We start from the raw sequence: 576,716 nt of genomic DNA on the forward strand, positions 1-576,716 counted from the left end.
CGAGTCCCCACTCTGGTTTTACACCACATCTCCCTTAGGCAATAAGCACAGAGGCCCCTGGGGTGCAGCAGCTGCTGTAGATACCTGGTGAAGATGTTGGACCTGAGGAGAAAGAGCATGGTCTGGGGTTTTGTGAGGAGGGATCAGGTTCTCTCTGACTCATTGTGTGGTCTTGAGTCAATCACTTCACCACCCTTTCAGCCCTTTTCCCTGTCTGTAAAATGAACATTAAAATATACTTACCTACCTCAGAGGGTTGTTTTGAGATTTAATCAGTTTATATCTGGAAACCCACAGGGGAAAATTGGTTTTAAAGCACTCCACATATTGGGCTAGCAGCTTAACTATCACACTAAGTGTCCCTCTTCCAGCCATCTCATCTGAGACACTGGGAAATCTAGACCAGTTTGAGCAGCTGTGGGCAGCAGATACACCTTGACTGGTCAGGTTAGATGGTGTGCTGAGCCCTGCCCCCATAAAGCTGGAGCTGGGGACACAGCCAGGATGGTCTATGGGATCAGGAGGGGTGATTCTGGCCAGCAGCATTTCTTGCCCCCAGAGGACAGAAGCACTGATGGCACCCTTGAGGCAGTGCTGGTGGCCAAACACAAAGCTCAGCCACCTTGGTGGTCCATGGGCCATCACCATGTGCTTTTGGGTCACCCTCCTGCCTTGGCTTGAACTTCCTTCCTTGAACAAGGCCCTGTGGGCACAGGGGCTCAGCCAATGCCCATCTCAGGAACCACCTTCTTCATGGTCCTTCCTTCAGGGTCCTGGTGCTATGGGGAAGATGGTGATGTGAGAAATTCCATGGTGTTGAATGGTTTAAGCTATTCAAGGAGAAGTATCATTGTTTTGAGATGCAACTGATGCACAGGCGGTTCTAACTCTTTCAGGACAAAGCCAGGTCTTTGAGCTGAAAGCTCCCTGGCTGGTTGAGGGCAACACATCAGAAAGTGGGGTGGAATTTGCAGAGGAGGAGACTGGTGGGCTAACAGAAATCTGCTGGCAGGTTGCACGTGCTTCCTGTACTTTCTCTTATAGCAGTTACTTAAAGCAAATAGGGTTTTTATTTGTATAAACATTATTGCAGGACATTTCCAGAAGACCTTGGGTGAACACATGCAGTGTTTGAGTCCATTTTAGCTGTGGCCTGATCTGTAAACACTTTCTGTTGCAGGTAAGGCTAGAGAGACTTTCTTTCAGGTTTTGGCAGGATTTTACCTAATACCATTTAATTTCACTCCCACCCAAGACATTGATTTTTTTTTGTTTTCCTGATTGTGTTATCAAATCCATTTTTATCTACTGCAATTAATGAAAATTGATTTTTAAACTCTCAAAATGCTTACGCATGCTTCACATTTTATTTCTGCCGATAATAATAAAATCCAATTTTATTATCAGCAGACTCTGATAGAAGTAGTTGTTAGTATTTTGTATGCTGATTTTTTATCATGAGCAAACACTATTTAGAAATAGATTATTACTGCCTATTTCTATGCGGGAAATCCCCTCACTAAGTAGAGTCATGGAGGGTGAAAGTCACCAGTTTTGTCTTGGTTAGGTGTTTTGGGGGATGCAAAATGTATCTGCCTTTGAGCTGTGATGAAACAAGTAAATTCTCGAATGCTATTTATGCAGCCTTAGAATGATGAATATCAGACTATAAAAATGTTCTCTGATTATGTCTGCTCTCTGATTCCAGATAAAACCATGTGCAGGGACATCTACGTGATTTCATAAAAACAGTGCACGATTTGTTGCTTAAAATAAATATTGCAAATGAAAATCAGTGCACTTGAAAGCCATTATGATTTGTAGTGATTTCAAGTATTTAGGTTTTGAAATAATCACCCATAAAACCTGCATTAAACGTGCTCCAGAAGCAATGAACTGATGAAGACAGTGCCCCATTAGCCTCTCCTGTCAGTGTTTGAGCACCTTCTGAATTTCTCCTGCTGCCAGCAGAAATCATCATCCGCAAAAGTCACAGCTGGTGATAAAGGATTGTTAATCAGATTCCAAACTTGTCTGCCAAGCAGGCACAGGACAGTGACCTGCTAAAACCGCCTGTGCTGTCATTAATAACCCTACCAGAGGCTGCATTGCTGGCTCCTGCTCTCAGCTGCCTGCCCAGTCACTCTTTTCTTGCTTTCAACCCCTTTTTGCAGGTCGCTCCAAGGGCTTGGCAATGATGTCCGTCCTGAGCAGCGCTGTGTGTGGTGGGACTCCACGTGATGCCACCCGTTATTTCTATGAGGTTCCTGGGGAGAAGGAGGCAAATGCTGAAGAAGTACTGTGGATTTATTACCCTTTCTTTTATGTTTGCTTTTGGTTACCCTTTACGGTGTCCTCTAAAACAGTAATGAGGCCAAAATAACCCTCTACAAACCTGGAAAGGTACCAGCGCTCTGGGGAGTCTTCAGTTTGCTGTAAATTGCCCTTTATTAAGGACGGCTCTTGCTGAGATTCACAGACCCCGTGTGGTTCACAGCAGTTTCTGAGGTTTTGTAGAATTGGCGTTATGAATTGACAGCTTTGGTCTCCAGGCTTCTCAACAAGATTGGGCTTTGGGCTAAACTATTCTCTGCAGGGGCCTTGAGTCTCTTGCCTTTTTTTTTTTTGTTTCCATAAAAGGTGTCAGATCCTCATACAATTCTTCAGGGCATGCAAGTGCTGCTCTTGGTGTATAACGAGGACTGTTGACTCTGGCAGATGCCTCAGCAGACCTTGAACTCACCGTAGCGTTTCTCAATCCTCTGCTGTCTGTCCTTTTGGACCCTGGTAGCTCTGCCCACCACCTCCCAGGTGCTCTCACACCCCCCAAGGAGGGAGAGCCCATGGGTGGCAGCACGGTGTGCTCTGGCCAGGGGAACTCTCATGGTTTGCCACAGTAGACTGTGCCCTAAATCCTGCAGGTTAGGGGTATTTGCTTCTTCAAGAGCTGGGTGAGTTGTGACATGGAGAGCCTGATGCCATTTGTGCAGTGAAGCTCCTTTGGGTCTGCTGCAGAGCTCTCTTTTCTGGCTCTCTCTACATCCCTGTGATGCTCAATCTCACCAAGCAACTGCTTTGTATGGTTACTTTGGTGTTTCAGCATCATTTGCCTTGATTATCATGACTTCTGCTCCATGGCCCATCTGATTTTATCCTGGGAACTGGTGAAGGGGCCACTCCCTTTTCTCTCTTTAGAGCTTGTCTTTGGCATCTGTTTGCACATCTGTTTTTTGCTATGGGGGCCTCCCTACTCTAGGGAGCTCTTATCCAGGCTGTTTCCCTGGGACTTCTCTCCTCCATTTGCTGTAGGATCCCTCCTGCTGCCCAGCTCTTCCACCTGAACTACAACATAACTTTAAATGTTTTTCCTGGCACGAATGTATGAACAACTCCACTCAAATTGTTCACTGGAAATAGTAAGATGTAAATTCAACTACTTGAAAATTACGAATCTGGATGAGAATTCGTGATTCACCTCGATGCAGAAGGTCCCAAAAGAAGCAGTTTAGTATTAGGCATAGTAACAACTGCAAGCTTGGATTGTGGGAGGGAAGCACAGACAAGTTATTCTTCTGAAAAACAGGTGAATTGGCTTTACTGCCTTCTGGCCTCAAAGGCTTCCTTTCTTGGCCCATGTCAGTGAAGTTCTGCAGAAATGATGACAGATGATTCACAGCTGTGACTGGAAGCAACCTGGAGAGGCAACAGAAGAACAGAGCAGAGTGTCCGAGTCCGGGGCTGCTCAGCCGGATGGGCTTTGCAAAGCCTCCCTTTCCCGGTATGGCTGGCGAAGGGAAAATAAACACGTAGACGTCAATGCAGCGTGACGGTAAGTGGGGGTTACACAAACACAAGGGTGTACACACGCAGGAACCACCAAAGGTCTCCCTGCTCAGCCGGGGTGGGAAGCGTTGCAGCTTCTGCTCTGATCCTGAAAGGCTTTGTCCTGGTGGACAAATGGCTGGTGGAAAACGCTTTGCTGGTTCGATCTCTGCAAAGCAGGTGGCTCGCTTGCAGGGTCGCAGCATGGATCTTCCTTGTGCACAGGGCAGGAGCCCAAAGCTGAGCACTACGTGCCTTGGCTGACGCAGGGGACGGCAGATGTGCTATAGCTGTGGTGATGTCTTCTAGATCCCAGTTCCTTCTCTAGATCCTTGACAGGTGTTTGCTGTTCTGTCCCTTTAATCTGCTTCCTATTGCAAACTATTCTCTAAATTTAATAATTTAGCTGGAAAGGAAGTGCTGTGATCTTGACAGAACATGCTGAGTCAATCTATTTTAAACCGCAGATTTGATTTGCAAATAGTATCTCCTTTCCAATAAGGTTCAGGTGTCATCTCTGTGGACATTGGCAGGAATTTGCTTGACCATGACAGCTTTTACAGAGTCTGGCAATTAAGTTGTCAAGATACATTTTTCCTCTGCCAGGAAGCATTAATTGATGATGGTCTTGGCTGGAATAAGCTCTGAGAGATGGATATTGTAATCAGCATGAACAGAGGTCTTTGTCATCGAAGCCTGAGTTTGTCCAAAGGTCTGGAGTCCTTGACACTTCATGGAACTGAGATAAGGGACAGGACAGGAGACACCAAGGCTGAATATCAGGGGGAAGGAACGAAAACAAGATATATGAATAGAGATCTCTCTAATGTCAGTAGAGATTAATGTAGCTGGAAATGGTGGCATTTGGGGAGACTTTGGCTTTGCAGACGTATGCTGCAAACTACTAACATTAGCAGAGCTCCTGGATATGAAAGCAAATAGGATTTTCCATTAGGTAATCCTAAAAATTGCATTATTGTGGATTTGTTTTTCAAGTGAGAAAGATGTTAGAGATGTCCTTATCTCAGAAAATCAAACTAGGATGATTCAACACAAGCTCACTCTGTTTAAATTATGTCATAAATAGATCTGCAAGTACGGGTTTTGATTACCAAGTACAGAATTTGAAAGATTAAAATCTAGTGAGAAACTTGGAGAATTTAGGACCCTAATTAAGACTGGGATTGAAACCAATCCAAAGAGTTGCCAAAAATGTCCTTGAATAAAGGACAAGAAAGCATTCAGGACCAATCCAAGTTGTTTTACCTTAATAGTGGGCAAACCTTCAGGAGAAATTTGAAGAAAGCTAAAGATGTAAAGTGTAAAGAGATAACATACACAATGAATTCTCATGAAGGAAACCGTGTGTGGGCTAATACCAATCTTTACAAAGCTGGCTGACTTCCTAGAAAAAGGAAATACAGTACATCTAGTCTATGCAAACATCAAAAGCATTTGGCCTGCCGCCCTGTGGGATGGTGTCACTTGGGCTTTGTGAGGTGGGTCAGGAACTGGCCATGGAGGAGGTGGTAGCGAATGAGTAGAGGGAGTTATCAATGAGCAGCCAAAAAGATGGAGTTTTAGGACAAACTTAATATTTTTGCCCCTTGCTGTCGTACAGAAAAAATTGGCACATGGAGCAAAGCACCGCTGAGTTTTTTTAAAGCGGGAGAAGAGCAGAATTCCTCCCGCAGAGCGCGGGGTGACCTTCTGGGCTGAAATTGCCTGGGCTCAAACTGGGATGAAATACAGTGGTGAAGAGTACAAAATCATGCTTTGAGGTTAAATAACGAGGGTTTCTGTTATCGACTGGCAGCTCAGTTGAAAACTATAGAGGAGGAGAATGATCTAATTGCGTTTAGGCAGTTGTGGGTGAGATGTGAGCCTGCCGTGCCACGGCCGGGCGGGGGGCAGCCCAGGGCTGGGGCAGCTCCATCCAGGAGCAGAGGGCTCACCGTCCCCACCTGCCACACAAAAGTCCCCTTCTTGGCATCCGTGCCTGTGTCAATCATTAGCTAGAAATACAGAGCTGTGTAAACACGCTTTTGGCTTTGAATGGTGATGACAGACTGGAATCATTATTTAACGAGGTGGGACCACTTGATCCTGTGGTGTGCTATATATTCCTGCTCCTCCCTGCACTCTTCCTCTCACGCACAGAGAGTTCGCAGGCTGCGCGGCGGCTGTTCCTCTGTCTGCCATGAAGATCACAGGGGTTTTGGTGAAGGCAGCTCTGGCCCTTTGCTGCTGCTTAGGTGAGTGTTTCCCAGGATATTGCGGAGATTGATCTGGCTGTGAATCAGAGTTGAGTTTTCATTTCAGTAAAAGCATTTGGGTCTTGTAACGTGGAGGAGGGCCATGTTCCCTGAAGAAATATTCTTCCTGAGAGGGTGTAGCAAAAAAATCAGTCTTCAAGACCAAGATTTCAGCAAACCTCATACAGGTCACTGCTTTCATCGTCTTGGTTTCTAGAAGCGAATTGCTGCAGGAGCAGTGCTAGTGCAGGGAGAGAGCTGGCACGTGGAAGTGCTGTCTGTAAAGGCAAAGCAAAACTGTCAGAAATGGCGTCTGTATCCACGTGAGCAACATAAATGCAAAAATTTAACTTCTAGGATTGCTCTCTAAGTTTACTGTGCTGTTCCCGGTAACTAGGAAGGATGTGTTTGGAGACGGACAGTGCCAGTGGTCGACAGCCATCTTAAACACATGTCCAAACTTTTGAAAGTCAAATACAAATTCGCTTAGAAAAGGTTAAAACCCAAGAATACCAGATTGAAAGCACTTGGGATGGATTAAGATATGTGCTCTCCCCTGTTTTATTTCCCCTCAAAAGTGCAATGAAACTTTATTTTGTAACTTTTAACGCACCCTATGACCGTTTACTGGCATAATGTAAAACTCCATATTTTCCTAAACCCAGTAAACTAGTCAACAACAGTAACTGAATTTAACAATTTCATGAAAAGATTTACATATATGATTGATGCTTATCAAGAATTTATTTTTTTTTCTTTTCTGTCTCCATTTTGTTCTTTCAGGTGTTGCGTTTGGCATTGAGGTGAGCTACAGATCTATTTATTCTGTTCTCTTCCAGATTTCTGGTAAAGTAGAAACAGTATGTAATTACCTGGTGAGCAAGTGGATTAAATGTAATGAAAGCCTGGCTGTTCAAATAATATTTGCCGATGTATGATTGAATGATATTGAGAATTTCATGAGAAAGTAAAAGATGAGCCATTTTTAATGATATTTTTAGTTCATCGAATAAAATGAAGAAAACAAAAAGTAATTATACAATCATATTGTATTAATTCTTAGCCATAATTGACTTGCTCCAAGCCAAAAGCAGTAGGTTACCTCACCATGACAAATATTATCGTAGGTTGAAATGCTAGAAAGAATCAAAGACACTGATTCTGATAATTTTTTTCTATGCAGTAAAACCCAAAGAACTGTTTGTTCTTTGCATAGGTTTTCCATATCTATATCACACAGAGGAAAACAGCAGGGTCTGTGTGATGGATTTATCTGCAGGTTCTTCCCACGCTGTTACGAGACTCCTGTAGCTCACCAGAGACAGCAGCACAGTTGGAAATGATCAGATGTTGAGCTGAGGGGCTCTGGTGTGCAGCCAGGCTCCCAATTACCAGCTGCATTCATTAGGCACCATGTCCCCACTGCAACCCCTCCTCTGTGCCCTGCCTCCCCCAGACCCCAGCACAAAAGCATAATGAGAAACTTTTGCAGAGAAGATTCGCCCCTGACTGCCTGAGCAGATTCAAAACAATACCTCTAATTTAACCTCCAATTTACCTCCTGGCAGGAGCGGCAGGCGCTGTGGCCGCGGTGGTGGGAGGCTGCATGGGGGTTTCTTTCCATGCGGGAGCCAACGTTGGGCCTGATTCTGTGCTGCTTTCTCAGGTTGATTGCAGCAAGTATCTTGGCGGCATCAGCAAGGGTGGGTCAGACTTGGTAGGTTGCCCGAGGAACCTGGAGCCCGTCTGTGGCACCGACGGCACCACGTACAGCAATGAGTGTGGGATCTGCCTCTACAACAGGTGAGTTGCTGGAAACAGAAGCTGCAGGGCATGGGACTTGAGGTAAGGGTGGCAGCTCCGTCCCCCAAGGATGGGCTGGGCAGAGGAGCACGTGAGTTAGCAGCTGGGTACCGACACCGCCAGCCTTAAGGTGATGCTGCTCTCTGCCAGCCCTGATACAGGCCTCCTTTCTTCTAGGCAACATAGGGCCAGTGTGGAGAAGGCACATGATGGAGAATGCGAGCCGAAAACTATTCCGGTAAGAAGGTGCCTTCAGAAGCCTTCAGCTGGCTGCGAAAGGGGACAGTCCCACCACCACACAACAGGAAAACAGAATGTGCACAGCCCAAAGGGAATTGAAATCTGACAATAACCAAAGCTGAGAGGGTTTTTACGGGCTGTCTGGTACCATGCCTCTGTGCTTTTCTAATTCAGAATTCTAGCATCCGTGAGCAGGAACAAAATGAAAATGTTGTGTTGGCTGAAGGTTGGATCTCACCACCTTAATAGCTCCAACAAGATCTTGTGATGAACCTCACAAAATCCAAATCACAGCCTTTCTTGCTGTGCCATTTTTTTTCAGCAGGAGAGAATTCCCACAGAACTGATTCTGGCTTCCACTTTGGATAGTAGGCTTAGTTTGATGCTGGGTTTGTCCCTAAAGGCTGAGCAAGAGTAAGCAGACTTTGCAGGAGTGTTATATCTTTACATCAAAAATATTGTTGTTGTGTTTTTTTTCCCTCTATTCCTGCTGTTTTTACAGGTTGATTGCAGTGGGTACAGAAGAACTGTAAAAGATGATCAAATCATGATAGCGTGCCCAAGGATACTGAAACCAGTCTGCGGCTCAGACAGCTACACTTATGACAATGAATGTGGGATCTGTGCCTATAATGAGTAAGTCCTGTGTAAAGGGCATCCTTCTCAATAATTAGTGGTATATAAGGCTCTCAGCAGCACTTCTGCAAAACACTGGTCTTTGTTAAGGTAGGTATCTCTGTAAGCTCTTTGAGCTGGCTGCTTATAATTCCTGAGTTTTCTTCCCCATTTTCTGTCTGTGCTCATGAGGGGAATCATAAAAGAACCAGAGGACACCCCAGAGCAGAGCCATGAGCAGATCAAAGTGTTACTTGTAACACCTAATTACTCCTAATGCCTGGTTACCATATGATATGGAAATACTATGCATTTGCTGCTAACCCTCTGTGTGGCATGTTCAGACAAGTCAAGCAGTTGTAGTGTCCCATGAGATGGGTGAGAGCTTGCTTTCTCGTCCTAGTTCCTGGAGTCTAATGGGAAAAGTAATTCTGAAGGATTCTAACCAAATGTACATTCTCTTTCTTCCAGGGAATATCACACCAACATCAGCAAAATACATGATGGACCATGCAAACAGATTCTCATTGTAAGTGCAAGAGAAGTAAAAAATTGATCTTTTAGGGCTGTTAATAGGCAGAATATTGTGAACCACACAGATCTCTCTAGGAAACTGCAAGAGGACCATATGACAAGGCTTAGGAGGGTTGTAGTCCATGCTTTGCCTTTCTGCACAGTGAGGGTGGATTTTGCATCTTCCCTGCTCCAAAGAGCAGGTCCCCCCATGCACACCATACCACACCAACAAAGGAGAAAGGAGATGGCTATGAAATGAGAGGCTGCACTGAGCCGGTGCTGCAGAATTCACTTCCCTACATACAAAGCTGGCTTGTGTGCCCAGGCCCAAGGTTTTGTTTGACAACATGCTGTGCAGGTTGGCAGTTTTCTTTAGTTTTCTTTCTGGAGATCACAAGTGTTTCCACCCTTTGCAACAGGGATTCAAAGCTCCCATGCTGGTTGCTTTCACATAGTGAGAGCACTAAGCATATATATTTTTAGAATATAGTTTGTTGTATATATTTTATGGGGCCAACAGTTTGGTGCCTCAGGAAGAGAAGCTTCTATATTTCAGCACCAAAAATCTGGGGTGTAGAAAGTACATTCTTCAAGTGATAGATGACCATTTTTTCCCTCTATCCTTTCAAACCCTCTGCTTAACTACAGGGAATCTGAAGTAATAAGTAGTCACAGAGCTGCAGCAGTGGGGAGAAAACCAACACAAACCAAAACAGTATTAGTCATATTTCCAGCTGGTGAAAAATGTTTCCCACTAAATTCAAGACTGCTTTTTTGATGATAGTTTTTTTGGGTTTTTTTTTTGACTCCTAGAAAACTAGGATAATATTCAGAAAGCTCATTTCTGATTGAAGTTTTAGCTTCAGTGGATGTGGGCTTTGTCCTGTTGCAGAAACAGTGTTGGCTGGGATACAGCATGAAAGTATTTTGCATCAACTTTTCTCGCATAGTAAGGGATCCACCAGAGCTAATTCTTCTTATTTTGACAGCCTGACTGCCGTAAGTACCCAAAAGCTGTTAAAGATGGCAAAGTGCTAGTGTCCTGTCCGAGGATCCTGAATCCAGTTTGTGGCACAGATGGCGTTACATATGACAACGAATGTGGGATCTGTGCCCACAATGGGTAAGTGCCATACGTAGAGGACTCCTTAGTAGCCAGCAATGCTTTGCAGTCCTGAGAAGCATCCTTATACATCTCTGCTTATGCCTGTTTCTTCAAATCAATTAGAAACTGGATTGGTTTTGGATTTACCTTGAGTTTCATTCTCATAGAGTCTTCGTGCTCATGAGGGGAAACCTTGAAGAGTCAGATGGCAGCTCTTGGATTAGTCTGTGGGCTGGGCAGTGACTGAGCAGAGGAATGAATAGTTCAGAATATTGCTTTAAATTGCATGTTATGAGAAGATGTGATAAGCTAGTTAATGAGTAAAGTAATGTAGCTATTCTGATACACCCTTGTAGAGTGTGAAGCAGTGTTTTGCTTCATTTTGCGTGTGACTGAGACCAAGAGATTAAACATTTAGTTCCTCAACTTTATTGTTTCCCTCTTCCAGACAACACGGGACCCACGTTAGCAAAAAGCATAATGGAAAATGCAGACAGGAGACTTCCGAGGTAAGTTTTCAATATCAGGCATATTTCTCCTCTTCACTGTATCAACTGGAAGGTTCCCCAAGGCTACGTCTACTCCAAGTGAGCTGGCCTGAAGCCTGGCTTTCTCCACGTCTATTAAGTCTTGTCAGCCCCTTGTGTTGAGGATGCCTACAAATCCCACCTGTCCTCCTCACCTGCACAGCCCTGGCAGATGGGTTGCATGGGAGTCAGGCACAGAGTTTACATTACAAATTCATACCTACACCAGCCTTTGGAGTCATGGTATAATCTGGTGTATGGAACACATCTGAAGTTTTGACCCAAGCATATCAGCCAAGAAGCCTTAGAGCTGGTGTCTAGGACATGCCAACACATAAGTGTGGAAATCGGTCAGCTTGGGCTCATGTCTTCTTTTGAGGATGCTCTTCAAAAGCATTGTCAGCAAAGTCCAAATTCCTTCACTATTTTAGTGGTTTGTTTATATCTATATGGCAGAATGAAAAGGGGACTCAGCTTTTCTCTTTTTTGCTTTTCTGGCCTCTCTTGCATTTAGGATTGACTGAGGTGCTTACCCTAGTGATTTGCAGCGCCCTGCAGTTCCCTCTGTGCATGAGAGGATTCATGCAGAACTGACTCAGCCTGGGTTTGAGAGAATTGAAATGTAGCACTAGTGTTGTCTCAGCATCCTAGCATAAAAGACATGGCAGGAGGTTACATTGGGGGTTCTTCTTGGAGAACAAGTACTTCTCCAGTCTTGACACTCCTACTTTTTGTAGATCAATTGCAGTGAGTATCCATCAAGAGTTTTTGTGGATGGCAAAGCCCGTGTAAGATGTCCAAGGATCCTGCTCCCAGTCTGCGGCACAGACGGGTTTACTTATGACAACGAATGTCAGATCTGCGCCCATAATGTGTAAGTACTGTACACGGGACTTTCTTTTGGAATTACTAGCCATGGTTTAGTGCTCCAGATGGCTTTGTTTTTTTGATACCGACATGTCTATATGTCTCTGTTTCTCTTTCAACATCCTGAAGCTCTTGTCACCTTGATTGTTTTCCCTGGTGCTCTGTTTGTGCTCCCCGGGGGAGCTGTGGGAGAGCCAGCTCTGGATCTGAGCACACTATGGTGGCTGTGGTGTTCGGGCAGGGTTGAGAGTGGATGGGGCTGCTGCAGAGCATGAGTGAGGAGACCTGATGGGTGTGTTACTGCTTGGGATTATGCTTGCTAATGACCAGGAAAAGCTGGTTCATTAGACAATGAGATGCCTCCTTTATCATACATATTGGGTATGAGTTTGGTTTGCTTTCCGCAGCGCCTGGATGTCACAGGGCTTAGCCAGTGAGCATGCTAACACCAATCTCTCTGTTTCAGAGAACATGGGACTCAGGTTAAGAAAAGCCACGAGGGAAGATGCAAGGATGAAAGCAGCCCTGTAAGTGGACTAGCTGTAAAATAAGCACCAGCTCCTACTTGCTCTCCAGCCTCCAGGAGGAGCCTGGCTGGGCTCAGGGCAGCCATGCTCCTGGTGCGTGGAGGGGGGTGATGCATGGAGCTCATGCTGGTGCTGTGGTTCTCTGGCTGCTCACAGCAGCTGCTGCCAATGTGCTGTATGTGAGGGCAAGAGAGAACAGGAACAGGCCAGGACTTCAGACACAAAATGTCCCAGTACTGCAGATCTCTGAACAGAAATCATCAGAGGCACCCCAAGAACACTGCAGCCTGTTTTAGCACAATAGGAGAGGAAGACAGAAAGCTGTGTTAGACGTCCATGTATTCATTTACCGGATAGGCAGGTTAAAAAAATCCTCATGCTCTGGTCAGCTAGGAAAAATCTGGTCCCAGATATGCATACAGAAATAGCTTTATTATCCTGCACAGTAACAGTATGTGCTGATAATATCTCAAGGCATTTATTCTGCTTATGCAGAGCAGCTCTAAAGCACCGAAAATAACTTCATGCATCCTGAGGGACTGCAATATATTTTCTATAGTAAAGTCATGCTGTTAAAATGCTGTCTTTGCTTTAATTTGCTCTCATGGGAAATATGGGTAATAAGAGAACACTGTATTGGGGGAACTGCAAAATGACAGTGAAGCGTCAGTGATGCTTAGCTAGTGTAGACTGACTTCCAATAGATGTTTGTCTATTTATCCTTAAATATTTAAACTGTTAGATTTTATATATAGTAAATATTTTGCAACAGGAGCTGGTGAAAAACTTCTTGCTACTGTTTTGAAAAAGCTGAAACAAAATCCTAGATTTAGTTAACTGTGTCAAACTGGACTTACTGTCAAACACTTTAACACATTCCTCTGGGTTAAATGCTTCTTTTAAAACCTGCATACATACTAGTCTAGGAAAATCATCCTTTTGGTCAGCTGTTCCTTTCTTCCCTCTGTTAGCAGACAATACCAAATGCAACCATAATTATCTAATTCATTTCTAATGGAAGAATAAGCTTTAAAAAACTCTGATTTTCCTATGGCAGAAACCTTTAAAGTCTGGAGGATCAGAGTGGGCAGACCGCAGATGAGGCACTTGCCCATCTCCCAGCAGCAGACCCACCACAGTTATTTTATCTCCCCAGGTTGACTGCACCACATACCTGAGCAACACCAAAACTGGCGAAGCCATCGCAGCCTGTCCCTTCATCCTGCGTGAGATCTGTGGGACAGACGGTGTCACCTACAGCAATGACTGTGTACTGTGTGCCCACAACATGTGAGTTCTGGAAGTCACCCACTGAGAGCTCAAGAGAGGTACTTGACAAGCATTTTAAACTCTGCTTTCTCTTCCAGTGAATTTGGAACCAGTGTTGCCAAGAAGCATGATGGAAGATGCATAGAGGAAGCTCCTCAGGTAAGTGAAACCTGCTAAAAAATAAGAGCTTAAGCTGGTGCTGATGGCACAACTAGAATAAACGCTGGTTGGTTTTGGTGGTGTAGCCTCTGCTGGGGGTCACGGCTCATGTTGTCCTTTCTTCTGGGGATGAATATCACCCTCCCAGCAGCAGGAACATTGTGCAGTTCCTCCACACAGTCAGGAAAAGAAAGAGGAAAGGACAGGTGAGGAATGAGCTGTGAGACAAGTAGCATAAATGATTTAACGCTTTACAAGGAGAAATTCCTTTCCCACAGCAGTCTGTCAGAGCTGCTGCAGGAGCTCAGCACTCTGTTCTGGCAACAGGGGAAGGGGACGCAGAGGACCCAGGGTGTCTGGTGCTTTCTGGATGCTTGAGTTTTACAAAAGGATGTTCTGCAATGATTAGGAACCTGCCTGTGATTTGAATGCTCCTACCCAATATACTAGGAGATTCAAACCCCTCTCTGTGTGGTTGTGTTTTTTTTTTTTATAAATGTAATGTAATCAAATGTATACCACAATGAGGCTTGTAAAAGATCAGATTAACTCTATTTGTCCAGCTCTAAACTATTCACACTCATTGAGGAATAGAAGAACAAAGCCATCTCATTACCTCGCGTTTGAAAGAGTCAACATCCCAAGTCAGATATTTCATTTCTATACAAACAAACTATGAAATGTCATTCCTTTGTTTCCTGAGTATGCTTTGTGCTCAGACCGGGTGAGATACATAAATCAGGGAGGAACAGCTCACACTGGAGAAACTGGGAGTGCTAAATCACAAGGCCAGTTCTTCAACCAGTGTAAATCAGCCTCAACTGCTGGCAGTCCTGCTGGCAGATTTCAACACTCAGAGCCGACCCATTGCAACAAGACCTGTCAGCACATCTCCCCGCCATTCTTGTAGGCTGTGAAAAATTCCTTTGTCACAGTCAGCTCTCTCACAGGAAGTGCATAAATCATGCCATTTTAGTTTGCACATTATTTTTGAGCTGCATTTTGTAATATCCTGGGAAGTTCAGCAAGGTATAGAGACATCATGATAAATACGAAGCTGAATGAGTAGTATCTACCTTCATGCCTTGATGCAGTTTTCTCCAGCATAAGGCCAAGAAAGGAAATTGCTAGTTTTTCATGAAGAATGAGATAATATATAACCATAATTTGTCCTACGGCAGACCCTAAAAGGCAGAGGCATAAGCAGGGGGGTTGTGTCCGGGTGCCTTTGCACAGAGCAGAGCGGGTGCCACAGCTTTTGCTGTCTGTTCCCCAGCTCAACTGCAGCCGGTACCGAAGCTCCACGCTGAAGGACGGCGGAGAGCTGATGGCCTGCACGATGATCTACAGCCCCGTCTGTGGTACCGATGGCGTCACTTACGCCAGCGAGTGCACACTGTGTGCCCACAACCTGTAAGCACTTGTCCTTCTCCCTGGGGGATTCCCAGTGGTGGTGGTTGGATCTGTTTTTGAGTGCCAACTCACATGCAAGGGCTCTCTCTGAAACCCTGTGCTGGATGGGTCCTGTCTGACTACCCCCTTTTCAATGCTTGGTGTTTGTCATTGACCCCAGAGCCCTACAAAGGGGATGCATCAACTGGGGAGAGCATTGTTCTGAAAGACAAGTGCCTGATCTATAAGGGCACGCTCTTGCTAGTGCTGTGCCGGTGATGCTGAGCTAATTGATCTGAAAATGCCTGGGCACTACATGAGACTGAGGATATGTTCTTGCACTGTGGTTGTAATGGGGAGGGTGGTGGCTAACAACAGTGTTCTTCTTCTTCCAGGGAGCATCAGACCAGTATTGGCAAAAGGAAGAATGGACGCTGTGAAGAGGATATCACAAAAGTGAGTGGGAAAGGATGGGAGCAAAGAGAGAGGTCCAGTGTCTGTTACAGTCATGGGGGACCATCCTCTGCTCTGGGCTACGAACTGGGGGAGTGACAGTACGCAGACCCGAGGAGATCCCTTGGGAATTTCACACGAGTCATAAGCCAGCCAACATCCATCCCATTGCTCTGTAACTGTGCAGGAAAAGATGTGGCAGTGAGCAGAAATTGTATGAGATCACATCTGCCACTAGGAGGAGCTGGTCTGGTTATTATGGTGTTACGGACAGGTTCATTTCTCAGTGGGGTGTCATTCCTTATGCTGGGGGGACAACAGTTGCTCTCAGAGAGACTCATGTCTATCTTCCATCTGCAGGAGCACTGCAAAGGCATCGAACAAGTCTCTCCTATGTGCACCATGGAGTATTTTCCCCACTGCGGCTCTGATGGCAGAACATACAGCAACAGATGTGCTTTCTGCAATGCCTACCTGTATGTACAAGAGCAAAATCCTTCCTTTCATGATTAATTCCTGTACCTACTACAAATGCAGGGCTTTTTGCATAAGGCATTTTTGACTAACTGCTTATGGGCATATACTGGACACTTCTATCCTTGCACAAGTCATGGTACACCAGGGTTTTTTTTGCATTTTAAGGGAAAATGCAAAGGGCCCATTTCTGTGATGTGTGCATGGCCTCCTTTTTTGTTAACATCAGAGATATTTTACTCATCTTCACCAGCACATAATCTGTCCCATAGGCTGACCAGGCCATGTGGAAAGTACTTCACCAAACTAGTTGGACTGTATCAAATGTGTGAAACCTTTCATTTTTCCTTTAATGATAATAATGAAAGGGAGTGTTTGGGCTTTTGAGACCATTCTTTATCTCCAGTCAGCACGAATGCAACACTTGGGCCAGTGAAGTGAGGAACTTCAGCACTGAATATGCTCTGTTTCTAATTCTTCTCTTTTCTCACCAGGGAAAGCAATAGGACTCTCAACCTCATGAGTATGGCTGAGTGCTAAGTCTGTGCAGGAGTCCAGCCCAGGAAGACAAGCTCCCTTGCACATGACTTCCCACGGGCTCATCTTCCCCAGCAACTGTCCTTCGATTTGTCTCATTTCCTTAGATCCTTGAAACACTTGTTCAATAAACTTCACAACATTTCTGTCTTGATGATATGTCTCATCCCTTTTTCCCCTTCTCCTCCCTGACACGGCACATCTAGTGGTGCATATGTATTTTTATATTGAGGTCCTGCTCCACCAAACAATGTGGGTAAAGTTTTGCTGCCTTATTGTCAGTGCCATCCCTGTTCTCATGAAGGTCTGGTGTCCCCTTGGAGTTTCCAGGCACTTACTTGCTTCTCAGAGTCTCTTTGTCAGGATTAATCTAATCTAATCATTAATATCTCTGTATGACATGATCACAGACTCCATCTTTATAATCAGCACAAGGAGGTATTCACATAAAAGGCATGGTCCACCTCCTCCATAGGGCAATGTCTAGGATGTGGGTGGTTTTTTCCCAAGAAGAGGACATTCTTGCTGGGGGCTAGAAAAGGAAACTTGCTACCTAACCAAGGGGTGTCCCTGTCCTGGTTCCCATGGAAGAGGCAGCAGCTGCCACCAGGCAAGGTGATCCCAGCCCATCTGCACTGAATTGTCCTTGAGGCTGTGTGCTGTTATAGGATATATCCTACGGAGGGGAATGTTGAGCACCCTTCAGCGTCTCAGACAGCAGAAGCATCCACTCATGAAATATCTCAATTTATTAATGCAATAAAATAACTCCAAGCCTCATGGGGGAGGTGGGGGGGGACAGCCATGACACATCACTGCAGCTGCCTGCCTTCTAAAGCCCCCCAGAAAAGGATGCACAAGTTCACTCGTGACCAGTATTGACTGAATTTACAGCAAGCCATAGGAAAGTGGTTCTACCTGTGGCAGTTGCACAACCCCCCCCACTCTGCCATGAGATCCAAAGCTTTCAATAGGGCAGTTGACGGCCCCACTGTGCCTGTCCTCACATATGCACCTTGGTCAGTGCCTCCTCGCATTCATGCCCCATCCTGGGCTGGGTGGACAGGAGGGACGCTCAGTCAATACACAGGGTCCTCAGCTGAGGAGGTGCCAGCGAAGCTGAGAAGCTTCTGGACCGTGCTCACAATGGCCACAGCCAGATCTGACCAGGCTGTAACATGGGGCCCCTGCTGAAGCCCCTTGGAGTGGTTCTGAGAGCAGCGGGGCTGCGACCAGAGCCCTCCCCTGAGATCAGGGACACCATCTAAGGAGACTTCACAATTGAGTGTCCTCACCTCCTCCTTGGGGAGTGATATTCTTCTGGATATATCCTTGAGTTGAGTCCAAGCAAACCCTGGGTAAGTGATTATTTCTGCTGGGTACCCTTGAGTGAAAGAGGCCTCTGCTTTTTGTGAGCGTATGCGCGCTGGGGATCCTCGTTATTCTTGCATGGTTGTATGGTAATAATATCCTCAACTGGTATCCGAATCTGTGTTTTGTAATGTTGTTGGAGCTCTGAATAATTTTGGATAAACCCAGTTGCTAGTTGTTTACTTTGCTAAACAAATCTGTCTAGAGTAAAGTCTGTTTGGAGTTTGCCTGTCTAAATTTTGACGTGCCTCTGTGACATTGCCTGATAGTCATGTTTCGCCTACTTTTTTTGAGGCCAAAGAGCCAAGGACGTGGTGATAGAATTGCTGTCACTTTGGTGTCCGTATGGATGGCAGGGGAGGTAGGGGGACCTGGGGACTGCCCTGCGTCTGTTGGCCACATTTGTTGGCCACTTCCACCAGCTCCACACCAGGTCACCAAGGCTACTGCAGGTCAAATATTTCAGGGTTAAAGGGTTTCTTCTGGACTACAGCTATCTCCTCCCTGATTCAACATCCTGTTGTACTTTATGAGAGAATAACACAATTATTTGGATCAGTTTGGAGTCATTCTTTGAATTGTCGGGCTAGATGAATAGGCTGAAGGCAAATGTTCCTGATTTGGTGATACCCTGGGTATTGTACCAGGGAAGGAGGCCATAATACCTCTATGCTATTAAAGTCTGTGGTGGCATGTACTTTTCAAGATGATTTGTAACTAACAATGGCTTATTGTACTTTTCTTGGGTCTGTGTCCTAATGTAAACGTTCCTTTGGTTTATATAACCTTCTTGCCATTTTCTGTTAAGGTGTTTTTGCAGAACATGCTGCTTTAATCTGGTTTAAGTGTTACTTGGTTATCCTCAAAGATATGACCCGAATAACTTTTGTTTTGTGGACTTTGGCACACTTCCACTTGGCCTTAGCTCTGACCACTGGCTTTTGCAAGCCTTTCCAGTGAAATTGTCAAGATCTAACTGAAAGGTATTAGCTGGGCACAGCTGTGCCAAAGCCTCCTCTGAGGAGCTCATTGATGACACCAAAGGCAAACATGAACTCAAGGAGCCACAAAGTTGAGATAAGTCAGAGCAATCCAGGGAAGTAGCCAAAATGGTCGTTAGACAGAGGTTTCCATGCAGCATTCGCCAGAACGTTTTATGTAAAAGCACATAATGGAATAAATCACTAAAACTGGGCCAGAAAATGGGAGAAGCCTGACATTGGAGTATAAATATCCCCCAGGCTCAGGGGGTGTTTTATGAAGCAATATAAGTCTATAAAAGTAGGGCAGCCTTCTTCTCAGGGACAGAGCTGTTTTCCATGCCTCAAATTGGTTTTTCAGCTGTTCCAGGGTTATTTACTGAGCATGTGTTAATTAGACCATTTCTTTGTGCTTCTTGTCGATGAGGAAGCGATGGTCAGACAAAGAGGAGTACATTCAAGAGGAAGCATTGAACTTTTGTGGCGTAGGAGAGAGGTAGAACAATACTAGGTATAAAGTGTCACTAAGAGACTTGAAAGGTGCTTTTAAGGTATGGTTGACAGAGCTGGGTGCCTGCCTGACAACAGATAAAGGCTGGATAGATAGAGATTACATGCTGGGGAGCACCAAAAGATCACCTCACGTGCTCTGTGCTTGTCAGACTGCCAATATGTTCAGTAGCTGTCTCCAGCGTGAGGGTGACAAATGCTTTGGTGCTGCTCAGCCTACTGCTCCATTGCTTCTCAGGTGCATAATGCTGCAGAGCCCCAGGGCTGGCTTTCTTACCTTGAGCAAAGCCTGAGCAGCTTCGAAGTGGTTAGGTTATTCTCAAAAACCACTCTACTGTCATGCTAGCAATGCCTGCTTTTTAACTTGGAAAGAGGCACTAAAAGAATGAGATGCAAATATGGGTTTAGTCCTGCTTCAGCAAACTCTTATTTTTTGCACTCTTGCCATGAACAAAAAACAGTTGCAGGTGCAGCCTTATACCCGCAGTCAAGGATGCAGTGAAGGAAAAACTGGCTTACAAGTGATTGTAACATCAGGCATTTAAAATGTGTTGCTGAAGCACAGCTGGTCCAGCTCCACACGCTGCCTTGCAGCCACTGCTGCAGCCTCTGGTTCCGGAGAGCTGGGACTGAGCTCCTGAGCCATGCCAAGGGCTGACAAACTTCTACGTGCTTCACACTCATAACAGTCCAGCCGCAGGATTCATGGCTTGTAAATGCACTGGTACATATTGCAGAGGCAATGTTTTAAAAATATAAATGTCCTCCCTCGTTCCTTGTTTGTCTAACTCATTTTTAGAGCCTCATCGATGTTTTCTGAGTCTACAGGCATTTTTCTTGCAACACAAAGAGAAGGAAGAATGAGGTGAATCATTGAAGTCTTGATTGATATATGGGATTTAGAAAACAACACTTAGTTTTTTAATATTGAGCCGAAATATTTTTTCACTGTTTATCAGCACTCACTCATTTGTGACTTGAAAAAAACCCCACAACTTTTCCTTGGTAGTGTCTGTACCTAAACTTCACTCAGATGCTTTACAAAAAGCTCTATACCTTTCAAAGTTCTGTTTGCTTATAATTTGCCTTATTTTAGCTTTTTTTCATAGGTTTCATTTGCTATAGAGGCATTCAGATGGGCCTAGATCCTCTGTCACTCCCTTGAGGGGTGACAAGGCTCATCCCACTGGTTTTTAAAACTGTGCTCTTTTCAGAAGAATATTTAGATTTGTTTTACCACTTTTATAACTATGTTCCTTAAAAAAAAGAGAAATCCAGAAATGCAGAAATTATTATACAAACTCATATCAGTTGTACATCTCTATTTAATTTGCTGTTAGCAAAGGAAATAGTTTGGGAAGTCAACTCTATATTTTTAAAGGAATATAATCCTGGTATCCGCCCATGTCATCCATTAGTATGTTCACACTCAGAAATGTTCATTCCCTTGTGGTAATGTAATGTTTGGTACGATTTTGTGTCTTTTCCATGCTCTGTGCTGCATGCTCTCTGCTGATCAACAAACAGGTATGAGAAAGCAGACAGCAGCAGGGGAAGGGAGCCTGTCTCCAGCTGGCACACGTCCACTCAGCCTCGGAGAGCTTTCCAGATTTTCACCAGCTGAGGTGCGGCCCCTGAGTTTAAACACACTGCGAATTTGCAAACAAAGAGCGTTCGCATGGTGTGTCGCTTCCTGCTTATTTTTCATTCACAGAAGTAAAACCTTGATTTCATTCAGGCCCCCTGAAGAATGAGGAATGGTGGGAAATTTATTGCTTTAAGCTCTTTTCCCTTTAAAGCTCAGCTGTAGCACATATCCCAGGGCCAGCACTAAGCATGGCCAGTCCCGGCCCCCCAGCCAAGCCAGATCTGTGGCACAAATGGTTTCATTTACATTGATGAACACGGGATCTGTGCCTATAATGTGTCACTCTGATGGAAAGGACAGGCTTTCCGAGTGACAGCCCCCTGGCCTCTCCCTGTGCTTTTCCTATTCTTCCTCCTTTTCTCCCTCTTCATTTGCTGTTTGTGCTTGGGGGGAAATCATTAAGATTTAGCACAGAAAAGAAAATAGCTGAAGAAAATAGTTGGAATGCAAGTCCAAATATTGCAGCATATTCAGATGGCGTAGGTTTGTTGACTGATACGTTTATAATTGTCAGAAACAGTAAAACTGCTTCATTATTGGTGGTTAACTCGGATGAACTCCCCTTCACTTGCAACATTTAGGGAATTTTATTTACATTCCCAGCACCCGTCCTCCTTTGGGAACATGGTCATACTGAGTGTCTAATGGCAGAGTTTCCCTCCTTCAGAGAACGTGGGGCACCCAGGGACTTGGGAACAGCAGGAGTAAGAAGGAAAGAAACCAAGAAGCAGCCTGAACTTCCATTGCTGCCTGTGGCAGCATCCCAAATAGTGTCAGCCGGATGCTGAGCAGGCAGCGTACCATTGGATGTAAGTGATGCATGTACCTTCTGTTGACATTTTGCTTGGCAGCGATTTAACGCTAGCTTTCTAATGTTGCTATTCTCCACAGGCTGTATTCGAATGTATGAAGAGAAAAAGATGCAAAATATGAGACAACTCACAGAAATATTTCTTTGCTGTGCAAGCATGCACAGACAACCTTCACTGACAGCAGCAGGGAAGTGCAGATGAATGTGTTTCAAGACCAGAAAAGAAGATAAGCAAAACCTTTGCAGATATCGGTGATTCATCTCTCTTGAGACAAGAATTTTTGTCAGGTTGCAAGTGTGTCGTGGTGTCCAAGCCAGGGGCTGTAGGGGTCATAGGATCATGTACTAACATATTGAGTAAATAACTGCATTACTTTGCTAGTGCAGTAGTTTAGAGATGGTAGAAGTCCCGCTATCTATCTCAATGTCTGTGAAATAGTTAAAACCTGTAAGACAGCAGTATGCTCCTTTTTATCAACATCTACGGTGCTTTACCCATGTTCAGCTGCTAAAAATCAGCCAGTGGTCTTATTAAAGCTCAACTTTGCAGAACAAATGAAATTATTGCACTTTCTTTTGATGTTAATAATGATGAAAGAGGTGTTCAGTGGTTATGATGCTAATAGTCCTTCAGCTGTAGAAACTCTTTCCAGTTCTTCCTATTCCAGCCAATTGTTCAAGTTATAGCACTGTGATATATCCTGTCTCTCACCCTATTCTCCCTTTATTTCCCACCAGAGAGCAGTGGATTTTCATTCTTAGCCTATTGCACCCTGTCCCTCAGAAAGAAAATCCCTTATTGCTGCTTTATTTACAAGACCTTTATTAAAAAGAAAACCATCATTCATCCCAGATCCCAGAGGTTCCTGGTGTTCCTCCCATAAAATGAAAGCAGCCACCTTCATTTGTCTTTTCCAGATATTGTTTCTCACCAATTTTTACCAGTTTCGTGGCTGATAAGGCGAGATCTGGGAGAGATGCTCTACTTGCTCCTGTTCTGCATTGCCTTGTCCTGTAGTTTCACATGGAAAGAATTTTTCCTGGGGCTGTGTTTGATGTTTCTCGGGGCAGTCCATAGGCAGAGCAATGTCTCCAGGTCACCATGGCAGCGATGGGCTGGCACCTCCAGGAGCAGCAGCTTCGCACTCTCGGTTGCTTCCTCCCATATGGACTTTGTGCAGGGGGACACATATTCTTGGAATGTTTATCTAACTTAAAAAGCACTTTAGAATAATTTATCTCTCATACATGTTGCTATCTGTGTATAAACTTCTGCACCCCTAGCTCCCTCAACCTGGGCAGAGCCTCAGCTCACCCTGTCCTCAGTTTGCATGAAGCAGGTTCTAGATCCTGGCCCAAAGGGCTGTGGAGCTACAGGCTGATGGAGATCTCATTTGCAAACCTGGGGCTCATCCAGAAGCTTCAAGTCCAAGGCTTTGGCCATTTACTCAAGGGAATTCTTCCTCAGTTACCTACTACTCCAGATAGTGCTCAGAAAAAATGTTATTCCAGTTCTCCTTACCTCTGATCAAGAGAATAAAAGAAAACTATGACTGATTTACAACGAGTCCTCCCCAAAACACCCAAACTTGGTGTGTTACTTACCAAGAGGAGAGAGATGTAAACATGAAAGGTTAATTACCCTCTTGTCAAGAACACTTTGAGGTCTATAGACGTGTCTGTCAATCCTGTGAAATAGAACTGAGGGGAGCAAGCACTGCAGGCGTGTTCCTATGATAAATTAATGAGACTTGGCAGCTCACTGTGAAGAGATGATCCCTCTGCTTCGTGGGAGATCGTAACCCATCTCCCCAGTCAGCTTTGCCATAGCCTTTGTACTGTAGTTGCATCTGGGGTGCTTATCCCTCTGTAAACAAGCTTTTGAATTTGGCTGTCCAGGGATCAAGCGATCTTCCTTGAGGCCTTTGTATTCCTCTTTACTGCTCAGTAGCATGCAGCAACTGCTCATCCCAACCAGACTGAATTGCTTCTCCCAGCCCTGCTAGTTAGTCAATTAAAATATCTTACTTCTGCCTATAAGCCTCTCCTGGCAATGACACTCTTTGGTGGCTTGTGTAGCTATCTGAAAGCCAAGGGACAGAGCCACGATTTCCCTGACATGCGCTATTCTGGTGATGTGCGTACTGCTAGATGACTGGGAGATTGCAAATGCCTTATGCTGTCCTTTGGAGATGTGTTCAACTATTCCTCTGGTTTATATAACCTCAAAGCAATTTGCTTTCATGGCAGAGCACACTTATTCATTCTCTTTTAACTGTGCATTGAGCTATAAATGATTTCTCCTTCCAGATAAATCTATTGATTTTTTTTTTTTCCTACCTTGGGAAGATTTTTTCCCCAACCCCAGCTCCCGAAGGAGACTTTCCCAGCCTTAGCAGTGAAGCTGCCAGATTGACTTTCTCCTGCCAGGCAGCCATGAATGATGTCTGTCCTGGGTCACCTGCTACTTCCCCACAGCCACCTCCTCATTGTTCCCGCTTGGGCTGTGACAAAGATGAAACAAGCACTCAGTGATGCGCAGCTGAGATCACTGAAATGTCAGGAAAACTGATTAAACCAGTGATTTCCTCTGACCAGCTGCAGGATAGCATTTCCTGCATTACCTCTGAACCACCTTCCCTGCAGTATGTTCACCTCAAAGAGCCTGGACTGCTGTTCAGCCAAATATTCTGCTGTTTAGTGCCTCTTTTTTTCTGCTGCTCATTCTAGTGTTTTCATGCTTCTCCATGAGTAACTCTTGCCCTGTGCCATGGAGCCCTGACCTGATGTCCTCATCACCCAGGGCTGGAGCACAGCACAAGCCGCTGAAGGTGGGACGTGCAGGTATGTCCTCGGAGTTGATGCTGCTGAGACCTGCATCTGGTCCAGGCTGCAGCTCAGCACTGAAGGGGCTGCTATTTCGGCAGCTGATTTTCTGTGGAGTAGGTAACTTTGCTGTGGGTTTCAATGCTGATGCTCTTCTGGGGAAATGTGATAGCAGGGCGCCTGGGCTGCTGCAGAAGTGGAGACAGTTTGATATCATTGAGAGTTAATAATGTTCTCAAATTTGAATAGTTCAGTGTGGGTTTTTAAATGATAATTACAATCTACTTTTTGTACATGTTACTGGTCATCCCCCATAAAAATATGCTAGGAGCTCTTTGTCCTTTAGCAAAGGTTGTAGGAAAACTCTGAGGCTACTCTCCTGGGCCATGGAAAAGTATGACATTCCTTCATTAATAAAAGCTAGCCATAACAGAGAGCATTATGTAAGTACTATATACATGAAATTATTCAGGTTGGAAGAGATCTCTAGAAGTCTCTAGCCCAGCCCTTGCTCAAAACAAGGCCAAAGTCAGCTCAGGGAGCTCAATGCCTTCCTTGTTCAGCTGGGTTTTCAGTATCACCAAGGCAGGACACACATGGCCTCTCTGGTTCCTGTGCTGCTGCTTGATCACCCTCATGGCAAAGAACAATCTCTGATATCCGGTCAGAATTTAATCCTTTTGCTGTGCAGCTCTGAGAAGACTCTGGCTCTGTCGTGTCTATAACCCCATCATGGAGCTGCAGATAGCCCACGATCCCCTCTACCCGTCTCTTCTCCAGGCTCAACAAGCCCAGCTCTTTCGGCTTACCCCGAATGCCCCGTGCTCCAGACCCCGACCAGGCTGGTGGCCTCTGCTGGACTCGTTCCCATCTGCCAATATCTGTCCTTGCAGTGGGGCCAAGTACATTTAATGCATTGCATAAATAACATGAAACCCTGTTAGCCTTCACCTGCAGGGTACAAAGTTCTGCACATGGTCCTATTGGTTCAGGAAAACATTCACCGGCATTACCTGAATCAAGCTTTATTTAATAAGTTTGCAAAACGCATGGATACGTTTTCATATGGATATGTTTTCATATCTATATGTTTTAATCATATCAGTGACTTTGTTTGCTTTACTGCTTAGTTCAAACAGTGCCTTTGGGCACTGGGTGAGAGGCAGACCTTCCATTTGCTCTGTATTGGTTTCTCCAGGTGTGTGGCTCAGTACAAGTAGTTATTGGCCACTCTGTGGCCAAGAGAAAGACAAAGGTGGAAACTGCAGTCTGAATTGTATTTAACAGGCATTTTTGAGTGATTAGAGGCAATTTCATGAAACAGCTACAACTAATTATTGTCATTTCTCACTTTTAGAGTAGCGATTTTTTAATTAAATAATGTAACAAAACCCAGGAAGGCTAGGTGTATTAAATAATTTGTCGTTCATTTATCAGTGTATTATTTAAACTCAGAAGTTGCATACCTGCTAAGAAAAATTCCCAACATTAGTTTTGATACTTCCAGAGAATATGAAATTGATACTGGCAAAAACTGCAATAGGAAATGTTAAAACAAGAAATTCCTCGGGTGAGAGAGGATGTTGTGTAATTGTCAAAACCTTTCCTGATGTCAGACTAAGACCCTCTGGTGCTCAGGACCGTAACATGGGCTACCCCAAGATGTGGCACTGTCTTTGCTTACTTGCAGATCTCTGTCCTCATGCTGGCTCCTGCACACACAAGGATTCTCCTGTAGCCAAATGGTCATAAGCCATATGCTGCATCTGACTTTGAGGATTAGAAGACTGTGATGAAATAGATTACAGTACAAGATCAGTGGCAGGATTGCAGGCCAAATCCTCTTTCTAACTGTTCCTACAGGAGTCGCTAAGGACTGAGCAACCTGTCCTACAGCACGAGCTGAGCCAGCTGTGGGATTTCTCCACACTGTTATCAGAGGCAGGGTAATCTGGAGCTGTAACCCTGGGTGGGGAGGCTGTGCACTAGTCTGAAACCTGGTGGTGCCTGAGTGTCATTTTTGTGGCTTGCCTGGAGGGGGTACCCGAGCAGCTCAGAGGACGCTGGTGTTCCCCGGTCAGCTCTGAATTGTCACAGACCAAAGTCTTCCTAGAGAGCCAGTGGGTGAGAGAGCAAAGGAATGGCTCTGCACAACATCAGATGGGTGTTGGGGTGGTTGTTAGCAAATCTTTGGGCTGCTTAGGGCCAGACCCGGTGTTGAACCCGGCAGGTGCAGTGGAAAATTTTCTTCTAGTGTATACAGGCGATACATGCCAGCTTCTTTCCATCGGGAGAGAAGGTTGGTCCTGCCTAGAGGACAGCACCGTCCAGGGCAGGGACAAGCCTGGAGCAGCAGCATGTGGGCACCAGGCAGGAGGCAACCTGTTGAAAACCATCATGTTGGGGCCAGGACGGCAGGAGAAGGCAGCAGCACAGGTCGTGTTTGACCCAGAAAGATGTACCTCCCTTCAACCATGCAGAGACATGAACTGATGAAGACAACAAGCGTGGCATGTGACAGCAACCTTGGCGTGGTCCTGTACGTGCTGAGGAGAAAAGTCCATGATTTCCAGAGACACCATCCACAAGACACACAAGGGCAATACACCTTGAAGATGTGCCAGATCTAAAATGTTTAGGTACACTCCCTGTAATTTATTGAAACAAATCCAGCAGCGTAATTATTTTAATCCTTTTCCCTGTGAAGAAATTAATCTCCTTTAGGTAATAGTGTAACCTATAAATCCATGCAGACATGCTGTGACCTTCATGACATGCTAGTGTCCAGGACAGGTGATTCCATGCACTACAGTGCAATTTATGGATCAAAGTGTATATACTCTTTAGACCACTGTGATGTATCAGACATCAACACAGTTGCTTGGACTAGTTTTCAATTATTTCAGCTGAATTTCATATGATTAATGTGTGGTGCCTTGTTTGTTCAAAGGAGCACCTGTAAAGCATCTTCTATCCTGCAGTGCTGAAGTCTGTGCTAAGCACAATACTTAGCTTCTGCTATAAAACAGCAGAAGTCCAGACCTTCTCCTAGGAAGGAGCAACTTGGAGATGTTACGAAGGCTGGAGATGCGAGACAGACAGGAAAATGGGGATGGGGTCTGTGTTTTAAGTATAATTTTCTAAAATATCTGTAGGGGGAAAGACCTTCTGTACTTTCAAATGTAGCTGGTGCTATGTAAATAGGTTCCCAAACATTCAGTGTCTTTTGTTCCTAAGATGGCTTGGAGGAACACTTTGGATCGGTCAGTGTGTTTAACTGTGACTAGGTCTGTAAATAATGCTCCCTGCTGATAAGTTTCAAGTGACATTTTTAGTGGCATTTGACAGATTTTGCTTTCAAGGCAGTGAAACTATCAAGAAGCCCTTTCTTTCAGCAAACCAGTGCTAAATACCATTAGCTTTGCAGGTTAGACACAGTCTGGCCAGACTCAACTGACAATGGTTAAATGATTCTGCTGATGGCAAAGCCACACCTGACCCATGTTCATATCTAGTGGTGAACATCTGGGAGTGTGGAAAAACAAAACAACGTGACCCAAAAGCAGAAAGGAAAGCAGAGCTTGTCAGCCCGATGTGTCCGAACTGCTCCCTGGTGGGAGATGCTGCTCTGCAGGGAGGGATGAAAGACCTGCCCTCTACTCCCCTCCTTTTGTTCTCCTTACATTTTTGCTAGAATCATAAAGAGGCTTAATTTGTGTAGAAGGCTGTTTGTTTGGTTTTGACCCCTGAGAACATGTGATACTTGGCTCAAGCTATTAACCAGATGTCCAGCCAAAATCAATTGCCTAGAAGACGCAGACCATTACCTGGGAGTCAAGACCTCAATAAATATTACCGGCCGCATTGTGTCAATGACAGATTCTGCTGATTGTGTATGTTACAATTAAGCAATTTAGACATTGCATTTGTATATATTTGCAGTCAGCCTTGGAGAGACCATCTCACGAGCAGAACAGGAGTGGGCAGCCTGCACACTGGAGAAATACTTCCACCATGGCCATGGCAGCTGGTTTTGTGCTCCTCTCCTTTGTGCTTTGCTGCTTCCCAGGTGAGTAATTCTCAAGGTGCTGCAGAGGCTTTGTGTCTGAGTCCTGTCTGTCTTCAAAAGCATAAGATTGTGGCTTTGAAGAGAAAGACTCTCCTACTACAAAGAGCTAGGCTGCCTGGGTACATTAGCATTGCATAAGATGCAGGAGCAGGTTTTGGGATAGTCTTAAATGGATCACTGTTGTAGCTGGTTGCCTGTCAGAAATAAAAATAACTGCCAGTGGAGCTCTGTGATGGTAACTGGTGTTGTTACACTTTTTACAGTTGTTCTAATGCTGTTACACTGCTTAGTCTTGTTGTACAATTACAGCAAATGGATAAATACTTGAAACAAGGCCACAATAAGGTGGTCATACCTCCAGTAACCAGCCACGACAATGTTGTAATGGCACAAGCAAGTTTTGTGCAGGAGCCTGGCAACTTTCCTGCGATACTTTTGCTGCTAATGGCGAAACAAGAGATGAAAACAACCTGGAGTCTGATATGCTCACTGCATATTTACATCTGATGAAATTACAAAGTCAAAGACATTTTTTTTTTTTTTTCCCCACACTCAGCTTCTTTAAAATGCATGTTCCTGACAACAGATGCTGTGTGTATTTGTTTATCCTCTAGGTGACTATTTGCATTTGAATTTATCTGTGTTGATTCAAGTTTCTTTTCAGATAAATAACAGACGTTCTTTGGGGTCAAAACGGATGTGTAAGAAGATAAGGAAGGAAAAGCTATTCTAGTTACAACTAATAAGTCTACCTATCTCAAAATAAAAAAAGAACAAAGCTATTCAAAACCACGTTTCATCGCAGCCAGCAATAAGCAATGCTACTATACTTATCAACATAGCAACAAATATCATACGTAGTTTGTTTAGTTCAGGAAACCAATCGCTGGAAATCGTTCAGCTTGGTCCTGTGTGCAGGAATTTTACACCCAGATTTCCAGCTTTAACTGAGGTCTTATCATACTGGCTTCTTTTCACATTTTCTGCTTCTCTTTTCTTTTCCAGATGCTGCCTTTGGGGTTGAGGTGAGTGAGTATTTCTTCATGTCACTTTTCTCAGGCATGTGGCCTGGTAAAGACAATTGGTAAATACGCAATAACCAAAGGAGTGTGAAAGACCTCAGGCCTGTAGATGCTTAGCTGTTTTTCAGCTAGCATGAAATTAGTGTCACTGTAATCAGATTTTACAGTATAAAACATTAAATTATATTGCTCAACATCTATGCTGTATGTTAATAATGTAGTAGTGGTAATAAAAAAAAAAAGAATTGGATGAGTACATTTTTCACCAACTTTAAACTGATCTAAATCTTAAGCTGGTCACATATGACTGGATCTAAACTGATACCAATAGACTGTGGTATCAGAACTTATCTGAAGGCAACTTACTGCAAGAATAAAATACCGTGAGACACCCCAGCTTCAACACACCAGGTCTTTAGTCTTCCTCCTCCAGAAGGAAAAGAAAAAGTAACAAAAATCCATGTATTGAGAATAAAAGGGTAAAAAGATAATAACAGAAGTGCACTGAAGGGGCTGCATGACTGTAGCCCTCTCCTCCTCTCCTGCCATATGGGGAGGTCTCTGCAGGAAGGATTCAACCCTTCCTAGGCTGCTCCACCAGCACAAGTTAGTGCTGTGGTGGTGAAAAACCCACTGAAGGTTGTATCTGGTCACTGTCTCATGCAAAGTGAGAGCTGTGAATGTAGAATGTCTTCTCCACCCTGTTGCTGTATGCTCCTTTGGCAGGTGGACTGCAGTAGGTATCACAACACTACAAACGTGGAAGGCAGAGAGGGGTTGCCCTGCCCCAAGGACTACAACCCCATCTGCGGTAGCGATGGAGTCACCTATGACAACGAGTGCCGGCTCTGTTCCTACAACAGGTACATACTGCACAAGAGATCTCGGGCAGTGATGCTTAGGACTCCTGGAACCCCCGGTTTTTCAAGAAAGAGCGATCTGTCACATGTCACTCATGTCAGCTCCTTCAAAATGAGCTTGGGTATCACAGCGTGGCACTCTGTTGCCTAGACATCACATTAGTCATTGTGTCTTCTCTTTTTCTGGTGTAATTTATTCAGGTTTTTCTTCTCAAGCCGCTAGGGCACATCTCGTCTCAGCAAAGCAGGTGGAAAGGATGGAGAAATGCTATGCTCTGAACCCTCCAAATAGGTCCTAAAGCTCTCAGGGTCTTTATATCTCTGCCAGCCACTCAGTGTTGGCTGATCAGGGAGGATGGCACTACATTCTCAAAAAGTATATCTATAAAAGCCTGGCTAATAAAGAATCAGCTTTCCCTTGTATTAACTACATATTTCCAGCACCTACAGTGTAGCAAGACATCTTTGATGAGCTTCCTAACATTTGTCTTTCCCTCTACAGAGAATATGGGACAAACGTCAGCAAAGACCATGATGGACGATGCAGAGAAGTTATCCCTGTAAGTAAAACCAAGGGCAAAACAAGGGGTGTGTCCCACTTCTGAGGGGCCAAAGCTGCTTATTGACTCCCCCAAGTAATAATTCAAACACTAAATAAGACGACGTATGAAATGTCAGAATCCTGTGTTGGTTGTCTTCTTCAAGTGTACTGTCATCACAGTGACATGTGAAAAAGCATTCTTCCTAATGTGGTAGTTGTCTTAGATGGCCAAACAACACACTCACCAGATCTACTTGCTTCCTATAAGCAAGCCTTCACCAGTGTTTTGTTGCGTGTTCCCTCAACAGGTGGACTGCAGCAAACATCCCAACATGACAAATGAGGAAGGCAGAGTGGTGCTGGCCTGCACCGAAAACCTCAGCCTGGTCTGCGGTACCGATGGGGTCACCTATGACAACGAGTGCTGGCTGTGTGCCCGTAGCCTGTGAGTACTGTGTGTGCCCAGCTCTCCTGTGAGGGATGGGTGCTTGGCGCTCCTGGCAGCTGCTCTTCTGAGTATCAGGACTTCTACCAAGGCCTTTTCTGTAAGGTGCTTGGACTTTGACCCTCCTCTTCCCTGGTAACTAGACTCTTGTTTTCCTTTGCGGTTAGAAGGAAAACTGTGCCTTTGATCTAGAGAGAGAAGTAGAGGGCTGGATGTGGATATAACACAGGAGAGAATGCTTCTCTTATCTAAGTTAAAGGGGTGTATGTGGCAGATGTTGCCTTGCAGAGGACAGCAGCTAACCTAAGGTGCATCTACATTGTCTCACAACCCAGCTCCTAGTTCACCCCAACACCCTGGACTGTCCCTTGTCCTTCACTTCACACTATAAACCACCACTCCAGCAGGCTGTGGCACCACCTGAGCTGGTGTCTAGAGCCATGCAGACACAGCCTAAGGGGGACATCTCCTGTATCCCATATGTTGTACCAGAGGCTGGTCAGCATTGCTGGGACATGGGCTTCAGCAGAGCAGGTTGCTCACAGAGCTCCCTAACACAGGTGTCTTCCCTTCCCAGAGAGCGTGGAACCAGCGCTGGCAAGAAGTATGATGGTGAATGTAGGAGGGAAATCACTACAGTAAGTGACCTGCATGATGAGGGATGGGGGTACAGTCCCACTGATGTCAGGGGAAGCACTGTTGGTGTCTGCAGCAGCCCCTGGACCAGCAGCATCCTACAGGAATGTGACTGCCGCTGTGCTTTGGCACAGGGAAGATTCAGCTTTCTCCACACGTAATACACATTATGCATGCTGAAGTCAAAAGGAAGAGGGTGACTGCATGGGAAGGGATCAGTAAAAGAGTAGTAGCAGAAATAGTCCATCAGGGCAGAACAGAGAATGAGAAGAGAGAATGGCTTTTGGGGTCAGACCGATGGTCCATCAAGCCCATGATGGCTTGATGCAGAGCCTGCTCTTAGCAGGGGTCGTGAGGGCCGTGTAGGAGAGAGTAAGAGTAGAGTGTAAGGGTCTTCCCAAACACTCTTCCAGCCTCCAGCTATTTTCAGGTGGTGGACCTCAGGTGGGTGAGATTTCTGTATAGTCAGTAAGCCTCATTGGGTTTCTCCTTCATAATATTCCTCAGCCTATTCCTGGACCCATATACATTTTTTGCACTGATACCTCTCAGCAAGTGTAGCACCCATTGCACAAACAAAATTCCATTTGTGCAGTATGCAGCTAAGTGTTGATCCCCTCTTTTGTGGGAGAGGTACTGAACCACTATACAGGCATTAGTACCTATGCTTCTCCAGACACCAGTGTTTGCCCATTTAATTTCCTGGCCGGGTTGTGGACATGGTGAACATGATCCCGAGCACGGCACGTTCACCAAGTGAGCTGCTGCTGCTGCTTAGAAATGCTGCGGTCAGGTTATGATGTACATCCCTTCAAACAGGAAATTATGATCTATTTTTATATTATTAAATTCTTCTAGAATAGAAGAAACTGACACCTCATCTTAGATTTGCAAGGAAGTTAATTACTTTTGGTTAGATTGTTATCATTAGTAATGCAGCTGTAGCTAGGGGTTCAAGTCCGTCTGCTACTGATTTCTTCATATCCCTCACATAAAACCTTTCCTTGTATTTATTTTTTTTTTCAGGTTGACTGTAGTGACTACCCTCAAGATGCCTGCACACTTAATTACTTGCCTGTCTGTGGCTCTGACAGCAGAACGTACAGCAATAGGTGTAACTTCTGCAATGCAGTCGTGTATGTACAAACACAGATCACGTTTGCGTTATCAGTTGCCTCCTATAGGCACAAGTTCGCACAGTTGCTACTTTCTTGTTTGCTGACCAGTGCTGATTAGAGATCTGGGGCGGGATGGAATATCAGCCATCATGGTAACCATTCGCTTTTTTTTTCATTAGAGCATACAAAGACCTATATCCGTTTTGTTAGTGTAAATGATTTGAAGACCTTTAACCTTAATGGAGTTTTTCGTGTATGTTGCAAAGAAAATTGAATTTGAAATTTCATTATAGTTTCCCTCAAAATATTTTCAGTCTTAAGAATGGGTTAAATAATTTCACTAATCTCTTAATAATCAAACAGCTAATGGGACTCTGAGTCTGCAATTTCTTTGGCTCTGGGGCAGGATCTTATCTGATGCCTTCTCTCTGTCTAATCCATTTTTCCCTCTCCTTGCTTTCAGGCTCAGCAATGGGACTCTGACTTTAAACTATTTTGGAGAATGCTGAGAATCGGTGCTGAGAGAACTCACCACAGGATCCCCACTGGCAAATCCCAGCTAAAGATCTCACCTCGGTTCATCTCGCCCTCTGGGGAACTCAGTTCTATCCTGATTTTCTCTCTCAATAAACTAAGTCAGCAACATTTCTTTGTCTTGTTTCATGCATTGTCTCGTGAAACATTTTCTTCTGATTTGTTGAATGATGATACCAGGCTGAATAGGTTGTGTGCACATAGCTCCGGGATATAACAAGAACAACGTCTTGCTCCCCTCCCTCTCATAAAAGGCAGAAAATTAAATAAAGATGGATAAACCTCAGAGCTGTGTGGCTTTGCACACAAATGATAGTCAGCCTGCATTAGCATTCAGACCTTTTTAGACACTTGACATTGTAAAGGGCTGGAATACTGCTCTGAAGTGATGACACTGATCTCTCCTAAGGTATTTCTGGTGCACTTTCGCTGTGTAGGCAGCATCAGCAAAACCCGTTCAGTCTGTGGTGGTGTCTGCACCGAGGGCTGAGCCCCAGCCCCCTGAGCACAGCCCTTACCTGAAGTGTAGTGTTCTACCAGGTCAGTCTGTTAGCAAAGCCTGTATTTTTCTTGAAATGACCCTTTAACAACCTCCAAGTGTTTTAAGATAAATACTCTCCTAGGGATGGTTCCTACTTCAGCCTACTTGTCTTCTCTCTTAGTCTTTAATAATACTCTTTGCCAGCCCAAGTATTTCAGCAGCGTTTCACAATCCAAGGTCAAAGTATCCTTCTGTTTTTGAGAGTGTGACCTGTCATTGGTGTATTGTCTATGAAATTTATTGTACTTTTGTCCTGTGTTGGTGTATTGAATTGGTGGGGTTTTGATCCACACAAGAGAAAGATAAATAAGTTGGGCATATCCATTCTAAAAACTAATGTCTCCCATATGCATTTCATTTGGGAGCCAAAGAGAAGTCAGTGCTTGTTTTCCTTGATGGAATGAGGTCATCCAAAAAAGTGACATTTTGATGGTAAAACAAAGGATTTATGTTGAGATAGGCAGATGGATGAAACAGCAATTTCTAGATTGGGTTCAACTTTTTTCTGGGATCCAGGCTAGGGTCTCATATCATTCTGTCATCATCAGATTATCAGTCCATTACTGCAAATCTAACCCACAATGCTAATGGATTTTAGGGAAAATAGCAGTTGTAAATTCTCCACGAATGCCCATAAAAGTTGCTTCATCTCTCATCCAGTCCAAGAAATCCCTTCAGTGTCTGGGACACCCTCCTGCTTGCCTGTCCAGTTTGCTGTTTTCCTGGCTTCACTATAACTTAATGATGCTTTACTGTGATGAAGCTTGAAAATAAAAGTAGAGACTTTCCATTCTGGAAGCTGTTCACTCAATGTTTCGCTCGTGAAAAAGCGGTGTGTGTGAATTGGCACTGATAGGTACACGCAGAGAAAATCTGACAGCAGTTGCTGCTTGGGTTTGTTCAGTTGCTCTTTTGCCCGCAGGACTTTCCTGTGATCCTTCAGAAGGAACCTGCCACGTATTTCACTTGAAACAGTGACACAGAGGGTGTATCTAACACACCTAAACTCCTTGTGACTGCTGTTGATGGAGAGGCGTTCTTTCTGGTTCACAGCACGACTGACCTCTGTTGAGATTGCCACACCGACCATTGACCGGGCATGTTACTTCACAAACCAAATACGAATCTATACAAACACGCGCGCGCACACACAAACAGGCGCATGTACATATAAGCATGGTTACCACCTGAGGGCAGAATTAAGGCTCCATTTCCTGAGCAAAACACAGGCTCTGCTGCACACAGACGCTTCAGCCACCATGAAGACGGCAGATGTGTTGCTGCTGTTGGCTCTTGCCCTTTGCTGCGTCCCAGGTGAGTCGCTTTGCTGCCTCCTGCTCTGCCTTTGAGTAAGTGCTGGCTGTCTTTAAAACCACAAAAACATCCTCAGACTGGAAAGAGCTTCATTCTACAAGGACTTATTTACTCCTAGAAAGATAGTGTTGAAAAGACTTGACATCAAAGACTATCACTTATGGGGTAATATTTTAGCAACAGAACTGAGTGGGTAAGAACAACTGTGGGAACAGCTCTACTCTTGGTGTTAGTTTATGCATAATGAAAGAAGTGACATGTACGTGGTACAACCCGGAGACTCAGACATCCAGTATTTAACCTCTGAAATGTTGCAGAAACAGAAATTATTTTACTGAATGAAAGTGAACATTTCTTGTAGTCATCCTGAAGTGAGAGGCAATTGGAGAGCCTGAACAGCTGTAGAAGCTTTATAAAAGTTACACCGCGCTAAATAATCCTCTATTTAAGAACTATTGTGGCAATGCATATAAGATGCTGTGCCCATGCCAGCTTTATGACCCTGTTTGCCTTGCTTAGCTCTGAGTATGTGTCCTGCTCTATCCTTTGAACCATGGAAAATGCCTCTCTCTTCTTTCATTTTTTACACCCTTTTCCATCCTGGCTGTAACCCTCATTAAAAATATATATACCACAGAATCAATATTGTAAATGTAAAATATGGCACAAAATTTTGCCTGAAATTCCTTTTGTCTAAGAAGTAATTTGCTAACAATCAGTGAATTGAAAGTTGTGTATTCAGGGCATGCATTCACAGATTTTTAACTCTAACAGAACCAATTAATTGGATTTGTATCATATTTCCTCATTTTTTTTTTCTCTTTTTTTTTTTTTCAGATATTGATGCGCAGCAGGTAAGGGGCAGATCTTTCTACTTTCCATCATTTCTTTCCTTAAAGCAGTTTCTGTATAAATCCTTACTAATCACATTGTGATCAAGCATTCGAAAATCCTGAGTCACCCAGCTGTCTGAGCAATATTTGCCACAGATATTATTGGATGACATTGCCATTTTCATCTGATGATAGCTTCAACAAGTAGTGCAGTCTGCAGTTTGCATCCAAGTTATTGCCAAAGTTACTGCAGCAGCATTTATGATGGTTACGCAGGCTCTACATTGCTGGAGGCAACAAACCTCTGTACTCCAGCCTTGGCCTTGGGATTTTTCTCAGCATCTGCTTCTGGCTGGTCCTGGGGGAACTTGGGGTGTGTGGGGGGTCTCCTAATGTCACCTTTCCTACATATCTGTTGTTGAGAGCTTTTTTGTGAGCATACATTACATCTTTCTACAGGATTACTGCAGGAACTACGTGGCACCCACTGATGTCTGTACTATGGAGTACGAGCCACACTGCGGGTCCGACGGCGTAACATATGGCAATCAATGCTTATTCTGCAATGAAGTCCTGTATGTATGAAAATAAATCTCTCCACCAACTAAATCATGAACCAACTTAGCTTAAACTAACTGATCAGTCTACTTGGAGAAGTAAAGTGCTTTTATTCTGTGTTGGCCTGTTCTCTTACTAGCAAGTCATTTTTTATCGCGACATTTTGCCAGGAATTCCTTTCTTTCAGGTATAGTAGAGTTCTCCATTTCCCTCTTAAGTATTTTGCTGAAAAGCTTTCTTCCAATAAAAAAAAGTCTATTTCCTACAGACTATTTGTTCTACCTTTAAATTAAGTCTTTATCTTGTTTCTGAATGTTAGTAATAAAGGAAATAGCTAGAATAGTGTTCAGAAGTTTTCTGGTTTAAGTTCCTCTGAGATACTTCCTTCACTGGAGGGAGAGACAAACAGTAAAAGCCTACATGTTCTGTCTCTGAGGTTCTGATTTCTTTCTCCACAGGACCAGCCGTGGGACTCTTCACTTGAGACATCTTGGAAGCTGTTAACTTCTCAAGAGGTTTCAGCTCAGAAAGAGGAATCCTCCCTGGCGATGTTCCCCATGGCAGATGTTCCCCTAAAGCCTTGTCCTGAACCTTGAAAGCTCCTGATGAATCTTGAAACCTCTGCTTAATTAAAAAAAAAAAAAAATAAAAAAATCAGCATCTATATCTTGCTTTAATAATATATCTCATTCTGTTTTTACTTAAGATGTTGCATGATTACATCTGCAACGATCCTGGGGTGTGGGTATTAGCAGGCAAAGAGGGAACACATTGCTCTGAGCTACAAAGAAATCAACACCAACCACAAAGGTAATGGGTGGATCTTGAAGGCATCTGCCTTCATCCAGCTTTCCAAAAGAAAACCAGGGCTGGAGCTGCATCCTGGTGCAATGCTCCAATCAGTTTATTGCGTTAATGGCATCTTGGACAGGCACTGTGTCCTTGGGTGAGAGGAACCCTTCTAACTGCTGCCGTCAAATACCTGCTGCCTCATGCCTGAGTTACCGTATGGCAGACTTTGGCAGCGTGAAGGCACCCAAACAGACCTGAACACACATATTTAGAGACAGTCCCAAGACAGGTGCAGTTGGGGGTGTTTTGTGGCTCTTCTGCAAAAGCCCAGGAGGCACAGAGGGTCTTGCTGGCACTGGGAGCTGCTCATCCCTGTTTCAGTTTCTAGGGTTAGCCTCAATTTCTTATGCTCAGAAGAGAAGTGGTGAAGAAGGGCAGTTCCCAGCTGCATCTCTTCCCCTTGCAAGCAGGGCTGGATAGACATCTTTAACTGAGAGAAGGCCTTTTGCAATCCGCTCTGCCTCCCAAAGCAACAGGACAGTGTGTTTTCTCCGGGCAGGCAGATATCTGGCTGCCCACATTCGTGTTTGCAATGTTCTTCCATGCAGGGCGTTGCAGAAAACCAGTGGGCAGTCGGTCCTAACAGACCTGACATTTGGAGGACTGCTGGCAATCACAACTGCAGCCCGTTTCCGCACCTCACCCACCACTTAGCTGCTGCTTGTAGGTAATTACACCGACTGTTGCTTATAGAGGATCCTTAGAGATTCTTCGGCCGCTGGAAATCTCGGCTGATGAAAGGAAGGGCTCAGAGTCACAGCGTTAATTTATTATTCATTAACAGCAAAGCGCTGGCAGTGTGGCATGCTGTACAGGCAGCAGTCTCACAGTCAAATAGTTAATGATCTTAAGCGACAATGTGTCGCTCTGCAGAGACCAGAGAGAGCAGCTCTCTGAAGGGAGACAATTTACTTCCAAAAGACATGACTCTCTGCAACCATTTAGTGCCAAGTCCCTTCCCGGGGCTGGAACATCCCTCCTGTGAGAGGGAGGTCTGTGTGCAGGAAGGCATTTCGGTGTCAGATGCAATTTATTAGGACCAAGACAAATCGAGGCTCTGGGAGGTTGTGCTGGGGGTGTGTGGCTCAGGGGCTTCACACTCCTTCTTGTCCCCATCCACTGAGCAAGGGAGTTGGGGGTAAGAGATCACCAGCTCCAGCACTTATTTGCTTTCCTGGGAGCAGCGGAGAGGATGAGGATGGTCCCCAGGAGCCATGATGCTTTGGAGACAACTGGAGCTCCCGATCGCACCCAAGATGCCAGTGGTCCTCAGGGGGCATTTTCCAGGGGCCATGTCCGCTAAACAGGAAAATCCACCAGGCAATTGAGGGGAAACTGTGAGTAGAAATGAACGGGGACCAATCCTTCACCCTGATGCAGAGCTTGGTTACTCAGGAGTAACTGAGGGCAGAGCAGGACCCCGGCAGCTCCCCCTGCCCCTGGTGGGGAGATCCTTAGGATGGAGATGAACCAAGTCCTCTTTCATGGGCAACTCATTGGAAATCATTTTTTTGCTGCTGCTCAATAAAATCCTGCCACAACAACACAAAATCCTCTCACCGTTACTAATCTAACACCCCCTCCAGGAAATTCAAGGCAGGAAATGTTGTCTGCCTGCCGAGGTATTTTACGGTACAATTCTTTAAGCAGTACCTCAGCACTTTATGTCATTATCTGATGTTTGTGAATTTAGGAAATGCCGTTCAATTACCCCACAACCTGATTAACACATTGCATGTAGTTATTTTGTTCTGCTCTATTTTATATCAAAGCTTCTGTTTTAGTGGATTGTTCGACTTGTTGCTGGCCAAAATATACCTCAGGCCAGTTTAGACCTTTCTGTTAATGCCGTTTCTCTCTGAGGCTCCATTCAGGATAAATGGTTTGTTACTACGTTCTTTCTCGATGCGGAGAAAAATGAAATGATGTTTTAAAAGAAAATTACTTGGAGACGTCGTTTTTGGGGGCTGGCTGTGTCAGAGCTGTTGCAGGGAGGCAGAGCTGAGATTTGTTGAGGGTTGGGAGGTGTGGGGCCAGATCCTCAGGCTTTCGCTGTTTGTATGCGGCTCCCAGACAGTCAAATTATTCCAGACACCCTTGCCTGTGATATCATCTGTGCTTAAACGATTGGAGATATGCAGGCAGCAATCAGATAGCTGAACTGCAAGGAGAAATATTACATGAGAGCGGCTTAGAGCAGGGGCTTTGCTTGCTGTAAATTGAATTCACGTTCTCATAGAAGATCCAGTTCTGCCCCCATGTGCAGAGGTCTGGGAACAGCAACCTGTTTTGGGGAGCTCTTGCCGTGTGCCACATCACTCATCAACGGGAAAGAAATGCATTTCACATTTGTCTCTACAGTAGCACAGACTGGAGCACTGCACCACTTTATTCTTGATTACGGTGTGGTGTGTGACAGCAGGATACAGGAGCAAGGACAATGATATCGCTGCTGGAATAACAACCTGTGGTCTTGCAGGCACACATCCACCTTTTTGATTTTTCAAAAGAATTTTAAAGTATCATTTTTCTTTGTAGCCAGATGAAGCCCGTGACAAGGTTTAAACTAAGGCAGGGAAAATAAATGAAGAACATTTTAGGTGGTGGTAGATTATGGACTTGTTTGACACAGGGAATCTCAAGACCAGAGGAAAAGATTTCCAGGAAAATATCACTGTTATGGGAAGAAATTTCCAGAGTTTTTAGAAATATACCTTAATACAAGAGGATCCATCATAGGACCGCCAATGTTTATCCCACTCATATGGCTATAACCTTCTTAAAAGTTTGCCCTCCAAGAACTTGAAATAGCAGGGGGAGTTTTAGTTGAACTTTTCTGTGGTTCTCCTATCTCTAGAAGGGGTAAAAGAATCCTATGGCCCAAGCTACTTTACTGAGCCCACTATCATGAGACTCTTGAATATCACCGAGGGGTTTTGGCAGGCGTGTTCATTCTACCTTTTGCATCTGCAACATGTGTATGGCATTTCCCAAAGCTCACTCTTCCCAATGCACGGAGACAGTTATTTTTGACTTCTCCTAATGCCTGTTTTCAACCCATCTGCTGCACCACAATTGCTCCTGTCCCATCCCTCTGCTTCTGGTTAATGGAGCTCCTTGTGCAACCCCATGTCACACCCAGCCCAGCAGCTCTTGCTGCTGCCGATTGTCTCCCCCCCTTTCTCACAGACCCTGTAGCCGGACTCTTTCCTTGCTCCTCTTCCTCTCCCTGCTGCCCTGCGAAGTGGCGGGGATTTCTGGAGGAAAAGAGCTGCTTTTGGAGCAGTCCCCGTTGGCTACCCAGACCCTCAGAAGCAGATGCAGATCAGAGGGAGATCTCCCGGCAGATCTAACTCGTCAAAGGGCGGGTGTTGGCCAAACGAATGACGCCGTTCCCCAGCAGATACTCTGCCACTCACAACAACTCCTGAGCCACCAGTGTGACCTCAGTCTGGCTGGAGATGTAACCGGAGAAGCAGCAAAGCTTCTGGTAACTGGGGAGCACAGATCTGGAGGTGGGTTTGGAGAAGCTTGGGTCACAGGGCTGACAAGGGTTCATGCTGCGTTCCACTGCGAACCCAGCAAGTGCCATCTCCACCAGCTGCAGGTTGTGAGGAAGCCTTGTTTTCAGGCTTTGGCATTCTTGCCCCTGGAGAATAATCAATATTAATGCTTCTGTGATTACAGCTTCCCTTCCAAATATGTTCACAATCAGTTCAAGGAATCTGAAAGTCAAGGCACTCAGGATGCTAAGAATACAACAGAACCAGATTTCAAAGGAACCCTTCAACTTCTGATATTTGTGAATAAGATCCAAACAGCATTACTCATTTATTTTTCAGGAAAATGATTTCATTGATATGAACAGGCTAAATCCCACAAGCCCTATTCTGTGCCTATAGTTCCCTTGCACTTTCAGCTACTTTTTTATGATTTAGCTGCCCATGCCAAGCCTTGAACTTCTCCCAGGATAATAAGAAAAACAATCCTGATATTCTGTTTAAAAAATCATGCTGCCTTTAAACCACATATATGAATCAAGCTTCTTCTAAAGCACAAACATGCTCCGTCTCTCACTTCCTTCCGTCACTACCTTAAATCAAAAATGTATTATTTTATGCAATATTCCTTATTTATTTTTCCATACACTCACGATAGAGTTGAACCACTTAACAGAGCCTAGCACATTATTCTTCACTTATCTTCCTTAAAACATTACTTCAGCTGATACTCTAAATTTAACGCCACATAATAGTGGGGGAAGGGGGAGCCTAAGGACTTGCTTTCTGTTGGCAGATGCTGTGAATTTTTCTTGAATGTCTTTGGTATTAAGAAGCCCCTTTCACCACTTGCTTGCCATTAAGAGGAAACATTATCCCCGTATGGATTTAAGTCTACTTATTCTCATAATTTCTTAATCAGACTCGTTCCCATTGTCAACAGATGAATAATTATTGCTCCTACACAGAAATGTCTTATAAACTTCTGAAGTTTTAGCAAATGCTTTCCAGTTGTGATGACTGTTTCCTCTCTGCTGGTGAGAAATCCAGTGTACCAGGAAGCTACAGGAGAGAGTGTGGAGGGGTTCATTGAGCCCTCAGCATCTTTACAGTACACTGACACCTGCCAAACCCCAGATTTTACGCCTGTAAAAGTTTAGAGCATGCCAAGCTGCTCTCCCCCCACCCTGGTGTACCCTGCAACTCTCCTGGAGCCCCAATACTGTCCAGTGTATGCAATATGGTGTGCACAAGTTCAAACCACTTCCAACAAATGGCCTTTCTTCGCTTTACCAACTTCCATATGTAATTTCACAACGTCTATTATTGAGACAGTGCTCTCGTTTGGCAAGTACAAATCACTCATTGTAGAGCAGGGTGCCTTTGTTAACAACTGGGTGTAGCTCCCATTTTTGTTTAATTCTTCTGGGTATCTCTAACAAGTATTCGATAGAGCTTACCTCAGTAATCAATACAATTTTCCTAGTTTACATAGCAAATAATTACTCTACGGGATTACTTTACAAGGTCAGGGGAGATGTGTATATATATTGCAGGGAGAGCAGGCTGAGAACCATCTACCGAACACCACAGGGGAAGGTTTGCAAGTAACGGGGTCCACAACCATCTCCGCTATGCAGACAACAAGAAGTGCTGCCCTTCTTGGGCTTGTGCTTCTCAGCTGCCTTTCTGGTAAGTTGGTTTTGTTCCAGTCTATGCTGGTGTCTCTAGTCCTCCTGAACCTTTATCTTCATATAAACATCTTAAAGGAGAGTTCGATCCTTTGGAGAAGTGGTGATTTAGCAATACGTGAGCTCTCTTCTAATGAACTTTATCCTTGTGCAGATAAATACTGTAGATCGTTAGGATGCATTTGTCTGATTAAAATGTATGAGGCTTAGTGGGGATAATAGTACTGCAAAAGGAGAAAATTTTGTACTATTTCTTCTTTAGTGAGTCAAAATTTCTGGTTTCTCAAATAAGGACTTTTAAAGCTTAGCATATAACTTCTTGTTTACTTGGAGCAGACAAATCATTTGGGAAAATAATAACTTCTCAGTAATAAGAAAGTGTATTTGGTTACTATATTGAGAAACTGATGATTCCTGAGGAATTTTGGTCAAGGACATTGTACAATCTTTGTATTTTATAATCTCTGTTTTTATTGTAGATATTGTTGTTGCTGAACGACTGGTGAGTAGCAGATATTCTTTGTCATTTAGATTTCTGAGTCTAGATGAATTATTCATACACTGTGTCCCAGGGAAGGCTTGAGGGAGAAAAAAATAAGCGAGTGACTGAGAAAGGAAGAATTAAAAGCGCCTCTAAGTATTATAACACCTCTTGTCCCCAAAATAAGAAAATACTTTTGTCAGAGGAAGATAACTTACCATGTTGATGACAAAAAACCCAACTAATAATGTAGAGTGAGAATCAGCACAGCACAGAATGCCAGCAGAAAATCTATATGACTATTGAATAACTGCCTAAATATCTTCCCTGTCTTGATTCCCCAAGGAATGATCATCTTTGCCTGCAGTTCTTGCCGAAAGCACTGAAGGTCTTAATAATGAAAAGGTGCTTTTGCATGCCATAAGAAATGCAGTATATTTTGTTCTCTTGGAGGAACGACAGAGAAAAAAAATGACCAGCAGTAGTTTCCCAGTGCAGAGAAAACACGATTAACACAAGGAAACAGTTAAAATATGCTGGGGTGAAAGGATATTGAACCAAATCCACGGCTCTGATATGCAGTTCCCCCTCGGACCTGGGTGCCGAGACCTTCCTTTACTGGGAAAGGGGCTGAGCATGAGACGTTTTCTGCAGGAAAGCAGGAGGGTCATATACTACCAGAACTATTAGCAGCGGTGACTCCTTGGGTGGGAGTACTTTGTATGCTGTGGCTTGTGACCATTCACTTTCTGTATGCTTGCTTCTGCTAGCTGGGGGAAGCAGGCCAGCTCAACCAGCCGGGGCTCCAGACGGGATTCCAGCCGGGGTTCCGTCCAGGATTTCGGCCAGGGTTCCGTCCAGGTCTTGAGCCGGGTCTCCAGCCGGGTCTTGAGCCAGGTCTCCAGCCAGGATACCAGACAGGTTTCCAGCCGGGTCTTGAGCCAGGTCTTGAGCCAGGTCTCCAGCCGGGATTCCAGCCAGGCCTTGAGCCAGGTCTCCAGCCAGGATTCCAGCCGGGGTTCCAGCCGGGATTCCAGCCAGGTCTTGAACCAGGACTCCAGAATGGAATTAACAACTTGGTAACTTCACTATTTATAATAGTATCTATTGATTCCACCACCCACCACTCCCCTGCCTTCTACCCATTTCAGGATGCCCCAGGCAAGCACTTTCGCTGCCTTTGAGTTTGCAGAGTCACTAGAACAACAAAGCCCTGTACCTGAAAAGTGCTTTTATGTTTTGCCATATCATAAACATTAAATAAACTTAAAGCACTTACATTGGAAAACATGGGGAACAAAACCTTTAAAACCTGCTGTTGCTCCATGAATAACAGATCGACTGCAGCGACCAGAAGAGCAACAACCTCGTCTGCGCCATCGGCTTCGACCCCCTTTGTGGCTCCAATGGCAGAACTTACAAAAACAAGTGCGAGTTCTGCAAAGCATATTTGTAAGTATGGAGCTCACCATGTAGCCATGGAACCAAAGGAGTTGGAGCACACACAGCAGCGGCCGCTGGTGTGGCAGCCCCTGAGCTCCTGTTAGCCCCCCCGGTATATCCATCCCTGCTCCGCATTCCTCTCCCAACACTCCTTTGTCATCCCCCAGGCACTTCAGATCTTAAGCCTGAGCGAGTCGTCTTCTTCCCTTGAAATTAAATACAGATCCCCATTTGCAGGCTCATAGCATTGCTGAGTGACAGAGTGATTTAGGCTGTAACTGTAGGAGGTGTCAAAAATTATGGGGTTTGTCCCAAATCTCTTTCACATGAGAAAGAGTGTAACCTGGGGAATCAGGAAAAAGGTGAAACATTTAGCAGAGTACTTTATAACTTGGAGAGCATGAGAGCATTGGCTTATTTGGGTAAAGTTAGACTATAAAACTAAGATCCATGTTTGTAATTTTGGTCTCCCTCTTTGTCTACAGGCGGAACGAGGGAGCTCTGTTCCTCAGACACCGTGGCAGATGTTGAGCATTGGAACTGTACCCTTCGACCTGATTTTTCCTTTACAAATCCTGCAAGAAAACATGCTAACACACTCTTCTCTGCTTTCTCGACTGTTGCACCTTGGTCCCTGCTTTGATCAATAAATGAAATGCAGCCACTCTGTTTGCCATGGACTGTTTTTTTGGTGGTTTGTTTTTTTCGTGGTTTGTTTTTTTGGTGGTTTGTTTTTTTGGTGGTTTTTAAGGGCAGGGGTAATGGTCTTTGGGCTTTTAGGTACTTATCTGTCAGGCAGAAGAGTTGTGAAATAAACCACAACAAAGAGCAAAGTGTAACACCCATCACACACCAGCCCAAGCCCTCACGAGAGCACGTCACGCCATACCAAACCATCAGAACAGAAACCAAGCTGTTATAAAATACTGTCACTTTCCTAATTTTGGTGTCTTATAGACTACTAATGGATTTGTCTTTGCACCAGCATTGAGTCTTGGAGGAACTGGTCCTTTGAGGGGCCCTGGCATGGGGGCATGGCTCTGGGCAAGTGTGAAAGAGAAACGTTAGCCCTACCTGGTCACACCTGGGCAAGGGGTAGGTCTGGACATGTGTTATAAAAAGGAGGCTTATGGCAAAGGGAGGAGGCTATCTCATTGGGAAGAAAATTAGGAACTGCTGCCTCCTTAAAGGGTGTGTCCATTGAGACTGTTGATCAGCAGAAAGAGCAGCAAGCTAGGCAAGGCTGTAATGAGCCTAATGAGAACCTGAGGAGAAAATGGACTGTGCTTAGGCCTTCAGCTTTCTGGAGAAGATATCTGAAAAGGTTTTGAGGCAGAGGTAAGACAAGGGACTCTTCAGGAAAAGGTCTTGGATTTTCTAACCCTCAGAAAGTAGGACCAGAAGACGTGCTGGTGGCTCCAAGCTGCTTTCTGTCTTGGGAAAAAAAAGGTATGGAGATAACATCTTTGTGGGAACCTAAAGAGAGCACTGGAGGAGCAATGATGTATATGAATGTTCATAATGACGTGCCATCTTTTTGGTGAGTCAAAGAGTTGATATGCAAATAGCATAGGCAAAAAGTCCCTAGTGCCATGGCTCACACAGTCCTTTCCTCTTCCTTTCTCCACCTCTCATTCTCTTGTTATGTAGTAAGAGTATGTGCTGCTAAGGCTGATATTTAGAACAAAATCTATGATTTCCAAGCCTTTCTTTGGGTCTTTTTTCCTCCTGACCAGGATTTTTGTAGGTGCTTCCCACCAGAAGAGTCTTGACCTTCCCATAGTAATAGCACAGAGCAATGCTCTTTGCTAGGAAGAGGGATGGACTTCAGATTTTCAGGGTTTTTGTTTGTTTGTTTGTCTTTTTCCTGTTAATACAGGCAACATAAATCACATCATGCCTTTGTGCCTGCTCTTAAGAAAAAACAAACTGGAGAGTCATGGGAGTCCCCACTGCTTCCCTGCTTGTGTGTGTGAAAAATAATTAAGGAACAGTCTAAGCAGCTAGTGGATGCAAAGGCAGATCTGTCAGCACAGGACAGAGATCCACTGCAATTTCTTGTTGGCCAAGGAGTTTATAGAGTGGCCACAGACTAGTGGAATTTTGGCCATATCAGGAAATCGTCTTCAACAGCAAAATCTTACAGTGAACCTCCTCTGCAGTGGCAGTTTCTGCCTGAGGAAGCCCAATATTTGCTTAGGATCTCAGGCGGCTTTGGGAAAGCCCAAAGAAGAGCTGCTCACCTACAGGGAAAGGGCAAGCGGCAAGTACAGGTGTATGGCTGTATCCTGGATGCCTTGTGAGCATTCAGAGGCAAGAACTCTTTAGAAGATGGAAAGGTTTGTATCCTGTAAGACTAAAGACTGGCCCAGCATGGACAAGTACTTGACACCAGCAAGACTCTGCCCAGCTACACATCTCAAACTGCAAAGCAAGGTCCAGATGCCCCTCTTCTATCCCTGATTTTCAGAGAAGTCAGAGGAACAGAAGAAGAATTCCCCGACCTGTGCCAGCAAATGGCCTGTTGCAGGTGTTGTAGTGAAGTGGAAAGGGCAATAACAATAATGACCTGCTTGGTAATTTAGTCTCTTCCTCTCCTCAGCCCAGAAGGGGTTGGTCCCTGTGGTACGTTTGCGAAGGCTTTATCCAGTCAGTTGTGCTGCAGCAACCGAAACGTTTGGGTAGATAAAGGACTGAGGCAAGAAGGCTGTGGTTGTGAGCAGTGACATACGAAACGAGAAAAGGCAAACAAGTACTGTTGCGAGTGGCAGAACCGAGCGTGATTTTGAACAGCACTGCAGCTGACTGACTTGATAACTAAATTATATGAGAGGCTGCATCGTGAGCTCACCCTTAATAGACATCTGAGAATTCACCTGTCAGTCACGGTTCCTCTGCTATGTGGATTTTAAGATGTCTAGCAAGCTGCAAACTCTACTGCTTCCCCTGTTGTAGAGCATTCATAACATTGCTCTCCTGCAGAAACTCTCTCCCTTGCTCACCGAGGATGTTAGTAGCATCTTTCGTCTGTTGCTAGAAAAATGTATACATATATCTATATATATATCTCACTCCTATGATTGGAACTAGCTGCAGGTGTAAAATTTACTGGGGGAACTAATAAACATATATATTTACACACAGTGCTCTCCTAAGCCCTGTCTCCTTAGGAAAGCATACTAAAGTTTTAAGCTTATTCTTATCTGAACAGATATTTTGCAAATGGTGCAGCTGAATGCAAATCTTTGCACATACTCAGCTGGAAATAGAGCTCAAGTCTCCCAATTCCCCATCAAATTCCCTTCATTGTCACTTGCTGTGGGAGCAGAACCCTAACATATGTTTGTCAATGTGAAAAACTGGAAAATATTGACAGCTAGAGTTTAAATAGTTCAGGGAGGAGAGTCAGCAGTCCTATCTGGGACTGTGCACACAGCTATGGGAGCATGTCACATCGGAGCACTTCTCCACCCCAACCTCACAAATTTAGAACCATCCTCAAAAATAGCCAGGGAACAACGTATAATTGGTTTCACAGACAACACATTCCCATGCTGTGATTTATTTCGTAACGTCTAGTAAGTGTCATCGCGCCGCAGTCAAAGCCTCGGAGCTGGCATTCAGCGAGGGCCCAGAGAATGAAAATTACCAGCTTCCTCGATGAATCACCGCTTTGAAAATTCACCCTTGTGAGAATCCTGTGACTATTTAGAAGGGAAAAAAAAAAAAGATATTACAAGCCTGAGTCTATCACTCATATAATTATCCCTTTCTAGGTTTGATGTGGACAGGGCAGCATTCCTAAGGCACCATAAACACGGCCAGGACCAATAGTGGCTTTAGAAATGAAGTGGAGAAGTTCTCACAATTAAGGTGGGGAACGAGGACAGCTACGGATAGGCACATAAATACAGAGAACGGCAGGTCCGTGTGCGCGCTGTGCGCTCTGGTGCGGGGACGACACCTCCCGCACAGGTTGCTTGGCTTGGACTAAAGAGCTACCTGCAGCATGAAGGCAACAGGTTCCTTGGTGCTTCTCAGTCTGCTGCTGCTCTCTTTCTTCTCGGGTAAGTGATCTTTTCCCTAGCCTAGGAAGAAAAAATTCCTGACAACAGCAAACTTCAGAGTCTTGATCACCAGATGACAGGCTTGAAGACAAAGCTGAGGAAGTGGAAAATATCTGCAGGACTTGCTCACTCGTATGACATGTTTCCACTCCTCGGGTGCCTCCGCAGTGAATAACGCAGCGGAGGTGTCACCGGGAGACAGAGCGAGGAAATTCTAAGCGGGTCTTTCAGTGAATGTACCAAAGCAAAGAGTAATTATGAATTTTTGGTACAAACGTTCGCTGGAGAGTTTTGCTGAACCAGTTAGAGAAGCAGCTCGCTCACCTCAGGGTCATCAGCTCTTGTTTTGATCCTAAGCATCTTGGCATTTGGTGTTTTCCTTGGAGATGTGGAAACGTAATTAGATGAAAGTTTCAGCTTTCGTTTATGTTGCAGAGAAAAGCTTGAAAATTAAATTCAAATGTCCTCAAGGAGTCAGAACAAAGAGGGCAAATTAAAAGGATCCAGTACTTATTTATCTGGAGATTTACACATTTCTCTGATGATCTGGGGAAGCTGAGTGATGATTTTTTGAACATATAGGTCATGTCAGTGTTATCAATTGCTTACGTCCAGCTGACCCAGCTCTGGAAGGTTTATGGTAACAGTTATTGAGAACGTTCAGAACAAGAATTATTTATACTTGTTTTTCTGTGAATAATTTGACTAAAGAATTCACTTGAGAAAATTGCAAGCTGTGCATGGAGAAAAAGAGATGAATTACTTTGTACGCATTATTCATTATGAAATATTCATCTGTCTCTAATTGAGTCTTAATTGGGACTGGGTTCCGTCAGAGTGCTGAGGCTTCCTTCCAAGGCCAGGCAGAATAGCAGCAAACTCTGTGATCTCCCATAAAATAAACAAATGTCAAGAGACATCATCACAAAGTCTTCTGTAGCCGCATGTAATATTTATAAAAAATATTTAATGAGCTGTTTTGCAAATAATATGCAGTAGCCATAACACTGACACCTAAGGCAGCCTAGCCTAACCTAACATGACAAATACACCAGCACTGGAGGTAAAACACCAAAGGGCAATACAACTGGCAGAAGGAGTAGGGTGGGTTGATGGATGATGGTCTAACTGACTGAGGCTTGGGTGGGATTACCAACTGTAGGACAAGGTCCCCCCATCTGCTGCCCCAACGAGCCAGCAGGTACAGCCTCGCATATGAATCCTGCTGCCTCGCTGCCATGCGAGGTGCTGAGTATTTGTCTCGCAGTGTTGTGACCCAGATTCTGCAAATCTGTGTTCAATCCACCCTTGAGTGTCGGGTTCCCCCTTAGAGACATCGCAGGGTCACCCTGTCCCAGAGCCATGAGTCAACCCTGCAGTCTTTGCAGGCAAGAAATAGAAAGAGGACAGACTGATCAGCTGCAAGCCCAGAGCCTGTGGTTGCAGCGGGTATTTTTGTGCTCTTGCTGACTGGCACTGCCTGTTCTGCTCCATATCACCCCATGATGTCCCTTTGTACCTCACCTGGGGTTGTTCCAGGAGGGTCTCTGGGCTGTGCTGTGCTGATGGGGGCTGTAAAGCTGACCACGGGGTCTCCTTCTCCATGGTGCACTGTTGTTAGCAGTACCAGCCATTTGCACTGTTCAGAGGTGCAGCAGCTTTTGCCTTAGAAGTGAATATAGCTTTAAAGTCTCAGTTGAGCGCAGCTCCAGATCCGATATGGCAGCTCGCTTCGCCGGGAGTGGCTGCCTTCCAGGAGACTGGGTTGTGTGTCTGAGGTGCAGTTAGCAGCTGAATGACTGATTACATGGTATTTTAGTAACATTTTTCAAAAAAAGCAAAATACTGAAAAGCAATTCAGATAATGTATTTCCTGCCCACTCCTCCGCTGCACAGGATGACAGAGTAGAAAAAAAACCCACAAACCTGGTGTATGTTTCACTGTGGTTTGTGACTTCAGTTCAGCCTCTATCAGAAAATAATGCCGGTATGTAAAGCCTCTGTTGTTGGTCTGTGTTTTTTTTATTTCAGATGTAGCAGGTCAAGATATTGAAGAGGTTAGTGCTGCTGTTTCTGCTTACTGAATCTGAATTTTCTAGAGGAATGGTTTTATAACCAAGATCTTGGTGCATGGTAAACAGTTTTTAATGTCTGCTGGGTGCAGGTGGGTCCTTTCAAGATGTCTCAACACTTTGGGGAGTTTACCATTGTACAGGGGCTATTACGTGACACTAACAAGTAGACTGTGGAAACAGACGGTTGGTTTAGCAAATGCTTCCCATGACGAGGTGCTTGCACAGGGTAGGGTACCTGCACGGGGTTGTGTTTGTCCACTTTGCTCCACTGGCCAATCTCATGAAGCAAATGGACTATTGAGAGTGTTTTATTCCCCCAAATGGAGTTTATCAGTGGGACTTGTCCAGAGACAAAATACATTTCCTGGACACCATTTTTTTATTCCCCACAAGCTGCAGTTTTCTCCTCCTGTTGCCGGGAAGGCAGGAAGCTCAGCAAGCGCCAAACCGGGTGTACAGCTTTGCAAGGTTCACGAAGCCAGGCAGCAGTGAGCTGCCCCGCTGCCAAGCGCTTGCAGGAGCATCAGTGCTGACTCTTCTCCTGCATGCCTGGGCTGATCCTCCCATGTCTTTGGGAGATCAAGACTTCTCCCAGGTGACTACAGCTTCCCTCCTCAAACATGGGGCAGAAATTCCCCTGAAACACTGCTTCTGCTCATTTCTGACAGGGCTTTTTTTCTTTCAGTAAATGGGCAGTGTCTGTCATCACCACTGCTTTAGTCCTTTTACCAGAAAAAGCATTGTGTTAGTGACCTTGTATCCCATTTGGAAAGTGAAAGAAAGAAAGAATATAGGAGTCCTAAAAAGGTTTTTTTTTTTTCATTCCTTTTGCAGATTTGTAGAGAGTTTGTGGAGAGAAGCGTGTACTGCACGAGGGAGTCCAATCCTCACTGTGGCACGGATGGCGTCACGTACGGAAACAAATGTGCCTTCTGCAAGGCAGTGCTGTAAGTGAGAGTAGAGGGGATGGAAATAACAGAGAGAGTTGGCTCCATTTCCACATATCTAATGATGTTCTTCATGGCAGGGGGCCCTGCATCCAGGCCGCTCTTCTTGTATAGACCAGCCCCTGAATCATGCCGAGTGGAATAATTGCTCTTTGGAACAGAGCTGTGTGATTGCAAGTTAATTTTAATTCATTTCTAGGCGTTGCATGCTGCTGGTTACCATGCCGAGAGGCAGCACAGGGCCTGGGAGGCAATTGTACCCTGCCGGTACCTTCTGCACGCACTGAATTGATGCACATTTCCCACTACATGCCACAGGCTGCAACTCTCACTGCCCACACTTCTGGATACCGAGAGGTGTCTGGAGGAACATGGGAGCTGAGCTGTGCCAAACGATTCCTGAAAAGTCTGAAAGGACTTTGTGGAACAAAACAAAAAATCTCAGAGGAAGAACCTGACTTTCTCCTTTTCCTGAGCTCTGTCGCCTTTTAAAGGAGATGCAATCGGAGGCAGCACCCCAGGACTGAATGAGCTTGCAAAACATGATATATTTCCTTAGCAGTCCTTTACATTTGGTGTGCACTAGAGGCTGCTTTTCCCTAGGGTTAAGCAGAGAAGAGCAAGGAAAGGAGAAAATGTCTTGATGTTCCCTGGGAGGCACCAGCGTACACTAGCATGAGTCAGGCAAATAGTCCTGTTCGGACAGACGAGCTCCGTGTCCCGCACTGCTGTGTCTGTCATACGCTGCTTTGTCTAAGTTTGCGTTGCTCCTTTTGCAGGAAAAGTGGAGGGAAAATAAGATTGAAGCACCTGGGGAAATGCTGAATCCTCGCTGTCACCGAGGAGCAGCAGCTGAGCCCCCGTGAGCAGCGGCTGCAGACGCCTGTGCGCGGACACGGGAGCAGCTCGCCCTCATCTCTGCCCTCTCTGCTCAATAAAATGAAACTCAGCACCATTCTTTGGCTGGATTCCTTTTTCTGTAACACCCAGCAAAGCACTTTGAATGTCTAATGCGTGGCTTTGCTATCCCGTGCTGTTCCATCACCCCGCTCCCAAGGCGCTCCCCATGCCAGAGCAGCGATTCCCATGGCTCCCATGGGCTCTGTGCCCCCATCCCCAGTAGCCGTAGCTCTTCGGTCCCCATCCTGCCTGACAAATTGTCACACACCTGCCGGGCAGCCAAGCAGAGCAACCGCTTATGGGCTCCTGCCCAATTCTCCCCATCCCAGGGGGTGGGTGACAGCGGGCGCCTTTATTCTTTACCCAGCCCCCCATAGACATGTTCCTTCCTCTCTTGGAGGTTATTGTGGGAGGGTGACAGGAGAGCTGGTGAACAGCGTGACTGCGTATGCCTCATCTCCTTTGGAAACCAGAGACAAACAAGCTGAGGCTAGGGAACATTGCTCCATTTAAGCCTGCAACAAGAAGATGGCAGGTGGAGGCTGGTTTTAGGTAGAAGCCGCGAGGCTCTTCTTTCCAAATCGGTCTCTTTCTTCTTCGTTCTAAGAGAGTGCTTTGTCTTGAAAACTGTGAACTCACCAGCATTAGTTTCCTGCTGTCAAGTGGTTTCTCATGCTAATAAAATTATATTTAGAAGAGCAACAGATTGTCTAGTATGTCAATAATTTTAAAAAAATGTATTCCTTGGAGAAGAGCTGTGGGCTTCTTCTCCCCTCCTCTAGGATAAGTTCTCCCTGAATCATACATAGACCTCGATTTCATAGGCACAAAGATTTGTATTTATTTACAATTTTTAATACTCATAGACATCATTCCTTTCTTTTCACACTGCTGCCCTCTATCTTCTTGATGCTGGCTAGAAAATCCCTCTTTGTGCGAACATGAGAAAATGAATTCTATAGTCTCTCACTGTTGACTCTGCAAAATTCACACAGGGAAATAAATACTTGTGACATCCCCTTGTTAAAACATTGGCAAGAGATCAATGGGACACCAGCTCCTTCATGCTAGACACTTGACTTTCAAAGGGAGCTTTAGATTTTATCGTGAGCCTGAGGGGTCAACATATTTTGCAAGCACCTAAATGCTGAGCATCTAAACCTCTAGACCTTGTTTGAACAGAGCTTGAATGTTTGCTTATGTCATGGTTTAGCCCTGGCTGGCAACCAAGCACCACACAGCCACTCACTGACTCCCCTGCGTCCCCGGTGGGATGTGGGAGAGAATCAGAACAGTAAAAGTGAGAAAACTTGTGGGTCAATATAAAGACAGTTTAATAGGTAAAGCAAAAGCCCTGCATGCAACCAAAGGAAAACAAGGAATTCATTCACCTCTTCCCATCAGCAGGTGTTCAGCCACCCCCAGGACAGCCAGGCTCCATCGTACATAACGGTTACTTGGGAAGACAAATGCCAGCACTCCGAATGTCCCCAGCTTCCTTTTTCTTCCCCCAGCTTTATATGCTGAACATGAGCTCATATGGTGTGGAACATCCCTTTGGTCAGTTTGGTTCAGCTGTTCTGGCTGTGTCGCCTCCCAATCTCTTGTGCAACCCGCAGCCTTCTGGCTGAGAAGTCCTTGACTTGGTATATACATTGTTTGGCAGCAACCAAAACATCAGTGTATTATCAACATTCTTGTACTAAATTGAAAACACAGCACTATATCAGCTACTAAGAAAATGATCCAAGCTGATGGGTGGATGCCAGGGACAGGGTAGGAGTGCGGCCATGGCCACAGCCTGTCCAGACTGAGCTCCTGTTTGTATCTGGCTGCCCTCCTGCACATGTACCAAACCAGAAACCAAACCTTCAGCTACTGCTTTTCCTTTGGTTTCCTTTCTCCACCTTTCGAGATGTGTAGGGTTTTGGGGAATTTTTTTTGACAGCTTTGAAAGGTGAGTGAGTCATGATACATTTCAGATCTCTCTTCTGTTAGATAACATGAGCATCTTCACAGCTTTTTCTCTCCCTGGGGAGGAAGGGTCCTTAGCTACAGGGCAGAGGCTGGACTGGAGCTGCCCCAGCATCTTGGCTGCTGCCAAGACCAGCCTCTTGCAGCAGAATGAGGGTCCTGTGCGCCCTGTGTCTCACTCATTTCTCCTTGGCAGTTAAAATAATGGAAGAATTTAATTTGTGCATGGTTGCTCTTACTGAAAGGAAGCCATTGCTCACAGCTGAGCACTCTCCCGTGACTGGACTATGCATATGGCAGAGGGGAAGGATGTATTTCCATCTAACTGCTTCACTTTGCTGGTGAGGCAGCTGATACATTATTGTGTCCAGGCTCTTGGCCCATTTAACTTGTGTGCTCCACTGCTTCCTCCTCCTCCAGCACAGGCACGTGTCACTGTCGCAACTCAGTTGAATCCTTTGTCCTACTTTTTTTCCCTTGACATTCACAGCTTTTGACAAGGTTTTTCTAGCTGCCATGGGATAATCTTGGGGTGGTGGTGCTGACTGCAGGGTTCCACAGCCCAGCCAGGGAGGAGCTCTGGACTTGGTTATCATTTTAGTTCATCCTCTTTTTCCTAGGAGAAGACAGGCTGGATCAGGTTGGAAGGGACTTCAGTCCAACCTTTTGATCACATCAGGGTCAGTTCTGGGGTCAAATCGGGTTACTCAGGGCTTTATCCAGTCTAGCATGGAAAACCCCCAAGGGTGGAGAATGTATGATCATAGAATCGTTTATGTTGGAAAAGACCTTTAAGACCACGAACTCCAACCATTAACCTAGGACTGCCAAGTCCACCACTAAACCATGTCCCTAAGCACTGTATCTACATGTCTTTTAAATACCTCCAGGGATAGTGACTCAACAACTTCCTTGGGCAGCCTGTTCCAATGCTGGATTTGATTCCATTCACGACAACTCTTTGGGCCAGGCCACGCAACCAGTTTTTTATCAAGGGAAGAGTATGCCTGTCCAAGCCATGAGCAGCCAGTTTCTCCAGGAGAATGCTGTGGGAAATGGTGTCAAAGGCTTTACTAAAGTCCAGGTAAACAACATCCACAGCCTTTCCCTCATCCACTAAGCCGGTCACCTTGTTGTAGAAGGAGATCAGGTCAGTCAAGAAGGACCTGCCTTTCATAAACCCATGCTGACTGGTCCTGATCACCTGGTTGCCCTGTTCATGCTGTGCGATGGCACTTAAGATGATCTATAACCTTTCCTGGCACCAAAGGCAGACTGTCAGGCCTGTAGCTCCCTAGATCCTCCTACTGGCCCTTCTTGTAGATGGACATCATGTTGCTGACCTCCAGTCAACCAGGACCTCCTCGGTTACCCAGGACTGCAGATAAATGATCTCCTGCGGCCACCTATCCCAGGGCTTGACTGTTATCATGGTAAAGAAATTTTTCCTTGTATCTGGTTTCCACCTCTTTTGTTTCAACTGCCTCATCTCCAAGCCCTGCACCACCGTGAGGAGCCTGGCTCCGTCTGCTCAGTAACCTGCTTGTTAACTGGTAGGCTGCCTTTATGTTCCCCTGAAGCCTTCTTGTCACCAGGCTGAACAAGCCCACCTCCCTCCACCCTTTCTCACAGGGGAAACGCTCCAGCCCCCAACTCTCTTGGTGGCTCTTGGCTGAACTTCGTCCAGTTTTACAGTGTCTTTCTTATATTGGAGGGGGGCCAAAAAGTGACCATGGGAAGGAAGGCTGAGCTATGGGGACAAGGAAAATGATTGTTCGGGGAGCAGGTGCGAGAATCGTGTTGCAGGGGACTGAAAAGATGTAGATGGTGACAGTTGTAGGGAGTGGCAGGAGGGTGTCAATGTGTATTGGGTCCTTTAAAGATTAGAGAGCAGCTGATCCTGCTCTGGGGTGAAATGGCTTCCAGGTGTTGGGAATCAGCCAACAGTTCTGCCTGTCCCCATCACAGCTGAAGGATTTAAGTAGGACCCGAGGGGAGGTATTAGGTTGTTTTCACTGGTTCCAGAGCAAAGAGAAGGTAAGGAGTTTCCTTTGTAGCGTTTGTTTGATGTTTTGGTTTATTTTTCCCCTCTGAAATAAGTGGTGTCCTTTAGGGGTTTCTCATGGGAGTAGCTGCAGTAATTGTGGCTGGTGTTGGTGTCATATAAGGCAACTTTAAAAATGCTGGCAAAGGCTTATAAAGTGCATGTGGCAGACAAGGGTTATCACAATATGTAAGGGGAGAATGGGAGAGACATAAGTTATATCCATACAGAAAGGCAGGTACCACATAAAGAATTGCTTGTTTTAAAGTTCCAATGATGAGATGGTGCTCCAAGGCATCTCTTTGGATTTGACACCCATGGGTCAGTGAGGGGCAAGAGCTTCAGTAAGGTCAGGTCCTCAGGTCTCCAGAGGAAGCAGAGCTTTGGCAGAGCCTCAATCAGGACTTGAAAGATAAGGTCAGGCTGAGCTTCTGCTGGGCCTGGAGGGATGTTCTGACCAACCCGAGATTGGCCCCAAACAACAGCTTCAGTGCTTGTAGCAGAGCTAGACCCAGTACCCAGCTTGGGAAGCAAAGGTTTCCCAGGAACGTGAGAAAAGCGGTGGTGCTGTGTAATGCAGTGCTTCCCTTTCTGAGCTAAACCAGCTCAATTAATTGGCAGCAAACTGAAATGTCAGTATCGTGACAAGGGCTGGCTGTGACCTTTCTAGCCTTCTTCCCAGAGAATGTCGTGCCTTTCTTGGGAGGGTGGTTTTGTGGAGTGACCTATAATAAAACCATCAGCTGCTCGGGTTCTGCCCTGTAAAAGCCTCCTCCTGTCATCTTCCGCTTCTAGATGTACCCTTAATCCTTATTCACAGTTACAACCGGCAAGTGGATGCTTCAATTTTGCGTGATGATGATGATGATGTCCCACTAAAAGGAGCTGAGAGGAGCTGCAGAAGGTCCCTGCGCTGCTGGCCCGTCCCATTGGGGACAGCGCTGCCCAGCGCAGCTCTGCCGGGATGCGGCTGCGGGGCCGCTGCTCCTACCCGGGCATCGGGCTCCCCCTTGTGACCGCCGGGCACAAGCCGGGACAGGGATGCTGCTCTGGCCCTGCTGGGCAGAGCTCGTCCGGGACAGAGGCCCCCGTGTCCCTCCTCCTTGTGCCAAACTCTGGGAGCAAGTCAACTCTGCTCCCATGAGCAAAATGCCATCTTGTGGTCCTAGTGCTCTGCCCAGCCACGGAGCTCATTTTACCTGTTGAAGTCTTGTTTAAAATTAGAGGTGTCAACAGCAGAGCCGTGCAGAAAGAGTGGTGAAGTTACCCTCAGAGACTCGCGGGTTCCTGAGACTGCAGCACCCATCCAGGGTGGGTGTTTGTATTAGCTTATTTTTGCCGAGCCCCACAGCAGTTCTTGCAATTAATTAGGCAAATGAAGATCTGCACAGGGCAGGGAGGCACTGGCACAGTGAGCTGTCCTAGTAAATTGCTTGTTTGTTACTGCTGCCTTGTCTCTCCCTCCTGACAGCTGTTCTCCCCCTCTCCTGAGAACGCTGCCAGGCCAGGGTGCTCTGAACAAGCTTCCTGGGCTACTGCAGGCCCATCACCTCTCAAAGAGCTCAGGCACAGTCTCAGCATGTCCCCTTGATATAACAGATAAGAGGTAGCTCTAATCCTTGGCCTGAGGCTCCCCAGGCTGCTGTCTACCCCAGCGCATTGCTCACCTCTCCTACAGCCACTGGAGGAAGAAGTTTGGGGGCAGAGAACTGCTGCTGAGATGAGCTGGGCTTTGCACTTCTAGGATTTGGAGACAACTTTCCAGTTATGCTGTTGCTGGCTGCAAATACTGAGATTTAGTATCAGTGGTGGAACTCCAGGTGCAATGTGCTTGTTCTGCTTGTCACTGAACCCTCCTGAGGCTTGGGCTCTGCCTCTGTGAAGCAATTTCTCTCTGTTAATGCTGCAACAAAGGAGAAAGCTGCTGTGTACCCTTGTATCCAAGCAGCTATGGCTTGGCACAGCCAGAGCTGGCACAAGCACCCTCTAACCTAACAGGTCCTCGGAGGACCTTTCACTGCTGAGGCTGCTCTGCTGTTTGCTCTTATATCTTGGTGGCCTGTTTAGCACCTGCAGAGGGTTCTCTGAGATGGTCCAGGCCTTGGCGTTGTCTCTCAGAGGCCTGGCAGGATGGTGATGCGACAGAGCGACAGAGGGGGGGAGAGTGCAGTACCGAGGATGGACACTGGATGCTGCCACAGACCGGCTGGTTGATCAGCGTTACTGTGTCTATTGGGCGCTGTCGTTCTTGCTATGGGATTTTTCTTTTGTAAAGCCCCAGCTCCTGTAGTGCAGTTATTAGGTGAGACCTAAACTTCTACCTTCCTAAATATGCTCCTACATATATTTATATAGTTTAAGCCACTTTAATGTGAGGTGAAATCATGACTCAAGCGGAAGGCGGAGAAAACTCTAAGACAGAATAATAAACTTGTTTGAAAAATCAGCGCAATGTTGTATTGCAGGGGGCAAACACTTCAGTGGACTCAATCCCAGTACCTGTTTAGTTTGCAAGTCTGATTAGCCCTGGGTCATGTCGTGCAAACATTCACCTGGTAGCTCCAGGAGCCTGAGATATGTCACAGCTGCTGAGACAAAAATGTGACCTTCCTGCCAAGCTGTGATAACAGCCCTTATTCCTGCCTGCCCAGGGCTCTGCTCCTCCAGTCACTCCAGTTGCACTCGTGGTGCAGCCCTTCTCTTGGCATCAGCCCTGAACCCTGGCTGCCTTTGACATGACAGGTGCTGCATCTCCCCTGCAGCTTTTTGGATGCAGAAACAAGACAAAACCCCTCAAAAACTAAAACAGGGGCTTTTGCAGGTGCACATGCTTGTTTCTTCCCATTTGGCTGAGCTCTGCAATCCCCGGGGGCAGGCAGCAACTACTTACAGCCTGGCTTTAACAAGAAACTTCAGGTATACGTATATCTGCTCACAGCTCCAGAACTTCTGTCTATTGTGACAACTTCTTGCCAGCTGCAGTGCTGTGCTCCAGGGAATGGTCTCTGCTCCAGCGCATGAGGCATCACAAGTACAGAGAAGGGCAGTGAGATGGGTGGTGGTAGAAGAAACCGTTCATGTTCCATCCCAGTCACACTGTTTGTAAGAGGACTGTGAGTGTCTGTCTCATCCTGGAGCTGTAGGGAAGTCTGTCATGTTTGTTTGGAAACCTGACAGCAGGCAATAAAGCGGCTGTCTTGAACTGGTCCAGGTCCCTGTTGTAGGGTGGGAGACACTGTTTGACACTTCAGTTGTGTGAACACCCTGCCCGGTGCTGTCTCTGCTAGGTGAGATAAGGTCACTCCGTGCTGTCTCCTGCCTCTGTAAAGCTGGTGCAATCCAGCCCATGCATGTTAATTGTTCCTGGCAGAAGCTTTAGCTCAAAAGCTCCTGTCTGGTTTCCTTCCTGGCCTTGAGCACTTTGCAGTCGTGCTTGTCCCATGCCTGGCCCAAGGCTTCTGCTCAAGCCCCAGGAAAAGCAAGGTGTGGGGGGGTGTAAAGCTCAACTGATCCTTGTGAAAGATCGACCAGTGCTGGAAACTCTGCCCATGACTCTGTATTTATCCTTCTTACTGCCCCAACAGTCTGATAGCTTAGTGCTGTTGCTGGTCTCTGGCTTGATTCAAGGTTCTTTGGAGGGAACACTGACTTTTTCCCATTCATAGTTTCTGGAATTGTGCCCTGTTCTTGACTAAGTCATGCTTTGTGGGTCTATAGTTATCCCTTAATGGATATTTAGGCAACAGATTTTATATGTTAACCTCACAAGATCTACTGCTGTTCTTGATGTTCTCATCTCACCAGCTGCCCACAACCTCTGCATGCAATGCGCTGGGTTAACTACAGGGCAAGTAGAAATGTGGACAGTTGTGTGTGGTGTTGGTAACTCACCCTTATCTCTGCCCCCCAGCTGTGCACTTGGGTTCCCAACACCCAGCTGAGGCTTCTGGACCAGCACGGAGCTGCGGGGCTCCCGCTGTACGTGGCTCGACAGGGCTTTCCGTGCATCGGGGAGTATGAATGGCTCCGAATCAGCAATGTAAGTTGAACTGGACAACTATCTTACCGCACCTCTGAGGTTAAAACCAGGCACTGTCATATACCTTGGTCAGGGATTGCTGGAATGAGTGACAAGCTATGAATTTGGTTTTATCAGTAGCAACAGTATTGTTTTAATGCCACATGGATGTATTTCCAGTCCATAAAACCGTGTATTATATAGTTTGGTAGTTGCAGAACTAAGTCTACCTAAATTTACTCAGTTTTGGTCTATCTAAAGCAAACATCTGAAAAGGGATGGTTTGATATTTTTCAGCCAACCAACCAAACCAGCCATATTAGACTGAGGAAAAAAAAAAATCACTTGAGGTTACTTAAATTCTTAAAATGAAAGTAGAAATGTGCATAGAAAATAGAATATTTTGATTCTGTTTAAAGAAGTCAGGATTTTCAAGAATTTGCCTGTTTTCTTCCAGCTACAGCTACTCAATTCAAAACAAAGCAGTTTAATAGCTTCTGAATGTGTTTATCTCAACTATTTTACTATTTGTGGGGGTGGGAATATTGCTCAGATGTAACTGCTAACCCAGGTGTATCTGCATAACACCATCAGAAAAGGGCTGATGTATGAATGGCGAGGTTGAAGCCCCATGTGCTTATCAGGGATCTGAAAGACAATGGGGATTGCAGTGTAGATGATCTGGAGTGGGATAATACAGCTGGGCTGGGAAAGAAAGGCCTAAAATAGATGGTGTCATCCAGCAGATAAACCAGGCAGGAGAGTCAGACTTAGCACTGTAAAGCATCATGGACATTTTCCACCATTCTCTAGGAAAACCTAACCAGACTGGAATTGTTCATCTCTTGCCATGCGGCAGTTCTTCCAGACCCTTGATCTTTTGAGCTGCTTACACCTAAAATATGTCCTGATTAGTGAAGAGCCCTTTCAAAGCACACGTCTGGTAACTTATGGTTGTCACAAGATATTGCTAATAACGTTTACACAAGAAACTCATCTTATTTGAAAGATGTACCTTGTCTTCTCCAGGAAGGATCAGTATTTTTCTCTTATTTTCCTGTTATTGTCTCCTTCCATGTTTCCTCTTCACAGAAATCTCTCCATCAATCCCCCAGCCAAAGAACCTCATCAGCACCCTGCACTGGGTGCTGTGGTCGCCTACACTAATACCAGCTGGCACCTGCCACAAATGCTGCAATATCAATAGCGAAATGTCGGAGGATTCTGCCCTCTAACACCTCTTCATTCAGCATTTCTGGTTTTAAACAGCTTTAATGAATCAGAACTGTTCACTTTACCCTCCCAAACTCAGTTTTTTACCTTGGCTTCGCCTTCTTGGTAGAAAGAAAGTGTTCAGCACTTCTCACATCAGCCTTAAATACATCCTGAACAGGTAGAGTGGAAAATTGTCTTAAACCCTTTGGCATCCACTTGCTGTCAGTTGCATGTCAAATCAGGAATAAAAATTGGCAACTAGCTGTAGATTTCACAGTCGTGCAGCAGGATTTGTGGAGCTGAATTTGCAGTTGAGTTCTTGGCTTCAGCTGTCACTCCATGTACCTCCGGTGATGGGCATTCGTGCCACAGTTGAGGCATTAGAGTTGTCAGATATCCAGAGCTTACAGAAATAACTTCATTTTCAAATGGACTGTCTCTTTTGGTATGAATAATCAGACAGAACAACATATAAAATACTTGACGTGCACTAGGAGTCCAGTACAGTCTCTGACACATGAAAATATTTGGAATATTTCAGACTCCATTTAGCTCTTCTCCAGAGTTTTGCAGAACAGTAAATTATGCGCTCTATAATTAAGCCACACACTCTGTCTTTGATTATGCTTGAATCCTATTTCTTTTAACAGCGACTGTGAAAGCCATTGATCAAATACTTCTCAGGGACCTCACTATAATTGAAGAGAACTGGATGTTAACAGAGAACAAGGCATTAGACTTTGCTGTTGATAGTTATTCCCAAGGCTCAACTACACTTTGGAAATACAAGTAGGTCAAAACTGCCTTTGCTTTGACAAAAAGTCAATTGGGGTGTTCTTCTCTGAACTTACATGCAATAAAGACATTATTTTGGAGCTAAGCAGAAAAGTAGCCATTTATCCTTACAGTTGTACTAAACTCTGGTAGTTTGGCACAGAATCATGTTGTATGTTTAGCCCATGAGAGTCACGTAGCACACACGTGAGAGATTTGACCCAATTCCACCCAGCAGTGGTTAAAGACTTGGCCGCCACGTGTGACTCTCTCATCTTCCGAGCACCCGCAATTCTCACATTAAGGATATTAGAGCTTCCGAGCATTGGGCCGTGGGCTTGTTCATTAAGTTCTCCAACTCCTTCCTGAACCTGCTAATGCCACCAGCCGCAACAAATTCCAGGAGATCACTACTTGCTGCTCTTGACAGTTTTAAGCCATTCTCCTATTTGTGTGAGTGGCCTCTCATTCTAGTATTGTGGGATTTGGTGAACAGCAGTTTTGCTTCAGGATTGTATAAACCTCAGTTGTGTGTCAGCCCAGAAAATCACTGCAGCATTTTTAGAAGGTAGCCAGTAAAATACACAGGCTTGAGAGGGGGAAGAAAAATCAAATTGTAAGGCTAGTCTTCAAATATAAAATATAAGGGAAACATTAGTCATAAAAGACACAATGGCTTATCAGCAACAGCAATGTGTTACCATCACATTGAGATCACACTCTCACATATTCCAGCTTGGCTTACAAAATATTTCAAAGGAGAGTGCACATTTGCTTCTGATCAGCAAATACTTTGAAATTCTAGGATGAAATCCCAGTGTCACTGAAAAAAAAACAACCACACACACCAACAAACCACCAGTACATTAATATTTTTTTAAGTGTTCCTTGTATAAAGCAAAAAGGAGTCTCGCTCGTACACTACAAAGCTTCTGTTTCTATGCCAACTTTGAGCAGCAGATATGGGCACGTGTTTAAATAGGTTCTCTTGGTTCTGTTTTCTGCCTGGCTAATGTGACACACTCCACAGGTGAATCAGGTGCAATGCATTGACTTCTTTCAGTGCTTTAAATTGGAAGGTATTCTAGTACAACATATACCAGTCTTGGATTCCAATATCTACGCTACTGCAGGCTCTCTAGGCAAAGGATCGCTGTTCCAACCTCAGGGACTGTATCCACATTGTATGCGAGTGAGTGAGTCAGCCTTCTAGTTCAGGAATCGGCTACAGGAGACAAAACTGCAGAAATTCACCCTCTGTACTTACCTAAACCAAAGATTTTAATGCATCAGGTTTCTGGTTTGCCAGTTTAAAACACAGCTTGGGTTGGCACTAAACCACAAAGAGCGGTGGATAAGAAACTGTATATTTTCTGACAGGCCACTGAGCCGGAGCCTAATGTGCTCATCTTAACAGCTCATTTGTGTCTGCTGTCCTGACATTCTGCCATTTGCTGTCACGGTTCCTTTCCTGGGCTGCTGTGCACGTCGCTGTTCAACACCAGCGCCCTAATCTGCAGCGGCACGTACCGGTCTCTTACCTAACTACCGGTGCAAAATCGGTATCTCTGTAATCCGGAGAAACACCCCCAAAAACCAAAATGAAGATTATCAATGGCTTTTCTATTATGCAAACTAGATACTTAAGACAGCACAGGACACGGATTATGAAAAAAGGAATTTATTATTTACACAACTGCTATAGTTCCTTAAGAACAATATATACCATTTTTATTTGAAAGGGTCAGTCTTCTTTCAAATACATGAACTGCATAATGCACAAGTGTTGGTAATGCCAAACAGCAGTCACATCACACTTCTATAGTGCAGGCATAAGCAGCGCAAGTAAATGATATTTCAAGAACAGTATGGCTGAATGTTGTATTTAAACACAGTGTTTGCACTTCAACAAGATTTAGCTAGAAGAGATAAGGGTTTTGTTCATGCTTTGTTAGGAATGGGACTTTCCCATCTGAGGTTTAAACCCTTCAACTGACACGTGAGAATTTTTCAGGCAGACTGCTTTTCACTTACCGAATAAGAGTGGGTTGCTCTCCCTCAAACTTCAATCTTTTGTTTTCCAGTAAACACTGCTTCGTAGTACAAGTTCACACACTGGGGTAAATTGGCCACAGAGGTGGTATCTTCCCATCTTACTGTCTTGCACAGAGAAACACTGACGTACTAATACATACCAAACTTAGACAACTTGTAATTTATAGACTTAAATAGTGGAATGGGAGAGGGAGACTGTTCCTAAAGATGGAGGGAATAGAGGGCTTATACAATTCATACACTGCCAAGATTGGCTCCTTACTCAACTTTTTTGGTCTAAATGCTTTCTTTTTCTAGTTTCAGAATGGTTTTGGTCTTTAATGGTTATGGTTGTACTTCGGCAGCAAAGGAGAGGAAAGTATTTTAAGTAATAACACCAGAACGGAACGCAAGAAAAAGTAACTGACTTCCTTCTCCCACTTTGAGCTTATTGCTGTGATCTTTTAAAAAAACCCACAACCAACCACCTGGAAGACCAAGTATAGCAGTCATTCTGGCATTGGATCCAGTGGCCAGCACTATTATACTCTAGCGTAAAAGCAAGGAAAAGTCCAATGATCTTAGGTATGTTCCCTTCAGTTCAGCGCCACACGATTTTATTGGTGTTATTGTCCTTGCTTCTTTGAAAGATACCTGAAAGAAACAAAAGTACATTTTTTTTTCCACAAAATCAGAGGTAGGCGCAAATATATCTGGTACCTTTTATACACCTGAAGTATGAATCTGCTTCCTTTTCTCACTAGAAATCCTTCTATCGATAACTAAAAGTTGGAAATGTGATCAATACTACTTCCGATTTTATTTGCTTTCAGTGTTCTTTCAATTCCATTATAGGTTATCTTACAGTAATTCAAAGTCATGTTTTCAGCTACTCTGTGAGGGTTTTCAAACAAAAGATAGGAAGGAAATGGAAACATGTTTTATTGTAAGAGGTTGAAAATGACATCAATTGGAAAAGCAGCTATTATATCCTTGAAGATAAAAAGGCCCATTAGATGTGGCGCTCCTTCAGATAAATTCAGGACTTTAATTGAACATGATCCAGCATAATCTGAAAAGAACAGCTCTCTGCTCACTGCTTTAGAGCATCTGAGTTTCCTGATCTCACAGTCCTCCCAGCACTCCAGCTGGAGCAATCTGACCGGCTGGGGACATAGGGGAAAATCCAATCAATTTAACTGACAATGTGAAACATCCAGTGAACTTCACCGCCTTTAAAGTTTCACATTTGACTTTTGATTCTTAATCAGAAACTAGAAAATTATATCAACTTTGCAAAGCTGTTCTTTTAAGCACCGAATGAGTGTTTTTTCGAATAGCGCATTGCACATACTTTTTTCATATGTATTGAAACTTCAGGCTGTTGCATAAAACTATTAAGAATTTTGCCTGAACACTTCAGTTAATCATTCTCTAGCACGAATCGGGATGCTAAGTGGTGCCCTAAGCATTGCAAATGAATACTATAATGCCACACAATTTGGATAGCACCTGAGAACCACACTGTAAACCCCAAACCCTGAACTAACTGCCAGAAAAGTTGCCTCATACCAAAGGACCTGAGATCTGAACTGACAACCCAGCTTCACAGGAGTGGAACAAGAGGATCTCCGGGGATCAGGTTTGAAGTGTAATTGCTTCATTGCAAACAATCAGCGGGCCTGAATATTGGAGAAGTATGAAGAAAAGGTCTATTCTGTCAAAATCTTACCATTTTAGGAAATAAGCCCAAACACTACAGCCTTATTAAACTTCTACTCAAACTAAAGGACCTTCATAACTGTAAGTGATGTCAAAGTTCATCAGCTCAGTTGTTTCTGGTCTTTCTATGACAACCTCAAGCAAAACAGAGTGGGGTCAGGGACAGAAGAAGAAAGAATTTTGACTTTGTTCTTACCTTTCCCAGTGTTTGTGATTCAGCTCCAAAAAGTCATCTAATTTTGCTATTTCTTTGAGGTATTGAGTGAGCTTTAGAAGTTCCTTGTCTTTATCACGATTTAAATGTGCTTTCATAAAAGGCCTTATCTATACAAAAGAAACAAACTGGGTATAACCATTTGCTCAAAGTAAGAAAAACACTTCCGATTCTGTATCATTTACCACCTAATTAAACTATATTTTCAGTACTATGCCAAGTTAGGATTTTTCTTGGGTAAGTGGAAGAAAAACCTTTCCATTAGTGGCCACATCCAATTTGCCTTATAATTCACATGAACCTGACCGCAGGGTCTTTGCCTTGTGTACCCACCTCAAGTATTCCCTTCCCAGTCAGACAGAATGAGAAAATGATCTGGAGTGGGCTGTCACATTTTCTAATATGATTTCATAGACACTTTTGCAGGAGACGTGAGAGGTTCTCAGCTCTGCTTTATGAGTTGTGTGGCACCACTGGAACCAAATGCTTTTTTTTTTTCCCCCCAACAAAAAGCATTTGACTACAATCATAGCTACTGTGAAGATAGATGTCAGAAATAAAGCTTATCTGACAACTGCTTTAAGCTTGGAATACATTACACGTGTGTCCTGTTTCAGTGATTCAACATTCTTGTCTGCAGCTCTGTTAACAACATTTTGACAAACATCTTTCAAATCTGAGCTAGAGGGAGCTCTTGGGATAATCATCTCCCAGCAAGATCTTTGCTATTCCTCATTCTCCTAACACTGTACAGTTCCAATGAACATCATCTTGCTAGATCTCTTCACATCATGGATACTTTCAAAGAAACATCACCTTGGATTTCTGCAGCTGAAAACAGGTTTTATTTTTTTTTTTAAAGAAATTCATGAAGGTTCTTTTAGCACCACACTGCTTTACCATCATATAGAAGTAGAAATTGAAGCTGCATTCTTCTTATTCAGAACCAGCACTGATAATGGAGCACAAACCGGCTGACAATTTGATAACATGAAATATTTGCTGTTCTGCAGTCAAAATGGCTTGAGGTATTATTTCCCAGAATAGAATGCTTGCTATTATATTGGCATACTACCATGGAGTAGAGCTGCTTGTTATTTGATTTATTTTCTGAATGTGACCACTCTTGAGACTGAATGTCACATATTTCAATGGTGCCTGTCAGCAATGCCCAGCTTGATTATGGTTTGCAGGTATCATTTAAGCAGAAATCATAATTTTGTTGATTTTGGTAGTCTCTTAAAAGCTCAGTTAATAGTGAAGCCAAGCTTATTAAATACTATTATTAGGGAAATGTTAGCCCAGAAAAATGGCATTCTAAATTAAACAAAAACAAAAAAAGCCCCACATAATAAAATATGCATCTTTGCCAATTAAGAATAGCCTTTCTTTATGATCCAGCAAAGAAGTAAGACAAAGTGCTACTTGAAGTATAACAAAAAGTAGTAATAAACAAAAATTCCTGTTAAAATTACCTTGAGTCCATTCTGCGGATTCATTAGGAAGTTTCGGCCGATATCATCAAACATTATAGTATTTTTTTTGCTGTAATATTCTGAAAATTTTCCCCAGATAACACCAAGAGGCTTCACCTGCAAAAATATCACATACAAGGTACCTGAGGTAAATCAGATCACAGGCAGGAGATGAAAACATCAGTCCACAGGAACTTGAGTCCAAACTCAAATGGACACTTGTACTTCTGCTGAAAAATCTGCAGGCAGTTGGGCTTTAATAAGGGAGGGGATGTGAAATAGTATAACATACTAAATATCCCACACGCAAAAGAAAAGCTTTCTGTTATCTATTATTTGATTTGAAAGCAGTCTCATCCAAACATACTACTCCAAATGAAACATTAATAGAGAATTTTGGTAGAAAAAAAATCATCTATGCTTCCAAGATTCTTAAAGTTTTCTTGCATGAAAACTCTCGTACAACTTCATTGTTGAATATTTCAAAGGGGTAATAATACATGTCAGTTGAACGTAGAAAAAGGTCAGGAAAAAAAATAGCCACTTACATCTATGAGCCCTCTCCTAGGAGTGTGCACTGTTATCATGGCAGCGCTGTCCAACATGAAAGTTATCTTGTAGTTTGCATTGGTACTCACGCCCAGCTCCTGCAGCACAAAGGTTTATTATTAAAGCTTCTAATTATGACAGTTTTACTGTTGTACAGCTGGAACCATCATTATAGCACATTGTCTGTCAAAGGGTGAGCTGAGGATTACCAGAGACACACTAAAAATAGATGTCTGAGGGGGGTTAAATTCTTCTATCCAATGAGGACCATAAAATTTACACCATTCTACCAAGAAAAAAAAAACACAACAGGATTTATTTTTGCAGTGATTACTATCAGCAACTTAATAACTGACGTCAGCATAAAATCAAAGCAACTTTGCAGGAAAAGCAAAATACAAGAGGTCTCACCCATACCTTTGTGCATAATCTCCACAAGTTCCACGTGCCTCAGCTTTATCTATAGAAAGGACAGCAACTGTGTACTGTCTATTTCTTCCCTTCACTAAGCAGCAACAATCACAGCCCAATCCAAGATGAAATGTATGGTAACAGTTCATTGTTACCCTTCCCTCCTACGCATGTCCAAGACAGTCAATGCTAGTCAGCAATCTGTCAGTTTGCACTTTAAAGATTTGGTAACTCGTGAAATAAAGACTCTAAGGAAAACTTATGTGTTTTAGAAAAAACAAAACAACAAAAACACAACCAATTTTGACTAGATGAGAGAGCATCATTTCAAACCCTTTACAAAGCTGAAAAGTAATAGTAACATGTGCTGATGTGTTATAACATAGATATTGCTGACTTCCTTCCTGGTGTGTGCAACAGTAGTGATGTGCAAAGGCACACAACAAGGAGAAAATATCCACTGCAGCAGCTCTCTTGCAAATATCCAGCCACGCTGAACTGATTTACCTTTACATCAAAAAGTGAATCTTGCAAATGAAAAGCACAACCTACCTGGGTCAGTGTCCTGTTACACTGAAAAAACTAGCTGTTCTAGACCTGCTGAATTCCAGGCACAAAGAGATGGTAAATGGGAGCTTAAACTTGGTTATCTGATACTCCCTTCTTTTTAATGCTGTTCCTGCTCTGCAGTTTAAAACAAGAACTTTAATGCCATTATTGCTGGGGTCATTGTTCCCTGACATAAAGTGAAACTGTTCCAAGGGTTTCAAACTCATAACTCAAACTCATGAAAGCCTCACGGTTGCTTTCCAAGGGCTGAATGTAATTTTAGGACTGTATAAATGTAGGAGTAGTTATGCCCCTGTGTTAGAGGTGAGCACCCAGGTGCTATCAGTTTAATGAGAAACAGCAGTTGGCACCTATGGGTAGGAGGCTCAGCAGATCAAGATCCAGGAGTAGGCACAGAAAGGTTGTGATTCAGTAACATATGAAAGGGCTGGAAAGGTGGTGCAGAAATGTAGAAAGGTGACCAGTGCAGGGGAAACAGCCCAGTTTTGAACAATGGTTTTCCACTACACTGACAGACACAACACAGAGATGCAACACTGCCACAATACTTGCACTAATTATAGGTTTGATTAAAGGTTCTCATGTCTGAGATCACTCTGAGGCATTTTTGTTTGTTTAGAAAACTTGTAGCAATTTATTACTTTGAGATAGACAACACTGGAAACTGTGCTTTGCTCTGTTAAAGCCTGAAAAAAAAGGTTAGTCTATAACAAAGAGTGGAGATAGAAAAGTTTAAATTTAGAAAAGTTTTGCCTGAAATGGAAACAAGCTTTGATTTTTTTTAAGCCTAAAAAACCCCAAGCCACCAACCAAACATACAGCAATTCTTAGTAAGCTGATTAGATTTACAGCTAAGCCTGTCTATAAATATGTTTACCACTAGGTCAGCTGTGCAAAACTGGCTAGTTGCCCGATTTAGGTACAGAAGAAACTACGATTGAAAGAAGAGCTCTGACGGATGTTTAGTAAGGCAGAGGAAGCAAAAGAACCACACAGCTGCAAGAGCTACAACATAAATATGGCAAGAGTTTCCTCTTGATAACCTACTCCAGCATGTCACATCTGTCTGCTCCTTCAATAAAATGATATTACAGACTAGAACTCTATAATTAGAAGTAAGATGAAAGCAACTGTGAAGGCTGCGTGACTAATCCAAGTTTCAGCAGGTACTGACTTGTGTTCAGTTCTGCTAAATTTAGCACCTACTTCTGATAGTTTGGGTGGAATTCTAAAATTAGATTTAATCTAGTTTCGTGACAAAGATAATTTAAAGTGACTATGAAGATTCAAAAAGCTTGGGGTTTAATTTGTAGGACCCCCCCCAGTTGCTAATCTGCTTTATAACACTGAGCATGAGTCCAACTACATGAACAGCTAGTGAGACTAGAAACAAATCACGTTTTCAGGACAACTTACTTTCATTTTAGCTTCAATCCACTTCATATTAGTAGCAGCTGCAAAAGAAGGGAGAAAAAGAGAGAAAGCTTTACCAAAATAAGTCATTGACAGACAAAACAGAAACAAGCCAATTGTTAACTTAATGTACCAAACTTTTACAAAAAGATAGATTTCAGAAAAATCCATCCTTGTTACAGCTTCTAGGGTTCACTGCCTTGAAGACAGTCTTCCTTCATGAAGTTTATTTTTACTTGGAAAAGCTTACTTTTTGAATGAACAACTAGATGAAGCACTGCATGTGTTTAAATCATTTTCTAGATCAGCTGTTACTGAACTACAGTCTGCAGGACCATAAGAAGTGGGCTACACCTGTTCTGACCCACAGAGCCTGTGCAGGATTTTCTCCTGAAGCAACAGTAAGTGAACACATAAGGTCTTGAAAGGGAAATATCTCAACACTGCCCATTACTCTAAGAGTATGTGGAAACATCGTTCCACACTATGAAAACTAAATTTTGTAATACAGTTTTAGTATGGTTTAAACTCTGCACTGGCTAAAGTCTGTTCTCCAGCTGTCGGAAAGGAAGTGAAATAGCAGGCAAAGGATTGACCATCCCTGTACCAGCAGAGTTTGGTTCATTTGGCACTTCTTATTGTCTGGACTGAGATCAAACAGTGGTTGAATATTGATGATATAATTCTGTTACTTCAAGCACTTGTTTGTTTGTGCAAAGTAACGCTCGGTAAAGTGATGCTGAGCTTTATCCTGTGATTAGATCCATTCATGTGAGCAAAATTTTCACATAAGAATTACTACTTTTCTAAAAATAGCTCTACGAGCTGTGTGAACATTCCTGCTGAATGTATTACAGCATGTATTAATTCATGTATTGTTTTAGATCTTGTGATTCACACTAAAAAGCAATATAAAAACCTCCCACCTGGAGTATTTGCTCTGAATGACAATTTACAACAAAGTCTTAGGTATTGAGTATAAAACTTACACCAAATTACAATATCGTAATCCTCATATGCAGATGTCAGGAATTCATGCAGGTATGGCCTCATCAGCTCTACCCCAGTTTCAGCACATGACCTGTGGTCTAAAAAGAATATGAGAGATAAGCAATTCATTATTAAAGTTTAGGTTATTACAGTTCAGTCTGACTTCCCTATGTATACAAAGACCTGAAGAGTTTCATGAGGGAAGCACTGGGGCATTTTAAAATAATGAATGAATTCATAGCAATCTACCCCTCCCATTTTAAAGGTGGAGAAAAGAAGCAGGGGGGATATTCCCCATAGGTATCTGAGGGCTTAGCTAATAATTAAAGCAGAGATCTGTGGTTCTAAATGTCTTTGAACAGTCAAGCCAAATAGTTCACCTGTGCAACTTAGAAAATTTGTAGCAGCCCAGATATGAAACAGATTCCTTCAAGCCTGGTCAAGTTAATTTTGTGAACATTTATCAGGCTGTCTGTTCCAATTAGGGAACTGCTGCCTCAAATTGTCCTAGCACAAGACCTAAATAAACATTTTAGACTCAGCAATGGGTTGAATTTTGATCTCAGATGTAAACAAATCTCATCAAAAAGGAAAACTAAGGAAAAGGCATAAAGCAAGCTATTATTTACTGCTTATAGTAGAGCTGCCACAACACACCTGCGTGCCAGAAAATTAAGTCAGAAGAAAAATTCTGGCTTCCAAAAAAAACAGTCTGACAGAATTTCCAAGTAAAATGTGCTTTTGTGCATGTTTAGTAATCATCTAGAAATCAAATTTGAAGCTACTCTCCCATAACCCTGAAACTGGAGTCAATCAGGTACAGACCAAGATCACTATTTTACAATATCTTGCCCTGCCACCGTGACGCCCAAGATACAAGCTGGTCAAGAGAAAAAATATTTGGCTAAAATACTGAATTTCTACTTGTTTGTGTCATCTTTCAGAAAGCAAATAGTTGCTGCTCTAAAATCAGCAATATGCAATGTTTACAGAGCCCAATGTTTTTTAAAATATGAGCAGAAGACCCCACAACATTACAAAGCAGAAGTTATACAGTACAACATATACCAAAGTCACTGAAGAAGACTTGTGAGGCAAAAATCAAGAAACATGAACTGGCAAATACACTGACCTCTCAAACAAGCAAATACCATAAGTTGCATAAAATCTCACCAAATAGTGTATAATCAACATCCAGCACCAGCAGCTTTTTGCCTTCTCTAGGAGGATTCAGAATTTCCACTTTGTATTCTTTAACTCTGCGGGAAATTTTTAGTAGGTTTTCTTCCCTAATGTAAGAGTGCAAAAAGTCGCGGTTAATGAAAATGCACACTGTACATTCAATAACAGGACTGTTTTTTAATAGCTAAAACTCCCAACCTATTTTCAACTTCCACAACTTCCTCTTCAATATCAAAGTCATTGACAACATCGTCATTATCAGGAGGCGGCCCAAGGACGTCTTCCTAGAGGAATAATAATAACAAAAGATAAATAGGATCACTGAGAGAAAATAACAATGGATAGCAAGTTTCTGTTCCTGCACATTACAGGAAAAAATACTATTTAACGAAAATTATTTCACTTTACTAGTGGGAACAATTACTGAAGCATGCTGCTGATGGTTCACATTTGAGAAGTCGGTGAATATCACAATAAGAAGTTAGTAGTTCATGTCTAGAACGTTACAAGAACTTAATGAACACACTGCTCTCAGAGTGCTGCAGAAAAGCTTACATCACATAGAAAAATAGACACCCACAGAAATCTACTGTACCACCATCTTTCAAATGATTACTGGAATATTCAAAATTTAAAATCACAACTAGGAGACAGATAAGCATTTTTTCCTATTTAAGCTAAGGGGTAAAATACTTACCAAACTCTCTTCACGAGTGCCCATCATCATTATTTTAGTGTTTGGTTTCAACTTCAGAGCTCCAAGCTTAACGTCATCATCCGCAGGTTTGCCTATAATGGAAGCAGATATTTTTTTTTAATTGGGTAGAGAGATGTTAGAAAAATGTTAAGACATTTTAAGCTTAATTGAAATAAACCACCCATCAGGCACCAGAAGAGCCCAAGCTGCATTATTCTCTTCCTCCACACGCAGATAAATTGCTTGTCTGGCTGGCAGTAATTCAGCGTTTTCTAACATACATTTGCTGTAATTTCATGTCAGCCATTAAAAAATGACCCAGTAGATGTATCAATAATAAACAATATCCAGTGATGTATAAAATTTCTATGCTTGTGTTCACTCAAAAGCTGGATCTGGGAGGTAGATGTCCTGTTACTATTCAGATCCTGGGTGGGTTTAGAGAATGGTCAGCCTTTAAGGCACGTTCACCACAAACAGCTAATATAAATAATTACCCTTCATTTTAAGTCCAAGTAGTTTTTGACGCTCTGGTAACACTCCAGTAAGGCCTTTAAGAGACTGCTTCAGATCCAACACTGTGTCTTCTTCTGACAGCGAGGTTATCGTATACTCCTGTCCACCCCATTTTATTATGAGAGAGAGAGACATCCTTGAAGCATATGTTCAGTATTATTTTCTGAAAAATCTGCTGCAGGAGGAAAATACAATGATTATGTAAGGAAGAAGTAGGAGAATTGCTCTTTTCAGAAAACAAACCATACAGTCTGTTTAAAGAATTTTTGTGGGATTTTTGTTATGATGTTTGTTTTGTGTGAGCAGGTGATAAGTGTGTTGATTAAATGTTGAAACTGAGGGAGAAAGAACCAGCACTAAAACTGGGGCTCTGAATTCCACTTCAATGTGTTTAGCAATGTCATGCTCCCCGTTTGCTCCAGTACATGCTCGTTTGCTGTGTTCTGTGCAGGTACAGCCTGTTCCCTGCACAACCAGCACCCAAGCACAGTGCTGCAGTATCATAAAAGTCATTTCAAATCTTTGAAATGTCCTCTGCAATAATTATGCAACCGAATCAGCCACCGATATCTTTACATATGTAACAACAAAACAGCAAATATGAAACACTTAAAATATATAAAACCATAAGAATAGTTCTGAACCCACCAGCCCATTTTTAGCGTTGGATTTCTCCGATCACTTTCACTAAGGTCTGTGAAATACCTGCAGTAATACACACCCCAGGTCACGTCTCGCTGTAGCAATATCAAAGTAGGAGTTTGAAAACAAAGCCAAAATACACACCCACGCCATGCAATTACACTGTAAGAACTGCACTTTCATTGCAGTGCTAACAAAACAACCATAATTATACAATCTTTAATTTACACAGCATCACTTATACAAATTGTACTTGACAGTTTAGTCCCACATTAAACACAGCAGAACAAGACTTTTAGCTTTGTGCAGAAGGAAGAACATGTTTTTTCTGTTAAAGCTTGGAAACAGAGAATCAAGTAGATAGAAAGGTATGAAGAGGCTGTTACAGACTGTCAGGAGATGCAGAGAAGGTCCTGCACCACTAATGGTGAGAGTGTCCTCAAAAGACTGATATTTCAAAAGAGACAGACCTATGAAAAAACCTGAGGCGATCCACCTTTAGGAAATGCCTTACACCAAGAAATACAGGTCTGGCGGTTCTGAAACTCTCAGAATCCAAAAATCTGATTCCTCTTCCTCTCTAGCATTGGATTCTCACAGGTTACCTACCTGCTCTCACACAAAATACTTCTCTTTCATACAGTGTCGCCTATTAGAAAGGAACAAGTAATTACTCAGGTGGATGCATTAAGCTCATACCAGATGAGAAACAGAGGGATAGACCCAACCTGCTTGCTGAGGACACTACAAGCCACATCTCCACACTATTCCCTCCAAGAGCCCTGAAAGCAAATTGAAGAGGAAAACTGGTATCACGTTAAGTCTTTTTTTTTTTTTTTCTTTCAAATATCCACAAATCAGACAGGGACCTGGTGTTATCCTGTGAAAAAGACTCATGAAAAAGGCGTCACAGAAACACCAAAAAATTCAACAGAGGTTATGGCTGCATAGCATCAAGTATGGGGTCACTACCATAAAGTATCCCTGTCCATAATCCTCAGACTAAGTTTATAAAAAGAAGAGTTTGTCTTCTCACCTGTACCATACACCTCAAATCACTCTGCCAGAAAATGCCTCAGGCAAGAACTGTGAGAAAACTGCACAGGTCTCTGTCCAGCTCTACATTGAAAAGATCATCTGTCTGAAGTCGAGCACTTTACCAACCCTCTGCCTTTACTGAGTTACAGTCCTGTTGAGTGTTACCAGAAACAACAAGAAACACCTTTATTCAATGCCAAAACACTAAGGGGACTGAGTGTGGACACCAGAATCAACAATTGCAGGAAAACAGATTTGGAGCAGAGAAAGCCACAGAGATTTTTGAAGTTTCTACCACCAGGGCTGGATGCCAAGTGAAACTGAAGCCTATGGAAATTGATCCTGCTTTGGTGAAATTACATTTTCAGAGCTTTAACAAGCCCCTTGGGCCACCAAGAGCCTATGGGTTGGAAGGTCCCCGGGGCAGAGAAAGTGTTAAAGTTGTGCTGTTGTAGTTAGATTGTCACATCGCACAATTTTTCTTGGGAAATTTGGAAGAGAGACATCTACATCTTCAAGTTTCAGTACGTGACATAAACCATACAAACCCCAAAAGCAGGGGCCGTGCGGACGGGACCGCAGCACTTTCTCCTACATCGCAACAGGTGGAGGGAGGGGGTTTGACCCAGAGCTGCTCCGTGTCACCCACCCCCACGATCGCGCCTCCGGCCGGCGGCGGCGGGACCGGCCCAGAGTTCGCTCCCCTCGGCCCCGGGCAGGGCTACCCCAGCGGCGGGACGAGCTGGGGGAGCCCACACGCTGCTGCTGGCCCCGGGGAGCCGCTCCCGCCCCGCAGACGTTACGGAGGCACCGACCCCGCCGAGACAAGCGCTCACCCTCGTCCCCCCGCCGCCATCGGCCCTGCCTCACCCCGGCCCCCGCCGCACACAGACGGGCTCAGGCCCGTGCCCAGACCTACCGGGCTGCCCCGGTGCTAGAGGGCACGGCAGCGCTCCCCGCAGCCCACCAGGTGACAGCGCCGCCGCCGGCCCGCCCCCCACCCCCGGCAGCGCGATGCGGCCCCTCACCGTGGCAACGGAACCGGCACCGTCCCGGGTTCCGCCGCACCGGAAGCGGAAGTGGCGCCCGCCGGAAGCGGGCGGGGGGGGGGGGAGAGGCAGTGCGGGGCGCCCGCAGCCTCCCGGATAGGCGCGGGTTTCCCGTCCGGCGGCAGCGGCGCCGTCAGGCAGGGCGGGGCGGCCGGGCTGGGCCGGCGGGTTCACTCCGGGCTTGTGGCCGGGCTCTGGGTCCCTGCTGGAACCGTCATCCCCGAGCCAGGCGCTGGCGGCCTCGCTGGCCCCGGTCGCCGGTGCCCGAGCGGTGGTGGGGAGGTCGGGGCGGTCCTGCCTGTTCTCGTACCGGTCAGACTGTGAGGCGAGGGAGAGATTTAACCACCTTTAACGAGAATAACAGCTTAGGCCCGCCGGAGGAGGGTTCCTCAGGGCTGCTCCTGTCGGGTCCCGCGGAAAGTGGCGGGTTTGTGAGGTAAAACCCCGGCAGCCCCAGGGCGCCCCCCCCATGGCCGGCAGAGGGAACTGCCGTGTGCAGCTATCGCCACCGGCGGCTCTTCGTTATTAACTCTGAAAGGGGATTGCTTTGTACCCAGGGATCCTGACTCCAGATTTTCTTAGCTTCGAAGATGACTCTTTACAGGCATTTTATCTTTCTGTGTTTGTTGATTCAATGGGCACTTCGCAGCAGCTGTTGGGAACTGGCTGCAGCTGCGGTGCGTTTGTGCGTGGGCCACAAATGTAGAAGAAAAAAAATGTATTTTGCACAAAGATGGCCTTTTGCACTGAGTATTCTCCTTTGCAAAAATACATGAAAGGAAAGGTACAGTCCAGTTTCTTACATATGTGAAATGGAGATGATACAGACTGCAGTTCCTCTTGGCATCAGCAGAGACGCTGTTAAATTGAAGGAACTAAAAGTTTCAGTCCTCCCTCATCTTCGGTCTTGCTCTTAAGAGAGGTTAGATAGTTTTTCTCTGCCTTTTTCGTGTAGTTACAAATAGGTAAGGGAATAAAAGAGTAGAGGTGAGCAGCCGTGCACCAAGTACAAGTTTCTTGAGAATGGCTGCTGTAACTGTGTAAGTAAATCACAGTGAAGAAGTGCAGTATAAACAAAAACTGCGTAGAAGCCAAATTTCTTTGCTGAGTGGATATGAATTTAATGTATTTCCTGCCTGGATATGTAGTTTGAGTTCTGTTCTATATTTAGGTTTTGGCATAAAAGCAGTTTGGGTTTTAGAAGAGTCGTACAAATGGCAGAGTACTGTAGCGAATACATGTTGGGTTTAGCGTCTGACTGCACATAAATCCACGTAAACCCAGTCATTATGTATGTATTGCAGTCACAAAGGGTTTGCTTTTTCCTTTAATGACACACAGTTGTCTTCTGCACAGAGGCAGCACTTCACAGCAGTGCTGAAAAGCTTCCAAAGCTGCAACTAGTAACTAAAGTCACACCCTGTCATAAAACTGCACCCTCCAGACCTGTTTAAAAATTCAGAATACAAAAATGATACGTAGTCTGATCGCCTCTCTATTTGTAATATTTTAAAATATATTTTCTAATTATTTTTGGTTGGCTTTTAAGAAGCTGTCTTGAAAAGAAGGCAGTAGCATTTTTGTTTGGTGGTGGTTATTTGTTTGTTTGTTCCCTGTTTGAGGACGAATATGAAAAAAAACATACATACTTATGCATATTTCATTTCTGGTATGATACTGGTGTTCTACTATCCTGAGGTATGACTCGGACATCCTCGCGTTAGGTGGTGTTGAAAAATGCTCCAATCCTGACAATATTTATGTGGCACAGATAAATATGTCCTTTTGCTTAGCTGTTAAAACACATGGTGGTGCTCAATCCTAACATTAAAAAGTGCTAAGTGGTAAAGTAATTTAAGACCATAGAATTCAAGCCCAAACAGCATAATCTTTTATTTGTACTGAGGAGTTTGGTTTGTGGTGGTATCCTCTGGGTTTACAGTGTGGTAAACTATAGTAGACCACGGAGGAAGGAAAAGCAGTGGGGAAATTTTAAAGCAAATGCATATCCCTTTCACCTTGATATGCTCTACGTCCTGCGATGCTCCAGGGTGAAATAAAAACAGTGGCTGCATGTCAGATTGATGCCTCTGGCTCTGTTCCAGTACCTCATGTTCACAGCAAGCGTTGCTGCGTGTTTTGAGGAATACGCACACAACTACTGAAGCCTGGGAGCTCATCTCCTAAATTGCTGCTCTTGCTGCAAGTGAGAGAGCAAAATTCCCAGTAGCAACTCTGGGGAATGCTGGATAAGAATCCTTTAAAATTGTCATTTAAAGCTGAAAAACATGTGGAAAGCTCAAAAGGTTGCTTTGAGAATTAAGAGAAAGTTTAAATCACATGTGGGAGTTAGAAAGCGAAGGTGATGATACTGCAGGGCTGAGAGATGCTTAATATTTGTTCTATTTAGTGACCTCAATGGCGGAGAGTCAGTGCAGATGTTAATGTGATGGAGACTATGAATGGGCCAACATCCTGATTTCAAAGTTTCGCAACTTTTTATTTTCAAATTGCTTTTTGGTTCCAAAAACTCATTTGAATATGTGCCTGTATCTACCCCACTTCTAAATTGAACCCATGTTAGGAAAAAGCCTAGAACAGAGCCCGTATTCTCTACTGGGAATAGAAGAATGGTTAAAATACAGCTTTGTATGCTTTTAATGCTTTTTGATTTTCCCTCTCAACTCTTTATGCTATTTCCTACAATACCTTCTCATTTATTACTTTTCCCAGTTCCTTCGTTTTATAATTTGTTCTAAGTGAGTGGTAAAAGCAATGTCTGAGAATGTGAAATGCTACCATCCAAGTGGTTCCAGCCCTGTGCAGATGTGTGTGCGAGCTGCCTGCGCTGTTCATGAGCACTTCAACGGAATACAGCAGACATCGTGATTTACTGGACGCTGCCATCACTGTGCCCTGGAAATGCAGCGTTTGACCATGGGCTGTGATGATCTGACTCACTGTGTGACTCTGGGCAAAAAACCGAGAGCTGAATTTCCAGCGTTCAATAATGGGATGTACGTTAGTCGCTGGCAGCTTAGCTGGAGACATGGAAGTGTCTCAAGTTTGAAATGAAACACATTTTCAAGTTATCACTAATATAGTAAGCCTCTGTCTCAGCTTCCTTATCAGCAACGTGGTGGTTAGAATAATATTTGTGTCTTTTCCTTACTGGAGTTTTGTCAGGATTATTTGATTAATGTTGGCACTGTGGATGCTGTGAGTACTAGAGGCTTGTACCAGTATACCATATGATTCTCCAGTTTCTGAATGCAACTGTTATTCTTCTGCCACTATTCAGCCCAATTATTTTTATTTTATTTACTTCAGTTCTTTGTATTCTAGATTATGCCCCACTGGCAAGAGATCTTAGGAGAGAACTGTGATACTTTTGTTTGCTGAACAAACCCTGATTCATCACTTTCCTTACATCACCACCCAGCTCTCCAGCTTCTCAACCCAGAGACTGGTATTTCTTTCCTTTAGGTAAGTTGTAAATCACAGCAGCTGTTTGTTTGTTTTGAGTCAGCGCTCTCCAGTGTTACAAAAGTGATAAGAATATATGTAATCATATGAGATACCTAATTATCAGAGATACTGCTGAAGAGGTTTCCTAAAGAGAGTCAAAATAAATATGAAATTGAGAAACTGCAACTAGCTGAATTGCTAGAAAGAACTGTGGAAAGCAGTGAGAATTAGAAGAAAAATAAGGGTTGATGAGAAGCCAAGTGATGGGGAGGAAATTTGGGAAATAGGGTCACAGAGAGGGGAAAACGGGTATTTCTGAGATGGGGCTACGGAGTGAGAGTGGGTAAATCAGAGACAGGGATGCCCTGGCCCTGTTGCTATTGTGGGACCCAGTCATGGTCCTAGTTCCTGTGTCTGGGGATGTGTTTCTGCAGGAATTGAAGTTTGTTTATTCCTTTGTTTAGTGAATGGGATAAAATTGCAAGAAGCGAACACAAAGGCTTTGGGGGCTGGCTGCCATCAGCGTGACAAGGCATACGCTTGAGGCACCAAATTGGGTTTCACAGGCAATCTTAATTTTTGCATTATTTTACTTTTGTCTGACTTTATGCAATACAACCTACTTGTTAAAACATTCCTTTGCTTTTACATATGTATGTATGAATATTTTTTGAAATAATGACTTGTAAAAAGCTTCAAATAAAACTGCCCATGTTATTGTCCACCTTAGGCATGCAGTGTCCTTCTGTGTCATTATATTTTGCTGCTTTTGAGAATTCTTATGAGGGATTTTCTTTGTAAGCAGTTTGGGGTGCTGGCATTTGTCCATCCTCATGGACAAATCAAGCTTCCACTTCATCTGAACTCCGAGAAGGCCTTTTGAAAGTTTTAATGAGATGTCACCATAGCGGCCTCCTTCAGTCCTCAGTTGCTGATCACTGAAAGTTTGGAATTCAAATGCCTCTGTTAATAATGAGAGATAAACAATAATTGAATTCAGAATTCTCAGCCACCCAGTGTCAAATGCAGGAAAGGCTTTTAAAATTCCAGAGAAATGAAGCAGAAAGTTGAGGTGCTTTTAAAAAGACACGCCTGACAAGATGGTGGTAACACCACATACCTGACCTGCCCATTAGGAAACTTGCGCTTTTGTAAATAACACATTTTTAGAATTAAATGCTGAGAGATGACAGAATGAAATGAAGGTGGGGTTCAGTTCCTATTGTTTGTTTGCAAACTGAACTTTGATGATTTGCTACAATACTTCCATGATACAATTACTTCTAAAATAACAACAGATTTCCACTCAATCTCCTATAAATACCTGTCACTGTCTACAGTTGTGATATGTATTTGGCTCTCTCTGCTGCTTGCTGTCTTTTTGCTCAAAAGCAGCTCTGAAGACAGGTGGTAGGACTTAGATCCTGCACCATCACCCCGACTTCAGTCAGAATTGAACCAACCCCACAAAGAAAAGAAGTGACTCATGATTTTTTTTTTTCCATATGTGGCATGAGAGGACAAGCAGACCCTAGAAATGAAGCTGAAATTCTCACTCTATAAACCTTACAAGCCTGACCACAACACAGAGCGCTTATGAGCAATAATCACATGTACATGCACGTCCTTACTTTGGCTGGACATGCTGCTTCTTTCTAAAGAGAAGGATTACTGAGTTCAGGAGGCTTTGCATGAACTGATAGCTTGAAGCTGAATATTTCCAATAAAAAACTTATTTTCTGAACAGCATTAAAATCTGAAGTTTGTGGAAGATTATATCAATAAGCTGAGTTTGTCTATGGTGCCTGAGGAAAGGCTTCTGCCTGGGAGATCCCCGTCACTTGTGCTATTTGGTCTCCTCTGCTGTGTTCTGGACCGAGCGGAGTTTGGGAGAAGACAGATCCAGTTTTAACACCAAATAAACTGCCTGAGTATACAGCAGGGCAGAGCCCCGCTGCACCTTTGGTAAAAGTTAACACAGACATGTCCAAACTACCTTTTTGTTCTGTTTTGAAAACCTCTGGGTACTCGGACAAGGGGTAATTTTGCAAAGCAGAACGTGGACAGACACTCAAAGCCCTTATTTTAATATCTTTGCTTCATAAAGACAGCGTGTTGAGGCTACGCATTGCTGATGTCTATGTCTGCGAATGCTCCAGACCTCATTAGAGATGGAAGGAAAAAAGCAATTATTAAGTTGGCCAGCCCAACCCTTGTGAACGACAGGATTTTCTGGTTCAGTGTATTCCCTCATTCCTCACTTTAGCTGAAGTTTTTTCACATCCCAGACAATGCGGCTTTGTAATTTTTCAAATATAAAGGTAACATTACTTCTCTTGGGTCACATTTTTTTCCTTAGCACTTAGGAGTGCACGCTAGGGCCTGGCCATGCAACCTTTACAGAGGAAGTAAATTACTAGTGAGATGTTTCATGCAAAGGTTGTGAGCACAGACTGGGAAACATAAGCTCCTGCACAAGAGCCTGTGCTATGAGGGAACTGCCCCATCACGGGTCCCCAGCTGGAAAATGACAATGCAGAACAAGAAGTCTGGGATTTTTCTCCTTGATCTCAGAACAACGGTGACTATGGATTCCGCAGTACTCTCCTGGAAAAAAAACGAGTCAAGTTTAATATTTTAAATTAAGACAGCATTTTGTGTTCGACAGGGCCAGTACAGAATATTATTAAAATATCTGAGCTGCCCAGACACTACCTCAAATTTTGCTGACCGACCCTTGTGAGTCATGGTTCAGACTTGCAGCTGCCTGATGAGCCCTCCACCTCCCGGGAAGGCCCGAAACCAAAACTAAACCCCTGGTCTCCCACCGGAATTTAACCGCAAACCTTTGCCTTTTCCGGGGCCGGTGAGGGGGCGGCTGGCGCCGAACTGCCGGGCGTTGACAGACCCCGCTGGCGGGCAGAGAACCAGCCCCGCAACCCCCCCCGGCCCCCAGCCAAATTCCTACGCCCAAACTGGCGTTTTCCACCCAAACCCACGCTTTCCACCCAAAAACCGCGTTCCGCTCTCTTCGCTCCCCGGTCGCGCCGACCCCCCCGCGCTGCGCGGCGCCGCGGGCGGGCCCAGGCGGGCGCGCGGGGCGGTGCTGCGGAAGGAGCGGGCGCATGCGCGGAGCGGGCGCGGCGCGCGCGCGCAGGCAGCGGGTCCATGGCCGCCCGTCTGCGGATTCGGAGGGTGTCGGCGTCCTGAGGCGGCGCGGCGCGGCCATGGTGCCTCGAGGAGCCGCTCTGCCGCCGCCGGGCACCGAGCCGCCGCCGTCGCTGTGAGACGCGGAGCCCCCGCGGAGCAAGAAGAGGAGGAGGAGGAGAAGGCGGCGGCGACCCCGCCGGCCCAGGTGATTCCCCACCCGCCGCCTCAGACACGCGCGTGCCCCCTCTCTCTCCCCTCAGGGCGGCGCGGGGCCCGATGCCCCCCCCTCCCCTCCCTCGCACACCCTTCCCGCGCGCGTGCGGGGGGCGCGCGCCGCCCCCGCCGATGCGCGCGCGGATGTACACAAGCCGGGGCGCAGCTCCGCGCTCCCCGCCGCTTGTGCGCGTTTGTGTGGCGGGGGTTCCCCGGCCTTTCCTGTGCGCAGCGCCCCCCTCCTCCCCTCCCCCCCGTCCCCTCCTGTCTCCCCTCCCTCCGCCGGCGCTGGCTTGCAGCGAGCTTTGCAGGGGGTTACTAGAGTTCAAAGGCGGCGGAGCTGCGCGGGGAAGGATGCGAGGGGCTTTCTGCAGCGCCGGCGATGAACGCGCGAGTTCGGCCTGGCAGGCGGCGGGCAGGGAATAAGTCACTGGCTGGGGAGTGTGCGTGGAGTGGGGCCGAGGGGGTGGTAGAGTTTGCCCGCCCGGTGCGTGTGCTCAGCCCGGCCGCCGGAGCTCGACTCGGGCCCGGAGGATGAGGAGCCGCTCGGCGCCGCAGTCGTGAGCGAGGTGCCGGCTCCGCTCCGGGGGTTGCGGTTCTCTCCTTCCTCTCTGGGCTCTGGCTTCACCTTCTGTCAATGTCCCCTGACCCTTTTCCCGGTGGCCAGAGGCCACACGGCTCAGGGGTGGGACACGGGGCTGTGACCTGGGCCCAGGTGGGACGGGGGGGGTGGTTATTCCCTCCTGGAGACGGGCCCGACAGCATATGGTAGCGCTTATGTAAGGAGCGGTCCCTCAGTAGCATGAAGAATAGGGCATTTTTTATCTTTCCTACTTATATCATCTTAGTCGATTATTTTGAGGCCTTCTGTAGCCTTTAAAATAACCTTAATGATGAGATTTTTCATTATTTTCTTCTGTGATTGAGAGTATTTCTGTGTAGCAAGTGCACCTGTGACAGATGGTTGCTCTTAGAGGGATTTTTGTCTTTTGGTTGTGCTGCCTTTTTGGGGGTGTTTGAGAGGGGGCTGGTGCATAAATAATGTGATTGGGAGAATAAAATGAAAAAGTGTGGGGTTTTTTTGTTTAATGCATGTAAGTATCAGTAAATGAGAGGTAATAATAGATATTATAGGCAAAAATGCCTTTTGCGTACTAATGAAAAAGCAACTGTAACATGTTTGACGCATAAATATTAGCCATTTGTGATCTCATTCAAAATACTTTGTCTGAAGCTGCTGTTTTGTTCGTTTTCTTCTGCAATTTTTAATACAAGAGTTTCTATTATCATGTTTTGTGCACTTGAATACTTTTAGTTATGTTTGTGTTAGGGACATCAAACTTGAGAAGAAGGAAATAGTTCTTAGTTACTTTTCTTTGATTACTTTCTAGATTAATGAAGTTAGGTTTAAATATTGAAAACATATTTTTAAGGTGAGAGCTGTTAAGCTGTTGCACCCTGTAACTTACGTTTATCTACAACCTTGGCTTATTTTTGCCAGTTCTAGTAAGAAAGAAGATACCTGTGCATGAGAAACTGTATATTTTTGTTTCTATTTAGTTTTAATAATTATGGTAATGAGCTGCTGGGTTTTGAGGCTTAATGTCATGCAAGGATTTAATTTTATTAAGTCTTAAACTCATTAGCATAAGGAAATGCTGTCTTTGTGGCCACCATTGTGTGGAAGCACTGTAAAAAAAATCTTAGAGAGCAACCTAAAGCTGCTGCATGTCCAAAACGCAGGATTTACCTTTTTTCTATCAGCCTTAGGAGGAACTACTGATGTTATAGTGACCTGTTTCTGATGGAGATAGGAACTGAGTGACGTGCATCGGAAGAAATATAGGGGAATTCCTTCCTTTGGAGATGGTGGAAGGAGATCAGTATCTCGCTTGGTTCAGCAGCTGGAGTCCATGGTGCAGATGCAGAAAGGCACATTGTGCCAGTAAGATGTGAACGGATGGGTGTGTCTTGGAAAACTGTATAAGCCTGCTCAGTGTTTTGTGTTCCACTCTCAAAAACAGTCTCTAATCTGTTTGCTAAACTTGAGTTGGTTTCCTCCTCTTTACAGGGACAGGTGGATAGCTTCTATTTCAGTCCACTGGAAATATTTATATTTGTGTGGCGATTTACTCTCCGAGTCCATTTTTAGCTCCAAATACACCTGGCAATGTTTGATGTGGTTATAAAGTGAACAGTTCACTGTAGTTTTGCTTTTAAGTGCGTGTTCTTGTCTAGTGCCTTCAGTATGATTCAGATATCCATGGACCAGTTTCCCTGCCTTTACTTTTACAACATTTATTTTCATTTTAGAGAAGCCTTGCTGCTTTGTAATTAGTTGTGTACTTGAAAGGAACATTCAGAAGTGGGTGCTTCATCTTGTGGAGATTTTCTGCAAAATTTTTTTGGTTGCATGTCTTGAGCTTAAACGTGTTTATAAAAGGGACTTTTCTAAATGTTTTCACCATTTGATATTTCTGTCATGTGAGTCTGGTACTGCGGGAAGCTAAGCTGCCTGTGTGACGGGCCTGGAAACTGATGCTTGTTATTTACAGAAGTCAAATAGCTAAGGCAGCAGCAGCAGCAATGGAAGTTATCGATATTGACTTATTGATCTTAAAAGTCTTATTTCATATTTCATCTTCTAAACCAGTCAGGTAGCTAGTTATTGGCATTGCGGGCTCTAAACAGGCGGTGTCTGTATTTGAAATGGCTAAAAACTAAATGAGCAACTGTGGAGGATGGAATATATTTCGTCCTGGTAACACATTTGGGTTGCAGGGCTTGGTGAGGCTGATGGCTGCGCCAGATTCCCTTGTGATGGGCTCTCTGAGGTGGGTTGTCACAAACCGCGTCACCCTGGGCTGTCACCGATGCTCTGTGTGCGGGTCTGCTGGGTATTCTCTCCTCTGCAGAGTCGCTTTGGGATTGCTGCCCAGATTTTTCTCAGAATGTGCTGATGTAAATGTAGTCAGGCAGGCTTGTAGGTGTAGGCTTGCAAACATGGCTGTGACAGCAAAGCAAAATGCTGAATAGCTAGTTAATAAACCCAACCTTGGACTGGCAGGGAACTGTAGAGTTAAAAAGGACCTCAGAGCAGTTCAGTCTGTTGATTCGACCTGGATTTTTTTCTGAAAATTTTACTTAGAGATATAAATACTTATATTTTTATTTCAATGAAGTAGTTTCCCATCTTTAGGGGCCTAACTGAACTCAGCAAATCCGTGATCTAAAAGCCAAGCAGCGACAAGCAGCCCCTCTTAGTGTGGCTGGATTTGAAGTGATCGTGTGTGGGCTGAGCGCTGATCCTGCAGGAATCCGCAGGAAGACACTGCGGTGTACCTGGTGGATTTGTTCACCTTCGTTAACATGTGTTAGTCCCTGAGCTCAGTTTCCTGGTCTTACCTGCTAATTATGAAAAATAAAAGGCAGAGGATGTTTTACAGGCTGCCTATGAATAATACACTTGCTATATAATTGAAAGTGTACTGGAACTGTTCATAGTGTATCAGTGTACTCCAGAAATAAATCTTTAAAGGAAACTTTAGCTTCACAGCTCTCTGATATGTATTCTCATTTCCTGATTTGATTTTCTTCTCCCTCATATAAAACTTGCTAGAATTAATGAAAGCTGGAAATATATTTTTTTATTTTCTTCTATATGTTAACTCTCTAGTTTATTTTGTCCATTTTTAATATGCTTTTAATGTGAATGCCTGTTCATTTATGTCCCTATGAACAGATAAGAGGTTGACCTAATTTGTTTTACAGTAGAAGTTGTTTTTTGGAAAGTATGTTATATATTTGGTTAGAATAATTAGCTGTGCCTCAGTTCACAACTGAGTGAGTAGCAATTTAGGTATTAATTTGTTTTCTAGGTGGAAATAACAGTTCTTCTGTCACACCACCGCAGCAGCTCTATAGCAATCCATACTGTTAGACCAAATGTGGAAAAAAGGGAAAAAAAAATTTGTTTATTCTTGTTAACTTCTTACATAGCAAGACTGAGCAGTGTTTGCTGACCAACTCTCAACCTTTAAATTGAAGGCTAAATACTTTCTGGTTATTACTTGAAATTACGGGGCTGCTCCAGTGAACTACAAGAAGTGGGTATTATTGGGGATGCTGACAGGATCCTAATGACAGTGTTGCCGTTCCGGAATGCGGTGTTCCCCTGCGCTCGCTGTGTTCGTTGGGTCTGGCCTTCTCAGCAGAAATCTGTGAGCACTGTCCTCGTCAGCCAGCACTGAACTCGGCCTCATTTAAATTGTCTGGGAGCAAGAGATCTGCAAGCGCTGGTTTGGTGGAGCGCTGACTCACTCGCTGGAGTTCTAGGGGTTTTTTCTGTACAGACTCACACAGAGAAATTATTTTCTAAGTGTGTATCTGATAAACCTTTTTGTCCTGTTCCTTCCCTTTTCTTCTCTTGGTTTTCTCTCTCCCAAACTGATGATATAAAGACATAACACTCCAAAGGATGAGATTCTTCTGTACTTCAGATTCCTCTCTTTTTGCCCCCTGGAACAGGACAGGCATATAGCAGGAGTTCTGGGTTCTGCCTGAATGCAACACAGCTGTTGGACCTAATTTTAGTTTTTGAACTGTGACATTGTATTTTTCTAGAGTTACTGATAGGAGTTGTATTTTTTTTCCCCTCTTCAAGATTCAACTAGCAAAATTTACCTTACAGGAAAACAAAAGCTTTTCCTGGTGATATTTTTAGTTTCAGAATGTATCATTGAAAAATAATTTGAAGTGGAAACTAGACACAGATCAAAGCCTGCTTGTTAATGAATGTATCCAAAGTAATGAGAATTTCATAAATGTGAGGAACAGAAGTTGAAATTCTCTTTTGGTTTCTAGTCAATCTTTTCTAGTGGTTTAGGTCATATTTATGCAGGAAACTGAGCACCTTGTTCACAGATGTTGGGCTGAACATGGCAGGATCAGGTCTGGTTTTGAAGTTCTGATCCTGACTGGAGTTACTGTATCTTTCTATGGTGATTTTTGGTGGCAGTGATATTAGAGTAACTCTGAAATTTGCAAGTATTCCAGCGCATTTCTGTAATTCTTAAGTAACTTTAGAATTAATGCTTTTGTAAATGTGCAAGCTCTACTCCATTAATGTAATTTTGCACCCACTTGGGTAAATGGATGCAGGTTTTGTGTGGCCTCTTGAACTGCTTTACCAGTGAGTATTTTCTGCCTGTGATGTGATATATTTATATTTAAGTTGGTACATAAAGAACAGTGACACTGGTTTAAGTGGCATAATTCACAGCTTCAGTTGAAATGCTAAAATTTTATGCGATGGCAAAACCTCAGAAGGAAACTTCTGTTAAAGGGAAAATATGTCTTATCTTGGAGAGAGGGGTTTTTTTTGAGCTAATTGCTAATCTGTTCTGCTAATGGAAAGAGCTGGGACAGACTTGTGATAGTATTTCTAATTTTGTTCTTTTTTAAATTGTATTTTGCTAATTCTGCTGTTTTCTTTAAAGCTAGCCAGGCATATGCTTTTGATAAAAAATGAGTATGTCAGGTGTGGGATGGAATTTTGGGAAGTACTGTGTTGTTAGAGAACAAAAATGTTTCGGTTATGGAAAATTTTTGAAAGCTGTTTTTGGTCCAGTAGCACAGCTGTGGTTGCGCTCACTTAGCATGTGAAGTCTGAAGTTCTTCCTAAGACTGTTCTTTTGCTTGTCCTGATTTGGAAAAGGGAAATGTTTGAAATCGTGCGGAAAAAAAATTGTGGCACAAACTGGTCCTGTTCTTAAGTCCAGTTTTTGACTATGTACCACAGTGACCTATTTTTTCCTCATGTCTGAGCATCCAGCAACTCTTGTCATCGTCATTTATCTAAAGGTTTTAGAGGTTTAATGTTGTGGTGGGTTTTTGTTTTTGTTTGTTTTTTGCACCAATCAAAATAATGCATTGTGAGAGCTCTTGACGATTTAATGAGCTTACAGCAATGGACTTTGTTGCTTCCCTGCATTATATTCTGTTAGAACTTGGCAGCAATTACAAATGAAGCTTTATTTAACACATCCGCATTTCTGGTGGAGTTAATTTTAAAAGGTTTCTTATTAGTGTTGGATGCTTTGTCAGTCAGAGACAGAATATGCTGCGGAGTTGCAGTGGCTGCTTCTCATCGCCCATCCATGGCCACATAATGTGATTTTCAAAGTTTGTTTTAACAGGGTTTGAAATGTAGATTGTTTGCTTAGATAATATAAATTTTGTACTTTTCAGTTCTCTTGCATTCTCAAATGTGCGTGTATGAAATTGGAAGGCAACATTTTTCAGCTCAGTTTTAATGTGCCGAACCTTAGTTAACTTTCATAATGAGAAGTCCACAGAATTCTGCATTTGGAGTAATTAAGGAAACTGAAAGCTCAAGTCAAAATTTTCTTCTTGTCCTACGTGATTGGTTGTTGACTGGAAAAAGTTTCACAGTTGCGAGAATGTAGTTTGAAATCAGGTGTTTGTTGTGACTTTACGTGGGTATTTTTATGACAGAGTGAAAACCTGTAAGTCAGTTCTCGCCCACCCCCAAGCCGTGCTCTACTTGCAGAAGTAACCTGGCAAACAAACAGGAGGCAGCTTCATTTCAGAGTTCTAATTAATTTTGCAAACTCGGCAAAACCAAAGAGTTTTGAAAACTCCAGGACATTTTAAATGTTTTGATATAAATTATTTGAGCTGTGTGCCTGTAAACTGTTCTGAGCATAGCCTTGTATATCAGTATGCATCTTGGCAAAAACTCTGTGTAGCTCCCAACTTTTGTTTGTACAATACCACACATTTAAACTCCATCTTCTATTCACCCTAACTGTTGAACGCTGGTATTCTGTAGTAACTGCTTGGGCAATGGTTTTGGTTGTTCATTCTAAATAATTGTAGTCTTCTGGCTGACCTTTTAATTCATTTCAGGAAACATTGTGCAACGCTGGTGCTGCGTGGGATGCCCGAAGTGGCGGGGGTGGAAGGACGTGATGTCTTTGGGGTTTGCAGAGCTGCTGCAAGAGCCGCTCTGCCTGCCTTGATGGAACTTGCAAAGTTAGACTGTGGGCTCGGCAGCCACAAGCAGCAGCCCTGTAACCTGGGGTTTACTGAGCCAGATCTCTATTTTGATCTCTCCTGACTTCTTGAGCTGGATTAATTTTATGTCATCATGTCTCAGCAAGTGTTAGTGTGGCTTTAGGTGAGCACATGAACTGTTAATGGTGGGCTCTTGGCCATGGCAACACAAAACTTCACAGGAGGCTATTTTGTGTATGTGTGTCCATACAAGAAGGAAGATGTTTTTGGTTTTTGTATGTGAGCATAGTTTCATTTCATGCTGTACTTCCATGTTGGCTTAAAAGAATAAAACTTGAACAACCACAGATATTTCTAAATTTTGCACAAGGACAATATGAATAAAGTCCTCTACAACTTTATTTGAAGAGTGCATTTTGAAGTGCAGATTTTTCTGTTTCTTTGGTCAGGATTCAGTTCTTTCAAACTGTCCCCCTAATAATTGGGATTTGGAGCCTTTTCTTAACCCTGACCTCATTGGGAGATGGATTGTGCTACAGGTGATTTGTTTTACTTCTTTGAATGGCTGCCCCTGCATAAAAACTTGCTGGATCATCCCCACCTTGGCCTTGGATACTGCACTTGTCCAGTACAGTGTATATAATTGGTGGCTTACAAATAGCCTGGGGTGAATGCTGTTTAGGGTGGGCAAGTGGCCTGTGGTAAAACCACCACATTTCATTTGGGAACAACTGTGAGTCTGAGCTGAAGGCTGTGCTCTGACAGGATGTGGAAACTGATCCTTTTGCTATTTAAAATGGTCCAGTTCATGACTTGTTCTCTTTTGAGATGCTGTTGTAGACCAGAATTTTCTTCCTGTTTAAAAAAAGAAAAAGCACCCTTCATTGTCTTACATCACCTATCTTCTCTGACCACAAGCACCAATATTAAATTACCTTCTAGTACTCCAGAGTGAGGATATGGTCTTTCGTTTGTATGATTCCTCGTGGTAAATTGCATTAAAATGAGTAGAATAGTTGCATTACTGGTCCTAGTCTTCAAAAGACGCATCCCTCAATTTTCACAAATGTATAAATTCATAGAGGTTACCAAATGCCATACATTGTTTTTTAAAAGCTTAGGTATTGGAAAATCATTTATTTCAATTTACATTGGCAAAGTGGATCTGAAATGTTTTAAGAACTATTTTAGTTGGTCGTCATTTCATTTGAGAGGCATAGTTAAGTGAAGGTAGTGTCTGAATTTTGTTTGCTTTCCAAAGCTTATTATGTCATTGGGGAAAATTGGGGTCTTGGCTGCTAAATTAGTGCAAATAAGAATAAAGGTTTATCCGGTGCACACTCTTTGACCATTTTGATGTCATTAATCTGCTCCTCCCTTTCCCATGTTACTGTATCACCGTGGAAATATTGCTAGCAAATTGTCCTTTATAAAGCAAAAATAGAAGCTGTCCTGCATAGATCCGAATTTAACTCGGTTGATTCATTCAGTCATTTGTGGCCACCCAGGAAGCCCCATTCATATGGTCACAAAGCCTAATAGCTGTTTGTACAGTGAGATTGATCTGATTACTCTTCTCTGTCTTGTGCTATTTACAGTCTGCTGCCAGTTCACAGAAAGGGAAGAGAATGGCTGCAAAGGAGAAGTTGGAGGCAGTATTGAATGTGGCCCTAAGGGTCCCAAGCATCATGCTGTTGGATGTCTTGTACAGATGGGATGTCAGCTCATTCTTCCAGCAAATCCAGAGAAGTAGCCTGCACAACAACCCTCTCTTCCAGTACAAGTACTTGGCCCTCAATATGCATTATGTGGGTAAGTGTGCACGTATTCAAGAGAAAACACTACGGTAGTAAATACTGTTTAGTTTACTACAAGAATTTTAAGCATTTGGTAATAGCATGATGATATATTGATTACAACAAATGGCGCAATAATATATTCATTACAGTTCTGCTTAAGGGACTATTTATGTTAGCAGCAGAGAAATCCTGTGCAGAGTCTTCTACTGAATGTATGTAGCTGTGATATGTAGCATAAATCTGGTGTCTGGAAATGTGATTGACACCCTGAGAGAATAGCACAGTGACTTTGGCCTGTGTCTGACTGGTGAAAAAGCTGCTGTCAAATGCCATGCAGACAAGAAGTAATGCACTTTATATCACTGGCATTAAAGAAGAGAGTAGGGAAACGGTTGCTTAGTTTGGACTGTGACCACAGCACCAGTTGCCTTTAACTGCTGCATGGATATGGCTCTTCAGTGTACAACCTTATGAACCACAGATATGCCGTGAGTGGATTAGAGCAGGTAACAACTCCTCGTGTTACAGGCAAATGGACAAAATTCCTAACACAGCTCATGGAGCTGAGGTTTGAACCTTGGCCTGCAAGTCTAGCTCTGGAATGCTATATGTCTGCTTTTAGGAGATGAAAGGGTTGATCTTCTGGGACCTGTTCTCCAGGTGGGTATGTGATTCATCTATGACTGCACATGGGGTTCATTAGGGATTGGATACAGAAGTGCTGGCATGTGACCTGACTTTTTTAATTGATTAAATGTCTATTGTCTGCAAATTATTTACTGCCATTAAAAACACATGCGACTTTCTTTGTTACAGTTCCACTATACTCGTGCAATGTACTTTTAGTGCAAAAAACTGGTGTTGCAGTTCTGTGCCCTTTTCGTCTGTTTGTGGGAGAGAGTACTCATTTGTTGCTGGTGAATGTGACTGACACAGGGCTGTGGTGACATGTAACTGCAGCTGGATTGCTCATGCACTTGTATGCACACAAGTAGCTTTTAGGAACGAGTTATCAGAACAGTTTCTAATACAGAACTAACAGTTGTGCAATAGGCTATCCAGATGTCATGGGGAAATTTCCAGCTGTGACACAGCCCCTCTTTACAGCCATTTGATAACTTTGCCCTTGTTTAAGTGCATTGAGATAAAAAGTGCTACAGAGAGGGTAGGTATTGTTACCAAAGTATTTCTCACCTGGATGCAATTTTAGTACTAAACCAATGGATTCTGACTTGTGCTCCTCATACAAGTGATGCTTTTGTGCTGGTGCACAGTTACTCAGCAGTTGTTTTACTTCTTGCTTTAACAATATTGAGTGTCTGTACTATTACTGCTACAACTGGTAATTGCTGATCAAGAAGGGCTTCTAAATCATCAAAACGTTTAGTGTTTTAAAGGTTTTCAGACAGTTTTCAGTGACAAAACTTTGCTAGTACTTCTAAAAGTTGATTTGTTTCAATTCCTTGGTTGTTTTTTTTTAAGCTGTGCCAGAGTGAGGATGGGCTAAATTAATTTGCATGCCTGCACAAGATTTTATATGGATTTAATTACATCAGTTTACAGTATAACCTTAAATAAAATAGTGTATCAAAATATGTGAATTGGATTTGTAAGGAAAACAGAGTACTTTTTCCACTAGTTTGTGAAATTAAGCTTGTTTGAAGATATGTTGGGGGAAATTAACTGCTAGTGTGTGATTTAAATAACAGCTTACCAGGGATATGCTTCAACATGCTGATCTCTTTTATTTAGGAAAAAAAAATCCACTGTTCATATTTGCATTTAGGAAACACAGTATCAGCAAATGCTGTGGCAGCTTCGCAATATCAGACAATCACTGAGTTTCTTATATGGGCAGTGTAAGATACCGTATCATGGAAGTGCTTCCAGCAGCTTAGGATATTGGGTGCATCTGTCTTGGACAAGTGCTCAAGGAATGGTTTGATTAGAGAGCCATAAAAATCAATGAACTCTACCTATCTTGATATAGTGAACATTTTCCCAGAGCTAAGAATGCAAAGTTGGAAATTTCCTCAGAACTGGGGGTTACCAGGAGTATGTTTCTGTTTAAATACACTCTTTTTCTTCCATCAATATGACTTAAAGTTTGAAAAGCCAGTTGTTTTTGATCAAGTGATGTATGTTAGTATGATTTGTGTTCCAGTTAGCAGTACTGGGAATGTAATAAAAGCCTCTAGGATGCAATTTGTCCTTTGATAGAACTTTCCCCTTTCATATCTTTTCATGAAACAGCCCTTATCTGCTTGAGTGAAGGAAAATATTCCGTCCTGATAGCAACTCAACCACAAGTTCAACTGCATGAAATGTAACTAAATATGCACAAAGCTGTGCAAACAGCAGAGATAAATTTGTGGTTAGAATTATTTAATGTAAACAGATTAATTTCGTACAGGAAAAATTGCAAAAGAGTTGTGTTTATGAACTTCTGAATTTACTGCCATCGTGTTTGCCGACTGCTCTCTGCTTTGGTCTGCCCACTTTTCTTTAAGTTCTTGTGCGTTAATGAGAAGATCTTTTTTTGGTTTGCTTTTTTGTGGTGCCCTTTCTCTTAAGAGGAAAGATTTAGTACTCTGATACAAACACAATAAGAAGTGCCATGTGAAGTTTCAGTGTGAGAAGCAGCAGTCAGTTCATTCCAGAAACAAATTTCCCAAAATTGTGAGAAGAGGATGCATGACTAAATGTGTGAATGCAATTAATGCATACAAAGATGAGATGCTGCTCAGAGTCAGCATCTCTGGGTTTGCTGTCCCATGTCTTCTGTCTCCCTCCTGCCAGCAGCATTTAGATAAATGGGTAGTAGAACTATTTTCTGAGTGTTACTATTTTAAGCTGTAGCTATTTTTAACCAACTTCAATTTTATGACATGGACTTGGTCTTTATTTCTTAAGAGAAAAAAATTACTTGCTCTGTTTTCATATTCTTTTCTTGGATAAAATGCAGTGTATGCTGCAGTTGGTAGACACAGAAGAGGGCAGAGAGCATGCCATGCTCAAAACATAGCATACCCTTTTTTCTCTTTCCAACTCTAGAGGCTGCAGATTCCTATCTGCTTCCTTGGTGGTGTAAGTATCTACTAAGCAGCTTTTTCAGCATATGGGTATTTTCTGGTGACTTTTCTGTATAAAGCTGGTATCTCTCTTTGGCAACCTGAATCACTTTTTATTTAAAAAAACAAGCCAATAGCAGCTTGCTTGAAAGGAGACACTTAAATTTTTGAGGTTCAGTAACAGTCCAATGACAACATGGCAATTTGTGTTCATAATTTAGAATACATTGTGACTGTTTATATTTTTACAGTTCCACTTTATGTTCTTTTCTAGTCCTCTTCAAGTTCTCTGTGGTTGTAATTTGTGCCAGAATTCTCATCATTAGGTGTGCTGTGTTAGAGAAACTGCCTCTGAATCATATGATGGATCCAGAATCAGAAGTCCATTTTATTTGTTCTGACAACACTGCAAATCTTTGAAGGAACTTGGTTCTTGGATTATTTATACTTAGAGTGCCCAACCTGTTATGCATTTAAAAATTCAAGAAACAGCTGTTGAAACTGATGGCAGCCCCCCCCAGTAATGAGTAAATTGTTTTCTTGGCATTATTTTCACTGCGATGTGCAGATGTTTATAACAGGATTTCTGATCTCTGTTTATAGTTGCACTGTGCCATGACTGGGTAAATACTCATTTCCTTGAGTGCAAGTATGTTTGGATGTGTGCTTTCTCAGTTTAGAACTAATTTGTCAACATTTTCTGAAGGGCAAAATACTTGCCACGTTAGCTCCAAGCACAAAACTTCTTGGGGTGAATAACGTTTGTTTGGGCAGCTCTGGCTGAGCGAGAGCGTGAGGAAGAAATGTGCCTTGGCGTTGCCATGCAAAACCATCGTTCCCCGTAAATACCATATATCTTATTAATATATCTCAGCTTACGCTGCCTTGCACAGGTATTGAGTTAGCAGTGGTGAGACAGACGGCATTTGGTTGAGAGATACCCTTCAAAAGATGTATGTAGTGAGGATGTGCAAGAACTTTTTGTCTCCCCTTTTATGGAGCTTTAAAATAAGTGGCTGTTTGGGTTCCTTCTGTGCTTGAGCTGGCCTCCTGTGGAGAGCCCGCAGAGCCTTCCCGGTAGCTTCTGCATCTTGCCTTTAAGTACTCTGAGTGCTAGAATGTCTCTAAAAATCATCCACTCTTGAAATCGATGCTTTAGACATAGACAGTTTATTAAATCTCCATGTAAACTGTCGTGTAACCAGACTGATGACTGGTTATCCTGAGAATTGGACACACTGAAAAGAAAGGTGCCAATTGTTCTAATATTAATACTTCTACCATATCAAATACTGTCTTTCCAAAGTCTGTCTTGTGTTATTGGCACATGTTGTGGCCAGATAGCTGTCTGAATAAATGGAAACGAGGACAGTCAGGGGTTGGGCTGAAATGAAATGAGCAGCTCAGTAGGAGTTTTGAGGAGTTTTGATGGGATTCTGTGGCTCGTGACCTGCTGCTTCCCAGCAAGGTGCTTCTCAAGTCATTGTAAGATGGGCCCTTCACCCTCATAGGATGTGGGTGAGTGGGAAGTTAGTGCCCCCCGCCATAATTTCCTGGTAGAATCCAAGCAATTATGCTATTACTTTCTGGCACTCCAAAAGATGTTGTGGTTTTATTAAGAAATGTGAACTCTTTCCTGTGCAGAGTTCCCATTTTTAGACTAAACCTGCAGCAAACTTTGGGTATAATGTGAAGTGGGCAAAAGGGATCCGTAATCATGCAAATGAGCACTAAAATGTTTCATAAAGAGGATGGCTTGCAACTTTGATCATGCTCCAGAAGCCTCTGTTGTATGCAGCACGTCAATAAAACTTGGACACCCGAGCTGGCAAAGAGGTAACGGGTGAAAGGAGCCAGGGGATACCTTGGTGGTGGCACACAAATGGGGAGATTGCTGAAAGGCAAACTGTGAGCTCCTGCTGACAGTGACAATGAGCATTGCACAGTGAGAGGTTTCCATCTGGCTGAATCAACTGGTTGTAAATGAGGTCATGAGCTAGTTAATACATGTGTTCTTGTCTGGAAGTGTTTAACTCTTCTGCTTATTATTGTCTTTAACAGCTTTATTTTCTTCACTGAGGCCTGAGTCTAGTATAACTGGATTTGAGCTTATCTTCCATTTCTTCTGCAATGAAACAGTTTGGTGATGAATTATTTGCCTCTTTTTTGGCAGAGGCATTGTCAATAAAAATGAGGTTGGTACCACTTTGGGAATAGGGCTTCTACAGCAAAAATGCAAATATTGCAGTGTGAAGTGTGTTGAAATCTCCCTCTTACCAAGTCACAAGAGGGAATTGTAAATAAGAGTGAAAGGGAACTACTTTAAGTGTCTCTCACTCTCTTCAAAATCTAACAATTAGGCCAAATGGCTGCTTCAAAGTGAACACTTAGATTCCAGCCCAGACTTGCGAGCAGTGGAGTTCATTGCTCAAGCCTCTGCAGTCACCTTGCCTGTCCTGTGCTGATTCCCTGGGCAGTGTTACAAGTGTCTGTGCTGTTTGGAAAGCCTCTGTGTAAAAAGCACAGATGTGATCGTAATCTTCTCATCTTTTGATTTGTATTTGGACAATTTTTTCACTCCTTCAAGTTATCCTGCTACATTTTGATTCAAGTTGGGATCATGTAGAGAAGAACTGAACTTCAGTCTCTTCTAAAATACTCCTGTGTAACATGGCTGTGTTGAAGTGCAGTTACTGCCCTCTAAAATGTCTTCTTTTTGCAGAAATTAGCCTAGCACCGCTCACGTACATCATCATGTGGCCAAGGAGCAGACTTTCATGTGATAGAATAAGGTGAAGAAGATGGCAGAGCTTAAATGCAGACACAGTAAACAGGTGTTCTTAGCCTATTTATAGAGTAATAGAGGAATAAAAGACTGCATAATAAACTCCATTTAGTTCTCCACTGGAGGTGAGTCATGGGCTACAGTGTGAAGGAAAGGTTTAGAGAGATTCAGCTCAAGTGGTGGAATGATACATGGTTGTTTCATGGGAAGAATCGTCCATAACTAAGCAATTAAGGGAAGGTGGTGAGTGCGGCAGGCACGAGGTGTTAAGAACATCAGATGGTGTCAGAGCTGCTGGAGCTGGCTTGTGATGCTTATGATGGGGTGGGGCAAACTAGTTAAATGTCTTCATGGAGATGCTGCCGAGGAGTTCCTGCTCTTGTCGTTTGTGTATTTGGTAGAAGGAGAGCGATGGACAGAGAAGATGAATTCCATAAAATACGGGTGTCTGCTAAGAAAACTAATGGCGTAGAATGTCTGTGTTGTATTAACTAGAAGCATGTTATACTGTATAAAACAGTTGCTAGAAGGAAACTGTTGTAGTGCTGAGTTTCAGGCTCAAAATAAAAAAAAAAAAAAAAAAGGCATAAGCTCAAAATAAAAATCACAGAATAGTTTGGGTTAAAAGGGACCTTCCAAGCTCATCCAGTGCCAGCCCTGCCAGGTGCAGGGACAGCTTCACCAGCTCAAGTTGCTCAGAGCCCCATCCAGCCTGGCCTGGGATGTCTCCAGGGATGGTTCATCCACCACCTCTCTGGGCAACCTGGGACAGGGTTTCATCACCCTCAATTTAAAAAATTTCTTCCTTGTCTTTAGTCTGTTTTAATTGAAATATGCTGTTTTAATTGAAACCATTACCCCTTGTCCTGTCGCTACTGGCCATATTTAAAAACCTGTCCCCATATTTCTTATGTGACCCCTTTAAGCACTCAAAGGCCACAATAAGGTCTTCTCGGACCCTGCTCTTCTCCAGGCTGAGCAACCCCAGGCTCTCTCAGCCTGTCCTCATGGGAGACGTGTTCCAGCCCTCTGGTCATTTTTGTAAATGATCAAGTGGATACTGTGCAGATACTGGTGATGGTGACTGGTATGATAACTTCATTTCTATCAAAGAAGCTGTCAATTATTTCAGCCTTCAAAAAGGCACATCCTCAGACAAATGGGCAATTTGTCACATCTACTTTATGAAAGTACTTGAAAAAGTACCTTTAAATACATAAATTGTATATTTGTATTTTTAAAAAGGTAAGTAAACAGGCTTTGTCTGTCATCACTCCTATAATCTATTGTATCTGAATCGATCTTTGATTGACATACTGTGGGTCTGATGCATTTTTCAGGAGCATGTTGTGAGTTACCTTCTTGAAGACCTAATGATAGAGTTCAGAAAAAGCTTATTGAAGGTGGCAGGTATTAAGTAGCCTTGAAATACTTCTAGGTACTGACTGGCTCTGAAATTGTATCTTTTTCAAATATAGCAACATGCTGTGTTCACAAGCTGTTTTCTAGTAGCTGGTTGTCCCACTGCTTTTGAGTGCTTTAATCTAGAGTTACATTATTTTTTTAAGTATTCTTAAAAAGCTCAAAGTATGAATTAACTCAGTTAAAAAGGCTTTGCCCAGTGTTGCTGAATAGATGGATGAAACTTTAAATGTAATGTGACAAATATAGCTGTAAGTGTCAGGATAAGTTCTGCTATTGCATTTTGTTCTTAGCTGCAGGGAAGTTGTTCGCTGTTGCTGGGTTTTTTCTTTTTCCTAAATGGATTTCAGTGCCAGGCACCGAAACCTGACCTTCAGAAAAAGTGTGAGTGCGTCGCGTTGTGATGGAGTGCTGGGAAATGAAGATTAGTAATGGCACCATGTGCTGCGGTTTTGACCTGCAATCTGTCTGGGAAAGAGACGGAGATGGACATGTGCCACCCAGTTGTGAAGTGGACTTCAAAGTACTGCTTTATTTAAGTATCCTAATGAGAGCAGATATGAGAAAAAGGATCTGCTTGTTGGAGAGGCTGCTGAGCAGCCAGGCTGTGGTCTTGAAGAGTAAAGCTGTATCTGCATCGTGTCTTTTTCCACAGTCTTACTAAACGCTAACAAGAAGTGAAGGAACTGGGGGTGTAAATGCCTACAAATCCCAGGCCGTGCCAAGGCTTGTCCTTGATTTATGTGACACTGATAGCTTGAATGGGATTTAATATTACTAATATGGAGAACAGCCTGTGTGTCCCCATCTCAAATTATGGGCATGCAAAGTATGTTTAAATCATTAAGGCAGAGTGGAAGAATTAAAATGTATAGTGCTGATCAGTGTGGAAAGGTGGTGTGTGTGTCCTTTGCTTGAAGAAAAGGAGTGTTTGCATCACTGGATGGAGTTTGTTGGGTGGATCGGCGTTTTTCCTGCCACACTGAAACTGACTTTCACTTGGAAGAAGAGGGAGGTCTAGGCCTGTTTCCCTTTTGTTACATAGGTTACGTTAATTAAGTCTTGTTAAAATACTGTGGATCAAGTCAATTTCTTGACATTGAGATGGAATCTTGCAGAATCTGATAGAGCTGTTCCAGTTCGTGGAGAGAAAAAAAGTATCAGGTTTGTTGTGTGCTTTGCGTTGTGATGTAGGTGCATGAATTTTAGAACCAAATGAAAACAAAGGTGCTTAAAGAATCCTGGATAACTGCATTGTTAATTCATATTTTAATAAATCTGGTATTGGGTAGTATTTTTTGAAGTTCCAACCTCTGTTTTTTTGTTACAGGTTACATCTTAAGTGTTGTGCTCCTAACTTTACCAAGGCAACACCTGGTTCAGCTTTACCTGTACTTTTTGACTGCACTGCTGCTTTATGCTGGGCACCAAATTTCCAGGTAAGAAGAAATGGATTAACTTTGCTAGCTTGGTTTGGAAATTAGAAAAATTAAATGGTATTTTGTTAATATCTTGTATAAATGGGGGACATCTGGTTTTGTGGAAGCCTTTTTTTCTATGCCAGATACCTAAATATATCTTGCTGTTCTTTGTCTTGAAAAAGTTTATGGAATCAAATATGCAGTCAGGTAGTTCTGGTGTACTTTTATTGACTTAAAGGGAATTTTGAGCTACTTCTTCTGTGGAGTGTAATGTCCACTAATCTGAGGAGAGAAAAAACACTCACCACAAGACTAAAAGTGGCCTCTGATGTAGTAATTCAGGTTACTCAGTGGCTCAATGAATGTGTTTTCAACACTGCCGCATTTTGCAAAGCAGACAGGACGTTACTTTTAGTTTCCTGGCACCTAAGCTGAGAGAGCAAATAGTCATGTGGACAATGGTAAAATTGAAGTAATAGTGGAACTCATTCTTGAATTAATCTTTGTGTAATATAATTTACAGTGAAAATGAAGACAGGCATTTTGGATGTAAAACGCAGAGCAAGAGGCTGGAGAACTGAGTTGGACCAGACAAAGTCAACCATCTTCATTTGTTTGGCTGCAGCTAAATCTGCTGAAAGCCAGTGTAAACTCTCATACTGATAAGAGGTTTAATTGGAGCCAAAGAGAGTGCCATCACATTAATTACTTTATATGGGGAGTTTTGAAAATATGGACTCAAGCCTGATTTATTTTGGTGTCTGCTGGTGGGAAGCATTTAAAAATGTGCTTCTGATTGATTTAAGTGAAGTAATGGGTTGGTTAACTCCTGCATCGAAATTGTTGCTCCAAAGCGTTTGCTGGAATATCTCTTTACTCGCAGTTCAGGGGAGTGTTAATGAAGGTTTTGTGGTGACTTGACGTGTCACTGTTGTGGCTGTCAGAGTTGCAGTTAATGATTTCCTGAATGTATGAGGGTGCAAGAGAGGAATTGTGGCCTCTTATTTCCTGGGGAGGAAGGAAAGAGAGGTTTTTATCATCCTTAGGGGAGGCCAGGGTTTTTATAGCTACAGTTTGAGAGTGTTTCTCATGGGCTTTAAGGCTTACTTATTACAAAAAGCAACCTGAACATTATCGAAGAACTTGTGTTAAAAATAACGCTAGTAACAAATCCCCATCAGATACAGGGCTTTGGTCCAGAATGCTTGCAGCTGGAGATCTCTATGACATTCTGGATCTTTAAAGTTTTAAAAGAAAAGGAGATGGTCTGGATTTTGGTTGACACATAAAGGGATAGCACTGTGTTTGATTTTAATACCTTTTTTGCTTGTGTTTCTACATAATGTGAATAGTGATTTCTGTTTTGTGAGGTTTGGGACTTCACAGGCTTCATTGAAACACGTTAGATAAATATTGCTTGGACTGTTCAGTGTATTTCTACTAAGCTTTCTCTATTTGGTGCTTCTGGAGCGAGTTAATAAAGACTTTAATTAAATCTTGTGTCAACTGGCACCAAAAAATATGTTTAATTAAAAGATGCCTTGGATTCAAATAGTCCAGCAGTATTCCCTAGCTATTTTGCAAAGCAAATGTAGTTGCTGATGCTTCTAAGCGAGTTTACCCATCCCCTGGGTTGGAGGCTGCCTTGGTTTGAAGGCAGCGCCGTGCAGGGGGTTCCCAGCAGCCTTCCCCTCACCTGGGGAGTGACGCTTGCATTAGCTTTTCAAAATAATTTGTGTATCCCATTACTTCTCATATTGAAAATACTAAAGTGTAACACAAAAATATTAGCGAAGCTATTCCTGTTATTGCTAAAGCTATCTCAATTCCAGCTGATGTTTCTATTTAGCAGCCTGATCATAACAAAACACACAGCAGTCACATGTGCAGGCTACTCCTCGGTGTCGTTAATAATTCTGCTTACAGCTGAAAACTTGCAGTGGATTGCTTGCATGCACTACCAGTTGGGATGCTATTAAAAACAGATGAAGAGGTCTCATATTGAGGCCAGTTTGGTTAATGCAGATTATAGAACAAGACCAGAATCAGCTAGCACTTGTGACTCTGCAGTGTCCTGGAAATTCTGAGCTGCTGAAAGATTTCAGCTTTCAGTGTTTTTTTTTTTCCACCCCAGAAATAGCTTGTGGTTCAGCTGCAAGTTTGGGAATGAGAAGATCTGAATTTTATAGTTAGCTCTGACTTCAGACTTCCAGGTCTATGTGACCTTGACAAGTCACCCAACTTCTTAAGCCTTTGTTTCCTTATTTGCAAAACTGGGAATTAATTCAGTGTGTGAAGAACGATGAGCTTATGTTGAACACTTGGGGAGTCCAAGAAGATGCTACATCTGTATGTAGCATGTTAACCTGGCAATTTGGGTGGAGATAATGTGCCATCTGTTTGTGGAAAAAGGAGAAGTCAGCTTTAAAAACAAAATCCTGTGGCTTCTGATGAGGAAAATGGATGGTGGTTTTATTTTATATGTAGCTGCACAAATGTCTTGCTTTGAAGGATCACACTTCTTTTCCACATTTCCAGCAATAAAACTGGGGAAAACAAATGATGTATTTAGGCAGAAAAGAAATGATGCCATTAAACACACTGTTAATGCTAAAAATTGAATCTACATCATTATCTTATTTCACGTTTTGCAGTTTTGTTACAATTGAATTCCAAGTGTTGAGCCCTGGCAGAGCTTAGAATGAGAAGATAGGGGGAGGTGGGGAGTGAGAGACTGAATTGTTTCTTGTGGATAGTCTTAAAATACACTTTTAATTCCAAGGTTGTCTGTAGACATTTAAAACCTATGAGAGTGTGTGTTTGTTGATGGTGGAGATTAATCAGCCAGAGTAAATGTCAGCAGTATGAGTCAATTAGGTCAGGTTACCATTGTGCCGTATGTCAGTCAATTACAAAGCGTATTTTTAATAACAGAAGACTTTCCTGCACTTTCAGTAACAGAAGTGATTGTGTGTGAAGCCCTGCATCTCTTTTTCTTTTTAGAGCAATGTCAGTCATGGCTGGCAGAGAGTGGATGTTAGCAGTCCAGCAGTTTGATTAAATGAGGCTGGGAATGTGTCTGCAGAATGAACAGCAGGAAATCTGACCTCAGCTTTATTCTTACATCCTAACTTTCTGCAGTAATAACGCGGTTTCAGTCATTTTGTTAACTAGTAAATAATGATTTTAGCATTCTTGTTTTCTTACATCGTTGCAGTAAAGTGAACAATTCTCAAATGTAAAAGCTGCAGCTTAATACAGCTTTAATTGATCAAAATTGAGTGCAGGCACTTGCTCTTCTCAGCATCTTGCGTGGCACTGCAGCTGTTCGAGGCATCATCTGATCCGTGTCTGTGCCAAAAGATCCCGTGTTTGTACTGGTAATAAGAGAATCATTGCTTTGACTTCCTTTATTCAGACATCATCTACAAATACTGTTTAAAAAATTTAGGAGATTGTAAAACATTGCTTCTCCAAGCTGGTAGGCCTAAAACTCAGTTAATGAGAGTTACTTAAAGAATTAAGCCGAGTACAGACCTCTGTGCAGGTGACCGAATCAGATCGACAACAGCATGAAATGCAGCTTGAAGGAATTTGGGTCGTCTCCAGGCACCTTCCTGGTGTTGAAAAAGCGACTGTAAGTGCAGTTTTTTGGTATGGCTTAGCTAAGTTGTATAAGGTCATCTTGCTACAGTTGGTATCATGGGTGATTTTGTAACCTGGTTCCTAACGGCTATAGAAAAAAACTTGATGTCTTCACTGCTTTCCTTTTGGCAGTTTAGAAATAACCATTTTTACCCCAATTTCGAAAATGGAGTGTGGTATTGCTAATACAAAAAAACATCTTCAGCATATTGCAAATGGTGTTATTTTTTTCTCCCTTTGTAACTCCCACAGATTATCCTGTTATGTGTTGCTCATGTTTTCAGAAGGTGCTTTCTGCAGGTTCATATGAAATAAGTAAAAATACCCAACTTTCTCCCACAGATTACATCTGTATAGGTGTTGGAAGGTGGAAAAAACCCTTGTGCTTAGCAATACCCTTATAACAAGGGGGAAAGTTCTACCTAGAATCAGTTGTCCTAGGTGCCTTTTCAGTCCTCATGTGTTTTTAATTGCAGGTTACAGTATAAAGAACCCATTTCAACATACCTCCCGTATACTATGACACTTGAGAAGCTGCAGCAAGTAGGCAGGGCTGTCAGCTATGAAGAACAGGCTTTGAAGTGTTTGTTTTAGTACTTTGAGATTTATGTCTTGAATTCCAGAGATTTTTCACAAATGAAAATGCGAATACCTCAGCTTGGGGTCGCAAGTTAGTACTAGAAGAAGGGTGTATTTCCATATTTCTGGGGAAAAGTGAACACTTCCAGTAGCACTGAGTTGCATTTTTATTTTTTTTGCTGCACTGAAATAAAAAAACCCCACAATTCTTGTCTCGGTTGTGGCTTCCAGTACTGTTTATCTTGCTTTGACTGCATCTGTTCCCAGCCAGTCTGGCTTGTCTCACTGATATAAATAAATCCACAATAAATGAAGTGCCGTGCCCCTCGAATAGACTCCACTTGCTCCATGCGGGGTCAGATCAAGTGTGTCTGTCTGGCATTCCTGGGACATGAGTGACTGGACAGTGTCATGCAGATTCCAGCCCAGGATTAGTTGCGCTGTTTGGTGGTATTGAGGTGGTGTCGTATCGAGGGTGGAGCAGCAGCCGACCCGGAGCAGAGGAGGAAGGACCCAGCAAGGCAGAGAAGGGGGCTGGAGATGTGGATGCAGAGGGTCATGAGTATCGGCTGCTGTCCCATGGCAGGGGCTTGAGGAGCCGCTGGGACTTACTGCCATGCTGTTCCAGAGTCGCCTTCTGAAAGCGCAGGGTCCTTGCTCCAGTGTGAAGCTTGTATTTGAGTCATATTGCCGTGCCATGTGTGACCCTGCTTGATGGCAGAGCTGACGGATGATCACCAACAGCAGAAAAATGCCCCATCTTCTCAGGTTCTTACCTTTTCCCTTGGTTGCTTGAGCCTACCCTCCTAGCCAACCTGTTCTGAGAGAAGTTACAAATACCATGTCAGATCTGTCAGTTTGAGGCTATCGGTTTGGTGCCCCAAGTTTCCCAGGATAATGCTCAACTTTTAAATCATGTTGGATAAAACAATTATGAAGCTACTGTGTTGCTGAATCTAGTCCATGGCTGTCAGTTTTCCTTCATGCCTCTTTTTTAATTCAGAAGAAAGAGATTTTGAGGTGCAAAATACTTTAACTATTAGATTGAGAGACCTGTCTGTCAGGCTCTCACATTTTTTTTCACATGGAGCTGATGGGAAAATAAATTACTATTAGGAAGAAGAACACTTAATAAGGATACTTAAAAATGGAATGGTACTTAAGAGGCTTTGTCAATAAGCAGTTTCAGGCCACGCTCTGAAGAACAGCTTGGGTGTCCCAAAGGATTTTTACAGCTATGCCAGTGAGTCTAATTACAGATAATACTTCTCTGCTTAAGTCATGCCTCGGATCCTTACAGCGACGCCACTGAACAGTAGTGTTAATATTGCTTTTTGTAATTTAGTTAATTCACTGTGACATACACTGAAGTTACGTGTGTGGAATGAATAAACTGCTGCTTATCTGATCAGATGGATCTTTATAGTTTGTGGGTTTATTTTTTTAGGGATTACGTGAGGAGCGAATTGGAATCAGGATATGAAGGGCCAATGTACTTGGAACCTCTCTCTATGAATCGTTTCATGACTGCTTTAGTAGGTAAGTGCTTTAAATATTTGTGATGCATCAGAGAGCTCTGCTTAATTCTCTTCATTGAAACCTCTGCAGGTTTTACCTCTTTATTTCAAATTTCTCTTACTGCTTTTACTAGCTGCGATTCTTGTTAATATCCAAGATGTGCGGGACGCCGGGTGTATCCTGCGTGGCTTTTTCTGTGCCACTGATCGACCAGTGCTCCCATACTTGCAACTTCAAAGTATTTTCTAGGTCTGTTTTTCATGCTCTGCCCCTGTGTTCTCAGACTCGCAATCTCATTCAGAAGGACTGGCTTGTCTATAATCATCTTTAGGTGGAAAGTATGGTAGAAATTTCAATAGGAACATGTATTTGTAGTGCTTTTGTCAATGAAAGTGTTGTACGAGTATTCTTGATTTGCCTTATAGATGAACAGTCTCATTGTCTTACAAAAAAATGGTGAAATAGATTTGTGGGTGGGTGCATGGGACTATAGGCTACTTTTTTTTTTTTTAACACTCCCAAGGATATTTCTAAGTAGAGTTAAGGAGTAACAAGTCAATATTAAATTGTGTTTGATTAATGGCAGAGATGACTTCTCTACCTTTAAATCCCAAATAAATCCTGAAGAATTGGACTTTCTAGACTGTTCCCTTACCCTTTGAACTTTGACTGGAAGAGAGTAAATTCAGTGTTAAGATTGCTACGCCATACCATATGTTCTACTGAGAGGATATTGGAATACACACTCACCATGTGTATTTTGAAGTTAAGTCTGAGACAAGCTTGGAAGAAAAATCTTCCTTAATTCCTTTCACTAAGATCTATGGTTTTCATCAGATTATTGACAGATTTAGTCAGCCATGTACTGTTGGCAAAACTCAGCTGCTTTCTGTTTACTCGCAGCTGCTACTGGCAGATTTAAATGGGTTTACTTCTTTGCAGTATATTAGGTCTACCAGAACATGTACATCTTTAGACATGATTTCTTTTTTCTTCGGAATTTCTAGATTTTTGCTGTCTTGTCAAATGACACCAAAGTACAACTAAAGCTTTTAGCGTGTTTCTATGAGCAAATGTTTGTAATTCGTCCCTTGAATCTCTGGGGCACGATGCCGGGTCCTATGATGAAGCAGAATCAGCCTCCCAAAGCAGCAGGAGATCAGAAGGTGTTGTGTCATTCAGTAACATTTAGACAGAAACTGAACCGAGACTCAAACACATTGTGCTTCATCCAGGATTTAATATGGATTAAAAATAAGTGAGAAAAACATAATGTTTTTATGCGATACAGTTTTGGGTTGTACTAGGTGTCAAAATAAAACGTGCCCTTGTTGTAATTATTTTTCAGAAGTAGGTGCTTGACTATACTAGCAAATGTGTGTACATCAACATACTTAATATCCCCATTATTAATTTCCCATGTTCATTTAAAGCCAACTTGAAAGTGTAATTGTCGTGTTGATGGCAAGCAGAGCTCTTTGGGGCAGACCCGTGACAGCGGGCTGTGAGGCCTGACAGTGTCTGTATAAATATGAAATACATTTTCAGGTTTGCTACATAAAAGGTATTTATCCAGTGCAATCTGCCGTGTCTCAGGAGCGTACTGCACTGAACAATCTCATCTTCACAGCAAAATGAATATAAAAGTGCTTTGCTCCATCTTCTTCTTACATGTTCTGCTGGAGTGTTGTGCGGCGGCACTGTTGACAAAGGTGCTGAGGCAGGTGCGTGGGGGAATAATCGCGCTACTGATACTGCCCTGGTTCCTAAAAGTTCTGGCCAGGATTAAGGGGATGATGTACGGTATGCCAGCTGGTTCACAAATTTAATCTTTGTTAATGCTTTTATTCATTAGTGCTTTTTGAATGGACTCTCATAGTCATTTCTTCCCCTGTGTCTAGTTCAGCCTGATGACTCTTGACTGGGGTTACTAATACTTTCCGAAGTGCTGGATGGGAGAAGTAAATGTGTTTGAAGACTTTGCTTGGATGAATGTGCCACTTTGTGAGCGTGTCAGCTGTGAACGTTACAAAGCCGCCTGGTTGTGGAAACAATGCTGCCATGAAGACTTGCTTTTTCTTAGTCCACAATAATGGGATTATGTATTAACTTTAAGATGTCCTGGTTTTTGAATAGCAGTTAATGACGTAGCCAGGGAATTTGTTAACATCAGCTTTTTAAAACTTGGAATTAAATAAAGACAGTTCCCTACTAAAAGCAGCTTGAACAGTGGCTGTACCACATAGGTTTTCTTGTTGCACATTTTCCATCAGCTCACAAACTGGGAGGCTTTGGCTATCTGTCAGCAATGTTTAATGTATTTTGCGAAAGGAAAAGAGTGGGCAGGAGCTGAAGGCAATAGATTTATTCCTTATTGCCTCACTCCCTAGCAGAGGAGCCTGGTGTCCTGCAGGATTCCAGCTGTCAGGTTCATTAGCTGTGTCTGGCGGTTTTCAGTCCACGGCATGTAAGTGCAAACATCCGGCTGGCTTTGCTAATCTTAGCAGATAGCTAGGGTGTTAAAATATTTTTATGATTTGATATGAGGTACAAACTAATTTCTTCTGACTGATCCTGCTATGTTATGTGTGTTGACTGACGGCGTACAGCCCCACTTGGAGATAATCTGATTTACTGCAGAAACATTGTCCATCCTGAACTAAGGTGCTGCTACCCCAGTTTAAAATGGGAAGTACCAGTGACTAAAAGCTCTGTTGGAGACATTTTCAGGCCTTTCCTGAAGGGGTTGAAAATCAGCAAGCTGCAGACGTCAGGAAGGAGATTGGGGCCTCCAGAGAAAGTGCTCCATGTATTTTCCTCTGGTCTCCTTCCCGTGACAAGTAACTTTTGATTGGTGTTTAAATTAAAAAGGTGGGAGGGTCAGAGAGTTTAAGCAGGGATGACTGCTATACTTCACACATCAGTGTTGGAGGAAAGCAGGTTTTGCTCTTGCATGAGACCGGACTTAGAGGTCCTTATGTCATGATTGGAGAGCCCCAGAGTCATCCCAAAGACCGCTGGATTGTTTAACGCAACATTGTTACGATATTTTATCAGATGACGACACTCTTACTAAACCCTGAAGAACATATTGGATGCTGGTATTTGTATCCTTGTGTGTGTGAAGCTGGGTTGCCTTAGTTACCAGGAGTTGCAGAAATCCTCCCAAGCTGACTGTGCCAGGCTTCTCAATATTACAGCAGCACTGGTGGGATCCGAAATAGGGTTGTAGCAACACGTGTGCGGGCAGAGAACAACAAAGCAGAGGGATAGTGCTTCAGAACTGGAGTCTGTTGAACTTCTCAAAAGATGAGTAACTTTCTCTGAGACTTATGAGACCCAGTATGCTGATAGTGTCCTGCTGAGAGCAAGGGGGCTTCTTCTGAAAAGACATCTGCTAATTCAAAAATACATTTAGCAAATTGACAGTAGGACTTAAACATGGAAGAGGACAGTGTGAATGAGGAACAACTTTGTATGCTTAAGTAGTACAGGTCAGAAATTGCTTTAAGCACAGTTGCAGTTATTTTGAAAGCAGAAGTCCCTTCCTGGATAGGGAAGCAAGGCAGAATGAAAGCAAACCTCTGGTACTGCTGGTTTTCCTCTTGCAGCTTCCATCCCCAACCCATCCAGAAGGGCTTACAAGGTCAGTACGCTTATGTGAACACATGGGGTTAGTGCTGACCCAGAGATGTTAACAGCCTTCATTTTTTGCTAAGGTTAACTCCTGGTTTCGGGAGGAGCTGTGAAATGCAAATATTAGTGGAGGTGGCTCCGAAACAGGGCATAAGCACTTGGTGAACCAAGGTTCTGCTTTGAAATAACACGCAATAAACTTTTTCCATACCTCAAATATGAGGAGTGAGAATTACTCTTTTCCAGGCAATGTACATTTTGCCCCATTCTGTTTCCTCTGAGATAAAGGGCACAACTTCCAGTGTCTCTAATGGGAGCAGTTCTGTTGGAGTGGTCTGCTCTGGAAATACCACCCTCCACATGTGTGTGTGTGGGGAAGAGCTCTGCTCGTGTTTGTGTCCCTGCCAACTGCAAAAGAGAATTTAGTTGTTAATTATCTGTCACTTGCAAGCTTCAGTGATAGTTTTGAGCAACTGCCTCAGGGTATTATGAAATAATTGAAGTCTCAGCTGCTGACCTGGCTGTTTTCCTGTTGCTATTTTTGGCCAGTAATTTCTCTTGACAGTTTAAATATTGTTTCTTTAAAAGCCATTCGGGACTTCCAATTACTTTTTTTGCATAGAGGGATGGTGTCGTATGGGTGGGCTTTAGAAAAGCTGCTGCTGCATATAAATATGCTGATGGGATATAAGTTGAGCTGGGGAGGGTAAGGCAAAGGAGGGATGTCTTGTTCGGTTATCCTCTGCGTGATTTATTCCTGGGACATCATATTAATCTGAGTATAATTCTGCATGCGTTTTGGGTTTACATCTCACTAATCTGCAAAGTGAAATCCTGCACTTTGTGCAGTTGGAAAATGGCAACTTTTGTGACCCAGCAAAAGATGCAGAGGATCCTGGTTTCATAACGGGTATGTCCTAGTTAGAACCGTCACAATATGCTGGATGTTGATAACTGTATTATGGAAAGATAACGTATTAAAATACGGTTTTTCCTGAAGGGGATAATCAGCTTGATTATAAAACCCTGTCTCGTTTTCAGGTCAGCTGGTGGTATGTACGCTCTGCTCCTGCGTCATGAAAACAAAGCAGATCTGGCTGTTCTCTGCTCACATGCTCCCTCTGCTGGCACGACTGTGCCTGGTCCCTTTGGAAACCATTGTCGTCATCAACAAATTTGCCATGATTTTCACTGGTTTGGAAGTTCTCTACTTTCTGGCATCGAATCTTCTGGTGCCCTATAACTTGGCGAAATCTGCATACAGAGAGCTTGTCCAGGTAAGGCAGTGAACGTAACAATGTTGTTTTCCCTGGATTGAGCTTTTTTTGCAGGAAAGAAAAAAAAGTACTTTGTCTTCTGTGCAACTGTGTTTAACTCACGTTTTCTTAGCAGACCAAATCCATGGCATCATATTTCATTAATTTATGGTAGCTTAATTTGTATGGGTGACCAGTTAAGATATTAGCCTGAATTATGTTGCTCTCCACCTGATCATATCCACTTTGCTTGGACTTTGCTTAGTCCTTTCCGAATCCAGGCTAAAAGACAAGATTGTGGCAGAATGTGCTTTATTTACAGCCTTAAGTGAGCAAGGTAATCCCCATGCATTAATCGCAGTAGCTGTGCATTGCAAGAAATTTCTTCTGTATACGAATAATTTGTATTTATAGTAGAGTTAAATTGGGAGTAATGCTAAAGCTGATTTTTTATGGTAATAATCACTGACTTACAGTGAGTGATTTGGAAGGTCTGTAGTATTTTCTTTAGAACAGCAGCATTGCTGAGACCTCTAACAGAAATTAGCAGAAACAGACTGATCTCATCCATTTAGTTAATGCCTTGACATCTGATACGTATTTAGTTTAAAAGATACTTTGTTACTGGTACAGAAACATCACACCTAATGTTATTTATATAAAAATAAAATATATATGCATATGCATCCTTCTGTATATTTCCATATAAAAAGGTCGATGCTTGCTTGACTTTTGACTGACACACCAGTTTTCTGCCTTCTGCTCTTCAGTCAGAAGCAATCTGAAAACTAACTTGTTAAGCTCTTTCAAAGCCCTCTTTAAAGCTCTTCTTTACTGTCATATCTGTCCTACACAAATAAAAACTTGGCAGTAGCAGGTGTCTGGTGTGCCAAGGTCTCAGCCTGTCATGTTGATCATTGCTGGCTGGTTATTTGTTTTGTATGTAATTGGTCTTTGGAGCAGGATTATCCTGTGCTTGTACAGTACCTAGCATGGTCTGATCTTGCCTGTAACTAGCTTGTAGATTTGCTGATTATGAACTCCTTTGGGAGCTACCTGGCAAAGCTTCAATGTCTTTGTTTTCCAGTGAGAATAGGAAAATCATACTTAACAGTTTACTTAGCGTGGTAACGTTTGGGGTGAAACAGATGGACAGCTTGAAGACTTGCAACAGGTTGAAACCAACACTTTCCTTTTCCATGTGCATGAACACATGCAGAGTGTTCCTGAAGGCAAATTGGATGCAGATTTGAGAGTCATGTATCTATTTTTCATTAGACACATGTTTAAAACACTTCAACATCTTACATTTTAATTGCAAATACATTCCAAGGTGAGGGGGGCAAGAATTGTTTATTGCTGATTTTTTTTTTTTTTTTGTTGGAACTGTATTCTAAATAGAGCTGTTGGGCAAGTCTCCTCACCTCTAGGATTGCTTGTCTCTTCCCTCCCATCAGTATTTCACATTTTCCACACTAGACTGTATTACAGTGTTGTAATCAGGAGGAAGAAGCATTCCTTGTTTGTGGCCTTTGGACACTGATCATACTCCTTCTCCTGACTTTTTATCCAGAGGGCATACAGGCTTTTCCTTGAGAATACAGAGAAAACAGCAAAAACTTTATAATGTGGCACTGAATTTGTAATAGAGTGGTGTATGCTGCTTTTCTAAATGCATGTAGTAGAGGGCGGGTTGGAATATAAAGTTGTGTGTGAGTGGTTTTTCCGTTGACAATATGGGAAAACATGATTTATTATTTTTTTTTAAAGAGCTTGCTGCTCTTTGCTTGTGTTCCTGAAACAGAACAGAGAAAAACATTGGCTCATAGTATGTTCATATAATTGGCTGCAGCTCCACTACGCATCAAGCTTAATATGCTTATTCTAGAAGAAGTTATTGCCGTTTTGTCTTCAGTGTTTTCCTACTTGTGTTTCCACCGCTATAACTCTGTGTAGTTGTTAGTTCTCAGTGATGCCTCCATCCTGGTATTTGCAAGTTTAGTACTATTTTAGGGTGGATTTGGTTGCTGGTTTGAAATCAGTGGCAAAACTTCGTGAATATTGGGATGTTGAACACCAGGAGTGTTTCCTGAACCACAGGGGAGACAGGCCCACCAGGTGGCCCGGGGCAGTTTTTTGTGTCTGTATTTCAGGCTGTGCCTACTGATATAACTTAAAAGCAGGTCCAGAATCTTGGCTGCCTACTTGCCAGAAATACCTCAGGGTTATGAATCTGCATTATGAGCGTAGCATGACCCTTTTCCCACGTGGTGGGGCACTCTGCCAGCAGCTGCGTGGCATTGCTTGCATTGGTCCCAGGCCAAGGGAGTCTCCTCAGGGCACAAATGTTTCCTTCACCAATCTGTGTGCACAGTTAAAGCAGGAGCTCGGAACCATATCCCTGCCAGCAGCTCTTTGCGTGTTGATGAGCCACAGTACACACTGCAGCAGGTCCCACGAACGTAACATCCATCCTGCTTGTCATGAAAGACTACGTTGGCAGCTTTTTTAGCGTTCACTAAAATTTTCTAACCAATGTGAATTGTATGTCATTGTGGGAAGCAGGTGATGAGGAAACGGTAGTTATGAGTGATTTCCTTTTGACCTTTTGTATTAAGTCAAGTTATATGAAGTTCCAGCTTCTTGGAAATTACTGTATTGTAACAGTCTTTGCAATACAAAAGTAATTTGAGCTTCAGAGTTTCTGAAATAACTCTTAAGCATGAATTTCAAAACACTTTGTGGATTAGGAGCAGTCAGATGTCTGGTACACGTTCTTTTTAAAATACTTAAAATGTCTGAACTATTATGTTTTTCCTTAAAACTAAGTCAGCAAAACAAATCTATTGTGCTGAAGTGATGTGGCTCATATTTTAGTATCCAGTGTGTGCAGTGGGCAGTAGCTGTAGAGAAAACAACCTTGCTGTGCCTTAAGCTGGGCAGAAAGGTCTGAGTGGGCTGTGACAGATGGGCAGCACGTGTCCTCACCCGCAGGCTGCAGCTGCCAGCTCTGAGCCCCTTGTTCACTGGAAGGGACATTCAGCTGCTCTGATAGTTTGCTGCACACTCAGGTAGGTGTCCGTACTTCAAGACAGAGAGTGGATCAGTGGGTAATGTGTTAGTGATCTCCCTTTGTCATGTTGTAGTCTGGTGTACCACCTCTTCTCCTTTGGGATGGTTAATGCCGTGTGAATTATCTTCAGCTTTTTTGTGGCTTTATTGTTGTTATCAAATCACAGGCGCTGTGAACCAATAACAAACTGCATTTTTTTCTGTCTTGCCCAGGTGGTGGAGGTGTATGGTCTCCTGGCTCTGGGGATGTCTCTGTGGAACCAGCTGGTCGTCCCAGTTCTCTTCATGGTGTTCTGGCTTGTCTTATTTGCTCTTCAGATCTATTCCTATTTCAGCACACGGGACCAGCCTGCCTCAAGAGAGAGGCTCCTCTTCCTTTTCTTGACAAGGTAATTAACTAGTTAATTAATTAACACCGCACAAGGCAACACGCAGCAACACGACTGGAAAGCTCTTGCTTTTGTGTTTGCTGTTAAAAATTGTCCTGTACCTTCCATTGTCGTCGTCATTCCTCTCAAAATCTTTTCCGTGGGTATACAACTGCTGTGATTTTTGAGAAGCCTTGAAGAGTTCAGCTCTTTGGGACAATTCCTAAACTTGTGCTTGACACATGAACATAACACTGAAAGCTTCCCAGGCTTCTCTTTGAGCTCTTAAGCTTTTCTGGGGCCCTTGCATAGTAGATCATCTGGAAATAAGTTTAAGAAGGGTACTATTAATAAAATTATCTGACAAAAAAGGTTTGGGCGTCAGGTGGAAAACCCAGCATTCTTGATTTCTGATAATTTATTTTGAAACAAAACTTAGAGTTCCTCAAATATCCCACAGGTAATAGCTGCTTTAAATACTGTATTTCTCACTGTCTTGACTGCCAGGAGCAAATAAAAGCTTTTTCAGCCCATTTCGGTTTGGTAGACAGGCAGAATCTGAAGGTTTACCACAAGCACTGCAAATAGTATATGTAAACATGTCAACATTTTCTGCTGTGAATTGCTTTCAAAGGAGTTTTCTGGTTAAAGTAGTCATTAAAAGAGACAAAGTAAATGTCTCTTGGATGAGCTTTGTTTATTTTTGAAGCATATGCTTCCTCAAAACTCTTTTGTCAGAGTGCTGGACTAGTTCACTCTTCAGTTGGCTAATTAGCATGGTGTGTTCTTGACCATCATAATTTCTCTTACAAAACCACTATCCTGGTAAACAAGTGAAGTTTTGGATTTGAGTGTATGGGGTTTTTTTTGGTGTGTGTGGTTTTTTGTGTGGGTCAAGGTTTGGTTTTTTTTGGTTAGTGAGCAGGGGTGTTTGTGTATTACCTTGGATTATGTATGTGAGGATTTCCAGATGTGCAGTCCCTGTTTGACAGCTGGGTCTTCACCATGCTGGGGCACAGGGTGCACTGCACTGCACTCCCTTCTTCTGCCAGTGTCATGTTTCAGAAGCTCAAGTACTTTCTGAGGCTTAAAGTGCTCCAAATACTATAGTGCCAGGATGAGCGGAACGGCCCTGAGGTGAGGGAGCTGAAATAACTATTCTCAGCATCATCAGATATACTCTGGGGTCTCAGCCTTTGGGACTTCACTGCTGTAGCAAAAGAGAGGACGAAACCTGCTGAGGGAGAATATTCACCGTCTTATTTTGCTGCTTCTGGCTCAGCCGTTTGAAAGACAGGTGTTGCCTACCTTGACCTGGTGAGACTGCTGCCAGAAAGCCCCCAGTCTCCCGATATTATCTATCATTTTGATGTTTGTTTGCACTATTATTGTTCTGAGTGGGAAGTGCCTTAGTGAATCCAGTGAAATCTCAGCAACAGACTTTTGGTTGGGAAAGCCCGATGCAGGGAGGACAGTGCCGCCGTGTGGCACATCTGAGAGGGACCGGGGACGTGCCACAGCGCAGCCCTGGCCCCAGCTCTTTCTCACAAAGAAGTAACAGAACACCTCTCATCTTTTCCTTTTTATGGAAGGATTCTGTGGCTGTGTGCAGCTTTTAATATTGTCATTAAACCAATCTAATTTTGCTTTCCCCCTCTCTCCTCCCAGTATCGCAGAATGCTGTAGCACTCCGTACTCGCTGCTGGGCTTGGTCTTCACAGTCTCTTTTGTGGCTTTGGGAGTTCTGACTCTCTGCAAGTTTTACTTGCAGGGTTACCGAGCATTCATGAATGATCCTGCTATGAACAGGTAGGTGCCTCGTTGTGCCTAGGGTCTAAAAAGAAGCAGCCAAAAAGTGATTTATTTGGAAATATACAGATTACATTGCTATTTTTTAACTTCTGGACTCTTGGATATCTTTGACAGGCTTCTGGTCCGCTAGCCTATGTGTGCATTGGAAGGGTTTGAGCGAAAACACAGCTTGTCACAGACTTTTTGAGAGATGGTTCATTTCTGTAGCATTCAAAGATATTATTTGGGACTTGAAGGCACTGAAACTATCAAGCTGCAATGTTGTTTGCATGAGTCACTAGAAAATTTTCACGTTTGGATAATATAAACACTTCACATTTCCGTGTCCTCATTTACCCTGTAGTCATGTGTGAAACTTTATTAATGGATGAGGCTTAAAACACTGCATTGTATTGATTGCTTGTAAATTACTATGGAAATAGCCAAAATATAGAAACTGCCTTTTCTTAACACTTGTCCTAACTCGTCTGATATGAAATTGGGATCCTGGCTATGACACTACCTTGCTCAGTTATTCCAGCCCTTAACTATAGAAAGTTCAGACCATGTGCAAAAGAATGTTTTATATTTTGGATTCCAAGATGTGGAAGTAAAAATGGTATAAATTGGGGTTGCAGTGCTGGGTGCTCTGTACTTCACTGCATCAATACTGGTGCTAAGATGTGCTTCTTGGAGGTATTAAATCCAGTCTGAAGGGTTGTGTCAGAAACAACTTATTTCCTGGTGTTTCTAGATGTATTTTTCATACAGCATTGACACACAGATGTGATTGATTGATTGATTGTTCTTTTAACTGTGTTGATCTGCAGGGGAATGACTGAAGGAGTCACACTCCTGATCCTGGCTGTGCAGACAGGTTTGATTGAGCTCCAAGTTGTGCATCGGGCGTTCCTGCTCAGTATTATTCTTTTCATTGTGGTGGCGTCCATACTTCAGTCCATGCTGGAAATTGCTGATCCCATTGTCTTGGCACTGGGAGCCTCAAGGGACAAGTAAGAGACTGGTTTCTAAACTGAAAGTTACTCAATGTTCTTTTTAGGAGCTGATAAAGTAATAATTGATGGCCTGATTTGGATTTTTAGTAGCTTGTAGGTACCTTGTCTTTTCTGTATGCAGATTTCTTTTCTAGTCTAAATTCTCTGTTTTTTCCCTCTCTGTCTTCCTCCCTCGAGGGCACACTAACACTTTTCACCCTGCTTTGTGCTGGCAAACAGAGCTGACTTTGGTCGCCCACTCTGAGTATTGCACAGAGGTTTCCCTCCAGTGCAGTGGTCTCAGACACCTGTTAAGGATGGGAAGTTTCTGGGAGTGACCTTGTGTTAGATATTGTAAGACCTTTTTTTTGTGAGGCTGTGATTCCAAAACGATAGGTTTTACCGGGACAAAAGAAGAGGTGGAAGACTTCCATTAGTGTACCAGATGTCCTGACCATGTGGGATTGTTGTTAATTTGTGTTTTGAAGAGCTGTATTGGTAACTGGTGTTCTTGTATTAATCTGTTTGTATCTTTGTTAATTGCTTGTGTCTTTTCCTTTTCTGTAAGCTGTAACTGAGGAAACAGGAGGTTTATTTTTGTGTAGAGAGTTTGTTTAGCTCAGAGGCTACTTGTGGGCAGTGTGTTCTGCCTGCAGCGATGTTAACTTCAAATATAGTAACAGAGGGAAGGGGAGTTGAGCCAGGATATGAGCATCTGCCCAGCTTAAGCAAGCAGACAGCGAGTTTTAACTCTCTTCTGCCAAATCTCCCAGGCAGTTCTAAATCAACAAGGATCAGGATAAATTCCACTTCAGCTCTTCCTTTCTCCCTCACCCACAGACACAGAATTGCAGACCTCACAGTAGCATTTTGATGTTTCGTCAGACTGTATTAAATTAGCTGATTTCTGCTGCTGGCCTGTCCACCCAATACCTGCACTTTTTCTATACCACATTGCCAGAGCTAAATGAGTTTAAAATAACAACCTGAGGAGCATGTAGAGGTAGTATAGTAAATAACTGGAGATGTTCTGCAAGCCTTCACAAATGGGTAGGTGTAAAAAGATGGATGGTGTGTTTAGGTTGGGGAGGAGATTAGGAAGAAGTAAATAAGAGCAGAGTAAGGACTGGTGGAGAAGAATGTTCAAGTTCCACTAAATTTCTTCTTTTGTGATCCCTAAATTAGGGAATATACTTCTAAAGGCAGCAGGATTAAATCTGGTGATGAAAGGAAATACACTTGCTTCATGCAAAAAGACACAGAAGAGTTGTAATAAATATGTAATCTGGAAGAACTCTGTTTATATAGAAAAGTCTACAAAGTTACATGTCTATTTCATAATGTTTTTCATTTCAATAGGCTTCCATCTGAAACATTCAATATCTTAGGTATTTAATTTGTGTAACCACTGACTTGACCCATTATGACAGTTACCATAGGTGAATTTTTTGCCTATAATCTTTGTATTGAAAACAGCAAAGGTCAGATGAGAGGGAACTTTTCACACTGTATGTGTTGTAGGGGTGCATGCTGGGAATGAGACTGTGCCCAAGTCAAATAGAAACTCCTTTCAACAAGTGAAAGCCTTGAGCAAACATCTAACGCACCTGCATCCAGCAGGCAGCCTGTTCTTATTCTGACACTCACATCTGACTTAAGAAATAAAAACGTCTTGCGTTGTTTGCAGGAGTCTGTGGAAGCACTTCCGAGCCGTCAGCCTCTGTCTGTTCTTACTTGTGTTCCCTGCATACATGGCCTACATGATTTGTCAGTTTTTCCACATGGATTTCTGGCTGTTGATCATTATCTCCAGCAGTATTCTGACCTCTCTTCAGGTAAGAGTGTTAGCCCTGTAGTAGCTGTGCAGCCCTGCATTAACTGTGATCTTCTTACTCTAGAGGGGGACATACGTGGTGAGAAAAGAACAGATATGATAGAAGGACAGAAGTACAAGATACGATATAAAAATCTCTAATCCAGTATCTGAGGCTAAGGAGTTCTAGGGATGGGCTGAGAGCATAGGTGAAAGCAAGTCTGTTTCAAATTGTAAAGCCAGAAGGCTTTTGAGGGCACAACTATCACAGTAAAAAGTTGGGGTTTTTGTTTTTTGGTCTTTTTGTTTGTTTGTTTGTTTGTTTTTTCTAGAGCACTCATTTATGTATTGTTACCTAGATGTGGCTCTTTGAGAGCAATTTGATGTTCAAAACACAGTAGTGTGAATACAGGAAATGTTTTGTACTATGTTCAGTTACTAAATTTATAAAATCGCCCCTCATGGTGCTCAGCACTTTTGTTTAATCAACTCAGCCATGTTCTGGACTCAGGAAGGTACAGAAGGGGATGAACTTGGGAACAAGCTTAAGTGCTCTGCAGGAAGGAATGACTTCTGTTTGTCTTGAACTTGAGCAACAATTTGACTCCTTTGGGGCTTGTCTGCTCTCTGTGTGGTTTGGGAGCATGGACAAAGCTTGAAGGACTTAAACTCCAGTTCAGAATTGAATGCTGAGCTCATGGTCTTGCACTGTGTTACAGGTGCTTGGGACTCTCTTCATTTATGTCTTGTTTATGGTGGAGGAGTTCAGAAAAGAACCAGTAGAAAATATGGATGATGTGATTTATTATGTAAACGGCACTTACCGGCTGCTGGAATTCCTCGTCGCTCTCTGTGTGGTGGCGTACGGCGTCTCGGAAACCATCTTTGGTGAATGGACTGTGATGGGTTCTGTGATCATCTTCATTCACTCCTATTACAATGTGTGGTTGCGGGCCCAGCTGGGGTGGAAAAGTTTCCTTCTTCGCAGAGATGCTGTGAATAAGATCAAATCACTGCCCGTCGCCACAAAAGAGCAGTTGGAGCAACACAATGATATCTGTGCCATCTGCTACCAGGTAAGAATTCGAGTGTCAAAAAGATTGACTTGAACTTTAATACCTCTAGACTGTCAAGTTCAGCCTGCAACTAGTAAAATAAATTACTTGAATTATATTTAATGAGTTATATTGTGCTATGAAGTTATTTGAATTGCCCAGTGTTTTGCTTTGTGTAAATTGGAGTGCTGTCACTGAGATAGTTTGGATATGTTTAAACTTTCATTCCTTTTTTCCAGTTACACAAGAAACTCAGTCCTTGAGCTTCTTTGAAACCTCCTGTGTTTGGGTTGAGCTGGTCTCAGCAGTAACAGCAAGCATGCCTTTCCTTCATTAGTGGAAGATCTGGATACTGAAAGACAATGTGTAGTCAGTAGCTGATCTGTTATTATTCCATAGAAGCAGATCAGTCTCTACAGACTTTGCTACTTCATGCACAGTGTCAGTTTTATAACAGAAACGTAATTATCGAAAGGTTAAGGGACTGTCTAATGTAAGTCAGCAGATGTAAAGACCTTAGAAATTAATGCTGAAAGTAATATCTTTATCACATCTCCAGCTCCAACGTCTTTTTCTCTTGGATAGAAATTGTAGTTTTATGTGACAGTGAAAGAACCATCCCAAGATTAGTAGTGTGCAGTTGGAGTGTGATTGGATTGACTCCAACCCTGATCGAAATTCTTTCAGACTAAAACTACCAGTGCCAGATTGAGAGACAATGTTTAAAACACCAGACGGGTGATTTGTGGGTCTCAGCTGACAGAATTAAGGTGTCACTTAGTTTCTGGTTTGCTGCTGTTTTCTGTTGTATCTGGATTTTGCTGGTTTCGACCTGCACAATTGTTCCTTAAGCCAGCTAATCCTGTGACTCTGATCCTACAAAAGCTTGTATTTAAATGTAATAATACATATGCATTAGAAACAAAGCTTTTAGCTAATTTCTAATCCCAGTAGTGTAAAGAAGCAGATGCAGCCAGTGTGTGAATTGTGTGTGTATTTGAATGTGGAGGCCTGTTGATATGAAGAAACATTCACACTTGCCGGTGAGCTATTTCTGTCTCCGCTGTGGCTGGTGGACCCAGCAGCTGTGTGAGATGAGAGGAATGGGATTACAAATAATATGTGTTTTCTTTTTTTTGTGTGCTTTCCAGGATATGAAAACTGCTGTAATCACACCATGTAGCCATTTTTTTCATGCGGGTTGTCTTAAGAAATGGCTGTATGTGCAAGAAACCTGCCCGCTGTGCCACTGCCAACTCAAGAGCCCTTCGCAGCTACCAGGACTGGGACCAGAGCCAGCTCAACAGCCAAACCCCAGCGCAGAGCAAAATACCAGACCTGGAGATGCAGCCGAACCCCCTGCTGGTGAACATGACAACGGGCCAAGTGTGAAAGGCAGTTCTGGCGAGGGGGATGGACAGGTTGGGGAGGGACAGGACAACCCGAAGGCCTCTGCTGGGACGGAGGGGTCTCAGAGCACGGACAGTGACACAAGCCCATGTGGGGCCAGCCAGGGAGCAGCTTGTGCTGCAGAACTAATTGCAGCCCCAGAGGGGTGTCCAGCTCGAGACCCGAGCGTTTGTGTCCAGCTCTAAGGTGACAGAGGATGAGATGGGAACAAATACATTTCAGAGATCCAAGTTTGACTCAGAAGAAAACCTGTCCTTCCACAGCTGTGAAAGAAGTTTAGCTATTAATGCTGGTCAAAATGTAATATCCCATGCTGATTTTTGTGGGCTGCTTGGTAGTGGTAACTCCAGTGAGATGTAGTAGAAATGACTCCAGAAGCTCTCTGAACTGTGGGCATAGGAAGGATGTCTGGAAATAAATTGCAGTAAAAAGTGTTTTTGGAGACATAGGTGAGGGGTAAGAGGAGTGAGAAGTCTGTGAGAAGTTGTAGAAAGACAGACAGAACATGAGACTTTATTTTGGTCAGGAAGAGGGTGTCACATCCAGCCAGGGTATCCACGAGGCGTTAAATGCAGAGTTGCCGGTCTGGCTGAGGTGCAGCTTTGGTTGCTGACAACATTTTTTTATGGCACGTATGCAAAAATCAAAGCTAGAACAGCAGCGATTGTACTGGAAGATGGAAGCACTCCGTATACGTCATGTGTATGCTTTGGGTGTTCTTGGTGGGGCAATTGCATTTGAATTCATGTAATCTATAGCGACTCTTGACATTTATGATGGAGTCTTCAATATTTTGATGTATATGAAACTTTTGCTAATAATGGGAACAGTCTGGGCTGCATGAAGTAAACTAAAGCTCTAATGAACACTTTGACCTCTGCTACCGTGTGCAGGAGGAAAGTGGGATGAGTTTTAGGGCACAGAGCAAGGCCTTACAGTACTGTGCTGTGTAATGTTTAATTCTTGCAGCTGAATTCAAACAGTATTAAACTCTGGCGATATTTGCACTTTGGGAATGAGTACATTATTGTGTATGATCAGACTCCGCAAATGCCACTTTTAAAGCTGTTAATAGGTTTGCACCCTTTTTTCTTTGACATGGACATGTCCATACTTAAATTTTTACATGCATCATGGCTTCAAGTAGAACTAGGGACTGGGTGGGGAAATAGGTGGGAGTAGGGAGCAGGCAATTTTTTTATGTGAATTTTGATATGAAGAGAAATTAGTCACTTATTTATACGATAGGCTTGACTCAAGTGTTTTTCAAAGTCGGTATTCCTAATGTGAAATGTGATACTATTTTATTTTTAGTAGTAAATTTGGATGTAGACTGACAGACATAGCTGAATGTCTTAATAAATTACATTTGAAGATTTTTACACCTGGTTGTGTGATTCTTGTACTGAAATTCCATGAGTTAAGTATGTGTTGACTGGCTCTTCTGCAGTAGTAGCTTTCTGTTCCCCTTGGAGATCAGTGGAACTTCTGATACCTGCTTTCTCCCCCATTTCCATTGCAGTGCTGTGTGTTCTGGTGGTACCTCCTGCTCTCCCTTGGTCCTCACCACCAGATCTACACCAACACAGAACAGCACAACACGAGGCCCGTTTGCTCCTGGAGGCTGGGGTGGCTGCTGCTGAGCCTCCAACAGAACCCAAACCTTCTTCATTCTCACTTTGACAGGATGGGAGGATCAGTTCCACTATCCTTTCATTCTGTATCTCAGTTTTGTTTTCTTGCATGTTGATCAGAAATTCAGGTTTACCAGGTGCTTCAGTGAGCACTGCAGAGCTTTTACTAACTGGTGGGTGGGTTGGGGGCGGGGGAAATTGTGAGAACTTCTTTCTTGAAGTCTCACTCCTGTTGGTCAGTGGTCTGGAACCTGCTCTTCTGTGTCTGTGTTTCTGTGGAGCAGAGTTTTTCTCAATAAGGTGTTAGGCTTTTAACCTACGGAATTCACGCTGTTTCCATTCTAGCCACACTTAAAAATCTGCGGAGGTGGGAAATTGAGGATTTCTGGGCTGCGCTTTAGTGTTGTGAAACAAAGGCTTTCCCTCGATTCACAGAATACGTTCTTGAGGATCCTCTGTTAAACCCTGCTTTGCTGTCCCTGGGTGTGGAAAGATGAGCCCACAAGTTCCTCACACCAGGGGTGGGAGGTTTTTCCTTGGCTAAGATCAGCTCCAGGGAGCAGTGATTCCCCGGGGAACAGCTCCGCTGGGTCAGGCTGGTGGGATGGAGCCTGGAGGGGCTGTGGCTGCTGGACAGACCTCAGGGCGAGCGCTGAGCGCTGTGCTCATCTAGAGTATTCATCTGAGGACAGGAGGAAATCACGGGAGCCATCAGCTCCATTGCTATCCCACACGGTATGTCACGTCACTTTCAGAAATATAGGAAGTGGTGGTGTAACAAAAAAATAAGGTTTGCCTTCACTGTTTATGCTAAGAGCCGTTTCTCAGCCTGACTGATCTCTTGGCAATGAACCTTTTAATTTCTACCCTAAATTATTTGTAGCTAATGGGTAGTGCAAAAGCTAGAGGAAAGGACTATGGATTTACACCGACATCGCTAAGAGGAAAGTGCGCCTGGAGACTGCTCATTGAGAATCAACAGACCCACAGCAGACTGAACAAATACAAATGCCCCGTCTGCTGGGACGGCGCGTCAGGGCGTGGATGTGGCGCTGGAAAGGAGCCCGGCGGACCAGGTAGGTACGTGCTGTCTTGAGGAGAAATGACGCTGCAAGGTGCCCACAGGAGTGAACCAAAACTGTTCTGTGCTGGAGAAGGTGCTTGAGGATGTGGAGGCTCAGGCAATCTCAGCTGAGTTCTGCATCCTGGCGAGAGGGTGTGATGAGATGAAAACATCTCTGATTTTTGACTGTAAGAAGGATGTTCTGGAGAGGGAGGGGAGAGAAAGGAGAGGCTGCTGGCTTGGAGAGTTCATAGGAACGGGGCTTTGCTTGAAGGATGGAAGTTACCTTCCTTGGGTGCCAACACTGTTATAAAGAATTGTTCATAAGAGCAAGCTGAGGTAGAGTGTGTATGTTCGTGAGGCAGAGCTGACCGGTTACTAACATCTGCTGGACTAGAAAGTTCAAGGAGGAAGGTGTGTGTTTGTGTGTGTATGTGTCTGTGTGTTCACTTTTGCTTCATTTTTGGCTTTGTTTTCTCCAACTCAAAAATGCTGACAAAATACCATTTTCTGAAAAACTAGGGACATCTAGCTTTAGCAGAACCCAAAAATAAGCCTGCAAGGAATGGGAGTGGATGGGAAATAAACACTGAAAAGCCAAGCGGGCTGTATCTTACGGGTAAGGGTGTTCAGGGATGAAGTGAGAACCGTCAAAACTCAACACCAAGTTAGATCTTGCAGAAGAAATAAAACTGCATAACTTGAAGGGGAACAGGAGAAAAGGCCGCTATGGGGGAGCAGGGAGGTCAGGAATGAAATGATCCTCCTATCTCGATGCTCTATAGAGCATCTGGGTGAACAGTCCTGATCTCTGAGCTTTGTCTGGTGCAGAACTCCCCCCTGGACACTGCTTGCTTTGAGCTGATTTTCTCTGCAGCTGTGCATGAGTAAATGGGGAAAAAAATGCCTTTGAGTGTTTATGATCAGGGTAGAACTGCAGGCTGAGGCTTGAAATCATTTTCATGATGTCAGGACTCCTGATGGTGGTGTGATTGACGACCATTTGGACTCACAAAGATGCTTCCAGCCAGGTGATACAATGGGAACAGTTGGGAATTTCATGGCTGTTTGGTTTTTCGCTGGAAGTGGCAGCACTGATCACACGGGGTGATGGTGTGTGTGTCTGGTCAGTCCTACGGAGTATCGCGGTGCTGCTGATTGAGAGTCCATTGCTCTGGGCTCAGGGAAATGTTATTTACACAAGGTGAGATGACTCCATGGGAAGAGCAAACAAGTCTGTGGCTGGGAATTTGAGCTGAACGCTTTGGTTTGAACTTCGCTGCTCTTGGCTCCCTTGGCTTTTGGCTATTTTGCAGCAGAAAACCCTATTTCCTTCCCTGTTCCTAGCGAAGCACTTCATTTTATGCCAAGGCAGAGAGCTCTTGAAATGCACAAGGTTTTCCACCCCTTCTTTCAGAGTCCTCTTCTTCCTAATTCATTTTAAATTCAATTTCCAAGTCCTTTTCCTGAAATAGACCGGAGTTTGGACTTACCTGAACGTTTGAGAACAAAGTTGTAATGTTTTTCCTAACTGGCAGGGACGTTCACAGAGTTTGATTTCAGTTTGTTCAAAGTTCAAATTATCTCTAGCAAATAAGATAGAAAATACAAGAAAGCTGATATCGATGTCTAAAGAAAACCACACTTGGGAAGGAGAACTGGCTGTTGGAAGCACGTGATGTTGGGAAGCCAGCTGTGTTCAGACTGAAAATAACTGAATTAGAGTGAAACTTGCTGGATTTTGTTCGGGTCAGGAGAGCGCAGGGCAGGAAACCCACGCACTGGGGTTGAAGGTGGCAGCGCAGCCCGTCCCGTCCCGGGTGGTGATCAACGGCTGGAAGTTCTCGAGAAGGAGCATCCCATGGACCACTGCTGGTTTCATAGAATGTCCTGAGCTGGAAGGGACCCACAAGGATCATCGAGTCCAACTCCTGTCCCTGCACAGGACACCCCACAGTTCACACCGTGTGTCTGAGGGTGTTGTCCAGTCTCTTCTTGAACACTGTCCGGTTGGGGCTGTGACACCTCCCTGGGGAGCCTGTTCAGTGTCCAGCACCTCTGGGTGAAGAACCTTTTCCTAATGTCCAACCTAAACCTTCTCTGGCACATCTTCTGCCATCCCCTTGGGTTCTGTTGGTCACTAAAGAGAAGAGCTCAGCCCTGTCCCTCTTCCTCCCCTTGTGAGGAAGCTGCAACCCCATGAGGTCTCCCCTCAGTCTCTTTTGGTTCACGCTGCTCTGTGGAGGGCTGTGGGTGTGGCTCGTGGATTGGTACCGGCTTTTTCCCCCCTGTGTGTTGAATTTGTATGAAGAGATCTTTAATTTTCCAGCACTATTTGTCAGTGTCTGGAGCTGCACAGTAGCTGAGTCTGCCCTGTACAGATCGCTTATTCCAAGTCTTGCCTGTGACGGGACTCCACAAAAACATTTGTGGGCAAGACTGACAAATACATTTCCCTACTAAGCTCTTTGGCTTTGCTTGCACTTATAAAGGCAATTTTAAACTCAGTTTTTCATAGTGTTACAATACTGAGTTTAGAAATTAACTGGTCCCCCTTTCTGTGAAGTGCATGTTCAATCACATTAAGGATCACAATTCACTCCCCTGCACCTTGAAGATAGCAGTTTTCTTTTTGACAATGCTTATTTCTTGTCACTCTGGCTATTTTATTTATGAGCACCCTGCTGGAGTCCCAGGCCAGGGCTGCGCTGGCTTGGGGACGTCGAGTGCTGATGTGGAGACTCTGGCCGGGGAAATTCCATCTGCTTTCATAGAGGACGTTATGATTCAGCTGATGAACCACTCAGCAGATATGTTCTGTGGCTCTAATGTATTGGTTATTGTCTTGAAAACAAATGCTGTCTCTTAGAGAAAAAGGGAGCCTGCAAAACTTGGTGAGCTCTCTACAATTTGGAGGGTGTTAATACTAAGAGAACATACCCGGCACACACGTAAACCTATAGATGACCGTCTTGGTTAAAAAGATGTAAGAGAAAACCAACTTATATGCACAAATAACCAATCCAAATTAAAAACAACAACAACAAATAGGTTTCTATGTGTCACAAGTAATTAGATGTGATTTTTCTCAGTAGTTGTCATTTCCTGGAGGCTTAAAATCCACATCCTAAAGTAAACCTGGTAGCTGAAACTCTGGGCTAATAAACCAGCCAAAGACCAGGCGATCTGCAGGATTTTGGAGCAACAAATGTGAAAAGCATAGGAGTGCGATGCGGATAAATGACTTAATTCTTAGGAATTTAAAATGTAAAACTGACTTAATTGGATCAAAATAATCAATTGAATACGTATCTGCTATTTACAAATGAAATTATATACAGTTCCTTAATTGAACGTAGTCTGAGTTTTCTTTAAACTGATTGTCCACTTCTAGCTTGGGGAAAAAATGCTGGAATGCGGGGGGATTAAGTTTTATTTATTTTCCTTGCTAAGAGCTGCGTTGTGCAATTTAAAGGGAAAGGTCCTTGAAAGATGGGTTCCTTTGTAAATGCTTTCAGACCTTGTTTGGTTTTGGATGGGACTTAATTTCTCTAAGGCCATGGTGGAAAGTGCGTGTTGGTACGTAAAGAAAAATGAAGAATTGTAACCTGCTAAGATACATCTTGTTTTCCAGATGAAAATCTTCGCATGCGTGTTGCTGTTTTGGGCATCGCTGCTGTGGCCACCTTGCTGGAAAAAAGGCTGGTGATCTTTGTTTGCCCCCAGGTGGTAGGAAACACGCAGTGAGAGAACCTCATATCCAGCTCTTGGATATTACTAGAATTCTTCATTATACCTTGATGTACTTTAATATTAACCTTAAGTGCTGCAGAAGATGTGGGCTCCTTGTTGAGCTCTGTGGGTGCCATGGGAGTTCTGGTCTGTGTGTGTCCATGTGTCCAGCTGTAACACAGCAGTGAGGATTGACTGAGGCGGTTAGAGATATTTTAACAAAAACTGGACCCATCCAGCCATTTCTCACCAGAATTACAATTGCATTTAAGGTGGATCTGGTGACTTCCAGGTCCCAATTTCTTTTTCTAAAGGTGTGGAGCTGGAAAGAATAATTAAAGGAAGGTGCAGGGTCACCTTTTCCCTTGGTACGAATGAGGAATAATATAAGCTGAGTTTTGAGAACTCCCTGACCGGGGCAGTAGGCACTGGGTCTGGGGTGATGTGATGGGGTGGGCTGCTGTCATCTTCTCCCCAGGCTACTTCCAACAGAAAATACAGATCTTACCCTCGTGGGCTTTTTCTTTTTAGCTGTGTCTGTCTGTCACTGATGGGTCCTGGAATTATCCCCTTTGCTTTTGGAGACAAGCGGTCTCTGGATCTACTTGTGCTGTGCTTTTACGGGGGGTGTGTGGAACGCTGCCTGTGGTAGGTTCAAGCTCCTCTGGTGTTTCTGTGGATCAAACTCTGAGCAGAAAACTGGCGCTAAACCTCTTCTTCACTCCTCCTGAGCATCCAACCCTTCAACACCTGTGTAACAACCCCTGTGTAAACACCTGGATGAAACTAAACCCCGTGCAACGGGACCCCAAACTGCCCCAGAGCCCGGGGTTGTTTCCGGGGGGTTCGCTTTTCTCCTTTCCAGCTGCAGAGGGAGAGGATGGAGTCGGGAGCCGGGGCTGGGGGCGGGGGAGCCCGGGCAGCCCCCGCGGTGGCCACGGCGGGGCGGTGCCGCTCCGCAAACCGGAGCGGCTGCGGGGGGAGCAGGAACCGGGGCTGCCCTTCCTGGGGGTTCCGCACATTTAAATAGTGCATGGCGAGTTTTACAAGGAAAAGAACAATAATAATAGAATCTCACGTTTGAATCCACCAGCTGTAATAAATGCCGAGTGAAGCTGCGGTCCAGCACATCCTCTGCGATGCCGAGGCTCTGTGAACGGTTTGTTTGCAAAGTTTGCTGGGAAGAATCGGATTTATATTTACAGGGGATGTATGATGTGCTCTAACACCCGTATTTTTCTTCCAGCTTGTAAGATGTTTCCCCCCCACCCCCATTAAAAACCAAACAGCGCAGTCAGCTCCGTTCTCAGTGACAAGACAATTAGATGCCACAAAGCAATGCCTTTTATTGGAGCTTCCCACAGATAAAGAATTATATGATAGAAATAATTTGATTTGGATCAAGATTTCTGCTCAATATAACCCAAGGGTATTCTGAGAATTGCTTGGATTCTGGCAAAATCCCACTGGGTGTCAATCAACACCGTCCAGCTTCAATTATGGGTTCAGATATTTTTTCCTCTTCCTTTCACACAGGGTTTTAAAGCTGAGATATGCAAACACAGGCCATTGTCAAATACTCCAATGGGAGACAGCTCTTCACCTCCTTGAATACAGTATCTTTTGCCTTCTTGCATAAATATTTTAATTGCTAATTTGCTGGTCTCATTTAACACAGATTCGGCATTTATCATTTGAATTTAAACTTGTTAAAATTTACGATTTTCTTGGCTACCTATGTCAATAATTTAAAGGGAAAGCTCATTATTAAATTATTATGGGCAATTATTTCATGACTAGTGTGGAAATTGTCATTTCTGCAGCCTTAAAAGATCCTAGAGGAAGCACATGTGGATCAATAAGGATCAAATCCCAGAAAGTGTAAAGATGCACAAGAACTGAGTCTTCTGTATAAAACATTATGTACCTGGTAAAATTCATATTAAAATTCCTGGGTGGCACTGATACTTCTTCCTTTGCAGGAACATGTCAGGTGGTGGTTAATGCTCCAGATTCCTCTGAGGTGGTTAAGTTTGTTTTCTCTGAGAAATGATACTTAAGTATGATGAATGCAACTTTAATTTCCATCGATCACAACCAAAGGCAAGCAAGAGGGGTAGATAATTTCTGTGTACCTTGAAAAAGGGGACTGTTGGCTCTGTTTTCATTTGGCAGAGAACACACTTGCTGGGGTGGCATTTGCAGGCTGCAGTTTGGGATCTGTGACTCCAGCGCTCCCATCCAGCACACACCGAACCTGCTGGAAGGGTGGGCAGCGCAGGCTGAGTCCCGGCCCCTCAGGGTTTCCAGCAGTCAGGTAAATGCTGCTGGTTCCAGTGAGGCAGTGCTGAGCTTTACTGGGCAGAATGAATCACAGAATCACAGAACGGCTGGGGTTGAAGGGACCTCTGGAGATCATTCAGTCTAAACCACCTGCTAAAGCAGGTTCACCAGAGCAGATCACACAGGAATGTGTCCAGGTGGGTTTGAATGTCTCTGGAGAAGGAGACTCCACAACCTCTCTGGGCAGCCTGTTCCAGGCTCTGGCACCCTCCAAGTAAAGAAGTTTCTCCTCATATTCAGATGGAACCTCCTGTGCTTCAGTCTGTGCCCATTGCCCCTCATCCTGTCGTTGGGCACCACTGAACAGAGTCTGGTCCATCCTCTGACACCCACCCATGAGATATAAACATTGATGAGATCCCCTCTCAGCTTCTCTTCTACAGGCTGAACAGCCCCAGCTCTATCAATCTCTCCTCATAAGAAAGGTGCTCTAGGCCCCTTGTCATCTTCGTATCCCGCTGCTGGACTCCCTCCAGTAATTCCTTATCCTTCTTAAACTGGGGAGCCCAGAAATATATCCTTTTCCAGCCCCGTGAATGCTGTGGAAGAGCCTTTCCCTGCCTGCAGCACCAGACTTTCCATCCCTAGTAGGCGTTGTGCTGCGGGCAGTGCTCCCATGTTTTTGCAGGTATGGTGCTTGCCCACGCACCAGCCCCCGGCCCCAGCAGCTGCTCCATCGCTGACACAGGACCACTCGGCAGAGGTATGTTGTGTTTTGGCAGCGACATAGTCATTGTAGACGTAATTCCCTTGAAAAGGGTGTTTTGAGGTGCAAGGCGTGTTACCGAGGTGATGCCAGCACAGCCCCTCCAGCGTTCCCCAATTTCTCAGCATCCGGCCAGCAGTCTCCACAGCTGGATTTAGCTCACGGCAAAAGCGTGGAGAACAATGAGGTAAAGTCAAACCCCCTCCCCACTCCCACCAGATGGCCCTCACGCTTTTTAAATTTTACTCTAAACGGCTGGTAAATGCTCTGCAAGCACTTGGTGAGTTTACAAGGGGGGCAAGTCTTTCCTGTCACTTTATTTTGGCAGCGCAAAGCGTGGACTCCTGGATGAAGCCAGTGCCGGTGGCGGACACCTCCCTGCCTTTCCTGGGGGTCTCCTCGTGTTCTGGGTCCGTAGGACAAGTCCTGAAGGAGAAGCACTGAGTGACTTCAGGAGGGCGCAGAGCAGGTCCTGGAAATGTTGTTAAACTGAACCTTGCGCCTGTGTGTTACAGACCATGTCTAGCACCTGCACCTGGCCCTGGCACTAATTTGGGGGCAAGGCCAGGCTCCAAAGGGCAGGCGGCTGTTTCTTGCTCAGATGTCAGCCCTCGGTCTCTGCCTGGCCAAGTTCTGCCAGCAACGCTTTATGCTTTTTGAGAGAAAGGAACAGTTTGGGAGGTACTAAAATAGGCAAATACTTGATTGTAGTTCATCTCAAAGATTAAGAAAGGACATTTACTAACCCTTTACCTACTAGCTTGACTTTTGAGTTTCAACTTTATGGCAGTGTTATAATATTGAGGAATTCAAGCAAAACCTTTCAGCTTGTGAAACGGTGAAGTTCTGAGTTTTGGCACCAGTATAAACCCATACTTGATCCTGGGTTTCCTAATATATGCATCTTCCCCCCTCCACCAGGATCATTTTCCCTTTGAGAACAATACCGGATTTGGCTCTCTCGTACTGTACTGTTGCTGGAGTAGTTTAGTGCATTAACTGGTAGATTTGTTTATGCACAGAAAGGTTCTGCCCAGACATCGGTGCCGTAAGCTTTTCCATCTGCACGGCCCCGTTCTGACCTTGATCTGTTGTGGGGCTGCGGAGGGCTCGTTCGCGCTCCAGCCTCACAGGCTTTTCTATCGGGATTAGCTTTAAGGGGCTCAAGTTGTTGAAGGGTTTTTCTACTGATAAATGGATTGAGACCCATATTTTAATCTCACGTCATCAAACATTCATCAGATACTCTTGGTCATTACTGACAGAGCCAGGTTTGAACTAGTGACCTAGCAGTAAAAGGTCCCATTAGCAATTTCCTTAAACTGTCAAGTCATTGCGTAACACGGATGAAATGTGATGGGATTTTTCTTTTTCTGCAGGTAAGGGCAGTGAGTTTCTGTTTAATTTTTATTTACTAATGACTGTGTTGCCAAAACATTCTCCATTAAAGCATTCACGCTCCTATGTAAGCCAGAAACATGAAGAAACACAAAGATGGGGTGTATCACCCACGTGCAGCCCCTTTGCACAGGGCAGTCGCAGGGTCAGGCAGTGTCACCCGAATTTCACTCATTTGTTTCCATGAATGGGGAGAGTGCTGGAGAGTCCCGGTAGCAAATCCCATCCTCACCATATCAGGTACAGCACCCACACCCCATGCCAAGACGGATCCTGGCTCTGTGTGTGTTGCTCTCTCTCCATAAGCAATAAAAACAAAGACTAATAGGCGTTTAGTAAAGCTGCTTTGGCTCACGTCGCACTGCACTGTTCTTTTACCAGCAATTTTTGTATCCAAGTCATTTCTCTCTTTACAGAATCGTTTGAAGAAATAATGTGTGAGGGGGGAAAAAAAGAATTACCTCCGGCAGTCGTGTTATAATGGCTCTTGTGCTGACAGCCCTTGGGGAGCAGTGGCAGCAGCGGGGTAAGTATGTATGACATCTTTGTAGTGATAAAGAAACAAATAAATGTTCCCATTAACACTCCATCGGGTCAACAGCTATTCCAGACCAACATGATGTTGGCGGAACCCATTTGATTCATATCATCTAAGACACACTTCTCTCGCAACATATCTTCTGGAAGGCACATAAACCAGAGGTCCTGCTCGAACCAGGTGGAGTCATTAAAGAATCAGTGAACTTTTTACAAGTTGCTCGAAATACCCTGGCTAGGATCCAGCTCCAGCGTTGTTGCTGTGTCTGTTTAACAGTTCCTTCATCACACCATGACAATGACTCTATTTCAGCGCTGGAGGAAGTGATTTCTCCATACATCGTTTGTAATGCATTTTGGGAGGCTTTCTGAAGGCTTCCTAAGCCCTGCAGTGAGATCAGTGGGATGTGAGCCTCACCATAACGATCTTGGGAAGCATGAGCAGCATTTGTATATCATCCATAATGAATGTGTGTGCATATGGAACAAGCACACATGCTCACAGATGCCTGCTCAGCCAGGCTACTCTTTTCCTACAGAAGTCAGTGCAAGTTGTGCTTGAGTAGGAATGATGAATTGTTCCCCACCCAAATGTTGGGTAGTGAAGTACATCTTAAAAAAAAAATCTATTTAGGGGAGTGTTTAAGCACAGTTTAGCTCTGCTAAATGGAGACTTTAAAACAGGCACAGACTTTCTAACTGACATGGGATAACCCAGAATGTGGTTCTTCCTTCCCGTTTAACAGGCGCTGTCTGGTTGTCTCTTCACCAGAACTTTTGTTTTACTATTTCACACAGGTTGAATATTTTTGAGAAAAGGTCTGAAGAAGGGACCTGAGAAGTCCAGGTGGATGGGATCATGCAAAGCCAGGATCTTGAACTTCAAATTGTCCAAAGCACTGTGGAAGGTACGTACAACAGCGAGTCTCTCTTTGTACCTTAAACTTCATCGCAACCAAAGCATTTCCATGCTGTGTTCTGGCAAAATCTCGCTTGTCAAAGGTTTGCCTGCGGTTCCAGGGAAAATGTCTGAGCCCAGGTGGTGAACTTTTAGTTCTACTTCTGCTGAAATCATAAAGTCTTCTGATGTTAACACAAATTCCAGAGAAAACAGGTTTCAAAATGGTCGGCACAAAAAGAGCAGCCAAATCCTGAGCAGCCAAGTCCTAAACATTGAGAAGTTAACACTTGCCGACCCAGCAAGTTGTGTCTCTCATCACTCCCCTGTTTGAAGGAAGAGCTTGAAATTCTGGACTACACCCTTCAAAAGTTCTTGTGCATGTTTAAAGTCAAAATCCCAAGAGGCAAAGTCCTCAGAGTTTATAGAACTGTTCTAAAGGAGATACAGTTTTCAGAGTCAAGTACTTCTGATAATAGTCTTGATTCAGCAAAGCACGTGACCATTTTAGTAGATGTTTAAATCCATCCCATGTAATATGTTTAAACTCCTTCCCTCAGTGCATGCCTCGGGGCTTCTCCCTTCCCTCTTAAATGGGAGACATGTACTCGCATCTCCCTGAAGCCGATTGCAGTTGATCATATGTTCACAGGCATTGCTGAACTGACAATGTAAAAATCATATCAAGATTTTGTGTGATAAAATAACCATAGTCTGCCCAGTGGATGCCAGAATAAACAAATAAATACCAGCCAGCCTTTAAATGTATTGCAAACTTCTGCAAGTACTGTAGGGAACGTAAATCTGCAGCTGGCTGTAGTGTAGTGCAATTTCCACCGATACACTAAAGAAACAGATTTCATCTGTTTTTATTAGTGAAAACAGAAGGTGTTACCCCTCTATAGAGATGGTTTGCCCTGTTGGCATGAGCAGGGCTGTGAGGACTGGGAGGTGGTTAGGACAGAGCCATCAGGCCCCAGTCACTGACACCCTGTGGTCCAACGACCCCTGCAGCCGTATTTACCACAGGATAGGAACAACTCTCCAAGGGTCGAATTCATGGCCGGACACGACCGCGTGTCCTTGTCCGCCAACGACAGCACCACCGCCTGCCTGAGCACCCTGAGTATTTGGGGTGGCCCACAGCACCCACCCCCCCGAACCCAGGCGGGTGACTGTCCCTGCTCAGATTTGCTGTCGGATGTGGGGACGCGGGTCCCGCGGGAACCCCACGGGACAGACGTGGGGCTGGGATGCCGGGGGGAGCTGTGGGAGCTGCTCTCTACCCCGGTCCCTCCCCCCGGCCCCCGCGATCCACGCGTCCCCGCGGTGCCGGCGGGAGCAGCTCCCCCGCACGGCCGCCAGGTGGCGCCGTGGCCACGCGGCGTGGAGGCCCCGGCACCGCCCCCCCCACCCCCGCCAGCGCTCGGGCTCGGCTCCGCTGCTGGGGGAACAGGGGGGACTCGCCTTCCCCCCACCCCCCGGCCCGTGAGAGCGGAGGTTGGGGTGCCCTCCCTCCTCCTTCCCCGCCGTGCAGCCCCGTGCGGGTCTCACCTCGACGTATTTCCGTAGCTCCTACCCCGGGCGGGAATGGGTGAGCTAAACTTGGGAAGGAGGGGAGGGCGTATCCCCCCGTCCCGTCGTTTTCCTTCCGACGAGCCCCTGGGGGCCAGCCCGCTCTGTCGGACTCTTGCAGCCGCCTGACAGGCCCCCTGTCCCGGGGTCCCGCGCCCCGAGGCACCGCTCCCTCCCTTCCCCCCGGCCCCTTGCAGGCCAGGCAGGCAACTGCTTCCATCAGTGTCCCACTGCTTCCCACCTGCAGGAGTTAACCCAGCCCCAGGGCTGCCAGCCTCTCCCTGCCCAGCGGGGAGAGCCCCAGTGCCCCATGCCAGCCGGGGGTAACCCGGGGGCCCCCAGTCCCCAAGGGCCGGGGCAGGCAGGAGCAGGAAAGCTCCTGGATGAGATGTTTCCATCTAGATCACCTGCTACTGCTTCTTTATGGAAAACAGAGTAAAAGCGGGCTTCTGTATCATCATACTGTAGACAGACCCTTTGTCCCAGAGGCATCCATGCTCCTTCCTCCTCAACAGGGCAGGCAGAGTGTTCAGTCCTCAGTCCTCTGAGCCTTTTTCTCCTCCTTCTCCCCAGAAGCAAGACAGGTAGGAAGAATAAAATACCCCAAGTAGCTGAAAAGTGTCATCACCTGCCAAGATGAACATTGGATTTATTTGCGGATAGAAAGTCTTTGCTTCAAAACAGGAGCCTATTGGCAATAAGGAAAATACTCACGAAAAGCATCTTTGCTGGGGAGGATACAAGTGAACTGTACCCAAACCTTCAAGCCCCTTCCACCTCTGCGTCAGCAGAAAGTGCAGGTACGTGCTCAGACTCCCAGTGCTTTGCTTTCAGTCCCACCTTGAGAGGAGAGTCTGCTTTTCCCTTTCCCCCATTCAGCATGGGTCTGTTGCTCATCTGCCTTCTTCCAAAAAGGGCAGGAAGGAGCACAGTCCCTTTGGGGGTGCCTCATCCAGCTGCAGAGGTCAGGGAGGAGGGAGCAGAAGGCTTTTCTCTCAGAAATTCCCATTTCCGATCACTTCTCCCTCACTTGGGGTCTGGGCAGAGGGAAGCGGGTCCTGACTGTCACCCCTGTGCCAGGAGCCCTGAGGCAGAGGGAGCGGAGAATGGAGGCAGGAGGAGGGAGTTGTCCGGGATGAGCTCCAGGTCAGAGGAGAGAGGGGCCTTGGGCCCGCTTGGAAACCTTGGCAGGGGAGAGGCCTTTCCCCATGCAGGAGACTCCTCTGTCTCCAGCCCCATAAGAGTTGTGTTTGTCCTCTGGAGTGAAACCTCTTTCCATGCCCCTTTGTCCTCCCCAGGAGCCCTGTTTTCTCCCATATAGGAGATGCGGCACGTGGATCCCCGTGTTGCCCCATCCCTGCTATCTGTCACAACCGGGGACTCTGCAACCAGATCCTGGTCCTGTTCATAAACTGCTCTTGCCTGAGCTGCAAAGTTGCAGCTTATGGGTTGGTGTAGCTGTGGTAAAATCCACAGCTTGCCTATGCAGCTCTCGCCTGCTTTGGGAGCAAAGCACAGCCTGCAAGTCTCTGTGTGAGTTCTATTCTGCATTGCGCGCTGAGAGCATTTAGCTCGGGCTTGCAGGGAAGCCTCACTGCAATGTGCCTGAGTTTTCTTCTGCAGCAAAACAGTTAAGCACCGAGTCCCAGCCAGCCCACCGAGTACTCCCCCGTGGCAGGCTGCAGAGTGTCCTCCAGCTCAGTTTGCCATGCTGAGGAAAGGACGAACCCAGCTTCCCACATGAATACGCTCCGGCCTCATAACGGGCATGACAGCGGTATGCATGCAGGAGTGGCTCTGCTGCAGTCGGCACAGTGCAGTGGTGTTGGTCCGGAGACCAGTCTCAGGTGGTGAGGAGAAAGTGAGTGCTAAAGGCAACTGGGAATGCTTTATATCAAAAGCCCCAATACGCTGGGGCTGGCCTCTGCAGGGTGGATGGAGCACAGAAGTCTCCTTGCCTGCTGCCAGCATGTTTTTTTTTTCTCCCAAAGTCTTGACTTTCTCACCCCCTCCTTGTTTCAGCTCTGCTTTTCTTTCACACTGCCCCAGTGGGGGTCGACCCAGTGTTTAACTCTTTCATCCTTGTAGCAATTAGTTTGTGGCTTTGAAACTGCCCGTAATGCCTCAAGTGTGGCATCTCCTCTGTCCCTCAGCAGGACCCTCCAGGAGCTTTCTTGTGTGTTGGACACAGAGATGTGTGTGTGTGTGTGTGTGTGTACAAGGTGGAAAGTAGTGGAGAACTTGTCACTTTTATTGTTGTGGCTGGATGTCCCTGCCCAGTGGAGGTGCCCTCACACTGCTGCTGGGATGCTATTCCCTTCAGCATCCAGGAAAAGGCATGGAAACGGTCCCCTGATCCCTTGAACAGATTTGAAGGGTAAAATCTGCCAACTGCTCAGTATATTGATTCAAATGCATTATTCCTCCCTGGGCAGATCCCTGCCCTGGGAAAAGAGCAATCAGTGCAGGTGCAAATGGCTATTAATTGCAAAATGTATCTCACCATGGAGGCATTTAGGCTGGATATGATACAAGTGACAGAGCAGCAGAATGAAGAAGACCAATAAGCCAGAGCACTACAGGGGCCAAACTACTCCTATGTGATACCTATGGTGTAAATATTCATGTATGGCTGTGTGTCGGTGTTCTTCTGCATATCCCTGAGATATGACACAGTAGGGTTATGTGAAGATTCAAATTTTATCTGCAGGGAATGTGAAAAACTTGCTCTCCGTAACGGTTCCCATGTGAGAGCTCAGTGTACTTCGGATGTGGATGTTTTGTGTGTGGACCCGCCTAGAGCCAAGGATCAAGTGCAGTTTCTCGTTGCCGGCGAGGTGCTGGCAGCGGGCTGTGTGCCTGTGTTTTTGAGACAGAGCTCTTGCCGAGATGTAGCTGTGTGCTCAGACAGCCGTTGCTCACGAAGTGCCGTGCAGGTGGCTGGAAGAGGGTCCTGTAGAGTTGCCGGACTGCCCTAGGGTGCCTATGGAGCTGAATGCTGTGCCTATAGCGTGTTGTACCTGTGCTGCCTGTTCTCTGGACCCTCAGCTGTGCTTCGGGCAGGGCTCAGCACGGCCCGCTGGGCTCCGCTGCCCTCCGCGGCGATCTGCGCAGCCCCGGGAACAGCCACTCGCCCTGCTATCGACAGCATCTTCCGCACCTCGGGGGGAAATAGAGGGGTACGGGAGCAATTCAGAGACAACCCAAACACTTCAGAGTTTTCCCTCCCCTAAGCGGGGTAAGGGGTTCCCCTCGAGCTGGGCGACATCGCCCTGGGGAGGGCGAATAACCCGGCTTGCCGGGACGCACCGGCTTTTGTTGTATTATATGTGCAAACCTGTATTTGAGGAGGCATAACCCACGCAGCCAGCACAGCGAACTCCGTTCTGCGTGAAAAGCCCGTGAGGGAGGCGATGGCCAGAGCCCGGGGCGCAGGAGAGCCGCTCGGCAGCGAAGCGAGTTGCGCGGGGGGAAAGACAGGGGTTGATGCGGGAAGACCGGCGGGCGGCAGGTCCAGGAGCCCGCGGAGAGGTGCGGACGCTGCGCCCGCTCCACCACCGCGCAGCCAGCTCAGCGCTTCCCCAGCGAGGGCATAAATTAGTTTTATTATTATTATATTATTATTATTTTCCCTAGAAAAAGAATCGGACTTCCTAGAGGAAAAAAAAAAAATAGGACTTTCTCTGTGTTCGGAAATTGTGTGCTTTTGCTGCAAAGCAGCGCACTGCTGCCCGGGAACGGGGCAGGAACCGGGGCGAGCGGTGGAGGCTCAGCGGGGATTTGGGGATTTGCAGCGGGGAAGTTGACGGGACCCAGAACACGTCCAGCCACACGCGTGTTTCCAGCGGTGTTTGCGTTGAGGATAATCCCGCTGCGTGAGGCGGCCTCTCCTCCCGGGCTCGGGCAGGGGGCACTGCCGGCGGGGCGCCCCCGGAGCAGGGGTTGGCGGCCGCGGGGCGTCCCCGGCTTTGGGCAGTCGGGGTCGGCAGCCTGGCGCTGCGGAAGGACCCGCCGGCACGGCCCCGGGGGAGCGGGGAGGGCTCGGCCACCTTTGCAAGTAGCGCCGCCGCTTGTCCCCGCTGGCTCCGGGCTGTGCGGGAGCGAGGAGCAGCGCTGGGCGCTGCGGGGGGAGAGCGGGGTGCCCCACCGAGGGGGTCTCCCTGTGTCAACCCCCCCCTTCCCCGGTTATCCCCGCGCGGGGCGGCCCCAGCGAGCAGCGCCGCCGCTTCGTTGGTGAACAAAGGCGCGATCGTGTTTGTGTTAATACCCCCAGCCCCCGGGGGGGGCTTCGGGGCAACTTTCCCCCGGGTCGGCCGGGGTTTCTGGGCGGAGCTATGCTAACGAGGGGGGGCGTGGCCTCGCCCCCGCGGCAGCGTCTCCGCGAGCGACCATTGGCGGAGGCGCCGCGGGGAGGGAGAGGTGACGCGATGCAAATGAGGGGGCGTGTCCGAGGCGGCCCCGCCCCCCGCCCGCCGGGGCTGCGGGGCTCGTGTTCGGCGGCGGGGACAGTCAAAGTGGCTCCCATAGGGAGAGACGGCGAGTCCGCCCCGGCGCTGCGGGAGAGGGAGGGGGCGCGGGCATTGGGAGCCCCAGGGTCTCCCTCCGTCCGTCCGTCCATCCATCCGCGCCGCCGCCGCGGGTGCGCCCCTCTCGCTCCCTTCCCGGCGTGCGCCCGGCTCCGACAACTCGCTTCCTGCGCGGCTGGAGGAGGGAGGAGAGAGCGCTTCGGCGGGGAGCGGAGAGAAGAAAGAGGGAGAAAAGAAAGAAAGAAAGAAAAGAGAGAGGGGAAAAAGGGGGGGGGAAACTTGCCTCTCTTGTCACTGGAAAATGACACTTGATGTAGCAGAGCCTGCCGCAGCTCCCGTTCGTCCTATTGTTTCTTAAACTGCCATCTGAGATTTTTTTTTTTCCTGCTGCCATCCGAGGGGTGTCTTCATACAAAAGGGACTTCAAGTACTCCTCCGGCTTGCCAGCGCTGCAACCAGCCCCCAGCACCCCGCCAGCCCCTCCAAGCACCCAAACTGCATACGCAGCAAACAGCAGCAGCAAAACCGGGCTCTGATTGCTTCTGGATTTTTTTTTTTTTTTAATGTGCGTGCCTGTGTTTGCTTTCTCTGACTTGCTTTGATTCCAGAGATCAGCTGCAGAGAGAGGAGAAAAGAGAGAAAGAAAGAAAAAAAAGACCTATATAACAGTCCGCCTGGCGATTTTATCACTTTTTTTTTTTTTTAATATTTTTTGACTAAAGAAAGAAGATTTGCGCTGTTGTTTCTGATTCATGTTTGGGATTCAGGAAAGCATCCAGCGGAGTGGGAGCAGCATGAAGGAAGAGCCCCTCGGCGCGGGGATGAACGCGGTGCGGACCTGGATGCAGGGAGCCGGCGTCCTGGACGCCAGCACGGCCGCTCAGAGGTAGGGGGGCTCCGCGCCCGCGCCCCGCTCCGCGCCCCGGCGCGCACGCCGCCTGCAGCGCTGCTCCCCGCGGGCAGCGCCTTTCCCCCCGCACCACCAAAAAAAAACGGCTCTGGAGCTCTGCTGAGAGCTGCGAGTTTCGCGTAGATGTCGCCAGTTAAAAATTTATCCCTCTCGTCCCGTAGGAATGATTTTTTAAAATTAAATAATAGTAATAATAAAGGAAGCAGCGAGTTTCGCTAGGTAGGAGTAGGTGGGTTTTAATCTCTCTAGCCCCTTGTGCTCGCACGGAGGAAGGAGTTTTGAAAACTATGTTTACTGCTCATTTAGTCTTAAGATCTCCAAATGACACTTTCCTCCTCCGATAAGCCGCGAGTTGTGCACGGATGTATCCAAAATATATTTCTCTACCTCGCTTTTTTATCCTCGTCAGGATCAGCAGCCTCCCTTCTTCTCCTCCGATAAGCAGTGAGTTTTGCAAAGCTTTCTCGAGGAGAAATTTAATTCGAAGCCCCTTTGTAAAACCACTGCCACTTATCTCAGATTTTTTTAAAAAAGAAATCGCTTCATATAGGATGTGCATCTGGGGAAGCTGTACCCAGCCTCGCTTTCTCTCTTATTTCTCATTTTCCTCATTCTCTTCCCCGAGAAAAAAAAAAATAATAAAAAAAGGAAATAAAAATAATTAAAACCTCCAACCAAAAACCAACCCAGCCCTGATGCTGGACTCCCAGCCTGAGCCCCGGAGCCGGCACCAACTAACAAGTTGATGTTGACATCTCCCGGTGTCTCCCACCTCGCCCCGCACCCCTCCCTTTGGAGCCCTCTAAGGAAGGGAAAGTTCTGCAGGGACAACCCTGAAATATTTCAAGTTGTCTCTTGGGCTGCCATCGCGGTGTTTACGCACCGCTCCGGCGAGGGGAGGAAAGGCTCGCAGGACTGAAACTGAAAGATAAGGCACATGGGCTCTCGGGTGACAGCTTCGAGCCGAGTTTGAGAAGTGGCAGGACCGGTGCCGCTCCGCGGGCAACGCGCCGGCGGGGCTGAGCGCAGCTCCCCCGCCATGCAGGGCCGGCTGCGAGCGGGAACGGTCCCCGGGGAGGGTTGGTGGGTGCCAGTGTCGGGTTCCTGGGGGGACTGCTTGGAGCTTCGGGCTCGCTGCAGGGTGGGATAGAGTCGGGTCTGTGCCGCACTCTCGGCTCCCCGGGGTTTCGACGTGGCCGCGGTTGAACACGCCTTACCCTGGCCCGGAGGGAAGAGCCCCGGGGGAGGGGGGATGTTCAGCCCCGGGGGAGCCCAGTCGGGGCCCGGCGGGGAAGACATGGGCCCAGGAGCCGGCTTGCGGGTGGGGGTGTGAGGCCGCGTCGTCGGGGCTGCCGCTAACCCGCGTCTTTCTGGTCCCAGCGGAGTGGGTCTGGCCCGGGCTCACTTCGAGAAGCAGCCTCCTTCCAACCTGAGGAAGTCCAACTTTTTCCACTTCGTCCTGGCTCTGTACGACCGGCAGGGGCAGCCCGTGGAGATCGAGCGCACCGCCTTCGTGGGTTTCGTGGAGAAGGAGAAGGTGAGTAGCCCGGCAGCCCGCGGGGTCCCTCCCGCTCTGCTCCCTCGGGGCCGCGGCACCGGCTCGTCCCGGGAGCCACCGCCGCCTCCTGGGTGCCTCTCTCTACCTTGGCCCCGTTATACTCGGGGCAGGGCAGGGGGCTGAGAGCTGACCCGTCCAGCCCCGGGGTCACCCTGCGTGCGAGTGATGGAGAAACTTCATATCATATTTTTCTTCTTTTTCCTACGGCCTCCCGTGTACTCTTTGACTTCAGGAAGCCAACAGCGAAAAGACCAACAACGGGATCCACTACCGCCTGCAACTGCTCTACAGCAACGGTAAGGGCTGGGAGCCCCCGGTATCAGCCCCACCATCCCCCGCCGCCGCTGGCTGTCCTCCCGCCGCCTCCCCGGTTGGAAAGCCCACCAGAGGCCGGGAAACCGCTACCCTGGCTCCCTTCTGCTCCGCTCATCCTTGCGCTCGGTGCCTGAGCGCAGCCCGGTCGCGGCCAGAGCTGCTGGGACGGGCGGCCTCGGGTGGGAGCCCCAGCGGGCCCGAGCCCTCGGGCGAGCCCCGGCGCGTTGCCACCGGCCCAGCTCCTCACACCTCTGCCTTGTTTCAGGGATCAGGACGGAGCAGGATTTCTATGTCCGACTCATCGACTCCATGACCAAACAGGTAGGTGCTGCGGAACGCCCGCGGAGGACGGGGGGATGGCAGCCGTCGGGGCGGCCCCCGGGAGCGCGACGAGGCGGCCCGCGGAGGCGAAACCCACCCCCGCTGCGAAAGGAGGCGGCTCTGTCCCGCCGGGGAAGGGGCTGCCGCCTCCCGCAGGGCACGGCCGCGCTCCCCGCTCCGCACCCGCGCAACCGCGACCGGTGTCCGCGCAGCGGCGGGGGCTGCAGGGCCGAGCCGCGGGGACAGACCCCGGCGTCGGGGCGGCGCGGAGGATCCGCTCGGGACCCTGCCCGCCTCAGGGCTTGGGAGCTCGGAAAAATACAGGCGACCTTCCAGCCGTCCTAGTTCGGGACGCTTAATTAATAAGAATTAACCTCCCGCCGCCCCCAGCCCACCACACGCCGCCAGCACAAGCCGCCTCTCAGCGCCGTGGCCGTGTTGGTCCTTTCTCTATTCGCGCTGCCGCTGAGTCCCCGGGTGAAAGGAGCAGCGATCACACCGGGGCACGTTTGTGTGTCTCAGGAGCCCCCGGAACGCGGCGCGGGGAGCGGCGAGCTCGGTGCTGGACTGCGGAGAGGGCTGTGGGGCAGTAGAGCTTGTCAATGGATTAACCCTGGTTTTAAGCTTGCTCTTTAGCTTCTCAGAGTACTAACGTGCGTGTCTACCTGTAAAAAATACTTGTATTTCTGAAAACAGTATTTCTGTAAAGGAACTATCTGAAAAAATCGATTCTCTCTTTTTAAAAATTATTTGTTACTCTGGCTTTTTCTTCTGATACTGTTAGAACATATTTGTTTTATAATACGTTTCTTTTAAAGAGTTTGGTTCGCTTTTAAGCCTTTTATCCTTAAGGGATGTTTTTTCCCTCCTAACCTTGTTAAAAAAATTCTTACATTTTATTTAAGAAAAACATTAGTCTCTTTTCTATTGATAGGAAAAGTCAGTCCATGTATGTTTTCTGTAGTGGAAAAAACTCTTGGCTTGTATTTGGGTTCCTTTTCTACAACAAAACATGAAGCTCTAAGGGCTGAGTTTGTTTTAGAAAACTCTCTTTGATGGTCCCAAAACATCTTTTCCTGCCATTGAAGACTGTCTTGCAACAGAAAAAAAAAAGGAAGTTGGATGAATTTTACTAGAGAACCTACTATGCATCTGAACTTTGTTAAACCATACACTTCCAAACAGAGCTCATTCCCTGTAGGAATTAAAACAGCAGCAACATGCCCTCCTTCGTAACAAATCTTGGAAAGCATTTGCTGTCATTCTTTGTTTTTCAGTCACCAACGGGTTAGTTTGTGTTAAAAGTAGCAATATCATCCTGAGACAGAACCTCTCTTTAGTCCTTTAGGAGCTTATGTGTTTCACTGTAGACCATACGAGGGAGGCTATCGATAAATATTATCTTTAAATAGCCTTCTTATCATTACGGAAATGCAAAAGCCTCTGTTCATAACCCTGTTGAAAACAGAGCCCTGAACTCACGTAGAGCAGCGGATTCAAAATAATTTTCTTAACAAAGGCATCTTGCATATGAAGAGTTCATCCTAAGGCACTGTTTGACCTCTTGGTCTCTCATTATTATCAAGTCATCAGAGGGTCTTTGGAGAGAAAGGGGAAAAAAACCTCCCCGAGATACAGTTTATTTGTAAAACCTGCCATGTAGTTTTAAAGTACGTTCACAATGATGAAAAATCTGATTTCAGGAAGTCTTACAAAAACAAAGTTAGTGCAAATTACAGATTTTGGGGAAAGCACGATAGAGTTGAGAGGCAAGGATTTAGAACAAAAGCTCTCTGAACTTAGATTAGAAAACAGGGAGTGAAAGGCTATTTTGGTCGCAAACACATTTGCTTACGTATTAATTTCATGAATATAATTTCTTTAGGCATGACTATAATTGCTTATGAAGAATAGGGCATTGCCATGTCAAAACTGTGGCATGTGCCACTCTGATTTTTGTGAGGGGGTGGGGGCTAAATTCTTACTCTTCTTTTTTAATTATTTCCTTTTTAAAAGTGAAATGATTTCAGAGTTGCGATTGCTTCGATCACTGAATGCTTATTAGGAAGCGGAGTCCAACACATGACAGAAGCTCACCCAAATGTTGAATATATCATTTATATTTTACGGCAGTGAATTATATAGAAGATTTTTAAGTAACTTTCAAATCATCAAACTGTAATTAAATATTGCAAAGACTGTCTGAAAATTCTTTAATTTTTAATGAAAGTTAAATATATATTGTCAGTCTACTTGAAGGTGTAGTATTTTAATGCATGACGCTCAGAACAAATTGGATAATGAAATGATTACTTTTAAATGAAACTGTTGCAGGAGCGTACATGTTTCAGCTGGCGAGGATCTTCTCAGCACTCACACACGCGCATTCACACACTCAATAATTGTGAATTCCCAGACTAAAATTACAGCTACTCTGAGGTTTCTGGTGGCAAATCAAAAATCCCACAGAAACAAAGCTCGAATGAGTTAGGTTCCCCGGATCATACAGGAAAGTAGCTGTAGCTCTTTCCTTATATTAAATATATATATATATATTTTGAATTAGAGAAATCAGATTTAAATGTATTCTTTTTGTCTCACAGTTACAAATCACAAGGTTTTGTGCAGCTGCAGGTTATTAAGTCAGGCAAGATGAAATAAAATCTGTTCTGCAAATCAGACCTAGGTTTCTGTATATAGGATTGCTACTCATAGATTTAACATAAATGCCCCATTATATTAGCAGGTAGACAGGCAGGGCTTCACTATGCTGGGTGCTGCGTATGTAATAAATGGTAAATATTCCTACTCCTTTAGAGTTTTTGCTCTGGATAAGTCAGGGATTTGTGTGTGTGGCTGTGCCCAAGTAAGGAACTCATGGCAGGAATCTCGTCATAGGTGAAACAGGGGATCTCTGCGTCCGGGTGTGCGCGTGTGTGTTCTCTGTCAGCTGGGATGTGATTTGGGAAGCGGGGCTGGACAGTCCCGTTACTGAAGTAACCAAGAATTTTTGTCGCTGGTTACATCCCAGGGCAGATCTGGTGTGCAGCACCACGCGTGTGCTGCCCCAAAACATGAGCTTTCATCCCACTCGCGCTCCCTGGGCAGCCTATGGGACTTCTGAATGGGAAACCCGGGCGGGATTGGTCTCAAAGTGCATCATTTCGAGTTATATTTAGGATAACATACTTGGCCTTTGGCGGTAGCCCCAGAGAAATGCGGGGTAAAATGGGAATTACGTGCCTTTGAGGGCTTTCGCTACATTTCCAAATGCGTCCACGTCATCTAAAAATTGTAAATACTACGCGCAAATCGTTAATGTTGCGGGGAAGTTCTTTTCAGTTAGGGTAACATTCGTTGTTGATACTGGCTTAATTACATTTTCTTTTATGTTATCTTGGCACCTCATTTTATGTCGGGATCACATTCCTAATGCGTTCAAAACCCTGTAGGATCCCAAACTTTATAGCTGTTGCTTTCCGTAAAGCAGCAGCTCCTGCCGCAGTAGGTCTGGCTCTAACAATGATGCATTTTGAAATCGCCTGCAAAATGTGAAATGTGTCTGCTCTAATAAAACGGGAGTTTTCAGGCGAGTCCAAGGATTTTAATATATTTGCAGAGAAGAGGTGCCTTCTATTTCTTCAGCTGTATTTTCATAAAGTTGAGATATTTCACTATTAGGAAAGATGGAGGAAATAAATCTGAAATAGTTGTTCCCCACCCATTTTTCCTTCAACTGTTCTCATCCATAAGGTATAATGGATGCTAATACGGCTCAGGCATCTTAAAAATCATAAGTTTTGCACGATAGCTATTGTCTATTGCTGAGAGTCCTCATGAGTCAAACCCCCTTCCTTCAGACTTAGACTCTCTTTATGTTTTGCCTTTTTTTTCCCCAGCACTTTAACTCTGGATGCAAATGGTTTTTCTGTTGACTTCTCTATCATTCTGTGATGTCTGCAGATATTTGATCAGCTCTCTATTCTATGCATAGCATGGCCCTTCTCTGGCAGCTACATGCATGGGAAAAAAACCCATGTTATCAGTAAGTTCAGAGGAGCCTCAGCAGACTCGGAGAAATTTCACACAAACATAAAACAAAACCTAACCCCTGCGACGGGGAAAGTTTACATTGCGCCAGATTTTAGCAGCTTTCTTGTGCCTTTGGTGAGATGTCAGAAGCGCAGGTGATTTTAATTTTCTTGTACAGAGAGGAATGGAGAAGTTTGGAATTTGCATGCATGATCAGGACCTGTGTTTGGGAAAATGTAAACTCATCACAGTGGAAAATGTGTTGTTTGGAGTCTGAGGGTGAAAACAAAGCTGAGGATTTTGGAGAGACTGCCTGAGCCAGATGGCCTGGTGCATTCCCAGTCTGGCAGCCCAACTGCTCCCTCCTGTATAATATACAGCCATTTGTTCTGGGATATTTACGCTAGAGCTGTTTCCATGTGAATGTTTGAAAACCATTAAAAATGAACATATTAGGAGAGATAAATTTATTTAATTCGTGTGAATATGCCAATAAGCAGGCCGGGTATCAAAGGCAGAGGGAGACTGCATAAAATAATGAGATGCTTCTGAATTGTGCATTGAGAGGCACAGCAAGAACTGACGGTGCTTGCGCTGGGACTCAGCGCTGAGCTGCTCGTCCGGGATAAACCTCACTGGGATGAGTTGAAATTTGCTAGGGGAAGGGGTAAAAACCTGGGTAATTAAGGGTTAAGTGTTCGAAGCCAAATAAATGTAATTCACAGTATTTTCTGTGTAGATATATAGCGGATACAAGCCTAATCCTCTCTGGGTGAAATCCTGGCCCATCTGAAGTCAATTGCGAACCTCCTATTGAATTCAGTGGGGCCAGGATTTTATTTTCTCTCTGTGTGTACGGCTGTATACGTCATTCCAGATAATTTTAGTTCTGTTTTTGAAAAGATTCTCATTTTAATGAGTTTTTCTTTCTCCTTTATTTCAATAAAGGAGATAGTTTGTTTTGTGAAACAGATGAGGAATTGGAAAGCGAGTGGATTTAGATGCATGTTGGTGATTTTCTCTCCTTCTCTTACTCTTTTAAAATCAAGGCCATGACATAACTGAATAATATAATGACCATGATCTCATTCCTTCAAGATTGTTTCTCATTCAGTTCAGAAAGCAGAATCACTTGACTGGCAAACTGACACCACGAGACGATTCTGCCCACAGTTACACCAGTATAAATCTGGATCTATTCAGGAATAGTTAAGGACAAAATCTGGCTTTATATTTTTTCCAACTTATTTGTCAACTCTTTTACTGATTGATCCTGTTGTCTTTACTCGGGGAAAAGTGAATTAAATGAGAACTGTAGTCTTGACTTTTATATTACCCCCCTCCCTTTTATTCTTTCTTTCTATCTATCTATCTATCTATCTATCTATCTATCCATTAATCTATTATCTATCTATCTATCTATCACCTATCTATCTATCTATCTATCTATCTATCTATCTATCTATCTATCTATCTATCATCTATCTATCTATCATCTATCTATTTATCTATTATCTATCTATCTATCTATCTATCTATCTATCTATCTATCTATCTATCTATTATGAACTCTGTCACTGTAAAGTTTAGGTAAATTGTGGGACACATTTGTTGTCTCAAAATGACTGCAATGTGCTCAATTTAGTAATTTTTATTTGCTGGAAAGCAGTGAATTGCATTCTATTTAACTTTGAATGCAGCTTTACTTAAATGGAAGTGAGGAAGCCTTATATTTTGACACTGATTTCTTGGGGCCTGATTTTGAAATCTGTTTGTGCATGAATGATCGTTACTCACTGAGACTTCTTGTGGAGAGGTTACTTGGGTGAGTAATGGCTTACAAAATGGAAGATGAATTTTGTGGGGAAATATTTAAGTTGTGCACGAGGAGAAAAACTGTTTCGAAACCCGTATGAAATAACACCAGGTTAAAACTACATGAAGTAAACAAAAAGTAAAAAAAAAAAAGTCTATAATTTTGCGTTTCCTTTGCTGGTGTTTTGTTGTCCAGCCCTGATGTGTATTTGCAGGCTTATTTTTAGCTTTGCTGTGGTCTAAGTGTATACACTGTAACTTTCACTTTATCTCTCATTAATGTGATCCTTATTTGACAAAATCATGATGAATGTCAGCAAGACAAGGAATCCTGCAGCAAGCACCTTGTTTTAAAGTCTGAACTTTAAAAAATAATAATTAAAAAAGAAAAAAAACACTTTTTTTTAAGAGAGTGGCTTTTCAAATCTTACAGTTAAATATTTTCACAACGGTAACATTGTGGACCCTTCCTGTAAAAATACTTCTGGCAGCTGTAACGATCTGAAACTTAAGCAGTTCCTGTTTCCCTTTTAAAACTAATTGTAGAATTAATGCTTTAGAGCGGCGCAGTTCACAAGGCGGTGGAGTAGCCGTGGTGCTCTCGGGCAGCCATTCATGGAAGCAAACACTTGGCGCTTCACAAGTAAATCGGGACACGGGAATGGGAGTCGGGGATGGGTTGCTCAGAAGTGAATTCAGCAGTTCCTCCTGCTTCCTAGAACTGCCTAAAAATTCCTGCAGGAATAGGGCATGCGGGACTATCCATGCTTAATGTGGAGACAACAAAATGTGCAGGGGTACAACGTTGGTAATTAAATGCAAATAAAGTGAAAAGCAAATCCTGAACGTAGAGGAAAGCAGAAGAATGTTATGCACGCAAAGAAGGGATCACTGATGCTAAACACAACAGACAAGGTGATTATGTAGCACAGTGTTGACTCTGTCCGTTCATTATTGCTATTTAGTTGAGTTATTTCAGCGGGTACCTGGAGGTTAAGTAAGCACAGCAGCACGAAGAGAGAGGGGAGTGGAAAACAAGAAAGTAAATTTGGGGTTCTGGTTTGTCATTTCTAGGGCTTCCTTGGCTTCAACTGGCAACAAGATTACCCATTTTAAGATTTAAAAGCCTAAGGAGAATGAGCCAAGTCCAGCAGTTGTCTCTCGGGCACTGTTCCCCCGGTGTCACACTCTGATGTACGGAGGTGATTGGGCACCCGAGGTGTTTGTCTCCACTAAAGGCCATGCGGGTAGATCTGCTCTTTACCTCCATGCTCTATACTCTCAGAAGCAGATTATTTTTTAATTAGTGATTAAATCCATCAAGTGTCCTGAGCTTCCCTTACCTGGCCTGTCTTACTGCCAGGTGAAACCCGATTTGGGGTTTTCTGGAGTCTTCGCAATGTCCCCGCTGACCAACCCCATCAGACACCAGCTGGTTACTTTGACTCATTGTTTTTGGCTGGAAGAAGCTTCTCTCCATCTTCCCCTTTAATGCATGGAAGTGCGGGACTCCTGAACATACCGACTGTAGTGCATCTTCCACATCTTCTGGCAAAGCACCAGCAGCTCTTCCGGGCACTGATGTGGAGGTGACTCAGGGTGTGCACCAGCAACTGAGCGGGAACGTGGGTCCCATTTGGGTTCAGGGGGGTTTGCTGGTGTCTGTGCTGTGGGGACTCTGTGACAATTTTTGTGTCCCTTTGGTATGAGTGCTGGGTTCACAGGTTTTGTGCCATACTGGTGGGAATGAGGGGGCAGAAGTCGGGTGGAACTCTGCACCCATTAGTTGCAACAGCACCAGTGGCCTCTGTTTTATCAGAAAGAAAAAGCCCCACTGGCTGCCAGGTTTCAGGGGAACGCACAGAGCAAAACCAAACCGAAAAGATTAAAACTAGCAAAGATGACACAGCCCCATTCCTGATATTATTTATGGTATCGCTAAATCACTTGATAATGCATGATATTAATATTGCATATTGCAATTAAAATGATGTTAAAATTCAGCTCATGCTTCTTCAGATGTGTGTCCTAAGATCCGTGCCCTGTTTGTAGGTACAACATCTCTTAACCTTGTTGGATTTTATTTGTAAGGCCTGGGAAGGCAGTTCACATGATCTTACTTCATCATATATTAACATACCTTATTTTTTCTCAGTATTTTCCACACTTCCATATCAAAGTTACCTCATTCCATAAAATGTATTTCATCCAGATAATATACTATTTTTTTTAAATTTTCAGTACCTATTTCATTGCTAGCTTTAGGGATACCCTTATCAGATGCATTTTTATCTGCAAAGTTTTTTTCCTCAATTTCCTCTGTCTATATTTTAGAGGCTGAAAAGGTCACGGTGCAGGGCCAGGGCAGAGCTGATGCTCAGATGCAGGGGCGGTCATCCCACCGGGAATAGGGCTTTAAGCGTCGATCCCAGCTCAGGACTGGCACCCTAAAAGATTCAGGACCCTCAGTGCTGTCACAAGATGCTGTTGCAAAGGCACCAGGGGTGCTTAGAAAACATAACTCTATCATGATGAGACGGAAACCCTTGCGCTGTGAGCACTAAACCAGTTAACGTGTAGTGCCGATCCCTCCCCGTCACCGCCCGCTCTGCCGGTGGGAGGATTGCAAACGTAGACTCTTCTTGCAGTGCGAATACACCGTCTTTCCACAGTTTTAACTTAAAGGATTCTCCCTGTGCTATCGCAGAGTCAAATTTCTCGGGCTGGTTTATCCTCTGTTTGTTTTGGTATTCTCTGCTCTGGTAGGGTCTGGCTCTCACTTATTTATCCCTGTAGCTCCGGAGTCGCTCTCCGGAAAGTGGTGGATCAGGAGGTTCAAGGGGAGAATCAGGCCCAGGCGCTTTCTCAGGAGCTACCAGGAAAATGCCTGGGATGTGCAGCCTCTGTAATTAAAAATACATGAGCTCTCTCTTTTTCAGGCCTTTTTTTAAAAAAATGAATAGCACCCAAAGTATGCCAAGTCTTGGTGTTTTATTTCTTCTTTTATGTATTTTTTAAAAAAATGCTATTAGGTTTATATTTTATTCCAAATTGAAAAGAAAATTGTGGTTGTCTTGACTACTAAAAAAACCCATCCTACACACCACTTGAGAGATGTGCAACAGATAGGAGGGAATTTAGCTGTACTCGGCTTCTGTTGTTTTCCAGCTCCGAGTCTTGGAGCAGGTTCGGTGAAGACGCGGTCTCTTTAGCCTGCAACTTGGCTTCAATTCCAGATGTGCCTTTAGTTACTGCGATGTGTTTTTATTTTCTCCAAACTCACAGCTAAAAATATGTTTTGTTTCTAGGCAATAGTATATGAAGGCCAAGACAAGAACCCAGAAATGTGCCGAGTTCTGCTCACGCATGAAATAATGTGCAGGTAAGAAATAACCCCCCTTCCAGTTAATTAGTGATGAGAAGATGAATCTGTCTCTCAAAATCTAGGTTGAACCTGCAGCTATTTTCAGACTTAAATTTATCTTTCTTGCATTAAACAATCCCAAAATAACACAGTTCAGTGTGTGTAATTAGCAGCAAGGTCTCAGTCATCACACTAGTTTTCAATTATTTATAAAGAGTTATTCTTAACAGAATGCTGCTGGTTTTCATTTAGACACCGTAGCCCACGAAAGGTCCCCTCACCAAAATTAATAGTCAAGTATAGTCTTCTAGCAATACAAATGTCTGTCCCCAATTCCCACCAAAACCTCATCAGTAAGACTGAATATAAAAGTATTTGGTTTTGGTTGTGTTTATTATTATTATTATTATTATTATTATTATTATTATTATTATTATTATTATTATTATTTTATTAATTTTTTCTTCTGGGTGTGCATTAAGACGTGAGGTCAGGAGCCCTGTTTTGTCCCAGTTGCTACTCATGCAAGGTCCCTGCTCAGCGATGCTCCTCCATGCAAAAGATCTCTTCTTGTTAATTTTCTTTTAACATCCCGTGCAGATCCGGCTCTGCCCTGTGCTCTCTTCCCCTGAACACGCCTGCCTGGGGCTGATCACTTAAATTCAGGGCAGTCAAATATCTTCTCTCTCATACACGCTACTTCTGCAGCTGTTTCCTTCTCTTTTCTGGCTGATCGAAATAGGTGAAGCCTCTTCTGCTTCCTTTTTTACCACAGAGAAGGCAGCATCTTCCCACAGACCCCTCCAACACCTAGCAGAGCTTGACCTTGCAGTCTCATTAAAGTTAGTGGGTGTTTTTTGCATGTCTGAAAAAATCATTTGTTACATGTTATTTGATGGCAGAAAATAATTCCCTGGTGGAAGATGAGGCATTCTTGCATAAGCTCATTGTTACAATCAGTTGTTTTAAGCCTGTAAAAATGCCATTGCATGCGTTGTAACTTTTACAAAACACACTTACTAAAAGGAGTACCTTGAGGGTAAAAACTAGAACCCACTTCTAAGAGAATAAACTTGGATGAGGGTTTCCTGGTGGGGGAGAGTCTTAGACAAAATATTCAGATGGAAACTTCTCTGTTGGTTGATTTGTTGTTTTTTTTTGTTTGTTTTTTTTTTTTTAATTCTTGGGGATCTGCTTGTTTTGTCCTCCATGGCAGCTCCTCCCTGATAAAACCCCGCTCGAGGGCAGCGCTCTGCCACGCTGGCAGAGAAGGAGCTTCTCGCTTTGCCAGCCTGGGCAAAACCCCATGTAACCCCCCCAAATCCTTCGAGATGTTTGTTTTCAGGTCATATTTTTCTAGGTGTTTGGTAGGTTTGACTTCTTCTAGGAAACCAAAGATAACCTGTTACAGCCCAGGAATGATCGGGGTGTCTCCAAGAGGTGCCTGAGCTTCTCCCGGGAGCTGCAGTGTTGCGACTCCTGCCCAGTTCTCCCTTTCCAAATGGAAACCCAGTCGTGCTGACAACTCCTACTTGCCCGAAAATTCATTGGCCCAATTAGCACCACTTGCACACTAGACACCTAGCTAAGAACAATTCGTGGAAATATTAAAGGAGGCCCCCAACCTGATAAGGCTGAAGTGTGTGCTTTGCTTTGCTCCTGTAATAGGCCACTAAAACAGTGGGACTGTTCGTATGAGTAAAATTAAGCACATGCTCAAGTGCTTCCAACATCAGGGGCTGAATCTGCTGTTAGTCCTGGGTGATGTGCCCTTCTGGTTCTTAAACGGCCAAGTTTTGGGGCAGGAATTACATCTGCCAGCTACCCACTGACCTGTTTGTGGGAGAGTAATAATATCCTACTTTAATGTATTAATTTTCTTGCAAATACTTTAAAATAGAGCGAGTAATAAGTAAATTGAAACTTTATATAGAGGGCTGAGTTTTAACCAGAAGACTAAACACCTGCATCAAAGACTTATGGCCATTCAATATACTTTGACTGAGATAAAATTATTTCTGCTCCAGTAATGTGAAAAGATATGAAGTCTTTCCCTTTATTTAAGCACTTTAGGCTTGCTTTGTTCTTAAAATTCACTAGATCGGGAGCCTTATTCCTCTTGTATTTGTTTACTGCCAGTCCCTGCTTTGTGTTTCATAACCATAAGGTGGAAAGGTAGCAAAAAACCCATAATCTGACCATGGTAGGCAAATGTTGTGTGCCCGATGGGGTGGGGGAGACATATTCAAATCTCTTGCAGCTCATATTAGATATTACCCACTTCCTTTTCTGCCTATACATGTGTAAGAGGGTGCTGTTTGTTTACCAGGCCGCTTGACCCTATTGCACAAATCTGTCATCCATTGTGCTGCTAACACTCTTTTAAATTGCAAATCTGATGCTCTTTAGGGGTCTAGAAGGGAAAAAAAAATCTCTCTCTCCACACCATTCTGTTTCTCTTGATTTCTTGCCTGTTGTAAGTGGAAGTTGGGATGTGCTGAATTTGCACCAGGGGTGCAAATGCAGCCTCAATTATAAGCATAAAATTAGAGTCTGTTCCCCATTAATCAGCCCAGCTAATTGCTATGCACTACCATTAGCCATATGGTGTGAAAGACAGCTTGCTCTCCCTAAGATGAAATTTCTTCATTTCAGACATGAAATAGTGAGGGCTCTGTATTTTAAAATAGCTTGTTTTAGATATTTAATTTCTAAACAACTTTCAGCAGTGCTTTCTATCAAGGCTAACTGCACAATAAAACTTTGCATTTATGTGACAAAGCTGGGTATTTATAGTATACTACAACCACGGCATGGATAAGACAAAGAATTCAAATGTATAGGAGAGACCTGGTTGCGGTAGGAAAGCCGGGCTGAGGTTTGCTTCAGGTGGCTGTTTATTTCAAAGGATTTCACTGCATTTAGTCAAATATAAAAATCTACACTGTTGGCAAAAATGTTAATAGCTGGGGAGAACTCACAGCCTCAGTGGAATTTATTAGTATTGTAGGCAGCATGGGGAGGGACATCTATAGTTAATATTGCCTCAACAATTTCCATTATGAAACCTTCAGTGGCTTACAGCTTTGCCAAACTTAAACTGTTCTGGCTGAAATATCCTTTGCAGGGTGTCAGCCTCGGGCTGACTTTCTTTGGAAAGTTTCAGCTAAAATGGTTCAGTGATTTCTGAGAATGAAGTTGGAGTAAAAGATGGTTTTTGTCTGTGTAAAATAAAATGCTACAGCTGTTTTGGCAAGAAACTCTTGCAACTCCACACCTCAAGGCAAGGAGCCTGTTTGGGGCAGGGGTTGTCCCAACTGCACGGTCTGCAGGATGAAGCCCTCCTGGCTGGGAGCTTCTGCAACATCTCCCACACAGACTCGCTAACGACTTGTTAGAGCCTGGCAACGAAGTGATCGGAAAGTCGCATTTGCACTGGCCACGTGCCATCACCCCGTAATTCCTCATTGTTCATCGTCCTCGCGGAAAGCCGGAGCGCGCAGATACACAAAGCAGGGCTCCTCTCGCGGGCGATGCTCCTCACCGCCAGGGTGGGGGAATTTGGGGGCACCAGACATTGGGGTGAGGAGGCCATCTCCTGTGCACCCATGGCAGGGCCGGGATGGAGATGCTCCAGCGCAGGGAAGGGAAGAAGAGGAGGAAGATGTGGAGCAAGATGGCAGGAGGGCAGCAGGTCCCTAGAGGGTTGCGGTGAGGACAAAGGCAGCAACAAAAGCTGGGAGTGGTGGTGGCCAGGGGATGGGGAAGCCTGGAAAGGGGCAGGATCGTGATACGTGGGGCTTGGACATGAGCCCTGAGATGGTGAGGACGGCAACAGGAGGGGGGAAACCTGGGGTTAGCTAGAGATGGGGTGCACGAGCTGGAGGGGGTTGTAGAGGCATGAGACTTCATGACTATCAAGGACTGCTTGTTTTAAAAGCAAACAAGCCCCCAGACAAAAGAATTTTTACAGGCTTTTTCCTGTGGGCCAGCATGATGTTGTGCCCGAGCTGTGGCTCGTTGCCCCACTGAAGAATGGGTGTCACGGAGGCACAGCGAGGACAAGTCCTTGCCCTCCGGCACTTGAGCCTCTCCCTGCACTGTCACAGAGCCCTGCTGGGAGCGGGAAGCTTTCTGGGTGACTGGGAGAAGCTCCTGGGAATTTTTAATTCCTCAGAGAAAGGAGAAAGGGCGTTGAATATTTAGGAACCTTTTTTTTGCAAGCGTTAAGTAGGCACTAAAGGCCAAAGCTTTCGAGGCAAGTTGAATTAAAACCACTTCTTGTTCCGTGCAACCAGGTCTCAAACTCAGGGTTTACATGATGTTTTGATTCTCTGCATAGAAAAACTGGGGTAGAAGCAGCCTTGGATTCTGCTGTTGGGGGAAAAAAATGCAAAAGGCAATTTAAGGTTTAAAAAACAATTATCTAGAACATGAAAGAACATTTGAGGTCTCCTTTCATGCCACAGAGCCACCAGGCAATGGGACATGCCAGCCACATACCCATTCCATCCTCAAATTCACTCTCAAATTGTGGTGCAAGGAGTGAGGTGTCCTACTGTTACTTGTGATTATTGGGGTGCACTCTACCCCAGCCAAACGAAGGGACCACCCAGTGAGCAACGTGGCATTTCCCCCACTCTCAAAGCCGGGTTGTCCCCATCAGGCAGCGCCTGACTCTGTCCCACTGGCAGCAGGAGGTGACACTGAGGTGTCCCCATCTCCGGGCGCCCGTGGCCGCCTCTCCCGCTGGGTTAGTGCCCCAGGAAGGTGCTGGGCTCTGGGCCTGGTGGTGCACGGATGGTGGTATCTGCTCATCTCGGGCTGGGAGCCTGGGAACCTTCGCTCGCCTGAGTAAGTGAGGCAATTTCTGTCCCTCCCGTCTGCTGGGAGAATGTCAGGACTAGCCCTGATTCGCTTCAGTCACAAGAACTGCATTGTCTTAACTTGTGCCAACTCTGTTTCTAATTACATTTTAATCATTTAAAAATGATTAGCAGTTTTTATTGCCTTGTTTGTGGGTAAATTTTCTCACCCCACACATTCTAGCTGCACTCCAATGAGAAGTCCTTTTATAGGCAAAAAGCCCCCCCGAACATCCACATGACTATTTACCTACAGCATATTTTATTCCTTCCTAAATTTTAATACTTTCTGGGTGCCAAGGCTCTTGCATTTTCTGGTGGATCAATTGTGGTATTGTGCTGTAAAATTAAGCAGTTTTTTTTGGCAATCTCAAACAATGTAACTTCCACCAAAATGAAGATACCGCACATGTGTTAACTGTGCAAAGTTTCAGCCCTGAATAGTTGCCTTGAAGCTTTTTGCGGTGAAAAGAATTATGTATTTTCCTCTCTTTGAAAACAATTTTTTTTTAAACCATGTTTAAACAGGCTGTTTTTGCAAAAGGCCATTCCCCGCCCCCCCCTTTTTTTTTGTTATCTTTAGTGTGGTTAGTTGCTTTATTGCTAATCTTGGTGGGTAACTGTATATTATTCACTCTATTGTTCAGCAGCACAAGAGAACCTTTGTCATACTCCCAACAGGGCTATTTATATAGTGTGGCACTTCTGAGGGCTTCTTCCTGCCCTCATGTTCTTCCACCTTCTGGGTAAAAAAATAATAGTTCATCTGGGTTGGGAATGCAAGCAGTGGTTGCTTCTGCCAGCTGCTGAAATAAGGGTGATAGGCAGGTCCCCGGGATGCCATTGGAACAAGCTTGGTGGTTTCCAAAGATTTGGTCGCGTGGTGTTGAGGTTTACCATGAAGTTTATTGAATGGGGACATGTGCTTAGGTCTGGCCAGGGAGAGTAAACTGGGTGGTCTTCACTGCGTGTCACCTGGTGCCACCATAGGATGGGCTCCCTGCTCCCTGTCCCCAAGCCCCCTGTAGACATCACCCCACAGGAGCTGCCCAGGCTTCATCCATGAGGTCCCTGGGGACCAGGGAGACCTTGGGAAGACCAGGAGCTTCCTGATATTTTTCTTTCATTGCTTGCAGCCTTGATTTTCTGTTAAGGGATGTCACCAAACAGCAGTTTTCCTTGCTGGGTGGGTGTTTTCTCTTTGGGATGAGCAGGTGGGTGAAAGCCTGAGGCTTTGCTCACCTACACAGCTGTGCCTTGTTCTGGTGGGTTTACATGAGCTGCTGGGGAGAACAGAGCAGCCCCCATGCTGCTCAGCCACAGCTCTAGATGCACCAGGAGGGATTCTCACCCTGAGCAGAAACACCTACATTGCTTGTGAGTTTACCTGCAATATATTTATGCCTCCTAATGGACAATAACCCCTGACAAGGAATCATCACAAACAACAATTTAACCTCTCTTAGGAAACAATGAGCCACCCTTAGCTTAAAAGAATCCCAGCCTAGAGGTCAGCGATGGAGCAGGGCTTTAAGAGACGGAGCTTATATTTCACATGCCTGCTTTGTATCGGAGCTGACGCAGGGCACCAGCCACCGGAGCTGTGCTCTACGTGGCATTAGCGATTGTTAACATGCTTGGAAAACTTGGGGAAACAGGCACGCTTGAGCATTAAAATCCACTGCTGATGGTACTTGCATTTTGGCTTCCCTATTAACAACAGCGTTTCTTAGAGGGAGAATAATTGTGCTTTCAGATTTCGGAGGGAGGTTTCCCGGTAGCTGAGAATTCATCTGTGTGCAGAAGCAGGAACAGCATGTGTAACATAAACGTCAAGCGAATCTAAAAACCAGGCTCAGCAGGGAAAAAGCTGCTTTATTTTGTGTGCGAGTGTACACAGGACAACTGTTAAACCCTGTGGAAAAGAGACTGCGAATAGGCAGTTCTCCCTGTTTCGGGTTATCCTTGAATTATTATTTGTGAAAGGGGCAAAACCCCTCTCTTTTTATATTTTCTGTTGCTAACCAGCTGTGCAAGAAGTTAAACATAGTAATTAACCCATATGTGACCCACTACATTTGACTGATTTCCAGGCAGGGACCGAGCGGTAACTCTAGCCGGCAATTTGAACCTACCGTGTTCGTAATGATGATTTTACAGTGTAATGGTCGCACTAAATCCTTTCACTTTTGCTCTATAGCCGCTGTTGTGACAAGAAAAGCTGTGGCAACAGAAATGAGACTCCATCAGATCCAGTGATAATTGACAGGTAAGGACTGCTATTGTTTCCTTTCATTTTTTTTCCCCTCTCCTCATTATAATGAAACACCTGCCCTGTGTTGCTAATGGGGAAGAATTAGGAGTATGTGCGGATGAAATTTTGTTTTTGATACCGAATTAGTTGTGCTTTGCAATTGCGATTGCCATGGAAGGGCCATATGGAGGATAACGGAGCGACTTGCTCTTTGGAGGGCTCTGGTTCTTGTAACTGATTCATGTGCATAAAGAGGAGATTTTTCTTTCTGATTTGCTGCGGCTCAATTCACATGCTGTGCCAGGGAAGCTTCAGGAATAAAATAATAATAGTTTGTGATTTATGAAATGTGGTTGGGCGCTTATAAATATTTAACTTTTATTTGAAAAATGTTTGAATCATTATCACTTTTAGCTACAGTAGTTCCGTTGGATGCAATCCATCTACATTTTAAGGTTTTTATTTATGCATAAAAACAGTTAAAAAAATAGATCTGCAAAGTACTTTTTTTTTCCCCTCCTGTTATTTTCTGTTGGTTGGAATATGATTTTGACTGTATTGTCAGTTGATTAATTCATTTTTGCCTGTCTTAATTATTGTGTTTTTAAACAGATCCATATTGCTAATCTGACACCACCAAGTAAATCACTGTTGTACAGTACATCTATTTGAGTTTTTCGGAGCCACGCATAGTTTCTGTGCTTGCAAATCATGCAAAATGGTAGCCAAACAGTCATTTTTACATTTTAATTGCCCAAACTCATTGTCCAAAGCCATGTGGGGTAACCAGGTTATTATGCAGCATTACTCTAGAAGAGTTAAATGACCATGAAGTACTGAAAGTGTCTGTGATCAGCTGGGGGAAGCGATACCCCTCCACCAACGTGTGGGTAGAGGGACCCTGAAGGGAAACTACCTATACATATAGGGGTGAGAGTAAGGAGTAGTGTGCTTCTCCTTGCATTATTGTCTGAGTTCATGCTTGTTGCTTTAAGTTTAAACTATCTTCTGTGCCAGTGCATCTGTTTTTATGAAACATGAAAGGAAGTGCAGAGGGTTTGACGTGTCGAGTGCCACACGCGGTCCAGGGCTCTGGCAGAGCCTCGTCTGGCTTTGTGCTCATCCAGACTCTCGGATTTTCGGTGCTTGTTAGAATTTGGTGAGCAAGTGCGTCTATTGGAAGCTTGCAGCAGATGTTTTGATTAGCTATAATATGTAATCCTAAGAATGTTTAAATCTCAGAAGATATTTCTATCTGCTTTACCTAGGCATATTTTCATCTTCTGTGAGCATTAGGTGGTACTAGGGAAAGTGGGGGGGGGTGAAAACCCCACAGTGAAATCTGTGTAGAGATGTGTTTTATAAGCGTGCTGCAGAGTTGAACACTATAAACATGGTGTTAAGAGTGGCATTTTGAGTGACATGAAAGCTACAAAATTCACATGAATTTTTCATTGTACTGGAAAGTGAGATGTTAAGATGCTAATGGCAGGTTTACGGAAATATTTTGTTTAACTATCTAGTATGCAAAACTGCTAGTTGCAAAGCACTTTAAATGGTGAAAGCCAGGGATGCTGTCTGTTATTTGCTTCCTGCAAAATGAGGAGAACAGTTACATGAAAAAAACAGATTGAGTTTCCTAGCAGTGATCAATTTATCGGTATTTAAATAAATTGGTGCAAAAGGTTCTGAAGATGGTTTTTAAAATGTGAGCTCAACGTAATCTGAAGATGATGATACAAACCTTACCTCCCATACCGAATCATGCTTGGCTTGTGAATGGGTTAAGCTTTTAAGTTCTTCTCTTGGTTTTAAATTGTGACTTTGATACAGAAGGTTGATATGACTGTGGTTTGAATAACATTTGATTTTGACCTGTTCCTGTGGGTTGCAGTGGTATAAGAAATTTGACTCAGCAGTACTGTAATTAGCCCTCCCCATGTTTTTGAAACAGTATTGTGTTACCTGGATTGCATTAGTGTGGCTTCTATTGTTGCCGCTTCGCATCTGTCCCAGTAGGGTACTTAAAACCTTTTCTTGGCCGGGGCTAGTTCAAACAATTTAGGCCAAATAAGTATGTGCTTTATACAGTTAGTGGCTTTACTGATGTTTCTTGTGACATTTATCCTATTCATTTTTTTTTTCCTGCCTTTTAGTTTGGAAAGGACGTAGTGATCTATGCGGAGCTTTTTTTAACCTTAAAATGAGCCCTTTAAAATTGTTCTAATGTTAAAATGCCTGTGCAAATCAGAACATGTGTTTAGTTGTACTCTATTGTCACTTCTCCATGCACACAATTTTTAACTATTATGTCAATTGATATGCAAACCCATATTTAGCTATTTTTATTTGCATGTGAGCTTACAGAATTCATTTACCATTTGGGCTAAAGCGCTCCCACATGCCTTGCGTTCTGATAAAGTCTTGCCTATGGATTTAATCTAACTCTTGCATCAAATCCTACGAATCCACAGACTCTGACCTAACTTAGACTTTAACGTAGGATCTATCCATGGGATTTTTGACTTATGTACTTACATGGAAATGCTATCCTCTTCTTACATGCCGGAATACTATTTCAGATTGATTAATTCTCTTTGATGAGGCTAGAGAAACTTGGGATAGAGAGAGCTCTGTCTTTGCGGTGGTTTAGTGAACTTGGCGAAGAGGCTGTTTGGCAGCTTGGAAGTTACATGTGTTGTGTTCTTTTTCAAACACTAGATATATATGAAAATAAATCGTATATCTTTATTTAATCAAAATGTGGGATTTTAAAAAGAGCGTGTAGTTGTGTTTGAAACAAGATATGATTTTATCCTTTATAAAATTGCTTTATACTTTGCTGTATTACGGTATCAGCAGATATAGCAGTGAAAGGGATCTAAAGAAATTTATACTCATAGCAATCTAAATTTTCTCTGGAGAACTAAATAAATCTATTATGCTCATAGAGCAGTCATTTCAAGGGAGTTTCTTGGAAACATGTGTGTGTCTGAATCATCATCTTAGCATTGCCTGTATATTTTATCACTAATTCAGTTACATGTGTTGAGATGAAGCTCTGATGAACAGGAACTCATTTTAAAAGGGGTATTATTGTCACAACACAAATGCACAATTCCTCCTACAAGTGCAGTGGCAGGGCTGCATTGTAATCACACTTAAACAAAACAGAGAGCACTTCCTGTTATTAAATTAAATTCTAGATCGATTTAACTTTCAAATTGTAACTCATATTTGAATTTAAAAGGTTTGCAATAAAATTCCTGTGAAGAAATTGAATAAATTGTAGTTTTATTACCACTCTGGATATCCTGGTGGCCTAACCCTTTTCCTTACAGTTATCTTAGTTCAATAAATAAAACCTCATTAGACTATTCCCATTTCAACGAGTTTATTAAATTTTACAGGAGTAATTAGCATAAGCTGTGCTAATTTTTCTGGAAGACTAATGAGAAAGATTCCTAATTAGGTTTGCTTTGTAAGAATCAGAAAAGATGATAATGACAAAAGTCACATAGGGGAGAAAGTGGGGCTTTCTGTTATTCCTTGGTTCAGGAAAGCGGCTTCTCTCTTGGCATTGTGTTCCAAACTTTTAAACCCAATTTACAGTTGTTGGGACCGATATTTAATGGTGTTGCCTGTGTCTGCTGGGGTTTCTTTACCTTTTATGGCTGCATCCAGTAAACAGGAGTCCTACTGACTGATAAAATAGGAATAACCACTGCAATCCCAAATATAGTGGCAGAAACATCTCAGCATTTAGAATCTATACCATATACCACCAGCCTGTGACACTGCATGGCAAAAGGGCTGAAAACAGCCTGGTTGGCCATTGCTGCTCCACCCCAAATTTTGCATTTCCCAGAGCACACAAGCAGGCTGATGACAGTGACTTGAAATTGGCTGTGCTGAGATTTACCGATACAGATGTGCCCTGCCTAAGAAATCTCATGACTGTCTTTCTTTGGGATAGGTACATTTTAGTTGTGGTGTAAGTGAAGGGGCTTGGTGCTGGAGCTCTCCTGGGTGAGCCTGGGTGCCCTGAGGTGGCAGGTCAGCCTGAGGATGACCAGGGTTTCTTCTAGCCCTTGTCTGGCCATATATTGAAGTGATCAGAGCTCTTGTCCTTGAAGCAGCAGTTGGCAACTCGTACATTGGAGGCTATAATATATTTTTATTATCTACTTTATTATCTGATGACACCAAGGTACATTTTAATGCATGACCTGCTACAAGTGTTTGGAAGGCCTGTGTGCTTTTGACACCTGCGGTATGGGATGCTTGGCCAGGCTCTATGTAATCTGTCCCCAGCTGCCACAGCTATGGAGCGAGCCAGCCTACCTACATATGTTTTTGAGATCTTTCAGTCTTTAAGCTGAAAAATTTTATGTTTGGGGGTAGGATTTCACTCTGCAATGACATGAAAAGAGGCGTGAATGACTTTCAGTGTCTCCATTTTACCACTTTACAAGTCATTGCGTAGTGGATTGTATTTTACGGACCTGATCATCTTTTCATCCTAAATACCAGGCGGGTGGAAAAATGACACACGGGACTGTATTGCACTCACTGCATCCTCCTCACAAATACACTTGTTAGGCAGATGTGGCAATTAATATATTTCGCAGCAGGTTTCCATGCCCGGAGGGAGGGTGATGGAGATGTGGGTGGGATGGCAGAGCGGGCCACCTTCGGGAGAGGACAAGCTGGGTGTTTTCCTTGGGAGGGAGCTGCCGAGGATTGCTTTGTTGCAGGGAATGGGATCAGAGCCGCAGACGATCCCCAGCCAGGGACGCAGGCTTGTCATAGCACCGGTGTCACAGAAAAGTGGCAGAAGATGCCAGGTGATTTGGGAGTGGTCCCTTTGCAGGAGTCCCAGGTCTTGGTCCCCCTGGCCATGTGGGTACCTGAACCTGGCAGCGTGGGGTCAGAGGAAGGTGTCCTCCTCCCCCTGCTTGCTCACACTGGTGATGGGGCTGCAAAAGGCTGTGGGTCCCATCCGTCCTGCATCCTTGGGTGAGTTTTACATGCAAGAGGGGCAGGCATGGATCTCTTTGAGAGATGTCAAGACATGGGTGAGAAATGCTCCTGGGCCTGAATATTTGGCAGTTCTCCTGCATCTTGAGCTAGAAAGAGCCCACCTCATTGCTGTGCCCCTTCCAGCGCCAGATGGGAGTTATTGATCCAGCAGGGAGGGAGCGCGGGGAGCAGAAACAGGGCGACAGAGGACACCCCCAGCACTGCACAGAGATGTCTCCCAGGCTGTCTTTATAGGCTGTGCCGACTAAACCCTTAGGGCCTCTAAGCAGGGTGTTCAGACGGGCAGAAGTTGGCCTCAAGCGTTTCGTGCAAGCTCCCGGAGCCTGTGAACCCATGCGTTTCTCAGAGGGGAGGGACTGAAACACACATCCTTGAGGATTTGGTTGTGATTGATGCATCTGAGAAGCATTACCCAAAACATTTCCCACATGACTTAGGCAACCAAAGGCATTTTGTGTCTTCGTGAGATAAATGGGAGACTGATCAGTAGATGCTTCTCACACAGAGAGTCAGACACGCTCGGCCCTCTACCAGCAGTCCTAATGCATCTGGTGTCAGTCCTCTTTCTGATGAAGAAATCGCTAGAGCTGGGGGTAACTTTGCAAGAGTTCTTGCAAAAATCTCTTGGTTTCAGCCTGTTGGGGTTGGCACATATCGCTGCTGCTTCAGAATCCATTAATTTTGCTCTTGGGGTCGAGAAAACTTGTGCAGGATCAAACCAGCTTCTGCTTACTGTTTGTTTGGTTTCTCTCCCCTCTGCCCCCAAGTATAAGGATTTTTGTATAATCTCAAAACTATTATGCAAAACCTTATTTTGGTCTCGGCTTCACTCAGGAGGTTTGCGATTTTCTCAGCAAACCTGTTCTGAGTTTTCAGTTTGTTATAAAACCCCAAACCAGGCAAGTTTTATGTGGTTTTGGGTTTCACTGCAAACATTTCACACTGCTCTAATAGTAACTTGCTTCTCTCAGTGATGCCTTTTGAATCTGCAGCCAGTGTTTTGGGCTTTATTTCACTACGATCTTATGCCTGATTATTCCTATTTAATATCACGGTGATATAACAGAGGCTCCTGTCTCAAAGAAGGCTCATTGTGCTAAATGCTGTGTAGTCTCTAGGTAGGCTGATGACTGCATTCCTGAAGAGAAGCGCTTCTCCTGGTGCAGTTTAAAAATTGAGACTGAAGTTTTTCTATGGAGAATAAAAAACTTAGGCTTGCACTGAATGTCCCAGGTATGAGGGAAACTGAAGACCAGTCTACTCTATTGCTTTTGGCATTTGATTACCATCTTTAGTGCTCACCTACAGCGCTTTGGAGCTTGACCGGTTGTGCTGTCGGTCCAAAGAAGTGAGTTGAGTGCATGCAGGGGATATGCTGGACCTGCTGCCCCAATGTCCACGTAGCTCTGCTCTGCTTTGGGTGAGCCCGGGCTGAACAGCTCTGCACCAACTGCTTTCAGAGCTGTGGCTGCCGGCAGGTCGCCAAGTCCCTTGGGCTCTTGCTGAAAATCTCAGTCTTGGTCAGCAAGGATTAACAATTTTAGGAGACTGCACCGGCTTGTCTAACTCCTTCAAGGCCATCCTGAAGAGCCGAGGGGTTTGCTTGTGTAGAGGAGCACCCCAAGGTCTAATTGAGACCTCATGGATTACTCTGCTGCTCATTCGGATGGCAGGATTTGGGTATCCAAGGTTAGAGGTGCTTAAAAAATGTGACCTCCTGCAGCCTTAGGAAAGCTCCAAGTGCACCGGGATGATCCCAGGAGGATCCCTGGGCCTGGCAGGGTGATTTGCCCCTTTGTTTCTGGTCACAAAGCTTTGAATGTGCTATTCCTACCTATCCATTTCTTAAGATGAACTCCTACTTCAAAGCGTGTCGTGCCGCAGGGAGGATGCGCTCAGCACTGTGGGGTCCCCGGCTCCACGCAGCTCAGTGCCAGCTTTTCTCAATCTCAAGAGTGGGCATTTTTTGGGGGAAAAAAGTATTGGCTTTTTCTCATGTGCATATACATGTAGACACCGTTTCTGGTGTGGATAAATTTTCCATCCCATCTTAACACCTGACTTATTTTTGTATTTTTTGTCACAGTGGGAATGCTCGCAAGAATCAGAGTGACAGGAAAATGTATTTGCAAAGATCATCCTCAGTTTTAATGCAGATTAGCTAAAATTGTTCTGAACATGAAAAACGTATCCCAGCGTTTATTGGGTAAAAACATAACCCAAGCCTTATTCTGCAGAAGCTGAGGAGTATGAGTAGTTTTCTTCCTGTGAGTTGTCATAAACGTTTGCATGTTCTAGCCACCAAAATGTATTCTATAAGTTACTGGCCACATCAAAATAACTCTGCTAAATTCAAGTTCATTTCTGCCCGCTGGAGATATATAATTTTAGTACAACATCTAACTAATAAAGTTAAAAGAAAGTAAGAAACAATTGTGGGTTTCTGTGAAAATCACGACTGAGATAACTTTCTAGAAATGGATTTAATGTTGTCCTCAGAGAGCAGCAAGTCTCTGTAGTAGTAGTGGTGGTAAATACTAGTGTGAATTTTTCGCTGTAGCATAATTTTTCTCTAACAGTTCTGGAAAAGTACAGAAAAGCCATACAAAGTTCCCAGTGTGCCACATTAGCAACTTTGCATAGGTGGTTTGTGATCAGAATATATTACTGTATCAAATGAGTGTTTACTTGTTTTTTTTGCTAAGGACAGTATTTTAGAGGTCTTTTTTTGTTGTTGTTTTTTTTTTTAAAGCAGAATGAATAATTTTCTACCCACTTTTTAAAAACAGTGTTTGGAAATAGGAAATGTGAAAACAAATTTTCTGGTGCTGTTAATATGCGAACTATATGAAATAAGTTATTAAAAGGCTTCATTTCAAGTCACTGAAATTATATACTGGGCAGTAGTAAGGTGACCCAGATATAGAGCCTTTCACAGCAATCATTGAAACGCCACGAACAGTGCTGTTTTGTCTTTGGTTTCTTGCTGCCTCTAAAGGTGTAGGCAGATGAAGATAACTCTAAAAAGAGCTATTTCTCCAATTACAAGCTTTTGTCCAAGAGCAAAGAGAGATTTTTAGACTAACAGCATTCACTACAACAAAATTAAATTCCCTTCATCTGACAAGAAGCCGAGTTTGGCAGCAGTTTGGGATTTTTTGTTGGTGATATGGCAGAAATCACCCTCTGCACCCCTGTTTTTCCCCACAGTGGGGAATGAGCCAGTGCTGAAAGGCAGGGACCCAAATTTTGGGGGGAGTAGGGTGGGTGGGCACTGGATGGTGCCACCCACAGCGAGGGCAGAGTGGTCATCAGTGCACTTGGGGACATCGCGTTCCCCTTTGCCAGCGAAGTGGGGGTTGCCCTTCCCAGCAGTGCGGGGGGGACCAGGGAGCAGCATCACCGCCATCGTCCCCACTGCCGGCACGCCCGGCCAAATCTCTCCTATATTGTAACAACAGGGTGATGTCCAAAATGGCATTCCACAACTGTGCCATCCCGCTAACCGGCTGAGGCACAATAGTTCAGTAATGTAATATAAAAAGTAATGGTGTTAGCTAACACATCCTTAATAAGATATTGTCCGCTGCTCTGCCATATGCTACCGAGCAGCCTTTCCCTCTGTGGGGCTTTTGAGTTCTCTCAATAAGATTATTTCAAATACTCTAATCCTGAATCATTGACATGAATACAAAAGCCTAGTGACATCTAATAGATGCCTCTTAGCTTTGCTTTTCCTCTTGTTCCTTTCCTTTTTCTTCTCTTTTTACCTGACAAAAAGCTTACAGACACTTGGGCTCTGTCTCTCAGTACCAGCATGTGGGTCCCCTCATGAAATATAAAGGAGGAAAAAGGGCTGACATAGGGCTGATAAGCCACAGAGCAAAGGACCATAGATTAAAAGTAAATGCCAGTAAATCCTACCCTGTACACTCAGTTGTTCTTTTATTGTTTTCTTTAACTCTTCCAGTGCCACATCGGGGTAGAAAGGGATGAAGAATTGAGTTAAATGAAAAAGGACAATGCTACAGTGACATAGTGCCGGGGTCCTAAAGGCTTCCTGTACACTTGGGTTTTCTCAGCTCTCTTCTCACCTTGACTTTCTAATCAGAATTGTAAACCATTTCAGCCAATCACATCGCTCAATTAGCAGAATGTTTAGGCCATTTTTTTGAATATCAATTAAAAAAAAATAGACACCTCCAAGTGACATGAGTGTGACCCTGGAAAGGATAAATTTTGTGTAAAGTAGATGTTAGGAAGAATGGATATCCCACTGTGAGTGTCTAGCAATAAAGAAAGGATCTTCCTCTTGTTAGTGTTGTCCCGATGACTGTTGGAGACAGAAAATCATTTTCTTCTTCTTTTGGACTTTGCCAACTATTCATCTGTGGACTCCAAACTTTGGAAAAGTTATTGGTACAGGATACAGCCGGTGTCTATAATGGGTTAAAAGGAAGCTATTTAAAAGATGATCATTTTCCTTCATTTTCTCCATGATTTTGCAGGGAGACTCTCAGGCTTTCCTGACCAGGGTAACCACCCGCTTCCACCCAGTTGAGTCAGGTCTTCTCTGTAATCTCCCTGAACACAATCTTTCAGTTGGATTTTTTGGCATCTGCACCACTACATAACCATTGGCTGACTTCCCAGCCGTTAAGTCACTTTGATAAGTGGATGTTAAAAACCGCTTTACCTAATTCAGATTTTGTAGAACGATGACACAAGAAAAAGAGAAATGCATTGTATATTCATTATAAAGTTCTTTGCTGTAAAAAAAGAAGAAAATTAGAGCTATTAAGATCTGATGGTAGCGTCTCCTCCAGTCTGCTCCATCTGTCTCTGCATCGCTTGCACAGTCCCGCACAAGCCGGGATTTGGCTGCAGACGGGAGCACATCCCACGGCACGTCTCGCTGTGGGTTATGCAGGCAGGAGAAGAAAAGGACCTGTCCGTGTTTTGTGAGAGCTGCCCCACAGCTAGGATCAGGATTTGGCCCTTTTTAAGGAAAAATGAGGGAGTCCTGCTGCATTACAAAGGAGGGCCCTGTGTGATCCTGGACTCTTCTAGGGTCTTGGACAGGATTTGTTTCTCAAGCTGGGGCTTCTTACATAGGTGCATGTTGGCATCATGCTCAGATGTCACTGGGCTGCAGTGATCTCTGGGCTCTGTTGGACTGGTCAAGCTTTGGGTGCTGCTGGGTGAGGGGCACAGTGAGACGGAGCCTCTTCCCTAAGGAGCTAAACAATCCCTAGGTTACATCTACAATATATATATATATATATATATATTTTTTTTTAAGCATAGTGAGCTCCCTAATAGCTCTGGCATTCCGAAAAATGGAATAAACTGTATTGTGGTGTAGGAGGAAAACTTGCTAAACCCCATTATGTGTACATGAATTGTCGTCTGTTGTATACTGTGTGGCAGGAGAGAGCAACATCTCTTTTTTTTTTCTGAAGGATTGCCCTGCTGTGACAATGGTAACTTAATTTGTCAGAAATTACAAGAACATTAATACATCATGCCCTAATGCGTCATTAGTGCATTAATACTTCCGAAGTCATTGGAGTTTTTCTAATAAATGCCTTCAAAGTCGGCTGGGCATTCACAAATTTGAGTTTTCAGTATTATAATTGTAATTGAGACACCTATTTTCCCTGATTAATTCTTGGAGTTTGTATGTAACAGTCAGCCTTGTTGACATTCACAGCCATCTGCGCTTGAAAGAATAACACGCCGTTACTTAATATTTGTGTTATTGCAAAGTGGTACGGTTTGAAAAAAAAGAAATAAAAAAGAGACTGTTCTCGGGGAAACAAAAGAGAATTTTGGGAATGCTTTTTGCCATGGTAACCCAGTTATCGCACATTAATCTGTCACATATGAAACAAGTTCCAGACTACAACACACTTAACCACGGCAGCGTTCCCGGGAGCTTCGCCCCCTCGGCTGCTCCATCTCTTACCTGCCGGCAGCGCCGTGGCCGGGCTGTGCCAGCGTCCCAAGGGTTAACCATGGCAGCAAATCCCATCATGTGCCTGGGTGGCTCTGAAAGAGGGGGACCCCCTCCCGGCTTGGGCCACCTGGGCTGCCTGCCCCTGCCACCCCAAAAGCAGCTCCTGGGGGAGCTGGTCCCCATGGGCGCCGCTGCTCTGGCTTTGGGGGCCGCCTGGATCTCCAGAAGGGAGGAAGTTTTTTTTTCCCCTTCATTTCCAAGATAAGGTGTCATTCATGAGAGCAGCCTGCTGAACTAATCAGGTTAATTGAGAGGCCCTGAATAGCTCTCATTGAGTGGATCCCTCCTTCCTGCTCAAGGCAGATAGTGCAGACAGAGAGATTACAAGTGCTTTAAACTCTTTCTCTCCATCTCTGAATTTCACACCGATTTCAGGACCACGAGGGGCAGAGCAGATGTGTGACATGGGGGTTGTACAATTTAGCTTTGCTGGGAGCAAGGCTTTTTTTTTTTAATCATCATCATTATGATTATTTTTCATTTGTGGCCAGAACCTCACGCTCTCCTGATGCCAGGGACACCCTGCTGATCTGCACCAGCTGGAGTGGTGTAAATTACTCCACTGTTTTGGAAAGACGTAGTGGACTAATCCAGCCGCATGATTTGCTCTAGATTAACCTGCTCTTGAGCATTGTTAATATTAATATTATTTCAGTTCTAACTCATGGCAGGGCTGCAGGAAACATTAATTTTAAAAAGATGTTTTCAGTGTTTGAAGCAGATAGCAGTTGGTTTTATTGCTTTTATAGTATCATTTCCCTTTAAACCTTTCTAATTGAAGTGGCTGTACATAATTTTATTCAAGTTTACCAGAATGCAAAAGCATTTCCCTCTGGATGTTCTTGCCAAATTAGGAACATCCAGGCTCCAAACCTGACTCTAATCTTCCTACTTGCCACAGTCTATTGTGTTTTCTTTGCAAACACTGTAACTATTAGAATGCAGGAGAGAGAAGTTTCAGGAAAACAAATTCCCAAAAAGTAGCGTCCCCCCCATCTCTTTTCCAAGCCAAACCGGTTGCTTAGTTCAATTTAAACACGAGCATCATTGTCCCCGTTGGCCCCTCTCCTCCCCCCCAACTTCTTTTCCTTGGAAGTTTCAGGAATGACTTTAATTATCTCTCCAATCAAATTCTCACTGCTGTCCCTGTGAAAGCCTGTAGTCATGGATTGCTGGGATTATTTTCTTTAGCACTTGGGGATAGAGAAACTGGTTGTTTGGAAATGAGAACCAGCTGGGTTCTCAGCGCTGGCGTTTGGAGGGAGCCACTTTGCACACAAACCCGGCGCTGAGCTGAGCCGCAAACTCAACCCCCAAATTACCGGCGCTGGGTTTGCCACATGGGATTATGCAATGCCGGGGTTGATTTTTATTTATCTCATTAATACGCATCTTCAGGGTGGCTGCTGCCAGAGCTGCCTTTAACTCCTCAGAAAACCTCATGGAGGCAGAGCCATTCCTGGGCTTCACCTGCCCAAAGCGTAGCAAATAAAATTAACCCCCTTGATATGGGACACGTGTTCTGCAGATGACAAGTAAGAAGGTAAAAAGAGATCAATGCAACAAAAGGAAGAGCAGAGAGAACTCCTGTTATCTTACATCTTTTGTTGCCCTAGCAGACGAGCTGCAGGGGTGATGTTGTTCCGTTCCTTCCGGCTTGGAGAAATTAGTTATTTGTCATACCTTGTTCATCTGTTTTAGTGCCAAATTCAGTTTGAAATTAGGATCCTACATCTAGTTAGAAATTATGACCTATGTTTTCACCTGGGTATTTTGTCATAGAGAAAGGCACAGAAATCTTCATTTAGTTGTGAGGATGTAAATTTGGAGATGTTCCACTGGATTTACGGCAGCTGCTCCAGACTTCTGTCTTTTAAAGAAATAAATACAGTCATTTGTGTTTATGGATTATTTAAGTTTAAATTATCTATATAAAATATAGATGTATCTACACAATTTGTGCTTTGAGAGTGCGCTCTCACACTCACGCACACTTGCACAGCTTGTGCTTCACTGGACTCTGTTATTAGGGTGGTTTATGTGTGAAATTGTGACTTTTTAATGTTTGAAATGCAACAGTCACTAAATCGGCAGCTCAGGTTAAAAAGTCCAGAAAAGAAGTCTTCAGTTCCTCTATTAAAAAAGAAGTTTGAAGTAAAGAAAGCGATTTATCGTTTAGCTTTGAGCAGCTACTTTTATACGATTTGGTTTCTTTAATGCCTGAAATATAATGACTTTGACTCTATTAATATCCCCTTTAGCACAACCATATAATTTTTCAAAAGATGAAACCATTTAGCTCTGAACATGCTTAGATCATACCATGACCTAAATATCTTCATATATCACACACACACAGTTTTAGGCTGAAACAAATATTCTTGAGCCACTATGACTCCAACATGTTACAGGTTTCCCACTTCTTCATATTTCCTTGTGCTGACGCATTTACACAGTGTTTCAGTTTATTATTTTATATGTATGTATACACAATCTCACATGCATACCGTGGGTTTGTATTTTGGGGTTTTTACTCTGGATTTTCCCTTTTTATTTTATGTATTTTCCCAACAAATAGCTGCTGCATTTCCAGTCACTCACATTTGGACTGAATTTTACTTCCTGTTTCAAAGGTCAAGGAAAACTGACCTCAACAGCAGTGCGGAGGCTGCTGAATTATTCATATCATTGACTTTGTGTCAGCTTCCACATTTGTGCAGAGGGATGTTTTATTCATTTATCTCATTTAGGGACCTGCTCTGCACCTGTTTCTACCATTAAGTACCCTGTAATTTGCATTTGATGCTAATTTAGTTTCATATCAGCCTGGTCCCCCCTTGTTAATTTAATTTTCTAAGACCCTTTTCATTACAGTAGAAATGTTTCCCTCTTTAAAGCAAACATCTATACAAGTAATTGTATAAACTGCCTTTTAAATAATATCTTTTAGAAGATTCCATCGTTTAATTCCTTAATTCTTATAATTAGCCATGGTTTGATTAATGTTTCAAAGGGTTAAATTAAAATGCAGAATTACTCAAATGCATACTTGAATAATTTTCTCTCTGCTGATAACAGTTTCTGCATTGCTGCTTTTATTCTACTTGTGATTCTGAATATTACATGTACTAACAAGCACTAATTTTCCTTATGTAGTGATTTCCCTCTGCTAAGCAAGAGCTGTTTTTAACATATAATTGTTGGAAACTCCGTATTGCCAGTGGGATACTTAATTTTTTTATTCCAATCGATTGTAAACAGTGAAGGAGAAACACTGTGACTGAGGAGCTGCTCCGGGTTTCTTTCCAGATTGTAAGAAACTAAAAGGGATCCTTTATTTTGCCAACAAACATCGCTGTTATGTTCTCACAAACAGCGTGATTAGCGCTGATCGCTACACAGAATAATTTGGCAATATTTACAACCATCATGGATTTGTTTGTGTAGGTGAAAATTTACATACGCTCTGATCCTACAGGGCAAAATGTTCTGCGATTGTCACCTCCAAGTACATTTATGCGTTTTCAGTGCAAGAATATGGCACTGGGGTAAATAAATGACCAGAGAGGCTATAGTGGAAAATCCAAGTCCCCTCACTCCCTCGCGGGTTTATTTAGAACAGGGCTGGATAATTGCAGCTGGGGTGGGTGTTGTGCTCCCACCTCCCCGTGTGCGGGGCTGGGGGTCACACACCCCGTGCTCCCCCAGCCAGGGGAGACCATAATGGTGACTCTGGGCTTCCAGAGGTTCCTCAGTGGGTATCAGAGAGGGGGACAGGGGACACCAGTGGAAACGTGGGGCTGGGAGCAGTGGACAGCTGGGGTTCGCTGTCCCAGCAAACCAGCTCAGGTTAATTCCTTCCTCTGGTTAGAATGGGGGGCAGTGTTGGGGCATCTATCCCAGGGGACTGTTTCCCCAAATCCTTCCATGCCTTGCTAAGGGTGGGAGACAGGTAGAGATTTGGCCTTGGGCTCTGCTTTGACACCTCGGTGAGGGGTTGAGCCGGTGCCAACCTGGTGCTGCAGGAAGGATGCGGGTCCATCCTCCAGGGCCAGCTTTGTGTTAGCTTTCCTTTTGCCCCACCAGGAGGTGACACTTCTCTTCCTCTATATCCCCCTGAAGTCATGATGAGGTTGGGGAGAGATGTCTGCAGCTTTGGGCTGAAAGGAGGCTGTTCTGCTCTTCTGCTTTTGCGTGGAGCCTGGGGGGCTCCCACTGCAAACAGTGGCCAGGGCTGTACCAGGGCCTGACTTTGGCTGTGATGGTCCCAAAAGTGTGACTTATGCGCCCCATAGACAGATGAGCCTGAGACTCGTGATCTGAAGCTGCGAGAAGCATAAGGATTCAATATCCAAAATTTGGTTTGAAACAAAACCTCTGATTTTGCATTGCTGTCAGGATGTTTTGCTTTTACTCTCTTTGGTTGCAAAGATGTCTTGAGGGCTCTGGTTGTGCTGGCAGAGCCCCCAAATGCTGGTGTCAGGGGTCCAGAGTGGGTTTGTGTTGGGGGCGTGTTCCTGGTTGCAGCTGTTTCTGGGAGCTCTGGAGGTGGTTGATGGTCAGGCATGAACCTGAGTACCTGCAAACATCACCTCTCCAAGCAGCCTCCTAATTCAGATATTAATAACTGCTCCCCCTTTATTTTATCGTATACTCACAATAATGACCTCAGTGCCAGGCATTTCCTGGGTATTAATGACCAGCTGGGGTTAATGGCCCTTGCTTGTGCCTTGAGCCATCAGCTCCTCCCGACTGGTCATTAATTCCCAGGAAAAGCCCTCTGTGGAGGTCATTATTGCTTAATTATCTCCATACACTTTAATGCCAGTTTTGACAATGTACAGTCTCATACTTTGAGTTATAGGTACTTTATAATTCATTAAATAGCTTATCATTAAAACTGCAGATGATCTTGATTATTATTTATTAATGTTTTCCCTTTGATTTTTTTTTTTTTTTTTAATGTGATGCTCCCATGCTGTAGTAGGAGGGGACAAAGGTAGAGGGAGTATGGCTCTGATGCTGAAAACAATCGTGTGGTGGCTCTCCATGTCCGGAGGGGTCTCCCTGGCTGTGAGAGGTCCCAAAGGCATCTGCCAACAGCGCCCAAACCTCAGCTCTGTGTTCAGCTTGCTTAGCCCTCAAGGGCCAGCAGAAAGACTTGAGGAGGAGCGAGATGTTCCCCTCTGCTGGAGCTCCCTATGCCAGCCCTGCACTGTGGAAACGCTGGCAGGATCCAGCCCGCATTTTTGGCAGTTGCCGCCTCACTTTTCTTCCCACCCTGGACCAGACGCGGGTTTGGACTTTGCTCCAGGAGCCCTTTCTCACCTTGGTGAGTTGTTCACGTGGTGAGCAATCTTGAGGTTCATGGTTTGGCTCCTTATCCAGCAGTGTCCGGTTGATGATGTGTTTTAGTGCAGTTAGGTGGTGTGGAAAAGAAGTGGGACAGGCTTAAGCCAAGTAGAGGGACTTTAATTTGTACTCTTCCTCTTGGAAGAAGCTTGTCTTTCTGTCACTCCAGTGTCCCTCTGTGTGGCATGGCAGGGCTGTGGCTGCTTCTGGCTTTGCACCTGCAGAGCAGAGGCTCAAGGTGCTGCCCGGACCTGCTGGGAAAGGTCCCGTATGCAGCTTGGCCCGGGTGGCTCTGCACTGGGCTCCTCGCTGGAATCAAAACCCGTGGAAATGGCCAGAGGAGCACTGACATGTACCGGTGCCCTCGCTCGGATAACACTGACCCTGGGGGAATTTACTGTGTTATTTGTCCTAAATGGCCCAATCCTGCAACCTTGTCTAGTTCTCCACAGTTTTCCATTTTTTTTCCCCTCAGGCTTTACAAGTGAAATATTTGAATAACAAAACTCTAAACCTTGGTGTCCGTGGTTCCTCTGAGGTTTTGGTGTGCAGGAGCCCCAGGCAGCACCCAGGGGGGCTGTGTCCTTGCTTGGGGGAGTCCTCTTGTACTGGCTTGGGGGCCGTGATGCTGCCCCATGCTTGGGGAAAACTGCAGGGGCAGGAGGGCTCCTTAAGCCGGAAAACCTGTTAGGATGTTTGTTTCTTATACTCGGTTGTCACTTGTATTTCTTTTGCTCTCCCCTGACAACATCAAGCTGTTTAGGCAATAGTAATACAGATTTGGAGCTGTTTTCTCCATTACCTGCGTCTCTGTTGGTTTCGTGTTTGCTCGAGGAAAAGTTGCGTGTGGATGTGAAAATACTGGCCCCATTGAGCTGTGCCATCGCTTTCAGAGGAGGCCAAGATTTCACCCACCGTATTTGCTTTTCTACCTCGGAGCTGTGTTTGTTTACAAAACCTTCTTCTGAACTGCTATAAACTGCCCAACTGATCTGCCTCCCAGTCCCAGTCTGTTCTGGCTTTCTCCAGAAACCAGTCCATTTTGATTAAAATCATAATGCCATTTGAAAGCAGGAAAACAAACAAACCCAAAGCCTTGCACAAAGTTTGAAAGTAGCCTGCTGCTGAGACAAAAAAAAAACAAACCCAAACCAAACAAACCCAAAATAAAACCAAAGCAACACCACTACCCCCCCCACCAACCAACCAACCAACCAACAACAAGCAAAACAAAAAAAACCCCAGAATCTTAGTGCTGTCAGGAAAGTCTAATGGAATGAAACTGATGAAGAATTGCATGCTAAAAAAAAAAAAACACAAGGAGGGCGAAAGGCAGCAATGCTATTTATTTATTTATTTAAGAGCCTAAAAGATTTATGGTAAAGCTAATTTAGGAGCACGCTCTATTCTAAATTCCTGCTGTGTGCGAAAGCCAGCAGTGCGCAGGGCAGGGGGGCCGGCTCAGGGTTTTAGGAGAAGGGCAGGGGCGCGGGGCACACGCTGCTCCTTCTCTTCCCCCTCCCCGCCCCGCTCTCAGCAGTGCCGTTGTAGCCGCCGTTAATCGGCTCTCAGACCGGTGTCTCTCCGCTGCCCGGCCCGGCCGCGGGCGGTGCTGGTGGCGGCGGGGAGCGCAGCGGCCCCGGGAGCGCAGCGGCCCCGGGAGCGCAGCGGCCCCGGGAGCGCAGCGGCCCCGGGAGCGCAGCGGCCCCGGGAGCGCAGCGGCCCCGGGAGCGCAGCGGCGGTTCCGCGCTGGCGCCAGCGAAAGCTCCGCACGACCCGCGCGGGCCGGGGCTGCGCGCGCTGCCGGCGCGGGGCTCGGGCAGCGCGTGCCCGGGGTGGGGGGGGGGGGAGCGGGGGGGCGGCCGGAGTGGGGCCGGGGAGCGCTGCGGCTGCGCCCGCCTGTCACTGCCCGTTCTTCTCCGGTCTGGCTTGGTTTTCTTTCTATTTTCACTTTTCTTCTCTCTATTTTTACATCCCTCCCCTCTTCCTTTTTCTTTCCCTTTTGCCTCTCCTCTCTCCCCTTTTATTTTTCCTCTCCCTTCCCCTCTCCCTTCCCCTCTCCCTTCCCCTCTCCCTTCCCCTCTCCCTTCCCCTCTCCCTTCCCCTCTCCCTTCCCCTCTCCCTTCCCCTCTCCCTTCCTGTCTCTTCTCCACTTTTTCCCCTCTTTCACTTCCTCTCCTCTCTTCTTCTCTAATTGTTCCCTTGCTAAAAGCCGAAGACAGAATTACAAAATGCTTTCTCTTCCGCTTTCTCTTCCACTTTCACTTTTTTGTCTCTTTCACTTTTTCACCTCCTCCTCCTCTCTTCTTCTCGAATTGTTCCCTTGCTAAAAGCCAGAGACAGAATTACGACATGCTGCTTTGCCGTTGCGGCTCACGGCATTCTCAGGGGTGTTTTCTTCTGCACAGTGTGTTCTGTAGCTTCCTTTTGGATTGTCATCCTTGCGGAAGAGAAAATATTCCCTCTGTGTTTAGAGCGGAGAAGCACGGAAAAATTTGCAAAGTGTAAGGAACATACAATGTTGCTTCCTTTCTCAACACCCATATAACTACTGTTAAGCCAAACTGAAAAGCCTCAGGCTCAGAGCTCGCTAAAGTTACACTTTGCAAGATAAAAACTGAGCTCAGTACTTAAAAAGAAACGGTGACCAATTCTGTGTCATAGACTGTAAAAGCAGGCACAATATTTTGCTAGGGAAAAGCAGAGGCATTCAGGTTTGTTACCGTATGGGATATAAAATTAGCTTTATTTACATTTATTTCTTTCCTCCTGGTTTGTGGAGAGAAAACTTAGCTATTAAAACTGTTGATATGTTTGTTTTTCAATAAGAATAAATAGCACAAATAAAGAAAACATTGGGGGGGATAGATGTGATGTACAGTGTTGATGTTGCTTTTTTTTAAGTTTTAATTTCAGGGTGGGAGCACTGGAGCTGTGTTGGATGGGAAATGTATTCACGCAATGAAAGGCTGCATTTGAATGCAGCTTTTTTGTTTACATTTTCAGCAAAACCAAGATGACACAGCTGGGCATGTTCAAAGTGAAATAAAAATAGGAATGAATAAATAAATAGTAGGGAAGAATAGTAGTAAATAAAAATGAAATCAAGCGAGCGGCATGCTGAGCCTTGTGGAAGGCGCCCTTGGCAGCGTCAGGCTGGGAAGGTGGCACAAGCCAATGGCCACAAAGAGTGGGTGGGTGGCACAGAGAAGCCAAGGGAAGATACTGGACAACATCCTCAGACACCTTAACTGTGGGGCTGTCACATGCAGGGACAGGAGTTGGACTCAATGATCCTTGTGGGTCCCTTCAAACTCAGGACACTATGTGAACATTCTATGTACTATATGGTGAGGCCAGAGCAAAGCTCGGCTCCTCCGCTGCTCCCGCACTTCAGCCCCTTGGCTTTGACCTCCCCAGTGAGCCTTGTGCCGCTGACAGCTGAGTATTTTATTGCATGTTTTGGGGTGTAATGATTAGTTGAGAGGGGGAAATTTTGGTTGCCCGTGTCAAATTTCATGCGGAAACCTCCTGCTTGAAGACAGGAGGAAGAGAAGGAGGTGGGCAAAGCAGGGAGGGTGTGCGGGGGGTTGGGAGCTGTAAGAGAAGAAGAGGCTGGGAGACCTGGAAGTGGCAGGCAGACAGAGATAGATGGCAATTAGGATCTAGAAGCAGACTGGGAGATAAGGAGTCACTGAAGATTTACTGTATGTATATGGACAGAAAGAAGAAGCGAGTACATTGGGAGCAGAGAGGGAGGTGTGTACACACAGTAAATCTCTGGCGATGCCATATCTCTGGCTGCTTCTGCATCCTAATTGCTGTCTCCTTGGCTGCTGCTTTCTGGCCTCCAGCCACTTTTCTCTCCATTTCCCTTCCTACCTCCAACACCACCTTTACCAGCCAGGATTAGCCCCCATAGGCTTACGGCTGGGCTGGGTGCTGCTTTCCTGGCACAGGCTGGAGAGGTTTTCCTAAGCCTGCTGTGATTGATGCTCTGCTTTCCAGGGTCTCCAGCGAGCCCTGGGAAGCAGAGAGGAGCTGTAAATGCCGTGTGCTCGCTCCTTCAGGGCACAGCTGGGTGACCAGCCCAGCTCAGCTAACCTGGGGTGTTTTCCATGTAAGACCATTTCGCACCAGCCAGCCGGGAGTCAGGCAGTAGTTCTGTAATGGGGGAATTCAAGGGGTGTTTCTGATCATCACCCCGGGGATGAAAGGCGGCCCTGAACTGCAGCTCATGCGCTCATTGACAACAGTGATCTTTGCAGTCTCAAGAGAGTTTGGTCACAGCCACCACTCTGAAATTTACTTTTAGGATCCCGTTTCTCACCCAGAAGCAACCTGGAAATGTCTGAGTCTTCGGGAAGATCTTTCCTCTCCTTGTCAACATTCATATCCATGCAGTTTCCCATGTGATTTTTCTCGGGTCAAATTCTATTTGCTTTAGCAATGTGAGTAGCCCCAAGGACCCTCTCACAGGGAAGATTTACCTTGTTAGATCTAAAGGATGGTCTAAAGAATGGTGGTATCTGTAGTATTGCGCTGAACCTTGTATGGCTTCAACTTTCAAGGATTCCTTTTTTCCTGCCAGACAGGAATAAATGCCTCTTTAAAGTGAAGCATCTTATTCTTTTGTGCATCTTAGAGATCAGATCTTGATTTGTTCAAGCTTATATTAGTATACGAGTAATGCTTAATTAGAATAGTTTTATATCAAGTAAATATTTTCTTAAATGCATAATTGATTGTGTAGGGGAGGAAGAACTGCAGGAATGGAAATCATACATCATTTCATTATTAATGGCAATGTCTAAATAAAATGCAGACCTTGTCATATTTAATGGATGGCTGAGTCCATTCTGCTTTAAAACGCAAACTGTTGTTGGGTTTTTTTTGGTGTTTTTTTTTTTTTTTTTTTTTTTTTAAAGTTGCCTGCATAATTTCAGCCAGTTTAGGTGAATTTAATATTTCCATAACTGTGTTTGAGGGGTTTTAAGTTTGTAGGACCTAAAATGGATTGTCTCAGAGCAAACCAGTAAAGAAATGGTCTTGGCATAGGGTTTGAAGTTCATATTCTCTTCAAGACATTTTTTTGCCACAATAAATTAATTTAGGGATTTTCTTATTAACTACATAACACTTAATGAAGGTTTTATTTTTTTATCGTATTTAAAATTGAAGCTGGTGGAGCTCTGCAAATTTATACTCTCAGTGGCTGTAGCCCTTAGTGTTACCAAAGGGCAAATTCTGTTTCTTGTTCTTTATTAGCTGTGAGGGCATATGACCGATGCTGAGGTCTGAACACGATATGTGCAGCACAAGTCATTCTGCCCTAGCCACAAAGAGCCTGGGATCAGACAAAACATAGAAGGAAGGTGTGGTATATGAGCAATCCCTTAACATCAGTGTGTTTAAACAACAGGAGGATGCAAACAGGGGTTGGATTATAAAAAGAAGGCAGATGTGCTGACTGCCCAGTCCCTCAGCTCTTGGCTTCAATGGGAATGGAAGTGCTTGGGGCTGTGTTATGTTTGCCTCCACACGTAGGAATCTTGAAGGGGTTTCCTGTGCATGGCAGTCTGGATCGCAGAGCAAAGCTTGTTCACTGGAGAAATGGTCTCCAGTGGACTGAGGTGTGGGATAAATGCACAGGTCTGTCTCCTGGGCTCAGTCCCACTGAGCTCTCATGGAGAAAGGTTTCCTGAGGTGGCTGCATACTGGAGGCACAACACATTTTCTTGCCCCTCTTGTGCCTTCTCTTATGGACCGGATCCATCAGGGTGGCATTGGAAACTCCTTTAAGCAGAGCTTCCAGACTTTGTCCCAATGCCTTGCAAAGCTAGAGAATTTGTCGTATTATCCGCTATGTGAGTGCCAGTAACAACCACATGTTCCCATGACACGTACACTTGCCAGACCTGGCACGGGCTAATTTTCTTCTGGCAGGATCACTCGGTTTGTATCACAGCAGCGCCGGGACAGGAGTGGATCAGTGTCTGAGTAACGTGAGTGATGCAAACTGTCTTTGCATGGGGCTGTGGTTCAGGGGACTCCCAGCACAAGTGATTCCCGAGTGATGGTGGGAAAGCTGGAAGAGGAGAGCGGAGTGGCTGCAGGTGAGACACAATGGTGAGAAGGAGAATGACTGAATTCGAAGCATCTTGGCAGCCCTGAGCACAAGCTACAGCTGGTGCTTGCAAAAGGATGTCAGGGATTTTGTTCCCCAGCGTTTGGCAGGGCTGTTGTGTCTTTCTTGCCCAGCACAGACCGCAGAGGCCTTTAGATGTGAGCTGTGGAGAACTCCTGCTCTTCTCATCTCTAAATCTTTAAAATATTGCAAATAGTTCATTTGTTTTAAAGCTTTAAACTCCAGCCTTTGATGTTGCTTTTAGGAAGTTAAATAATAAAGCACAGTGTTCTCCAAACGAGGGCTTTTGTCAGAAAACCTTGCTTTACAATGAAAAGAAGGAAAACATAAATAAATGATACTCAAATATTTATAAAGGCGTTCAGCAGATCAAAATGTTTCATTCTGCCTTTATATTGTTATTTCGTGTCTTCCCATCTGAGGCTATTTTTTCTTTAAACCATGCAATGCAGAATGGATTTTGCTCTTATGTCATTAATTTGCAGTGTTTTACGAGTCCTTTCTCACAGGGACATCAATAGGGCATTCAAGAGATACATATGTAAATGTACAAACGTTATATCTCTGGATGTCAGTTTTGTGCCTCTCTGCTACGGGTGGTGGGGCTGAGCTCAAAGCAGGAGAGATGAGGCTGCTCCAATGGTAATATTAATTGTTCACAGGCTGATCGAGCCCTGTGCTTGTGTATTTCTTTTTGAGCATTGCATGAAATTCAAAATGCTTTTGCCCCTGATATGTACTATGTGCTGCTGCCTCCTCCTGCACAGGGAATATGGGATTCCCTGCTCACGTCAGTGGTGAATCCCCATCTCCAGCTCCTCTCAATCCGACGGCAGGAACTCATCCTGATCCCATTGCTGTGAGCAGGGAGATCAGTGGCCTGTTTGCTTTCTCCCCCCAAATCCCTCTGGACTGATGGGGCACTGTGGCTGGGAAAACTTAAGGAAGAGGGAGTCTCTGGAGATAGAAATTCCATAAGCTCTTTAGGAGTATTTTTTCCCCTCAAACAAACAGTTGGCATCACTTCTGCCACCCTTCGAGCTCCTTCGGCTCCTCGTCTCTCCACGTTGCCATGTACTGTGTTGCCATCAGTGAGATCCGGTCACGGTGTCATTGCCCGGAGGAAAATCCTTTCATTATGTCAAGAGGATCTTGGCCAGGTCCTTGAAACTCTTACGGTATTAATACGTGCTGCTAAACAGGAGGGGGAAATATTTTGGCACCCTGAGCCTGTACTGGGCTTTCTACGTGCAAGGTGCGCTTTGGAAAAGCACAACAAAGTAATAAACTCAATGCATTTCAACAGAAAAACAAGAGTCATTGTTCACATTTATAATTTGCCTGGCTGGGGGCAGGGACTCAGAAAAGCGTCCTGTGGTTATCTCTGGGGACTTGGGAGAGGTTTTCAGACGAGGTTCTGAATCCATAGCATTCATTGCTTCCTGTCACACATGTGGCCTCTCTCAATGTTTTTTTTTCTTCTTTATATATAAATAAGGTTTATTTATTTATTTAAGTATTAGCCAAGTTCTGTATTGTAGGTTAGTAAAAAACCTCACAATCAGTACTTGCTATTGAGTAATGTTAATTCCACTAAGACCTAAGCCTGAGTCAGTTGTAGCTTTTGTTCCTGGAAACTCAAGGATTCCTGGGATTCTCTCTGGACAATGAGATTATCTGTTTTTTTAATGACTTTGAATTTAACATATTAATTTTCTGCTGCTTGTTGTTTAATCGCCCACAGTTCAAATACAGAAATAGAAGAAATCCTGTTTATAAGAGGGAATTTGAAATGGATTACAGAACTCTTGACAAACTATGAATCTGTTAAAGCATAAAGTTGTGTAAAATTGATACTTTGGTATTTTGATTTTCTTTGTGGATGAAGTGAAAAATTAAATTGTCGCAACATGGTGGCAGTTGGAGAAAGCCGCTTTGAACCCTCTTATTGATCACTGGCAGAAAACATTGCCCTGAATTTCCAGAACAACTCATCATTGGGGTGCCTGAATTCCTGGGTCACCCAGCTTTGAGTTTTGTGTGGGGTCTTGATTTCCAGAGCAGAGATCTCATTCCCACGGTCAATATTTTACAGTTTGGCTTCCAAAGCCACTGAGCCCCCCAAGAAGTGCAAACTTGAGAGCTAGAGCAGCAATAGGCATCTCTAGGAAGCCCCAGCGGCACAGTGCAAATCTCCCCATGCTGGAGGAACCCTGCCTGGGATGCTCTGGGGTGATACCTGCTCCCCACCGTCATTGCAGTCAATTAATTGAGGTGTTTGTTTCTCTCCCCGGGCCGTGCTGTCGCTCACCAGGGAGCGGTGCCGCTGGTGCGTCGTGTCCCACGGTGCTGTGATCTGAGGGTCCTGCAGAGCCTCCTCAGCAGCGCCTGTGATTAAGGATGCAGTTGGAGGGACCTTGACAGGAAGGTGTTCCCAGCAGCAATCATGTTGTAATGATGCAAGTAAACCTGTTTCCTGACTTCTGCTTTCCGATGGGGCTGTAAGACGGCGGGGCCGCTCCGCAGCGTTTTCCACGTGCTTCCCGGCATGAGCTCCTGATGAGATTTCACTCTGTGCTGCTTTCCGCCCTGGAGTCTTCATGGAAAGGGTTATCTGAGAACTTTCCTTTTGCGAAAATATATTTAAAAATGATGTGTTGTGCCATTGTGTGGCTGTCATGGGTGCTGGTGTGGAACTTGCGGTGGGCCTGGGCAGAGGAGAGCTTGGCTGGGCACAGTTATCTGGTCCCTGTCAGCAGCCTCGGGGGTAGAGGCCACCCAGGGTATGATGGAGAGGATAGGAGGGAGAAAAGGGGACACATCACAGAGTCACAGCAAAGCAGCTCATCCTGCTCGCTCCGAAGGGGATGATGCTGTGCTGCCCCATGGGACATGCCCAATCTAGTGTTCCCAGGGGGACCGGGTGGCCTCTGATGCGTGGTGTTGCCTGTGAGATGAGGAGTTGAGGTTGCTAATTTCTATGGCAAGAAACACACTTGTTCTATGGTTGCTTTGTTCCTGGTCTCAAGCTGCTGCTTTTAGTTGCGGCTCATCAGGCAGCTGGTCCTGTGAGGGCATCTGCCTGCCTGGTACCCCAGGGACTGCAAGGGGAGGGACATCTCCATGTGTCCGTCTGTCCATCCGTGCAGTGCTGTGGGGCTGTGCAACGAGGTGGTTTAACTTGTTGGGCTTTGCAAAGATGAGCCTTGTAAAGCCCCAGAGCCCCTAGCTCGCAGCCATCTCTGTGTGAGCACAGCAGGGACAAGTGTGGGCGAGTGTCCATCTGTCCTGGGAGCCTCAGTCCATCCTGGGAGCATCAGTGCATCCTGGGACCGTTCCACCGCCTCCCAAGTGCCCTGGGGCAGCGTTGTGTCTGTTTGTCCTCTCACATTACAGGGCCCTCTCTTCGGCTTCCTTGGTCTATTATAATACAAATAAATAATCATAACAAAAGCCCATGTGCCTCCTTGGGAAAATAACAGTTTTCACATGCAGATACTCAGGAAGTTAAAATTGGCAGCTCTGACGAGTCCTGCTGATTTGTCCACACATTTATTCTGATATGATGCTTAAATGGAATCAGCTTTAGGCTCTGGCAATTGCAAAACACAGCTTTCCTACACCCAGTCTCAGCATAAGAGGAGCGGAGATGGGAAATAAGGTCTGTTTCTAAATGAGTGGGAGAAAAATCAGGTATGTGACTCCTCTAATTCAGACAAGGCTGTCTCTTATTGTTTGGCAGTTTGACTATAGCTTCAGTACATGGGAAAAATTTCTCTTCCAATTACACAGCAGTTTTGTGGTGGCTGAGTGCTATAAATGGGAATGCTTTGCAGCCAAAGATATCTCATTCATAAATCCCACTGTTCCACTCTATAATTTTTCTCTTTTGGATAGATCAGTATTCTGTGGTCATATCAACCACAATCATGCAGGCAAAAATGAGTAGTTAAATATTGTGACAGTCCTATAAGTCTTCTCAAGGCGCTGTGCGTAACACAGTTATTCAAAACTGTCACTTGGTGGATGGAAAGGAATTGACCCTTTACTAATATTTCTAGTAAAAGCTCTTGATTAAAGAAAAATACTGAAGATGTCTGGTCTGGCTGGACAATTTATAAATTTGACTCTAAGTGCCAATATTTTGACACGTGTGTGTAAACACACACGTAGATACACACAGGTCCTTTTATACCATAAAAATGCAGGTATGGTATATACACACTCATATGTTATCCTTATACACTCTCTTACTTTCTACAGGATATGTTTATGAATTTAACATGACTCTCCCTCTCTATTTGCTGTCCCTGGTAACACCTCTAGCCAGCAAGCTAAAAAATGAAATACACATCTAAAGAAATGTTCCCATAAAAGAAATAACTCCTGGATCCCAGTGCTGTGTGCTCTGTACCCATTAGCATTCCGTGCAGCACCTACTTTATACAGACCCCAGAGGAGAGACCCGGGGCTTGCAGCACTCCCATGGACCCCGTGTCACCCGCTCAGCTGGTGTAAATTGGGCAGTTCGGTGGAAATCACGGAGCTGAGCTGATTTACACTTGGCTCAGAGGCTGGGACCGGCACTGAGCCTTGGGGAGACTGAGCAAAGACTCTTCCTCGCAATGGCACACATGCTTGTGTGCATCTTCAAATGCATCCCCGCGTTCTGGAAGGACGATGTGCACGTATATAATTGCACACCTATATGTGTTTCTGTAGATGTCTATTTTTTTTCAGAGCTGCCTGCTGATCAAAAATGCCCAGAATGGTTCTTCTGTTTGCAGAACATCCCTAATGTATTTTTTCCCCTCATTGGTATCTTCTTCTCCCCCCAGCCCTTTCCACCCCTTTTTTTTTTTTTAAACTTAAGGAGAGCTGTCTATCTAGAAGTATATATTCATGCTGAGAGATCTAGTTATCCCGTAATAAGCACGTGTAACTCCCATTAGTGTCAATGAGAACTTCACATGCATATCAAAGGTGGGGAATAGATTCATACTCTGTGAAGCAGGATCTGAAATTCAGATTTATAGTTCATGTTGCGTTTAATGGATAAATTCTTTGGCAGAGAGCTAAAAACTCCGAGATGTTTATAACATTCCAGGTTCCCTTCCTTTTTAGTTAAAAGCAATAGCAGAACAAAAAATCTCACTATCGTTCTGTTATATTAAAAATGTACATATTTACAGCGAGTCGTTTTTTCCCCTTGCTCTTCTGATTTTTCTGTAATGGCTTTCCTGTTTTTAAAAACTCACAGATAGTGACCTCCAGGGTCTCTGAGGGCTGGACGCACTTGTGTGGCCAGAGACCAAACTAAAATGAAAGATTAAAGCAATTCTGAAAGATTTCCTGATAGTCCTCTGCCAGCACTATTTCAGAAAAAGAGTCCCCTGTCATCTGGCCCTCGGCCATTTCCCCGGCCACCTCTGTGGGTGTAGAGCAGGGACTCATTTCAGACCTGTACTCGGAGTTTTTGTGGAATTGTTTATTAAATATTTAAGCTTGTTTTTTCCCACCTCTAATTCAGCTACACTGCAACGAGCGCAGGATTTTCTAAGGGATGGTGTGTCCTTGGTATTCAGATGCTCTAGTGCTCAATAATGTGCTTTTTGGGAGGATTGAGCCTTTATGGCACAGCCACGATTTGTCGCTGGTTTCGGGCGGGCTCGCTGCTCTGCCTGCCCTGCTTTGCTGGGGGGTGACACAGGGACGAGAGGGGTGTTGCGAAGAGATTTTGGCTGCAGGGGGGACACAACCTTGGGGCAGGACCACAGGCTGTAAGATCTGTCATAACACAGCAATGTGGGATCCGCAGCTGCCTCAAAACCATCCCACGGGTCCTGCTGGTCGGTCAGTGCCGTGTCTCATCCCTCTGTTGGCCGATTTGGGGCTGGATTTCCCTTTTCTGGCATTTCTCCGTGCAGCCAGCTGCGTTTCTTCCTTTTTGCCCGCTCTGAAGAAATCGTGGCCCCGGCAATGTGGTATTTTCAGCTGGTTTGGGGTGTATGGGCAGTGGTACCCAGGCTTTGGGTGCTGTGGCTGAGACAGCTCGTCCAGCAGGGCGGTGGACAGTGATCCCGTGGGGAAACAAGGGCCCCCAAGCTTCTGCCATGTGTCCCCTCCGAAAGTTGATGCCAGGGCTGCTGAGCTGTTGTGCTTTGCTTTGGTAGCACCCCATGGAGCCGGAATATTTTAGGTTTTTTTGGCAAACAGCTGGATAAACAGTAATTTTCATGATGTTTAACTGAACTGGTTTCAAAGAGGTTGCCACTGAGAAGTGGCAGGATGGTCGCTGTTGTCTATCAGCTGGGCAGGCAACGGATAGATCTTTAAGTAAGTTCTGTTTCAGACCCTTTTCCACTCAGAAATAATGTTCTGGATTCCAGCATTGCCCAGGATTACATGGTAAGAAAACCAAACAGAACCAAACCTTTTGAAAAGAATTCCTAGGGTGAATTTTGGGGCAAGGATGAGAGGTCAGCAGAGACCCTGGGCTGCCCAGCCCCAGTCTGTCCCTTGGTTTTCACTTAGGGCCGGGCAGAGTTTCACCCACACACCCTGAAGGAGGGATAGTCCCAACATTCAGCCTGCAATATGGTAACAAAGCCCATTCACTGTCTCCGTGTAGGAAACATACGTTTTCTCCACTGTTTTAATTAGATTTTAAGTTGAATCAGTGGCATAAAGTTGTTTTAAAAAATTGCATAACAGAAACCACAGCTGATCTTTAAAAACTCTTTTTAGGAGGGAAATGGTGATTATAAATAAGAAGGCAGTTTTATAGCTCAATTACTTTAGTAACTTGATTTAACAGCTTGTTTTTTAAATCTACACCAAACCTAAGATAAAGGATTGATAATGCAATATGTAGAATACATTCAGCATAAAAACCTGAAAATCCTACGTCGTACCATTGGAAGAGAAACATAAACGCATGCCGAAGTCTACAATGGTTTTATTTTAACTAGTATAATATAACAACATGCCATACTGTGAAAAATAAATAACTTTTGAAAATGCATTTTCCAGGAATGAAAGTTATATTGAAAAATGACTGAAGTAATCACTTTTGTACAGATTCTGAGAGCGGAAGAGACGAAAAGAATAATTCAGAACTCAACGCAGTGTTATAGAAAAGGGTATAAGAGTTTTATAAAATACACTGCTCAAATCTGAGCTGTGTATCTGCTTATGGTCAGATGTGGTGAACTTTGAGTGGTTCCTTTTTCTGTGAATAGTCTTATGAAAAGTGCTATATCTTGCTATGCATGTGGTTTTTATTCAGCCTTGAAGTGGCAGAATAAGACCTGTAGACAGAGCACATGAGCTTCTCGACGGTTACTAAATGCCATTTTTGCTGTGATTATCATTGTTTGGAGTGGAACAGACCAGCTACTGTGGAAATCTAATCTACCTCCCGTTAGCCTCAATGGGAACAGCATCATGACTTTGCTTTTTGGGGGGGGAATTGATTTCTTCCTGAGAAATCTCTCTTTCTGTTATTTGCATACAATTTGCTATTATTTTTTTAGCTCACAGTTCATAATACAAATGAGATGCATATACATGCATAATACAAATGAAATACTTGCAAATTTTGGAGTATTCATCTGTCATTAAAATCTTTTTAGGATCAGACCAGTGACAGATCCTGATTTAGGAATTTTGGGGTCTGAATCTTCTCTCAACTACGCCAGCGTGAATTTGGAATAAATTTCCTAGAACCAGGGGAACTGGTTATGTGTGATACAGAGAGTATGTGAATAGCTGCAACTCCTGCTTATTCCTGTGGATATTGTTGGAAAAGTAAACAGACTTGTGCTTTGGGTAGGATACCTTGCACGGGGCCCTCTGTGGGGCTGCAGCAAGTCATGTCTCCAGCTAAAGGCACTGAAAGTCAAGTTTTTATTCCGGTGCTTGATGTTGGGTAAGGTGGCAGATGCTGCAGCACCTTTTCTGTGTGCTCCTGCCAGTTATTTTGGAAAAGGAGACGTTGCATCAATTTCAAAGCCTATTGATAATGTATCTAAAGGTGACATGAGGCAGTTGGGGCATTAAGCAAATGCTTGTTGGGTGAGGAAAGTGCTATTCTTTGTGGAGCTTACGTTTCCACTTGCAGGTCTGGGCAGGAGGGGATGGAGAGCTGACGCTTTGGTGGGTAAGGGTGAGGGCTCCTGGTCCGTGGCACCACCAAAAGTGTCTGTGCTGAACACTTTGCATGATGCAAAGAAAAGCATGCAGGTCTTAGACCTAAAACTGTCTTTTCTGCATTGCCCTGAATATTCACAAAGTCCCACTGGGATCAGACCGGGCTTTGCTGGGCGAAGGATACGAGAGTAGTGCCTATAGAGTTAAACATGCAGAAAAGGCACTTTACGTGGCTTTATGTTAGTTTTAATTTCCTGGTGGAAAATGCTGTTAATCTCTAGTGTTCTCCCTTACACTGCGTAAAACAGGATATTATACCTATAGCAATATTAACTCACTTTTATTGAGGAGCTTTTAGTTTTGGCACAAAACGGTGACTCGCGCATTGTATGAAGTTGGTAGCTGTGCGCAAAGGCAGGCATGAATAGGAGCGATTCAGTGTCTGCGGTACACTTGGGACATTCTTTGCATCCTGTTAATTATGTTAGTTTTGGGATGGACTTGAAAACCCTATGTCGTGGCAAAAATCGGTGTTTTGAAGCCAGAACAAAGGAGTCTGTTAGGTTTGCTTCACTCAGACCTACAGAGAAGCATTTAAATGAAAGAAGTCTGTCGTTTTCCTCCTCCCGCGTTACTGTATGTGTAAAACAGTGTCCAGGCAAGAGGGGGTTAATTCAATAAAATAAATATAAAATAGTCTCCAGGCTGTTGGACAGAGCTGGAAGGGGTCAGAGGTTGCTGAGCTGCTTCACTAGCACACTAATCGATTTGCTGTCAAGGTAGTGGTGCTGGGGTTTCAAGTAAGAGAAGAATTGAGTGCCGCTCGGGCCCAATTTCCATAATTGCTCACTGCCTTTAGTGTACAACCTTTTATGAAACACAAAAAATATATCACTGAATTGTATTGATTAGCCATTGGTCTGAATAATTCACTTAGTATTTATTACCTGACCCTCAGAGGTTAAATAAATCCACTATCTAACTTTGGCTTGTGAGAAATATTACTTATTCATTGAAATGTGGACTGATTATTACACAATAGGAGTGTATCGCTGTAGTCCTCTTTTATGTCCTCCTGGAAAACTTAGTCCCTACTGCATCTTAATGGCAACAAGTTAAAAGAAATATTTATGGATAGTGAAGAGCGTTTTCCAAAATAAACGCTAATGCATCCATACTAGCACAGCTCAGCTTGCTTTTGTGAAGCCTTTTTTTGCTTTCCTCACCCCGTAGTTCAGGTCACATTTAAGGTTCAAAATTCAAAATCCTCCAACGTGAACTTCCATGCACAATGGTGAAATATATTCATACACAAAGTTTTCACCGCGAGCATCAAGTCTGCATAACAGCTTTATTGCTTGCGATGGGATCTAAGTCCATTTTTATAGCACTATTTTTGGATAGCTCCTGAAGGCCGTAAATCTTCCTATCATATTAAACACCCTCTGATAATTAAATTCTCAAAGAAAACAGAAACCTTTCCTAACATGAAAAGATATAAAATTTAAAGCAGTCGACCATGGACAGCTCACTGTCATTACAATAAAAATGATTTCACATCACCTTAAAATGTTTTGGACATAATCTGCAGGGCATTTTATGGCTTTGTCAAAGCATTAAGGTGATAATCAATTATTTATCAGAGGATGGTATTTACATATCGCTTTTAGCATAGCTAAATAGTGCTTCTTTTGTTGATGAGCTGATATACCTCGAACACAATAGCGTAGCTCTTAAATTTAATTATATACTCATTTACCATAAGATCTAGTCATTTAGATAAAATAGTTCAGTAGCTTCAAGTATTCCCTCCAAAAAATATTTCCTAACTTTGTGTAAAGTCTTTCCTCAGTTTCCGGCCTGCATCCTTCAGCATCTCGAAGTATTGTTTTTGAAGTTTGATGGAATTTGTGTTAGGTCAAGAGGAGGAAACTATGTGAAGCTTTTTTTTTGAATTAAATGTAAAGGAAAAACTTAATGTGGTCTCAGTGCTACCTTGTGTTTGTTGATAACTGTGTCTGTATCCAGGATCTGGTCTTATAGTTAGCAGGAGCTCGAAACCCACGTTCTTGGTGTTATAATACTAAACCTCTTTTCCTGTATCGCATAATGGAAGGAAAAGTCTGTCAGAAAATAATGGGGATATAATATGTACAAGATCCTCTAACATTTACCCAGGTGGCCAACTTCCTGAGTGCTGAGCGTGGAGTGATAGCGATAGTATTTAACAGCATTTCAGACCCTTCCACTCGCAGACCTCGCAGCGTGTGCTGGGAAGGGGCGGTGGGGGGTACCGGCCATGAACCCCGGCCCGGAGCAAAGCACGGCCGCAGGGAGGGAGAGTCATTCTTCCATACGGACCTTCAGTTTATAACTTACCTGCTTAAATGCCTGCGTGCAATGAACCACCGGGAAGTCAATTTATCTGCCTGGGGGGCAGGAGCGGCTGTGAGCGGCACCTCGGTCCGGGGTGGCGGGGCGCGGGGGGCTTTGTACTCAAGGGGTGGGTGTCCATGAGGGCTCATCAGCAACAACCAAGTCCTATCGGGCTGTTTGGTTCAGCCGGGGTTATTCCCCGAGCTCAACCCAGCTGGCAATTCTTGGCAGGAGTGGAGCCCACGGGCAACGCTTGGAGACGATTTTAGCAGCTGGTGGGGCCAATGGGGCTTTCGCAGTGGCTGCTGGAGACGGGGGTGCCCTGGCAGGCATCCATCCCTCTCTTTAGGTGCCTAAATACCTGCAGAAATCTGGCCTTTGGCTAAACTTCAGGCACACAAATTCTGCCTGACGTGTTTATGCTGCTGCTTTACACCAATTTGTATTGAAGGGGTTTATATTCCCCTAAGGGATGTCCTAATGTGTTTTTCCACTGTTAACTGGTGTCATTTTGGTGTTGCCCTCCCACTTCAGTGAGAGAAGGATTAAGAAATGCATCTTTCTGTCTGATAGGAAAAGATAAATTCCCTTCTGTGCTACCATCACTTTGTTCAGGTAAAAACTTCCTAGGTGGGATGTACTAGGAGAACGATTCAAAAAGGTTTATGATGGCATCTCAGGATAATTCTGCTGTGGGTGTTGAAAGAAATACGTTAGCCAAACGATCTCATTTGGAAAGCTAATTATACAAATAACATTTTAAAGCAAGCTAATGTCATAATAAAGTCCATAATAACAGGCAAACAATCTATTAGGAAGACAATCTGAAACCAGCAGCTCTGTCCTCTGAAGAAAGGAGGTTTACATCTCAATTGGAGCCCCCAGGTTTGTTCACCCTTGGAACTCTCCCACCCTTGTGCTGGTGCTCATTTCTTGCCCCGAAGTGGTGATGTCCTCGTCCTGGCTCAGGGGTCCATGGTGTGCTAAGACATCAGCACTTGTCTAAAGCAGCTGTAAAACTCTGCCAAGAAGTATAATGTTTTTCCAGTTTATATTAAAACTGGGGCTTTATTGTTTGTTTGTTTGTTTTGTTTGTTATTTATTTGTTTTTGTTTTGTTTTCCTTGCCTTATTTGGAAAAAAAAATAGTCAAAAATAGAAAGGAAAAGCCTCCTGGCAGGTGAGGGTGAGAGAGGCTGGTCCCTGCTCCCAGTTACATTTTAGGAAGGGGTGCAGAGAATCTGAATGTCTTCCAGCGCTGCTCCACTCCTAGCAAAACCAACCAAGCCAAAAAACCACCCCAGACTGGCTCGCTACCTCCCTGTGACCCACTCCTGGGAAGGGAGCATCTCTGTGCAGCCGAGCGGAGGGGAGCAGGGGGTGGAAGGGCTGAGAGGAGCTCTCCTGCCTCCCCGCAGTGCTCCCTCCCTGCCAATGTGCCCTGAGACACCAGATCCGCTCCATTTCCCTGCTCCCAGGAGGTCCCCGATGGGCTGAGGAAGGGAAGGTACCAGGCAGGCAGGGTCCAGCGCTCCCAGAGCTGCTGTCCCTCCGCGCAGGTTGCCGGGCATCTGTCTGTCCTTTCACGGGTGATTTTTTCACCCGTGTTAACCATGATGCTGCATGCAGGTATGAGACGCCAAAGGTAGACATGGAAATTTGGAGCTTTTGTCCAAGAAAAAGGGAGGGAAACCCATCTGTTTTCCACTCTCTCCTCCCCCTCGTACACTTTAATGCATCCTGAAACATACATTTTCTTTTCCTTTTAGGTTGCATTGTACATAACATTTGAAAAGCTCTGTCAAAACAACTCATATGGGGGAAAAAGTAATTGTCTTGATATGTGATGATTATCTAGAGCTTAAGCAGCAGTAGAGAGAGAGTTATTTTGTTTGCAATTTAACTAGAAGTGCCCAAGATTTCCCAACTGTTCTATTTTTGCAAATGTAAAAGTTTCATAAAAGGGTCAGATTTAGGCCCTTGTGTGGGAAACAACTGATACTGCCAGCAACAGGGCAAGAGCACTGCTGTGTTGTGGTTTAAATGTCTTATTGCATTCCATGCATTGCTGAACTGTATATAGAATGGATGACTCTAAATCTCTAGGACTTTGTGTGAATTAGTAACCTTTTGATTTTGTTTTAACATTTATATCTTATTTTTAACTCCTGATGTTTGTGACTTCTACCCTTCCCCCAGTAAACAGTCGGCTTATAACACAGGAAATTATTGGAGCATTTACAAACAACTCTTAGAAATGAAGAACACTTTTCTTTCTCTTTTTGTGTTCTTATCTGAATGGTCTTGGCCCAGAACTAGAAGCAAATGGAGAACAGAGAATTGCCATCAGTACAGAAAATATATAGATTTCATGTGCAGTAATGATGCATCTCAGTAGATTTAGTAAAACTAGAGATGTCACATTCACAGCTGGTTAACATTTTACACTTAAAGTCCTCATAACATTTGTATATGTTTCAACACTTTTTTTCTGACTTGGGACCATCTGTATTTCTCATATGTGACACTGACTGGGAAGCACAAACTTCCGTAGAACCAGCAAATGACTGGTTAGCTCTACCAGATGTTTGTCTCTTCCCACTTTGTCACTCTAGATGCTATTAAACTGAAATTGGGTGGGGGAAACTGTGGACTTCTGAACTAAGAATGGTTTCCCAAAGAAGTTTCAAGTAAAGAATTTAGTTCCCAGGGTCATGGTTGCACTTAGAATAGCAATAATTAGGATGATAGGTTTGCACGGAAGGAAGGCTTTTAAAATTTTATTTTATTTTATTTTAAATTTCAAAATAGATCATAACTAATCTAAACAGGTATTACACCTGCAAGGAAAGCTGTTAAACTTGTTATCCTGAATTTCTGTTTGTCCTCCATGTACTTCTTTGCTCGGCTATATGGATCTCATTGTGCTTTTGTGTTCTTTCCATTTAGCAAAAGTTAATTTTTCATGCTTGCAAGGGATAAATGCATGAAAAAAGCACCTTCTTTCCTTCTGCTCAGGTCCTATTAGGAAAAATCTAGGGAAGTAACAGGTGTGTGTGTGAGCCTCTTCTGATCAATGCTATCCCAGCGATTCATTTTCCCTCTCTTGGCTGCTGCTGAGCCATACGGTACTTCAGTTGGTTTGCACGGGTGTATTGACGACATCCTTCTGCATTTGAAGAATCTTGTCATGGAGTTTAGTGCCAAGCCAGCCACCCAGGCTGGGAGAAAGCTCGAGCAGATCCACTCATGAGGGTAAACCACAGCTTGGGATCGTACAGTGCAGAGTGATGGGTACCCCCTGAAGTCAGAGGCCCAAACAATTATATTTAATCAAACCATGCTGAACAACTGAGCTAGACACCCCAACATTATAGTGTTATCGCATTAACGTCCTACTTACACTCAGAGCTGAGGTTCAGGAGATGGATGTGACCATTTTGGTACTTTGCTGGGAAAGCCAAAGATCCCTTCAAAAGGAACATCTGTGGGTATGCCATTAAAATGATATATAATTCTTGAAAAGAATACCACAAAGTTATTTCAAATCACATTACTGGGAGCTTTCACTAAAGGGAAACCTATTCTAAGGTGCACGTTGTCAGTAACTACAGTTAGCAGGAATCAGATTCCATTTTTTTTACATTCAGACAGGCCTGTAGAGACATATTAAGAAGAAAATCCAAAGAAAAGGAGAACGACCTATAGGAAATCTTGCAGGGTTCAGCCAAGGGCAGTTTCATGTGACCTCGCAGATTGGATATAAAAAGGCTGCTATTAGTTCCATGTCAGTTCTTATACCAAACATTGCAGAGTAATGGAGGGTGTTAAACTGTCAAGTAATAGCAAGGGTTAATAAGGTTAAAGAAGAAGTAAGAGCAGGGCAACAATAATAATAAAAAACCCCATGGATAAATATGCCGTAATAAATAAAGAATGGCATATCATGGGGGAAACAAAAGTCAGAACCTGGGAGCAAAACAGTTGAAGAAATTCGAAGCAGGATAACGTCATGTTGTTTCTTTTGTGCTGGTGATATGTCTAATGCCACACAGCATGTGGTGCTTCATGGCAAAGCTGAATCCCCTATTTCTTACACATATTTGGGGAAAAAAAAAGTGATGTAGTTGAATCCCCTAAATGTTCTAAATATAAATGCGGGGATGCAAATGAGTGAATAAATGCATACGTGGACTAAGCAATTAAATAAGAGAATCTCAGGAGCAAAGCATCTGAAGTTAGATCTGAGCCGTGTTTTGACATTGTCCTCTGAGATGATTTGGGCTTCAGTGCTGCTTTTTCATATCTGAATTCCAAAGTAATTCATATCTGTGAGGTTTCTTTAAAAAAGAAGAAGGTAGAACTTGAAGCTCTTATGACATGTTAATATTTCTAGGAGATTCTAGCATTTGTCTCAATTTTGGCCTGCTAGAACATTATTAAGGAAGGAGTTTTAAACCTTTTTTCTTCCTTGGGAATATTCTACCTGTTTTATAAGTCAGGCCTGAGTTCTGAAAGTCCTTGTATGCTGTCCTTCATCTTTAAGCATGGTTTCTGTGAGCTCAATTATTCCAAGGAGATCAGTATTGCCTTGTATAAAGTTAAGGCTGAAGCAGCATTTGCAGGTGAGAGCCACTGGACTGCAAAAAACGCTGAGCTGTGATCTCAGTGGGCATTTTGATTTTAGTAAAATTGCTGGCAGGTCTCACAAGCTGCTCTCGGGTGATGTAGCTTTCTATCGCAAACGCAGTCAGCAGATTGCCCCTTCTATTGGGAAGGTTCATGGATTTGTCATGTTGTTTATAACCAATGTAAAGAGCTTGAGAGTGTATTATTTTGCCTTTTTACGTACTAGTCCTCAACCTTTTTACTTGTAGCTCCACCTGTCTTACCCGGAAAAAATATTAGTCCAAAGGACTATCCTAGGAATTGTTGCCAAAATGTTTTTACTTATAGCCAGCTATGAACTGAGCTAAACTTTGAATGTTTGTCTTTGCTTTTGTTTTTCCCCATTCTGCATGCTCCTTGGCATGATGGTTTGCCATCAGGCAGGCAATGGTTGGATCTCATCTGCCGTTTGCTGGGACAACGAGGCTGCGGGCAGCCCACGGGGTGTCCCCAGTGGTGGTCACGTCCCTGCCAGGGGTAGGGACCTTGCAAAACAATGGGTATATCTGCAACTGTAGGAAAATACTATCCGCATCCCAAAAGAACTTGTACAAGCTCTCTCTTTGCTTTTGCCAGGGTTCCTGCCCTAGGAGGTTGGTTTGGTGGGAGGGAGTTTCAGTAAGGAAAGGCTGAGGAAAAGAGTGTATTTATTTCCTCCACGAAGGAGCCTGAGGATCTGTCTCATTCCAAGACATCTGATTAATAGCCCAACTGAAAGAGCATTGGAAAACGTTCACATCATTTATCAGTGTGGTGGAGGGAACTCAAAACAAAAAATAGGTTGGTTCTCATTGGCTTTGCTTCTCTCCCTTCTCCATCCGTCCTCTGGTCCTCCCCACGGCCGGCGGGGCAGGGAGAGGCAGGGCCGGGCAGCCCTCGGCGCGCTGCCTTCCCAAACCCAATTACAGAATTCATTGTTAGTTTTCAGCAGAAAATTGGAACATTTCAGCAAATGGAAAATTTTCTGTCGAGATGTTCTTTTCTATCCAAAATATTCCTTTCCAGAAAACTATTTCAATGAATAAAATGCTACTTATTTCTGTCCTGGAAAACGTAGCTGGAGGTTCAGATCGGAGCTCCAAGCTGGCCGGTTTCTCCTGGATCTCTTACAAAAGTTACACATCTCTCTGTGAGCTGCACTATAGGATGCTCGGAGGGGAGCAATATGTTTGTTTTTAATGATGCTGCTAGTTTTCGCTATAAATTTAAACAAAGTGGGCGGTATTGAAACCAGCTGCTGGAATCTTTTTGTTTGTTTGTTTTCATGAGAAAAATGGTAACGTACTGCAATAAATTAAACAATGTACATATTTTTACACAGCGCTGTCTCTGAGCGTCTAGCTGCTCGGAAATTACAGAAGCCGAGGGCAGCGTTGGGCCCTGTATTCATTTCATATGCAATGAACTAAAGCGACAAATGCTTCAGAGTAACTGGGTTTCCTTTTCAAGTGACACTTTATTTGCGCTTGAAAAATGTAATGAGCCTTCACCAAGAGATTTTTCTGGCCGTGTTCTTTCTTTAATGACCTGCCCTTACAAAATAAGCTAAGGGAAACAATAATAATAATAATAATAATTAAAAAAAAAAGCGCCAAACACCGTAGATGAAAAAAATCCCAGATCCATTTGGTCAGCTTCTCTTTTCATTAAATGGAGAGCAGCAACGCTTTTAGATGGGGATATAAAATGCAGAGCCTCGTAGGTTCCCATTAATTCCTCATCCCCTTCTTAATTAGTGTTTTACAGCTAATCCTCATCATATATCTTCAAAGAGTTTCACTTGAGTTGGTTCCCCACAAGTTTTATTGCATGCAAAATACTCGGAGTGGCGGGTGGGTGGTGGGAAGTGCTGTGGTCTCGGTGCAGAGGGGGAGCTGCTGCTCCTCCGTCATTGCTCACCAGAGCCCCCCCAGCTCCTTGTCCCCCAGGCCTCACTTTCCCCCATATGCCCGGTGTCAAATTTGGGAAAGCAGCTGGTCACCCCGAGCTCATCTTGTGGGGAGCAGTGGTGCCGGCAGCCGCTGAAGCGTGTTTTGCAGCCTTTAATTGAGCTGCATGACAACACCATTCAGCAGCTATCAAAATAAAGCCTTTGAGGAGATTTGTGTTAACAAGTTGTGTGTTTTTTTTGAAGAGACGGGGGCTTTGTTGCAAGTGTAATATGCAGATCAGATGCCTTTCAGCATCGCAATATTCTGCCTCGTGCTGTAACCAACTGAAACAGAGCTTGTAGGGAAAGGCCCTTTTTAAAATGCAGCGGTACTCTGGTGAGCCCCCCCCTGGATGGGCCAGTTTAGAAGTTAACTAAAGACACTGATTTTAATGCCCTCAGTCTGTAAAATACAAGTATTTTACAACTAGCAGCAGTAGCGGGAGCAGACTAGACCTCTCCCAGTATCCATAATTGAAAAACACTATAGGGTCCATTAGGGCCATTTAAAGTTGCAATGCAGTCTAATGGTATTAAACTATTACAGGGATCACACACGTGGCATCAGAAATTAATGCCCACAACTGTGAGCAGCCACTGTGCATGCTTTTTTGTCAACACTGCAGAACTTCCAGAATATCTCAATTGTTTGCGATAATTTAGACCTAATGTCGTGAACTTTTACATAAAATATTACTAATACTCAGCAGAGGGGCTGGGAATTAGCATTTGATTAAAGTCAGCTTGGAAATAAATGCTGTCAGTGGCCACTCTCTATGCCATTCAGCATAAGTTTATTTTGCATTCAAATAACCCGCCTAGAAGTGATGGGCTTCTCCCGGGTTTCAAATGATTTTCGGTAATTAAACCAAAGAAGAATGACTTGCTCCCGTCCACTCTCTCCCAGCTTTATGAGGACATTTGTCACCTTTCTCCCTCTCGCAGGTATGGGCTGAGTAAGGCTGTCTGTGGAACAGGAGATCTTACATCTTTTAAGCATTGTCATTCGCTTTCTCGCAGAAATCAATCTGCCGGGGAGCTGTGTACACTGAGGATGGAAATGAGAGGCTCCATTTCGATTTACAAAGCAAGAAAGTTGCACGGGACGGGGGAGGGGAAGGGAAAATCAGGATTCCTTAGCGTGGCCTTTGGGCTGGGTGATGCTGTACACTGGGCTGGGAATAGCACTGGCACCAACCCATGGGGAAAGCTGGCCGAAACTTTGCTGTCTGTCCCGCTACAACATCAGCAGGTCGGATTTAAAAGGGTGAATCTGAAGGAGGGAAAAAGAGGACAAGTTCAGGGGTTGTTTTTCTTAGTTTTCTGTTCTTTGGCAGTTTGGTTGGGTTAATTTTCCTGCGCCGTTGCATCCTGTTCTAATTAGTATAATAATTTTTTGTACTGCACACCAAATATTTCTTTAAGGCTGTGACAGAAATGTCAGCGTAAAGAAGTAGTGCCAGAGCTCTGCCAAAGGTATTAAATGGTACTCAGTGATCAGAACTTAACAGCAAAGCAGAATCCGTGTCGGAGGGAATACCCACAAAACAAGTGAGGAAGACAAACATTAATGAGCCTGGTATAAAACATTTTTAAAGCATTTTTATAGTTGCTATAGAAACACCTTGGCCTTCACTCTTGCTAATTAGTTGGATTTTGCACATTTTATATTTGAAAATGCAAATCGGATTTCATAAATTATTACTTATTTTACATTTATATTTACAGTACCATTATCCAGATACACGCAGGAAGTCTGAGATATTAATTAGTTGTATAACACAAATAAACATGACATTTATGGTCACAGGACATCGCTTGTTTTAAATATTCGCCTGGTAAACGCTTGGAGGAATTGTGCAAAGATTAATGCTTTTGTAGGAGAATTAGGTAAATATAAATGAATAGGGCCTAATAAGTTTTTAATAAAGTGCATTTTGGAGCACTGGAAGAACTGTCAGTATTTTGGTGTAAGGAACACAAGTCCATCTTTAAGTGGTTATGCAGGGCTAAGAATATTGCTCAGATTTTTCTCTCTTTCACCCCACTGGAAATCATCACCAGTTACACGGGTGCAAGTCCAGTGAGGTCCCAGGGACGACACCAACATGTGAAATGGTCTCGCTACGAGTAGCATGTTTAGTCCTCTCTCCTTCACTTTCTAAAGCCTTGTTTGAAGTCTTATGCCAATCAAACCTTTCCACTTTTGCACACAGTAGTCCAGGAAATACTCCAAATTCTTCCAAAATACACATAGTCCCCTTCTCTCAATTTTTCGCTCAATAAATACCCCATTTGAGTGAGTGAGGGCTGAGCTGAGGAAAAGGCTGCAAAGATCAGGCTGTGTCTGTAAGTGTGTAAAGATTTACCCATTCAGTAAGGAAATGTGTTCGGAGACTCTGAAAATTCAGTTCTTCTTGTCATTATTTGATTTGTGGATTTAGTAAAAGAGCAAAAGCCTTTTTGCCTTGGTGGTCTGGTAGATTTTTTTATTCTACTTCACTGATTTTACCGAATATTTTAGTGATAAGCAAGAATAGCCTGCTTTCCTGCATCTCTAGTTCCATGTGAATCCATATTTTTCCACATGCTAGATACTAAATGGTTTTAGGAAGGCACTTGGATAAATATCTAAAAAATGTGATTTGTTCATGTTATCTTGTTAATCAGTGACTTCCGCAGATGCACGTGTTCTGGACTGCACTCACTACAGCACTCACTGCAGTTTAAATGAGTTTATTAGCTGAGAATATCAACAGCTTGTTCAAATCCGATCAATTTTAACCGTATAAGTAAAATACTAAACAGATTCACTTTATACGTTGCAATGAAAAAGAACAAAAGTTTGGAAAAGTCTTCTTTTCCCTACTTTTGGAAATTGCAACTGATATTAGCAGTGAAGGTGTGCACATGTGGAAGCAGCCAGTGACAGGAACGGCACGGCCAGCAGCTATCGAAACGCTGCAGATGATGCCAATGGAGCAGCTCCCAGATCTAAAAACATTTTTGTTGGCTATTTGATACCTGAAATGCCAGCAGACAGCCAATCTGAAAAGGGAAAAAATCACATTTCTGATACGTTACATTGTGTTAAATTGGATTCTGTTGTGATGCCACGTACTGCTGTGTCATTTCATGTATTGACTTTTAACCGGCTGGAACCATGTCATTTTTAGAGATTGCAACGTGACAAAATCCAACCTGTGTTATTGAAAGAGCAGTTGCTGTTTCTCTTTCAGGGTTCTGGAAATGAGAGGAGGAATTGGCTCTTAAGTATTTACAGAGCGAGATGTATGAATATGGAGTACATTTTTGTGCTGATTACTATCTTTCCTGCCAAGTAAAAGAATAGTGCCTGTGGAAGTGAGGTGGGATGATAACTGCACACACTGAGGTCCAGATCTCGCAAAGTTAAACGACATGGGGAGGGATTTTCTGCTGTACGCTCCACAGGGCTGAACAAAACTAGATGTGAGCCGTGAAACTTTTTGCCCCGAGTTCTTCTTGCAGCAGCTTTTCCTGCCGCCCATTCGCATCCTTCATCCATCTGGTAGATCAGATAGTGCCCAGATAGATTTTGTGCACCCCAAAACATGGTGCTTCTCACTGTGAGGGTGGGTGTTCTGTGTGCTGGTGTGATGGGTGGCAGAGCATCTGCAGAAGCAGCTGCCTTGGCTTTCCAGGGCTTGAGCAAGGGCTAAAATGGGGAGAAGAATTTGATCCCTTTTAATGAGCTCCCAAATTAAGCGTTACTGCATAGAAAAAAACAATAAGGGCATCAGAAATGCTTAGGTAGGCAATGACACATTTTAACTCCACCAAAAAAACCCCGTATAAATAAAAGTTTAGTAACTTCTGTATAACAGAGGTAGGAGAAAATATTTGCAGAAGCAGGACGCAGCCTTCGGTGCGCAACGTGTGTGACATATGGTAATGTTGAATGTCAACACAAAAAGAGTTAAAACATGAAACTGGAGGCACAGTTCAGTGAAAAGTCAAGGAGGACAGTGTGCACCGGCCCTCAGTCCCACACACGGGCCGCTTTGCCAGGGTGTTGCTGCACTGGGAATTCTCTCTGGAGCAAACAAGCTGTTCCCTGTAGCAGTGGCCTGTGTTTCAGCTCCAAACTGGGAGAAGGGGCAAGGGGACGGTTTTAATTTTGTTGTTTTCTTTTTATGGACATCGCCTCTTCTGCTCTCTGAGTCCCAAAAATGTCTTTGATTTTTTGGGATGGAATAAGCAAACATTGTTGCATTTTTTTTCTCTGTTTCTGCCCCAATACTTTTTTTTTTTTTTTTTTTTTTTTTTTTTTTTGTAGAAAGAAGGCAGGAGGCAAAATAAAATGCAGAAGTTTTCCTTTCCAATTTCTTTTCCAAAATGGAGGTATTGAAATCAGTAGTCCTCTTGGGATTTCTCTTTCTCCTTTGCTCAAATTTTGGTATTTGTGACATTTGCTCCTCGTATGAGGAAATGCTCCTAAGACATCCCATGCCAAAAATGTCAATAAACAAAGCAATAAAAGAAGGCGGGATCGGTAACAAAAAGGCATTGTTTTTTGGTATGTGGTGAACAACAGTCTGTGGCGCGAACCTCTCAAAATAGACTCCATCCTTCAGGACGAGGCCCCCACACCTCTCTTGCAGAGGATAAATTAAACGCCGAGGCATTCGCCGGTGCCCAACCCCACCAAAGCAAACAAGCTCTTGAATCCAGGGCTGTCATCAGCGCCGGGAAGGCCCTCGCAGGATCACAAAACAAATCGAGCAGCGGAGGGTTTCCGGGCAGCCAGCTAACAAAAATATACTATCAGAGGATGCAGTCCGCTGAGCTCTGCGTCCGACGCAGCGGTGGGCGGCAGAGCGGGGCTTCCGCTGCGCCCCACATCTGGAGTGGAGGGGCTGCGACCATCGGCCTCGGACCGTTTTAGAAATCAGATACTCGGGGTATCAGGAAGTGGATTCGACTTCCACTTCCTTAGCAAAACACGCATTAATATTTCAGGTTTTCTTTTATAAAGCCGTGTTCTGTCTTGAGGACAGGGTGAAATTATGCGCTGGGAAAATGCGCCGGGATGGAGCGGGAGCGTTCGGTGATTTCGGGCCGTTTTTGAAAAAGCACGGGCTAATTGAATCCTGCTGGTTTGTTAGTGCTCTTTGACAGCTTTATATAAGTACTAAGCGACATTTATAAAAAATAGATATATATGTCTACATAAGCATATACACACCTAAAGAAAAGAGGAAAAAAAAAAATCTATAAAACAGTTGTACACTCAGTTAGAAAAGAAATCATGTTTATTATACTCAATTCTGCACTGTGTTTAGCATCTTTCTTCAATTAGACAGCCAGATGACACGGATCTTCCTGTTTCTTTCAGTAAGCACAAGCTTTACTATCAAGGTTGGGCCTTTTGCTTTTCCTTTCTTGAAAGACAATTTCCCTTTAAAAACTCCCCCATATTTTATTGTAACAGATTAATAGGGTGCCACAGAACTGATAACGCAATCTTGAATGCTGTGTGGAATTCCACTTCTAATCCAAAAGTCTCATTTTTCATATGTTAAAAATGTTTCTTGCTTATGAAGGTTTTGGTCTTTTTTTTTTCCTTTTTAATGTTGTGGGGATAAAAAAACAAACAGAAAAATAGTTCTTTAAGGGCTTTACTGATTCTGTGTGAGTAATCTATTTTTTTGAACAAACAGCCTGTATATGTTAATGTTGGTTATCTGAAGTTTCATGGTCAACAGATGTTCAGTGGAATAATATACAAAGGTTTAAATTCAGGCGCTGAATGTTCTTTCATGGGAAGTTTACCTTGTGGATCCAGACATGTTGTCTTTTTAGAAATGCTAAATCCTTTCTTCCCCTTTTTAATCAGAAATTAATGTAAACGTGCCCAATATACTCCTGCATACCACCATTTAAAACAACAAGCAAGACTTTTGACAGCTCTCTACCCATGTGCTCCCGTCTGTGAATAAAACACAACAGTCCAACCTCTGTCTCTCCCAAAAAATTGGACTTAGGCGAAGAGCTGAGACTTAAACTCAACAAACACAGTCTCGGAAGGGCCGATGGTAAAAGAGCATTCCAGAGCCGGGAGTCATGTATCAGCCATGGCCTGTTTCCCATCCCCGCTTGCTCAGAGCTGGGAACAATTAACAAGAGGGCCACAGCTGATCCCGAATGATGGGCTGACAGATTGGGAGTGAAAGTGAGCTCCTAGGTACTTAGCCTCAAACCGCAGCCTCGGGGAGCTCTGGCAGAGCTCTGCGGGCCGTGCCGTGCCGGGGGGGCCGTGCCGGGTCGGCCGCTGCCGCGGCGCTGCCGGGGACGCTGCGCGCTGCGAGCCCTGGAAGCGCATCTTGGGGTGAAGAGGAGGTGAGAGGGAAAGGGAGAGGAATAGAGGATTTTCTTTGTGGGAGTAACCGCCCCGCATTTCCAGGTGGTCTCAAATTAATATTAGAAAAGGGGATTTTGTTGGTATTTAGGGCGTTTGATTAATAAGCTGCCAGAGAGGGAAAACAGATTTGGAAGTTGGCATGGCTGTTTTGCAATACAAGCTGGATTACTGTCCGCCTTTAGCTCGTGTTTAGCAGCTCTAATTGTTGCCTGCTCCTCTTGGTGTGAGGAATCTAGATCACAAAAGCTTTGTTTTCAACATCCTCAGAGATGCATACCTTCTCTTTTGTTTTATCAGCCTTGGCCTGTGTGTGCTGCAGCAAGGAGGAGTTGGGGAAGGCTCGAATGAGGGTGAGGAGGGTACAATGCTGCCGTGGTGGTGCGGTGATGTTCTCAGCCCCAGCCCATGCTCAGCTCCCCATCCCAATCTGCAGCAGCCCCTGCAAACCCATCCCCAAGCATCGTGGTGCAAGGATTGCAAACAGTCACCATATCAGCTCCCAGTCCCTCGCTGGGACCCGGCAGCCACAAACAAGGGGCAGTTGGCAGTGCTTAAGATGTATAATTTTTTCCCGTGGGAAGAAGCTGACATACGAGCCAACCTACAGAGCCTGGGTTTGCTGCCGACACTTTACCTGGATACTGAACTGAGCTTTTAATTGGTTTCCCCAGCCTATTTTCCAAGTGTAATAACTGGTTTTGGGTCCTGAGCAAGTGTGCGTTGTTATTGTTAGGGACACTGCTGTGATTTTCCAAGGAGGCTGAAGGGGTGAGGTTCCCAGGTCCTTTGAAAGTGTCAGCCTAAGCCCATTGTGCTGCCAAGCTGTAAATCAGTAACTGATAAAACAGCGTGTGTGTGTGTTTGTCTGTGTGTGACCCCTTCCTTCTGTGTGTCCCTGTGAGCAGGCTGAATCTTTAATGCAAGGAAGAGTAAGGGGCTTTCTGCAGGTGAATATAAAAGAACATTGAGGTTCTTTAGAGGTGGCATCCTGGAGATAGTTATATGGGAAAAGTCAGACACAGCCTAGGGGTGCATCTTTATTTTATTTATTTGTTCGTTTGGCCTGGAGCTGGGCTCATCATATGATTGCAGCTGCTGCAAAACTTATGTAGGAGCCGGTACTGTCAAGTACCATTGAGTGCCTTTTTGTAAATTCTCTGAGCATTCAGACAACATTTTAATAAATAGGCTGACAAAGCCTTCACTTTTTAGGTTTCTAAAATAACACCTTTCCCTTTCATTTTGCTCTTAACCATTTTCTATCAGAATTTTTTGAGAGCAAAGTTAGGGACACTGAATAATTTCACTTTAAAAAGACAGGAATCATTTTAACAGAAGAACTGGTGGTTCTGGAGTGGTTTGCACATTATAGGATTTCCTTTTTCCTTAAATCTGTTGCCTGTGTCCTCGCTGCAGAATGTTTCAATCTTTGCTGGAAGGGGACAACAGATGGGCCACGAGATGGTCTCTGACTTTTGACTCTGGAGATGGCAGCTAATTCCTGCTCTAGTTTTCCTGCCTGGCTGCAGGTGGTTTTCCCCATGTTTTCCTCAGAAACCTCAGCATTTCGGATGCCAAGTTCTTCTGCAAAGGTGAGGAACTGAAAGTACTGAGAGTTGCTGAAGACTTGAGGTAGTTGTTGTTTGTTGTGCCTGAGGACTTGGAAAGCTGTCCTTGCGTTTGTCCATCCATCCGGGGTGATGTCATGGAGTGAGACAACTCCAGGTGCTTTCCAGAGAAGATGTGTCTCATGGCCACATCTGCATCTCAGTGCTTCAGCCCTTTGCACAGGTGCACAGTAAATGGCAGCAGACAGTTTTCTCCTTACAAACTAGGACTGTCGTAGCTAAAAGTTTAAACAAATCCAAACCACTTGATTCTCAGGCTGGGTTCAGCTTGCATAAGAATGTTACCTTGTAAATCAGCATGTCCCCAGCATCCTTCCTTAATGAAGAAATCTTCTTTTTCATTATTAAAACTGAGATTTATTTTTTTAATTTTTTTTAATTGAAGTCTATTTTCCTCTTTAAGATACGAATGTTTCCTTTTATACTCCTCTGCTTCTTTGTTTTTTTTTTGGTTTATATACTCCCTTGGGTACCAATGCAACAGCTATTTGGTCATTCAGGAGGAAAAATACATTTAACAAATGCTTTTCTGACCCATATCTTGCTTTGAGATGTGCAGAAGATGGATAGTCCTAATACATTCTGCTCTATTCCTCAGACAAAACTACCCAAATTTCACAGACAGAATGGAGGTTTTCCATGCTGCAAAGCTGCAAATTGTATTGGCATCCAGATTATTGATTTTTCTTTTTGAGGTGTTGTAACTATGGGCATGGAACAGTGCAATCTGTGTATAAGAATGCAAAATGCCCCTTTAAATTATAAATACTCAGCATGAAAAGTTCTGTCACATTTCTTAAAAGCCTGCTGATGAGCAGCTTTATGCTGGGAAATGGCTTCCTAAGCATGTTTGGTTCTGTGTGTCTTTATATCTGAAAATCGGGAGATTTTATTTTAGCAAAGATTCCCAGGAGATCTGCACGTCTCTCGCTCTTTACCCCTGTTCTCTCTTGATTTGTGTGATGATGAGTGCAACGTCACTTTATTGCATTGATGGGATAGTCTTTAGTGGCCTCGTTTCTTGATTCTTATGAATGCCTGGAGACTGTATTGACACTGATTATTTCAGAGCCTGTTATACTCCAAAACTCAAAATATAGTTGATGGAAAATATTATCAGTCCTATGGCATTTGTAGAGGCTTTTCCATAGCACTGGAGTCTGAAGAGCTATAACTTTGCAGAGATACACAAAGGTTACAAGAAATCTGCATTCACTGCTCCTTTTTCCTGGTTGTTAGAAAGTAAGGAAGAGCCCAACTTGGATTTTTTTTTTTTGTCATTAATTTTCAATGAGAATGTGATTATGGTTTAATTGATGAGTGAAATCTCATGGCATAGATAATAAAGCTAACAGGTATCTTCCTGACATGGGGGAAGAACAGACTTTCCCTCTGTATAACCAGAGTGCTAAAGACACATAATAGAGAACATCATTTCACCTTTTTTATCCTTTTTTTTTTTTTTTAAATTCTGCTCCATCACTCACTAAGGACCACATTGTCAGCAAATGTGTACAGCTTCATATATTTTTCAAGATATGCTTGCTACCTGTGTGATAAGCCTCATTTTATGCCCCACATCAGGCCCTCTCCCAGCCTGGGTGTTATTTGTTCCCTGGCCCTGGATTATCTTGGAGCAGGTGCTTCTGCAACGCTGTGATTTGGCAATTATTGTTCTTGACATTTTTCTCCACGGAAAAAGGAGAAACTTCCTTGTGACTGCATTTTGCTGTTCCAGGCTTATGCACCGCACAGCATCTTTACTATCTACTGATACCCTTTCTGAGGTTAATCTATTGTAAAATTAGATTGTAAAAATGGACACAGTTTCCACATTTACATGCCAGCACTGAAGGACTTGTGGAATAATTCAAATACTGTACAATTCCCTTTGCAGAAATCACTGCAAAATTCATTTGTAAGTGACATGTAAACCATGCAAATTAGCATGGATTCTTCCTCAGTTCAATTCATCTTTCAGAGGTTGTTACCCTTCCCAATCTGATTGCTTTAAGAACACAGATTGTCTTCTCTTGATGGTGAAACTGCTTTAATCCCCTTTTCCAAAGGTCAACTAATCTCCAGTCTTAAGTGCAATAGATGCAAATACAGTTCTCTTGCAATGTTCCTTCTAATTTAATTCTCTCCTAAGCTTTCATGTATAAACCTAGTAATGGATCAAGTTTGGAAGGGGTCAAAAGGTTTCTGTTCCAGTAAAATTTAAATTGACATCGCATACTGATAATGGTTTGCTCTACTCTACTATAAACACGAGCTCCTACTCTGTTGACATGTCATTCTGTGCAACACCACCGTGATTCCGCACAGCAGCAGAACACATTCTTTGTTACGTTGCAAAAGTTAGTGCCAGCAACCTCTGCTACAGGAGAAGCAAAAATGCGTTGTTTTAAACTCATGGCTGTTATGCAGCATCTTTGGCCTACTTGTTTCATTCCATCATCCCTAATTGCATTTATAAAGCAAAAAAATAAAAACTATGCAGATTGCACACAAATATAAAACTAACAATTAATTACCTGCCCATTGCTGAGACCTAAAGGCCAAAATGAAATGATTTTTTTTATTACTTGAAAAAAAATGTTCAGGATTAACCAGATGTGTGTAATTACCCTTTTTTTTTGGTCTTCGGTGTACAAACCCCCCTGTCTTTAAAAGCAAATGAATAAGCACAATCCAGCATCCACCTGACTGCAGACAGGAGAATGGCAAGCACTTTGTGAAATATTGACAACGGCGTTTCGTAGGTGGAATGTGCCCATGCCGTCTTAGCAAGCTGGATCTTACTTTCTTGTTAAATTGGAAAAGAGGGCTGATGTTGTCAGCGAGGGACACTTACAGGATTTGATTGATAAATTTACCGCTCTTGTGAACTACCTTGTCCTTTTGTGCAGGCGTGGCAGAGTGTTGGGGTTGGGTCTTGACAGACACCAGAACATACGTCCATACTAATTTACGGTGAGGACCGGGGAGCCAGGGCATCATTAGACACCAGGCCACAGTGACACGGAGTAGATGGCCTGGATTTTGTTGGATAGCACTTTTTCCTCCTGAAGGCAGCCTGTCCTATAACTGGTCTGTATGATTTCACGATGTACTAAAAGTGCTGTGTGATCATTAACGGAGTACGCAGAGGGGCAGAGCGATAAAAGACGGGGTTATTGATTAGCTTGTCTTTTAAAGCAAAGGGTTGTACAGAGCTTATAGCTTTAAGCAAGGAACTTAAAATATTTTTTGTTCTAACCTCATTAGAGTTTCTGGACTGCCTTTTTCCTGCAGTGAAACACGGAAGGAGTGTTGGTGTCGCAGCCGTATGGTCCCCTGTCACACCGATGGGTTGGCCACGCTCTCTAGGAAGCCCTAATGAGTGTTTTTGAAACAAACCACTGTGCAGGGTATCAGATTCTAGCACACAAATTATGCTTTGTGTATGTGTTTTTCACCAAAGCAGAAGAGAGTTGAAGATAAACAAGGGGGTATTTTAATTTCCACGCTACCCAGGAATGGGGGCAGTGGTGGGGAGGGAAGGTTGTCACCGGGCTCTGCTCGTGCTGCTCTGCCCTCCCAGGCCTGACCCCACTGGGTTCGAGTGGGGATGTTGTCGGAGCAAGGAACGTGTGGTTCTGCTCTTTGTTCCACTGCTTGAGGTAAATGTCTGCGAAACTCCACTGAGCATCTTTTGTCAGGTTTGCAAAAAGGAAAAAAGAAGGAAAAAAAAAAAAAGGAAAACAAACCCAAATAAGATGGGGGAAAAGCGAACGACAGGAACAATCCAAATGTGCCCTGCCAGCCTGAAATAGCTTGCCACAGGTTTGAAATCCATTTCCCACAATGGTAACAATTAAAAAGCCACAAAAGCCGACCTGTACATTTGTGCTGTACGAGGATAGCTGATACACAGCAGAGCTGTCATTTTAGGAGGAAATCATCCATCATCTGCCTGCTAGTCCCCAATAATCACCTTCTATTACAGTCAGATTGAATCTTCAATCGGTGGCGTAATGCCAGTTTTTCCACAGTTCTCAGTTTCCTGTTCTTTACAGAGGTATTCAAAATAATTTGCCGTTCAACTCTACAAATGTAGCACTTGTGAAGAATATTATTATTGTTAGCATGTTGCTTCTAAAGCAAATGTGTGCTGAAGCATAATTTGCTGAATTAATCATTGGTCACCCATTTACATTCCTCTCCCCTTTCCTCCCCCCCCCCCACCCCGTTACAATTTTGTAATTGTCATTTTTGTTGTGTTTTGTACACACTGATGCAATGTACAATTTGAAAAAGATGTTGAGCAATGACCCTATTGCTAACGGTAAAAGCAATGACCTGATTAGAAAGACTCCATCAAGCAGAAAGCTAAGGGTGCCAGCGCAAGGAAAACTCAGAGAGATAAAATGTATAGTGAAAATGCCAAATGTTAAGACAGTTTAGGATGGGTTTTATGGCGTCTCCCTCTTTTCTAATTGTTGGTGTATGGGAATACAAAGAAGACAGTGAGGGTGTCCAACTTGACCAAACCTTGAAGATTCCTGAGCTGACAAGATATCATGGGGAGTATTTTGGGGGTACTGAGAGCCCAATAAAACTTACTTGTCTTTTAAATACTTTAAATGGATGTGAATTTTCACATATTTTTTTTCCCTTCTCCCCAGTATGAATTAAGATGCAGCCTTGTACTAAATTGAATCTCTGCCTATCTTTCGCGGTGCTTGTGATTGCCTCTGCTTTTCACATGTCACTTTAGTCTTCACCAGATAGATTTCTTTTAGCTTTTTGCACAAAATTGAAGTACTGTATTAAAGCAGAAGCCTTTAGGGCATACCATTGTGTTTTTTTTTTCCTTTTGGAAAATAAATAATAGTAAAATTTAATTACTGTACCTACTACTTAAGCAAAGTTTTGGTTCCTCTATCCAAAGTCCAATTTCCTACTTTGTGGTTAAAGCTCCAGTATATTTTGAGGGCAGTGTACTGTTACATGCCTGAATTCAGCAAAGAAAAATAGGAAATAATTCACTCTGGCTTGAAAAGGGTGGGGATTTCTTTGTTTCTTTTTATATTTATTCAGGAAAAGCTGACAATCGTTCCACATTAATGAACAACACCATCAATCAAAGTGCTGACAATGAGCGGAAAAGCGAGGTAGATGTCAGACTGACGGCATATTGCTTTTTTCAGCTAGGCCAGGGCTGTTTATAGCACTTTTCACTGGCAAAACTCTGGCTGCAGCTCGACAGAAATAGAAAGCAGAATCAGAAATTGTGTGTAGAAAGTTGCTCCTGTGCTTCGTAATTTGAAATCAGCATTGAAATGCAGTCACTAGCACATTGTTTTCATGGGTTTGCTTTGCAAGGTGGCAGGGTCTTTCCTATTGCCTGGTGAAGCGATGATGAACCTGACTTCAGTAGCCAAGAGACAGCTCAACCAAGGGCTGCAGCACCTTGTGAAAAGAGCTGAGATGAAAACACAACTTGGATTATAGTCCAGTCTCTCCAATAAAACTGTGAAGGCAGAAAATTCTTCCCTGTGGGCACCTTTTTCTTGCCTTTCTTTTCTTCCTGGGCCGTTTGCTTGCAGCAAGGAGAAGCTGCCAGGTTCCATCTCCTGCTGCCTCCATGGGCCTGGGATGAGATTGTGGTACCAACAGGGTTTCTGCCCCGCTTTGCTGTGTGAGAAGGGCGATGGGGCACCCGATTTGTGGAGGATGGAGAGATGTGAATGTCCAAAGCTGAGTGGCTAGATGTCATGGGACACAGACCGCAATGGAAATAAAAGCTGTGACACAGCAAAAAAAAAAAAGGGTATTTTGTCTGCTGCCCAACCTGTCAACTCATCTTCATCCTCACTTGCTCTTTCTGAAGATGTGGATTACCTCCATCAACTCTTAAAATAGCCACATAAATACCTATCCCAGGAGTCTCCCTCTCTTATTTAGGATCTGTAGTTTAAAACACACGTATCCGCCCCCCTCTCCTCCCCTCCCAGCTGAACCCAAGCCAATTTTTGCTTAAATGCTTGGCCTGACACAGCATCGCGTAACTCCTCGGTAGCTCCCAGGACTGTGTTATTCTCCGCAGCAGCCGTGCAGGGCAGTGAATCAAGCACCATTTTTTTAAAGCCTTTACAGAAACAACTGCGTTATTGGAAATCTTTTGAGTCATTGCCCCGCTGCACGACCTTGGGCAAGTCATTTCCCCTCTCTGTGCCGCCGCTTCAACCCTCACCCCACATCTGCCTGGTCCCTATAAACGTAAGATCATCAGGGCAGGGCTCTGTCTCTCACAGACATGCAGACAAGCATGAATACAAGATAAAACAGAGACTTTTGGCTCAAAAAATTGGGGCGGGAGTGGTGAACACAAAACCCAGGAATGTTTTGGTCATTTCAGCTTTGAGAATTTCATAAGAAAAGTTTTTCCTACTTCTCTGCCGCTGTGTGGGAAAACTTTTATTAAACTTTTTCATATTTGAAACATCTGAGAGTTTTGAGTTTCCCTTCATTGTCTCTTTCCCACCCTCACTCAGCACAGAGAAAGAGGAGGAAAATGGGAGAAAACGATTAAACTGAAAAATAATGTCGGAGGGCGTCAGAACTTAATGTTTCCTTTTAATGCTTTGGAACTTTCCAAAGATGAGGAAGTCATGAAAGGTTGGAGCAGTGATTAAAACAAATAAAAAATATAAAGAATCCCATACAAGGGATTTAATAGAAGGCCCTGAAGCTTCAGGAGCTTTAAATAGGAGATTTTTACAGCTGTTTCCCTTCCTCTGTGTATTCAGTGGAAGGGCACAACACAATCTCAGGGTAGGAGGTGCCTCCTGTGACAAAGAGAGCATCCCAGCAGGGACTGGCTTGGTCCAGATGGGAGGGTTTAAGCCTGACATCTCTCTGTTACTAAATACCTTATGGTCTCACACGACACACACTGATATCCTCTGCAATGGGAGGGGATCATCTTGGCCAGCCGACATCAGGTCACTGCTTGGGACTGTGGCACACAGCAGATTTGTGTGAAAACAGAAAGGGCTGGTTCTGTGTTAGGAAGAGGACGGCTCCTGTGGGTCAGCCCTGAAAAATCACCCTGACACAACCCCATCTGCCTCTTTGGGGATGTGGGTTTCATCCCCCTCCTGCACCACAGCTGCCCTGCCGGGTCCTGGGCACGTCTCTTCATGATTCCCTTGCAATGTGAAGGTGTCACAGCTCTCCAGGTGGGAGTAAGGGCTGGGGACATTGGGGACGGCTGGGTGTTCAGGCACTGCAGGAATGGGGACCTGGAAAGGCGTTAGCCAGAAAAGTACACGATCTGTCTCAGACAGATAGGGACAATGCAAATAAGTGAAAGATGTCCAGTAAACTTGTAGTTTAAACTTGCCCATTTACTCCTGTTTTTACTCCTATAGACAATCAGTACTTAGCAGCTTTCTTCCCCTTTCATGCCCGTGCTGCAGTTGTACTAATATTTGGGACAAACCCAGAAGGTCTGAATCAGTGAATGGTGTTTGTGAAAGAGCAGAGGGAACCCTCGGCAGGTTACGGTGTGCAGCGTGTTCTGTGGGAGACCCGCTACACCAGCATTCAGGCCCTGGCCCTTTTTTGGTGTCCCTGGAATGCAATTTCCCACCACACAGCCCCTTTGGGTTGCTTATAACCTTCCAGCAGCAGCACCGCAACTCAGCGGAGGACCCGGCGCAAAGCTGCGTGGTATTTGGCTTTCCTGAGTCATATAACTTTCATTTTAATGGTGTCCAGAGGGATCTACCTTGGAATAGCATTGCAGATCACCTTCTAGAGTCTTGCTCCCCCTTTTTTCTGGGACACGCTGTGCTGCTCGGCCAGGGCTGGCTGCAGGTACCACTTGATGGGGGTGTGGAAAGGGTGATACAGCGGGAGGGTGAATGTACAAATAAGGCGTCTTGTACAATGAAAAGCTCATAGTGGGGTGGAAGTGGGTGGAAATACTGACTCTGAGCTTAGGGAAACAGCCGCCCTCACGGCTCCTTCATCATCTGAAACAAATGAAAACCGGGCTGATAAAATTCATGATGTTATTCCCAGCTGTTTCATTTAAAGGAAAGTTTCCTTACATACAAAGTAACTGAAAACTAGAGATGTAATTGCTACAAAATGTAACAGTATCTAGCGAAAATTACAGCTGCTCGATGAAATATATATTTTCTCAGCATCAGCATAAAAGAAAGAACATTCTCATCCAGAAATGGTATGTAAATAAATAAACTCTAATTGGTTTGACAATGCCCCTTTTCCTGGCAGTGCCAAGAATCCTAGCATTGTAATTACACAGTGCTGGGCAGACATGTGGTTTCCATTAAGAAAGACTTGTGATTGACTGAGTTCATGAGGCATGTCAGAAAAAACACATCAATGTCTCTATAAAATGAAAAAAATAGATCCAAATTTACTTCCAACTTCATGAGAAATGTGCGTTTGTAAATACTCCCAACATGGTACAAGAAACAGAAGTAAGGCGAGTCGCTATTGGGAAAATTTGTCAAATTCATGTTAGAGTTTAAACTTAGACAACTAGGTGCACCTACTTGTATTTTTGTAAGGAGAAGTTCTTGCGTTTTTGCTGAGGATTTAAAGTTTTCCTAACCTGCTTCCCCCCAGTTATTTCTATTCAGTGGTGTAGTCATTGAAAAGGTTTCCAATGAAAATGAAAATGATATTCAAAGTCTACCACATTTTGTTTTCCCTACATCACACAAGAACACTTAGAGCTAAGACACAAGCTGTAAGAGCAAAAACTGCACACAGTTTTTTCTGTGAGGAACGAAAACTGGCTGGTTAGGTAAGGGAAAATCTTGTCTAAGAGTATTTTAAGCTAAAATTCTAATAACTTGTTTTAATCGCTTAAAGTGACTAAAATGTTGGATAGTTTATTTTCTGCCTTAGCATAAATACTTTTAAAATGACAAACATTTTAGGATGCTGCCAAATACTGTCATCTCTTGGCAACCTTAACATTTTATGCTAGATGTATTTTTCTTGACAACAAAACAATTCTGTCTGTTTCTCCTCTTCCTCCTTTTGAAAGGCAGCAGTGGCAAATACAGGGTGTTTTTTTAAATGGTTTATATCTGCAATTACTTCTATCTATAAATACAGATTTAAAATCTACTGAGTTAAGAAAAAAAAACAAAACAAAATTTTGGGGATCACCGAATGTGCCCTTTTACAGTTGTGCTAAATAATAAGATTGCTTTCCTGACCCCCTCACTATAAATTGAAAAAAGATTTCTTAACTCTGTGACAAGAAACATTGCTTTATGGATAGGTCACTGCACAGTGAATCTGAGTGTCCTGCCTGTGACTCATTCTCTGCCACAGGCTCCTGGTGTGGATGTGGGCAAGTCATTTAATCCAGTTTGTGCCTCCACCTCATTGTTATGAGGTTATAATCCACTAATCACTGTGAAGTGCTTGCATGGCGCAGTAGGGAGGACCAGAGAAGTACAGAGAAAGATGCAAAAAAAGCCTAGCAAAGGATTTAAATTGTGCAGTATGTTTGCAAAGTGGTTTAAACTTAAAAAAAAACAAACCAAACTTTTAAACTTTTAATGTGTTTTAAACTCCTAAGAAATTATGAATTGGCAGCAAAGGCTGTTCTCTTCGGGTAACTCTAGACAATGGTAACAAGGAAAAAATATGGATATGGTCTGGATTGTTAAAATGGTACAAGAATGGGAGCCACAAGTTTCTGAAATGCTTAAAAGGTTGAGAAGATCAAGTTGTAGAACATTTACAAAGTTCATGGGGCAAAATTACCTGTAGACAACCAAGTGCAAACCTTTTGGTTCAGGAAACAGAGGAAAGCTACCACTTGCAAACGCCTTTGGAGCACAACATAAAACAAAAATCTGTGTTCAGTTGCTGGCTGTAACCTTTGTGTGCATGCTGTATCGATAACTGCTTTTGGAAATAAGCTTTTAGGCAGTGTGCTTAGAGAAAGGACACTTTACAGGGGATGCATACACATTTTGGAGATCCACAGTTGAGCTTCTGATCCTAGTACTGAATTTATACATCATGGTAATCTGCATAGAATACCTTCATGCATCTGTAGTGTATCACATCGACCTAAGAGCTGCTGAAAGAGTATCTCTACTCACTTTGTTCCTTGGAACGGGCTCTGAGTGGTTTAAAGTGTGTGGTCGACATGAAAGTAGCTTGGAAAAGTCCCCATTTTTAATTTGCCAGATGCACTTTCTCAAAGGGGAATAACAGCGTTGTGAGGGCCTGGAGGAGATGGGGAGATGATGAGCACCCAGTGAGTACAGAACCAGTCTCTTCATCTGAATATGATGAGCAGTTTCTGAAGCCATTGCATATTTTATTAAAAAATGCTTTTTATAGAAAGAATACTTCGTTCATAGTTTCTCAGAGTACAATTTCATTATGCTGTGCTTTTCTGCTCTGTATATAGTAGTAGTATTACTGATCAGCCCTATTAGCAAGGTTTCAACAGAACAATTGTGTCTCTGTAGAACCTTGGTGCGGCAGTTAAAAATAAAACTTCCAGACTGATTACAAAATCAGCACCGTACTGATGGCAAGAGAAACGCTCCCTTCGCTCAAGTGTCTGCCTGTTTACATTTTGCTGTGAGTCTGGTGTCTTGGTTTTGGAGTCAGAAGGACGTAAGGACATTGGACTGTGCTGAGGTAGCCTGCAGTTTTGATGGGCAGTCTAGAAGGGATTGGTTTAACCCTCCATTTTTCCCGGTTCAGTGCCAACCCTTGCCACTGAGATTCGGTGTCTGGGACTGATGACAAGCACAACTGAACACTGTGGTCTAGCAAGCGCCCAGTGCATGAATGATCCCATCGAAAACAATGAGGGTGTGAGAAGAAGGAAAGAGGCTTTCTGCTGAAGCTCCCATGCACGTTGCCTGCTTAGTGCTCTTATAATTTGTTATTAGTTGCTCACAAGACTTCACAACTTCTCTTTATCATGCAACAAAGGAGTTTTTGGTGAAAATAAAGTTTGCATTTTGGTTAGCTTGTGGAGCGTCAGCAGAGACAAATGAAATCTGTCACACTAGTGTCTGTTGGGGATGCTCGAGGTGATACGAGGTCTCACTTGTTCATTAAGTGTAAGCATTATCATGGCATTGGTCATGTAAGAATATTTGGGAATTTTCTACTTGTAATTAATCAGAACTGTAGGAGTCTCTGCACCTGGGAAAATGTGCTGTTGGTTTGGATGTCTAGCTTGAGCATTTGCTCTGTGTTCAGGAAGTTTGTGACAAAGTGGACATGGTGGTGGTGGTGACAGAGACAAAGCCCTTTCCTTCTTTTTCCCCAAAGCTCTGCCATGTGGACAGAGATAGAGGAAAAGGGGATTTCCAGAGTAAAATCTGTGCATGAAATGGGGGATAACTCCTAATTACCAGAAAGAATCTGGCAATCCTCACTCTTATAAGCTTCACGAGGCTTTTGGGGACACCTGGGAGAAGCTGCTGTGAGAAGCATCTCCTGGGAGCTCCTCCACATCAAAGTGTTTGGAGCAGCGTGGAGCTGTGGCCCAGGATTTCCACCCTGAAGGGCTGTGGGGGGTGGTTTCTGATGCCAGACAGCTGTGTGGCTGCTGATCCAGCTGCACTGCGTTTGGGGAGAGGAAATTCAGGAGTCAGTACCACAGGGCCAGGCTTTTAGTAGCATCAGATGTTTGAGGTTGAGCTTCTCTATGTGTCTTCCAGCACCGCTTTGCCAGGCAGCTACACGTCCTCTGCTGAGTTGATGTTGCTAGCCTGTCCTCAGCTCCAGAGATGATGGCTACGATGCTGAACGCTGTGTTAGTGAGTAACCTGCTGCCAGATTCATAAAAATACAAGGATCTTAGAAGCTCTTGAGGAGCCTGCTTTTCCATTCATTTGAAAAGAAAGTTAAGCATCTAAATTGAAGTTTAGGTATCTAAATACACTCGTGGATCTTGGATTGAAGCGACTCACTTAGGCGGTTTTGAATATGATATCCATAATATATCACTTTGCTTCTTGTTTAAATATTTATGGGGAAGGCTCAGGGTGAGGCAAGGGGGTGATAACGCTGACTGTAAAGTGAGAGACGACATTGGACTTTCTCTGATGTCACTCTAGATGAGTCACTGCTCCACATTAAGACTAATCTTACAGTGGCTTATGAGCCTTAGCAGTTTAAAAAGAACACTTTGAAAATATTTTTAAAGTGCCTGGGCATGTTCAGGAGACAGCTTTTTTGCTTGTCTTTTGTTGATTACTGTTTGGCACAGAACAGGCTACTGGATATTGTTTGTACCACCACAAATCCAAATTCCCCCAATGAGATGACCTGACCTCCTCTAGAAAAAGGAGGATCCAGGGAGTTTAAGCTGCAGGAAATTCCTCTTTGGGGGCAGACAAGAAACCTGGAGGATCAATGGAAAACCCTCCACATTTGTGCGATCTGAAATTTCTTCCCATAGATTAAATACTTCTCTGTATCCATGATCCTTTGGATCATCCACAGAGGTTAACCTCAATGGGGGGCCTCAGTCCTCCCACCCTTGCACTGTGGTTCATTTCTCCGAATGGCAGGTACTACTCCCTGGTGCTGCATCCCCATGATAATTAAATGTGCTTTCAAAGAGCCCTGACTTCAAGCTTGCTGCTTAATTGCTTTGGCTTCATCCAGTTGCTCCCCATCGCTGTGCAATTGGTATCGCTCACTGATATTGGAAACAGATACCTGAAGATACGGCCTCTGAAGGGCTTACACTGTACTGTAAGGTATTTCTAATAGGAATATACAGTCAATTACACCTACAGGAAGGCTGAGAAATGAATGTAACTTTACAGAAAGCGCATTTATATACACAAAAATTCCTCGTTTCTTTCTTTCTTTTTTAAATCTTTCCATTTCTAGGAAACATAACCAAGTAGCAGACAAAACTTTTTCAGTGAAAATGCCAAATAGAGTGCTTGTTTCATTTAAACACCTGCCTTGAAAAGCAATAATCTTACATTTAGAAAAAATTACAATGGAGGATAGAGTCGTGAAAATGCGGAATCTGGGTCTATTTGTCCTTTCCGAAGGAAACCAGGGTTGTAGAAAACCTTCTAATGAGGTGAATGTGTTCTAATGCACATTGGCTTATTTTTTTTAGTAGCCACGCTATTTCTGCAGGTTACTTTAAAATGTTAAATTAGGATGTGATTGTTTTCTGCCTGTTGGACTTCCCCCTGCAGTTCCAGCCACACCTCACTGCTGAAACGGTCCTGTTTATTGTACTCTGAGCAGCATTTTAAAATAATAATAGCACGCAATATCCCATCCCAAAATACATATGTATTTTTTACGTGTTCAGATGTGATATATGGACCTAAACCTAAATTAACACGTGTGCCACATGTGCGCTGTGTACAGTCTGTGATGTTACAGCATAGAAATAATACAGTATTTAAAATGGTAATGGGGATATGTTTGCAGGTAGTACTTGACTTGGTTATTTTCTAGGAGAATCTGGGGGCACTACGATGCTTCTAATGTATGTATGTTCTAATAGTAATGCATGCTGCAGTGATAATCTCCTGTACCAAAACAAATAACGCATATTAGAATACAGAATTCAAAATTTTTATGGTTGTTAGGTAAAGTGATTTTCAAATTAGATTTTAATGAGTTCTAATATTTTAATACAACACAAATTTTCAAGTTAGACTTGCTTCTTTAGATTCTCTTTTTTTTGTTGTTGTTTCAGACAATGGGATACAATATTACTTCATGGGATAACATTTAATTAAAATACACTAATTTATGTATTTGTTTATTAGTTTTATCCCTAAAGCAGCAAAAACCTCTGCATAATTTTTATGAAAAATGTAAATGAGGACTTTGGCATCACTAACAAAGTGGAATTAGCATACATTTGAAAAATGGCTTGTTTCACTTTAATAATGTTTATAGCCACAACTTTAAAAGTGCTGCCTTGACTGGGAGTGTGATGAGTTCACACCGAGGCAGCAGGAGGGTTTCGTCTTTTCCTGGGGGTGTGGACAGATTCCAATGCTGTGGTTGAGTTCAGTGGGACCTGTGTGAAGTGTCCCTTGGTGTGTCGCGTCCTCAGCTGGTGCCCGTGGTGCGATGGTGAACATGCCGGTGGGAATCCGGCTCATTCAGACCAAAGGCATCCCAGTGTTGGCTTCAGCCGCGGCAGGATCGGATTGCTCTGGGAATAACCTTCCATTTTCCTAATTTCCTTTTTAGCTTTATTAGGTTTTAGCTGATGAGGTCTTGTCAAAAAGAAAAGTTTCCTCTTATTGCTCTCAGCATATGAGGAGCTGCAAGGTGAAAGCCCAGTCGGTCCCAGGATGGACAAAACTTCCATGGAAGTTTATAGGAATTCTGTCTGAGAAAGGATTGTTAAGATCAGGCCTCAGATTTTTATCCTGTGATATAACGCATCACTGCGAGACAAGTGGGGTTGCTGGCAATCTGCTAATGAGGCTGTTGGTGTTTGAGTTTCTTTGTTGTTTTAATCATAAGTATTTTTATGAGATCCTGTAACTCGCTGTGGGCTCGATCCTTGGTGCTGGAGGGCTGTGCTCCGTGGGGCTCTGTTAAGCTGAAATCCCTGGCAGTCAATGTGGCTGGGTGCACAAAGAGGGTTTCCAGTGACAAGGTCTCAACGTTTTGTGCTGGTTCAGGAGCATTTGTATGTATATAGTAGAAAGAAAAAGCATCCTCCTCCTACTACTCCTTTCCCAGTTTCTTATCTCTTTCTTAGTCTGCTTTTAAGAATTAAAAAAACTGAAATACAGGAACGCAAAGAGTTGCTGAAACACTTTGAGAGTGCAACGTCCAGCATTAGTTTCAGCTGATAAAATGCAAAAAAAAAAAGCTGCAAATTGGTGCTTGGGTGGGGTGGTCTGGGGTGGGTGTCACAGGGATTTGGGCAGTGGGATCAGCCACTCTCTCTGTGCTCCCCAACGCTGTTCGTGGGCCCCACTGAGACCCCTCAGTGCTCAGCATGGGGGGCTCCTCGGCCACCTGCCCGTTCTTGTGAAATGTGAAGGACTGTCCTCGATGTTCCTTTGTTAAAACATCCCAAAAGGTTCAGATGACTCCAGGGTCCCCATCTCCCTCACCACATGCCTCTTTCTGTGCAGAAAATACTCCCCAAACACACCCGCCCCTCCACCCTCCACAGCCTCCCCCTTCCTCTGTTACTTATTTGGGTTCACACTTGAGTGCCTGCCTTCGCAGGCAGCCTGTGCAGGGGCTGTTTGGTAACAAACTGTCAATAAGCATGTGGTTTTTGGGGAAAAAATAGTGAGTTTTGCACACAAGCTGCTTGGGCCAGCAAAGCGGGATACGGCTCTGCTTGGGGGCTGGGGGGGATATTTGGGATGAGAGGAAGGAAGGAGCTGCCAAGGGGACACAGGCATGTGCCTTTGTGCAAACCCATCCCTTACCCTCTCCAGCGAAGCAAAAGTGATGTTGGTTTGCTCCTCATCCAGAGCAACTTTGCAGAAAGTAATGACGCTTTTATCGTTGTTGTTGTTGTTTTCTTTTCTCCTTTTTCTTTCTTTTTTTTTTTTTTTTTTTTTTTGTGTCAATTATCCACATCACTGAAATGTTTTAATGAGGAAATCCCGACTGTGGGAAGGTCAGGAGATGAAAAGCAGAGCTGATTCTAAAAAATAACGCCCAGTTTTACTGCGCGGCCAACTCCCAATGCATTTTGAGATGAAAGGGAAAGAAAAGCTTCACAGCATTTAAGCAATAAAAGTGCTACAAGGAAAAGCTCTTTCATAGGCTTTGGCTGGCATGACTGGGTGGTACATACACGGGGAAACCAAACAACTTCTTCAAAGCAGCGTAGGATATGAAACGTAACACACACAGAATCAACGCTCACCAGATAGACGTATATATGTGTGACTTTATATTATATATAGTCATAAGCAGATGCAGGGCCTGATTCTTCAGGCGTGTTATGCAAATGAGGAACTATTTTATCACAAGCAGTTGAGATGATCATAAATTGGACTGATTAAGCACATAGTTAAATCCGAGCAGGATTTAATTCATGTACTTATTCCTATATTCCTATATAAGCCTATATCCCATCAGTGTAAAAACAGATTACCCTAATGTGACATTAATATCTATTTGCTGCCATCTGAGATCTTTTAAAACTGTATTTAATTTCTTAATATTCTGAGACTTTTTTCCTTAAAAATTTCATGTATCATTAAAAAAAAAAGTCTAGTCTAAGTCACAAATGCATCCCTTTTCTCATGTATATTTGATACCAGGCTCCAGTCTAATCTGATAAAGTGCACTTTGCCTGTGGTGTCTTACAATAAGCTGGCTGCATTAGTGCCGGGAAAAATCAATACCGATTTATAATTTACCATCGCAAAAACCTATCACTTTTTATGACCCTCCATCCTGGCTCATTAATATTACATTAAAACACACACACACCCCGTTGCAACAGGGCGAAATTGTAAGCTTGTCAGGTTTGCAGTCATAAAGAAAGCTTTAATTGGTCTTAGTTTGGGAATTAAGCAGGAGATTTTGTTTATTTGTGTGATTACTGTTTTTTTTTAAATCTTTCTTACTTTTGGGGGATTTTTAAAATACATCCTGGCAACACATCGATTTCTGAGCCAACATCTTTCAGTTTTATCTTTTCCTCCATGAAGACATCGTTTCCAAATAGCGGCTATGCCTCCAAAATTTCAACAAGGTTATGTAAATCACTCAGAGGCATTAGTTGGTTGGGCTTTGCACACTTGATCGGAGGTGATAAAGTATAACAAGTCCTATCCACCGGTAGTATATCTATTTTTCTAATCGTGGTTGGATTTTTGTTTGTTTGCTTTTCATCAGGGCTCTAGAAGAAAGTTTTGGGGCAAAATGTAGAAATCAAATCAGTGTATGTTATATCACTTATCTCATAAAATGCTTTTCTTTCCTGAGCTGGCAAGTTGAATGTTGTTGGCCCAGCCCTGAGGGGTATAAATGGCCCAGTGCAGTTTAGGGAGCACCAGCATCTCCAGCTGACTACAGTCAGCCTAATAATTTCCTCTCTTCAGTGCACACAGAGGACGACAAGAACTATGAAGTGCAGAACCAATGGTGAATCTGATTTTTTTCTTACATATTTCAGAAACAAAGTTAAAAAAAAAAATCAAACCAAAACAATACTTCACCTCCCGTAAAGAAAATTAAACCAGTTTCATACTCATATGTTTTTAGACTCCAAAACTCCTTATATCTAAATTCTTTCCAGATAATGTCAAAAATAATGATGTCAGTGTTTATATTGGCAAGGGAAAGGTGCTCTTTATTTATTTCATACTATTCCCAGAGAGTTTCCAGGGATTTTTTTTTCCTGTTAATATCATGGAGATTCCGTCTTGACGATGATTCATTTGCTTTCTTCCTGCGTAAAAGGTTAAGGAATAAATAGGTAACCGGTGTGTTAACACAGAACTTTCTTAAAAATAAATAAATAAACACATAAACCCGGAAATTCAGTGTGTTCTCAAGTGTGCAGCAGATCCGCACCATGCAGCAAGTGCATGTCGTGATTGGGTTTTTAAAAGACGTTCGCCTCCCCGCTGACTGACAGGGCCTATTGATTTTTTAGGTTTCTGCCGTCATCAGTTTTCAGCCTCGCAGCGGCCATATGTCGAGGTCAGGGCGCGCGGGGGCTCGGGCAGGCAGCCCCCGCCACAGCCCAAAGTGAAGGGCCGCTGAAAGAAAATCAATCATGTCATAAGTGGGAAGCATCAAAAATTTTCCCCCTGTATGGCCAGGGCCCATCAGGCTGTCTCCACTCCCCAGCCAAGGTTCGGCGTCTGTCAAGCCACGCTGGGTGAAAAGTATTAGAAATGCCAGTTAACCCATGGTACAGCTGAGCAGAGCCACGCTGCCTCTGCCTTTGTTTGCCCGGGAATATGACAAGGTTAGCGTTTTCACTTAATTTTTGAGGCAGTGAAGTTCCCTTCACCACCCCCCGCCCCCCCAGTTAATCTGCAGGATGCTCTGGACTGGCTCGGTTTTTGGTGAGTGATGGTGGAACGAGTGGGGCTATGTGTGCACAGACGTGGGCAGGCACAAAATCCATCCATGTGAATGGATGTTGCACTTTCTTCTGGGAAGTCAGCACAATCTGTTCATAAAGTCCCCCAAATGTGGTTCTGAAAGGAAGCATCATCACAGGAGCGCAGCTTTTTGAGCGGAATGTGTAAGTTTTCAGTGTGGTGTGGTTGTGGTTTTTTGTTTTCTTGGGTTTTTTTTCCCATTAATGATAAAATGATGTGCTCCTGCCCCGTGCTGATCTGGATGTTGCTTGACTCTTGTTTCAAAATATCTTCACTGAATTGACAGTAAGTATTTCCATTGTTCAGCTAATTGGGGAAAATATATTTCATGCACTCTGTGAAAGTATACTGCTGTGCTGTATGATTTTAATCTTTTGCCTTCTTGTTCCATTTAAAATCCATACAATTAGATTGTGCAATTATGCTAAATAATCGATCTTCTGTATCTTGTTTGCCACTTACCTGATGCCTCTAGCAGAGAGGAAAACATATCTGAGTATGTCCACTAAATTTGAAATACTGATTTGGTAATACACTGCGATATTTAAGGTTATGTTGGCCATCTTTCAAGCTTTCTGATTGCTGATCATGTGCCCTGAGGAACATTGCAGTAGGCTATGGATAATAGAGTGTGTGTGGATTTATTGTTAAGCAATTAGGCAAAAAGAGAAAACAAATTTATCAGTATAAGAATGGGAGCATTGCTTCTTCCTTTTCTTCCACCCCCCGTTAATTCTAGGTGAAGAGCAGTGCTACTTTCAGTAAAGGTAGATTTGCTCGTTTACTTAAAAAAGCCCCATATTTTCCACATTTGAGGCTGATTACGTATTTCATCTCCATGTGCAGCTTTTGTTGACTTAGCCCAATAGAAATACACTGTCCATGAGTGACGCTGCCAATTTAAGCTCCTGAGGGGTCTCCTTCTACGAGCGTTTGTCAGAGGAGCAGAGCAGCCGCTTGTCCCGTTCACAGGAGATGATCCCAAGGAGATGACGGGATGCGGTCCATGAATTAGAGTGAAAGCTGTGCTGCACATCACCACTTCAACATCGACTTTTGCCACCTGACCCGAGATGTGTACTTCCTAATAAATGTTTTAGTTCTCTACGATCCAGTGATTACACTCTCCATTGAATACAGATAAAAAGACAAAATGTTTCTTTAATCAGTACTGTGATGTGAGACTGTTAAGGTAATAGTGCTTGAAACTATTAGAATCCTGAAGATATTGACTAGTAGCTTGCTTTTGGCACTGCAATTATAATTGTATTTTTAGGCTCCATCATATGGTTTTATATATGGTTTATATATGGTTTTATATTCTAACACGGAAAGCTTCCCTGTCCAGAGCCCTCACTGTAGGGAAATACAGAGGGAAGAAATTTTGCAGTCTTAGCTGCAGGTACAGCTAGCAGGTGACCTAATTGGGACCAATATAATTCGGTTTGAGAGTGTGCAAGGAAATCCAGGTCATCCCTCTGGAATCCACAGTGAATAAGCGTAGACAGATTTGAGGGGGGAAAAAGTGTTTGAAACCTTCCTCAAAGTGTGTTTTAAGCTCTTGAAGCATTGCGAGGAAGACCGGTGACAAAAGTTATCTTTTGTGAATATAATGCTGCATTTGGCCAAGGAATCCTCCCCCCTGCAGACACATATCCCCCCGTTCCCTGGGGAGTGAGGGTCCCCAGGTACAGAGCACTCCGAATTTCATCACTAATACCAGTTATCCTGACTCATGGATGTAGACAATTGAAATCCAGAAGAGACCATGGATGATACAGTCTGACCTTTGGCTCAGCACCCCCCAGGGAAACTCACCCCTTTGCGACTGCACCCAGCCTGTAATGTTAACCAAACCCTGTCTTGAGAGGATAAGCTGGACTTCACGTGTGAACACGTGCTTGCAGTGACTCCATTTCCACCAGTGTACACCAGTGGTGACTTCTTCCTCACCATCGGCAATGCATTAACATGAAAAGAGGATCAGGCACAGAAATTCTTACTACACTGGGCTATGGATATTTAACTCAGAAGATACCATAGCTTGCATAAAAATATCAAGAGCTGTCTTGTCTTTATTTCTAAATCTTATTTAGACATAAATTAAAATGGTTTAAATGTGTTGTGTTAGGCTTTTTTACTAGTTTAGTTAAACCAATGCCATTTGCAGTATCAGCAGGCTCATTGTCAGGTTGGATTTGATGACATATTCACGTGATAAGGCACAAACCATGTTTGCTAGCTTTTAGTCGGTACTTAATTCCAGTTATTAAGGGGAAAAAAAAAAGTAAGGATGGCAGCCAGGCTTTTAGGATTGCTCTAGATTTGGTTCAGTGGCTGATCCTTCTCGGTGCTCTGCTCATGGATGCTGTGGCTGGCGCGGTGTTGCAGTCGTGGGCACAACCATCCGCGATGCTGGAATCACCCCGTGTGGCTGAGCAGTGGAGCTTTGCAAGAGGCAAGCCAGCAAGCTCCTGCACGTTTTGATTTCTGGCTTCTCTAGGTAGAGCAAAGCTGGTTTTGTCCCTGATACAGCACTGAGTGAGGGCTGTTTCTTGGTGTTTCAACCAGAGTCTGATTCACCTATACCGAAATAGTTGGCTCCTAGTCCCAGAGTATTGTTCTAGGCACAATATTTTCTTCCCAAGTGAGAGTTAAAGTACTGAGATAACGAAAATCAAGTGTGGTGCCTCAAAGTCATCTGGTAGCGCCAACTATGGCTCCTGGAAATTGTAGTATGCATGTATGTGTGTATCTCTGCATACATGTAGAACTTGCTGCTTGCTGCAGGTTTTTTGTGCATCCACAGCTGGTTGTTCTTTGAGGGTCCTTATCCCATCCATAATTTCCTTTTGAGGGTTTGCTAGAGGCTGCATTTGAGATGGATCAGTTGATGTCTCTGGCACTTTGCTTGAAGATATGAAGCAACATAGAAGTGTTGTCATTATTGTCCTTTATCAGTCAGAGTGTGTTTCTAAAGAGTGTGAGCCAGCCCCTTCCCACTGACAGAGGCCACTGTGGCTCTCCGATCCACCTGACGCGGGTCCAGGTGGCTTCTGATGGTTACAACCCGGCACAAGTGGGATGCTGGTTGTGTTATTGTGTTCTGTTTCTCCTCTTACATCGTTAGCCCACAGTATGGACCAGTGTGTGGGCTGGGTTTGCCTAATGGGCATGCAGGAGAAGACTCAGTCTTTACTACTTTGTCTTAAGATGCTGATGTGCAAGTATTTACAGCATTTACCTGAGGTTCCTGTCAGCTCTGCAGTTCCTGCTCACCCAAATTGACCTTTTTATTTCTTTCCTTTTATTTGCTCCAGAGCTGGCATGTTGTACTGCTGCAGCCTGTGAGCTCAGAAACACTTTCCCCCCCTTTCCTGCAAATTTTGGACCCCCCCCTCACTGCGTCTGCTGCCAGGACTGTCGCTCTTCTGTGCCTGAGCATCTCAGTCATGCGGACAGTCTCCCATCTTCTCATCTCCCTCCTTCTCATCTCCCTCTTCCATTTCTTCTCCTTCTTCCAGTTATACTTCTTTTTTTCCTCTTTCCTCTTCCTCATTTTTGTCTGAAAAACATCGCTGCTGTGTGTGCAATAACATGTTCCAAACTTCATTTCAGCCCTATTAAAACAATAAATTCTGATCGCTCCATAGAAGCTGTTTAAGATCTCTTGGGTCAAAGAAAAAAAATAAAACTCCTTTTTAACAAAAAACTCCCTGAGTACAAATTTGCAAAATACATTTCAGAACCATTATGGCCTTCTGAGTAAATAATGTTCATTTTAAAAAAGTCTTTATAACACATATTTTAAAAGTGTTTTAAATATGATTTTTTTTTAATAGTAGACCATGATGGTTTCTGAAGAGCCATTATGGCTTATCAGGGAAATCATATACCTTTTTTAAAAATTGTCTTTTAAATACTCATTCTGGAATTGTTGCAAGCATGACACATTTCTAGCATAGTGGATTTTTTTTCTGTGCTATTCCCCCCACAACTAACATGAAATAAATGAACATTTCCCTATGTCTGTCTCATGCTAAAACAGAACGTGATGGTCTGTCTTAAATGATGCAATGACTGGGAACTCCACCTTCAGGGTGCAATATGTTTTCCTACAATCATCCAGTTTAAAGGGCAGCTGATATATGTATAACTCTTTCCTGAGACAGCCTTGTCACACTGCGTGACATTACCTATCTTGCAAGAGCTTGGTACAGCAGGTGACATAATAGGCAACAGCTCATTATTTTTGGATTATTTTTGGCATTCATTCAATGGAAGAGGCTGAGTAGGGACTTCTCTGCATTGACAAGTCATTCCCTCACAAGGTAGGGTGTGAAGAAGGCCTAAAGAGCCACCACAACCTCTCCAGAGTTTGGATGTTCACCTGGGGGGCTTTGCCAGCCAGTTTTGTGGCATATGCAGACCATGTTATTGTTGTACTCTGAAAGTCAGGAAGATTCAGGGGATGACTGGAGAGGGCCTCTTCTCCAGCAGGATCAAAGCAGGGATGGATACGTCATCTGACTGAACCCTGGTTCACCAGAAAACGTGATGTGAATGCAGATTCTGGGTGTCGCTTTCATTAGAGTCAATGCCTCAGAGGAGGGACCGGGATGAGCTGAGGTGAAACGCTCACAGGCAGCGGGGAGAAGAGAAAGCTCCTGCCAAAGACCTTGTGAGATGTCCTCCATTACACAGACACCTCCAGGGCAGCCACTTCCCTTCCAGTACTCCTCACTCCTTCATATGAGCGCTGTGTATGGTTTATATAGGGTTTTCTGGAGATTCAGACCTGAAGCCTTGCATAACTTTTATCTTTCCTCTTATTGAGGCCACGAGGTGACCCAGTCTCTCACCAGCCCTCCTGAATCTCTGTCACGTCTTTATTACCTACTTCAGGATCAAAGAAAACATTGGTTTGGAAAAAGTCCTTGCAGAGCCGGAGAGAAGGGATTGTAATTTCGCTGGAATGAAGCAGCATTGCAAAGAAGTTGGAGAAAGTGTAATATTTTGTACTATGGTCACACCTGGGACACCAGTTAAGCTCTGAGGCCCCAGTGTGCCAGATAGAGCACGAGCAGAGAGCAGATGCAGCAGGTGTCCTGGCACTGGTGATTGCTGTGTCTTCCAGCAGTGCCATAAAGGGGACTGCAAAGTATAAGATTGAGACACACAAAAAATAGAGAAAACTCATAATCCATACAAGAATAACTCATGGGAAAACCACATTATCTTAGTTTACAAGCAACTATCTGTGAAATGAGATAATTGCCCATTATGTAATAGAGCTGTGCAATAAAGCTAAGGCATGTGCATTTGAACAGTTAATAAATGGACTTATTGCAGACTGAGATGTTTGCGGTATAATAGATAACTGGGTTAAAGGAAAGTTATTCTGAGAAGCAGGCTATTTTTTTTAAGGACGTTGGATATTTGTAAAATGATAGAAAATTTTTCTTCCCAAATACAAGTATTAGAAGGACTGAAAAGAACTAATGGGTTATTAACTAAGGACGCATGCATCAAACCAGCAGGACAGAATACAAGTATTAATTAAAAGTTAGATATATTTATGCAATCAGTGTAGAATGATCCCAAAACAACAGAAAAATGTCTGACAATGTAACAGCAGCATGCATGCATGTTACCCTGAACTAACTGCAGTGAACTTCAAAGGGACCTGTTCACAGCCATTTAGGAAACAAAACGTGATGCTGAGGATGATGCAGGATCTGAGCTTTCTAAGGAATCAGTAAGGAGTTTCCAGGTTCTGTAAAATCAGAGACTTGTCAAGCAGTGCAAGGTTGGGAACAGTCATGTCATTTTTAGAAAGCTGCTGTTGTGCAGCACAGCAAGTAACTTTGAAATAATAGGTTGCTGAGACTGGATTTCCAGGTGAATTGACAGCAGATAATCTACAGTTCATGAATGGTATATTTCAGTATTTCGCTTTGACTTGTCAGGTCAAGAATGCAGAGCTCAAGCATTGAGCTTCTTATTGGTCAACTGAAGAATCAGTGTATGTTGCAATGTGCTTAATCTGAAGAAAGGATGAAGCTTCAGAGGACCCAAAACATCAGCACACGATGCCTTCCTGATGCAGTGTGTCTTGAAAGGTCCATCATGGTCGCTAGTTTAGGGGCTTGTCGACAGACAACTGCTTTGATGGTAGCATATAATGATTCTTTGGGGATCCTGATAGAGCTGTGGAGCTGCACAGTAGTTGCACTAATGTGTGTGTAGGCACATTGGAAAACTTGCAGAGAAGGCACAGTGTGGTAACCAACACTCAAAGAGGACTCTCCTGGTAGGTGGGTATGTAAAGAGCGAGCAGCTGGCAAACTTCCTATAGTAACAGCCGCAGTGTTTGCTCTGTGGCCCAGCACCCTGACCTCCTCCTGGCACCAACCCAACCCCAACCAGGCTGAGCAGGATGCTGCTGGGTCTGGCTCTTGACCCACAGAGCACAAAGGAAGCCTGAGATCTCCTCATTGGCAGCGGAGTGGCAGAGGCTGAGTAAACCAGCAGATTTCTTCTGCAGAAGGGTTGATTTAACCAATGTTCTCCGCTGGATGTCAGAAAACCCAGTTATGTTGAGTGGGGCTTGTTGTATCCAGTGCCAACTCTGTTCCCTGGAGCTGTGGGAGTCATTTTAGCTGGTATCGGGGGATGTAAAGGGAGAGGCCACGGCACCTCTGTGGAGTCTTACGATCTGTAGCAGCACTTCTCATGGTATATTCTTGGACTCCAAAATGCCTTCCACTAGGGATGAGCAACTTAGGTTTCCCTGCTTGAATTCTCCCTTCCCATGAGACCTCTCTAAGGGAGGCAGCGGTCAAACCTCAGAGCTTTTTATGTACCTTTCAGAGTTTCCATTGTGCCAACCCATCTGGGAAATGCTCATGAAAATAACTTCCAAAAAGAATTCGCGCATCACAGGCAGTGACCATGGCAGCTGAAATGTGATACAACCACACTCGGAAGGTTTTTTATGAGCTACCCTCCCTTGCAGAGTAAACTATCACTATAAAATGTAAGACAGGTAATTAATAATTGTGCCAGTGACCTTGAAAATTAATATTGTTTGTTATTCCTGTAAACAAACTGAGTTTCCTTTCCTTATTATATTTTGTATGGTAATTTGGCATAAACACTCCTTTTCACATAATTTCCCCAGTTGACTTTTGTCTCCTCGGTAATTTCCGGCTTTAATAAAGAAAACCTAATTAAGAAGGAGCTGTTGATTGGTTTGCTAGTGTAATTAACACAGGTGATGCTAATGAGTTTCAATGAAACTAATGGTTTATAGGGAAAAATAAACAGAGTTGTGCTGCATATGGTGTGAGTGATATCTGCACTTTGGGAAGATATTATTGTGATTTTCAAGCCTCATGTGAGTGGTTTGCGAACATGGGCGGGGGAGATAAAATGTTTTATAAGATTCATTAGTGGTGTTAGACCAAGTTGAATAAGCTTCGTGGCTTCGGTATATTAAAAAAAAGAACAGTTTTTTCTGACCCTGTTAATAGCATGTGAAGTTTTATCTTCCTGAGGGAAGGAAGAAATGTTAACTTTTGCCTCTTTTGTCTGTGTTAAATCTGCAGTACGACTGATGAACTGTGCAGTTGGGTCCTGGCTCTGTGGGGTGGAGTAATAAGTCACCAGCCCCCCAAGAACAGTGGGAACCTCACTGCCCTGTTCTCTTCCTGCTCCCTGCACAAAGCAGAAAAGGCTGGGGAAAGTCTGTGCAAGGAGCTTTTGCTTTTTGTGACTTCCTTGTTGTCAACCCAGGCAGTTGTCTGTTTGGTTTTGGTGTTGGTTTTGTTGTTTGTTTGGTTGTTGTTGTTGTTGTTTTCCTAGACTATGAAAGCAAGATTTTGCCCCATGTATTTAAGTCAATGCAAAATGTGAAATCTTTGTTAGTGTGGGGAAGAGCGGTGGGATATTCAGAACTTCTACCAGAGATACAAACGCTGTAACATCATGCTGCTATTGTTTCTGTGCTGCAGTTTCTTTAGGAGGAGCCTCTTACTTTTGTAATAATGTTGACAACATTTTATAGTTGGAATATATTTCTAAAAGGCATTTGTTGACTCTGAATTTACATAGCTTTCGTTCTGAGATAGAGTTATGTTTCCTATTTCAAGAGTATGCTCCTTTGTTCATTCCTGTCCTGCCTTTACATCTCCCTTTTATTTGTTTTTTCTTTTTTCTTATCATTTTCATCTCATTTTTCATCATGATGTAGTTAATTCTTTTTTTCAGCTCATGCTACACTTTGTCTTGTCTATTGCTATGTGACAGAAAAGCCAGAGACATTCCATGTCTGGCAGTACACCTCCAGGGACATCTTTTGAACTCTCATAATTTGTATTTATTGCCACCCACTTTGTAAGTTCACAGTTTAATTTGCCAGCAGTGGCAGTGTTAGGCCGACACAGTAAAACAAGATAACGTTAAAATGTCAGAACGAGAGGGGGCATGAATGATGCATTACCCACTGCTAGAACTTGCACTTGTCATGCCTTTCCACCAAAGTGATGTTAACTACCTTTTGAGAGCCTTATCTGACTGGTATTACTCAGAAATAGGATCATTAGTTCACTGCTCTGATTAGAAGGTTGCTATGGTTGATTAACTCTTCTGGAGCTGGGATCACGCTGGGAACATAACATGAATCACATTGGATTATGCGTCTAGAACTAATTTTATAATTATTTTTTGCTTTTTTTTAATACTTGTTTACATATGTATTTCCTTAATTTGCTCCTGGGCTGGCAGGACTGAGGGTAGAGAGAAAAATTTGAGCATATTTTAATGGAAGCATTCAAGGTGGATTTCAGTTGAGCTGTTCCTCCTTCAGCACAGTGTGTTAACGGTGACCTATTATGCAAATTACTATAAAATCAGGAAAAACTGCAATTTGATGTGGTTTCTAGAGTTGCGCAGATAGTTAAAGCCTCAGAAGAGTGACAGCCCAAAGCAGACTCTGGTGTGGGGTGCAGAAGGATGCGTTGCTCCCCAGTATCACAGGGCTGTGGAAAGGCCGGCCAGGGTGAGCAGGGAGGAGCAGCGCAGGATCGGCTGATGGCTGATACTGGTTTTCCTAAGTGCTTCTAAAGTGCTGCCTTTCGAATGATTTCCTGAATTTGCAAAATGAGGAGAAATTAATGCACTGCAAACTTTTAAAAATAATAATAATAATAAAATTTACTACAGCAATATAATTCCCATAACCAATGTAGGAATTTATTTCTGAATGTTGTTCCTTTGGCTCCTTCACTGTAGGGATTCCTTGCCCATTATGACTCCAGATACCATAATGGACAACTAACATTAGTGTTATACTAAAAAAGAAAAGTCCTTGTGATGTGGACATTAGCAAAGGTGCATTAGTAAGAATAATGTCTCCTACCCAGCAAGTGCACATGCACAAGATGGCTCTTTATAATTTCAGTGCTTCCTTTTGTGTACAAACAGTTTTCTCTATCAGCCTACCTGATGCAGGCAATTTCAGACTGAGTACAGGCAGTACACCCAAAGACCTGACCGAAATACCTAATCCTCTACCAATGTTATGCAAAATGGCTCAGATCCAATCATCTTTGTCGTCAAGGAGAGCTGGATTAGATCCTAAAAGATGAAGGGCCAAGGTGGATACAATTTAATGGAGAGAGTAGCATGACTGATTCCTACAGTTACATATCTGAGTAAAACGAGGAGGCTTTGGACAACAATTGGCTGAAAAATGCAGTTTTAAAAATACAATAACACTGTTGACAGTGACTTTGGAGAGTAGATTTTTGGCTGCTGAAGAAGAGATTTTGCTTTAATGATAAGAAATAAAGATTCCTTTATGTCAGAAACATGTTTTAATGAAGTCGAGACATTGGAAGCAGAATTTACAGTTGCCTTCTGCCATAGATTGTGTGTGGGTATGTTTGAGATAAGTCCAAATTTTATATCCCTTACTCACTTCTTCCTCAGACAATGATGAAAGAATTACTCAGAGTTTGGTCATGACTTCATGGGGACTGTGCACAAGAGGACAGTCCTCAGAACTGGGTCATGGTTTATAGCTGGCTTTTTCATAGACAAATATCCACCACTGTCCTTTTATTGCCGGGTTTAAAAGGTGACCCGTAGATGAATTGACAGTTGCTGGTTCTTTTCTGGCTACATCAAAATCAACCACAGTGTAAATCAATGTTGCGTGTCTGCAAAGGTGCTGGTATTCTGCATGGCTTGTCTTACTAAGACAAGCTCAAGAGAAAGAAAAGCAGATGTAACTCCTACTGATTGCTAAAGCAAGCCTCATGAGTAGAAAGCCACAATTAAGGAGTGGTACAGCACATGAGATTTTGAACTGTCACACTCAGAGCAGGGATGGAGTATGGTTCTGGCTTTATAACTATGGCACTTGTAGCTTTTAGGGTGGTATTACCTGAGGAGCCTTTTCATGGATTGTGTTTGAACGGGAGTATCTATACCAGGTTTTTTTTGCATGGAATTGAGCCCATATAATGTAGTTTGGAAGTTTGGTGTTTTGGATTTTTTTTTTTTTTTTTTTTAAATAATAGTATAGGTTCTCTTTGGCTTTAAAAATACTCAGTCTGCCTTTTGGAAATGGTGAAGTTGGGCACGATCTGAAAAGATCTCTGTTCTTATTAAAATTAAATGAAATTAAATTCTGAATGACAGTCTTACATTTTGGATGTGTTTTCAATAAGCGTTGAGAAAAGGCTGTAAGGGCAGAGCCAACATATTAGGCTGACAAGAGAGACCTGAAATATTTCCTCATCATGACAGAAGGTTTTTCAGGGACCAGAGAATCTGTCTGTCCTTGCAAAACAATTATTGCACCTGAATTATTGAACTGCTCAGCAGCCCCTCTCTCTGAGCTGCCTTCTTGCAGCACTTTCTGCAGCGCCCAAGTATCCTCATGTCTTGAGTCATGTGGAAAAAGAAAGAACAAAAAAGAAAGTATCACCAATTTTTGCCTACCTTTTTTTCTGCTGTGAGCCAAGGCTTTTGCAGCACCATTAGGATGTAGATTATCATATTTAAAACCTGTGATGACACCATTGTACCCATCTGAATGATTAATCTGCTCATTAAAAGAGTGCCGATGGGCTAGTCTAATTGGAACATGGATCTTCTTAAAGGACGTTGCAGGGTCGGGAATAGGAAATATTACTCATAACATAAAGTAGGGATTAATTATGCTACTAAATACTACTGTGTGAAATTTACATATGGGTCTGGTCATTGGTGAGGGGTTAGGAAAAGTGTAAGCATCCTATTTTTATAACCTTAAAAATGTAGGTGGTCCATTCATGGCAAATCTTAAGCCCTTGTTATTTCAAAGGTAAGATCTGCTCAGATGCCATGGGAGGGGCAGGAACACAGCTTCACATCAATTAATCACTACTGCTTAAATTGCAATGCTTTTCAATGTGTGGATCCCAGCAACACCTCTAATACCGGTAACGATTTCTAACCGTGGATTCCTGAGAAGTGCAGCCCTTCATCCACAATTTCAGAGGTTGCGGTGTGGGGTGCCAGGGGAACACACTGGTCGGTGCCCGGCCCCCCTTGCATTGCTCTGGGGAGCTGCACTGGCCAGCTGAGTGCTTTGGCTGCAGGCTTAGCTTGGGAGTGGGACTAATCATTTAATTACAGGAAATAAGCATTGTTGCTCCAGTCTGTGAGGGTACATTTTGCCTCTTCTCGAGTAGTTCTTGGTGACTATGTCAGGCAGTGTTATTCAGTTGCACGGATGGCGCTCACTCTCTGGTTCTGTCTCCTCGTGGTTGCTGTTGGGAAGTTGCTTTGACTATGGATTGGAAAATGCAGCTGTGGAACTTTGCTTTTCCTGAATGTTCTCAGGCCGATGTATATTCTTGGTTAGATTCGCCAGTCCCTTATGGCACTGATAGTCTATATCCTCTCTCTCTGAATTAACAGATATCTTTATCCTATAGTTGCGCTGTCAAGGTGACCTTAATACCAGTTTGGGCAGAGATTTAGGAATCAGTGGAGTCTGGATAGATTGCAAATCAGGAAAAGTAAGAGTATCATGGATGAAACACCTGTTATTTCAGCCTTAATATTATAAAGTACCTGAGATGTTTTAATGGATATGTCCCCTCGGCAGTAGTAATGGGTTATTTTATTGAGATTTTGCAGGTGAGATGAAACCAATTCTCTAAAGTCCATATTCAATCTGCGATCTTCTTCCATATCCCATATTTCCTGAATCCCTGAGCAGTTCCATATCCACTAGATCTTCCTCTCGGAATATTAATCACTACTGTGTCCACTCCTTTGGAATTTTTTTTTTCCAAGTTATTATTTCTTAAACCTCACAGAATGACCCTCCCTCTTGTATGTGAATATATATATATATATATTCTGTGCAATTCATAACTTGGGTATCTGGTCACTGGATAAACATCCAATACATAAGACAATATCCACAATGATGAAACTCAGGATGACTTTCCCAGTTTTACAGCTGGGGGAAATGAAGCATGGCTGGGCAGGGCTCAAATCACTGGTACGAGGTTACAGACGAGTCTGTGGCAGAGCTGTGAAAAGTGGATCTGGCTATCAAGCATCTGTGCATATTTGGTGAGCTGCCTTCTCTCTCATGAGCATTTAAGTGTTTTGTTGGATAGGGGCCTAGATGCTTTTAGGGTTTGTTTTGAGAGCTGTTGTTTATTTTGAACCACTTTTCCCCACTGATTTACAGGTTTAATCTTGAGGTCTGCTATGGAAAGTCCTACCTTATGGAAAGGGCTTCTATATATCATAAGACACTGAGAGACCTTTGGGATCCACCTTCTGATAAAAGCTCTTGAGGCTGGAGCAAAGGAATTGATCTCTCATCAATCAGCACAGGCAGACTGCTCCCTAAAATACTTCTTGCCCATAACCAGATACTCCAGGGGCTGGTTCTGCCCGAAGACACAGATCGTGGAGGCAGCAATCCAGCCAGCTAACCAGATGGCCAGGATTCACTGAGAGCAGAGCCTCCAGAGACTCTGGCAGCACGCCAGCGGAGATATATATGTGTATATGTGTATATATAAATTTGCTTGGGGGATGGAGACGGGGGAATACCAAGCTGCTTATTGGCCATCAGAGTGGGAGCAATTAAAAAATATTTGCTCCGTAACTGCAATTCGCTTCCCAGTGGCAGAGGCTGTAATCCCTGTAGAAGCTGTTTTCAGTGTTGGTGGGTTGTGAGGTTTTTTATGTTACGTTTTGTGTTTTTCTTTTTTTGGTTGTTGTTTTGTTAGTTTTGTTTTTTCAATAGAAGAGCCATTAGAAGAAAAATATGACAGTTCTCCTTTAAAAACAGAGTCTGCTGGGATGTTTTTTTAAGTGATGGTTGGCAAAGTAATCCTTGTATGCCAAGATTCTTCTGTAAGTAATGAGATCACTTGGATCAGCATGGGAAAATGGGATAATCCACTCCCATAGTAAGTGAAAGCTCTGATACAAAGCATGAGTGAGCTTGTGAAGTATGTCACTATGTTTAGCCTCTATGCCTACAATAACCTTGTACTTGCTTCCTAATAGTTGTAAAGAACACAGTAATGGTAAAAGCAAGTGTTCCTGACACATTTGTCAGTGTTTCAGTGAACCCTGATGCTCTATGTCATTGATTTGTGGCAACAGACAAATAATATCTTTTTTCTTTGTCTGCCTTCCTGTATTTTCAATATTATTTTTATTTTAATAATGTCTGTGTGAGATAGGGGCTGCATTTACCGATGGGCTCTGTTGTTGACAATGTTGTTTACATATTTGGAATGACGCCGCCCCTCAAGCTGCTATGAGCTTATCAAATCACTTTAGCGAACTCCCATGCTACCATCAACGTTAGTCCAAATCTGTCACAACTGGCAACCTTCAGTGTTTGTTTGAAAAGATAGTTAATAGGTTGGAGTGTTGTCAGAATTGGAAGACATAAGCAAATAAGATTATTACACGGAGTATATTGTTAGATGCATTAAATGCATGGGTCACATATAGGCCATGTATTAAATTTTTTGAATGTTTTATTAATGATGATGCTCCCATGCGCTTTCTGGTTTTCAGGAAAATGGTTTTCAAGTTTTCTCTCCAGTAAGTTTCTGAATGGATAGATTTGCATGTATACCTGGATAATAGAAATAACTAATACGTTTTTCATTATAAATGAAAATCTCCACTTTTTCAGCTCTATGAAGACAAGAGTCTCACAGGAGAAAAGGGATAAAACTTGGGATAAAACAGGTTAGGTTAGGGTTAAATCAAAAATAGTGTATCCTTGACAAGGACCCAATTTAAAGCAAAAAGTTTAACTCCCATACCACACCAAACCCAGACAAAACAGCTTCCGTGGCCTTTGTGTGACGTGGAAGGTGAACATAGAGCATCTTCTGTGATATTGCCCTCTTTGGCTTACAAAGTGTATTAAGTTACATGAATGGAGAAAGTTTTGAAACAGGCCTTAGAGTTTGACATAATGTCTCTCAGTTGGAACCGGTGCTTATTACAGTGAATACCTTTTTTTTTCTTTATGTCCATAAAAGCGATTGGGTGACTGTTAGCGCAGCCGTGATATTGGCAGTCTGTGCCTTGACCTGGGATCTGATACTCTTCCCAGGGGTTCTTGCTTAGGAATGCTTATGGCAGCAATGCTGCTAATCACAAACCAAGAGGCAAAACACTGCTGGCTTTTGTCTCGATGTTAATCAAAAAGTAGTCTGGAGGGCTCCGTGGACGGTCTTGTCCCAGAATGGTGGGGAAGTCATCTGTCACGGCATTAAAAAAGTTGGCGACATGAAGGTGATCTGAACTCTGTGTGATGTAGGGGCATCATCCCGGAGCCTGATCTCTGAATTTAAAGGTGTGGCAAAGCAATCGGTGGCACAAATTAGAGTCATCCGATTTGCATAGATTAACGAGGGAAGGTCGCAGCCTGGTGACAGGTCAGGGGTACCCCCAGGGATTTGAAGAAAAACTTTGATTCTTCCTTTTTTTCCTTTCCATGAAGTAATCGTGCTGTTCTATTGTAAGAGGAGCTCTGTTACTTATAAAGGAAAGCTTGTCATTTAAATTCATCCAAGTTAGGACACCACTGAGCACTGTCAGATGTCAATCACAATACAGCAGGGAAATGTTTTTCAACAGATTTCTACCTTCATTTTTCCATAGCACAGAGCAGCGGCATAAAGGGGGTCTCTGAATGTACTTCTTAAGGTTGGATTTTATTTCTTTTCATCTGCAAAGGCCTGTTTTTGAAGGTATGTAGTAAAGAATTGTGGTCATTTCTGTGACAGGGAGGGAGGAGAGTGAGGTGAATGTTGTTTATAATATCTTTTCCATTTGGGAGATGTTAGCAGAAGGTTTTTTGTGTGTGCTGAAGCCGACATTCTTTCTCGCTGGAATTGTTGATTGTGTCTCCTCGGCAGAAGTTGCTTTGAAATATTTTGGCTGGAGACCTGGGGTCTGTTCTTTTCACCAAATCTCTTTCACCTCTGTGCTGTGATCCTACATTTTTGTCCAAGTGTTGTGTAGATTGAATGTTCGCCCTACCTGACATCTGCTCAGGAATGAGATTTTGTACTCTGGCCAGTTCTGGCAGAAGCATCAATGTGATGCCCTTGTCATCAGTTTCATAGGGAAGCCGGGAGCTGCATTATTTTCAGCACTGAGCCCCGGTGATGTGCCAAGCTTAACTATTGGTGTATGGGGCTGGAGGATTTGGGAGTACTGGACTGGCAAAGTATTTAGGAGATGGGAACAGGGTGATTCCTTCATTTTGCACTCGTTATTATATTATCAGTAAATTTATTTTGACCTGACTTTTCTCAATATCTGTAATAATCATGTAAAATCACCACAACATATACTGAGAAAAATATCTCTTTGGGCTGCTGCGTGCTCTAAAAATTATTATCACAGTTTGCTAAGCCTGCTGTTCTTGAAGATTCTGGTTTGTCTGACGGCCACTGAGTAGGTGAGGGTGTTTTTTTTCCTCTTGGAAGTGACATAAGACCACATTGGCATCTGCCCCTAGGAATGAGAGAGGAGGACTGTGTCCATACGGCTCCCAGTCATGTTAAGCAAAGAACAGATGCTGGACTTGTGAGCAGCTTGGTGGCTGAAGACCAACTACAGGGGAGCTTCTGGCAGCTACTGGGGCCGGCGGTGCCAGTAGCCGTCACTACTGTCAGTCAATGGCGATTTCTGCACAGCACCGTCATTCACTGGTGGCCACTTTTTGCTCCAAGAGTCACTAAGTGAAACACTTTCCTGGTAAGGAGTAAATAAAGAGATACACATAAACGTAACCTGTGGTTTAAAATATCATTGCAAGCATATATATTTTTTTTTAAATTAGCATTTTTTTGTTACCCAGCTGATTCTTTCCAGATCCTGCCTAAGTCCTTTTTTGGCCTTAAGTAAACCTATGTGTTTATTTAGATATGGAAGGATTTCAGGCTTGCAAGACTTGGGATCAACCATGCATTGATCTAAACATTTACTGAGTAGCAGGCAGTTGGACACAGAATACCCTGAGAAAACGATGTTTAATCATGTGGAAAATTTTGCCATTTGCATCAGCACAATGATACATAGATAAGTGTGCTTTCGGTTCCTCAAACAAAATAAATGCTGTAACTAAATGCTTTATGAAGTTGAACATCATATTGTACGCCACTTCACTGTAAAGCCATTAGAAAAAAATACTGTGAAAATCCCCTATTATGCAAAAAGGTGCATGCAATATTTCCTGAGTAAAATGAGATACAGTAAGAGGTATAACTTCATGGTTATTTTTTTTTCTCCATTAGCTTTTTGTTTACAGAAATTAGGTAAAGTACCCAAGCATAAATCTGCTTGGAAATGAAACAGCACTTGGAATCAGCAGTATATGTAAGTGGTGGGTATCTTAAGTTTAAACAGGTGAGTCATCTCCTTGACTCACAAGCTTAAAGATGCCACGTCTTAATAATTGCACTGCGGCTTGCTGAATGTGTGTCCAAAATTGCCATTTTAGCCCCTGCTATCCAGTCCGGTGCAATCCAAGCTCTTTCACAACTTTTTGTGGTGGGCTGATAGCTCGTATTGTATTTTATTTCAGGGACCAACCCCTAAAAGAGAAGTTTATGGAAAGATGAAGAATCACATTTGCATGCTGTAACGGTAGCTTGGGAACACTGGAAAGAGATTTGTTTTACCAGAGTATCTTTGTAGGGACAAATTCTGCTCCATGGAGAAAACCTGCTTTGACACTGTCAGAGAAAAGTGCCGTCTCTATTTAAAATAATAGTGTTGAATCAGTGTTAGGAAGAGTAGTATTGAGTCATAAAAACTAATTATCACTGTTCAAAACATTCTCAAATACACTTAAGTGGAGGTTTGTTGCATAAACATACAATTAAAGAAAGAATCTGTGATGGATGCAGGAATACGCAGCTCACAGCCTTAGTGTTTACTGGTGCAGTTAACAGATGGGCAGGCCAACTGATTCACAGATGTGCAGCTTATAAATATAAACTAACGTCTTACTAGTGATGTATATCTGCAAGTGGCAACAAATTACTTTCTCTTTAACTCTTGGCTGTATAGCGGGGTAGATTTTAATAACACAGCAACTGTCATTAGATCTGGTGACAAATGATAAACAAAAACACAACGCACTTGCTGAGGCTTTGGGTGCACTGCTGCAAAGTGCTGGTAGGACTAGTTTTTAACATATCTGGGTGGTTTTTTTTTTCAGGAGATGTCGAAATCTTGTATACTAAAGCACATTTCAGGTATTTTATCTAATCCTAGCAGATGCTAACAAGGACCACATCACTTTTGTCCTTGGGCTCCTTTGAGGGGCTGAGGGCAGAGCAATGGTGTGGTGGGTTGACCCAGTACAACCAGGAAGGGAAACTGGAACCTTTCCACGTTCCAAAATATTGTTTGTCTCTTAGTTCATACACCCCTATTCATCTACAGACCAACGCACTGATGAAAACACAGAGTTAAGGGGGGGGCATAGGGGAGGGCTGCATTCCATTGTTATATTTGCTCGTTAAATAATTTAGTTGCAAAAAAATCTGAAGGCTGTTTTAGCACTAATTAATTATTCATTAATGACATGCTAATTGCATGGTACCTTTGAATATTTAACAAAATGCAAAAACAAGCACTGTAGTTATGTTTTTAATGTAGGAAGAGATTTTTTTTTTTTTACTATATTACCTCTTTTGTGGAAAAAAAATAGACCTCTTTTTCGATGGACCAGGGAAAGTCATAGTAGTGGCCTACTTTCTATTCACTATCTTCAGTCACTCTTTGTACAGTGGAATATAATGTCCTTATCTAGACTTAACAATTGACAGGGTGGCAATCCCTTGACTTTTGTCCAAATGATTTCTCAACAAAAATGGGTTAATTATCGCTCTCCGTAGCTTTTTGAATAACAAAAGGCCATGGTTCCTTTTCTTCTTTTCTTTCCTATTTACTGTATGGAAGCCTTTGAAATGCGATAGTTTAATCGGTGACACCTTCTAACCGGGGATTTCTGAGTGCTGGAGCTCTCTGCAATGAGCTCATATTGCTGTGTGTGAACATTACCATGATTAGGAGATATGACCTTTATTATGCCAAAGCCACCCTGGACTTTAAGGATGAAAATAAAACCACTCCAAACCTCTCCATGCGCTGAAGTAGGTTTGGATTGTTTCACCTCATAAAAGCCAAGCAGTGTGCTAACAATGCCCTTTTAATACACAGACTCACTGAGCTACACTCTCTTGACTAGCTTGTTAAAACTATTAATTGTTAGCTATACCTCGCAACCATTCTTTGTTAAGTGTGTTTAAGTGAACCAGATTAGAATTTATCAAATCTTTCTCTGTTTGAGAACCAGCTTGGAGATTTTGCTATTACGCAATAAACTTCCATAACCTGGCTAGCTATCTCCAGTAAAATATTTTGTTTTGTTGTGGGTTTGTGGGTGCAAAACATAAGGCAAATAGTCAACAGAATTTAGAGTCACTGTCCTTGATTTTGCTCTACTCTGTAATTCCTCAGCGGGAAGATAAGTGACATAGGCACTACTCTAATTTGCATCCTATAGCCTAGATTTTGTTCTCCTTTCTAATTAGTTGGTAACTCCCATTAACGTTAATAGTACTTACAAATATGCATCAGTGAGAGAATAGATCCCAGTAAATCTGGGCATTATTAGGGCAATACAAAATTAGCATGTAGTACACTTCGAGCTCATGCTGAATTTTATAGCTTGGCTGGTTATAAAGGCATAGAAATGCGTTCAGTGACAAGATGAGGGAAAACCAGAAGTACTTAACTAGAAGAAATAGGAATGCTCATGCATCCTGCATGTGATTGTCTTCCCAAATACTCCTTCAATTGGAGTAATGTAATTGCCTCAGAGTTGGCTCAGGTCTCCCTCTCTTTGTGCTGTTTGGAGGCTTCTTCTAGCATCTGTAGCAAAACTTGTTATAACTGAAAACAGGCTGGGCTTAGACTGCATAGATCTGACTCTGAACTTGCTATCTGTATCCCCATTACAGAGAAGAGGCCAGGAAGGCTCTTCTCTTAGATGTTCTTTTTGCATTTATGAGATTGAATCCAATGGCAGAGAAGGCCATAAATAGTATAATTCATTACTCAGGTATTTATTCAGTCTTCTCACAAAAGCATTTGCCCTGTGCACGCCTGAAAGCATATGGATTAAAAAGTTGGGGAATATATGGTGATGAGCTGGGAAGGAAAGTTCAGTTGGGCTTAGGAACTTCAACAGGTACCACTGGAACCACTTGCAGCATCTGCTCTCCAGGTGGAGTAACATGATTCAATGAAACACTAACCTGAGTGCTGAACCTTGTAAGATGTCTTGGTGACTCCCCAGCTACTGAGGACTGGTGAGGGACTGGCTCCCTGATTTCAGAGCGCAATAGAGAGGCATTCGCAGCATATTAAACTCCACAGCACTGCTCATTAAATAGAAGCAAGACAAAGAGCTTTGCTTTGAAAGCAGCTGAGAATTTACCTAGCTCTGAAGTTCTTCTTGTTGAAGTGGCAGAGGGAGGGTGGTTCATTAGGCTACGATCTGCTCCTTGTACGATGTGAGCCATTCGTGGAGTAACAAGTACAATCGGGTCTGTGGCTTCTCCACCTGGGATGGGACAAGGATCCACTTGAAGGGACAGACAGGTTCTAGGGAATTGTTTCCTGTTCTTTATTTTTTAATTAGAGGTACCTATTTTTGGCTGCGCAAAACCAGCTCCTATGTTACACTTCTTCACCCTGTGGTTAGTGGTCAAAATGTTAGCCTAATGCATATAAAACATGTGGAAATGTATGCAGATGAATTAGGGTCATGGTAGAGAGAGCAATGATGCATTATCCCAGACAAAGTATTCCCAGTCTGCTCTATTGTTATTATTTATTATTTGACATCACCAAAGATACAATTTTTATGCTGTTTGGGCACTTTGCAATACAGATAAAGATATGATCCCCGCTTGAGATGGAGGATAACAAATTAATTTCAGACCTGACAAAGCAAGGAGAGGTAGGCTGCAAGAGGGCCAGACGAGAAGTGTTAGAGGTAGTCTGAAGCCTGTGCATGGCATAAAGAAACACCGTTTTTTAAACCAGGAATATTGTACAGGGTAGAAGCGAGTCTCGCTGGGAGCGACGTGGTGCAGAGGGTAGTGATGGTCAGACGGGAAGGATGGTCCGTGTTACTGATGTGTCAGGGGCAAAGAGGTGGATTAATGGCACGTACTGGTTGGTGTCCCTGGTATAAAGCACCATAAAGGCTACCAGAGCCAAAGCCAGGCCTTGGGGGAGAGTACGATTCCCTCAGGCCCTGCACTCAGCCCTGACGCTCAATGTCAGAGAGTTATTCTGGATGTTATGTGGAGGTGGTAGCCCTATTGGCAGGACGGTATGCAACGCCACCGAGCATTGCGTCGGAGTCAGTTGCCCTCATGTTGCACTTACACTGTGTGTCAGCCCAGTGCAAAATGAGCTATTTTACCACTTCCACCCACTTGCTTCTGGTTTCTGAATGAATTACACTTGATGGGTAATTTACAACGATGTTGTCGGTTACAGAGCTGCTCCTGTCACTCAGCAGTGTGTTCCCACCACCATCTTGAAGGCTCAAGGCCAAGAGATGCTTTGGTGCAAAGGGAACTCGGTCAACCTGACCTTGTAAGGACACTTCTGTTGCAAATGTGATTTTTAATACCAAATAGCAATTAAATGCCAGGTGTGGGTTCCTGACTGCAATTAAATGTTTGGACTATCAATTCATACTTGTGAGATTTCATGGCATTAAATATAATAAATTAAGTCAGAGGAAGGAGCAGGAAATGAGGGGAAAAAAGGTCCTGTTGAAACATATTCAGACATGACATTTCCTTATGTCGATAACCATCAAGAGCTTTGCTTCTCCATCCATAAAGACAAGAATGCCACCTGTCAATCAGAGGGAGAGTCACAACAATAGATCAGGAAAGAATGAAACAAAAAAGTCTTCTTCCTTTAGAAAAGCACTGGCTCCTTTTCTTGCTGCTGATAATATTTCTAATGCCCACATGCAAGCGCAAGGTATATAGAGGTGGTGTGTAGCTTATATCATGATGCTTCATTTCTTTTTAAAATTGTATTCACCCAGTGGGAGAAATTACACAAATAAGGCATTTCAAGCCACTGAAGCACAGCCCATATTTGTAAGAGTTATTTTAAAAAGCTAGGTTCTTACTTTTGGTGCTCCCAGTCACAGAGAGTACCCTTTATCAGTATTGAATGTTCAGTTCAAAATAAAATTGACTTTTTGCTAAACAACAAAGAAGTTGTTTGGTTGCAATGTTACCAATTCTTATTTATAAAAGAAAGTTTCTAGTTCTTATAGTTCAGGGAAAAAAGTACTTGAAAATAATGTTATTTAATATTGGAAAAGTCTTCTGCAAGCTTTCACTTTTAACATTGCATGCTTTTTAATTCCATGTTCATGATTGTGGGCAGATGCTGTTTGCCCATAGCACATCTGGAGTCTGAGGTATGGGGATTAGCAACACAGCTGCATTAGGTACATAATCAATAGAACATTATTATTTTTTTTGTCTTCCATATAGTAAGCTATATGTGAATAGAAATTGAGGAAGTGAAGCATGGTTACAGTGTAAGTGCAACACAGATTTAAAGTTTGAAAAAGTTAATAAAGAAGAATAAAACATGGATATTAAATACATCATAATGTGTGTTTCATATTTGAAAACTTCTCCCATCTAGAGAAATTTGAATTTCTTCATTTTGCCTTGATATTCTGATTAAATTCTCCATTCCTGGCCTATGGGCGAACTTGTCCTAGGTGGAGGCCCAAGTGCAAGAGAGGGCCAGGGAGCATCTTGTGTAATAGGCTTCAACTTCGAATATCAAACCGGTGCTGATACAGTCAAAATAATGTGAGATGAAGTAAATTTTATGGTTCAGTGAAAATCTCCTTGTAGTTTGTGAATGCAAATGGCATCCTGTCTTTTGCAAGCTGAGAACACATGACGGGAAGTCAAGAGAAAACAAAACTTGAAAATGAGGGTCAGGAAATTAAGACATGAAGCAATTAGATGAGAGCCAGCCGTGTGTTTGTCTGGCCTGGGACTAGATTGTGACATTCTTTTGATTGGTGTGTCTGAACTTCCAAAAAGACTCACCATTCGTGCTCGATATCTCATTCTTTTAAGAACCGTGCAGTTTTGAGCCTGTATCTGCTGCGGACTCTTGGGAGTGGGGTTATAAGTGTTTCAAGAGGAGCTGAGGAATCGTTGGTTCCAGAGGTCCATGGAAAGTCTGGACCCAAATGTACAAGTTCAGTTGTGCTGACTGAAACCTAAGAATTCTGGTCTGCAGAAACATGAAGATTTCTCATTTCATTTTCTTCCACTTCAGGAGGAAAACAAGGTTATACAAGCTTGTACTTTTTATGCTATTTATTTATTAAGGGGAAAATAATTTCAAGAATAGATGATTCCTCTGGTAGCAAACTGCTCTGGTGCAGAGATTATTGTGGTTGTAGTCTTGGTCTAAGATCAAGAATTTGAGTCTAGGTTTTAAACTTGACCCAGTAGCTCTATTAGGCAGATTGTCCTCTTTTTGCTGTAAAGATCTACTGTGGGTCTAAGGTACATGAAAAAATTGTAGAAATATTTGCAAGAAGTGACACCGCTGAGAAACTTCCATTTGTCAGTGTAAAATTTGTAGCTGAAAACCTACTGCTGATCATTTGATCTGCCCCCAACCTGCGTTTTGAATATCTGGAGCATGTTGAATGACTGGTGGCAGTCACACTGACTTTAGCAGGACTATATGTCTACCGTGAAGCAATTCTGTGCCCTGCCTGCGTCTCTGGGTCCATATTGCAGATATGTTCTGTGTGCATGTCAGAATAAAACCTCAACACTCATCGATTTCCTACGGCAAGGGAAGCAGCGGTAGCATAATGCTCCTACAGGTCTTTAATCCCGATGACTGGTGACAAAGAGTGCAGAGAACATGTCCCCATAGCTGGGATGCAGGCATGGTGTGCATGCTGTGCGCAGGCTGCAAAGCCTCTGAACTGCAGTCACAGAGGAGAAGGATAAACACATTACACTCTTTCTCTGAGAACTTTTCTTAGCAGCTCCAGCATTGCATAGAAGTTCATATATTGATGCCTCCATTCCCATGAAACTGCTGCTTTTATGGTCATGCTTTATTTTTTTAATTGTAAAAGAAGACTACAAATTCAATTAGTATCACCAGAAAACAAACTAATGCCTACAAATCTGCAGCTTATCTTGTACTTTACTTTATCTATTTTTCCCTTGAATATCATTGAAAATTTTTGTCACTTTTCTCTTATCTCCCTCTAATTTGCTGATATTTTTTGTCTAATCTTGCTGTCCAAAGGAGAACACAGTGCTGTAGGTGCACATCCATCAGTGCCACTTGATCACCACGTGCCATCTTTGTACATCTGGCTCCAACTCAATGCTCATTTTGTAGCGATATCACATGTTTAATTTGCTGTCCACCAGCAGTACTCTGAACCTGTGGCATCTCAGAAGCTCCTCTGGAAGCATCACATTGACAGTCATTCTGGGTAGGGACACACACATCAACTGCCATTCAGAAAATGTCACAATACCTTAACATATGGGATGTGTTTACTGGCTGCTATCAAATGCTCCCATAGAAAGCTGCTAGTTACTGATATCTGGATCTGGAGTTGTGCTTCTCCTAGTATTTACATTTCCACATCCACCTCAGTGTCATCATTTGGAGTAGCTGCTAATGCAAATCGGGTACTTTTCAGGAGGCTACAGGGATGGATTGGCACAGAATAAGCACTGAGAATTTGTACTAAGCTTCTTCCTATGGTTGTAATAATATCTTGTGTTACAGTACATGACGTAAGCTCACATTTGAGACTACGTGTCAAATATAAGCAAAGGAAAGAACAAAACCAGAACTGGCCATCTTTGATTTTTTTGCCACAGAGGTGGATCCACTCACATGAGCACAGCATTATGCTACAAGTCAGCTACAAATGACTAAACTTCTGCCTCTTTGAAGATGTGGTTTGGACACCCCAATGACGCTGCCTTCAGTGGTGCTTTCCTTCCTGCGATGACTAAAGAGAGCGTCATTTTTCTCAGAGAATGTCTGAATGTGCCTATAATCACATGGGAAAAAAAAAAAAACAACCAAAAACCCAGTGGGGCATTTTCTTGGTCAACATCTCATGTTTGCATTCAGGCTGAAATCCTGCCTCCTCCATGACCCGTGGTTATTCTGCGTGTGGGCGAAGCGCTAACGCGGTGACAGCACCTCTGCTCGGTGCCGGCTGCACATCACCGCTTTGCCCTTTCTCAGCAGGGTGGAGGTGGCAGGCAGAGCTGGGGCTGAAGGGCAGCCAGGCAATGCTGAGAGGGCATTGAGCCCTTCAGAGGCCACGAAGCTCTCCTGAGTGTTTGTGGACATCAACCGCACCTTTGCTCCACCAGGTTTTGTGCTGTGCAAAAGACGGATCTCTCCCCCAGACTTTACCTGAGAGGTTGAGCACGTGATTTTAGCATGATAAGCAAGTTTATGTCATGGGGTTTTAAAAACACTTCAGTGACTTGGAGATGCCCTTGAAATGTGTCTGTGGTACAATTTTGTTCTCCTTGCTTTTATCAGCAGCATCCTGAAATGGAGCAGCTGAAGCACCCATTATGAGCGAGGACACGTTTGGACTGGTTAGAGGAGGCACCAAAGGATTTGCTTGAAATATTTCATCTCATCTTCTATTCCAGAGTCTTTGCAAAGGTGCTTTACCTTGAAGCCTGGGCTCATCAACACCGTTTATGTGCAGGGAGACCACACACATTTCATGTGGAGATGGAGGAAAGTTGCCAAGAGCCACAACGTTGCTGATCAGCGACTTGAGAGACTGCTCTTCCAAGTCCTGCTTTGCCAGGACACCTTCTTTTACACAGTTTCCTTGGCCCTCAATTTCTTATCAGTAAAATGGGAAGAATAGCCCTTCCTTACCAGCTGCACTCTACTAAAATCGGCAGTGCCACTGCTGGTGAGAAAATATTAAGTATCATGGCAAGAGCAGGTGGGTACATCCTCCATCTTTCAAGAAAAATGTGTCAGAGCTCAGCCATTGCGGTGCTTGGCCCCATGAGGATAACTCCCATCTGCAGAGGGCAGAGAAGGGGTAGGATGGGGTATCCTCTTCCACTTGGAAGGATGAGACCGGGATGAGCCCCTTCAGAAGACCATAGGACAATGCAGCTCCAGCCATCGATTACAGATTAGGAGACAGCATTTTGTGAAGCTGATAGAAACCTTCTGGAGATGCAAACTGTCAGCTTCTACAGGCAGCTCTTCCCCAGGATTTTGTACTAGGTGGGATAAAGTTTTGTGCCATATTTCCAGAGAAGTTGGATTTTCAGATGAGAAGGTGCCTGTGATTTCAGACAAAATATAGATTTTGCAGTGGCTAATCTGCAGAAAGAAACTAATGTCTACTTTAAAAACGTACAATTTAGGCAACCCAACCTATTGACCTTCTAACTTTGCACTGCCAAGACTGCTTGCTCAGTACATCTGTTTTTCTATGTTTTTGCCTGTAATTATGTTGTCCTCTGCAGTTACGATAGTGGTTTATCCTGCTTTAGAAATGTTATGTTTTGAGGTTAACTTTCCCAGGGGGTATGTTTCTTTCTTTCTTTTTTTCCCTTTCTTCTTTTTGTCAAAGCAAACAAAACATAAAATCTCACTTGGTAAACAGAAGCCAGGAAGAAACCTATTAGAAAGAGTTAAAGCACCTTGTGCTGGGGGGACATGTCTGTCAATGGGAAATACTGTATAATGTAGTTACTTGAAAATGGCAAATAGTCCTGCATCTTATTGAATGAAAAAGGACAAATGTCACAGAGCCTGATGGAAAAATAAAGATAAGGTTAGGGGGCATGTGACCCAGACGTGTCCCCTGCTGTCCACATGAAGGGCGGCTCTCCCTACATCTCGCTGCGATTCCTGCTTTTCACTCTGCGTGGACAAAATGATGATTTATGGCTCCTGCTGTGGGGGTGGGTGGGTGAGTTTGCAGGCGATTTCTAATTCCCCGCTCCTGACTGTAAGGCAAAAATTCTTTTCGTGGCTTACAAACAAGTTGTGATGGTTGAATGGTGCCACTGTAAATATTATTAGTAAAAAAACCCAACTTTGGGGACTGTTTATTCCTCGTTAAAGGCCCAGTCCTGCCCCATTGAAATCGATAGGAGTTTTTCGATTGACTTCAAAGAGGAAGAATGAGACCTCTTATCTCCAGTGTATTTTGATGTGTCTCGCAAACGCAAGGGGTAATAACTGTGGGAAGTGAGTGGTTTTGCACTGTAGGACACAAATTGTATCCCAGGATGAAATGCATTGTGCAGTATCGTGCTCCTTGGGTTGTCCAGAGGCGGCACACGGAGCAACAGATGCCAATGGCCCTGGCCACCTCTGTCACCCCGCAGCGAAGGGCCAAAGGATGAGGTGGATTTGGTGGCTTTAGGCTGGTTAAACTTGAAGAGCGTTCTCCCTCCAGCCAGATGGAAAGCAACACAGTATGGGCCAGGTGTTTAAAATGGGATCTGCCCAGAAACCCAAAGCTTTGAATGGCAGCTCTAAATTCGAACTGTAAGTAAAGATTTCCAGTATTAGGCCTGCGTATGCCATGTTGTATTTCACTTAGCAATTGAGCAGTGTCCAAATGCTATTTATTGGAAACAGTGGACTTTTTCCACTGAGAAATATTTGTGGTGCTTTGCCTTTTCTGAATAATTTGAAGTTTGTTTGGTTTCGCCTCATCTGACATTTAAAAAATTTTTCTTGGAAACAAACTGAATTTTTAAAAATGAATTTGATTTAAACTGAAACAAATTATTGCCTCCATTCTTCAGTGAAGAAAAGGGAGACTTTTCCCATAGAGCTCATTTCTGTACTTTTTTGGTTTCATGTTATTCTAAATAAGGAAAACTTCATAATCTTTGAACTGTAGTAGTTTGAAAAGAACATTCACTGAAAATGCGAGTGGTATTTTTACTGGCCTTAGTATTAACGTGTACCTAGTTCCTTATTTTTTAGCATACAAGAGCAGAAAAGTAACATTTTGATCACTTTCTTAATCATATGAGTGAAATTTGGGACTTGAAGTGGGTTGCCAGGAAGTATTGCGGTCTGTTTATGTTCTGAGTAAAGCTGAATGTCTTTAACCTGCTGCAAGGCTTTAGGACAGATGAAGGCCATTGAAGTCTCTTTACTGCTCCGCTACTATGCTGAGATTACTACTTAAGAGTCAGCTGCTGCTTTGAACGTAGATCTGCAAAATGAATTTTAGTTATATATATATTTTTTTATTCTGAAATGTATTTATCAAGGAATTGAGCAATTTGAAGACTGATCAGACTAGATGTTACATTGATACAAACGTTGTCTAGTGAACAATGTCCATCTCCACCCAAGAAAGATTTAGGACCTTTGTGAATTTTTGCCCCTGCTCATGCCAATTTGTGTAGACATGAGTAAATCTATTCATGAGCACTGATTGCAGGTTTACTATTTTTTCATGGGTATGTGCGTTTGTAGAAGCCATATCTTACTCATCAAACATCTCTAGGGTTTTTTCCTGTGCCAATGTGAGGCCAAACAAAGAACATTTCTACAATACCAAATCCCCAATGAGGAAGAGAGTAGCAGAGGCTCATAAGTACTCCTAGGGTAGACCTGAAGAACTGTGTTTTTTTCCATCTAGTTCAGTTGGTCGAAGAGATTACAACATCTCCTTACAAACATACCTTGCCTTACTATAATATATCCTTAGCCTGTTGTGATCCCAGCCCTAAAACTGCTCTTTGATTTGTGTAATCGTAGTATGAATTGTACAACTACTTTGCAGTTATTTTGCGAGCTGGAAATGATTAATTCAAACTGTTTGATTAGGACTTGCAAAACAGGCTGAAAACACCGAATTTTGGGATGCACTTATGAATGGGTTGGCAGCCAGAAAAGCAGGGCTACAATCATCACAAGCAAGTAGATTACTCAAAGCTAGCTATTTCTGAACAAAAACCCACTTACAATTACAGCTCATGCTACATTTCCTTTTTAAGGGATAGTTTTAGATGCAAATTCATTTACAGAGGTAGATGAGATGAAATGTGCAACAGACACACCTGACTAACTCGCATTTTGTATCTCTAACACTCAAAAGTACAATGCTTATGGTAATGAATTTTATCTATTACAAGGGAAAACAATCACCTTTGATGACATTATAGAATAAACACATTTAACAGCATGCTGAATTGCTGAAGTATCATTTTCAACGACCTCATTAGTGTCACTTAATTAAAACTTCCTGCTCTTGACTTTGATGCTGGTGCAGGCAAAAACACAGAGGGAATTGAACAAACAACAAAAAAGGGAGGGGTATCTTCTAGTGATAAATAGCAGTAGTTGCTAATGAAACCAAATTATGTACCTTTTTCCTGCAACTCCGATAAAATAATATGAAACACACAGCAACTTTGCATCAAACAAATTAATCAGCCGTCAGCAGATTCGCCTGATAATAATCTCCTGCCCTTATTGATAATTTAAGAAAAAAAGTTGTTTTTTTCTGTACACAATCATTAGGTTGGTGATAATTAAAGCTTCAGCTTCAGAAATGCCATAATAACCATTAATTAGCAGGATGCTATTTTCAACATAATTTGCTAATTAGAGAGGGAGCTTATATAGTGTACGTTCCTAATTATGAAAGGGTCTTGCGCTGTAGACTCATGTGACTGGAGTGTAAATGACACCATTATGGGGGTCTTGGCAAATTTTAATTATTTATTTTTAAAATATATTTTATTCAGAAATATTTAGCCAATTTAAGCATGCAGAGTAACTGCTTTCCCTCAAAATCCCTTTCCCTGCACTGGCACATTTTACCCATCAAATAAAAGATGCCAAGTATTTGGTTGGATAAATTCCACTAATTTCAATAAAATTCAGCTGGCAGCAAATTTAGCTCAATATATTTTCTTCACGTGGTTAGAGGACAGAAGCCAAACCCTGCATCGATTGCTATGTTCTGAGGTTCTAATTTCAGAGCAGAAATTGTGTACCTGCTGCTTGAATAGGATAAATATCTGTTTCTCTGTCAAACCCAGTTTTTAGCACAGGACACAAACAATACCCACCCTTTCTACCCCATTTAATTAAGGTGATTGAGTGTCAGGTATAAGCCTGCCTTTTTTTTTTTTTTTTTTTAAATAAATAAATCACGATATATTTTCTGAAACAGAGCTTGATTAAATACATTCTTTAAAGAGAGAGAAGTGCTAGAACATGAAAAAAAAGGCGCTAAGGTAAGAGGCAAAATACAATTTATACTGATAAATTTTGTAGCAACTTCTATATACTGTAGTGTCCCACCACCTTGTAAAGTCAGCTACTTCATAGCCTTAAAATTAAGCATATGTGCTGTTTCAGGATCTAGGCTCATAAATTTATTAGATAGCTATAAACTGTATCTACATTTGTAATTATAGATGTATTTCCAGATCTGTATGCAAATATATACGTACATATATACATGTAAAAGCAGATACGCGCATACACCATATACATATGTGCATTTATAAGTATGTATATAATTTTTTAATTTACCTTTTACAGCAATGCAAAACCAAAATGCCACTGTCACCCACAGATACATATTCTTGCTTCCTGAATTGCAGTAGTTGCTTTCTTTGAACTGTTCTACCTTGTTTCAAATAAAACTATATTTCTCTTTCCCTTTAAAAGAAATGAAAACTTAATTCAATAATAAATGAGCTCCAGCTTGGCATAAGAGTCACTTAACTTAAATCTTTTTGTAGAGGTTCCCACTTAAGCAGCTTGAAAGACAGTAAATCACGTTGGGGAACGGACATCCCAGCTTCATTGCCACACTGCGGAGCGCTGAATTAATGGCCACCTCTTTAGAATGTATGGATGTGCCTCCCAGCTGCTGGGCCTGACAGTGTTATAGCTCAATTAATGTGATTTTGATGTAATTGCAGATAGGGAACATAGCGCCTAAAAATTATATTTTGCCATAAGAATTATATTTTATCATCCAGATGTGGGGATGAATATGTTAAGTAGTGGGGCTTCTATCTATTTTTATTTTCTGGTAAATTATTTAACAGAGAATTGTGTGGTTTAGTTGCTGCCAGTTGCAACTGCTCAAAGGTTTGCATGGGAGGCAAAACATTTTTCTGGTTTCTTAGCCTGCTTGTGGCTGGTGTGTCAACGGATTTTGTTTTCTTATGAAGCAGTGCTCGTGAGACGCAGTGGGAACGTCTTCTTGGCTTAGAGCAAGCAGGGAGATGTTGGAGGTGGTTTTGTCCCAGATGCAGGCACTAGTTACTGTGATTCTGCTGTACTCACTTGTTGACCAGCAAAAGTCTTCGCTTCCTATTGAATCAATAAAAAAGGAAGGTAAGGAAGCATCTTAGGTTGTTTCTAAAAGCATGCAGGGCAAAGAGATGGAGGAGGAAGATGCAGAAAGGGTTACTGCAGTGAGGTTAGGTGGGACAAAGCATTTTAGACTGTGAGCCTATTTTCTGTGCCCAGATAGGAAGGTTACAGGGATAAGTGATAGCTGATTCTTGGATCGACACATTGCTCTGGTAAAGTAAATTCAAGAAAAGGTAAAGTGAATTCAAATTTACAGAAATCTGTATTTTCCTACTTAGTAATTTGTTTTATTTAAAACAACATATATAAATGTATTCATTTGCATTAAGGAGAGATGGAACAGAGCAAGTACAGAATAAACATAGGAACAGGTAAAAGCCAGACCCAAATGCCTAGACCGAACACACAGATATTATAACCGATTTACAAAAGTAAGTGATATAAAATTCAGGCTTCTCCCTTCAGGTGAGCTCTGAGCTGATCAGCAATGCTCTTGCCGCTTGGTTATGAAGGCTGTTTGAGATGCACGTCACCCTCTTTACCTCAGCAAAATAACTACAAAGTTGTCCTTATCCTTTTATTACAAAGTGAAATAACATGGGTCTTAGGCAGGTATGAAAAATAACAGAAGATGACCCATTTGGTGTTTGCCCCTTTTCAATAGTTTCTTCATTTGCCTGGTTTCTTTGGTGTAATTTTAGACAGTCTCATTAACATGGTACTTCAGGACAGTCCTACTGCCTTTCTCATCTTTCAGTCACCATTTGCTACTCAGAGTGTGGGGATTCGCACAGCACCCACAATTTGTTGTCAGTAACCGTTGTGACGGTAAATCCCTGTGCTCTGATCAGCCACCGTGGTGTCTCAGCTCCTACAGGCTCTGGGACTTTGATTTCTTGTGATGTCTACAGCAAATATGTTGAAAGGGCTGGCTTCTCATCCACTTCAGCAAAGACAAATCCCCTGATGTACCCTTGAAACACAATTTTCAAAGTACTTAACCACCTAGTACTTCCAGGAGGTTTCATTTTAGGTAGGTGCTCTGTTTAATACAAGTAGAGTCTTATACAGTGGCTGATATTACACAGAGCTTTCACGGGAGATGGACCGAGGCTCCATGTTTCCCTGTTTCTTGGTACCTCTTTCACATACAGGAACACAGGAAAAAAGGATTTGAGGGGGGAGGAAAAAAAAAGCACACATGAGGAACACGATTGTGAAACCTCAACAGTTGGCAGGGAGTCAAACTGTAAATCCCAAAGCCTCATTTTGTATGTGTACTTTTAAGATGACTGGATTGCAACTTGACTAGATCCTTTTACTACCAGAACAGGCCATAGTAAATTAATGTGGAGAAATCTTGTCGACTAACGTCCTGGCTCCTGGGCAGCTATTAATGGATGGTGCCCGGTTTTCAATGCATTTATTAAGAGATTAAGAATAACGTGGCAATATTTTACCTCATATTAATGCCATTACCGCACATTATCAGCCTTTTGGCCTTGTGCTGTGAGGTTCCCTGAGTCCTCAGGGGCTGAATGTGGGCGAGGAAACCTGTCAGTGTGTACCAACACGTCAAGGCAGCATAAACCCCTCCAACCCTCCACCCCTGCGGATGCCTGGCACTGGAGGGATGACAAAAATTAGTTTCTTGGGGTATTTTTTTGTTTGGAGGGTCGGTGTGCGCCCGTGCAGGGAGGCGGCCTCCCCCGGCGAGCGCCCGGGCGCAGTGCGCGGCGGCGGCCGCCAGGTGGCAGCGCAGTGCGGGGCCACGGGGCGCCATGTTGTGGCGGGCCCCGGGGTGTTGCGGTCCCTTCCCCTCCCTTAACACTCGTGCTATTCGTTGTTCCCCCTCCGTGCCCCCTTGTTTTTCTGCTGTGTAGTCCACTGAAAGCAGAAATGTGTCCTAACACCAAGTGAGCAGCCTCTTCAGGGTGACTGCTGGCCTTGTCCCAAGCCCCTGAGCTCCGTGTCCCAGTGGGGCTCTGGGGCTGGCGTGCGGCTGCCATGAGGGAGGGAGGTGTGCAGGAGCGCTGGGCGCAGGCCCTGCTTACACAGGGTCAAGGGAAGATGTCTGGCACAAACAAAAGGGAGGGCAGGCAGGCAGGCAGTCCACCCCCATGGCCTGTCACCTGTTTTGGATGCGTGTGTTCAAAAGTTAATTCATGAAATTAATCAGTTGGATAAGCACAGCTGATGCAGACGAGAGGTATCAGGTATAAACCACAACAGTGGTGCGTTGCTGTTGTTGAGTTTCAGGAGCTGGCTGGGTTGTCTAAAAAAAAAAAAATGCAGAGAGCTTATACAACTGTTGTGAAATATTTAGGGCTACGAAGCTGGTGAAGGGTTTGGAGAAGAAGCTGTATGAGTGGCTAAAGTCACTTGGCCTGTTCACCCTGGAGAAGAAGAGACTGAGAAGAGACCTCATCGGGGTTACAGCTTCCTCACAAGGGGAGGAGGGGCAGGCGCTGAGCTTTTTAGTGACCAACGACAGAACCCGAGGGGATGGCAGAAGATGTGCCAGGGGAGGTTTAGGTTGGGCATGAGGAAAAGGTTCTTCACCCAGGGGGTGCTGGACACTGAACAGGCTCCCCAGGGAGGTGTCACAGCCCCAAGCCTGACAGTGTTCAAGAAGAGACTGGACAACGTCCTCAGACACACGGTGTGAACTGTGGGGTGTCCTGTGCGGGGACAGGAGTTGGACTCGATGATCCTTGTGGGTCCCTTCAGCTCAGGACATTCTGTGATTCTATGATATTTATGTAATATGTCAAGCTGTCCTTGGGTGCTATGGGCTGTCCAGGCAAATGCAGATGGGTAACCAGGTCAAGGTGCACTTACCAAGGTGCTGTTGTCACCTGAGAGTTCCCAGCTGGCCTGATCCATGGCTTTTGGGGAACATATTTGTAGGCCAAGCACGTAAAGTTGCCATACTGGCACTGCAGGTTGAATCCAGCATGAGTTCTTTCACTGTGCCTTCTACTCACTGTTGCACTCCAAAAACAGCAGAGAGATTGCAGGTTGTGCTAAGGCGCTGAGTAAAGAAATTGATAATTTTAGATTTTAGTAGTGTTCACCATGGCCATAAATCAAACCAGGGCCTATAGCTTCAGGCTTCATACCCAGGCAGATTGTGTTGTCCTCTTCCTATTTTTTAAACATAAAAAAGATGGTGAGGCTTTTTGTGATTTCACTGAGTTTAGCTTGGTAAGATAGCCCAAAGAGGAAAGCAGTACATGAGGACTGAATTTTATTATTAAGTGTAAATTTGAGGATTAACTTGTGTGGTCATTGCTGTGACAGCAGCAGCAACAACAACAAATTGTTGGGTAATTGCCAGTCCTTCTACCACAGACTTTTTAAAATTCCAGGCTTGCTCAAATCTGGTTGGATTTTCTTCAGTCATTTTTTTGGAGAGAGGAAAAAAGCATGACATGTTTTAACCCAAGGCTGTTTTTGGGGCAGTTGTAACTCACTGAGAACACAGTTTCGCATGAGCAGTGTTTAAACCTAGATTACACGTAGTGCTTCCAGTTATATTGTGGGCTGTGTCAGATGAAATATTTAAACTGACAAAGGCCAGAAATGGCTGTTTCAAAAGTTTTCATTTCTTAGCTATTAGCAATTTGCATAGGATGACAGGAAAAAAAAAAATGGTACCTATCATGAAAACAAAACTAGGTCGTCTCCAGAGACTTTGATACATTTCATGATTTACTCAGATGCAGGTTTTCATTTTTCCCCTACCACTTTCCATGGGCACATACAACCAAACTTCTCATTTCTCAACCTTCTGCTCAGATTGGTTATTGTACCTAGTGCAATATATGTACGTAAATCTCTTTAGAGCTTTAATAATTTTCATAGCTTCTTCAGCCCCTGATTGTTTCAAGAGCAATATTTTAGTCTGAGCCTTTCATTAAGGGACATTGAAGCTCCTATTTGTCATTGTTTGATAATATTGGTCATTATTGTACCTCTTGTGTGGTTTATACTTAGAAGGCTGAACTGTGGTCAATGTATAGGTTTCCATAATACACTGAAGAGGTGATCAATTTTCTGTAAGAGTGGTTTGAAGCGTTTTTTGACAGGGAACTGGATGAAAACTTGTTTTTTGGGGGAATTCCAGCAAAGAGTTGATTGTGACCTCTGGTGCTCTGTAGTGTCAAGGACAGATGGGAAGATGCTATGAATCAATATATGTCAGCCACACAGATGGTACAGTCATGCCGTGTCCATATCCTGATCTCCTATCCCTTTGAAACAGAAATTAATAATCCCTTCATTATAGGCGATAGCTGCCAACCAGCTGAAAGATCAGACTGTGACATAGGGTGAAATTCTCTCCAAGGTTTCTTTACAACAAGGAAGCTGATTTTTACAGAATGGGCTTGGGATTGCTATTGACCTGTCTTTGGGCCCAGAAGGACCTGAAGTGTGGAAGGGCACATGTGGAGACATTAGCTGGTTTTCAATAGCCCGTACAAGGTGACAGCAACACATGGGCTTTTGGAAATAAGACCTGGGAAACCTTGTTATTGGGCAAATATCCCAGATCTTCACTGGAAGATGCTAGTGCTGCTCTTGCAGTTTTATTGTGCTTTTCCAAAAGGCCCTGCTTTTGTGGACATGCAGCCACCTGAGAATTGCAGTTAATTACTGTTTAATGCCTGTCTGGTTTAAAAGCTTGTAATTCCTACAGCTATGGAGAAAACCAACCAGCCAACGTAAAAATAAAATAAAATAAAAATAAAAATTAGAACTACTCTTTAGGAGCAGATGAGCAGAGGACAGCTAAGACAGCCCAGTTTCTAAACTTTCAACCATCCTTCTGACTTGCAAGTGAATTCCAGCAATGGTGTCAGTTGTGGGAACACTCAATGACAGTATCTGTGAAGCAGAAGCCAAATGAATGGGCCAAGGTGGCTTCTTGCACACTCACCACCCAGGGAACTGTTCACATGTAACTTTTCTTGCTGCTCGGTGGGAGAGGACCAGATCATCCTTGTCGTTGCTTTTAGCAGCAAACAAGGCCTGATATTAAAGGCCACAGTTTGAAGGATAATATGTAATGTAATCAGCTACTGCAGCCCACCAAAACGAGTATTGGCACGCCTGCACAGGCCTCCCTGGTAATGATGAATTCAGTATTCACTACATGGACTAATTAATGCACTATAACATCTCCCAGTGCAATTTGCAAGTCACAGATTGCATTAGGTGATACAAATGACTCATTTGTGAACCTGAAGGATGACCTTTGGCAGGACTAACTTCTGACCTCAGAAATATTAAAGAAAGGTTATTTCACCTTGCCATTGTCTCCAAATGCCAAAATAGCCCAATTAAAAACCTTGACATGAAACCATAGGAGCAGATGCGAGTCCTAAAGGGCATTAATTATTTTCAGTGTCAGCTGGTTGTATAACTGAGGCCAAATGAGAGTTTGGAAAGCTATTAAGCCCCTGTCTTACATGGATTGGGTCTAAGGTTTGAATTGAAAATAGTGTGTGGTGTTCATTTGGGTAAGATACACTACATATAAGGGCAGGTTGTCCCAGTGAGAGATATGAGCTACCTTTCTATACAATAACTGTTAAGATGATCTTTAAAAATGTACCTCTTCAGTAATAATAATCCATCACAGCTTCAATATCTATGAAATAATCATTAGTCACCATGCTGCGAGGTCGAAATCCTGTGCATATGTTCAGCATTGTTTCCTTGTGTGCTGTTCTCACCCTCCCTTCCCTGGCCACTGATCTTGTTTTGTGTGCGCTTTTTTTCCAAATGCGGTGACAGATGAAGATATTGCACCAAAACTAAGTTCCCATATGGCTAATTTCTACGTTTGTTTTAACAACATGCAGATTTAAAACAAATGAAAACACAAAGACTTGAGTAATCTTGGCGTTCTTTCCAGTGCTCTGTAATTTCTTCCTCCAGGTGGGCTTTTATTGACACATACTGAAATGCCTTGATGTGCCTTAAAAAAGAAAACTAGTCAGACCATAATTCACTGAAAGACTTTCATTTGTTTGGGACAAAGCCCTTGTATAACACTCACCCTTTGCAACCTTCCCTTCCCAACATCAACAGTTTGAAAATGATTCATTTTCTTAGCTCAGCAAACAATGAAGAAAAAAAGAATATTTAAGGAGCATGAATAAATAAGTTTGTTATTTACATCCATATCCGTAACAGTTTATGCCACTAAAATCTCCATTGCCGTTGTTTTTTTTTATTTCCTATTTCCACTTGCCATAGTTGCTCCAGCATTAGTCACCAAGAAGAGCACATGATAATGGTTCTTGGATGCCATGATAATGGGAATAAAATAAGAATAGATAGGTCCTATTTGATAGAATGGTTACTGATTTCACCCGAGGGAAAAACTTCCAAACTTCAGTTATTGTCGCAACAGATATTTTTTTCCTCACCTGCTGGCATTTGCTCTTTGACATCATAATTCTGAAGCTCTACTAGGAGAATATTATGTTTATGCTTCCCATTCATGTGACAGAGAATTAAATAGAGGCATTTTCCTGTCCAACATGTTGATATGTCCTTCAGCTACATCTCTGATGTTCTTGTGAATTGTTTAGTGGACAGTTCAGTCTTGCCCCACTACAGGACCTAGAGCTGTATTAAATGAAACTCTCCAATGTTGTGTGAATGAACAAAATAAGAGATAGCACTGTGAACATTTAGCTGTGCTTTACCTAAAGTGCTTTCTCATGAAGATGAGTCTTTATTGCTCTTAGGAAATCATAAAGAACTCACCTTCATTATATGTAGTGAAAGATACTGCAAGCTCAGAATGGAATATTTTCCCCGTTGTTTTGTGTGGTTTTGTTTAGGTGATTATTTACTTATTCAGATGATCCTGTTCAACCTTCACATATCCAAATGGGTAATACTAGTTGTCCTCCTGCTTTTAGAGTGGTGGATTTCTAGGGGCAGGGGAAGTATGGTCTTGTGGTCTGGTCACAGGACTTTTTAACTTCACTGTGCATTGTATTATTAGTCTTGCTGTAGTCACATGCTGAGTTACAGGCATCTTATTGCCTCATTTATCCTGTCCCTAAATTGAAATAGTAATGCTCTCTTAGAGCTCCTGAAATGCTTGCTGGATTCTTAAAGGACGTCCCTTCTTAAGAAGATTGGGACAAAGGTTTATGAAAGTTGGAAGATAGTGAAAACGGGTGTGATGGAGTTGCACATAATGTCCACATCCTATTAAGGAGTGAAGTCAGTGACATAAATGTAACCTTATGTTTTACATGCATGACTGATAATTTAGTGTTTTCTTATGTGAGTCTGCTGGTGTCTTACTGCTTGCAAATGATGTTCTTCCATAGCCATGGTGAAACCAGGAGGCAAAAAGAAAGAGAAATATAAGGGCAGTGAAAGGAAGGTAGAAACAGAGATGTAAAAAAGAGTATAACTTTGTTGAGTTTGTTCCATGAACACTGGAACTAATGGAACTAACCCCTGTTTTTCTACAGATTTGTATTGTTTCCTGTGCTCCTTTATCACAATAACTCCATTCATCATGTCTGCTTGTCACCATAATACTCTTTGATCACTGATGTGGCATTTATAGCCATCACTCCAACATTTTCACTACTTCCCTACGAAGCTCAGTTCCTCTGCAAACACCCAGTCCTCTCCTGCCTTCCTGCACAACTGTCCCTTGACTGTGCTCCCCATCCTGTGCTCCCTTTTGTACCAGTCGTTCCTTCCATGGGAGAACTTGCTGCTTTTTCTAAGTGATGCATTTGCACGGAAGTATCAAAACTTTTCGTTTTTTGAGACCTAAGTACACAACGGACAAGGGGTTAAAACTATTAGGAGGAGGGGCTCAGAAGCAGACAATGTGATCTCACAGATCCTCATTTCCCTAGGAAATGAGACTAAAAAAAAAAAGCCTGATTGCCTCAGAGGAAGAAGACAGGAAACTGGCCCACTGGCCAATTATGGCATTGTTTTCTTCGTAATGTGGTTTATTTGCCATACCGATGAGCATTGTACCAAGATCTGAGCACATCAGTGTTTGGGTATGTCTGATTCTGCTCAACATTGGAGTAACTGTCTAGTAGAAACAGGCTACAATGGCTACAAAGGAATATAGGTCAGGGTTAGTAAAGTGAACTCATTTCTGGCTTTGCAAGTTCTAATAATGTCTATCTGTAACACCACCTGTGGTTTGGAGCATTTCAGTTCCAAAAAGCCTTTTCCAGATGCTTGTACTTTTGACAAATGTTACCTCCTGTGTTGAAATATTCTGCATTAGGCAAGATCTGAACATTATCGGAAAGTTTGATTTAAAAATGAGATATTGTTCTTGAGTATGCGAGCGCATATGTTTTACTCCAAGTTGTGGCCTTCTTGTAGGTAGTGCTGGTGGGTTGGTGATCGGACTGTATGAATCTGAAATTTAGCAGAGATTTAGTCCCTCGGTCACAGAAGTGTCTTTTCAGTGATCTGTTGAAAATCTGTTTTGAGTTCTCAGAGCTGTAATGGTTTAAAAACATACCTCACTCATGCACACTGGCCTTTGTTATGCAATAGCAGGCTTTTACAAACCTGCTCCCCGAATCCGCTGGCACTGCGCCTGTGCTCAGGCAAAGGGTAACCTCATTCAACAAGCAATTTCACCAGTTTCAACTCCTGTTGTTTGCAAAATATAAAAGGCCGATTGCACTGGATTCCATTTATGCTGCGTGGGTGTATCCAGGATGTGCTCTATCAGGATGTTTGGAAGGAGATCGCACTCTCAAGTTGCATTCAGAATTGTTCCATTGGCTGTGTTGAGGGTGATATGGAATAATTGCATACAATAAATGCCATATGCAATATATAAAATATGACATAGCTCCCCAAGAGAGGGGAGTGATGTGTTTGGAGTCAAGCATGTTTTTAGAAGAAGGGCTTTGTAACAAGACCGAGGGCAAAAGAAAAAACTATCCTGATTTCACCATATTCATTTAGTGGCAGGATAGCAAATCCACCCGAATTTTTCATTCAAATCCTAAACTGATTTGGGAAAATTAATATCCTCAGACATTGCCAGATTTGATACTTCTACTAAGGTTCACCTATGTTACTCACACTTGGGCTCACTAGGTGGATTGTCAGAATTGCAGCCTGTGTGTGCTGATGGGTGTGCTGATTTAAAATGCCATTATGGGCAACTTTTGCATTGGATTACATCCTCCGTGGCCCCCAAATTAAGGGAGTTACAGAGGGAGTGTTGTGTCAGCCCAGAGATTTGGCCTGCAGTTGCCTTTCCCATTTGTGACATTGGTGTCCATGAACACGTGGCTTGAGGGAAATGATGGCCTCAGACTTGGGGTTTTTCTTGGGTGTGTAGTGGCTGTTTTTTTTTTAATTGCTTTTCTTATAAAACTGAAACTGATATATTGACATTCTCCTGCTCTCAATTAGCAAAAGCACATTTAAAAAAACCCTGTTGATGGTCAAATGCATGGTAGATTATAGGAGGAAAAAGGATGGAAAACCAGCTGTAGTCAGTGCCATTTTTAAACCAAGGGAAATACAACATAAAATAGTATTTGTGGTACATTATATAAACTGTGTTCCACCTGGCTTGCATTGTCCCTTTCTTACATTTATGGTGTGAACATTTTTTCCCTCTCTGGAAGCAGCTGGAGGGTGTAAATTTCAGGTTTAAGTAGGTGTGTGGTGTTGCCTGTGGAAATCTTTTTTTCCCTCTCTGAGTGTGGGTAATGACATGACTGTATTTTGGAGAAGGCATCATGACCAGACTAGTACTTATCACCTCACTGCACTGTCCCTTTAAATAAAGCATGCAGAGTTCACTTTCTGAAGTTCATTAGCTTGTGTTATCAATAATTTAGGATAATATTCCAGTGGTGCCTAAGTGCCTGGACCACCTTATTTTCCCTGTCAGCTTTCTCATACCCTAGCAGTCCAGTGAACTTGATAAGTGTCCCATCATCCTGTTAATCAAATTACTTATGAACCAAAATTGACAGTTTTCATTAATTATAAAGGATTATTCTAATTGCAATTCAAATTTATTCATTTAGAACAGACGGCATTCAGTAATATTTCAGGAAATTTGCATATTAAATGGAGAGGGTCGGCCATTAAGTATGGTAATGTATGCATATTTCCTTATTTTTAACTTCTGGGCCATATGCACTGCTGCTACTTCAGCAGGTGAAAAACCAGAACGTGCTTAATTTGTTCAACAAACACAGAGGCCATTGCACATCTTTTGGCGTTAAACACCGTTGTCCTTCCTTTTTATTTCTCCCTCCCAAAAGAACTTGCATCCTTCGAAGAAACTTTTGATAAGCCTGGTTTAAAATAAATGGATAATTTTTTTTTTTAATGGTAGACACAGCTGGTTGGGGTTGATTGAAATGTTTTGCCATCGAAGCTGTGTTCATTAATTTCTTCAAGATGCTGAAGCAGGCATTAAGGATGCCTGCTGGAGTCCTTCCCAGTGTCATGTGGAACAGCGAGGGGGCTAATCGGCAGCCTTGTAACATCAACTGGTTACCCCCCTTGTGCGATATGAACCTTTCCCCTCCAGTGAAAAATGAACCTGTCGGAGACAAAAGCACAAACTATGCATGCAATGAGACAATGTCATTATTCAACCCTATATAAGGCTGTGCTCCCAGATCATTAAGAATCATATCTTCATGATATTAATAAGCACCTACCTTAAATCTATTGCTAAAGTTACATGCAGGTATATTTATATCTGTCCCTTTACTGGTGGTATTCTATATTGGGAGTATGAAAGCCAGTGCATGGGATACTCTTTCAAACTGGTAAACTGCTTCTGTGCCTTATGTGAAAACTGTGGTGTCATGCATCGCGTGATCCAGATCGCAATAGTTTAGTTAACACACCCAGAAATTATTGCCATCTTGTCTAAATGATTTTAGTAAAACATCTGTCAACTCATTCATCTTAAAAAAAAAAAAAAACAAACAACAAACCAACAAAACTTTTCTTGGAAAAATACATTGCTCATTTAACTTGTTTTTAAGCAGGTTTCTTTCATTTTCTAGAGTGAAATGAAAATCTTTGTTGTTTCTATTTGCAAATATTTTCTTTTTGTTGGATGCTTTTGCTTCAGGCTGTTTACATATTACATTGAATCATTTTTTAAACTGTCATATTGATTGAAAGTTACTCTAAATAGCAGTGTGCAAATTATAAGTCGGTTTGTTTGAGCAGAAAGTGAAATTCAAATGCCTGGAATGTGTACCGCAAATGTTAATTATCCCACGTTACCCTTCTTCTGCGCTTCTTTTTGGAGCCAGGAAAAGCACCGGGCAGGGGTGCGTCTTGAGCATGTGCATAAATGCATTTCTAGGACAAAGTCTAAAGCACATGCTTAAATACTTTGCTGCACTGGGATCATGGGCAGGAAATGAAAATAGTATTGAAAAACTATTAGCTTTGATTTTCGACATGAACGCTGAAACTCACAAGGGGGTATATCGTCTTTGTAAGAGTTCTTTCTTTCTGGTGAGGTATCTGACAGAGGTGTTTTCCAGCATAAGGGGGATGCTGGATAGAGAGACATGGAAAAAATACCGCAAGCCATTGGAGAGACTGCAGGCAGCTTGTAAGATGCCTGTACGTTGTGTGGACTCAACCCCTTGTTTTTGAGATGTTTGGCCATCCTGTAAAGTTCTCTTCAATGTCATGTAGTCTTTCCTGACTTTTCTGCAGTTATTTTTCACTGCTTGGCAAAGGGAACATGTTCCCTGCATTCAGTCTACCTGTGTGTGGCAATTTCAACACAGCAGGTTTGCAGCATGCAGAGCAACTTCATTGCAGGATCAACCATTTCAGCACATTGGTCCTTGTGAACTTAGACCTGTGCATGTACTGTTTACCTGTCCCAGACTCTCCAATTGCAACATTTCCAGTCTTGGCTTTATTACAATTCCCTCGGCCAAAAGCTCTTTCTGGTTAGTTTTGTCAGGTCTTCCGAAATGCACAAATTCCTAAATGTACAGAAAGATGGCATCAGTGTTGTGCGACTCAAGTTTTGTACTTGGTTGTAAGTCCAGTTTCCTGACTGTACGTGTGTGTGGAAACACCCCGAGCAAAAAAATAAAGTACTTTAGAGAGGCATGACAAATTCCCTTCAGCCAAAAAAACCTTGCAAATGTAGTAGATTTTTCCAGAGGTCTTAATTAATTTGATCTGAAAATCATTGAAAAGCTCCATCCCTGATTAGCATTTGCGAAACCCCGACTGAAGAGTCCCAGTTATTGTATAGACAGTTGATGCTTTGCAAATAAACAGATCTCTTGAAAAGATTCCCTTCCGTTCTGTTTGTGTTCTGATTTCACTCTTTGATATTTGCTAATGTATTCACAATTATGAGAACTTAATTTAATTGCAAGTCTGTGGGCTTGGGACGCACATGATCTTAGCGTTTGTCCTCTGGCTGCACTTACAAGACGTGTAAGTTGTCCCTGGTCCTTAAACTTTCCAGCCCAGAGGTGCATTTCCATATTCACTCAGGAAAAAAAAAGAAAAGAAAAATAGAAATCATAGCTTAAATGTGCAGTTATCTCGAGGCAATATAGACTTGTATTCTTGTGTTAGTTAGATGCATTTTTCGTTTCACCCCCTGCTTCTCTGTCTGTAGTGCTCTTTTTGATTTGCATGGTGTGCATGTAAAACTTCTGAAAGTAGTGGAAGGTGTAGCAGGATGGATGGAATGAGCCAGGAAAATTTGGTACTCATGTTGTTTCGTCTTCTCAGAAAGTGAAGATCTTGGATTCTCCACACCTCTGCATTTAGAGCTGTGACAGGCCATACTTTTCACATATTTTTTTTTTTTAGGTTGTGTAATTTTTGGAAAAGTCAGGAGAATATGTAAAATTTCATTATAATGGAAATGCGTAGGGCAACAAAGATGCTGAAGGGAGTGGAGCATCTCCCTTATGAGGAAAGGCTGAGGGAGCTGGGGCTCTTTACCTTGGAGAAGAGGAGACTGAGGGGTGACCTCATTAATGCTTACAGATATCTAAAGGGTGAGTGTCAGGAGGATGGAGCCAGGCTCTTCTGGGTGACAACCAGTGATAGGACAAGGGGTAATGGGGACAAACTGGAACACAAAAGGTTCCACTTAAATTTGAGAAGAAACTTCTTCTCAGTGAGGGTGGCAGAGCCTGGCCCAGGCTGCCCAGGGGGGTTGTGGAGTCTCCTTCTCTGCAGACATTCCAACCCGCCTGGACACCTTCCTGTGTAACCTCATCTGGGTGTTCCTGCTCTGGCGTGGGATTGGACTGGATGAGCTTTTGAGGTCCCTTCCAATCCCTGACATTCTGTGATTCTGTGTTTTGGGTTTTTTCTTTTTCAATTAGCGGTATTTAGACAACCACAATTTGCACCCCGGAACTTCCAGGATTTACATGCTATGCCACAAGCTGGCTCAGGCTTTTAATTAAAAGAGCAGATGTTTTTTGACAGAAATACGCAAGCCGTTGCTGATGTATACCTTTTACAGAAGGCGGGTTTTTGGCCTTTCGACCAAGATGATATTTTATTCTGTACAACCTAGAAAGAGCAGAAATACTCCTGATACTCCATTTTTGATGCAGTAGACTTGTGCATTATGTATGTCCCTGTGTGCATGTAGTGAGCGGGCCATTCAGAAGGAGAGAGGCCGTGTCCGTGCTTAGTGGTGCAGATAAGTTATGGTATTAGCGGAGCGTCAGGAGAGGTACAGATGACAATAGGGCTCCACAACTATCCTGGCTTGCCAGAATTTTAGGAGAGCTCAGTAAGGTGCAAAACCAATACATGAAGCTGGTGGAAATGCCTACCTGTGCCTCATTTTGCCTTAAGAATGAGTGTTTCTCTGATTAATGTCTGAAGAAAACTCTTGCTTGCTTAGTTTTTGCTTTTCTATACTTTATAGAGGGGCATAAAATGAACAGGTCCTGAGAAAGCAAATTGGGTTTCTCAAGTGAGAAACAGGACCTTCTTCACACTCATACACCCGTGCACATGTTATACATGAAGGCCCAAGCCTATTTGTTCTAAGAAATATTTAAAGATATGGGAAAATTACCAGGTATTGCTGAGATTAGTCAAAAAGTACATATTAATACATTTTTTATTATGAAAAGGAAATCAGATTTAAATAAAATATATGGTTTTTAAAAAGTCATATCTGCCTCAGTGATTAAACATATATATCTTTACTCCTCTGATTTCCTCAAGGTAGCTCAGACTCACAGGAGACATTGAGACCGGTGCTAAGAAGCAGAGAGAGCAGAAGTTGCTCCTTTTGCTTTTCCCTCCCTTCCTGCTCCTCTCCTGCCCCTTCCTCTTCCCTTCTCTTCCTTTTATTGATAAATGGATTGTGTGCAAAACACACACCTGAGCAAAGTGTGGGGATAATATTTTGAATCTTTAGTTTCTGTGTTTGACGTAGCAAATTCTGTGTTCCCAATTCAGACTTTGAATCTATAGCGTTACATATTACTGATATCAGCGTGTATGGAAGTGGAGACAAGATTATATATAGATACCTACATATATGTGTGTGTGTTTACTTCCAGTATTCTGCCGATGCAAAGCTCTGTCCATGGGATTTGGGTAGGAAAATCCTTGCTTACCTGTGTGACGACTTGATTATTCCCTGAAGCTGAGCTTGTTTGTGCCTATTTTTAGCATGAAACATCATCACTGATTTCACAAGTCGTTGGGATTAGCCAGCCCTTTCTAAAACCTTGGGTTAGGTTTTTATGCTGTTTTGTGGGGAGAACATTAACTGAAACACAGACATTTGTTGATGAGATGATTTTGTTGGCTACATAAACGTTGTAGATAATTCAAATGAAGAAGAGTCATGTGCTGTAAGGTTACTCGATGGGGTCTCAGGAGAGTCCCTTGCTCTGGCACAGGTTTCTGATGCGTTTTTGGAGAAGCCATTTCACATCGCTGGCTCCTCGTGCCTTGCTTGTCAGTTATCTACCCCTCTGTCCTCCACCCAACTATCTAGATGTTAAGCTTTTTTTTTGCCAAAAGTGGCCTGGATTTTTGTTTTTGCAGCACACAGTAAGATTTGACTGTTTTTGCTGTGACTGTAGGTACTTCTGTATCAGAGGCACACCAGCTGAAATCTGGACCACTGCTTGTTGCATTGCTGTAACATAACACATGACACGTTAGAGGGCACAACTTTTTGGGTACGTTTAACTGTTCAGTGTCATGTATGACAAGCAGCATCATGTTTCACTTTGTCATTTGGTTTGCTGCTACTGATGAGTTTTCTTTCCTAATGTGGCATAATATTAATGTTTCTGCCTGACAACTTCCAAGCCTGGGGGTCAGAGCTCATGTTTCACTACACGAGACACCCAGCTATAAATCTTTTTAAATAATACAGGAGGCAAGATGGGGTCACTGCAGCAAAAGCCAGCCAGTCTGAACCAAGTGGCATTGATGCATGGAAGAAAGCGTGTCAATTTGGTTGGCGTTGGATAGGCACCGTTCTAAAGAAGTTTTTCTAATGGGAGGATTATATGCCTGTTTTTCTGCTGAAAAATTAATAGTCTTAATTGCAGTCTGTTACAAAGTTTATTCAGTCAACCTGGCTGTGCGCCGTTTATTATTATTTTCAGAATACTGAAAGCATGGCATAGGATATTTACATACGCATAGTGGCCACTGTATGTAATTGATGGGAGCTGGTAGCAAGCAATTGATTACTGATATCTGAAAATAACTGCATGAAATAACTGCATGTTATGTTTTTTATAGAAAAATGCAAAGGGAAAATAAATATGGTAGAAGCTAATCCCATACAGTGGCTGTAGGTGGACAACTGTCATAGATCAGATCTTGTGTCTGTGCAGCGGTTTCAGGTTTTGAGCCATGGATTGATAATAGATCTGTATTTTCTCACTTCCCACTATGTGTATTTATACTGCTTGTTATCTTTGCAAGATGGATGCAATATGTAACTGTCCTGAATATCATCGGAGCAGTACATGGCAGGTTTTGCTACATTAGATGTTTGCTTACAGGATCCACACAAGACCAAGAGTACCAAGTGAGGTATAAAACCCCCAATGCACTTTTCAATTTTGTTTGTTTGTTTTCAGCTATTGGCTTTATGATTGCATGTTTATTTTACAATTCTAGTTAAATGGAAATTGTTGGTTCCTCTTGTAGTTGTAATAACAAAAATAACCGTCTTTTCATAGCACTATTGCCATTATTTCATGGCATATTCCTTATGTATGGAACAAAATGGTGTAAAAACAGAACCGTGTTCTTTGACAGAAGCCACTGTATTTGATGCTAAGGGTGCCATGGAGGCTGCCTGGCTTTTGTCCTCCTCTGTTAAGAAAAGCTGTAGTACTTAGAACTAAAGGCTGGGTTATGCAAGCTTTTCAGCCAAATGGCAATTAAAACTTCCTAGGACAAAACTGCCTTTTTCTCTCCTACATGCACGCAGATCATTACATTTTAATGCCACTTCTTTATATGTGCTTTTGCCCTCTATAATTTTCGGCAGGTGGCTGGGTGCGTGTTTTGATCTTTCAGGCTCTGTCCGACGGTGCCACATCTTCCCAGACACCACTCCAGGGAGAATGCCCTGCAATATCTGTTCTCTTTGTTGTTAGATGACCGTCAGCCAGGCTGTGCCTCTTCCTGCTGGGTGCAACAAGTCCCAGGTAGCACCTGAGACAAATCCTTGTTGAAGAGAAATTCATTGACAGGAGACAGCACAGCTCATGAGGCAGCACGATGAAAGAACATGGCAGCTTGAAGGACAATGTTTGTTTTATGGAAGGAAAATGGGAAAATAAGATAGAGCATGAAGATTAAAAAAAATAAACTGATAGCTAACAGCTTGAGTTAATTGTTACTGTAATGCGTTTTGACTTGTGGATAAGGAGAGGTGCTATTCTATCATCTTTAAGTGTGGCCAAGGAAAGTGTGACATCCTAATTTTGGAACAAATCAAGCAGGGAAAAGGGCTGTTGTGCTGAAGTATAGGAGGGCACTCAGCAATTCTTGTGTGCTTCCTTTACTGGCCCACGACCCGAAAGCAGTAGCACTCGGGCGGCCACACAAAGTAGGTGCTGTGGATAAAATGGAATCAAAGCAATATCTTTGTTCTAAAACTCCAAAGCACTTAGCTTTATTTTAATGTCGCTCTTCCCATTGTTTCTTGCCTCTTCTCTTTTTCATGGGAGCTGACAGCCTCATCAGGAGCAGGCCCTGAGCTGGGTTGTGAGTAGTTTGAGTCTTGACTCTGTATGTTCTCCTGTGTGGAATGTCCTGTGGCCCAACAGCATCTCAGAGCAAAACCAGGTGCTGAGTCCTAAGCTGGTAGATGGCACCGCACTGGACACAGTTTGGATAACAAAGAGATGCAGAACTCTCGCTTTTGGTCTCTTTCTGGTTGATGTGTTACTTAGAATACCAATCACAATAGTTCCACGTGTAAAGTAAGTATTTGCGTAATCTTTTTCACGAAAAACAACACTTAAAACCTAGGTATTTATTGTTATGATCAGCTCTTTATCTAACATATTTCTGAAGATAAAATGAGAAACTTTCGTGAAAGCAGTTCCTTTCCCCCTTGCCCCATTTGCTCAAATTAATTAACATTACAGCAATGCTGTTTTCTGAGTACACACTTAATAACCTCTGGAGAATAGATTAGTCTAATATTATTTACTTACAAAGATCAGTTTTGATAGGATTTTAAGTGCAAACACTCTTGCTTGTAATCAACAATTTCTGCTTCTCCGAATTTTTGCATCTTCAACTAAAACATCTATTACACAGGCCACCTGTGGTGATAAGTGAATCTTGTCTGTGAAATTATTTTAAACACTCTCAATTCACTAAAAATGTGTATTTATTCTCTGCATTTGTAAGCTGCACGCATCGTTCCTCCCTCCCCCATACTTGGTTGCTCTGCAATATCAAATTACTCCTAACCCATTTGTGTATAAGATGTCTGCTTTAGCAAAAGAGGTACATAACTGGAGGTTGACTGTTTGTGTTTCTTCATCTCATTTTTTTTTTTGTGTTCCTTTACAGCATTTTATATATTTCGTAGTGCAGGTGGCCATAAACACCAGGCAGGTGTAGAGCTCCTAAGACATATGTTGTAGGTGGAGTAGTGGAGATCTCACTTAGGACTTATCTGAGATGAAGCATGAAAGAGCTCTCGACGGGTGGCAGTGGTCATCTGAGATGTGGCTACTGAAAATTAAACCACCAGGGTCTGCAATGTTATGGGCAGATCTGGATTCTCTGAGTGTAAATACTGTGCGTTTCTCCTGGTGGGAGGGGAAATTTTTGCCAGAAGATGCAGTCGGAAATGCTCCTATTGTTTGCCGTGTTGGTGCTCTGCGTGTATGTGGGATGGCTCTACTTGCTGTTATCCCCAAATCATCTCTCTGAAATGAGCAGGTTCTGTGCTCACCCTGTGTCCTAAACTTCTGGAGGCAGATCTTATTAGACAGGCTGACAAGATGAACCCATTGCAGCAAGAGCTGTTGTCTGAGCTGTGAATTTGGGGTGGGAAAAGCTGATTGTTGCAGGAATAAAGAGGTTAGCAGAGAGTTTCTCTTTGCTGTGTCACTGAGGACTTACCACACTGTTATCTCCAATAGCTTTGGGTCTTGCTGTCCCACCTGTGTTCACACAGGGTAGTGGGTGCATGCTGAAAGATGACAATTCCTGTGTGCAGGCAGCTCCAGAACACCAGTGTATGTGTGGCGGTGGCCTGGCCTGTTTCAGTGCCAAGTAGAAAAAAATGGGTTTATAGTTGTTTAATAAAGCAGGAGACAAATGTTGCCCCTGTGCAAAGAGGCTGAGTTACGTACTTCAGGAACCACATTAGTATCACAATGCTTTGCTTTGTTCAAGAGGTGATATGCATTTACAGGCCCATTTTTCAGCAAGATAAATATGACACACGCCAAGACTTCCCTGAAGTAAATATTGTAAATAATAAAAGACTCTGCCAAGGAAAGCTGAGAAATGACTTAATCCTTACCCATTTATACTGCAATGCCAAAATGCCACTGACCAAATTGTGGTACAAACTGCCCATTTAATCAGCTCTCCCTGATGTCACAGAACACCTCTTCATTTCTAATGATATTCAGTATCCTTTCATTTGGTTATTAAGCCTTTGACTTTAAATGTATATCTAGACTGGACTATTTGATACTGTTGGAATACTGCTTTACTTGTAGATGTTCTTTTCACTATTAGCTTTTTGGGGTTTAAAATGTGAATTATTTTACCTTTTAAAAGCATCAACCTTTTATTAAAGGAGTTGTTGTACCTTAGATATTTTTTTTTTCCTTATTTTTATTTCTGCTTTGTTAAATCCTTTTCTTCTCTCTGGCACCCAGGGCCTGCCAGCCTGGCCAGAAATGATTAAAAGACTGTGTAAACATGTAGGATGGGATTTTCAAAAGTGTTCAATATTGGCCTAACTGGGGAGCGTTGCCATTGAACAGTTATGTGAATGCTGAGTGCTTTTGAAAATCCCACTCTTAAAGTATCAGTGTTTTAACAGAGAAGCTCCTTTGACACGGTTGCTCATCACAGGGCACACTCTGCATGTGTGACATCTTTAGTTACTGACACTCAAGCCTGTAACAATGAGACGTGGTCTTTGTTGGAACCCCGCTGTGATTTGCTTTTAAAATAGTCTAATAAGGGGATTGGAAAGCTGAATGTGGGGAACTTTAGATGGCAATTTGGGATTTAATCGGGAGAAGGGTGATTGCCTTTGGTTTCCAGCCACTAACTTTTGTAGTTTGAGTTAAGCCTTTAGATATTGGGGAAAGACAGCCAACAGAAGGCTGCCAGCTCCTTTTAGGATTGGAGCATGACCAGAATGAGAATAATTTACTTCCTAGGAAGAGCTGTAATTTAAACTATGTCCAGAAAAATCAGGAACACCTCCGAAAATTGCTCATATGCAGTGGAGATATTCATGTTGATAAAGTGTTTACCTGATCGAAGAGTCGAGGAATTAAATTCATAATCATATCAAAGTGTTACTATAACCCATATTTTTCAACTAATCAATTCTTAGTGACATGGAAACATCTCATCATGCACTCGTGCAGCTCTGGAGAGGCCCAGTGCCAACTGACAAAGAGAACTCAGTTCATGAAAGGTGATTTAGTCATAATAGAATGGCTCTCAATCTGTGTGTGTGTGTCAGTGAGGACCACATATAGGAGCAAGAAGAAGATGTGCTTGTTCCTAATATCTGGTGGTCTAAATGAACAGAAATGATATGGAGGTCAGGGGTGCTATGATGGTATCAATCTATATAAGAACAGAAATGGGCTTAGTCATATATCACAGATCATGAAAAAGAAATCTGTCCTTCAAGTACCCATAACTGTAAAAAAACCCAACTGAATCTGGGGATGGGTTATCTTAAATGGGTTCTATTTCTTGCTTTTGGAACGGAAGGAAGGGTCCTTTGCAATATCAACATGTGCTGAGGGCTCAGTGCTGCTGGGAGAAGAGTGGTGTTCTCAGCCTGCCGTCTGATTTTTGAGCTCGATTGGTTTATTTATTTGAAATAGAATTTTTTTCCTGGAAACTGAAGTAAATGAAAATAAGAATTTACAGTATATCAGCAGAACAAGTAGTCTTAATAGATACTTATGGTGTGGAGATTTCCCTCTGAATCCTCTTATCTTCTGTTTGTAAACAGGGTTGAAAATAGTTATTTGCAAACATTTCGCAGTAGGTGCCCTCTGACAACTTAGCAATTTTCCTAACCTGATGAATAAATAACTGTTCCACCTGGTATAATTCAAGAATGTAAGTTTTGTTTGTTATTGTAGATAATGGGCTTGTGCTGGAGAAAACAAGATTAAATGCAGTTCTTTTTCTGGAAAGCTTCTAACTCACCTCACTCTTCCTACGTTGGGTTCTTTAGGCTGACGCAGATTTCCAGGTTGAGTGCAGTATCCAGTGCCAGATCAGGGCCCAAGACCAGCAAGGCAAAGACCCACTGAAAAAAAGGGAATTCTCTTTTTCCCTCAACTTTGTTCTCTCACCTTTCCACAGAAACTCCCTCTGGAGGAGGTGATCTAGGGAGAGTGAAGCAATGCAATATTTCCTCTCTTCCACTTCAGAATCCATGCTTTGTGTTGTGATAATTGGATGAGAGATGCTCCATTCAGTAACATCTCTGAAAAAAGAATAAACTGCATGTGGTTCAATTTGTACCTCCAGCATTCTGTATTACAACATGATTTCAATCAGTGCTAGTGGTTAAAACTGGATTTTCTTCGTTCATGAAATACCTGTAGCACCAAGGGTGGTAGGTTCTGTTCTAGTTCTGGATTGATACGTAGGAGAAATCCTGTAAATGCTACACAGATGCAGGTGCTTTTATCTGCAGGACAGGCATTAGGACCTCACAGTAAACTACAAAATCCCAGTGAATTTTTATTGGTAGTATTTGCACAAGTGATCTGTTAAAGACTTGTCGGATGTGGAGTATTTTCTTGCATTAAAATATTTCTCTCCCGCAGAGTATCTTGTGTTATGGGAAGCAAACCCTCTTCAGTGCATTGTGTTTTGAGGCTGGTGTCTCAGGCTTGACAACAAAATACGTGGGCTTTGGTTCTTGTTGGCTCTGTCCCTGCACCGCTACAGCAGGGACATCACTGCAGAGCTTTGCAGAGGGGTGGTTGTGGGGAGGTGTGTGGGACAGAGCTGTTCTAAATCAGAAAGTTGGGATGCACAATGTGTATTGTGCCCACAGTAGCTTTGTCCCGTGAATACAGAAACAACCGTGATTTCAGTGGATTTGGATTTGCCTGAATTTCAGTGGGATCAGCTAGAACCCAGGGTGTATGTACTTTTGCTGAGATCATTCCTTGAAAGAGAGAGACACATTGATTTGCAGTAATGATTTTTTTTTTTTAATTGCACACACATGTGTATACACAGACATGCTTATTCACACACAGATTCTTAGAAACACAGGCTAAGATAACTTGTCTGCATCATCTTGCTTCTTTCTTTCTCATTGTACCTCTTAGGGAATTTGCAGCACCATTTTGTTCCAACACAAAACCCAATAAATTAAACAAGCTCCCCTGAAAAGACAGAGACAACATAAAACATCTGTGCACTAGTTTTCTGGAAATCCTAACGTGATCATCAACATAAATTGCTAATAAGGTTCATAGCCATATTTTGGTCATTTTCCTAATTCTACATCCAGATATCCTTGAGTCTATTTATAATGAACATCTTTTCTTCTATTATTTTTTTTGGTAGTGACACATGCCTCCAATCACAGGACATGTGTTAGCAGAACTCTGAAGGACACACAATGTCTGTAACATTTCTCAGATAATATTGTCATATACTTGGAGCAGCAGGCCCATTTTGAAACAGTAATTTGGTCCCTAAAGAGCTCTTTAGCCTCTGTCTTGCCTGCCCACCCTGGCCAAGCTGTCCAAGAGAGCAGCCCAAGATAGATGGTCTGGATTTGTGTAGAGTAATTTAAAGCATCCTGCTTTTTTCTTGCTTCTTTTTTTTTTTTCTGCTTCGTTTTCTTTCCTGGTGGAGAATTTACTTGGGAATACACTTTATCTGCAGCATTGCTTGCTTATACAGGCACATACAGCTCCTTGATTTTTTATTTTGTCTTACTAAAACCTTTATTAGAATGCAGATGAACCCTGACCTCAGCCGGGGATTAAGTGAACAGATTCTTTAAGTAATAAATCTAAAGGCATATTACAAGCAAGGAAAAGGGATTTCCCTTGTGTTTTTGGATTTATAAGTGCCAGAGGCTAAACAACTTTACAAGGGCTCCAAGATTGCTCCTTTTTTCTAACCTGGGACATGTTCTAATATTGTGACATAGCAAAGAATTAAGCTGGCTTACTAAGTATAAAACATGTAGAGTAATTGAAAATGTATCATACAGACAGGAATGCTCAGTGCAACAATGTCCTTTTACAAAGATTACTCTGATTTATAGGGGATGTCTTAACTCCTAATCCCAGGGACACAGGATCGCATCGACCATGTATTCTTTCATAAGCAGCAAAATAAAAAGGTGGTTAATAATATATATGCTAGAGATTGAAAATGAGGGAGAGGGGGCTGGGACAGCATTGACTTTCATATTAGAAAAATTTAACAGTGCCAATACTTTCATTAGGTTTTTGTGTTTGTCTCATCAGGGAAGTGCAGCTCTTTTGTGTTTTGTAGCTGAAAGAAGTAACCAAATGGAGCAAGAATGAATTAGTGCTAAATATTGTTTGGTATAAGCTGTTCTGAAGAGCTCAGAGAGGAAATGGCTGGGGGTGGGGGAGGGAGAAAAGGTCAGATGGACCATAGATGTGAAGCAGGGTGTGGAAACAGCTGGAGCCGAATCACTGTGTCTTGAAATTAAAAGAGAAGATGGTGAAAACAGTTATTTTCTTTCGACCGTCCAAAGGGGAAGACTTCATGGAGAACAATGGTGCTGCTCTGCAGAGCTCACGTCACCGATCGTGACCTCACCCTACACAAGTTCAAGGACCTCTTCTCCCCCATTAACCATATTCAAAATAATCACACATACTCCTTCCTGATCCATTCATTTTCTCCCAGCTGCTGGTTCCTGCTCTGGGTCTCTGATCAGTCTTTTATCTTCTCATTTGATAACAACTCTTGGAAGATCTGCTAGAGGCTGGAGGAATTCTTTCTCTTTGGAGTCAGTCCTCTTCCCCTTCCTTCCTGCTTCTCGTGCTCCATTCTACTTCCGATTGCTTCATCAAGTTCAGCTTTGCCAAGAGAACACGAATCTATTATTTCAGTCTTCTCTCCCGTGCTGAAATTTTCTGCCTGCTGTGTCCCATGGGCTTGTGTTTTCCAGGTTGCAGAAAGCACTTCTTTCACATTAGGACAAATTTTCCTCCATCTCAGAGTCAAGTAGTAGGGGTTTGGTTCTCAAATTGGTAGGGACAACTCTTGCATCATGAAGCGACTGGAGAGGGATGCAGAGCTTTTTGCTGGAGTTTGCCAGGAGTTTGAAACAAAAGGCTGTGGAAGTGTATGGAGTCCTAGTTAGCTCACAGTTAACTCCAAAACCTGAAGAGGGCAGAATGACTGACAGTGTTGTTCATGTTTCACTGATTGTCATTTAAAAAGAAGCTTCAGGTTTCAATTGACACAGCTTCAAGCTATCTCCTCTGCTTTCCTATTCGTGTCCAGCTTTGCCGCGTCTTCTCCTGGTACAAACACTTTCTTTGTGTTCCAAAACTTCTGGCATATCAGGAATGGAAAATTTATGGACAGCGTAAAATATATGGAACTTCGATGGCAAAGCAGATGACAGAAAACCTTTTGTGTTACAAGTGTTAACATCCTGGCTATGCTTCTAGTTTTATCTGGCATTTTCGTTTTGTTTGGGTTTTTTTTTGTTGGTGCACAGATTTCCCTGCCCTCTTCCTACTTTATTACGTCACACTAAAGCCTGGTGGGAGAGGAAATTAGGCTAATTTCTGAATGTTGACATTATGTGGAGCATTTATTTTGAAGTGAAGGATATCTGGGTGGTTGTGTTGTCTGAAGGCTGAATAGAACTGTCACAATGCTACATTGAACACTTATGTATTTTGGAAGAAATGATAATTTTTGAAGATGTAACATAGGGAACACTTGAGTAAGAGGAGTTGGTACACTGTAGTTTAATGCCTGCAAAAATGTATGGCCCATTCAGGGAAGGTACTGTGGCTTTTGTCCCCATCTTGTGGTTGTCCAGATAAGGCATTTGTAAGTCTTAATCTTCTGAGTCAAGCTGTGAAAGGTTCTACTGTTAGCTCTGAAGAGCATGTTCTTTCACATGAAAATGATGTGAAGTTGCTCATTTATCACAATCCAGAAAAAGGAGCTCCAGGTGACTGTGCCCTGCAAGGTCTGACATCTGCAGCAGGGAAACGCTCACAATACTCTTCACGGGGAAAACCAGCAAAACTAAGTTGAAATCTGGAGAAAGAAGCAGAGGGACGCCCTAGGGGACAACCATGAATCTCACTACAAGTCTCTGGATTAGGCCAAAGACCTGTAACTCAGAGCCAGGACTTGGATGCTGTTTGCCGTTTGCTCCAGATGAGATTATCAGTGCCAAAGTTATGCTTGGACAAATTAGCCTCTCCTTGCTCCTTTGTGTTGGTTGGAAGAGATTGGTGACATCTAGGACCAAAGTAGCATCTCTGTGGACACTGTTGTCTGCCCACATGATGAGCTGTAGACCATGCAGGTGACTCCTGAAGGTGTTGTTCATCCCTTTACCTGCCCTGGATGTGTTATTAAATGTAAGACAGCAGCTAAAAGGTAATAAATGGATTTTAGCCTCTGTGTGGGGGGATCCAACTCCAACAAAATGGTCAAGAATAAGTACAAAGGAGCAATTAAGGATGGAGATTAGCCGAAAACAACATGTTTACAGATGTGGACTTTAATTAGCTCTTTGTGTAAGAAACTAATCTACAGCGTTGTGCATGGGATAACTATTGACAACATGGTCAGGAACAAATAGCTGAAAATTCTTCTCAGTAGTAGTAGCTCAAGACAGAGTGGAATAACCCATGGTAGCTCACAAACCTCATTATCTTTACCTGTGATGCAAAACTGGGACTAAGTGCAAGGCTGTCAAGATGGTGAGGATCAAGGGGATCAAATTCAAATAGCACAAGTAAATAAAGGAGCATCACTTACTGTATTACAGGAGGGAAATAGAAAGTAACCAAGATTAGTAAAATCCCTTCTTTGATAAACTCTGGACTCCAGGGGCTCTCAAACCACATTTTACAAGGACTTGTTTTCCATGCTCCCACCCTTCACTCAGCATCTTTCTGTTCATTGGCAATTTTGTAATGGCCATAATGTGATTTTTGAAATATTATATTTGGGTTTTTGTGAATGTCTGGCAGTTACAAGTTTGAGAAGGGACCACATTTTAAGAAAACCATTTATTTTATTCTCTTGATTCTTAGAAAATGAAACCTTACAGAAACAAATGAAGAAATACATAATAAGAAGAGTAGTATGAACAAGACATTTACAAATGCGATTCATCCAGCTTCTGCTTTTTCACTTCCCAGCATCCTAATCAGAAGAACACAAACAAGTCAAGGAAATAGATATCTTTTGGGAGGGATGGGAAGGCGGGACATGGGAAGAGGGATATTTAGGATTGTGGAATGATTCATATATGAGAAGAGATTGTAGAGATCAGGAATCTTTAGGTTGGAAAAGTGATGAGAGAAGGAAGATACAATCAAGACCATGAAATTATCAAAGGGAATATGGAATGAGAGTTCTAAATTCCTAACACAAAGATTAAAGATTGCCCTGTGAAGTGATCAGGTAACAGGTTTAACACAAGCAGAGGAGGTACTTTTTTTACACAAAGCAGAATTTAAGTGTGAACCCATTGCAACAGGATGCTGTGGAGGTTGAAACTGAAAATGAGTTCAAAGAGAGACAAGTTCAGGGAGAACCGATCTTATAAAGCCTATAAATACGAGAGTGCAGATGGAATCTCTGGGCTCAGAAAACCTTGAAACTTTTGTACAGTTGGCTATTCTTTCCATTTTCCTCTTTTCTCCTTTCACATAGCTACTATTGGCCAATGCTGAGACAGATGCTTGGCTCAGTGTCTGCCTTTATGGAAGACATTATGTTTGTAGGTGTTATACTTTGGAAGACTTCAAGAAAAGCTCTGCTTTTGGAGGGAGTTTGTTCCAGATCTGAAATCCTTTTCATCTCCTTGGGACCTTGCATCTGTCAGGTGCTGGAACACCAGCTCCCTCCAGAATGAGATTGAATATAAAATCAGATGATGTTTCAGTACAGAAATACTAGTTTCTCTCTATTTGCAGTTTTGTATGATGGTGAGTAAAGGGTTCACTTTGCAATTTATGTATTTTCTGGTTTCCCCAATGCCATATGAAATTCAAAAATCAACTTCCTTTAAAAAATAGTGTGATGAAATCGTCACAAAAATCACATGGAAACAGAGGTAAAAGAGCTGTTATTGTGAGAATTTCAACAAGGATAGTCAGTGTTGGAACCAATGCTTTGGATGGGTGTTGCAGAACAAATGGGAAGCCAGGGCAGGCTCAAATTACTCTCCCTGAGTCAGCTAATGAAAACTGTTCAGTATCTGTGAACTCTTCGTACAAGGAGATGGGCCCCAAACTGCACAATATGCCAATTGAGATTGAATGGGGGTACATAAGCCAATAGAGAGGTATGGATAGTTATGTTGTTATTACTTATTTGTGAAGTAGCATATACTGCCTTTAGCAAAAATCAGGATGCTAAATAACATTTTCTATACACAGTAGAAACCAGTCTGTGTTATCAGACATCCTTAGTGTACATAAGTAGCCAAAGACAGGCAGGAGCGGGGAAGAAGAGAACAGAGGGAGGCACAACCGGCTGAAGTGATTTGCCCAAATTCACAGAACACATCAGTGGCAAAGCCAAAAAACGAGCCCAGGGTTTCTGGGGCACAGCTGATGGGATCATATGCTGCACAAATCCATTACAGAGAGATGTAGCAGCTTTGTGGTCTGAGCTGTAAGTTCGATGTTCATCCACACCAAAAATATAATGTATGGAGACTTGAGTGTATTTTAAGAGTTGTTCCTTTCTTCTTACAGCAACTGGAAAGGATGGCAACCTGCCCTGAAATAGTAACTGTCAATATATGATGCCTTTTGCAGCTCTCCTTCCTGATCAAATAAATAATTTGTAAGGTTTTGATGACAAAAGGATGTATCCTCTGCTCAGCTATCACCTGCCAGCACTACTCTGTGCAATCTGATTTAGAGATTTAAGCATAGAAATCATCCTTTCTGCTGTTTCCCCTGGAAACAGGGAGCCCAGCGGAGAGGTTAATCATTTGGGTTTGCAATTCATAGTTGGCAAAAACCAAAATAATTCCCAGTCTTCTGAGTTTTAAAACGTGCTGCTAAACTTTAAACTTTCAAAGGCAGCGTTGTTGTTTGGTCCCTGATCTTGTTTAAAAGTAAGTAATTCTAGGCAATAATATATGCCCAGAAGAGCGTGCATTAAATACAGTGAAGCTCCCCTTGCTTTGCTGTGGTAAAACCATGTATGGGAAAGAGGAGAAATAATCCGTATCTTCCCTTTGGGTTAGTGGAGTGCTCTGTATAACAATAACTGTGCACCAGCATACCAGCTTCCCCGTGTAGGGAATATATCCCAGTATAAGTTGCTTCGTCGTGGGTGGAGAGTGAGCTGGGAACTGGGGAATCTTGGTCGAGAAATGGGTTTTAGGTATTCGGAGACCCGGTGGAGAAGAGCACTGGGTAGCCCAGTGCCCCCATGGTGTGGGCTGCTGTCAGCGTTGTTTATGAATAACCACCTATACCCTGCTCACCATGCACAGAGAAACTCCTTCAAGTCTAAGGCTAGTAACTTCTTTTCTGCCAATCTATGTTACACGTAATGTGCAAGGGCGTGAGCTTGCACTATCCAGGCATGAGGATGAAGTCACGGCTTTAGTTCAACTTCTGTATGGCTTGACTGTGTGGGATTAAGTAAATCCAGCCGTAAAGTACTGGGTGCTGGATGCTGTGTTTCCAGCTAGTTGAAAAAGCCCTTAAAAATCTTGAAAATAATGATAAAAGCAGAGGGTTAAGAAAAAAAAACCACAATGCAAAGCCTTCCTCTTATGTTTTGACCATTGGGGTCAAAACCCAGTAGGCTGAACTGGAGACATTATAATTTCCATTATTAGGCATCTGAGGGAGCTATGACTATAAGCACATTTTCCTGTGCTTTCAGTAGTGTTCAAATATATTGTAATGTTTCCTGCAGGAAAACAGGGGTAATTGCTGTCACTGTACTCTGGGGGCTAACATTCTCAAAAGATATAACTAGTCACTGCAAAGGGGTTGTAGCTGAAATGAATTTGACCCGTAATGTATTGCAAAAATACTATATGCATCTTGGGATCGCAGCACTCTGCATGCTTTGGAGGTGGGTCAATTAAAAGGCTATAATTTAGGGTCTTCATGAAAATCTTTGGAAATAGGGAAGTCTGAATATGGTAATGAAAATCCATAAGGGTATTTTCACTGTGTGTGTGTGTGTATTTGTGCGGTTTTGTCTCTATTTTTTTGTATAGGTAAAAAACCATAATATCACGTTTGTGTGAGATGTCTACAAGTTAGATGAATATATGCACATAAATAGTGTGTGCACAAACACATGCACACACATCCAGAGCATCCACGTGCACACAGGCACACCCGCCCCCCACACCTCCGTGTTAATGAGCTTTTCCTCTGGAGAGGACAAGTCGAAAGGAGCCAGTCCTTCCAGCCAAAAAAATCAATTGCTTCTTCATGAATTATTGAGATGTTTGCCATCAGTTTCTTTACAAAAAAAAAGGAGTCATTGTTCAGTGTTTCCTCCCCCAGCATGCTCTTTGCTTTTACCTTGTGATATCATGACATGAAGATACAAATTCTAACATATAGAAGTTTTGATTCTTTCAATGACATGCATATTGCAGTATTTTAATATCTTCTTTTCTTTCCAGTGTTGGCCAGTTTGTGCACATACACACTTCTCACATAGAGCAACTGTCATTCTCCTCCCAGCACTTAGCAAGGGAAGGGATGCTGAATGTAACAAAAAAATCACTTCATAGCAAAAATACTAATATTTCCTCTGCTACCGCGTGCAGTATTGATGTACTGGTGCTCAGAAACTGAATCAAGGCTCTTACGCTGAACTGTGAGACACCACTAAATGAACACTTTTGCCTCTTCTGTAAATAGAGAGATTAATGACGTTAAGTGAAAGCCAAGCCTGCTGAAATGTTAGCTTCCTTATGGTGCTTTGAATTTCCCTTATTTTTGACAAATGAACCAATCTGGCAATGAAATCCTTCCACAGTAGGTTAATAATGTCATAGCTGTACAGTGAAATAGTAATGTTTGTACTATCTCTTTGCAAACAATAATCCTTTGAAGCCTGATGAATCTATTTTCAACCAACTTGTCTGCCCGTACACAGAGCTTCCCTTTTGAAAATACAGCTTAGAAGATATTTAAAACCTGGGAGACAATAGGCCAAGGAAGAACGACAGTGGTTTAAAAGGCAGAAGTCGAGTGAATTCTTTTCTGCTTCACTTTCTTCTCTGTGTCTCCTTTAATAGCTTTGAAAGCACTTTAAGAAAGGTTTCCTCGCTAATTTTTCTAGCCACAGACTACTGCCCAGTTTGTTTGCTGCAACATTCAGTTATCGCTTACAAAAGTAGCTTTTCCCCTCAATCACTTGTGAAGAGAACTGGAAAAGCAGTGGCTGAATGTAATCAGAAACTTTGCTGGCTAAATCGGGTTTCAGAATTGAGCTGTCTTTGGAGGGCGGCTTTCGAATGGTGACACGGGTTTTGTTCTTGTATTCTGGTAGGAGCTCTTATTTGCGTTTATATGTACTTTATCACAATTATATATTAACAAGAATATCTGGACACAGTGAACTAATTTCCCAGCAGGAGTTTTTCTTGCAGCTTTACAAGAAACTTCAAACGTGGACACATCTGAATTAAACTGGCCTTGTATACTTGCTAATGGGGAGATTCAGGAGGTAAAAAGGAACTGCAGAAGCTGTGAGAACAAGCGGTTCTTATACAAATTAATCAAGTAAAACAGGCAGTGAGCTGTGCAGGCAGCAGCAGATCCTCTGCCTGGAGAATATTTGTCAGTGTTCATATTCAGAGTGAGATCTAACGCTTCTCATTGTGCAGGAAACTGGATTCCATAGTGGCCAGACACCCACTTTCCATTTAAGAGAGACTGTTAGCAGGAAGGGAATGAGGAAAGAAACAGGGTGGTGGTGGAATAGGGCAGTGAGGTCCTTTCTCGAACACCCCAGGCCTGTGTATGTGCTGCTCACTGATCTTTCCTCGTCCCCTCTAATATCTCCTGAAAGCTCAGCTTCCTCATGCCTTGCATGAGGAAAACCGGTGTTCCCCAAACAAGGAGTAGAAACAGCACCCTGCAGTTTAGGTGATCAACCACATCAGCCAAATTCAACATTGAGCACCCACCGAACATCTCAGCAGAGACCAGCAGACCTCTAAAGGAGGCCTGTTTGCAAACAGAATTGATGGCAGCAAATAATTCTGTGCTCATAAGTGCATCAGGGTGAGAGCAGCGGTGGATTTGGTGCAGTAGTGAGCATAATGGACTGGCAGCAATTGGGAGAGGAAAGAAATGGTGAAAAACCAAAGTCTCCCATCAAATGGTTAGCAAAGGGCCAATTGTTCTATTTACAAGAGCTCTCCTGCCTGGAGGAGAGGGGAAAAAAAAAGTATCAAGACAAGCATTTCCTCCCTGTAATGATAAGGAGCTGTTGCCTGCAGCGTTCAGACTACACGGTTTCACAGATGTTTGAAAAAAAAACCCAGCTGACAGCCTCTCTCTACCTTAACTATAGCAGTAGCACAATTGTCTGTCAGTCTTTGTACAAAGCAGAGTGGAAATATTGCCCTCCTGTTTCTTTAAGTCCCAGGGACTTAGTAAAATTAACACTAAATGTTTTAAAAGAAACCCTATCAAAAATCACTGATGATTTCGAGTTATTATTGAGCATGGGTGTCTGAGTAGCTCGGGGCAGTGCACATAAACTTGACAAACAGGGTACTTTAGTGCTGCCTGCCCAGATCCACATAATAGGGCAATGAAGCTTTTATTCATTCAGGGAAAGGTTGAGTTTGATTGGCAGGTCAGCCTGCCTGAACACCACAGTCTCTTTTCCCTAACACTTCACTGCTATCAATTACAGTTTTGAATGTGAATTGTTTCTAATGTAAAATAATGCCAACCTCTGCCTCTAACCTCAGGCCAGAAAGCTCTCTTGTGTTTTTTTTTATTCATATTCACTGACTGCCTGAGGACTCTGTTTCTGCTTTGTATTTTCTCAGTCTCTCTCTCACCAAAGTGCTGCCATCAGAAGCCAGATTCATGCACAGCACATTATTTTCATTGTATGAATGATATCATTGGTGAGCAAAATCAAATAGAGTGATATTGCCCCCGCCTTTCAGTTGCCACAGTAGTACTGTTTGTAGCTGTAAACATGCAGGTTCAGAGACGTAATTCATAATAAAGTTGTAATCCATTACAAGCAAGCATGACTCTGAAATTACTTGATTTTTATCTGGCAGTTGACTTAAATCTGTTTGCAAAACTTGCTGGATTGAAGGGAATGCAGATCTTATTTAAATCAGGTGATTTGGTTCAGCTGCCATCTGTTGGCCGGTTCATTATTATGATTCTGTGGTTACAGTAGTTACCTGTCTTCATTTATTTCAGTAAAACAGAAATTACATTTAGTAAATAGTGGGGGGTGTTATGTAATGGTCCCTACCCCAGGGAACTGGTTTTATGTGTATGCGTGTGTAACACTAACACAAAATCTCCTTTCTATGCTGGATGGCCATTTATGCTGCAAGATGCATTTCCTGTTGCTTTGTGACAACCCTCAAAAATGAGCTGCTTTGCTGACTTATGAAAATGCTGCGTGTGTTGCATTGCGGTAGGTTAGAAAGGCCCTACAGGATGGTGGTTTGGAATGGGCTCAAAGAGGGGGACACGTGGGTTTAGAACCCTCTGCGTGGTGGAGTCTCTTGTAGAGACTTGTTTTGTAGTATCAGAAGCTGGTTTGGTTTGAGTTTTGGTGATTTTTGTTTGTTTATTTATTGATTTATTCTTCTGCTCCTTCTTACGCTCCACAGCCCCTTAGTGAGGACTTAACTGTGTCCGTTTTTCCCATTTCACAAAAGCTTCCAGTCCAACTGAACTTCCATTTCGCTATTGTTTACCTGGTTTTCATCAGCATTTTCCCTCTCTCGTGCTGGTGGCTCGTCTCTCCTGCTTCATTATGGAATCCATATAACACTGTGTGCACTCTGCCTCCAGTGACATCACTTCAGGCTTTTTCCCCCGTCACATCCATTAATATCTTGATAGGGATATAGAGGAAAGACCCACCTTTGCTCTTTCATCTCTCTTGAGACAGCCACTCTGCAGAGTAACCTAGAAACAAGCCATCCCTTTTGGATGCAATTGCTTACACAAATGCCAGTTTCAGGATGGAACTGTGCTCTCAAGAACAGCTTTTTCATCAAATACATTCAAACATGGTTTTAACATCTTTTTAATTTTACGCTGTGATATTGCAGTTTGTGCTGGAAAAGGGTCTCTTACTTTAGAAAAATGAGTGGATGAAGATGTTATATGATACTTTGTATGACATAATTGGAGACACCTCCTGCTCCTGGCAGTTTTATGTTTTCCTGTGAGCTCTCTCCTGCTATCTGAGATTTCTCCGTTAGCTTCAAGTGTAGGGTGGTCTGAGAGCTTGAAACAGGAAAACCTGTTATCAAGTTTCACTTGCCCGTGGTATATATCTCACAGTGGCCAGCAGGATGTCTGAGGAAATGATAGATTTCCCACCATATTGCCTACTTCTATCATGGCTTGCATAAAGTAATTTTGATATTCCAGGTACAATTTCTAGTTTTTCACACCATGTTGTGTGTGTTTGTTTGTTTGTTTTTAATTTTGATTTCAGATGAAAATAAATTTCAAAATTTCAGGCTTCTAAGTCAAACAAAACTTCTGAATGTTGACCAGTTTGACATTCAGAAAAACTCATAGCATATTCCTGGTTGACCGGTCATTTTTATACCCACTTTGCTGTTTGGGCAGTGGAGGTAAAGCGGCACAAGGCCCAGTTTCTGTGTTACATCAGTTTTAGAGCAGAGTAACTACATATTTTGCACAGGGAATTCCTGCTTTATAAGCTCAGGCTAACACTTTCACAGCAAATACGTTATGTAGTTTCGATGCAAATAAATGTGTGCCTTGCTCTGCTTGTCAGTAGCTGCCTTGTGAGACTCAGAGCTTTGGAGCCTGAATCCAGAGTGTGTGAAAAGGAAGCTATGAGAGATGCCACCTACTCCAACTTGTCCTCCACTTCCCAAGCAGACGTATGGCACAAACACATTGTAAATAAAGATGACTTCAGACACAGCTCTTTTCATGGGTGAATGAGTTACACTGGGCATTTTACTGGCAAGCGGGACGTTACTTGGATTCCACATTTGAATACTTGATCTGTTAGCATTGCTGGATTCTTTCGTTCCCGTGTATTGATTTAAAGCCTCTCCTGTAAACAAGCAGCTCGCTGGAAGGCAGCGTTCCTGGGAGATGCTGATGCACAGCCCCGGTTTGCTTTGGCCGGGTCCTGCCGTGCCAGGGTTGTGTTCTCTCCTGTACAGCTCCGGGCTGGTGTTTACCCACCATCTCACTCTGCCTGACAGCCACCAAAACCCATTATTTCTGCTGCAGGCGATGGCAATTTGGCAACGCCTGTGCTTTGGTTGCTGTAGTAAAGCGTGGGCATTACCCAGCATTCTGAGGACGGTCATGTTTACCTTCACTGGAGTATGAAGTGGTTAAGGCCGTAATTCAGGAAAGCAATTGAGCATTGGATGTAAATCCATCATTGTTCTGCACATACTGAAGCCTGTGTTAAACTTTTACTTTAATGAGACTTGACCAAGTGTTTGAAAGTCAATATGTATCTAAGATCAGCTGATACCATGAAGACTGTTTAGCTGGACTTTACGCATGTTACGGATAAATACAGGTTTAGTATCAGATGAAAGATGCCCTGCTAATAAGAAAGCTTTTTGGCAGATAAGCATTTTGACTTTTGTTTTCCTGAAGCCTGTTGCAATTCATAATGCATACTTCTTTTGTTTTGGAAGGAACATACAGAGAACTGAATAACTAAACTTACAATTTTATGAGGCACCGATATTTTTGGATGGTCAGCAGAATCCTTCCTCAGTTGTTTGGAAGCTTAAGAGGTTTAGAAAGTTCTTCCTTAGAGATAAATAAGCTGTCAATTCATGATGAAGAAAATCAAACTTATACTGTTGATTTTGGCTGTGGTATTTGCAAAAGTATGAGAGAAATTTTTGCAGTCGTGGAGCACTCCATGTGTTAGCATTTAGGTTTCCAATGCCACATTGTGCCTCCGATAGCATTTCTGAAAGGTAAACAGAAATGTCAAAATAATGAAAATAAAAGATTAACCATTCAGATTTTTTTTTTGAGTTAGAAATCAAATCTATGTTGCAAATTAATAGAAAGCCAGATCAAGTTCCCAAAGCTGCTTGTTACACCAGTTGCCTGTTCTTTCCCCCCCTTCTTCTGAAGGCCTTTTTCAGACTTCACCACATTTAGATTGCGAAATGTCTAAACAGAGATTCTAAACAGAAACCTGGGAGGTATAGAAGGTATGCCAAGAGCAAATTAGTTTACTTAGTTCATGACTTTAATACACCCTTGCAATTAGCAGAGTATTTCCTTTGGACTTGTGGTCTTAAGGTATGTGTTTCTGTTCATGATTTTTTTTTTTTTTTTCTTTATTCACTGCCTTTAAATGAGAAAAAACAAACTTCACAGTTCTTCTTTGCTGGATCCATATGTACCAGGAGTCTGATCGTGTTCGAGTTGCAGTTTGACTCGCAGATCAGCATCTCCAAATGCATTGGCAGGTGAGAGAAAAAAGGCTGAGTTAAGAGGCGGCTGCAAACAAAGCAGAATTAGGCTGTAAAACTTGCTTGTGAAACCTCTCCCCCAGTGCACCAGTTCCTCATGGGTGTACGCACTGAGGGATGTGTGGTTTTCGAGCTTCTACTGGGGGAAACGCACCTATTTGCTGACTATTACACTCAGAGCGATACAGGATGCTGAAGGCGTCCATCCCTTCGGAGGCTGCATCTTCCCCTCCAGATATCCTAAACCATTCCAGCTCCCAGATACTTTGCACCTCTGCAATCTCCTTGCTTCCTTGAACTAACTTCACCTTCTTCTCAGTGCCAAACCTTCTAGAAACAGCTTCAGTTCAAACTGTATCTTCCATAGCCGCCTGGACGCTTGTCTCTTCCCTCCCTGGAAAACAACTGCAACCCACCTGGTAGCTGCCAAATTGGCACCCACAATTGCAGTGTCTTGACCCAGCATGACACAACCCTTCTCCCTCGGCTACCAAACCTGCCCACAAACCCCCCACAATGGCAACTTGACCCTGGCTGACACAATTGCCCCTTGTGTTTGCCAAACCCACAAAATTATAGGGGTTGTGCAGGAAAAGGCAGCGAGATGGGTGAGTTCGTGCTCTCTGCGCTGTCTGTGACACTGTGACCCTGTTCATGGGCACATCCTTGCAGGAGGACTCGGCAGCCTGTCTGCAACGCTTCGTTTTAAATTGTAGCCTTAAAAGATCCTTTTTTAGATGCAAATGAAAGACCCAATTAGAGTTTTTTAAAAAAAAATACAAGGCAAAAGTGTATTAAGATTAGCAAGAAAGATCTGATTCTGCCCACTTAGCCCCATCATTTTTCTGTTCTCAGTCTTAATCTTCATTTTTTAAGCATGTGTGTAAGCTGCCATGTACCCAAAACCAGCCTGGTCAGTTATATTCACACATGTGAAATCTTCAGGCTATCGAAGATCTGTTTATATTTGGCATAGAAGAGTTATCTGATGGTCAACCGGGTTCCAGCCCAGTTTCTTTTAATAGCTGGTGGTGCTTTAACTGTGTATTTTAGTTTTACCAGTCAGAGAATGGGAGAAATTATACATCCTCATTTCAAAGAGCTGATCTGTGGACTAATCAGACAGTGTTTATGACACATATCTTCTAAAATGTAAATTCATATAAATAACTCTATGTATATTTATATATACTATATTTATACATAGTATAAATATAACTACAGTGTGTATGTAAGCACATACATGTCTTTGTGTCTATGTGTGTGATAGGCATGTAAAAGACTTTTGTTTTTCTGGTGCGTTATTTATTTACTAATGTGCCACTGAGTGCCCTGATTTGGGAGCGAGATTTGGGGGTCTCTGCTCCGGGTTGTATTTCGCTGCAGCCCCTTGCCGGTGCGCTGGGGGGATGCAGCCGTACCGCGCTCCTTACAGGGAGCTTTTCTCTGGGTTTGCTAATATAGGGAAATTTACTGGCATAATTATACCCGTATAATTATGCTGGAGTAGTTATACTGCTGTAGCTCCCATGTGAATGCTCTTGTGCTGCGATAATAGTGCCCATCTGGGAAGTTATACCAGTGTATCTCTACTGGTAAATATCTCCGTGTGGGCAAGTCCTTCTTTAGGGGCAGATTTTGCAGACCGATGTACAGCACAGCCCTTGCAGGCCCTTTTGTACCTCATAGGTTACGTTCGTCAACCACAATTTATGCAGAGCAAAAAGTTATTTAGAATTCCTACCAGAATATTTGGAAAGAAACAAATGTTTTCTCTCACCAATATAGCTTTTTTTTTTTTTTTCTACAGTCACTTTGTTTAGCTTTTCTAATATATTTTAATATATAAAAATACAAATGTAACTTCTGACTTTTGTGTTCAGGAAATTTCTTTTTAGATGTACGGAGGATCAGATATAAGCCATGTCTGGAAGCAATACTTGGCCAACAGCTGAGTGTGTGTGTATGTGTGTGTGTTCATCTATCCATGATTCATTCTGAGGGCTGTTTTAGCCTTCATAAAATATTCATGCTGGTTGTGCATGGTTCTATAATTGCCATCTCAGGCCTTGAATTATTTATAGGTTGTACTGTTCACATAGTCTCATTTACTGATAGAGCAGATAACACTATACAAGAGGATCCCAAACACTCTAATGCCTGTTACTTTGCATTAAGTAGTGGAATTATATTACTGTAGGTGTAAAATGCTGGCCTTTTTCTCCTCTCGCTTTAATATATCATTTTTGTATTTATAATATGCTAATTGTTGAGATGCTGTTAAGCCTCATAATTCCTGCCGAGTTTTGCAGAAATCAAGATGTGGTTGAAATGATTTAGCTCTTGATCCCAAAATGATTGTTCTAAATCCACCCCCCTCCCTTCTCCCAGTTGTAACATGCAGGGTAATTTATTGAAGTGATGTATGAGTACACATGCATACCTGAGCTCCTTTGTTTTACACTATTGATCAGTTTGTGTATCTTAACAGCCAGCAAACATTCAGGAGTCCAGCTAACGCAGACGTTCACCAAGTGTATTTTCAAGTTCATTGTACTCAATTAAATGCTGACTATGAATTCATAATGAAAAGTGTCTTATTTCCATCAAATTTCCTATTCATCTTTTCAGTGATTAATTGTGTCAGCTTTTCTGACCTACTTTTTTGACTTTATTTTTTTACTGAATGTGTGCACTTGCATCAGTTTATCTTGGACATATAATGCACTTTGAGTTTTCTTTGCCTGCTCAGTTTTTGGTTTATCCATTTTCTGAACCAAGTGCAAGTTCTAAGTGACAAATTCATCCAAGGAAGACTTTATTTTAATCTTTAAATCCTTCTGCTTTTCTAATTAAAAGACATAACTATGAGAGTAGAAATCTAGTCACTAGTAGAGCCAGAGTACATGCAGTGGAATTACCTTTTCTTCTTTCCCCCAAAACTTTTGCATGCCCTTGTGAGCTCACTTATTTTCCTCCCCTATGAAAAGAGAACACAGGCATTTCCTTAGCTGGCATCATGGCTATAGGGACTAAGTATATAAACAGTAATAATAACAAAGTTCCATAGGAACACATAGGCTGATGAAGTCTGTGGTGGCACTGGAATAGCACAGGATCACGCAGAACACACCAAGCCAGGGTTTCTGTAGAGATGCCATTTCACGCCGGTAGGTGGTAAGGAGAGCTGGTTAAAGCCCTTCCTATCAGTGCAGCTCATTTCGTTGCTTGCACAGGGATTAGGAAGGATGTTCCACCAGCCTCTGCTCCACCTGAGGAGCTTGGGGCTGCTCCCGCCCCCCTCTGCCACCTGGGCATTGCCCAGCTGTGGTTTTTTTAGCCAAGGAGATCCTCGCTGTGGGATTCAGCCGTGTGCTTCTGTCTCTGGTGGCAGTGGACTGAATCTTGTATTGTCAGTGCTTTGCTCCCTTCTTGGCTCTCCAGAGGTCTGAGTGATCTCTGATGCTTCAGGAGGGAGGACGCAGCCAGATGTGGTGCAAGGAGGAGAAGGGGGTGGCTCAGCAGTGATTGCGGGTGCAGCTTCCCCACTCAGGGGAGGTCTGAGAGCAGCAGGTAGCAGAAAAGGTGAAGGTTTAAAGTTTCACTCTCTCGGAGCAAAGCGAAGTATGGATGGAGGCAGCTCTAGGATGAAGGCAAAAGGAACTGCTAGAAAAAAATAGAGGAAAAAGAAATGTTTCTGCAAAACAAACCATTTTGGTGAACAATAAGTTCTTGAGAAAATATGTCTCTGCCTGAGGCCTTATTTTTCTTGATAATAAATCATTACAAAATAAACCTTGTGACATTCACCGTTCTATACAATGGGCTGAATTGAAAAGAGCTGTGTTCTTTTCTGTACGATTTTGTGAGCCCTTTGGGTCCCTCGGAGAAGGAAACAATGTTATTGTCATGCAGATTTCTCTTCTTTTCTTCAAGATTTCAGAGATTCCATGAATCCCTTGCTGCAGGGTAATTCTACTGCTTTCCTTTTTTATTTTTTAAGCTTTTTCTAGCAGTGCCAGTGTGGTAGTGCGGTAGTTTTATTGCAAAGTCTCCACCTTTCTCATGGAGGTTTCTAAGTTTTCGGAGACTGCTGTGGTATGTGTATATTACTAAGCTTTCCTGTTAGCACTCAGCTCACTTTTTGCTTTTCTTCCTGCCCATTTAGAGCTTAATGTATATGTAAGAAAAAAAAAAAAAAGTAGTTTGTTCTTATATATCATGTATTTTGCAGTAGTACCTGGAGGCCTCTGGTAGGTCAGATTTCTATACAAATAATATACTGCTGCCCCACAAAATTGATGACTGAAAGAACTAGAGATGGTAAATGAATGACAGGACACTGAGGAGAATGGGATGAAGAAACAAGTGATGGGGGTTCTGTACAGCTGTGCTGCTCAAAGAATTTGGTTTAGGTCAGGAATAATAATCTCAGTTTCTGCTTGCCCAGGTTTTGTCACAGAGTTACTTGGAGGGAGAGTTCGCACGATGATTTCTGAGTTAGGTGCTGGAAATACAACGCTGCATTATTACCAAATAAATGTTCTTTAGTGAAATTATTAAAGTATTTAATATCTTGGAGATCTTGGTGTTGCCCCTTCCCTATTTCCTCTGGTAAGGGGTCGCTGTATTGCTTGGCTGGAATGCAGTCCTGGGTTTTCAGGGCTTTATTACCTTTAACATTGTGCAAATGGCAGGCTGCTGGGACACCAAGGCATCCTTTAGCTTTAATTAGTCGCCAAAGCTCTGCTGTTGTGCAGCACATGCTGCTGCACCATGGCTGACTGCAGCCTGAACTCCAAGTTTCCTTCAGCACGGGGTGTTGCCCATGACGTAGAGTGCAGGAGCAGCAATGCTCACACCTTGCAACACACTTTTACCATATCTACTGGTCTAAAGGCATGAAGCGCCAAAAAAACCCCACACATGACCTAGAAAAACAAATTGGGAAGTGTGCTTCTTTCAGTGAATAATCTTCTTAGAGACATTAAAAAAAAGGTCTATGAAATCCTGCATCATTTCCCACTTTATATATCAGAAGTCTTTAAAAATATCTAAGATTTTTTTTAATGCCAACAATACATGAGACAATCCCAGATACATGTGACACCTTTTAGAAAGTGCCTTTGTCTTTATCTATCCTGTGTGCTAAGGAAGTGTCATGATCCCTATTTTAAAGATGGGAAAAGAAGACACAGAGAGATTTAAAGCTAGATTTTTAAAGGTGTTTTGACTTCTAAAGTTACAGTAAAGTGTGCAGTAGGACTTTCAAGAGGGCTTAATTGCATCTTTAGCAGCCTAAAAGCGACTCGGCAGCTTACAAAGTATGGCAAGCACAGAATGGAATCTTGGTCTTCTGTGTTCTGGTCTAGTACTTTAACCACTGGATGGCCATTCCAGGGCAGATTGATTTTGGAAAATAAGTATGAATTTACTGCACTGTTGTTCACTGTTGCTGCTTCAATGGGGCGTAGAAGCAGTAAGCTGTGGCTGCTGGCGTGAAGTGAAGCACACTTTGCAGGGGTTTGCAGGGGTTCCCGTGTCGCAGTGCGATGATCCCTCAGAGCCAGGTTTTGCTTTGGTGTCTTAAGCCTCAGGGGGTCACAGAGCCAATGTCTGTGGGGTTTTTGCTGGACCTGTCCAGGAAACCTTTGTCCAGGGCCAGAGGCCTTTCAGTAGTTTTCTGGTTTGAAACTGGGATTAAAAAACAAAACAAAACCCCAACAAACTGAACAAAAAAACCCCCATTAAATGAAAAAACAAACCACAATCAGAATCCCTTATGCAATTTGTGAGTCAATGGTCCAAGAAAAAAAGGGAATACTGTGAATAAAAACGTGATAATTTCTACATCAACCTTTAAGTGTATTTCAAACTTTTTTTTTTTTTTTTCTTTTTAAGTTAAAATTTCCAAGCAATCTTTGTATTTTACCAGGAAGGTAAATGCTTTTCATTTGTAAACTGAGATTTTGAGACACTGGAGGTTTTCCTCTGAACATGGTTTTCATCCCTCCCCCAGAAGTTTCTTTTTTACAGACTGTTGTTTCCCAACAGAGGCAAAAAAAGTACCCAAAGGTTCAGAGTCAGATCAGTCACTGCCGGACTGGCTGTGGACTCATTCACATCTCTCTTAAACTTTTCAAATTACTGCGTGTACTTGAATACATTTCATTTCACAAGGAATCTGTTGCTGTGACACAGGGTACATTGTTGATGTAAAAGAGAACAGAAAGGTAAAACTGGTATTACCACTGGGAAAGCTTTGTGACAAAGCCAAAACTGGGGTTCGTGGTCTGTGATTTGGTAAGATTCAGCTTTCCTAGGGGTTGGGAGCTCAGCTCTCAGAGCTCCGTTCCTGATCCGTTTTCTGCTGCTGACAAACCAGTTGAGCTCTATAAAAGCTGCTTCTAGTGACGACTTTCCTTCTGGCCACAGTGTGCATTTCCAACATGCCGTTTTATTACTGCCTACAGTATGTAGATCCAGATGCCTTTTGTCAATCCCGAACCTGCCACAGCTGTAACCAAACTAACCAAAAAGACACCGGCATTTTTCTTGTTTACTTTCCACTGGGTACACTTGCAGGAAAATAGGAAGAAACACATTAAAAAGTACATGTGTATCACATATACATTTTTTATTCATGTACTGTGTGCCTTTAAGTTCTTATGTATTATTAACACTGTTTAAAAAAAAAAATCAGTTCTGCTCTAGAAAAAGAGAAGAAACTATTGGTGCCGTGCCAGTCATCTGCAGTTTAGCATCACATTTTGCAATGCAAGTCTGTGGTGTTTCATTTCTGTTTCAGGTTGTGATTGGCCATGGAAGCACTAAGCATGGAAATATTACAGGTGTTCAGGCTAATTGTAAATCTGGCTTCACCCCATCAGTATGTAGTATTGTTCTACAAACTTGGTTGGCTTAAACTAGTGCAAGCAAAGTCATGATATGATATATACAGCAGACGTGGTTTTGGTAAACTTGCTGAAGAGTTGTATATACATTCCTTTAATACTGTATGGTATCTACTGTGCATATATATGCATGTATGAATAGGTATGATATGTGTTGATAAAATATAATGACCAAACGGAAAAATAATCTGTATCAAAATGTATGCAGTACACCTAAAAAGTATCCTCAGGTGCACCTTCTTTGTATGATATACCATTTCCATACACAGTATGCATGTACATGTGCGTGCACATATGTGCCCGTGTATATAAGTGTATCCATGTGTTGCTGTGGTCCCCAGTGCGTAGTTTATAGTTTGGAAAGAAATCATCCTCCATCATTCGTCACTGCCGAGCTGCAGCAGACCAGGCCAGCACATCATTTGTTAACAGCGACAAAGCCGCACTCATAAACGCCGACATGTTACATTAATTTATAGGCACTGAGTGACTTATTAAATGTGACGTGTGAAATATAACAGGGCCCGGTATGGATGATTAGGTTTTGGGCTTTGAATTGTTGACAAGGCAGGGGTAATGAATTGCGGGACACAAGCTAGTGTGTTTCCCCCTCATTAGTCAGTATTAGCTGCATTAATAGTAATAATTGGATATATTCATCATTTAAAATGTTTTAATAAATGTTTGGACAGCACCTGATCTAGGCTGTCAAATATTAGACAGGAAGGTTTGTGATGGGAGAAAAATTATGTCGTTCCTTCTGCAGAGATTTATACAGCCTAGGGGGTGCCGTTTGCCGGTGTCCTTTAAGAGGTAATGGGTGGAGATAATTTGGAATAAGACAGCGCAACACGAAGGAAACCAGCCTCCCTCGCCTTTCAGGAAAGCATTTCCATTTTATTCTGGAGACTTCTTGGTCCTGAGGTCAGGTCTCCAAGATGGGGTCTGAACGGGTTATTTCTGGTCAGGTGCCAACCTCAAATTAGAACTTTACAGAAGGTGTGCGTGTTTCCATCTGAATTTGTGTTTCTTCTACAACTGCGGACTGAATGTTGCCCAGAGCTCAGGAACTTTCCAATTTGGGGTTTTGGCTTGGAGTCATCAGTACTTTGAACTATTAACATATTCAAAATTCCAGAAAATTTTCTGCCTGAACATCTTAGAACCATGTTTCTCCATGGGATGAAGGCAAGACATTTCTGTGTGTGTACTGCCAGCTCCAATTTGTTTCCATATCTCAAACGCATTATTGCCTACAGTTTTACACAAAGATTCCTCTGATTAAAGGAAAAAAAAAAGCTAGTTTTGTTTCATTATTTTGTGATCTTTAGGAGTGGAATTAAAAAAATAATCTAAAACTGTTACCAAGGAACGCAGATTGTATTAATCTCTTGCTTGAAAAGAGACACGTAGGTTAACACTGGAATGCGCCTTCTAAATGACTGGATGGAGATCAAGAAGACCGTGTCCAGCTGCAAAAAAATGATATCGGTTCAAAACTTGTGACACGCCCCTTGGCTGTAACTCGTTGTGTAATGAAACCCATTTTTCAAACGCAACCTTCAGGATACACAAAAACAAAAGCACATGGAGTTATTGGCACTGCATCACTAGACTGACAATTTTTGTTGTAAAAGAAGAGTCCTCTAAGGAAAAGCCTCTGTGCTGCGGGAAGCGGCGTTCGGTGGCTCAGCAGGAGGTACGCTTCTCTTTCAGATGCTGCTGAAGAGGTGTCACGCCAGGGAGCGGCATGCTGGAGGTGCTGTCTTTCAGGAGAGACACAAAGTCAAGTGTTTGGGCACCTGTAGACATAACAAGTCCCAAGGCACTTACTGTAAGGATGAAAGTTTTCTCCTTGGTGTCTTCACTAGTTCCAGCGAGCTGCTTGTACTGAGCATCAGGAATCTTTAGATGAAGGGATCTTCGTGCTCTCCTAAATACAATGAGCCAAACCTGCCTCTTTATATCCATCAACTTACTCCGCAAAAAGTTGGTGGAGGACTCAGAAGGTGCCGAGGCTAAATCTGACTGTAAATAGGTAACGCTGTAGATCTAGGATGGCAGAAAATCCACGCTGCGGGGGGACAAACAGTGCAATCATTTTGGACTTGTCATAGTTATTCTGCACAGTGGAAGGAAACTTTAAGGGTAGAAACTTTGTCATGTGGTTGTAACCAGGATGATTCATACTTAGAACTTGGAGTAATGTTATTTTGTTTAATAGACACCGAAGTCGCATACAACTTGTTTAGATAATGTACATTTAACTGTATTTTCCTCTTTGTTTTGAGTATTATTTTGTCAGGGTTGTCTGTTAGTTGGTGGTTATTGTTGACAAGTTGACATGAGAGTATTTTACAATGTTGTCTAACACGTCTGCTGATAAATTTGTCATTGGCACCGCACAGTCTTCCTTCAAATTCCCTCTTATTTTTTATATGGAGATTAAGCAGGGATTTAAAACTTGATATTGTATGCTCAGCAAATGAGCATCAAGCCTTTGGGCAGACACTTGTGTTTTTATTCCTGTATTAGTTGACTCTGGGCCTGGAGTTTTCACTCACCAGATGAGATGAAAATTCATGTTTTCTTTAGGTTTCTATCAATATCTCTGACATAAGAGATATTGTCATCTAGGTTCACATCGTTTAGCCAATCATCTTAAAGGATTTTAGCCTTTTTCTTAGTGATATGTATGTATTATGGAAAGGATAACATATCTGAAGAAAAATATCGTGCAATTAAGTCTTTATTGAAACTTTGTCAGAGCCACAGGATTGAATGAAAAAGGAATGATCGACATTCAGTACTCATGTAGAGTTCTTGATGATTTTAAGATACTGCCTTATTAGAAAGATTTTGAGTGAGATTTGTTAGTTACATTTAAATTAACGAGGAATTGTTACCAGTGAGGTGCTGGGGGGGCAGCTGTAGGTTTTTACTGATCCTCTTTACTCTTTGCCAGTTGCCAGCACAACTGTTCTCAAAATAACAATAGAACATAAAATGGAGTTAGAGAGTAAAAGTTTAAGTTGAAAGCACTTCCTTGTCCATTGAATTAATTGTGACTTTCGTAGCTTGATGTAGATGAATAAGAACTTCAGCCTTTCTGCTCTGACCATCTGGCAAGTTTACTTAACTGCTCATTCTAAACCTTTTTTCCATCGCTGATGCTGTCCTCGCTGCTTTACAGTGACACGGAAGAACCATTATTACGCAATACTTACATAGGACTTTGAAAATCCCCATGCTCTGTGTTTCGTGGCTATGAATCTTGTTGATCTCAGGTATCATCTCTTCTTTTGCACAGAAGGGCATCTCGGTGATACAGCCAGACATCCAGAAACACAGGAGAGATCCCACTTCTTGACTGTGTTTCAGCACCCATGGAAGGTGTCTACAGCTGCTAACAGAGGTCACCTTCTTTCCTAAGATGATAATGCACATTGTTCCCTGCTCCCTCGTGTAGCGTATCTAACACTGTGCCATTGTCTTCATGACGTCTTCACACCACTGAACTCTATGATAAATATGCTGTTTCTCATCATTCCAGCCAATGAAGCCTTTTCCACGTCTCTCTGAAATAGAGGAGCACATCAGCAAAAGTGTTTTTCCTACGTGTTGAAGGCCCATTGGTTTAAGAAAAGTTATGACATAATCAGATATTACTTGATTCTGCACGTCTGCTGCAGAGGTCATTATTTCAAAGATTAACTGAGCTCTTTTAATGTCATGTTAAAGGTAGCACACACGTGCAATATTTATTGATGACATCTCCAACACTGCATATAGCATGATCCTCTTCACCATCACATCAAAAACTCTCTTTTCCCCCTTCTCTTTCAGTCTTACTCTTCTGTGGTGACTTGCAATGAATCTTACAGTGTCTGGATTGCTTGCTCAAAAAAACTTTGCTGCGTTTTATACCTACAGCCACTTCAGCATCCCGTTCAATCACCCCTGGAATATCTCCTCTTGTTGAACCACTGCATGCACGGCTCAAACAATGCTCCTCCGCCTTTCCACAGAACGTCTCTTTGCTTCCTTCCAGCACTCAAAATAGCAACGCCACGCCAAAGCCCATCCTCATTGCCAGAGCTCCCTGCTGCAAAGGAAGCGGGGGCTTTATTCTCTCAAATATCGTGAAACAATGGGAACCCCTGGATGGAATGTCCAGCTTGTGGGCAGGAGCCAAAGGCAGCGCTTGTCTTTCTTCCACAGGATTTTTGTGCTTCATCTTTTCTTGTATAAATACAAATACACATTTGCAGATGTATATTATTTTCTAAGCAGCTAATTCTAGACTCATCATTAACTAGTACGTTTTAAAGACTCCTTTTAATTGTCTGGTGGTGTGGTTGCTTTTTTTATTGTGTGTGTGTGTTTGTTTATTTTTGTGTGTTTGGGTTTGTTTTGGTCTGTTTTGGTTTGGTTTTTGCTTTTTCTTCTCAGAGGACTAAAAAAGGTTATTACAAAAAGTAAAGTCACACATCCCAGCAGAAACTCTGTCAGATTTTCCTCTATCTTTGTCTCAGACTGGGTTCCCAGTTTAGTTTTGTTTTTAAGTTACTAAACATTAGCTTTTAATAACTTTAAGTTATTGGGTTTTTTCTCCCCCACATAATGTCCTTCACTGCTGCTATGTTACTTGAAACAAACACTCAACTTGCTTTTTGAAGCATCAGTTGTCTTTGGAGGGGATGCAATCCATCTTTCACCATATTGACACTTTCCAAGTATTTCTCTGTAGTTCCTCAGGTGGGTCGGGTAAGTTCCATTCATCTTCAGAGCAGGACTGTGTCAACAGATTTACAGTCTCGTTTCTAGGTTGGCCATTGCTGTTGCAGTTCTGCTGAGGTTTTAGTGATGCAGAAGCTGAGACTGGGGTGTCATCCCAGCAGTAAATCCCATGGTCTCGCAATGTTCATCTTGCTGGGGTGATCCTGAGGCAGTGGAGCTGCTGCAGCCGGGAGCCCCTGGATTTGCAAAGTCAGCATCTCCTGGGCTACTTCAGCACGTGTGCGAAGTTTCTGTTACATTTCTCTGGGGCTGGAAACTCCTTGGACTGTGTATTTTTAATGATTTTGAGACGTGAATGGACACAATAATCACTTTTTTCATTTTTTCCTGGTTTATTGTAAATAAGAGATCTAACAGCACCTTTGTCACTTCTGTCTCGTCAGGCCATCCGCCATTCACTTACATCTGGTCAAAAATCATTGCCTGTCAGTCTAAGCAGACCCCTTGGCTTTTTCTTAACATGAAGCATTTTCCACTTAAAAGGGGAAAAAAAGAAATCTTGAGGACAAAATGGAGCGGGTTCTGAGCCAGGTCTTGCAACATCATCTGCGTGTAGCCTCATCATTCCTGGTTACATCTGTGCGGATGGGTGTTGAGTAGCACTTCACTGCTACTTGAGCCGAAACTTCTCTCAGTGCTTTAGAGGCTCACGCTCTGGCCAGGAGCTGTTCTGCACACACATGTCATTTTAATAGCCTGACCCTCTGGGTTTCGCAGGTTCGGATGATAACACTGGTGTGTCAAGTGTTATTTATGGATATTATTGGTGTCAGGGTATTTGAGGAATCATTAATTATTGTAAGTGCAGGCAGATTGCACACAGTTTTATATACAGGGGATTTACATGTGCCTGATCCAGGGAAAGTTGAGAAATGCATTTCCCACACTTGACCTATTTACCATGTGAATCTTTGTAACTTTCTGAATAAGCTGATGAAAGAAATAAATCATCAGCACCCTCAGCTCAAGGTGACAAGTTTTAGGGTCCCATGCTTGCTGTAAGAAAAACAGCTTCAGGTGCCTGGATTAACACTGTTCTCCGACACACTCTGATATTGCTGATGGTTTTTGGTAACCATGCTAAAGCTACAGTAGTTTACCTTGAGGTAGCAGGCAACCAAATCCTGATATCATATTACAATAACAGTAATGCTGTTATGTGTCATCACTTCCACTGAACAGAGGTTCTTTTAGCAAAAGTATGACTTTGGGAGCTGCTAATTCAATGGCATCGTGTGAACTATGGCAGACCACAGAGCTGCTTTGGATGCTTTTCCAGAACTGAAGTCTAGCGTCTTCGGTAAAAAACTTAGAAATAGTTAACCCACTTTCATATTTATTGTATTTGAGGAGTGAAAAAGTAGTGCAATGGGGAAAGAGTGAAGGGAAAAGGAGTTCAGCTGAAACAAATTGATTGAATATTGGTTGTTTTTACTAAATGAATAAGGATAAATTCTCTTGGTTATGTGACTATACTCAATAATAAAACTCTCTGATGCTGGAAATTTGTCACAATTTCAGCTCAAGTACCGACCCATCAGCTTGTAGAGAATAGTCTGTGATTTGAAGCATGTAAAGCAAGGCAGAGCTTTGGAGGCTTCTGTGCCGTGTAAGCCAAGAGCAGCGCTGCACCGTGTATCTCACTATGTGCTTTGTGTCAGTGTAACCTATAGGATGTCTGTATGTTCAGTTGTCTTGCATTTACCTGTCATAACCCAAATACACTGTGTATACTCTGTACACAGATGGCATAAGCTCCATCCAACCTTCTTTTTTTTTTTTTTGTGATAGGAAGGTAGTTGCAGTTCAAATGTAATACAAATTTTAGATAATGGAGTTGGGCACATGTAAGGAGATATAAGAAAATTCAGATTTTTACTACTTTAAGAGAAAAAAAAAATATTAAAAAATCAGACCTGGGGGCAAAATTAAATTACAGAAAACTAAGCACTCAAACCTGCCTCTGGACTATTTTTAATTCTGTTTCGTGATGTTGTTTTTTGGTGGTGTTATCTCTTTCTTTTCTTATTAAAAGTCTGAGAGAAGAAACCAAAACAGTCTCTCTGGGATTCTAACTCACTCATGGGAGAAAATGACAAACACACTTTCCCAAACTACTCTAAATTTCTCTGATGCATTATAACTCAGTATCAGAGAAGTCCAAAAGATGCAAGATGAAAAATTGATATGCTGCGCTTCGCTGCGCAGAACACACAGACCTGAGGAAAAGCGAGTGGGAACAGTTGGCGAAGCGAGCAATGAGTAATTTAAGGCTGTTTTGGGCAGCTCTGCCTTCTGATTTGGTGATTATGTCTGTGCCTCCTTGGCTATTTGCTGTGCTGAGCTGAATATTTACTATATTGATAGCAGCAAGCCCTGGCAATGCTGGCTCCAGGAGTCAGAGCAAGTTCACAAAAATAATGTAGACTATTCTGTTTCTGTTATTATGGCATTGCCTGAAGAATCTCGGAATAGACTCTGACTGCTTGAGGCTTATTCTTTATGTCATGTTGCCTTCCTTGGACCTTTTCTGCAGTACAAGGGGAAGATACATATTTTCTAGTAAAATAGATAATTATCCAGGCTTTTGGTTTTGGCTTTTTAATTATTTCTTTTAACTTTTTAAATTTTTTTTTTTTTTTTTACCCAGTGAATTGTTTAGCATCACATAGATGCTGATTCTGTTTCCATTTTAAATCAGTGAGAACACGGAATCTGGGGAGAGCAGGTTTAGGTTGTATTTTCTTAATTAGGATGCTCAACAACTCAGGAAGGTTATGTTTAGAAGAGAGTTAGATGACCATATCTGGTGTTTAATTTCTCTTCTGCAGAATAAATTTACTCTTATAAAAATGCCACAAAAGGTAGCTACTGCTGTTTATTGACTAAAGAGCCAAGTAAAATCCAGCTGTGAACATGTGGGTAATAGGAGATTTTCCCCATGTCTCTATTTGATTTCCATGCACAACCTCGTGCTGGTAAATATCAATTTAAGTCTCAATTTTTCTTTCTGAATAGGGTCCCTGACATGACCAGTAACTTGTATGTGAAAAGGTCTACAAGGAGAGGAAAAATGAACCGAAGCGAAACAAAAAGCCACAAAATAAAACAAAAATAAAGCATTGCGACAACAGACTTGTTAGTAAATGGGAATCCTCATCTCCTAAATGATAAGGCATATTTTCCCCCTCCTTTTTCTGCAGTTATTAGTAGAGCTGGGCTGAACTCACATTTCCTGTAGTGTAGGAAATGCCATTATTTTGAAAAGTTCTCTCTTCAAGCAGATTTTTAAAATGTTGGAAAATTCAAGAAATTATTGTTCAAGGAAAAATGTTGTATTTTAGCTTTTTTTTTTTTAAAAAAAAATATGGGAATTTTCCATTGTAAAACTGGAGTTTTGATTAGAAGAGCCATCTTGAAAGGGAAAAAATGAGCTTTGTCCTTCTGAGATTTCTAAAGAGACATTTGTACATTTTGAGTTTTTACTTTTCCAAATAAAATTGCATTAAACAATGCATTCCCTCTGTATTTTTATTTTAGTGGTAAATTACTAATTAGATCTAGCTACCAGTAGGTGCAGTAGAAGTTACTGTTTTAGAGAGAAGTGTGTGAAAAGTACATTGAAAACCCAAATGAAATGGCTGAAGCACTGTTGGCTTCTTGGTGTCCTGTTGACTCACCTCTATATTTGCTTTAGTACTTCTTAGTATTGCCAAGTTTACACCAGAAATAAAATACCCATCAGATACTGTTTGAGACAACTATATTTGTATTATCACATCCCCAGCATCCTCTGTTGCTGGGAGAGCAACCAAAGAGAGGAGACGGGCTGGTTCTGCAAGTTCCTGCAGTACGTGAGTGGTACCTTTGTCTCCATCGGTACTGCTTGTGTATTTAAATTTATGCACATATTTAGTACTCTGCTGAATTGCTGTGTCGTACAGAATGAGCATGCGATCCCGTTATCTGATGGACTAATTGTTGCACTGGACCATGTATTTTGGTTTTACTAATTTTGCAAACCCGCATATACTTACTGCTGTGTTTCATCCAGGGGTCTAAAGCTTCTCTTTTCTATCAAATGCATTTATACCTCAGAAAAGGTGCATTTTGTGGATTTTGTTTGCGCTAGGCATGTTTAAGTTGTATAATGGGCACTCACTTTCTGGACAGCCACTGCTCTGGCTGACCTTGGCAGCACGACAGCTGTCGTATTTTCACATGGATGAACTGTTCTTGAACAACTTCTCCAATGTATCAGGAACAAACTAGCTTTTCTTCAGCATCAGGAATGCAGTGGGCCTTCTTTCCAACTATTTTTTTCTCCTTCCACAGACATATTTATTGTGGCAATGGCAGGAAAATCCTAATGCTAAGCCTTCGTGTTTGAGCTCCTTTAAATTTCCTTCGGGGGAGTGGCAGAAGAGCCAAACTAGATCATGTCAGAGCTTGCTTTCTTTAATTTAACTCTTTGGGTTTTTTTTGTTAATAAACATGGGTATTAATTTGTAGTGGCAAGAAATGTAGGAAGGCAAAATCCTTTAAAATCTTTATTGCTACTATTTCCATGTCTGCTGTACTTATTTAATTTAACTCGTTTTGGTAGTTAGCAGTGGCAAAAAGTTGGGGTGATGATGGGGATTGAACATGCAAAGAGTTTGCAGTGTGGTGGACTAGATGGCCAATGATGAATTGTGGGGAGTGTTTTATACAAATGTAGGGACCTCCAGCTGGTCGTGTGCTCACTGGATCCTTCGGCTGCACAAGGGGAATCAGGGCATGGAAGGACAAGGGATGAGCTGGTGTAAGGAGCTGGAGTCAGAAATAGCAATGTGGGAAGGCAGCGGGGAGAACCAGGGAGCTCAGACCGGGCTGGTGAGAGTCCCTCACTAACACGGAGTTAGAGGGTAATGGTGAGAGCACAGTCCTGCTTACACCAAAACCTTTTTGGAGATGAAGCAGTTTTGCTAGAAAAAAATTCATCATCTCCAGAAATTAATTTTCAATCAAGTTGTGAGAAAGGAGAGAATAATCCTCAAGGAGCCAATAACTCATTTTTATGCCTGGCATACAGAGGCTCAAGTTAATTTTGGGCCTAATTCAGATCAGAGTTTTGTATTTAACTGAAGGTTTTATTTCTACATTGGTCCTTGCAATTGATTAGAGATCAGTAGTAGTACAGTGCCCTGGCATGGATGAACTGCTCAACAACTTCAGTCCTTGAGTAGTTTTTGCAGCCTGCACTGAGCTGCATCTTAGCACATCTTAATCTAAAATTAACTGGTTTTCTCCAAAACTGCACTCCCATACCCTCCAACCATGTCTCTGTGGGTTAAAGGGTGAAGCACAGAGTCCTGTGATTTAATAGCAATGTAAGACAGTAAATACAAGTGCTTTGTAAAGTATGAATGTTTCTGGACCTGAGCCCACTTGTGTGGCACTGGCTTGTGTTTCTCTGCTCCATATGCACCAATTCTCCTCACACCAGGGATGTTAGTAGTCAAGAAGGGAGTCAGAAAATGTGTGTTTGATTCACGAAAAAAATAAACCTTCAGTGGTAGCAATAAGTGTAATTGCTGACTGAGTCTTGTGTGACAGAAGAGCTGGTGTTCAGCGAGCACATAAGTTTGGAGAGAGAGTTGAAGATTTTATTGACACTTCTGTGTTTTGCAGATTTTTTTCATCTTGGAAATGAATGTCAGACCCCAGTGGTTAGCATTAATGCTATATATCCTCTGTGGTTAGTATTAATGCTATACAGCCCTGCCAAAGGCGGATAAAGTTAGAACTGAAAAAAATAACCCACAGTGAAGAAGTTAGATGCAAACAAACAGGGATGGAGGTTTATGCCTACAAAGAGCTCAGCTCTGTTGGCACTTCTCCTGGACCAGTCCTGTCAATCTAAATCTGAATTATTTGCAGAGTGAAGTGTTGGTAATGACCAAGGCTGTCAGGACTGGACTCGAGGTGAAGAAGGCATCTGAAAAAGTGTTTTAAAGCACAAACCGAGACTGGGCTGAACCCCGTGAATCAAACTGCTCCACTCTACCCTTGTCCTAATCTGTTCTCATCCACGTTGCTGCCAAAGCTGGGGCAGACGGTCGGCCGGCACGCACTGTGCCAGCTCAGGAGCTGCTCAGCTCTTGCCCAGACAAGCGGGGACGCTTTTGCGTAGCCAGGAGGACTCCAGCTCTGGTGTGTTCCAAAACAAAGCACAGCCTATAGTTTGTTTTGTCTTTCAGTGGAATAAAAACATGGCGCTTGGCAGAATGTGTTCTGTAAACTGGCGGCTTTTTACTTAAAATGCAGGGAGTGGACTTGGCTGTGTCAGATTGGTGTCTTGAAAATACTGATGGTTTTTAAGTTATTTTTTCTGGAGTTGATTTAATTCGAAGGAAGTTCTGTTTGTTTGCTTGCTTGCCTGATATTTTTTTTGGTAGGCTTAAATAGATAAACTTCATTTCTTCTGTAGTTTATTTTGATGAAACTTCTGTAGAATGTGGCGCAGATAGCACAGTGCAAATGCAGTTAGACTTCGAAACTTTGGGTTAGAGTTTGCAGACCCCAGAAGCCAGCTCTTGTATTTCATAGTGATTTTCATAGTGATTTTGAGCTGACGTGAACTCAGACTTCAGGAGGGGAGGTCCAGTGTTTCTCCAAAGAGCTTCATGAAGGGCTTTCCATCTCTTTCGGGGCCCTCGTGTCAACCCGCCAACCCCCATTGCCCAGAGCTGATGGGTGCTGGGCAGAGCCAGATTTGAAGGCACTTCCCATGTTTGCATGGCTGACGCTGTTTCTCAGTGCAGATATTTTTAACTATTCCATGTCCCAGCCCTGCTGGGGGCTGAGATGTTGCTCCAGGGCTGTGACAGACCAGGCGAGCAGCTGCTGGGCTCGGTACTTGGCTAAGCCACCAAAAATCTCCTGGCAAACCTGGGGCAGCACCAGCTTCTCCCCAAAGAGCAAGTGGCTCTGAGAGGCTTTGCCACATAAGAGCCCATTCGAAGCTGTAGGCACCAGGTGACAGGGATGTCTTTGCCTCCCAACAGATGGCCAGGCTTTTTATTTCAGCAAGCAATCTTGCGTGGAGGGCTGGTCTCTGGATCCTGCCAGCGTTTTCCAGACAGGGCCAGCTTAGGGCAAGAGGGATGTGATGTCCATGCCCTTCATAGCTCATGAGCCTAAATGACGGGCTGTTGACAGGAAAGCTATAATCTAAAATGTAAGATCCTGAACTCTTCCCACTTTTAGTTTTTCTTTGGTGGAGTTAATGCCCTATTTGCTTGTCTCTCAAAATCCATTCTGGCGCGAGTACAAACCCTCTCCTGGTGGCGAGCAGTTGTCTGGATTTGAGATGCCAAGATTTGTGCTGACAGCTCCTTCTACACAATCTGAGTCAGGCTGTCACAGCTGCCCATTAGAGGCTTAAAAAGACACACACACCTACAACAAATAACACCAACTTTCCATCATTGAATATTAGAACCTGCTTGATGAAAAATACATAATGGCTTACACTGCTCTTTATTTTAGTGTAAACACAGTGTCTCCAAAACCCTGTTCAAGTGTGGTAGCTATTTATTTTATGTTGATTGCTTGCTCTTGTTTAGGAGCACAGGTCTAGAAGGGACTTCCTGGCTCAGGAGATACAGTCCTTGATAATCCCAGGCATCACATTTTATAATCCCCCTCATAACCTTATTTTTCTTTAAGGAAAACAGTCTATTGTAGTTTCAATTTGTCTTCACAACCATTTGCCTAGTATGATATTCTTGGCATGGAGGAACAAGCACCAGAACGCCTCACTGAGGGGCAGCATCACAACTAGAGTGGGGCAAAGAATGCTGCTCATCAAAAAGGGATTTTCTGAAGCTGTTTTCCCTGTAGTTTTGCCTTTCTTGGTGGCAGCGTGTGCAAATTCTGCTGATCTAGCATTCAGTTTGGATGCTAAAAGATGGATACTTGCAAAAGTTAAATTTCCGATTTAAAGTAAACCAGAATCAAACAGTTCTCCACCCTGCTTTTTGTATATGGAGACAGGTCAGATTAACTTCTGCTTAGTCAACTGATGGTTGTTGCAAGTGTAGTGCTGCTCTGTCTGGATGTGCTAGGTTTTAAACTTACTGTAGGATTAAATTTTGCATGCCCGAGCTTTAGTAGACCTTAGTCTGTAGTTTATTTTGGACAAAAGGTTGATAAACTTTGGCTCTCAGGAAGGAAGCATGGAATCTGAGACTCACTATTATTCATAGACTTGTCTTTATGAGTTTACAGTCCACTGATGCAGAACACTGAAGGAAATATTTTCGGTGAAATGTTTGCTTTTTTCGTTGGCTTTGTAAAATGCAACGCCTTTTCTTGGAGATATATGTCAGGGTCATATAGCTACTTCAGTGAACTGTGTATGGTCAGGAAATAGACTGCACTGAAAAGATTTCATTTTTCTGTGAAGTCAAGCTTTTAACCAAGACTTCCCTCTTTCTCCTTTCAGGGTTTTGATCTCCCACTAACTGCTATTTGAACATTAATTTTATGCAGAAACAGGGGTAATTGTGGAAGGGAAATTTCAACTCTATGGAACATTTTCAGTATTTTTGTATTAAATCAAAATTCGCACACAACAGTGAACTTGTAAAACAAAACCCCGTTTATACATAAGGGAATTTTCTTGGCTGACATTTTTGTGTCCTCTTTTGCTGTGCTGAAATATGCTGGCCGTTTAGTGTGATAGAGGGTTTGACTCTGAAATCTTTAATGGCTATGACACAACTGATCTATTAATTTAATGCTTAAATGTTTGAGACGTGCTTACATATTTTGCTGGATTAAAGCCCATGCAAGCTCTGCTTCCTCTTTGGATGGTCAGTGGGATGATTTGTCTGAGTTGGGAATATTAAGGCAAATAAGGCTTTGTTGGACCAAATGTGTGGATGTTACATAGTACTATTACACACTGTTTATAAGATGTTAATGTCCATTTCTCTTTCTCCACAGGTTCTTCTTGAAATTTTTCCTCAAATGTAACCAAAATTGCCTAAAAAATGCAGGAAACCCTCGAGATATGCGTCGATTCCAGGTCAGTCGGACACGCTTCCTCCTTTAAAAATCAGCAGCTGTTAGGTACACAAGTACTTTGACCCAAACTAACCTAGGAATTCACTGAAAGATGCTAAAATCATAAGGTCACAGAGTATTGCTTGAGGACTTCTTGTCACAGCAGAATTGGCAGGAAGTAGTTGGATTTTCTTGCTCTGGACAGGAGAACTCTTGAAGATAATGTCCTCTCCACGGGAAATGAAAGCATGGAAAGGAAAAATCAGGATGACCTCACTATTGTTTTAGGTTATGGGGCTACCCTGCTCCAAGATATTCCCTTCTGCTGGGGGAACTGTTTGCCTTCATGTAAACATTAAGTGAGCACTATATTCATTGGAAGGGGCAGAGGAGGGTATAAGAGCCATTAATAAAATCAATCTCATGACTACACTTCAGCAGTGTTAAAGACTCATAAACATATATCAATAGGATGAAGGTCCATCCCAGCAGTCAGCTCTTAGAAAAAACTACCGTTGGGTGTATATTTCTTGGGATGTTTTGGGCTGATATTTCCCTGCTGTTGCAGCATGTGGCAGTGGGGCTTGGGAACCATAGTATCAACACAGCTTCAGATGGCCAAGAACATATTTTATGCTACACCTATGTCCACGACTGCTTTGGGATTAAGTATGCTACTGTCCCTTGGGAAGATGGTCTGGACTTGCCTTCCCCAGTGCTGGCAGCAGAGTGATGTACGTGGTGGCAATGCTGAGAAATAGTTGCTTCAACCTGCTTACTGAAGATGTGGTCCCTTGGCTGCCAATAATGCTTTACCCGAGTACGTGCTGAAAAATATTGGGATAGAGAGCCAAACGACCTTCTCTTTTAATGGGAAGAGTGTATATAACCCAGGGAGAAAACATGATAGCCATTCAGTGGGGATTTGCCTCAGGCATCTGAGGAAAAAACAGGAGATTTCTCCCAGAAACTGCATGGATCTCTGAAGGAAGACAGTTCCAAGAGTTGGCTGTTTTCTGCAGTAGCTCAGGACCTTGTTTGCTTTATTTTTCAGCACTGTGGCACTTAAATAAAAGTGCTAAATGCTATGTAAATGGCAATATTATTTATATGTAGAACATGTGTCTTTTGTTGAACTGCTTAATTGCAACAATGCTGGAAGGCAGAAGGCTGTTATTTGCCCCTCCAAGCATAGCAGTGCAGAGTGAGGAGATGTGGCCACAGGGATTAAATTAATCAGTATAAGAGCTGGCATTAGTGTGGCAGAGCCCTCAGCTTCTCACCCCACACTCCTCCCTCCATCACATTTCTCCTGTGATTCGCGAGGGCATTATCACTGAAGGAGAAAGAGGGAAAAGGACTCTCACCAGCACAGGGGTTTAGGCCAAGCAGTCGCCCCTGGGGCCCGTCAGATCTTGCTTCACAACATGTACACTCAACTGGGTTTGTGCTCGTCCAGGCTTGAGGCTGATTTTCATATGGTAATGCCTTTTCGTGTTCTCTCAGAACAGCAATCAGGAGTCTGTGTCGGCGAGTAGGTAGGACATAAGAAAGGTTGTTGGTCTCTTGACTTGTAAAGACATTCTGTCATACAAACCCAGCTTCACAGCAGTTGAGCTTTCTGTGTGTAAACAGAGACTGCTTAATTACACAGGTCATGTCAATTAGTGTGACCTTAGCATTTTCAAGAAATTAATCACTTTCAGCAGAGCGAACCACTCATGCTATAATACAGGGTGGTACTGAAGCTTGCAGCATCCTGTTAAGTGCCCAGGCTTATTGTTCTACAACAGTTGCTTTTTTTTCCTTTTGTTGGTTTTTTTTGTTTGTTTGGTGGTTTTTTGGTTTTATGGGGTTTTTGTTCCTTTTTTTTTTGTTGTTGTTGTTTTGTTTGTTTTGTTTTAATTTTGAACTTGTTGCCTTTTTAGAAATAGACTTCTTAAAATAAAACAGCCAGAGTCTTCAAAGTCCAGGCTTCATTTGTCATTTCTTAGGGTGGAAAGGACCAAGCCTACACACCGTACCACAATCATATGATGCACCTAGATGTTTGAGACAATGTTGTATAGGAACCAAGTGAAATCTGTGGTCCTGTAAAGTCAGTGGAGGGTTTGCTGTCAGCTGCCTTTGGAATATTGCAAGTGACTTACAAGGTCTCTAATAGTTATGTCAAAGTTCTGGTTGAAAGTGATGAGAGTAAGATATTTCCAGATTCTTTCAGAGTAGTAGAATACTCTTGTCACAAAAGAAAAAAATGAGACTTCCCCTTCCTTTACTTGATTTTCTCATCTGTGCTGGACTGTTAAGCTGCCCAGAGATTTGTCGATCTTTTAGCCATGGTCTCTTATTCATCAGTGCCCAAAAGTTGCTGGGAGTTGTTAGAATGCACATTATGGTTTTGGTCGAAGAAACGGTGAAGGGCCAGGGACATGAGTCTTGCACTATCTAAGCATGGGTCCTGTGAAAAATGTCCTTTCTTGTCTTTTTTTGGTATTTTTATCCTGTAGCAGGGAATTGTCTGATTATCATATGGTATGGGAGGTTAAGAAAATATAGGGAAGAGGGAGAGTATGTGTTGATTCAGATGACCTGTGTGTGAAAATTCATTCAGACTCATCTAGGAATAAGTTTGGAATTTTTATCCTGAGTTTTGTGTGCAAATGTAGTAGTGTGATAAGCCTCACATAAAGTAAGTTGTGGGCCTGGAAGGAAATGCATTTCTCTGTATGTCTGAGGTGTCCAGGTACATACCTGGGACAATGGGAATGGTGACGAGTGCCAGCAAAAATGTGTGCTGGAGCAGTGCTGGCCCTGGCTATGTTAGATGTGTTCCTATTAGCAGAAAGAGATGGTCAGAGAGGAGAGTCAAGTATTATGAAGGAACTCAAGACAGTTGAGTGTTCAGTTGTGCTACAGACTCCCTGCTTGTCCTTGAGAAAATCATTTTATCACCTGTGTTTCATCAATTGCAAAAAATATTTGGTGATATGATGTATTGTCACCTTTGTCCAACCTTGCCTTTTTATTCTGACAACCCCGTGGAGCAGATGCTCAGTCTGGTTTTGCATTCTTCATCACAATAAGTCATCAGTCTTGGTTGGATGAGCTGTAGTGCCCCAGTTAGTTGTGGTAATAATAATACCTAGGAGAAGGCATCATCGGTGAACTCTGCCTGGATTTTATATTTCAGCACTAAGAATTCATTCATACAACCCAAACAGTTTTGCATGTTATTGTAATTAATGAAACCCAGGTGCCCTAGTTATCTTGTTGTTCTTGTTTTAGTACAATTGCTTGCAAACTGACACATGTCAAGCTTTAATTTGGAGGAAACTTTTCAGACTGAGTCACTGCATAAAGCCCCAGACATTCATTTATTATGAAAACCTTGAAAGTCACTTAGAAATTGCCATGCTATTTGATTCTGTTACCACAACCTCTTCCTCAGCCTAGGCTGCTAGTTTGCCTCCATGGGACACTGCCACTCATGTTTGAATTGAAACCACTTGTGTCTTATTGCAAATTTGCATAAGAGACAGAGATGATGCTTCATGAATCCCAGATAATGGAATTTGGACATGCAAGGCTCCATCCCCAGAGAAGGGAAAGGCAAAAAAAAAAGCCTGATTTAACAAGGTAATTAAGTGCCTGGCCTGTCCTTGAGCACATGAGCAAAATTACTGAACGTATTCTACTTATGTGCTTAAAGTTAGGTGACTTTTAAAGCGTCTCATTAAATCAAGAGTGATTTTTAGTCACTAGAATAAAGAAGTCAACACACTGGAGGAAGAAGTCACCAAGTGGTGCTGAAAATAAAGGTGTTGCTGCATCACTTTCAGAAGAGCAGCGAACACTGGAGTTACAGGTTTAACAGTAATGACACACTTCAAACTAGAGATCATCTTGATCTTAATTCTCTCTGCTTTTGCCACTGTATGTTGGGGACATCGCACAAATATCAGCTCCCTCACCTTACATCGGAGAAAATTGAAAGCACAAGGAACATGCTATGTCTTAATCAGTTAGCAGAGCTTAATGGGCTGTGGTTAAAAATGAGGAGTCATGCAATGCTTAATTTTGATATATTAGGTGAGGTACTATAACAAATAAACAGGCCAAGCGCTAAACGTGGATAAATAGCTTGATCTCCAGGCTCCTGGTCTCCGAATGTGGTGTTTTGGTTTTGTTTTTTTTTAAACTAAGCTCAAGTTTTCACAAACTGAACTATTTAATGGCAGGCAGAATAATTCACAGAGCCGTGGTACGTTAGCGCGGTTGATAGCGCCAACTTCATTGAAGAAAGTTGTAAACCAATGTGTTTCTTTCATACCCCTGTCTCCCCTGGTGTTGATACAGGATTTAAATTCAAAATCTATGAAGGGCTAAAGCTAAAGCTCAAAATCATTTTCCATGTTTGCCTGTCCCAAATTAAAACTGTGTTTTGTTGACAAAATTTGGAAAGGTTTGAGATTTGGCAGGCCTGGTTATCCCTGTGCTTACATTAATGTGTCAGCACCTCATTAATCATTTATTAAACTGTAGTGTGCCTTTCCCTCTTGCTATGGTCTGTGTTTTAGGATGTCTCAGAGCCCATTCCATATATACTTTGGCTCTCCCCTCCCCCTAATTTTATGATTTCTCCACAAATTAGTTTTAGTATGTCCTTTAACTTGAACATATCCCAGTCATTTCAAAATCAAAATGAGGAGAGTGCAGTATTTTTTTAGATTAAAAAATATGAGGAGAACTTGTAACTCTGTAAGTGCTCTGTAGCGATCCAAATATGCAACTGTGTCACACAATATTCAAGGTGTATTTTTTTAGGGGCATTAATATTTTCTTAGTGCAGTGTATGTTCAGTATACCTGTATTAATGAGGTTTTGTATTTAAAGAATTGAGCAGTGAGCGTGTGGTGCATCTTACAGGCGCACTATGAATAATCTTATTTTTTTTTCAAACAGATACATAAGAGTAACCACAGGTTTTTTTTTAATGCATTTCCTGAGACTGAAAAGAGTTTCTCTTGAGGATTCCTTTTATAGTTTCTTCTGCTAACGACACTGAAGAACCACACCAATGTGGTCTCTTTGTAGTAAATCAAACTCTCTGTTCAGGAGGTGGGTAGGAAGACACTGTTAAGTAATTCAAAGTACGTTACATCAACAATTTTGGAAGCCCAAAGAGGGAAAAATTAAATGTAGGTTTACTCACATAAAACTGACCTCACTAGGATTTTTCCCTTGAGTTCTTCCCTAGAAAGGTGCGTGTATAGTGACAGCTACTTATATCTACAATTGTCACAGGAACCTACCTTGCTATTATTACTCTTGACTCATTATTTTTCTGGAATCCTATTTCTAGAAATGTTTAAAAGTTTGGATTTCAGCAGAGGATTGATCAGCTTCAGTGGGAAATCTGCGTGTACCTATATAGTTTTAGGATTGGGGAAAATATTTTATGTTGTAGCCATTGTTATTTATTGTAATAGTGTTAATTTTCAGATGTGTCTAAGCAGATCCATTGCAGAATATAAGGAGCTGGCAGGAATCATGGAGCCTTGACAGGCAATGCCAGCTAAGGATTTGGCTTAAAATCCCAGTTGCAAAGAATTTACAATGGTTGCAAGTGCACAAATAAGATTGCAAACCCTGAGCCACTTACTATAAGATCATATTTTATTGAAAATATCATAAACTTTATTCTATCCCTCAGGAATGCAATGGATAAATTACTTTTTAAATCCCTTTTGGAATTTTATATATAGGGCTTGGGGTTTTCTTGCCTTTAGTTTGATTTCAGAAAAAACTTACCTACAGTGTTTGGTGCTTTCTTTTTCCCAAATTTCCATCTGTAAGAGCTCTTGAATAATTTATTCTGTGTTTTAATATCTTTCACTTAAAACACGCACAAAAATCTATTGCCTGGAATGCCATTCTGAGGAATGGTTTTAGGATACTTCAGACGTAACCTGCTCTTTTTTGTATTCCTCTTTTTACAGACAAAGATCTTGCGATAAGCTATGGGCAGTTTTGCTTACTTTATATTTTTGAGCGTTTTAATCGGTGGTCAGCAAGAGTTGGAAAATTTTTCCTTTACCTTTTTTTCAATTGAATTCAAATGATGAAATTGAATTGTTGTAAGCAATCCTTTAAGTGTCCCCATTTGACCAACTTTGAGAGGCAGCAGCTTCCTGAGAGAGTTGAAGCAATGTTTGCCAATCCTTGTAAAGCATTTCACCTCTTCAGAGGCTAAAGCCTCTCAAAACCAAGAACAATTAAAGCGAGAGCCTTTCAGAGTGACTGGGGAATTCAGCAAAATAAATCAGAAATCCTCTGCTGTGGCTCTGGAGGCTTGCCTCATTATAAGAGCAGATCTATTAGCCCCCTTGCCATTGTCTTTCATTTCTCAAGTGAGGTGATTCTAATTAAATTAATCTGCATGTCAATCTATCGGTGATCAATCAAAAGGGCTGAGGTCCCCCTTTGCGGCAGTGTGCTTGCGGCTGACAGGGGCTGATAATGGAGGAAGAAATAAACTGTCGAGCAAAGTTAATTAGTCAACATAATAGGTGGATTAAACAGGAGCTGCTGATTGCTGTTTCACATGTCGAAGCATGAGGTGGGAGCTGAAACTGCAATTAACAGACAATTATTATATTTGGTTGTAAGAGGTCACATGAATAAACATATCTCTGTGGGTTTCAGTTTTTAATCCCTTTCCCTGTTTAATGTAAGGAGAAGTGTAGGTCATTTCTTCTTATTGTTTTAGTCGAAGTTCTCAAAGGCGACACGTGCCCCTGGCAAACCAGCACAGCCAGCTGAAGGCCAGATCTTTGGCTGGGGTAAAACCCTTGGAATGCCGTACGCGGTTGGGAAAAGGCTGTGGGAGGGGGTGACTGGATGAAAGCCAGGGAGGCTGTGAGGTTGCTTGGTCTGAGTGTGGTGGGAGGAGACCTGGTGTGATGAGCTCCCAGCTCTGCCAGGGACTTGCCCCACACATCCCTCTGTTTCCTCCTTGATAGTTCATGACTCCATTGCCCTCAGCCTGAACAGGGATCTCCTATAGGATGATGCCTGCTGGGCCTTAAGGTTGAGATATGCCTTTGGACCCCTCTGAGTAGCTGGGTCTCCTGCTCTGGACCCAACATGTACCTGTTTGGCTCCTGCTGGGTTGGCTCCTCTCCCACCCCAGGCTGCTCTGGGGAGCAGAACTGTGGGATCCTGCCTCCAGGGTGGTGCTTCTGTCTCCCTCCCCTCGCCTTAAACCAAATCCCAGGTGTTGACATTGAGATAAGTTGAGAAACACAAATAATTCCAATGCTGCATGAATAGGGTTGTGTTCTCCAGATCAAGACCCCACTGTCAAGCGTGCGTGTGTACACAAACGTGCCTATATGTACTCCCGAAGATAGAACTCGGGAGAAATTTGGGCAAGTCCAACAACCTGTAGTGACTGTACTGTGGGGGGGGAGTGGGGGGGGGCAGGGAGGCACGCAGCAACTCTCATTACAACTTCACAAAATACGCTTTTGTTTTCTTTTATTCTGAATTGATTCTCATTTGCAATGTCAACAGCTCTATCTACTTCAGCATGGAAACTGAAGGATAATTTAGGGTGAAACACAGCTGCCCTTGTATGCAGGGGAAAAAATACTTAATAAAGATCCTCTTGTTAAAATGATGGCTAACGGTGTGCCGTCTGCCATGCAGCTACAAACTCTGCAATTTGACTTAAAACTGCATCAAAACCTTTCGATGCCAAAGACCCACTCATCAATAGTGTCTCTTGTTAGATTTGTACAGCACAAGCACCAGTTATTATGTGAAATAGCTATGCAATTTTCTACAGCTCCCAGCTGTTATTTATTTAACTGAGTTTATTATACTGTGTGCTTCTTAAAAAACATACAGATATATCCAAATTTACCTCTATTTTGCTCTTGTCTTTGCAGGTTGTGGTGTCTACAACAGTCAATGTTGATGGCCATGTGTTGGCAGTGTCGGACAATATGTTTGTACACAACAATTCCAAGCACGGGCGGAGAGCTCGAAGACTCGATCCCTCGGAAGGTACGCCTTCTTATCTGGAACATGGTAGGCATATAATTTTCATTGGTTGGCATTGCTACTTTAAATGTAGTTTTATTTGGTTTATTTCTCTGGCTTCTGGTTTCAAATTGTCCTGTAAAAGTTTATACCTTTGGGACCAGATATTTTGAAGAGACTGGCCTTCAGACCAAAGCAGGAGTTTTTCAAGTAGGTCAGTGATAAACGTAGTGAAATGACAAACCAGTAAGCAAACATGGGTGAAGAGTTTGTCCTGCGGTGGTTTGAGCTTTTCCAAATTGCCTTGATTCTTGATTGTGTATCAAAACCATGTTGCATATATTCTGAAGGGATCAGCACCCAAGTTTCAGATTAGATTTCTTCTGTCTATAGAGAGCTGAGCTCTCCGGGAGATCCAGCTGTTTGTTTGAATTGCCCTAAATGAAAGCAGAGCCCTCTTGGAAATCCATCTGCTTACTCAAGCCATGGACGAGTGCTCTCCTCTGGCTCCAGCTGTGCCAGCTGAGGAAGCTGCTCTTCCCTACACACCACAGCTGCTTGTCTCTCCTCCCTGCTGCAGGCTATTCTCCACCATGGACATGCCGGCTAAGATGGTTGTCCCATTGCTCCTTAGTCTTCTTCAATCCAAAGAAGTTCATTAAATTTGAACCATTTAAGTAATAACTCTTTGCAAATCTACTTTATTTGTCTGAAATAATTGGAAGAGAAATGGTACAAGGCAATTTGTCCGGCTTTTCTGAAAGGACAGTAAAGCCCAGGAAGGGTGGGCTGGGGGTGCGTGGCTGGGAGCAGCCTGGGGGACAGTCATCTTTTCCGTAAGATCAGCTGATCTTGGAAAAGAACATCTGCTGGTGACTGTAGGTGCTTAAAATGGGAGTTGTTGAGTGCAAATGTACTTTGAAAAATATGGATTTGATTAATGCTTTGTTTTGCTCTTTGTCCTCAAAGCTGATGACTACTACTGAAAAGCAAAACAGAGGGCGTTTCACTCCCCTCTCCCTGTTCCAGCTTGGTAGAATAGCTCTTTGTCTTCAAAGCTGTTTGTAATCCTAAATTCAATAGGTGCTTCCTCCCTCTAAGAGATGTGTATCCTCAGCTTCCATTGAAGTAGTTGAGTGTAGAAGGTTCCAGTCCTTTTTGCTGGTTTGTTTCACAAATATTTGCCAAGGATCTGATGAATAATTAAATAGATTTTTCCAAAGAGTGTAAAGAAACCAGATAAAATTTTCTCTGGGAAGGCTAATGCCACTCAGAAAAAATGTTAACTAGATATGTTGAAAGAAATTATTAATACTGAGAAATGGGCAAATGTGTGGGTTTCTACTACTCAGTGAATTCCTGTGGAAATAGCTTTCTATTCTGTTTATGCTTTCAGGCATCAGTCCTGCAAGCACTTATGCATATATTTAAGATTATGCACACATATGGTTCTGTTGGGATCAATGAGGCTTCTTGTGTCAGTAGAGTTGAGGGTATTGATAAGTGTTTGCAGAATCGGGTCTGTAGTTCACACTTACTAACCTAAAATTCTTAGCTCAGCAGCGTTTCTCATTATATAAACATAACTTACATCTGTATTTATTTAGCTCTAACTTTTTATGTAGGCTATGAGCCATTTTCAGCCATAATTCATATTATAGAATTTTTTTTTCATCCTGCCAACGACCTAATTTAATAAACAAACCACTGTTATAATTTTTGCTGAATTTTTGTAAGGAATGTATGAACTCTGTCTTTATTAATTAGCAGAAGGCAGAATGTTACAGAAGGAAACTTCTCTCTATTCAACTTTGTAATCTTTCCATTCAGCCTAGTCTTTCAACAAAACACTCCTATTTTTTACTTGAATTCCTACCAAAGTAGATGCCATATATTTTTTCTCAATCAGTGCATGCTTTTGGTCAAGGCAATACTTACTTTCTCATACATAAATATTCTTCTTTGCATGCCTGATGTAATAGCAAATCATTTTACTACAGTTATCATTCTCATTCCTGCTACCTGAGGGATTATGTTAGCAAAAAGAAACAAAAAAAGGTAATGTTATGCTTACATATCCACACAAACCCTAGTTACTGTGCCAACATTAAAAGTCAACATCTGCAAAATATCTCCATGTGTATATTTTGTGGGAAAGGTGATTTTTCTAATCTGCTTTCTCAGGCACCTCTCAAGCAACCTCATAAAGCAACTAGTAAATTCTTACTTTTGAATAGCAACCTCCACACTACAAATTGCACTCATCCCAATGGCTCGGTGGAGTCTCCCTTTTTAACCTAAATCCTTCAATCCAGCTCTCCAGGAATTCTATGCACACTTGAGTCCAAGAGACAGGAAAAAAAATCCACAAACTGTTTTAGATGTTGTTATTAGATGTCTGAAACACTTAATGAAAAAAAAATAGGAAAAATCTCAGCTGGGCTTAATGCTATTGAATTTTGGGCAACCACCACGAACCTTAGACCCATTGGAACAGATAACAGTTTCCCCCACTGAAATTAATTTTTACTTTTAGTTGGAGTCCTGAGTTGGAGTCTTCATGTTTGGAATTTTTATCTTGGACAATATCTTCAGGTATAAGTAGCAGAGACAGTTTGTTTGCCTTTCCTCTTTCCAGCTCTTCTGCCTCCACCAGGGGAGGCCAGATTGGCCTGAGCAGTAGCTGTAAACGGTGACATGCGAAGCTGACTTAGGCATGGCGAGTTTGGCTCGGGTTTATCGCTCTGGTGAGCAACTTCTGATCACAGGTTTTTAAATACTGGGATCTAACTATCATATGCCTTCAACCAAATGTGTTCCAGTGTACTTTTCTAGACGTTTAACTCTTTAACACAAATATCTGATGGCAAGAGAGAAGAATGCCTGACTGTGTGCGGACCGGGGGAAGGGGAGGGGGATGTAGCAAGAAAGTGTGCTTGTGGCCTGGTTTAGTTGGACAATATCCATCTTATTTTCCCTCACAAAGTTGTTTTGGGACAACATGCTCTTAAACATGAAGTTGCAGTTTATGTGACACCTAAAAGAGACTTCAGGTGCCAAAAAGCTGGAAAGAACGCTTCACCTCCCAAGACACTCAGGAGCCTGGTGTCTCCACATTTGGGTTTTACCATCTCATTAGCAGGTAGCCTGGATTATTTCGGGGACATCCAACACATCTCTGTTTATACCTTGCTTGTCAGACCGTAATATGAAAGTTCCTTGTCGTGGCTCATCTCTCTGAATATAGCTAGGAACCTACGTCATGGTTTCATATCCACACACAGTACTCCTTGAAACCAGTGGGTTAAGAAGCCCATACTTCAAATAAATATATCCATCTTTCAAAAGTAATAGCTGGCAGAGGTCAATTATTTCATATATCTCTATGTGGTATAAATAGGGTAAGCCACGGTAATCTGTGGTTTTCAATAATTATCACTTTTTCATTCACAAATAGTTGGATCCTCACTTGTTTTATATTTATGGTAAACCAGAAAGCCAGTGTGGTTGACCTTTCTAAATTGTACATATATAGTTAGATGTATAATGTATAGCAAATAGGCCCGAACCAGTAGAATATATTTCAGCTTGTAGTTCATCCCAGGGTGTCAATTTTAAGAGCAAAATCTTTCCAATGTGATTTAAGCGAGTAGCTTATGGAAGGGGGGAATTCTGGCAGGGTTTGCCACAATCCTTTTCAAGTTTACCAGCATGAAGTCCACCACTGCAGATGTCTGCAAAGTTTCCAGTTTAAACTCTCATATCACTGCAAAGTAGAAATTCTTTTATTCCCACAAATTTTTGAATAGCTTTACAAGAATGTAAAGCCAATTGCATCAGTTTCTCTGTTATTTTTCCTCACTGGCAGAATGCAATGCCCTCGAAAAATGATAGTCCCCGAGACCCTGTCAGTTTGCATGCTCTAACACTTTATTATCTAATGATCTAATATGCAACAAGGCAAAGAGGGGGTGCTTATCACCCTGACAGCATGCCTAAGAGAAGTGACTAAATTACTTTATGTACCATTAGTGCTAGCTGCCACCGTGAACTCACTGTGAGCATTTATGCAAATATTCCTGAATACATTCAAGTGGCCTTGTCAGGAAGACGACTGACAAGCAGCTTAAATGCTTGGGTTTTTAAAGGGGCAGTTTATTTCTTTTTCTTTTCCTTCCTCCTCCTCCATAGAAGAGTGCTGAAGAATTAGGTGGTGGTGACGTTTGCTGGCGATTTGGTTCTGGGTCAGCTCAACAGCAGCAACAGGGGAAAGATGCCGGGTAGAAATAGGGACAGATTATAAAATGTGTCAGAATTTGAAGATGGAAGTGAAGATAACCATATCCTGCCATTGTTTTGTATGAAATGTATATAAATCTAGTGTGTGTATGTGCATCTAAAATCAGTTATAATATAAGAAAGCAATTATTAGTGTCTCCCTTATACTGGAAATGATGCATGGCTGGATTATTTCATTCCTCTATAACGTCACCTGAGACTATGTTGTTTTAATTCGTTATAGTAATGAGTGATTCAGACCATTTGCTGTCTAGAGGTGGAAAACCTTCCACAGTAAGTGAAGAGTAGTAGTTGCTGTGCCTCAGCTGGGTATGTCAGGTGGATCTTCTCGTCAGCAATGGGGTATTTTAGGAGCTTTTCTTGCCAATCCTGCCCATCCTGGGAAATCTGAGAGGCGACAGTCACCACAGCAGGCACATGCACAGATTTCCTGCTAAGTTTTCAGATTTGAAAGCAAAAACGTATGCGAGGTTGTGTCTTAGTTGATTAGATATTTTCTATTTAGGTTAATAAAATGAAAGCTTTTCCTCACCTTATAAACTCTTTTGAGAGGATAATCTGTCTGCCTTTAAGTATCATTGTATCTAGTCTGACTGGAACAGAATTGTTGAGAATGGTCGTTGTCTACCTTGAATTTAGCTGCATGTGCTGGGCATGCCTGTCAATAATTCTTGATGGAGGCTCAGAAATCTGACTTGGTGACCTGGTTCTTTGGCTCTAAGTGGCTTATGCCACAACATTAACCACTACGTTTTGGGCAGTGTGGAGAGCCATGAAGAGGATGCCCCTAGCAGCTCCATTTTAACCACTTCAATGTATCCATGTTAGTTGATGAAATTGTTAATACAAGACACAATACTGACTGAACTGAAAAGTATTAGCAAGTTAAGAAACGTTAGGCTTCAAAACTTGATACGTTTTACCCTTAGATGGTATAGGTTCAGAGTCTGAATCAAAGTTAGTCACTACTGCATTCACAAACTGGCCAGGTTTAGCCAAAGAAACTTAGAATCACAGAATCATTTTGAGTCCAGCCATTAACCTAACACTATCAAGTCTGCCTCTAAACCGTGTCCCTAAGAACCTCATCTACGCGTCTTTTAAATACCTCCTGGGATGGTGAATATTTGGGTGGAAGCACTTGTTGTAAGTTAGTGCTTCACTTAAGAATGTTATCGTGATAATGTGAAAGATATAAACACACAAGCTTTTTCTGCATCCTATCATTCCATACAGAGAAAAGCAGTGGGCTTGATTTATTATTTAGAAGGGAAATAATGAAAAAAAATATTAGGATTCTACCACTCTACTTGAGGGGATCTTGTATGTTATTCTGAGTTACGTCTGCTTTCTAATTTATTTTCTATGAGGAAAGAATACCTAGGGTTGTTGGACATCTCTATGCATACACTAGGGAAAAAATGTGACTTTCAGAACATTGCACAACATGGATAGTAATAACAGTAAGTGAGCTTTGATATACTGAAGGATTGCAAAACTTCAAGCTGGAAATAATTTTCTTTACTTTTGCCAAGTTGTCTTTTTCATATCAGTTCCTTCATAAATGCAGTGAGTCATATATTCAGGCAATTTTTTACATAATGGCTTGTTATGTGTTCTTGGAGTTTGACCTCACTGAGTGTATAATATTAACCTCTTCGCTGCCCCATGGACCTACTGTATGTTTCTAATATAAGTGAGCACACCAGGGCTGAATTAGTCCCGTATGTATACCCAGATGGAGCTAAAGCATTTTTGCCTCTCAAGAGACAAAAAATGACCAGAAAGTTAAGGTGCTTCACTTCAAAGATTTTGTAGATAAAGACTCCAATACAATTTCAACAAGATTTTAACTCTAGGGACCACTGAATTAAGTTGCCAAAACTGTGGCAGGTTTTGTCCAGGCTGCAAATGTTAAGTCAGGACAAGGTATCTTCTTAAAATTATATGGAAGGTCAGGGAGAGGTTGAGGGTCTGAGTAATTCCTTACCCAGGAATTGCTGTCTGAGGTTCTCTGGTGGATGTTGTGCAGGAGGTCAGGCTCTGTCATCAGAACGGTCCCTTCAGGAGCAAAATCTTAGGATCCTTTAGCTTAGCAAAACACAGCAGAACTCAGATTCATACCGCTCCCATTTAGGTGGCCAAAACTGTGTTAACTAAATTATGCGTCTCTGAATTGTGCTGGTGTTTTTCAAATCTCCACTGGAGCAGACCAGTTGTCTGCAGGCCCAGACCCCCGCTACGTCTTTGGATGTTACTGGGAATTTCACAAGAACTGGGTGGGTGGGTGAGTGGGTGGAGCTGCCCTTCTCATAACCAGTCACGGCAAACAGAAAGCAGAAAATCTGCTGTTTCTATTTGTCTAGGTCATAAATCAGCCACTAAGAAGAGCTACTCAAAAGCTTAGAATATCTGGCTGCAGCAATTTTGATCTTTCAAAATTTATTTTTAGTCTGAAGCTTAAATGAAAACAACTTTCAAATTATTTTCTGGGAGGCGGACTTTTAATGGTTGATTTGGGTGAGGAGATTCCAGATTTGAGTTCTGCCATTAGGCTGTAGGTATTTAATGAAGTTGGTGGTTTGAGTTTGTGATTTTGGTCATTATTTCAAGATTATTTCATAATGTATATGTACTAACACTGCGACCGCCATGTCACAGAGGACGTTTGGAGTATCCAAGCCTTTAATAAAAAGGGTTGCTGTTACATAATGCCCATGGAAATACTTCCTGAAAAGTCAAGCTTGGGTACTCCAATTACCACAGTTAAAAAGAATTCCTGCTTGACAGTCACTTATCAGGGATCTAATGTCACGTTTAATTGAAAAAGGAAAAATATGCTACAATGGAAGTAGGAGACATCTTGATTTTGAAAAGATAAGGTGTGGCAGTTCCTACCCACGAGCAGCTGCCCTTTAAGTTTTTCAGATAAATGAAAAGTAAAACAGCCCTTCCCCCAGAATATCTAAATGATGTCAAGCTGCGATATGTTGTTACCCTCTATTGTTATGAGGATGTCATCAATTCACAGAAAAATAATACCTGGATGAAGATAGAGCACATTTTGTGAATTTCCCAGAGGAGCTTTCAGAACTGCGCTCCCAAAATTGCCAAAAGAAGAAAACATGGGGAAAACTGTCATTAAAATTTGATGCAGATTTGTGTGAAAAAAAACCCCCACCCCGTTTTGTTACAGCAAACAGATAAGGGAGAAAAGTTCAGATGGAAATTCTCCAACCACTGCGAGACTTGACTCTTATTTGAAGAGTTAGACCAAGCACTTTCTGAAGATTTGAGGTTTCTCTCCAGACCTCAGAGGAATCAGCGTACAATCAGAGTACAGTTACGCCAGTAGGAAAACCTGAACTACTGTTTGGCAGAAACTTCACACCTACCAGTACAGGAGAACATTTAGTAGCACTCAAATAGGCAATGAATATTCATAGATAACGAGCATTCATTACATTTCAATTTGCTTTGCTGGCCACAGTGTCACTAATACAATGGCATCATAGGGGAGAAGAATTACATTAGGGTGAGATAAAGGTTTGAGAGATACTGCGCTGGATGGCAATGAAGTTTTGCCAGAGGTTGTTTTTCCAACCTTCCAAAATACGCATGCCAGCAAATTACAAAACATTATATTATTGTTATATGATTATTATTTCTGAACAAATTCCTCTATCTTAGCTTTTATATTATAGGATGCCTTCATTGTTGTTATGCTGGGAAAAGGTGTTTTCTTCACTCCAGTCCCCTGCCAATTTGGGCAGAGTACAAAGGAAAGGATTTTGTGTATTTTGATTTGTAAATGAAGACCAAGAACTGGTGATCTTTTGAGAACTCATCTGGGTGTCGTAAAAGGTCATGATTATCAAAGAATGGTGTTCACAGCAGTTTGCAGGTACCCAGACACTTTCAAATGTTTCACGTTAGGCACCCTGGTATTTAAATACCCCAGAGCGATCAGTGGTTATGAAAGGTCTCTGTTCCCCTTGAACTTATGTCCAAAGGTCTGAATCAACGGAGTGCTAACAAACTCAGGATTAAGGTTTTATTTAGATGAAGATTTTCTTCCAAATTGTCGTTTAGAATATTCTGATTAGAACACTTCACAAATAAGGAACTCAGTATTTTTTGCATCTGAAGCTGTACATCTTCTCATAGAACTGAGAGAAGGCCAGTGCGAGCATTCAAGTCTCTCTCGTACTGTCTGATGTGGCGCCTGCCAAGTGTTTCCCCAGCAAAATGAGTATTTGACAAAGCTCCTCCATGTCTGAGGAAATGAGTTAATAGCATAAACCAGGAAACTGATGCAGAAAGTGGAACCGACCACAGTGGGATGTTTGGAGTGGTTATTCTAATCTGGGTTTCCATGTGAAAATTATTAATGTTAGTAGTAAAGAACAAAAATAAACTACTAATAATTAATATTGGAATGGAGACAGGCTCTGTGTTTGGCCCAAATCCAAATACAGGATTTTCGGGAGTGCATGGCATTGCAAATAGTCTGCTTTCATTACAGCCAGTAAGACAACTTCATAAAGTGTTTTTTAAAATCTTAGCCCAAACTGTTTGCTGAGCATAACCAGAAAGCTTTGTGTGTCACAATTAGTCCTTTCTGCTTCCCACCTTCATTCCACAAATTTATGTTTCTCTTTCTGACAAAACAAATCTTTAGGGTGAAAGTGACTGTAATATAAGCGGTGCTGGTTTATGACCTCATTGAGCAAAGCAAATAGAGTTAGGAAGTTTATTAAAAAGATCAAGAATGAAGTTTTATGAAAAACTTGTCTGAAACTTAGCAGTTTAAATTTATTTCTCAAGAGGAATTCAAACATTTAGATCTGAAAGTTAAGGTACAAGTGAGATGCTCAACGAGATGCTGTCCTTCTAGATGCGGATGTTTAGGACTTTCTGAACTTCTGATCCATTCTGTGAGTCAAGTGCTCACCCAAAAGTGTGAACGTAAAGCCGCAAGTGGGTGGTTAGTGGCATTTTTTAAACTTTGGCTACATAATTTCTATGCCTGTCTGCCAGGTACTTTGAAAACACCCTTAGGTGCTCACGGGAAGCACTGGATAGCTGGGTGCTTCCAAAAATCTGCTCCCAAGTGCTGCAGGAACCTGTGTGCTTTTTACTGTGCTACTGTTGAAGTGTCTGTTCGTAATGGGAGTATAAGGAAATTCAAAAGTAATTATGCTTGGTTAATACCTTGTCATTATGGTTTTGTAGCAACTCTCTGAGAGTTTTTTTTATCAACCCCATGAAAAAGCAAAGTGTGTTTCCTGCCAAGGTCCCTGTTTGGGTTGTGACATGGCAGCAGATGTGCTAGATCTCCCCTGCTCCTGCAGACCAAACACACAGCTCGCGTTGCTGAGCGCTGAAATCCCGGGCTTGCGTATGGAATTCATAGGTCTGGTGTTACCTGATCCATGTGGAGGGGAAGGCCAGTGTTTGGAGGTAAATCGCAGGGCTGACCACAGCACTGCTCATCTTTCCAGCTGCAGCTTTAGTTTGAGGGTTGGGGTTTGAGGTCACAGCGCTTTCCCGCAGTGTGTTCAGGTGAGAGCTTCGCTCAGCTCCCCAGGCTCTTGGAGGAGATGAAGGGGGGGGGGGAAATGTATTTCTGACCAGGTTTGGCGCTCTGAGGCACTGAAAGGTAAAGCAACTCTGATTAGGGGCCCTTTAGGGAAAAATATCCCCTTCCTGGGACCATGACATTGAAGGCGGTGGCGAGCGCTGCCTCCTCATCCAGCCCCGAGCCAGAGCAGAAGTGCCTGATGGAAAGCCCAGGGTCAGGTGCCTGTTCAGTATCAGCTGCCAAATGTTTCTTATGAGGTTGCTTCTGGCTGCTTCCTACCTATGATACCACCTTGCCAAGGTCCCTCGGTCCTGGCAGGAGCCAGCACAGAGCTCCCAGGTGTCCAGGCTTCCAGAAGTGTCTGCCCGTCTCTGCTCATTGTACAGCAGAAAGAGCCCAATTTAGGCAGTTCGATACACCCAGCCACAGCTGGAGTTTGATTGGTACACCCTGCAATGCCTTAGGTAGGTGGCCTGAACATGGCCCTAAATAAAGAAATAAAAACATAGCATGACTTTATCAGACACATTGAAAAAACTTCTCTAAGCGTTTGTAGGCTCAGGTCCAAAGTATTTGCTCCTCAGATTTTCAGCGTGTTGGTTTTATGTGGTGTCACTGCTGGAGAGATACTATGAACTATAAATATATTTTTATGCTTGTGTTTTTGCAAGTAAAGCCTAAATGGCTACGAGGAGGTGCTTGACCCTGCATTCAGAGCAGCACAAAGAACAGAGGAGGAAGCAGTCTGAAAGACACCGCACACGAGAGACAAGGGGGTCTCAGTCTTTGCAATGCAATCAGGGCTTCTGCTTGAAATGCAATTCATTGCTGTCCCGCTGCCATCACAAACATGGACTGAGTATTATATTGCATTCCTGAATCAAACCTCCCAAGTAGTAGTAGTTGTAGTAATAATAATAATAATAATAATAATAAAAATAAAATGTTTTTGTTTACTTTTCTTATCCACCCTTCCCATTCCAGGTAGTCATTAGTTTGTAGTATGTTTCTGTCCAGGACAGCATTTCAGTTAAGTCTTCTGATCACTGGGATGCTTTTCCTACAGAAGAACCAGATTTCCTACCTTTTCCCTTGGTCCAGGGCCTGGAAACCTGAGCTGCCCATCAGACTTTGGTCTCTCCATTGGCAGCTCCACGTAACCTGTCACAGTGACAGCCTGAGCACAGGTTTTGCCCATGATGAACGTGGATATTTGCTGCATCTGGCAGGCTGCAACAATGAATGCAGAAGACGGTCATTAATAGATAATAAAAGCAGAAGGAAAATTAATGGGAATAAGCTTTTCTTTTACTGGGGCTGATTATTACTTCTTTGTTCTTGGTCTGTGACATGATTGAGACGCAAAGAACAGCAAACAACGCTGGGTGCATGCATGTGTTTTGTTCTTGGCTGGTTTTTAATCTGGAATATTTAACCATGATATCTTCAAAGTGCCATTGTGTCATACATTCTCATGCACTTATAGATTTCAAAGATGAAGAGCCTGCTGCTTCATGTTTAGTCGTGCCTTCATCTGTAAATTTATGGCAGTATTATGGTTTAATGAATTGAACAAGTCCCAGAACAACAACAAAAATGCTTTTTTCTTTGAATTTAGATATTGCATACTTTGTTCTTCAAACATATAATAAAACCAATATGTTTCTTCAGTGGTAAACTTCAGGCTAACTTCATCTCACATTACTAATCAAGTACTCAAGGATATGTGTGGCACATACACTTGCGTGTGTGTGTGTGGTAAAGAGGCGCTTTCAGTTGTGTGAGACATAGGCTGAACATTCGTATTCTGATAGCAATAGGCAAACCTCCGAGAACAGATGGAGCAGAGTTCAGCACAAAGGTTTAATCCTATCAGGATGATTCCTGTATGACCATCTGGATAATCCGGCACACAAATTCAGTGCCTGTTAAAAATACAACGTAGGCCAAGATTAGCATCACGGATTTTCCACTAGACTTGTTCATATTTGACTTTATGATTTTCAGACTCCAGAAAATTGCATTAGAGAGCAGCTTGTGATTTGTGAGAGAAATCAGAGGAAGAACAAGAACTCTTAGGGTACTTGAATTTCCCTTGAAGAAACTGGATTACAGGCGCTCCCTGTCCCTGCCACAACTGCTTTGTGTCTCTAGGCAGGTTGTTCTGTTTCTGAAGGATGACGACCGCAAGGTCTCTGTTGTGGACAGACTTTCTCAGTTTGGCTGAACAAAGAGACTTCAGCTAAAACTCAGTTCTAGTTTGGGCTCTTATTTTTATCAGGATGAAATAAATTCTTTGCCATGGGATCTATCTCGAGTGAACTGGATGTGGTGCTATACAATATAACAGGGGTGTTTAGCTGATTTGGGCAAATGGAGCTCTGTTTTTTCCTTTGTGATAGTTAAAGATTACAGAAAAGTTTAGTATATACTAATATTTTGTCTGGGGGAGTGAGAATTTAAATTTAGATTAAATTCCATGTAGCACCATCTAAACCTTGTCAGTGTAGCCAGAACATACCAGTGTACATCTGGATGTCAAGACTCGCTGCTGTTGTGCGTGGGATGCTGAACCTTTTTCACCTTGCAGGGATGGGATGCTGTGGCTCAGGGGCTTTTATCTAGTCCTACGTTCTGACTCCAGAGAGATTTTCTGGGAGAGATTTACAATTTTGGTAAGGTGCTGATGGAAAATAAAAGAGAGGAAATGAGACCAGGGTAATGGTGAAACAAAACATGAATTTAGAAATAGCATCCACCTGCCTTTCCGTTAGGTTGGGATTCAGCAAAACAGTAAACCACAGGGCTGACATTAAGGAAACGATTGGTCCCATCTTATAAAATGCTTTGCTGATTCAGGACCTTCGTTAGCAGCACTGAAGGACCAGTCAGTTAAATTAAGTAGGTTTTGGAGTATGTGAGCTGTGCAGCAATGTTTGTTTTGACAAACTTTTAGAGTTGATTTATATTACATATTTTGGGCTTCCATTCTCAAGGTTACCTTCATCCTCACCCAGAAATTGCATCAGTGCAACTATTTTTAAACTTTAGTGCACTTAAACAGATGCAATCTCCTTTCTGGATATGCTTATTGTTTTTAAAATAGTCATATTGACTTAGCTGGGCTCTGTAGCTCTATCAGCGGAAGTTAAATCAGTAGGAAGCCGTTGAAATTGAAGTGGGAGAGGCATATAGGACTTTTTTTCTCTGTTTTGCTAACAAAGCTTTTAAAGTTCACATTCAGACAAAGCAGTGCAATCCCGTGCGGGTGTCACACCTTAGTCCCCTGGATGCTCTTCCTGTCTTTTAGTAGCAAACACTGTTCCTGCGCCTCCGCAAGTGACCCTGTGGGATGGAGGATGCAGTGAAGAAACTGAGGGGCAATAATTTGGGGGGTCATGGTAAAGCATTTATCTTGCTTGGGGTCAAAAAGTGGCTGTGCATCCCCGAGAAGGGCGAGCATGCTGCAGCACCCATTGGTTTGGTGCCTGGGTCTGTGCAAACCCATCTCAGAGCTGCACTGATTTAAGTGGGGTGCTGTGATCGGCCATGGCCACCCACAGCAGTTTCTGTCTGAGTGCAAAAATTAGAGTTTAAAGCCCGCTTGAAATTTCCTTGGAAGAAAAAATAATCATGAATATTCCCAATAAAATTGTTAGGCTTCTTGAAAAAAAAAATTATATATTTAGAAAGAGCATATATATTTTTTCAAGAATAATAATGTAGATTTATCTTTTAAAAGTATATATATATATATAAATGTTTAGACTGAAACTATATATTGAATTTAACCAAATTTTCAAGTGGTTTTGCAACATTACATTTTTCTTGGGTAATTTATTATTTGCCAAAGAAATATGACAGCTTTCCTTTGGAGGTCGAGTTTACTGAGTTGCATTGAAATGCTAAGGAGTCTCACTGGTTTTGAAAGCAAGAGGTACCTCCCAAAGCAAAAAACAACCAACCAAAAAAAACCCAAAACAAACCAACCAATCAACCAAAAACCCCAAATCTTCCTCTGTGATGTGAATGGGTTTGAAAGAATGACTGCAAATACGTCTCTTGCAATTGGAGAGCTTACTAATTAGAGATAACTAACTTGCTATTTAGAGATAATTCTTGCTATTTATAGAGAACTAAATTATTATTTTAATGGAAATGTTTTATGTAAAATACACAGTGGATTTTTTTGGAACACATCTCTCATTATTCAGGGTCGCCTCCTTTTTCCATGCAATCATTTTTCAGGCTGTGTTCAACAACTGAGAGCTTTGGAAATCATTAAGAGAAACACAGAGGACTCCATGACATGTAACTTTGCCAGCTGGGGCATCAGGAAGGATAAAAGAGCAGCACTGGCTTAATATTGATTGCAGGTGGAATATTATACCAGATAATACACATTTTAAATTCTCATTAATGGAAGCTGAGCATCCAAAATGTTAGGTAGAAAGTTACAGCCAATACCTTTAATTTCATCACTTGAAAACAGAAACAAAGGCAAACTTCCTCCCTTCCCCCAACCTTGAGGGATTGCACGGTGCGTGTATTTTTGATTCGGTGATTTCACCCCGTGCAGACGTCATGAAGAATCAGGTGGAGGTTGCCATTTTTGGCAGACTGTTGTAATCCTTAAAGCTTGCAAATGGTAAGTCCCAAATATTGAGATGCTGTAAAGGAGGGAGCTGGGAAGGAGGAATGGGGCATCTCATTCTCGTGCCTGTGTTGAATAAAGCTGCGTGAGTTATCTCCTCGAGAGGGAAACCTCTGTTACCCTGTTTCCTGCACAGCAGCTGCTTATTGTCAGGAGAGAATAGGAGAGAGAGCAGGCTGTGATATGAAAAAGGAAAGCAGGAAGATCATCACTTTACTAAGATAAACAGCGAATGCATTGTTTAGTTTATGAGTGAAGATTTAATGCTCTGGTACAATATGTAAAAGCTCCATCACATTCTCTTTCCCTGAAGTGTCTATGACTAACCCTTTGGGATGGTCCTGTGGGCTTTTCCCATCCAGACTGGTTTGGTAAACTTCAGTTTCTTGTGCTGGATACAACTCGGCTAATTCCTCTGCACACTGGACTGGAATGATACGTCTATGTGGGTGCACACACTTTTTAGGGCCCACCCTTTCAGCATGCTTAAAGTAGGTAAGCAGACAACAACTCCTGCTTCTCAGGAATGAGCAAGTTATTTTAAAACAAACAAACACAAACAAACCCACCCAAACTGAACTGCCTCACTGCAAGTATTTGGTTCATTCTTTTAAGCTGGCAAATTTTTGAAAATTATAAGTTTCAGCTCTAAAAATCTCCCCACCCTTCCCATGATCAAATCGGTTTGTTAAAGTGCTTGATGTAGAAAACCCACAATAAACAAGGATGAGTGGAATAACCCTTGCCCTCCACGTAACACCCATTTAAATTTGTAATTTGACAAGGGAAGAAATACTGTTTTTCTCCCCTCGTAAGGAAAAACACACCTTGCCAAACTAAAAATATTTGATTCGAAAGGCCTTTAGCATCCCAACAAGTACCGCACACCGCTGACTCCAGGGTGCCGTGGGAAAGGAGTTTAGGCTCACATTGTTCCTGGGCATCGCCTTGCTCATAGTCACAAACCCTACGTGATTTCAACAGCTATGATGTACCTGAGGGAAGATCTGCACCAGATGATATAAAAATGCTGTAGAAAACCTGGAGCTGGTGTTGAGTTGCTGTTACATTTGACTCTGACACACTGCAGAGACATAGCGGCTCAGTTCCTGAAAGCAGAATGTTGCTGTTAGTACGTCAGCTCTGCTGCTGCTGGTTCTCGTGTTGGGTCGGTTGAGCTCTGCACAGCACAGGGTGGTCTGCAGGTGACCCAAGTGGGTTTTGAAATGAGAAACCCCAGTTCTGTATACATTACATAGCTCTTGGCAGCATTGTGCTGATCTAGTTCCTTAGTCTGCCACTTCTTCGGCTGTATTTTTAAGCACTTACTTAAGTGGTTTGTTGAATCACGACTTTAATAGGTCATGGTTTTGAGTGCTTAAAACTGATTTGTCTTGGTATTCTGAAAATCAGCAGTTTGGCGAAAGCATTTAACAGGTTGCAGGATCAGACCTGTACACTGTTGGTTAATGTGTGGCTTATTTATATATTTAGCCTGGAATTAGGTTTTACCCAAGAAAAAAAAAAGAAAATTAAATTAAACTCCAAATACTTTAATGATGAGACAAATTCCCTGTTTCTCTGCATTCCCAGTTTTAACTGCCTTTATGCAACTCTCCTTGTGTGGCACAATTCTCTTAAAGAAAAGAAAAATAAAAGCATGTACCCCATCATTTAAACTCCTGTTGTGATGCAGCAACTGTTGTCAGAGCCTCATCTATGGAATAGTGGAGGATGAAACCACATTTCATGATAGAAACTGCAGGCGAGGTCACTCTTACAGTCACCAGCACAAACTGGATATTAATCATATCGCAAATACATTTCAGAAGCTAAATAAGAGCAGTCCCAGAGCCCTGCTGATAGCTGTGCATCCCACTAATTCACCTCAGTGAACATGTACCTCTAAGCTCAATTAACCCTTATTCCAAGGCCACCCATAAACTTTGTGGTAAATATGTTTGTTGTTTTTTCTCCTCCAGCCTCTGTTTTCTATCAATGGAATAGATAATTTCTGTTGGAGGATAAAACACTATCTCTGTTTATAAATGCAGGTCCCTAATTAAGAGTATGAGATGGCCAGGGGGTCTTTGTGGGGGACTTGGATCTGTAGCTCATTGATTCTGTAAATTTAGATGCTATTTCTGCTGTCTTCAGGTGCTGTTCAAAGCAGATAGAAATTCTCACAAGGTGGATGGATGGTGATGTTGGGGAGAGGGATTTCCTAGTGCAATTGCTTGCGTACAAAGTTAGTTGTTACACATGTACAAGAAGCTATGAGGAGACATTATTGCTGTTGTTTTGTTGTTATTATTATTGTTATTAGTATTATTAGTACTGTTATTATCCTCCCTTACAACCATTGTTCAGAGGCAAATTGGAAATGTGGTAATTAGGCCCCGACTGGTAGCGTAGTATTAGTGTCCTGAGCCAAAGTTCAACGCCCTGAAATGAAATTTAAACCAATTAATCTGTTAGATTTTTATCGCTTGTCCGTGTTTTCTCAGCAATTCCCTCAGCACGTGGCCTTTGATCAACTCTCATACAAAAGCTAAAATGTGTGCCTGCTGCTAGCAAGATGGGGCTGACATTAACATGGCACTCATAAAACAATCAGAGCAGTGAAACCCTCAAACAGACAGGGTATAGTAATATTTAATAAAAGCGCGCACATAATCTTCTGAATTAGCATTTTGTGCCTTGCAGTACCTTTGGGAGAAGAGCTTTTATTTGTGGAGTGATCATTATTATAACAAAGAAGAGCTACCTAATAATTTCCACTTTAACTCTGCAATATGCCACGAGCATTTCTGAACCATTATGCTAAACTGTGGCGGGGTAATCATTTTATTGTCACAGTTTGAAGGAAGAAAAATCCCCTGTATATCAGTAGCTTGGGGAGCACGGGAACACAAGAACACACTTGACACACACAGCACAAAATGAAAAACTTTTCCTTTTTGCTATCTGTGTTGTGAAGTCGGTGCCTACCATCCTTTCCATGGAAGGAGATAAGATTTTAACAATGTATATTCTGAGAAAAGATGAAGATTTCAAGAGAACATTGTTTCCCTTGAAAGTCGTTAAGGTTTTTGCTCATAAATCCTTCGAATGCATTGGTAGAGACCTTAGCTTTGAGCTCAGTGGCAAAATTCCCATTGTCTTCAGTAAGTTTGGGATTGCAGTGCCTCCCTCCAACATCTGTATCTGTTAACTCAAACCGCAGGAGCAGCACAATAAAACATGTCAGATGTTAACGCTGATTTGCCTTGATACTCTGCAAAGGAGAGCATCTCATTACGACTCAGAACCATTAGGCCATTTCAGCAGGTGGAGGATGCGGCCACATCCCCTTCAGCCGGGAGCTGCAAGGTCCGTGACTGCGGTTGGGAAAGACTGTTCTGAAAACATGCAGTGAATGTGATACAATCACGCCAAAGAGTCTTAAAATCTCTTCTGATAGCCAAGCTGTCCAACTCTTTTCATTCTGGTTGTAGTTGGCTGCCAGCTGTTCATTTAAAAAAGTGTTTGTGCGCGTAAGAAAGTGTAATTATTCTTTTTTATTATAATAAAATAATAATTAGTCCTTGGACTTAAAGTCTCTTCCTATTATTGATCATGTACATTACGTTGTCTATGTTAGAATTGGTCTGAAGTCCAATTTTTTTATCAGTGAAGTTTTTTATCAGTGAAGTTCCAGACTTTGATGAAAATCTCTTTTTCTACAGAAAAAACCTAAATTTTAAGTAACTTTTTTCTATTTGTTTTAAAAGCACCATTTTAGAAACGATGCCTTGGTGTTACAGAAGGGCATGTGAAGTGGTAATATTTTGAAACCAATTATTTTGTTTTTCTTGGAAATATTAAAAAGTGGTGGCGTTAATTCCAGATAGAGAGTCTGGAACTTTGCATTCTGAAAAAAAAAAGGTTCTGTATTTTTGTTTCTCTTGTGACCAAAACAAAATGTAGAAAAATCAAGGTCTCCAATGACAAGACTGTTTTGCCCAGCTCTGTTTTTCTAGGGTTGCACAGAAGTAAACACCTTCCAGACAGCACTTTGGAAGTTGCCAAATGATTAACAGAAGAAGTATGAAGAGCTGAGGGCCTGAGCTGGCCAGACATTTGTACCACGGACATAAATAGAGTTGAGGTCATTGCCCTGTCCCCCTCCCAGTGTCACCTGTGGTGATGCTGGCAAACGGCACCTGATTCTTCCATCCTCCTTCCTGGTGCTCCAAGGGAAGGACCCTAAGGGCAAAGTTTTAGTAAGGCCAGTATCCCAAATGACACTGTCTGTTGCAAATATGTCATTGTATAAACATGATTTGTGCCTTCAAAAACAGGTAGCAGTCTGGATGCCTCCCTCAGCACGTCTCCTTCAGCACCTTCGTGCAACCGTTCCAGTCCTTATAGACACTTGCATTTTAAGATAAACTGTGTGGGGAAAGTTTGGAGTTCCACTGTTCTTTTTACTACTGTTCCCAGGGGAAAATGATGCCCTGAAATCTTTTGAATGCACAGGGCTCTTGCTGCTTCTCAGGTAGCGCCTGCGAAGTGTACCAACCTACCCTGCTTATTAAATGACCAAGTCCTGACTTTTCCTCCTCAGAGCAGCTGTTCTGGGCTATTTCCAGCTGTTTTGGTGATGCACTGATTCAGCACAATTGCTACATATTTAAATAAAACTACATGTGTGAGTGGTCACATTGCAGCCGAGAGTGTCCCAGGGAACAACCCCCAGCCCCAGTGCAGCACAAGGGCCTGAGTGTCGGCTCGAAGTCCCCTTGGCTGCCATGGCACTTGGCATGTATTTGATATTAAGCACATACACATATTAACTATCAGAATCAAATACACGAGGCAGCACAGACAGTGCAGCACCTTGCACTTCTGCAGAGAACATCACAATATAAATAGCAAGACCTTTAGCAGGGACCTGTAACTGAAGAACAGTGTCTTGCATTCATTTTGAAGATGAATTGAATCTGTAATTTTGAAGCCTGCATGTGTTTTCTGTTAATGGCTTATGGTCTCAAACAGTTTTTATTCACTGGTATTTAGGAAAAAAATGTTGCTTGTAGTCTTTAAGAAAAGTAGCTTGTTCTCTGACACATGGGAAACTGATTATCTTTGGGTTTTATTGTGGGGTGTGGGTGTCCACAATCGACTGGAAATATTGGAAAGGGTGTAATTTGGAAGTGATGTTAATTTTTATTTCTGAAAAAGTTTGATTCTGTGAAAAGGGCTAGATGACATTTTGAGAAGCTATAAATTCATTGCTGTGAGCTTGGCTGAAAGGAAAGCATTTGGTTTTGGACTTTTTGCAATGTTTTTTATGTACAGTTTTATGCAAGCATACTTGAATCGAAATTAAACATATTGGAGTTACTTCTGTGTACGCACTACATTTTCGTGATGGCAATGTTGGGATGTTTCTTTTGTTAGCTCATGTGAAAGTTAATGGCTGCGCTCTGCCAAGTTTGGAATAGGGTAATGATTTCTTTTCTGCCTGCGTGTTTGTGTTTTTCGCTGGAGCTGGCATCCCCGTCAGCTTAAGTAGTGGAAAAGTTTGTGCCTGACACTTACAACCTTTTGTAGGTGGGGATGGGGTCTGTTTGCTCTGCAGGCATGTGTTCCATCTCCAGGGGTGCCAGTCTGTAGCAGTGCCCACAGAAACACTCACTGCTAAGGGTGACTCAACAGCTCCGTTCCCAGCTCCCTCCTGCTTCCCAGCTCCATGTCCACCCATCAAACCCAGGGACTGGGAGGAAGAAGCTTCTCCAGCCTCACCAACTCTTGCAATTAGCTCCAACCAATCAGAACTTCACTAAATAATCATAAAGGCACACTGGGTCTCTTAGTGTTTTATGTCTGGAGCATATAAAAGTAGGCTTCTGTGAATGAATTCATTTACTGTCTTTGCAATTAGGAGAATGCAGGGCAGGGGCTGTGCTGCTACACAGCCAGATTAAGTAATTAATGAGGGCAAGGGTGTTGTCCTGGGTGGTGCTAACATGTGCGTTCACACCATTATCTTCTTAGTAAATCCTCACCTGGTGATGTGTCTGCATGCTCTCCCCTGAGTATGTCATGAAATCCTCAAAGTTACAAACCAAATTAACAGCCCAGCAGCCTTTTGACCAAGTAGCAATTCATAGCCAAATGCCAGCAACCCTAAAAGAAGATGTACATATGCATATTTATATATATATAAATGTAGATGCAGTGTAACTGGAGTGACTGGATGGCAGGGTGGTAGGTTTTGGCTTGGCTGGTTTTTGTTTTGTTTTGTTTTTTAGTAACCAAATCAAGGCAAGGTGGTTAATACTAGAACAACCTGGATCTGATTGCAGAATAGTTAAAGAAATGCTGAAGGTTACACACATTTTCATGTAACCAATATTTGCCATAGTATTTATAGGAATTTCCCTCATGAATTTAGGTTATGATGGATAATAAAGCAAGCTCACTGGAGATTGTTTTATTAACTCAGGTATGGCGTATAGAATAAAGATAGGGATTTGTCCTGATTTCCAATTGGTCTCTGCCCATCATGTTGTGATTTTTTTTGTTAATATAGGTTTAGAAAAGTTATTTTTTTCAATGCAGATAACAAAACCAAACAGAAATTAATTGAGAAAAAATGCTCCGAATATATAGTTTGAGGTCATGCACATGTACTAGAAAGAACGTGATTGCTGAAATCTTTGTGTTAGTGAGGGGGGAAAATGAAAGCTCCTTTTATTTTATTTTATTTTTTTCAAGTCTTCTATCATTAAAATCTGGTTCTAACAGCAGAATACTTCTCTTTTTCATGTGTGTTGAAAAGCAGCTACACCATGTATCAAAGCCATCAGTCCAAGTGAAGGATGGACTACAGGAGGTGCCACTGTCATCATCATAGGAGACAATTTCTTTGATGGGTTACAGGTCATATTCGGCACCATGCTGGTTTGGAGTGAGGTAGGTGTTGTCTGAACGGTAATGTCTAATAGCTTTGTCTAGCTTCTAGCTAGCCTGTCCTTTTTCTATGCCACATGCTAAATCAGCAACAAATGTTGAAATGTGAATCCTTTCCTACTTCAGTTTTATCAAAATAATTAGTCAAATTTACCTGTGGCAGAGATCCAGTATAGCCAGGGGAATTGCATTTCCTCTCACTGGCCCAGAATTTAGCTTAGTGCCTTTTATTCCAAGAAAAGAGAAGGATAAATGCTTGTGTAAATAATTCTGCATTTAGCACTACAATTGCTAAAGGCCCACAGGAAACAGACATTTAGGGGATCCTGCTTTCCAGGGAAACTGGCTGCTTGTACCTGCAGCTCAATGAGGTGGAGATCGCAGAAATTCAGCTCCTTTGAATAGCGTATCCTTAAAGTGTAGGCGGTTGGTGTAAGTACCATCTATATAATAGGAGCCAAATACACAGTATTGTATGCACAGTGGAAAAGACAGACTTGTCATACTTAGTGGGAGCCTCTGTAGTTTCACAGCAGGTATTTTTTTTCTTTAATCTATTTATTGCTGTTGCTGTTCCTCCCAGTTTCTTAAATCCTCTCTTCTCCTGGCACATAATTAAATATGGAGTCTGATATTCCCCAAAGGCCTGTGGAAAGTTAAATCCCAGGCGGCATCACCCAAGTGGCCGCAGAAGTCAGGGCAGAGTTCCCACTGGCTTCATTGGCATGAGAAGGCAGCTCCAAGGAAAGGTTCAGATTTTGCACTTATGACTTGTCAAAAGCATTTTGGGAGTTTTATAAGAAATTGTTATTTTCATTATTTTAATACTGAAATAAACACGCTAACAGACAAACCAGCGTCTCTGAAATAGCTATACAATGCTTACCCAGTTATGTAAGGATCTTCTGATGCTTTGCCTTGTATCCTATAAATATTAAATCAATATTATAGCTTAATTCATATCCAGCACATTCCCTCTACTGATTCCATTGCACATATGGCAGCATTTTTTCCATATCAAGAGTATCCTCTAATGTCCTTCATGGGCTTCACTGTTCTCTCTCTCTCACTCATTCTTCCACTTGAGGACAAGTGTGTATGAAAGGGCATTCCAGAAAAGGAGATATATTAAATGAGCCCTATTCTGAAGCCCTTATGTGATCGTGAAAGTGCCCCCTGGGTCCAGTGTAAGCGTTTTGTGTGTTCGCATTGAAGCCATTATGGTTATAAACGTTGAACAGGGAAAGGTGAAGAGGCTGGGGAGAAAGTGCTCTGAATTTGGTACTGCAGCATTGCATCTTTCATTATAAATCTTGATTCTGTTTATTAGTAGAAGCCATTAATTAGCAATTTCTAATCTCAGAAGAGTGAATGCTGGTCAAAATATTGTTGCTGATGGTTGCAAGGCTTTGGCATAAAATTAATAATGTTAGAGGAGGTCTAGACCAGTCAGTCTGCTTGTTGTGAGTGATATGATGGACTGCAAGTTGGCTTTGAGTGAAAACTGCTTCACTGTCTCTCCATGGCAGAATTGCTTCTCAGTTTCATAACCAATTAGAGCAATGAAAAACCTGCAAGGGAAAATAAATTCTTTCTAAAAGAAACAGACATAATAAACAAGTGCAGAAATGCATGAGCTGTCGGAGTGATCCTGAAATAATAGTGATCTATAAATAATTCAAATTACACAAACTAGCCACATATGAAGTATAAAATAAGTTCTTTCATTTGCCTTCCCATTTCTAAAATTATCTAGTGCATTTTCAGTAGCCAGGAAGAATATTTCTGTTTTCCTTTAATAGAGTGTAGAATTGAACTGTCCATCTTCAAACCTGGACCGGATTCATCTGGAGGTGCCAGTCAGGGCCAGTCCCGAGCAAATCTGGCCAGGTTATTTTGTTATTGAATTAAAGAAGAATTCTCAAGTTAATCCTGTTGTTTCACAGATCCAAGGAAAATGTGGTTTTAGCTGAGCTGTAGAAAATCCAAACCAAAACTAGATAGGCGGAAACAAAAGAAAAAGAGTGAGTCTTGCAGAGGATTTTCACATGGATTTCTTCTATCCTCAGTTTAAGATGTAATTGCAGGTGGTTTGGGGGTTGAAGTCTAATATTTAAATTAAGCATCATTTTGCCACAGACTTCGCATGGGACCTTGGGCAAATCACATAATCTGCTTAAAGTTCAATTCCCTTTCTCTAACATAGTAATAAGATTAGTCACCTTCTTTGGAGAGGTGCTGTGAGGATAATTATTGTAAAGGTCCTATATTACTAAGATTTTATTATAGCACAATCCATGTAAATAGCTGAGATGCATGGATATTTAAAATATAAATCCTACCACGGTTTGGAAGCAAAGTTAAAAGCCAAAAAAAAAAAAAAGAAAAGTTCATTTTAAGGGTGAATTTGTTGCTGTCAAGCAGCATATGTTATAAATAATATGAAATGTAAATAATATATTTTTAATTTATTTTACATGTATTCAAGTTTTGTAATTGAAATATTTATATGCTTGAAATGGAGTTGACTGTGTTAAAAAAGGAGGCTTAAAATGGTTTCTGAAACACCTATTTATTATTTAAACATATATTTTAACTGTAAACACTCTAACATAATTACAACCTTTCTCAGCCAGGGAGAACTAAATAAAAACTTAATTTGTCACATTAATTTTGTGCAGAAATGCAGATACCCTAAGCCAGTAGCTTCAATGAATCCTTAACTCCCATATTACTTTATAAAAATGACTATAAAGGCCCTTGATATTTTTAGAATACAGCAAAACGGGCCATCTAATGCCTTTATTTCAAGGGACTTTCGTAACCGACAAATGGCATCGGGGTATCGTGCACATGCTGGATCTGGACAGGCAGCTCACAGCAAATCGTCTGTTTGCCAGACAGACTGTGCCCGGCTGTTTGTCCGCCCCACGAACAGCCAAAGTCTATTTGCAGGTTTCTACCCAGCGTTCTGGGCTGTGCGTTGTTGCAAATATTCCCAATCAGAGCTGCTGATAAGAATCCTCTGTTGTTTCTCTGACTGGGAGGCTGAAACTCCCAGAGTCGAGTTTCAGGGCAAATACATGATTGCAAAGACAAAGTTAGTTTCTTATAAATATTCCACAATATTTGCTTAAAATGAACTATTTCTTTAAACATTTTCCTGCCAAGAACATTCCTCCAGCTGTACAGAGTCAGCTGGAAACAACTTCTTTTTCTTTTATACTTAGAAAAGATGAAGCACTGAAACATCAGTTCTTTTACCTTTGTACAGCACAAAAATAGAGGATGGGTTTTTTGGCTTGGCTTTTTTTTTTTTTTTTTTTTCCCTTTCTTTCTTTTTTAATGCTGCTGAATCAGATTCTGTGACACAGATTTTTATTTTGCTTTTTATGTTTATTATTGATTTTGGAAGTTCTGAGTGCTTATTTTGGAGGTCTGACTCATTAAAAGAAAATGAGTAGGCACCCTCTTTTGGAACAGCAAGGTTTATTAAGCAGGATCTGGATGCCCAGAATTGACGCATGCATAGTCACGGGTCATTTTAAAAAATATAGGTATCTTAAGGGTCCTGGTCTCACTGAAAGCTGTCATTACCTTCAGCTGGTGGTGTTTTCCTTCATCTCTGTCCTAATGGTCCTCTTCAGACAGAGTCCAAGTAACATTGATGGCTGGTTGTCCCCATTTCCCTGACCACAAGCCAGCGCACAAGCATGCAAAAATAAACCAGTGACTCAGATCAATGACATCTCCTTGTAAAATGTAACTTTTAAAAAAAGAAAGTAACCTGGCACTCCGAAGAGTGTGAAATTATGCTGTATCACACAAGAATGTCTAGAATATATTTTCAAACCACAGAAAGAGGCTGTTTGTACACACTCAAAACAAATGTGTTTTGGATTTTGAAGGACGTGCACCTCCCTCTGTTCTGAAGGTCTCTACCTCGATGTTTAATGCAGTCCACAGCAGGTCCCAACTGACATGTAAGAGTTTATATCAAACAGCTAGTGCAGTTGCCAAGTATCAGGCCAATTCACCTGAAAATCCCTTGGGAGGAAGGGTCCAGTTACTAGTTTTATGTCCAGCTCCAGATCTCAATTAGCCAAATGCTGGAATGGAATGGATCTGGGATTTTGGCTGGTGGGTTCATCTCCAAATCACAGGTTAATGTCTTGCTCAAGATTTGCATTTAAAAAAATGTGTTCAGAAATGCACCTAACTCATGCTTACAAAATCTTAGTTCTTGGCATGTCATTGTTATGGTTGTTATGACGTCTGTTAATACGCCAAGAGTTCCTACCTGAGGTTAGAAGATAGAAATGGCTGTATGGGGACAGACATGGAGGTTCATTCATCTGGCTGAGTATCTTGTGTTTGGCACTGGGCAATGACGGATATCTATAAAAGCAGTAGGGTGAGCATGTAGTGATGCTTCCCCAGAACGTTCCACCAGCCTCCAACGGTTTGGGGCTCAGAGGCTTCCACAACTAGTGTCTTTACTTTTAAAATCCCTTGATGTTAATGGCTCACCTTTTCCAGGTGCCTTATTTGCAAATATGGGACAGACTGTGTCTTGAAGAAGGTACAGCCTGTGTCAATGTGAGAGGAGAAAATGTGGCAGGAAAAGGTGGAGTGGGTTCCCAAGGTCAGGCCACAGGGTGACCGTGTAGACAGGAGAACATCTCATAATCCTGGAGTTATTAAAGTCAGGGGCAGATTTTCTCTTGCTGTGGGTGGGCCTGGAGTACCCAGACCTGTGCAGTACCCATGGGGTCACTGGGATTGCAAAATGGACCTAGGGCAATTCAGCCAGCTGGTCCCAATCCATGATGCAGATCCTGGCAGCACTTGAGAATCAGAGTTCAAGTCCAAAGGTGAGGTTCAGAACGCAGGTTTTGAAGTGCGGTGACGTTGTTTGTCCCTTAGAGACAATTTTGTGATATGACAGCAATATAGCAGGCTACTGGTGTGCAACCAAGCTAGCCAGTTCCTTTCTGCGTGCATGAGAACTGAAGGCTGACCCAGAACAAAGGTCCTTCTAGCTCAGCACTATATCCCTGACAGTGGTCAGTGGCAGATGCCAAGGAGAAAAAGCAAAAGGAAAAGGCACATGTATTCTGGTATACCTCCCAAGCTTTAGTTCTAGAGGAGGAAGGAGTAAAATATATCCTGGATATCTGAAACCATAGGACTTCAGACATAATGTTCACCCTTTGGGAATGTGTGGGCGACATTATTGTATATTTGTGGTTTTAAGCACAGTTAAACTTATTTACTTCAGAGCACAAAGGAAAACCAAACTGTTTGTGGAGAACAAACCAGGAAACTTGCTTAACTCTCCCCAGCATTCTGTAACAATGGACCATAAATAGGTCAGACATTTCTTGGGAACCAGGGAAGATGAGTATTGGAAAATGCCACAAATTATGTTTAAAGCACATTAAAGTGGTGACAGACCAGTAAATGCTGGGAAATTCAAAGATACAACCAGAAGCTGCCTGTATAGTTCATGCCAGAATGGGGGTGAGGGGTGCAAGGCACATGCTGATATAGTAAGATTAGCATGTTAACCTTTACTATTAAAATCCTTGGCTGTTTTTACAAATATTTCCCCCCTAAAAATGTCATGAATCTTTTCTCCTCTTGCCAGTTCACCCAGTTAACCAGAACCACTTGAGGTTGGGATTCATCTCAGCTGTGTTTGGCTGCCTACAGTTAAGCATCTAGTCTAATCTTGTCATCTCGCTTTATTGGAGAAAGGTAGATGCTTCCAGAAAGCAGCTCATCCCAACACGAGAGGTGTCTAAAGCACTGGAAATAAATTGTTGTTTGGCAGTGCTTTCTGCCTCTGCTGACTATTGAGGATGTGGAGATAATTGGCCTAGACTTTTAGGCTTGGATCAGCCCAACTGTAAGATAACTCAATTTAAGTATAAGCAATCTTTGGAAATTTGTGCGTTTTCCCAGTTGATAGAGTGAGCAATTTAGAAAAAAAGGCAGGTTTCTTTCAAAAGTAAATAAGTTCCTAAATCCCATGATTTCAAAGCAGAGCCTGAAAATATGTTCTTTGGAGCTCACAAACAAGAAGGCATCAATTCCTACACGATCATTTCTAAATCCACTTCCGTGGATCTGAATAACTTTTGGAGCATTGGATGCTAGCAGTTTTGGTTTTAATCTTCAACTTGATTTACTGTTAATTTTCTTATTTTAAATAAGGAGAACTTCCTACTGTGTATGCCGTTTCCCTCAGTAGCACAGATGGCGCTCAGACAGACATTACCCTCCTGTGCTTTTTCAGCCCTGTGCTTTAAACAAAGAACTGGTTTAAAGTGTGATTTTTTTTATTTTGTAGGACCTTACTACAATTTTGGAATATTCGGTTCCCAGTAAAAAATAAGAATAAAATTAACTTTTTATTTTAGAAAAAGAAAATCTGTTGAAATGTGTTCCCCCATCCAGGTTGTGAGTCAATCAACAGCACAGAGCAGTTGACTGTGTGTATAGGGTGCCCATGGCTTTGCTCACTGTCAAGGCTGGTTATGGTCTTGATCTTGTTTGCCCCTCTAGAAGTGTTTTCATGTGCCACAGTCAGTTAGAGAAGGATTATCCATGTGCCAGAGCTGTATCTTGGTTCCTGGACACAATCATGTCCCCTTTTCTACGTACCTCTTTTTACTCTTTCTTGAGGGAGCATGAGTAAGAAGAGGACATTCCAGTGATGGGGAGGATAATTCTACAGGTTTTGAGTGCAGCAGAGATTTGAGATAAATTGCCATAAATGAGTGAACTCCTAGATGGCTCTTATATTAATTTCAGGGACTACAGTTTAAATCCAGTCCAGAATCCTGAAAGAGCAAAAATGGCCTAGAACCTGGAAACTGCAGCACTGACCCACTCCAGCCTTTTATGTTAATAGGATCAGGATCCCCAGCTCTGTTAGCAAGAAAGATAAGTTTGTCTACTTATTACTGTGTAAATCCACATGTGCAGGAGCCCTCTCAGATGTGGTTCAGTCATTGCAGTGAAGGCAGCCTGGAAGTGATGGTTAGACGGTTATATTTGGTATGTCTCATTGTGTGCCCTGATCACCCGCAATGAGATCCAGCGTCCTTCAGAAGCCAAGCTTTGCATTTCTGCAGTAATCGGTTATACCTCCACAATATAAATAGAGAATTAAAGCAGCAGCACATGGTGCTTTTGCAGTGTACAGATGTCAGCTGGGGACCAGTGTGTTTACAAGCCTGGCTGGGCTTTTGCTGTGCAGTGCATCTCAGCCTGGGCTTGTGCTGCACCGTGTTCACACACGTGTGTATCAGTTATCAATCAGATTTGCTGGACACTGTCGTGACCCTAATGATCACCTGAGCAAACACGGGCATCCTGCTGCTGTGAGCTAGAGCTATTGCATTAAACGAAGGGTAATGCTTGTACTAGGAAGCAAGTGCCTGCCATGTATGAAAACAGAAATAATGTTGTTACAACTGAGAAGGAGAATGCTTGTAAATATTGTAGTCACTGGCTTTTGTGTGGGTTATATCAAGATTGTACTCAAACATTGACAGGTTAATTACATGTTTCAAAGCTTGTTTACTGTGATCTGAGAGGAAAGTGTTATTAAAGAAGTGTTCAGCATGTAACAGCGCTTTTTTCCCCCTTTCCCTTCTCAATGTTTTCCTCTAGCTGATTACTCCTCATGCCATCCGTGTACAGACGCCTCCCCGACATATCCCAGGGGTTGTAGAAGTCACATTGTCCTACAAGTCTAAGCAGTTTTGCAAGGGAACGCCTGGAAGATTCATTTACACAGGTAAGGATGCTTTAGTACTAGATATAACATAGAGAAATAGGGCAGGCAATATATCACTCTTGCCAGGGCTTCTACTTTCATCGTTAAAAGCTGTACTGTATTTTATTATTTTGGCTGGTATTGAAGATACCAATTTAAGGCTGAATTTCAGAAATGGGTGACCACAAAGATGAATCTGAAAACATAGCAGTGTGGGATTTTTGTTTGCTTGTTTGTCTTCACAATGGGACTTCTCTTTACCCAGGAGTGGGGAGGAAGGAGAGAAACATATACTTAAACAGAGGAAGAGTGCAGGCATCAAGGGGCAGACACACTGGTGCAATCATAAACCTGCCTTCCAAGAAGCATCTTGCTGAATATCTCCATCTCATGTTGTCCAGCAAGTATTCCAAGCACCAGTGGGTTTCCCTGCCCATCTCACCATGACATACTTGTCTCCCAGGGAGGCTCAGTGGCTTTCACCCCAGCTGACACTGCAGACGTGTGTTTAGGGGTGATGTCCCACACTGAGACCACCGAGTCAACTGGTTTGGCCTGAAGAGTTTTTAACAAAACACATGCTGGGACATCGCAGGTGCTGTTAATGTTAAACCACTCTCAGTAGTGACAAGGATGGCATGGGAAGTAAATCAAGAAGCAGCCTAACTTGTTAAAAGAATGTGTGTCATTGATTCCTTGGAAGGTGTGCATGCTATGAGAATTAATGGCTTGGTCCAGGTTTTGATGTGCTTGTCGTTTTATGCACTTGTTAGTAGACATATGCAGACAGGACTACTTCTGCAACTCTTTTCCAGAATCCAGTGCAATTCCTTTTCTCATTCTTAAATGCCCCTGAAACTTTAAGAGTAAGATATATCATAAATACTTGTGTCTGTGAGGCACTCTGAATTACACTGGGCACGTATATTGCCCCAACTATGAATGTACACAGAGGGACTCGAGGCAGAGGACAGACCTCTGTGCTCCAGCTGGATAATGAAGCTCTCGTTTGATTTTCATAATGCTGAACATATTGAGCAAAGGTGCCTTATAAAGCTTTGTTGTCTTTTCCAAATACCCTCTCCCCAGCTGGGATTATGCAGTGTGTTTCTTTAAACTGAGTCTTAAAATGTTCATGTATCACCTTGCTGGCTGAGCAGCAGGCAGTTGTGGAGGCTGTGTGTATTTATTGTGAGCATTATGATGTCAACAATCTGTGGGAAATTCGTATATTGGACAATAACACACCATATATTAAAAAAAAAAAAATAAAATAGTGTTTGAATGTGTTGAAACAAAAGCAAAAGTTGAAATTGCCAGCGTATACCATGTGGAAGCGTCAGCCAGAGCTCTGGGCAGTGTGACCATGAATCCTTTCCCGTCTCGCGTTCACACTCACAATAAGCTGTGTGTCCTGCTTGCTGCCGAGCCTCTGGCTTGGCTGCATCTCGGGCCGGTGGAATGGCAAGTACGCATGCAGAAGAAGAAAGGGAGGAAAGCTGCCCCCATCGCCATTGAGAAGAAATTTTGGGGGACTTCATTTTGCGATTTAAATGTAAAAATGGCTTGAGCCTGTTTTGCTTTTCAGATCATCATTAATTAGCTTTTCCAGTGAAAAGGAGGGCGGCAGTTTAGCCTGTCTGCCCAAAAGCAGATGTCTGAATGTGAAAATAAAGTGTCCCAGCAGGAAGAATGTTTCCATATATGCATTTTCAGGTTAGTGTTTAAAACACGTTATTTTTCATTCAGTAAACGAAAGTTACGAAATACTAAACAACGATATAATCAAAGGTGATCCAGTCCATGGACAATTCTCTCACTTATGCAGCTTTTATAGTGTTGCGGTAGATACAGAAAAGCTCTTGTGACTGCAATCCTACCTCACATAATTTGCATTTTCCTTTTACAGGCAGCCTGAACTTAAATGTGGCTTTTAAAAAAGAACTAAATGAAACTAAAATAAAAACAATTAATGCATCCTGACCTTCGGAAGTGCCTTCCAGCCCTTTAAACAAAATGCAGGTTCAGTACACGCCTGACGATTAGTTTTAGTTAATTGAAAATTATAGGATTGACCCAAGAGGAAAATTTTGTTTGCACTCCAATCACTTTTACAAATTAAGGAAAATTACCACAATTTTGTTTAGCTAAGGTTTCACACTGAGTTCACGAAATTAGCTCAGCCATCCCAACAAAGTCAGCACTTTGTTAGTGAGCACTAGAAAAAAACTAATAGTCTATGGTGTGTACAAACGAAGCATAGAAAAAGCTATGATGCTTTAGAGAACTAGGCCAAGTGTTTTTAATTAGGATTATTGGTTCATTGTAAGTTTTGAAGAACAATCAAACTAGCAGATTAGCTGTTTCTTTTAAAGCTAGAATTTCTTGCCATTCATTTTTCCCATGAGAACTTGTTTTAACTCCCACATAGCGCTATTTTTTTTAACTCTTTTTTTTTTTTTAACAAGGCCTGCAGGAAATGGACCAATTGGAATTTGGGATACAGTAACATTCCCCAGCATCACTCCAGCCGATGGGAGTTTTTCACAATGTTCTTCAGTGAACTCAGTGTTCTGGAACATATTACAAAACCACAGAGGCCAAATGTTTTCTCAGAGGAGTTTGGCCTCTGTTTTTGGCCGAAAACATTTCAGCATCACTTGCTGCTTATTTACTCTGCTGTTAAGAACAAGAAAAGGGGAGAGGAGAAAAGGGGAAAAAAAATAGAAGAGAGTGTGTGAGAGAGAGAGGAAAAAACGTGGGGTTTGTGGGCGGTGCAGGAGGCGATCAAGCGGAGTTTCCTTTCTGGTGAGAATGTCCCTGCTCGTTAATGGTCCCATTTTGTGGTCAGGTCTCATTTAGAAGAAATTATTTTTAATCAGTGTTCAACAAAATATCCCCTCAAGCCACCTGGCTGTAAACTGTTTTTTTCTTACTGTTAAGTACTTAAGTTCTCAGAAGAAAATACCCAGTGACCCATTAATTTTAGCCTTTTTTTTCCCCCTTTAACTGCGAATAACCTAGTAACATGATCTCTAAGTAGTCCATGTGCCATCTAGGAATCAAGGTCACATATATACAGAGAAATCCTGGCTTTTGTAAGTCTTTTTGAAAGAAATAAACCAGTGTCAACCCTGTGCTTACAAGTAAACATAAGATTTTATTTTCCATCTGCAAAGCAAGCCATTAGCATGCACTTATAAAGCAATTATTTCTTAGATTTAAGCTTTGACAATTCTGAGAGCACATTATAAGATATAGAGAAGTCTCAACACGCCTTGTATGTGTGTTCATTTTGGAATAATATTAAAAGTTCATACTGCACACAGAGATACCCAAATTTGCTTGTTGGTGTTTACCTGTGGTTCCTTCACCTCTAAGTCTCTTCTGGTAGTGAAGAGCACTGAATGGATTTCGTGTCACAACTCAGGAGTCGGGTATGTATCACTACCGTTATTTTAGAACCGGAGAACCTGAAGTTATGGAAGAAGCCATTAAGGATACAAGTATGTAGTTAGTTTGCCAAGGTGACTCAAGGCATATATGGTTGAGTTAAATAAGGGATGAGAATTGGCACAGATTTGTGATACTTTTGAGGGTTTTTTTTTTGTTTTAATTAAAAAGAAATGGATACATAATGGATAGCGTGCTTTTCATAGATGAACTTTGCTATGGATGGTGGTACTAAACTGCGAGATTTGAGTGAGACTGCATGAATGTAAGTGAAATGGGAATTTATCTCACTGCATGTTGGAAAAGACATATGGAAGGTCCATAAAAATGCATTATGCTGTGTCTTCTACCACCTGCTCAGTTTAAGGTTTTGTGCTTTTGTTACCGAGCTACAGCAAAGGACTACATAGCGACCAGAATTATACAGCTCTGTCACCAAGGTTGTGTGCACAACATGGCGTTAATTCAGATGCTTTTCTGAGCAGTACTCCACATACTGTTCCTTTTTTTTTGTGACAATTGATTACATGATTGGATACAGGTTAGAAATTTCATTTGCATTATTCTTGCAGGGAGGCTGAGGGCTAAATTGTTTGTACCTAGAGAAACAGGCAAGTCCTTGCACAGCTCATTTGGGTTTGTTACAAGCTATGGGGCATGGTGTGTCTCTAGAAGTGCTACAAACAGGAAGGGGTGGATGTAGGGTCAGCGTAGTCACACAGGGCTTGCTGTGCCGGGCGAATATCCCAGATGCTGAGCGCTGATCCTCCAGGATAATTGTGACGAAGGTCAGAGCGGAGCACTGCCCGGACTGACCAGTGTTTGCATTGTGCTTGTGGGCCATTGTGTGTAGAGTGATGGAGAAACACTAGCACTGTGAAGGTCAGGATCCTCGCAGGATTTCTGGGAAACTGCATTTTTCTCTGAAAGGTCATAGGGCTTCTCAGGGAACTTTTCACTCCCCAAGTTGCTACGAAGAAGAAATAGCCTCACGTGGAAAAATCCCTGCTCCATCCTCATTTCACCCTTTATTTACTTCCAAAAACATTTGAGTCTGTGCACAAATATGAAGAGGCTTGCAGATCACAGATGGTTTGGGTAACATTTTCAAAAGCTTCAGTTTTAGGTGTCTTCATTTTTAGTTTTTTAGCTTTAAATGGTTCAATTTATAGAAGCATAAGGGTAGTCATCTTCTGAGAATCGTTCTCTTTTCATTTCTTAAGTCAAATATATCCAAGATTAAGAGACCAAAAACTTCCTATCACTATTTAAAATTTCAGGCCATGGACCTGGAAGCAGAGATTTAAGTCTTGTACACAGATCTGGTCAGAACTGGAACCACTTAAAAGGTGATATCCAGTCCCTAAATTTTCCAGCCTGGTAAACTTCAGTGATTCCTTTGCTGGGAAAATGTTCTGCTTTCAAGAGGGCACCAATAACTATGCAAAGTTCAAAAGATACGTAATCAATGCAGCAATCAGTTTTCAGAAAGGAGAGCTCTGGAGTTTGTAGACTTAAAAACAGAAAAAAGAAGTGGTGATGAGAGACAGACTGGCTGTCAAGAGGTTCCTGTAGCCCCACTGGAGCCTTTCTTGATCCCTGTGGGCTAGAGATTGACCCTTACGCCAGCTAACCTTGGCCATAGCTGTGTATCTGTTAGTTCCTGAGAAATGTTAAAACCTAGTGGCAGTTCTTCTCAACATCAGTAATACACAACCTCATTAGTTTTACAATGCCTCATTCATGTGTGTTTATTATTAAATCATGAGCACTTAAATAGCTGATTAGTATAAATGAGGAGGGAAGGCCACCATCAACAGAACAATAAAAATAAAATAAAAAAGGCAGCATCTCTGGTGCTATCTTGGGGTTGATCCTGATGTGTTCATAAAATTCTTCACCCTCAAAGATATGATGCTCATTTATCTTAAATGAAATATAGAGCACATCACTTCTCCAGAAGAGTGACCAGCTATGAGATCTGGTAGCTAGCAAATGAATGCCATTTGTTTTTAACAGCAGTTTTTATCTGCCTTTCACTAGTAAATATTAATAGCAGTGGTAGAATAAAAAGTATCAGATGTCTCGAAGTTAAATTGTCACCGAGTGCTTCAGAAGAAGAGAACAAAATCCCTCAATACAAAGAAATACAGAAAGTTTAAAATAAGAGCTAGTGTCTGCTCTTAAAAGCGGGAGAGCCCTGCACTGCAAGTTACCCTGTGCTTTGGATGCTCAAAATAAAGTCTGTTCCTGATCTCAGAGAGACTCTGCAAAGGACAGAGGAGAGATGGTAAATCCTAACTATTGCACAATCAAGTATTAAATTCATGCTTCGTAAATGTAGACTTTTACTGGTGAATTTAATTAATGTGTCTGGAGACAAGCAAACCCCCCCTCATAACAGCTATCTGAAACAATGTCCTAATGCAGAGTTTACTGGGTTCCCCCTGCACCTCGTTGTGCTGAGTGTTGGCTCCCAGCTGGACCTCGCTGTGGGGACACCAGGGGCATCGGGTGCTGTGCAGAGCTCAGAGATGGACCCGTCTTTGGGGTGGTGCGTTGGGCTGAAGAAGCTGAGCTGTACGCAGGGCTTTCTGCTGCCACAGGAGCTTGCCATAGTCACTGAAGAACTAGGTCCTCAGGACTCCACTGCTGGGTTGGGGAGGATTGCAGGTAAAATACAGATGGGAAAACAAGGGAGGGATTGGGGCAGTCTCCCCCGTCCAAGCACCGAAAGCAGTGATGTGATCTTGGGTGTTACCTGCTTTTGAAAGGGAAAAATCTATGTTTAAGCTTGAACTGGCCTTTTCTGAGTTCCAGTCCATTAACTTCATGGCTCTGCTCACTCAGTGTGAATACCTTGTCTGGAAATTTTTAGGGAAAAAAGAAAGGTTGCCGTTGTTTTGGAGCAAGGTCTCCTAGATGAAATAACTTCAGTCTTTATTATTTAGTGGTGGGCTTAGGGATGAATGTCATTACAACAGTGTTTGCTTTGAAGTTTCTTAGGTTATGCCCAGTGGAGTGAAATACAGGCAATTATCATGGTTGAATATTAGGGTGGTTGGTTTGGTTTGCAGCAATTCAGGAAAAGAAGCTGGGAGGAATCCTAATTGATTGCGAGTAAAAGGGTGTTACCAGACAGCGAGGGAGCAGTGGAGGAAGACTGGAAAACCCCTTTTGTATGCTAATAGGAACACAGAACCCTCATCTCTTTGGTATTTCTTAAACACTTAAACACTGGCAGCATCATAACACACTGCAAAAAACAATAGCTAAAAGTGTGCAGTGTACCTGTAGGACAGCTGCAAAATGAAAGCAATTACAGCAACCATCAGAATAAAGCTGGCTGTGAAGGAAACATATTATTTTGCATATTTTATGTATACACTTACCAAGAAATATGACCTTTATTTTCTAGTTAGAGGGAAGTGCAATCAGAGTCTATGCAGCAAAGGGTAGCTGCATCATTAAAAAGAATATTTTCTCTGATATTAGAAGTCTAAATGGGCACTAGTCCTTATTCACAACCTTGGCTGTTTCTGTCTGCCCTGAGTTAATAAGTGATAAGGCCAAAAGAGAAATAAATCACTGAAGTCCCTGTCCAAAGAAAACATATTGACTACAGCCAAGCAAATAACAGCCCATAACCAATGGTCCCATTCATCACTCATGTAATAGGGATATAAAGTATTCTCTACCTATGAAACCATAGAGTAGGAAAAAGCCTGATAAGCCCCCAATCTAAGCTGTGTGATTTGATTATTAAAGGACATGAACTGTTTGTCACATACCTTTAATCTTTAAGATGTGTTGCCATTTCTAAACTATAAATTTGTGGTAAAGGATTAGAAAGCTATTAACGATAAAGGTATAAACTAGACTTTATAAGGATTTCTGCAATTGTCATGCAACCCCATAGGCCCTTGGAACCTTAACCTATTGAATATGATATAACATAGTTATCTGACCTTCAAAGCCAATAAAGTGTGTTTTGCTTTTCAAGTTCTGGACTTTACTCCATGATAAATTAACCCTCTGGGTTCACAAAATAAGCCTTGTAAATTCTTTCCTTTATCCCCACCCCAAAACCTTCAAATTTTCATGCCCTTGCTTCAAAACTCTCTTATTCCAGACTGAAATTGTTAATCTTTTTTTATTCTCCTTTTAGCTCATGTCAGTTGATAAGATATTATTCCATCTTAAAACAAATGGCCAATAAAACAGAAAGCTGAGATGAATTACTAAAAACCCTGAATTGCACTCTGTTTCTACAGGGGTCTTCACTGTCTTGTTTCTTAATGTATGAGTATTCAGATTAGATAAATGCCACAGAAATGTATATAGTAGCGGCAGTGGCTGTACTACTTACCCTAATGCATTTTGATCCTATGCCCTGAGAAGAGGGACAAGGCACTGTCTCTTTGCTCATCCAGAAAGTCAACTCCTTGGCTACTTGTTGCAACTGAAATATTTCATAGCTGGGAATTCTGGCTGCCTTGCGGGTGTATATGTACCTAACTCACCTGTCTCGTACTTCTCATGGGGTGCAGCAGGTTTTGATTTCTGCCTGGAACCGTGTGTAGGATTTACTGGGTGTTGTTGAAAACTGGCCAGGCTGCGGGCTGGACTGTCGGAGGTGCCCGTGCACACAGCGTGTTGGCTCCGGCCGGAAAATCAGAGCGTGAATTTAGCGCATGGCCACCTGAGGCACGCTCCTGCATGGTACTACCTGCAAAATAGCCTCCTTAGAATATGCTTAATCCTTCAAGGTCCTTGTTAGTAAGGGTTCATTTTGCTTAGGTGTGTTATTACATAGGAGAAGGCTGCAGGGCTGGCTTAGACCAGAGGTGACCTGTGCAGCCATCGTTCCCCGGAGGAAGGACTTGGGCAGCCTCACTTGCTTTGAGCTTGTACTGGCATCCCTGTGCAGCCAGTAATGCTTATCTAGCCTGGTTAAAGCTATGAATACAGAGTAGATGTGCCCCAATATAGCCCATGTCTACAGATTTAGGCTTTTTTAATATATAGGTAAAAGGAAAATCTTGTACTTGCAGCCTTTCATCTTAATAGATGCAAGAGCGACTTATTTCATGGAGTGTGAAGTTCTTTGTACTTTTCTACTGTCTTGTATAACCTTTTTTTTGCCATTGGATCTTATCATGGGTCTGTTTTGAGCTCTGCAGTTAACTATGGAAGTATAAAACCGTTACTTTATTCTGCCAAGCCAGGAGTATGCAGATCTTTTATTCCATAAGGTAGGACAGAAGTTTTTTAGTATATTAGTACACAAGCATGTTTGTGCGATGTAAAGTGGACTGTGGTTTTGCAGCATGTTGACTGTTCTTCAGGAACTTCTTTAATAGCCAATACTAAACTTAGACTTTCAAGTATCGGATAGTTCATGGCAGTTTACACCTTGGGGAGATAACTGTGAACCGTCCATTCAGTATCACAATAAAGACCTGGATTTGGACAGGTACCCTTGTAGACTTGCAGTCTTGCACAGTTTGCCCTAAGGTATTTGCATGACCGTAGCCACTGTTACTTCATCTTTCAGTGTCTTCTTTAGTTTCCCTTGTCTCCCTTCCCTCCCAAATGTAATGTTTTCATCTTTTTCCTGTTGGCATAAATTGTGGTTAACCTCTTTGCATGAAGCGTTGTGGACTCTTGAACTGCTATTGCATAGCACCAGGTGTCAGCATCGGTGGTTAAGAAGAGGAAATGTCATTCTCATTGGACAGAGTGTTAATTAAGAAAAAAAACAAAAACCACCAAAACAAAACCAACAACAACAAAAAGAACACTCCCTCCTCCCCCCCAAAAAAAAGCCACCACCAAAAAAACCCACCCAAAACCAGACAGAGAAGTCACACATAATCAACTAAGAATGATATTTTTTAAGTCCCCATGCAACAGAAAATGCACATGGAAATTAAAATGTAGTAACAGTTACCCAGCAAAAATACGTTTGTGAAAACAAGAATTTGTGTCAAACTCTCCATTTTAAATGTGTGAAAATTACAGAGCAAAAACTGTGATGTCTACGAATAACTGTGAAACTTGCTGTCAGTTTTTAGTACTGCAGCATCTTCCAGAGTGAGCTTTATCTCTTTTCAACATAATGAGGTCCTTTTTACATTGTGTGCGTGAGGGATAGGAATCTCGTGAGCTCTAGCAACCCTCCCTTTGGAGCTCTGGGTCATGATACCCCCTTGATGGTCTGAGACATCATCTTAGAAGTGGGCGTATCTGCACCAAGAAACTCTCCTCTCTGTCCTCTATCTGAAGATGGGCTCTAATAAGTTCTCAAACGTGCATTTGGATGGCTGGAGCTGGGTGAGAAGCTTTACACCCTCGGTCACCCACGCACTAGGTGCTGTGTAGGAAAGGAACTATTGCTCCAAGTATTATGATCCCATGCTGGTTTCTGAAATACATGTGCTTATTGTTCTCCCCATCTTTGGGGGTTTTTTTGGTTGTTTTTGGTGTTTGTTTGGTTTTGGTGGTGTTTTTTTTGTTTGTTTTTGTTTGTTTGCTTGTTTTTTAAAATGTAATTTATATCCTATTCCTAGCTTTCTGTGAGGTACTTCCCTTAGAAGACTACAACTCATTGGATAAAAATACATGCAAACAACAGTTTTATGCTCAGGCAGTTCTAGCAGCAAGCTTGTATTTGTAAAAAGGAAAGGCAAGATTTTACTGACAGAAGTAACCACGAATTCATGTTGAAAGGTCACTTCTGCAAGGGAAATGTTTTTTCCAAATGTAGATTTCTGACTAGATTCACCACTCCAAAGAAAATTCTCCCCAAAGTTCACAAGCATGTTGTGCACAGCTGCTAGAAATAGTCATTACATTGTCGTTCCTAAAAATAGGTCTTAAAGTGGCCACCATACTGAAAAATGGTATTTTTCTCTGCAGATTTTTCATTTTGAAGTACTTCTGGTTCCCTTAACTTTTGCATTGAAATGTGTGTGTTGTTTATTTAAAAGGAAGGGAGTGAAACATGCATCACCTGGTTGCCTGAGATTGTGTTTTCCCTGGGTATTTTTGTCAGCTCAGGCTCTGTTATTGATGGAGGGGCTTTCAGGACAGTGGATGTGTCTGGCAGGTCAGGGAAAGGAACAAGCATCTGCATGAGATATCTTTTGTTCTGGAATGAAGAATTTACCTCAATTTTCCCAAAGACAAAGCCAAACTGCACATCGTTTCTTCACCAAAACTGTTCATCCTTGCACCACTTGCAAGTTCTGTTAAAAAGACAAATGAACCTCCTTTAAACTGGGGCCTAAGGGAAAGGATGGAAATGACCCCCTCCCCTCTCCAATTTCCCCCATTAGACTTTTTTCACAGATGTTCATGCTGATTAGAGCTGGGAAATAAGGGTATTTCTAAGGACCATGAATATTCATTTGTTTTTTGGCAATGAATTTCCTTCAGTTTCCCTGTAGTGTTTTGCACTCTGAATGTGTGAAGAAGTGAGTTAGTTGACAGAGTTCGCTTTAAGAAAACCTCAGAGTGTACTGTGAAAAGTGAACTTTCCATAGTGTATGTGTCCTTGCCTGAGCAAAAGGATGTAAAACTTAGTGTTAGCTGTTAGGAAGCATGACTTGAAAACAGCGAACACACAGGTGAGGTGATGCCCTCTCTGAATATATGCCATAAATGGACAATTTAAAATGAAAATTTGTAACAAGCCACTCTAATGATCTGTCTATAAGAACAAGGTTAATCAGAAGAACTATTTTACAAATGCTTTCAGCTAACAATTAATTGGAGAAAGATGTCTCATTGGACAGGTACTGAGAGGGAATGGTTTGTTATGAATTGTTTGCGCACTGTACTACTGATGCCCAGACACAAAGGAGCTGCTGGACTTGCTCTTCGAGGGGTCTGCAATACTGCGCCTAATTAGACCAAATGGATATGAGCAGAAATCTGTACAATTTACAGCAGAAAATCCCAGGGAGGTTTGCTTTGGTTGGGTTTTCCTTTTGAAAATATTAAGGTGTTATAAAACAGTGAGTGGAGATTACTGTGGCGTCTACTGTTCCATCTTGTAATTGTGCAGTGAATGTGAGGACAGAAATAGTAGCCGATGTGTAGGGAATAGTCAGGATGCTGCACTGCAGCCTGTGAACAGCCAGGCAGGAAGACTGCATGCAGGAATTTGGCAGAATTCCTCCAATTGCAATGGGAATCTGCATTATCCTCAAATTACAAAGTTGCGGTCCGTGAGATTACCCTGAATTGTCCTAATTTTCTGTGCAGCAACCTGTGTGTTCTGTGGAACAACGTACACAATTTTACAATAACTACATAATTAACTCACCTTGCTGCTCCCCTCTCCAGGGAAACTCATGCTTCTATTAATGCCATTAGGAAGGTCCTATGCATACAACAAAGAAAGTGGTGCAGCAGATGAGTTAACATGATTTGATTTGCAGATGCTTTAAACACTTAGCAGGAGACAGCTACGGAAGCTAATTAAATCACTCTAAGGTGCACAGGATTATCTGCTTTGTGAGAAACAATTTCAGTGAATTATGGTTGCCCTTTAGCTGAGGGAAAGTAAAAAGCATATTTGTTTGGAATTAAATTTCCCACGCAAAGTGCCCATCAGACCTCTCTTTCCCTGTGCTTCTCAAATAGTCTTCTTTCGTAGCTAATATTTTATAGGAATGTGAGTTTTGATTTTGTAAGAGTGGCGCTGTGTCCAACTTCCTTACGTAAAAATTTTCCTACTTAGGTATTGATTAGGATCTGCCTTTAAGCAGCGCCTTGAGTAAAAAATTGTGTTGGTACATTCACTACCTCTCAGATACTGCATCTTATTTAGTGTACCGGAATTCCCAGTTTAAAGTAATCACAAAATTTATGGAGAAACGGATAAAAAAGGTTGTAAAATATCGATTTGGGGAAAATAATAACACAACTCATCTATAATAAGAAGAAAAATGAAGCAATAATTCAGGGGTATTGAACAGCTTGCTGCTGGAAGTATTGATCCGGAGCTTTAGTGTGCAACATCGCACCTAACATTGCAGTGGAAGAGCCGCACTGCATTCCTGACTCATTATTTCGCAGACACTATTGCCTTGTTACATGGGTCCTGCAGAGCCTGGACTGCCAGCAGGGAAAGAGAGGAACACTCAAAATAACAACAAACCTGTCGTAACTTAATGTCACAGTGTCCCGCTGTAACAATAGGCAGACATCGAGCTCTCTTGCTCCTCTTAGGGCAATCCTGTACTTTGGCTTTGCTTGAGTATTTTTTGCTCTTGCTCTCTTTGCCGCATCACATGTATCACCCATGTTCTGTGTAAATGGTGTCTCCGTGCTGCCTCTTTTGATAGCATGTAATCAGAAATGGTGTAATTGAGGAAACATGCGTTCCTTAAATATTGACTTTCAGGATCCACATATAAAAATTCCTAATCATATTGCAGTGTTTGCTTACTGTAGCGATAAGCAAACATTGAAAAAAGGACAGCAAAGGTCAGTGGAATTTTAAAATAAGCACCCCGACATTTCCACAGCATTAAACTCCATCATGCAACATTGCATTTCTGTTTATCTGCTGACATCTGCAAAGGTATCACACTCAATTGTTTGGCATAAATAATTTAGCAGCAAGAATTTTATAATGAGCACAGATAAGATTTAACGATGTAAAAAAAAAGAACTAAGAAATGGTGCGAGGTAAAAAATAGTAAACTCCTGTAACGGGGCGACATTTTAACACTTGGGAAGACAAACATGCATCCTGCCCTGTGAGGAAGCTGCTTTATATGTGCCTGCAAACTTAGTTCATCCCCTGTGATCATCACCTAGAAATATGAGAAAGACTAGATGAGCAAGTTCTGAACAGATCAGGCCTACTGCAAATTTCAGCTAAATTTTCAGCTAATCTGCAGGATTTGCACTGGATCCCCCGCATGGTTGGACATGCAAGGTTTGTCCTTTTTTCTCCTTTAAGCTGTGTAGTTGGGAGGTTGGGGGTAGTGAAATGGGCACTTCTGATCAAGGAATAGGGGGAAGGGAGGAAAAATGAAAGAAGGAAAATAACCTCTGGCTGATGCAGAGGCCAAAGAAAATTGCTTTCTGTAAACTGCAAGGCCCTGCAGTAAGACTCTGGAACCCTCAATACCGAAGTGAGCACAGGTTGCGATGGTCACAGCATCTCACCATGTGCTGCTTTCCCAGGCGCAAGTTCTCCCTCCATGGGTGTGTGTTTTCCCCGGGCAAGAGGGTGAGGAGTGAGCTGCATCCCTGGCAGCTTTATGGCTCCTTTCGTTTGCATCCTCCGCTGGCTCAGGAAGCAGAAAACGTGCAATTGTTTTCGTAACCTAAATAACAGTTCTAGTTCTAGTTCTAATCCTTGTTGAGATCCAGGATGATAAGTGGCTGAGGTGTGTGTTCTGACTCTGCGGGGACATGAGGGGTTGAAGAAAACCCTCTTCTCTTGCGGTCATTGCATCTACTGTCAGGAAGGGACCATTGTAAACTGAAGACATACTCTTGCCTCTGGAAAGAGGTAGGACCATGCCTTCCTATTCATGGAAAGAACTGTTTTCTTGTAGGTCAAGATGTTTGTGGTGTGGCATCTTTTTAAGGCACTGGCAATGCTTGTGGTTTTTTCTGTCTTTGGTGATTACACTCATAGAACAGATGAAAAACGTGTGTTAAGGCAGGAAACGACTATGGCGTGGGGTGTCAACAGAGCAGTTCAGCAGCTTCATCGGTTCACACGCCTGTTTTTTTAGAAAACAGTTTGAGAATTACCCTGTTATTGACCAGTGAAAGTTTTCTTACAAAATAAAAAATACCAGGGATTTGTGTAATAAAGTCTAAAGCTGCATGAAATTTATTACAGATATTTTCTCAAACTTGTGCAGTAATTCCCTAATAACTTGGATCCCTCTAGTTTTGGTAACTTGAGGTTTTATGGAAGTTTCTGGTTTGGTTTGTTTTTTCTTTCTTTCCCAAAGTACTGCTTACAGTGCCAGATTTTATTTTTTTTTGCATATGCTATCATAATGAACATTTCTTTTGCTCTAAAATTAATTAATAATCTTGTTTATTTGCTACTTCTTTTTGGAAGCTCTGCATCTAACATTTAAAGAAAACTGATAAAGGCTTTATATTTACATTCACAACTAGTTAATTTTCACCATTATTTGCATTAAAAACGGTGTAAATCAATTGGCACCCTTTAAGTTTTGAGAACATCCTTCCTTAGAAGCACCTAAACGGCTTGGTGAAAGTCCAGGAAACTCTTTAGGTTACTTAAGTGCTCCATTGAATTAGGAATCAAATTGTCAATCTTTGTGAGGTTTCCTGGGATCATTCTAAGAATCACGATACCTGCAGTCCTTACAGTAAGTCTTAACTGTTGGATTACAAGCGCTTAGTGGATTTTCCATCTTGCATTTTGATCTCCACCATCCCATTTTACAGCCACGCTGACCGATAGGCCTGATTGGACTTGGAACTTCTCCTTGTCCATCCTGAGCTGAGCCCATCACCTCTCTGCTGGCAGCACTGGCAGGATCCCCTCAGCATTTGCTTTATGCTGCTCTTACCTACTCCAGAGCATCCTCCATCTCCTCTAAAACCTCTGTTGTGGCTGAAGGTAAAGGCTGGGTAGCCTTTAATATGATTTAAGAACCTAATATGTGTATCTTAATTATATGTATGGGTACAGTAGGTAAAGCCACACACTGATTTGAGTCCCACATACCTCTTGGGCAAAATAAATATTGGCTTTGCCTTGTGATGGCTTTCATTTCTGTTCTTGTTTTGTTAGTTCCATGTAAGTATTTATCCAAGCCTTTTTAATATGTTCTGAATAAGGCTGCTTTGCAGGCCTCTTTGACAATTCCCGGTACCTTCCGAGAGAGCAAGATGGTCATATACACAGCATTTTCTTATTAGAAGCTTTCCTGTAACACGTGTATGCAGCTTGATTTCTTTTCAACTCTAATCTGGTAAAACAGAGGGGAAAAAAGCTAGAGCAATTGCATTATCTAGTTAAATTGCTCAGAGCTTATTCAGATAAAGAATTACTTGGTGCTTTTCTTGGTACATTGTACAGCTGCCTTTTTTTTCACAGTCATCTTTTTTGCATTTTGTACTTTGTTATTCTGATGATGCTGAAAGACAAAGAAACAAACTCCTCAGTAATTCACTCCAAAAGAACGTACCATCTCTTTCTATTTTCTTGTTAAAACCAAATTGTGTGCAATTTGTAGGAAATTGAAACCACATTTTTCACTTAACTTTCCAAAATTAAAATTTATGAGGAAAAAGAAGCAATAAAGCAGTTACAATATGGTCATCTATAATTATCTCTGTGGTTGGAGTAGTTCCACATTTAAAGAAAGTGACACCAAAAGTGTATCAAGCTTGTGTCACTATCAACATTTTCACTTCTCTTTTATTATTTCAGACCATAAGAACTACTGAAACTAGTGTTATGCTCTTGGTGAATATTATACCTTGGTGAAAAAGGAATTGGGTGGTCCATAAAAACGAATATTTTCTTCTGAAAAACATTCATTCATTTTTGAATATCAGTGCTAAAATAAATTTAACAAATCATGCTCTTTAAGCTGATTTAGTGGAGTTCATTGTGAAAAAGTTTAATTTTCCTTCAGGTATATTTCTAGGTATGTGTTTCACATTATTCTTTGTCTTTTGCTGTTGTGTTTCCCCTCCACTGTGTTGCTTGCTGTCCGAGAACAATGGAAATAACAGTCCAGTGCCAGAAATCCCGACTGCTCCCACTCTAGAATGTTAGTGGCACTTGCTCTAGTTTTCTCATTTTGCCTTTTTTGTCTCTGAATTAAAATCAAGCCAAATGATGGATGCCCATTACAATCAATTGTTTCAGACAAGCCACCAAAAGTATTGTAGGATTCATTTACATTTAATCAAATTACATTTTATTTGCAATTCAGGGAAATGAGAACTCTGCAGTAAATCAAATATTTCCTCTCCAAGGGCCCCATTCAGCAGAAAATATCCACAGTCCTCCAAACTGGTGCCTCAATGTATGTAGCAAATCTTCCAGCGGGAGGAGAGCTTGTGCCAACAAACCATCTATCGCAGTGTCTTTTCAACCTTTTTCAGAGTTGTAGACACCTCCATATTTTCCAGTACAAATGCAGATCCTTGAACAATGAACTGTGTGGTGATTTTAAGCAATAGACTTGCATCTCTTTTAGTTCTTGTTCATGGACCACCAAGAAACAGTTGCAGTAGTTCTGGTGTCCTGGAGGTTTGTACACTACACGTTGAACAATATTGATCTTTCCTTTGTAGATCCTGTTATTTTAATGGGACATGAATAACAGTCATTATTATTTATTTTTTTTCAGGGATGTTACCTGTCTCCAAAAGATTTGGGGTTTGATGGCTTGGAATAAATTAACAATGCAAATCCATTAAAAAACTTCAAATAGAGTAAATTCTATTTGAAGGCAATAGTATAGTGTTGGGTGGATCCTCATTTTTACTCATTAGTGCCTTAAGGAGAAGTTAGAAAATGTTATTTGCCACAGAATAGGAGGTCATCTTTGACTCACAGATCCTTTTCTGTGCAGTTTACTATGGAAAAATGGTGCCCAACAGGTGACTCTTTTACCTTTGCCCATCACAGCACAAAATAATGTATTTTGAATCTTGTTCCTTGTGATTGTTCACATATTTAGTCGGCTAAAACTTGAATGACAGCAGGATCTTGATATTGCCTGTGCTGCCAGTGACCACCTGCAATTGTATTTACAGTTCTGAATGTTAATTTAGGTGCCTGCTGGGATTTTTAAATACGCATAGGTACCTAAATTTTATGGATTTGTGGCTGTTTGTTCCTCAGCTTTAAATTGGAGATATAATGCAGGACTACTATAAATTACAGGGAATGCATGATGCCAAATAACATGGAAAGAGCTCTGATACTAAGGCAAAAAAACACTGCATAGGTACCCAACAAAGAGGGTTACTTCACTCTTACTATTAAAAATACGTCTTCATTTCAGTACCCTGAAACTTAGAGGCCCCACAGCTGTAATCTGATTGACATAAAGAGACCTTAATGCTTAAAAAAAAAATCTGACCAAATAATGTAATGTGTTCTTTAATCCGGTGGGATTGAAGAGCCTAACCAATAATAAATAATGGTTTGCATGCTTAGCAGTTAAATGTAATAAAAATCAACCCAGAGTACTTTTTCAAGTGTACTTGACGCTGAATTCTGCCATCTGATACCTACACCAAACTTTGGTGGGTCAGCATCCATCACACACAATTAGCTGAAGTAAGATGAATGCTGCCTGTACAGTAATGTGGTATTTCACAGCACGACAAGCTTTAAAGCAGAGTTGGATTAGTCCCATCTCTCCCTTTCCAATATTTTAATTTCTGAATATTTGAATGTTGAAAAAGTTTGGTTTTTTTAGTTTTGTTCTAGGTTCCAAGGAGGTGATGTATTTAGTTTCCTTTTATATGTGTTTCAGTTTCGTGTTTTATTTTATATGTGTGATAATCTACTGAAACAGTAGTTTTTGGAGAGTTCTCTGTAGGTCATGTTACTGGCATGGGCAGATTGTGGAAGGAAAGGGAATGTAGGGGAATGGCAGGTCTGCATTGCCTTGAGTAGAGCAGGAGAATCCTGTGTGAATTTTTTCCCTCTCTTCTTTTGCTCATTCACTTTCGTTTTGCGCAACAAGCAAAGTTTGGAAGAAAAAAATGTCATTACATTTCCCTTTGCTATATGGAGAAAGCATCTACCAGTTTGCAAGTCATAGTTTTAAATATTGTTGCTGTGTCTTCCAGCTTTGGCTGTGATAAGCCGGGACACTTCTGCTCCAGCAGGGATCTACTGCTTGCTACTGTCCCCAGGAAGGACTTGCCCCTTTCTGAACCTCTGTACACACGGATATACAGGGAGGGGCAAAAAGGGGGAAGTGGGGGGGAGAGGGGGTTAACAATACATCTGCCAGGGTTTTATTGTCACCCCGCAATCTTAACCCTCGACAACATGCAAAATTATTTGCTAGGAGATGCAGATAATACGTTTTCACCCACCCACACAACCACTTATACACACACATGTACATAGAGATAAAATTTGGCGGGGGGCTTTGTTTAGGTCTTCCTCAAGTAAAGATGAAAAAATAGTGTATTTTTTGAAAAAATCAATTACACGAGCACATTAGTGTGTAATATGACACAGTATCTTGTCAGAGTCCTTTTTTTACTCAATGAGCTACAACTCAGATTTATTTTGGTTAATTACCTGTGCCACTGAATATGTATTACCTGGTCAGTTAGAGAAGAGACCGCACAGGATGTAAAAATCAAAGCCAACAAAGTGAGTAGAGTCCACTGCTGGGAATCTCCTTCCTGAAGGGACATCTCAGGTGTGGTCCCTACCCCCCCAAGCTGTCCCCAGGCTCTGCAAGTGCAGGCACTGCCAGCCCCACGATGTACAAGGGCTGCCAGGCATCAGCACGGTCTTTTCAGTATGAAACCAAAGCGATTTTCACTGAAGCCCAAGGCAGTGAACAGTTTTGCAAACTCTTCTCTGCGTGTAGCCGGTTTCCGACAGCCTTTGTGCCTGCTTTGCACACTGCCTAAATGCATTACGGGCCAAAAGACAAGTTAACTCCTCTTGGAAGTGTGCGGTGCTGAGAGATGGTGCAGGAGGCTGGTCCTTCCCAGCTCTGTCCCTGTGTCCTTGGTGAGCGGAGGTATCCTCACCACGAGTGGTTAGATACCAAGGTGATGGGCTTGGCTTGCACGGGGGTCATAGGAGGGGGAAGAAGCAGCTTAATTCTTGAGTCACCTACACCCAGCACAGGAGAGCAGAATGCAGAGGTGCCCCAGGCCAGTGATGATGGTGCTGGCTTGGAGCAGGAGCAGCAGCATCAGTGCATTGCTCTGCACAGACTAATTAACTCTGGCAGGCAGGTGCTGAATCCTTTGCTCACTCAGGGCCTTAGTGAGTTTGTGTGTTTAAGCGCATTCTTGCGTACTGCTGATGGACCCAGAAGTATATTTATATATATTGCTTACTGCCTGGAAAGCTACAAATCAGTTACTGATAAGTATACCACTTCCAGCAAGATTAATGTTAAATTCCTCCTTTTAGACTGGCAATTTGCAAATTGCTAAATTAGATTTTAACTCTTTTTTTCATGTCACCTTTGCAGCATCTTTGTTTTTATCACCCGATGATAATGTTTGTGTTGGTATTGAACTTTGAGGCATATTAATACAATACACATATATTTTGGTGGCAATTTTTTATAATGATAACAGTTGTCATGAAATCCACTAGAAACAAATTTGTACAGAATACTGTAATCTATTATACCAGGGTTTGGCTCTTGTTTTGAATTGGATGGAAGGAAGGTGTTTGTTTAATACAAGAGAAAAGGAGCAATACCATGCTGCTCTGATGGTGTCTTATTGATAACTTCAGAGCTGGGATCTGAATTTTCCTATAGACTGCCAATGATACCTAGAAAATTAGGAAATAAACAGGCAGAAATGCAGGATAATAAACCTGTCTGACAATTCTGGTTATCAGTGGTAACTTTCTATCATCTACTCTATTTTCTGATCATCTTGCAGTCCTTAATCTGTTTATTCTACCTCTGCCTTGAATTAGGGAAATGGTAATATTCTGGTTTAGGAAAAATTATTCCAATGACACTTAAAATATTTTTTTAAATCCTGTTAAAAGCAGAATGGCTAGTTTTGGTGAGCCCTATTTGAGTGCAAGAAAGTTTTGGCTATCTCAGAAGAGCATTATTCAGCTGGCAGGTGAGTGTGGGTGGGTGCAGGGATGCGGTTGCTGCCTCAAGGTGCCGCTGAGATGTTTTGCTGCTTATCCCAAATTCAGCAGTGGCCACCGAAGAACCGATGGTTGGTTCACACCCCCTGTAAATGAAGCATTTAAAGTGTTTCACAACAGGACACTGAGTTTCAGTCCAGTTCCTCACTTCCCTCCTTTTATAGTTTATTTTGAAAGCATCAGCTTTATAGGCAAACAGCCCCACCTGGTATATTTTGATTTCCATACTTCACTAGTTTACCAAGGATATCGTAGACGGTAAATTGTGATGGTGGGAGAGAGGCAAGATGCAAAGGGACTGATATAGGCAATTATTTTTACTTCCTTTCTCTTTTGCCTGTGAGGCTCCAGATTCCAGATCAGCAATGTCTCTGTAGGCATGTTTGGAGGCTAATTTACTCGTATTTGGGGGCAGAGCTGCAGTAGTTTTTGATTCCTGTATAATTGACTTGCAAGGGGATCTAGCACCAACAATTTAGCAAAGGCCTGTTTGGCCCCAGAGCACTCATTCCGTCATGAGTGTGAGCGCTTGACGGTGTTTGCTTATGGCCTCCAGCACCTTCACCACCTTTGCTGAACCTCAGGTCCCCCCAAAGCGCAGTGGTGAGAGCAGACCTGCTGGCAGAGCTGCTGTGCAAACGGCAAACTAATGGTTTGCCAATCTGGAGATGGTTAACTGATCTGTGCATTCAATTAAGATGAGTTTCTCAGTTAACAGGCATCCTGGGAAGAAATGAGTTACTTTCGTTTCTGGGATTATGAGCAGTTAATGAAGAAGGCGTATCGGTATTCTGCCTGTGTTGCATGAGATAACCCTAAAATGCAGCATGGATTTTCAGCTTACTCGTCTAGCCAAAAAATGTGCCAGGTGAGAGGGAGAAATAGATGCTTGAATGGGTTCTCTAGCAGACGGGCTTACGGGTCTGAATGTAAAGTGCCATTACCTGCAAAGTTGGATTTTACTTTATATGTTTCTTTAGGTCTATTGCTTTGCTTTTGACTTGCCTATTTAAAATTATAATTTGAAATGTAATTTAAATAAAATGTACCATATTCTTTCTATAAGACTTACAATGTGAGCAGAACGGCAGAGAAGGGTGGATGTATCTGACTAGAGGTGGCGGCTTGGCTATCTGATGTGTATATGCAAAATATAAACTCAGCTCCAGCCAGTAAAGTTTCCATCCACTATCAGTATAGTTTCAGAAAAACTGACAGAACACTTCTGCTTTATACAGGTTACGTATCTTGGACTAAGTGAATTTAAGATGAGTTTGTGCTGAGCATAAATGACTAATAAGCACATTCAGGAGAAGCAAGGAAAACATAAATATTTCACACCAGTTTTGCACTGGCATTGCTGACAAATGGGAAGGATGTCTGTGGGGATGATACTTTGTTTTGGGGACTTCCCTTTGTATTGCAACTTCCATGAGGAATAGATGGTATCACGGTGTCTCATTAAGTGTTACAGCTAAGCCGAACCAGCAGCTGTGTCTTAGCGACCGGCTGCCTGGAAAAGCAAGGCTGCTTTCTCCAAAAGTGCAGATTGGATCAGGGGCTGGAGTTTCTTACCCCCCTCTTATGTTTGCAGAGATTGAGAGGCTGTATATAATTGTAAGCAAAAGTGATGAATGATGATATATTAGGGAGAAAAGGAAGGGCGGGCTGCTTTTACCTGTGGCCATCACTCGCTTGTGATAATTTTGCCACGTGAGAGTAGTTACACAAGTGAGCTAGCAGGGCATGACACTTTCGGAGTTACACCATGGGGCTGAACCCACTGCTGCCAGAGCAAACAGCCCGTGCTGAAGGAATCCCTCTACCAAACATGCCATTCTCACTTGCAGTCCATGTTATTCATGAACGCGCTGGGCTGGCATTTTGGCAGTGGTGCAGAAATACCTGTAAATGAGGGGAAGGTCTGGGGGCTGTCTGGGGTCCATGAGAAACAAGGGCCCTCTCATGAGCAAGGCTGCTGGAGGAGGGGAGCAGACTGAGAAGCACTGGAAATGATGAGTCTGCTCCAAAGTCTTTAGGGATGAGGTGGAGGTTGGTTTTGAAAGACTTGTGCTAGGCAAAAAAAACATCATTTCGTTTACGTGCTCCACACACGTGAGCCTGGAAGCAGGTGCTGAGAGGGGCTGCAGCTGGGGTGAACTAATTCCCCCTCCCCGGCTGCAGATCAGCAGCCGAGACCTTGCAGGGAAATGGGTGTTAGTCCCCTTAGGCCAAGGAAGATAATTAAGTCAGGTTCCATGTTTACTTGTGAGATCTTTTTTGGGGTATAATCAGTGCCATCAAGAATAACTTGCAATATTCTTTGCCCCTTCTGGTAGGAATAAGTGAAGATCTTTTGCTTCCAGTGTGATATTGGCCAAGATCAATGCAGTCACTTCAGAGGGAGGGGGAAATAAATTAGAATTATTATGAGCCTACTCTACCTTGGCCATTGGTAGATGGGTCAGGTCATATTACTCTTTGTTTGTTTACTGACCTCCTCAGCAACTCGCCTTGGTTAATTAATTAGTTTCAGTTCAATTACTTTCACATATGGATAATTTTTTTACCTCCAACTAGTACCCCATTTGATTAAATTAAATCGAGCACATAGTCAGTCAGCTTTCTGCCAAAAAAAAAAAAAAAAGAGAAAAGCCATTGAAGTGGTTTTCCGTCATTTACAAATTACCTGGGAAAGCAGCTGAAGAGCCATTTAGTTTGGTCCTGAGGTATGGCTAGTCGGTGCATGTAACACAAAAGCGATACTGCATCTTTAAATAGGCTTGAATAAGGTTTCTTTAACTATTGAGCCTAACTCTGAGATCTCCCCTGCTGGGAGCCATAAGTTGCTTGTAGGCTTGTTCTAGAGAGTAATAAGTATTGTTGTTTAGCAATTGTGTTGTTGAAATTCAGCTCCACTATGTCTGACAGTATTTATCTAAAATACTTTCCCTGGTGCGTGCTCAAGTTCCAGTAAACCGTGTCTTATTGTGCGACCTTTTCATTTTCCAGTGAAAAGGGATCAGCTCGTCAGATAAAAGCTACAAGCTAGAGTACAGGAAAAATGCGTGCTCAGAAAATCCGAGCATGATTGAAAACAAGATGTGTTAAATCAATGCAGTTTATCGCCTGCCTATTCCTGGCAATTGCTGTTCTAAGCTCATTCTGAGCACACACTAGATGATAAAAGTATAGTGTCACAGTGCTCACTGGGGTGTGAGGGCAGGGAAACATGTTTATCAGAAAGCTTGCTATGATTTCTTTTTTTTTACTCTTGATAACTGTTATTATCAAAATTTTTGCAAAGTAAAAAACCATGAACAATTATAGAAGCAGGTGATATAAATGCCGCTAAAATCAGAGACTACTGAGAGCTCCCAAATTATACATTTCTGTTTAAATGTCACAAACTAGCAGACAAGAAACCCAACTGTTTTAGTTTTAAACAATTTGCTGCATTATCAAGGATATAACCAAAATGGTCCTTTTGCTTTCAAGTGAGTAGCCTTTTCGCACTTTCATGTAGACAAATCAAAGCTAATGTTTAGAAGTAAAGATGTTTGGAAACTATTGTTTTCTCAAGGGATTTAAGCTTAGTTATTGTGAGGGATTAAAGACCTAAATTAAACCTCACAGGAGGTCAGTCCCTTCCAAGATCACACCTCTAATGTTTATTACAGCGAGGCACAGTTCATCTCATTTTTATGATTCCGCTCTACTTGTATTTTTCCGTGAATCTCATTTGCAGAGACTTGGATGTTTTTCCCATTTTGTCTCTTGATTCTTTTTGCTCTGACTATAGTGCACTTGCTCATCAGAAGGCTACAATCTAGAAGACACAGCCAGACTTCAGCTAAGGTGCTTTCTGATAGGAACGGCCTTGGCATTCAGACAGGACATTGAATTTTTCATTTACACATCCCCTGATAATAATTTTTTTAAAATAATCTGAGAAGAAGATGAGAAATAGCAGGGTTAAAAAAAAAGAGGAAAAGAGGCAAAAAAGGGATTATTGAAAAGAAAATATTTCTGCATACCAACATATCACAACAATGATTTTCAATGCTATCTACCCCAAAGGAACTTGTGGAGGGTGACAAAAAGAAACAACTCCCTGTATGTTATACAAAATTATCTCTGTGAAAATTTTAAAGATGTCTGCACCTACATTGTAGAATTTGATGAGTCCATGCAAAGCAAAAGTGTTGAAAATATGTGTAGTAGAAAATGAAAGAGAAGGTTACATGAGGTGACATTTTATCATATCCTGCAGTCTGTATGGTACATCACTGTTTCTGAGCCAACAGTTTCAAAATAAATGCAGCGTCTTTATTCTTTAAATGTTTTGAGTAAACCTAAATATAGATCTTATAGCCAACTTTAGGTACCCATTATTATTAGCTTGGCTTATATGCATTTTTGTGTTTGTGTGTATGTAGACATGTATTTATTTATTTAAATTAAGAGGTAATCTATTGAGAGCTAGCCATTTTTGGGAAATTTTTGCTGCATGCCCGTGTGCATTACCAGAACGTGTCTGACAAATAGGAAAATATTCACATGTAAATGCTGTTCTTTCCTTTTTTGTAATGACTGCCAAAGGTGCATCAATTAACCTAGATGACTAGACGAAGTAACCAACATGCATTAATTTCCTTCTGGCTCTCTCTATACATATCCCCAGTGATTTCTACCAGCCTATTCTGAAATTGGTATGTTTAAATTCCAGTGCCTGAAACTGGACTCTGTTTCAGAATCCCTTAGGGCCAAATCTTCCCCATTAGACAAGAGGTCAGCGCAGTCAGAGGCAGAAGAAATTGTGAAGCTCACAGATTGTTTGATGCTTTTTTCAAGCCAGATTGCAGGTTGCTAAGAGTGAACATTCAGAGTTAATGTGTTTTGAGAAGCAAACACATGATTCTTGCCAGACAGATCCAGTAATTTCATTCCTTACCTTTCATAAAGAAAAGATTGGGCTCAACACATGTTCTCCTTGCATCTTCAGCACTCCCACCGGCCGCAGAGACTGGGTTTGGTGGGAAGGGAATATCTCCTCTGGTTCTTAGTTGCTTGAGAAAAATTGTCATCGGGAAGAAAATATCACGCTGTCTATCATGTTTGTAATAACTCTGATGAACACAGTGGAGCTGTCTCAAATGCTGGCCTATTGCATCTTTAGCTCAAGTAAAGAGCAGTCACTAGGGAAACTCAAGAGATCTAGGTGTTAGATTTGTTATTTGACTCAGCTCTGCATTTTTCATATTGCTTGGCACATGCACATAGTATTTCAGATATCTCTATTAGATACTCCAGATATCTCTTTCTATTTCTAATTTAAAAAAAAATGGCCTCATGTCACAGTTTGATTTTAAACATGGAAACTCAAGGCACAAGTGAGGGAGAACTGAGACCAGAAAAGCAAGAACATTCTGAGTTAGCACTGAAGGGCTTTTCTCGCCGAAACCTTTCTGTGCAGCTCTCGCTGTTCCACCCGCTTCCGTTTTCCACTGCTTGTGGGAATAAACACTCCAGGGAAAGTCAGTGGAAAGGAAACTTTATAAAAAGCAAGCCAAATTCACAACAAAAACAACAACAAATAGCTCAAATGCTTGCATGTTTTTGTTTAACTGCCTTTAATTAGCAAAGGAACAGTCTTTGCAGGGATATTTGCAAAACAGGCTTATTTTTTTTTTCATTAGATGATGGGGTTTTGAAGTGGTATTTTTGCTGTCTTTGTAGAACAGGCATAAAGAGGCCCCTGTGCATAAGAGTTGTTGGGTAGGGTTTGCTTACAGCACACCATGTCAAGTCGTTGCTTTATAATATCATCCGTTGCTTATATTGCTGTACTGCAGGGCCTTAGCAAGGCCTTTTAGCACCTGGAGTTTGATGTTCATATGGTTGTCCTGTCCTATCCCTATCTCCCACAGTCAAGGTGCTATTTCGTTAGAGTCGGGGGCTTCTAGCAGAACTCACCCAGGGCTTGGGGACAGAAGCCACAGGCTCTTAGCAAAGGTAAATACTGTGGATCAGCTCCGTGGCAGCATCTTGCCGCTATGAGAAGCAGGAGCTCCTGCTTTCCGTCACCTCATAAAATCTGCGCTCAGTGAGAGTGGGGAGTCAGAAGCCACAACCTTTTGCCTGACTACTCTCATGTGTTCCCACTCGCACTCCACTCTGCTGTTTCTCAGCAGTGTGGAATTGCAGACACAAATGCAGATTAAAAAGCAGGAGGGCTGGTTGTAGAGGTGGGCATCTCAGTTGCTGGGGGAAGAGGCCAAATAGCTATAAAATTCCTCTGAAGCCGCTAAGATTGCAAGGCTCCCGTTGAAGTCTGCCTTCCTAGATGCCCTTGAATTTGTTTAAAATATTAATTTGCTGTGCCTTCAAATGTCCTGACCTGGTTTAATCTGGGCACAGGGAGACACGTTACATGTGTGCCTGGCCTGGCCTTCATTGCCGGGACTGTGCTGCAGCATTTTTGCATGGATTTCTTCATACTCTTTTGAGGCTATGAGGTGTTGAGATGGGCATATTTGTGTGTCTCGGCCACAGAGTCAACTTCTATTTATATTTTGGTGAAGTTTCTTTCATCACACAGGAAAAACACCCAGAACAACTGCATTGTACACCTCAGAGCCCCATCTCTCTGACATTATAGTTCAGTTGTCTAATTTTGTTGTGGAGCCAAACTAAAAAAAAAGAAACAGGATTTGTGCAGAGGCAAAGGTAGAGTCTAAAGGATTGTCTTCCATTTCACAACCTCCTGGACATAATCTGAAGCCATTATAGCTCTGTGCTTCCACAGGTCATTCTTCCTTTCTTCAAACTCCCCCAATCCTTCCAGGAAAACCAGTGATTCAGGAGCAAGCACTTTGGGACACTTAATTCCCATGTGCAACCTGTCCTTGGGAGTTTCACTTAACACAATCGAGACCAGGTTTCTCATCTGGGATAGGGACAATCAAGCCTGTGGACCTGAGGCAAATTTGTTTGTAGCCTTCATCCTTTTCTCATTTTTGCTATTTGAGCCCTTCGAATCGTTTCCCTCGCCTTGCAGCCCTTTCCCCTGGAAAAGTATATGGGAAGTTCATAGGTCTAAGTGCTGATTTCTCATTGGTTCTGGGTCAAACAGAATGAAAAAGAAACAAGCACTGAAAAATAAAAGGAATAAATGAAACCATAAATGCATGGGAAACAAATTAACTGGATATGTTTTACGTTCTGAAATATTTCCATAATGCTTCTATGTAGTGTGTGTTTATTTTTCTTTGAATAATAATGTTAAAATGTGTCTAATTCAATTACTCTCTGCATTCACTGAATGAGTTTTCCTCGGTGAAGAGTTCTCCTACACTACCCCAAGCTACGAATTCCACATGATATTTGAACAGGTCCTTTTAATTGCTGATATTAAGTGTCGATCATTCTGCTATAAGTTGGCAGCATGGCCAGAGAAACAAATTCCTCTCTCAGATACATCAGACAGTCATTCAATTAACAACCAAAGCTTTATTGACACAGTAGGAATTCATTATGTGAAATGTTTAAAAAAAGCCCTCCACTGACTAGTTGTAAAAAAAGAGAAAGAGACTTTTAAAGATGGTGGATTATCTACACGTAGTTATTAAAATTATTCATGCAGAATTTGAAGTTATAGTTATGATGGAGACATTTTTCTCAAAGGCATAAGCAGCGTTTCTGTTGAAAAATAAGTTGGACTTTGAAAAGATGAATATATGTAAGCATCGTTATTTCCATAGACATTGTGCATTTTCTTGATTAAAAGCCTTAGATTTTATGAGTTATGGCTTTAGACTTGCTGCATAGAGCTTCATGGCTTATTCTGTTAGAGTCTAATTTGAAGGAAAGTTCTTCCTCAAGGGTTTAAGAAGTAATTCATAAAATGGTAAGAATAATAAATATTGTGCCTTAACTCATACACTAGGATAGATAGACAGATTTTGTACACCTGGGTGTAATTTTAGTTAATTCACACAAGAGACAGGCTGAAAGTTTATTGTTTGGAAGGAGAAAAATGTCTTAAATCTTGTATTTGCAAAAATGATTATATTAGCTTAAATGAAAATGCCAGCCTATTAATGGCTTCAATAAGCTTTGCATTTGGAAAAGTATTTTAATAAAAAGTTACCTGAAGTTTACTGCAACTTAAAATATGTAAGTGAGGGAAAAGTACTTACTTTGATTTATATGTCTTTTGGAGGTGTAATTATTGGCTTTTTACTCACCTATGTAAAACAATGTACTTTTGTAAATGGATTTCTGGCCACTTTATTCCTTTTTTTTTTTTTTTCCACATAAAAAGTAAGCACTGTCAATCAAAGAATTTTAAGGTTTATTTCCTCTTTAGAAATGATTGATAGCCTTTTAGATTTACAAGTTGACAAGTTAAAGGGTTCTATTGGTATAATTATGTACTAAATTCACAGTCTTTCAATTTAAATGTCCTTTTAAAACCACAAGATTATCATACCTGTATTTTGAAAAGTGGGCCAGTCAGTTTGGGTTGGTATACAAATTGCTTCCATTAGCCTTGGGACCTATTTGAATTTAATACAGTTTTTTAAAGTTAGTTATACTTTTAAAATTTAGGGTAATGCGAATGCATTTTAAATACAGCATGTGTTAGCTTGTTTTTAATGTATGGATGTCAAGAACACAAATAGAGAGTTTGTATTCCCTATTGATTCTTTTTTTTTCCAATCATGGGAAAAATAAAATAATAGCACTGGGAAACATGTTATTGTGAATGGACTTCAAAGGCAGAAATCAGGCTCATACATATTGGAGACAGAGGCAAAACCTTGCATGAAACTGGGATCTCGCCTTGTACTGTGGTTGCCACCAAGGGCGACCTGAGCACTGGATCTCTGCGGTGCCTGGAGATCAGAATATCACCTTTTCTTTGGAGCTTGGCCAGCTACTGACACAACAACTGGTGTGGCCTTAATGCTCAAGGTGGGGTTATATATTTAAATGGGGTTCTTTCTTTGAGATGTGACTAATTGCGTTTGACTTGGATTATAAATGAACTGAGGAATAGAGGGCTGAGATTGTCCAATCTGAGGTTAGAGGTTCAGGCAGCTAAAGATGTCTTCTTTTCATTTTATCTAAGATCGAAAGGGCTGAATGGTTATAGACTAATGAGTGATATTTAGCTTAGGACCCAATCCTGTGAATTGCTATGAGCTGCCACTCGCCACCACTCAAGTGAAGCTAAATCTATTTGAGACAGAAAGTTTTCAGTATCTCTCAGAGGATACTCGATGCCCAGTGAGATTGGACCATACAATTAACTCTTTTTTTTTGGTCACTTAGTTCAGAAAATGCTCGCAAGAAATACTCTGTGGATTTCAAATGTGTTGAATGTGTGGGAAGATCTGAGAAAATGACGGCTGTCTCTGGGGGGATTTCAGAACTGGCCTCCATTTATAATGCTGCAGAATTTAGTAACTACTTTCCCAAAGGATGTAAAGCGAAAATGGCCATAAACTAGAGTGAATTAGAGAAGAAACAAATTTGACAGTACTGCACTAAAACCTTCTAGCACATTTGCAAAAGAAATGTAAATTAGAACTGTAGGGGTTTGGGGTTTTTAATCTTCTCAGAGAACAGCTATTTTTTTAATAATAAATATATACAGCGGTAAATTAATTTATTGTAAAATTTGAAGAAGGTCTAAGCTTAACAGGTTGACAATAAGAAGCCATGTAAGGAAATTCAAAAGGAATGAAACTGGGGGTTTACAGACACAGGCACTGTGAGATTTTCTGCAGAACTACACAACAGTGTGCACAGCACATGGCCAGGGTGCGAAAGGAAACATGCAAAACACATCCAACCACCCAAAAACCACAAAGAACGCAAGCAGGAACAAAGTCTTATCCTCACCTCTTCCCTATGATGCCCTGAATATAAAGAAAAGATTCATAACTTAGGAGGGAGACCTTGTGCAAGAAGTGTTTTCTTTTTGTTAATAAGCTAGGACAAAATAAGAAAAACTTTTAAGTGACCCAAAAATGAAGGAAAAAAAAAAGTCTAAAAATATAAAAATCCATACTGGATTTTTTGTTTGTTTGTTTTCATTTAACTCAAACAAATTGCAAACAAATTGCTGTGGAAAATTTCGTCATTGCTATTGGCATGGGAGAGTCAAGATGCGCTGTTGTTTAGAGATGCTTGAGGATGCTTGACTGTTGTTCCAGTTCACCAAAGCACTTAGGAAATTTTAAGCACATGTTGAAGTCTCACTAACATCTGAGTTTTAAAGTGATCATATGACTGGAAATATAGCTAGAAGGTCATTCAATGCAGTCCCCTGTAATTACAGGCAATCATATAAAAAACATAATATGCTCAAATTTGCTTTGCTGAAAGCAAATGCGTTTAAGTATGTGCTTACAGATAAGCATGTGCTTAAAGGCTTGGCACAATCAGAGCTTTGATTAATGCAGGCAGACCAGCATTTTCATGAAGATTAAAGTGTTCCACTTACACCATTTCTCCTCCATTTTATTGGACAAAGACTAGGGAAAGATGAACTAAAACCATAGAAGATGATTATTATTATTATTAGTAGTATTTTTACAATTAATTAATTATTTTTGATAAGCTCAGTGCTGATCAGAGCCTTTTCTGGGTTGCTAAAGTCATTGTGGGTGAGTAAAAAATAAAGCCTCTGCCTGTACTTCACAACAAAATTATGTGTGATCGTTGCTCATGCAACATATTAAGTGTATAATAGAATCTGGAACAGGAGAGGCTCCCTAATAGTTACTTCTTTTGTCTTCCAATCACAAAGGACCTTGCTCATAATATGAAAGCAGGAAAAAACCCCAACATGAAACATGGGGTGCAAAGTATTTGTCAAATTAATTTCATCATGGCTTTCAGAGATAATAATTGCTTCCTATTTGGAAGATGTACGCAACATCCTCAAATTTTCCAGCAACCTTGTTTTAGGAACTCAAGTGGGAAGGTTTGCATTGCTGTTTGAACCAAAGCCTCAGAACCAACCTCAAACAGCGTTTGAACCGAGACTTCACAGTCAGTGCTGATTTCAGTAGAAGGGGATTTTGCTGTGATCCTTCCTTGGTCTTGCAACGCGTTGCCAATTGCCACCGTGCACCGGAGCCCGCTTGCTGTGCGCTTCTCACCTCACCATCTTGTTTGTTGTTGTTTCAGCTCTGAACGAACCCACCATTGACTATGGTTTCCAAAGGTTACAGAAGGTTATTCCCCGGCACCCTGGTGACCCTGAACGCTTGCCAAAGGTCAGCATAAAGTTTATTGTTTTATTAAATATGGCAAAGCTGGTTACTGCATGTTTTTGTCTGGAAGTACAAGACTCTGTTAATGTAATGGTCCTGGTTTGGTACCCAGCCTGGATAAGCTGAAACAGAGACGTGACCAGTGAAGCCCAAGCAGCAACTTTCATTGTAGACTTATGAGACTTCTGTGACTTTTCTGAGTCACATCTAGTTCAAACAGCTCCTGCATTTCTTAAAAGCAAATTTTACTCTGCGTTCTGAAATACTTAACAAAGAGCGCATTTTCGGTTGGTCTTTTCGAACCTGAGAAGCTTATTCATAGAATAATGCATCTTAGTTTTGGTATCACAGTAGTACTTGCCATTATAATTTTGAGAACTTCGCCATTAATAAAATCAAGTGATTTTGATCTTCAGGGAATGTGTGTCCACAGGTGCTGCACCATGTGTTGGTTTAAGATAATTATTATATACTGCTTTATTTCAGAATTGATGAAATACTTAGAGCAATGCTTAGTGAAATGATTTGATGTTCATTCCCATCAAAGTTAGTGCAAATTTTTTTTGTTGATTTCTGTCAAGTAAAAACTGAGGAAGAAACAGAATATTTCATGTGGGCTTGTAGAACTTCTGCCTTGTACTGTGAAAATGCTGTCTGGGTCTGCACTCACATCTGTTCTTGCTACCTTGCCTTACTATACTCTCTGTGCCAAGAATTTGTGGTGAGTTTTGTGATATACTGGAGGAAGAAGCAGAGTTCTTGAAGAAGTATTGCTCTTTGCCACAGGAATACTGAGCAACAGAGTGCATGAGCTGGAGTCACTGTGTGTGATGAGCTGCCACCGTGTGTTGTATCTGCTCTGGCATCATGGCTGTTAGTTGGGCAGTCAAGTGGGCTTGGTGGGTGTATTTGATGAACACTTTGACTTACGGAAAGGAAGATGTGAATTTGCAGACCTGAGACACAGAACAAATTTGGCTTTGATGCCTCAGGCCAGATCCCTCGAACAATGCACATCCAGAATAGCGTTTGTGACTGGGTAAATCTTGTGCCCTTTCTTCCGTAGCTCCTTGAGCTGTGAGTAGGATTTAAGCACGGATTGTTGTGGGCTTTGGCTAGTTAAATTTCTAAAGCGTTTCAAAGGTGAGAAGAACCTGTGAACACCACAACTTATTTTTATTTCTTGAAGGAAATATAATTCAATATGTGCTTTTTAATTATTATTATTTTTACTTTTTAGCAGGCTTGTTAGGTCTTTTATCTTTGCTTAGGAAGGCTGTAGACTGTGGTTTCAGGGTTGATGATGTGTTGTCCTTCCTTCTTAGCACTAGAGAAACATGCTGTCCTGGAGAGTTACATTTTACATTGGCTCTGTTCACCCTCTACAAGCTGTCCCTTTCTCTGACTTTTGGACAGATTTACAGCAGGACACAGCTTTTGGAAGTTGTCAAATTTCCCTCCAGAGGTGCAACACTTTCCAAAGAAAGTATCCTTCTGTAGGGCCTCTGTCATCTGTGTAGTGCATCAGCTGCCAAATATGCACACAGATAAACTGTTTCAAAGAAAATAAGAGACCAGCCTTTATTATGCACTAGGCATTTGCAAGACCAAAAGAAATGCTGCAACATTTCCCTGAACCCAGTGTTCCAGCTGACTTGTAGATGGCTGTGGCTTTCCTCTAAATGAGGAAATTCAAGTAAAATAAGATTGAGCAATTTCAAATTGGGTTATGCAGCTAGAGGGTTGTAGTGCATTACCAACTTCCACAGGTATCAGGCTCCCTTTCTGACACCCATGGCACTGAGGGGCTCCCCAGAAATGCTCGTTTGTGCTGGTATGGGAATGCAGCCACCAGGCTGAGCATCTGTCTTCTTCCCATTTAGACCAAGACTGTCACCACACTGATCACACATTCCTGCTATACAGTGTTGCAGGACAAAAAACAGGCCCAGGAAAGCTCCACCTAGCTCCATATCCTGTCCCCGACATTTAGCAGGTATTTATGGGTAGGGTATGGCAATGAGGGTTAGTACAGAGTCATCTGTCCCCTCGTATACTCTTCTGGCTCAATATGTTTGTTCTGAGTGTATTTTCAAGCTAGTTTTTCAGATCTTTAAATCGAGGGAAATGGTGGAACTGTGGTTACATATGCAGAAGTGTGATATGATGGCCTGAAAAGAAAAAGTTACTGCTTAAGGACCGAACAAACTCAGTGAAGAAACTAGTATCACAATGCAAGGTTAGAAGGAAACAGGATGAAGAGGACCTTTCCTTTTTTTTTTGTCTTTGGGCAATTCATTCTGTGCAAGCTTGAAGGTTGGACCTCAAGTTCAAGGCTCATTAATATGCCGTGCACAGAGCTGAATGCAGCAGGGGTTGGCACATGTCGACTTCTGTATTTGAGGCACTGATGGTTCAATTCCCAGCATCACTTGCTGGCTCCAGGATGATAATCAAGGACGCAGCGAGTCTCTGTGCTGGGTGAGCACTGCACAGTGCTCTTCTCCATGTCATTAAACCAGGAAGGGCTTTGGCAATATTCCACTATAGACAATTCTCAGTGGCTACTTAGAAGGGAATTGGAAGCCATATGGCTTCCACAGTGGAACCACGGGCAGAGAGGGCAAATGTATGAGAGAGACAGAGCGTGAGACGGCAGAGAGGAGAGCAGTGCTCAGAGCTTTCAATACCCTTTCCTCCATTCTCCCCCTTGTCCTGCCAGGGCATCATCACTTTCTGTTCATTAAAAAGCTCGTACTTATGCATTAAATAAGTAAAACAAAACACACTTCTATGATTGCTGCTAGCGTTTGTGGCCATTATTCCATTGAAACATTGCTAAAGAATTAGAGATCCTTCAAGAAGCAGAAGTGGTTATAATGTTTGTGTTCATAAGGGCATGCAATCCTTCCCATGGACCAACAAGAACATTCTGCTATGTGACTTATCCCTGCAGTCAAGGAGAAGAGTTGAAGCCATCAAGTGAGTGTTTCCACATGCTCTGCCCTCCAGAGCTAAGGAGTTAACAGACTAACCCGTGTCAACAGGCATTTCTAAACCCATTGAGGTTGTTTGAGAAGTTTGATCACCGCTAGTGTAGAACCAGTATCTTCAGAAGTGCTCCATGTTCATGCTTAGGATGAATTTTCTTAAATGTTCCAGACATGTGGTGGAAGTACGCAAAGAAAAAAGCCTGATTGTGAAGTTTTTTCTATGTCTCCCATTGCTTCAGTAGCCAAATCCCAGGGGAGAATGTCCTCCCATAGTGAGGAGAATGGAGCACCTGGGAACTAGTGTCTTTAGACTGCTAGACTGAGAGCTGATATGGAAGTGTGTTTGAAGTAGAAATGCAATTTATATTTTCTGGAGAAAAAGGAGTGGGAGCTGCTGTTGGCAGCTGAGTTGTGGAGTCCTGTTCCCTTCTTGTACAGAGCAGGTCAGGGAAAGCAGCCAGTGTAGGTTTGTCACTAGCAGATGTGCACATCTGTACATACAAACACGTGCACCAAGAAGAAAGAAAGTCAGTACAGAGGTGGTGGGATTAGCACCTAAAGCTTGGAGTGAGATCAAGTACCAGGAGTGCACTGGACAGTATACCCTTTCCTTTCTTATACAGACAGGAGGCAGATCGGAGGAAAGAAGAGAAGTCTAGGGAGAAGTGAAATGAAATATCACAATGCTAATGTTAAGAAATTGTATCATTGTCCTGTAGGAACAGTTTGTAGAAAGCCTGCCTGTGGAACTCAGGAACAAGCCTGCACACGTGTGTGCAATTTCCCTGTTTCATGTGTTTGCATACATGCACACAAATACACATGTTGTTAGCTCTCGCATAAGTAACTGCAGTGGAAATCAGGAAAAAGTTCAGATCACAACAACATGTTGAGTCTGTTGAGGTTCATTTATGTAACCACCCTACAATCCTTAAAATAAATCCCTGGCAGATACATTGCAATTCTGCAATTTTGTTAAGACTCCACAGCTATAGCTGTAAAACAGTTTCCTCTGAGAGCTAGATTTGAAACACATACATCTTAAATGATTTAATAACAATGATTCCTTATTATATGCAATTTCCTAGAATTTATCTGCCATTTTCCCCACTTTTACAACTCATCACTTGTATTTAAATGAAGCACAAGATTGTTCATTCTGTGTTTGAGATCTGACGTCCTCTCCCGCCCAGTTTGTTGCATAAACGCTCTCTCTAGGAGACCTCCTGAAAGGGACCATTACTTCTGGTTTCTCGTTATGTGGATGAAAGTGGAGCCTTTTTCTCTCTGTGTAGCACACAGGGGCCTCCCTGCTGAGTGGAGAGCACACGTAACCAGGCTCCACCTTCCCTTCAGCTCTTTTTCTCTGGTCTCTCATTAGATCCCCCAGAAGACATATCCCACCTTCCCATTTAGGACACTAATAAAAGACAGGTGGTTATTAGGAACCAATGGCTGGCAAAAGCAGTTGTCTGTTCCCATATGAAATCCCACAGATCTGCCCTTTATCCATCGTGACATGGACATCGTTTATATTGGTTGTCTCTAAAGGTGGGTGAGTCAGCCCAGGCTTGCTAGTGAAGGTTAAAATAGCAATGAAGACAAGGCAACGCAGGCTTTCTTCTTCAGACAGACCCCATGGAAATTCCAGAATGGATATCCATCTGTTAACTCAAAATACTATATTTTACCCTAAGTTAGGCAGTTCTAGCTAAGAAAACACTTTTTTTTGCTATTTTTCCCGCTCCACTCAGTGTAACAAGAGGTTTATTAGAAAACTTTTATACTAAGTATGGGCAGGAAGGGAGGGCATGTGAAGAGAAGCTGTTGGAGTTCAGTGCTAGGTTAACGGCTGGACGTGATGATCTTAAAGGTCTTTCCCAACCTAAATGATTCTGTGATTCATCTGTATAGCAAGGAGGGCATAAGATGTGCTTGGCAGTTTCTACGCTGTACTGTAAAATTTATAGGAATGTGAGACCGGAGTTAAGGTTGGTATTGAACCCTTAGGAGTTGGCTTTTTTTCATTTCCTAACAATTTGGACATTTAGTCAATTTGTCCTATTGAAAATATTCAGGGAGAGAAGAAGACCAAGATGCCTGAGGCCACTATGAGAGTATCACCCTTATGGAATGGTGCATGTCAGAGGCATGTCTGGGAATATGCAGAGTCTGAAAAGAGAGAGAACTGGGAGACAGAGGCACGTTGCTCGCTGAAGGGCACAGCCACATCCAAATGGCTGGCAAGGAGCCCTTTCCTTTCTGAAGGTCAACCGTGTGCATACACATTTCACTGAGTTTTCTTTATAAGTGGGTCAGCATTTACTCAGCAAATGATTAGAGCAGATGGTGTAATTTAGAATCTATGACAAAACTTTTAATAGATCAGGGCTAACACGATGACAAGGAGCTCCGTGCCATTCTCCGTTCCTGATTTCTGCTTTGCCTTGGGCTAAAAATCATGCCCAGGACTGGATTTTCTAGTCTGCACATTCCATCTGAGCAACTCGAACCACTTGTTTGAACATCCTGTAAGAAGGATCCCTGCATTTCTCTGTTCCTGTATCCTTATTGTTATCATTTTAAATACAACAATTAACTGAGGGCGGCAGTGAGATACCAAACAGGTAAACACAATCCCTTTGAGGAGCAGAGCTTTTGAAGGAAAAAGCCACAGTTTGAAGAAAGTAACAAAGGCTGCATTTGTGTATTTTGCTCCGTGGAGCTGAAAATATCTAGTAAATTGATCCCGTGGGAGTAATAAATACACATTACTTTATCTTGTACTTCATGTCCTATACCCCTGAGCCTTGATAGAACAACACCACTTAATAGACTTAAAAAAAGAGTAATTACAGTCATTGGTTGTGTGATATTTCAGCCCTTCCAGCCCTGCCTGACCTTCTAATTTAGCTCACCGTGTCTAACTAATGCATTTATATTCATCTTTTATGAAGCATGTGTAGTACAAAATTGACTTTGCAGCCTTTAGCAAGCTGTCTTACCAGGTTGAGGATCTGGTTAGTACAGTGTACTGTATAGCATATGTACATTTAGAGCAGAATCTTGCATGTATATGGTTCTGACCAACTATTACTTTTTATCCTTTTGGAAATAAAATAAAAAATATTTATTCCATTTCATCTTCCCCTCCCCTTTCTCAAGCTTTTATTCATTGCGGCATTATTTACAGCTAAACATGCAGGCAGAAAGATGCAAGCATTTTTAAAATGATTACCACTAATGTTTTTACCTGTCAGAAGTGCTTAAATTTTCCTGCACTTTGTCTAAAAACTTAGCACTTTTACCTCTTAAGAATTACAAATTTATAAGATCTTAGCAAGCTGATTTACAAACACAGCTGACAGTTTATGATGAATGATGTTGCAAACTGTACAATATGTTTCTCTGTCATTTCTATGCATGTATATATTAAGAAGAAGATTAAGAAGGGAGAGAACCCCCCCTCTGAAAGAAACCCTTGAGTTAGAGAGCACAGGCACAAATCTCTCTCCTGCGTTTCCTCATAACTTCCTCCTCACTTCACTCATCCAGCAGAGCACAATTGTTCTCTGTGCATTTTCTCCCACCATATGGTATCCTCATTACCATACACTAAGGGTCCATATGGGGAACTTGTGAAGTGAACTGTATTCATTTTAACTGCCAGATGAGCAGCCTTTTGCTTTGCAAGCTTAGCTTAAGTCATCTGCTGTCTTTATGTTGTTATGGCAACACAGCACCAATAAAAAATTCTAATCTACTGTAAGTGTCTGGGATCACAGTATTTTAAATGCTTGCCGTAACTGTCCTCTAAGTGAAGATGCTTGTTCTTTCAGTATGACAAAGGGTTATTGTCAACTCCAGCAGGTGGCAGTAAAGAAATTGTTTCTTTTTTTTTTTTTATTTTCTTTTTTTTTTTCTTTATAAAATTCATTTCCGCCCATCTCCCCTGCCTCAAAAAGTCATAGAATTACACAATATGGTCAGTCCTGTACATTTCCTAGGATTTCTGACACTGAGGCTGGAATTGCAGGTGATGCTCAAATACTAAAGGTAGTAAAATATGATAATGTGGTGGCATTTTGCTGACAGAGATGCAGGTTCAAGAACCACTTGACCAGGATTCTGAAGCCTCTGTAGGCACATCACTAGTTCAGTTTTGGAGCTGCTTTTTAGCTACACTTCCAAACTCCTGATTCAAACACAAAGCTAATTAAGAATATCTTATAGTAATGGAAGTAGGCAGCAGCATCCTTAAATATAAATCATTTTCACCTCCGCAGGCCACATGATATGTTGCATCTCTGTCTCTCTGTCTGTATTGGAAGTGAATGTTTGTAGTCTCAGTTCATCAGTTCACATTAGCCTCATGCTGAATATTTAAACACAGAACAATTTGAACACACCATGAAGAGAGACAGTGACTGCACTTTCACTTGGAACAGCAAGAGCTCATCTAATAATAATTTAGTAAATCAGCCATTTAGTGGCTCAGTTGTATACTGTATTGTGCCAAATAATATTCAGTTCAACTGTATGCTGGTGAAATTGAAATTCAGACTCCAGTCACATGGCACTTCTTTGCTCAATGGAGAGATGAAATGGAAAATCACCCTCCCAATGGACTGTTTGAATGTAGTGATTTATCAAAAATATAGCGGAGTGACAATATAAACAGGATTTGGTTGTATGTGGTACAATCTATTCTAATTAGGCTTTTGTTATTGCAGTTTCTTCTGCACAGATTATTTGATAATTCAGGATTTGCATTTACATCTTCAGCTTATTTTATATAGGGGCAGAGAGCAGATATACATAGTTACTATACAGCTATAGTCCTTTAAGGCCCAGTGCTGTGGGAAGTGTGGTGAGACTTTTATTGCCGAATTTTGAGTCCTGGCTTACAGGGAACACTGTGCCCTTAGGAGAAATGGGGAAACACAGCTGCTGCCTTTCCTCCTCATGAAGTGCCATGTATGTTACTTCAGAGCACGAAAGCAATATCAGATGAATTTATTTTCCCTGTTTAAGGCTATCAGGGTTTGCAGGGAGTGGTAATATCTTATATTAGACTAACTGATATAACTAGGAAAAAAAAAGACAAGGTTTAGGGTGCACAAGCCTTGCTTCCTGCGCGCTGGCTGTGCCGCCTCCCACCTCTATCAGTGGGTCTAATAAAAGATATGATCTCACCCTACAAAACCGCTCTTGGTTGTAACCATGGACCATTGTGACTTCAGCCAAACAGCTACGCTTTGGGGCTGTCTCTGATGAAGGTTGAAAAGAGAGAATATTTTCCTAGAAAGTGTGTTGTGGAGTTTAATTTGTTCCCATTAAAGTGGCGCTTTGAGATCTTTGAACGCAGGGCATTGCAGGAGTGTGAAGTAATGTCTATAATCTCACCTACAGTTTCCATTTCTAGCCTAGTTTTAGGTGTTACACGGTGGTTTACGTGGTGATGTAAAATATGATTGCTGTGTATTTCTCACAACACAGTCCAATTGAGTAGCAGAAAAAGCATCCTCCTAACCATCATGATGCCATTTAGCAGGGAGTGCTGGAAGCAATGGGATGCCTGTTGTTGTAATTCTTCTAAGAAATACAGAGCTTCACAATCTGTACTCAACTGCTGACACTTGAAAACTCAAACATTTTGGTCAAATGAATCAAGCAGTAATGTTTCTTTTATGAGATCTCCTCACAGGAAGAGAAGTTTTGGCACCATTTGGAGATCAGGCTCAGTGATCCATCATAGCGAAGTCAGCTGTCCTGGCGCGTCTCACAGGTCACTCGATCGAACCAGTGGCTCTTACAACTATATTATTGCTTATGGAACAGTAATTGAGGCACCATGGTTAAAAATTACCTGGTCTAATAGGCAGTGAACAATTTGCACTCAATACAATTATAAGCCAAATCATTCATTTCATAACACTTGGACTAATTTATTTGTTGACCTTTTAATATCCATAGCTCTTCAGTAGTATTAACTGCAACTCAGACAAAGTCTCTTGTTCATTTTACTTTCATTGATTTTTTTTTCCATTGAGGCAATAACAGTTGTTTGAGTACAACCTTTTCTTTCTGTTGTAAAAGTCAATCATGTAGCTTATGTTGATATAACTCAACTGGACTGAAATGTCCTCTAAGTACAATAGCATACAATCTCATGCTACTTGTATAAACACAGATATGCATTTTGGATTTATTTTAAATAATGTTTTGGAATGTATTTGTGACTATAGATGATAAATGATATGCTTGCTGAGAGGAGAATCAAAACAAAACACAGAAGTAATTTTTTTAAGCAATGCCACATATACGTAACAATTTTTTGTTCGTATACTCTGGGAGATCTAAGATACAGAAATTTTGGCTTTTCTGTGTGTTAATTTTCTTCTTTAGGGTGATCTAAGTGTCTTTACTAATAGTACTAAGTAGTAGTACTACTACTAATAGTGCTACTACTAATAGTACTACTAATAGTACTAAGGAGCCCTAGATTGTGTAAAATAGTGTACCTGCTTTTACATTGTGTAGGTATACACAGACACTGTTATCTCTGTAAAATGTTGGATACATTTAGTTTCTTAAATGCATGGTTATTCAATATTTATACTTGCTTTGAATAACTTCAGCTGATTTTTAAGGCCATAAATTAAAATATCTTTTTCTGATAAGAAAGTTGAAAAAATTTTAGAATGTATGCAAGAAGGCACTTCATTGAAGTGCTCTTTCTGAACCAAAGTCTCTTTGTACAATAAAATACTGTAAATCCTTTGAACACATAGTTATAAAATATAATTGTTACACATTTGGCATTTTATGCTTCCCTAGAAATTACCACTTGGTATCAACACCTAATCTATGGTCTGTCTTTTCATTTCAATTGGGTCTGAAGTGGACCTTCGTTGTAATGAGAGTGCCCCTTTCAAGAGACTTCTTTTAATTATACTGATGATAAAACGTAAGTGAAAGTAGTCATTTGTAGGGGTTATGACTGAGCAGTGTTTTAACTGTAATACTAAAACCTACCAACGTTATTCCAGTCTCTATTTCAACATTTTAATGCACTCACTCTCCACAGAACAGAGTGGAATATCATTGTAGGTCAGAATTTCAATACGTCTTATTTTTCAGTTTTCCTCCTGCTATTAAAAGTAACCCGAACTCTCAATTTCTAAGTACCTCACACTTCCTACCTGAAGCGTACAATCCAGAAAAGTGACAATTTCACAGATCTTAATGATATGCTGGAGTTTTTTTTCTTGTTTTGGTTTGCTGTTTTTTTTCCTGCCTTCGTTAACAGAAAATGTGGGCGGGTCTTTAATTGCATATAGGTGAACACTTGTTTTTTAGAGAAAATAGTTTGTTTGGCATACTTAGATAAATTTTGTGTTTATGTGGACTTATCCGTTCATGATCTAGTTTGTATATCTCATTTATTTTGTCTTTTAATGATTTATTGGATCCGACAAAGTGATCATAGTAGGAAAGATGGGGTTGCAGAACTAAGGAAAAGTATGTGCAGAAGAACTGGTCTTTACATGGTGGGATAAATACTGCAGCCTTTAGTACAGCAGGAAAATGTGTTTCCTTTTGTCATCTTGCTATGTTTCAATCTGAAGGGATCAGTCTTTAGATCCTCACAGTCTGAGCTTGGAAGATAACCTGTGGGAAATGCTGTAGAAGATGCCAGTGAATTACCATAGCGTCAATGTGTTAATGACAGTGAGACCCAAATACGACTCACATCCACCAGTCAATGTCTTGTAGGATGGAAATAGATACAAGAGTACAATGTAGTAAATAACTACCAGCTCTACGCTGTGTGCATGGAAGGTAAATTGACCTCATGAGTTAAAAGCTGATAACTCTGAAGGATTCCTGCAGGTAGCTATATATGTCCTTTTTCTGGTAAACTTAGTGGTCTGGGGCAAGACATACTCTAAACATACTTAGGAGAATCAAATTTCTACAGCTGTCTGAGGGACACAGACATGAGTCATGTAATCACTGTTGAATAAAGTCCCTAAAAGAGGTGATTTAAGCACTGGCCATGTGATTTTACTTCTACATATCTGCTTTCACATATTTGCCCTTCTCCCTTTGACTTAGAGACCTAACATTAGCAGAGAACTCTAGACCTTTTTCAGCAACAAAACCATCCAGTTTACTTGCCAGATGCTTCAGTTGATGGAATATGGTGGGAGCATCCAAATTCTCAAATGTCAGTTGATTCAAAGAGTTATTCCAATGCAACTATATTAATGCTAGTTTATTCCATGCTACTGTGTACCTAGCTGAAGTGCACATCTGTGCCAGCTACTAATTCTGTTACCATTGTTATGTGCCCATTATTTATGAAAATCAAAACCAGGAGCATGAGTGGTGTGGATTAAAAAAAGGGGGCTGATACCTTTTTTTACACTATATTAACAGGAGGATAATAGGGGTAAGGTGGAAGACTTCCAAGGACAAACTTACAGGTGATCATCATAATTTTGTTCCTTCTTTTTGTCAGCAGTGTTTGCAATGGGGAGACTGTTTGAACAGGGTGTGTTATCCCTATCGTTACGAATTTATCACCTTTGTGGTTAAGAGGTGTTTTAATCATCGATTCTCAATGTTTATGGCTAGATGCCTGCTTGCATTTGCACTTCAGTGTTTGTTCTTTCTGCTGCCTCATATAGGCTTTCTATATTTTATTTATAAGGTTGGCTCACTGTGGAGCAGGTGGTAAGGTCATGCATGACTGTTTTTAGTGCTGTAGATTTAGGATGTGATTTTCAGTTTGGGTGGAGGCTGATAAGACTAAAATGGCTTGGAAAGGCTGAAGTTCTAGCTCCCACTGTAGACTTATTTTCTGGAAATTGCCACTGAAATGCAGTGACAGGAATTCAGTGCATTTCCATTCTATAGGCAGTGGAAAGCAGAAGCTTCTCTTTTTTTACCCCTCAAGTGAAATGTGTTGTCTTTCTGATTTTGCCTTCCTGTCTTTGTAATATCTGTATGGTGTTTACTTCTTCAGTATGATTCAATTATAATATATGGAAACAATTCAGTTGTTTGTTTGCTGGAGAAGTTTCCATCTTTATGCGAGTACAAATATCTTTTTAGTGGAATGGCCCTGTTATTTTATACTTTCCATTAGGCTGGCGTAGTTCCCTCAGTTTTACAGTAAATGGAGGGTCTTTACATTTTGAATGGCTTTTATGAGTCTTTATAAAATTATAATTGCTGAAAATGATACAATAATACAGTGCTCAGTGTCGACGTGGAGATGAGAGGTTCTGGACAGGCTGAAACTCTTGTATACCAAGCTAGATAGCATTTCAGATCTGTGGCGTCCTTCTAAATGGCTCTCTACCAAAATGTTGAGTTCGCCTTTACACTTGAAAGTAGTGATCAAAATTTTATCTTTATGTTTCAAAATGTGCACACAAAGTCTAAGTTTAAAACTTAGTTCTAACACATATCCTTAACTAGCATGTTTACAATTTCACCCACTGAAAAACAAAGCAAAAGTTTGAGAACAGATTGTTGCCATTTTGACTTGAAATTTCAGAATGTGACCTTTCCAAGGTGAAGAAGGGAACTGGAGGCTGATGTTCACCATTTTTGACTCTGCAGAAGAGTTTTTTTTCTTGCAAATAGCCATGAGAGTAGGAAGTTAGAAGGCAGAGGCAGGAGGTCAGACATAAGAGTCAAGGAAGTATGAATGACATCATCATCCCTAAGTACCCTCTCAGAAGATGAATGGGCTCTCTCTTGTATTACAATGCTAAAGAGCATTAGAAGGTGATATGATATCTAGACAACACATAAGATAAATGCCTCAGAGTATGCTAGAACAGCTTCCCCCCCACGCCCTCCACAAGTACATAAATCCTTTGGTGGTCTCAATAATACAGTGTGTGGCTGCTGAGTATTATATATTGTGGTCAGCTTCTTCTTGACAAAATTCATTTAGATTTCACAAGTACCTTGAACATTATCTAATTTAGTTACTTAAGCTGAATAACTCAGTGTAACTCTAGATACCCTTTATCTGACTAGACTCACAACCCTTTTGGGACACAGGATGGCTTTTTTCGCTAGTTACTGAATAGAAAGTAAGCAGCTGTCAACAGAAGAAATATTCCATCTTTTTAGGAGGTGACACAAAATGTGTTTATCACGATAAAGCTTGACACAAAATGTTTTCATCATGATAGAACTTGAAATGCAAATTTCATAATCTTCATGAATTCCCTCTAAGCGAATGCATGCCACAAATAAAACATGCAAAGTTGCTGTAACGTTGGTTCAAGGTACATTCTGTCAGAACTGGATTCAGTCTGAATTTCAGTCTTTGTGCTTCAAAAGCACAGTCATTCTGGTATGATTTATACAATCTTTCCTTCAGTAATTTTGGAATATGTAAAGTTGCAGCAGACTTCACTATCCAGCCTCCTCTTTTGCTTATGTAAATACCCCTTAGTGTTTTCAGAAGGAAAATTTGATTAATTTTTGAAACAGGCATACAATTAAATATTTTAAAGAAGTAAAAATCCCTCAGTAGAAAATCAGCTTCAATTTGGAATAAAAATGGACTCTGGATCTGTGGTGTGTAGCTGCATGAAGGGCACAGTTCTGATGCATCATATTTAATCACTAAAGTAATATTTTCAATATTTGCTAAATTGTTGTTTTTATAGAAATAAGACGATGCTCATTTGAAATCAAATGCAAGACAAGAAGACCCTCATTTTAGCTCTAAGTAAATGCTGCAAAGTCCTTTATTCTAAACCAAAAGCTGTCAGACTTTTAGTATTAATAGAACTGTGGATCTTTCTTGACAAATTCCCCCATAAATTAGATATTAGCTTTAGTCAAGCTCTGTCTCTCTCAGGAAATATTTCCACTTGCATATTCAATTGGAAGGACCTTACATGGTGCCCACTTAATGCTATGAAAATCTAGGTTTCTGAGATGAAGGCAAAGAAAAATTTCTGTGAACAAAAGAATATCTGGCGTAACAGAGCTTGAGCTTCTGCAGAGATTTCTTTTTATAGAATGTGAGTTTCACTCACTTTCTGATATGTCTGTCTGCTGCTCTGTCCACCTATCTGTTTATCTATCACCATTGCAGTGGTAACATGCAGTATCAATTGGATTTTAAAAGACATAGATCTTTTATATTAGCTGTCCTTTTTTATAATACCTTTTACAAATTTAATCAATGCATTTTAATACATAATATAGTTTAAGTGCAATACACAATAAATATCCGAGCTTCATCTTAAACATGCTCTAGCCTTTAAATTGTTAAAACTGCAGTGCCCTTTCAATCTACTTACATAATGCCATAAAATATACATTTCAAGGTAAATGAAGTCAGCTACTTCAATTTAGTCCCTCAAACTGGTAGTAAATGAGAGGTTAACACTATGGTGCCAAACCCATTATTGAGTAAATTTAGCACCTTGGACAGCTCTGTAAAATCTTTATTGCTTTCCTGACCTGCTCGTCATGTTCCGTCTGTGTGTTCAGTGGCTCTCGGCTCTGATTGAAAGGCAATATATTAGATCCCGAACACAAACATGCTCGGGGGCTGCTTCACTGGGAGCGTAATGACATGGAGGTGAGAACAATTTTCTGGTCACCGCAATCCAAGCACCTTGCAAGGTCTGTTGCTCTAACTTATAGAGGACTTTTGGGGCTCCTTTGTATGTGGAGTCGTAACAGTAGCTTCTGTGGTAATTTAAGCAGAGCTGGAAAGGGTTTAAGATGCGTTCAGAAAACAAGAAGTTACTATCTCAAGCATGTCTGTAGTAGTACTTTATTGTGTATTTTTATAGCTAGTTTGTGTATATAACGACTACCACTAGCTCTGGAATAGAAGATACCACTATTTGACACAGGAGTTTTTGCGTAACATCTACTTTGTATGATCTGAAAATATCATAAACAAGAAATGCTTTTATTGTGTGAAAATATTGTTAGAGAAAGTATGAAACTAAAATTTACAGATTCTGAAAATGTTAAAAAAATATAACCATTGACTATCTAGGAAAATTGAATGCTACTTGTCAAGTATATTTCAATAAACCATCAGGAAAATTAGTTTTATTTACATGCAATATGATATGTCATCAAAGGACTTTCACTGTTTAAGAACTGGAATATATTTGATATTAGGTAGAGCGGCTGTAAGATTCCATGTAATTACCTCATTTTTTAACATGGTCTTCAATCTCTTTTTAGATGCATTCTAAGATTTTTGGCTCAGCATTACATAAATAACTATGATTAGTCAGGTTGAGCCAAAATGACTATTTAAACTTTCTTCTATTTTTAGTAATTGGGCATAATGACAGCTTAGGTTAACAATATTCCAAAGCAGTTTGTGGGCTCTGTATTACATTATAATTTTCCATCAGTGAAATATATAGTGCAAACAATTTCTCCTGAAGTGAAATAAATCCTGCTTTGCAAAGTCAAACACCTGTGTAGTAATTTTCCACCTAAAATCATGAATTGAAAAAGATAACATTTTTCAGTAACATCTCTGTTCGTATCTTCAGTACGAGGTAAAAAGGGCAACTCAGTGTTCTGATGATTCTGGTAAAGCAACATTGATTGATTTTACCTGGATGTTGTTTGTAGTCTGTCTGTCCGTAATTATACTGCTAGATGTTGTGGTCAAGCTACTCACACACATAAAAAATACAATAAAATAAACAACAACCATGAGACAACCACAACAAAAAGAAAAAAATGGCTGTTGCGACTTAACTCCTCAGAATCTGTTTCTGATGTAGTCATATAAAAATCCATTAATTATATATTACCTCTCACTTCATATGTGGAAAATAATTTAAATGTGTATTCTGAGAGAGGGTGCGTGCAGCAGAAGGCAAGCCTAAATGTTTACTGGGAGTACAAAAATCCTCCATCTCATTTTTGAATTTAGGACATTATATATGTCATATGTAGTTACTGCAGTATGACAACTATTTTATCTTATATTATAGAGAATTTAAAATTGAAAAAAATGCTAATATGCATCTAAAAGCTTGTCATTTGAAGAGTTGTTCAAGGATTTTGAAGAGGTTATGGTGACAGCAAAATGAACGCAATTATATCTCTATTTTCTGATCAGAGTCTACAGTATATGAAAATTGAGCATTACTGTTTCTTTTTGGTATAAAATATGGCTATTGTGTAAAATATTTTAAGTTAGAAAGTTTAACTTTGTAGAAAACTGTAAAATCCTTAGAACTGATTCTATTTTTGTAAACTACCTGCAGAATATACCGTGGTGAATAGCATCATGTTAGTATATTACAGCAATGCTTAGGGGCTGGGAATTACAAAAATATATTGTTTTAATCAAAGGACAGTCTTGACTGGTTTTGATCAGGCAATTGGGAATCTGCTACATGCTTTGAAAGAATAAGAAAAAAAAATGTGTTCTGGTTTAAGTCTGCAATGCATTTTTACATTTTCTATCAGTATTGTTCATAGAGATTTTTTCCACACTGTAAAATGTAAGAACACAGGAAATATTATTACTTGCATGCCAGTTTAAAATACTCGAAGAAATATAAAGAGAAAAGGAACAAATAGGAAAATGGAGGGGAAAAAAATGCCCCAAATGGAGAACTAAATCCCAGACTGTTTTAAATTCTGCTGTCCATGCAGGAATTTTCCAGGAAACACTGCACGTACTGGGCCATTCTCTCGTACTGCACGTGTTCTCCTCTTGTGCAGCATTTTATGTACATGGATCCTGCCCTGACCCATCATATCAGATACAAACCAAAGGAGTTGAAAGGTTACATTACCAGTAGCACAGGACTGACTGGATATCTTTTGAACATGGCCTGCTGGGTAAGGTCACAATTCCTGCAGTATGCAATTAAGAATAAAACAAACACATTGAAGGGATTCATAACATGCTCTGAATGACATTGATTGCAGTAATCTAGTAAATGACCTCAGGATTGTATTCTGCAATAAACCGATGAGTGGTTTATAGTGCAGATGGTAGAGACAATTGAGTGATGTATTTTATTTTGCAGCACCAATGATTCTCACCTTTTGACTTGATTAAGCGTGTGTGTGAATAGGATGAACTAGTGATTTAACACCATTCGGTGGTTGCTGATAGTTGTTACAATTAAGGTGTACCTGGTGGGAGGAAAAAAAAACATACAAACCACAGTGCAACTAATAGAAGAGTATAAAAAGATTCTAATATTTGTTTTTCTCCCCACAAGGAGTTTATTGAACTCAGAGCAATGCATCTGTTTTTATATTGACAGGAAGTAATACTTAAGAGGGCTGCTGATTTAGTAGAAGCACTCTATGGTATGCCACATAATAACCAGGTAAATGCATTCTACTTCAGCAATTCTAAAATATGGCTATTTCTTAGATGTATAGATAGATCAGGGGCTAAAGGTACATGATACTACAATGTGAGACAAGAATAAATATAGAGGGCAATGTCATATCTGCAGTGGGGTTTAGTGTGCTTGTTTTCTTTTTTAAAGGGTGTGAATTTAGTGCTTCTAAAAGCAACATGCTATTAACCCTGGAGGCTTTTGCCCACTTTCAGCAGATACTATATAATATGGACAATGATATGCATTATGTATTGCCACCAGTGATGATTCAATCTTACCCTAAAGACAGCTTTAAGGTGGAGTAAGTCTAAGCTCCAGCCTCATTCTGCCAGTTGGTCTTGTTATACAGAAGCGTGGCCGCTGGGACTGAAACTTCCAACTCTCTTACCGCAGATGTCAGGATTTATCACAAAGGCAGCAGATCTTATAAGCATTATCTATCAGTCAGCCAACTGGTCTAGAAAGAAAAGCATCTAGTTTTTGCCTTTGCCCAGGGAAATGTTTCATTTTAGCGTGTAAGAAAAGGTTTGTCAGAGTCACATTGGTAACACTTTTATTCTTTTTTTTTTTTTCCTCCTTATCCTCTAGGAAATAATCCTGAAAAGAGCAGCAGACATCGCAGAAGCACTCTACAGTGTCCCCCGCAATCACAACCAGCTCCCCACCCTTGCAAACACGTCAGTCCATGCCGGAATGATGGGAGTGAATTCCTTTAGCGGTCAACTCGCTGTCAACGTTTCCGAAGCCTCACAAGCCACCAATCAGGGTCAGGAGAAGACTCGTCTTCATCTCTCTATGAACCTTTTCTGATAAAAGTCAGGGAATCATGAAGAGCAGTGAAAGAGTGATGGTTCAAATCTGCAGGCTAGACAGACACCATCCCACATACAAGCACAACCTTTGAAGGACACAACGCAGTCATGAGATGGGCCTTTCTTTAGTCACTTTTGCCCCAATTTGGGAAAAGCACTTCTGCATGTATCTAAATAGATTTCCTTCTGCTCAAAATAACACTTGTATTTGTGTTTAAATTCCACTAATTTTAAAAACCTTTTGCATTTCCCCCTCTCCGTTGCTCAGCTCTATTTTTTTAATCCAACTTAAAAACACACCTTAATGAAAAAGTATTAGAATTAGGCTGTTTACTAGAAGGGCAGACAAAATTATTCTGCTTTACACTAAAAACATATACATTATTTTTAGATTAAAATACTTTATGGATTCACTGTGTGGTAGGAAGAAAAGCTGGCTTTTTTTTTTTTCATTTTAGCAATGAAGATGCATTTTTTATTTCTGTGCTTCTAGAAACAAATATTCCTTTTTGGATATTTGGATATGAGTGAGTTTCCCCAACTATCATTTCAAGAATTAAGTAGAGACTCAAATTTTAACTTGGTGCCAAAAATTTGATAGTCATTTTCTACCAAGATCATGATCAGACCAGGGCAAAAAGACTAAGGATATCCCACTACTTTGAGAAATATACCATACGTTTCCTAAAGTGTGCAGCAAGCGTCTGAGATGGAGTAAATGAAAGAGATGTCAGAATAGAGTTAACAAAAATTACATGCTTTTACATACCTTAGGTTGGCATGTACTCCTCGCTTTGAAAATGTAGGTCATGTTTACTCCATTTCCTACAAGCAGCTCTTTCAGAGTGAGTGTTCCTGTGATAGCCAGTGGTGATCTTTGCTCGAGGGCATGTGTTGCTTGCGGAGCTGTGGAGGCTGTAGCCTCCCTCCTCCCTTTTTGTGCTCCCATCAGCAGTGACCCAGGCAGTGAGGGTCCACAATTTGGGTTACATGGTGGTAGTGGTGGTCCTGGACCTCCCAATGCCTGCCATGGCCAGACTAAGCCACTGGCTTGGTAGCACAGAGTTACTTGCTTGTTGCTGTTTGTGTAAAAAACTGTTCTTGGGATAATACCAATTTCTAAATGTGTTCCCTCCCCACAAAAGGTTTTACTCGCAACTCAAGCAGCGTGTCACCTCATGGCTACGTGCCAAGCACCACCCCTCAGCAGACAAATTATAACTCTGTCACAACAAGCATGAATGGCTATGGGAATGCTGGAATGTCAAATTTAGGCGGTTCTCCAACCTTCCTGAATGGATCTGCTGCCAATTCTCCCTATGCCAGTGAGTATTATATAGCTCTTCTGTATTTTATGCATTTTCATTAGAAAGAGATGGTGATTTTTTTTTTTGTGATGATACTCAATAGTTGGTTTCTATTCTGAGCACTTGAAACAAAGCTTAGTCCTTTCTCTCCTCCTCAAAGTACTGATCTTCGAAGCACTTTGAAGACATCAGTGTTGCCAGCAATCTATTCTCTGGTTTATTATTATTATTATTACTATTACTATTATGTCGTAGGAGCTTAAAAATTAGGATATCTCTCATGATTTGGGCTGATAGTTTTATAACTTACCTTATACTCTGTAAATAAGAAATGTTGTCCTCAATGTTGCAGAAAGCAGGGATGACATAAGTGACTTAAAGTCTGTTGCACTGGATCAAAAGTCAGTTGTCAGTACATGACTTTTTGCTGTAGCGATTATTAAGGGAGGCTGAGGGGCTTTGCTGCAGAAAAAATAGTTTATTCCAGCTGGAAGATATGCAGAGCAGAAAAGTTTGCTGTAACAAGATTGACATTTCCATAAGCTGCATGACGATGTTTCCAAGACTTGTGAGCAAATAATATGTTCATAACCTGTATAAAAATTATTAATTGCTATCAGGCCTAATCTTGATTGCTTACACGCCATTTGCCTTGGAAATAGGTATTATATTGACTTTACTGAGAGCTTAGTATTAGTAAATTTTGCCATGATCTAATAAATGGACTGGAGTTGGACCAAGGGTTGGACTCGATGATCTCTGAGGTCTTTTCCAACCCCGTCGATTCTGTGATTCTGTGAAATTGTGACAATGAGTTTGTGGTTTAGTGTCTGTACAGTGAATGCCACAAACATGTAAGTCACACAAATCATACATTGCATCGCATAAAGAGCTTATGGTCTACAGTCCCAGATACGGAAATATTTATGTGTAGGACTAACTTTCTGCATTTTGATATCACAGGTCTAGTAACCTGCTTAAATATAAATGCATTTCTATTGATAAAGGCCTATGAACCTCCTCTGCAGCCACTCACACAGCTCAGTAGTCCCTATTGACATGAGAAAATTAAATGAATAGGACCTGCCCAACTCCACTGACATTACTCATCTAGCACAAAGGATTCCACTGACATCTGCAAAAAGCTGGTAGAAGGTCTTGTCATATAAATAGGTTTATGGGCTGAGACCCTTGCATGGACAGGACAAACAGACTGCTGAACATACCAAGGTTTATGGAGCAAATCTTAAGTTTGGTGGTGTAAACAGCAGTAATGAATTATTTTGAATTGCATTGCTAGAGTTCAGAATTAAGGGATAGTAACTCTGATTTTGGAAAATTGCCTCCAAGGCTTCTTAGCTGCTGCAAATTTAGAAGAAAATATTTAGCCACATAACTAGTACTTATAATCTGGGGATTGCTAACCAGTTATTATTTTTCTACTGTAATAATAATGTAACAAGTAACGTTACGAAGTACCTCACTTATTAAGTTGAATTTACTGTCATAGAATCTGTGCACTCTGAATTCATAATATAACATGATTGATGAGACATCTCTTTTTGGAAGCAGATGCCAGTAATGCATTTAAAATACTCTGGCAGTGTATTATTTCATATTTATGAACGAAGTCCTCTTTAGAATAGCACTTCACTTCCCAGCCCTGGTTGTCTGTTCTAGCTATATTTTGGGAGGTTTTCTTGGTAGATCTGTCACTCTGCTAATGCCTAATCCATTGCATCAGAAAATGCTTCAATCATGACCTGAAAATTAAAAGGTGGCATTCTTAATTAAATCAATAAACTAATTGCTGTATAGTAGCAATTCAATTTAGGTGCTTTGATTGCTCTCCCTTAGCTAGTACTTCCAGACACAGAGTGACTTCAGACTAAGATTGTATCTGTCAGACTGTGAAACTTTGAACATTTAATTTCCATTAATTGATTTCCTCAGTGTTAACAAATATGATATCAGATTCTCAAATAAGAACTTAAATAGGGTGATTTTTATCTACATAAATGCAAATAAAATAATAATTCAAAGCCCAGATTATAGGAATTTTACCCTCTAATATGTAATTATTCATAGAACCCTCATGTATATAAGCAGTTTCTAAACAGAGCGAAGAATGAAAGTGCAGGATCTTACTATTGGTCTGACAACACTGTCTGAATATAAAAGTAGTTGGCTTTATTTTAATGAGAACAAATTCACTTAAAACTCAAATACACAAACCAAAGATATTTATCCCACTATATAATAAAATAATGCTTTAAGGATATATGATTTGAAAACCAAACCTCCTATACGGTGGATTTGCATTTTGGACAATCAGTTCAATCCCTCAAAAAAAAGAGGTGAGCATTATGTGTACAGTTATTTAGAAAAACTGAAGACTTTAATTTGATTCAGTCTTGTCGTTAAAGACCGATCTTCACTTGATGTAAACCAGAATGGCTTCATTGCTTAGCTAGTCCAGCTGAGATTCCAGTCGATGGCTCTGAATGAGAATGTTGTATTGACTGTATTCAGACGGTGGTCACAGATGCTCTGGGAGAATTATTTGTCTTGGCCATTATTAAACAGCCTTTCATTTTCAAAATTTTCCATCTCGGGTGAGATACTAAATGCCAGTTCCATTCCTGTGCATAAATAAATGGTCACATGAAAAATACGACTGTTTGTCATGTCACTGAGAATTCTTGGGAAGTTGTCACAGTGGAAAATGTCCCAAAGCTGATGGATACAGGGAAGCTGGAGACTGACTTGGTGCTAGTAGTTGTAACATCCACACATTATTTTTTGTGCAACGGACACAGTGCAAACACCAGTGCCAGGAGACCAAAGGAGTTAAAAACTGTCGGAGTGGCCATCTTGCTCATTGCTTCACTGGACAGCCTCCATGTATATGTATATATATCTATATCTAGATGTGTGTGTACATATAGATATATATATATACACATTCACAGCTTTCAGAATAACTCTTTTTAAACCCTAGTTCTTGCAGGGGTTGAGAGAGGAAAGAAACCCAACCCTTTTTGCTGACTTTTGACAAGCAGGTTGACTAGACTAGGCCACCACTGAGACCTCTCTACCTTCTGCAAGTTTCCCTGAAACCTCGTAGGTCTTTCTGGAGCCATCTCACAACAAGGAAAGCACAGATTAAAATGCTGGTTTTCTACAGGAGTTAAAAACCTCAAACCTTTCCAGGTTAAAAATTCTAGATCCAGATTTATACTTTAACCACTCTCCACCTACACAAAAACATTACCTATTTGGGCCAGGGCAGTGGCTAATGCCAATCACTAGAAAAGAAGTTTGAAACAGGATGGCAAGACAGGGCTGTTGTAAGAATAAAGATTTGCAGTGACAGAGAATTAAAGGAATGTTTAAGACCTCCAAGAATTACTGCTCCTCAACACGTGCAAAACAAAACAAGTGGGTTACCTGTAGCGATTGATCACACTTTCTGAACAATCAGAAATGTAACTGCAATAAAGGCCTTTGCCATTTGAAATCAGACCCAGTGCATCCAAGAAGCAGAGTTATCTTGTTTCTGCAGCCTGCTGTTTATCTGATACTAAGAAACGTCTTTTGGGGGTCTTTTTTTTCCTGCAGTTGTGCCATCAAGTCCGACAATGGCCTCCTCCACTAGCCTCCCCTCAAACTGTAGCAGTTCCTCTGGGATTTTCTCCTTCTCACCAGCCAACATGGTCTCAGCAGTGAAACAGAAGAGTGCTTTTGCGCCTGTCGTGAGACCACAAACTTCTCCTCCTCCCACCTGCACCAGCACCAATGGCAATAGCCTGCAAGGTAGGTGAAACCAAGTCCGGAGCTTCTCTCAAACCCATCAGTTCCCGGTGCCTTGCCAGGCTCCAAACCACACTGAGTTGTCAAAGGGGATAGAAGACAATGTGGGATCCCTGGTGGTCTCTGTCCTAAAGTTTTCTCCTGTAAAGAGTGACTGGACTCCACCACCAGCCCACCTAGTACTGTGCAGGTGTTTGGCAACCACCCTATCTCTAACTCAACTAATACTGCTAAATTGAGAGGCTGTGTCTTTTAAAGCACAGACCCACTGTTATGATAAAAAACAAGTAATATTTCAGCTTACTAATACCATCCTTTTTCTTTCTTTCCTCTCTTATTCCCTCTTGTCGTCCTTTATCAGACCAGTCTTTTGTGGACTCTAGCAAGTACTCCACTGCAGGGTCTCTCCAGGGGCTGGCCTTCTCCTGAAGTACGTCACTCAATCTTCCCTTCCTTTTTTTCCTTTGTCATAGTACACTTGTGCAGAAATCCTACTGACAGCAACAGACCGTTACAGAGCTTGGCACATATCTTTGCCTTTCATAAATAGAAGACACATTACAAACTAACAGCAGCATTTTTCCAGTTTAACTCATACCAGGGCAAACATCAGTTTCCACTGATTAATGTACTTCTGTGCCAATTAACTCCATAAATGGTGCAGGGCCTTTTTGGAAGCCTCTTGAACTGTTGGTATCAAGGGGCTGCTCCTTTTCTGCATCCCTTCCCCTCTCATTACAAAGTATTCCAGCATTAGCACCTAAATATGTTTTGAAGCGTCACTGCAAGCTGAGGGAGGGACAGACAAAAGCTTGTCAAACTGAGGATGCTGCAAAGCCCAGCGCTGCCCGTTTCATTGTTTGGTTCAGCCCGTTTTACAATACTGTGCCTAAACCTTCCTGTGTAATTACCTCAGGACGCATTAGTGTGCTGAGAGAGTCGTTTTCATGCTCGCTTAAACTGAGGCGTTTCCATAAGCAGATGCATCCAGCTGCCTCCAACTGTGCCAGAGGTGGGGAAGATGTTGCAGTATGCGTTGTGCTTCCCGCAGACCTCAGGTCTGTTTTCCTTTCCACGTGCCTGTGCAAATTATCCAAAGAGCATCGAGCAGGGAAGAAAATCCATCATTTTTAAAGCCACGTTCAGAAGGAGATATGCAGGGCGGGGGGAGGATCATTCCATAGACTCCACATGTCACTCTACAGCCTCTGGAAAGAGAAATGCTGGGCTTGCGGGCATAATGCTGATAGCACCATTAACAGCCAAAAAAATCTATATGCAGGCAGAGTGGAAGGAATTCATTCATAAAAGCTGGGATCTATTGTGACTGAAGGAAAGCATTATCCTCTGTGCGTTTTACGCTGGTGAATTCAGAGGAGGACTCATTGCAGATGTACACATGCACACAGAAATTGGGAAAATGCTAGGAACTTATAAGCAGCACTTGTGTACCTTCCGTCAGGACTTTGTTATAAATACAGGCTGTGGCAGGAATAAAACAAACAAAAAAAAACAGATGAGCTTTAACGTTTAGCAGATTAATTTTTGTGCATTTAAAAATTTTGGCACTGCTGACATGTTACAAATTTTAAAAGCAACAACAGCTAAAAATGTTTCACCTCCAAATTAAAAAGTAGAAAAGGAGCTAAGAGTTGACTGCCAGAAGCTTTTGAACCTGTTAATGTTCATTTTTTTTCCTTCTCTTCACCTTGTCCCAACTTGATGTTGTGGGTGGAGCGAAAAAGCAAATAACAGGAAAAAGCTTTTTCAGGAACCGTTTTCCTTTGACAAGACAGGGAACACCCAGAGTCCACATTATTGGTTATGAAAAGCAATTATGGGATGAGCTGAGAGCACTAGACAAAACTGGGTTTTGCTGATTGCCACCTCATTATGTCACATCCAGATCTGCGATGCCCAGAAACCACACAGATCTGAGTGTTCCCCCTAATTTTTATTTAGCAACTCAGTTTTCATAATAGGAATGAGACACCAAGAGATGGTTCATTTCTAGGTCATCACTGAACTTCTTTGTGAGTTAAAGACAGGCTTTAGTCCCATGCCTCCTGACACCACCTAGGGCTTGTAATAATCACTCAGAAATGCACTGCCTGTTGTGCCTTATTGCTTAAATAAACAACCATGTATGAGGAGGCTGGCTTATCTCTCTTGGGCTTCTGGATACATCAGAAAGCAATCAAGCTTTCCTTATGTAGCTTAGATATCAGCAGAACTCACTAAAACAACAGCTAGGCTTATCTGTTGTTCCCTTTGCCATGCAATTTTGTAAAACTCAAAATACATTATTTCTGTAATTTGCTAGCAGCAAATACAAATTAGTATATGATAGATGAAATAATGCCCATTAGTGGGAGTTTTTCTACTCCCTGCCCTCCCTTTCTGGAGGTGGTGTGATCTCATACCTGCACTGTTACGCACTGGTATCTCTGTTTTCAGGTTCAATAACATGCTACAGCTGAGAGAATTTGCATGACTAGATGTAGCACTTAAGGAATAAAAATAGAAAGATACAAATGAAAACTTGGAAAGAATTGGAATATCAAAGCTTTTAGGCAGAAAAGATATATCATTTTGCCATTTGCCTTGTAATTTAATTCAGAATTTCAGAGCTCTTCAAAAACAATAATGCTTTGAAAAAATGAGTGAAGATCTGCATCTGTACCAGTTGTTTCCAGTGGCAAAAGGTGCATGGCTGATATGTAATGACAGGGAAATATCTAAGGGAGGAGTTGCAATTATGTGACCTTTATTTGGGCTCTTACCCAGGGCAGACAGCTACGCTGTCCCAAGAGAGAGACAATTCTTGACCATTTCTTGTTGAAATTGATTGGGTTTTGATGAATCTTTTAGCTTGAGACTTTTTTTTTTTCTTGGAGTAATATTTTGACATTTTTCTGAAGTGTAGGTATTTTTTCTAAAGTAAAACAGTATCTTGTTTTAAAGCTTCACTAAATTTAGAATTTAGAAAGGACAAAAACGGTTGAAATGATATGCACAGAGGATGAATTATCCATCTGACTCTGCTCAGTTGCACTCATCACATATAGGAAGACTCTCCCCATCTGCTGAACTCCTTGCTTATCTGAGCAGTAACGAAAGGAGCTCTGTTGTCACTATTGCTTTTCCTTGCACTGTAACATGCGGCACTGACATCCAAGCACTGCAGTTCCACCCCTATATTGTGCTAAACAACTGCCATCTACAAATCTCCAAGTGCTTTACTATTAGGGATAGAAATTGTTATCCTCAAATAAGAAACAGAAACAAATCAAATCACTTGTCGTAAGATAGTGAGCTAGAAGAAGAACTGGGACAAAAATCTGTCTCGGGTCTTTGCCTTCATGAATCTTTCACATATTTAGATAGGGAAAATTACACTCTTGCCCTTAGCTGTAAGTGAACAGCAGAATTAGTCAGGCTGACTGTATCGATTGCTGTCAATACGTACTTTACTGATGCTATAGAGGTCCATGATTCAGAGTCCATATCCTGGCCCACATGGAAGGATATCAAGAGCAGAGTAGGGAGCAACCACAACAGTGAGAGCGTTGCTTGGCTTGGGTTTGCTTCTTTTTCAGTCTCACGTATGAAAAGGACAGCCCAATTGTGAGGACTCAGAACTTGTTATTTGAGACACTGCTGAAATAAAACCCTTTGAGAATTTTTTTTAAACAAAGCTGCTGTTGTTTCACCCAGTGTTGATTAAATTGGCAAGGATTCTAAAAAGAAAGGCAGTATTGGATTCATCCTATGATTTGAGATAAAGGAGACAGCATAGCTGTGGACATTATAGGAAAATGCATCCAAGATGAAGCCTAAAAAGCCCATGGCAGGGAATAAGTCAGCAAGGACCATCTAAGACAAAGTGGTGTCCTCTATGCTACTCACTTAAGTGCCTTGCTGGAGGGCTTAAAGCAACCTAACTCACCTCCCTATCCCTTTTATCCTTGTTCTCAGCTCCTTAACGAGCCCTCATGGAGAATGGAAACAATCAGTACAGTCATTCCACATAGAAACATTGCTGAATTCCAAATTCCAGGAATTTAAATGCTGCTGTATAGTTGCAACATGTCACCTCTGAAGATGGCCTGTTGCAAACATGTGGATGTGTTTTGCATTCTTGCCTTCTCCTCTCATTTTATTTCATTTAATCTGTGCAGTTTACTCGGGCTGTTCTCCCCTTGTTGATTAGACTTGTAATTCTTGCACATATGGTGGTGTTTGTGGAGAAAACATTTCCCTCCTCTCCCCCTCCAACCCTGAATCTGTGAGTCTTTTACTTTGGCTCTGTTCTTATCAAATAATTGCAGCTGTAATTAAAGCACAATGAATCAGCACCAGTCGCAGGTTTGAGTTCTTCCTTAAGAAATTACATGTCCAGATGTCTGAGATGGCAGGCAGCTCTAGCATTTAAATAATGTGCCCATGAAGTGCCGTCAACCTGAAGGCGAATCTGTTCTCTAACTTTTTTGCAAATAACCATACAACTGTTATTTTAAAGATGCATTGCTATTATAGTTTTCATCATAAGCTTGCATGACTACCTCCTGTAATGTTGTGCTTGCTCACTTGGGCATTTATTACTTCTGATCTGCATAGAGCGCCTTGTAAACAACAGGAGACCAAGCTGGAGGTCACACTAGGTGGAAGACTGTACCTGTTGATGTGTAATGAATGTCTCCTCTTTAAGAGAGGTGGTGGTTTCACGGAAAATGAGGTTGGGGAAGCATAATAAATACTGATGATTCAACTTTCAAAATTCTAAATTAACATTAACATAGGGCTCACTCAATATAGTTGGTGATGTCTGCTACAAGTGTAATACAACCATGAGAAGCCAGTCTGCTAAACCACCAGACTTAAGGACATTTTCCAATTTGAAAACTGGATGTGAGAGTTTAAGTCCTTTTCTTAGCACCTGGAAATGCATACATAAGTCTGAGGGCTGAATACAGAAGAGAAAACTGGCATAGGAGAATGAACCACTGTGCGTGTCTAATGCAATAGACACCCTACCAGATCTGTAATATTGGGGGCCTATGGGACTCCAACCAGTTGCTCATATGTGGAGCAACTATCTGCTTTGCTTTTAAAAAGTAATAGAATGTGTAGCAACAGGTGGGTCAGGTTTAAGCCTCCTGAGCATTCTGAGATTTTGAAACTAAAATCAGAAAATGAAGTTGAGCTCTGATTCTGATATCAGGGAAGTGCACTTTTTCTGCAAGAAAACCACTAATATCAGCAGTCACATGTAATTTAAACTACTTTCTGATCAGAATGAGTCTTCCCATGATTAATGTGTACATAGTTGTCTCTACTGGATGATACTTAAATATAAATTTAATTCACAGTACAGCTGAAGCTCAGTACGTTAATAGTAAATGCTAAAAAGCTCTGAGGATTTGGAAAGTTGCTTGATAATGCACTAAAGTAACTTTTCCCCCCCTCTCTCTCTCCCCTCCTCCCCTTCCCTTCTGACAGCTATATCTGGCATGATTGTTCCCCCCATGTGAAAGAATTGCCTTGAAGAATTTTATTAATGAAGAAGTTGAATTCTGCTTCAGAGAGAATCTGATACAAGTCCCAGAGTGGAACTTTTTACTCAGGCCTTTTTAAAAATAAAATAAAATAAAAAAAAAAAGAAATAAAGAAGAATCTTACAATAACTGCGGATTTTTAAATAAACCAGAAATCGCCATCCTTGCAAATACTGAAATTAACAACCTACAATTGCAAGGTGTTGATTCAAGTTGTCCATCCCAAATACCTGGGAGCTATATTTATTGTATGTTGATTAAAAAATCCACTTTTTTTTTTTTTTTTTTTTTTTTATTTGGGGGGGGAGGTGGGGCCTTGCTTTTTTTTTTCTTTTTAATTGGTTTTTGTCTTTTTTTTTTTTTTTTTTTTAAGGCTCGATTTAACTCAACCCCATTTGTCTTTTCTAAATCACACAATTACACAAGGGACACTAGAGATGGAACTCCACATTGTTAATTTATGATTTTCCTTTTTTTAAAGCTGTGTAAAGAAAAATGAAGAAGTGTCATTTACATACAAGTCTGTATGGGACAGAATAGAAGTGCCAGTTAGTTTTTCGTAGAAGAATTATGGCCATTTAATTAAGGGTCAGCTCATACAGGTTGCTTATCCAGTGGTCGCTAGCTAATATGATGCATTTTTAATGTTCTAATAAAATAGATACCACTCCCTAGAAATATGGTATTTTTGGATGACGAGGGCGGGTTGAGGGGTGGGATTAGTAACCTCTCTTTAATATCAGGCTCAATAATTCTGTAAATAATGCAACGAAAAAAATGGTGAAAGAAAAGGTAAGGATGCAAATAACACATTTCCTCTTGAACTGAAAATCCAGTGCCTCTAGATATAACGCTACAACAGCAGAATTAGATTAGCAGGGCGCTCCCATTAGCTTATACATCAGACTTTTTCCAAATGAGTGGCCTTCTTGAGGTTTAACGTCACCCGAGCTGTGCATAAAATGCCACTTAGATTTTGCACAGCCCTCTCCCAACACAGACTGTGGCCATCGCGGGGGGCTCAGTGCAGCCCCATCCCCTCCCCCTGTTTGATTTTATGGGGCAGAACAAGAACAGACTCATCGGTGGTTCTGCATCCTCACAATCTAAAAGCACATGAGTCTGTCAGCATCCCACTAGGATTGGTCCTGTATCAGTCGACCCTGTCGGTTTGTACCATAATATATTAAGCAACAGGTAACTGCTTTTGAATAGTAAATGGAAACATGAGTTGGGTGGGGGGCGGGAGGGCTCTTAGGAAGGTTTCCAATCAAACCATAGCTTCTGTTTTACAACAATTTTGCTCTCATTATCTGGGAAGTGTTCTTAAAAAACTATTAGTCAATGAGGCAGCAAAGCTCTGAAGATGCATTACCTGATATTTTTTTCTTTGCTGTTGTGTTTTGTATGTAGTTATAAATACTGTAGATTTTTTGTGATTTTTTGCCAAAGTTGTTGTTCTATTTATACATTTTAATGTCTTAAGACAGTTTTTCAATATCACAAAAAAAAAGAATTTTACTGCATATTTTGCAAAAAGAGCTCACTACCTTTAGCTTGCACATACTTGCAAAATTAATTAAAGAGGAAAAAAAGCTTTTTGTTTCTGTTTTTTGTTCGTTTGTTTTACAGGGGAGTTTGTAAAATATCCATATAAATAATGTATTTATCTTTGGAATTTGTACATTGCTCTTTTCCCCTGCCAAGTTTATTTTATTGTGTATGTTTGCTATGTGAAAAGTGCTGATTTGTTTGGTCATTCACCGTTGTATTAGCTGTTGAAATGTGATTTTTAAAACATTTCATTTATAGTTTTGTTTTTTGTTTTTTTTTTTAGTATTGTTTAAAACCATGCTTCCATTTTTTTTTTAATTTCCACCCAAAAGCCATTGTCTATTTTTGTATTATTTGTAAGTTAAGAAGTTTTTTCCAATATATGGCAAAAAGTAGCATATTATTCTTGTAGCATTTAGTTATGTAGATTTAAAAAGAAATTGTATCCTTTGCTTTTGAGGCTTAACAAAAACTAATGCTGTTTTACTCTATTAATATGCATGGGATTTCTCCTCTTTGGAGTGACGCATTTTTGTGCATTAAATATGGGGAGAAACTTCATAGAAATCAATGAAAATACTTTCTTTCTTAAGTCTGCTTGTATATTTCTCTGTCTTTCACATAAATATAAACCAGCAGATTGGATGCCTTAACAATGCAAATCATATTCATTTCACTTGTACATTGTACTGTGCACCAGAACTGTCAAATCATCACTAACATTCTAAGAAAAAAACAAAAAAAAAATGAATTGAAAAGCACAAAAGAACTGTTTTGTTACCTTAAAACAATATAACTTTTTTCTAGTCGAGCAAGAAATCATTTACAACGATGCTGCAACTGTGCATGTTTCCTGTATGAATTTTGCAATGGTTTTCACTAGAACGTCACAGTGTGATTTTGGGGGGGGGGGGCGGGAAGGGAAGAAAACAGGATTTTTTTTTTCTATGGCAAGAAAATAAAAGAAGAGAAAACTGGAAAATGTGAGAGACGTCAGTTTATTGCTTCTCTGTATTCCAAGCGATTACTCTAATTCACATAGCAAGCAACAGCACGACAATGTAATCAAATTTAAAGCCATATTTTGTCCGGTGACACCATCAATTACTCTTGTAGAGCTCCACTCAAAGTCATAGCGAGTTTGACACCAGTGTTAGCCATCGATGTTTGTAGCCTTCTATGCCAGTGTCCAAAGATCCTTAGACAGTGTGCATCATTTTGTTTTGTCACAGCTATTTCTAGTGATCCGATGACTGGGAATTTATATAAAACCCCCAGACACCACCCTGATCTTTTACAACGTAAAAGATGCGGCTGTTTACAGAATATGGCTTTAAGTGGAAAAGTTCAGATTTCAGTTTTAACAAGGTGAAGCTTCACAATGACTGGATTGCATAAAGTATGCCTATCTCCTCACAGTTGTACTAGGATGCAGCTAAAATGAAGTCATCTCTGAAACTACTAACCTTTCACCTTCTTATCTAAATCTTTTTCAATAGACACACACACTGTACAGTTCTATTGTTAGAGAAACTAACTACTGTAGAGATTGTTATAATTTTTTTGCAGAAATTCAAGCTGTAAAAACTTTTCAACTTTCACAATATTTAATTAAAGTTACTTCCTGTCTGTGAATACAGCTCCTAGTTGTGTGTTTATTTTTCTGTTTCTGCTGACTAGTAGATGAGAAAAAAATATAAAATACAGAAGCCGGAGCCTACTGAATTGTCTTTGTGAAATTAAGGAGAAGCAGAAATTCATGGCATTACACAGGGAAACATATGAATTCTCATGCACTGAAACTACTCTTCATCTGTCACTAATTGATTTAAAAGGCTCCTCACTCATAGCGTTGAATGTTCATCTTGTTACCACTATTATTTCCGTTGTTTTAGTCTACTGATTGCCTGAAGGGCCTACTTCTTTTTCTAGCAGAATTCAGGAGCTTTAGGTACCCAGGTGCAAAGAGCTGTCCCTCTAAACACAGTGATCATGAAGTACAAGACAAAGGTATATTAGATCTAGTGCCAGAGACCCAGGGAGATTTCAGTTTTCATCTTGGTATTATTTAAGTCAATGGCAACACTTCCAAGACCAGGTCTTAAGTGACTTGCTCAAGGCCAGCTCCAAGACCTGCACCGAAGTACACTGAGCTGTAACTAGCTACCTGACCACGAAGGAGGCTTCTATAAGGTATTTCCATTCTGCTGCCCTTCCTAAGTGACAAATCCGTAGGTGCTAAATCAGTTCTAGGTGTTTCATTTCATTCTGTGCTCCTCTGGCAGGAGAGCACCACAAGGAGTTTTACCTCTGGGATGAGAATGGTTGATACAATGGCACTTAACTGGACCTGAAGAGCGGCTGTCATACAGATGACTTGTATAGGAACAATCAAAAAAACCCTTTAAGCACGAGATCTAATGCAAGGATGCAAGCATTTCCAAGGTAGGGATAGGGATGTTTGGGATCCAGTTTAAATGAAATTAAAATTTACTTAAAAAAAAAATTCAAGTGGCTAAAAACAAGCAGTTGGAAGTGGCTTCTGGCAACGTAACATGTTGGATATCTCTTAAATGTTAGCAGATCCACTCCAGTAGTTGTTGTTAAGAGAAAAAAGAGCTGTTGGCAGAGAAGTCAGACCCCAAATGTGTTTACTCTGTCAGCACAAGAGATCTGTTTCTTCTGTCTGAGATAATTCTCCTGCTCCTCTTTCAAGTGGTGTGAATATTGGCAGCTCTCACTGCAGCCAAGGGCTCTGAGTGCTCAGCTAACTGGAAAGATGTTGGGTCACATGTCGCTAAAAAGCAGTCTTAAAGATGAAATTCAGGATGTAATATTAGGCAACCCATTCTAGGTGCCACAGAACTAGAGCTTTGCTTCAGCCTTTTGGATCCAATAAGAAATGTTTTTGTGTGAAATTTGATTTCAGCTACATTTTATAAAAAGGGGATGAGGGAGATAAGAGAGCATGAACCTTCAGGCTTCTAGTTCAGGTAAATGCTGAAAGCTGCTAGTCAGCTCCAGTGATGTTCATCTGACCAGCCAAATGGAGATCACCTGGGTGCCAGTACTGTAATAAATGATTAACTGCCTTTTTGATGCCAGGAAAAAACCTCCAAAGCCCAAACAACACGAGGACCAATTGCAGCGTGCACATTCCAGCACTGTTGAAGTACAACTCATATGCACCTCATCATCGCAGACCTGTGACCATTTATTTGCTTAGCTTCATCCACAGCAACATTACAAAAGCATCTCTTTCTACTCCCTTCTTTCTTTCTTTCTGTCTTCACAAACACACTTCAATACAATCGTACTAATAAAAATGTGCAAAACCTACCAGTGAACACTTGAAGTCCGCTCCATACAGTAAGTGCACATTTCAGAGATGCTATGAAACAGCCTGACATAGAGTTCAGCACGATACTTGGTCACCCACCAGGTACACTCTTTCATGTCATTGCTACCTCCCTTCCTGCCCCCACCACCATTATCTCCATGGGATGCTGCCTGATTTGGGCCTCATTTGACATCTCTGTTTACTCTATTTCCCAGAAGGAGCTGGCTCTGGAATCCCTTTCCCCAGCATCTAATGCTGATATTTCAGTAGGGGAGGTCAGGTCAATACTTTAGATAAATAAGTAATAGTTCCAACCCCACAACCCTGTTCTGTCTTCCTCTCCTTGGTGCCCTTGAGGATACAACCAGACCAGAGCTTATGGCACTGCTCCAACATGATTGGCAGGTCATGTGAAAGAGCACACATCTTAGAAAACTTTAATATAGTCATTCCAGGACACGAATGCTGATGACTACCCAGGTCACAGCCTAACAGCAGGGACTGCAATTCTAGGTGGGGTTTTTTTGTGTAAGCCTACAGCAGGAGCAGTAAACACAAGGCTCTAACATGCATTTTTCTCCTTATTTTCAATGAATGACCCAAACTTCCTCACTAATGTGAATGCACATTTGAAGACCTCAAACAACAACAACAAAAAAAATAATTTAGATGATTACCCAGCCCTTTCCTGAAACATATAGAAAACTCTGTCCTGCGTGTCCCAGTCGAGGCAAACTCTGTTTTGTATAAGGGGGAATGAAACTGTTCACTTCCTTCCTTATTAAAGTATAAGAATACCTAATTTTATCACATTTATTCATGTCAAATTGCATCTTATACTGTAAGCCCTTCCAAGGGTTTCAGCGGGTTTGCAGCTGGTATACAAGAGAGACTCACCATGTCAAGGTGATTCGCTGCACTTTGGCAGCTCTTGACCATGCGTATGAGAGAGGAAAGGACCGGTTATGTTTGCAGCTATGTACAAGTGTGCTCTGAAGAGGCACCGCTTCTCTGGTTGAGAATAAACTCAAGATGAATTTGCCAGTGAGGATGCCTCAGTGACTCCCTGCAGGAAGGCAACAGCTCAGCCTTTAACTCAGGAGGCTCAAAAATGCAGACGTGTATGTCACAGCGTTCAGGTGGGAAACGCCGTGAGAGCCGTGACAAGCTCTGGGAAGCAAGCCCCAAGATGAACCCTGTCATAAAAGTTCACCTTTCTGCAGTGTTTAGACGAAAGGGGAGCACAAACATTGTACAGAGGCTCATCTGGAAGGTTGCTGTGCTGCAGCTTTCATCTCTACGCCCTCCCAGGCCCACACCTTACCCCCCAGCTTCGCACCCCACTGCCCCTGCCACGAAGGGCTCTGCCTTCAGCCTCATTTCCACGGAGCGCTGCTCACATCGCTCACCGCCAGCCCGCCCCAGGCGCTGCAGCACTCCCCTGCCTCGCCACCATTAACTTTGCCTTCAACCTCTGCTGCATCATTGCCTTCTCCTGAGGGTTCCCTATTTATATAGAGGGGAAAATGCAGTTGCTGGGACTGGAAATATTTTGTTACCTTTTTCTACTTAAGTGCGAGGCATTTTTATCTGTGCTCTCTGGAGACTTATGCTACAGTGGGACTGATTTTATCCACTTACTCAATGCACTTTAGTTCAATAATGATTACAGAACTTCTACATAATATATTAGGCATAGCTGATTTCCCAGGGTTTGTAGCCCTCTATCTCCCTAAGCATTTAAAAAGGAATCTCTCTGTGATAAGTAGGTTATGAATGATACACTGCTCAACAGTCATGATGTAAAAATATTAGCAGCAGTGGGCCAGGAAAGAACAGGCAAGCATTTGGCTGGAAATGGCAAAGCCTGTGGATAATACAACTCAAAAGCAACGACCTGCTTTGTTCTTTTTATCACTGCTCCTTAGCCCACCAGAAGCACTTGCAATCAACAGAGACTGGGCAACCCAGGCCAGATTCTCAAACCCTCCCTCCACGACCTTACCCAAAGGGAGGGGTTTGGTAATTTGGCTCCATTGCAGAACTGGGTTGACCTGGCCTCTCTTTTTAAAATGCAAGCTGAGTTCTTCAGCTTGTTCAACTGTGGAATTAGGAGCCACAAGCAGGCCTGTCACAGCCAGTAATCTCAGCCTTGAGGTGCCTGATGTGATTCAAAAAGCATGCACAACGTTTGTTTTCTTCAACAGCAAAAGGAGTAGCAATGTTTGTGGTCATGGTCTCTTTCACACCTCAAGTTTGACACAAGAAACATGGCCCTAAGCTTTCCTCAGCCTGAGAGGCTCTCTATGCACATTCCCCGAACCACAGAGACTACAAGGCTTCCCCATCCTCTGCTATCCCAGATGCCCATGGTGTTGTCCACCTGCCCTCCCTGGCCTGGCTGCTCAGCATCCTGATGGCAAAGGGCATCCAGCTCCTGTCCACAAATCCTGAGACCAGCTCATTCAAATCCCATTCATTTGCCCCAGGGAGTTTTTCCACACTGGACCTATCACTTTGAACCAAGTGCCTTGCTCATCTTATTGTCACCAGCCTCCCTACTTGATGGTATGGCACCCTTTTTCTTTTTTTAAACATAAAAGCACCCTTTTACTCCATTTTCCAATAACCTCTTAATTTCAGTAACAGCTTTCGGCAAGGAGTCCTACAGGTTCATTGCTCTTATTCCCCTATATTCTCCCTGTGCAATGGGGTGTGTGGAACCCCCCACAGACCCTCGAGGGTTTGGGGGCAGCCGGGGATGCTGCTGTCTCTCACCAGCCCCAGCAGAGCGGCGCAGGGCTGCCCCATCGCGGCTGCAGCCCCACGGTCGCCTGATTGACGTCAGGAAATAGCACAACGAAAAGTTGCTACCAGCCAACAGCTGTTTCAACAGTTTTAATCACAAGGCGAGCTGGAAGATAAATAAATAAATAAAGCCTGTGAAGTGACAAAACAAATGGCCTGCTATCAGAGACAGATTTGAAGCTTCTGGCTGCCTTTATGGGAGAGCAGCCTGTGAGCTCTCACCCTCCCTCCCCCAAATAATTAATTTATCACTTAGCAGCGCTCTGGCTCTCCGGAAGGTGCTTGGAGACAGCATTTGAAGGTGAACTCCAGCCCTCCAAAGGAGTCCATGAGGCTGGGGAAAGAGGCAGTCGCGTGCTGGAGTCTACAGGTGAACTGGTAAAACTGCACCAGGATCTGTATCAACCTGCTCGAGCTACTGTGAGCCAACACACAGTATTTTGTTCCAACCTCACAAATCACTGTTATGCCCTTTCTGCTTTAAACACTATGGATCAGCTATAACAACACTTGATATTTATTTTATTTCAACTATCACTCTGATTTGTCAGGTGTATTTTTTATGCACAGCAGGTGTACCCTAAAGGGGTTAGGGAATAAACAGAAAATTGATGGGCTTACACACCCATTAGCTAATGGATTACTAAGCAAAAGGGACTCTGTTTAACCCCACTGCACTTAGCCCACTGTTAGAAGAAACGTTAAAGACTATAAGCCAACACTCAAATGTCTCTTCATGGACCCAGGGGAAGAGAGCTCAAACTTTAATGCATCACTTTTGATAGGCAGGTGAATGAATGTGGCTATCATTATGCAATCATGCATCTCAGGAACTATTTATCAGCTGCACAACGTGCCCCATGAACCCTGTGTGCTCCTGCCCCACTGTGCTGTGAGCTTGTCACTGTGGTGTATGGAAAGGGTTAAGCAGGATGAAATCCCCCCCGGACAGAGGCGCTTCCCACATCCACCTTGCACAGAGAACACAGCAAAGACAGAGCTGCCACTGCAACTTCATGTTCCCATAACCCAATACTACACACCTTGTATGTTAGTAACGTGCTTTTTTGTGCAAAGGTCTTGTGTCGACGCCAGCTTTAAACAGTTATTTTAAGATAGATGTGCTTCGTTAGCATCAGAACAATGCAATTACTTCCCCTCCTTCCCTCTCTCCAAATCCCAGGGTTTTATTGGGCTATTAATGGTTTGATTTGTTGTTGGTAGAAACAAGAAGGATTCCAACTCATTGATCATATTATCCTACAGATATCCAGCAGAATAAATAAATGCGATAATAAAACCATAACCATATGCACAAAGGTTATGTTTTCTAAATCCTTTAGTGTTCTGCATCATAGATTATGTTCCCTTTCAATGACAAATACACAGTTCAGCGCAGTACATGACAGTTAAAAAAAGTCTGTAATGTTAAATGTTATATTTGCGATCTTTTGCCATCTTTCCCACACGGAAACAAGTCATGCTGGTCCCCACTGTCCACAGCTGCAATAAGGAAAAACCCACTGACACAGGTGTATAATCAAAAGCCAATTCAAAAGGAACCTTCTGTAAATATCAACTTGATCCAGGCATATGCATGCTTTGCTTGAAGCACTGGAGAGTCCCACTGACTTCAATGGGATGGCTCATGCGTTTGAAGAGAAATAGGTGCTTGCATGCAGGAGAGATGAAGGTTGAAGAATAAAAACAAAACAAGAGAGAATATAATTTTGTGTTGCTTTTCTTTAAGCAGTGACACAAAAACTCACAGCCAGGGGGGAGCTAAGGTCCTTTTACTTTCCTTTGTGCCTGCCTGTTCCTGGGGGGCTTTCAGGTGCCCCTTACATTTAGCTCTGGAGACCAATCTGGGTTGCAAGGCTGCTCTGAGGGAAACGGGATGCCTGTGACAGAGAGAGGGGACGTGACACAGATCCTGGTCTCTCTGGGCTTTGTCTCATGCACTTGACAGACCAACAGTTGAGCTCTTCAGTTGGCTGAGACGCCATAGGAAATGCCACAGATACAGAGGCAAAGACAGAAGACACTGGGACTTCGGTATGATCAGAATGACAGCCCAGGTCCCTCCTTATTCTAGAGAGCAGTGGTCAAGCAGAAATCTGCTGATGCTCTGTTACCAACTCAGAATGAAGCTCCAAAAGTATGGTGGGGTTCAAGTGATTCACAGATACAGCTTTAGCAATAGGTTGTAGAGTCTGTGTTCAAGATTATTTAATTTATGCTGGAATTCATCAGCATCAATCTAAAGGGCTGGAGCAGCATAGCAACAAGCTTATTAATTTCTAAGCAATTATTTTACTCAACTTCGAGACCAAGGGGATACCCAAAATATCCGCATCTGTTTCATTTTGATTTCTTATTGTTCCTTCCATGCTGTAGCTGAGGTTATTTCACAGCAGCTGTCAGTCAGAGCAGGAACAACTTCCACAGTAGCAGCTTCCATTTCACAAGCTCACTACACAGAAAGCGCTGTGATGGAGTGGAAGGAGTTTCTTTCTCTTTCTTAATATCATCTTCCCCTAGGACAGACTATCTTGCCCTCTCCAGCAGAACACGCTTGGATCACTCTGCAGAGTTTCTGACTGCTGCTTTTAAAAAGGTATATCTGTTTGTTTCTATCAACACATTTCAGCTCCTCTGGCATGCTGTCTTTGCAGCTCTAATAGAGACACTTCACATGTAATAGGGTCACACAGTGATCCTCACGTTCGATTCCATTCCTATCACCATGTTAAATTGAAACAATGTGTGTGCATCAGATTTCTGCAGTGCAGGGAAGCCGTAGCATCTACAAGTTTTGTGATGTGATGAAACTAATGATTTGGATTTTATTTTCTTGGTACCACATTCAGCTGGTGAACTCTTGAAAATACACCTTACCTCATTTTCCCCTCTATCTCTTTACCTCTCAAGAGCTTTCACCAGCAGATCTACTTTCATGCTGGGAAAGAAAAGAAAGTCATTCTATCAGTAATTTATGGAAATTAGAAAACTGATTAGCATAAAGCTTCTACTTGTGATAGTGGGGTTACAAAAGTGGGTTGATAGGTAAAAATGATCTCCTTAGTGATAATTAACTTTGATCTCTTAAATAACTGTTAACTTTCATAAAGAAGGAGAGTACAAATGACATTTGCATCATGGCAACTGTAAAAAGGCAGAACATAACTTCCATTGGAGATTACATGATAAGCTCTGTTCTCAAAGAAAATATACTCATTTCAAAGCAAAATGACATGAATTGTCAAGGACTGTTGGGTTTGTTCTTATGTTCTGTGCTAACCTGAGTGCACTGAGATGAGACATTGCGTATGCTTGTGTGAACAGCTCTGTACACCCATGTAAATGGTGTGTATTTATCTACAATGAAATGACAATGCATGCTCTGCTTAGCACTTGGATGAGATCATTCATCCAAGGACTTCCAAGTACTTTATAAACATTCATTCTGACTATGCGACTGTGAGGTAAGTAAATATTAGTCTTATTGCAATATTATTGGGAAATGGAGAGACACAGCAGCTGAGAGACTTACTCAGGGTCAGTAGATTACAGCTCAAATGCCCAGCTTGTAGTTCTGTGTGCAGGCATGGCCTCCTGCAAAGCATGTGTCTTTGGACATTGGAGGTTTACTATGCACTCCTCAAACTTTGCTTTGAGTACTGTTTTGGAAACATTCCCATCTATATTTCTGAACAACGTCCCGGTGCCTGTTTGAGGTGGGACAGCCTTACCACCTCTGTTTTACAAATGGGAAACCGGGGCAAAGAGGAAAAAACAATCCGAAGTACCCACTAGATGTGAACAGCCAGCTTAAGAAATCAAGGGCCCAGGAGCTATAAGCAGAAAACCTCCCACCAAGCTGCAGTTCCTTGTTTAAGCCAGAAGATAAGCAGTTGCGTCTTGAGTTTTGTGGACTCATTAGAAACCAAGTCTTCAAGCAAAACTGAAGTCTTAAAATCCCACTTGAAGTTAGCATGCAAGCAAAGGAGATTTTTTGAAGCCAAATATACCAGACATCAGTTGAGTCTTCTCATACTTGACCTCAGAAAGTTTTAGATTTGCTGGGGCTGAGAAAACGTAAGTATAAAACAGAAGTTACATAGGAGGTGAAGTGCGCATCAAGAAATGTACGCACACTCTCACGCAAGGAAGCCAGATAATTTAAAGTAACAAATTTAAAATAATATCTTAATAAATAAATACTTGAAGCCATGCAGGCTCCAAATTTTTCGATGCACGGAAATCATCTTAGAACCTTTCTTGCACACGTAAAGCTCCTGACACACTGAGTTGTTGCAAAGAATCCATTGCAACATCTCAATATCTTTCTTCACTAGCTCCTCCAGATACAGAGTACGCTGGGCACTCTCTGAATCATTTTATCCTGTCATCTCTCTTCCTTTGATATGCATGAAGTTAAAGGGAAATGGCAGTCTCCTAATTTCTATTTCCACCCAATGTCATGGGAGAGAGGAAGGAAAAAAAATATATCGCTTTTTTAATGCCGCTTTTAAAATAGAAAAGCAAAAAAAAAATTTTTTTACAGCACTTAATAGGCCTCCCTTGCAATTTAAAAACTGATTTTCAGGAGCTCATATATTCAAATCTCCAAAGTCTATTTGAAGGCACATCTGAAGGTGCACCCTGCAACCTGTGTGTAGCAAACTCTTTTGAATCTTGTCCTTGAAACAAAAATTAGTGCCCCATGGGAGCTCAGCAGTGTAGACAACCACTAACTGCAGAATGACTGAAAGCAGAGCTGAGGAGGGAGAAGGGGATGAGAGAGTGAGGGAAGATGAGAAAAGCCTTCAGGAGCCATTTGGGAGACAGTCACTGGGAAGAAGAAAGAAAGACATGCACTAAAAACAACAGAAACACAGGTGGAAATAGCCTACTGGGAAATCAGGCTGTCAACAAACAAAAGCCGAAGGCCAGAAAGCAGTTTCAGTAGCAGCCCCTGCTAACAGGGCTTCAGTGTTCAGTAAATAAATTAGCAGCAGCTTTGACTGTTTGGAAATTAGTAGTGACATGATGAAAGAAGCAAATGACTTGCTTTTATCTGGAGTGGAAGCACTAAACTTCCAAAGAAATCCTTGCCTGTATTAGGAGAAGCAGAGCAGCTTATATCAGCTTAGACTTGAACAACAATAATATCAAAAAAGTTTCATTTCATTTACCAGAGGCTCAGAACTTCATTTGTAACTAATGACACCTATGCCCCTCTACACTGCTTCTGACAGCATCTCTCCTTTGAATAGTTTAGCACTTAGGAGGTAAAAATAACATAGGTTAGGTAGATAGACAGATACCTAGATGTTTGAAAAAAGAAGTAGAGTTGGGACATTAGATCAACTCTTCAATTATTGCAAACTGGGAAAACTCCTTTGGGAGAAACTCCAGTGATTTATTTCTGTTGAGAATCTGATCCTGTTTAATTAAATGAGAACTAAATGAGGGGCTGAATAGTAAACAATTCAGCACATGCTTAAATATTCAGCATGTGCTGAACTCCTATTGATTCCGTTGAGGTATAATTTGCTTAAGCACTCCTCCCCAGGAAGGGTTCCTACTGAATCAGGGCCTCAGTTACTGGAGCTGAATGTTTATTGTGTCAGAGGTATTAAGAAGTTCTTTTCCCACATCCTCATCACTTAGAAAGGTAGTTGGATAAGGAATAACATTTCAGCCTCCAAAGTGAACAAATATTTATGTAAGCTGTGCTGAGTGTGCTTGGTAGGGCAATGGGCCCAGGGGTCAAGCTTGCACTCGCAGTGGAGATGTCTTCAATCTGGTGGGTCTATTCCACTGTCCCAATTTGTGTGGGTCCACATAAAACTCGAAATATGAACTTAGTCCCTAGCACGGACAGCCATGGGCTGTGTCCATGCTGCCTTTGACAAATGGCAACAGCCTCTGCTGTATCTGTTGCCCAACAGTTTCGGAGCTGGAACTGGTATGTGATAACACCATGAAATGCCCACTCTAAAGAATCACAGACTCACTAATTGTTTAGGTATTGAATCTGCCCTTCAAGCAGCTTTAGTTTTGTCTCCATGGCTGTTCTGAGGTCCAGCTGTCAGCCGGCAGCCTCATCCCAGCTCTCCAGGCAGACCCTGAGTGCTTTCAGCTAAGAAATGTCACAATTTCTCAGTCATATGCCAATGCCAGTGAGGCAGGACCTCCTTCCACTGTGCCTGGCTCATACCACTAGTTCTTACCACGAGAGGTAAATTAGCTAGCACGGCCCTCCACAAAATGGCCAGTAAGTAGTGTCATCCCCAGGGATCAATACAGGGACCAATACTGCTTAATGTCTTCATTAACGACCTGATGATGGGATGGAGTGCACTCTCAGCAAGTTTGCAGATGACATCAAATAGCGGGGGGAGCAGTCGATATGCCAGATGGCAGGGTTACCCTTCAGAGGGACCAGGACCGGCTGGAGAAATGGGCTGGCAGAAACCTCATGAAGTTCAACAAAACCAAACACAAAGTCTTGATATCTAGCCAAAAATAGCCTTACGCAACAATAAAGACTTGCAGGCTTGACCGTCTAGGAAGCAGCAAAGAAAGCCAACAACATCCTGGGCTGTATTAGCAAGAAAGCAGCCAGCAGGTCTAGTGATGTGCTCCTCTCTGTCACTTGCGAGACCACATTCGTAGTGCTGTGTCCAGTTTGGGGTTCCCAGTCATAACAGAGACATGGACATACTGGAATAAATCCCAAGAGGCCTCAAATTTGGTTGAGTGATGGAGCTGAGAAACTGAGGGAGCTGGACTTGCTCAGCCTGGAGAAGGGGAAGGGGAGACACTATCGCTGCCTGCAACTGCTTGATACAATGACAGTCAGATGCCTCGTGGAGGTCCACAGCAATAAGACAGGAGGTAACAGACACAAGGTGGAGCAATAGAAGGAATACTGTAAGGGTGGTTTTTTTAACCATGAAAGTAACCAAATATGGGAGCAGGTTGCCCAGAGAGCTTCAGTAAACACCACCCATGGAGGTGCTCAAGACTTGACTGGACTGAGCGACCTGATCTAATAGAACCCGCTTTGAGCAGGGGCTTGCACCAGATGACCTCTATGGTCCCTTCCAACCAAAATTATCCCATGATTCTATGGAAACAAAGCCTGACAGAAATGGTGAATAATATGTGGTACCATGCAACAGCTCATACAAGTCTGTGAAAGGAAGATCAGGCCCAATTATACTGAGAATTTAATTAATGAAGACAGACATAACATAGTTGGATTTTTAGTAAATTGTTAGTTTAGTGCTACACACAAACTCAATAGGAAAGCTGGAGTTGCATAGCCTGCATAATAATACAATAAGGTAGACAAAAATCTATCCAACAGCTAGGAACCAATGAGTTATCATCAATGGTTTTATGTCAAAACAGAGAGAAGTATCAATTGGTCTCCCACAGGGATTGATACCGGAGCCAGTATTAATCGATATACTCATTAACAGCCCAGAGAAGAATGTAAATTCAACAACTACTGGATCTGGAGAAGATTCAAAGAAACAGTGGTGATGTGGCAAATGAGGGAGGTGGCATATAAGAAACAAAATTGTGGTCAAATGATGTGTAGATTTCATCAGAGGAATAAGCAAGGTTTAATATTTAGTATATTCAGGGAAGAATTTCACAGAGATAAATATAAAATACAGTGGGGATCGTGCCTAAAACCACCACTTCTCAAAGGCCCAGGTTAGCCAGCTGCTAATTTGTCACACCGTTGAAAAACAATGAGGCAGTGTATGAATTTTGATCCATTAAAAGTCCTGCAAGACAATGTGTTAAATTGCCACTTAACAACGTCCTTGATGTCAGGTGTGAAATACCGTAGCCAAATGTCACAAGACATTTTGATTAAGAAGATTAGGAGTGAGTCACAAAAATTCTGCAAAGACTAGATTCAAACCTAGCCTATGTGCTTCACCAACTTTGATTAAAGAGATGAAAATGCACTGCTGATAATAATGGGACAAGATTTGACTTCCTATGGTTTGGTATGGAAGTTGATACATATAATGGTATTTTCCCTCATGTGTTCCTACATCTTCTCCAATCTTAGTCCTGGGATTTTGATATGTGCATATATATATGCATATATATATATATAAAAATTTGCTCAAAGTTCATGTTGGTTGGTGGAGGTGTGAGCTGACCCATAGATATTAATTCCAAATGAATTGCCACATTCATCTAAAATGTCCTCTATATCACACAGGCCAGAGCATTTCCCTGCATGGGTTTCTCAATTTTGGTTTTTGGAAAAGATAGTAAAAATTTATTTCGGATTTCAAGCCATCATCTGTTGGAGAATAGATGATATCCCTTGGCCAAATGTTGATAGGTGGTTTATATACTCTCGATCGGAATTGGCTGTTGTAGCTTGCTTGCATCAGAAATATTTTTCCTCGCATAGCTACCCAGTGGTACCATTTAACTCCATAATGCATTATAACTACCATTTTTATAAAATATGCTTATAAACTAGGAACTTACATTACTCCCATTTAAACCCATGAAACTTCCCATGGACGTTAATGTAAGCAGGACCTGATATTTATTCATCGAAAGCTAGAACCGTGTGATGGAAAATAAGAAATCTTTTAAGCCACAGTTCTTAAGGGTATGTTGCATGGTGTTTACTGTTCAACACATCAGAGCCTCATAGCCATATTAGTTGTATGAATGGGATAAGATTACTTGAGCAATTTTCCTCTACATTAGAAACAAATCTCAGCTAAACCTCTGCTGGCTCCATACATTTTAAATTCCCATTTTCTCTCACTAGAACAGAAAAATAAATACATAGATAGCTGACCAAACTTAGAAAGTGTTCAAAGCAATCAAGTGCAAATTCCCTCCTGTTAAAATGTGAACAAAACAGAAAACCTTTGACTGAGAGGTAACTTCAGAGATAAGTAGTTAGATAGATGCTATAGACAACAAGACACAAACAAATTAAATCTATTCCACTGAAACAGTGATATAATTTCCCTCCAGAGACTATCTAAGACTGACAAAATAAACAAAGAAATAACACATTTCTTAACTTGTGAAATGTGACAGTCAATGGCAGATGGCAAAACAAAACTAAATAGTGCTAGAAGTTCATAGCACAAACATGCTGTTCGGAGATGATGTAGCTCTATTTTTCTTTGACTTCGACCCCCTAATAAACATACTTTTTCACACCTCCCTCCTCTGAGGCTTTTCATCCTCTTTCCAGTGTGGTCCTCCTGTTCAAGAAACATGCTACATGTTTATTTTGAGGGACAGACTGATGGTGGAAATTAGCACATTTGGGAAGGAGAGAGATGTTAATCTGGGACTGTAATGTCACCTCTGAAGGCTCTTTGCCCAACAAAGCGTGCAGGGACGTGCTTCAATTCGGCTTTGATGGTAGATAAGACCTTGCTAAATGTTGAGCGCATACTGCAGAGCTTTGAAGGCACAGTGTCAAACATTGGTGTTCATTTTAAAGCGCTACAGACCTGGGCCAATGAAGGAAGCCTGGGTCCACAACCTCCTTGGTCATCAAAAAATTCTGCCAACTGAATTTTCAGGCTTTTCACAACGACAGAAACCTTTTTAAGGTGTCAGGTCAGTTCTGAGACTTCTGTATTAGGAATGGTTCTACCTAGCCTAACCTAATGACTTTGCAAGTCCAAAAGAAGTATCCTCAAAAACAGAATAAGAGAAACTTCAGGCACTACTGAGATGGCCATACTATAAAAGCTCTAAAGATAGAAGTAAAAGCATGAGCATACCGAAGTGTAGTATGGCACTAATTTTCATGTTACTCATAGCAATCATTTTTCCACGAACAATCTGTATATGTCACTTACAAATATCTCATTTATCCCATCCTTCATATGCACATAATAATCCTTTCACTTTCTTTTAGTTGATAGTTTGCCTTTAAAATGTCAGGTCTTTCCCCTCGAAGTTGCAAATTGCCTTTTTTTTTTTTTTTTTTTTTTTAATAACTGAAAATAACTTAGCTCAGAGCTGTACTGAGGCTGATGATGGAAAATGGATCCTTTCAGCCCAGCAGATGGTCAGAAACCAGTCCAGGTCTCCAACTGCCATCTCCTAATTACTGAAGGTGGGGTTTATCTCCAGATGTTTAACGTTAGACATCTAGTTTAAGCAGCTTTCTTGCTAGCCACTTTGCAAGCAGCAGTTCCAAAGGGCAGCTCACCTGGCTCACGTTCCCCAACACCTTTATTTCAGCCTAAATGACTTGCCAAGGTCCCACAGGAGGCTCTTGTCAAGCAAGACTGTCCCCTGACTCATAGCTCTGGACAATCTCTCACCATTGCTGGAAAAGTTCAGCTGGGAATCTGGTCTCTGAATGGCCACAAATACAAAATCACTCTTAAGAAGGTATTTTGGATTTAAAAAGAAACACAGAACATGAAATATGAAGCAATGTAGAAACTACCATGCTGGTGTAAGGAAGGTGGGAGTAAAGGAAGAGTTGAGAGAAGGAAGGTGAAAGTAAAAGGAGATTCATTCCCTGTTTCTGAACAGCATTTTGTGGGTGAGTGGTGGTCCAAGCCATGTTTAAAGGGCCAAAGATGGGCTGTGGAGCAGTGAGAAATATGTTGCATGTTTTCAATCAAAAGTTTTATGATAAAGCTGCATGGTGGTCTCTGGGAAATTATGAGGTTTGAAAGTGGTGCAGCTTTCTCAAAGTCCTGGGGCCATGGCCATGCAGTTCAGCTTTGCTATCAAAGAGAACTCTCTTTTCATGGTTCTCAAGAGAGTGACTCCTATCAGCCTGCCTTCACTTGTGAAAACAATAATGAAAAATACACAATATGAAACAGAAGAGCTACTCAGTAAATCACATTTTGGACTGATTTTTCAAGGGCGCTGAGTCCAAGCAGCTTCCAGGGACTTTAGCAGAGCAATCTGGGTTCGCAGCACCCCGGGAGCCCCTGGCATACAGAGCTGTTTCTTTTGCCACCGAAGAGCACCCACTGTACATTTTAACTAGATTTTCTGAGTGCAATCCGCAGTCTCTTTCCATGTTAAATAATAATTCTGAATTACATAACACCACATTCCTTTCCACCCCTCATCTGATAACAATAACAAGCTCTGTATCTTGGAGAATTGCACATTACATTTATGTTGGCACTATTGGAAATACTAACACGAACTGAATCTCTTCAGTGTTCTCAAAGACTAACAAACACCATTCATTTCCTACAGATTAGTTTCAACCTAACAAGCGTTTTGTTGAGCCCCAAAGAATATTTCATTTATTTAGATAATGCTGATTGCTCACTTATGAACGGCAACCCATTCAGTAAGAAACAGGCTGTTGTAGCTTGGTATTTTTTAAAGAGGGAAGAAAAATCTCAAACAGCAACTTGGAAATGGTATTTAATACTTAAAAGACAGCACATCATTATAATAAGCAGATCTATTGCTGTGAATAATGGAGAAGGTTTAATCATACAATAGCACAGATACACTTAGAATAAATATTTAACGGCATGTTTTGCAAAGCTGAAGTATGTTCTACCCCACTCATCCAATGATTTGTGGTTGGTGCCATCACAGTGCAGGATTTGTATTGCACCACTATGCCAGAAGTTACCATGCAGAAGGGTTACTGTAGAATTTTAGATGTGTGCAATAAGGCGGGCAGAGTTATTCCCTGATGGAAGCAGATAAGGGGCTGCTTGTCTGCATGGCCATGATCCCAGTACATCATGAAAGAGCATGTCCACCCCTGCCTATCTCCCCATCCTGCCCCTGTGCTCACCTTTTGGGTGAGGGACGCAAAGCTGATGCCCAGAGGATGGCGTGAAGCCAGCCTCCGGTGTGCTGGGGGCAGGCCCGCTTCCCTCCCGGGAGAAACGGTCAGACAAGTTGGAGGGAAGGGTCCAGAGAGAGGAGAAAAAGACGCATTTGCTGCACTTTCTCTGCTCCAGCAACTCCTGTGCCAGATGTATTCGTCACGGGCCAGCCAGCTGCATTTAGCTGATGGGACTGAGCAGCCAGAGAGAAGCTGCTGGGAGTAGGGGGCTGCCAGCAGTGCAAAGATGAGGAGTGTTATGGGCTCCAAAGGCTCGTTAGCCCCCCAGTAAATCTGTCTGGTTTTTACCCCTTCCCTCTCCTGCATCTTGAGTTTCCTCTTACTGGAGGCTTGGGTACTCAGCTATAATAACAGCATGATGGGCTTCTAGGAAATATGTACATTATCCACGGAGGTCTTATTACAATGGCACTTAACAACCCATAAGATTTAGTAAACACACAAACTCATTCTGTATGAAAAAGCTGAACTGGAAATTGGACTTAAATAGAAACCTCAATGGAAAATTTATTTATGAGTGAGAAAAGCACGGGTGCAAAGGAGAGGAGCTGGGTTAGCATACAATGGGGAACAGAGAGTGATCACAAAGGAAAAGAAAGAGAGAATTAAAAATATAATTGAACAGAAGTAAAAACCAAACAGTGAGAGAGCCTATCCTATTTTCTGCAAGGTCTACTGTTTTAAAGGGTGGGCATTACTGTTGCTAACACAAGGAATAGGTTTCCCCTGAGCCAGAAAAACATTTGTGTTTTGTTGTTTTTTTTTCTTTTTATTAATCATCAGTTGTGTGGGGAGGGGGAAACCCCCTGAGAATTCAATGACAGGGAAAAAAAATGGTTTGTGAAGTCAGACTCAGTTTGCGTACCTAAAAAGCAATATGATTGATTTGCAAAAACCTCCAGCTTCACAAAGTTCTTCCATCTCTAATGAGAACTAACAGCATTTTTGTCCAGCTTCCCTGCAAAATATTGTTCTAGTGCTGAATCCATCAACAAAAATGGCTAAGCATTAGCTTTCTTAATGGCCTCTGGTTTCGCTTGCCAGCAACTGCAGATGGAATGGGCTAAGCAGGGCTGGGGCTGGAGCGTGCTGGCCTGCTGCAGATCACAGCTGCATTTTGCTATATTAGAAGTAAGAACGAATAGTGGCTCTTTAGTATATCCGAACATGACTGGTTTTAAAATCACAGGGTGTTTCTAGCTCTGGCAAGGCACAAATGCCTAAACCTTGCACGATTTAATTAATGTATATTGTTACACAAGTTAATTCTGTGATGCAGTACAACCAACGAAGGAAGGAAAAGAAGGCTTCCTTCAGTACTGATAGCAGAAGCTGTGGATTTTTATTTTTTTTAGTCTTTTTACCTGTCTCCATTCTTTGAGTGTTTGATTACAAAATACCCTCACCTCTAGTTGCCTGCAAGAAAACACAACCCTCTCCTTCCCTCCCCCTGACTGCCAGTGTCCCTACACAGCACTCACACGGTGATCTCAGCACACGAGGCACGGTTAGTCCCGGTGAGCAACCTAAACGGGCTGCAATGTCTGTATTTGTTATGACCTCTGGTGCACCTTCTTGGTCTCCAGACTGTGTCTGCACACTCTTTCACCCTTCTCTTTGAAGAGAAGCGTGATACAGCAATACTGGTCTCCCAACCAAGCCTCCAGATGAATTTGTTATTTCCTAACTTTCAACCTCGGCAGAAGCAGCTAGAAGTAGTCTGATAACAGAACCCTGTTTTCATCAGTTTTTTCTGCTCCACCTTGAAAACCCCTAAGATTAAGATCAAGTTTGAAGAAGGCGCAGAAGCCTGGGGACTTATCTGAATTTATGTGGACTTCTGGGACCTTGTGAAATCTGCATGTTCAGCCACAGCCCCAATGATTTTCTATTTCACTGTGAGCTAAATAAACTTGATTACCCCTCACCATGCGCTGGGACTCCATTTTTTTCCAAAACTATATAATGTTCTGCCAGGGACTGCTGGACAGCTGAGATTGGCAAAATGAATTTAATCTGAGAGCAAGAAACAGTAATTCTAACATCTGCTTTCATAAACACAGAGATTAATAAATATCCCTCAAGAACTAATAAGGATCCTTCTTTCACCTTTATCAATGAGATTTCAGAGCAAGAAATCATAATAGTAACCTCCATAGGATTTATCATCTGCTTAGTAGGAGAGAAAGGTGTTTTATGAAAAAACAAAACACCCTCTTTTCACACCCTCAACTTCTGGATTATAAAACAGAAAAGGAAAGAGAGAAATCTGTTTGAAATGTCAATTATAGATGGTTCATTGTAATAGCACTCCTTTTAGAAGGAATTCATGTTTTACAATCTGCATTAAACTGCTCCTATATTTTTGCATGCCTTGAAGAACTTTACCCTGATGATATAGCCACAAAAAGCTACCTTTCAACAGTGAAACAGCCCAGATAATGGGCTTGTAAGGAAGTGGAAGTGAAATTACGCTAAAGACACATGACATACAACATTTGGCACCATGTCTGTTACACGCAAATAAAAGAGAACAAATGGTACAAGATAATAGTTCCCAGTAATTACAGAACTGAACTTCATACCAGCATAGCTCCTATTGCATTAGTGAGAAACTTAAATAGAACAATACATCTTAGAAAGTCTCGTTATGCCAGAGAGGATTTACGGATTTGTAACACGTTTGGTACGGATAGCACTGGGGTATGGTATAAAGGATTCAGCATCACTCATCTGTAACGAGCTTCAAAGCCTACCAGTGATGAGTACTGTGTCTTCTGCAAATGGATGCTGCTGAAGCAAACTTCATACCAGTGAAACTAATAGCACCCTGGTGCATCTACCATGAGCTTTTGAACTCATATAATACCAAACAATTAAGCAAAGAAAAGAATACATACATATTTCCATATTTCTGCTACTAAAATATGCAGATATATTTCTTGTCTGCCATCCTAAGTCAAAAAGTGAAGTATGTTTTCAGCATTCAGCAGAACAACATCCCTAACAAACAACGGTGTGGAAGTTTGAAAATGCATATGAGAGAGTTGACAGTTGCCATAAGAAAGCAAAAATCCAAGAAACAATTTGCTGGGAATCAGAGATTACATTATTATAATATCACTGACATCTTCTGCACTAAACTTGTTTCTCTAGCACTTATGTCACGCCAAATTTAATATGCTAATATTACTTTCATTATTAGCTGACTACCAGGGTAGGAAACATTCATGTCTTGACAACACGACAAAATGTTGCATTCTAATATTATATGTATAATATAAAACATATAGTTAATTTGAATGTCACATCTACTTGACTTTTTTTTTTTTTTTAAGTCAAATCCTTGATTAATTTCTAAGAGTTTATGATGAACATACTTTTATACTTGTTGTCTGTGTAAATCCAGACTGGTAAAAATATAATCTGTTCTAAAGAAAGACAACCACATGCTCACCAACCTTTAGAACAGATCTGTATAGTAATAGGAGGTAAAAATTGTTCATTTATTGTTTGAAGTTTTCCTTCTCAGCCCCCAATTGTTAAATATCGAACTAAAGGAGTTCCTGAAACATTGATAAGAAGGTGAAAATCATTCCCTAATTTACAGCAGATTGTGCTAAAATCCACACTGATAGACAGTGTGCTGTAGATCTTCATAGTTGCTGAAATGTATGCCTAGTGGTGGGTACCTATCAAAAGGAACATTAGAATAAATGAATATTTAAATATTTAAATTTTTCACACTATGTTTGAAGTGCATTTTCAAAGCATTATCATCAGGTTGGAGAAACCAGTACTCAGTTGGTTACGAACTCCTTGCTGAAGAGTTTCACAAGGCTCCCTTCTCCCCACCTTCTACTCATTAGCAACCAGAATCGCTTTGCCATGCGATAGTGTGACCGCAGCCCGCTCAGACTGCACTGGCTGCTTCTCTCCGAGTTCTAAGAATCCCCTTTGTGTGACCTTTAGTAGCCAGCAAAGCATGGTGGAAAGGAGAGAAAGGGATGCAGTCCTGAGTTTAGAGAAGAAAGGGGATGCTGAATATGCTGCTTTGCTTTCTCCAGAGGGCCAAATGTCAGAGATAAGTGCAAGAGTCACTGCTTTCTTTAATAAAGATTTCTTTTTTTGTAGAGGTAACTAAATTTACGTGTCGCACAAATGTGTGTGTGTCATATAGACATAAATGTTTGTGTGTATTTCCCATATACACCTACCTGTAAGTGCTTGTATCTCAGTCTAACGAGAAGTGTACATTGAATCAAAAATCCCTGTATAACCACACATGTTCTGTTCCGTCAAGCAAAGTGAAACAAGGTGTCCTCATGAGCTGGCAACCTGAGTGTGGCAGAATCCAAACATTCACCTACATTTAGCAGTTTCTTAATATCATGCTAAACCACATCAGCTGCCACAAAGTCCCCTTAGGCTCCATTAAAAAAAAATCATCAGTAAAGAGAAGATATCAAATTTCACACTGAATACTTTTCACTGCTTATTTTACAAAATTATTATTATTTGTCTTCTTAGTTACTCCTATTCATCAGAGTGATATGTGCAGATTGCGAGAATGCCAAACATTCTCAGAAAACTGACGAGTAAGCATAAAAAGAGCTGCTCTTTAAACCCTTCACAGTTTATAGCCACATTTACATAACATTAAATAAGTCAACAAAGGCATCATTAGCTCCCATTAAAATATGAGAGAAGAAATTTAAATGAACAAGACAAGCTAATTGGTAAGTAATGTTGTGTATCAAAAATTATGACTATAAGGTTCCAAAGTTAATGAGAAGCCCTACAATTGTGTTTACTAAATGTTTAAAAATTAAATTAAAGGTGAACATGTAGACTCAGAAAAGTTTCTTGCTGACATTTGGGCTGAGAATCATGAAGGTTACCACTGCTCCTGCAGGGTTTGAGAGTCTCCTGAGTCGCCAGCACATCATTTGATCCTCATTTCTCATTGCCAAACAGCACGATTTCCCACCAAAACAGCAATGTGAGCTGTGATGCCAAATAGAAAGATTAGGTACAAATCAGCTCCCGCAGGTGTATAAAACTGGATTAAACTATCAGTCCACCTTGTCTTGCCTGCCTGTTGACTTTGCTCAGGTGTTTCAGAGGGAGGCAGCAAAAGCAACTGTTAACTGTGCAGTTAAAAACGAACTGATTTCTGCTGCCAAGGCTGAGGCTGGACCCACACCAAGCCAGCTCTGCCACATCCAGCGTTCGGCAAACAGGAGCCAAGCCCTTTCCTGCTGCTTTTGTCCATATCCATGGAGTGGCCAGGACTTTTCTACCCTTTCTGAGCTGCAGACCACCGGCAGCTCATGCTTCCTGACAACAGTTGACTTTCACCAGTCTTTAGTCCATGAATCTCCATCAGTTTACCGACTACAAGTTGAAAGCCACTACAGAGCTTGCTTTTATCTTTATCCCTACTAAAACCCTCTTAAATTGCTGCATTTCAGCTGTGCTCTACTCCCTTCCAAAAGATGGAAACCACTGAGTGGAGATATAATCCTGCAGTGCCATTAATGAGCATAATTATAGTGCCACATTACACTGTCCCTCTTGCTAATTGGTCATTCATTTGCCATTGTGCATGAAATCACAGGTGTTTCTGCCTTCACGATGCTTATCTGCATTTGCCACATAGCACCAATTCCCTTCTGCTTCATTTCTCAGTCCAGTGGGATCAGTGTGTGTTTAAAAGGGGAGGACAGGACTATCTCATGTTCTATCTCATTTGCCCAGATGTGTGGGAATGGGTTTCAGTAACACCACACAATTAGATCAGTATCATATTCTCAAGCACACAGAGCTGTTACAAATGCACCCATTGAACTTCTTCTACAGGGAAGTTTTGGAGAGGCTGACTGAAAGAGCCTAGAAATTGTTTTCTAAAAACCTAATAATAATTGCAATAGTAATTGTCTTGTTTTAAGTGGATGTGTTTGCATATTTGGCAGTCAGGAAGGTTTTGAAAGAAACAAGAACCTCATCGCGTTGGAATGCAACTAATTGTTGTACCATAATTCAATGCAACCTTATAAAACATGTGAGATAAAGCTGACATTCACTTGTTCTGGAGAGCGGCTTGCTACAAACTAGCTTTAACCAAATACTACAACTTTTGTGAACACATGAACAAGTGAAATCCCCAGACTCACATGACAGGATTTTTGGTTCACTGAAAGACAGAAAAGTCTTACAGATATCTCATGTTATTTCATAGATTTACAGTGACAGAGTTTTCTCTGCCAGCTTGAAATCTCTCTTGATTTATTGCCTTTTCCGCTAGTTTACATTCATCCAATCAAGGAACAAAAACAAAACAGGGGGCATCAGTAAAAAATCAGGTACCAAGCATTACGTATGCATCAAGGATGTGTACAGGAAGAATTGTTCACAAGCAGTATGTCATCCTGAATCAGGAAAGTAGTTCAGTAGGAGATTAACTCAAAGCATGTGCTCGTTCACCACAGTGGGACTCAAGTACGTGCTCAAATTCAGCACTTTTTTATGTGTTCCCCTGAGTAGGGATAATTTCCTGATATAGGAAATACGTGCTGATTTTCCTCCCTTAGGATAATTGAAAAACATTTTTGTAAATTCCAGTTTGTTTCAGATATGGGGGAAAAGGCAAACTGAAACTCGGATAACTGTTTTCTCTCAGCGCTTCGCCAGAAAATCTGTCCCATTCCATGACCAGAAAAAGCTTTTCCTTCATGCTCTATTATGAGCAACCTAATGCAATTTCCAAGTTGGCTCTGCTTTGAGAAGGGGAGAGGAGGTGTACCAGAGACCTCCAGATGTCCCTTCCAACCTCAGCGATGCTCTGATTTTGCTCTGTGTTGGATACCCTACGCATGATGACGACTTAAGTCACAACTAAACTCATTTCAGAAAAGCATGGTAAGAAGTAAGATGATAAATACATTAACACATAAATAAATACAGCTTTGTTTGGATGAGAACTGGATATGGAACAGCATAACAAAGAGGAAGCAAAGTAACTTTTACATTACCCAGCTGCTCTTACAATAATATACAGAAACTCTGTGAATCATTTCATGGTTTATTAAATGAAATTTTGTTTGCAACTGGTGAGTTAGGAAAATAAACGTCCATGTTTGTTTTCATTTTACTTTTCCTTGGTTTGTCCAGATCTTCACAGCCTTGTGTGCCAGTATTGTCCTCTGGGGCTCATTAAAAAGCCCAGTGTTTGCTACTCTGATTGTCCAGGGAAATCAGCAACAGATTGCCATTAACCCCATGAGGCCGAGAGCTAGAAACTCTTGATGCCTTCCCTGTTGTGGGCAATAAGATCCATTGGAGCCAAAGGGTTAATTTTATCTTTCCTATAGCTGCTGTCAGACCTCCAGTAAAACAGTGTGTGACCACTACGGGGTACTGACCATTTAATGCAGCAGAACCTGCCAAAATTGGCTTAAGACTCAGTGAGATCAAGGGGCAGAAAAATACTGTTTTTTTCTAAAGCACACTGTATTACTGGTGTTTACCTACAGTTCTCTCCTGAGTCAAATGCTTATTCTTAGTAAAATGCTCTTGCTTCTTATAGACTCAGCTCCACAGGAGAAAGCAAGTTACAACATTGTCTGAAGATTATACCCTTCTATTTGTTCACATTAAGTTATGAACTGTTGCAGATGGCATTAGCAGAGACTATCAAGGATATTTTTTTAACCTAGGGATTGATTGCCACTTCATTATTGTTGCCATAATTTCAAGTCATCGTTTCTGTACCCAGTATTGACCTCTAAGGTGCTGCTAGCAGTGAAGTCACAAAGCAGTGAAGCAGTGCATAGGCTCTGGCTGATATTAATATTTCTAATTTGTCCGTCCTGAATGGACAGAGGAATATCACTCGGAGGTGTGCCCAAAGCTGGCTCTTTGCTCAATGGGCAGCTTTGTCTCTCAGGAAGGGTGGCTCCAGCAGCTCTGCCTGCCCTCCCTGGCCACCGTCCTGGGGCTACAGCCAGGGCTGTGCCCGACATGTCCACCTGCTTCAGCTGACACATCTTGGCTCTCCCGGGAGGCCCGTGGCCGTGTAGGTGCAAAGCAGGCTGTGGGAAGGGGTGCTAAGGGCTGCACGGTCCATGCTGAAGATGCTGCCATCAGGATCCAGCTTTGCTCTCCTCTGTACAGTGCCATGCAAAACCACTGCTACTGACACCGATAGCCCCGAGGGGCTGGTTTTAGATACCAAATTGCCCTGGAGTTTTTCAAAAGCCCTATTTTGGGCCAGAGTCACTGACAGGGACTTCCATCCACCCCTCATAGACTGTTGCGTTGGCACTGAGACAGGGCTGGGCAAACAACCATCCCACCAAACGCAGCGTGAACCAGGGGGCAGAGCCGGGCTGCGTGCTGGCTCCGTCCATGCCAACTTAGTTGTCAGCTCTGCTTTTCTCTTCTTCTTTCCCTACATCTGGAGCTAGGGTGTGATTTCTGTGAAATCACAGTCCTTTATGGTCTTCGTAGGGCTTTGAGGCCTGTACCTGGGAAGTGCTGCAGAAATGTAAAGCATCCCTATGGATGACCTTATCACTGGGAAAGGAATCTTAAATCTGATCCATTTGTGTGACTCCCGGAGAGCCACTGTTGCATTATTCATGACAGTCTCCTCTTCTTCAGAAGGCTAATATTACTTCCCTCCCCCCTACCCGCCTCCATACAGCATTCATAATATGAATTTTATATTCTGAACTAAACCACTCAGTCCTTTGTAGTGGTCAGTAACAGGATTCCTACCCGTACTTAGCAGAGTCCACATCAGAGAGAGCACAATCAGCCACCCCGGGAGAAGAGTTCCCAAGATCTCCTCTTACAAGGCATTGTAAAAGTTATAAATAGATTACTCTCTCTCCCTTTGTACCTTCTGGACCTTTTCCTACACCAAGGGAACATATTTGTCACTAGGACACACAATACTGCTTAGAAGTTTGACATCTCTGCCCTCCTCAGATAGGCCATGCAGAATTTTTCAACAAGATAGAAATTGTGAAATGTTTGGGATGCAGTTACAAGTTTGAGAGTGGTTAAAAGAATGTTAAGAAGAATTAGCCATGGCAGCTTACTTAGTAGTTTGTTATGGCTCCCATTTTCTAATACATCATATTCTTTTATTCTTCTAATTACTTTTTTTTTGTGTGAAAGACAATTCCCAGGGAACGAACACTTCATTTCTTTGAACCACTGCCAACAATATGCACCAGAATTGCTGAAAGCAAAAGAGAGGATCTGGCATATCTATTAGAGCTTTGCAAAGACACACTCTTTTTTTTTTTCCTTTTTAACCTTGGTTTTCCCTTAATACCAGCACTGAATAAATGAATTACATTTCCTATTTCCCCCCCTTTCCTCACAACTTCTATTTCTGTTTCAGGTTGTTGTTTTTCCCTTTTTTTTTTTCCAAGTCTGCTCTTGATGGGTAATTATTACATCTCGTGTCTTCTGTCCCAGTCTTGTATTAAAAAATAACAGCTAGAGAAAACAAGTTTAAATTAACAACCTACTTTGTAGAAAGTGATTTTAAAGGCATTAGTACAGCATTCCTTCCACCTCACTCTCCATCTGCTGTGTCCTTCTATACATCCTTCTAGCATCAGCCACATTAGCTCACCTTGGGATGACTGAAACATTTATTCAAAGGCAAATCACACCCAAAAACTTTACTGATCTCAAACATTTATCTTCCACCTTCATATCTACAGCAGTGACATAAAGCAGCAGGCCAATTTTCGAAACATAGAAATTTTGGACCTTTATCTCTGGTTTCTCATTAATACCAAAGTCACTTTCATTCATACATCACCAAGAATGGGTGAAGAGTGCTAACAAAGTACTTTAAAAATACACAGCTTGCAGAAGGGATACTGAACTTCTTGTTGGTTTTTCTGCCCATTTCTACCTACTGGGGACGCAGACGTCCCCAGGTGTTCTTGGTGGAAAATGGACAGCATCTGCAGACATCAAGGATTCCTCACTTCCCTGTGAAAATATCTGGGATTCCGGGTACTGAAGTGGGTGATACATGACTTGATCCAATCTGACAAGTCCTGTCTGTTCATCAGCACAACCAGAAAAGATGATCCTAATCCTTTCCTAGGATTAGAGAGTTTCCAGGAGTTGTTTTCATTGAAAATAAGGGAAGTGAGCTGCCTGTTGATCACATATGACTTCCTAATCATTTAGCAGATACTCATTTTTCTGGGCAAAATACAAGCTGCAGTTCTGCAAGAATTTTGCTTGTGGAATTCCCACTGGGCGAGGTCTTTAGGAAAGGAATCAAGTGAATAACATTCAAATAAAGGACCATGTTCCATTAGGAGGAAACTATTCCAGCTGAAATCTTACCCAAGAACATGGGGGGTTGCTGTGTGGGAACTCTCATTATGATCTCAAAGCAGCAGCTACTGGGGAAAATGGAAGCTACTGTTCACTCAGAATGAGGGAGATCTTTGTGCCCACAGTCGTGCACTGAAAAAACCCACTTAGCTGTTAGTTGATCTTACAGCATAGTGGTGCTTTAGAAGATGGGGCAGGGGGAAGGAGCTGACAAGCTTTTTGTAGTTCAGTGTTGGTTCAACACACTGGTAAGCAAATAAGTCATCTTAGATATTTCAAATAGCTAAGTTATGTACTTTGAATAAACAACCTGGAGACGCACTTTATTGACTTTATTGCCTATATTGACTTCATAAGTAATTTTGCCATATAACTTTGGTCTCTGCCTGCCTGAAGTAGATCAGTATGAATATGTACCCATAGATCGTATTTTCCATGCAACTCAATACACTTGGATTGATGTCAATAATCGTGTTTTACAATGTTCAAAAAAAGGAAGTCTCAAGATTTCTGTATTTCTTTATTTTCCTCTATCTTATAGCCTTAATGAGAGCCAAATATTTAAAGTCTGGCACTTAATTTGCAATGCAAATTAACTAACATGCTAATGACTTGATTTGTGCACACAAATACTATTTGTATATTCACATTCTATTGTTTGAGCATGCAAATGATGTTCACACCAATTCAGTAGCTGGATGGAGACTTCCTGGAAAATGAAGTCCTTAAATTCAATTGCTGTTGGCACAAACAGCAAAACAAAGCAAAACAAAGCAACACAACAATCTCTATGAGTCTGGTGAGTATAAAGTGATACAAATCACTGTTCTCAGTTATGTTTTAGCAGAAATTCAGCAGAATGCACGGCTCTCATTTCTTTGATGCTGGGAACCAGCTCCAACATTACCCTCAAAATAGCCCATCATTCTTTGCAGATTTGTGCATTTGCTATTTTTGGACCTTGAGGATATTTTGAAAAAGACAGAACTGCTGGTGCCAATTCAGTCACTCCTTCAACAAACGTTGTCTTCACCACCACAACATATATGCTACGTATCTCACAGAAAACATGAGCACCAGGGAGGTGTGTCAAAGCACTGGAGAAATCCCAGATTCTACAGCGCAACCCTGCCAATCCCATCCAGGGTGATATTGAGCAGCCCAGTGGCTGCAATAAATTATGCCAGCTGGACAGAATCCCTTCTTGGTGTTCTGCCAGCTGAGACATGGCAGAAACTGGTTGTTTCTCCCCTAGACACTATTAATTCGAGGCTCAGAGGCAATAATGTCTCTGTAGGGTGGGGAATGCTATCCTCAAATACCCATTCCCTTCTCCCACGTGAGGTCTCAGCAACTCCTCATTAGGCAGAGTCCGGCTCCTCTTGGGCTAAATGAGCAGTGTAAAATACCTGGGATCACATCTACAGACAGGCCTTTAGTTTTTAATTAGTGGGGGAAGAGGTCTAACAGGCTACCAACCTGGTGCTGTAGAGAACATCACCCTGGAAATAGTTGGGGCTCGTGAAAATCAAAAGCAGAAAACCACCAAGGATAAGAACTTTCTCAGCAGCGAGCAAAAAATGTCACCTTAGACCCCTTGAGTTAATAACTTATTTCTGGATTGAGTAGTATGTCTTTAATTCAAGTAGTGAAATGTTTTACTCATCTTTTTATGTGGATGAATTCAATTATTTTTGGCAAAAGATGTAAAATATGTTGGATAGCTTTGCACTGTTCTAACATATGTTACTACAATAATTTAGACATTATGAAAAATGTTTTTAATACTATGGCATTGTCTTACGTACTACCAATTTAGTAATTTTTTCCAGAAATAGATTTTATTTTCAAGAAAAATCTTTAAATATGTTACAATAAAATGTCTATCTTCCATGGGATTCAGTCTTCAAGGAAATATATGGCCATCTGAAATTGCCCAAGGACATACTAAGTCCATTGTTTGCCCATGTAAAATGTTTCCTTTTTATTAGCATGGGTTTTTTTTTTTTCTTTTTCCCTCTTTATAAGAGAGAGAGAAAAGAAAAAAAAAAATGATACAGGGCTCATTTCAAAATCCATGAAAGTTGGATACTCCCAAAATTCCAACAAGATTACAGAGAAATCTCATCTGGTAAATATTACATTCTGTTTTTGTCTTTGCTTAAGCTTTTACACAACTTGACAGCTTGTGGTATTGTGCCACATTTCAAAGTTAAGGTTTACAAACATCTGGCTTGGGTTCAACATTCCTCTCCATATGGACCACAATGTCTCCAGCGTTCATTGTTTGCCTGGACAGATTGAGGTAGAAAATAAGAGTTTTCCTAGAGAATTATGGAAACCTCAACAAGCAAGCCCACTTTCATGATTCATTGACAACAGCCTTGATTTTAATGCATCTTTAGAGAAAAGAGCTTTTGTGCCATTATGTGGACATTAACATTGGGTGGGAAAACTTTCTTCACCCATAAAGATAGTCACAATTTTAGAAAAAAGTCGTGTCCTGAACTGGGATGCAAGTTTAATATGATAATTACTGTGAGTGGGAGACACAGTTTAGGCCAAGTGAAACATTTTTGTCTCAAATAGTTTTAAAATATTTAATCTAATTTTTACTATTTTTGAAGGCACTGTGTGATTTTTTTCATTTCAAAAAGTCGAGAAAAAAAATTAATTTGGAAAATACTGGAAGAAAGCATTTTGATAACTTGGAACATTCACTAAAGTATCTAGTGATGAAAACTTCGTTAAACTAACTCTCTTTCCAGCAAGAAACTAGCACTTTCAGTAAGCCCACATTCCTCACAATGCAGTTGTAACAATTTCATAAATATTTTTTGAACATAGATGTAATATGAAAGCGCACTAGTGAAAATATATTTGTTTCACATAATCTTGGTGTCTCTTATGCATTGGGTCGATAGATAGATTTTTCCTACTGCATCACTGAAATGGCTAAAATTAACTACATACATAGACCACTTTTACAACTCTACACAGCTCTGTCATTGGAGTGTCCCACTCTCTTCCTTGCCATGATTTGGTGAGTTTAAGTGCTGTTGTCTCCTTTTTTTGCCAAGGGTAACCAAGGCACAAAAATAGGTGCTTTTCTTTGGGTCCTACAGGAAGCTTCTGACTGTGCAGAAAATAGTGGCAGCATTTCCAGATTTCTGAAGCAGTGCTGGTGGTGTAGAAAGGAGGAAAGGAGGCTCTCAGGTTGCTTTCAGGGAGGAGAGCTCACTGATGAAAAGGCTAGTTTGGTATTTAGCTTTAAAAAAAAAATAAAAAATTTGAAACAAAGCTCCCAAAATTTCAAAATTGAAAATGTGGGAGGACTTAGAGCATCCCAGCCTGAAGAACTGCTGCAGGGTGATGAGACCCCATGGACCAAAAACCAGGGCAGTGTCCCTGGTGAGGTGGTGTAGGGCTGAGGACCAGGTTCTAGGTGAGCCGATGGGTGACCAGGAGCTTGGTGAAACAAGTCAGTCTCCATTAAACTATGATACAACCTTTTTTAATTCAAGTTTTTCAGTACAGACTTTCTTTTCCAAGGGATGGTGCCAGATTACCAGCTGTGGAGTGAAGACCTCCAAACATTTAACCACCAATCTGGTTTATAGGACAGCAATAAGTATTGGATGAAAGGCAAACCTGTGGAGGAGATTGCTAAATGTCTAGTAAAGAAGATTTGGGTTTCAGATTCTCTGGCTTGGGAAATCTCTAGCCTGCAGAGCGCTAGAAAAGACCACTGTATACACGCCCTGTTTCTTCAATTACACGTTCATTTAAAGGATGGATCTTGAATTAACAGGGAACTGAGACCTGAAAGTTCCAGGTTTTATTCTCATGCCTGATACAAGTGCACTGTACGATCACTACAAAATTCCTTAACCTCTCAGAGCCTGTTTGTCATCCTCTAGAATGGGGTATTTTGACTTTAAACTTCAGAGGATTGACCCTTGTAGAATAATTTTACAGGCTTTGATAAAATTTGACATGAAAAAAAAAGCAAAAATAAAAAAATGCTTCCTTGCAAATTCAGCAGCATGCCTGTGCTGTCTGGGCACACAGATAGAGGTTGGGACAAGAGTTATATGTACTGTGGAAATAGTCATTCTTTATTCATTTTAAAAGGTCAACGCAGCTTGCCAGCATATCACTGCTGCAGCTGTTGCAGAGCTTGTTATGGCATTAGGCTGACTCAGAATGATTTCCTTCCAAAGCATTCTGGCACGGAGCACAACCCGACTCATACCCGAAGCGAGGAAACCATTACTGATGGTGCTGATGACAAGAAAGCATGCAGGATGGCCAAGGCAGGGATTAGAAGCTGAAGAATGGAGTGGGGGTGAGGAGGAGGCATGAACCCCTTCTATCGCTGACCTGGCAGCACTTTCTTTCCACCGCAAAACTAACACACAATAGGCTAGAACACCTGCTACCAATTTGGGTGTGTGCAAGCGCTACCCATGCGAAAACTTTTGAGCTGTTCCTAGCTAACAATTTAGTTTTCTGATGGGAATGATCACAACAACTTACATGCTGTGCAGCCTTTGGCACAGCACAATTGTGGGGCTTGGGCTGCTGATAGACAGGGTTCTGCTATTCTTTCTTCCTCCTTCTCATTTCTTTTTTTTTTTTTCTTCTTTTTTTGATCTATGGGTGGAACCCCCATAATTGTCAGAGGGAATTTCATACACCCTCTGATGACAGATTGGATCCTTGCAAGAATGTATCATTAAAACAAAGACACACAAAAAAATTTGGGCTTCTAACATTTCAAATGAGACTAAAGAGAAACCTCCCTAGAAGGTCTTTCTGAAGCATTGTTTTAGTGACATTACTCTGTCTCCCTCTCTCAAGAGTGAGGAAAGACTATCTTCTCCAAAGGAGATACTTTCTGCAGCCAAAAGAACCATGTGCTGTCCCAGAGAGACCATCCTGAATGGTCCATTGTTCAAGCTCTCCCGATACACAGATCTCCTATCTGGAAAAGCATCTGCAGCTTCAGACAGCACCTCTCTGGATCACACTGCTTCTCTCTCAGTTCCGACTTTTTCAATGGAATATGCAAACCCCATTCTGCAGTCGAGACCCTGTCTTCAAATCCAACATTTTTAAGGGAGAAAAGGGCTGCTGTGATTAACCAAGCTTTTTATCCAGCCTATATCACACATCCCATGGTTTGCAATCAGCAATTCAGGCATCTAAACCAGGGGGTTAGTGAGAGCATGTCTTGGAAAGCCTCTATAGGCAGGACTAAGCTGCCATAATCTCAGTTCAGCTCTGCAGAAGTTAACTATCTAGTGTAAATTACTCATTAAGTCTCCTTCAGCAGTGTGCAGAGAAAAGCAGGTAGCTCTGCAAGGATGTCAACATATCTCAGGATGGACTGGCTGGATTGACTCTGAAGACGTCTGTCTCACTGCTAATCTTCGTGAGATACTGGATGACTAGCTTACTAAGAACACAAACTTTTAAAAGGCTAAAATGCCACTAGAGTCTCCTCCATCTCATAGGAGCAGGTTCCAGCAATGGGTCAGCCTCACTGACAATATTTCATATCTGGTATCTATGCCAAAATTACCTTTGCTGAGGTTTGCAGCGTACCTTGCGTGAAAAATCTAGGTAATGTCTGGAAAAAGGAATTACATGGCTACCATTTAAAACTCCAGTAAGTGAAAAGGATCCATGGTTTAAACCCAGATTAGCTGGCCACCTAGCTTTACTTGGATCTTCATATTTGCTATACAAACACTTCCATTTTTCCTCCTTTATTACCTTGACACAAGAGCATATTGATATGTAAGAGCAAACTCCAACAGTCTCCCCATTGCAATGAGTGACATAAAACAGCAACTCAGCAAACATTGGGCAGATCCACAGGCAGAGTGAATTGGAAGCAAATCTTTCTGCAACAACCTTAATTACACACAAGAGCCAAATAAACAATACATAGCACACCTATTTACATACATTGCAATGAACCATTAGTGGGCTGGCTATGACAGATCATGTCTTCAGATAGGTTATTTTTAATGGAAATTTCAGCAATGAAAACCTCTGAGCCCATGCAAATGCTCCTGAACAGACATATAGGATTACATGTATGCATATGCTTGTATGTCTATGCACATGGTGGATGTGTTTCAGAGGAAAGAAGACCAGTTATTCATGGTCATTCTTTCAGTGCTATATCTACTTCACATTTCAGAGAGAAGCACTACATTTCTAAGTGCCTGTTTGCAGAATTCCGTTAACTGGGAAGACTTTAATGCAAAGATTATAGTACAGAATGACAACAGATCCTCTCACATTCTCTCAATAGTGAATCAGTTCCATTTTCTTCTCTGATGATCCATACAGCTGAAGCTCACAGCATTGAGCCAGCCTTCCTGATGGGAAGCAGGTTTTCTCTGTCACCATCAGAGCCTATGAGTGAGTGGGGTGAGTGGTATAGATTGGTTCAATGCCAGTGAAAGTTGCATGAAGATGATTGACTAAATCACAGCATCTAAGAAGGAACTTATTTTGTTTAAAACAGGAGCAAGTCCCAGACCCCTAAAACATGGTCAATCTGCTGGCAGACAAGCGAAGGGAGGCTGCACCCAGCCATGCAATGGAAAGCTTCACTCTCTGCCCGTGGATGTCTGTAACCAACCACTTTCTCCACTCCACAGGGGCACTGTCATTTACCGAAAGACTTGTCTGTTTGCCATGAGTGTCAGGTGCCTGAGGGATGGTCTGTTTGCACTAAATATCGAGAGGCTGCCCTTCATAAAAATGAACAAATACTTTCTAACCTACAGAGAGGGGAAAGTCACAGGAGATTCCACCAAGCAATTTGTCTGTGAGGAGTGAGACACATTCAAGATAGAATCTTTTGTAATGAGGAGCAGTTTTCAGACAAAATGAAAAAAAAAAACCAAACAAAACCAACAACAACAAAAAAACACCTGCAATGCAATTGCAGGTAGCTATTTATTCCTGGAGTGTGGGGGCACAAAGCAGGTATAATATCTTAGGATTACATGGGAATTAAAGGCCTAGGTTTGCCATGATTCCTCCCACATGTGGTACCTTACTCTGATAGTGTCAACCTGGAAAGCAGTCTGCCTCCCCGCCCGGGCTGGGGAACCACACTTCTCAGTGAGAAAAGGCTAAAAAAACCCAGAGCATTGAAACTCAACTGCTCCCCAAATGACACATTCGGCTCTTAAAATGTTATTTGCTGAAAGGATTGTGCAGCACCCCAACTGTGTCTATGCTAGTGTTCCAGTTTGGTGCAGCTCTGGAGAGAATCCTTTGCTCATCCCCATCCGTCATGGCATTGCTTTCAATCGCAGAGGGGTTCCTCCACACCTGGATGGGATCCCTTTTAGAAGAAACTACATGAGATGTTCCAGTCCAGGTGCATGCCAAACATGCCCCAACTTCTAGTGGGACATGAAATCCAAATCAGTGCTTGGTCCTTCAGACTTTTTCAAACTACGTGTGCAGTGAGAACACCCAATCCAGCCTAAATCTAATCCAGAGTAAAACCCCCAACTCTCAGACAGTGAAGATGCAGAGTTGTTATCATCAGTTCCTTTCACCTACTCATCTATCTAATTGTCTGGAATTAATTATTAATGTAGAAAGAATATACACTTGCCCCAACACTGCTATAGAGCAAGACTAGTCACTCCCTTTCCCCCATGAATCCCATTCCTGATTGATTCCTAAATGGCCTAGTAGAAACATTTATTTATTTATTTATTTATTTAGTGAGATTTGCTTTAGGAAATTGATAAGGAGCCCTGATTTGGGGTTATGCCTTTTGGCAGCTTTGTGCAACCACACCTGCTAATCGTCTACATTCAAAGCAAATCAGTTCCACTCACTGCGTCCAGGCACTGGCTTAGGCCAGTGCTTAACAAATGAATGACAGGGGAAATAGAACCAAAATGTGGTAACATCCCATCTCCACTACTCCTTTGCTGTTTGCCCTCTCTAAATGGGAAAGTGTGAAGGGACATATAGTTTGGAGATGCTTATTTTGATGACCAAGGCCTGCCTAGGTATGGAGGTGTTTCTTTCCTCACCCTCTGGTGCACATTTTAAAATCTACCAAACACCCAGAAGAAGAAGGCAAAGGCAAGACCTGTTCTGCAGGAGTCCAGAGCTGGCATCTCGCAGCACCTACGTGCCAGCTGCCAGATAGTTTTGTTTTTATTAGGTTGACAGCTACACATGGGCGGGTGCCAACTTTTGTTCATTATATTTCATATTTTATAGCTTTGGTTTAGGTTTGGAAAGCTGTCGGCATTTGGAACAACAGCAGCCCCTGCCCCTGAGGGACAGTCAAGGCTTTTTTTTCCCCTTCCCTTTTTAACTTCTCTCTCTTCTGTGACAGCTGCACTTTCTACTGGTGCTTGTTGGCTGCGCTCCTCTCTGCCCCCCAGGGCCCTGCTCCTCTCTTGCAGCTCTGTGTTTAAGCCACGTTGCGAGCGACATTTAGCTCCGCCGCAAGAACTCCAGGGCAAACAAACCAAGCTCAAACAGACTGGAAAAGCAGCGTTTTGATGACGCTCCACATGCGACATCGCAAGCCCAACGAGCTGTCCCTTCAAACCGACCTGCTAGCTGACCCGTACAGCAGATAGGGATCGAGCCAGTAGGGCTGTTTGCCTCCACAATGGGGCAGCTTCAAAGGAAACAGATGAGTTTCAGCAACTTGGCCAACGGTGGCATTCAAAGCTGCAGCAGATATGTCGCACAATAGGGTCAGCTACATGCTAGACACTGCCAGCGCTATGGGCTGCAGTGTGATTTTAAAGGGATAAAGGCCCCTTGCATTACCTGGGAATTTCTTTCTGCCAGGGAATCCCTTAGCGGTGATTGATTTCGTTATTTGACTGTGTAAATGTGCCCAGTGGAGCTCAGGACCGTGACTGTAAGTTTCTATTACAAGTGTCAGACATCAGTTTGAAAACAAACATTAGCTTGCAGATTTTGTTTGCATTTCTGTATTTTAACTGTCAGTTACTTATTTTTGACTAACAAACCATTTGTACACTAATGTTAACTTCGCTGTTCATAAGGACTTTACAAAGGACAAACCTTATTCTTCACCATTGGTCTATGCAGGAATACTTTGCTTTAAATTTCTTATCTGAGGACCAAACTTGTTGCAAAATTATTAGGGAAAAATCTTTGACTAGTGTTACTATTTTGCTTGTATTTTTAAGGAAACTGCATAACTACTGCCTTTTGATCATGCATGTAGAAATCACATGGCCCTTCATACCACAATCTGTGAAACTTTCAGTATTCTTCAAACATGTTTCAACATCACCCAACTAAAACAAGGAGCAGAAAACAAGAAAATAATTATGAAAGTGGCACAGAATAAGCAATGAAACCTTTTCCAGCCAGCTCGAGCTGGTTTCCCCATTTAATACCAAGGAAGAGCGCTGTCCTACAGCATGCACTGCAGAAGCCTGCAGCTGTCAGGCTGGATCCTCAAATTCAGCATGTTTGATGTTCCTTCAAATTCAGCACTTCTGTGATCATGAGTGAGGGCACTGAGAACGTGGAGAGAGAAATCAACAGCAGCCACCCGCTGCAACCCTTATTTATTGGTCAGATATGCAGAATCACATTACCGTGGTTTGTGAACTAGAAATCTGACAAGAGCAATTTGACTCTTGTATTTACATTTCTAGCAGTTTCATCTTGTCATTAGTGGTTTTCTTCAAATTAGAAAACAATTAAATGAAGACTCTGGCAAAGAAGTGGAGCCAGATGTAACAGTTTCTCTTTACTCTTTGTTAATAGCAGCAGCAGCAATGTAATTTAATTCTGTCAGCTCTTCAGCTGCTCAGCAGCTGAGGAGATATGTGAAGGAAGAAAAGAATCATTCTCCTAGGATGCTGGATCAGCATCCAGTACTTTATCTGCCAAAAAAAGAAGAGGGAAGCCCTTGAACCACAAATCTGCTGGGACTCTGGGAGCATCACTGAAACCACTTCGACCTGACATACCCACCAGAGCTGCTCTGACACCATCTGGGGACGGAAGAGTCATCAGTTCAAATTGCATTATCCCAAAAGTGAGCAAATAAGGCTCCATTTATTTAATAAGTAACATCCAGAAAATCGTATGGCCAAAATGGAATTCTTTTACATTAGTGAAATGTTCATTCACAGACAACACCGATGTCATTATTCAATCTGATACAATCCTTGAGAAACTCGATTTTGATTTCCAAAGTTATTTACTTTCACATACACCTCGGCCACCTGATGTCTCCATGCTGGGTACTCAAAATGATAACAGATCATTTTCCACCCGTTGTAGGAGAAACTTCGCCCTCCACCTGCAGCAGAGCTGCTTGACCACAAACCTCTGAGACCACGAGAGTGCAAGGGAGGAGACACCAGGACATGTACTGAGGAAACTTCTGAGCCTGGGACCAGTCCTCCTTTTCCCACCTCACTGTGGACAAGTGATATAGACAGAAAGCCAGAAAAATACTCAGGCACCTGACCCTTGATTTCTGTGAGAGCTTATGTGGGTTTCCCTGACCTGTCAGCTGAAAAACAGGAATAACAGCACTACCCAGAAGAGCGATGACAGCACTTGCATCAGATATTGTCAGGCTATGTTTAATATTATGCCAGTGATACAGTGAAATATCTTTGCCACTACATAAATATCCAAATGTATCATTCTTCCTTATATTCTGCAAAAAATAATAGCCTATTACAGCATATGAGGGAGGGAAGGTTGTTGCCTTATATCAGAGATGTAAATTCTGAGAACTCAACTGAGAATTAGTCTGAAAGGAAACTGATTTTAAAAAACTAGTATTGTTACTGTGCCACAGCCTCCTGTCCCCCGGGGGCACGGCCACACAAACCGCTGAGTCTGCATTTGTCACACTTGGGTGCCAGCAACCCCTGGGGTAGGGATGGGTGTGAGATGTATGGACTGCAGGAGAGGAAAAAATATCTTAGAACAATAGAAAAAAAAAATGAAACAATCACAGAGAGTAAAAGAAAAACATCAATTAACAAATCCCCATTGAAAAGGCATATCTGAGATGCCTGTTGTTCTATTTTCTTTAACTATAAATGTCCACAAACAACTGACATAAGACAGGAAACACTTTACAGGACTTGCCTTTTTTCTCTCTGTACAAAGGGGTAGCACCATTTATTCATCTCATGAGAACAGAAGTCTGGCGCCTATTTGCTGGGAGAAGTGGGGTGACAGGCTCTGAATCCACATCTTAGCACTGACAGGTCCCCAGCCTTATGAAGCTGCTTTCCACAAGGTCTGTAGTGTCACCTTTCCCCCAGCCACAGGCTGGATGCATCTGCCTCTGGAAATGACTGTCCAAATTTTAAAAAACAGGCCCTAAGAATTAATCTTTAATAAAGTTTGGCACTTGAGCTACAGAAGTTAAGATCAAAGGGCCATCTAAACACTGCCCTCAGGTACACACGCACTTCTCCCATTGAAGTCACCAAAGAATTTGGCCCACAGTATGTTACTCTTCTTTATACTAATTAATTTTTACAGACTAATTAGTGTGCCATGTTACAGGCTTGAATGAAATGCTCCAGTTTCATTTGGTTTCTGTTTTCTGGGAAGAGAATTTGCTTGAGTCATATTCTAAATGGTTCTTATTAGCAACATGAACAAAAAGACCCAAACCTTGTAGCATTTGTGTTGACCTTAAATGATTGACTATAAACTCTTCTGTTACTGGGATTCCCTTTCCTCTCCACAGAAGTGCTGAACTTTTAGTCTCACACACCAGTGCCAGCTGCCCAAAACATTTTTAATTAGTGTATATTTTTGTGCTGGAGGAAAGAACATGGGTTGCACTGATCAGTCTCTTAAAGAAGATTATAATCCTAGCAGCAAAACAAGTTGCTTGTCTAGATAAGGATCGATGAAAACGCTGTACTGGAGCCTCAAAGCCAGCAACCTGGGCTGCACAATTTGTGGTAATACTATATTTTAACAGCAACAGAAGCAATAAAGTCACAGCTTAATGCCTCTGCTCCAGCCTCCTGTTGTTCCTGCTTCAGACATGCCACTGAAGCAGAAAGCCTACATCCCTACAGCTCTGATTCAATGATATTTGCCCTGGTAGATTTTTCTTGGCACACTAAACTTCAGCAATTGCATTATTTGTCCCTGGATCTCACACCAAACTGGAACCAGCAGGCCAGGTAAGCTTACTGGCGTTCTGTTTTCAGCAAGACTGTGCTGCAGTTATTTGTCCAAATGGAAAATAAAGCATTTCTCAGAAACTAAACCTGGCATAAAACCAAGAGACCCCTTCCCTAGCCCCCTCCCCAAACAGCTATAACAGGTTTTATAGGAAATATATGATTGCTTTCCAAATTAAACTCACAAGAACACAACTGCTCAATTGTTTGGGATTCCACACCCCCACCCCCTATATATTTTGTGCAAAACAACTCTGGTATCAGACAGACGTACATTTTTTTTTACTACCCCGAACAGATCCAAGAGAGCACAGTCCAGGTAACACGCACTTGAAATGACCTTATTATCCACATCAGGAAAGTGTCTACATAGCTTTTCATGGAGCTGCTACAAATTAAGCATCAGAAAAAGGAATACAACACACCAACTACTGGTTTGGATTAGGGTCTTCTCACCTACATCCTATATTAGATTATACAGTTCCTTAGTGTTAAAGGTGCATGTAATAAAATAGAATTCAGGTGACAGTTCTGGTTTACTTTCTGTATTAATATGACCAGCTACAAGGAAACGCATGCAAGAGACTTTGGAAAAACTTTGCTTATAAACTAAAATAAATTATCCATGTGCTTTTCTGATGTCTTTGCATTCAAAACCCCAGTAGAGTTTATCCATTAAAAGGAGAGAAATTAGAAGAAAACCCTACATTTTAATGTGAAGCATGTGCTTGGAAATACTTGGAAACTCAGCATTTACAATTCACAGCCATAATGCACCAAGGAATATTTCTCCTTAAAACCATGACCCCAGTTAAGTGCTTTCAAGAACAACATCATTGTCTCCATGAAGAGTTCTCATTATTTACAATCCCTGAAACATTCAAAATTGCTGATATGGGGGTGAGCGGGAGGAAGTTGTTATTTGCTTGAGATTTTATTTTCAAGAAGTCAAAGCGCTTTTTCTAAGAAGATATTATAAAGGACACTTTCTGGTGGATGTCTTTACTATTTTTTTTAAATCAGCCTTACCTTTTTAATACGCGTCTTTGGAACCTAACGACAAGTTTTTCTTACTTCATATATTTGTCACATTATGTCCACGGAAAAATATTGCAGGTCTACTCATACAGGCAAGTTTTTTACTTCGTTTACCAGTAAGTTTTCAGGAATCTTGCACAAAAATAATATTTTGCTTGAGCTAGAGAAGCAGGTAATTCCTGTTACCTACCACTTGAACTTGCAATTTAGGGTCATTTAAGCCAGTGAAAATAAAAGATGGTCACTTACCTTTTGTCCTTCAGTGGGAGATACACTGGCTGGAAGTAGATGACAAGGGAAGGTGGGACAGAGCTGCCTTTGCAACCAGAAGAGAAGGATGTTGGTGCAGGTCCTCAAAGGGACTCACCTGCTAATGCTGTCAGAAGGACCACAGAGAGAACAAAAGCACAGGAAAGACCTGAGAGCACTGAATGAATCAGGAGAATCTGGGCTAAGGGCCAACGAGAGGGAGGATCACCTGGTGCGGATGGGCACACCTGCAGCATTAAACTAATAGGCTAAGCAGATTTAAAACTAAAAAAAAATAGGAGGAAAAAAAACCCACAGTGGGAAACCCCCCAAAACCAGATATATTAGCCATAAGACAGAAAGGAACTTCAAAAATTCTACTTTTTATTTTTATGTACTATTTTAACTGGGTAAGAAATTGCTAACTCCAACATTCCTACAGTGCTGCCAGACTTCACCATGTTACTGTGAGCCTGGGGAAAAAAGTAAAGAAGTACAGGATGTTTTACAGCATCACTATACTTGAGAAAGGTTTAAAAATGCATGTGCTAAAGGCCTGGAACTCATAAGCAAAACCAAGGAATTGTAATGGTTTTTAGAAATAATAAATCTGTGACCATTAATCAAGCATCATGGATTTTCAGACTGGGTTAACAATCAATTTATGTAGGTTGGTGATACTATAGATCATCACATGTGATGTTGAGGATTTGATAAACAAGAAAACACCATCCAGCTGGTGGTCTTTACATTCTCCTTTTTTTATTCCTCTATCAAGACTTTTTTCCCAGCATCCGGGAGAAATAATAACTATATTATCCCCTTTATCAGCCTATCTCAGCCCTCCATTACTTCAGATTATGGAAGATAAAGTATACAATAGACAAGTTTCTTTCTCTAGCAATGGAGTAACATCAGTATGAAGGGTAAGAAAGCCAAGTCTCATATACCAACCTCCACCTTCCATGGCAGGGCTGGAAGAAAACAGAGACAAATTGAGGCAGGACAGGGGAAAAGTCTGATATCACAGGATCAGCTGGAAATACTGAGAAATCACAATGAATCTTTAGCAGAGGTCTTTGCCTACCTGCTAAGAATTGCAGAGCTTGTCTGTTAACTGAAAAATTTTCTTCCAACCTTCATAACGCCTCACACCCCTTTACTTGAGGTCTCATCCCTTCTCTCAGCATCCCTCTGCTGCTCTGCCCACTCACCAGCCCTCCTTTAAAACCTTCTTCTGATGGATGTTTAACACTAAAACTGAAGACTTTTCCAGCTGACATGGCCTTTGAGTAAAGCAACTAATATGAATGAAAGCAAAACAAAACACCGAACCACAGAGCCCTTCAGTTCTGACAACCTAACTTAAAGAATGTGAAGCTCTGCAAGACAAAAGGTATCAGAAGGTCTCTGCAGCCCAATGGTTCCCTTTGGTAAATACCTATTATCTTACGAGCTGGAGGACAGCCCCCCACACCACGTCTTCTCCTTTCCATCACTGTTGCATAATACAGCTTCATTTCATTTCTGAAAGAAGTTTGTTTACCAAGAGGAAAGGCAAAAAGAATATGTTTTGTCACCTCTATGCTAAACCTATTGTCTCCTTCCTAAAAGCAATCATCTTTAGATATTAAAATGGCATGATCTGGGTATTGCATAGCATTTCTTCTAATCTGCCTGCATTGCCAATTCAGTTCACAGATTGCATTCATTCTCCTTTGAAAAGCTTACATTGTTGAGTCAGAACTTTCCTAAGAAACAGCATTTGCTCACATCAGCCTCGTGTTAGCGAGGCAAGGACAAAGTCAAGAACAGAGGAGGGATTGTGCTTTATAAGGAAGACAGGAGAGTCAGCGGCTGGAGCTCATTATGACATCTTTTGGAACAATTCAGATTAAAAGGCAGAAATATGCCAAGTTGGGGTTTTTTTCTTCCACTTACAAAATAATAACAGCAAGAAAGGCATAGAGCACAAGTCACACTTAACCACAATGATGGATAATGCACTCTTCACCATAAAACGGGAACAAAGAAGGCAGATCTTTTCCTAGCCCATGTCCCAATCTCTTTGGTCCTGGTCCAAAATGCTTTTCAGACCTGTCTGTGAAACAGGCCAAACACCAGCTTCTGGCCCCAAATGCAAGAATTTTGGGGCATTCCAGGTTCTCATACAAAATGTTAGCCCACTCTACAGGCAAGTAAAGCTTCCCTTGAACCGGCTCCTTCACTCACCAGTTCCTATGAACTGTAAGAACACTATGAAAGCATGAGATGCATGTGTATATGTTGATCTTCCCGTGAATATATCTAGCCAGCCATCTCAGCTTTGTACATTGTACAGGATCAGCAAGTCCACTGACCAAATCCGATCTTCTTGTTGGGTTCTTTATTTTTGATGAACAGAGTAAAGAAATGCAACATTCTACACAACTTCTCTTTCCAAATCTCCCCTGAGGCAGGTAAACCATTCCACCCGGCTCTATTTTTTGTCCGCAGTTTGACAAACAACATTTCCCATATGATACAGGCAGACGCCTCAGTCCCAGGTCTGCATTAAAGCTTCACTGGGGAAGCACAGAGCAAGGGCAATAGCACTGGAGTGCTGTAAGGAAGCAATTCAGAAACATCATTCTCTATCAATGCAGGCTACTCACACCAATGTAAAAGATGTCATGCTGCATGGATCACCCATCTAACCCTAGAGAAGGTTTTAATAAAGACACATTTTTAATTTTGCACACAGTAAGATCATACAGGGCTCACAAAGCAGCAGAAATGTACCTATAATTCTTATGTGTTTCCAGACAAATGATGCAGCTTTCTTTATGACATCAATTTATTTTTCACTTTGCAATTACGTAAAAACAGCAATAACACGGGAAGAGAGATGATGTGACGGGTCCTGGTGCTGAATTATTCATTGCCCTTCAGCTGCTGACTTCACATCAGACAGTTCCCAATGCACCTCGCATAAATCACAGTGGATCTTTTTTGCCACAGCCACTCTAAGATCCTATCGGGTGCTTTTTCACCTAAATACCATAGGATAATGGTCTTCTTTCAAGGAGGGGATGTGCATACATTGATTGGAAGGGAGGTCTGTGTCCTACAGTCATTGATGTTTAGTGAGGAGGAAGAGTAACAGAATGAAAAAGATGCATCAGATACACAGGCTTTATATAGAAAAGAAGTTCTTTTACATACCTATTATATATGGCTGGTGTTATCGTGAGGAATATATGTATATAGCTTGGTATACCTAATGTTCAGTATCTGATAAGCTGTATTACCTCACAGAGCTGAGTCTCATAAAGACAGTAATATTATAAGACATTTGGGCAGAAGAATTAATTTCATAATCTCTGATTTGAATTTATTTGCTAAATTCACTTCCTAGCACTTGGGCTGGACCAGGTGAACTGCAGTTCCACTCTGAGGCAAAGTAATCAGGGTTTGCTGCATCGCAAGAACACCTGCAATAAAAACTATGAACTGCAAAGGAGCACACTAACCTTAATGAACTTTTAAAAATAATTTTGCTGCATGCCATGCACTACACTGGTTTCCAAGCCTGTGAAGGGTTAAGCTGTGTATTTCATTCCAGGCCCTTGGGCTGGTTAATCATTGCTTACTGTGAACTCTTCAGGGATTTGGATTTTTCCACCCTGCCTGCACAGGGCCTATTGCAGCGGGATCCTTCTCGTTTGCTCCCTAAGTGCTATCTTCTACTCTACGGTGAACAGTAAAAACATAATTCTTAGGATATTTTCACCTTTCAGTAGGCACTCTCTTCACTAACAATTTTGTTAAGGGTGGCTTGGCAGGCTGCTAGTTTATTTTTCTGGAAAAATAAAATAAAATATATATATAGTAAATTTCCTCCTTCTTCCCATTTTCCCTCAGGCTGCTTCTGAGACCTTCACAGATCACAAGGGTTTCAGGAACAAGCCCAAATTACTGTGGCAGAACAAAGTGTGATACCTCAGCTGAGCCATGGCAAGTCAATATATGAGCTCCTGGCCCTCCCAGCAGTTACAGGCCATACGGCTTCCCCGAGCCTGGCACCACGGTATTGAGGCAGAGCTGATACACATGCACTTACAGTAGCTCAGCTGACATGCAATAATATATTAAATCACATTTAATGTCTCCAAGGCTTAAGATCCTCTTTTAATTCATGTACTACCTTATGTTGTAGCCTAGAGAACTGCCTACAGCAAAGATCGTCTTTCAGCCACGTGCGCAATTTTGTTCCATGTGTTGCACTATAGCATTTGTGTCCACCTGCTCCAGTGGTTCTCTTTTGTGACATAACATTTGCTTCTCTGATGCTTCATATCGGAGTTCATTCATATTAGTGTTTGTTTGTAATATGGCAGCTCCATTTTGTCAGCCCTAAAGAAGTGCAGACTCAAAAGAGTCTCTGCAAGGAAGAATTTAGCCATGCTCTTGTTTGCTTTAATTTGTCTGTCTATGCTAGGAGCAGGAGGATGTAGAAACAACAGGATGTCGAAGAACAAGAGGAAAAGCAGGGAATCCTCAACAGGAGCTTTTCTGCCACAGACTAACTTTCCTTTTCAGGAGAGTGTGGGATAAGCATAGCTAAGAAAGCCTTTTTTACCATCATATCTGGTACATTTTGTGATTTCACAGCTCACAGATGACCATAGCAAGTGATATAAATATATATGCAACATCAAGTCAACTGTCAATATTAGTTCATCTTTTCTACTTCATGTTTGTGGTTTTGTGTTTTGTTTTGGGTTTTTGTTTGTTTGTTTAGTAAACAGTAGAAACTGAGATTCAGAGCTAATAAGGGACATGGGGATGAGGGAGGCTATGCCAAACCTAGAACCAGGTTCCAGGTCTCTCAAGTCTCAGCCCAAGGCACAAACTAAACAGGAATATACATGTGCATAAGCATTTGCAGGATCAGGGCCTGCAACTGTAATCCAACTTGGATGTAATCCAGCATGGATGAAATTTAATTCACTCATGAGATCTCAGTTAAAAAATGCTGGTTTCATGAAAATATAACATTACTATTGATTTTTTTAAGCTGTAAATTGGGCAAATACAGACGTAAATGCAAACCACAAAATACTTGAACAGATGCACAAAGGACATCCAGTCACCAGACTAAAATCATTGGAAACTTTCTTCTCCCCACCCCTTCTTTCTTTCTTTCTTTCTTTTTCTGTATTTTGTTAACATTTAGAAAATAATAAAATATGTATTTCTGACCTCTTTGTTAAAAATATCGCAAGATTCATTAAGAGAAGTATTTGGAAACCTCAAAACTCTTCTCCATTTCCACCAATACCTGAAATCTAATGCCTCTGATTAAGCAGAAAAGGGATGAACTGTTATGTGAAGCCGACAACAATAATTGTGAGCTGAAGAATGGCATGTTCGTTGCAAGTAGCTGGTAATGATTTCATGCAAAGGATTAGGGAGCTGGAGCCGGGGGGGCAGAGCTTAAGTTTGTTTACAGACAAAGAAATCCTGGGGGGTGCTGGGAGCCCCCAGAAATTGCTGAGCTCCTGAAGACAATAGGGGAGATGGATTTTCTGCTCTTGTAAGGCAAGTTCCTAAGGCAAATGCTTCAAATCTGGCTGTTTACCTTCAAATACCTAAATACAAATGGCTAATTTCCAAAGCGTGGCTACCCCCATGGATGGCATGGGGTTTTTTGGCCACTCAGAAGCACTAGATACATAAATATCCCTTCTCTCTCATTACAAGAATTGCAGGCAAAACAAAATATAAATTCTTTTCATTGAAATGTTCCTCTGTAGAATTTATCTTTCTTGTTCAATCAAACTACAAAACCTCCAAAATGATGGTTTCAAAACCAGAAACTGTTCCGGTTCTTCTAACAAAAAAAAAATTTCTCAAAAAAATCATAACCATTGCTTCTGGGGAATTCTGATTAACTGAAAATTGATTTTTCCAATAACAAAAAGTTTTAATGTGGATTTAACCACTTCTAAAATGCACACTTCTACAAGTCAAATATATTACATCTACAAACCAAAATATTAATTTGGAAATCTGACCTACCTATCCAGGCTTAGAAAATAAGCTGGCTTTGTTTCTTAAAATAAGTGAAATGACTTTTCATTTCAAAATATTAAAATATAGCGTGTTTTAGTGTTATAGTAGCTGTATTATTTTACTATCTATCAGCTTGAATGGGTTACACTGGAAGAATGCCATCTGCTAAAACCAAAATGATTCCTTCAATGATTGAAAGATATCGATCAATACATATATAGGTGTTATTGATGCTGTTCTCAGCACGTGCTGAAGGATACTCTTTGAACTGAGCACGTTTTTCCTCCGTAATGAACTTTCATTTTTTCAACTTTCGTCTTTGCAAGAAAGAAAACGGAGCCTAAAGAGTCCCCGTAAAACAAAGCAGCGAGAGTGCCGCAGCCCACAGACCCCAGTTAAAACAGGCTCTTAAGCACCGGTGAGGCATTTGCCTTTTTCTCCGGTGCTACACGAAGCGCATTACGCGGGGAACACGACCGGTTGTATAATTTACAAATCACTTCAATTGCTTTAGCCTCTTAATATCACTAAATCTCTTTCTCCCTTCCCTTCCCCTCCCCCTTGTCTTTCCCTGCACTATATTTATACCTGGGAGGCTGCATTCAAGCATTTGGAGATGATGTTTCCTGTGGAAACCTTTGAATTATTTCAACAATTTCACAGCATGTTGCTTTTCTCTTCTGTTCCTCGCTGCCTTGTTCTGGTGATTGGTACTAACAGTAATAGGAAAAATGGTAAAGAAAACAATGCCAAGACCGCTCTGCCAGAGGTATCCTAACACAGCACAAAGATCTGATTTCAATTAGATCAGCTCGAGGGAAAGAAATGCTGCAGCGGGGAATTGATCCTCGGCTGAAGTCAGTCCCGTCGGGCTGGGGCTGCTGCCCGCGCAGGCAGAGGCTGCACAGCGGGACGTGCCCCACACACCCCCCGCCTCCCCTTGCCCCCAAAACCGACTTTCCAATCCTCAAAATAGCAACAGATTGTTTGCCGGACTCCACTTTGCGCCAACGCTGCCAACAATCCATGCCGCGTCTAAACTCTTATAATGTATTTAATATGGGTTGCAGAAGACATAGATTTAGTAAAATATCTGAAGAAATCCCAGACTGCTGTGTATGAAGATAATTAATTACGAACCCAAATCCTTACCCAAAGAAAAAGTTTGTCGTGTGTTTTTGTTTGGTTTGGTTTTTGTTTGTTTGTTTTACATGTTTCTGTTTGTTTTGTTTGTGTGTGCGCGTGTGTGGTTTGGGGATTTTTTTCCTTCTCTGAATGGACACAATGATTTCCTGGTTTCTTCTACATTTTTTGATACTGCACTTTTTAAAACTCTCAAACTATTGATACTTTTGCTGTAAACCCAGAGTCTCCTATGAAAGGTAATGAAGTGAGAGGCAGAATTAAGAATGCCCAGACGTGTTGTAGCACATAAGAACGGTTTACAAGGAAAATGCAAACCTGCCAGCAGACTAGCAGCGGGTTAGCTGTCTATATAAATATATTGTGCAGGAAACATATCGCCAAGCCTGGCTTCTGGACTTTGGTCTGGGGCGTGTAAGCTCAGCTGCTACTGCCTGGGCTGAGAAAATGAGAATTTACTATTTTTATGATGGTTCAGAGCAGTTTACGCCATTCATCAGCAAGGAAGCTATGGTTGTTTCTTGAAACTGGGTATATATGAAGGGCTCCTAATTACACGGAGTGGCTGGCCTGGAGCTGATGCAGGGAAGGAAAAAGGTGTTTCTGTCCAGCCCGTTGTTAACTCTGCCTCTTCCTCCTGGGGTGTGCTGCCCAGCACCCCTCTCTTCACCCTCCTTACTCCTGTTTTGGGTGAGTGGGCCCCAAGGCAGATGAATTTGGATTCTTGAAAAAATCTGCTGCTCAATATAATTCTTACTTTCTGAGCTTTTCTGCTAATATCACAAAGCAACTTTTTGTATAAGTACAATCCTCTATAGGTTATGTCTGAAGGATCAGGCACTCATTCTCACATGCTATTAGGTTGCAACAGAAATAGTCTGAAATATATGCAACAGAAATATACACATTCCCAGCTTTCCCTTAAATTAAATTTCCTACCCTGTTCCTCATGTGGGTATGGTCATTTTTAATTTAAATTTGTTAGAAACAGACATTAATTTTAAGGAGATTTCATAAATCCCATGCCAATGTTATAAAGCAAGCATGTAAATAGTATGTCAGTTTGCAGAAAGCCAGGCTTTAAAAAAATATGAAAGACCATAACACTGCTGACATTCTCATCATATGCTGAGATTTCTGTCCAAAGCTGCTTTCTGTCTCAGTGGCAAGGAGCAATTTCTGAGTACCAGAGATAAACAGATATGCAGAACCTCTGGGCTGTGTTTGGCAGCACACGCGAGTCAGCGCCAGCCGGCTGCTCCGCGCTCGGCAGCTGTCCCCACGGCGGGGACACGCACCCTCCGCCCCCCGCACGGGCTGGGCAGGGATGGCAATGCCATTGCCCACCGACCCCAAACAACTTCTCCCTCCTTTCAGATCTCCCTAGCTCTGCATCACTTGCAACCACAGCAAAGAAACAGAGGAGTGAACAAGGTGGGGGGACCAGTGCATCATTCTGACTGGAGATGGGCGGCTGTTTGCTGCAATGTCCCCTCCAGAGCTTTACTCAGCCATTATTTAGATATTAAAGATGACAGGGATCTGTCCTTCTCCCGCGGGGAAACTTTCCACAGTCTCCTAAACCTCAAAGCGCCCTCCTCCAAGAGGCTGCGCAACATAGTGATGGGAAACGGGGCTGCAACACACTTGGGCAGCTTTGTAACCCCCTGTTGCATGCAGTGAAGGGGTGGGAGCACTTAAAGCGAGCATTAAATTCAAGAGACGTTGTTCTCCCACTATAGAAGGAAGTTTCTATATGTAGGTCTGAGCACACCTGATGCTCATCCCCTGCCTGCACAGGCAGCTCAGGCCGTGGGGAGCCTGGGAGCGTTGCAGCGCAGTAGCTGCTGTCGCGATGTCTGTGTCCAAACTCGCTCCAGCCTTCCCAAAACTCTGCTGCAATGCAGCTCCCATCAGGCACCACTTGGAGACAGCAGGAAAGAGAGGTATTGTAATATTTCTCCTTTAAAACTTAGGAAAAATTGAGCTTGTCCAGAAAGAGCCCTTCTGCTGTCCAACTTGGGCTCCCTTATTTACAGAGCAACATTTATTTCTATTGCCCTCCTGCTTGTTGCTATTTCTAATATAGGGAAGCATTTTTTCATACCAAATGCCAGGGAAAAGTTTTCCTGGGCTGCTCAGCCCATTGCACAAGGGCTGCTTTGTGTGCCATTTGGGGAAGCTGTAGGTCTGTAAGAAACAAACAAACACAAAAAATACAGGAGAATGTACTTAACATTTTGTTGCAGTCTTTGTAACTCCACACCAGAAGCTAAGTATTTGGAGCAGATAACCCAGCCATGCATAGATTCGGCTGTGATTTCTTTCAACATATTGCTCTAATTTTCTCCTTTCCTATTGATCTGCAGGGTACCTCCTCTTCAAACCCCAGACAAATTGATCCTCTGAGTAACATCTGTGCACACTATTAATCTCTTTCACACATTTGATGTTCCACATTACTGGACACAGGACACACACTATGACTCAAGTGTTAATCAACTAATACCTGAAAATTAGGCTTGTGTCTACTGTATAAACATTGACAGACTATCCATCACCTGCCTGAGTGAATAAATGAATTTTGCCTTTGTTGCATGCATGATAGCACTCTGTAGGCTGGAATACTAACTGGGCTCAGAGGACATCGCACAGCTAGGCCAATGTGCAGCCACCACTGGGCAGCCACCTGTGCAGGATGGGGTACAGGTGGGGGGACGGGCTCTGGACCCCCACTTACCCCAGTAGACCACGCTGCTTCCAACTACAGCAACAGGCTTTTGTCATTGTATTTTGGAGTTAAAAAAAAGGGTGGAAATCCATTGGCCAGATGGGCTAAGGCAAGTCCATAGATGCCCCAGGCTGCTGTCCAACTCAGGTCCCAGAAGGAAAATGGAAACGCTTAAACCACCACATGCACCATCCTCGATTTTACTGCGCATTAGCTGAGTGCTGGATGTTTGCCTCTGGTGCAAAAGGTCCTGAACTCACATCACTATCAAACCCTATTTCAATGCCTCCTGACAGGCAACAAGGTACTGCGTGCAATGCAAAATCCTGGACATGGGTCTGTATTCCCCCTCCCTGTAACCATCGAAACAGATGGTTATTTCTTCCTAGGAGTTGGTAGAGCAATCTGATCACAGTGTCTGATTGTGATCATTGCTGACTCTGACACCCACCTGGCAGGCTCCTCTCTTCCGTTACGTCAACTTCCATTTAACAAAAAGGAAAGGGGAGAAGAGGACAGGCACAGCTGAAAAGTGGCGGGTTTGGGTCCCTCCTCGGGCCGGGCTGCGGTGGAAGCAGAACGGATCAATGGTCCCCACCCTCGGCACATCAAAAGGGCCAGAAAGATTCTGACTGAGTTTAATAAAAGGTGATCGCGCCTTAGCTCTGCAGCATTGTTTCTGGGTAGGGCAAAACTGCTCAAACCATCCTTGTTCCTTTTTCTCCAAGTGGCTTTCTTGGAAGAGGAAATTTACCCAGGGAGGGTCTCTTGTCACAGCTTCCTGAAAGCATCTAAAAAATCTGAAAAATTAAATCTATGAGATTATATGGCAACTAAAAAGTGAAACATTGTATCTACAGAAATTAAGCTGTTGTGGTTTTGATGGATGCCTAAAAGCTTTGGGAGAAAAATTCCAATGAAAAAACAACCTTTGCGAGTAACAAAAATAATTTCCTCCTCACCAGGAGAGATTAATTCACTTACATTCCGCTCTCAGGCTGGAATTCTTCCTGCTCCATCTTTTCCTAATAGTATTTATTTTTAATTTTTGAGGGTTTTTTGTAAAGCAGGGCAGCAAGGGAGAGGCCCCACAGTCAATGGGGAGAGGAGTCCACACTGAAGAAAGTTTGGTGGAAGAGCATGTTAGAGCAGGTTGGGCTCCATAAGTCAGAATCAATCACTGTAGCTGCTCACGAGGTGAAAGAAAATCATTTCTAATTCCTGTCTTTGATGAGGCTAAATCACTCTGGAGCTGCCAGTCTCCCTCCCGACTTTGCAGGAACCCCAGCATAACTGTGTTCTTAATACAGGTAGCTCAGGTAAAGCGCTAAAGGTGGGATGGGTGGTTTTCTATACTTGCTGGCTTATCACCGTGTCTCCCTGTGCCAGTGGTCCCTTCACTTCTGCATGTTAGCTCAGTCTTCACTGATGCCTCCAGTCAACACGGGAGTACGAATAATGACAAAATATAAATATGTCAGCAGCAGGTAAAGAATAACAGTGATATTAAAAAGCCTAAAAAAACCCAGCTGCAAAGAAGACAAGATAGCTTCCCACGTATATTTGTACAGACACATGCACCTACACAAGATCGAATATTCCATCTAAAATGACTCCATGAAGACACTGAGGGCATTAAAAATTCAAGCTCTTGGAAGTCCACACAATTCACACTCCTGATCAGCCAAAGGTGGACATGAGGGACATAAAAGACACAAGCATTTAATCTAGATATTGCTCATGCAATTACTCCGTAAGAAAGCACATGTAGCTTATGTATTACAGAGAAGCCTAATTTTTCCATGAATAATGTCTCAAGCTCCAAATACACTGAGTCTAAAACAGCTCTGCACATCCCTAATCCTGTTATCTGCTACCCAGAAGATAATCCTGTTATTTGCTACCTGTCTGCTATGCCCTGGGTCAGACAACTCTGCACCTGGAGTGCATTGAACTGTCTCCTGCGAGAGGGGACATATGGATTTGAACCACTCAAAAAGGGCACTGAACTGTGATTTCCCCCAACCCACAGGGTGCTGTCACCTTTAGGTGGTGGTATGGAAGGATAACAGCCTATTATCCCTGTTTTTCTAAACAGAAAATATTTGCCATCTAAGAAGTCTCTGCACAAGTAGGCAAAGGTGCTATACTGAAGTCCAGAGAAGTGCCTGGGTGGTAGGAATCAAGAATCATCCCTGTGCACACCGCTTTTCATTTAGGAAAGAACAGCCAATAAAACTGGTCAAAACTAGTTACCAAAATTCCCTCCATCACACCAAATATCAACAGGAGGCGTCTAACTATTCCCACCAGCAGCTGGGGAGCTCACACACGTGTCCAGGCTGCTGGACTCCTCCGAGAAACTAAGCGTATAAAGAATAGAAAACATCAAATTTAATGTCTGCATTCCTTATCGGTCCTCATGCCCACAGAGTGCTGATCTGCATTGGGATGAGGGGCTGATTATAAACAAAACAGAAAAACGTTCTTTGAAATATATCTCATTCCCTGCACCTACTCTCTGTGCATCCCCGAGAAGAGTTCCTTGTATCAGCTGATGTGGTAGGTGAACCGTGAAAAAAAATCCCTGGTTTCGCTCAAAGTGATTCTATTAGGGCCTGAAATGACTGGGTGAAACATGAGTAAGGGAAATCATCGTAGAAACACAACAGCTGGGCTCCGTGACATCACTTGCAGGAATCAAAGGAAATGAGCTTATAAGTTATGCAAAAAAAATCCTTTTTGGTTTGTCTGCTTATAAAGTTGGAGTTTGCTTCCTGAATGACAAGAAAGAAAAAGCTTTGAAAAATTTGGACCTGATATTTTGCTCTTTTAGGTAAATCGTTTTGCATTCATTGAAGCTGACAAGGAAATAAAAAGCCTGAAATCCTTTCTGTTTGCTGCGCATGAAGACGAGTTATTGCAGAAGCAAAAGTACCACATGCTTCCAACAAAAACACAGTAGTGCACAATCTAAAAAGTTATAAAAAAAAGGATGCAGTGGTTAACATTTTTATTATTGTTGCTGTCATTTGTTTGCATGTTTCGACCTTATTGGATAGCTTATCAGTAACTAGTTCGACACAGACATCATGTTTATTGTCAAGGGATATCAAATAAATGATAAATAACTGCTTTTAGAGTTCAAAGAGCATAAAAATAACACAAGCCAGGATATTTACTGCAAAGGCTTCTGCCTCATGTTTAGCTCACTCACTTGTGCCTTACTCCAAATGTGCCTGAATCTTTAAGCCACAGCCCAGGAGACAAATCAGAAACTAAGGAAGCATTGCAGACGGACAGACAGACTTCTAGTTCCTTCATGCTCAGTAGTATGGGTATGTTAGGAGCTGGCTTCAAGGTACTGCACTTAATTATTTAACAAAAAATAATTTCCTAAATAAGGACATTTCTTACCCTGCTCCAGTTACTGCTGGAGGGGTAAACAAACATTTTTGATGGATTCCTTTTTTCACAAAAACAGAAAATAAGAGCTATCAATTCAGAGAGCTGGGATGGGATTCATGCAGCTGCAGCCATCACCTGGGATCCCCCTTCATCATTAAGAAGATAAGAGCATCTCCTGAAGCAACCTGGTGTAACCCAAAGTGCATCTTAGAAAGGTGACACGATCACCTTCAGGAGGGGTGAGTTCCCTCTCGATTATACATAGTCTAGATAACTGCCGTGGATTTTCTTTAGCAAAAACTACAAAACAAAGTACTTTTACCTTTGGTGCTTCTGTGACACAGCTCACTTACACCCACGGTGGTCCTTACTCTCAGCCGCATCCCTGATTTCCCTCCAGATGGATGCATCCCCATGTTTTTTACCCCAACATGCCCAGCCTCGTGTCTGTGTGTCTGTCTCCCAGGTTTGGTTCCTGCCTCACACCATGCCACTCTTATTCCAGTTTACAAGGCTGTGGCCTCAAACACGTTATCATTAAAAAAGTGTCCACTGTAAAGATTGCCTCATAAAAAAAATAACCCACTCTGTTCACAAATAGATTAAGAATGTGCTTAAATCCCAGTGAAAGCAACGGAACATAAGCATGTGCTGAAAGCCTTTCCTGCATGGGGGCCTATTGCCTCCCTCTTCCTAAAACCTATTTCGGTGGAGCTCGTATTTCTTGTTGGCAAGAGCTTAAAAATGAAAAGAAGGAAAAAAACTTTCCCATAAAAGTTGAACTTAATAAACCACTCTTGCATCCTTAATTGCCATATTTTTGTGCATTGATGCAAATACTTATTAATGAACCTTTTTAAGGAAAAGCTTACATTTGATATCAAAAATATATAACCAAATGAGGTTGCATGGTTTTACAACATAATGTTTTGCAAAGTTAATCAACCTAGATAGTTGGAATGTGGGAGAATGTTTTACTTCCAAATGGAGAATGATTACAATATATGGGGGGTGGTTGTCCTGCCAACTTCCTTTTAATCAACTCTTTTTTTATATGAAATGAAGGCCATGAAACATCTTTAAACTGCAAGCAATCTCTTGCTTTACTCAAACAAGAACAAGGCGGCTTTTTTTTTTTTTTTTAAGTGGGTAAAGGAATCCACTGATGTAATAAATTTATCCATGTATTCCAAGTATAACTTGGAGCCAGTCTAGTTATAAACTCCTTAAGATCAAGGTTCATCATAAAACTGGGCCTACCTTTATTTTCGTAATACTAGCGGTTGCCACTAGAATTGCTGAACCCCTTCTTCACACCATCTGGAATGCATACACGAGCAAGTTTATGATGAAAAATATACTGTGCACTAGAGCTGGGCTTTTTTAGGGTAAAAGCAACTACAAAGGCAGTAACGTGCAGGGATTGTACATTTATTTTATTACAAGAACCGTGTTCTTTTTCTTTTGCTCTAACCAAGATAGATCATAGACGCAAGCTTTGCAAATGAATACTGTAGTATATGTTCAGCTTTGTGCTATCTGGAAATAAAAAGGACATACCTAATATCTTTATCTACATAATACTGTCACTGTTTAATTAATTATATAGAGTTTCAGTCTGGGTCAGCTGTTATGTCCAAGGTCAGTCTGTGGCAGGTTGTGTGCCATGTGTCACCCTGATACCTCAGCAGTCAGAACTTCCATTACAGTTATAGTGGGACAACAGGTAGTGAAATTCACTTTGGTGACTTCCCTAGTGTCATTGCAGTTGACAAGTGCTACCTCTGGTCACCTTAAGAGTTTGCTCATGTTTGCCACAAGCCAATTCCTAATCAAAGTGCATTTCCATACTACGTGTTGTTTTATTTTGTTGTTGTTGTTTTTTTTTTAGCAAGAGCAGTGTGAGAGATACCATCTTTCTTTAGCTTTTTTTCATATTTTCAGCCCAAGTGTACTAACTCTTTCTCAGACTAAAAACAGTAAAATAAAATCCTAAATTTCAGATTAGGATTCTAATTCAGGAAAGTCCTTAATCATGTGCTCGATGGAAAGACCGCGTGTCATTTTCAGCAAAGTCAGTGTCCAGACATCATGTGTTGTTCGGCACCTTGAATGAATTGAAGTCAAGGTGAATTAAGCACGTGTTTTAAATCAGGTATGTGCTTAAGTGTTTTCTTGAACAATGACGGAGTTGAGCACGTGCTGAAGTTCTGACTTGGGGCTGTTAAGGGCCACTTTTTGCTCCTTCAGCTGAGAAAGGAGATCATCCAGCCACAAATGTCTCTTCAGTGGAGGCATCTGCTTTATCATTTCCTAGTCCAACATACAAGCATCAACTTTCTAATTTGGTGAAATAGCGGAGGGTCATTCTCAGTCTGCATGGCCAGAGCCCATGAAGAAAGTCTCTTTGTAATAGCATAAGAATGCTACGAGCTTCACAAATACAAGCACTCAAAAGATAAGAGCACCAGATATCCAGCTGCCTGTGCACCCTTCCTTCCCTCCCCAGCACAGCCTCTCTCTGTCTATATTTTGAGGAGCTCACCAACACCGTGGTCCAGCAACAGGGAGGTGAAACGAGTGATGCCACTAACAAACGTGTGCACACACAGGAATCCACTTGTTCCTTTGCTCTTCTCCCGTTATTGAGCAGCACAGATTTCCTTTCTGTCCTACTCTCTTCTTTGGGTTGTCTGGTATAACTCTGCCATAAAGATTTCTTAAATCATGTGACAAAATAAATTCTAAAAGTGCTTGGGACACCATTGGGTCCCCCACCACCCCCCAAAGGGCTGGCACATTGGCAGCTCCCTGCAGCTCTCCCATGTCCACCAGTCACTGGCTGCTATTGAAACCAGCCCAGCTCCCGACTGCTCCGCGCAGGAAATCTTTCCCAACAGCAGTCCTATTTTCAACAGTAACTGCCAAAGCCGAGCCAAGGCCGTGCACAAAAAGCCTAGTTTACCAGATGAATTCCCACAAAACACAAGTGACGCTATTCAGGATCTCATAAGCGGTAGGTCAGGGAATAAGGTGTTAGGACTCCTAAAGTTTAGCAGGAGGGAGCTGCTTGTCCCCTGGCCACGGGCTGCCTGCAGTACTGCAGGGCTAATTGCTACGCATTCCTCAGCCATGATGTCACTGGATCACCATGCTAACTCTTTCCCTCCTATGGATGGAGGCAACTTGTGGTGTATCATTGAGATGCCCAAAAATACATGTGCTGACCCTTTAAAAAAAAAAAGTCTTTTACCATATACCTAGCAAAGCCAAACTAAATGAAGCTGAGGTCTCTGTCCAGCATTTGGAAGCCAGTTAAAATAGGAAATCAGTGTTTCTCTAAATACACAGAGTATATTACCTTGGTCATAAAACTGGGGACTTTCAAATCTAATTTGTTCAGCACTAGCGCTGTTGAAGGCTGGGAAGTGTTCCAGAGGAAATCACCTCCACGCAAACAGAGATTAGCAGCTCCCCATTGCAGACATATGGAAATGATTGCCTATAATCTCCGGTAATTGTGGCTGTATTACATTCAAATCCTGTTTTCAATTTTCTTAAACTTCTAGACTGATTGTGTTATTAAATCATGCTGGCTGATGTGTTTAATAAGGACCTATTAAATGTTTATAAAATTAGGGAAATAAATACGGGCTTTTAGTCAGATTGTGTGATGGATCTGGTAACCTATTGTTAAAAGTACCGCTGGTAAAAATGTGTCTAAAAAAATAGATGTAAAGGCTCCCTGTAAAATAAGAAACCCAATATTCGATTTCCAAAATGATATTCACAGATGTTCAGAGAGAGAAGAGGAGCCCAATTAGAAAGATCTCACGGAGCAGTGGGAAGAAGCGCTTCCTCCGCAGTGTGACAGGTTGCAGTTGTGGACAGTGCTGGGAGGGCACAGGTCAGCCCACGAGTGGCCATGGTGGCCCAGGGTGGCTGCGTGGGCACCTGAGTGGCCCCAGTGCTGGCGTTTCAGCAGCGTGTGAGGCCACGAACCGCCCTGGTCACCTCTGAGCTGTGGGTGGCAAGAGCCTCCCATGGCCCCACTCTCCCCTCTCTACCTACAAACAGTCACCTTAAATAGTTAAAGAGCTCCAAGGTACCATGTCAGAAAATTTCGCAAGACAATTTATATATATATATTTATTATTTTTTTAAATCCAGGGACATGCGTCTGGCACAGAGGAGATCTAAAGGATCGCTCCGTGCCTTCTCCTGCATCCCACCACCCTTCTGCCAGTGCCTGCATTCCCACGCAGTGCTGCCCACAGCCAGAGACAAAGCCTTTGTCTCACAGTTAGTAACCCTGGTAGCTCCTTGCATGCCTGGTGTTGCTTTTTGGAGGTCACCTTCTGGTTTTAAGAGCTAGTTCTGTGCTTGCTTCACTCTCAGTGCCTTTACAATAGCTCTCACCTGGCTGTGAATGTGCATGCATCTAACTTGTTTTCACCACGGTACACATGCTAAAGTAATTTTGCCCTCTGTCTTAAGGGCAAACATGAACCTGTTTTCTCCAGCAAATTAATCTTTTATTTTATTCTTTTTTTGAGGGAGGGGGGTGAAGAGTAAGGGGGATTATAAATTAATTAATCGTTGAGTTTTTCAGCATAAAATGCACCGCATCATTATCTTTGCATAAACACACCATCTTTTAAAAAATATAACTAGCCCATAACATCATAGTTACAGAATATTATCAAGTAATGAGGAACTTGCATGGTTCACATTAGAGACTTTGAAAGGTTTGAAGAGAATTGGATATAAGGTTAATATTTGGCAGAGCCTTGTAAATAGCCTGATTGTTATTTTATATTGGCTGAAGTATAAAAATCTGTGTTGCGTGCCAGCAAAACCGAGTGGTGTGGCCAGGTAGTTACATGGCTCTGTTGTTCGCCTGTTTCATGTAGGAATGTTCTTGCTCTCAGTAGGTTATTTTTTGTGTGTCTGCTTATACTCAGCTAAAATAGAGCAAGGACCCAGCACGGCAATTATTTTTACTAAATTTTGTTGGTCTGCCCTCAGGGGACCTTCTCCCAGTTTAATTGTTGGAGGGATTGTTGCCTTCTGGGATTTTATTTCAAAATGTTCTTGTTAGAATTTGCTTTCTTAACAGGGTAAGGGCTTTTATTTTAAAAAATTTAATCCCTTTTTAATACACATTAAAAAAAATGCATAAAACTCTGTGTCCTGAAATTAACAGAGGTGTCTCTTGATGCATAGATTTCTAAATTATTTGTCTAAAGATATGCTTGGAATTGATTATATTAAAGAGGCATAAATCTCCTGCCCCCCTCCTCCATGCAGGAGGTTTGGAAGCGAATTCAAGCAACCCAACTGCATTTTAAGTTAAGACAAACATGGGAGAGATCATTTGTCTCTAGTTGTACATGAAATAGCTTATAATAGTTGCAGCTGAGTACATGAAGTAAATGTTAGAACCCCTTGGATATAAATCCCAGCATCGTCCTACAAAGATATTTCATCTATGCATCTGACAGGATTCACCCATAAATAATAATAGGAGAAAAATCCAAATTTATAAGCTGCTATTTCTGGATTTATTTTTAACGTGACTGAATATTCGTCCCAGTTCTACAGCAGGCACTACATTAAGCAGAGCGCGGGCAATCTGGTTGAAATCAACAGAAAGAAAATAAATACTGAAATGTGCCCTTGTTCAGCCACAACCGGTCAGAGACGAGGGACACGCTCCACATGAGAGCAGATATCATCCTGCCACATAATTCAAAGAAACTGGGGAGTCACGTAACCTATTTTGCTATTTTTAGGTTAGTCGCAGTTTTTGTTTGTTTGAGGGAAGCTCTCCCCTTTCCCAAGCATACGGTTCTTCCCCCATTCCCTTATATCTCATCTACAGGCTATGAAACCTTTGTGGGCTAAATCTCGGCTCGCGTGAATTGGCATCCTCCACCGAAATCAGCAGAGCCGTGCTGGGGTCTCGCTCACAGCCTCTCTGTGACAGTCTACCTGCTAATTTCTTTTAGAGAAAAGAGTGGATGAGGTCAGACTTTATTCCCCGCTTCCTTCTTCTCTGCTGTTTTTTGCAGTTAACCCAGCATCTGTAATTAATCTGATAGTCACTGCCTCCTTCATTGTCTCCCCCTCCCTTTTCTGCCCCCCTAGGGAGGTTTGGAAGGAAAGCAAGCTAAACATGAACATGCAGGTAGCTGAGTTCACCCTATATGTCAAAGCACTTTTTTCCACCCAAAATAAAAACAGTGTGTGGACCGAAACTCTGAAAGGTAAATAAGACCCTTGAGCCTCTAGAAGTAAACTCATCAATTAGAGCATTTGAAAAGCCTGGATGTCCGTTGTCAGGTATAATGTTAACAGTTTAGCCCACATACTGGGCTCATTCATTAATTAATAATGAAGCAGCATTATATCCATCAACCCAAATCTTTAAAATCCTCTACCTTAGGATGGAAAGCGCAAACATCTGCGCTGATCCTTGCAAGCCCTCGCAGCGTTACTGAGTCGTACGCTCACAGCGAGTTTGGGAGGCCTCAGCCAAGAGTCCACATCACACAGCAGCCACACGTAAAGCAACATAATTTTTCCCAATTAGATGTCTCTCTTCAGGAAAGGCCCGAGGCAGATGCAGCAGACAGATCCCTAGAGAGAGCGGTCCGTCTAGGTAGGCTTGAGATCACTGGCAGATCAGTGAGACTGTCTGTATGTGCATGTGTATAGAGAGCAGGAATGGGGAGAGCTCACAATACAGCCAGTCTTCAATATTCCCAGCTCTTCTTACACAAGGAAAAAATATCAGAAATTCATGCTATTATGCAGGACAAACAAAGCTCAAGTAGCAGCTGTTTAAAAACTTCTTCTTCTTTGATGCAGAATCAAACTGAGGAGGTAAAGTTCGGAGAAAAAAACAAATCAAACCAAAACAAAGCACCACCCCTCTCCAAAAAAACCCGAGAAAGACTCTAAGGTTGGTTTTAGGGTTTGAGCTGTTTTTATAAGATGGAAATAGCAGCCAGGCTGGCTGAGGAGTGCAGGAGGCTGGCGGCAGCCCGTGATGCAGCGGCACCCGCAGCACAGGCACCCTTGTCCTGTTACGTTCCACCGCACCCAAGGCAAACCGCTCCCACCCTGTCCCAGGTCTCGTGTCCATAAAAACAGGGTGGGCACTGATGCACGCAGGTGGTCCACCCCATGGCATCGTTAGCTGCGAGCAGCGAACGTCCACATGGTTCTTTGAACATGAAAGTGCCACTTGACCATCATTCAATCAAAAACACTTTCTGTTCTTCTAAGAGCATTTGTATTATTTCCATCAGATTTCTCAGTATCCAAAACTACAAGGGAGACTCTCATCACACAAAGACCAGCAAAGTCAATGGCAGCATTTCCACTGAATTTGGCCAACTGGATCATTATGCTGGGAGTGGAAGAGTCTTCTCTTGGCTCGGTGCTGCAGTGCTACCACCGCCAACCCTTACACCAGGGGTACATTAGACAGATTGGAGGAGTAGGGAGAAGACAACATATGAAATGAGTTAACTCATGGAGATCACAGCCGGCAGATGTTGGTCTACGTCCTCTGCTATGGTGTCTTCAGTGATTTCAGAGAAGTTACCTTTGTGTTGAGGAAGAAGACTGCAGGATGCAGAGAAACGGTGTATGACATTATAATGGACCCAGGTGACACCTGGTGACACTGCTGCTTGCCCAGGTCCTGGGAGACAGCAAGGCATCCTCAAACATGGTGTCACCGGGAATAAAAATTCTACTGTCTGATCCTGAGTAAAAGCCTGGCAGTCCATGCAGAATGAACAACAAGATAGCAAGAAGAACAAAGCTTTTGAAAGTTTTGAAAACAGGGTTGTTTTCAGGCAGTCCATGCAGAGAGAAAAAAATCATTTTTCAAGTAAATTAGTAGAATCAAGGCTGGGGATGAGACGGGGCTATGTGTGTGCACGAGTGTGGGAAGCAGTGGTATTTGGCACAGATGTCTTAAAAAATTGCTCAGGCTGTTCGGGGATGGTATGCAGCACTTTATTGCTTTGGCTCAGCTGTTCTATTGCACAAGTGACAGCTAAAGGCTCTGAAAAAGAGGGGAAGAATGGAAAAGTGAAAGGTGGAGAAGCTTCGAGTTTTATGTCAGAGCAATGTCAAGCTGGAGAAGTGAGAGAGATGATGTAATAGGTGGGGGAGAGAGAGAGAAAGAAGGTTAATGGGGAACTGTAAAATTTCAAATGCGGTATTTTATTACAGTATTGAAACCAATCCTTACAGTTTAACAATAGGACTGGCATGGAATAGCTTAGTGGCATGAGCCAGCAGTGCCAGGGGGATTTATGATTATATTTTTTTCCTTTTTTAATATTGCAGAAGGAAAGCCTCAGTCTTGTTTGGGTTGAGAAGCCTCAAGCCTGGTAAACTGGAGTGTGCTTGGAAATGCTGGCCACTGGAAATGCGCCTGGGTTCACCGCTCCAGGGGAGGGAGCCAGGGCTGTCGGGTATTTTCTGGAGTTTATTGTTTCCTTCAGATGCAAAAGAGAAAAAGTTGCAGAGAAAGCAGGAGCAGAGCTACCTGTGGTCAGATCCTTGGGAAGAGGATCCCACTTGAGGTGCCTCAGAGAGCAGGGAGTCTTCTCCAGGCTGCCCCTAGCCCATGCTCAAATGACAGAGGTGCTGCCAAAAGAGCCTTGTGAGCCCAGACAGGGTGGAGCTGGGCTCTTTATGAATCTGGTTTGTGGCCCAGAGCATTGTACAATAATAAGCAGCTTGTGTGGTCGTAGGAGGCTTTTCCCAGCCTCAGACACAGGGATTGAAATGATTTCCTGTGCTGATGGTCAGTGCTGGATCTATAATCATGTCAGCCCCATCTATGCCAACAGACTTCAGTGACACTCGATGCCAAGGTGACTCTGTAGGTAGGACTGCAGGGCAGGAGGAAATTCTACATGGGGAGAGCTGGCAGGGAACCGTAAAAGGGTTGAAAAAGCCCAAAGATGAGTGAAGCAGGTAAGTGTATTGGGAATATGGGCTTGAAATCAGCCTCAGAGTAAATTTGAGAAATGTTCACAAAAAAAAACAAGGCTATTTATCTCAGAAGGTGCACCAACATATACATTTCTTTTTCAGTGGGAAGATTGTTTACCAACGCATCTGTAACCTGGATGAATCCTAAGGAAGAAAAGCAAGAGCCTTCTCTCTTCTTTCCCTGCTCTTGTAGAGGACACACAATCCTGAGGTTAAATTCCAGCTGACATCCCTGTCCCCAACGCAACCAACTCATCTGAGGAACTCATCAGCTCCCGAGCACAAGCTAACAAGGAAACTCTTTATGTGCCTCTGCTGCATCCTGCTCTGATCTGTTCATAACTTAAAAAATAGACAAATAAATGAAAAAGTAAGTCCCATGCTGTCACAACCACCGTTTCTGAGAGCACTTTCAGGCTCAGTGGAGTAGTGGACAAATGCCCTGAGCTTATGTACTTGTTGAAGGGAAAGTCAAAACTGGTCAGAAGAGATGTGTGGGGCCTGGGCCACCTTACAGAGGTGGCAGAGGGAGATTCCATGAGCCTCCAGCACAGGGACATCCACGCACTGTGTATTCAAAGAGGCAGATACAGTTTGTAAGGACTGTCAGGGGAATATCACTGTGAAAGGCTGTGGCCACTTGCCATGGATCTGAACATTAGCACAGCACTTCCAAGTTGCTCACTGGAAATTTCAATTTTTTATGTTTTAAAATTTTATCTTTTCACAACCATGTGTTACCTTTCTAATGGATCTGTGCACACGCACAGGAAGAGAAAGTGGCTCCTGCGTTCCCTTTTCCTCACAGGAGACACCACAACTTTTTATCCGTGCAGGGGGTGCAAGGCTGTAGCTCATGCTCTGAAGACCCAGCTCCCTTCCCCTTCATGCAAGGGCCACATTCTGCCCTGAAGCTCCTTTGAATTGCTTTGATTCAGGCGCGGTACCACGTGGGGGGACCTGCGTGCACACCAACCTCTCCTTCAGTCCTGGGAACACCAGCCACATGTCCCCTGACCCCTGTGCATCTCACACCTGAGGCTGGTCCTGGTGCTCCAGGTGAGGTGACAGTTTTGCAGCCAAAGCCCCAGGACCCTCCTGTGCCACAGGCAGTGCTGTCCCCTCCCCATCGCAAGCGAGAGGTGATATTCTGCAGAGCAGCTTGCCATTCTCCAGTTTCCCTTAGTGACCAAGCTACATATGTTCAGAAAACCGAATTTATGTCGGTGGCTCGTTGTTCCCAGCCAGAAGATTCAGCCTGATTTGTATATAGTTCTGCATAAATTCCTCGTTAACCTTTACAACCATCTGGAGCGGGAGTCGCTCCTTGTATCACAGCAGACCACAGCAATGGCAACAAGCGTAACCGAAACCGTCGGGCTTTACGAGGCTGTGCCAGGCACCTCATCAAGAGCCGGAGTAGGGGGGTGAAGGGAAAAACCTCCTCTGCAGAGTCCCCAGCCAGCACCCACCGCTGCAGTCATCCCACCCAGCCCAGTCCAGAGGGAAGAACAGCCCCACGTTGGTGCTTTCCCCGGAGGGAAGGGGCTGTTATTGTTCGTCTCCCTCCGTAGCACAAACCCTCTACCTTCTGTCACTCTGTTTAAGAACAGGCAGCCACTTAATGCAAGGCTGCCGAGGCTCCGACGGCAGCCGCACGCTTAATGCTTCAATTTCCACATTTTATTTTATATGTAATTTAAAGCCCATGGTGCCTTAATTGTAAAATAGACCTTATTAAAATAATAGCTTGAGAAGCAGTGGGGTACCCTGCACGGCAGAATGAAGCTTTCTATCTTAACTGCTGTTTACAAGGATTTAAAAGAGATACAAGCAAAATAGAGTTGTAGAGATGTTTCCAACGTGAGCGATGGACCAAAGACCACTGGATAATTAAGCCTCTTTCCTTTTCCTTCCCCTCACCCCACCATGTTATCACTTGCTCTCTTTCGATATCCAGAGCACACCCTTCACGGCATTTATGATTGATGATGCAGTATGGATACTTTGGTACCAGTAGGCAGTGCAGGGTTTTGATTAATGATGTCAGGGACACTCCCAGAAGACCAATGGCAAATATTATCAGAAAACAACTAACATTACTAGGAAAACTGCAGAGCCCTATGAGTTTGGAGTAGTCTTTCTTATCTAAAATCACCCTTCTACGGCCCAGACTCTACTTTCTGGAGACAACCCGTGGGAGATGGAGGGCACAGTCACAAATCTCTGAACTGCCTTTAAACTCTCTACATCCTGGCCCATGCAAGGGACAGAGGTAGCCCCAGCGTAAGTCGGGGGTCCCTCAGGGCTGCTTTGATTTATGTTGTGCCTCAGGTCTCCCAGGTTATGAATGAGCAGGCTGTGATCAACCACCTTGCCACACCTGATCTTTCTGAAGGGCGGAGGTTGAGAACAGGCTGGCACAGCATCCTCGGGCGGGGGGGGTATTCGCTCTGGGTACCCCAACCAGCCTTGTCTGAACAAACACTGTGCTGGTGGAGGAGCAGAGAGGCCACAGGGTAACTTGGAATAAACTGCCCATTGTGTTTGGCCCAATAGTTTCATTTCAGCTTCATGTGCTGCAGACACACTGAGGCTTAGGAAGGTGGTTGTTGGAGGTTTTTTTTGGTTCCCCCCCACCACCCTCTACTGTCTGTGTTGTACCAGCTTCCTCTTGAGTCTGCAAGGCTTGGCAGGATTTCGTTGCCCATTCAAAGGGCATGTGCATTCTTCCTGTCAGACTTCAGTCGGACGTTTCTACTCTCCTAGACTGAAAGATGAAACAGGAGGCACAGTGCCCCGGGGTTTGCATGCTGTGGCTTCTGAAGCCTGTCTTGCTGCCAGCATGAGCAGTCAGTGTTCACGCTGTAGAGCCGGGTGACTGCACTTCTCCTGCACTCACAGCAGCCCTACTGACTGTTCTCCTAGTGATGAAAAGCCCTTAAAAACAAACCGAAACCAAACAAAAACCAGCTGTGGCTCTGTGGACATACCTCAGCAGCATCAGCAGACTGATCCTATGGAGTAGCTCTTGCTGCCTGGGTTTGGAGGCCCTCTTAGCATCTGGACTTTTGGACATCTCCACCACCATGATCTGTGCCATAAGCACATCCACGTGTTGTCTCCCCTAGAGCCACAGCGAGCAGGGAGCCCGTTTGTCCCCTGCCCTTCCACTAGCGCAGTGACACTGCCTGCAGGAACCCAGAGTCCATTGCAAGGGAGCACAGACACTTCTCAGGCTGGAGGTGCTGGTGGGCAGCATCTCAAAGAGCACAAGCCATGCTGGGCTGCTGTCCACACATCATCGCCAGCGTGGTCCAGGACCTCATGCTTTCAAAGCCCTGGAGAAGATGACAGGGGCTCCTGTAGAGCCTGGGCTGCTCATGGGGAGCTGCACACCCCAGAAGAAACAGAAATGGGGCCAGACCTCACCCTGCCAAGAAAAGCCCCATCTGGGGCACCACGTGCTGCCAGAAGCTGTAACCGGGCACCGGCAGCTGCATTACAGCCGCTTGCTGTGTGGCAGTGGAGGGGTTGGAGGAAGGGGTGCATGTGCCAAAGGTCTCGGTGCCAATCTAGGGATGGAGGTGACAGGGAGAGGCACACATGGCAGCTGTGATTTTGGGTGCTGAGAGTGCACATGGCTCCGCAGCACTCCCCCCCACCTGCATGCTGCCCACAAAGCCCATTCCCCAAGTGCCACTTCCAACTTTCCAAACCCATCAGCAGATTCACACAGCTGCTATTTAAAAATAAAATAAAAATCACTTAAAAAAAACCCACAGGAGAAATATTTCCTTTTTTTCATCCTCTAACAGTAACATTTCCCCTCCCAGCATTCACACTGGCTGGGGGCCCATGGCTGGATTATTTAGTCTGACTCCTGAAGCAGGAACAGATTTACAATTCAAATTCTCATGAAACAGCAGGGCTAGAAACTTTATCAAACTTTATATTATTGGAAAGAAGAAATTCGGGCTAACTGCCTTTAAAGCTGGGATATCTTTACTGTATAAAGAAGTTACTTTATGCTGTCTTTCAGATGTGTTTAAAATGTATTAGTACATCATTCTCACCCTGATAAAGAGCTAAGACCCCACAACTTTTAAGGAGGGATTTTAAAAACAGTCTGAATAAATTTTAAAATGTATAGTAAAAAATTAAAAATACTTTTAAAAATGAAAATATTTCTGAAGTGTATCCTCCAATCTAGCATAGGATGTATATGCAGTACCTGCTCAAAATGAGGGGCAAAGCCCCATCCTTTGCCAGGGCTTGCAGATCAGACACACTGGGGTCTGTAACAAAGATTACTACTAATAATAGTTCAGACCCTGGTCATTTCCAACCAGTAGCCACCTACAGCAAGGAGGAGCTGAAGGGCCTGAAGGCACAGGTCTGTGGCAGAGGGAATGTTTATCACTGATAAATCACTGTCTTCCCCCCAACAACACACTTTGGAAGCTGGTATAATATTCTTACTGCACTCGCTCCTTGAAAGATCCCACCAGTTAACTTCAGTGACCAAGTGATCAGAGTCAACTGGCAAGAACTTCAACATCAGAAGCCAACAAATGCATACCTACATTATATTTACTGTATATTTATATACTTACACGTTGACATGTAACGCATCTCCAGGTAAGGGTCTTGGTAAAATATTGAGAACATCCGTTTTTTCTTAGAATATAATATGTCATTTATAGAAAGTGAAACATTTTCCAAATATATTTGACCTTATTAAAAAATCTTATTTTAGTGAATGCTTCAGATTTTTTATTAATATTTTTATCATGATTATGTCCCAATTCACTAATGAACCCTGAATTTGAGTAGACTGTTCTTAAAGGGGAAAATATAACTGAAACAGCAAAACAGTTCATTCTGAACTCTGCAAATTGATAGCAGATTCTCATTTTTAACATCTTACATAAAATGACTGTTCTGGGGGAAGAGAGGAGAAGAATGATTTTTCTTTGACCTGCTCTGGCCAAGTTTTATTGTAAAACAATACAGCATCACTACAATGTACCTGGAATCCAAAATAAATGTGTCTGCCTTGCAATATCTCTGCAGGAATTATCAGTAATACTATATGTTCCAGTTTCAGATGGTTCTAATCAATCTTTTAGTATCTTACATGTCTGCTTATTAAGCTAGAGATGATCACTTGGACTCTGAACCCTCTCTTTCTTTGTAAAATCATCTTGAGTAATATTAAATCATGTTGTTGGAGCCCTGGAATTTCTGGGTTTCATCAACAATTGCCCTCGTCTTTCACATGGTAAAGTTAAGGAAATATCTGGTAACATTTTAATCCCACGTTATTCAATGTGGCTTGTGTAGGTGTGGTGCAATCGAGCCCTACATAGGAAAGGCTGATGTGGAGTCCTGGCAGAGCGATTAGCTAATTCCCAAAAGATATGGATATAAATTTCTCCTAGGCACATCTGCCCTATCTGCTTTTAATTTTGAAACACCAGCTTTAATTTAGAAAGCGTACTGTAAGCTCTCCCTTTTGTGAACGAGAATGACATAATTTGCTGAGCAAAGACCCAGAGCCAAGCTTTTTTGTCTGAAGTAATCAATGAGTAGTAACCAACAGACGAATGTTCCTTCACTAATTCTCTTCTGCCTTCGCAGGTTATTGCACCGTGTGGATTGTGTCTTAATGGAGAGGCTGGGCTGGGCAGCCCTCCCCTCCTTTCCAGAGATCACCTCCTCTCACATTCTTGATCAGCTTCCCTGTGGCAACAGCAGCAGCGGATCACACGGAAAAGTAATATTAGGAAAGTATTTAATGTATTTATAGCTGTCTTTTAATGACATTTACCAGCTGGAAAGGAGGAGGTCTGCCAGCACTGAGCGATCAATCAGCTTTGAGGGACTCCAGCAAGTGCTCTCGAGACCACCAGCAAACCTTCCTTCCTCCATCTTCTCCCGTTAGGCTGCAGATCCTTGGGGCAGCTCAGGCTGACAGAGTGTGTTTGCCTGGCCCTTATCACAGTGGGACCTTGAATTTAACCCAGGACTGAGGCTGCTGCAGCGTACAAATAAATAGCGCTAATTCTTAGATCATGGCTTAGAAATTTCTGTTCTACATCAGCCAGGCAACCCGTGAGCATGGGACTCATTATGAACAGCCCATATAATAAATTCAGCGTGCCAATCAGTTTTTCCAGAGGACAAGGAGACTACTGAAGCTTGTGCTTGGCCACTGTTTGCAGCAGACCTTCAGACCTCTCCACACAACAAAACGCCAACAGACAGAAGTTCTGGCTGTTGCAGGAGGAGTTACCTGCACTTGGAAAACTGCAAAGACAACCCATATGGAAAAGATCATGATTGAAAGGTCCAAGTAAAGCAATTTTCTGCTTCCCAAAAGACGTGGATATAAATAGAACAGTGCCTGAAAATGAGCAGGCAGACATGAAATACACAAACATAGAGCAAAACTTCGAAAGCAAATAAAGGTTTTACTATATTTGTCCCCAAACGGGGTACACCACACCCATCAGGCAATGCAATTTCTTTCTCTACCCTGCTGTCCCATGCAAGAGAGGCAGGACACAACCACTTTGTGCAGAAAGGTTGAGTCATTATTCTGCATAAGTACAGGCTCACCTAAAGAGTAATTATTGAGCAGAAGCACATGTTCCCGTGACCACATTATTCCCCACCGCTGTGATCCTGCACATCCTCGTATGCTCCTGAAGAGAGTCCCTCAGGAGACACTCCAAAGTTGCTCTGTGAGCATCATGCCAGCCTTTTGTTTTAACATCAAGGGGTCTTCAGCCATCTCATCCGTTGCTCTAATTGCTCTGACAAGCTGTGGAAATACACGTCATTTAATGTGTAAACCTATAAATTAATCATTTGCTGTCTGTGCGCTTGATGCTCAGAATCTACTGAAATTTCATGTGGGAAAAAGCTCCACTGGGTTTGGAGGAATGACTTTTCTGTTTCCCCCTATTTCTCTGAAAGGGAATGTTACAGCTACTGCAGGAGTTCACGGCTCTCAGACTTCAAGCTTTCATTGTTATTTTCTATCCTTCTCCCTCCCTTCCTGTACAGACTCTATCTAAAATAATTTGGGATCTTGCTTGTACTTGTTATGATTTGAATTTTCTAGTTTAATTTGTTTCTTTTGATAGCTGAAGTGAAATTCAGATATGGAATAAAGGGTTGCAAATGCTCACCATTTACAAGACAGGTAATGACAGCGAGAAGGCAGGAGATTTCTTCACCAGCTCTCTGCACTAATATTATTTAAGCAATAGAACTTAAAAATCTCATCCTCTTATAACTACATAACCTTGAACGGAGACAACAGGAGGCCGACAGAAGTCTGTCATGCGAAAAGCTGCAGGATGAAACACCTGAAAAATAAGTCTCCTGCAAAAAAATAAATCCCAGCGAAAAATTGGTTGAAAGCTTCTAAAAATACTTTTAGTGGTCCCAAAAAAATAAAAAAAATATTCTCAAACATGGAGATTTTGTTTCCTCCTTTTATAAAAAAAATTGCATTTCAGCTATCTGTTGCCTTCTCAGAAAGCTTCACCTGTAGACAATTTACTAATGGATTTTCAGAGCCCTCATTAGGATTCTTTTGCAGAAAACTTGGACAATGCCCATAGCTCAAATAAAGCTGAAGTATCTTTTCCTAGATTGTGGTGTTAAAACATCAAATAGTTGTTTTATTACAAAGTCCTCAGTTTCGTGCAAAAGGAGTTGCAGGAGAAACAAACAGATCAAGGGCAAATCTCAAAGCTTTAGTGCAATCCTGCAGTGTTGAGGAAGAGGAGCTGGGGAGTGTGGTGTCTGTGATTTTGAGCAAGAACTATTAACAAGTAGTAAATATCACTTTAGATTTAGAAATCAGCACACATTATACAGAAGAAAATAGGCCTCTGGACAGAGTGAATGTCATCACAGGTTTTGGGGTCGAGTGTTTTCCTTCTTTTTTAATTCAGACTAATACATTTTCAGAAGCACTGGTGCACTTCCACCACTGGTGCTGTGCTGCTTCTGTTCAGACTTCTGTAAGGAAATCTGTAATTGGAGGTGTTAACTTACAAACTACTTCAGGACTTTACGGTGTCCTGGAGAAACAGAATGATGAATTTCTCTGAACTGCTGAAGCAACTCCAGAGGAAGCTTAAATGATGAATATATAGAGATGACAATGCAGGTAATGAGAGCATCTACAGTGGCATTATGCAAGGCCTGTCATTTTCCTTGTGCTTGTACAGTGCCTACAATCAGGGGACCTGACCCAGCTGACTTCCTCTAGAAACTACCGCAATCCAAATAACAAATAAAAATAATGGGATTAAATCTGAATACATGATATAAGCCACCATGCCGCAGGGCATATCCAACCCACCAGCTGCCTGAGGGGAAGGTAGGGAGAAAGAAATTTTCCCCATAGGCAGATCATCCCACAGCTGCTGTCTCTGAGGCTTCTTGGATCCTTCTCTGAAATGTCTTGTCTTATACTCTTCACTGGGAGAGACAGGATGCTGAACTAGATGGACAAACAATCTGATCCACCATGGCAATCCCTATGATCCCACAGAGATGCTATGAATAATTCAGATTTGCTGCAAAAAAAATCCCCCACACTTCATGCAAGTTAACTGGTGTCTCCATGACAAAAGATCACACAACCTCTTTATAACAGTGTTGTCATCATCACAATTTAGGTGTGTATTTGACAGTTTATGGGTGCTTCCCTGCACAGGCTGTTAAATGAAATGTAATTAAAATTACAACTTATCTTTAGTAGGTTTAGATGTCACAGAAGGCCCAGTCACAGAAAGCCTTAACCAGACTCATTGGTAGGCCAGCAATAAAAGAGAACCTTGGTTTTTAGTGAACTTCAATGAAATGTTAATTATTTCAGTCTCATTCCTACGTGGAAGATATCCTCATCCTTGCAAAACACACAGGACTATACCAAGCTGCACTGCCAGTGGGAAGAATCAAGAAGAGAAGCACTGGGGGCATTTTCAATTTGGGGTTTTCTCTCTGGGACCTCAGTTTTGTTTGAGTGAAGACTTCTGGGAGCATATCTCACTCCTGAGCCTTATTTTAGAAATGGCTGCCTCTGAGGTGACTGGTGGCTCGTCCACACTGGGCAACGAAGACCCCCGTGTTGTTGGAGTCCCATAAGCATTAGGTATCCCAGAACCTTTTGACATAGCCCACAGCTGCACAAGGGGCACAACCGGGCTCACGTGGGGCTGTATCTAAGGGAACAAGCCCTCCTGCTTGGCCAAGGCACACTTGGAATGGAGTTACTCTGCTTCCAGTCCTGGGATGCACAACCTGCTCTGGGACCTCTGCTATATGATCCCACCTATTTTAGGGATAAATATATGAATATACACCACTGGTCTGTCTCCCAGTGGGGTAAAGATATGCCAGCGTAACAAGATGGAGTAACAGCTTGGCACTTGGAGTTTCAAGACATACTCTCTGCTCCTGGCCTTACTACTGACAACCTGCACAGCTATGGACAAGTCACACCTGTTCTTTGTGCCTGGGTTTCTGCTCTCCCCACCCTGCTAGTCTGTGAAGCCTCTGAGGTCATGGACCTCCTGCTTCTGCCGGTTCATACGGAAGCAGGATGAATACTGCCATATCCTCAGGTATTTTCTGTTGCAGCCAAACAGCTAATGAGAAACTTCAAATATCTGTAGACACATCACCCTGGGCCTGTCACAGCTCCAGAGAGGCTGCCGTGGTTCATCAGCAGTGAACCAGATTTTCGTTCCTCTCATTTCTGTGAGGAATCTTTGCTGTAGCCCAAACTTCATGGGTGTTCTCAGCTCTAGACTATGCAAGTCCCTTACAGAAAAGCAAATATGAGTTATACCTAAACACTTCAGTGCTCCTACAGAGCAGGACCATTTAGAATTTGTAATCAGCTTAACTTGATAATGGTTTTATGAGTCTTCCCATGTCAGAGCTATTCTCATAGTCCCCTCTTCCCTTTCCTTCCCCACATCAATATTCATGTGGAGAGAGAGAGGGAGCTGCTCAGTGTCTCCTGTGCTGCTCTGTGACCTGTTGCATGATAGTTGCTCACATCTTCAAGATTTTATTAAAATAGCCACCAAAGAACTGGAGGAATGTTTTAACTCCAAGCTGCTTCTGAGAAATAAAAGCTTGAGATAATTTAAAAATGTCATTGTGAAGCTTGGAGCTTCCACTAAAAGGGAAGAATGCACTGGAGCACTTGTGAAAATGTGTCTTCAGCTCACACTTCTGAGACAGTTTCACAGAACTGTGTGGAGAGGAAGGTCCAATAGGGAATCTCTAGTCTCCAAATGAAAACTAATGAATACGGTCAAAATATAATGACTTCAGGACTTTGGTAAGGATCAGGTTATGTACCTCTTGAAAAGACATAAATAAGTAAATACAGTATAAGAGAATTAGCTGTAGGAAAACGCATGGGAAAATATAAGAGGAAGAAAAACACGAAGTGTTTCATAGTCTTGAGGAATGGACACCTGCAAAGAGGGAATCTGCTCCATATTCAAGGATACCTGGTAATGACAAATATTTGCCTACAATATACACATCTATCTGCAGACGTGGGATTAAGTGCACATACAGACTCTATTTCTTTACTTGCAAGGAGCTGAAATTTGATATAAAGTCAGAATGTCAATGAAGAGAATAAGAAAAACCTTGTAAAGGCAGTTAATGGAAAATGTCTATGTTGGAATAATGTAATTGGTCCCTGCAGAGTATTACAGGTTAGGGCGAAATGTTAGATAGTGACAAAGGAGAAAGAATGGATACATGGGAATTTTCCCCTTTTTCTTAGGAACCGCAAGTCCCAGTCCAGGCAGGAGCAGGGGAGGCTGATCGAGGAGTTCTTGCCTCTTCTTGCAAGCGGGGACCAAACTAAGAGTCAAAAATTTTAAAGGACTGCTTACTTTCTGCCTGCATTTGAAGGAGAGCATGTGGGGATCTCATTGAAGGTCAATGGGAGTTGCACAGCACCAGGGGTGCTGCAGAGCTCAGATTGTGACCCTGTGTCTTTGAGGATGTACCATAAAAGAACAGTTCTCACTCCCTACACCAGCCCCTTCAGAGCATTTCTTTCAGTATATTACATCACTATCTCAATTAGGCTGTTGGATATTTATTGCCATTTTACTTCTTCAAGCCTGAAGTATCTGACTTTCTTCCACTGAAGTTTAGATACCGTCATTGACTTCAGGTGAATCCGAATCACGTCACCTATGTAAACTTCCCAAATAAACATATACGTTCACAAACTACAAGAGGGGAAAAAAGATACCATAGGGGATTGTAAGTGAAGGTCCTCAAGAAGAAACAGAGGATGGCTTACGTTCAGAGGTGACCTCAGTGAATCTGTGTCTGCCTGGGTATGCAACACGTCTGCACCATATATTCAAGACAAATGAAGAGCTTAACATGTATAGAAACATGGATTCAGATGTGTCAGCTAGTATGCATAAAAACATCTGCTTAAAAATAATGTTTAGGGTTTGCTTTTATGCAATGACAGAAAAGGAATTCAGTGTCAAAGTTGCCTGGGCATTTAGCCACATGTGTTATTTTACTCCTAAGCACACTGTACTCTGATCCTTAATTCTTACAATGCCTTCTTGAACTACGGAACCATCCATACAGATCTCTCCACACTACCTACCAATAACAAATGAATTTGCTGAGCGAATGACCCTGCCATTTGTGCTGGCCTGCATATAACATCCAAAAAAACCCTCAGGACAAATCCAAAATGCAAACTGAAGCTCTAGCATGAAAAATACTTGTGTTATTTTTAATATGACCCAGTCCTTCCAGCCGCACAATACGGACGACTGGATCTGAAGTGGTATGAGTCAGTCAAATGCAACCCTCGATAACTACCACACCAGTCTGTACAATCCAGGGAGCGTGATTTAGACAGTTGCCACTGTCTGGGACTACAAGGTCTTTGGGGATGCATCTTCTACTGGGGCTTCTGAGAAACTGAGCATACTGTCAGCAGTTAAATAATATATCCGTATCATCACCATATAAAAAATACAGCCAAAAATCTGTTCATATGGAGATTGCTGCTTTAATTGTCACTCGGAAGCTTTCTCTCCAGCTGAGAATAAAGCTGAACCTTCCTCACAGCTCTGTGCCTCAGTTTCCCTCCCTTGTTTTGAGTGTGCATCTACTTGGTCTGTGTGGTCAGAAGAGGAGAGACTGGTTCTGATCTTTGATGCTTCCAAGTGTGGGCCTTTCTCAGGTGGAATCTTGTTAAATCCATTAATAAACCAGTTCCTGCTCAAAACACAGTTGGGAGACAGTGACATTTTGGAAGCTAAAGAGGACCTTTGAAACTTAGCTACAGTGCGGCTACTAGAAAGCAAAGTGAACCAGCAGAAAATCATTGAAAATTGACCCATAGGGATGGAAACTGGTCTCAGCTGGGTTGTTAAATTGCTACCTAAAGAAAAAAAAAAACAAACCAAAACAAACAAAAACCCCCATATTTATTGTAGTTCATGGCAAGATTGTAAGTTACAGGTGTTCTGATGTTTCTACTTTCGTAAGTTGATTCAATATTTAGCATATGCTGGTAGCACTTTTTTCCTAAGTCAATGGACTAAAAATCAACTCTTTTCTATGTAACATCAGAGGCTGCAATGGAGAAGCTTGCTGGAGTATTCCAGGCTAGACAGCTACTTTTGTCTCTTTTCCTGTTTCTTGCTTAAGAAAACAGTAAAAAGAAAGGAAGAATGGAAAAAAGAACTACATGAAAGAAAAAAGTAGATAAATGGGAAAGGAAATCTTAATAAGGTTCTTTTTTCTTTTCCTATTTTTTTTTGAGACTGCTGTATTAAATTAAAGTCATACATAGGTTTCAAAGAAAATTGTATGTCGGTGGAATGGTGAGCCCACCTGACAACGCATGCTAACAGAATTGTAAATGTAAAGGGTAATGCTTGTCACTTCCTGACAGCTCTAAATGGCCTTTTAGTTCAGTACGCAGAGCTGTCATAAAAAAACATAAAAATGCATATGCAGACAGCTGAAACTGCAATGCACATCATTATCTGCAAATGGTATAAGTATCCTGAACAAAGGGCCTTCCAGTTTAAGGACAAGCATAAGACATTTTTCTGCCTCTAGCCTTAAAACAAAGTGCTGTCAAGAAAACAAGATTCTCAGTGCCAGAACTGAGGATTTTCTGTCAATCAGCAAGGTGCTACATTTGTACATATTTTTCTGACCCCAAATATGAGAAGAGCATCCTTAACAGATGTGTATTTAACTTCTGGCAGATCCATCTGTTTCTTTTGGGTTTTTTATTTTTTATACCTTTTTTTTTTTTCCTCCCCCTCAAACACACTGCAGAGCAGAACAGTTTTGTTGTGTACTTATTAGTTCCTTCTATCCTGCCTTTTCCTCCTTGTTTAAAGCATCTGTGTGGTGGCTTCACCATTATTGTGCCAGGACATTGGGACCTTTAGGGATTAGTGTTAACCCTGTATGGGAACCACACAAACAAGGTGAACTCCAGTTTGTTGATGTCCATGACTACCGCGCTGGTCCATTTGGTTCTGGTTTAAAAATGCAAAGTTGCAAGTTCACTTCCAGTGCAATTTTAAAATATATATAAAAGTAACGAGAGATTAGCAAAGACACTGTCATTCCCAAGCAGTATTAAGAATACTCCTGTCCCCATCACAACTCCAATGGGTTCGTGAACATAAGAACCCTGAGGTGCAGTGTGTGCACAGTGGCCTCTCTCTGAGTGCTTGACCCTGATTTAGGGAGCCCCCAGCACTCCTGCATTACCATATGCACTGACATTTCTACTCAGAACACCTCTCCAGATGAAGACTGGGAGACTGCAGGCTGCCTGATATGATTTTAAGATCAGGAAGAAAAGGAAGCTAGGGTCCATGGTGAAGGTTCTGCTCTCTGAGGGCAAACTGGCATAAACAAGGACTTCCACCCCAAGCATTGCAGTTCATCTCATTAATTCATAAAAGAACAGTAAGACAGTAGTCGTTTGGGTTTTTTTTTCTTCCCAAACCTCTAATCCAGACCTCATCTGCACTAACCCTGCTCACAAGTACCCACTGCACTGACCCACAACTTAGACCTTCAATGGTAGCTAAATCACCCCCTCCCAGCACAAATCAATCAACCAAGGGTGGAACATGGATAAGCAGCAAGTACTCGAACAACAAACCCCATTTTCCTAGTTGCTAGGCATGTCAAGGTGTCTCTCTAAACTCTCACATTGGCTTCAGTTTCATTTACACTCCTATACAGACACCTCCATGATCATTAAATTGCATAAGACCTTTGTTGCTGCAGACTGGTGTCTCCTCCAGATTTTAAACATGTACTTGTATTGGGTTTTTGTGCTGCTCTCCCAGCCCAGGCAGCACTCTCACCATTAGGAGCTGTGTGTGCAGCAAACAATGATTATTCTGGCCCTGAACACGACTTATGGTGCAGAACCTGGTGTGCACAACAGATCTTTGATATATTTTCTCAGTGTCTTGCATTATCCACCAAATGCCTCTTTCCGATGCTCTCTGCTTTCAACATAAAGTATGGGAATATGAATCAAAGATATTTGGGATTTCAGAACTTCTGGGATCATGGAGGCAAAATATTTCAGTCCACAAGAAAAGTAAGGGAATAAATGTCACATATAAAAAGTCTCTATTCATCTCATGGCTTATATTTACAAAGTGCTGTGTTTGAATCTGTAAATTTTCCAGTGTGAAATTACCCTGAACAGTTGCTTAATAGCATCTTAATTTTCCTTTAATTAATCACCTTTAGAATTTCTAGCTGTTTCTCCATTAAAATCCACATTTATCACATGTATAATCTTCACTCCTTTCTTCCAAAATTGCCCAAAGAAACCATCAAAGGATAAGGCTGTATCCTAAACATTATTTTCTGTTTTATCTGCTGCAAGACGATATGGGAATACACAGCTATCTTGGAAAAATACAGGTTTTGTCTGAGATTTTAAAAAATTATGTAGTAATTCTGGCTTTCTCTCCCTTCTCGGTGCTGGTTGAGACATCTGAGGACATCTAAATCTCAAGTTTGGTTCCTGTCTCAATAACTGACTCTAATCCAAGCTTGAGAAAAACAACATCTTAATGCTCGCTCAACAGCCTTTCTTCCAAAGCTGCCTCTACAGATGCCTAAATAACTGAAAACATCTCTGCAGTACATCCTCCCCAGAGTCAAAGCTTGCAGACTATGTGTAAAAGCCCCATCTGGCGATGCTCGACATAACAGTATGTTTCCACCTAATTACAGTACACTTAAAAAATACACTGTGCATTATTGACACAAAAACAAGGGAATATATATGTGTCTGCTAATAAATTACACTGGACAGAAGAAAAACATTTCCAAGCCCAATGGAGTGAATTGATGAACCAGACTTCCTACAGGAGTAGGAGAGGAAGGAGAAACAAACAGCCGAAGTAGTTTTAGGATGCGGATTGGTACATTTGTGAATAGGATTATATGATGTGGTAATACAGCAAAGGAATGTACTTGATGGTCCATGTGACTCATGTTCCTGTAGCCTAGGTATTTTATACGTACATTATTATAGCTAACAAAACTGGATATGTCTCATGATATTTAAAACATCTGCTTTAAAAAACCCAAGTCATTGAAGGGACAGCAAAAGACATAATTATTCCTATTCTTATTATCCTATATACATTTCATTATTAGTCTCTAAAATCATACGATCTGTAGAGAGATACAGTCAATGGTGCTTGCAGACAATGAGAGATAATACAAGATGAACTCTTACAGATACCGTCAGCATTTATTAGCTAACACCAAAACTAATATTTGAAAATGTAAGACCCAACCTAAGCTTTAGTCAGCCAAGTAGTTGTGCCACAGTACAACACCTGCACCAGGATGGAATAATCACAAGGCAGAATTTGCAGAACTACTACTTTAAAAGCATCACCAAGTTTGATGTTTTCAGATGAAAGAATGTGATGGGTGCGCTCTTGACCAGACTGGTGGTGGTTTGGGACAGGCTCTGGAGAAGGCAAAGGCCTTCGCTGTGGGTGGCCCATGAACTCCTCCAGCTTACCCACAGAGTGGCAGAATGGCACAGTGAGCACCAATGTATACAGAACACCAATCACGTGAGAGACGTATGAGTAGCGGGTGGCTTTTCCAAGACTCATTTATCAAGAAACAAAGGAAGTTGTGGGCATAAAGAGCCTTATGCCTACCTTTCCCACCACATCTTTGATTTGACTGTGAGCCAACCACTATATCCTATAAATACAACAGCCTAATTGAGCCTTTTTTGGAGCTCTCTCTGGCAGGCAGCATGCCTTGAAGGCCCAGAGATCTTCTACCAATGGCAGATCTTTGGTAAGAGACTGATATCATACATAACCTTGTAGTATGGTAACTATGATTGCATACTAGATTTATACTAATGAAGCATTACCAGTCCCCATAGCCTTCCAATATTACAACCTCTGTATTCTTTACTCTCAATCCCTGCATCTGTATCCTTAGACATAAAGTGTTGAACAAGTCTGAGACTAAGTCTGGATGCAGTCACACCTAGACACCTCTCTGAGAAAGCAAGTGGGTCCATTTTGAACCTCATGACTCAACAGGAGGGTTTTCTCTATTCTTTGCATCTCCAGTCTCGATGTGAAACATTCTAACTTGAGGCTAACTCAGTTTCCTTCTGTATATTTCCTCCATGCAGTAATTAATAAGTTGAACCTTGTGGAACTACTGTTATCTCAATAAAACACGTTGCTGCTTCTATTTTGAGTGAGGTACATTCCACGACAAAACACATGCAGTTTTAACAACATAATTCAGTACATGGGGAAGACAATTCTTGATCAAGTGGTGAGATCTGTGCAAGACTGGCAGAAACATGAGTTGTTCTGGTGTTAACACTAGTGCAAGTCTTCTGCTCGGAGGAGATGCACAACATGCTGCTTTGGAGACCAAAGCAACCTCCACTACAGAACAGGTAGAGATGAGGCGAAAGCATCATTGGTTTCCTTGTGCATCTGTCCTTAATGACATGTGTCCTTTCTTGATGGAATAGATGCTCCATCTAGCAATTCTATATTGTGTGTGGCTTTTGTATCGCCATGTTTAAAAGGTGACGCTGTGAAATGCAGCAGCGAGAGTCCTGGACTAACACCTACAGCTGAGCTATGCCAGCCAAAACATAACAATATTTTAACCATGGTGATACAGAGCTGGATTTGAACACACATCTTCCAGACAAGAGCTTCTATATCCCATTACCATGACCTGTGCCAGCCAGGCCTCCCTCTCAATCTGTTCCCTTTAAATTTACAAGGAAAGAAATAACAAGAAAGAAGGACATTCTTTTATTACATTTTTTCAAATAAAATGTCTGTGCTTTCCCTGGATGGTTCCAGTCTGATTTATACAAGGTGAATTTGACCTTCAAGAGGCAGAACATCTGGGAATGACAATTAAAGCCATCTGCACCCAAGGCAAGCAGGTTGCTCGCTATCCACTCTGTTCTGTTGCCTTCAGAACACAGAGGAAGGGGGGTAATCTCAAGGCAGCCATCCCTTTTTTATTGACTGTCTCCTGTGCTTTTTAGAGATGTGAAAATACACAGAGCCTGGCTGCGCTCCTTCCCAAGGATGCTCAGAGGATGGTGTGAAAACTCTGGCAGTGCTCTTGAAAATTTGTGCTGCAGGTTCTATGGGGATGGTATTACCTGCACCCAGATTTTCTTTCAATATTTAATCTAACCTGTATAGATCTCACCAGTTGTGACTTGGCCTGTCTGAATTTAAGCTCTCACACCTCCTTTATACGGCTGACTGGCTTATACATTTTTTACGGGCCATCCAGCTCCAAGAGGAGTCAGAGGAAATACCATCAAACCTTCTGTTCCTGGAGGTACCACTTAAAGCTCCAGCCCTGTTCAGGAAAGCTGAAGATATAATATGTTGATATACTGTTAAAAATCCAAATCACTATTTTCTGTAGGACTTCAGGGCAACTGGGTGTTCCCTAGAGCTTGCAAATCTTCAAAGGTTTGTTGCAATAGGTGAATTCGTAACACCCTAAAACTCAGTTTTGAGGATTTCCTGTTGTTGTTTAAACTAAATACAGCTAAGGCCTATCATACTGAATCCCACCATCCCAATTTTTCCTTGTACTTTTCCACTTTCCTGTACCATCTGACTTCTCATTTCTTACTTTGCCGATGAGCTCTTTAGGACAGGACAATTTTGCTGTGTGTTTCTACAGCTCCTAGCAGAGCAGGATTTGGGTGTCTGGTCTGAGATGCTAAAGCAATGCACATGACAGAGAGTACTTGGAGCACTAGCTGTTTCATGTAGGTATCCGCACAGAAGGATCATGTTCACTTTTGGACAGGCAGTATAGTGTTAATGACTTGTTTGGATAACCAGGCCTGGTTGGAATTTCAAAAGCAAAGGAAATAAGAAAAGGCCACAGGATGGGAAAAAGCCAAGCTAACCAAGAACTGGAATATTTAATGTGGTTTTTGGAATATTGTTATTTTAATTTTCTCTTTGTATATTTTTTTCAGCCTACTTAAGAGCTCCCTGTGTGCCACCTATTGGTCCAATCCATGCTCAGTTCTTCTTCAGACAAAAACAGTGGTGGAAGAGTTGTGCAGGGCCAGGAAACAGGACGTGGGAGGACAGAGATCACATACAGGAAAGCTGTCCAGAAAACAGGGAAAGGAAGCGTATTTTTCTAGGCAGGTCAAGCCAACTGCAGCCCAAAAGACAGTCACACCCCCTGCTTCGAACTGCGGGTGTGACTCAGATAAACCAGCAACATGAAATTACACCAGCAGAAAGGTATTTTAGAAAATATTCCACACCATGGATGACATATTCAAGTATTAAGCCTTTGGAGATTTAACCCTGCCTTCTTTGAGCGAGACACCAGACATTCTGAGAATTAACTGATATTATATTGACAGGTCTAGGTTGCACAACAATTCCCCTTGTATATACCCCATAAACACCTTCCTTTCCAGTGTCAGTCATACATTCATTTTCTACCACAATAATTCTTTGCTAAGATCCCATTCCCATAATAGAAAGAGGAAAAAAAAAAAAATGAGTGACACCTCAAACAATATTTGATAGTCTAACAACAATTTCTAACTTCAAAGACTATCTACATAAAAGTTGAAGACTTTTGCTACAAAACCAAACCATTGGGAAATCATTTTCCATCTGACATCAATTCCCCAGCTACTAGAACGAAGGCTTTAAGTAACAGTATAACTTTTACTAGAGGTTCTTTAACATTTTAATCTATGCTATGAGAAAGTATGTACAGAGCCAGGTTGTATTGTGTTAGAATTCAAGAATGGGGTGTAAGAGAGTTAACCCCACAAATTAAATAGAGGGATGGCCTTCATGACCACCTGATAAGCACTCAGATACATGACTGAGTTACAGCGGTTTAACAAATTAGGAGATGGGAATATTTGACTGAATAACCCCAATATTTGTGGACACGAAAACATAAGAGGTACAACCAAGAACATTCCAAACCCCAAAAATTATTGCCCTAAAGGAAGGGAACAAATTTTTCAGAGCTGAGTCATGACAGCAAATCCCTCCTAATGTACTGAACCACTGGAGGAATCAACGGATGCAGGTCTACATATCATGCATTCCAGACTTGGTGCTGGCAAGCAAAGATGTGTAAGGTTTGACAAGGGGCTACTTTCCCTTCCCAGAAATGCCAGCTAAATCCCACAAAGCCTTCTGTAACAGGTTGGTTTTGGCTTTTTGTTGTTTTGTTTTTATTTTTTAATCCTGCTTTTGTTTCTAGCTGAAGAGGAGATTGCATGTCTAAGACATCAAATTGTGACCTTGTGGTGAATTAAATGGGTGAGCATGTTAAAAGGCTTGTAAATGTACCTGGACCCTTTTTTTCCTCACCATCTGTTTCATACTTGATATCTTGATAGATAGTTCAGCTTATTACCCACCGCTAGCGTCATCTCTATGCTGAAGCCTTGTTATTTGAAATATGGGGTCTCTCCTTTGCATAGCAGTGACTAAGTACATTGGAACCCACTTAAATTTGTTTTAAATGCAGTGTTGCTGCATACCAGTTTCTAAGTTACATAGTAAAAGTTTAAATGATTAAACCAATTTAATGTATGAAGCAGTCACTCCATACAGAGGAGAGCGGTCAGGTTTTCCAGTGAAATGTTTGCCTGGTAGCTGGCGTTGTGCAGAGGTATGCAGATGCTTTTGCCAGGAGAAAGTGAAATAATTGATGCAGCTGAAAATGACCTTGATCTTAAAGTCATTACCTCATTCCTTGAAATATCTGAAAATACAATGACAGAAGCAAGGGCCTGAGTGACTACCATGACTTTTACTTTGTCCTGAGTATCAGTGTGACATGGGAACATGCCAACAATAAATCATTTTCCTGTAACACATGACAGTAAAAAGTTGGGGTCATGATTTCAAGCTGGCTTTTCTTTTTTCCCTTTTTTTGTGTCTGTTGGTTCTGTGTCTCTGCAGACTTTACATGACGTCCTCCTGTCTGCCCACATCTATTTTATAGATTAATGGTACCTGTAACTACTCAGATGAAAGGTAAAATAATGGCAAGGGTGATGAAACCACACGCTCCATGACATAGGAGGGTGACTCATAGGGTCAGGAATGAATTTCTGCCTTTCACCATTAGCAGAGCCTTGTGTTGCTACCACCACTATGCGTGGTGAAGCAGGGACAACACACATCTGGAAGTGCACAGAAGTCCACAAGATCCACCAGCTTCGTCTTCTTCCCAGGCAGAAGGGTAGATTTCCCCAAGCTACCACAGGACTGGTTATAAAAACCACAGCAGGTCTCAGGAGTGCTTCACGCCAGCTGATTCATAGCCCGGCAGAGGCAAATAAAAACTTTTTCACTACTGTATTTCCATGTGGGTTGCCAAGGCCACTTGCACGTGTTGGAGATGCTCTGAGGTGAGGGACTGGCAGGATCAGACTCCTCCTACAGCTTCCCACAGGAGCAGGGCCACCCTTTCTAATGGGGCAAGCTGATTCCTGCAACCTCTGGTCTTCCCTGAGACACCAAGAAAGGCAACTTGTGCTTTATTGGTGTTACAGAACAAGTTTCCCAGCCAAAGTGTGTGATCATGGTCACGTTTGCAAACCATGTTAGCTAAAGGACTTTCTACCTTTTCTCTTTGAACAGGAGCCTGCACAGAGGAGCTGGGAATACACTGGCCCAAAGAAGTGAGGGAAAGCATTTTCAATCTAGTGAACTAAAAGTTGTGCAACAAACATAACTGTGACCAAACACCACCTGCCAAGTGTTAAGAGACTTGATTCACGCGGCAAAATGTCACACCAAGCAGTTCTGACGCAGCCAGCTGTCACAGGCGAAGCGCTCTGCATCTGAAGATGACACGTTATGGTAGGAGCCCGTTGCCTGAGAGGAGCCAGAGAATCACATTGATGACTTTAGCTTTGAGAAGAGCTTCTTCATAAACAGTGCAAGAACCAGAGCTAAAGTCAGGCTGCTCCTTGTGCAATAAACACACATGCCGGTGCTTTTGGTGGAATTTCACCACCTGCAAGACAGCCCACGGCTCTGAAGGCAACGTGCTATTTGCATGATACAGTTTTGTCTTTTCACCTCTGATCTTTCCTTTCTGTGGTCACCAGAGCTAACGCCCTGAAGAAAGGTGTCTGCAATGGCAAAGATGTAAAGCTTTCAGAGCTGTCATTCTCCACTGATACAGAAATGTGTTTTCCTAAATTTAACAGTTAAATACACATCAAGGTGTTACAAACACTTACTTATGTTACAAAAGATGGTTAAGTGTTGGCAGGCTACCTATATCCTGTACCCACTATGCAAACTTGATTTCTCATAAACCCTGCCCGGGTTCATTTTCATTTCATTTTATGTAAACAGCATCTCTAACGGTGGCAGCAGGACCTCACCAAAGAACCAGAGGTTCTGCTTCCCAAATCAAACACAGTCCAGACTTTTCAGCTCAAACTGAGGTTTGAGCACGGATCTGGATTTACTCACAGAGTTCAATTTGGATTCCAATTTTATAATCAGTTCTTCATTGTTTAAATCAATGTTGCTGATATAATGCAGAGAACCTCTCCCCTTGGTGGAAGATTTTTAAAAGCTGTATTTTATGGCTATGTCATCACCAGGCACTTGTGGCTTTAAAACATTTGTGAAATCGGATTTTCTGGTAAAATCTTGTGTGGTCCATTAAACATACAATACACAGCAGCGGAAATACTTGATTATGCTACACACTTTTGTCTGTTTCTGGTAATATTCCAAACGAATGTAGTTTTGCCGCACGGTTATCAGTTCCTAAGATTGCTTCTGAAGTTTGTAATTTTACTGCTCTGCCTTGCTGTTGACAGTTTACCTGGGACTACATTACCTTAGAGCCTGCCCCACAGATATTTTGTATTTGCCCATGATATTACAATTAAAGTGAGTTTCCCAGGAATTCCATTCAAAGGCCTTAAACACACTGCACATATGTATGCTTTTGCAGCACTCGCATATGTATATTTTGTTTGCTTGTGTGTTGTATACAAAGCACATATGGAATCTGTAAGCATAACAAAAAGGATCATTAACTGAAAAATTAATCATGGTCATGCAGATCATGTGAATTTGCACTATTAGTTCTTTGAGAACTCAGCGCAGCGTCTACATAATTTAATACTTCTCTTCAAATCTCAGTATGGGAATCCAACAGTTCTTAGCTGGCAGCAACAAAAGTGTTGTCTTTCTAAGGATATGTATAAATAAAACGAGGATGTCCAAAGCACATGTATAAAGTGATATATATGTTCTTGTACTTCATGCTGCATAACAAAGCACAGCTCCTAAGCATACACCATTGTACCAAATACAAATATTCTACAAGGCACCAACTGCAATATATAAAACTTAATATAAAAAGCACCTTTTAAGATATATGCTATAAAAAAATAATCAGTAACACTCCACAAACAGAAATACTACTTTTAGTGGAGTCTCCTGAATTTCACTTCCCAAACTGACCTAGCCATTGCCTCATGGATTTGCCACATGCTTTAAAAGCAATCTTTCTTAAAAAGAGATACTTTGCATGAATTTGAATGAAAGTTCTGAATTCTTACCTGCCTGATGTATTTTTCAGCACAGAGGGACAGTGTATTGAAACTCAGGCATGACAACATAATGTAAGGTCATTAATGCAGTTCCTCTGGACAGCAAGGAAGCCCACGCCTTGAAATGCCTAGTGAATCCATCAAACAGCCAACCCATAATTACTGCTGCATCACAAAATTCAGATCCCCAGGACCAAAAAGACCAGAGGCTTAGCACAGCAGAGGAAGGGGGCAGGAGTCAGGCCAAGTACTACCAATGTAAGAGAAACAGGCTACACAGAATGCTAGCTTCTAATGCCATTGTCACAAACCCAAAGGTATTCAACATTATCTAGTGTTAAATGTATATCATGCTATTTTCAGACATCATATTCCATACAAGGAACTTTAATAGAACATTAAAAAAATCCCACCTTTTCTTAACATCCAACAGTAGCTCTTGAAGCACACAGAGGAAAATCTGCAGCAAATTAGAACAAGAAACAAACAAATAATGTAGTCTCTGGAAATTATGGGCATGAAAGAAAACAAGATTCCAACTTTCAAAGTAAAACTGACTCTAACACAATCACTGGTGAAAACCACTAAGATAAATGAGAAAGCACCAACACAAGCATTTGCAAAATTCAAAATGAAAATTTGACTCTAAAATAACATTCTTGGTTGATTTTTCTTACAGTTTTCCCCATAAAATGACGAATGTAATGAAGCAAACTCCTACCCACACCAAAATAATGTTTGGCTGAGCCCTATTTTTGGTGTAAATATTTCTCTGTTGAGGCAGTTTGCTCATGTCCTCATCGGAGCCTTGGAACCACTTTCTGGCTTTATTACACATCCACTGTGTCACCATCAGTAAATCACACAATCCGTACACCACAAATTAACATCTGTAAAATTGGGAAAGCCTATTTAAAAATTTTGTTGTGCAGCTCAGTTAGCTAAATGACTAATTATTTTGTTTAAAGTTATTGGAATTAAAGATGTCTACAGCTACACATGATTTTTGTAATCAGCACTAGGTCTCAGCTACACAGATAAGTAATGATCTCAAGCATTTTAGTCCAATATGAGCTAAGCAAAGTGAATGTAGCAGAGAGAAAGTTCTAGCAGATTCCCATGGGAACAGAAAGGTGATTTTTGCATTCAGAAGCAAGGAAATCCAAATCCCTATTTGCCCCTTACTCCATAACAAATCCCATTCACGTTCTACATCTTCCAAAGCACACCATACCCATCTCATACAACCATCTATAGTAAAAGATTATACCATAACTCTGACAACACAAAGAAAGCCAAAAGTTTAACATTATCAGAATTACCTGGATTTACTGACATTGATAGGTTTAAACCCCAGGGGATAGGTTGTATCGTTAACAGAGAAGGTGAAGAAAGTAAAACAGAGGCAATTACTCAGTTCTTCATAAAAAGCTGAACTAGAATTCCCTGAAGCATCTGAGTTTGCCTGACATAATCCATAGGTCAATGCTCGAGATAAAAAGAGATACACATAGATTTTTTTTCCGCATTCCTTGGAAAATTCTGCATTCCTGCAGATGTATGGAAAGAAGCGGTCACTGGCCACCTCTGAGCATCAGCACTGCTGGTGCAGCGAGCCCTCAGGGACACGTCTGTGTGTCCCTTGCACATACAGTCTCAGCAGCAGCAGGAAACTCATCCAGAATCTGTCTGTTACCCCCAAGCAAGTTCGTTTTCCTGATGTGAACAGGAAGTCAACCAGGAGAAGTCATTAGAGACCTAAAACATATAACTTACCTCAAAGAGACTTGTCTCTGTGGGTTGCCACTATGATTAACAAATCAGGATGAATGCATCTGGGCAATTTAGAGCAGGGATCTCACTGAGGTGCTCTGAATTATCTTCTTGGAGAGCTCTTCCCTCTCCACCATTTGCAGGCAAAGCAGTCTCATGACAGGTGCCATAACCTGGGATGCTCTTCAGAAAAATCATGATGTTAAAACAAACCCTAACTCGCTTAATTTTCATGCTGATGGCCCTTGGGTATGTGTGGAGCAGGGTGGATTGATGATGGCGGCAGGCTCCTTACCAAGCCTACCTGAGTCATAATCTTCAAGGAGGAAAAAAGGCCTTTTCCCTTTTGTGTCCAGACCTCTGCAGGTCCTGGCATCTCTGCAGGCTCACAATAGAAGACCTAACTTATTCATGCAGCAAAAGATCTGGAACCTGACACTTCTCCTGGGCACTCAGTCCTGACAGGATTTGTCTCTGACACTCTCCTTTCAAGACAAGTGTCAGCAGGTGACGAACTTTGTATTCTTTCACTCCTGCAGCTTCAGTGTCTGGATCTGTTTCTGCAGAATTTATGAATGGTAAATGTCAAGCCCTTCGTTTTTTTTTTCCAGACCTGTAGTTCTCATGTCAGAAAATAATGGAGAGATGAACAACACTTTTCTTTCCTCCATCTTTTATTTTGCAAGTTCTTACACTGGAGAAAGAGCTGTACTGCTTGGTGTACAGAAAACACAAACAACAACATGCAGCAGGGAAGACTCCAGCACATCATTGTGGCACCTTCCTGGTCTTGCCCACTGAGTGGTGTCCATTGGTGACAATCACAGGTGTGATATTGTAACAGTGCACCTGGCAGGGCTCCATTGTATTGGGTAACTATTGTTAGCTTCTCCTGTGATTTTAGTGTTTTGGTTAATCAGTTCCACCTCATGAGGCGAAGGTCTCATAATTACACTTTGCAGGATGTTCATTAGCTGAGCAGATTGCTTTCTCTGTTCAGAGCATCTCCAGCAAGGGCTCTGTGGTCACTGTATAAAGATTACGGCAACTGAGGCACGATGAAAATTGTACTGTAAAGCTGCCCTTTCAGTGAACTAGGAGTTCATGCTCATCTAGCACAACTGGACAAACCTGAGATTTAGAATACTAAAGCAAAGCAAATTATTTAGCATGAATGTTTTGGCCCTTATGCCTGTTCCTGAATCATTCCCATCTTGTTCTGAGGATTGACTCTGATAGCAACTTTATGCAAACATATTTCAACTAGAGTGCCCTGTGAACCATTTACTTTGACTCTGCCCTTGTCGAGTCTGCCTTTGATTACTCCTTATACAGTCCAAGTTCAAGAGTACTGAACTCCAAACACACACCTACTGCTCAGTTATTTCAAAGTCTAGGGAAAAAACCAAACCTGATCATCACAGGTTTTCAACAGAGCATAAGCACATCCTTAAAGGCTTGAGTGATTCCGGATCACCTCATTACTGAAGTTATGCAGCACAGGTTTTTCCTTCCCTAGTGAATTCCTCTCGCAGTGAATGGCTGCATGTGAGCACCCAGCACACCGGAGCAGCATCTCACCCCCAGTCGGGAACCCCAGGCTCTACCCTCCTGCAGACTGGCTGGGACAAACCCAGCCCAAAACACTAATTCTCTTCTCTCCTCATGCAACAACAGGCTCTCCTGTTCCCCCAGCAGCTGCGAAGCAAACATGAAAACACCTCATGTGCACAGAAGCTTGTTGGAAGAAGAAGAAGAAGAAGAAAGAAACAGAAATATGATCAGATCACTCATTCTTTTGAACCAATGCTTCTACTGGCACATCTACTGCTACTCTAAGCTGCTGCATATAGTCATTTTGTAAGCAATTTCTTTTTAAACTAGTAGGCTGAGTACCTCAAAACTGATCATAGACAACATAGCTTGTCTGTTTTCCTGGAGACAATCAGACACCACTATGCATAGACCAGGGCATCATGATGGCAGAAACAGGATCCCTTTTCCAAGCTCTCCTTAATACTACCTCTTAATAAAGAGTGATTCCTGAGGAAGTGCCGTACCTATTACCCCCATGTTAATACCAGCTTAGGTTTCATTATGACTAACACCATTATAGTGAATTCCAAATGAATTATTCATGATTGGCTCTTTCTTTTAATGCCTTTGGCATGTGGCATGTTTTCCACATTGCCTGCAAAATGTCTGTGGTAGGAAAATGCTCATAGGTGTCCTTGGCAGCTGGAGGCTGAAAATGTAACTGTTTTGCTTTGTATCCAATGAGGGAAGCTTAACATTTATTTTCATGAGAGAAAGTCTTTTGCTTCCCACAATTGGTATTCCTAAGTCAATATGAAATAGACTGGACGGAGGCCGATACACCTATCTTGGTTCAAGAGAGATATGTGGTCTTACTTTAAAATAAAAGCAAATGCCATCTTCATTACTCTACATCACAACTAGTGCCAAAGAAAATGTCTCATGTTCCCTAAAAACTAAGAAAAATTAAAACAACAAAAAATCCAATATTCCTTAAAGTCACTTTATTTCTCTGGGTCTCAGACTGAAATTCCAAAGCAGGGGAAAGAATCGCACATGTCCTCATCCCTTTCTCCAGCCTGTGGTTAGCTTTTCTGCATAACGAAACCCTTGGGAGACAGATGTGATGTGGAAATGAATGGGACCTGACTTCATTTGGGACCTGAAGGACTCCATGCCACAGCATGGCCACCGGAGCAGAGATAACAACTAATTAGCCAGGTTGTCCCCGCCTCCTCCTGTTCTTAGTAAGCACTGCTCACCACATTTTTCCACTTGTGGTCCATACACAAAACTCTTGGAGGCTTTTCCCAGTAAAGTTTCCAACCTGATATATAACATCCTCCACTTTTCTCTCCCCAAACAATTGAGCTCAAAGGAACTAGCAGAGCCCAAGGTACTTGGCAGTTGGAGACTAACAGATTTCTTATATGCCTAAAAGGAGATATTTTTTTCAGACTATCCACACCTGAAAACATTATCTTTGTGTCTAACCTGAATGAAAATCCCCGCTCCTCTCGCTGTGCTCAAGATTGTTCCTCCTTGTGCTCCCCAGGACCCACAGGTACATACAAGAAAGGTTGGACCAGGTCATGCCAAAGGCCCATGCAACACAATATCCTGTCTTTGGAAAAGGCCAGTTATGGGCATTTGGAGAAAACATATAAGTGATGCAAGTATGAAATTCTCCATATCTTCTCCATTTCAAGCAATTTGTGGTTTAAGGACTTCCTGAGCGGTAGCCTACATCTGCGTCATCTCATTTAATAGCCCTTGAGAGACCTTTGCTTCCATTCACTTGTTTGGTTGCTTCTTGAACTTTAGATACCTAAAACATCCTGTGGCAATGAGTTCCACAACTTAATTATGCATTGTGCAAAAAAGTAGATTTTTGTTTGCTTACAGGCTGTTGCGCAATCATTTATTTGGGTACTGTTCAGTGTTATGAGAAACAGCTCGTTACCATTCCCAACAAACATTTCTCCATATCACTGCTTATTTTGGACTGGAAATGGATAGACAACACTGGAAAGTACTGAAATTGAAAATTGCAAACAAATGTGCGAAGGTTGGCAATAAAGATCAGACTTAGAGGGGAAGGGAAGCTACTTTGTATATATGTGATAAAGATATAAATGAACTATTAATATTTTCATGTATATTTCTTAAAGCTGAAAATAAAATACTATTCACTGTTGCTTAACAGCACAGAAAAAAGTTGCTCCCACGTGCAGTGCTATTTTCATTGAAACAAATGTCCTTACAATACAAGACATTCCTATCATACAAGTAGTAATATTTGAAATCATGTTAATTAAAGTGAAGTTTCTTACTAACAGTTAAAACATTCTCAGTTGCTTTTCCAACCAAACGCCATACTGAAGTATTCATACTATTCCCTTGCTGCAAGTTTCGTGGCAATGTTATCTAAATAAAAAGGCAACAGTGAAAAAGTTTTTAAGAGAGACCCACTGTATGATTACTGGCTGTTGGTACTTGATGTAAAATATCTAACTTACAAAAGCACTTTGGCATGTTTTTGGACAGGCCTTATCAACAGCTGTAATGAGAAATGACTAACAAAGGACTTTCTGTACAAACAGCAAATGAGATGCTTGCAGACAGAAGGGAATTTATTCTGCAGGAAAAAAGAATGAAGTCTAGTGTTCTTATTCACTGGCCCTTCACCTAAAGTTGTTTTATTGTTGTTCGTGTGTGTCTTAAGTACCATGAAGAACAGCATATGCTATTACAAGGATGTCTTATTTCATCTGAATTTTGTTCCCCATAACCAAGCACCATTGTCATAATCAAATGGCAAAAGTAAACTAGAAATAAAATCCTAGCATTCATTTTCTTAAATAGTCTCAAGAAAAGCCTGCTTGCCACATAAGTCAAAGCTGGAGACACAATACAGTCAGGACACGTTTAGTTTCCAGAACAGTAAATGAATACACAGGTAGAAATATTTTCATCATTTAATTGTAATTTATAAATGCAGAAAATTGTTTTTCACTTTGTAAAAAGTCTGCTTTAGACAAGATTAGAGAAAGTTTAGACTAAAGTCAGAGCTGGAGCAGCCATCACTGGGGACTGACGGCTGCTTTACCTGGAAGCATTGAGCCAAATTTGACTCACTGCTGAGGGGCAGCTCGGAACAGGGCGAGGTAGTCCCACTATAGCCGCTTCCCACATCACAGCAAAGGGGCTCTGGAAAGTCAGCTCACGTATTGTGAAAGCGCAGAAGGAACAAGAAGTTGATCATTTTGATTCAAAGTGGAATAACACCCACTGAAAGACTCCCATAAACTTCACCTGGCACTAAGGCTCAGCTTTATCATGGTGGCACAGATGAAGCTCCTGCACCGGCTTCCAAAGGTACCTCTGCACTTAATATCCAGCACTGGGCCCAGCTTTGCTCCCACTCTCTCCCCGCTGACCCTGGAAGAGCCGTCCTCTGTCACATTGAATATTCAGTCTAGAAGACCTATTATGATCTGCCCTCTCTCAGCAACTAAATAATTTTTGTGGTCTGCACAGAAATAGCTGTAGGAAGTAATGAATTATACTATCACATTATAGAGCTTTTTACTTCCATTTCTGTGGTTAAATACATGATTAATTAATTAAATAAGCAAGAACCAACAAAAACTCTGCTAAATCCACAAAGAGAGATGTGAAACCAATTAGTAGGCTAGCCCAGTACCTGTAAAGTTTCTGTCCATACCGTGAAATGTTATAAAACAAAACAGAACACAAACACACAAAATCAAATCAATAAAGAACAGTCCATGCTAAACAACAAGCCTGCAAGCGCTTGCAAGGTGTAAATTCAATATGAATAGTGGCACTTCTAGAAAACCAGCTATGACTGAGATGAAACTGAGCAGAACAGAAATTCAGAAGCAAGTGAGGATACGTTTTCAAAATACGTCAGGATTTATTCTGTTCCTAAGAGAACCAGACAGTTAATCCACCCTGTTGGCAGGTGCATGATAGTAGGTGATTCCTTGCAACAACCTCTATAACTATTCTCATTATATTATTCTCCAGATGGGGATAGAGGTAAAGTGAGCAGGGGCTGAGGATAGAGATGGAGAGCCCGTTTGCCTCACTTCCAATGTAACAGATCATGCAAAAACAAAGGGCCACTCAAACAGAATTTCTTGAGTGGGGATGACATACAGCATTGGTTCACGTCTCTGTAGACACCAGCTTCTGCAACGCATCTTTGGGAATTATGGTTACCTCATTTTGGGGAGGGGGATAGATGGCAGGCTTTGTTGCATTTGAGCAATGACTTTGACTCAAGTAGGAAACAAGGCAAACTGGTTCAAGGATGGAAGGTGCGTTTCTCAAAGAATTTATAAATTGGAGTTCAAAGTGTTGCTGTCTTCTAAACAACTACAACCTCCTCCTCCCTTCACATTCAGTTATCTGCAGAAGCAGCTTCTAGGAAAAAAATAAAACCAGCTTTTTAGATTGAAGTATTTAATTTCCGTTTCAATCAATTTCCAATTAGATAATGCAAAATAATAAGAAATTTGGGAGAAAATTTGTTTCAGACCAAAAAATAATTTTTTCTTCATGTGCCAATGTGTCAGTTTTAATGTTATTGGAATTTCTCTCCTGTTTTCTCCCCAAAACAAAGTGGACTCATTTCCAGAAGATGCGGCAGCATTGAGACATGCAGAACCCAACAGCTGGTGGAATATGGTTTCTTCAACATTTCTCTAGCCAGCTCTGATCATCCAAGGCACGATGAGTTGGTCACATCTGGTGACCTCCCCAAACAGTGTGGCTGCTGTGAGTAATTCTGGCTTTTTCCATGCAGTGAATAATCCCTACTAAGCATCACCATCCCAAAGCCTGTCGTTAAAACCTACCAACCTTGGAAGGAGGAGAAGTATAGAAAGAGGCTGTTTTGTATTTTCAAATAATGGAAAAATAAACCCAAACAGTTATGCTAAACAGCAGAAAAAACATCTTCCACACTGACCTTGCAGAGCAGACTTTGTGCTGCGCGTTCCTGAATGCTGGATCCCTGGAGACCAGAAAATTCATCCTTATTTATTTATTTTTTTAAATTAAAAATCCTAGCTGTGACCTCAGAGGTGTATGTTTATTATCAGCTCGAATGCACTTGTCACAGCTTTGGCTGGAAGGAAAGCCAGGGGAGGATTTAAAAATAAGAATAATCCAAGAAATTTCTCCATTTCAAATGTCATTGTTTTTTGCTCCTAATTAGAACACAGTTCATCTTTCAGATTCCAAAGCATTTGGATTAGTGGTTTTAAGCATGATGTCATTTTTCTGTCTGTATGACCACAGCATAGCCTTAGTTTGAGTGTTTGATAGCAACAGAAAAGTAACTGTGGAAACCTATATGCAATTCTGCAGGATCTGAATTAGTGCCACACCATTACCAGTCACAGTTCGGGAACAGATAAGCAGAACCTCTACAAGAGGACATATGTATTCACTCTAATCCTCTTCACAAAGTAAGGTTTTGCCAAAAAAAATGGCAAATCCTACTCAGAAACTTACACCATTACCTGTTTCAACTATCCATGCTTTATGTGCATATGTAAAATGAAGATGGTTTGTCTTTTAAAACAAAGCAGGCAGAAAAAGAATTAGTGGACCAGATTTATTCTACTTACAAATACATTATCTTATTCTAGAGCCAAATTTCATCCATATGTGAATTGCAACCCTTCAGTGACTTAAGTATGAGCAATTTCTGGTTTGTTATCTCCTTTTCACCCCAAATGCATTTCTGTTCCCCTTGCAGAGCATGCAGGACCCCTGGTATGTGGTATTTTTATTAGAATTAGCATTACCAAAGTTTTCAATGGCATTAATGATCTGACTCGAATTATTCAGGACTGTAATTTAAATTATTTAAGGAGAGTTCTCATCTCTCACCTTAGAGTCTTAACACAGACAAGGGTGAACAGCTAACTGGGATGAGAGGACAGAGGATAAAATTATAGTAAAAAGGTAATTTGGCTACAACAGCAAGACAGCAGCTGGTCAACCCTCTTGTAAACTGCACGTGGATAACGTGGATTTAGGTTTTCCAAGGATTTGAGTGGTTTTGCATCTCTCATTATGGATGGATCTGCTGTTTATGTCAGAAACTGGCTTGGCAGCACTGGTTTTGTAGATGCCTGGTTTTCTTATGGAGAGATTTCAACAAAGCTGCCAGGCTGCCTTGTGCTTTTGGATCATCCACTGTCATATGTGCTCAATAAAAATCCACCCTTAGTTATCCCCGCAGATAATGAGCAGAAGGCTTTGGAGCATAAAGGTCTTCCTTGCATGTTCAGGGCTGCACTGAAAGAGCCACCTGGGGAGGGGCCCTGGGATGCTGCAGCCTCTGGGACAGTCACAGGTTATCTCCCCGTATCTCCACCAAACACAGCATCTGATGGACACCAGGTGAGAAAAACAGGCATGCCAGGCCACCAGAAACATGAAACCACCCCATCCCTGTGTCCCCCTTCCCAGAAGACAAAGGCACACACGCATACTGCATGTGTAACAGTTCCGTTTGCATTTGACAAGCATCCCAAAAAGCCATCTTGCCGAGCCTCCCTTGAGTCTCTATGCCAAACCCATTCATACTGGAGTGATAATAGTTGACAGGAATCAGTTTGGCTTGGCTGAAAACGAGGCACCTGAAGGATAAAATATGGTTTCAGAGGCCCACCCAAAAATGCAAAGGCTGGACTCTGTCTGAGAACAGAACTTGGCCCCCTGTCTCCACTCCCACAAAAAATGCTTGTAAATGTTATGCTCTTTGGGCTGTATTTTTTTTTTCCCTGCATTAAAAACTGAGTGAATTTAGTGCTTATAAAACCAAGGGGCTGATAGCAACTGGCTGGAACCAGATGTTAGGAAGACTGGAGCATATCGTACAAACAGATCGTGAGCATATAACTATTCAGAAATATGTAGCTGCATTACTTATTCTCAGTCAGGTTAGCGAACAGATTGATTTCTGAAGCAATATAAAAACATTATGCCCAAATCTAAGGGCTTGGGAAGAAAGGAAAGGGGGGAAGGTAGAGATGTCTGTAGGTAGACTGGGAAAGAATTAAAACAAAATACATTCCTTCTCCCTCATCCTTCGCAGCTCTGTCCTTCACCGCTGTCCCAACCAGCAGTGCATGGCAAGTCCAGCAGGAACAGATGTAATGCTCAGTTACATCTGTAACCCAGCAAGTTGCTCAGCCTTTGGAGGAGAACAACGAGTGTCTCAGCGTGGGGGATGAGATGACCTCCTGGGACATCCAGCCCCACATTCTCCTGATGTAGAACCAGTTTTATTGACTTAGACTGAAATGTTTCAGTTTATAGCTGTTGCTCCTTGAGATTTCTATTAAAATATTTAAGCAATCTTAAAGTCTCCTCTGATCTCACATTCCCAGCTCCATTCGGTACATCTCCAGTTGGCCTCACTCAAACACCAAGGCCTCCCAAAGCTCAGTTTTGGCCTTTCAGGCTCCCCCTAACACCACCACCTTCCTTGCTGCAGAGCATTTACCTACCAGCAGGGCCTCGCACTGTGTGGGTGCTAACGAAGCCCTTCCTGAGCCTTTTTCCAGCACACAGCCCACCTCACTGCCAGCCAGCCCCTACTGATCATCAAGCAACAACATTAAAACCCAACACAGCCACAACTCAGCTTCTCGACTACATCATTTTTTCCTTTGATTTCCATCTCACGGACTTTGAGACTAGAAGGAACCACCGCACCCTTTAGTCAAGCTTTTGCACCCCATATGGCCTGCAGCCCACCCCATGGCATGCCACTAGCAGTGCTGTGTCCACCACCAGTGGGCTGTGATTGCAACACCTTAAGCCCCAGTCTGGACAGGGACTCAGTGAATGAGACTTCCTTAGGAGGTCCTACCCCATGAAACATACTGTATGCTACATCCCTCACAACATCAAGCCTGGTAAACTCATCCAGAAGACAATTTCTTCCCAGCTAAATCCAGCAATCACTGCAGTCTGTCCAGAACCTCAAAGTTTCTGCTCCCAGTACGTAGCAGTAGCAGCACCCCAGCAGACACGTTTCCTAAGCACCATCCCTCTTTCCCTCCGGTCCATACTCAGGACACCATCGCAGTCTTTGTCTTTCTTTTCAGGCCACGACCACATGCCACAAAGACTTCTGCTACTTCAAAAGACTTTGCCTAAGCTCACTTTCACACTGATACCACTCACCTTATTTATCCGCTTTGTCTAAACTGTGGAAAGACTGAGATCTATGATCTTCTTCAGTCACGTATGCAGTACGAACTGGGATCACAGGTTGAGACCATTAGGTAGAGTCTAGGATGAGAGAAAAAGGCAAGTTGACAGTAATATCGATGACTCTGGTTGTGGATGCAATTTTAATGCAGTGGCTCAAACTCAGCAAGCAGAAAAGTTGTGATATATTAAACTGTGAAGAGTTTACAAGATTTGAACATCTAAAATCTAGCTCTGAGAAATTACTCCTTAAAGCAGGCAAGCAAGAGCATCCCAGGCAGAACCAGGAGAATATTGTTTTCACAGGAAACACTCTGTGGGTGTGTTATAAGCTGTTCTTTGGCCTGTCACCACATTATTTCTGCACTTCTTGTATTTCTCTTTTCTCGTACTGAAGCACTGCCCTGTGATACAGCAGAAGTGCATTTACAGCTAAAATTACAAAAGTGATCCATTATGTTTTTTAAGGTAGTAAAAAGGCTGCGGTCTGTCACAGCTGTTGGGAGCCCTGAACGCCTACAACTGGCAGAGCCCTGATGCCTTTTCCCTTGCCCAGGCTGAATCTGTGTGTGTGCACACGCAGATTAAAGTTATGTACAAAAAGCTCTTTTAATGTGCTTTCTGAAAAGAAAAAAAAAAAAGAAGAAAAAAAAAAAAAAGATGCTTCAGTGAGGCAAGAGGTCAGAACATTCCTGAGCACTTATTTCAGAATAGTTCTGCTTTGGCTGCCGCTTCCTGCCTTCCCACAGTGGCCACACCAGCTTTGGGATCTCATGGGGCTGGGGGAGTGTGGTGAGTCATCTCAAGGGGCCTCTCTCTAGAAGTGAAAAGTCTCAGCACATCCAGCAGGAAAGTTGCAAAGAGATGAGAGAGGAGCAACAGGCCCTCCTTGTAGAGCCAACCGTTACAATGCCAAGCTCAAAAGCCCGAGAAAACCCAGCCCTGTGCGGCTCCAAGCAAACCCTTTCCCTTGGAAACCTCCCAAATCCAGTAAGCACCACCCTCTTACCACTTCTGCAGTGTTCAGGAACTGTTTCTGCCAGGCACAAGATCAGAGCATCCCAACATGTAGGAAGTCAAGGAAGGAGCCAGAAGACCTGTGCGGTTAAACAGGGAACTGATGGGTATGCTCAAGTGGAAGAGGAGAGTTTATAGATCATGGAAGGAGGGGCTGGCCACTTGGGGACAATATAAGGCTGTTGTCAGAGGGTGTAGGGAGGCAAGTAGGAAAGCTAAGGCCTCCTTAGAATTAAACCTAGTGAGAGGGGTCAAGGACAACAGAAAGCTTTTTCAAATTGGGTCCTTGTTAAAAAAAGTGAGGAAGCCCCGCCCAGGCTCTGCTTCAATTAATTATGTTAATTGTGTTTTTCCTTTGTCAGGTGTGCTGAGGAGTGCACAGGTGTGGTACATTTTCAGCAATGGGGAGGTTCTTTCTGTTACTGGGTTGTTTCCATTTCATTAGAAACCACCAAGAAAAGGAGTTTAGAGGCAAACTCTGCATGCAACAAAGTACCCAAGGTTGTTGGGAAGTTCCTGCTGTTTTACATTGGGGTCATACATCTCCCCTCCAGAAACAGTTGCAGGAGGCTCAGGTTATGACCTGTTGAGGATCCCACAACTGAGATGTCAGAATATGTCTTTCAAAATTGATTGGAAAATGGCAGATCTTGGGTTGCCCACTCAGTGGTGTTGGGTTCAGCTGGTGAGACACATGTCAGAGAGCAAACGACTTTCTGTAAGGTCTTCCCACCCTGGGATACAGCCCTGCTTCTGCAGATGAGGCACTTGTGTTGGCCTTTAAAAGCAGGCAGGCACTTGCACAGGTTGGGGAAACTCTGTTCTGCTCACTACAAATGCCAGCCTGTAAGAAGGTGTGTTTTTAGGCTAGAATTTTAGTGTGATGCAGTATTAAATCATCCACATCAGTCTAATTAACACCTTCTAAACTACAAGGGAAGACAAAGCAGTTTTATGTTATTAACTCAGGCTCAATGGGAGCCTGGGCAGACAAAGCTAAAGGTGGCACTGCTGGTGTGGGCACAATTTAAAAGAGTTTTCACTGATTCTAAGCTGCCTCAGTTGAACTAACACCGCTGAACAAACCACCTTTTTTTTTGAGGGTCTCATCTAGTGGCCAATAACATGAAATCACAGCCAGTTGCTGGGCATGGGGCAGCTCATCACAGCATAGCTGAAAGGAAAAATAAATAACGAACAAGCTCCTCAGAGCAGAGGGGGTTCCTCGCTCTGTTAGGCCTGCACGAGCCTCAGGATGGAAGTCTGCTCTTGTTTGAGGCCTTTGGGTGCTTGTGTAGTATAAATATTTACTAACAACATAAAGAGTGAGAGCAGGAGAATAGTAATTTTTCTCAGTGGCTTAGGGTTAAGTACAGGGCAATGGCATCTTAAATCCAGATGTTCTCCTTTTGGGATTTGCCCACGAGGCATATTCTCATGAGATTTCTCTGGCGTTTTGATTTGGATAGTAGCAAACACTTTTAGCCCAATGATATCATGAGCAGATGACTCAAAATGCTCAAGGATTTTCTTTGTGAATTCCAGCAGTTTATTTTATGACTAATGCAGGGAAGAAAGTTTTGCAGATTTCATCTTCTCATCCTTCTGTGTTTCTATTTTCAGTTAGCTTTAAAGGATGCTGAACTTGGCCTGAAAGCAGAAGATTTATTTAAATTTATACATTATACATAAATAAAAATATAGCATGCACATGAGTGTGCGTGGGAGTTGTTCCCAAGGTACTGGCGTAACAACTCATCCTGATGAAGAAACAGAGATAATGCAGATGTTTGGGGCTGCCCCTTTGGGAGAGTGAGATAAAATAAATTCTCATTGCAATTGTAGCAGGGCACAATATTTAGTGCCATTTTATCACCTGTGCTTGAAAAGAATGGCTCAATAATTACAGTTCTCGCACCTTTGACCAGAACAGTAGGAGTGTCCAAATCCTTTGCTTTATATAAAACGCCCTGGATGTGGCAGAGGAGGATGGAAGCGCACATGAAGATGCACACCATTTACCAGCCATGAGCACACGAGCAAGGAACATATTTAAAGACCAAGCAAACCCAGAACCATAGTGAATAAATACAGGAAATTCATTGGAGGTGAAACTGGGCTGACTTGGCCAATGCAGTTTCACAACATCATCAATTCAAGGCTTGCACAGGGGTGATTTTTTTCTCTCCATCCAATTCACTAAGGAGTTGCACGATACTTTGGTGGATTTTCTGCACAATTACAGATTATTGCCATGGTAACAGATGCATCACATGACAACTTTGTTACCTCAGAGACAAGAAACAGCTGCTTAAAGAAACAGGCATCCTCCAGGAATGGCGATATTTATTCTCCTTTTTTTTTTTGTTGGCCTCATATTGTTTTAGGAGTCCTCGCTGATTTTCTCATGGATGCAGCTTCCATCATTTGGATAGTTAAAAACGTTTCAGTGCATCAACTAGAAGTTATTTTCTCCCATGTCATATTTTTCCCTCATCCTAAGAAATGCAGCATATGTTTCGGAAAAAAAAAAAGAAGAGTTCCTCTAATTTTGGGAGAAGATAAATGGCTCTTTTCCTCGCTCATCAGCATCTCTCTCTAGTGCTGCCTTTTGTTTCTATTAAGTTAAAGAATATTGAAACACTGATAATTACATTACTTAAGAGAAAAGCCACGTCCCCTGAAGTCAATGCTACTTTGCCATCATTTTGAGGGGGGTCAGAAGTTCTCAAGCCAAATTCTGCAAAGAGAGACAAGTCCCTCCCTGCTGCAGGTACCTCTGGCCACACATTAGTTCAATGGCTTGGGGAAAACCAGCAGATGAGATACTCTTGTGTAACTGAGTAATTATTCTTTACACTTATCAAAAAAATAACTTGAGAGATGTCATTTACTGCTACCTCACTTTTTAGGGAATTTTAAATTAAGAAACCTCTTTTAAACAGCTTCCCAACTTAATTTATCTGGTTTGGATTTTTAATTCCAGCTGCCGATTTATTCTCATTTTTTATTGCATAAGGTGTAATAAAAAGTTCAGGGGTTTTTACCCCCATTTTATAACCGGTTCTCCCACTAAATGTTATCTTGTGGTCACTCTGGGGACCTCGATGGAGCCCACTTGCACAGTGCACCGGACTCGGTACCGATGGCACAAACTGCTCACCCCATCCCAACACGCAGCCCTGGCCTTGCAGCATCTCCAGCAGCTGCTCCTGGGCTGGTGCTCAGACAGCCAGACCACTTCAGCCCACAGTGAATGTCTGATTAATTACGGGCTTATAATTAACCTTCATGGCTGAAATTTTCCAAAGACCTTCATGGAATGAGCTGCACAAATCCCATCGACCTGAATGGGAGTCTGGAAGCAAATCTCTTTAATCCCCCACTGGGAATCCCCCCGTGCTCCAGCAAATAAAACTTCTCCCTTTCCAGGTTTGGAGGTGTTTTCCCAGCGTCACAGGGCTGCTGAGGTCCCAGAGAGAGCTGGAAAACAAATCGTGTACAGAAGACACTCTGTGCCCCTCTGTGCTACCACGGTCGCTGCTCATGGTCCGGGTTTGTATGGTGGAGCGACTCCGGATTTACCCCAGCAAGACGGAGAGCAAGAGTCTGGCCCACAGTTTCCATGTAAATAGCTTCAGTAATGAGGAATAAGGAAGAGAAATACATCAGACTTGAGAGAGAACCAGATTATTGTTTAGTTTTTAACCATTTTTTCAGTTTCTTTCAGGAGTCAGATTTCCATCCCCCCAAAAATGTTAACTGGGAAACCACCTCTGCATAGGACATTTTTGTTAATGAGGCCACTGCCTTAATGTGGTTTTCTCCAGTTAAATATTTCTGGTAAATGAAATCCTGTTGTACAGCTTAATTTAGCACTGTTTTTTTTTGTTGTTGTTGTCATTTTTATTTGACCGCATGGAGCTCAGTGACTTGTAACCCAGTCCCTCAGCCTATTTTTAAATTTCATGTGGACCTTTTTCAGTAGTTTGTGTTTTGTTTCGTGGGGGTTCTTTTGTTGGAATTTTTATTTATTTTAGAAGCATGAGAATGGAAGGACCGAGCAATGTTGCTTTATCTTTGGGAGCTTTTGTTTCACATGCACACATGATCATAAGTGAAACGAGTTTGTTTGGTTCTCAGCCCAGGCTCTGATGGGGAGCAAATCCCAATATATTAGCAAAGGCTCCTAATCTTGTGGGAGTGCTACTGATGCCAGCAGCACAAGAAACCCTCAGCCAAGGCCGTGGGGATGAAATGTTGCAAGAAAGAGCACAGGGATCCCTTCAACACCTGTACTTCTGATCCTAGAGATCAAGCTGTGTTAAACGGGCTTTGAAAACTCAGTGAGATCTTACCTAGGTGCCACTTTGGGCATTTTCTAGATCATCCTACCTCCCTCCACTTGTTGAGCACAACAAACATTTTTGTTTCCACTTTGTGAAAAAGAAACAGGGAGCGTGGTGAAGGGAGAGAGGGATGCTCTTAGTCCCTCAACAAAGTAAAAGCAGAAAATCAGCCGATGAAAATGCCCCAAACTTAAACAGGGCATTAGGCAGAATTAACAGACTAGACCTCCAAGCCATCAAAAATTCCCAGTTGAATAAAAGATTGATTTCAAAGACTCAAAGATACCTCAAGGCCAGCATTTCCAAAGAAGACAGGAGCTGATGGGAGCTGAAGCATTCTTCTTGTTCAGTGCATTTGAGTGAGCACTTTAAGTCTCCAAAGATTGAACTATAAAGAGAAATTAGTTTATTAATAATTCACAAGCTCCAAGAAGAAAAAATGTCAAAAGCATATGCTCATGAACAAAGCTGATTTTATTTTCCCTGTTTAGAATTGAGCAACATGTAGAAAAGTGGAGGGTGTCGAGCTCAAAAATTTAATTCAGGGCTTTTTCTGTTCCTTCCCTTTAACCCAAGCAAGCATATATTCTAACTTCCTCATGAGCGCTGAAAGTTCTTCAAATCCCAAATGGTTTATGTGAAACATTAAAAGCACACTATCAGCTTCAGCTCTTTAATAGTTTAGGACATTTTCATGGCATAGTTATTATCCAATAGCTCTTAATTGCAGCGTGTACGTTTCAAGACAACACATTCACAGACTGGAATAACAGAGATTGTAGACTCCCAACCCAGGAACGTGGTTAAGCACACGCTCATTGTTAAGCACATGAAGGTATCTCACTGAATCTGGCACTGCCTCACCCAGTTCACCAGGCAAATGAAATCTGTAACGTTCATATAGTCAAAATCCAGCATGTTATTTCTCCTGCACTTAAGCACTGTGATTCTATGATTGTCCCTTATAATTTCAGTAATTACTTGATTAGACTACACTAGATAAATACAGGAATTGGAAAACATGCTTATTAATATTCACTAGAAGACAAGACAGTAAGGAGGTTGTGTAAAGCAAGATAAAAGGTCTTAAGTTGCCCAATGGAGAAATTACAATCATAGTAGGGTTATCTCCACCATTTTCATCCCCCTGTCTTCGGTGGAATATTGCTTCTTCTCATAAAGGTCCTTGTTTCCCTCTGCTAGAGAGCTGAATGCAAAAATTTTGAATGTAAAGAAAAAAAAAAGTTTAGAAAATAAATGTGTTGACTCAGAATTGATTTTGAAGTTTCCATTTGTCATTGGAGAAAAGCAAATTTTAAAAATTTTAAAAACAAACCCTTTCCTTCAAAAATATTCATGGGAAATACTTACTTCCTTCACAAAGGCTTTCAAGGAACACATCACATCTTCAGTTTTTGACCCTCACCTACTGACCTGAAGTGCTTTAGCACATTTACATGTGGAAAAGGCCATAAGGTTCCTGCATCCTTACACCAGTGCAGGTAAGTTTGTAAAATTAAAGACCACACATGGACCATAAAGACCATAGAGAAAACCTACACGAAATCAGGAGAATGCCTATTATCTTCTCTGGTATTTCCCAAGGTGATATGGAAGATGCACAGAGCACATGTGCAGCTCCAAGCTCCCGGGGAAGACAATTGCACAGCTAAGGAAATCTCACTTTCCTTCTCTGAACTTCATCTCACTATTGCAGATTGGACCATTATAGAATATAATTAGTCTCAGTTTTACACACGATTAGGCCTGGAAAGTTTGATTCAAATAACACACTTACAAATCAGGAGTGTAATTAAATTTAGGATGTGGCTGTTAGGGAATCTTCTCTAGTTAAAGCATAGTAGGTGATGGTCGGTCTGCAAACATGGGTCCTGATCCCAACTGCCGCCCCCTGCCCTGTCTGCAGGGCTCTACAGTCCCCACTTGCAGCATGGATTGAGGGAAACACCCCCAGGCAGAAGGAACAACAATTTGTGGCATCTAATCTGGGTGGCTGGGACATGGCACCTCTTCCCCATAAGAGGAATAACGTTTGAAAATTTCAGAACCACCTTAGCTTTTAACAGTGTGTTTGCAGGCAGCCTGGACCTTCCAGGAGGGTGTCCGGGAGCAATATTAGCATGCAGGAGGGTTCTGCATTGCTGATTAACTGCCTGAACAAGACAGGTTGCTCCCAAATGTGCCCTCTAGCAGGGAAGGCTAGGGCTTTTTCCTGTGCTTTTTTCCAGAGGTACTTCATCCTGAAAAGGGCTAAGCAATCAGCTACTACAACTGCCCTTTTTTTTCATAATCTCAGGAAAGAGAAGAGTCTCATACCATGACCCAACCTCAGCAAGAAAAAAACAGATTATGAGTTAGAATTACATTATTAATGTGTCAGTCCCATTTGTTTCTCAGTTTCCATTATACTGAATCACAGTATTACTGCTTTTGGAAGGAATCTGATGATAAAGAAAGCCACCTCCCAACAACCGATGGGAATGATGAAAGTAAAGAAGAGGCCAACCATCATCATCCTAAAGAAAATCCACCAACCCCAGGGCCCTGAGGCAGCTGTGATTCCCACGGGACCCTGCTCTGACTCAGAACACAGGCTGCAGCTGATGCTCATCCCCCTGGATCACACTCACAGCCAGCAAACTGTTGCTGTCTGAATATAATACTTTTAACCATGTGAATTTTTTCCCGCAAAGATAATTATTTATTTCACCTCTGAATGAACCAAAGTGGAACTTGTTCCAAAGCAGCACTAGAAGAATGTAAAAAGCTTAGATAAACTCTTTGCGAGATGCCTTTCCTTTTTTCCCTTCTCTTTGCGAGGAATGCGTGGCCAGGAGACAGAGATCGTTGTCCTTTCTGCAGGTTCATCACGAGACAGAGTTCATGGTGCACAAAGAGTGAAACAAAGCAGGTTTAGTTGATCTTGGCTGCTCATGGTTTTTTCCTAATATTCTGCATCACTCAAGCAAAGTATTAGGCTTTTGTTGCTGTGATAGGTGAACTGCAAAAGATGGAGGTTCAAATTCTAGAGTTACTATTTCATCCTCTCCCAGGCCAATTTCCTCTTGGCTCCAGCTGGAGTCCTTGAAATCCAGGGAAGTTTTGCCTGACTATGGAGTGAGTAACGATTCCAGGAATCAACATTTGGACATAATACCAAATTGAATATCTTTCCCAAATTAACTTTCCTTCTAAGGTCATCTCTGCAACACTCAAGCACACAATGTGTTATTTTCAAAATGAGCCAGTCTCTATCTGTTTATCATAAGGCTGATATAGGAATTACTGCTCATTTATCCACAGGCACACATGATTTGAGGCTATTAGGTGGTGCTCATCCATACCTCCACTGGACAGATGTGTTCCTTGGGAGCGGTTGTCCAGGGTTTGGCCATAATAACCCAGTGCAGGCAGCAAAATCAATCCCAACAAGTTTCAGAGGGACCCTTCCAAGGCTCCCTGGTATGTGACAGAGGGCTGCTAATGAGAGGGAGAGATAATATTCATTGCATGAGTGACGGGTGAAAGGGAAGATTAACGTTAGCATACACCTGCTCTTTGGTGCCCCAATTAAGACCTCCTACTGTCAGCAGTAACATAAGATGCAAATCAGCCGATGCACCTCCCCCTCCTCCAGAAAGGCTATGGCAGGATTTGGAATAAACTACAATAAAGAAAAAAAAAATGCAAAAGCTTGGATGTCCTCCTTGCTCTGTGAATCATTCGCTTGCTTACTGGTTTTCCCCTTTTCCTGCCTTTTCCTTGCCACCCCTCACCTCTTCCTTCTCATGTAGGAAGGGATTATGACCTGTTTCAACAAGGCGATGCCTGCCCTGGGGACAATCCTGGGGACAGACTGGAAAGCCGTGATTTGAATTGACAAGATTTATCCCTGATTTAAATTCATTTGAACCAACCTTGCTCAAGCCACTGGCAATAGACAGAGGAAATGGGTGGAAATATGACAGAAGGAAATATGTGGAATGGAGAAGGAGGGGAGTCGTTCATCAGCTCATCCTGCATTGGGTCTAGGGAACTGCTTCTGAGGCAATATGTTAATGCAACATTGGCAATCTGTGCTGGAATATTGCAAATCCATGAGTAGCTCTTGTGAGTGCTTTTCCAATATGTCCATACTATCCCTTTTGGTCTCCTCCTACCGTCCAATATTAACCAAATATCGCTTATCTGATGGAATTCCAGCTGCCAAGGTATTGCAGACTCCTGCTCAAAAGTAATTGTCCTTTCAGCTTTCCTGTAGCTGTAGTGTGAGGAGAGCAGCCCAGAAAATGCAAATCTATTCCAAGGGTAAAAAAAAAAAAAAATAAAATTATATAAAATAAAATTTAAAAAGACAAATTTGCACCCTTCATTCCATGAAAAAAAGGTTTGAAAATGTCTTTTTTTTAAAATAGATTAAACTAGACAATAAAATTCTGGGTAGGTAGACAAGGCCTCCAGGACCCCTATCTCCCTTTGTCCCACCCAGCCCAATGGGCAGAGGTGACCACGCTGTGTGGCAGGCAGACAGCCAGGGCACTTAGCCTTTCCTTCCTCCTCCCAGCTCTGCTGGCTCTTGGAAAACATGCAGCAATCTGTTTTTCTCCCTCCAGGCAGAAAATAAAATTGGCAAAACTCTTCCCAGCAGGAAGCCAGGAAGCTCTGTATAAATTTTCCCAAGGGAAGGGGGCAACTGAGCAAAGTCAGAATTTTCCTGCAGAAAATTTTGATTTGCGTAAAGACAAATTTTTATTAGAACACTTTCTTGATAGGAAACATCTAGAAGACCCATTCCAGAGCTTTATTGGCAGAGAAGTGAACTCGTGCATTTCACAACCTCAAACCTTTTGTCCTTCAGCAAACTGTCAGCTTTTGACCATGCAATTAAAAATACCTCAAATCCTTTAGTTTGCTGGCCTGTTGCACTTTCTATCTGGGGTGACTTAGCCCAAATCATCTGAAACAATTGCACACACTCAACATCCTTAGAGCTCTAGAAATACTGATGTATAGGGAGGGACTAAAATTAATTGGATACTCTCTAGTTCATCTATCTATTCTTGTAATCTTTTGAAAATATCCATAGACAGGACCTAAGTGGAAAGCAATAGCTTGATGGTTCAGTTTCTCAAATTCCTACTTATACTGAAATTAGAGCTAAGAAATCCTCCTTCTGCCAGTGGTGTTGTGAGAATAAATTCTTCAGTGGCACTAAAAGGCTGTCAGATATTAATGCTGAGTGCTTGCAAGGGTACACGGAAAGATGGATCACATGTGTCCTTAGCCCTCAGAAACCATTAAGTCCCCTTGCTCTGCAAACCTATTTGCTCTACTCTCCAAAGTTGTTTGCATCCAGTTACCTTCTCTACAAATTCAGGGGGGGTGGGATTGGCAAATTTAATGAAAGCATCAAAAAGATCTTTTGGAGAAAATCCACCATCCTTTTCTGCCCCCTCTCACCCCACCTGATGTTCCCACTCAACTATAGCTGCTCCATGGCTTGGCTCTGTCAAAAAAAGCCAAATTAATGCCAACAATTTTCTTGGTGGGTTTTCCTAAATCAGACCATTCTGAGAGCATTGAATGACAAGGAGCTGGGGCACAGTGGCCTCAGCCAGCCTGGCCCACTCCTTTACACTGTCACTCCACTCTGGAGAATTATGGACTCCTATGAAGATGTACTGGTGGAAAGGGGAGAGTGTGTGATGTGTAGCTTGGAATGAAATTGGGGTGGACAGGAAATTTGTGCATAGTTACTAAGCAGAGGCATGCAAACAAGAACAACAACAAAAAAGCATCTGCATTTATGTAGTAAAGGATGTTAATTTGCTCAGAGTAATTTTCCATAGATTTTATTGATTGACTTCAGGCTTTGAGGGTTTAACCACCATGTCAGTTTGCCCACTTTAATCTAGCATGTGGATGACTTATAACAACAAGCTGATTTTATCACTTGAAACCCTTCCTAATTAATGATAGACAAAAGAGCTCTGGAGAAAACCCTCTGGGTGAGCATTTACCCTTCCCTTCTCTTTCATCCTGGAAAAGCTCTTAAAACTTGTGAACTTCAGTAAACCATTTGAAAAACTGTTAAATACATAGGTATAGCATCAGCAACAACAACTGTGCAAAGCTAATATGTCTCCCTGAACTGGAATTATTGCAATAAGGCTTGTTCCAGATTTAGAACAAGGATAAATATCACTATGAAACATCTTCATCAGTGTCTTCGGCCTCTTCATTTTCTACCGCTGTGATTCAGCTATTACAGTGTACACATGCTAGGGAGGAAGTCAAATCTTCACAAAAGGAAAGAAGAGGGATCAGACCTCGCTGGGATCAAACAGGGATCCGATCGTTCTGCCACTAGCTTAGTTTATAGTGCTGGGCAATATATCAGACACCTCCCTGTTTCATTTGTCCATCTGTAAACTGTTAAAACAATTCTCACCCCAGCATCCAGGAGAAATCAATCACCAAGACGGAACTGAACCAAATAGCAGTTAAGTTCTTGGATGGAAGACATAATAGAAACACAAATATTTTTACTTGAAGTGTTATACTGCCCTCAGTGCAGACTCTACTGGTGGTGATGTTAAACAACGCACATTCTCCTCTCCTCCAGGCTGCTTCCAACCTTTTTTTTAGGGGATTATATAGCAATAACATTTTCTTTATCCCAAGCCCCTTGCAAGGTTGCAAACAGTAATAGGCATTGCAAAACCCCCAAGTTTTTCATTCTGGGAGACAGCCCTGATCACTCTCTAGCAGCTGCCTTGCAAGCAGATCTCAAAGCAGCTTTGTGGTGATCCACCTTAGAGAGATCCTTGCAATTAACTGACCTTGTCTGGCCCCTTTACTTGCATACAGCAGCAGTATTGCCAGTACTAAATGCTTGACATCATGAAGTCAGGCCTCTAAAGCAGTCATGACAATGCTTCACAGATAATTTTGAGGTCTTTAAAGGAGGAATACACTTACATTATCCTCATGCTTGACCTCTGGTTTTGGTCACACTATAAACCCTCCCCCTGAAACCACTTGAACTTGAGTTTTCCTTTGGTTTTCTGAATGAGAGCAGAACCTCTTGCATAATCCCATAACTCCAGCAGCTGGGGCTTTGGTAAAAAAAAGATACCTTGAAGTATGGCATAGCACAAGTTCATTCTAAAAGTGAGCAACACCACCAAACTCAACAGAAAGCAAGCACAAATCACCCCATTGGTTCAATATGGAGAAAGCCATGAAACACGTCTGTCCAGACCAGCTCTTGAGGGTGTATTTCTCCAGCAATCCCATCACACCCTTCCAGTGACTGCCCAAAGAGCCACGCTGTGGCAACCAGCACAGCGGCTGAGCCACATCATTCAGCACAACAGCAGGTGAATCTACAGAGGCTTCTTTAGCAGAGTTTGAGCACAGATAAAAAGATTTCTGCAATTCCAGGAATTCTCTTTCCTATTACTTTTTTTTGGAGCAAGCTTCCACTTTATATTGAAAACAAACTAAAATATTCCAGAGCTTACTTTCAAAACTAACCCAGAGAGACTAGTTTAGGATGCAGCTAGAATCTGAGCTGCAGGCTGCAATAATGATGGCACTGCCTGGCTTTCCATCAATGCTCTCCAAGGCCTAGAGGCCAAACAGGCTGGGAAACTGAAGTCCTGCCAGAAGTCACCCCACCACCCAGTGTCCCCACTTCTCCTGGCTCCCCGTCCAGTGCCCTGTTCACTCGGCTGCGCCGTCTTTCCAGACTTAAACCCAAAGGCTCCATATCTGTCTGTACTAAAGGAGGTTTCCCTGTCCACCTTCAGCTACACAACATGCACGACTGCAGCAAAACAGTTATTGTGTGGCCCAAGCACAAAGCAAAGCAGCAATGTATGTGATAGCTTCCAATGACTCACCAGGCACTTCTGTTCAGAAATTTTCTTCCAAACCCTTAGGTCTGGCCAATCTTCAATGGTGGCCTTGGCATGCAGAAATGACAGCATGTCATCTATGTGTGAGCTCCGTGCCCTCCTCAGCTTTGCACGTGCCAAAGTCGCTTACGGAGCTCCCATTGGTCGTGATGATGCTTTCAATTTAGCAAATGCTTATGTAGACTCTTGGTTGGAAAAGGATGGAAAGAAGTCCAAGCACATCACTCTAAATAGATCTGTGGGTAACACTTTAACTACACATTGAACTTAGATTTAGTAGCATCGTTATTGCATGTAATGTTTATTTTATTAGGTTTATTTTATTAGTGTGCCCACAGCAGAATGTAAGCCTTGTCTTTGTCAACTCAAAAAGCACCCCACAAGAGGCTCTGAGTAGAAAAACATGGTGCACTTCATTTTTTCCTTTGAAAAAGCCAAGCAGATGCTGATGAGTGGATAGTCACAATAAGTGTGTGTTTTGCATACAGTGCTAAGCTCCAAGCTCAGCTAAGTTAACTTGGTGGGAAGTTGGGTTTAATTTGATCCTGTCTCTGAGTGTTCACAAAATGATGCGATTCAGCTTTAACCAGATGCGTAGTATCATCAAAATACATTATTTAAATCCCACCCCCTCAGCCATGTAGCCAAATTGGAAGAAGTGTCACTTAAGTATCTCCTTCCAGGCCAGGAAAAGATCAGTCACACTTTAAATTAAGTGTCTCAAGTAAGGATTTAATTTAGACTTAATAAGACAGCGATTGTACATTAAATACCATTGGGTTATTAAAACCATATTCATTGAGGTTTTACAGCTATGTCAGGACAATACGCCATAAATGGAAAAACTGCTAACAAGGCACAGTTATTGATTCTGACAACATGTGCTAGATAGGATGCATTTGTATGTTCAATAAAAAGAAGATAAACGTAGAAGAAACGCCCACAAGAATGTTTTCCAGAGTCTCCATGGAGCCCTCCACCAAAGATCCAGAGCACTCAGACAGAAGAGTGAAGTTATCCTCACCGCCTCCTTAAGAATGAGATCTATTTGTCCTATTGTTGGAGAAACAGACACAGAGAGGTCTTCAAAAGCACTTCTTTAGGCTTTGCTGAAGTTTCGGGGAAGGGCAGAGATTTAAAACTAACCCTGTTCTTCTCTTCTGGTGCTTTAGCCACAGGACAAACCTGGTAGAGAAAAGACAGGGTGGGTCTGAACAAGGAGGCTGCTGATCCCACCCGCCAAGGACATAATTGTGCCCAGACATGACAGAGGACGTTCCATGGGGCCTGCCAGGACAGTCCTCTGCTGAACAGGGAGTGAGAGGACTGGGCAGACCCACAGCACCTGGGGATCAGTGAAACACAATAGATCCTGGATGCGTTAGAGTTCGTGCATAGGGAGCTGGCAACACCTCTGCTTGCACAATGCTGGGAAAAAATAATGCGTTTGCATAAATTAATTTACACACAAATATGCATATCTGTGTGCAAATGTGTACATATAATACATATATACGTGTGTAAGAGGACTTTAAGGAGGCACTTTCCCACCAAAGCAAAACTTGGAAAATGAGAATGTTTATACAAAAAAACATTCTGTTTGCCAACAAGTTTCTGTATTCCCCTCACTGTTATTAGAGACATTTGTGTTTAAATCAGAGCTCCCAGCCCTGCCTCTCCTTCCATCTGAGCCTACACAGATTGCATAATCCTCTGTTTGTGGCATCATCATATGTTGCTATAGAGATAGGGGAAATGTCTGTGATGATGATGATGTCAAATCGCTCAGCCAGATAACTCCAATATCAAGATAGAGGAGGAGAGGGTCCATAAACAGAAGCAAAGTATCATCTCCAGTAGTCAGTAAAGAGGAAAGGTAATATTATTTATAGACCTTTAAAGGTAAACAGATGTCAGCTCCAAACAAGCGTGACTTGAGAGCTTTCTCTAGTGTGAAAGTTCCCAGCTCTGCTCCCGCTTTCAAAGGCTTTGCTCCGTCAACATGACTTCTTCAATTGCTCTTTTATTCAATGGGCTCTATAAATTTGGGAGTAGTTATGCTGCTACTGCCACGGGAATGCGGCAATCCTATGAATACTTTGTCTGTCTCATCTTGTGGCTGTGTCTGGAGACAGGCTAAGAGTGAAAGTGCAGATCCACTACTCATAAGCTATCCATATTGCTCCTATTCAGGACTTCAGACAGGGTTCAGACCTGGCTGCTCTACTGTTTTGCTAGAGAACAGCAGCCAGAATGCCCATGGCAGGGAGCTCACAGGGGTGGCAGGGAGGTAGAGGCATGGCTGTGGTGAGACCTCCACTCCTGAGTTCACAGAGAGATGCCAGAATTGCAGTATTCCTTAGAAATGAAAATATTTCTGTCTCTCAGAGGTGAAGTGCCCTGACTGTCAGGCTTGGTTCAAAGTTCACCCTTACTATCGGTGCTAGATGTGAAGGCTGCATAATGAGGACATTCCAGACCACATTTGGGAGCATCCTGCTCAAGCTCCCAGGGGAAGGAAAGCCAAGGGATTGGCAGAGCTCTGTCTGCACCACACCATGTACAGCCATCCCCGGGTACTGCAGTGCGAGCGGGGCTACAGGCTGGCAAGGGGTGGCTGTCGTCATATGAGCCCCCACCAGCCAGATTACAAAATAATTCAAGCCCTTTTCCTGGCACGGGGTTTCAGGACAGCAGCAGCCAGCCTGACGGATCACTGGGGGTGGGCTGGTGGCTACCAGCACTACCAGACACACACACAACTGTCACATACTCCCCCAGCAGGTCCCACAGCCACCACCTCACTGCTTTGGGATCTCAGGTGTCTGCCCTGATGCACAAACTTAGGAGGCACTTTGGTCTGAAAGTACCAATCCTGGGGAAGCAGCTTGGGCCTCACATTTCATATATTATCTCACATTTCTGCCTACATGCAAGGTTTCCTCTTAGCCTTTCTCTACAATCAAAACACATGTTTAAATGGCAGTTGAAGGAAGCTGATCTGAAAGACAATTATATTTTACAATTTCTCTAACTAGGTAAAAGTAGTGGCTTGGTTTCTTTCCATCCCAGCCTGCTTAATTATTGGGGTATCGTGGAATGCCTGCATTGTAATAAAACTCCAGTGTGTATCCAGGTACCAGGGGATTTATTAACTTGCACTCAACACTGGCAATCAGCAGCCAGGGTCAGATGTGCCTGGTGATGATGACATCATCATTTTTGGCAGCTCTCTCCAACGAGTGTTGAATGAGGTAATGTCCCCAAAATTAAAACTGACAGCAGGATTAATAATGATAGATTCTTTGAGCCTTTTCTTTGTGTTTTAGATCGGTGTTCTATTTCTTCCATCAGGGGTTGCCAAAAGATCATCATAACATTCACCCAGCATTTCAACATGCCACCAGTAAGTGACAGGGGACACCAGCAAGTGTTTCTGGGTGAGCAGGTTACTTCAGGATGGTTTTGTCACATGCGGGCACAGACCGACTGTATTTTCTACTGGAGATAGGCAGGTCTCATGGCACCAGACCTGTTGCCATCCTCACAGACACGCCAACCTTCAGCTCTGGGTGTACAAAACTGGAAATAACTCATAGGGTTGTGGTTGTCATCAGCTGAGAGAGACAGCGACTGGTCCCTGCAGATTTACATCTATTTCAGTTGGAGGAAAGTTGCATCAGAGTGTGTACTGCTCCAGTCTTTTAAGGTATCTCCAGTTGTATGCCACAATACACCTGCTGAGCCCAGAAAACCTTGCCCAGCACAGCCATGGATATTTTCAGATTTCAAGTTGGGTTTTTTTGGTTGGTTTTTGTGTTTGCTGTTGTTGGTTTTGGTTTGGTTTGGGTTTTGTTTTAATTTCGGAGCAGTTTGCAGGTGGTTTAGACTTTCTGGCCCAGGAGGTTTTGCTTATTTGCTTTTGAAGCTTTGCAAGGGAAGGAGAAAGGAAAGGAAACCCAGGCTGTGGCTGACACCCTGTGATCAAACTCCCTCAGCCCAAGACCTCAGCAGCCACAAACCAACGCCACAAGCATAGAAGCACAAGCTTCAGCCAGACTGACCCAGTGCAAACAACCCTGCTGACACCAGGGAACATGAACTTGCATCTATTTAAACATCTGAACCTGGCCCTCCTTTTTACCCAGTTAAACATCAGAGAGAAAAGTCTTCCTGGAACATCCTGAGATCTGTTCCAGTGATAAGCAACCATGTCATCACCACCAGATCTAGGGACAGGACAGATTTGGGACTCACTGAACAAAAGACACAGAGCATCCAGGATCCCACTTTCTGGCTCTAGCCCCTTCTCCTCCCATAACTCCCACTATCTGAACATTTTTCCTTCCTTCATTTCTACTCAGATTCATCTCCTGATGTTTCTTTGTGCTGTTGTTACCTGTCCTGCTCCTTCACCCCTCATCCGTTGTTCTCCACTGAGACGGACACAACCAAACAATAAAGCCTGAATGCAAGCTTAAGCTTGAAAGTCAGATTTCTCACAAAGTTCACCAAACTGGCCAGAAGGAGACTAGTAAAGGCAAGTACCTGCATTTTTCCTGTTGACTGTATTCTATCACAGCAGCAGATGGGGGTGGTTTGGCTACTTGTAGTCTGTTGACAAATTAAATCCTCTGATGGTCATCAGGCACTAAAATGAAGAAACACAAAACACTGGAACTGTTTGGATCTCAAATAGCTTATATTAAATGGTACTTACTACCCCTAATAGTCACATAACTCGGATAAAATCCATCTCACCAATGCATTACTCTGCCTATGCACAAGCTATAGACCCGAGCACTTTTATGCACTTAAAATGCTGTAAAAGCATTTTACTATAGTGTCTTCATGTGTAGGTGGATGGTACGGTGCATAGAGCAGGACCTGAACACTCTCGTGAAAACACAGACCTTCATAGGCCCTACAGTCCTTGGGTCATCCCCACTCCTTGCTTCATATTCAGAGACACACTGCCTCTATATTGCTAAGTCAAAATGAAGACATGGAAATATGAAATAATGATGGAAGAAATGAGCAAAGTTTTGGTCATTGTTTAATTTGCTAAGAGAACAACCCCACCTAAGAGTCCTTCTGCCAACTCTGACAAAGTGGCCAAAGATAAAGACAAATATGCCTCAGAGATGGAGCACAGCTGTTAAACTGACAGTGAAGGAGGGGGGAAATGCACAATAATTTAATTAGTAGCTGTGCCCTTTCCATGTTTCTCCCTCCAACGCTACTAGTACGAAAAAATTTTTAAGATTTTAGTTTTTCCAATACAGATGTTGCCCTTAAAAAGTCTACTAATAACCTTGTAGAACTCCATTTCTCTGATGATGACAAAGTGCTTTAGTTAATTAAACCTCACAACATTTCTGAAAGTGTCAAACCAAACAGCGCAGCCGCCTCATTGCAAAACACAGCCCTTCCAAAAATGTGTTTGTGGGTTTTGCACCACCACTCTCCCCCCACACCCTCTGTGTTCATATCAGTTGCAAAGGAACCTCAGGGGAAGATTATATACAAGTTGACAGAGAAAATGTGTTGGAACTGTTTCGACTGAAAGGTTTGTTGTTTAAGCAAAAAAACCCTGCCCTGTTACCAAAGCTAAAATGCTTTGTAAATATTATCTTGATTTTGCCCAAGATTTCAACAGAAAGGTTTGTGAATTCAGGGTGGACAAACTTGTCCCTCTCAATGAAAGAGGGGGAGAATGTGCAATCAGTGCAGACCATGTTCTTGAGGCCTGAGTTTTATATTGCAAAAAACTTGGAAAGACTCCTTTTCATGTCAGCGCAAAAACATCTCAAAATTGCAAAATGTGGTCACCAGACACAGTTGTAGTTTCACATCAAGTTCTATCATCAGGCAAGTTTGGATCTGCTTTATATTTCTCCTTCAGGTGGTGGAGTTGATAGTCCAAGTAATTACAACAATAACGCCCCCAGTCAATACCTTCTTGTAACAACCCCTTCACATGGCCGCATACATGTAGAATGGCACGTGTACATTTGAGACTACTTCATTAAGAAACGAGCATGAGATTTGCTATTATTGCTCTGCTATACTCCCCATCTTTTTACTTTGAACTCTGAGCAGGAAAAATCAACAAGGGTTTCACCTGCGATGAGACACTTTAATCAAGGTTGCCACCTCACCGCTTGGTGCTGGTCCTGAGGACTTCAGAGAGGTTTTCAGCAGATCAGCCCATGGTTTTGCATTTGGATCATTCACGCTCTGATTCAACAGATTTAATTAAAGGACAATGTGATATTAGGGGCAAGAGAGCATCACGTTCTCTTCCATGCTTGCTGATAATCCAGACCCTCTACGCCAAACTTTAGCCCCTGCATGGAGTTTGAGTGCTAGACGTAAAAACACAGCAAGCAAGATCTCATCAAGTATAAAGAGGCTGATATAGAGCTACTTACAGAAATAGGAATATTGGCAGCCAGGATTCATACAACCTACCTGGGAAGATAACAAAGAAGCAAGACCTATCTTCACATCGGGTACCAGCCTCGCTCTTATTAACATTGTGGATCCTGCAGTGGTTTTCTTCACTCCAAAACCCACTAATTTAATGTACGGTACAGTCATTCTATGTGGGGGGAAAGAGAAATTCTTTCTTCCTTCCTGTTGGAAAACTCTTTGGCAGTAACGCTTGGATTGTTTTCTTTGTAAATTATATTCATGCTGTTTTCAATATGTTTTCCTGACTTTATTGAAATCCGACCAATTTAACGAGTAATGTAGAACTTGTTTCCATGTTAAAAAACTCTCAGAGCTGCTTGGGAATAATTATTAAAACTTCCATATGTGCAGCAAAGCCAGTCAGTTTTGCAAATAGCAAAAAAAAAAAAAACACCCAACCAAACCAGTCCATAACAGAAGGACATCACTCTAACAATAGGCAAAGTAGTGTAAAACCAAAGGCCACCAACCTCTGGAGAAAAGGGGCTACACTGGCTCTGTGCCAGGAACATAACACTCACACCTGGTTTTCATGCCAAATTCCATTTTAAAAAAGTTTTAATCACAGATAAGGGACCAATACAAAGCCCTGAAATCAATGGAGAGGCTCATATGGAATCTAACAGAACGGAATCAGGCTCCAAAGACCTGATCTCTTGCACAGCAGTTACACATGCTCCTAACTCCTTCAACTCCTCTTGTACCCATGTTTTGGGGGGTAAAGGGTTTGCTGTTAGCCCTGCCTGATGCAGGTGTACATGACAGGTAGAGTAGCTGCACAGTCTCTGTACAACCCGCACGACGGGTCTGTGTCCAGCTCAGGAAGCCAGCAGGCATCTACTGAAACTTTACCACTCTAGGTTTTGCTAAGTAAGGCGTGCACTTAAAGGTGTGATAGACTTGGTGCCCACAGTCACACACAGCTCCATGCTCCACAGTATTCATCAGCCTTTTTTTTCCCCACTCCCTTCAAGATCCAAAGCTTAGGGACTCCTTGTGATGGGCAGCTGGCAAGATTCACACTCTAAACTGAGGGATTTACTACCAATGGCTACGCATGACTTTAATAGTGCATCTTGGATGGTCATCTTTTGAAACAACAGCTCTAATACTGTCCACAGCAAACCAGCAACTGCAGTAACCTCCTGAACCAGCCCATTCTGCACAAGTAATGGTAGTAACACGTTTCATGCAGCTGCACCGGCATTAAAACCTCCAGCTAACTTTTCTCCATCATATTCTATGTGAAATACGTGACAGCAGTGCAGCTGGCCGTGTCTTCATGCCACAAAACCCCTCTGAGCTCAGCTCCATCCAGAGCTGGGTGAGGGCAGCGATGCCAGGGAGATGTCTGCACCATGGACCCTTGTCAAGAGGGTGGGGGACATCCCTGTTGTTATTCAAGCAGAAAGACGAAGACAACCCTTACTGGTTGCACAGGGTGCGAGGAGAGCATTATGTACGTGTAGTTTACAGAACTGAAATACAGAAGCTGACATTTTTATGACTTTCATAATTTTTCAGTAAGCAGCATGTACCATGAAGCAGAGACTGGCCCTGCACCTGTGACACATATGCAGAGAGACAGGGCAGCGTGTTCAGGTCGCAGCCAGCACGTTAAGGCACTTCTGCTGATTCTTTGGCACCATGAACACCCACTAACTTATAAGCAACATCTTTCATATTTCTTTAGCTATAGATTTTGCTCCATTTTTCCCTGGTGGCTAGAAACTAGTTCATGGGGACACACATATGCATACATCCCTTTCTCCTTCTCACCCCCTCTTTAGACTTTGAGGCCAGCTTTACAGGCAATACTCCTCCTCATCTGCCTTTGAGGTCCTGCTTTCTCCACAGGATTCCTTGTAACGCTTTCAGTCCTTGTCACAGATACAAGAAAAATACAACTGGAGATTTGGGCAACCGGAATAAATGGCCAGACATCCAAATCAATGGCTAAACAAGAGAATTTGTGATTTTACGGGCACTCCTCGCTTTTAGCTATTTCTGCACTGTTAGTTGGCTCAGCAGCTCTGAACAAAGCCCTTATAACACTTGCATTTCCTCAGCATCAATAATAGATCCCGTCAAGATAGGCTGTGCCACAGCGAATCGAGCCACACGGGTGTCACGCTGCCACGAGACCCAGCGGGGTCACAGGACTAGATGGGGCTGTTGCAGCTGTAGTGGCATCCAACGTGGCAGAGCAGATGTTCTGCTCCAAGGGAAGCATCAGGGCTTCAACCTTAAAGTGCCTTTTTCCCCCCTCCACCTCTGTTTTTGACACCCATCTCCAGGATAACTACATCTGCCTGTCTGTTACTAATTCAGGACACATTTAAGAGGATGCTCATGAAGCACCTTTCACTCAAAAGGATGAAAAGCCTCTGCAACTGGTTCACCCTTGCAGGATGGGCATTCAGGGAGATCCAATCTTCCAGGGAGGCACAGGATTACTTTTCAGGGCATCATAAAGAGGTGAATGAGGTAGAGCTGATACAAGAAATTACACTTCCCTTTCCCAGCAAACAGGGCCTGGGTTTTGCATGGAGTTCAAAGAGGTGGCACATTCCCATTCACTTCAGAGGAACTTGGCTGCTTTGCTGCCTTTGAACCTCCCTGCCTTAATGCCAGGCAGATGTTGGCAATGCCTTCAGCTTATCCACCCAAGCACAGTGCCCAGCCCATAGAGCAGCCAGCAACACATCTTCTCCACATAAGTGAGGCTCAAGGATAGCATTTAGGAAGCCATTGCAACTTCGCAGCACTTATTTTTGTCTTAAGATTAAATTGACACACCATATAGCATGTTTATAAAATGCAGTGCTGTTCGGTGTAGGCAGCATTTATAAATAAGAAAAAGGTGATGTATTTACCCTCCTTTCTAGGGGCATGGGACAACGTGTGGGGTGGAGAACGTTGCCTGGCGCTTACTTGTTCTTCTGGCTGATAAAACTGTGCCTGTGTCCAGATGTTTATTCCCTGTAGTTGAATGGAAATGAGATGTAGGGGACAAGCGAGGCTCAGTTAAGCTGAACTGTGGCAAAGTAAATGCAGTCAAGGATGGCAGAGGACAGCAGACCTGAGCCAAAACCACCACATCTCACTGTCTGCTGAGCATTGTTCTGACCCTGTGAAATACTGGTAACTTAAACAATTGCTAGATTTGCCACCTAACAAAACAAACAAACACACATACACAAGCAATTCTTTGATTTTATGCTTCACCATGACTTTCAGTGCACAACTGTCTTTGCAACTACTCCATGATGGTGTCACAGCTCTGGGACTCAATGAGAAATTCTCTGTCCACTTACTAGTGAAACTGTAACATGTTAATAGTGAAGTTTATGAATGCCATAAGTAATATATTCAGCATTAATTCCTTTAGCGCAATGTAAGCCGTTGAGAAGCTCAGACCAGGATGACAGAAATAAATATATGCGTAGTAACTTGTTTGGGGAGGAAAAAACAGAAAAGCCCCAAACCCTGAAATTCCCCGAACCCAGAAGAATATAATTGCTTTAAATATTTTTAGATTACAAATTGTTCCTCTTGCATGAAACTTCAGAAGCCTTATTCATGTGCATCTGTATTTCTTTGCCATGGCCAGAGATGAAATCACAACTACATTAGAAAGATTTTCAGAATCCTCAAATACTAAAGAAAACACCTTTAGGCAGGTCATATCACAGCCAAATCACAGTTTGCAAAGTAAAACACAACCATGAAAACAGATATTTAACATTATAAAGAACATCCTACCAATTGTAGTGAAGAAATGTCTCTTCTGCATAAGAAAATAAATCATAAAGTCATGGGTGCCTATGATTTTTTTTGTCATTTTTTAAATCAAAAGGGAAACTAGCAAGATAGGGTTTAACATTTCTTAGCATCTGCTCTTTGCTGCTTGTTGAGAAGCAGTCTAACACACATTACAAGTACAGGAGTTATGCAAGAGGACTAGAATGGTCTGAACACCTGAGGAAAACCAGCCTGGGTCACACCTGAGGAGATTTTAAATTCAGCAAATCATGGAGAACACAAGCCAACAACAAGCAAGGCAGCCCCCCCCCAACACAGGGAGGAAGGAGCAGGCAAAGGGTGGATTCTAAACCCCCTAAAGCAATGCTTAATTTCAAATAAGGAAGCCAAGAGCTGCTTGGCAAAAGGCACAGAGGGTTTTTACCGCTGCATCTGTGTGGCGAGGCTGGAAGAGAGGCAGATTGTCAGCTCCAAGCCCAGCCCAGCCACCAGCAGCTCTGCACTTCTCTGCAGGTCCCATCTGAGGAAGCACCAGCAGCACCACCCTGCTGCAATTTGCCCCTGACTTTATTCCTGGGTGTGGGAGGGTTTCCCCTCCTGTTTGTGAAGCCCCAGATCACCTGTGAGCAGTTGGCAGTAAAAACTGCTAAAAGCATGCGAGATAAATATATATACGTACTTTGTATAGTATTTACTTTACAAGCTGTATATATGTATAGATTGCATAGTATTGACTTTACAAGGTGCATGACAGGTTACTTAATTCACCTGATTTCACTTTGCCACCAACAAGGCACTTCGAAGTTAGCCATCTCACAAAATCTGACCTTTAACAGGTTAACAGAACCCTTCTGGTAAACAGAGAGTTAAATATTCAGTGCCAGGAACACTTATGGAAACCCCAAGGAAGTCAGAGCCAGGACCAAAGGCAGATTTCAGAGGAATTCTCTGAAATACCAGCTACGAATGTTACAAAGTTCACCCACACTTGCTGTCAAATCCAAGCTGCTTTTGGACAAGACTTACACATAAACCATTTGCAGCTGTAAAAAGCAATCTTGCTTGCTTCAGAAACTATTCTTCTCTCCAAAAATCCAGAATGACTTACAAACATTATCATCAAGACTGAATGAAAAGGAAATAAAGTGCCTGCAAGGAAGAGAAAATAATTTTTGCAAAATTAGTCACATTTATCCAAATATTTACAATCGAGCTTAATATTACACACACATTTCCACTCAAAGCTGATGAATGTACTCAATCATATATTGTTAAGCATTTGCCTTCAATGTCTGAAACATTAGTGATAATTGGCACGAGAAAAGTCCTGATGCTTATAAGCTTTTGGAACTGCTTATAACCTGATAAACAAAAGGTTAAGGCAACTTCAGGAGCTAATCAAAACCCTGGCAGGTTGGGGAAATGTCAATATTTACAGCGGGCAGCCTTTCATCAGTTAATCACTTTTAACCTTCATAAACTAAGATACTACAGAGGACTTCAGATTAATGTATGAACCCTCTATTCAATTAAGGTATTACAAAGGCAGTTACAAACAAGTAAGGCATCGTGAAATGAAGTATAATTGAGTTTATCAGGGTATAAGCAGGCCAGACAGGGAACAGAAAGCCTGAGCTTCAGTGTTTTAAAGGAAAAAGTGTTCTGTGCAATTCTAAAGAAACACACTCAGCATTAGCTCCAAATATTTTATTTCACACATAAAGCACAGTACCCATACCCATACTAATAAAGTACAGGCTTATGCCAAGTCTGGAGCATGCTTTTGTTATTGCATTATAGTTCATGAAAATTATTGTCCATAATTCAATAGAAAAACAACCCTTGAACCTGGAATTATAAAAATATCACCAAAACCCAACAATTCCACTTGATATGTATTCAGTCAGTACTTTTTTTTTTTACTTTTTTTTTTTTTCTTTTTCTTGAAGAAAGAAGAAGGGAATCAAGGAGGAGGAAAAGGGGGGGAGGACAGAGGAAAAATTCTTTTCCTTGTAAATCATTAAAAATGCATGAAGGTTTAGAGCACGCCAGGAACAGCCTGTGCATTCATTTAGGAGACTGCGCACAAGAAAATCCACTGCATTAAGAGAATAAAAACCCCTAAGAATCAGTATGGCAGGGAAGCTGAACAAGCCACGGAGGAGACTGGTGCAGTGGAAACGCTCCAGGCTGGGGGGGCAGGTTCCTTGTTCCTACCCCCTTTCCTGACCAAAAGCATCAGGGGCCTTGAGCGCCGCAGCATTCGCGATGCTCCAGCAGAGCTTTCTAAGTTTTATCTTCCAGAGGAGCTGATCACAATAACAGACATATGGATTATTATTCTCACTGTTGAGTTCAGCTTCTGCCATAGAGAAACCTCCTGGTATGAATGGCTAATTTATTGAGCTACAGATGTGAGCTCTCCTTTGCATGAGGAAAGCGGTGTGATGTAGGAGGCAGACAACAGGGCTGGGGAGTCAGCAATTGCAGGTTAAATATCTCCTTGACACTTCCTACCTCCTGAAGGCACTTCAGCTCAGCGCTTTCCTGCCCTGCGAGAGGGAATGCTTGCTACAAATGATGCCCCACTATGAGAATCCTAGCTTTTATATAAGTACAGTTTATCGTTATGAAACACCAGACATCACACACCATCGGGGAGGATTTTCACCCTGCACAAAGCCGTGCTCCTGTGGGACAGGGTATCTGACCTTGATGTGTCATGCTGTAACTAGAGAGAGATGTCAGGAGAGAAATGGCTTTTATTGCGTGGAGCTGGTTTGTTCGGTTTTTTAAAGTTTTCTGCGTCATCCTCTTTAAATTTTTAGAGTGAATTTATTGCTCTTGAAATCCATATCCCAGGGGCCTGGGTCTGCTCAGCACAGAAGAGAGTACATGGACAGCAGTGCTGCAGCTTTCCCCTCCAGTGTCTCAGTCCTGACTTGCAGTAAATGCTTGAAAATATATATTTAAAAGAAACAAAATGTTAACTCCATCTCTCTTGGCCAGGAGACCCCAGTCCTGATGCTTCTCCTTTACACTATGGATAAAACCAGCCTGAGGGCACCATTCATCAGCCACAAGGCACCAAATAACCAATAATGCCTGATCATCACTGGCACTCCTGGTCCTACTCACCATTAAATACTGGCCAAGGGAAGGCTCCGTGCAGGATGCTCAGCTCTCTGTGTCCCCAGCCATCTCTTTGGAGGTCTCCAGCAGCCCAAGCTGCTGTTGCATCCTGGTTTATGCATCACTCGCACCCCTAAATTAGAGGTAAAATATGAGAAGGAATAGAAACATCAGACTTCATGACTTAACTAACACAGGGATTGATGTAATCTGCAAAAGGGAGACAAAATATCCCACCCGTGCCTACTGCAGGGCTCCTGCTGTCAGTGTGTGCAGCACGGCTGGTGGCGAGCACCAGAGCCTGAGCTGCACACGCCACAAGGGTGACCCAGTTTGGGGACCCCCACAGCCTGGGGCTTGGCCAGGGCTGAAATTCCACAAGCCAGACAAAAGGGCAATTCGCTGCTTTTCTGGTCTGGGTGGGAGTTACCGCTGAGCCCGTTCGCTGCTCCGGACCAGCCCTGTTGTATCTCTCCTAATGATGCCATTTCCTACCACAAGCAGGAGGCAGTTAGGTTTTGCCTAATCAGCAATTTTTGAGCTTTTGATTCCCATTCCTTCCCACCCCCTCTTTTTGTCAATATTCATTTTAAATGCTTGAAGTCATGGTTCCTTTTTAGCTGACTGTGCTTTCTCTGCCTCACCCCTTCAGGTGGATCGCTGACAAGTGACCACTTCGTGCACAAGGAAACTTTAAATGAATCCCAAAAGGAAGTATTTGTGTAAGAATGAAAGGGCATTCCAGGCTTCTGCTGAGTAATGGATGTGATAATAATTGTAGGGAAAAAAAGATCCAAACAGTTGGGTGTTGGGTTTTTTTTTTCTCTTTCTGCAACCAGGCTCTTGATCAAAAGATGTGAAAAAACCTGACAGTTGCAGGAGCAAAAGCTGCACTTTGATTCTGGGGCACGCAGGAAGGACAGTTGCCAAGCTGGGAATCAAGAAGCTGGCTATTGCTCCTTTGAACTGTATCAAAAGCTCATCATATTTACTTCTTCCAATTAACGGGTGAATTTATTATGAGTGTAAACGAAGGGCTGGTAGCCAAGACTGGGAGTAGACAGGGAGTGGGGCGCTCTGCTAGTTAGAACAGCAGTAACACACGGCAGTTCGGCAACACGGCCGCATCCAGCCCCAGCGTCTCCCCACCGCTCGCTCCTGGCCCCAGAGAAGCCACTGCTAAGCCATGGGCTGCTTTTCCCCAGAGACAGCCCCTTGTTGCTAACAGTCCATCAGTTTTGACATACAGAACAATAAAACTGCAATCAAATACCTTCCTCCCGTGCGCAGAGGCTGGGGATCAGGTTGCCCCTGTATCTCTTACCTTCCATCTACCGCTTTGAAGGGTTTGTTCTTGAATTGTATCTGGATATCTCAGAGTGGAATTTCATTCTTCTGAGACTTTCAAAAGTGGACCGCGTAAAGAATTAGCATGAGACAGCGAGCACAGCGAGCAACCTGCAGCTCACAGAGCTTTCTGTCACTATTGTTGGTGCTGCCTGCAAAAGATGACGGGAATTACCCTGAGAAGCAGCGGATGGCATCTGTGTGCTTTCCACTCCTCGAAGAATGAGGACAGTCTTCCTTAGTAAAACACAGGTAAAGATACACTAGCTGAGATCAAGCCAGCATCTTCTCACTGAGAACAGCCAAAAACTCATGTCTTGGGAAAGGGTACAAAGAAAAAATAGGAAGTATACTGAAATTTTTCAGTATGTTTGCTCCATGCAAGCTGAAAAAAAACAGGTGAAAGGGCAGATCAAAGCAGAGCCCATTCCTCAGCTTTGAGGCACGTTTGTGCAGGCCTGAAATTTGCTGGGTTTTGTGCTGGTTTGTGTGTGTAAAAGAACTATCCTGAAAGCAGAATGTATATATCCAGGAGTTAGATTAATATGGTCTGATCTGGGATCCAATAGAGTTGATAAACATACATCCTTGAACAAGCTACTGAGATTCAGAGCATACTCTAAGTCAAATTCTCTAAGGTTCTGCTGCATTATGGTTTATATTCCACCTTCGTGCTTCTCCAGGTGTAGCAAACACCAAAGGTGCCAGCATGCACCCATGACAGCCATGTAAAATGTCTAGAGAGGAGTCGTTACTCTGCAGCAGAGCAAAGATGCTGTTTCCAGGATGCCATTAGAGGAATAAGCTGTGCCCTACACTTTGTCTGTGCTTTCTGAATGAGACGTCCTGGCTGCTTAGCTGGGGAGACTGTCAACATGACTGATCACTCCTCACTGCCTCAGGAAAGGGCTTTTGTTTATATTTCAGGTAGACAGTTTTACTGCATTATATATGATCCTTGCAATTGTTACCACTATCTGCTTCTGCCCTAAATATAGTGTGAATGTTCCTTGCCCTTACCCTGGTGTCACTTCCATCCTTCATGCTCCCACTCCAGGTCTCTTACACCGGTTTCAGAAGCAACAAATCAGTACAAATGCATCGCTGCTCTTCAGGGCTGAGCAGCAAGGCAGCGGCTGTGCCTGGGACATGCCAGGGGATGCTGTGTCTCGGAGCTGAACAGAAACTCTGATCCCGTGCAGCTCCTCTGAAAGCTTCCCATAAATATACAAGGCTTATGCTGACAAGCTTGTGTTAGATTTATACCCCCAGGACAGAGCAGTCACTTGTTCAGTCATAGAGAATGTCCCCAAGTCCCTCGCAGATTTAGTGGTGGGTAACCTGCTAACAGGACAAAGCTTTGATTTCACTGTATATCAGATTTCACTGCCTTCCTGGGGATTTTGGGGAGGGGACACAGAAAGAAGAGGGAGGGGATTACAGGGCCAAGTTGAGAGAGAAACCCTTGCTCACTTGCTCTTGTCAAGATCCCGCTCAGAAGCATCAAGGAAGTGGCTTTATGAGTGATTGCAATCTCACAGTCTCTCTCTGTACTTATTCTCCCTGGCTGATGCTCCTGTCAAACCAACTTGCTCTGCAGGCCAGGAAAAGCTGCATACACTGATTTCAGCTTTAAGTTCAGCTTGTGCACCTGAAAATGAAATGAGAGAAATCCACATCGCTCTTCGGCGCTAGAGCAAAGCAAACCACGGCGCATCTCAGGGCGACAGGCTGAGCGAAACACAGCACGTCCTCCCCCCTCACTGTTTGCTCGCGCTTCTGACAGTGCCACAGACAGCTCCTTGAATTTTCAAAAAACCTCACATCCTACGTAGGTCCAACTCAGAAGGCATCCCGAGAGGAAGAACTGTGTGCCACCGTGACAGAGTTACTGTGAGATCCAAAGGATGCCTCAGAGGAAAGAAAAGAAGAAGGAGCAGCAGGTCAGCCTTGCTGCAACAGAACCATCTCCGTTTCCTGCCCAGCCGCGTGCCCCGTGGCCCCTTATCGTGGCACTGGTTGGGTTCAAAATTGCTTTTCAGCTAGGCAGTTTTATATTTCAGTGCCTCTCCTAAGGCCAGATACGGAAAAAGGATCCAGCTTTTTAAGACTGGTGTGTACTGAATACGAACGAGCTCATGGGATCATCTGGTTGTCTATATGTTTATAGATTTGTTCAGTGATTATTCCATAGTGAAATGCAGTAAATTCAGGCATGGAAGACAAAGAAGTGGAGTCACCAGGAAAAAACAGTGATAGATCACTGAAGCAGAGTTTATCCACCTGAAATTACAGGTTTCAGGGAAGGCAGGAGCTAGAATTCATGCAGGGCACAGAAGTTAATGCACTTCTTTTATTTACTGAATGCAGACAAGAATTTTACCATGCATCCACCACGGATCTGCTGCATTCAAAATGCAGCAGATCCAATAAGAACATGACCCTAAAATACTCTTGGCTCAACAGAAATAACTTCAGCGCTTGACTGTTCCTTTGGACACCTCCTGAACACGCACTGGCCTGAGCTAACTGGGATTGAGTGAAGGATCCACTGAGGTTACAGCCCGAGTAAACTGGAAGTAGACAAGGAAAACATTGACCATGATGAATTCAACGGCAAAGCAAGGAAGCGCAAATGCTGACAAGTCATTTCCTCTCTGTAATTAAGGTTCCCTGTAGAGACACAGTAAATACAGGATGATCCAATACCTTACGGATTTCAAATTTCCGATGGCATTAGTGCAGCCGAGATGTCCTCAGATTATTTGCAGAAACAGTCCAGTCTAGTCCAGATCTGGAAAGAAACTTCTTTCTTCAGGTGAGAGGAGAGCAGTTTCATGCAGAACTCATTAGCCACTCTGCTGAGTTACCAATTACTAATTGTTTTGATCCGTGGCTCTTGAGTAACATCCATCTCCCAGGCTTGCTCAGGACCAGTCACTCCTTCCCACTTGCTGCTGATGGGCTCCCAGGCAGCAACTTCTGTGGCTCCTTTCTCTGAGAGATGTCGACCTGACAAGCAATCATTTTACTTCACTTTTTGAGCTGGCTAGATTCCTCCTTTCATTATTAACCTAAAACCAAAGTAAAACAAAACAAACAAAAAAACCCCTCTTGACTGTGTGTCTAAAATAGCAAACAGAGTTTTTTTTAACAAATGACCCGTAATGGCACATCAGTGACTGTGCTCCATCCTAGATAAGGAGAATCCTGGCTGCAGCTTAGATATGCAAGCGTGCTGGTGAGGGAGTGATTTCCAGCCTACTCCACAGTACCATGAAATACAAGGTCATACTTCTTTTATGCTAGAGTAACAGGGAAGTATTTCTATTTCTTCCACTTCCTTCAGGGCAGTTAGCTTTACTTTTTCTTCGGTACCCACCCACACAGCTTCACTGAGTATGCACAGAGAAGTGACAGCAAATAAATGTGGCCATAAAATTTAGCAGTGGGATTTACCATCTAATAATGCTTTAAACTTTTGAAAATAACTTGATCAAGTCTCAATGAGACTCTTTTGAAATGGCAAACCATCTCTTGCATGAAAATATATTCAGAGTGTAGTTAATAGCCAGCTACGAGAGACCATTTTCACCACTGAAATTGCAGCTAATTCATCGTATCTCAAGGGTTGGTTTGGCGTTGTGGGTTTTTTGCGTGTGTGTGGGTTTTTGTGTTTTTGTTTTTACTAGTAACTTTCATTCCATCAACACACTGCAGCAATTCTTTGAACAAGACAGACCTGATAAAGCAGAATAAAGCCAAGGCTTGGAGAAATAAAGTGAGAACATGCACTCTGCGGGCCCAGAGCGAGACAGAAAAGCACATAACACGCGGTGCCAAGGACCTTAAACCCCCCTACAGAAGCAGCTGCAGAGCTCCCCCTGCTTTAGCTGCAGCTCATTAGCTTCCAAACCTCCACAAACTCTTCCCAAAAAGCAGGTGAACTCTGATGGCAAGATCACAGCTAGAACTGCAGTTTTTCCCTGAACAAGGGCTGCTCAGACTTACCCAGCAGCAAACAGAAATTAGACGAAGCAGTAAGTGCTGCAGACTCCCCTGTTGCCAGCACCCACCCTGGGTGCCATCGAGGCAAGTGCCTTGGCAATCCAGCAAGAACAGGGCAAACTCGCAGTGGCTTTTATTTGTCACTGTCTCCTTTTTACAAACATTTTTTGTAAAGAATATTAGAAGCATGTTGCACAGAAACATATAGCAAATGGTAATTTTACTGAATGACGGCAGAGATCTTCTGATGCTTAAATCAAATCATAGACCCTGGAAAAATATTAGGATTCATTGCATAACCCTTAAAAAAAAGAACCTTAAGAAGAAAAATAATTCTGTATTCAGTTGTATTTACTTATTTTGCATAATTCTCGCACCATGATTAAAAATTTAAATAATTTGTTTTGATTCAAGGTTTTAAAATGTCATCTTCACCATTGGCATGTGATGGTGGAAAGCAGGGAGATATCCGCACTTCTGTGCTGACTGCCTTGAGCATCTCTACACACACAGGTTTTGCCAGAAATCTTTGGCCCACTCATGGAAATTTGCTTGCTTGATTAACTTCTATCACTAATCACCCCTACTCCCGTACTAAGTGGGTGAACACAAAAAGGTAAAACCAGCAAAAAGTGAGGCAGACGGAGCTAAACCTCCTGCTGCAAGAGGCTCTTCTCCAAGATGAGGCTCTTCAGCCCCTGCTCCAGTGTCTTGCTGAGTCGGATTAGAAATTCATGGGAGGGAATGTATATTGAAATGCTAAAATCTTCAGCAATTCTGGCATCCGCAGGGGAAAACAAAAAAAAAAATCTATGGGATAGGACCAATAAAAAATAAACTAGGGCAAGAGAATGATTAATCTCTCAAAGCCACAGCAAGGGCTCTCTTGCTGGAACTGCACCCTCCAGAGGATGCATCCCAACAGACCTGCAGCCACGTTCAGCTCGCGTATTTATGTGTGTGTGTTTTATCACATGCTAACATGGGACTTTCTTTGATTTGTATTTGGGATAAAATACCCGAAGTTTCCATCAAACTTACGGAAAAGCTTAGTGGTGATTTAATGCAGTGAAATCTGGCTTACCACAAGGCCGTGACAGGCTGTATTTTGTTTCTGCCAGGGTTAGGTGCTCTCTGGTACAGCAGCTTAAAAAGGCAAAAACTTCATAATTTCTGAAGCTGTAGGGTCTTGTTTGGACTCTGAACGTTGTTCCGGGCGCAGGGCGGGCAGCACGTGGCAGGAGAGGGCAGGGAGGGACAGCAGCTCCGGCGCAGAGCGGTGGGACGTGGCTGGAGCTCTCGGTCTGTCTGAGCACAACGTCACAGCCACGTCTGGCAGGTCTGCGAAACACGTCAGCAGGTTGGCCTCCAGTTTGTGTTCATGAATAAATTGCATTTTGCAAAAGCAACAACAACAACAACAACAACAACAACAAAAGCCGGCAACCCCCCGGCTGCATGGGATAAAGCGACTCAGCTTTCAGCCCATGTGCTTAATAACACCACCTAAGGCCATGCTGTGAACATGCCGTCTAGGGAGCCGTTTTGCTCATTTTTTTTTTCCTCTCTGCCACATTTCATCATGCTTAATAATAAAATTCAATAATTGTTAGCGTGGAGATCAACCACTTTCTCTACGAATTGCCCTGAAAAACCAGCAAGCAACCCGGGAAGGTGCTACCACACACAAAAAAGCAAAAGGAATTCCTGTTCCCTTGTGCCCTCTTTTGAGCAAATGATATCCTCAGCATTTCTCATTTCACCTCATTGTAAGAAAGAGCCCTGTTTGGGCAGAAAGAAACCAAGATGCTGTGGCTCAGGCTCGGAGTATGCGACTGACATATATAATCTAGATTGGCTTCCCAAGGCAGACCTTTGATTGAGGAGGAAGAAGAGCAGCTGGTCAAAGTAATCTGCTCGGAGCAATTTGCATAATTTTCTCCCCCGTTTCCTCCGGCATTGTGAGCGTGTCTGGAGAGGAACACAAGCGGCAGATGCTGCGTCGCTCTGTCACAGGGTATAGCAAAGTGGAGAACGTGGGTCAGAATTCATCTGCTTAATATCCCCAACAGGTTAAACAGTTCTGGAGAGCTTCAGGCACAGATCTTCTTTTGAAAAGCTTTTATTTTTTTTTTTTCTTTTTCCCTTCACCGAGTACAAATGATTCCATTTCTTCAGCAATTGCGTGTTTCCTTTCACACTTGTGTGCTATTCAGAAAGATACTCTTTGTGTTTCTTTACGGAGCTGGCTTCCAGGACCAAGTATTTCTTCCCCTGCTTGGATGAAGAATCCATTACAAATGGGTTATTCGGGAGCAGAAAGCCAGGCTTCTGCGTTAAAAACAAATGCATGTTTACCATTAAACACACACTTTTTAATTGTGGCAAGATAAGTTAAAAACCACCCTCCAGAGTTCCAGTTTCTTGTGGATCTGGGATAATGGTGGAAGCTGCAAATCGTGTAGCTGGTCCCCCAACTTCCAAACTGGGTGCCTAAAACTGGGGACCTGAATCATGGTTCTGCTGAGACAAAGGAATCCCCGTGAGCAAAGGACCGTTTATCTACCCTGACTGCAGCTCAAGCCCCGCACTGTGCTCCCATGGCTTCTGAGCCTGGCTGCTTTTCCCCCATATCTCTTCCCAAGTTGCTAGAGGCAAATAATACTGTTTCTCTTTAAATGAGTTGTAGGAGCCCAGCACAGAGGATGGCACTACCTGTGCCAGCTGCCCAGCGGCCACATTTCTTATCCCAGAGGACTCTTGTTTGCAGAAAAGAGTGTGAACCATCCCCAGGGTTCTGTCCTTGCCCCCTCCCTGGGGCTGTCCCACCGCTGCTGCCAAGATTTGTCTTGTGTGGGACATGAAGAACTCACCCCGTGTCCAGCTGATGACACAACCCAAATGTCCACAGGCAGCAGAGCCCCTTGCAGATTTAAAAAATCACAAGGTTGCCAGCAGAGGCTGCTAATTTTGACTGGTGAATGCCCCAGTTTGAAAAACAGTTCAGAAAAAGTAAAACACATAAATATTACTCCTACCCTTCCCCTCAAGGGAGGCAGCCCCCTTGCAAAAAAAACAGCCTCCCTGAGGATGGGAACCCTTCAGCAAAGCTGGGGAGGTGGCAGGACCTCCTTGAATCAATAGTAAAAAGGCAAATACATCTTTAAAAGGTAACCATGAGTTGAGCACTCCTAATTCAAAGCACAAATGAGAGTGCCTGCAACAGGTTAAGACAGCTGCCATGCAGCATCCGAGGCAAGGGGACAGTGAGGAATTCGGTTCACCCACTCTCCAGCACTACCAGACGTCAGCTCCCTCCACAGCCAGCTGGGACGCCACGGTCCCAGCAGGGGTGACACGTCCCGTGTTGTGCAGTCCCACCCGGCTGCTGCCAGGCTGTTATCCAGCCTGACGTTAGATGCCAGACAAGGGGCCAACATCTATTTTAGGCTTCACAGTAAGCAGTGACCACACAGTGGTGAAACCAAATGAAACCACCCTGCTCTGAAATGGGATGGCCCAGCTCGTTTCTCAACCACAGGCCAGAAACTACTAAATTGCCACAAAAAATAGGAGAGGGTTTTTTTTCCCCAATTCTGTGTCTCATGCCTCCCCTCACTTTCCAGGCAGGGCTATGTTTATGTGGACACAGACAGCACTGCCTATGCCCCATCCCAACCCACCCCCTGGGACACGGAGGGTGATGGGGAAACTCCAGAAAGCCAAGGATCAGCCTCAACTGGGCAGGAGCTTACTGAGTAAAGCAGCAAGTCTATTTAAGAAATCTGCATGCAAATTCTGAACGTTAGAAGTTCAGGACAGCTTCTTAATGTTCTAATTCATTTACAAAAATCCACACAAGCTTGTACTCCACATATTGCAGAACAAGCTCACAGTCTGACTGAACCAGCCATCCCAGTGCAGCGGGAGCCAGCATTTCCCAGTATTTCTACCCATATCTGAACCCAGCTGAAACTGGAACATCCAAGAGTAGAAACATTACCCTGTTAGTCTATCCCTTCCATGACATTTTATTTTTTGGAGTGTCTGAAATTTGCTGGAGCAGGGTGGATTGTGCAAGGCCTGATCTTAAAGGCATCTCAATAATAAGCATTTTGGCGAAAAGAGTTTGGGTTTTTTTTTCTGTCTCAACGTCATCAACATATTTTGTGGGATTTCAAAAATATGGTCCCATCCCCTTCAATTCTCTTTCCCCTATGGATTTAAGTCAGAGGCTTTTTAAGTTTTTTCAGACTTTTTAAAATAAAAAACTGGAAACAAATCAAAGAAAAAACCCAGGCACTTTTTACCTATGTGACCAAGACCCTCCCAAGTACGGCTATTTAAGTCCATCCTTAATGCATTACTCAGAGGTTCACACTCAATAACTGATGCACGTCTGATGTGACACGACTGGTGTCCAGCAATGCCAACCTGCAAAGCTTCTTGAGGGACACCAGCACACACCAGGGATGTCCCTCTGATCTCTGCAGGCAGCTGGCAACTCCCTGAGGGTTTCTGCTCAAAAGAGAAGCACAAAGCAATTCCTTCCCCCAGCTATGGGCTCTGAACAGAGTTCAGCTGGGAAGAAAAGGCAAGATCAGGATGTCCACAGTACCACCTCCCCACTACCTGGTGGCAAGTGAACTGAATTTTCTAACAGTGAAAGTAGAAGGCTGGAAGTCTTATGTTACCAATTTGTGACAGGAGCATCTTCAGCCACACAAAAACATGGAGTCTTGTGCGAAGGAAGGAAAAACAGAAAGAACAAAAGCTTTCTTTAAACATTTTTCTTTCCTTAGTGCCCCTCCAACTCCTGCCCCTCTGAGCTGAGCCTTGCAAAGCCGGTTGCCAAAGCACAGCTCCAGCATTTGCTGCCCCTCTTGAAGGTGAGAACTTCAGCTCAAGCCTGGGCTGGTAAAGGCAACCCACCCGGCCCCCCAGCCCCACACAGGCGCTGTGATTAATTTTTGCACAAGGAGTGATGTGTTGGCATGACAGCCATAAACAACAGACTCCATTAATTAACGTGAGATCCGAGCATCTGCGCTGTTGCTCAGTTTTACATCCAGTAGCATCTTCTTTGCACTTGCTCATCTGGAGACTATCCCAGAAATAAAAACCAAAAAACTTAAAAAAAAAAATCCAGATTTAGGACAGTAAAAGAGCTTTCCTTGAACTCTGTGTTAACGTGCACTGTGAGGCTTTTCCTTCCTGAGGCAGCTAATTACAGAAACCCAAAGAGTTAATTTATTCTGCAAAAGCCCCTTTCATTGTTCTATTAGCACATCTGGTAAAATCACAGTTTTCATTTAGTAATCTAACGTGGCCCACACCCTCTCACTTATCTCCTATTACTATTAGTGCCAGCCTTGTGCTAACCCTCCGTTCTTTCTTTTTTTCCCTTTTTGTGTGTGTGTGCAGACACTAACTACCTTTCAGTCACTGAAATGCTAATTTCAGAGACAGGCAGTAGGCAGCTAGAAGATAATGTTACATGTTTCCATCCTCCCACGGGGGAAAAACCTGGAGGAATCACAACATCTGAGAGGCTTTTGCATTTTGGATAGGAAGACAAAGGGAAAACAGTTTGTGTGTATACATAGACACTAACATATTTGGAGACTGGGTCTTTGAGATTAAAAATGTAATTGATATTGGGTGCATTTTCTCCTTACTGGGCAGGCAAGGGAGAGATCTGAGCTTTGTATTTTCAGAAACACATATGGCAACACCCTGTTTAAAATCAATATCTTGATGGATATTTTTCTTCTTAGGAGTACGTACTGAGGAAATGGCGACGTTCCACACAGAAGTACAGAATATTTGTCATATTTTCTTGCCGTGTCACTTTTTCTGCACTGTTTCATTGAGCCCTGTTCATGAGGGAACAATTCCCTCATTGTCACTCCAAACGTCCCAGGAGCAATGCAACAAAAGCAAACAAAGAGGTAGGAGGGGGAAGAAAGACAAAAAGAAAGTGGAACAACTTTTCCAGCGTGAATCACTAGTTCTTAAGTAGATCCTTGCGACACGGCAGCTTGGTCTTCCAAAATCCTGCCCCTGCTTTCGCCGTCCAGCGTGTGTGGGCTCACTCCATCCCTGCCTCTCTCCGCTTTGAGTATTTGCATTCAGGTCGGTCTCCCCACTCGGAAAAGATAAAACAAAAGCCTCAAACTCATAAAATCCCTGATGTGGCTTTTGGGACAACTCACAAATTTCCTGTCATCTTTACCTGACAAAAAAAAAAAGATTGGGCCAGGGCATCTCAAAAAGAGATTGTTTTGTTTCAGTTTTGTTTTTACTGCACCATTGCTGTTTTTCATCAGATCTGATTTCACAGAATCACAGAGTGTCAGGGGTTGGAAGGGACCTGGAAAGCTCATCCAGTGCAATCCCCCCATGGAGCAGGAACACCCAGATGAGGTTACACAGGAAGGTGTCCAGGTGGGTTTGAATGTCTCCAGAGAAGGAGACTCCACAACCCCCCTGGCAGCCTGGGCCAGGCTCTGCCACCCTCACTGAGAAGAAGTTTCATCTCAAATTTAAGTGGAACCTTTTGTGTTCCAGTCTCAACCCATTACCCCTTGTCCTATCACTGGTTGTCACCGAGAAGAGCCTGGCTCCTTCCTCCTGACACTCACCCTTTAGATATCTGTAAACACTAATGAGGTCACCCCTCAGTCTCCTCTTCTCCAGCTCCAGAGCCCCAGCTCCCTCAGCCTTTCCTCACACGGGAGATGCTCCACTCCCCTCAGCATCTTTGTTGCCCTGCGCTGGACTCTCTCCAGCAGTTCCCTGTCCTGCTGGAACTGAGGGGCCACAACTGGACACAATATTCCAGATGTTGGCCTGGAAGAAGGCAATCCATGCAATTCCTGATGGCCGGCACAGACCAGGCTCTGGTGAGTGGCAGGACCAGAAGAAGACAGGTTGCAGCTCAGGCCTCAGCACGCTGGAACAGCAGAGACAAGAAATCCAAAGACAATTCTTCCAGATGCACACAAGCGGTCAGCTACCACAGTGGGATGTCCGCTCTGTGCTCTTCCTACATAGACTGTGGGCATGTGAATCTAATCTTTCAACAGAGACTCATCTAAACATCTTTCATTCCAGCTGGACAAAAGAAGGAATACACTAAGTAAGGGCAACCACCAAGGAGGCAAAGATAAGCGTTCAGAGTCTATTTTTCCAGTATCTACCCAACAGACAACACACTATTTTCCACAACTGCAAATGGACCTTGGCTGGAAATTCAAACTCAGACACCATGAGACCCATCACCAGTAGTGGGGAAGAAGGGCGTAATGTTGGATTTAAATCCTCAAATTAAAACCAGCACAAAGTAGAACCAAAAAGGAGAAGAACATCCAAAAGCATTAACTGCAGCAAGAGTCTGGTGGTTAGCCGAAATCTCTGGGCAATGAATTGCAGCAACATTTCGCAGCACACTTGAATTTGTAATACAGAGAGCTGCTGGCCTGAGGAAAATAAAAGTATCTGAAAGTATCTGGGCACTTGCACAAAGCCAATAGCAACTAATTCTTGGTGGAGTGGGATAACCAGGTTTAGACTCTTAAAGCTGTTACTCATCAGTTCAGACTCTTTCCTGCTGTCGAGTACTCAGCTCAGTTCCCTCGCAGCTGCCTGGTGTGTTATGGAAAGCAATCATACCAATTAAGCGATTTTATCAGTTTAGAACTCAATGTTTGAGTATATGCATCCTAGCTTTCACTGGCATCGTCATAAGCTATTGCACGAACTTAACTTTTAAAGTTACCTCTCTCCAGCTGAGGCACAGGGACCACCATGTCAAAACTTAAAATCCATTGCAAATGCTACACTGGGTTGCTTAAACTACTATTAAATTTCTCAGAGAGCTAGTAAAGTCCCTGAGAAAATGATCTTGTCTGATGCCCACCCCAATGCCTGAAGTATTTCTCCCTGGGCTAAGGCGATTGGGCTGACCCTGGCACCAAGATGTTATCTCTGTGCCTTCAAAGCAGCAGCCTGGATGCACTTTGCTCAGTGTTTTTGTATCAGGCTCTTGGTTAGATTCTGCACACATATTTAAGTGAATTACTACACAGCCCCTTTATTTTCTTTATATTTTTCCATTCCAGAGAACGCCCATTGTTATTGAGTTTTTAAGCTGAGGCTCAAGGATCACTTGATTGCATAGGACAGACCATTTTAAGTGGTAAAGTTTAAGGATGGAAAAAATGAAAATTATGTAATTTAATAAAGAACCGCAACAATGGAGCACGATCTTCCTGCGTATTATTGACAATGATCATCTCCGGCTGCCGGCACTGCTGGCTGTGAGGATTCAAGATTTTCCCCACGCCAACGCAGACCTCAGTCTTATTTCCAAGCTTTCCAAGTGCAAACAGAACACCGGCTGCTTTGCATTACAGGGAGGCCTGCCCATTAGTTTTCTACGAAAGATTTTCACAGATTTTTTACAACCTGGTGTGTGCATACAGGCATGCAGCATCATTCCTGAAGCATTTTGTTGACCTGTGCTCAGAGCACATGGACAAAGACGGCGATTCGGCTGCATTGAGGGCAACTTGTACACCTTGATACAATCCTTGTGTTTCAGATCCAGCAGAGGGTCTTTGCTCAGCACAACCTGTAGCAAAGCGTTTCTATTGGGCTGGGCTTTTCTAGAGCCAGCAAAAAGCCCCATACAATCAAGCCACATTGACCCCCCCAACATCACATTCCTTTGGGTAAATCCAGCTCCTTGCCTTTCATTTCCAACTTACTCTGTTTCTCGTTCCCTGGGTCTGTGTTTTGAAGTTTCTGGATTTGAACAAAGCCAAAATCTCAGCTGAAATCTCACTCCACTCTGGCAGCCTCTCCTTGTCCATCCTAGGTGGAACCAGATGTGGTGTGTGTGGTTTCATGCTCACTATCAGCCAGGTTTCACATGCAACCCTTTCAATAGAGTTAAGCTCACAGCTGTAACCAGCCTATGAATTTTTACCTGAACTGCTGTCAATATTTTGAGCTCTCCGTTGCTTTGGCGGGGAGTTTACTGTCCAGCAGACTGTTCCCTTGGATTAATACTGCAGGGTGACACAATTCTATGGGTAGGCCTTATGAATAAAGAAGCTCACCATTCTGAAACGAATTAGAGAAAGGCTTTCAAGGTATATCTGAAATATATAGATAAAGCTGTTCATGACATGATGATGACTTTTATATGGGAGGCAAGGTGCCATATATCTCATTGCTTATGCAGTCAGGCCAGCTCCTCACTTCCAGATGATCAGGATGGTCTCAAGAGGATGAGAGGAAGATGATATAAAGTGATATAGGAAAATCAATTCTAATAAAATAAGTTATGCCCCAAACCTTCATCAGAAATTCCAGTAAAACTCAAAAAACCCTTCAAGAAAACAATCTGGAGATTCAAGTAAATCAGATTGCCTGAACTATAGATTCACTTCCGTCTTGAAAACATCTGTGGAGGCTTCTCACATCCTGGCCCTTCCACCCACTCCCACATTCCAGCACCCAGAAAGCAAAAATGAGATTGGCTCTTAGGAGGCTGGCGAGCACGAGCGCTTGAGTGCCAGGTATGTGCAGCTGTATGCGTGATTGCTAATCCATCTGCAGGACTCGGCATGAGCCACTTTTGTTCGAGCCTCAAGTAAGGATGGGAAAATGGGTTGGAATAAATAATGCGAAAGCCCTTGGCCTTTCACCTCTTTTGAAAGCTGAATTGGAAATAAAAGTTCCTTCCAGGTTTGTAAACGCTCAGTTAGTGCCACTCATTTGCTGATGATGCTGCTCTGTTTTCGGATCCCATATGGGAGAGTAGACCCCAAAACACTGGGAGAGCAGCTTTTCTCCCAGTGCCCTCCCAGGCTGTCTGGAAGCAGAGGGAGCTTGCAGGAAACCTGCTTTGTGGAAACATTAAGCCAAACTTTTTGCATCAGAAAGGTTGAGTTTAGGTAAATACAGAGCATTGGAGAATGTGAGGGAACAAGGTGTTTAATCTGGAGCTCAACTCTGGGCGTCTAAAGGACTGGACGCACCAAGAGCAGATAAGCAGGACAGATTCAACATAATATGCAAAAGAAATCCAAAGTTCAGCTAAAAAACCCTGCTTGCTTCTCAATGGTTTATATTTTCTTGTTTCTTGTTCTGTCTCTGCCTCATTTCCTCTCAATGGGCCATGGATGTTACCAAGCAACATGGTAATACTTGGCCCAAACCTTAAACAATGGTTTTTCATAAATATCAGTGAATACAATTATTGAACATCCTGCCTAAACATTGACTTAAACCTCTGGGTACACACTAGTGAGTGCCAGCCCCGTACAACATATATGCCATAAATAAATAAATAAATAAATAAAAAGGCTCCCTTCTGAGTTAAGTCACCATGTCACCATTTCTTGCCAGATCAACATCTCAAAATCAAGACCTTTCAAAACTATTTTGCAGGAAGTGAGATGTAGCCGGAGGCACCCAACCACCACCTGGCCAAGGATGAGGCACCCACTTGAGTGACAGTAACCCAAGTTTCCAGAGTGCTCAAGTTGGAAAGAGTCCCTGAACCAGGGTCTTTTGCCTCCTAGGGTCGGTCCCTCACTGGGAAACCACATCACATCTCACACACTGGGACCAAGATTCAACCAAGTAGCTCCCACCTCTGCAGCAATATTTCCCCCACTGGGGCTGTCCTTTGATCTATTCCTAAACCGCCCATATGAGCCTCATGCCATGGCTGTCCAGGAGGCCCTCAAACACCCACACATTTTCCTTAGGACTTGCTCCCATCCCAGCTGCCACCCCACATCCCAGACCCCCACCCTGAGACATGTTCCCTCGCTGGTTTCCCCACTCAAAGCATGGGATGGCTCCTGCTGGAGAAGAAACCTGTGAGGTCTGATCCTGGCTGTGCTGAACGAGTTTGTTTCCCAATCTGTGCCCACTGTCTAATTGCACATGGCAGCTGGGAACGCTCCCCAATGAAAGCACGGATGGATGGAGCACAGTTCTCCCTTCCCGCACCCAGTCCCCAGCTCCTGGAGAGAAAAGAGCTATTCCCAGCTCTGCTCGGGCTGTGAAATGGGCACCACTCCTCCAGAGAGCCGCTGCCATCCCTCCCTCCCAGAAAAAAAAGACATCTCCAGGAAGAAATGGATTCATCACAAGGTGCTTAGCGGGATGAGCTGTCTCCCCTCAAATCCAGGGATTTGCAATTTGTGCTGCTTCGGGGCTGTGGGAGGGCGCCGGGCTCACTCTCCCTTTCCATTTGACTCAGCCTTCTCATAGCAGGGATTATCCTCGTCTATCAAAGGGAAAGCTGCGGAGCAGACGTCCGCCTATTCTTCCTGAGCACTGAGCCTGACAGCCGGCTTTTCAGCCCCGCTCCCATTACCAGCTGCCCTACAATGAGGGAGCTAAACTCCACACAAGGCCCACATGGAGCTCCAGAAGGAGCTGGGGGGCTGAAGGGTGCGGGAGGGGAGAGAGGGGGAGATGGGTTGAGTGGTGCAAGGGACAGAAACAACTCATGCAGATGAGGGAGAGTTAATCCTATTTAGCACATGTATATTATCAATGAGTGTGTGTGGTGGGGAAAGGCAGGGGGGAGAACCCCCCACTGCAGGCAGGCGGAGGCAGACAAAAAGGTCATTCATGTGTGGCTCACAGAATTAAGAAGGTACCACAATCTGCTGCTGGTTTGGCTCCAAATGCTTCTTCGTATTCAAATCAAAGCCCCTTCCCCCACCCAACCTGCGGAACGTCCTGGCTTCCCTGTCCCTGCCTCGCTGTGAAATTACCCATCTGAGTTTCACTTTTCATCCCTTCTGGTGGCACTGGGGGTCCAATCTCAGATTTGGGACCACATCTCAGGCCTCCAAATTTCAGCCTACATTAAGATCTAGGTTTCAAAAGTGTAATATTGGCATGATCCACCATGTGTCCCAAGCATTATTCCAGAAATAGCTCAGGTCCCCCATTTCCAAGGCTCCAGACCCACAGCTAAACAGAGCACTTAAAACACTGAGCCCTTCCAAAATTTTGCCCGCAGCGTCCAGAACCCAGATATCAACTGGAAAGCTCAGGAACATTTTGGTGGAGTGGTTTGACCCTGGATCATCATTAGCTGTGGCTTTGTAGTAAGACTTTGAATTTGCAAATATCCTCTCTCTCCAATTTTAATCCAAGTGCAAGGCACCAAGTGACTTTCTACATCCTCCCACCTCAGCTGAACAGCATCACTGCACCTTCCCCTGCAAAGTCTCTGCTTCTCAGAGAGCTGATGAAAAGGAATCCAAAACCCGGGGTTCTTTTAAATAACAGTGTGGGGATGAAAGACCAGGGCTGGAGTAAGTCATCTGAAATGCATAAGAAATCTCAGGCTTGAATCTACAGGCTGTCCCTTTAGAGAAAAGGCAAAATGTATTTTGGACAAACCACTTGACTGCTAATGAACCACAAACACAAACATTGCTCCTTAATTTGCATTCAGTGCCAGAGGAGACCTGTACTCCCTCTAATGAGCACTGCCAGCCACTCCTTTCCACGGAGAACTCCCCAGCCGCCCAAAAGAAACCAGCAATTCCTCTGGGACCTCTGCACTGGCTACCTCCAGGCTTTGGATGGCTGCTCGTGCTGCGTTGCATAGCTCCTGCTTCACCCCCCGGTAATCTCCTTGCCTTCTCCACAGGAATCAGGGATAGAGGAGCTCTCTCCTCCCCTACTGTACATGCTCATAGGTTTTAATCCAATTAAACCGTTCTCTCTCCTTGACAGATTCCCTTTTTTCTTCATTTGCTTTCAATAAAGAAGCATCATTTGCTTGGGAGCATTCCAGGGTTGCGACAACTGGCCCTTCACTTACATGTGTCGCTTACGAGTGGAAAACTGCAAACAAAGCTCGAGGTTTGTTTTAGGAGGAGGGTGGAAATGGCCTTGTTATTTAATTTTTTTTTAATGCTTTTTAAACCTTATTAAGCAAATTAAATTTCAAGAGACGTCTCTCTTATTCTGGGAAGTCCCTTCCTTGTCCCTTTCTTGTATCAAATTGGTATGTTAGCAAAGGCGTGCCCATTGCCTGGCTCCCACAGACCCATCAAGCATCGATTTTGACACTTAACAGAATTAGAAATGCCAGCCGTCCAAACCTTGATGGCTTTTCACGGGAATGAGCACTAACCTCCATTAGGAGGCTTCCTTTTATCACACAGATCCTCTTATAATTCAATTTGCAGTGAAATTCTCCCCCATCTCCCCAAACCCTGCCAGCTGCCAGCCCCATTCCTCTACCACCAACACTTATTCCTCAGTCAAACAGACCCACATCCAGTCCTTTCTGCAATTAAAACAAAAAATCATCACTTACACCAGCTTCCCTCTGCTGGAAGGAAGCCACAGTCAATAGGTGAATAAGGTCTGTGCCTTGTTCCCCTGAGTTAATAAATGTTGAAAAGAGGGTGAGCCGAAGTCCTCCGTAAATATCTCTTGTGCCAGCCTAATAAACTTAATGTCATAATGCAGTGCCCCTAAGTTCCTTGTAAAAACGTGTATGAAACATGAAGATAACAGTGAAAAACTCAAGTATTATTGGTCTGCAAATCCTCCAGCCCTCAAGCAAAGAACTATCGGTACAGAAACAAAGTAAGGAAAATACAACTCAAAGATAAGTGGAACTGCTCTCAATGTGAGGCAGTGCACTACCTGGGTTTGATCCAAAAATTAGTCAAATTCTTCATTTAACTACAGGGGGTGGTTGGACTAGGTCCCACTTGGCTGATGTGCCAGGGGCAGGAACGTGCAATTCTGTATCTTTCTCTTCCTTTTAAACGCTCTCAAACTCTTAAGTTATTTTACAAATTATTCAAGGACTTCATGAGTTTGCAGGAAATTTCCTTTGTGCTGTTGTGCCAGAGACCAGGACCAGATCTGGTAGGCAGCTCTTCTCCATTTTATGGTATGTGAGATCCCCATTCTGCTACAGTAGGGGAATGTATGCACAGGATTAAAAATTATCCGTGATTACAATTTAGAGTGTTATAAACCACTCAGCACCCGGAGCCCTAGCGAGACGATATTTAAAGATTAATAAAATAAGCATTTGAAAATCCACTTCCCCTTTGGTTATTTGCCAGGATCATGGTCCAGAATATAGCATTTTCCATGCAAGAATTGGTAAGCTGATTAACAGCTGAAGGAGACCACTTTTCTGCACTTCCTTCAGCATGTACAGTACATAACATATCATCAGCATGAATAGGATGAATGGGGTAAGCCCAGCCTGAGCCTATATCTCAATAACTGGAAAGACAATCCAGGCTCTGTATTTACCTAACCAGTTATTGAAGGAGAGACTGTTGTTCAGATATTTGGCCAAACTGACTCTCGATCAATTTGGAATTAGTTCAATTTCAATCTAAGGAGTTACTTGTCTGATGATGGCTGGACTTTTATTAAATACAAGTTTTCATTCTGAATATGTTTTAAGCTTTGATCCTCAAGACTGAGCATATGCATTGAACTCCACCCACCCAAGAAGTCTGTTTTGGTCTGGTGTTCAGAGTCCAGTTCAAAATTCCTTAAAATTAGTGTCTGTTCTTCCACTGTCCTCAATGGGCTATGGATTGCATCCCAGTTCAGCAGATCTCTTCATTTAAGTTTGACATCAAAGCCTACCGAAGTGAATTAAACAATTCCCATTGACACCAATGATCTCCAAACCATGCTCTTTATTTCCAGCTTTATCTTAAAAGCGGCAGAAGAAAATTAAATCAAAACCAGGGCACCTTAACAAGGTAAACGACGTTTAAGCTGTAAAGGACTCTAACCTCTTAACCTGTACATGTTTGGGTAAGGTTTCTGGAAATTAAACACATTTTTCCCTCCTACAGTGTATTTTTCCTTTTCAACAGTCTATACCACTGATTCCACTAGAATGAGATTTGGCATTCAATGAGATTTATCCATATAACTTCTCAAAGTACAGACAATTGTTGCAAATGATGCTACCCATTAACAGTAAATGCTTTCACTGTCTCCAGCTCAATAGATCTCCAAACATTACAAAGAGCTACTCCTCAGTTCCTCCCATGAGAGATTAGATATGTGACTTTCGTGGACACAACCAGTAAGTGTTTTTTCTCCCTTCTCCTTTTAGTAGCTGCTTATTGAATAGACATGTGGAAAGGGAGGGGACATCTGACCTCAACCATTAAATTCTTTACCATATAGTTTCCCTTATGCCCTGTATCAGAGAGTTCCCCTGGAAGAAATTCATTGTGGAGATAATTTTTAACAATTTGCACTCCATATTATTTTTTATGTGATTCTTCCAAATACTAAGACAATAAATACAAAGCTAAGGCATTCCCTGACTTACAGATTTCATGTGTTATTTGTACCAGTGGCATAAGAGGCATGCACACACAAGACATAAATAGCAGAGCCTATAGAGGATGGCGTAGGGCACGTTGCTCCAACAGGAGGGGTTTATCCGAATACCTGTGGATGAAATGCCTCAGAGAAAGAGAAAGCATTCCTCTCCTTCACCCTGTTTCTCTCTAAGCTCACAGGCCAGATCCTGTTCTCACTTTCCCCGACAACCCTCATCACCTCCATCGGCTTTCTAGGAGGGACTCAAGATTAATGCCCATGTAGCAGAGCAGATTTAAGAATTATTTTATTTCAGTGGAAAGGTCTTGCTGTTACTTTAAAATATGTCCTTCTCTTTTTGTCTGACATTGCAATTAATCAAGTCTCCCACCCACTCAGAGCCCGTCTTCAGAGTTTCTCTGTCTCTCACTTTCTTTTATGGATGAGGCTTTAGAGCCTGCCAGAATTTATGGAGGGAAGTAACATGGATTCAGCCAGGACCTCAGAAATCAGGTTCAGATACTCTCACAGCACGGCTCCTCCTCACCCCCCATCACGACCAGCGGCCGGTCCCTCTCCCTCAGCATAAATCTGCTCCTGCATCCCCACGGCCTCAAAGGGTCTCATCCAGCGCTGAGTCCGGGCTCTGCCAAAGAGGAAGCAAACATATGTAACATGGCAGGTTTGAGGAATCTCAGGGCTCCAATTAGAGTAATTAACTTAGAGAATCTAATGCAGGGCACTGTGCAACCCGATGCCTCCCAGCAAATCAGTCTTGCAGTCCCCCCAGCCCCCTAATCTGAGGCTTCAATGAAACCCAGGAGGACCCATCTGGTTTTGGGGAGGGGGCCAGAACAAGGGGAGAAGGGGAGCAGGATCCTCAAAGTTTTGCTCACAGTGAAAGTACTTTCCATCAGCAGAAGTAATTTAGCCCTTTGTTTTTAACATTACTGTATTTGGCTAAGAGTTTTGGACACAGCCTGCCTCACATTATCCAACACTGAGCTTCACTATCCAGGAGCCCAAGTCAAAACCTGGGGGCAGAGTTAATCGTTCCCAGCTGCGGTGCTGTATTCAGGCCCAGGGTCTGGTCCAGATTCGTCACCAAACAGTCCTCTGAAAGCATGAAGTCACCAGTAGATATTATGAGCAGGGTCATGTATGTACAAAGCTGATCATGGAGAAACAGGGGTGTTTTTTGCCTAACAGATATACAAAAACAACCAACCAAAGGGAATTGCTAAAGAACAATGTAAATGTTATACCTTCTAACCGCAGGCTTTAAAAAAATAGGCCTCATTATTTGTTTTTTTGGCAAAACTTGTCTGTTTTTCCTTTGTCAGTAGGTGCAAGTTGATTTCTGGAGCCAAAACCACCTCTTTTTGGCTAAATACCTGTTTCTTTTTTCTTTTAGTAGCACACCCTGGAGGAGCATAACTGAACTGACATAAATTATATGCAGAGGAACTGGGAGTTTAATGAATAGAAGACTCATGGAATTCACTTGATGTTGGCACATTAACAGACTTTTTCCTGTGCACTGAAAGTAAGTTCTGTAGTTTTCCCACATAAAGTGGGAAGGAAAAAAAAAAAAAGAAAAAGAAACCTTTCAATTCTCAGACCTTAGGGTTATATGAGCAATCTGATCATTCGGTTCAGCCCCTCTGAAATGACATTTGAATGAACCAAGACCAGGCACAGCAGGACTGTGTCAAGGTAGGCAGGAGAAACCTCCACATGACTTCTTTGGTGTATTTGTTTACAAGTGTTTACTAAACATAATTTCAGAATAGCTTAAAATTGAAATTTAAAAAAATAAAAATACAAGTATCAACAACCTGGCCCTCTTGATCATCTTTGAAATAACAAACTCAAACCCCAAACTGGCAGTTTGGACTCAGTGAAGACTATAACAGGCACCAAGAGAGCAGTATCTATGCCCTTAGTAATAGTGTATGTTTCTGCATTCCCCCTGGTTGTTTAAATACCGCTCGCTGGTGACTGGAAGTCTTTTTTTAAAACAGAACCTGGGTGCATAAATAAACGTGTGCTGATGCTGTTCCAGCGTTATAGGAAACACATTTGTTTATCAGGTTGATGAAGCTTACACGATCCAAGTTCTGCCAGAGTCAGGAGTGCATTGTACACATCATTTGATAAGAGAGAAGGATGAGTTATGTAAACACCTAGCAACATGTGAGGGAGATTTACTCTAATTGTTTATGTGCTTTTGTGGGAAGATTATAATCATGTTGTTTCATTAAACAAAACAGTTGTACAAGTCCTATAAGATAAATTGCCTTTCGCTCTATTCACTTGCAAAGGTCATCCTGTTACCACTGATTAGCACCAGACAGCCAGTCATACTTTGGCAAAAGGCGAGTTCATTCATAACAGGAATGCAGGAATAGGTTTCCCAGTGACTGACTTGGCAAAGACACAACGTAGAAAACACTTCTGCCCAATCTCAAACATTCACTTTCTGACAGCTCCGGAGGACATCAATCCTTCACAACGCTGCTCAGCACCATTGGCTCAAGCCTTTGGCTGCATTAGGGCCACAAATAAATACACAGAGGTGAAACGCAGGTAAATCCTTTCCAGATATTGCTAACCAACAGTGTAACCAACCGCATTGTTAACTAATCCCCAAAAGAACCGTTAACGTTTGAGAAAATACAGCGGCAGAGGAAGCTGAAGTTCTGCTCTAAGTCTGTCCTAGTGTTGGAGAAACCTCTTCCTAATTCCTCCCCTTGCACCCCCATCTCATTTCATTATAGGCAGTCCAAGGAGCTGTCATGGACTCTCTTCACACATACACACACCACTCCCCAGAGCTTGGTAACTCTCTTGCTTTGTCTTTTTGATAGGCATGTAGGAAACAAATGAGAAGGAGAAGATGTCTGAAGAGTCCATTAACGTTGTTAGGTTAGATGCGTTGACAATAAATCGATTCTTTTTGACATGACTGTCGCAGTAATGAAGGTACATTTCTGGATAACTCCTCTTAATGTAAGATAAGATATGGATGGCCCATGTCTTCTGACATATGTCCAGCATATCAAATGGTGGCATAAGAAAAGGTTGTTTTGTTGCACTAATCAGAGATAAAGTCTAATCTTGATGATGGGTGTTTTTGTCTGTCATATTTTTTGAGGGTTAGAGGTCATACACTCCTGGGGATGGCAGAGTTAGTGCCCTACCTCTGAGAAGATAACAAATACCCAATAAGACTCATATTAAAAGGTCCCTCTTTCCTCTAGAGATGGAAAAAAACAGTCAAACATGCCTAAACTTGAATGTCACACTACCTTTCTCCACTGTTTCTGAGGTTCTGGCATTTGAAGGTTCTTTTATTTGGTATATAAAAGAAATTTATAGCACAGCGAAGAAATGTGTATAAGGGTCAAAGCAGCAAGAGGAGAGAAACAAACAAAATTAGCAAGTACCATGGCTGCCTCACATGGTAGGATGGGTAAGCCAGGTCCTGCTGATGATCTGTTCCTATTGCTGACAGCCTGGGAAAGGATGGAAGGAAACAGATCTTTTCCTCCTCCTAAATCTACATGGGCCTGTCACCTCTTCAGTTGCATTCTGCTCTAGTGTCCTTTGGCTCCATGAAAGGGGACACAGCCCAGGACTGTCCCAGCTGGTGGGATCCAGACCAGCTCTGAGGCCACCACCATGGTCCGGCTGAGGGCAAGAGCAGCACCGGCCCCATTCACAGCCCTGTGGCCGCCTGTAAGGATGCAGAGACCAACGCTTACAGGTGTCCCTTGGCAATGTTATATCCTGACTTGCCTACATTTAAAGCTGATGTAATACTAATATCCACTATAGCACACAAGCTTTAGCCTGCCTGGTTTCTTAGGTAAGGTATTCAATTAATGTTTGGTTAGACCTCAAATCTATGGAGAAAAGGCATTATTACCTTGAATCACCTTGAAGACAGGCATAATTATACATTTAGGATCAATAACAAAACCCTTGGTAGTAATAAAGAAACTATTTTTTTCTGCTTCAAAGTATTGTTTCAGCTATGGAGAGAATTAACTTTTAATTACTTTGAGAATAAAGAAAGAAACAAACAATTAACTGCCTTCCATTTACTTTGCTAAGTGATGAAGTCATGTGAAACATCTTTTGACCGGAGATAGGTAAAAGCCAAAATCTTGAAGATTAACGCTTCTAAATCTTGGGATAGATTCAGGCTCAAATCCCAAGGTCTGAATTAGCCACTGGTGTTTTGGTTTTGCATCTAACCTAAAATGCAAAAAGGATCAACAGCTCATGAGAGCAACTGTTTTCATGATGCTTTTGCAAATGGAGATAATGGAGCAAGATACTTGCTGCTGTGCAGCCAAAACTCCACAGAAATGAAGTTTGCAATGTTTCAGCCTTAAACCCCAAGCATAGTCCAAAACTTGACTCCCAAAAAGCATCTACCTTTCTCTGCCAAAGACCATGAAATCCTTCTGGAAATTCAATTTGTTGTTTAAAAGACAACATTTTGAACCTCTTGACTATAACACTTATGTTTCTAAGCTAACTTGATAGTACTGGAACCAATTTAAACAGAAAAAGAAACATTGTTAAAAAAATACCATGGCTTGTTTTCCAAAACTTCTCACTTTGAAATATTTTGGGTCATTTTTCTAAGCCTTTTTCCTCCTTCTCTTTTACTAGATGTTGTCAATGAGTGTGATGGAATCACTGATACTTCCCTAATTTTTTTCTTTACTGTCTTTTTTTCCAGTTTTCTTTCCACTGTTTTTCAGTTTGTGTACAGATGAAGTGGGGAGAGAACGACAAACAAACACACAAAATGCACAACATTATCTTTCAGAGAGAAGTAAAAATGAGGGACGTATAGAGGGACCCATTCCAGAAAGATATGGATGTTGCTTTGTGGCTATCAGCCTGTTCAAGCAGATTTTCAGTCAAGCTCTTGCTTGGAAACAGCTGAAAGGAAAAGACAAACTTAAAATGTACTTTTATTCCTTAGGTTTTTTTCCGTCTTAACCTCGTCCTGAAGCTCTAAGGGCAAGTTCTGACCCAAGTGCTTCAAATTCAGGGGCAGGGTGGATGGTTTCCACTCTCACACTGAACCCCGTCCCTCTCTCCCCATCTTCCCAGAAAGCTGAAGTTTCCCCACGGATCCACCTTTCCATCCGAGCTTGCAGATGACGCCACTGATCTTTGAGATGAAGAACTGAGCTTCCAAGCTGATTTACAAAGCCAGTGCTGAGTAGATGAGCAAAATGAAATCATAGCTGCCTGACCTGCTTATACACTAAAAGGCCTTGGGAAAAAAAAAAAAAAAAAATCAATTAATCAATTTGTTTATGGAGGCAACTTAGCAACAGGGAGTACACAGAACTGATTGGTTGGGTCTGTTAATAAGGAAGTTGAATTGCAGATAGTTGCATCAACTGATTTCAGATTTTGGGGTATTGATTTTTGTTAAGAAGATTCATTTCTACTGACCCTCCTCCCAGAGAAAGAATCGCTGTTCCTTTATGTCAAAGTAGTAACATGCTGTGATTAAGCATTACCACATTACTATTTTGAGGAGATTTTGGTACACTCAGGGTTTCTAAGCTGGGACTAAACAGAACAGCTTTGTGAAGGCACTTTAGGAGACAGAGCTCATGAGATCGTAAAAGACAAAAATATTTAAAATTAACTGTAATATTTGTAAAGTACAAGTTTTAGGTAAAATAGTAGGTTATGTTCAAAATCTGTGCAAAACAAAGGGAGAATTTCTAGAACATTTTAGATTTTAAAAGCGTGATAATACATATGATAAAGAAATACATAAATATAAATACTACCTGACAGTTTCTACAGTGTTATTTAATGTTTTAAATTATATTTTTAGAGGGACATTTAAAGCCTATGATGTACATGAGTTTAGAGTACATGTGGTAATTGGACATTACAAGTGGTAGTGGAGGTTACAGCCCATAGCCTCTCAACGGGCAGAGGTTAATCTTGGGGAAACCTGTGCATCCAGACACCCACACCCCGGGAACATTTGGCTGTCAGCGTCACCACAGCTCCTGTCCCTGTTTTGTAAAGCGAAGCCACAATTTCCTTGTTTCTGCCACCCCAATGTAGATACTGACATCTCACTTCCATTCACCCTTTCAAGTCGTATTCCTCATGGAAATGGTACCCTCAGAGCTGCCGTTCTGGAGGGGGCAGCAGGTAACACTCGTAGGGATACTGGACATGGCAGCATCCTGGGAATGTGCTACAGGTACCCCGACAAATAAAGCTGCCTGAAGGATACACAGCCTGCAGAAACCCCAAAGTGGGTGCTGGACATGCAACCTGGCTATGAAGAGACCCTGTGCAAGGCTTACACCCCATGTAAACCATGCATTAGCCTCCAGACGGAGTACCAAGCCTTAAAAAAGGCTCTTTGACCTCAGTAGGAGGAGTGCCAGAGAGAGGGGAGTTGTCATTCGACCCAAGTGCTGCTGCCAGGGGCGGCTTGCAGAGACCAACATCATTAGGAAGCCTCAACCAGTCTAGAAGATGACAGGAGCTGTTTGGATTCTTTCTCTGCTCCCTCTCAAAACGTGGCACGTGATGCACACATTTCATTTCTCCTTCTGGCTGAACCGGATTGCCCATGATTATAAATCATCTTGGTGATTTCTTTGGAAACTTTGTCTCATTTATGCTCATGACCTTGTTACCTCCTGATACCTTTACTCACATCAGGACTTCTTCCACAGCAGTGCTGTTCATTGTCATTTTCCTGAGACCCAAAGGGCAAAGGGAAAGGAACTACAGGCACTTACATCTGAGATGCAAAAAATAGGGGTTTGAAAAAACCTATAAACAAATGAGAATGTGAATTCTGGGAGCACAGGATCGCCAAGTACTGAGTTTCTGCAGAGGCCCTTTTATTTACTGAACATTTATGTGTATACAAATACTCAGCCCTTGATGGAGCAAAGAGCTGGTTTTGATACTAGCAGCAAAAATATGTGCTGTAAATGTCATGACACGCCTTGTCCATAATATAATTTTTTCCAGATGGTTATTTTTTTCAAATTACTGAATGGAAAAATATGTCTTAAGACAAGTACACATAAAAATAATTCTTTTTCCTATTATTGCCTTTTTTTTTTCTTTCTACATTTGTAAATGTGCTGCTGCCTGCCATGGGATGATACGCTGGGAGAGCACATACATCCTGACATCTGATTAATCATGCAAAGCAGTGGATGCATAATTCTTAACTGACAGCCTAGCTGACCAGGAACCATTTTATTACATGAAATGCAAAGGTGCACAACATTCACATCCTCTTCAAGATGGTTTCTAACACCCAAACATTCCACTGAGTGAGTGGTAGACAGATACTGAAGCTTGCTTTAGCACCAAGTAAACCTCTTGTTAGCTGGGACATGAACCTGCTTCTGGATCCAAAATTATCTCAGCTGTCAGTCCTACCCAATAAGCATTTGGATAATTGTCTTGATCCTGGTCTTAATTTTTTAAATTTGGTGTCCATGAAGTTGTAGCAGATGTGGGGCACCTCTCCTGTAAAACAGCCCAGCTCTGCGGTGTGTTTGTTTCCCATGGAAAAGTGGATGAGTTGAGCTCTTCCCACACAACCCAGGACCTGGAAAGACGTGATTGTGCCGGGGCTGAGAAGGACACACTCCTGCATAACAGGAATTTGGGAAGATTCCTCATACAAGCATCATATCACGCTTTCCACTTACTGAGGCTTTTCCTTATTCACATTCCTGAGAAGCACAGTGACGTGCCAAGCCAGTGGGGTGAAGGAATGGGATTTTAGTGATGGGGTACAGTAAAGAGTCGCATGCGGTAGGTGAAAGGGGGAGAGAGAGAAGCCTCGCTGTGGGCTGTTCAGAGAGAAGATGGGGACCAGATACAGACCAGGAGGTTTCCCCTCCTGTTCTCCAGGCATCTGGCTTTTGCCTTTCTCCATGAGGGCCCAGAAGCTTTTTGTTTCGCAGCCCTCACCAGCAGGTAGGAGGAACACTGCCCACTGCTCTGCTGCCCAGCACACTGCCTGGTAGGGCAAGAGCTGCTGCAGGGACAGTCTGTTCTTATTTATTAGCACCACGTGTCATGCCAAATCACACCTTTCCCCAGCCAGGAGTGGGAACATTGTCTGAAGAGATCGGTGAACATGAACTGGAGATTGACTTTGTAACTCATGGCGCAAATCTGAATCTTATGGTTCAGTTCTGGCAAGGTCCTGAGCAACTTTGGCTTGGGCAAGAGCTGAGAGCACTTGGCATTTGGCAGAACAGAGTCCTTAATGCAAACCAGTTAGTGAAGTATAAGCCTAGCAATTTCTCTTCTGTAAAAAAAAAGGAAGAAATTTGGAAAGGGGATAGAAGGCCAAAGTTCAGAGCGGTTTCAGATTCCCACAATAACAACGAAGCCCAGCTCTTTCCCAAACACTTGCACATTTCCTTAGAAACAGGTGACAGACATCTGCAAGGCTGAGTTCAGCGCTGGAACGGTGCAGCCTCCCTTCCTTGGTTGTGGGTGTTCTGCTCTTACAAGATTGAGAGAGATTGAGCTTAAATATTTCCAGACAATGCTGCGATTTATTTTAAGTGTAATAGGGGTCATTCTTCACTGAAAGAATATAATAATCATTCTGTGTGAAAGCAGAAGAAATGTGGGGAAGCAGGAGATAGCAAGACTTACACCCACCCAATACACGGCTAAACAACTTTCTCATGTCTCTGCATCCTGGGGATCACACCCAAACCAGTAATCCCGGTGCCAGCCACAGAATAACACAGAATCCTTCCTTGTGTTATTCCAGATTCACGAGGGGGTGGCTCTCAAGGGGTCAGATTCTCTTCCTGATTCTGAACAAACTGAGTCTCATCAGCTGCATTAAGAAAGAAAAATGTGAAGAACAAAGGTGGTGAAAATGACCATCCAGCAGCAATACAAACATCCTGCCTTGCTGAGGCTCAGATCAAATAACCACCACATTACAACTTCCCAGTTTTCTTCTCAGGACCCTAAATGACCTTGCACAGTACCTCGTCCGGTGAGGCAACATTCATCCGCCTGCTTTCCTCCCTCCTAAGTGGGCAGACTGGGGAAGGGAAGAAGAGCAGGGAGAAGAGGAGGAGTAGAGTCCGCCCTGCACAAGCCACTCATCATCACCATCCCCCAAGGACAAAAACACAAGACAGGGTAAGCATCAACTGCCATCAAGGAAACAAAGGCTTCTCCCATCCATGGAGAAAAGACGGAGATTCACCCATTGGTCACTTCATCTTTCTGTTCCTGTCTTTTCCCCAGTGTAAAACATGGTCAATAATACCTCCTTTGCAATGTGCAAAGGCAAGACACTGTATGTAGGGAGGTAGTGTTACTGTAGAGAAGAGCCTTTGAAGTACTCCCTGTCCACCGTGAACTCTGAAATTTGTTCTCTAAGTCCTTGGCCAACACCAAAGAAAACAAAACTCATTTCAAATCAAGTGACAGAAAAGCCAAGACTCAATCACAACAGCTCCCTTCCAATGAACGAGTTCTTCTCTCTGTGAATCCAATATGCATTCAACTGTTTCTAGTGCTTTATACGGAAAATGTTTCAGTTGGGAAGCATCATCATTTAGAGAGAAAAATAAAAATACCGTAGATGGTTTTAAGCTCTACATCTGTGGAAATCTCATTAGGTAGTTTTAGATGTGCTGGCATCTGGAAAAAATCATCCCTCTAAACAGAAAAATATGTCATAAATGTCATAATGGGGTGTTGGAGAAGTACATGAAATTAGTTTGGTTCCTCAACTCAGCATCTCTGGCCGGAATTGTTAAAAAGAAAATACTTGTATAAAGCATTAAACAGTTTTTGTCAGGGTTTAGCTGTGTGGACTAATGTGGAGTCTAAAGAGTACTGAATACCTGATTGAAAGATGTAATACTCCGGAGAGCTACAACAGGTTGGAGCCAACCCAGACATTCATAGAAGGTGAGTACAAGTACAGCGAACCCTGCAGTCTGGACCAGCTCATTCAGCAACAGGCAGGCGCTTTGCTCTGAGCTGTAAACTACTCAAAGCCTCTAAGGAACATCACCGCTCTGCCCTTGTTCACCAGATGTTTGCATCAGGCATCACTGAAGACCTCAGGCCAGCATCACCTTCAGAGAACTCCAGGTAGGAGCTAGCAGCTGTTGAAGCACCTCAGTTTCCCTTGAACTGGACAGAGGCAGAAGGTACTAATGAGCTTGGTAGGTTGGTACTGTCTTCAGTTCCTCAAGAATGTCCATAAGGATCTCCTGCACTGGGCATCACAGCATCGTGCCTAGTGTTGCTCTGCATGGAGCAAGTAGGTGCCGGACAGAAGGCAAGTGAGGAGCACACAGAGCTCAGGGTGCCCCTGAGCACAGGGACCGCACAGGAGGGCTGCAGACACCTGCACGCACCCCACTTATCTCCAGGTTCTGGGCTAGCTGCTTGTATCCTGCACTCCTTTCAGGCTCTGTCCAAGTCAAGCACAATCACTGTGCTGAATTTGGGGTGGGAATAAGCACGAGGTTTCCTTCTGCCAGGTGCCACATCCACAGCACCAGCCCTGCAGAAGCCAGCAGCTCAGCCAGGGATTTTCCAGTGCCCTCTAAAGGTCCGTCAGCTCGAGCTGACTCACAGACACGCTGAGCAAATGCGCTTGGAGTATCCCGAGCCTGTTCCAAACAACCTTCAGTGTTCCCAGGTATGTGGAGCAGCAGGTATTTTAGCACGGATGACTACAGCAATCAAAAGCTGTTTTCTGAGGGAAGATACTCAACTTCTGGGATGTGTAAGCTGTGGCGATCAGTTAGTGCTGATTGCTCTTTTGTTATTGCAGACTATCTCATCAAAATTTATGTGAGCATTAAATACCAGCCCTCCAGGCCTTCACAAGGTGCACATCAAGAAGGTTTAAAGCAACTGGATATACAATTTCCTTGGGTAGTATGTAAAATGCAAGCAGTGATCACAACTGGTCATTAAAAATCCTGGGGCAATCTCTGCAATGAACGTTCGATCCATTGTTCCAAATCTAATCATTACACTCTGTCCTCTGCCCATTTAGCATCCTTCTAGTGTTTCAATTGAGGATAGTATTTCAGTGCATTTCCTGACCTGAATAGTTTAACGGATCATAATTGTCTCATGGTTACTTCATGCTCCCGCAGTCGGTTTGTTGTATCCATCTGTTTTCTTTATTCTTCCACGCAAACTGTAAGGTCTTTGGGGCCAATGGCTGCCGCTGAGCTCTGTGTTAATACAGCACCGAGCACAGAGGGGTCCCGATTTTTAGGTTCAGCAGCAGAACAACCCATAATTAATAAATGGTGGCTTGTCTGTTCTAAGCAGAAAAGCAGCGCAGCAATCTGTCAGGGTACAGAGGAGGAGGGTGTGACCTCTCCCATCAGGCCTATGTCCCTTGGGATTCTCCTGATCATCCTCATTTTCTTTGGAAAAGTTATGGTGCCGATCAGTTTTTTGTGCATTCAGTTTCACTCCAGCCCAGGAACAGATGGTGGCACAAAAGAGGAGTGACTTAAAATCACTTTGTCCTCTTCTCCCCCTCCACCTGCTCCTAGTCACAAGCCATCCATACATTTAAATACCAAACAAGAGGAAGGAAAGAGATTGTGTGCAACAGAAATACCAAACAATGTTTGCATTAGAAAAAAAAAACAACTTGGACACGCCTTTCAGCCCCTAGCAGCAGTCCCTATAGAAAATAATGTTAAAATAAACAAAAGCAACAATTCCTTTCTGACTGATGATTTTATAATATGGTCAGTGCTGCTAAATGCGACCAGCCGTCCCTCCCACACTCCTGCTATCCATCCAGAACTGTCCCCCTATTTTAAGGGTGTCTCTTCACCCACTGACATGTGCATGTGAATTCTCTTTCTTAATGATCTTTAAGCATTATTAAGAACAAAAGAAATCCTAATCATGATATAAGCCTATTACAGGATGACAATGATAAATCATTCATAATGATGCAGAATGGGCAGAAATCTGCAGATAGCACTTCCACTTCTGCATGTAGAAAGAAGCACACTGATGTATTTTTATTAAATGGGGATGATGAAGTATCCCCCAGTCTATTAGTAACCAAATAAGATGTTAAACAGCATTTATGAGGAAGTTATCCCAGTCTGCACACTGAGAAAACATGAAGCCAAAGTCCTGTAAGACCTGGCCAAGGTGCTTTCTTTGCAGTGTTATTTTTTAGTAAAGCTTGGAACAAGTGTATTCCCAAAGGCTGGTATATAATCTGTGTATCCCTTTTGGAAAGTTCTGCTTTGTACTCCGGGGCAGACCTAGAAGCTGGCTGGAAGGTCCTCATGTCACCACTGACAACAACAAAAAAATGTGGTGCCTGTGAGGTTGTCTCTAAAATACCAGAGGGATTATTCAGCAGGTACTAAAACCAGTTGTAGCCACAGAGGCTACAACTCTGCTGTAAGGGGTGGCTACAACCACCGCATGTGCCACTTGTGCCACATATTCACATTAGCTCTGTGCTGGCTCAGGCAAGCACCAGGATGAGCAGCCACACAGCAGCAATTCTCTGCAGCCTTATGGAAAGAAATTGTTCATGGCAGATCAGCTGGAGTGACCTGGAGCTACAGAGACCAACAGCTCAGGAGTTTGCAAGCTGCAGTGAAAAGCTGCAGATAGAGCTGAGCCCTGCCCTGTTTAAGCAGGACTTTCTAGCAAGTTATCCTTGTGAAGTTATGCGGGTGTTGACTATGCCCACCACCTTCCATCTGCCACCCAACTATCTCCACGATTTTGGCTGGGACTTACCGGTTAGAAATGATCTCTGTATGTGTCATAATGAAAAGTGCTTGCATACCACAGTGATGAGGTTTCCCTCTGTAGGTTACGTTTGGACAGGGTGTCTGCAGAGGACCAGGAAGGGGAAGTATTATCCATTTCTCAGAGTTCATCTGTAGTCATCTGTTCAGGCAATATTGACTCAGGGAGGCAAACCAGAGCCCATCCTACTTGTTACTCAGACAGACTCAAGCCAGAATCAAAAACGGGAAGCCCATGTTTATTAGAAGCTGCTTTTGTCTCTGGGGAACTGTGCAGCTGAGGGCCAGTTCTTCCCACTGAGCCCAGAGAAAGCAAACTGAGAAGAACCAGCACTAACCTTCCCCACTACAGCTTCTGGATTGGGTCAGGCTGGAGAGATGGGGTGTGAATTGGTTTGCTGAAGCTAATGGTTTACTCCTGATTTCCCTGAGGTCAGGATTTGACCATCCATGTGGGATGTCTTTATTTATGAGGCTGAAGAAATCCTCTCCCACTCTCTGCAAAGCAAAGCACCTGTTTTTACTGAACAGGACAGCAGCCGAGCATGAAGGAGGCTGAATGCAGGCACAGCACTGGTAGGGGGCTGAGCATATACGCAATGCCTCAACTGTCCCTTGGCAAGGCACTTGTAATCCCAGGCTCTGTTTCCCACCATAAGCAGGGCAAAGAGGAGCTGCAGCCTTCTTTGGACTTCCCTTCATAGAGAAAACCTTGAACAAATAGCTAAATGCAGGAAAAAAATGTGTTGGAGAGCAGTATTTGTGTCTCTTGTTCAAGACTTTCTATGGCATCTGTTGTTCTTGGTACTTACACCAACACTCCTAGAAGCATTTAGGGTTCTAGCTTCCTTGTCCCCAGAAGAAATTAGGCTCTACCTGCCTTCAATATTCTCAGCTTCCTGCTACTGCCTGGTGTTTATGGAGCCCTAAACTAGCCCAGATAGCCTGGGGAAAGACATGATACTTCCACTGCACAGAGAAATGAGACTCTGCTATGAATCATGTGAGTGGCTAGTGGGAAGAAAGACTGTCCCAAACCTTCAGGTTTGTAAAGCAAGCTCTGCTGAGGGCTTATCCCTGTTCCCACTACTCTTCCATAATTGTTTACAGAAGCTGGTAACTCTTTCTCACCCTGGCATCCTGGGTGCCTTTGTTGTTGTTGGCAAGACACCACCCCTGATCCTGCCTGGGGAGCCCAACAATCACCATCGCTCACTTACTTCACTTACTTTAATGCCCAGCCTTTAAACCTCCCCACTTTTACCATCCACATACAGTGCTCCTCAACCACATCTCGGTGCACTGTTGATGCCCCATCTCTCTCTGGAGAGGCTTCACACAGGATTGCTGGGATGCCTGAAAAAAGAAGCTGCCGCGGTGTTGCATTTTGCTACTCAGTGGAAAACTGCCTTCATCAGACACTAAGGTGGGATGTAAGGAGTTGTAAATCAGCACAGTCCCACTGCTTCTAGCAGACTTACAGGATTTGTGACAGTACAGGACTTTGCCACTTTATTACAGAGTCCCTTTAGCAACAACCCACCCTGAACGAGGCCCTGTGGCCAGCCAGGAGAGGTGGCAATTTTCTCTTCACCACAGCAAACAGCAAACTCACAGATATTATTTTAATCAGCTCTAAGTGCACAGGGAGGCTCTGTGCAGATAGGTGTGTGTTAACAAGGAGCACACTCATATCACACTGCTAAGTATTTTTGGGTGGCCGGTCAAGCATAGCTGCCTTTCAAACTGCCTCAGAAGGAGAAATATTAATAAACTCCCTGCAGCACGCAGATTTGATTGAATTTCTCATGGATCATAGCTCGCCTGCAGCAGGGTGGCATACCTGTCAAGCTAAGACATTGTTCCATAATTGTTCCTGATGCATTGTGTGCTAATTACCATTGCTGAAAATAATCTCCAAAGATTATGGCAGGCATCATAAATAACAAGCCAGCGGTTCGACACTGCATTATGACAAGGCCTCAATCGCTCTTATCTTTTACTAGAGTGGAGCCTATGCATTAGCTTTACTAATGAATCTTTTTCATTTGTACAAGTGATGTTTCCATTTGACAATGACATGAACATAAAGTGGAGGTTAATTTACTCCATTCCGAGAGGTTCATTATTTAACCTGACGTTGAGGACAAAACAATGTAGCCTAATAGACGGCAAATAGAAATTAGTTGTGATGAATTTTGCCATTTAACACTCTCGTGCTCAGGGCTGCATGCACAGCACGAGGATGAGTTGGTCTCACTGGCAAAACCACTTTATTCTCACAGTTCTGGGAAAAAAAAAAGAAATCCCCCAACTCCCAGAATTCCCCGCACCTTGTAAAACACGATGGATTTACACAGACATAAAAACTGCTGGTAACTAATGGCCCAACGTTGTCATTGTGTCAATTTTTATCAGATTAGTTGGCATTAACACTGTATCACCGATTGCCTTACAAGCCGAGCTGCTGTGAATTGAATTGGATTCAGGTAGCTATTAGAATTGCCAATTTAAACACTCCGGGCTTATCTCAGCTTTAAGCCATTGACAAAAAGGTTTGGTCACTTCCCCGACATTTTCTGACATGTGTGCTCTGGGCTAGCGCAGCAGCATCCGGTCGCTGCCTGCACTCATCCCTCCAGGCCTTCAAAATGTATCTATTCAACATTAATTTAACATCATCCAATGTGGTTCAAATCAAGCAAATATTTTCCTTGTTTATTGCACGCGCTCATTGTGCTGTTTCAAGGAGGTTTATTAATAGTTCGCAATAAATTTGCTGAACAATTTGCAATAAATTATGCAGTCATATTTATAGCAGCGACACATTTTAGAGGACAAAAGTTGACCTTTCCCATGGCTCAAAGAGAGAAGGGGCAGGGTGTATCCACTGCAGCCCAGCCTTTCATGGGCTCACATCCTGGTTCCTTGAGCTCTCAGAGAAGATAAAATGTATATCTGCTCAAAAGGTAGTTTAATTGGCTTACAAACAATGGGACATATTCTCTGGGACTCTGAACACAGCTGGGCTGGATTCTGATGTGCCACAGGAGCTGAAACCTATAGGGTCTATTCAAAGGGGTTTGCAGGGCCATGTGCCCTTAGGATTTGGGGTTTTGCTTTGGGAGGGGTTTTTTTGGTTGTTTTTTGTGTGTGTGTGTTTTGTTTTGTTTTTCATTCATAGCTTGACAAAGAGCAACATCTTGAGAGGAAACACTCCAATTTCAACAGTACCACAGTTTCCAATGACAACAAAAACGTTCCTTTAATTATTTCCAAATCACATCTAATATTTAGTCAGGGAGAGATGTAGCAATGCATCTGGGGGGTTTCTCCAGCGCTATCCTGACCCTGTCTCACCACCTTGGCTCTTGGCTGTATGTGGTTTCCATTGCTGACACCTTCACCCCTCACTTTGGGCCCACCAAAGAAAGGACAGTTGCACTTACAGCAATGGATATTTGAAAGTATAAAACACAGCCTCTTGCTTCTCTGGCGCAGCGCTGAGATGGCTGGAGATGGCACACAGCAAACCTGAACTGTGCCCTCAGCTGTGGGGTTTCCATCAATCCCTCCCAGGGCCGTCTTCCTGCACCCTCCTCATTCATATCCAGCTGGGAATAGAGTG

At 42.4% G+C, this 576,716-nt stretch overlaps 5 protein-coding genes across 17 annotated transcripts; 4 read left to right on the top strand and 1 right to left on the bottom strand.

Moving 5' to 3' along the window:
• Positions 1-6,022: 6,022 nt before the first annotated feature.
• Positions 6,023-16,564, top strand: LOC309445031 (ovoinhibitor-like; the record flags this gene model as incomplete). Its single annotated transcript, XM_082063455.1, has 16 exons — positions 6,023-6,077; positions 6,861-6,880; positions 7,744-7,880; positions 8,058-8,118; positions 8,623-8,756; positions 9,207-9,264; positions 10,241-10,374; positions 10,805-10,865; positions 11,621-11,757; positions 12,217-12,277; positions 13,434-13,567; positions 13,645-13,705; positions 14,982-15,118; positions 15,493-15,553; positions 15,911-16,026; positions 16,519-16,564. 16 exons carry the CDS (start codon positions 6,023-6,025, stop codon positions 16,562-16,564), a joined length of 1,413 nt encoding a protein of 470 aa, XP_081919581.1.
• Positions 16,565-49,034: 32,470 nt separating this feature from the next.
• Positions 49,035-53,179, top strand: LOC309445099 (serine protease inhibitor Kazal-type 6-like). The gene is made up of 4 exons (XM_082063558.1): positions 49,035-49,212; positions 51,244-51,269; positions 52,122-52,234; positions 53,014-53,179. Exons 1-4 carry the CDS (start codon positions 49,155-49,157, stop codon positions 53,057-53,059), a joined length of 243 nt encoding a protein of 80 aa, XP_081919684.1. The 5' UTR covers positions 49,035-49,154; the 3' UTR covers positions 53,060-53,179.
• An 11,645-nt stretch (positions 53,180-64,824) lies between these two features.
• UBLCP1 (ubiquitin like domain containing CTD phosphatase 1) lies at positions 64,825-77,718 on the bottom strand. Of its 5 annotated transcripts, none has more exons than XM_082063839.1 (11): positions 77,641-77,718; positions 74,914-75,107; positions 74,417-74,508; positions 73,918-74,003; positions 73,711-73,826; positions 72,537-72,635; positions 71,551-71,588; positions 69,153-69,251; positions 68,605-68,721; positions 67,112-67,239; positions 64,825-65,847 (listed from the first exon to the last, which is right to left on the bottom strand). In XM_082063839.1, exons 2-11 carry the CDS (start codon positions 75,065-75,067, stop codon positions 65,820-65,822), a joined length of 957 nt encoding a protein of 318 aa, XP_081919965.1. In that variant the 5' UTR covers positions 75,068-75,107; positions 77,641-77,718; the 3' UTR covers positions 64,825-65,819. The 5 variants fall into 5 exon arrangements, with proteins under 5 accessions (XP_081919965.1, XP_081919966.1, XP_081919969.1 ...); XM_082063840.1 differs by having other exon boundaries at positions 74,914-75,104; positions 77,641-77,703; XM_082063843.1 differs by lacking the exon at positions 77,641-77,718 and adding an exon at positions 77,532-77,548.
• Positions 77,719-84,274: 6,556 nt separating this feature from the next.
• On the top strand, positions 84,275-124,550 carry RNF145 (ring finger protein 145). Its single transcript, XM_082063850.1, has 11 exons — positions 84,275-84,484; positions 93,129-93,342; positions 101,938-102,046; positions 107,700-107,791; positions 112,448-112,683; positions 115,948-116,123; positions 117,771-117,911; positions 118,724-118,906; positions 120,576-120,723; positions 121,421-121,777; positions 122,908-124,550. Exons 2-11 carry the CDS (start codon positions 93,159-93,161, stop codon positions 123,349-123,351), a joined length of 2,070 nt encoding a protein of 689 aa, XP_081919976.1. The 5' UTR covers positions 84,275-84,484; positions 93,129-93,158; the 3' UTR covers positions 123,352-124,550.
• A 16,989-nt stretch (positions 124,551-141,539) lies between these two features.
• EBF1 (EBF transcription factor 1) lies at positions 141,540-413,409 on the top strand. Of its 9 annotated transcripts, none has more exons than XM_082063781.1 (16): positions 141,540-142,464; positions 143,869-144,025; positions 144,279-144,342; positions 144,627-144,682; positions 153,838-153,911; positions 160,959-161,027; positions 314,308-314,389; positions 322,320-322,461; positions 343,780-343,913; positions 351,594-351,720; positions 383,222-383,310; positions 400,616-400,681; positions 401,288-401,465; positions 402,657-402,836; positions 406,440-406,634; positions 412,134-413,409. In XM_082063781.1, the coding sequence occupies exons 1-16, from the start codon at positions 142,331-142,333 to the stop codon at positions 412,163-412,165; spliced, it is 1,779 nt and encodes a 592-aa protein (XP_081919907.1). In that variant the 5' UTR covers positions 141,540-142,330; the 3' UTR covers positions 412,166-413,409. The 9 variants fall into 9 exon arrangements, with proteins under 9 accessions (XP_081919907.1, XP_081919908.1, XP_081919909.1 ...); XM_082063782.1 differs by having other exon boundaries at positions 343,783-343,913; XM_082063783.1 differs by having other exon boundaries at positions 322,320-322,437.
• The last annotated feature ends 163,307 nt before the right edge of the window (positions 413,410-576,716 follow it).

This window comes from Streptopelia decaocto, assembly GCF_964273445.1.
Source record: "Streptopelia decaocto genome assembly, chromosome: 12".
Classification (NCBI taxonomy): domain Eukaryota; kingdom Metazoa; phylum Chordata; class Aves; order Columbiformes; family Columbidae; genus Streptopelia; species Streptopelia decaocto.

Coding starts and splice junctions, on each gene's coding strand:
- LOC309445099 (XM_082063558.1), top strand. CDS start 49,155: ATGAAGGCAACAGGTTCCTTGGTGCTTCTCAGTCTGCTGCTGCTCTCT. Junction 49,213..51,243: donor GCTGCTCTCTTTCTTCTCGG/GTAAGTGATCTT, acceptor TTTTTATTTCAG/ATGTAGCAGGTCAAGATATT. Junction 51,270..52,121: donor CAGGTCAAGATATTGAAGAG/GTTAGTGCTGCT, acceptor TTCCTTTTGCAG/ATTTGTAGAGAGTTTGTGGA.
- UBLCP1 (XM_082063839.1), bottom strand. CDS start 75,067: ATGTCTCTCTCTCTCATAATAAAATGGGGTGGACAGGAGTATACGATA. Junction 72,636..73,710: donor TGTTGATTATACACTATTTG/GTGAGATTTTAT, acceptor TATTCTTTTTAG/ACCACAGGTCATGTGCTGAA. Junction 69,252..71,550: donor GGATTGAAGCTAAAATGAAA/GTAAGTTGTCCT, acceptor TTTGTGCTGCAG/GAGCTGGGCGTGAGTACCAA.
- RNF145 (XM_082063850.1), top strand. CDS start 93,159: ATGGCTGCAAAGGAGAAGTTGGAGGCAGTATTGAATGTGGCCCTAAGG. Junction 102,047..107,699: donor GCTGGGCACCAAATTTCCAG/GTAAGAAGAAAT, acceptor TTATTTTTTTAG/GGATTACGTGAGGAGCGAAT. Junction 112,684..115,947: donor CATACAGAGAGCTTGTCCAG/GTAAGGCAGTGA, acceptor TGTCTTGCCCAG/GTGGTGGAGGTGTATGGTCT.
- EBF1 (XM_082063781.1), top strand. CDS start 142,331: ATGTTTGGGATTCAGGAAAGCATCCAGCGGAGTGGGAGCAGCATGAAG. Junction 153,912..160,958: donor ACGCATGAAATAATGTGCAG/GTAAGAAATAAC, acceptor TTTGCTCTATAG/CCGCTGTTGTGACAAGAAAA. Junction 383,311..400,615: donor ACCCTGAACGCTTGCCAAAG/GTCAGCATAAAG, acceptor TTATATTGACAG/GAAGTAATACTTAAGAGGGC.